Here is a 576,716-nt window from a genome sequence, read left to right as displayed (position 1 = left end):
CCTGTCCAAGTCACCCTGCAACCTCATAGCATCTTCCTCGCAGCTCACACTGCCACTCAGCTTTGTATCATCTGCAAATTTGCTAATGGTACTTTTAATCCCTTCATCCAAGTCATTAATGTATATTACCTGAACATGACCTGTTCAGGCTGTGACCAAATTAAGGTCCGTGAAACAAAAGGGTGATTTAAGTGACAGTAGTGGGTGGGCAGAGAAAGTGCCAGTGCAACCACCAAAGAGGACATGCCTCAGGAATGCTTTGATCTCTATATTTATGGACCAGGCAAGAATGCACCCCTATAATGGATGTTCCTGATTAATTGGCTATTGCAGACCTCAGATGTGACAATGAATTTTAAAACAGTGACATCAATACATGATGTCAGAGGAAGGGTCTCGACCCAAAACGTCACTCATTCCTTCACTCCAGAGATGTTGCCTGTCCCGCTGAGTTACTCCAGCATTTTGTGTCAATCTTCAGTTTAAAAGAGCAACTTCATTTCCTTCCTACACATCAATACATGTGTTGGATGCCTTTTGATATTGCTGTGCCTGGCAGGCAGACTCTGAGCATGTGTGCCTCAGAGGTATGGTGTTGCAGGACAGGTTTAGAACTACATGCTGCCTGCATACCAAGATTCAATAGTGCTGAGTGATGAGATTTTAGATTAAGTTCGTATTTGTAGCACACAATACATTCATTGCTCTACATGAAAGTATTTCTAATCAGCCTACTTAAGTATTGCAATGTGGGGTTTAAAATTAAATTTCAAATATACATTAACATTCAGAAGATAATAGACCTGAACAGAGTGATTCAAATTTTAATTCCACTTTTCTCTCCTCAGTTTACCAGTTGCTCGGCTTTATTCTGAACTGTTTAAATGAGATTATCTGACACATGACCTAGTGAGTGATTTTCCTAATTGCAAATGAAAGGCTAGTTTATTAAATATTACCTCTACGTATCATATTAGTTCAGCAACAAAACCAATTATATTTTACTTTGCCGTTGCAAAGACAAAGCAAAACATACCCCCGTGACCTGCGTGGGTTTTCTCCGAGATCTTCGGTTTCCTCCCACACTCCAAAGACGTACAGGTATGTAGGTTAATTGGCTGGGTAAATGTAAAAATTGTCCCTAGTGGGTGTAGGATAGTGTTAATGTACGGGGATCGCTGGGCGGCACGGACTTGGAGGGCCGAAAAGGCCTGTTTCCGGCTGTAGATATATGATATGATATGATATAAAGGGAACTAAGCAAATTCAAAATGTATTGACAAATTTGTGAAAGGCCATCCAAGATAATGTGGTCATATCTGTTTGCCTCGTTATCTAATATTACTGAAGTACATTCTCCGTGATATTTATAAACATATTAATAACATTTCTTTGCTTTTGTCACCCCCTCAGGCTTGTTCTTACCTTCCCTTCCATTGCTAATTTTACTTGCAATTCTCCATCTGATTTTCTATCAACTCCATAAATTAAGTTCATAATCTTAAATTTTATTTAAAAGTGTAAAATGTTAACAAGGTCTTTCTTAATGTCACCAATAAATTGTATCAATTTGATAGCTGACATCTGCTAATTTACCTTCTTGCATAAAGAACTTCCATAGATTAATGATGTTCGACCTAATGCTTCCAAACCCAAGTTATTTCCTCTCTCTGAGAATGGTGCAGTTCAGCATTGACAGCATCCAATAGAATGCTCTCAAGTATAGGTCCCAAAATAGTTAATAAGCTACTTAATCAGTAATTCTTGGTTTAGAGCCACTTTCATTGCTCACATTTCCAAATAGCGATGTTAATTTTATAGTTACAATTCACAACTACAGCTAGAAAACTGTTAATAAGAAAGCTGTTAAAGAACATTTTGTTTCTTCTAAAAAGGACACAAAGTGCTGAACTAACTCAGCAGGTCAAGCAGCATCTCTCCTCGTTGTTTCTGCTTCTCCAAATGGAAGGAAGGTACGTCTGTTATTTCTGAGTTAAAAGGTTAGTGTTAGAATGTGACCTATTTTTACCGGTGAGAATTAATATGAAGGATCTCCATTTAATATAGCTGTCATTTTTTACACTTTGTAATATATTATTTAAAGAACTGACCTTCAGAGTGTCCTCTAAAGTATGCCTTCTAAGTGACAATTTACATAACTTCCAAGTCTCTATTTTTTTATTCCCAACACTGGAAAACCTATCTCATTCTTCAACACTCTTGGTTTTGACAAAGAGGTGGTACAAATATTGTACCTTTGGAGTAATAATGCTTTTACAATGACATTACAATACAATATAAGAATTACTTACACAGAATTACTTTGTCACAGTTAAAAGAAAAAGAACAGTGTTGCATGACTTCGCAAAAAAATTGGAGTTGAGATAGAATTGTTGATCTTGTCCTTGATGATGGCCCATGGGGCCATAGAGTGTAGCAAAGAACATGGAACATAGAGGAGTATCGCACAGGAACACGCCCTATGATGTACAATGTCAATGCCAAACATGCTGTCAAGTTAATCTCCTCTGCTTGCATGTAATCCATGTTCCTCAACTCCTTGCACAACCACGTTCTTATTGAAAAATCTCTTTAAATAAACTTTTGTACCTGCTTCTACCACCATCCACAGCAATGCATTCCAGACTCCTAAAACTCTGCAAACAAACTTGCCCCACACATCTACTTTAAACTTTCCCTCTCTCACCTTAAAGTTATGTCACCTCGACTGCAGTTTAAGTTGGTCTTTGGCTTGTTGAAGGTTAATACCTGTCTATTGTAACTTTTTTTTAAACTGATTTTAAGTTTAATATGTTCCTCCCACTTATTTAACTCATATTAAATGTCAGTTAATTTATCCTGATTTTCTGATTAACACCTGTCATACTTTGTCTGTCTGACTTGAAGAGGCCACATTACCCTGATCAATCCTCTGTTCCTGAACACATTTGTTGATTTTATTTCATATTTATTTTATTTTCCTGTTCCTCTCTTGCAATCCTTACGACTTTGTGACTCCATTTTGTGTACTTATGTGTTTACATTTCTATCGTTGTTTTTTTACATTTTTGTCTCATCTTTATCCCTGATGGTCCCAATATTGAAGCCAGTAACTTTATGCTCATCGATAGGCACTCCCTAACCATTGTGTAGTTGATTAATTCTGCCTTTTGATTTGACCTCAGTTAAAAAGAGTGGGCTACCCTTTTGTTAGGGTGGCACAATGGCTCAGCGGGTAGAGCAGCTGCCTCACAGCGCCAGAGTACCCGGGATCAATCCTGAGCTTGGGCATTGCTGTGTGGAGTTTGCACATTATCCCTGTAACCGCGTGGGTTTCCTCCAGGTGCTCCAATTCCCCCCCACATCCCAAAGATGTGGAGGTTTGTAGGTTAATTGGACTCTGTAAAATTGCCCCCAATGTGCAGGTAATGGATAAGAAAGTGGATAACATAGAACTAGTAAGAACAGGTGATCGATAGTCAGCATTGATTCAGTGTGCTGAAGGGCCTGTTTCCATGCTGTTTCTCTGAACTAAAGAAAATATTACTTCAAGAGAACAATGTACAAATCTCAGTCTCAAATACAGTTTTTGGACTTGAGCATTTTATAAATGAAAATTAAAGTATCGGATTTTAATTTGCTTTGATTTGATTTCTGTTTTCACATCTTCAGTTACTACATCGCTGCTGCCATAAGTGTATGGAAACTACTCTAAAATCATGCATCTCAATTCTTTGAAACCTGATTCTACCCTGAGCTTCTCGTGCTTGGTTACCTTGATGATCTCTTCTAAAAAAATAAGTTGAGGTGTAAGCTGTAAAGCCCTTCAATCAGCCCGAGTAAGATCATGGGTGTTCTAATCATGGGCAGCATCAACTGCCCTGCTCTCTTGTAACCCAATGGCCACTTTTTCCATTCTGCCCATCTGCCTAGAATGCCAATCACCTGGGAATATTTAGCTCCCCGCCTTGGTCACCTTTCATCCACATCTCTGTAATGGCCATTAGATCAAATACTTTATTGCCATTAATTCATCTATCACATTAATATTTTGCACGTTCAGTAACATAATTTTTGATTTTGATTTTCTGCTATTTCAAGTCAAGTCAAGTTTATTTGTCACATACACATAAATGTGCAGTGAATGAAAGATTACCCACAGTCCAACAACAAGAGCAATAAAAATAAGCAATAACACACACAATCAAACAAAAAGAAACATCCAACACAGTGAGTCTCCTCCAGTCACCTCCTCACTGTGATGGAAGGCCAGAACATATTTTCTCTTCCCCTGCCGTCTTCTCCCTCAGTCAGGCTGTTGAAGTTGCCACGTTCCAGGCCGCGCCGGATGGTGAAAGGTCCGCAGCGGGCCGACCCCAAGCCCCGCAATCCGGGACGGGCAAAGACGCTGCCGCTGCACGTCGGGGCAGTCGGGGCTCCCGACATTGAAGCCCCCGCCGGGCAGAGAAAATCCCGCGGCCTATTTCAGGCGGCGCCGGACGGTGAAAGGTCTGCGGCGGGCCGACCCAAGCCCCGCGATCTGGGGCGGGCGAAGAAGCTGCCGCTGCCGGAGCTCCCACCCTGACCTTGTTTGCCGCTGCACTATTATCATTTAACTTTCCTATCCCCCTTGTCATATTCTACTTATCATGTCCCATTTATTGCACTGTCCAATTAGTTTGTCCTTTCCCTTGCACTTTCTAAATTTCTCCACTTTGAACATGAATTCTCCACTATAGTCTGCTTGACCCCGTGCATTCTGATAAGGTTCAGCCAGTAATCCAAAAGCATTTATCCTTAACGATTCTGCTTTCTTATTCAGACCATAACTCCTTGCACTCTTTCAGCAAAGTTCAATCAGTGCCATCAGTTCTTTCATCAGCATCTCAAAATGATCCTCCCTCTCCCACTCAAGGTTCTTCTAGTCCCAATCTGACTGGAGCACAAAGTGATGGCAGATAATCTAAGAGGAGAATAAAAAGGAACGTGATTCTACAGTACCACAAGATATTAAAAACAGTTAGAAAACTCGTTCTTGTAGTTGCAGAGAACAGTTTCTTCAAGCCTGGCTATACCACTGTCACGTTCCTCTCTGTTCTTCTCTTAAATTATCCGCCGATGCATAGTGCTTTTATTGTGAGATCGCCTTCATTATTCATCTTTGCTCACAGCCAAGCAGGCATCAAACACTGTATACCTGACTAGCATGGTCAGAAGTTCAATCTCCTGCATCATGATGATGTCTGAAGAAGGGTCTCGACCCAAAGCGTCACCTTTCCATGCCCTCCAGCAATGCTGCCTGACAAGCTGACTAGCACTTTGTGTCCTTTTGATCATTATATCAAAGATCCATGGTGTGCTGCCATAATTCTTTATATTATATTAACATCGCACCTCCTCACATTTACCCAATTTGCTCGTCACTTGTGATGCAGAATATTCATTTCCAGGTCATATCAACCTTGTCATCTGATCCTCGTGCTGGCGAAGACATTTCAGCTTTTAAACCCAATTGAATTAGTTTGGTTTATTCGTCATTCATGCTGTGCGTTTATCTATTGTTGGGCCTGAATTTTGTATAAAGAAGACAGGTGATGCTGCCAGAGTACAGAGTTATCATGGAGTAAATGAGAAGAGAACCTCCAGGATCAAGTCAAGTCAAATTTATTTGTCACATACACATACACGATGTGCAGTGAAATGAAAGTGGCAATGCCTGCGGATTGTGCACAAAAAAGAATTACAGTTACAGCATATAAATAAAGTTAATAAGTTACTATTAGTGTCGACAAAAATTTAGTCTCTGGGGTTATAAAAGTTGACAGTCCTGATGGCCTGTGGGAAAAAGCTCTGTCTCATCCTCTCCGTTTTCGCAGCGTGACAGCGGAGGCGTTTGCCTGATCGTAGCATCTGGAACAGTCCGTTACTGGGGTGGCAGGGGTCCCTCATGATCTTGCTTGCTCTGAATCTGCACCTCCTGATGTATAGGTCCTGCAGGGGGATGAGTGTAGTTCCCATGGTGCGTTCTGCCGAACGCACTACTCTCTGCAGGGCCATTCTGTCCTGGGCGGAGCTGTTCCCAAACCAGACTGTAATGTTGCCAGACAGGATGCTCTCTACAGCCCCAGAGTAGAAGCAATGAAGGACCCTCAGAGACACTCTGAATTTCCTCAATTGTCTAAGGTGGTAAAGGCGCTGCTTTGCCTTACCCACCAGTGCGGCAATGTGCGTTGCCCACGTCAGATCCTCTGTGATGCGGACTCCCAAGTATTTAAAACTGCTCACCCTATCCACAGTAGACCCATTTATCTCCAGTGGCGTGTACGCCCTTGGATGTTTAGCCCTTCTGAAGTCCACAATCAGCTCCTTTGTTTTAGTGACATTCAAGAGGAGGCTATTGTCCTGACACCAGAGTGCCAGATCAGCCACCTCCTCCAGAGTGCCAGATCAGGCCTTCTCATTGTTGTTGGAGATCCGGCCCACCACCACAGTGTCATCAGCAAACTTGATGATGGAGTTTGAGCTGAACCTGGCCCCACAGTCATGTGTGTACAGGGAGTACAGGAGGGGGCTAAGGACGCAGCCCTGGGGGGAGGGAGCTAGATGTGTGTTCCCCCATCCTGACCACTTGGGGCCTGGCAGTGAGAAAGTCCAGGACCCAGGCACACAGAGGGGTGCTAAGCCCCAGTTCCAGCAGCTTCTCAACCAGTCTGCTGGGGACTATTGTGTTGAATGCTGAACTAAAGTCAATGAACAGCATCCTCACATAGCCCCCCTGGCTGTCCAGATGAGAGAGAGCGGTGTGTAGAACCTGGGAGACCGCATCATCCGTGGACCTGTTCGGACGGTATGCGAACTGTAGTGGGTCCATGTTGCGAGGAAGGAGGGCGCAGATGTGCTTCTTGACTAGCCTCTCAAAGCATTTCATGACAACCGAGGTGAGGGCCACCGGTCGGTAGTCATTTAAACACGCTGGAGAGGCATTCTTTGGCACCGGTACAATGATGGATCTTTTAAAGCATGCAGGGACCACGGACTTTGCCAAGGAGAGGTTGAATATTGTGGTGAGCACTGGAGCAAGCTGAGTAGCACAAGACTTTAGTACTCGCCCAGATATACCATCTGGGCCTCCAGCTTTTCTCGTGTTCACACGCGTCAGAGCCCACCTCACCTCATGCTCGGACACCGAGAATGTGTGCACATCCCCGGGGGTGGATCCCCCTCCAGCCTCGCTAACCAGCGCCCCTTCGGTGTTGTTTTTAGATGGCGAGCTGGTGGTGTTACTCGTCTCAAACCGTGCATAAAAAGAGTTCAGGTCATCAGCTAAGGAGGAGCCGGCACTTCCGGTTGAGGGGGTGCTGGACCTGTAGCTAGTTATAGTCCGTAGCCCCTGCCAAAGGCGCCTGGTGTCCTGCTGCTCCATCTGTGACTCCATCTTGTCCCGGTACCTCCTTTTTGCATCCTTCACTGCCCTTCGCAGTCGGTAGGACTCTCCCTTGTAGTTGTCCATGTTGCCGGATGCCAGGCCGGAGTTGTAAGCAGCGGTGCGAGCATTCAAGGCCACGCGAATAGACCTGTCCACCCAGGGTTTTTGGTTAGGGAAGATACTGACCCTTACCGTGGGGATGATGGTATCGGCTATTGTGGCAATGAAGTCCGTAACCGCTTCCGCAAACTCATTTACGTCTCTGGAACTTGCTTGGAACATGTTCCAGTCGACTTCGCTCAGTGCATCTTGCAGCATGGCCTCTGAATGGTCAGCCCACCGCTTTACATCCCTCGTCACTGTCGCTTCCCGTACTATCCGTTGTTTGTACTCCGGCAGCAGGAAAATGGCAGCGTGGTCAGATTTTCCAAAAGGAGGGAGAGAAACGGCCTTGTAGCCTTTCCTGCACCTGCACCTGCACCTGCACCTGCACACCAAAAAGCAAAAACACAAAGTATGTCATCTAATCTGCCCTGCTCCTTCACACAGTGCACAAAATGAGTACCTCACTGATTGACTCAACAGTGAAATAATTTAAGGGCACAGCACTCACCTATTAGTTGCCCATTAAGCACTTTGGAGAAAATGTTGGTGCATTCAAGTGTAAGTGAATTTTTAATGGCATGATAAATCTTAGTTACTGACAAATAGCCTCTCTGGCACTGATAATTTTATTTTATTCTCATCCCATCACATTCTATCGGAATATAATTATGTGTAAGAAGGAACTGCTGATGCTGATTTAAACCGACGATAGACACACAAAGCTGGAGTAACTCAGCGGGACAGGCAGCATGTTATTATACCAATATAATTATGGCTGGCTGAACTAGATTCATATAGGTTCCAGCATAAACATCATTAGGGTCATTCTGGAATTTATGTGGTGTTAAAGCTAAAGGAAAATCAACATATACATTCCTGCTACTTTTAAGGTTCTGTGGACATGCACTCCAAAGGTCCCTCTGTTCCTCCTTTCTCTCTGTTCCTCCTACAACCATTAGGATGTTAAACATTACAACAATAAATATACATTATTATATAGTATATATACACACGAAATGCTGGAGTAACTCAACGAGTCAGGCACCATCTCGAGAGAAAAAGAATAGGTGATGTTTTGGGTTGGAACTTCTCTTCAGACAAAGTAGAGGTGGGGCAGGGTAGGGTGGGGGGGGGAAGGGTGCGGGGGAGGGGAATAAACTGGAGGCAAGAAAAGACCAGAGCAAATCAGGGCCAGCACTGAGGGGGTGCAGTGATAGGGCGTTGCAGAACTCCTGACAGAGAGAGGAGGATAACTTCTTCAAAGTAGGTTGTAGCTTGAGGAGATTTTGTAGTGGAGCAGGCAAAATGTATGGGAAGGAACTGCAGATGCTGGTTTACACCGAAGATAGACACAAGATGCTGGAGTAACTCAGCGGGCCAGGCAGCATCACTGGAGAAAAAAAAATAGGTGACGTTTCAGGTGACTGAATGTAGAGGTGGGGGTGTGGGGGAGAGGGTAAATAAACAGAAAGATTGCCTGATAAAATTCATGTAGATGAAATCATAAACCCTGCCCTCATCAACCCTGCATGTTCCTTTCTTAAAGGATTCTGTCAAATCAATCAGGCAAAACTGTCATTTAACAAATATCTGCTGGTGCCCCTGATTAATATGTGTCTTTCTAAATGAAGATTTACATTGATAGTTGGAATGGGCTCCAATGATTTAGTCACCATAAACATTCAACAAATTTGATTGTAATTACTTGATTTATGAATCCATTTCGAAGCAATGGTACATCTTTATTTGATGAATCCTTTTAAATTCTCACGTTAGCTGCCATTTCCAGGTCCAGTTTTCTTCACATTGACCCTTTATTTATTTTCCCATCACCTTATCAGGCTGATTCAAATCATACTCCTACACACACAGATATCCGTCCCAGTTCTGCTGAGATATTATCTATCTGGTCTATACAGGTCGCACGTGCAGCTACCTTGTGGCATTTGGATGTCATGTGTTGGTATGGATCTGAAAGCTGTGTCGATAGTTGAACGATTTGAGTCACAGCAGGTGTAAAGTTTTGTGGTTTTAACATTTCAGGTTGATGACCTTTCCTCAGAATTGACATTAGTGAGAAACCAAAGTTTTTTTTCGAGCTGCAGAGAAAGGAGAAAGCTGCAAAGAACAAAGAAAAGGAAAGGTCCATGACAAAATGGGGGGCAAGAGAGTTTGAGTTTCAATATGGGCTGAGAGAGAGTGGTGAAGGCTTGTTTATTGTTGATGATCTGTCTAAAAATATGTAAGTAGAAGCGGAGCAAAAACAGAAGAACAGAAATAGGGAGAGGAAATCAGTGCTGGAATTGTGTGATTTAAAATACTGCAAATGCTACAAACTTTAAAATAAGACAGAGAATGCTGGGAATACTCAGCAGGTTAGGCAAAGGATGTGAAGAGAAAAGATTAGAGTTAACATTATAGGTTGATGGTCTTTCACCAGAACTGATGCAGACTAGAAAGGCTGTTTAACTGAAATAATTAAATTCAGTGCAAGTGAAGGCTTTCAAATTCCAAGTCATCAAAAAGAGGGTTTCTTAACCCTACATTAATTTAATTCGAAGCATGCAAGGGGATAAAGTCAGAGAATTTGGAATGGGAGTGGAATGGGGAATTAAAATATTAGTTGACTGGAAGCTCAAAATCAGTCTCGCAGGCTGAAATAAAAGAGTTAACATGGTTTAGTATGTGGGTGATGGTGTCACCCAAATTTGATTGAGTTTTTTGACAAAGTAACAAAGAAGGCAAGGACACAGGCATCATCTACATGGTCTTTGATCAGGTTCCGCATGGTAGGCTGCTCTGCAAGATTAGATTGCATGGCATCTCGGGACAGCTAGCTTAATGGGAATACAATAAATGAGCTTCTGTGTCCTTTCTGCTGGATGAATTGTGATGTTCCTTCTCTGGCATGATGAATCCACCCTATTTTCTGGAAAAACATCCATTGGTTCCCACGAGGAGACAGCAGACTATCAACATCAGATAGAAACGGGAGGGTAACTAAAGATGTCCTCGACATTTCCTGGGATTTGGGCAGGGCTACAGGCTTCAAATGGCACGACAATGGGGAATGACCCCAGAAGAGGGCAAGCTACTAAGGTTGGTATATGGTCTCAACCTAAGAGAGGGCGAGCAGCCAGCAGCTCGAAATCGGGAGCACCAGGGACAGAATGGGTATGTGCCCATCAAGATGGGAAGGAAGAGGGTCAAGTCAAGTCAAGTCAATTTTATAAACAATAGACAATAGACAATAGGTGCAGGAGGAGGCCATTTGGCCCTTCGAGCCAGCACCGCCATTCAATGTGATCATGGCTGATCATTCTCAATCAGTACCCCGTTCCTGCCTTCTCCCCATACCCCCTGACTCCGCTATCCGTAAGAGCTCTATCTAGCTCTCTCAATTTTATTTGTATAGCACATTTAAAAACAACCCACGTTGACCAAAGTGCTGTACATCAGTTCAGGTACTAAGAAACGAACATACAATGGCACACAAACATAACAGCACATACATAAACAGTTCACAGCGCCCCCTCAGAGGGCCTCAAACGCTAGGGAGTAGAAATAGGTTTTGAGCCTGGACTTAAAGGAGTCGATGGAGGGGGCAGTTCTGATGGGGAGAGGGATGCTGTTCCACAGTCTAGGAGCTGCAACCGCAAAAGCGCGGTCAGAAGAGGGAATGGGTTAATCACAGATGGAGATGACCAAAGGAATAAGGATTTGATGCAGTTATGTAAAGTGCAAGTTGATATGTTTGTGCTCATGGTAAATGAACAGTTAGAGTGCAACTATCTGTACTTCGTGTGCAGTGTATAATAACATTTACACGGTAGAGACTAGTCCCCAGTTGTCTTGGATTTTCCATTTAACTCAGACCATGTGGTAGTTATTGTGCGGTGGCAATCCCACGTTAAAAGAATCGCACACCTTTCATCCCAAAGAAGAACATAAGAAGAACGAATAGCATAGCAGCGCAGGAATTAGTCGTAAAATTGTACAGCACAGAAACAGCCCTATTGGCCTACCTTGTCCATGCCACTCATTGTATCCATCTACATTAATCCCCTTTACCTGCATTAGGTGCGTCGCCTTCAATGCCTCTGGGGCACAAGACTTGAGATATGTAACGGAAGTGAATTGCAGTGAGGGCCATCAAGAGACTTCTACTCTGGAATTCACTGCTGAGCCACAGACTCATGTGTTCATGCTTCCCCACCAAAGAGACATGGAATACAAAAGTTGGGAAGTTATGTTAAAAGTTTACAAAACACTGCATAGAATGCATTTGGGAGTACCATTTGCAATTCTAGTCACCACAGTAGAGGAAGATGTGACATTGCGCTGGGCAGAGATTGATGAAGAAATTCACCAGAATGTTGTCTGGATTGAAGGACTTTGGTTATGGGAGGATATTGGGTAGATTGTGTTGGTTTTCCTTGGAACAAAGGAGGCTAAGGGGTGTGCTGATAGAGGTATATAATATTGTGTATAAATAGGGGATAGTTAGAATCACTTTTCTCTTGGTGTAGGGATCAAAAACCAGAAGGCAAGGGATTAAGGTGAGAAAAATAAGACCAAACACAGGCAAAAAGGATTAGTTTAAGTTCGGCAAAAAAGGATGGCATAAACATGGTAGAACATGGAGCAGTACAGAATAGAAATAGGCACTTTGGTCCAAAATGTCAGTGCGGAGCATGGTGCTAAGTTACACTAATCGCCTCTGCTAACATGTGATCCATATCCCTCCATTCCCTGCATATCCACGTGCCTATCTAACAACCTCTGAAATGCCACTGTTGAATATGATTAAGCCAAAGATCCCTTTTCTCTGATGTACAACTCCATGACTCCATGATTTAAAAAAAAAGACATAAAGTGCTGGAGTAACTCAACAGGTCAGACAGCATCCCTGGAAAACGTGGATAGGTGAAGTTTTGGGTCAGGACCCTTCTTCACATTGGTACTATCTATACTATGGTTTCTTGCTTATGTTAAAATCTGCTCAGAAACATTTACTTCTGCTTCCAATGTACTGACAAAAATGAGTGCTGGTAATAATGAGAATCTGGAATCAGAGAAAGAGACGTGTTGTTCCTGCACTGAGAATGGACAAAACATCCATATCCGATGACAAACCAATACACCCAGACCTCAGTAAAAATATTATGAAAAGGAAACTTCAAATAAATCTGAACCATTAAGAGCAGTTACCACATCTATAGAGATCATACGATCATAAGAGATAGCAGAATTAGGCCATTTGTCCCATTAAGTCTACTCTGCCATTCAATCAGGGCTGATCTATCTCTCCCTCCTAACCCTGCCTTCTCCCCAAAACCTCTGAAACCAGTATTAATCAATGAATTTATAAGATGAGGTTTAACAAATGATGAATGACAAATAGGAGGAGTCCACTTAATACATATGTAATACAATGTTTTGCCTGGTGATTTCAACAGACCTAGAGATTACCAATATCAATTATGTGCAGGCGGAGAAGATTAGTTTAATTTAGCAGCATGTTCAGCTCGACTTTGTGGGCCGTAGGCCCTGTCCTTACTGTTCTATGTTCTACGTTCAATGGAAATAAAGGTTGAGAGAAATGCTAATTGGCTCGGTAATTTACCATCATCGATATTACGTTCTTGCAAAATTACCCCGATGATTTTATGGTAGAAAAGTTTGCTTTCCAGAAGCCATTCCTGTCAAAGTGATTTAAATCAGTTCTAAAAAAAATCTATTTCAGTAGATTTTAGTAGCACCTGTGACACCAACATTTTTCATATATGAAGCAATGTTTCAGGCTAGTTTTACCTGTCAAAATATTTTTTTTATTGATTGGCTAACTTTCATGTCACAAAATAAACCTCTTATCTGTTTTAACAAATACACCATGGTCCATAACGGTTTATTGATCCATTTACACCACAATATGGAATTTAGCAGCCTGCATACACTGAATGTGGTGCAATATTTATGTAGTGTTAGTGTCTGAAAGATAATCTTATGGATTGACAGATGGGGCCTCATGGTCTTGCTGCATTATTTAAGTGATTATTGAATCCCAGGCTCCTTGCTGTTTACACCATGGGAGTTTTTATCTAGCTGTCACGATTCGGTAATTTCTCAGGCTATTTTTGAATTGATGGTGTGGTTTCACACCATTTGTTTTAAATCAAGCTCAACTCAACAAACAGTATAGACGTTTGTTTGAAGGCAGTGGTAGGTATTCAGCATCGGATTAATAGATGTTGCCGTTATGCTTCTTAAGCGATAACACCTTATTGATATTTCTGTGGCAGTGAAAACCTATCATAAATAATTTGGGTGTCGGTGAAATTATTATTTTTAAATTTGTGAGTTTGCCGATTGAAATCAAGGACGAACGGTTAAAGGGACCAGAATTGGAGAAGTATAAATATCATAAGGGGTTATATAGCTGGAGAAGATTGCAGAGATGGGGAGGTGGGGGCAGAGCTTGAGGTTTGTGGCACAGTGATTAAGCTTGCAGCAAAGATCTCAGATGACGGCAACATTTAGCTGAAGGAAATATGTGTTCATCTAGTATTGAATCTAAGGCAAACACTGACAGCGGAGGGGTTAAGAAGGATGAGTGTACGCCTGAGTGAATGTGTAGATGTAGTAACTTATGACATGTTCTCCGAAGGTTGCCAAGAGGAATGTAGTTATTGATGACATGTTCTCTCATTGTTGCCAAGAGCCTCACAGTGCCAGAGTCCCAGGTGCTATCTGTACGCAGTGCCATCTGGTACGGAGTTTGTAAGTTTTCTCTGTGACCGTGTGGGTTTTCTCTGGGTATTCCGGCTTCCCCCCATGCACCTAAGACATAGGTTAATTGGCTTTTGTAAAATTGTAAATTTTATTGTAAATTGTAAATTATCCCTAGTGTGTAGGATAGTGCTAGTAAGGGATGATCACTGGTCAGTGTAGACCCGATGGGCCATTGGGCCTGTTTCCACGCTGTATCTCTGAAGTAAAGTAATAGAATCATGGAGGCGAAAAACAGGGCGGCACGGTAGCGCAGCGGTAGAGTTGCTGCTTTACAGCGAATGCAGCGCCGGAGACTCAGGTTCGATCCTGACTACGGGTGCTGCACTGTACGGAGTTTGTACGTTCTCCCCGTGACCTGCGTGGGTTTTCTCCGAGATCTTCGGTTTCCTCCCACACTCCAAAGACGTACAGGTATGTAGGTTAATTGGCTGGGTAAATGTAAAAATTGTCCCTAGTGGGTGTAGGATAGTGTTAATGTACGGGGATCGCTGGGCGGCACGGACTTGGAGGGCCGAAAAGGCCTGTTTCCGGCTGTATATATATGATACGATATGATATAGGAAGGGACCAAGAATAGAACCCTGAGAGAAAATGGAGGTAATGGTGGGAAGAGAGGACTTTGTGTTTGATTCTCTGACTGTAACCCACAGGTAAGAATTGAAGCAGGTGGGTATAGTTCCACTCTGCTCAATAGAGAAGAAATATTGTGGGAGAATGTGTAGAAAGGAACTACAGATGCTGGTTTAAACCGGAGAAAGACACAAAAAGCTGGAGTAACTCAGCGGGACAGGCAGCATCTCAGGAGAGAAGGAGTGGGTGACGTTTCGGGTCGAGACTCTTCCTCAGGCTCAAATGTTGTGGTTAGCAAAGTTAAGGTTAATTCATGACGATCACTGAAGTTTTGATGAGTCTTCAGTAAGATTGACAATAGCACTTACGATACGTATATACGAATATAAAATCTTGGCTTCAATCAAATTTCCTCAAACTCAATTGCAACAAATCTGAAATCATCATCATTGGTCCAAAAACGCTCACCAAATCCACCCAAAACTTCATCCTCAACATTGATGGTCTCCCAGTATCCACCTCCCCTCACATCCGGAATCTTGGAATCATCTTTGATCAAACCCTCTCCTTCGACAAACACATCAAACACATCACAAAGAGAGCCTTCTTCCACCCCAAAAACATTGCCCGTCTCCGTCCATCCCTCTGCTCCACAGCTGCAGAAACCCTCATCCACGCCTTCATCACCTCCCGTCTGGACTACTGCAACAGCCTCCTCTATGGCGCACCCTCAAAAATCATCAGTAAACTTCAATACATTCAAAACTCTGCTGCCCGTCTACTCACCCACACCCCGATCCGTGACCATATCACCCCCGTCCTTTACAAACTCCACTGGCTCCCCATCCCCCAGAGAATCCAGTACAAAATCCTCCTCATAACCTACAAAGCCCTCCATAACCTGGCCCCATCCTACCTGACCGACCTCCTCCACAGGCACACTCCCACCTGCACCCTCCACTCTGCTGCTGCCAATCTCCTATCCCCCCACATCCGGACCAAACTCAGATCCTGGGGGGACAGGGCTTTCTCCATCGCTGCTCCCACCCTATGGAACTCACTACCCCAAACCGTTAGAGACTCCTCCACACTCACCACATTCAAAACATCGCTGAAGTCTCACCTGTTCAGTACTGCCTTCAACCACGGAAGGTCACCTCACCTTCTGTCTCCTTTCTCTATTCGTTTACTTATTTACTTATTTATCTATTTATTCATTTCCCTATGTTCTCTAAATCTCTGTAAAGCGTCTTTGAGTATATGAAAAGCGCTATATAAATGTAATGCATTATTATTATTATTATAACACTAACTACATTGATTGTGACTGCATTTGAGGGAAAGATCACATACCTTGACGTTATTTTACAAACTATGTACAGTTGACCTGCAAAGCACACTTTAAGGCCTGTGCTGATGAACCTTTCTGATGTGTTTGGCCCTTTCTATTTGCTGTTACAATTGGCGCACACTATTGCAATCTTTTCGCTCTGAAGAGTCCAAGAAAAATAATTGAGACAGAGAAAGATTTTTTAGTACCAGGATGTCAGGTTATGTCACGGGGCAAATCAATGGTGAAATGAAGTATTTGATCATTCAGTATGTTCAGGAATGGCTTTCTGACAGTGGAATCAAACCTTTATAACAAGACACTGAGATGAACTTACTTTTGAAGTGAATGTTTTACTTCATCTCCTCACCCCAATGTGTTTTGTATTATAACTGTCAGATCAAATGCCTATCTATAGTTCCAAGATGAAGCAACTTTTCAAAACTAGTGCTATAAATCATTGCAGTAATCAAGTTCAGGTGGAGGTAGATTTTGCTATTTATATACCTTTCAATTGAGTAACCTGTTTTTGTGCAGCTCTTTGAGTGTTTGCCTGAACTGTTGCCTTCCAGCTGCCAGTCTTAAAGCAGCTAATAGGTGCCACACCAAACGAGTTGACACTGTCCTTAACTCTGCAATGTGGGTCATCACAGGGATGCTTAAGTCCACACCTTTGCGGTGGCTCCCTGTCCTCTCTCACATCGCCCCTCCCAGCATAGGCAGACGGGAGAGGTTGTTGAAAGATTGGTGCACCATCGAGGCTAACCCTGACCTTCCCATCCATGCTGACTTGAACAATCTGCCCAACATGCGCCTGAAGTCCCACAAACCCTTCTGGGTCTTCAGCCAAATCCCTGGAAGACTTTGACCCCAAGACTGAGTGGCGCAGAGCCTGGAAAGATGCCAACACCAACAACGGAGAGGTCATCACAGACCCCACAGTGAAACCACCGGGATTTGACCTCCATCGCAAGCAATGGCTAACCCTGAACAGGATCCTCACCCTCCATGCTAGAACAGCCCATCACCTGCACAAGTGGGGGATAACAGACAGCCCTGCTTGCGACTGCGGATATCCAGACCAGACCATCCCACACATCGTGAATGACTGCTCACTGAGGCTTTTCCCTGGTGGCATCAAGGCCATCCACCCAGCAACTGATGCTGCCCTGGCCTGGATGTCTACCCTTGACCTACAACTTTAGGCTGTGCACGCCATACGCAAGAAGAAGAAGAAGTCTTAAAGTGAGAGTCAGTGATGTGGCACATCTGAGGTTTCTGGAGTTGCATTCCTAATGTATGCCAGTTCAGTTAAACTGAGTCAAATAAAGTCTAGCAGGCACCAACAACAAGCCCGAATGAAGTTGGGAGTCTAAGAATTTTATGTGGTGATTTATGCAGCTTGAAACTTATTTCAGTAATATTTTTATTTTGCTGTTACTCTTATCTCATTTGGTACCCCCAAAATATTCAGTGAACCCCTGTACATATACTTAGCCCGTATTACCAGGATTACTCCTTCAATTGCAAATTTTAAACTGATGTTACTACAGTGACGTAAAGCTGAGTAATTAAAGTTTCTGAAATATTTTAGTCAGAAATTTTCCTGCTGAGACCAATCCCTGATTAAGCTGGTGAATCGACCTGAGGATTTTCAGATCCCAGCACGGGCAGAATTTGGCTTTTTCTAATATTTATAAATGTTCCAGGTTTTTTTTAAAAATGGAAGTTCTCTTCTTTGGCATTTTCACTCCTTTGTTAGATCCTATGAAGGAAGAGAAATGAATCAGGGAGTCCCATCCTACTTCCAATAACAGGTTCCTTTTGGGAAAATAAATGGAAAAAGATTCCTGAATGTATCGAATATGACAGGGTTTACAGTTTTATTACAGATTGCAATTTGAAAATATTTTCCCTTAAATGCCTAAATTTTCTCCTTAGCATCAACGGATTACTTTCCAGCTGTTCAGATCCTTATTTTTATAGCATCTTATAGTTAGTAGTAGTCAGCTATCATGTGGGGAATAAAAAACTTTGGATTCTCACACCAGGATAATCAACATCAAATAGCTGCCATGCTTGGAAATAAACAGCATTTTCGAGTAGACCCATTAAGAAATGCTATTTACTTACTTGGCACACATTGTGACTGAGATGTACAATTATTTATTCACAGATCTTATAGAGAAATGTTCACAAGTGAAATAATTGGAAAATAGTGTAAAATCGTCTCTGGAAGAATATCCAAATAAACAGAACTGAGACCTGTCTGATTGCTTTATTAGGCAATCTTATTGTGCTCGAAGAATATATCGAAACATTTATCAGGAGTTACACCCCAGCGGTATGATTATTGACGTCTAAAACTTCACAAGTAACCCTTGCTTTTCCTCTCTCTCCATCCCCTCCCCCTTCCCAGTTCTCTGACCAGTCTTACTGTCTCCGACTACATTTTATCACTTTGTTGTTACCTTTTCCCAAATAACAATGATCTATTCCACATTTTCCTTGATCTCCACAGTCCTGTTTTCACACCTTACACTTCCTTATCTATACACTATGTACCTCCTACTCCCCTGACATGTCTGAAGAAGGGTCTTGACCCGAAGATGCTGCCTGTCCTGCTCAGTTACTCCAGCATTTTGTGTCCATCTTCGATTTAAACCAGCATCTACAGTTCCTTCCGACACATTTATCAGGAGCCTTCTAAGATTGAAATAAATCCGAGGAAGTGACATTTTATGTATTTCATTTAGTCAAAATTTTGGTCATTAGATTTTTAAAAATCCAAAAAGCAGGCTAAAAGTTTGACAGAACTATATAAATCGATCAGACCATCATAAAAATGGACTAGAGTATTAAATTCTTATGAAGTTGCTAACACAGACAACATAACCAGAGTAAGATATTCCTGGAGGTTTGTGTTGAGCTTGGTTGGAGCATTGTAGAAATGCCAAAGATAGAAATAAGTGGTGGCAAGGGAGTTTCGTTAAGCCGATGCAAGAAGATTAGGATTATGTTTGTGCACGTGGTGTTGGTAACTCATTAGGCACTCACCCAATTTCATTTGGACACCTCAATGCGGACGCACACATTTGGCGGTGAGCTTTACACACTGAGTCCATGAAGTAGAGCAGCTTGCAATAGGCTGGAAATTCTGCACAGGGCAACATTTTGTGTGCTTCTTGGCAACATTTCCATGAAAGAGTTTCATTGAAGGAAATTGGAGATTGAATGCACTGCAACTATGTTAAGCGATTGGTGGAAGGAAGGAATATTTAATGTGGTAAATAAGGTGTCAGTCGATTGGCTACTGGATAATGTTTATCTTCTTCAATATTCTTAGAGCTGCACTTATCCAGGCAAATTGAGAATATTCCTTCACCCTCATGGCTTACTGTGTATGCCATGGGCCTAAATTGATAATTCCCACTCTAATAAATATTTAGCTTGCAACAAGTCCAGTTGAGTGTCTGGTCATTGGTGATCCTCAAAATGCTGTTAGTGGGGAGTTTAATAATGGTTGGTTCAGTTTCAGTTTAGTTTATTGTCACTTGTACCGATCAACAGTGAAAAGCTTTTGTTGCGCGCTAACCAGTCAGCAGAAAGACAATGCATGATTACAATCAATCCATTTGCAGTGTATGGGTACATGATAAGGGAATAACGTTTAGTGCAAGGTAAAGCCAGCAAAGTCCGATCAAGTATAGTCAGAGGGTCATCAAAGAGGTAGATTGTAGTTCAGCATTGCTCTCTGGTTGTGGTAGGATGATTCAGTTGCCTGATAACAGCTGGAAAGAAACTTTGTTGAATGTCAGTGGGATTCATTCTCGGCTGGGACAAATAGTGTCCGTGGAAATATGGCCAGTGAAGTTCATTGCCTGTTTAACTTATCAAACTACAAAAGCTAGCATATAAGTTTTCCTGCTTTCTCCCAATCTGTATTCCTCCTTCTCTGCTACCACAGGACCTGATGCAGGATCTCAACCCGAACATCAAACCTCCATAAGTGTTGCTAAGCCTGCAGAATTCATCCAGCAGTTTGTTTGTTTTGCTCCTGATTCCTGCGTCTACAGTCTCTGTGCTTCAGTCTACTACTCTGTTAGTAATAGAATAAATGGGTTTAAATTCTTCAGTGGGTCTTGTCACTACAATTCAATTAGTTAAACTTCTAAAAGGACTTGCCGACATCTGCAACCCACTGAGACAATCATGATTACAATTATCGAGCCACCATGTTTTTATCTGTTAACCAGGCTACATCGTGTACTTCACAAATCCCTGGGCAGGTACAAAGCATAATTATGGCTATAAATCTAATCTCAGAACATACCCGGCAAAAGTACACAAGTGCTGGAGTAACTTAGCAGATCAGGCAGCATCTCTGAAGAACATGGACAGGCGATGTTTCAGGTTATGACCCTGCTTCAGAACTGGGTCTACATATCCATCAACCAATTTTGAATTCTGTATGCACACAAGAGCTTTCAAGCATGTAAAAATATTGACCCTGAATGGAAAAGCAATTTTAAAATGTTAGAAATTATGGAACCAGAAAATAGTAACAAAAAAAATTAAAATGGGATAATATGAAATAAATGGCAAGATCCTTAACAGCATTGATGTCCAGAAGGATCTTTAGGTCCAAGTCCCTAATTCTCTGAAATTAGAAATACAAATAGATAAATAGATAGAATGGTAAAGAAGACATATGATCTGCTTGCCTTCATTGATCGTGGCATTCTATATATTAAAACTCTCGTTTGTTTGTTTGTTTGTTCCTGAACTACAGCCAAAACGGTACACGATAGCGCGACAATTTTAGGCCCACCTTACTCTCCGGCGTCCCTTTGGTGCTAATGGAAGAAGTTTCATTGAAATCGGTGTTATATTTTTAAAGGTATTCACATTTTAAAGTTTAAATCTATGTCCCATGGTGGGAGGGAGGGGGTTGAGGGAAGGGGAGGGGAAGGGGAGGATGGAGAATAAGGGGGGTTGAGGGGGATGTAGTGGGGGTAGGGGAAGGGGAGGGGGAGGGGAGGGAGGAGGGAGAGGGAGGGAGGGGGAGAGGGTTGGAGTGGAGGGGGGAGGAGGGGAGGGGGGAGGAGGGGAGGGGGGAAGGGAGGGGAGGAGGTTTGGGCCCAACGAGCCCACTTGGTCGAGTTGAGTATTAAAGACGGAGAGTCATAATGCAGCTTTATAGGTCTTTACTTAGGCTGCATTTGGAATATTGCAAACTGGTTGGCCCATTACAGGAAGGATGTGTAGGATTGGGAAAAGGGTGCAGGGGAAGTTAACCAGAATGATGCATGAATTAGGGGTATTAGCTACACGGAGAGGTTGGATTGACTTGGATTATTTTCTCTGGAACGCTGGAGGTTGAGGGGAGACCTGATAGAAGTATATAAAATTATAAGAGACATGGATAGGATAGGCAGTCAGAACCTTTTTTTCTCAGGATGGAAATATCAAATACAGGAGGGCACAGCTTTAAGGTGAGAGGGGCAAAGTTTAGAGAAGATGTGCAGGGCAGGATTTTTACACAGATGTTCCAGGTGTGTGCCTGGAACACACTGCCAGGGGTGGTTGTGGAGGTAGATATGATAGTGGCATTTAGGAGACTTTTGGATAGACAAATGGATATGTAAGGAATTAAGGGATATAGATTATATGCAGACAGAGAAGTGTTGGATTTGACATTATGTTCAGCACAGACACTGAGTGACAATAGACAATAGACAATAGGTGCAGGAGTAGGCCATTCGGCCCTTCGAGCCAGCACCGCCATTCAATGTGATCATGGCTGATCATTCTCAATCAGTACCCCGTTCCTGCTTTCTTCCCATACCCCCTGACTCCGCTATCCTTAAGAGCTCTATCTAGCTCTCTCTTGAATGTATTCAGAGAATTGTCCTCCACTGCCCTCTGAGGCAGAGAATTCCACAGATTCACAACTCTCTGACTAAAAAAGTTTTTCCTCAAGTGCTGTCCTGTTGTATGTTCATTCTGTTTGTTCAAACAGTAAAATAAGCAATATTTGCAGTAAAAGATTTAATAACTTGTCGGTGTTTATCAACATGCTTAATATTTTACAGCGTAATGGAAAGAGACCCATGATTACTCAAACCCACTTTCTGTCACCATATTTCAACTCTTTCCACTGCAGGTCGTTCTTCATTCCCACATGGGTGGGGAGGTCCAACAGCATGTTGGTGCTGCAACATGAGTGTTTAATCCCCAGTGCCACACAGTACAAGCCCTGTTCCATTCCATTCCCCATTCCCACTCTGCATACACACAGCCTCTCCTCTCCCCAGCTCAACCACATCCATTTATTTCCCTTCATCACACCTTCTTCCTAGGCTATGCATTCATACACTTGGTTTAGTTTAGAGATACAGTGCGGAAACAGGCCCTTCGGCCCACCGAGTCCGCACCGACCAACGATTCCCGCGCATTAACACCACCCTACACCCACTAGGGACAATTTACACATACAGCAAGCCAATTAACCTACATACCTGTACGTCTTTGGAGTGTGGGAGGAAAACGAAGATCTCAGAGAAAACCCTCGCAGGTCACGGGGAGAACGTACAAACACCGTACGGACAGCACTCATGGTCAGGATCAAACACGAGTCTCTGGCACTTTAAGCGCTGTTAGGCAGCAACTCTACCGCTGCACCAGCGTGGTTTTGTGGTTTATTATCGTCTCGACATATGCTGCACACCCAAGGGACTTTGTATACGATTTCTATGTTGCACCTATAAAATGAAGAAACATTAACAATATATAGGAGATGGGCAACCTGAAAGACTTGAAAAGTATGCCGTGTACATTATTCCAAACTTGAAAACGTAGTTCTTTTATTTTCTTATTGAATTCAACAGCAGCAGAGCAGATGCAGTTTTAGCATTGTAATCTTAGCGGGGAGCAAAGCATTGCATCAAATCCCTGTGGAATTGCTGGTAGTTTTGTTTTTACCATTCTTTCAAGTTGAATATCGGTAGGATCCTACTGATCTTTTTTTTTTAAAGCGTTTTTTTTCGTCACATTTTCCAGGAAAAAAAAGGTGTTTTTGCGATAAATCTGTACTGCCTGTAATTTGGCAGAATTCTGTATAGAGAAAACATGACCACCTTTTCTTCCTTCGGCAGTCAGTGAAATATACTAACTATCGACAAAAGATTTTAAAAATCTTTCCACCTTCCTCGACAGCTCCATAAGTAACAATGGATCGAAATTCACTGTTCCAATCAATGTGCAATAATCTTGGATGATGTCTGTTCAGGTGGGTCCATGGATGTTGTATCTTCCTCCAGAGTCCCACTTGAGCAGAGGCACTGAGCAACTTTATCGAGTAGCAACCCTTGCTCAACAGTTGCTGAAGCCGTGGATGTGCTATTGAAGGCCTGACAAGAGGCTCCGTTAAGTTCACATTTAAAAAAATCTTATCATTTTTACAACCTGTGGGTAGAACTGGCCACACTTTTATTTCGAAGTGAAACGTATTCCTCTTGCAGCAATCACAATAGCTTTTCTTACTGACAAAAAAAAACCCCATATTGTTCAGCTGGAAAAGTTCTTGCAGATTGATACTACCCCATTTCAATCATGGATGGTAACAACATCACATCATATAACTATATAACCATATAACAATTATAGCACGGAAACAGGCCCGTACGGCCCTACCAGTCCACGCCGACCACTTTCTCTGACCTAGTCTCATCTACCTGCTCTCAGACCATAACCCTCTAATCCCCTCCCATCCATATACCTATCCAATTTACTCTTAAATAATAAAATCGAGCCTGCCTCCACCACTTCCACCGGAAGCTCATTCCATACAGCCACCACCCTCTGAGTAAAGAAGTTACCCCTCATGTTACCCCTAAACTTTTGTCCCTTAATTCTGAAGTTATGTCCCCTTGTTGGAATCTTCCCCACTCTCAAAGGGAAAAGACTACCCACGTCAACTCTGTCCATCCCTCTTAAAATTTTTAAAACCTCTATCAAGTCCCCCCTCAACCTTCTACGCTCCAAAGAATAAAGACCCAACCTGTTCAACCTCTCTCTGTAGCTTAAGTGCTGAAACCCAGGCAACATTCTAGTAAATCTCCTCTGTACCCTCTCCATTTTGTCGACATCATTCCTATAATTTGGCGACCAGAACTGCACACCATACTCCAGATTTGGCCTCATGTGGGGACAAGTGCAGTAATAGCACATAGGCCGTAGAACATGGAAAAGTACAACGCAGGAACAAGGCCTTCAGTCCACAATGACTGTGCCAAACACAATGCCATGATAATCCTATCTAATCCCATCTGCCTGCAAATGATCCATTTCTTTCTATTCCCTGCATATCCACGAGCATATTTAATAGTATCGTAAATGCCATTATCGTATCTGCCTCCATCACCACCTCTGGCAGTGCACTCGAGGCACCCACCACCCTCTGTGTAAAGAACTAGCCCACCACTCTTCTAACCCACCACTCTATCTCCAGGTCCCTCAGGTCGGCCGACTTGGGGCTACTCACTATCCCACGGCCTAGGCTTAAGCTCAGGGGTGACCGCGCTTTTGCGGTTGCAGCTCCTAGACTGTGGAACAGCATCCCTCTCCCCATCAGAACTGCCCCCTCCATCGACTCCTTTAAGGCCTGGCTCAAAACCTATTTCTACTCCCTAGCGTTTGAGGCCCTCTGAGGGGTCGCTGTGAACTGTTTATGTATGTGCTGTTATGTTTGTGTGCCATTGTATGTTCGTTTCTTCATACCTGAACTGATGTACAGGACTTTGGTCAACGTGGGTTGTTTTTAAATGTGCTATACAAATAAAATTGACTTGACTTGACAAAAACCTCCTTTACATTTCTTACCTTTAAGCTATGGCCTCTAGTATTTGACATTTCCATCCTCAGATTGTCTACCTATCGATGCTTCTCATAATTTTATACTTTTCTGTCAAGTCCCTCCTCAGCCTTTGGTGTTCCAGAGAAAAAAGTGCACGTTTGTCCATCCTGTCCTTGCAGCTACTAACCCATAACCCAGGTAGCATTCACACGAAGCATATTAGTTGAGAAAAACAAAAAATAGCTATCGCAATTCAACACTGATACGATGAGAGCTGATAGTCTAAAAGGGCACACTTACAGAGCAGCCTAGAAATACACGAGAATGATTTATTTGCCTTCTCTAAACTTTGATAATAAACAAAGAAAGGTAACAGTTACTAATTCATAACTGAGCATACAATCAATCACACCTGCCATTGATGCATGTGGATTAATGGCTATGTTTAAGGCAGAGAGACAAATTCTTGATTAAAACGGGTGTCAAGGGTTATGGGGAGAAGGCAGGAAAAGGGGATTAGGAGGCAGAGATCAGCCATGATTGAATGGCGGAGTGGACTCGATGGGCCAAATGGCCTAATTCTACTCCTATAACGTGAACTTGTATGCAGTCAAGGCAGTCTCCAGAACCATTGTTTAACTGGCGTGGAAGGCTGTCCGAGGAGTTCTTTCATTGAGTGGATGGAAGGTACTCTTGGCTTGAATCTCCAAGTATCTGCACAGTTCACTGTGCACGGAGACAATGCAACCTGGTATTCCTCAGGACCTGAGCACCGTTGATGTCATCACCTTCTTCATCAGGTGTTCCAACAATTTGTCGGCAGTTTTGCAGGTGCTAGAGAAAGCAATGCAGTAAAAACATCTTCAAATGGAAATTGATAGCTTTGAACCGGAAAGGGATAGTAGGAAGTGCTGCAGTGATTAGTTCTTCTTCTTTCATATGTCAACTACAACAATCAAAAGTGGTAATTGGTGCTTCAGTGTATCGTAGTTGACGCTTTGCTGCAAATTTTGCCAGTTCCGTAGAACTATCCAGGGTGGACGATAAGGACGTAAAGCAGCTCCCACCCCAGTGACTCATTCATTCGATGTGATGTGTTGCATTGTGAAATCTACTTGTCCCCACATACCCTAGTCACATTTGACATAAATGTCATCAGAGCCTTGTAGACCTGATGACACTGTTGGGGAAGGTGCAGAGGAGATTTACACGGTTGTTGCTAGGGGTGGAGAGTCTAAACTGGTTGGAAAGGTTGGATAAGGGAGGATCGTTCTTTGATGTTGAGAGCAAGGTTGTTTTCCTAGGACCATTTGGTCAGTCGATCATTCTCCCTCCTGGCCTGTGATATTGCGTTGAGACTAATATTGAACTGAATCCCCTCCAGTAGGAACTCCAATAAAATGCTGATTGGAATCATTTCTAGTACGTATTACAAACTGACCTGTTGTGTTAATAGATAATAGACAATAGACAAAAGGTGCAGGAATAGGCCATTCGGCCCTTTGAGCCAGCACCACCATTCAATGTGATCATGGCTGATCATTCCCAATCAGTACCCCGTTCCTGCCTTCTCCCCATACCCCCTGACTCCGCTATCCTTAAGAGCTCTATCTAGCTCTCTCTTGAATGCATTCAGAGAATTGGCCTCCACCTTCTGAGGCAGAGAATTCCACAGATTTACAACTCTCTGACTGAAAAAGTTTTTCCTCATCTCCGTTCTAAATGGCCTACCCCTTATTCTTAAACTGTGGCCCCTGGTTCTGGACTCCCCCAACATTGGGAACATGTTTCCTGCCTCTAACGTGTCCAACCCCTTAATAATCTTATATGTTTCAATAAGATCCCCTTTCATCCTTCTAAATTCCAGTGTATACAAGCCTAGTCGATCCAGTTTTTCAACATTCGACAGTCCCGCCATTCCGGGAATTAACCTAGTGAACCTACGCTGCACGCCCTCAACAGCAAGAATATCCTTCCCCAAATTTGGAGACCAAAACTGCACACAGTACTCCAGGTACGGTCTCACTAGGGCCCTGTACAACTGCAGAAGGACCTTTTTGCTCCTATACTTAACTCCTCTTGTTATGAAGGCTAACTTTCCATTGGCTTTCTTCACTGCCTGCTGTACCTGCATGCTTCCTTTCAGTGACTGATGCACTAGGACACCCAGATCTCGTTCTATGTCCCCTTTTCCTAACTTGACACCATTTAGATAATAATCTGCCTTCCTGTTCTTACCACAGGAGAGTGGTGTTGCCGGAATTTTGAACAAAAAACAAATTGCTGGAAGAACTCAGCAGGTCAGACAGCATCTGTGGAGGGAAATGGACAGATGCCGTTTTGGGTCAGGACCCTTCTTCAGACTATTTTTGGTCATCGCTCTTAAAAGAAAACTGTGTTTATTTCCACTTTAAGACTGTGACAGTTCTAATCAGGCCCACTGTAATAAACGTGCCAATAATAAAAACAACTATTGTTTTACATCGTGTTCAGGATTAGGTCGGTGTAATTAATCACAATCACAATATTATACTGGTGGTCAACTTGCAGAACCTAGAGGTGAAATTATTGTTAATGTAAACATTTTCATTGTGTAAATACAACCTCAAATGAAGTAACTCAGCGGGACAGGCAGCATCTCTGGAGAGAAGGAATAGGTGACGTTTCGGGTGAGAACCTTCTTCAGACTAGACACAATAACCAAGGGAAACATCCTCCCTGCATTAACCATTCAAGTCCTGGTGGAATATTTTGTGTTTCAATGTGAAGCACTGTACTTACCGCCTATATACTTTATCCCACTGTGGAGTGGTGGATACGAGACAATTGCCTTGCATCACACAAGCCAAGGCATAAAAAAACACAATTAATCAATATTATGTAGAAACAAAGAACTGTGGATGCTGGTTTATACCAAAGATAGACACAAAGTGCTGAAGTAACTCAGTGGGTCAGGCAACATCTCTGGAGAAAAAGGATGGGTGATGTTTAGGGTCGGGACCCTTCTTCAGACCAACCCGAAGCATCACCTATCCATTTTCTCCAGAGATTCTGCCTGACCTGCTGAGTTACTCCAATACTTTGTGTCTATCTTCAATATTATGTAGATCTAAGCCAATGTGCTGGATAATATGAATTTTCTTGAGTGAAACCTGAACTGATGATCAGTGAAGAATACGTATTAAAGCAATGTCAATGGAAAGCCCTTGGGAAAGGATATCAAACTGTCCTGACTTGGTGGGATTATTAATTCATTGTGTAGACCTCATACTTCTCACCCTGCCTCGTTTACAAGGGTGTTTGGTAACCATTACATGAAACAGGGTCCAACTCCCTTTGTATAGGACTGAGCAGAACAGCCAGAAGGCATCTCAATCTCTTTCAGCACTGCATGTGGTTTTGTGGATAGATGCCCTGAAGCCCTGATCTTGGCTATTGAACATCAGTCAGCAGGTGCACACTTCTGCAGTACTGAAAATCATTAGCCCCACAGTGGCGTGCAAAGCAAAGTATTTTGCAGGTGGATTTTGAACTAATATTGTATCATAACTCCATCAGTATGAACAGGCACAGGATCCCTGTGGATCACAGGTTGAACACAATCGTTTATATACAGATGGGTTTCCAAACCCACTTGTCTTCACCACGCATGTCTCATTATAGGTTGCTTCATTGCTGAACTCCCACAACGCAGCTTAATCAAAATTCAAGTGGAATTTCATTTATGTCATCACCTATCTCAAAACACAGTGTTAATTCAATCATGTACAATGATATGCAAAACAATGACCTCCTTATCTATATTTGTTCCCTCTGCATCAACACTTACTGTGTAACAGCTCTCTAGCCTCGAATTAATTAGTGCCCACCTAATATGAACATCGACTTCTCCAACTTTAGATAGTTCCTCTGTCCCTCTCTTCCCCTCCTCTTTCCCATATCTCCCTCTATCTTCCTGTCTCCACCTATATCCTTCCTTTGTCCCGCCCCCCCTGACATCAGTCTGAAGAAGGGTCTCGACCCATTCCTTCTCTCCCGAGATGCTGCCTGACCTGCTGAGTTACTCCAGCATTTTGTGAATAAATACCTTCGATTTGTACCAGCATCTGCAGTTATTTTCTTATATTATGCAACAAATGATCATTTAATATTTTGCATAAAAAGATTTTTTATGGTGATTTGAGGTTCAAATTACCCATTGATTTGCAAACGTTTTGTCGCAACTGATTGAGGGACAGCACAGTTGCACTGGTGTGGTAATTGAAGGACTGCTTCAGGCTCTTGACTATCTTGGGGCAAACCACAGGAACATTATTACTTTGTTCCATGCAGGGACAAACAATAGGTCCAACTAAACACATTCCAAAAGGAATGGGGCTGGAGACTCCGTTGGGTACTTGCAACATTGTTGACTTTACTTAGGGAACCCTGCCTGCTCCACACAATCACCCAATCCCATATTCCTGGCAAAAACTGAGGAGAAGAGATAATGAGTCAGAACATTGTTCCAAGGGAAAAATATCAAAGATGAGAGGGCAATAGACAATAGACAATAGACAATAGACAATAGGTGCAGGAGTAGGCCATTTGGCCCTTCGAGCCAGCACCGCCATTCAATGTGATCATGGCTGATCATTCTCAAGCAATACCTCGTTCCTGCCTTCTTCCCATACCCCCTGACTCCGCTATCCTTAAGAGCTCTATCTAGCTCTCTCTTGAATGCATTCAGAGAATTGGCCTCCACTGCCTTCTGAGGCAATGAATTCCACAGATTTATAACTCTCTGACTGATAAAGTTTGTCCTCATCTCCGTTCTAAATGGCCTACCCCTTATAAGAATAAGGGGGCCCTGGTTCTGGACTCCCCCAACATTGGGAACATGTTTCCTGCCTCTAACGTGTCCAACCCCTTAATAATCTTATATGTTTCAATAAGATCCCCTCTCATCCTTCTATATTCCAGTGTATACAAGCCTAGTCGATCCAGTCTTTCAACATACAACAGTCCCGCCATTCCGGGAATTAACATAGTGAACCTACGCTGCAGGCCCTCAATAGCAAGAATATCCTTCCTCAAATTTGGAGACCAAAACTGCAGACAGTACTCCAGGTGCGTCTCACTAGGGCCCTGTACAACTGCAGAAGGACCTCTTTGCTCCTATACTCAACTTTAAGATGAGTGGGGCAAAGTTCAAAGGAGATGTGAGGGGCCAGTTTATTTACGCAGTGTGGTGAGGGCCATGCGATGCATTGCCAAGGGTGGTGGTGGAGGCAGATTCGATGAAGAGACATTTAGATAGGGACATGGACATGCAATGAATGGAGGGATATGGATCATATGCTGACAGAGGAGATTAGTTTAACTTGGCATCATGTTCGGCACAGTCACTGTGGGCTGAAGAGCCTGTTCCTTGTTGTACTATTCTAACATATTCTTTGATCTAAATAGGCTGAGTCTCGGTTAAGATAAGCACCTTGTCTTCCGAGGAGGCACTTTGCAGCATTCTGTGCTGAATGCTGAACGTACACTAAGTACATCTCCCGGGCATGATCAGATATATCCAAGAATACTGTGGGAAGCTAGAGAAGAAATTGTAGGCACCATGGCTGAGATATATAAATCATCACAAGACATGGGTGAGGTGCTGGATGACTGGAGGGCAGCTAACGTTGTGTCTCTGTTTAAGAAGGATTGCAAGTAAAAGCCTGGGGAACTATCAACTAGTGAGCCCAGCATTCGTGGTTGGCAAGTTACTGAAGAGGATTCTGAGTGATAAAATATATATGCAGTTGGATAGACAGGGGCTGATTAGGGATAGTTGGTTTTGTAGGTGAGATATCATGTCTAACAAATCTGATTGTTTTTTTCAAGTAACCAAAAAGGTTAATGAGGGAAAAGCCATTGGCGTTACCTCGATGGACACTAGCAAGGCATTTAATAAGTTCCGCATGGTAAGCTGCTCTAGAAGGTTAGATCGCATGGGATCCAGGGGGAGCTAACCAACTGGTTAGAGCATAGGCTTCATGGAAAGATGCAGAGGGTGATGGTGGAAGGGTGTTTCTTGGACTGGAGGCCTGTGACTAGTAATGTGCCTCAGGGATTGATGCTGGGCCCATTGCTGTATGAGATTAATATCAAAGATTGGATGAGAATGTAGAAGGCATGATTAGCAAGTTTGCAGATGACACTAACTTGGATGGTATCGTATATATCATATCATCATATCATATATATACAGCCGGAAACAGGCCTTTTCGGCCCTCCAAGTCCGTGCCGCCCAGTGATCCCCGTACATTAACACTATCCTACACCCACTAGGGACAATTTTTACATTTACCCAGCCAATTAACCTACATACCTGTACGTCTTTGGAGTGTGGGAGGAAACCGAAGATCTCGGAGAAAACCCACGCAGGTCACGGGGAGAACGTACAAACTCCTTACAGTGCAGCACCCGTAGTCAGGATCGAACCTGAGTCTCCGGCGCTGCATTCGCTGTAAAGCAGCAACTCTACCGCTGCGCTACCGTGCCGCCATAGCGAAGATAGTTATCAAAATTCACAGCAGGATCTTGATCAGTTGGACGAGTGGGCTGTGGAATGGTTAATGGAGTTGAACGCAGATAAGGTTGACGTGTGGCATTTTGGGAAGTCAAACCAGGGCAGGACCTTTGCAGAGAATAATTTAGTTGAATTTTAGAGATACGGCATGGTAACAGTTCTTTCTGAGCATCCCAACCATCAATCACCCGTTCATACGAGTTCTTCATTATCCCACCTTTGCATCCATTCCCTATGTACCCAAGGCACTTAGAGACCAATTAACTTACAAACCTGCATGCCTTTGGGGTGTCAGAAGAAACTGGAGCACCCGGATGAAACTCATGTAGTCTCAGGAAAAAGGATAAAACTTCATACAGGCAACATCTGAGTGGCACGGCACGGTGGCGCAGCGGTAGAGTTGCTGCCTTACAGCGAATGCAGCGCCGGAGACTCAGGTTCGATCCTGATTACGGGCGCCGTCTGTACGGAGTTTGTACGTTCTCCCCGTGACCTGCGTGGGTTTTCTCCGAGATCTTCGGTTTCTTCCCACACTCCAAAGACGTACAGGTATGTAGGTCAATTGACTGGGTAAATGTAAAAATTGTTCCTAGTGGGTGTAGGATAGTGTTAATGTGCGGGGATCGCTGGGCGGCGCGGACTCAGTGGGCCGAAGGACCTGTTTCCACGCTGTATCTCTAAATCTAAAAATCTAAAAATCAGGATCAAATCCAAGTCTCTGATGTTGAGACATAAAGTCACCATTTTTTTTCTTTTACTCATTTGATTTTGTGCCGCAGTGTCTTACTGACAAGGTTTACATTTCAAGTGATGCAACAGATTCACCTTTTGATCGTTGGTCACGGTGGCGCAGCGGTAGAGTTGCTGCCTTACAGCGAATGCAGCGCTGGAGACCCGGGTTCGATCCTGACTACGGGTGCTGTCCGTACAGAGTTTGTACGTTCTCCCCGTGATCTGCATGGGTTTTCTCCGAGATCTTCGGTTTCCTCCCACACTCCAAAGACGTACAGGTTTGTAGGTTAATTGGCCTGGTAAATGTAAAAAAATTGTCCTAGTGGGTGTAGGATAGTGTTAAAAATTGTCCCTAGTGGGTATAGGATACTTCCAGTATAGTCCCTGGTGGTCTCTTCGGAAGTGATGACCTCAAGATACAAGATACAAGATCATTATTTATGTACCTTCGTGACAAACTCTGGACATATATTCCTTTCAAGTTGAAAAGCATTAAGACTTAATTCTCCTCTTTTTGATGAATTTCTGGTTAAACAAAAAAATCACTGCTACCAATTTCTCCTAACCCATCACAAATTTGTCACAGAGCTCTTCAAAGTTTGTGCCGGGTGGTGTGGATGTCAGAAAACTCTCCACCATCTTTTGATTGGGAGGGACAGTAAGCTCTAATATGACTCTTGAGCGGCTACAGGAGCACACAACTTTTAAGTAGACAGCAGACAGGGCAAAAGCCTCATGAACAACAACAGCTGAATGTCATCAGATTTTATTGCATGTGCACGAAAGAAGTCAGGGCTGGCAGGCATGCAGAGAAAGAAGTCCCATATAGAAATAATGGTGTCTGGCCACAGGGAACTGGTAGAGAGAACCAGCATGGTCCCACCATGCCAGGAATTGCCACATAGACCAGAGACCAGAGACCAGAGGCGGCACGGTGGCACAGCGGTAGAGTTGCTGCCTTACAGTGAATGCAGCGCCGAAGACTCAGGTTCGATCCTGACTACGGGCGCCGTCTGTACGGAGTTTGTACGTTCTCCCCGTGACCTGCGTGGTTTTTCTCCGAGATCTTCGGTTTCCTCCCACACTCCAAAGACGTACAGGTATGTAGGTTAATTGGCTGGGCAAATGTAAAAATTGTCGCTAGTGTGTGTAGAATACTGTTAGTGTGCGGAGATCGCTGGGCGGCCCGGATCCGGTGGGCCGAAGGGCCTGTTTCCGCACTGTATCTCTAAATCTAAAACAGACCTCATGCATCTCCTTATCTCTCATACTTTGTTTTGCAGCATCTGAGTATGGAGAAGGCCTGCTTCTACAAGGATCCCAATTGGCAAATGCTCAAGAAACAGAATAATTCTGTCTAGTACAATGTTCAACATCAAATTCACAGGAGCAACATAGCACTGCAGCTCTTATTAGCATAAGTTTCATATACGAAGAGGGAAGAAATTGTCTCTGACACCCAAACAACCTTAACATTATGTTCTCCTTTTCTAAAACAATCAAAGCACCCAAATAAGGTATTGAAGAGACCGGTAGCTGGAAGAGTGTACTGGGAAAGGGCTTTACAGTGCATTTGTTGGCACTTAAATAATTAACTTGAGAATCAGCCATTACACACTTTACTGCAGCATTTAGAATAATTTAGGTCTATTCTGGCTCCTTTTTACACAAATTTGCAATTTTCTGCTGAAATATAACCTCTGTACCAGTTTGTGAAGAGTGAAAACAGAAAGAACATAAGACATCTTTCAAGCCCTTTCACTGCTTGTACATTAAGGAATCACATTCACTGCTTGTACATTAAGGAATCACATTCCTGAACACATCACCTGTTGATAGGACAAGAAAGTGGTCAATGGAAGATTTTCAGAGAAAGCAGTCTAATAATATAATTGTCATCCTCAGAAGTTCAAATTATTGCCACCAAGGGCTTCTTGATCTTCCGTATCATAATACAAAGTACAGAAGACTATTTAGAGCAGGTAATGATTTAGGTACAATGGAGTAGGGTAGCTGACAAGAAAGAATGTAATCTAGAAAGTACTAAACTGAAATGTAGAAACTAATTTATCACATAGATTTCTGAGTTCATTTTATGAATTTGCAACTTTGCTGAAGGGGCTGATAAAATGGTAACAGATTTATATTACTGAAATAAATACCATTTGGGAATGCACGCCTGAAGAAGCAAATATGTATTTAAACATGCATAATTTAAGACATTTTTAATTCTGCCATCGAGCAGGAGCTGGGCAAGACTGCATTCTGTTCTTGATGGTTGTAACTGCAAGTTAATCTCCTAATCACCAAAGGAACCCATCCATTAAAATCTTTCTTTTAATTATGAACATCAGGGTCCAGTCATAAAATTGGTGTGTGGAGGTCTTTTCATTATTTCTTTTTGAAATGCATCGAATAAAATGGAACGACTTCTCAATTTTTCGACAAACTGTTGACTTTATTGTATAATTGAACAATAATGCAATTCAGTCCATGAAATAACTACATCAGAGACTCATTTTTGGAAGGATAAATAATTGAGGCAACACTCTCCCACCCTCTGACTGTGCTCTATGGTATAAAATAATTAACATTGACTGCATAACAAGTTTATCTGTCAATTTGCACATGCGCTGTGGTTCACCCAGATGCTGTTAACAGGTTTTATTGCAAAGAATACATCAAGTGCGCTGGAATAAACAGGTATGAAAATGCACAAAGGCAATTACATTTGAATTTATTTCAATCAATGACCATAGCCATTACATCTAGTCACCTGGATAGAACATAGGAACATAGAAACATAGAAAATAGGTGCAGGAGTAGGCCATTCGGCCCTTCGAGCCTGCACCGCCATTCAATATGATCATGGCTGATCATCCAACTCAGTATCCCATACCTGCCTTCTCTCCATACCCCCTGATCCCTTTAGCCACAAGGGCCACATCTAAATCTCTTAAATATAGCCAATGAACTGGCCTCAACTACCTTCTGTGGCAGAGAATTCCACAGATTCACCACTCTCTGTGTGAAAAAAAACGTTCTCATCTCGGTCCTAAAAGACTTCCCCCTTATCCTTAAACTGTGACCCCTTGTTCTGGACTTCCCCAACATCGGGAACAATCTTCCTGCATTTAGCCTGTCCAACCCCTTAAGAATTTTGTAAGTTTCTATAAGATCCCCCCTCAATCTTCTAAACTCCAGCGAGTACAAGCCGAGTACAACATTAGTGATACCTGGGTAAATGCTGTTGGAATTTGGGATGAGACATTATTATGTACATCTAAGATAGACACAAAATGCTGGAGTAACTCTGTGGGACAGGCAGCATCTCTGAAGAGAAGGAATGGGCTGAGACCCTTCTAAACCAGCATCTGCAGTTCCTTCCTACACATAACGTACCTCTAATTCTTTTTATTCCCTTTCAACTTTCTTCCTGATTTTGCAACAATTTTGCCTGTCTATTTGTTCATGTACTATGATCCCCCCCCCTCCCCCAGATGCTGTTAACGGGTTGATTTGTAAAGAATACATTAAGTGTGCAGGAATAAACAGGTATGAAAATGGATAAAGGCAATGACATTTGAATTTAGTTAAATCAATGATCTTAGCCATTACATCTAGTCACCTGGATAGAACATTAGCAATACCTGGGTAGATGCTGCTGGAACAATTCCAAAACAGGCCACTCTGAAGCTTGTTCAGAAAATTAGACATGCAAAAATTAGATTTTCAATAAGTCTCTGTGTATTGTCCAGAACTTGTAGCCAGAATCATAAGGTCATAAGTGATAGGAACACAATTAGGTCATCAAGTCTACTCCACCATTCAACCATGGCTGATCTATCTCTCCCTCCTTACCCCATTCTCTGCCTTCTCCCCATAACCTCTGACACCTGTACTAATCAAGAATCTACCTATCTCTGCCTTAAAAATATCCATTGACTTTGTTCTCCACAGCCTTCTGTGGCAAAGAATTCCACAGATTCACCACCCTCTGACTAAAGAAATTTCTCTTCATCTCCTTCCGAAAACAACGTCCTTTAATTCTGAGGCTATGTCGTCTAGTCCTAGACTCTCCCACTCGTGGAAACATCCTCTCCGCATCCACTCTATCCAAGTCTTTCACTATTCTGTATGTTTCAATGAGGTCCTCCCTCATTTTTCTAAACTCAAGAATCCACTTTTCCCGCTGTACTTGAGATGCATTCCAAGCCTACTTTTTTTTTTTTTTTTTTTTTTTTTTTTTAATCAAAAAATACTTTATTCAAGTAATAAATATCATTTACAAAACATCATTTTTAAACAAACCCATCCGACATTTCCGGAGGTTACATATTCAATACAGGCATTTACTTAGACATTTACATACATTTACATACATATCCCTTATTTGGAGGGGCGTCTCTCTCCACCACACCCTGCCCCCCATGTCCAGCAGCGGAAGGGCCCTAGACTGTGGTCCTCCCCCACAGGGCCTTGGCGTTGGCTGCACCGAGCTTCAGAGCGTCCCTCAGCACGTACTCCTGCAGTCTGCAGTGGGCCAGTCGGCAACATTCCTTGACGGACAGCTCGCTCCGCTGGGAGGTCAACAAGGATCGGGCAGACCAAAGAGCGTCTTTCACCGAGTTGATGACCTTCCAGCAGCACTCGATGTCAGTCTCGGAATGCGTCCCTGGGAACAGTCCGTAGAGCACAGAGTCCTCTGTGACGGAGCTGCTCGGAATGAATCGCGACAGGGACCCCTGCAGACCTCTCCAGACTCTCCTGGCAAATCCACACTCTTTGAAGAGGTGGGCCACCGTTTCCTCTCCGTAGCAGCCGTCCCGAGGGCAGCGTGCGCTGGTAGTGAGGTTCCGGCGGTGCAGGAAGGATCTGACTGGGAGGGCTCCCCTCACCGCCAGCCAAGCCAGGTCTTGGTGCTTGTTGGTGAGTACTGGCGATGAGGCATTTTGCCAGACAAGCTGGGCTGTCTGTTCTGGGAACCACGCCACAGGATCCATGGAGTCATTCCCCTGCAGTGCCTGCAGGACGTTCCGTGCTGACCACTGCCCGATGGACTTGTGGTCAAAGGTGTTGGTCCGGAAGAACCTGTCCACAAACGACAGATGGTTCGGCAATGTCCAGCTGACTGGCACATTGCGTGGCATCTGCGCCAGGCCCATCCTTCGCAACACCGGGGACAGGTAGAACCTCAGCAGGTAGTGGCATTTGGTGCCCACGTGCTTTGGCTCTATGCTCCGCCTGATGCAGCCACACACGAAAGTGGCCATCAGAATGAGGGCGACGTTGGGCACGTCTTTACCCCCGTTGTCTGCCGACTTGTGCATTGTGGCTCGTCGCACCCGGTCCATCGCCGACCCCCAGACGAAACGGAAGACGGCCCGGGTGATCCCCGTGGCATAGGAGGGAGGGACGGGCCACACTTGCGCCAAGTACAGCAGCCCCGAGAGCACCTCACACCTGATGACCAGGTTTTTCCCCGTGATGGAGAGGGAGCGCTGCTTCCACAGCTCCAGCTTCTTCCCCACCTTGGCTATCCACTCCAGCCAATTTTTGTTACATGCCTCAGCCTTCCCGAACCAGATCCCCAGCACCTTCAGGAAGTCAGGCTTGATGGTGAAGGGGATGGAAGATCGGTCGGGCCAGTTGCCAAAGAGCATGGCCTCGCTCTTCCTGCGGTTTACCCTGGCCCCCGTTGCCAACTCAAACTGGTCGCAGACGCTGATCAGTCTGCGGACCGACCCTGGATCCGAGCAGAAGACGGCGACATCGTCCATGTACAGGGAGGCCTTGACCTGAGTGCCCCCACTGCCTGGCAGTGTCACTCCTCTTATGCTCGCATCCTTCCTGATGGATTCGGCAAAGGGTTCAATGCAACAGACGAACAAGACAGGGGAAAGAGGGCAACCCTGCCTGACTCCAGACCTGACGGGGAAGCTGTCTGATTCCCACCCATTAATTTGGACTGCACTACAGATATCAGAGTAGAGCAGTTGTATCCACTTCCTGATTCCCTCCCCAAAGCCCATTTTGGAGAAGGTGATAAAGCTGACCAGCTTTGAAAGCAGAATCATGGCAAATGTGCAGCCAGTGAACTGGTGCAACTCACATTCAGTCCGGGACAACCTACAAAATGCACCTTGAGGATTACTGAAATGATCCAAAAAGAGATGGGGCCCAAGCTCAACTTCAACAAAGAGCCAAATGGAGAGGTCACCAATCTGCAGCTTTGTATACACCTTGCTGAGTAATCCAGTGGATAAGGGGTGGCCAGCAGATATCGTAAGTAAGGATAGACTCAAAAAGCTGGAGTAACTCAACAGGTCAGGCAGCATCTCTGGAGAAAAGGATTAGGTGACGTTTCGGGTCGATACCCTTCTTCAGACTGAGAGTCAGGAGAAAGGGAAATGAGAGATATAGATGGTGATTATAGAGAGATATAGAACAAATGAACGAAAGATATGCAAAATAGTAACGATGATCATGGAAGCAGTCCATTGTGAGATGTGGGCTCGGTGATAACGGGTTATACAGACAATGGCACTAAACAGGACGACAGTGAAACTAGTACAACAAATAGAGTGGGGGAGGGCTGGAGGGGGAGGGGATGCAAGGATTTTACTTGAAGTTAGAGAAATCAAAATTATACCATTGGGTTGTAAGCTGCCCAAGCAAAATATGAGGTGCTGTTCCCCCAATTTGTGTTTGGCCTCTTGTTGGCATCTCTCCCAGACATACACAGAAAAGAAGCAGCCGATCCCCTGCCTGGCTGTACCCCTGAGAGAGGAGGGGCGGTGGTATGAAGGGACTGGGTAGAGTATGTTCTACAAAAGTATCAAAACCAAAAGCTGATCAACTGGGAACATTGTTAGAATGCACTAATAAAGCCACATTTTGCCTGTATTGTTTTCCTTCCAACCGCTTAAGTTAATTTTTTTCAGGTACATTTTCATAAATATCTTTTTGTGTGGTCCGTTATGATTTTCCAACGTGTGACACTAAGCCACTCTGGCCTTGAAGCTTCAGCACTCGATTGAAATGAAATCAGGCAATAATATCTCTCTCATGGGCAGATAAATGAATTTTAATGTACGGATGTGAAATTAATTCACTGCACTACTGTTGTCTTGGCACTTATCGCTTATTAACAAAATTCGAGTCATAAATAACCACCTGCTTTATCTTTGTTGAGGAAAGGCAAAATTGTCTCGCTGAGTCTACGCAGGAGCAAGTGACATGATTTGTGGATGTTGTATAAAGATTGTGATCTGCAACTGCAAGGTTGAAAGAACAGCATTGCCGTGTTTCCTTACATAACACTGCATTGAAGTTTCAATGTGACATACTTTATTGATGTATTGCAAGTTGTCGTAGCTGCCAGCATTCAGCAAAACAAGCATGATCGTAGCACTGAGGTACGGCTTGTGTGGTAAAAAACATCCCTTTCTGACTTTCTGGAATTGTATTTATGGAAGCACCACCAGTTGGAAAGAGGCATCTGAGCCACCATGCTGGCCTAAGTTGTAAATCGCTGTACTTCAAAACAGTGCATTCTACGTGAAATACCTACTGCCTGTAAAGTGCAACGAAATGCTGTACGTTTTTAATTATCGTCTTCCAACACTTAAAAGAATATACAATGAAACCAGTAACAATCTTGCAGCTAAAGGGCAATGTTGCTTCTGAACAAATGGTTGCTCTGCAGATGAGAGGGGTGGAAGAATGCTTATCAAAAAATCAAAGGGATCTGGGCACCCTGGTGAAGAACAATGCATGTAAAAGGCAGATTCTTCATGCTTTATGCCATGGAGACCCTCAAGGACATATCTTGCCAGGGCAGTCTCTCATAATATGTGTTCAGACTGTGAATGAATGTTTCCACTTTGGGGAAATAACAACACTTGCCAGTTATTCCTGATCAGGTACGCTGAAGGAAAGGTATATAAGTTTCCCCTCCATAAGTGGAGCGGCATGGTAGCACAGCATTAGAGTTGCTGCCTCACAGTGCCACAGACCATGGTTCGATCCTGACTACGGGTGCTGTCTGTATGGAGTTTATACATTCTGTCCGTGACCTGTGTGGGTTTTCTCTGAGATCTCCGGTTTCCTCCCGCACTCCAAAAACGTACAGGTTTGTAGACTAATTGGCTTGGAGTCATTGTAAATTGTCCCTAGTGTGAGTGTAGGATAGCGTTAGTGTGCAGGGATCGCCAATCGGTGTGGACTCGGTGGGCCGAAGGGCCTGTTTCCACGCTGTATCTCTAAAAGTTAAACTAAACTAAAAGTAAGGATTTTGGTGGTTTCCCGAATGCCGCAGTGAACAGCAAACTGGGATGTGACGTAGATCAGTGGAATCCGCCTGGAATGATCCTGAGTCTTGGAAGATGGAGTATTCGTGACCTTGATCTCCATGAGGAGGGAAGTCTCAGCAGATGTTTGACTTTGTATTCAAGGTCACGCATCCCACTGAGAACAAAGTATGTGGTGTGACACACAATGCTGGAGTAACTCAGCGGGGCAGGCAGCATCTCTGGAGAGAAGGAGTGGGTGATGTTTCGGGTTGAAAACCTGAAACAGTCTAAAGAAGGGTCTCGACACGAAACATCACCCATTCCTTCTCTCCAGAGATGCTGCCTGTCCTGCTGAGTTACTCCAGCTTTTTGCGTCCATCTTCGGTTTAAACCAGCATCTGCAGTTCCTTCCTACAAAGAATGTAGTGTGTTGACATAGAATCAAAGAGTCACACAGCATGGCAACGGGCTGCTTAAATAATATACCTTCAGGGGAAATGGTTATTAAAATGGGTTAACATGGAAATAAATAAGGATGGGGTTTTTTCTCACCGGGTTGCAAAATTGCACTGAGGTATTAATTTTGCAAGTTACACTTTGATGTTATTTGGGAAAGAGTATTACACAGGAGAAAAAATGGCAGCATATGTGAAAACCCTATTGAAAAGTCAGTAATTGTACTTTCCAGTAGGAGCGAAGACACCCAGAAGTAAGAACAAAATTCTTCTTCTTAGGGTGAAGCCAATTGTCAAAGAGCGGCACGGTGGCGCAGCGGTAGAGTTGCTGCCTTACAGCGAATGCAGCGCCAGAGACTCAGGTTCGATCCTGACAATGGGTGCTGTACTGTGCTAACTCGAGGATATGTGTGTAGAGAAATGACAATTCTGACAATGGGAGTTTGTACGTTCTCCCCGTGACCTGCGTGGGTTTTCTCCGAGATCTTCGGTTTCCTCCCACACTCCAAAGACGTACAGGTATGTATGTTAATTGACTGGGTAAACGTAAAAATTGTCCCTAGTGTATGTAGGATAGTGCTAATGTGTGGGGATCGCTGGGCGACGTGGACTCGGTGGGCCGAAGGGCCTGTTTCCGCGCTGTATCTCTAAAACTAACAATCTAAAAATCTATCGCACAGCTCTGGAATTTTTTGAAGTAATATGAACAAGACACCAAACCTATCAAATACAGCGTGGAAACATGCCCATACACTAGCACTATCCGCCACACTAGGGACGATTTACAATTTACCGAAGCCAATTAACCCACAAACCTATACGTCTCTGGAGTGTGGAGTGAAACCGGAACACCAGGATTAAATCCACATGGCCATTGAGAGAACGTATAAACTCTGTACAGGCAGCACCCGTAGTCAAGATCGAACCCGTAGTCAAGATCAAACCCGAGTCTCTGGCGCTGTAAGGCAGCAACACTACCGCTGCGCCAACGTGCATCTGAGATTATTCCATTGTCCAATACTTTTTTTCATTTTCTGTAACATTAGTAGATCTAGAATGCAGCCTTATCGTGTGGCATCAGTTCACAAAAGAGTTCAAAAGATTCAGGATTCAGGATATCTTTATTTGTCTTCCAAAAAACAAGTCTTTTGGACGAGATTTCGTCACCCACAGTCCAACAATAAGAGCAATAAAATAAGCAAATTACACAACCCCAACCAACACAAAACACACAAAAAGGAAACATCCATCACAGTGAGTCTCCTCCAGTCACCTCCTCACTGTGATGGAAGGCCAGAATGTCTTTTCTCTTCCCTGCCGTCTTCTCCCGCGGTCAGGCTGTTGAGGTTGCCACGTTCCAGGCCGCGCCGGACGGTGAAAGGTCCGCAGCGGGCCGACCCAAGCCCCGCGATCTGGGGCGGGCGAAGTCGCTGCCGCGGCCGCTGCTGCTGCACGTCGGGGCGGCCGTGGCTCCCGACATTGAAGCCCCCGCTGCATTGGGCTGCCAGTTAAGAGAGGCTAGTATACATTTAGATATTATGTTTCATTTCTCTACACACATATCCTCGAGTTAGCAAAGTTTTCATTCTTGATGTGTAATTGTTGCATTGCAGGTGTGATATCCCTAATTTTCAGATGTTATACCTCAGAAATATTCTCCTCCACATGTTATATTGCATGCAGCCCTGACAATGCACCAGCCAAATGAATGAATGAATGAATGAATGAATGAATGAATGAATAAGTTTATTGGCCAAGTATGTGCATATACAAGGAATGTGCCTTGGTGCTCCGCTCGCAAATGACAACACAAACATACAGTTAACAATTAATAATAAAGCATAAGCACATCAAAACAATAAGGATACATCATTATGGTCTAAACATGTGTGTGAAAATAAACCAGAGCAAAAAATCCAGCACTCATAAGTGATTGAAACAAGGATTTGGGTGTTATTCCTCATGGTGTCTTGTGTATGGTCACCCTGAGGTTGCAAGGAATGCTTCTGCACAAGCTTCAAGTTGAATGATTGTAAACATTTGATTGGTGGCAAAGGGAGAAATATTGATGAAGCTGGAAACTAGATGAACAATGTGGTTTCTTAGAGAATTCAAATGGATCAATAATCTACTCTCATGACTCAAAATGTGTAATGCGATCAGTGAGGTTCATTCCTGGTGATTGACCAGGAGCATTGAGGAGAGGGAGAGAGAGAGGGAGAGAGAGAGGGAGAGAGGGAGAGAGGGAGAGAGGGAGAAAGGGAGAGAGGGAGAGAGAGAGAGAGAGAGAGAGAGAGAGAGAGAGAGAGAGAGAGAGAGAGAGAGAGAGAGAGAGAGAGAGAGAGAGAGAGAGAGAGAGAGAGAGAGAGAGAGAGAGAGAGAGAGAGAGAGAGAGAGAGAGAGAGAGAGAGAGAGAGAGAGAGAGAGAGAGAGAGAGAGAGAGAGAGAGAGAGAGAGAGAGAGAGAGAGAGAGAGAGAGAGAGAGAGAGAGAGAGAGAGAGAGAGAGAGAGAGAGAGAGAGAGAGAGAGAGAGAGATGATTACTTGCTTTCTATTCATTTCTGAGGAATAAAGTTTAACTGTGCACCAATGTCTCTTTTTTTTTAGTATGTAATATCTTAGCTAACACAAGGTCTTGACAGAATTGGGAATAATAGTAAGGAGGCTTAGATTGACTGAAATAGATGCTCTGCTGCACCGACTAAGTAGACACATCCAGTCTGAATACCTGCTTTTGTGACTCTGAACGAGCCACAAGGAGACTGAAGATGGAAATGTAAAAGGACTTTATTCAGCAGGCGTTCTGAGGATCCTGTCTCTGTTGGAGACACTCTGGGGAAACTCTGTAGTACAGCGAGGTTCTATGCATTTTAAACACAAAGATAACAATAATCAATACATTTTCAATTGCTATAATTATCTACCTAACTTTAACATTTTTGGCATTGACTGGATCTGAAGAAGAGTCTCAAAAAACTGAAACGTCACCTGTCCATACACTCTCCAGATACTGCATGACCAGCTGAGTTCCTCCAGCACTTTGTGATTTGCTCAAGATCCTTGCATCTGTTGTCTCCTGTGCCTCCACCCTCCCTCTTCGTTTGTCCTCGTCTCTGTTCACGTCTCTCTGCTCCCTTGCTGCTCCCTCTCCTTCCCACCCATTATTTTCCCCCTCTTTCTTTATATTTCCCTTTTTTCTACTCCCTCCCCATTCTCTGACCCTTCCCCCCTCATCCTGTACCTCACTTCCTCGTTCTTCAGTGATTCCCACATCTTTTCTCCTTCCTCCTTGAATCATACTCCTCACCTCTGCACTTTTCACTCTTTTAGCTCTTTCTGTCTTCCTCTTTCCTTCCCTTCTTCATCAACTCCTCTGCACTCTCTCTCCCACCTCAGTCTACCTTTTAGACCCAGACTGTTAACTAGTAATGTCTAAGAGGGAACTGCAAATGCTGGTTTGCACCGAAGCTAGACACAAAATGCTGGAGTAACTCTGCGGGACAGGCAGCATCTCTGAATAGAAGGAATGGGTGACGTTTCGGGTCGACTTTAACTAGTAATAGATTATTAAAACATTGCATATCCAATTATACCTCATGCATTACAAATTTTGTCAGACACTTTCCCATGAGAACAGGTTTTAAATATATAAAAGTATCAATGTCATCCAGTTAGCATAAACATTCATTTATTGTATTCTTCCGAGTAGTTGCAATGGTGTAAATGTCCCATGTCCAATGGCTAGCTTCAATCCTTCTAAAATATCAATGAATGGTGCATTCAGAACAGCTTTCAGTGGTTTCTGAATGTTATGCGAGATGTTGCTATGTAAACCATAACACACTGACAGAGTTGCCACCAAGACAGGTATTTGGTGATAATTATGCATGTTGGAAAATTCTCTTTTAAAACAAAAATCAAACTGCTGATTAATTGTTCTTTCTCTCTCTACATCATCGTCTATATCTCCCGTTTCTCTTATCCCTAACCAGTCTGAAGAAGGGTCTCGACCTGAAACGTCACCCATTCCTTTCTCCAGAGATGCTGTCTGTCCCACTAAGTTACTCCAGCTCTTTGTGTCTATCTTTGGTTTAAACCAGCATCTGCAGTTCCATTCTACACCTTACAGAAGACTCATTTGTTGTCACCTTTTTGATCATTGTTGAAGCTTCTACTTTGATCCTGACTTTGGGAACTTGATTCCATTAATCTCTGCTGTGAACCCAGCAAACAATTATCTGAGTATCTGCCAGTTAACTGATTCCAGTTAATCAGGTGATGATTTAGCTTTCCAGGTTGCTGCTCACTCCAAAGAATTAAAAATGTTTAATATCTATTCCACAATTTATAACTAGAGCAAATGAGAGCTGTTATAGTGGTATTAATTATATTTAACTTGAATTGATTTACAATTAATTACATTGCTTGCTGTAACATTAGCTCATTTACTTGCAGAAAATTGAGAGCTAAAATCATTTGTTGTCCGCTGCCAGTTAGAGTAAACCTGTCACCATGGGCGGCACGGTAGCGCAGCGATAGAGTTGCTGCTTTACAGCGAATGCAGCGCCGGAGACTCAGGTTCGATCCTGACTACGGGTGCTGCACTGTAAGGAGTTTGTACGTTCTCCCCGTGACCTGCGTGGGTTTTCTCCGAGATCTTCGGTTTCCTCCCACACTCCAAAGACGTACAGGTATGTAGGTTAATTGGCTGGGTAAATGTAAAAATTGTCCCTAGTGGGTGTAGGATAGTGTTAATGTACGGGGATCGCTGGGCGGCACGGACTTGGTGGGCCGAAAAGGCCTGTTTCCGGCTGTATATATATGATATGATATGATATGATATGACATTAGAGTCATAGAGTCAGGCAGCATGGACACAGGCCTTTCGGCCCAACCCATGCCGGCCATCTAAGCTAATCCCATTTACCTGCATTTGGCCCACATCCCTCTAAGCCTTGGATAGACACAAAAAGCTGGAGTAACTCGGCGGGACAGGCAGCATCTCTGGAGAGAAGGAATGGGTGATGTTTCGGGTCAAGATGTTTCTTCAGACTCCCTTTAAACCTTTCCTATCCATGTATCTGTCCAAATGTCTTTTAAATGTTTGTTATTGTACCTGCCCCAACTATTTCAACCTGGCAGATAAAACTAGAGGGCACATGTTTTCGAGAGGGGACTAATTTAAAGGGGACCCAAGGAGCAACCTTTTCACACAGAGGATGGTGGATATGTGGAATAAGCTGCCGGAGGGAAGAGATAAAGGTGAGTACCATTACAGTTTAAAAGACGTTTGAGTAGTTACATAGATAGAGCAGAATTAGTGATCTGGAGTAAACATAGGCAAATAGGACTAGTTCATGTTGTAAACTCGGTTAGCATGGATGTTTGGCCGAAAGGCCTGTTTCCATGTGGTATAACTCTATGAGTCTCTTCTATATAGCACAGGTTAGATAAATAGGATGCAACAGGCAATATAGAATATAGCTGTTGTTATGTGTCTGTAATTGTAGAATACTCTCAATAATCTATTAATTTCAGTAAACAGAACAATATATAAAGCATTTGAATATACTAAGGCTACAAATGTGTAATCTTATAGCCCATATTCAGGACAAATTAGATTGTGTGTTAAAGCAAATGAATAATCTGGAAAGGCAATCATGATGGGGTAGAAATTTATTCTTGGATGAATACACTAAACACGCAATGTAGCAATGTATGTGTGTTGTATCCCAGTTATGAAATTTGGTTCAACTGATGTGTCAGATGATGAATATCTCCCCAGGTATACCCCAGGCATTTAACCTGATATGCAAGAGACTGAATAAGTGCAAAAGAATATCAAGATGTTGAAAGATACGAGATTAAAGAAGATATTAGATATGAGGAAATATAATACAAACTGTGAAGTAAACATTGGACAAAGACCAAATAGTCCGACTCACTGAGAAGAATTATAACTTTTACAATATCATTTGACTTTTTGAATTAACGTGTTATGCTTTAAAGATGACCAAATGTATTTACAAATTATCATTGGACAATCAAATTGGTTTGAAATGGACATTTCATAAAAGGTCTAGAAAATATTTCTTAATGTTCGGAGTTAGGAGGGAGAGATAGATCAGCCATGATTGAATGGTGGAGTAAACGTGAAGGGCCGAATGGCCTAATTCTGTTCCTATCACTTATGAAGTTAAGATATGAGCTTGAGGAAGATAAGGAACTGCAAAAAAATAATGTTGCTCCACAATAAGAATAGATAATATCACCCCTATTGAATAACCCCAACTGATTAGACTGTTAGCAAACTGACTTGTAAGAGTTGTATTGAACCTAATAAAATTTAAATGATTATAATTTTGACTTTGTTCAGTTACTTAACTTGGAGGATTTGTCACATTCCACCAGTTTAACCCATACCATTGTTTTTTCTCTCTGTCTCTTACCTCTTAACCAGTTCCCTACCTGTCTGAATACCTGTTCACAAATGTTTGTGCTCTTGCATCTTATATTAGAGGCTCCTTAACTGCAACCTATAGAATGCACTTGTATGTACACAAAAGCAACTTTGGCAGTCACTTTTTCATGCATCGCAAAACTACTGCCTCAGAAAATTTAGTAGGTTTAGGATAAAAAGTAGTTTTGCAATAACTCATGTTTTCATAAAACAAAGGATAGACCCAAAGTGCTGGAGTAACTCAGCGGGTCAGGCAGCATCTCTGAAGAAAAGGAATACGTGACGTTTCAGGTCGGAACCATTTTTCAGTCTCACATATTCAGACTTATACGACTCAGACTTTATAACACAAATTGGACAAAATGCATTTGATGAATTAGGAATCTCTATTTGTATTATGGGGGCTCAGTTAGTTATAATGTGATTTCTTGTTGGAAACTAGAAAACCACTTAAATGTTAATTTAGAAATTGACAAGCAAAAAAAAATCCTGCCTTGGAATAAACAGTCCAGAGTATTTCCATGGGCAGACACTGGTTTATTGATTGTGAACTCATGAATCAGATAGTACCCACTGAGACTGTAACATTGTCAGTTCAGATTTACGATTTATGAAAGATACAAGAAATAAATGAGGAGTTTAAAGACTTATTAGTTCTCATATTTTTGAGCTGGCACATATACACAAAAGCTATAATGAGACAGTTGCATTACTAAGAAACCTCATTAGAGAAAATATTTTATAATTATAAATAATTGGGTCAATGGGGAAAAGGGGGTTCAGAGATAGAGAGTTTCAGATTCACCTTGACAAAGTTATTTCTCCCACATGTTTTTCAAAAATAAACATCTTTTTTAATAGGTACAAGTTTATTTTCGTTAGTACAGACTAAAAATACTACAGGCTCTATGTAGCATTGTTTCATAGAGTATGATTGCACAATTGTCAACAGTCAATTTCAATGACCACCAAGAGTAAAAATGACAATGGTGTATGATTACTGTGTGATGGTTCTATGGAAACACTATAGACTATTTTTACAAGGCAGCTATTTTTTTTTTTGTGGTAATTTCCAAAGTAACATTGAAGTGACCATTAGTAACAATGCTTCTCTATTTTCAAACTCCAAATATCTGGCAATGAAAGCCAATGTGCCAATGGCCTCTTAATTGGATCATCTATAAGGTTATGTATTGTGTTTCATACACAAAACATCTTAATCCTTCTTGATCTCCTCGTTTGCAGTCTTTGCCATAGCCAACAAAGATCTATTCTACATTTTCCTTGATCTCTATCCCCTTTGGCTCGTTCTCACACCTTACACTTGCTTATCTCTGTATTTCCCCTGACTCAATCTGAAGAAGGGTCTCAACTCAAAAAGTCACCCATTCCTTCTATCCAGAGATGCTGCCTGTCCCATTGAGTTACTCCAGCATTTTGTGTCTATCTTCTAAGAATTTTTGAAAATGTACAAAAAGCCAAGGGGATTTCTCAAAATTTTCATGTGCCTCATTATCCTCAATCTTCAGGGATATTAGAGACCAGAATTTTTTTAATTTCTAGAAAACAATACTAAAAAGGTTTTGTTCAAAAATATTAACCAAATGGTCAACGCATTTAATGGCAATTAGAGACCTGCCTTGCAACATCATTAAAAAAATCTCTCCTTACTAAGTAATAATAGGTTATTTAATGATATCCCCAAGACATATATTAGAACTGAAAGCTTTGATAATTCAGCAGTGCAGAGAACAGCAGGAAGAGTATCTTTGAATTTTTTTTAAATATATAATTAAAACAGAAGCATCGAACCCCTCATACTTACATTTGCTCTTTGAATGAGGTATCCTATTAGTCCCAGTCTCAAAGCCCAGAACAATTTTCTTTATAAGCATTTAACCTGGAGAAATATATTGCCAGGAATTTTCAGTCATGAAAGAGAAGAGGCTGTTAATATTTGCCATTATTATCAGTGTTCTCTCAAGTGCAGTTAAACACAGAAATCCTGAAGCATCTATTGAAGATTCCCTTGTAATGTATAAACAGTACATCTTCTAGTTTAGTTTAGTTTAGAGATAGAGTGTGGAAATAGGCCCTTCGTCCCACTGAGATCATGCAAACCAGCGGTCCCCATACACTAGCACGATCCTACACACTAGGGACAATTTACCAAATTTACCAAAGCTAATTAACCTTCAAATCTGCACATCTTTGGAGTGTGGGAGGAAACCGGAAAAACCCACGCTGTCACGGGGAGAATGTACAATACACGGGGACGATACAAGGCCTTCTACGCCCGCACCTCCAGACTCAGGAATACAGTACAGCACCCGTAGTCAGGATCAAACCCGAGCCTCTGGCGCTGTAAGGTAACAACTCTACGGCTGTTTCCTAATCTAAAGGAGGGCTGCAGCCAGATACGTTGTCTATCCATTTCCCTCCAAAGATTCTGCCTGACCCGCTGAGCATTTCATTTTTTGGCTTGATACTGTAGTCTTTGTAATCAACACAGGAAATACTGATCATATAATAATTAATTATCAGCTTTTCGTGAAAACAATCAAGCACAACAGAGTTTTTAGCAGGGTACCAAATCATAAGAACTGCTGAACAACTTCTCTCGTACCAAATTTTCAATTCAAATAGGAAATCTTAATCCCTCAGAATATTGGAGAGGTTTTAAGGAAATCTTAAGGAAAGGACCATCGGGCAGACGATACAAGGCCTTCTACGCCCGCACCTCCAGACTCAGGAACAGCTTCATCCCCAGGGCCATAGTTGCTATGAACCGGTCCTGCTGAGCCGGATGGTCACATCGCACAGTGAACCGGCACAGATCTACTTGCACTTTATTCTGTTTTAAAACTGTTACAATTTGTTTCATTGGGTTGTTTAAATTAATACTGACTAGCTAATTAATTTATTGCATCGTATGGGAGGCGCATTCCCAATCTCGTTGTACCCCTGTACAATGACAATAAAGATATATTGTATTGTATTGTATTAAATTATCTTTGTCCTCATTTTCTAATTGTTATTTCAAATTTTCATGAGTGCGCACCTGACTAGATTTTACCATGTATACAATGATTCACGTGTAATTTAGATTGCCTGATATTTGTTTCCTGAAGTCTTCAACTCAGTTGGTTGACGTGCCTGAAATAAAAGAGTAAAATGTGGAAAATACTCAGCAGGTCTTGCAGCATCTGTGGAAAGAGAAAGAAAGTCAACATGGCAGATTAAAGATCCATCATCGGACCCTGCAGGCTTTGTCAGATCCTTTGATTTTCATGAGACCCTTCAAACCTTGACCTGAAATATTGACCTGTTTTTCTCCCTACTGAGCATTTCCAAAACCTTTTGCTTTTGTTTCAGATTTCTAGAATCTGCAGGATTTGATGTTTATTGGTTGACTTGTCTTATTCCTATCATCCACTTCAAAGATTCAGCAGTTTCACCTGTAGGACCTCAAATAAAATAAATATCCAAAATGGTGAATCGATATTCTGGGGTCTATCGAGAAGCTGCCTGCAACATTATAGAAAACTAACTGGCTAGCATTTGCTAACAATCACAATGTGTTGAGTGAAATAAAAAATTTCAAGCAAGATAGTCCAGATAGCAACACTCACTATGCTAATTAATTGTAATATTCTCTGTGGATTTTTGGTAGTTATGTTAAATCTGTCGCCTTTAGTTACTACAGGAGTTAATATCTCTTCAATTACATTCACGGCACATTTAATTTTTTTTAACTTCTTGACTAATGTTCCGTGGCCTTTTCGGCTCAAAGGAAAGCATTTCAAAACCTCTGCTTGGCCTCATGTGACTGAAATTTCTCGTAACGTGAATGAATTTAGTCTGCATCCTTTTGAGACCCTGGATTTCTCTCCAAAGGAATTGGCTGCAGCACAGCACTCTTGTAAGGACATATACAACCTGTGTTATATTACTTTTTGTTCATGAAGTCTTTGTTGTGTTCTCTATGGATCTGTTTCAAAGCCATGAACACCTTTCCATCAGTCTTCTAATTTTCTTCTCCCATTTTGAGTACACAAATCTGCAGGACGTGCAGCGCCAGTGTCTTCGCCCGCCCCGAATCGCGGGGCTTGGGTCGGCCCGCTGCGGACCTTTCACCATCCAGCGCGGCCTGGAACGTGGCAACTTCAACAGCCTGACCGCGGGAGAAGACGGCAGGGGAAGAGAAAATACATTCTGGCCTTCCATCACAGTGAGGAGGTGACTGGAGGAGACTCACTTTGATGGATGTTTCTTTTTTTTGTTTTGTGTTGGTTTGTGATTGTGTGTGTTATTGCTTATTTTTATTGCTCTTATTGTTGGACTGTGGGTGACGGAATTTTGTCCAAAAGACTTGTTTTTTTTGGATGACAATAAAGGTTATTCTGATTATTGCTGCATCCCTTTTGCATCATTTATTTTTATATTGCTTCATTTCCTTCTTCTCACCGCATGAATCATTCCACACTTTCCTATATTGTATTTGATATGCCATTTCGCCAGTCAGCGTGTGTCCATTATTTTTATTATCTTCATTGTTTATTACTTTTCTGAGCTTTGCAACCCCTGCATATTGAGATAAGATCTATTGATAATGAAAGAATAGGACATAGATATTTGGAAAAGATCATTTATTATTGTGGACAAAAGACGTGAAACTTTGCTTAATCTGCATATCTGGCCAAAAGAACAGCGAAAAATTAGCTGGCAGAATTTCTTTTTGCTTCATTACTTGTTTCAATGATTAATCATTTTCAATAATTATCTTTGTTTTATTTTGGTCATGTGATCTTTGTAGGCTGACAGCATTTAATTGCCCTTGCTTAAGTGGCCTTGTCTTTAAAAGTGTGATGGTAAGAGTTCAAGGCTTACGTGTTCCTGTTAGAGTGAAGGACAAGGCAGGTAGGAGAAAGGAACTCTGGAAGATGAAAGAAATTGAGGCCCTGGGCACGTATCGGCAACTGGGGGTGGCACAGTGAGTGGAGTTGCTGCCTTACAGCACCAGAGACCCAAGTTCTATCCTGACTACCGGTGCTGTCAGTACAGAGTTCTTTGTGTGACCACATCGGTTTTCTCCGGATGATCAGTTTAGTTTAGATTAGTTAAGTTTAGTTTAGTTTAGAGAGTCAGTGTGGAAATAGGCCCTTCGGCCCACCGAGTCTGCACCGATCAGCGATCACTGCACATTAACAGTATCCCACACACACTAGGGACAATTTACACTTATATCAAGCCAATTAACTTAGAAACCTGTACGTCTTTGGAGTGTAGGGGGAAACCGAGGATCTCGGGGAAAACCCAAGCGGTCACAGGGAGAACGTACAAACTACATACAGACAACACCTGTAGTCGGGAACAAACATGGGTCTCCAGCGCTGCAAGCCATGTAAGGCAGCAATTCTACCGCTGTGCCATCAGGTGCTCCGGTTTCCTCCCACACTCCAACAGACATACAGGTATGTGGTTAATTGGCTTCAGTAAAATTATATATTGGCCTTAGTGAGTAGGATAGTGTTGGTGTATGGGGTGATCACTGGTCGGCGTGGACTTAGTGGGCCGAAGGGCCTGCTTCTGCGTTGTATCTCTAAAGCAGCGGTCTCCAAACTGTGGCCCGCGGGCCACATCCGGCCCGCCACGAGCTTCGAGCAAGCACGTTCCGTGCTGCGGGTTCTGTGGTAGCTTGGAAACTTTTCTTTTAGCGGCCTATATGAATGGTGATTTATTGTCACGTGTGCACTGCACAGTGGAATTATTTTAGCGCAGATCACACGTGCACAAGTCATCACCATATTTTGGCGCCATTTACAAAACGTCCAAAGTCGGGTCCGCGTGCTGGATGTACTCGAGCGGCTTCCGATCCAGGCGAGCCCCAGGCTGCTGCAGGGCCTTCTCCGTCGCTCTCGACGGGCTCGGCCAGTCGATTGACGTCCCTCTCCTCTCCCGACCAACCGCCTCCGTGTCCCGGGGGAAAACCCTCCTGCAGCCGACCTTGCGGGCGCTGGGGGCATTACCCCTCTCCTACTGGCCCACTCATCGTGTCCTTCGTCGCCAGCGACTCCCTCCTCTTCAGTTCTCCGGTCTTCAGGGCCGATCTGGGCGGCAGTTTCCGAACTTACACGTCAGGTAAGCTATCAAGTTGAGGCCTTGTATGTTGCTGCCGACTTAATAATAATTTTAAATTGTAATGATTTCTTAGCGGAGTGCCCACCCCATGAGTCACTGTCGACGGTGACGCACATATGGTCACTCTGCCATTATATCATATATTTATATACTGTCTGCATGCCCATTGGTGGTCACTGTATTTTTTCAGTTTTATAAATAATTGTTTACCTATGGTATATATATATTCCAATATATTCCCACGTCAGGATGATGTGTGACTTAGAAGGCAACTTCCAGCTGGTGATGTTCACAGGTTTTTACTGCCCATGTCTTTGCTGCCGGTGGAGGTCATGGGTTGAGAAGGTGCTTTCTGAAGAGTTTTGGTGATTGCTGCTGTGCATCCTGTAGATGGTACAAACTGCCACTCCTGTGTGTCGGCAGTGGAGTGATGGAACGGGTAGTGGATGGGACATGTTTCAGGTAGGCTGTTATTTCCCGTGTGCTGTCAGGTTTCTTGAGAGTTATTGAAGCCGCACTCATCTAAGCAAGTGGAGAATATTCCATCACACTCCTGGACGTTGAGACAGTGTGATGAAGTGGGTTATCAGGCGTGGGCAGTCATCAATGGTGAAGACTGAATAAAGCATTGGAGAATGACTATCATCAAATACATTTATTATTATTCACATCATGATGATGATATTTATTCTGTTTACATCAATATGCAAGTGATGAGTGGATTGAGTTCAGAAACAAAAGCGACCCATCTATAGTTCGGAAAGTCTGCAATAATCATATCATATCATATCATATATAAACAGCCGGAAACAGGCCTTTTTTCGGCCCACCAAGTCCGTGCCGCCCAGCGATCCCCGTACATTAACACTATCCTACACCCACTAGGGACAATTTTTTACATTTACCCAGCCAATTAACCTACATACCTGTACGTCTTTGGAGTGTGGGAGGAAACCGAAGATCTCGGAGAAAACCCACGCAGGTCACGGGGAGAACGTACAAACTCCTTACAGTGCAGCACCCGTAGTCAGGATCGAACCTGAGTCAATAAGAAGCAATGTCAAGCAAAGTAAATGGTTTCTCACATGGTGAGAAAGTGCATATGTGTACATTGGGTATGGCAGAGTACTGACTCTAATGTAAAGTTACTAGATCAAGTGAATCCATTGGGCCCAAACCTCTTCTGCATTGGTGCATCACCCTCTCCTCCCCCCCCCCCCCTCCCTCCCCTCTCCCCCATCAGAATTGGCCTCCACTGCCTTCTGAGGCAGAGAATTCCACAGATTCACAACTCTCTGACTGAAAAAGTTTTTCCTCATCTCAGTTCTAAATGGCCTACCCCTTATTCTTAAACTGTGGCCCCTTGTTCTGGACTCCCCCAACATTGGGAACATGTTTCCTGCCTCTAAGGTGTCCAACCCCTTAATAATCTTATACGTTTCGATAACGTATCCTGCCTGTCCCGCTCAGTTACTCCAGCTTTTTGTGTCCATCTTCTGTTTAAACCAGCACCTGCAGTTCCTTCCTACACATTTTGCCTGCATTTTTTAGTTTGTTTTTTTAAGTTCTGTTCTCCAGCAGGTTGCTGCAAGTGCAAGCTAATAATATTGCATTTAGTGGAATAAATAATTCAATACGGCTGAAGTGGAATATTTGGAATCTAGGTGAAGAGGTCAAGCAATTCTCTGTCTCCTTAATTGACCACATTGAAATTTGTGAGATAAATAATGGTAAATAAGGAGTGTAAATTAGTATGAATGTATTCAAAGTCAAAGCAGATACAGATAAGAGAACCAGACAAAAGCAAAAAGTTAATTAAGGAACAAAAGGTGATTTCCTTTTCTGTTTTACATTTAAACATTTCTAACACTTATTAAACATTTAAACAGTGAGACTCCACATTGTGACATTTTTTAAGAGACTAAGATGTTTTAGTGGAAGTAATCAACACCTAGTAGTCTGTTAGAATGGTGCTTAGACACGTAGGATTTATGCATCGGTTATAACAAAAGCCTTGAGATTTATTGTTACTTTGTCAGCAACTTTGAGCCTAATTTAGTTCATGCACTTCTGCACACTTCTCCTTTGCTCATTCTCATATTCACTTGTGAAAATAGCTTCATTAAGAAATTGTTTTATTTCTGCATACACCCAATCTCTGAGGAAACCCATGACCAGTTAAGTGAAATCAAAGGGAGTGTTTGTACAGTGAAAGACTGCTGCCTCCACATGTTACGAAAGCACAATCCGATCAGTCAACAGAAATTTGTGCAAAATTGTCTACTGTAGAAAATACCTCATCCAAAGTGCTGGCTGAAAATCTACTTATCACAACTGAAGCCATGACAGGAACAGACTTCCCCTGACTGCTCTTGCTCTTTTGAAATGAAGAAGCCGTTTACCTATTTTTCATGGTTCAATAACTTTAACGATGAAATAGGTAAGAGTAGAAGGTGGAGCAGTATCAATAAAAATCATTTACGAACTCATTGACCATGTTTAACACCGAGCAGAGAATTGGTGTGTATCCCACGATGTAACAGGAATATTGGTGAAACGATCTATGGCCCCAGTTGTTTTCTTGGTACAGTGTGCATTGTATCACAAAATGCTGGAGTAACTCAGCAGGTCAGGCAGCATCTAGGAGAGAAGGAATGGGTGACGTTTCGGGTCGAGACCCTTCTTCAGACTGGTGTCAGGGGGAGTGGGACAAAGAAAGTATATAGGTGGAGACAGGATGACAGTGGGAGAACTGGGAAGGGGGAGGGGAAGAGAGGGACAGAAGAACTATCTAAAGTTAGAGAGGTCAATGTTCATACCGCTGGGATGTAAGCTGCCCAAGCAAAATATGAGGTGCTGTTCCTCCAATTTCCGGTGGGCCTCACTATGACACTGGAGGAGTCCCATGACAGAAAGGTCAGACTGAGAGTGGGAGGGGGAGTTGAAGTGCTCAGCCACCGGGAGATCAGGTTGGTTAAGGCGGACTGAGCGAAGGTGTTGAGCGAAACGATTGCCGAGCCTGCGTTTGGTAAACTAATGATGTGTAAGTTGACACTAATGATGTGTAAGAGTCAACTATATAAAATTGAATGGGATGATATATCTCAATAAGCATGCATCCCAATAGGCAGAAGGGAAAAGTTGGTAACCCCTAAAAAATGTTATTTCTGCTATTATTTTATGCGTTTGCACTTAGAACATAGATTCACTAACATATTCCATACAGTACAACCAGGTATCAGACAGCAAACCCGATCAGTGTGTGTGAGGAAAGAACCAGTCTTCAGACACCTAAATCAGGTAAAAGTATACCACAGCTCCACTACCGAGTTTCCGGCATCCTTGGTTCCAGAACATTTCTGGATGACCTGCTTTGTTGGACCAACAGAGGTCACGGCTTCCGAGAGGGGTCGAACAGTATCGTACCAGAACCGGAAAGGCTGTCAAGGACCTGAGATACCAGCCCGCAAAGGTGGCCTCGGAGGTCGGCAATGGGAACGTATCTGCCGGCTCCGGATAGGCTGGAGTTCCGGAGCCCCAGCCACAGGTGGGGCAAAATCAGCCCGCCAACTGGAACAGAAGTCTCGATGTGGTCGAGATCAGCCGCCTCACCCGGCCTAGGCACCACATTTATGGGGAGACTTCTGTAATTTTGTCTGGATTAATGGAGGTGCCGGGCCACCAGTTGTCGGAACGTCAGCGGTGGACCTGCATCGCATATGTGCTCTGCAGCAGTACGTGACTCAACAATCATTAAAGGTTAATTCAGGTCGACTTAATGGCCTGTTCATTGCAATTGTGTTGATGTGTTTGAAATACTCCACGTTAATTCTCATTGGTAAATACATACATCCATTTCAAAATTAACATGCTTGATTTTAGCTCTCACTTGCACCATGACCCCAATGTAGTGCTTAAGAAAAGAAAGCAGAGCAAAAATTACTGCCGAGAGAGCTTCTCTTCCAAACTCTATGCTTCCACTTGCCGATAAACTTCATACTCATTTTTGTGCTGTGCTTTACACCTTAAGTTGACACCAGAGTTGACGAGTTCACAAGTTATTAGGCTATTTAGCCCATCAAGTCCATTCCGCCATTCAATCATGGTTGATCTCTGCCTCCTAATCCCATTTTCCTGCCTTCTCCCCATAATGCTTGACGCCTGTTCTAAGCAAGAATTTGTCTATCTCTGCCTTAAAAATATCCACTGACTTGGCCTTCACAGCCCTCTGTGGCAATGAGTTCCACAGATTAACTACTCTCTGACTAAAGAATTTGCTCCTCACCTCCTTTCTATAAGAGCGCCCTTTAATTCTGGGGCAATCACACCTGGCCCTAGACTCTCCAACCAATGGAAACATCCTTTCCACATCCACTCTATCTATGTTATTCTGTACGTTTCTGTACGCTACTGTACGATTCTGTAATGTTTTGTATGCTTGTGGTGGCCAGGTTATTCAGTATGTAAGAGGGGACCTCAGTCCTTGCCTTCCAGGCAGCTGAGTGCTGCAGGACTCCTCTGGGCAACAGGGCAACTGCTTGAGGATATTGATCGTGTGCTCTATAACACTTCCAAGAGGCAGCACGAGACTCGTTGTAATCCTGCTGTGACCACTCATATTGGTTCATGACTGGAATCAGGAGACACATCTTGTTAGGATCACCCTCGTTATTCAGCAACCAGTATTTAACCCGCCAGAGCTGGTAAAATGCTGGTGAGCACTGCTCTTGAATGAAGGAATCTTGTCTACTGCTGGAACTGCAGCAATGACTCACAAGCCACAGTTGAATATGAGCCGAGCAGAGAATAGAATCCACTTCGATTCATAAAAGATGACAAATGTGCAAAGGTGTAATTTACCAACCAAGAAAATCAGACATCACATGAGATGAGGTAGAGCAGCCCATTCACCCGCTGAAACAATACCTTGGATTCTCTTACAACGGTCACTGAAGAACATTAAATTGCTAACCCTCCGACAGACTACAACTGACAAAGGGGATCCTTGGCTGACTGAACCTCACCACTCCCTTGTCAAAGAGCAGTTTCCTCTTCCAATGACTGAAGAAGGGTCTCGATCCAAAACGTCACCCCTTCCTTCTCTCCAGAGATGCTACCTGTCCCGCTGAGTTACTCCAGCATCTTGTGTCTGTCTTTGGTTTAAACCAGCATCTGGAGTTCCTTCATACACCCCTCTTCCAATGTTCCAGGTTCCAGCTGCCTACAGGATTGTTCATTTTACCAGGATCATTCTGAATGAGGCGCTGAAATAGGATGAGATATCTGGCCCGGTATGGGACTTATACCAAGCCTTTTATTTTCACAGACCAGCAAGAGAGTTGGGGAGCAGCCATTTTCAGAGCAGAGAAAGCTTTTTGAAAATGTGGCAGGAATATTGAAAAAGCAGCTGTTTGCGTAACAGATTAGGCTTTTTTCAAAGGTCAGAGGCAGGACTGTTAAAAAGCAACGGTTCGATTGTCTCATTGAGTGGCTAAGCAGCCGATAAAAGGAAGGACAGCTGTTGTGGAGCGGCCTATTGGGAGTGATGGGAGAAAGGCTGAGTGTGAGTGTGAGTGTGAGTGTGAGTGTGAGTGTGAGTGTAGAGGCTTTGGGTCAAGAGGCTTCGGTGAGAAAGCTGAGCAGATGTTAAAGGCAGGTGAAGGTACGGGCTGTTTATGTGTGTATGCCTCCCTTGGCCTTGGTGTGGTAGTGATGGCTGTGGGGATAGTGAAGATGTGTCCCACTCTGGGAAGTCAAACCAGGGCAGGATCTTCACACCAAATGGCAGGGCTCTGGTGAGTGTGGCAGAGCAGAGGGAACTAAGAGTGCAGGTACATAGTTCCTTGAATCACAGGTAGATAGGGTGACCGAGAAAGCTTTCAGGCATATTGTTCTTCATCAATCAGGGTATTGAGTATGGAGGTTGGGATGTCATGTTACAATTGTACAAGATATAGGTGAGGCCACATTTTGGGGTATTGTGTTTAGTTTTGGTCACCCTGTTATGGGAAAGATGTTGTTAAGCTGGAAAGAGTGCAGAGATTTACGAGGATATTATCAGGTCTCGAGGGCTTTAGCTATAGGGAGTCTGAAGAAGGGTCTCGACCCAAAACGTCACCCATTCCTTCTATCCAGAGATGCTGCTGCCCCACTGAATTATTCCAGCATTTTGTGACTATCTTTGGTATAAACCAGCATAGAAACATCGAAAATAGGTGCAGGAGTAGGCCATTCAGCCCTTCGTGCCAGCACCGCCATTCAATATGATCATGGTTGATCCTCCAAAATCAGTATGACCCTATGGATACTGTAGAGAGGAATGGCTGGTCAGGGTGGAGCAGCAGCAGCAACACTCAGCTCTGCAGTGTTGAGCATGGTTCTGAGGCATAATGAGGAAGGCCAAAGTCAGGCAGAGCTGTAGTGATAGGAAGGAGACTCATTAGTTAGGGGGGGGGGCACAGGAGATTCTGTGGTAGTAAATAAGTCTCCAGTATGATGTGTGGCCTCCCTGATGGAAACATTAGGCAGGTAGTTACTGTCTTCATCAAGCTTTACAGATCACTGTGGTCCCTTTTCATCAGCAGTATTGTCTTAAGAACACTTAACATCAGAGGGGAATTGGGCCATTTAGCCTCTCCAGTTTGTTCTGCAACATACTGTGATCCCCATTGATCTTTAATCTCTGCTGATTATTCTCCAGCCTTGTTGTACGGCACAGTTAGTTATCACATTCTCTCATATTTTATATTTTTCTCACATTTATATAATGACATGAAAATGCCATTTGGCCCATTGAGTCTCTGCTGGTTCGCAGAGCAATCACATTAATCACATTCCTCTGATTATTTCCTATTTAACCTGCTCCTTTAACGCTGCATATTTTTTTGCTGTTTCCACTGTGGTAGTACATTGCATCTATATGCAGATGAAATTCCTCGTATGTTGCAAAACATACTTGGCTAACAAAGCATGATTATGATTATGATGATATATAAACATTTTGAAAGGGTAAATGTACCTATGCATCATCATGTAAAGATTATCAAAATAAAAACAGATGATACACTGCCCAGTCCATCATGGGTTCTGACCTCCCCATCATTGAAGGGATTTACCAGAGTCACTGCCTCAAAAAGGTAGCCAGCATCATCAGACACCCACACCACCCTGCCCACTTACTCATTTCACCCCTGCCATCAGGAAGAAGATACAGGAGCCTGAAAACTGTAACAGGTTCAGGAATAGCTTCGTTCTGCACTACAGGTTAAACACTACAACCTCAATAAGCTCTGAGCTACATAGACTATTATTGTTATCATTGCACAATTAATTTTTGTTTTTTCGTGTGTACATATGTGCGCGTGTGTGTGTATATATATATATATATATATATACACACACACCAAACTTTTTTTTCTTTCTTGTTTATTATGTTGTTTACAGTGTACTGTGTTTACATATTCTGTGGTGCTGCTGCAAGTAAGAATGTCACTGTTCTATCTGGGACACAATAGACAATAGACAATAGACAATAGGTGCAGGAGGAGGCCATTCGGGCCTTCGAGCCAGCACCGCCATTCAATGTGATCATGGCTGATCATTCTCAATCAGTACCCCGTTCCTGCCTTCTCCCCATACCCCCTGACTCCGCTATCCTTAAGAGCTCTATCTAGCTCTCTCTTGAATGCATTCAGATAATTGGACTCCACTGCCTTCTGAGGCAGAGAATTCCACAGATTTACAACTCTCTGACTGAAAAAGTGTTTCCTCATCTCCATTCTAAATGGCCTACCCCTTATTCTTAAACTGTGGCCCCTGGTTCTGGACTCCCCCAACATTGGGAACATGTTTCCTGCCTCTAACGTGTCCAACCCCTTAATAATCTTATATGCTTCGATAAGATCCCCTCTCACCCTTCTAAATTCCAGTGTATCCAAGCCTAGTGACTCCAGTCTTTCAACATACGACAGTCCCGCCATTCCGGGACACATGACAATAACACACTGTGGACTCTTGACTCTCGACACTCTTGACTCTTGACCCTTGAAGTGATAAGAAAAGTTGACTAGAAATTTGCTGACGTCGGTGTAGTTTAAATTGTTGAGCTGATGCCTGTTTGTGTCATCAGCATTAGCGGAAGCAGTAATCATGATAAAAGTGTCAGTTATTGAGCATAGAGGCATCCACAATCCACAATGCTGGCAAAGTCAATTATCTTGGTAAACTAATATCAAATAACTTCAACTATGTATAGAGGTGCAATTGAATATAGAAACACTGGTCAACTTGTTTATTTTTAGAAATTATTCCGAAATGCTGCAATCCCATACGACAACATTTTAGCTGATAATTTATAGGAATAATAAGCAACCTTGTTTTGAGAGTTGATGCAATCCTTTTACCAATTTGAGGTTTTAATTACACCCAGTCTACTTCAATAAAGGACATGGCTGTTCCATTGACATTTCCAATAGCAGATTCCCCATAACAAGCTCTTTACTGCAAACCCCATCATAGGAAGATATCATCAGGTGGACTGGGGAAGCCATTTAAGGATCTTCTCACCCTATCTACCTGTGATTCAAGGAACTATGTACCTGCACTCTTAGTTCCCTCTGCTCTGCCACACTCACCAGAGCCCTGCCATTTGGTGTGAAGATCCTGCCCTGGTTTGACTTCCCAGAGTGGGACACATCTTCACTATCCCCACAGCCATCACTACCACACCAAGGCCAAGGGAGGCATACACACATAAACAGCCCGTACCTTCACCTGCCTTTAACATCTGCTCAGCTTTCTCACTGAAGCCTCTTGACCCAAAGCCTCTACACTCACACTCACACTCACACTCACACTCACACTCACACTCAGCCTTTCTCCCATCACTCCCAATAGGCCGCTCCACCACAGCTGTCCTTCCTTTTATCGGCTGCTTAGCCACTCAATGAGACAATCGAACCGTTGCTTTTTAACAGTCCTGCCTCTGACCTTTGAAAAAAGCCTAATCTGTTACGCAAACAGCTGCTTTTTCAATATTCCTGCCACATTTTCAAAAAGCTTTCTCTGCTCTGAAAATGGCTGCTCCCCAACTCTCTTGCTGGTCTGTGAAAATAAAAGGAAAAATAAGGTCATAAGGAATAGTATCAGAATTAGGCCATTCGGCCCATCAGGTCTACTCCGCCATTCAATCATGGCTGATCTATCTCTCCCTCCTCACCCGTTGTCCCTTTTCTTTACAAATACCCAACAACTGAGGAGGCACGGTGGCGCAGCGGTAGAGTTGTTGCCTTACAGAGCTTGCAACACTGGAGACCCAGGATCGATCCTGACAATGGGTGCTGTCTGCTATTGAGGGCGTGCAGTGTAGGTTCACTAGGTTAATTCCCGGAATGGCGGGACTGTCGTATGTTGAAAGGTTGGAGCAATTAGGCTTGTATACACTGGAATTTAGAAAGATGAGGGGGGATCTTATTGAAATATAAGATAATTAGGGGATTGGACACATTAGAGGCAGGAAACATGTTCCCAATGTTGGGGGAGTCCAGAACAAGGGGCCACAGTTTAAGAATAAGGGGTAGGCCATTTAGAACGGAGATGAGGAAGAACTTTTTCAGTCAGAGAGTGGTGAAGGTGTGGAATTCTCTGCCTCAGAAGGCAGTGGAGGCCAGTTCGTTGGATGCTTTCAAGAGAGAGCTGGATAGAGCTCTTAAGGATAGCGGAGTGAGGGGGTATGGGGAGAAGGCAGGAACGGGGTACTGATTGAGAGTGATCAGCCATGATTGCATTGAATGGCGGTGCTGGCTCGAAGGGTTGAATGGCCTACTCCTGCACCTATTGTCTATTGTCTATTGTCTATTGTCTATTGTCTATTGTCTATTGTCTATTGTACGGAGTTTTGTAGGATCTTCCCATGACAGCGTGGGTTTTCTCCGAGATCTTCAGTTTCCTCCCACACTCCAAAGACATACAGGTAGGTAAATTGACTTGGTAAATGTACAAAATTGGCCCTAGTGTGTAGGGTAGTGGCGGGAGTGTCCTGGGGAGCCGTGCGGGCCCGTTCCACCCGCTGAACAACCGTGCCGCCGACCACCAGAATGACGACCGAAGACTGGAACGAGCCCCGGTAGGTCCGACTCGGCCCACAGGCCTCCCAGGGACTGCGGTGAAGCCGGCTAGTGCGTTCCAGGCACCCACCACTCTCTGTGTAAAAAATGTCAAGTCTTTATCAACAGATTACATATACAGCATACTTTAACATCCAATGGTGAACATCAGAGGTCAATCTGCAGGAGTAAACAGCTTCTGAATGTCTCACTCTGCAGTGAAATTCAGAATTCTGCCAATTGTTTGGTTCCAGAGTTGTGACAAGCTGACACTCAAGAGGTCAGAATAATTGGTGAACCATTGCCTCTAAAAAAACAGTAGTGACACGCAAACCTATTGTTTTTCCTGGTATTCCCATTCCCACTGTGCCCACTTTTCCTGTATCCTTGTTGCTACGCGTGAGTAATTCAGTCACGTCGCTGCATCCGAGAGACTGAAGTGGTCCAGCCCGAATATAGATCTTATAGGCTCCTCTACTCTCCAAGGCCACTGACAAACTCCTCCACTCAAAGCCTAAAGCTTATGATCAAAACTTGCTCCATCCAATACTGAGAGCATCCGTTTAGGGAAAAGCACAAGGAGGACAGTCTCTGAGGGTATGAACAACGCTGATGAACCTTTCCAGGCATTACTAAATTAGTACATTTATAAAGTTAACATTTATTATCTTGGTCTTATCGGAAAAAAATATCATGGTCTATGCTATAGGATGGATGGCCATTTACAATATTAAAGGGAAGGTGAAGTTACTAATGTCAAAGAGAGTGTAAGAAAATAACTGCAGATGCTGGTACAAATCGAAGGTATTTATTTCACAAAATGCTGGAGTAACTCAGCAGGCCAGGCAGCATCTCAGGAGAGAAGGAATGGGTGACGTTTCGGGTCGAGACCCTTCTTCAGACTGATGTCAGGGGGGTGGGACAAAGGAAGGATATAGGTGGAGACAGGAAGATAGAGGGGGAACTGGGAAGGAGGAGGGGAAGAGAGGGACAGAGGAACTATCTAAAGTTGGAGAAGTCAATGTTCATGCCGCTGGGCTACAAGCTGCCCAAGCGAAATATCAGGTGCTGTTCCTCCAATTTCCGGTGGGCCTCACTATGGCACTGGAGGAGGCCCATGATAGAAAGGTCCGACTGGGAGTGGGAGGGGGAGTTGAAGTGCTCAGCCACCGGGAGATCAGGTTGGTTAAGGCGGACTGAGCGAAGGTGTTGAGCGAAACGATCGCCGAGCCTACGTTTGGTTTCGCCGATGTAAAGATGTTGACATCTAGAGCAAAGAGAGGTTGATTTACTCCATCCTTTTGTGTCTGTGAAGTTACTAATGTCAAAGAGAGGTTGATTTACTCCATCCTTTCGTGTCTGTGAAGTTACTAATACCTGTCACAGTAATATGAGCACACAGAGCCCATGCCAGTAAAATTCTGTTGTCTCTTCCTATTATTGTATTTTGCCACGCTCTCTCCTCCGAATCCTCCTTTTCTTTCTACTCTTTATCCTTCTCTTCATGCTATTGCCATCGTTTCTCACTCTCAAACTTATGCTGCCCCCTCGAGGGACAGATTCCACACCATCTGCTACTGCAGCAGAGATCTTGAGATCCACACATCTGACTCCTGCAGAGCAGACAAGACAGTGGAAGTATTTTCTGAGGATACATTAATGGAAATTTGGAGAGAATAATAAAATGGGTTTAATGGAGATGGTTGCTGCAGACTCAAAAGAGGACTAAAGGTTAACGGACTGCTTCTGTATTCTTATTAACAGTTTCACAGTCAACAGCATTGCTGTGGCGCCGCAGTTACTTACAGTATAGGTCGGCCAGGGTAAGGATGGCAGTATTCCTTCTCCAGGGGACATGAGGGAATCAGGTGCAGCATTCTGATAATTTTGTGATCTTCATTAATAAGACTAGCTGTGCATTTTGAGAATTACAGGCTATTAGCTGAATTTATTTTCTCGTTTATGATATTCTTTACAGAATACTATGTTTACATATTCTGTTGTGGTGGAAGTGTAGGAAAATAACTGCAGATGCTGGTTCAAATCGAAGGTAGGCACAAAATGCGGGAGTAACTCAGCGGGTCAGGCAGCATCTCAGGAGAGAAGGAATGGGTGACGTTTCGGGTCTGAAGAAGGGTCTCGACCCGAAACGCCACCCATTCCTTCTCTCCTGAGATGCTGCCTGACCCGCTGAGCATTTTGTGTCTACCTTATTCTGTTGTGCTGCTGCAAGTAGGAATTTCATTGTTCTATCTGGGACAAGGCGGCACGGTAGCGCAGCGGTAGAGTTGCTGCTTTACAGCGAATGCAGCGCCGGAGACACAGGTTCGATCCTGACTACGGGTGCTGCACTGTAAGGAGTTTGTACGTTCTCCCCGTGACCTGCGTGGGTTTTCTCCGAGATCTTCGGTTTCCTCCCACACTCCAAAGACGTACAGGTATGTAGGTTAATTGGCTGGGTAAATGTAAAAATTGTCCCTAGTGGGTGTAGGATAGTGTTGATGTACGGGGATCGCTGGGCGGCACGGACTTGGAGGGCCGAAAAGGCCTGTTTCCGGCTGTAGATATATGATATGATGATATGATAGGATGATAAATCACTCTTGAATTTCAAACCACTGGTGGAGAATGGTTTTGAAAGATGACATTACAGGGGGTGGCTGGCATGAGTACATCCACGTTGTTTTCTTTTAAAATCTCTGAGAATATTTAACCTCAACCTGGTGATTTATCTGCTTTTAAAATTACTAAATTTCACCAGTGGGAGAGGAAATAGTTTAGAAGGATGAGGTTCCCCCTTCACTGTTCTCCAATGGAGCAACTCCTTCCTTTTTATCCTCCTTACTTTCACATACTTACCAACAACTTTTCCATGATTTTACTTGCCGATATTGTTTTCATGCAACTTTACTAATTTTCTTTTTAATCTCACTCCTGTAGCTTCAAGACTCTTTCAACTCTTTCTGCCATTTTCTTCTCTTTTTATCGAAATAAACTTCAAATTTTCCCTTATTCCTCCCTGCATGTTCCCTGTTATCCATTTGTGTTTAGATTTGAAAGCTCCTTGAAGGGTCAAATGGATTACTCCTGTCCCTCTTATGTTCTCAAAGTAAGAATATTTTAGTCTAGATCTCTTGACTTCCTGAACATCTTTGACTTCTCTCACACTGATGTACCTTCATGTATATGGTTCTGGTCCATTTTTATTAAATCATTCCTCCGTGGGGTAAAATTGGTTCTACCCCAATCTAGAACATCTTCCCTTGGTCTACCTTAGTTACAATTGCTGCCGCCAAAATGTTTTTCAATGCCAGCCTTGCCACTTCCACGGATTCATTCCCTGAATCCAATCAGTATCGCTCCCACATTTGTTAAATTTGTTGCTAATTAAAGAAGTCTTGAAACCCATTTCAAGAATATCATACTTTGCATTTGCATTTGCATTTGCATTTGCATTTGCAACCTCTTCTGTTACATTTACAGCTACCATTAAGCAAAAGAGGCATTTGAGCAATACACCCTGTGCACACATTCACGGTCATATTAAATATGTTGCTATAAATGTGGAAAGTCCTCCAAACTGGTCTTCAAATAAATACATATTTCATCAAAACTAAATTTAGCTCATTTATTCATTGCATTTATTTAATTATCTGGCTCTTAGACTGATCAATGGCTAACCCTCTCATGTACAATCCTTTAGAAGTGAAGTTCTGTGCAAGATGATAATTCAAAGCGGCTCTTTTATGTGTTGGACACCATCAATTTCACCTGTTGCTTTTAAGCTTTGATTCTTTGAATCGTGCAATTCAATCGTTGCATTTACCTCTGCTACTGGGCACAAAGAAGAAAGTGCTTCCACCCCTCACAAAGATCTGAACTTATTTTTATGCTTTCATTTGGTCTTAGCTTCTTTTAGCAGTGCCAGGGTTCGTGCATTGATATTGGGAATATATGTAGTTGTTCAAAATATTCTATTTGGTTTTAAACTGGCTCACAGTTTCTAATGGGAAAAGAGCTATATTTACTCTTCTAAAGTCAAATGTAATAAACATTAGTATTGTAATACAAGAATTACAGGTTTTAAAGGGTTGCAAGTTATACATCAAATGAGCCATTCTGAGAGCCGTAGCCTGAGCCATATCTGCAAAACGTACTTCTACTGCCTTGTCAGCTCCATAGTACTCAGACGTACGGATATCACTGTTCTGGAGAATTAAAATTACGATTTTCAAACGTCGCCTCATAATTCAATGAGAAGAGGAAATGCCGGAAACACTTAACAAGCCACATAGCGGAGAGAATGAGGGAATGGGTTGACATTTCAAGTTCATAAATTTTAAAAGGCCATAATTTAATGCTTTATCCATTACGTGGTAGGAATGTGGGGAATTATACTGTCTGCAAGGCAATGCCTCTTCTAGGTTCTGCGCCAGGAGGTAAAGGCAGTACTGACTAAGCCTCTGAACAACTAAAGCAACACTTTGTCACTTTGTATTCCAGCCCTCGTGAATTAAAATACAACATTCTGTGACACCATTGAGCTTCTTCATTATTATTTTTACCTGCTCGCTAGTTTTTAGTGATTAATATGGACAGACAAAACCTTCTTCTGATACATAGTTCCTACTCTTTAGCCAGAAAGAAATATTCCCCTTTTCCGTCTGTAAAAATTGTCCCTAGTGGGTGTAGGATAGTGTTAATGTACGGGGATCACTGGGCGGCACGGACTTGGAGGGCCGAAAAGGCCTGTTTCCGGCTGTATATATATGATATATGATATGAATCCTAAGTGGGCTCAAAGTGAGATGCCAGCTATTATACTGATGGTTAGTGTTTGCCAATAGGATATTCTTGATTTACACAATTAAATCAATAGACAATAGACAACAGACAATAGGTGCAGGAGTAGGCCATTCAGCCCTTCGAGCCAACACCGCCATTCAATGTGATCATGGCTGATCATTCACAATCAGTACCCGATTCCTGCCTTCTCCCCATACCCCCTGACTCCGCTATCTTTAAGAGCTCTATCTAGCTCTCTCTTGAAAGCATCCAGAAAATTGGCCTCCACTGCCTTTTGAGGCAGAGAATTCCACAGATTTACAACTCTCTGACTGAAAAGGTATTTCCTCACCTCCATTCTAAATGGCCTACCCCTTATTTTTAATCTGTGGCCCCTGATTCTGGACTCCCCCAACATTGGGAACATGTTTCCTGCCTCTAATGTGTCCAATCCCTTAATAATCTTATATGTTTCAATAAGATCCCCTCTCATCCTTACAAATCAACACTAAAGTTTGTAGGTAGCCGATTTATTCTTATGAATGCTCAAACAGTATCTCAGTAAAGCTGAGTTTGTTTTCATTAAAATGATGGTTATTTTCTTATCTTTGGTTTAGTTTAGAGATACAGCACTGAATCAGGCCCTTCGGCCCACTGAGTCGGCACTGATCAGCAATCACCCCGTACACTAGTACCATCCTACATAATAGGGACAATTTATATATATTTTTACCAAAGCCAATTAAACTACAAACCTGTACATCTTTGGAGTATGGGAGGAAACCAGAGCACCCGGAGATAACCTACACGGTCACAGGGAGAACATACGGAGAGCACCCTTGGTCAGGATCGAACTAGTTCTCGTGCTGTAAGGCAGCAACTCTACAGCTGCGCCTCTGTGTCATCCACAAAGGGAAATGGCCATTTCCACTTTGCACCACATGTATATTAGGAAAGAAAACTCCTGCATTTGTACCTTTGAAAGTGAAGTCGCTAAAATTTTAATATTTGGGAAGATCAACACGTGAAAAGAGAATCCACAAGGCAAAACTTTTTTGCCCTCTCCAAAAATACATTGTAAACTTCAATATGGCATGAGACTCCAATAGTTGCAAGTGCCATAGGCAGCCATTAGAAGTTGTGTAGTTCAGTGTGCGATATAAATTGCAGGTGATTATGGCAGCTAATGTACCTGCAATAATGAGATGCCTGCTGCTGCAGCAGTAGATAAAGACTGAAATCTTTACTCCAAATCGATGAAGCGACTAACCATGAAATTGGAACAGTTTGTCACGGCTGAGGAAAGAAATACTGCAGCGAGACACATCATAAAATTCACCAACAAGTAATAAAAGAAAGTTAAGCTCCTGGAAGAAAAAATCTGTTCAAATTGATTTTAAAAATCACATAAATAAAATGTTGCCCAAATTTGGAGAACTTTGCTGGGCTTGGAATGTTTCTGCCAACATACTATTACAAAGATGCACCAAGGTTAGAATTGAGCATAGTACACCAATTGAGGACCTTCATTAATTATATCACTGAAAGGTGTCAACATCTCACTTAAAATTATTGATGATATCAATTACTGTACCTATTCCAGCCCTGGAATAAACAGTAATGTCAGATCTATCAGTCAATTTTTAATGCACTTACAAAATTGTAGTAAAGATACAGGAAATTCATAGCATCAATGTATCTCCTTTGTGATAGCCTTTAGCATTATCCCCGCATCAAATAACAGCCTCACTGCCCTATAAATCCAGTGTAGCATTGTTCTCCTTTTCAGAAGATTGTACGTTACATTTTGTTCTCTTTAATCCTTTGGATAACTCATCATTGATGTTAATGTGGTGAAACTTCAGAAGTCAAAATACAGCGATCATTTTTAACCCGTTAAAACCGATACTAGCGGATACTTTATCACACGTGATTGATGTTATTGATTGACTGAATGGCCATTAACATGTCAAGAATTAATTCAAGTGTCCTAATTTAATGACTGCACCATACGTTAATTTATCGGTCTTGGGCTTGTGAAACAGGAAACCTTGAAGTGATTAAAGCACTTGACTGGGCTTTTTGCATTAATCAGCTCCGGTCTTTGGTCTTTCAACAAAAGAAAAATTAAGCCTTGGCAGTCTTATTGGCCAACTGGAAATATTTTAAAAGCACTGATCTATAACAGACCTCCAGTTTGATGTGGCTAATTTAAATTAGAAAAAGCTGTTAGGATCCATCAAATAATCAAAGGCAAACTATTGTGGATGTCAGAAATAGTCAAGCCTGAGTAAGAGACAGGACAGGCAGCATCTGTGGAGACAGAATCAGAGCTAAATTGTTTATTTTAGAGATGTCCTGAGCCAGCGAAGGCTGGGATAAAGAAAACGGGCTTCTATAAAATTAAAAAACTGTAGTCATTAAGTTGCAAAAGAGACAGTGATCCAAAATCGTGTGTGTGTGTGTGTGTGTGTGTGTGTGTGTGTGTGTGTGTGTGTGTGTGCGCGTGCACGTGCGCGTGCGCGTGTGCGTGTGCGTGGGTGTGTGCGTGTGCGTGTGCGTGTGCGTGTGTGTGTGTGTGTGTCCGTGAGATTTGAGGTGGGTGGAAGGCAGGGGGAGAGGTCTAATGCGACATTAAGGGGAAAAAAAGTAGTTCATAATTGGTGTAAATTTTACAATGACTTTCTTTCGATGAACAGGAATCAGTCAATGCTTTTGATTCCAGTTGCTACCTTAAAGAATGTGCATGTATGTGGATATTAGAGGACAAAAACAGAAGGCTCAGGAGCGATATCCCATGTGATATGGCTGTCAATATTGAGGTGCGTACAGCAAGACCACCACACAGCAAGGCGAAGGAAGAATAGAATATAGTTGCTGGATCAAATTAGCTTGTTCCCAAAGCAAAGGAGCTTTTACAACATGGCAATAATGCATGTGGTATATTCCAATTCATAATAAATCTGCAAGCAGCTTTTACATTGAGATACACAGACACTTTCTACATTATGCTGCATCTGGCAATGCTATCCTTATGTTTAACAACTGCCCGCATAATGACAAACATATGCATTATTGATATTCATGCTATTTATTTTATAACCTCACCAAGTCAATTGTTTACAATAAACAAGTCAAAGATTTTGAGATGGAAACAAAGAAATAGTTGGAAAATTCTCTCCTGGGAGTTGAATGAACATAGGATGAGATTGTCAGTCGGCAATTTTCAACATCCACACTTGTGGATGAACTGACTTTGGAAGATTGCCCATTTGGATGAGGTACCAACACACCAGCGGTGTACATAAAACCACATATAATGCAGTGGTAGTGATCTCCAGAGACTATGTCAACAGCATAATAAAGAATTCCTTTCCCTTTCCAATCGGTGCACTATTGTCCAACGGAATGTAGAGCAATTGAAAATTTGTGCTGAGAAATGGCAACTCGCATTTAATCCAGAGAGATGTGATACATTTGAGAAGGTCAAATGCTCAATGAAACAACAGAGTAAATGGATGGACTCAAAAGGAGCATTGGTGTGCAGAGGGATCTTGTGGTGCAAGTCCACAGCTCCCTGAAAATGGCATTGCAGGTCGACATGGTGGCGCAGCGGTAGAGTTGCTGCCTTACAGCGAATGCAGCGCCGGAGACTCAGGTTCGATCCTGACTTCGGGCGCCGTCTGTACGGAGTTTGTACGTTCTGCGTGGGTTTTCTCCGAGATCTTCGGTTTCCTCCCACACTCCAAAGACGTATAGGTACGTAGGTTAATTGACTGGGTAAATGGTTTTTTTAAATTGTCCCTAGTGTGTGTAGGATAGTGTTAATGTGCGGGGATAGTGTTAATGTGCGGGGATCGCTGGGCGGCGCGGACTCGGTGGGCCGAAGGGCCTGTTTCCGCGCTGTATCTCTAAATATTTTTTTTTAATCTAAAAAAGACACCAGCGTATGCTTGCTTCTTTAGCTTCTTTCTGCTTGCTTTCAGTGATCAGGCATTGAGTATGAGAGTCAGGAAATCATGTTGTAGCCTTATTAAATGTTCTATCACTATCTCGATTCTTGCAACTCTCTCAAGCAAAATCTATCTTGGTTTCTGCTGGACTGCATCAGCTTGGCAACAGCTAGTCATTACTCTATGCTATAACTGGACCATCTAGAGGGCTCCAGCTCTTGCCTCACAAACTTTCAAAAGCCTTTGATGAATGGCAGCTAATAAATTCCCACGTCACTGATTGATTTGCACTATTAAATATGTGGCAACAGGATCTCACCCTAAACTACAACCTCACATTTTGAGCTTTGCAAATTTGTTGCCCCTGCATTTTATTTGCCTATTAACTCAGGAAGGGGAAGTGGAGAATCATAGAATCATAGAAGCACATCAACAGGCTCTTTCAACACACTCTTCCATGCCCAGCCTGATGCCTATCCATGCTCGTCCCGTTTGGCTGCATTAGGATTTTCTTCTACTTCTCTCCTGAGTACCTGTCCAAATGCCCTTTAAATGCTGTAATTGTATCTGCCACCATCTACCTCCTTTGGAAGATCGTTCGAGATATGCACCACCCTCTGTGTGAATAACGCACTCCTCAGATCACCATGAATGAAAGCTTGAAAAACCTTGTGATTATCGCAAATGAAAAGATAAGCAATTGTTTTGGAAAGCAAACAAATAACAATGTGGAATAAGAAAATAACTGCAGATGCTGGTACAAATCGATTTATTCACAAAATGCTGGAGTAACTCAGCAGGTCAGGCAGCATCTCGGGAGAGAAGGAATGGGTGACGTTTCGGGTCGAGACCCTTCTTCAGACTGATGTCGGGGGTGGGACAAAGGAAGGATATAGGTGGAGACAGGAAGATAGAGGGAGATCTGGGAAGGAGGAGGGGAAGGGAGGGACAGAGGAGCTATCTGAAGTTGGAGAAGTCGACGTTCATACCACCGGGCCGCAAACTGCCCAGGCGAAATATGAGGTGCTGCTCCTCCAATTTCCGGCGGGCCTCACTATGGCACTGGAGGAGGCCCATGACAGAGAGGTCAGACTGGGAATGGGAGGGGGAGTTGAAGTGCTGGGCCACCGGGAGATCAGTGGCGTTAATGCGGACCGAGCGCAGGTGTTCAGCGAAGCGATCGCCGAGCCTGCGCTTGGTTTCGCCGATATAGATGAGTTGACATCTAGAGCAGCGGATGCAATAGATGAGGTTGGAGGAGGTGCAGGTGAACCTCTGTCTCACCTGGAAAGAATGTTTGGGTCCTTTGATGGAGTTGAGGGGGGAGGTAAAGGGACAGGTGTTGCATCTCGTGCGGTTGCAAGGGAAAGTGCCCGGGGTTAGGGTGGTTTGGGTAGGAAGGGACGAGTGGACCAGGGAGTTGCGGAGGGAACGGTCTCTGCGGAATGCAGAGAGGGGAGGGGATGGGAAGATATGGCCAGTGGTGGGGTCCTGTTGTAGGTGACGGAAATGTTGGTGGATGATATGTTGGATCCGCTGGCTGGTGGGGTGGAAGGTGAGAACGAGGGGGATCCTGTCCTTGTTGCGAGTGGGGGGATGGGGAGCAAGAGCGGAGCTGCGGGATGTAGAAGAGACCCTAGTGAGAGCCTCATCTATAATGGAGGAGGGGAAGCCCCGTTTTCTGAAAAACGAGGACATCTCGGAAGCCCTAGTCTGAAACACCTCATCCCGGGCACAGATGCGGCGTAGACGGAGGAATTGGGAGTAGGGGATAGACTTTTTGCAGGGGACCGGGTGGGAAGAAGTGTAGTCCAGATAGCTGTGCGAGTCGGTGGGCTTGTAATAAATGTCCGTCACTAATTTTTCTCCTGTGATGGAGATGGTGAGGTCCAGAAACGGGAGGGAGATGTCAGAGATAGTCCAGGTATATTTAAGGGCAGGATGGAAATTGGAGGTGAAGTGTATAAAGTCAGTGAGTTCTGCATGGGTGCAAGAGGTAGCACCAATGCAGTCGTCGATGTAGCGGAGGTAGAGTTCGGGGATGGGGCCAGTGTACGTCTGGAACAGGGATTGTTCGACGTACCCGACAAAGAGGCAGGCGTAGCTAGGGCCCATGCGAGTGCCCATAGCTACGCCTCTGGTTTGGAGGAAGTGGGAGGAGTCAAAGGAGAAGTTGTTGAGGGTAAGAACCAGCTCTGCTAGGCGGAGGAGAGTGTTGGTCGATGGGGATTGGCTGGTTCTACGGTCGAGGAAGAAACGGAGGGCTTCGAGACCATCCTTGTGGGGGATGGAAGTGTAGAGTGACTGGACATCCATGGTGAAAATGAGGGAGTGGGGGCCTGGGAACCGGAAGTTATCCAGGAGATGGAGAGCGTGTGAGGTGTCTTGGACGTAGGTGGGGAGGGATTTGACCAGGGGGGATAGGATGGAGTCGAGGTAGGTAGAGATAAGTTCGGTGGGGCATGAGCAGGCAGAGACAATGGGTCTGCCGGGACAATTGTGTTTGTGGATTTTGGGTAGGAGGTAGAATCGGGCCGTGCGGGGCTGGGGAACTATGAGATTGGAGGCACTGAGGGGTAGTTCGCCGGAGTTGGTGAGGTCGGTGATGGTGCTGCTGATGAAGGTCTGGTGTTCATCGGTGGGGTCATGGTCCAGGGATAGGTAGGAAGAGGTGTCTGATAGTTGTCGTCTGGCCTCGGTGCGGTAGAGGTCAGCACGCCAGACTACCACAGCCCCTCCCTTGTCAGCGGGTTTAATTATTAAGTCCGGGTTGTTGCGGAGTGAGTTGAGGGCTGCACGTTCAGGAGGGGAGAGGTTAGAGTTAGTCAGGGGGGTGGAAAATTTGAGGCGGCCGATGTCACGCCGGCAGTTTGAAATAAAAAGTTCTAGTGGGGGTAGTAGGCCATACTGGGGGGTAAAAGTGGAGGGGGTCCTTTGGAGACGGGAGAAGGGGTCATCAGTGCGGGGTCGGGACTCCTTACCATGGAAAAAGGCTCGGAGGCGGAGCTCTTCTTCCGCCGCCTCCGCCTCCGAGCCTTTTTCCATGGTAAGGAGTCCCGACCCCGCACTGATGACCCCTTCTCCCGTCTCCAACGGACCCCCTCCACTTTTACCCCCCAGTATGGCCTACTACCCCCACTAGAACTTTTTATTTCAAACTGCCGGCGTGACATCGGCCGCCTCAAATTTTCCACCCCCCTGACTAACTCTAACCTCTCCCCTCCTGAACGTGCAGCCCTCAACTCACTCCGCAACAACCCGGACTTAATAATTAAACCCGCTGACAAGGGAGGGGCTGTGGTAGTCTGGCGTGCTGACCTCTACCGCACCGAGGCCAGACGACAACTATCAGACACCTCTTCCTACCTATCCCTGGACCATGACCCCACCGATGAACACCAGACCTTCATCAGCAGCACCATCACCGACCTCACCAACTCCGGCGAACTACCCCTCAGTGCCTCCAATCTCATAGTTCCCCAGCCCCGCACGGCCCGATTCTACCTCCTACCCAAAATCCACAAACACAATTGTCCCGGCAGACCCATTGTCTCTGCCTGCTCATGCCCCACCGAACTTATCTCTACCTACCTCGACTCCATCCTATCCCCCCTGGTCAAATCCCTCCCCACCTACATCCAAGACACCTCACACGCTCTCCATCTCCTGGATAACTTCCGGTTCCCAGGCCCCCACTCCCTCATTTTCACCATGGATGTCCAGTCACTCTACACTTCCATCCCCCACAAGGATGGTCTCGAAGCCCTCCGTTTCTTCCTCGACCGTAGAACCAGCCAATCCCCATCGACCAACACTCTCCTCCGCCTAGCAGAGCTGGTTCTTACCCTCAACAACTTCTCCTTTGACTCCTCCCACTTCCTCCAAACCAGAGGCGTAGCTATGGGCACTCGCATGGGCCCTAGCTACGCCTGCCTCTTTGTCGGGTACGTCGAACAATCCCTGTTCCAGACGTACACTGGCCCCATCCCCGAACTCTACCTCCGCTACATCGACGACTGCATTGGTGCTACCTCTTGCACCCATGCAGAACTCACTGACTTTATACACTTCACCTCCAATTTCCATCCTGCCCTTAAATATACCTGGACTATCTCTGACATCTCCCTCCCGTTTCTGGACCTCACCATCTCCATCACAGGAGAAAAATTAGTGACGGACATTTATTACAAGCCCACCGACTCGCACAGCTATCTGGACTACACTTCTTCCCACCCGGTCCCCTGCAAAAAGTCTATCCCCTACTCCCAATTCCTCCGTCTACGCCGCATCTGTGCCCGGGATGAGGTGTTTCAGACTAGGGCTTCCGAGATGTCCTCGTTTTTCAGAAAACGGGGCTTCCCCTCCTCCATTATAGATGAGGCTCTCACTAGGGTCTCTTCTACATCCCGCAGCTCCGCTCTTGCTCCCCATCCCCCCACTCGCAACAAGGACAGGATCCCCCTCGTTCTCACCTTCCACCCCACCAGCCAGCGGATCCAACATATCATCCACCAACATTTCCGTCACCTACAACAGGACCCCACCACTGGCCATATCTTCCCATCCCCTCCCCTCTCTGCATTCCGCAGAGACCGTTCCCTCCGCAACTCCCTGGTCCACTCGTCCCTTCCTACCCAAACCACCCTAACCCCGGGCACTTTCCCTTGCAACCGCACGAGATGCAACACCTGTCCCTTTACCTCCCCCCTCAACTCCATCAAAGGACCCAAACATTCTTTCCAGGTGAGACAGAGGTTCACCTGCACCTCCTCCAACCTCATCTATTGCATCCGCTGCTCTAGATGTCAACTCATCTATATCGGCGAAACCAAGCGCAGGCTCGGCGATCGCTTCGCTGAACACCTGCGCTCGGTCCGCATTAACGCCACTGATCTCCCGGTGGCCCAGCACTTCAACTCCCCCTCCCATTCCCAGTCTGACCTCTCTGTCATGGGCCTCCTCCAGTGCCATAGTGAGGCCCGCCGGAAATTGGAGGAGCAGCACCTCATATTTCGCCTGGGCAGTTTGCGGCCCGGTGGTATGAACGTCGACTTCTCCAACTTCAGATAGCTCCTCTGTCCCTCCCTTCCCCTCCTCCTTCCCAGATCTCCCTCTATCTTCCTGTCTCCACCTATATCCTTCCTTTGTCCCACCCCCGACATCAGTCTGAAGAAGGGTCTCGACCCGAAACGTCACCCATTCCTTCTCTCCCGAGATGCTGCCTGACCTGCTGAGTTACTCCAGCATTTTGTGAATAACAATGTGGAATCACTTTCCTTCAAGTTGCAGGAAAACCAAGTGAGAATTTAATTTTTTTCCATATTTTTCTAATATTTCTATAGTCTGTTTTTTCCCCTCACCTTATTTCACTGGCATTTCTTTCCTTTTTTTTTCTTACCTAGTTTGATTGTTAATCACTTTACTCGCTAATTAGTTTTGGAATTATTTGCTATTTGTTTAATCAGGCAAAATCTTGGAATAGGGACAATGCTGAGGGTTCAGTCAACACGATTCACCCTTAACTACTCAAGGACATTTAGAGATGGGTTAGTAATGCAAGAGATCTATGTGCATTGAAAGAATTAAACTTATTGCAATGTCCTTAATATAAGGAGGTTTTTTGTTGCACAGTCTTCCTTTTGGGATCCAAGCTCTGGTGTTTCCCCCCCCCCCACCCCCCTCCCCCCCCCCCCCCCCCCCCAGCAGAATCAGCAGAACACACATGCAATCTCACTATCGGCCTCTCCCTCGATAGGCCATTCACATCCCACAATGTCCAAGCAATCTCACCCTGCCATTTCAGCTAGCAACTCCCCAACCCCAGGAGAAAACAATCCAGCTCCACTTTTCCCCTCTGCAGAGATGTAAAGGCACTAACCTCACGTGTAAATGCGGCACAGTATGTGTCATGAAAGGGTCGGCACAGTGGCACAGCGGTAGAGCTGGTGCCTTACGGACCCGGGTTCGATCCTGACTACGGGTACTGTCTGTACAGAGTTTATATGTTCTCCTTGTGACCGCGTGGGTTTTCTCCAGGTGCTCCGGCTTCCTCCCATATCCCAAAGACGTGGAGATTTGTAGGTTAACGTGTTCCTGTAAAAAATTGAAAATTGTCCCTAATGTGTAGGATAGTATTAGTGTATGGTGTGATAACTGGTTGGCGTGGACTCATTGGGCGATGGGCCTGTTTCCACGCTGTATCTCTAAACAAAACTAAACTAAACTAAACATGTGTTATCTGAAATTTTTCATTCACAATGGTTCACATTCAAAAGGTCATTTACTATCTCCTGTCCGCTTCCACTTACATCCCTCCCTCTGGCATCACATTTCCCTCCTCCTGTTCTTTCTTTATCTGACACCCTTTGTCGCCTTTTTACCTTTAGCTTTTGTCATTTACTCCACCCATCTGCTAATCAAAACCCCTCTCACCTGTATCCATGTATGGCTTGTCAGGTTTTGTCCTGCCCCCACATCTCTTTTACAGCTTTCGCCCCCCCCCTACTAGTATCAGTCTGAAGAAGTGGCCCAACCTGAAACATCTCCTGTCCATTTGCTCTATAGACATTGCCTGACCTGTTGAGCTCCTCCAGCGCTTTGTATTTTTTGTGTAAAATTGTTCTTCGAATTCACAAATTTAATGCTTGCTGTGTTCAATTATGCTGAATAGATGTTTGACACATCCCTTATTCTCACCTGCTGAAGCTGAGAACTTAAAGTTTAAATTACGATAACATTACTAGAGTAATAGGTGTGTTGTTATTCTGCACGTCTTCATTTCTCTCGAAACTAAAAAGTCGGCAATATTTTAGTACGGGCCACAATATTAAAGCAGTCTAACTGGGAATATGTTTGCTGGTTCTGATAGAGCTGCAAGATGCAGACACTGTTTCCATTGTGGTTGCATGTTGCCCACCTCAATCAAGAAAAGATTGATGGTAAATGTTCTGGAAGCCAACGGAGACACTAATGACCACATCACTGACAAAGATGTCTAGACCCACAAAGAACTAATATCTACTGGAGAACTCAAACTCAACCCAGAGACACAAACACATTCAGAATCTCCAAAGATACATTGGGTGATATATTCTGGAGCCCATTTAAGGAGATCACTGTCACGTGATCCTCGTACATCACAATATCTGCGACTCATCCTCCCGGAAGTAAATCAACTCCAAGCATGCCCGTTGAATTCCTCCAGCAGCTTGTTTCTGAAATGAGCAGTTGGCATTTCAGGTTGAGACCCTTCATCAGGACTGAAATCCTTGAGGGGAGAGAGTCTGTATAAGGAGGTGAGGTGGGAGGGGCAAGAGCAGGGGTAAGTGGCAGATGGATTCTGGTGAGGAAGGGAGGGATGGAGATGGTGACATTTTAGCGAGGAAGTGATTCGAGGAAGTAACAAGGGGCTGCAGATCATGGAATCTGATGGGAAAGGTGGTTGCAGTATGGGAGATGGGGCTAGCAGATGGGAAAATTGGGGGAAAAGGAGCCGTCCACATTTCGCTGAGCACGTTTGCTCAGTCCGCCTGGACCTACCTGATCTCCCGGTTGCCAAACACTTTAATTCCCCTTCCCATTCCCACACAGACCTTTCTGTCCTAGGCCTCCTCCGTTATCAGTGAGGCCAAGCGCAAATTCGAGGAACAGCACCTCATATTTCACTTGGGCAGCTTACAACCCAGTGGTATGAACTGATTTCTTTAACTTCAAGTAATCTCTGCATTCCCTCTCTCTTTATATTATATATGTATGTATATATATATATATATATAATATATATATATATAATATATATATATATTATATCTATATATATATATATATATATATATATATATATATAATATGGACGGCCCCTTTTCCCCCAATTTTCCCATCTGCTAGCCCCATCTCCCATACTGCAACCACCTATATATATATATATATGTTTGTGGGTGATGGGCAGAGGGTGTGCATGTGGAAGATCGGTGAGAGTGGGCAGCATTTTTGTGGGAAAGAAAGGTATGTGTACCTTTAATAATTAATTCATTAAATGTCTGTGTTCCTTGTGAAGAGGTTATGTAGAGAGATATACAACAAATGAATGAAAGATATGCAGAAAGGTAACGAGGATAAAGGAAACAGGCCATTGTTAGCTGTTTGCGAGGTGAGAACGAGAAGATGGTGTGACGTGAGTGGGGGAGGGATGGAGAGAGAGGGAATGCAGAGATTACTTAAAGTTAAAGAAATCAGTTCATACCACTGGGCTGTAAGCTGCCCAAGTGAAATATGAGGTGCTGTTCCTCGAATTTGCGCTTGGCCTCACTGATAACGGAGGAGGCCTAGGACAGAAAGGTCTGTGTGGGAATGGGAAGGGGAATTAAAGTGTTTGGCAACCAGGAGATCAGGTAGGTCCAGGCGGACTGAGCAAAGGTGCTCAGCGAAACAATCAACGGTCTTCGTTTGGTCTCGCCGATGTATAAGAGTCCACATCTTGAAAAACGGAGGAGGTTGGAGGAGGTGCACGTGAACCTCTGCCTAACCTGAAAGGACTGTCATTGTTAATTGGTGTAATTAAAGTACTGTGGATATATTTCATTAAATTACTTTAATTCCGCTGAAATTTCTTTTCGATTTATTTCACATATGCTACTGCAGCCTCTCAAGGTTTAAGTAGAAGCGTGTGTTTCCGACGGTAGTCATCCAATGGATGAACCCCAGAGCTTCCTTCCGATTGAATCTGTTATCCCTGACAAGCACTGTCAGTTCTCAGCAGGAACACTAACTGTCGCAGCTCATGGAAACAGCACATCCTATCACTGGAGTAGAAAAGGCAATGCTTTCTACTGCGCCACAGGGGCCAGTGCATTTAATGTCAGGAGAACAAAGGAGACTAACAAAGTGTAATACTGTACTGTAAAAAGCCCACTGGAAAAGGCCTGTTTTAAAACCAATATGTACTAATCACTCACTCCCTCAAATAACAGTCCGAAAGGTCGCAGTGATTACTGAGCAGTCTCTGCCTTTATCCGGTAAAAGCAAATGTGAAAGTAGGTTCGGACCGTCTGGCAAAACTGCCGAGCATTCGAGAATTGCACAACACAGAATGAGGTGCAACGCCTCATTGTTTCTCTGCCAGCTCCCGACAGAGCTGTCCTCTTCTGCTCTTTTACGAGAGCCATGTCGTTCTTTCCTCTTTAAGTATTTATCTCTCTTGAAAATTACCAGCAAATCTCTTCCACCAGCCCTGCAGGCGGCATCTTTTACCTCTCTGTATGATTTCTTTCCTCACCTCCCCTTCAGTTTTTATCAACTTCAATTAGTTTCTGGTAACCAATTTTGCTGCGCTTCGAAATAATTTCTCCTTGTTTTTTCCTTTAAAACGGTAGATGATTTTAAAATCAGTCATTTCACGAAACACTTGGCTTTAAGAAAAGACCCTGCTTTTCCATCAAGTCCACTAAACTGAAAAAACCGATCCATGCATATCATTCTGATACGTTTCTTCTGCATCTTCTTAAGGTCTACCATATCCTTCCTAAAGGGTAAGAACAAGAAAACTCAGTGCTCCGATGTTAAGTCCACAGGCTCTCGCGGTTGGACCTCCGAGGTCGAAGGCAAGAGGCCACCAGCTCCACGATATTAGGCTGCAGTGCAGACTATAAGTGAAATCGTGGAATGCCCCATTGAACATTGCTGTGGGTGCACCTTCCAACAGAAGAACCACAGCAGTTCAAGAAGATGAATCAGCACAACCTTCTCAGGAGAAGTTGAGGGTGGGCAATAAATCCAGCCTATGTCAGCATCACCAAATTCCATGTGGATGTTGCAGACTAGTAAAATGAGAATGATATATGGCAGATAAAAATTTAACAGAGCAAAATCCAAAATCATGCATTTTTATAGGAAAGAATATAATTGAACTTTTATAGGAAAGAATATAATTGAACTGAAAAACTGAAAAACTTTAAAGAGGATGCAGGAGCAGAGAGAAGGTTAACATATATAAATATTCAATATCAACAGGGAAAATTGAGAAGGCTGTTAAAAGAAGCAAAGGACTTTTTCCATGTCGTTTTCCATGTCGTAATGGAAAAAGTCCTTTGCTGTTCACAAAATGAACAGAGACCTACCAAGGAGCTGCAACATCTTTACAGCGGCTAACATATCTATCTATACCATGTTTTGAAGCCAATATTGACAGACTGTGGTACAGAAGGACTTTCCTTGGCCAATGCTAACGTTGAGGCAAAATAGTGTTTGCTTTATTTTCAAGGTTATATGATGCTCAGTGCTAACATTCAGCACTGTTCACCTTCACTCTCAACTGTCACCTTGTTTTCATGATTACTCAGAAATACTTAATAAATATTTATTTTCTCTCATTACTCAGCTGTCTCAGATTTTAGCCCATGACATGAATTAACAGCAGTAGAGGTGATGTCCGTTACCTTTTTAAAATGTTCTTGGCAATAAAATCTGCCATTTCACAGAGCAATTATGCAGTATAACATAGCTTGATACATTGTGACCTCAAATTCTGTTTCTGACTCTGTCATTAAAAGAAAAAGGCTGTCATACATTTTCTGCTCATGTATAACTCATACTACTGTTTCTGCACTACAATATGGACTACCATGCTAAAATGTAAGCTTCTAGGCAAATATATACATGAAAATTGCAGTTTCCTACAAGATATGATTCAGGTATTATCATTGATTATTCCTTGAAAAATGATTTGTAAAATGAGTACGAGATGTATATCACACTGTTATTCACGAAAGTAAAAGTCAATGCTGATGAAATGCATCCTCCTGAATAATGCATAGAGTGAACCATATAGTTTATTTTATCTCCCAACTATTGCAAAACAGCCTTGAACTCGAGAGATAAATGGTTTCCCGGCTCTTCGGAGTAAGGACATTCACATACTTCTGTTGCAACTGAATTTCTGCAGGGTAATATCGCCACTGCAAAGAGAGATGCAGAAAGATAGTCAGATGGATGTAACACAATTATGAAGTGTGATTATTGTGAAATCAGAATGTTCAGTCAAAGGGTGGAATTCTGTTTTAATAATAATAATAATAATAATGCATTACATTTATATAGCGCTTTTCATATACTCAAAGACGCTTTACAGAGATTTAGAGAACATAGGGAAATGAATAAATAGATAAATAAGTAAATAAGTAAACGAACAGAGAAAGGAGACAGAAGGTGAGGTGACCTTCAGTGGTTGAAGGCAGTACTGAACAGGTGAGACTTCAGCGATGTTTTGAATGTGGTGAGTGTGGAGGAGTCTCTAACGGTTTGGGGTAGTGAGTTCCATAGGGTGGGAGCAGCGATGGAGAAAGCCCTGTCCCCCCAGGATCTGAGTTTGGTCCGGATGTGGGGGGATAGGAGTTTTGTTACTGAAAGCTTCCTGGTCTAATCAAAAAGTCGATGGAAACGTGAACATTTTTTTCCAATGCTATTCATTCTTTCACAGAAAATGTTCAATGCAGATAAAAAATCTTGAAGAAAGAAGAAGGCCTCAAGGTCTCAACCTTTGTATTTCCTTTTCTTCAAAAAGTGAAAGACTGTACTGGCACGTTGAAGGTCGTGATGCGTTACTATTGACATTTGCCTTTGCTGAGAGTTGCCCAAAGGAAATGTCGGCAGTTCCAATGTTCAATTTTGCATCATAAAACACGTTCTCTGCCAATCACACCCGCTGTACCACACCACCCTCTGATAACAGAAGTTCTTAGGCTTGTATACACTGGAATTTAGAAGGATGAGAGGAGATCTTATCGAAACGTATAAGATTATTAAGGGGTTGGACACGTTAGAGGCAGGAAACATGTTCCCAATGTTGGGGGAGTCCAGAACAAGGGGCCACAGTTTAAGAATAAGGGGTAGGCCATTTAGAACTGAGATGAGGAAAAACTTTTTCAGTCAGAGAGTTGTGAATCTGTGGAATTCTCTGCCTCAGAAGGCAGTGGAGGCCAATTTTCTGAATGCATTCAAGAGAGAGCTAGATAGAGCTCTTAAGGATAGCGGAGTCAGGGGGTATGGGGAGAAGGCAGGAACGGGGTACTGATTGAGAATGCTCAGCCATGATCAAATTGAATGGCGGTGCTGGCTCGAAGGGCCGAAAGGCCTCCTCCTGCACCTATTGTCTATTGTCTATTGTCTATGATGCGAAAAATAAACTGCTGGAAGAACTCAGTGGATCAAGCAGCATATGTGGAGGGAAAAGGGATGTGTTGACATTTAGGATCAAGTTTTTGTGTCAGGACTGTGAGAGGAGAGGAAAGATGGCCAACATCTAGAAGTGTGCAGGAGCAAAGGGACAGGATCCAGTAGGTGACAGGAGGAGCTCAATGAGGAGGGGAATGATGGGCAGGTGGGGGAAGTAGGACAGATAGAAAAAGATGAACAAAGGGAGAAAGAAGCTGGGTGGTGAAAGTGGAATAGGAACACAGAAGTGTGGGTTATCTGAGACTGATAATTCAATGTTCAGATCACTGGATTGTATGTTATCTAATTAGAATTTTTGGGGACAAAAGGAACTGCAAATGCTGGAATCTTGAGTAAAACTCAAGGTGCTGGAGGAACCCACAAATATCCATTTCAGGATATGTAAATCTGTCTCCAAACACAACTCATAATTCACACGCCCTTCCTGAAATAATAATTTGGCTACTTTCCCTCCACCCACTTTATCATCTTTTTCTTTACTTCATTCATTTGCACCCTCTCACTTTTCTTTCTCTCCTGTCTCTCCGCCTGGCATTCCCCAGCCCAGCCGGCCTGGCCCTCCCCTCCCAATCTCATTCTCATAGTCACATGTTACAAGTGCCTGAGTCTGGTGGATAATTACCAAAAAGAATCAGGCCAATTATTCGCATTCTTCAATGAATGATTCAAGGCAATCTGTAGTGTTAATCATTCTTTTGGGTTTTTCATGTCTAAGGTAGAATTAAAGAAAGGTGTTCCTTTGTTAGTTAATGAAGGCATAGGGTCGGCTTCCATTAATGCTGAGACACAGGAGGTAGCTCTCCCCTTTAAGTTAACATTTCATTTCCTGCCAGTCTACTCTGGCAAAATTGCAGTTAGAACTGATGGCAGCATTCAACCCATTCCTTTACTTTAAACAAGAATCGTAATGAATTTCAATGCTTTTCCTTCACACCCCTAATTTCAAACTGTTGCCAACTAGATTGGATTGGCAGTTTGATGACTTATTCTTTCACTTCCTTGACAGTGAGGTCAGAATCCTGATTCCTCACAGTAAATTGACAAGATAATATCAATTTATTTGTTGTTAAATTTAAGATCGCTTTGTGCCTCTGTAGCTGTCTGACACTGGGCTGAATTAGTTTGATTTTTTTTCTCAATTAATGCGCTTAAAGCCCTCGGAAAGATATCTCACAGAAGCAAGGTTCACAATTGGAAAACAATGCTTCAGCAAATTGTACCATTCAACATTTGGTTCCAAAGTTAGTGTTCCCTGGAAAGCCCAAACTAATTAACACCAACTATACATTTTTGCCTTCTGTGTTCATTTCATTGTCTAATTAATTGCTGAAATATATCAGCTATTTTTGTCTTCTCACATCAATGTATGTTAATTTTGTCGAATACATTCATAAGCATCAAACAGTACCTCTGTGGCTGCAATGCATTGATAACATAACACAAAATGTCAATGGATGCAGATTGCAGTAAATAATGAAATTCTACTTGTGATGTTACTTTTCACTGCCAATTTTTAGGAAAGTTATATTTGAACTGTTTTTTGATTTCCACAAAACCAGTCATTTACATCCTGAATACTTAGCCGAAGTAAAGCCAAATTTGTTAAAAACAAACGTTCAGTGCCATGAATGTGAATTTCATGCTACCTCTCGGTACCATCTTCAAAAGAATTACAGAGTATTCAGGTCAAATATAAAGAAAACTGTTATATTCAGGGGTGCAGTATATGACATTTTCTGTCATGTATGGGTTCAGTTGACTTCAATTATTTTTTAATGCTACAGGTGACCTGGGTTTCTCAGTTAGAATGAAATATATTATTGCGCAGGACAAAGGACGTCTGTCAGTTGAATAAGAAATTTTAATGAAGGCACAAAGCCAAAGAATGACGCTAGTTGACAGGAGCTAAATTATGCAATCAGCAATTCTGTCATTCAGCAGTTTGAACCATTATTTTTGTTTACACACACAGGAGCATGATTTATGTTCGGGATAAATTGGCAGCCAGCTCTTTAATGATCCGAGTGCAAGCTTTAACCTTTGACCAACACAGTACCTTCATGAAATGTCAGCTTTTTAAACAGTATCACATCTCCATCTAAGCCAAACAGGGAATTTCAAAACCCAAAGGATCCCATCAAAAGTTATTCCCCAGGTGAAGAAAATAATAGTTTATCTGTGTGCTGCTTTTGATAAGCCGTGAATTTGGAATTGGGGTGAAGATAACATTTTGAGACAAATAACCTTGGGTTATCTCCTGAAAAATTGTGCAATTCGCAAGTGTTAATTGGCTTCTTTTTCCCCAAAGTATTTGGTTATTACACTTCTGCTCAAAGTTTACAATTTTTCCACAGACAATTTAGCATACAAGAGGCATAACGTATTGCTGGCTCCACTGGGAAGAATACGTTAGCAAATGAGACCAAAAAATCCTGTTTACTCCAAACCGCTGAAGCATTTAGTTACCACATAATTAGGAATAAGAATTCATTTTGTACTTTCAGACTTGATTTACTTCACTGCGAAGAAATTTCTACCAGTGGATTCAAAAGCATTTGGAGACTTGCTGAGGATCTAGAACCTCAACAACATCCACCGTCCTTTAGGGCAGCACGGTGGTGCAGCGGTAGAGTTGCTGCCTTACAGCGCCAGAGACCCGGGTTCGATCCTGACTACGGCTGCTGTCTGTACGGAGATTGTCTGTTCTCCAAGTGACCGCGTGGGTTTTCTCCAGATCTCCGTTTTCCTTCACACTCCAAAGACATACAGGTTTTGTAGGTTAATTGGCTCGGTCTAAATGTAAATTGTCCCTAGTGTGTGTATGGGATAATGTCAATGTATGGGGATCACTGGTCGGCGCGGACTCGGTGGCCCAAAGAACCTGTTTCGACATTGTATCTCTAAACTAAACTAAACTAAAAAAATGTGCCACACATTCGTCCTTAACCAAGGCTAAGCCCACAAGTTCATCAGTCACAAGATGGATTGTTTCAGTAGGTAATTGAGGGAAGCATTTGGATTCAACACATAGGAATCCTGTTTCCAGTTGGGTGGTTAAGGGTCAGTGATTGTAAAATTGTGATTAGAAAAGGAAATGTCTGGTATATTGCAGGGAATAATTCCGATTAGTTGATATTATCAATATTGTTAGAGATTGAAAATCAGTAAGATTGCCTGGGAAAATTGAGAATGTTGTGCAGACTGACATTCTGAGGGGATTTCAAGGCCAGCAAATTGCCTTGGGAATGAGAGGACAGCAACTTGTTGGAGGAAATTAAGGAGAACCACCAGGTGGCACCACCAATGGCTGCCTCGCCAACAGTCTGTCTGTCCCTTCTTCGTTGTTTTCTAGTATGTGCTAAATGTATGTTTTTTGTGTTCTTAACTTTGTTTTATGTGGGGGGGGGGTTTGGGGGAAACTTTTTCTAATCTCTTACCTCGACGGATATGCGTTTTTTTGCCGTATCGTATTTCCGTCCGCACTGCGGCCTAACATCGAGGAGATGGCGGCCTTTGCTGGAGACCGATTTAGAGAGCTCCACCAAGTGTGCTGCAGGACTTTAACATCACGGAGCTCGCGATCCCTTTGCCAGGGATCGGCCTCTGAGCTCTACCGCGGGGGCCTGCGGACTTTAACATCGTGGAGCTCGCGGTCTCTGGTTAGAGACCGGCATCAGGAACTCCAAGCCGCAAGAGCTACGACCGTCCCGACGCGGGAGCTTGGATCGTCCTGACGCGGGGGCTTCGACTGCTGGCTGCGGGAGCTTCAATCGCCCCGACGGATAGTTTGACTGCCCCGACCGTGGGAAAAAACTGAGGGAAGCAGATTAGACTTTATTGCCTTCTTCACAGTGAGGAATGTGGGGAATCCGCAATGGTGGATGTTTATGTTAACCTTTATGTAGTTGTGTGTCTTGGTGCTTTTTTTAGTATGGCTGTATGGTAAATCGCATATCACTGTACCTTAATTGGTACACGTGACAATAAAAGACCATTGAAATCTTTGAAACCTTAGAAGTAGGGTCAGAGTGATTAGGAAAGGCAACAGGGTGGAGATCGTGGAGGTTGGGGAATGTGATGACAAAAGTACAATACAATACAATATATCTTTATTGTCATTGTACAGGGGTACAACGAGATTGGGAATGCGCCTTCCATACGATGCAATAAATTAGTTAGGTAGTCAGTATTAATTTAAATTTAAACAACCCAATGAAACAAATTGTAACAGTTTTAAAACAGAATAGAGTGCAAGTAGATCTGTGCCGGTTCACTGTGCGTTGTGACCATCCGGCTCAGCAGGACCGGTTCATAGCAGCTATGGCCCTGGGGATGAAGCTGTTCCTTAGTCTGGAGGTGTGGGCGTAGAAGGCCTTGTATCGTCTGCCCGATGGTAGAAGTTCGAACAGACTGTTGCAGGGGTGTGAAGAGTTCTTGTGGATGCTGGTGGCCTTTCTGAGGCATCGTGTGTTGTAGATGCCCTCCAAGGCTGGTAGCTGTGTTCCGATGGTCCTCTAAGCTCTATGGACTACCCGCTGAAGAGCTTTCCTCTCTGCCTCCGTGCAGCTGAGATACCACACAGGGATGCCATGTGTTAGTTAGGATGCTCTCTATGGGGAGGGCTGCAGAGGCGAATGGAATATACATTCTTAAGATTGGAAGACGCATAAGGGAAGGATCAGTTCTTCATAAGACAGGGCAGACCTGAGTTTGTAAGCGCTCCCAGTACAATGACGTCCAATGGAGACACAAGAAAATGCAAGTGTTGAATCTTGTGCAAAACACAAAATGCTGAAGAAACTAAACTAAACTAAACTAACCAATTCACCCCCCCACCACTGCCCTTCTGTCCCCAGAGTCAGAACTAAACATGGAGAAGCAGCGTTTAGTTTTTATGTACCACATATATGGAACAGACTCCCCGAAAACTGCAGGTCCGCTGCAACTCTCAGTTCTTTTAAATCGAGGCTGAAGACTTTTCTGTTTGACGCTGCCTTTTATTAAATCAAATAATTATTCATTTCTTACACTGCACTGTAACTTTTATTATTGTATTTTATACGTCTTATTTTATTTTAGCTTGTTTTTATTTTCTATTCTCTTTAACTACTGTTTTTTTAATTGCTTTTAACTGCTCTTTAAAGCACTTTGAAATGCCTTGTTGCTGAAATGTGCTCTATAAATAAACTTGCCTTGCCTTCAGTTGACATACATAGAAACATAAAAACATAGAAACATAGAAACATAGAAAATAGGTGCAGGAGTAGGCCATTCGGCCCTTCGAGCCTGCACCGCCATTCAATATGATCATGGCTGATCATCCAGCTCAGTAACCTGTACCTGCCTTCTCTCCATACCCTCTGATCCCTTTAGCCACAAGGGCCACATCTAACTCCCTCTTAAATATAGCCAATGAACTGGCCTCAACTACCTTCTGTGGCAGAGAATTCCACAGACTCACCACTCTCTGTGTGAAGAAATGTTTTCTCATCTCGGTCCTAAAAGACGTCCCCCTTATCCTTAAGCTGTGATCCCTGGTTCTGGACTTCCCCAACATCGGGAACAATCTTCCCGCAATACTCACCATGTTCCACAGCAGCCACCCTACTCTGCCTTTAACTGAGGGGAAACTCACAGGAAAAGTAAGAGCTTCACACTGATATATGTTTCCTTTACAAAAATTATTTTTAAGGAACCACTTCTCCGTTGCATGCGAGTGAAATAATGTTCCCATACATTCCCTGTAATTCTGCAAATAAATGAGTGTGACCTCTGAAGGATGGGAACAAAGCAGCAGGATCAGATGGTGTACCTAGTCGATGCAGAATAAAGGGAATAGCATGCGATAGTCTCTCATGATTTCTTGACCAAAAGAATGTGCACAGCACCTAATTGTATTGACTGTTGTGCAGAGTGAAATGTGATCTGGAGCCTCCATCATTAATTGCCCATTGTGCTTTTCAGACTGTTTAATTGGTCGAATAACTTCAACTGAATCCCACGACTCGAGTAAGTTCAAGTTCAAGTTCAAGTTTTACAAACCCACCAACTCGCACAGCTATCTGGACTACACTTCTTCCCACCCGGTCCCCTGCAAAAAATCTATCCCCTACTCCCAATTCCTCCGTCTACGCCGCATCTGCGCCCGGGATGAGGTGTTTCACACTAGGGCTTCCGAGATGTCCTCGTTCTTCAGAAAACGGGGCTTCCCCTCCTCCATTATAGATGAGGCTCTCACTAGGGTCTCTTATACATCCCGCAGCTCCACTCTTGCTCCCCCTCCCCCCACTCGCAACAAGGACAGAATCCCCCTCGTTCTCACCTTCCACCCCACCAGCCAGCGGATCCAACATATCATCCACCAACATTTCCGTCACCTACAACGGGACCCCACCACTGGCTATATCTTCCCATCCCCTCCCCTCTCTGCGTTTCGCAGAGACCGTTCCCTCCGTAACTCCCTGATCCACTCGTCCCTTCCTACCCAAACCACGCCAACCCCGGGCACTTTCCCCAGCAACCGCACGAGATGCAACACCTGTCCCTTTACCTCCCCCCTCAACTCCATCCAAGGACCCAAACAGTCTTTCCAGGTGAGACAAAGGTTCACCTGCACCTCCTCCAACCTCATCTATTGCATCCGCTGCTCTAGATGTCAACTTATTTATATCGGCGAAACCAAGCGCAGGCTCGGCGATCGCTTCGCTGAACACCTGCGCTCGGTCCGCATTAACAAAACTGATCTCCCGGTGGCCGAGCACTTTAACTCCCCCTCCCATTCCCAGTCTGACCTTTCTGTCATGGGCCTCCTCCAGTGCCATAGTGAGGCCCGCCGAAAATTGGAGGAGCAGCACCTCATATTTCGCCTGGGCAGTTTGCAGCCCAGTGGTATGAACGTCGACTTCTCCAACTTCAGATAGTTCCTCTGTCCCTCCCTTCCCCTGCTCCTTCCCAGATCTCTCTATCTTCCTGTCTCCACCTATATCCTTCCTTTGTCCCGCCCCCCTGACATCAGTCTGAAGAAGGGTCTCGACCCGAAACGTCACCCATTCCTTCTCTCCCGAGATGCTGCCTGACCTGCTGAGTTGCTCCAGCATTTTGTGAATAAATCGATTTGTACCAGCATCTGCAGTTATTTTCTTATCTTACCTGCTTGCATTTGGCCCATATCCCTCTAAACTCTAATCAGTCTGACATTTCAGGCAGCATCTCTGGAGAGAAGGTACAGGTACAGATAGTTTAATAATCATTTTCTACAGCTTCCTTGAACTTTATCTCTTTTGATCACTTACACTTCCTTATCTCTGTAATTCCCTGTCCCTTGATGCTCAGTGTGAAGAAGAGTCTCGACCCGAAACGTCACCCATTCCTTCTCTCCAGAGATGCTGCCTGTCCTGTTGAGTTATTCCAGCATTTTGTGTCTATCTTCAATTTAAACCAACATCTGCGTTTCTTTCCTACACATTCCCTCTAAACCTTTCCTGTCCATGTACCTGTCCAAATGTCTTTTAAATGGTGTTATAGTATATGCTTCAACTACCTCTTCTGGCAAATCCTTCCATATACACATCGCTCAATATATTAAAAAAATTGTCGTTCAGATTCCTATTAAATATTTCCCCTCTAACCTTAAACCTACGTCCTCTGGTTCTCGATCCCCTGACTCTGGGTTAAAGACTCTGCGGCACGGTAGCGCAGCGGTAGAGTTGCTGCTTTACAGCGAATGCAGCGTCGGAGACTCAGGTTCGATCCTGACTACGGGTGCTGCACTGTAAGGAGTTTGTACGTTCTCCCCGTGACCTGCGTGGGTTTTCTCCGAGATCTTCGGTTTCCTCCCACACTCCAAAGACGTACAGGTATGTAGGTTAATTGGCTGGGTAAATGTAAAAATTGTCCCTAGTGGGTGTAGGATAGTGTTAATGTACGGGGATCGCTGGGCGGCACGGACTTGGAGGGCCGAAAAGGCCTGTTTCCGGCTGTATATATATGATATGATATGATACTCCAATTTTACTTTTCAAATGTCTCAGCATGTCTAAAAATATTGAAAGTCTCGGAGCTCGACCCCGAAGAATGAAGAGTGTAGGAGGAGGGAGCAGCTGGCAATGACAGACATGAGGTGTGGGCCAGTAGGAGAGGGCATTGCCTCCAGCGCCTTCAAGGTCGGCTGCAGGAGGCGGGCACCCTCGGACACAGAGGTGGTTGAGCGAGGAGGTTCATGGGCGATGGAGGAAGCCCTGCTGCACCCTGGGGATTATCTGGATCGGGAGCTGCTCCAGTGCACCCAGTGCGCGTGGACCGGACTTCGGCCTTTTTGTAAATGGCGCCAAAATATGTCGTCTCCTGCCTATGTGAGCTACGCAAAAATAATTTCACTGTGCAGTGCATACGTGACAATGAAGAACCATTGAACCATTGAGCCTCTACAGCTGGCATTGCTGTGTGAGGCTTTGCCAGCTGTCTAAAGGGCCTGTCCCACTTAGGCCATTTTAAGGCGACTGCCGGTGACTAGGCTGTCGCCGACAGTTCGCCGGGGTGTCGCGGGCACGATCGTGAGGAGTCTTCCAAAGATCGTAGTGGATCGTAGTGGATCTCGGTGCGTCGCCGAGAAATCAAACGGTTTGAAATTTCTCGCCGACAGCTGGCTTGTCGCCAGGCATCGTTGCTTATTGCGGGCGCTGTCGCATGCTGTCCCCAGGTTTGCTAGGTTCTCTTAAGATGCATTTAGAAGCACATAATATTAAAATAAGTAAAGTCATTTCAAAATGCCATAAAATGCTTGTGTTTAACCAATTTATTTACCGTCAGGACATTTGACAGGTAGATTGGAGGTGACAGTTTGAGGGTCAGGTAAGCGTGGGAATTTTCGTGATGTTTTTGGCCTCAGCCGTTACATTTAAAGTGGGCTCCCAACCCAGATATTCAACCCAGAAACCAGATATGCATCTCCCTTACATTTTCAAAGAATGCCCACACACTTTTCACAAAAATCCACTGAACCACTTTAAAAAAAAATTTTTTTAATACAGCTATTAGTAAACTGGAAGTAAATCCAGTTTATGCCTCGTTACAGTGATGCTTGGTTTTTAAGTAACCCATACAAGGTGTTATAGTTCAAAACTCTCAAGTACTTACCGACTTGTCAGTGATTTCAACGAAAACTAGGACACCGGAGAAGCATTGACAGCGTGGGAATTTTCGCGATGTTTCAGAAGACGCTGTAATCTCGACCTGACTCGGCATTGTCGTGGTCATTGTCGTCGGGTAAACGAAAAGTTTGGCAATCTGCTACGACTTTGACAGTCGCTGGCAGTTGCCAAAAAGTATGCCTAAGTGGGACAGGCCCTTTAGTCTTTCATCACTATTTTGGAGGCTAAGTTCAGCTTCCCAACTTATGTGTGGGAAACATTTGCCTGTGAGGGGATAGTGAGACATTGTCCCTGGGCCTTATAATGCCTAGTCAAGTGTGTACATCTCGACTGGGTGAACAGACCTGGGGAGGTACCATCTGAAGAAGGGTCTCGACCCAAAACGTCGCCTATTCCTTTTCTCCAGAGATGCTGCCTGACCCACTGAGTTAGTCCAGCATTTTGTGTCTATCTTCTGGGGAGGTACCTCAATGTCCAGAAACAAAGCTAAAAGACCAGGTCAGCAACATCTGACCCAACGATAAATAGAATCAAAAAGCATTCAGAAAAATACATAAAAGCTAAGCGCTTTATATTACGTAAATGGTAGCTGTTCCTACTTCCTACCGAGGGCAAACATTTTCCACTCCCTAAGTCAGGAGGCTCTGCACATTGATCAAACCTGACCTTTGAAGTTTCACATTTATCCGGGAATGTTTTAAGTTCAAAACTTTTGTTTATTTCTAATAAGAATAAAATCAGGGAGGGAGATCTAGGCAGGAATGTTAATTTAAAAATTTTACAGTCTATCACATTCCTAACAGTATTCCTAACAAATCTTAAAGAGGTATACAAAATCATGTGAGGAAAAGATTGGGTAGACGCTCAGAGTGTCTTGCCCAGAGTAGGAAAATCAAGAACCAGAGGGCATAGGTTTAAGGTGAGGGGAGGGGAAAAGATTTCCCTGCGGAGTAACTTTTTCACACAAATGGTAGTGAGTGTATGGAACAAGCTGCTGGAGGAGGTAGTTGAGCCAGGTACTTTTGCAACGCTTAACAATTAGACAGGTACATGGATAGGACAAGGCAGTCAGTGGAAAAGGCAGTTTAAAAAGAGCGCCGAGAGGACACTAGTAGTCAGTTTGAAAAGTCCGGGAGCAGAGCAAGGACGCCCGTTGGCTGAGAAGAAAAGTAAGTGTTAATTACAGTGAGAAGTCAGGTAAATTGGACAATCAGGCAATTTAATTGGTGAAACACAGTAGCCTCGACATAGGGTGCAAGTTGAATCAGGAGATAAAATTGGCGTGTCAAAAATGTAATGCTACGGTGGTTATGGGAGATTTCAACATGCAGGTAGACTGGGAAAATCAGGTTGGAAATGGACCCCAGGAAAGAAAGTTTGTAGAGTGCCTTCGAGATGGATTCTTAGAACAGCTTGTACTGGAGCCTACCAGGGAGAAGGCAATTCTGGATTTAGTGTTGTGTAATGATCCTGATCTGATAAGGGGACTAGAGGTAAAAGAGCCATTAGGAGGCAGTGATCACAACATGATAAGTTTTACTCTGCAAATGGAAAGGCAGAAGGGAAAATCGGAAGTGTCAGTATTACAGTATAGCAAAGGGGATTACAGAGGCATGAGGCAGGAGCTGGCCAAAATTGACTGAAAGGAGGCCCTAGCAGGGAAGACGGTAGAACAGCAATGGCAGGTATTCCTGGGAATAATGCAGAGGTTGCAGGATCAATTTATTCCAAAGAGGTGGAAAGACTCTAAGGGGAGTAAGAGACACCTGTGGCTGACAAGGGAAGTCAGGGACAGCATAAAAATTAAGGAGAGGAAGTATAACATAGCAAAGAAGAGTGGGAAGACAGAGGATTGGGACTCTTTTAAAGAGCAACAAAAGTTAACTAAAAAGGCAATACGGGGAGAAAAGATGAGGTACGAGGGTAAACTAGCCAATAATATAAAGGAGGATAGCAAAAGTTTTTTTAGGTACGTGAAGAGGAAAAAAATAGTCAAGGCAAATGTGGGTCCCTTGAAGACAGAAGCAGGGGAATTTATTATGGGGAACAAAGAAATGGCAGACGAGTTAAACCGTTACTTTGGATCTGTCTTCACTGAGGAAGATACACACAATCTCCCAAATGTTCTAGGGGCCGGAGAACCTAGGGTGATGGAGGAACTGAAGGAAATCCACATTAGGCAGGAAATGGTTTTGGGTAGACTGATGGGACTGAAGGCTGATAAATCCCCAGGGCCTGATGGTCTGCATCCCAGGGTACTTAAGGAGGTGGCTCTAGAAATAGTGGAAGCATTGGAGATCATTTTTCAATGTTCTATAGATTCAGGATCAGTTCCTGTGGATTGGAGGATAGCAAATGTTATCCCACTTTTTAAGAAAGGAGGGAGAGAGAAAACGGGTAATTATAGACCAGTTAGTCTGACATCAGTGGTGGGGAAGATGCTGGAGTCAATTATAAAAGACGAAATTGCTGAGCATTTGGATAGCAGTAACAGGATCATTCCGAGTCAGCATGGATTTACGAAGGGGAAATCATGCTTGACAAATCTACTGGAATTTTTTGAGGATGTAACTAGGAAAATTGACAGGGGAGAGTCAGTGGATGTGGTGTACCTCGACTTTCAGAAAGCCTTCGACAAGGTCCCACATAGGAGATTAGTGGGCAAAATTAGGGCACATGGTATTGGGGGTAGGGTACTGACATGGATAGAAAATTGGTTGACAGACAGAAAGCAAAGAGTGGGGATAAATGGGTCACTTTCGGAATGGCAGGCAGTGACCAGTGGGGTACCGCAAGGTTCGGTGCTGGGACCCCAGCTATTTACGATATACATTAATGACTTAGACGAAGGGATTAAAAGTACCATTAGCAAATTTGCAGATGATACTAAGCTGGGGGGTAGTGTGATTTGTGAGGAAGATGCAATAAGGCTGCAGGGTGACTTGGACAGGTTGTGTGAGTGGGCGGATACATGGCAGATGCAGTTTAATGTAGATAAGTGTGAGGTTATTCACTTTGGAAGTAAGAATAGAAAGGCAGATTATTATCTGAATGGTGTCAAGTTAGGAGGAGGGGGAGTTCAATGAGATCTGGGTGTCCTAGTGCATCAGTCAATGAAAGGAAGCATGCAGGTACAGCAGGCAGTGAAGAAAGCCAATGGAATGTTGGCCTTCATAACAAGAGGAGTTGAGTATAGGAGCAAAGAGGTCCTTCTACAGTTGTACCGGGCCCTGGTGAGACCGCACTTGGAGTACTGTGTGCAGTTTTGGTCTCCAAATTTGAGGAAGGATATTCTTGCTATGGAGGGCGTGCAGCGTAGGTTCACTCGGTTAATTCCCGGAATGGCGGGACTGTCGTATGTTGAAAGGCTGGAGAGATTGGGCTTGACTACACTGGAATTTAGAAGGATGAGGGGGGATCTTATTGAAACATATAAGATAATTAGGGGATTGGACACATTAGAGGCAGGAAACATGTTCCCAATGTTGGGGGAGTCCAGAACAAGGGGCCACAGTTTAAGAATAAGGGGTAGGCCATTTAGAACGGAGATGAGGAAGAACTTTTTCAGTCAGAGAGTGGTGAAGGTGTGGAATTCTCTGCCTCAGAAGGCAGTGGAGGCCAGTTCGTTGGATGCTTTCAAGAGAGAGCTGGATAGAGCTCTTAAGGATAGCGGAGTGAGGGGGTATGGGGAGAAGGCAGGAACGGGGTACTGATTGAGAGTGATCAGCCATGATCGCATTGAATGGCGGTGCTGGCTCGAAGGGCTGAATGGCCTACTCCTGCACCTATTGTCTATTGTCTTGTCTATTGACAGGTTTAGAGTGATAGGACAGGTTTAGAGTGATCATATTGAATGGCGGTGCAGGCTCGAAGGGCCAAATGGCCTACTCCTGCACCTATTTTCTATGTTTCTATGTTTCTATGATATGGGCCCAAAGCTGGCAGGTAGAACTAGTATACAGTAGATGGGATGCAAGATGGGCCGAAGGGCCTGTTTCCACGCTGTAAAATTCTATGACTAACACTACACTGCAAGATTAGCCAGTGACAGACTTGTGTCCACTGATATTATACCCTTCTATTAGACAGTGACAAAAACTGTGCTTACCAATACTGTACCACAGCATTACACAGTAGAAGCTAACACCCAACAACAATACCCAGTTGTGCCATACACAGTGACATACCCGAGCCCTCCAGCACTGCATCCCTGTGTTACATAGCGGCAGACTTTTGCCCATCATCAGAACACCCCAGTGTTACACAGCGGCAGACCTGTGCCCACCAACATTGCACCTGTGTTACACGGGAACAAACCAGCGCCCACCAGCGCTGTAACTCAATATGCCAAATCAACAGTACACCCCAACATCACACATTGACAAGCAAGTGTTCACCAGCAATTCAACTCAATGCTACACAATTGCAGGTGGTAGTGTGGTAAACATTTTGCCAGTGCATTAATATTTGTCCTAAAATAAAGAAACAGTATGCCAGGTATGGTCTCAAGACTGCTCTTTACAATTGAAATATAACCTCCATTTTTGTGTTCAGTTTCCTTAACAATAATAACCTTCTGCTTTTGTTCCTAATTACTTGTGTATCTGCACACTAGCCTACTGTAAATCATGCCCAAGGAAATCCTAACCTCTCTGTATCTCATTGTTCTGCAATCCCTCACCATTTAGATAATATGCTTCTTTTCCATTTTTGCTCCCAAAATGGAAAACTTAGCATTTTCCCGTATTACGCTCCTTGTTAAATCTTTTCTCATTCTCTTAACTTACCTAAATCCCTTTGCAGGTTTCTTATGTCCTTTTCAGAACTTACTTTCCAACCTCTCTTTGTGTCATTAGCAAACTTAGCCACCTTGGGGCGGCACGGTAGCGCAGCGGTAGAGTTGCTGCTTTACAGCGAATGCAGCGCCGGAGACTCAGGTTCGATCCTGACTACGGGTGCTGCACTGTAAGGAGTTTGTACGTTCTCTCCGTGACCTGCGTGGGTTTTCTCCGAGATCTTCGGTTTCCTCCCACACTCCAAAGACGTACAGGTATGTAGATTAATTGGCTGGGTAAATGTTAAAAAATAAATAAATAAAAAATAAATAAATAAATTGTCCCTAGTGGGTGTAGGATAGTGTTAATGTGCGGGGATCGCTGGGCGGCACGGACTTGGAGGGCCGAAAAAAGGCCTGTTTCCGGCTGTATATATATGATATGATATGATATGATACCTTCAGTCCCTTCATCAAGTCATAAATTGACACTAATTGTGATGTGTTGAGACCCTAACATGGATCCCCACCGCACATTATTCGTTATATCACAATGTACTACATCACACACCATGAGCTTTCCAATTTCTGCACTAATTATTGATGCAATTTGCATGATGGTGAGCTTGATGAAGACAGGCTTGGAGGAGAGCAGAACCAACTCCATCTGCTGATCCGTGGTCTCTGCAGCACCCCTCCATTCTCCCACTGCATCCACAGTGTTCACTTCCTGAGAGATCGAGGGACTCTGTGCCTCGGCCACTGAGCCTCACCACGTGGATTATTAGTGCTGTGTTTTGTTAATGACTAAAAAGTATTCCATCTGTCAAAGTCAGAGCCACACACAAATCCTTGGAGGGCTTCGGACTGCCAGAAATCACGTGTATTTATCTCTGCACCAACTTGCACAATCGGTTAGTTAATAATCCGAAGATGGCGTCTTTGTCCTGAAATGCAAACTGATTCCCTTTCCACAATTCTGCACGGGCTGCTGAATGATTCCAGAATTTTCTCTGGCATTTACAGTGCTTTGATTTTCAGTTGGAATTTAGCTCATGACTTCTTGACTATTCTTTAAACCCCTGTCCCACTTAGGCGATTTTTTAGGCGACTACAGGCAACTAGGCTGTCACCATATGGTCGCCGGGGTGTCGCCTGTATGGTCATGAGTCGTCTCCAAAGAGTCGTAGCGTTTTTCTGGTCGCCGCTGGATTTTGAAATGTTTACAAATTTTCGGCGACTGTTGGTTTGACGCCAATGATCGTAGCTTGACGTTTCCTGACGTAGGCGCTGTCGTAGGTTGTCGCCAGGTTGTCGCCAGGTGACGTAGGTTGTCACCGGTGCTGACTTCGTTGAATTCCATTGGCGACTACCTACGTCAACCGGCGACAGGTACCGGCGTCAAAACCGGAAGCCAAAATGACGTGAATTGTCTTCAGTTGTCGCCGACACGATCGTGGCTTGTCGTAGCTTGTCGCAGGTAGACGTAGGTTGACTTCGGTTGTCATAGGTTGCCACCTGTGTGGCCGTAGGTTGTTGTAGGTGCGGTCGTAGGTGGACGTCCTAAGTCGCGATGATTGGGTCGCCAGTTGTCGGTAGCTTGACGTCGACTAGGTGGTAGGTTGTTGTAGCTTGTCGTAGACATTGTCGTAGGGGGGGTCCAGTCGCCGGTTTTTCGGCGAACTGCTACGACTATTGCAGTCGTCGACAGTCACCTAAAAAAATGCCTAAGTGGGACAGTCCCCTTACTGTTGTCCATTTCAAGATGGGCGTGCTGTCTGGATTCCTCTATGACTAACAAATCAGCAATTTATTATCAACTTATCATCCCACGCACATTCCGAGATCCACTTCATTAAACCATTTCAAGCTTGTTCGAGACATCCCTGATCCTGGAATCAGATAGGCAAATTAACCCATAGAACTCCCTGTACTGCTTACAAAGCCCTTCATTATTTCCTTAATTATTGAACTAGTCAAAAAGCTTATGGATAATAAGTTGCTGCTTTGTTTGGCATTATCAGCTTGCAAAGTCTTCATTGATAATACCTTCATGCCTATATTAGGATAACGTCAATGAGACATCGATCTCCCCTCGGTCTGCTTGATAAAAATTAAGTACATGTCATCAAATAAGCTAATTCGTGGGATTTTCAGGATTGATTCCTTTAATTCGGAACTATGCACTATGTTCTGTAATACCTCTACATGACATATTGCAATTAGTTTCTCATCTTACAAGCTTTAGAAAATTAGCATTGTAAATGGGAGACATGCAGTTCAGATGATTAATTGAGTGCTGCCCTCATTTTGCTCAAAGCAATACCCCAGGATTCTTCGTACCATCAAAGCAGTGAAAATAGTGCACCTTGGTGAAAATAGCAACTTCCCGATAAAATTCATCTAATTGCATTTAAAGCAAACTAGAGCTGAACTACTAAGAGCATGCGAAGGTATCACAAAATGCTGGAGTAACTCAGCAGGTCAGGCAGCATCTCAGGAGAGAAGGAATGGGTGACGTTTCGGGTCGAGACCCTTCTTCAGTCTGAAGAAGGGTCTCGACCCGAAACATCACCCATTCCTTCTCTCCTGAGATGCCGCCTGACCTGTTGAGTTACTCCAGCATTTTGTGGAAGAACAATCTCGACCCGAAACGTCACCCATTCCTTCTCTCCTGAGATGCTGCCTGACCTGTTGAGTTACTCCAGCATTTTGTGGAAGAAGGGTCTCGACCCGAAACATCACCCATTCCTTCTCTCCTGAGATGCTGCCTGACCTGCTGAGTTACTCCAGCATTTTGTGATACCTTCGATTTGTACCAGCATCTGCAGTTATTCTCCTACACTAAGAGCATGCAAACTAGTAGGTGTTAATACATATGAAAACCGTAACCAGTGGACTATTTTCATGTTAATGACCATTGTACAGCTGGGGGGTAATTTGTGACACATTCCAATTATCTCATCGTCAAGCAATATGGATTGGTTAGCTGCTTGGGAAATGCAACATTTAGTGATTTGAAATCTTTTAAAGTGATAAATAATGAGATGATGAAATCACTAGTAAAAGGGTGAATTGTCAATATATGCAGAGTGAATAAAATGACTGAACTGGAGCAGGAATAGCAGAAGAAAGTGTCTGTAAAAATTGAATCGCAGGTTCCACAAGCGCATAGATAGTGACAAGAACATGAGTTTGGCATAAGGCAACATTTTTGGAACTGAAGTCCTAGTTATGCTCAATCGATTTTATTATGCAGTCCATGCTGTTCACATGGCTAACACCAGACTTGTGAAACTGAGCTCTGTCATGGAAAGAGATTATCAGGCACAGAGAGAAAAGGATTTTAAGGATGTTTGTCGTTTCAGCTTCATTTTCTCTTGATACACGAGGCCATCTGGTCCATGCCAATTCACATAGCAATCCCATCATTCTAATTCCATGTTAGGCAACCCCTGCCCCATCTGTGGAAGAGTCTCCAAGTTCCACATTTACCTTATCAATCACCTTGGAACCCACAAATGTGCAGCACAGTGGTGGAGTGGTAGAGTTGCTGCCTTACAGCGCTAAAGACACAGGTTCAATACTGACTGTGGGTGCTGTCTGTGCAGAGTTTGCACGTTCTCCCTGTCTGTGACCATGTGAGTTTTCTCCGGGTGCTCCCTTTTCTTCCCACATTCCAAAGATGTGCAGATGGGTAGGTTAATTGGCTTCTATGAAATTGCTCCTAATGTGTAGGATAGAACTAGTGCACGGGTGATCATTGGACAGCATGGACTCGGTGGGCCAAAGGGCCTGTTTCCACGCTGTATCTCTAAACCTATACCTAAATCCTAAAAGGAAACGTCATCCTTGGTCCCATGGGATTAGCTAACAATGGGAAGATATATTATACTAACTTGATTCATTGTGCATGTATGCTTCTATGCTTCAGGTATGCTCATTGAAGAAGATTATCAAACTGTTCAGATAGGGTATTCTAGAAATATACAAGGTTGATAAAAGGTTACCAGGTTTTATAGCTGTATAGTCTTACACATTTGTGAAGATGCTAGGGCAGCTTGAGATTGGGAAGGAGGTGGTACTGAGCTCATCAACAGGCTCTTTCTCATGAGCATGAGGCTTCTTTCCCATTACAGGAATGATGTGGAGTCCTTGGAGTGAGTGCAGAGAGGTTTACCAGAATGATAGACATAAAAAGCTGGAGTAACTCAGCGGGACAGACAGGCAGCATCTCTGGAGAGAAGGAATGGGTGATGTTTCGGGTGGAGACCCTCCTTCTTCCCCGTTTACTAGAATGATGCCTGGGGTTAGAGGATTTCAGCTATGAGGAGACGTTGGATAGATGTTTTCTCTAGAATGTGGGAAGTTGAGGGGAGATTTGATAGAAGTATATAGAATTATGAGAGGCATAGATAGAGCAGACACTCAGAACCTTTTTCCCCAGGGTGGAGATGTCCAACACTAAAGGCCATAGCTCTAAGGTGAGAGGGGGAAAGTTTAATGGAGATGTGCGGGGCAGGTTTTTTTACACAGCAAAAAGTGGGGGCCCGGATCGCATTGCATGAGGTAGCGGTGGAGGCAGATACGGTAGTTACATGCAAGAAGCTTTTAGATAGGCACATGGGAAGTGCAGGGAATAGAGAGATATGGATCATGTACAGGTAGTTGAAATCAGTTTAACTTGGCATTGTGCTTGGCACAAACGTTGTGGCTGACGGGCCCATTCCTATGCTGTATGTTCTAAAAATCTTACAATCAAAGATTAAGTCTGAAATATTACACACTTCATCTGATAACACAAAAGTGAGGCAATGCGGGTGCTGCAAACCCAAAACAAAAATAGAAAATGCTGCATTGTGGGGATGGGGAAACATTTGTGGAGAGAGAAAAACTGAGTTAACATTACTCATTCATGAGCATACCATTCATTAAACTTTCATCATCTGATTATCAGTTAAATGCTGCACCTGTACTTGATTAGTCAGGGGACATATAGGAGAAGGCAGGAGAATGGTGTTACGAGGGAGAGATAGATCAGCCATGTTTGAATGGCGGAGTAGACTTGAAGAGCCGAATGACCTAATTCTATTCATATCACTTGTGATCTTATGATCCCATTTAACATACAAATCTGTGTTATTGGAGCTGTGAAATGATTAGAACATAGAAACATAGAAACATAGAAAATAGGTGCAGGAGGAGGCCATTTGGCCCTTCAAGCCAGGATCATCATTCATTGTGATCATGGCTGATCATCCACAATCAGTAACCCGTGCCTGCCTTCTCCCCATATCCCTTGATTCCGTTAGCCCCTAGAGCTCTACCACAAATTAACCCACATCCCTACAACATAGAATACTGCATCTAGCTTTAATCTAAATATTTGAAGAAAAAACATTTGTAAAGTGTGTACCTGATTTGAAAAATTCAAGAGGATGTCGACCAGGATAATCTTAATCCAAGCTGTTGAGACGGATAAAGCTAAAAAACACTACAACATAAAGGAAATGAAGGAAATCAACTGTAAAGATGAAATTGATGGTAATAAGTTCTTTCCACTCTGTGAATCTTAAAAGAGGCTGGAGAGGAGAACTAAAAAAAGCAATTATGAAAAATATTGATGTAAGTTCTTCCTTCAGGGGATAACAACAAATTCTTTGAATTATACCTCACCTTTAATATTGAAAAACATCTAAAGGCACTTCACAGTAAGTGAGGCAGACACTAAGCTAGGGATAGAGATTTGGAGAGATAGCCAAGGGCATGATGATGCAATGTCTCTCAGGGATGGATTTAGAAGAGAGAGAGTTGAATCAGGAAGGAGTTTAGAGAAGGAATGTGAATTCAGCCCCTTGGTGACTGAAGCTCCATCAATGACGGTCACAAAAAAACAGTTCAAAAAGGCAGTACCTGGATAAACAGGTGCTGTTATAGGTAACAGGTCAACTGAGATAATGGTGAAATAAAATGTAGAGGTAAGTTTTAAAATACTGTGCAGTTTAAGAGCTGCGTCTTACTGTTCTTTGAAATCCTTCGTCAGAATGTGGAGAGAAGCAAAGGTTATGATAACAGTCTACTTTGAGCAAACCTTGAAATGCAACCCCAGATTCAGTCGGAATTTCAAGAGGTTGCATATTTTTTTTCTCTGAAAGAGGCTTGGATTCCAATTTGCAGCCATTCCCCTGGCTCAATTGAATGATGAAAAGTTGCACTCTTTTCAACGTATGACATCTGTATTCATATTTGTCAAGGTTCAAAGCCACCAATAAGTCACCTCTGGGGAACAGTAGTGTGGCCACTGGATGGTGCAGTCACACGAAGTGCATCTCCAGCTAGTAAAAATCAAGTTATGAGTCGATCACCACAATGAGCAGAAACGAACACAGAACAATTTTGGAATAGCGTAGGAAGGATGCTGGTATAAACTGAAGATAGACACAAAATGCTGGAGTAACTCAGCGGGACAGGTATCATCTCTGGAGAGAAGGGATAGGTGACGTTTTGGGTCAAGACCCTTCTTCAGATTCAATTGCTGGACTTGCCATTGAGCATAGTGCCAGAGCACTGTAAGAATGGGTCAGAGTGCACTCTGCATCAAGCCCTCAGTAAAGGGCCTGTCCCACTTAGGCGTTTTTTTTGGCGACTGCCGGCGACTGTCAAAGTCGTAGCAGATCGCCGAAATTTTCTTTTACCCGACGACATTGACTACGACAATGCCGAGTCAGGTCGAGATTATACCGTCTTCGGAAACATCGCGAAATTCCCACGCTGTCAATTAGGCGTCCTAGTTTTTGCTGAAATCACTGACAAGTCGGTAAGTACTTGAGAGTTTTGAGCTATAACATTTTGCCCGAGTTCCTTAAAAACCAAGCTTCACTGTAACAAGGCATAAACTGGATTTACTTACAGTTTACTTAGAGCTATATTAAAAGTGTGAAAAGTGTGTGGGCATTCTTTGAAAATGTACGGGAGATGCATATCTGGTTTCTGGGTTGCATATCTGGGTTGGGAGCCCACTTTAAATGTAATGGCTGATGGTCATAAACATCGCGAAAATTCCCGCGCTTACCTGACTGTCGCCTCCAATCTACCTGTCAAATGTCCTGACGGTAAATAACTTGGTTAAACACAAGCATTTTATGGTATTTTGAAATGACTTTACTTATTTTAATATTATGTGCTTCTAAATGCATCTAAGAGAACCGATCAAACCTGGGGACAGCATGCGACAGCGCCCGCAATAAGCAACGATACCTGGCGACAAGCCAGCTGTCGCCGAGAAATTTCACTCCGGATGATTTCTCAGCGACGCACTGAGATCCACTACGATCTTTGGAAGACTCCTCACGATTGTGCCCGCAACACCCCGGCGAACTGTCGGCGACAGCCTAGTGGGACAGGCCCTTAACACACCAGGGGTAGTTGGTGAACAACAGTAGGCGCTTCAGACTGAAGAAGGGTCTCAACCCGAAATGTCACCCATTACTTCTCTCCCGAAATGCTGCTGTTGAGTTACTCCACAATTTTGTGTCAATAGACAATAGACAATAGACAATAGGTGCAGGAGGAGGCCATTCGGCCCTTTGAGCCAGCACCGCCATTCAATGTGATCATGGCTGATCATTCTCAATCAGTACCCCGTTCCTGCCTTCTCCCCATACCCCCTGACCCCTGTCTATCTGCACTTTTGGAAAAAGCAGGGGGAAAATCTTCAATGTGTATCTGAAGTGGATGCAAATTTTGTGTCATGGTGTCTGATGATGTTGGAGCTGAGGTAGGGAAAGGGGAGAGTGGCAACACATGGAAATATGGGAGGTCATCGTGGTAAGAAAGAAGATGACAAAACTGGGAAAGGGCAGAGGGTCAGGGAGAACTAGAGGGGAAACCTGTGATAGGGTAAAGACCAGGAGAAATCGAATGACACGAGAGGAGGTGGGACTGACAGAAAAAAGGATGTTGAAGGTGAATAAGACAAAATTTCTGTCCTAGTTCACCAAACAAAAAAACAATTCAACTCCCTCCCTGAGTCAATTACATAAATCTGGGTCTCTTTAAGTGAGAAGTAATTTACACTGACAGCAAGGGGATTGATTTTCAGCAGTGCACATAAAATTCAGCACTCGTCCGCCTGTGATGAGGGGCAAGAGTACTACAATAACATTTATCTGCTTCTTGACTGTTATTTTGCCTGGTCAACAGTAATGATAAGTTACTGTTGTCTGACCTTTACAGCTCGAAAGGAGAAAGTTTTCAATTCTATATGTTTTTTTCTAAGTCTGCCCTCATGTTCAAGGATGACCTGCTTCTGCTGTTGTGTTGTGTGCTCTGAAGTAGCGGGTAAGACCAGTGTAGCATTTGCAGTCTCAGCCACAGGTAGGACGAGAGGTGATTGATGGGGCAGGGTAGTGTGTAATATTGGAGTTGGTATGCTCGTTCCATTCGTTACACTTGATTTCTGCATGCCGCTAGCAAAGAGGCTTTAAGTTTCACTTCCCATTAAAACACTGCTTCTTCACCTTGAACGATCATGGGTCAGGGATTTCCACAGGTCAGTGGAGATTTTGCAATATATCAAAGCTTTAAGAATATCCTTCAACCATTGTCTATATCTTCCCGGAAATGCTTTGCGCACATGGAGCTTGGAATAGATGTTCTTATTTGGGAAGCTGATGTTGGACGTGCAAATGACTTGGAGCTGATTGGTGTCGGTGGAGCAATGATACTGGGAATGTTGGCCTGATGGTGGATGCTTACAGTGTTTGCTTACAGTGTGAGTGGTTCGGGAGGATTTTGCAGTTTAGTTTAGTTTAGTTTAGTTTAGTTTAATTTAGTTTAGTTTAGTTTAGTTTAGTTTAGTTTAGTTTAGTTTAGTTTAGTTTAGTTTAGTTTAGTTTAGTTTAGTTTAGTTTAGTTTGGTTTAGTTTAGTTTAGTTTAGTTTTGTTTAGTTTAGTTTAGTTTAGTTTAGTTTAGTTTAGTTTAGTTTAGTTTAGTTTAGTTTAGTTTAGTTTAGTTTAGTTTAGTTTAGTTTAGTTTAGTTTAGTTTAGTTTAGTTTAGTTTAGAGATACAGCACAGAAACAGGCCCTTTGGCCCACCAAGTCTGCACCAACCTATGATCCTCACACACTTACACTATCCTGCACACACTAGGGACGATTTACAATTTTACCAGTTATTAAGAATCATCAAAAGGCTGATGGAATGTTAGTTTAAACAAAGGGGGGGTGGAACAATACTATGCCTTAATTAGATCACATCTCACAGATTGTGGATGGACCTTTTAAAGATGGGAATGCTGCAGATTCTCCAGAATATTACCGCAGCCCTGATGGTCGAATTATGAACAGAATTAATTGAGGTTGAAAGGTTTTGATAAGTAGAAAAAGAGGGTCCATCACAAGGAGACATAATCTTAAAATTGGAGTTGGGACATTCAGGGGAAAAACTAGCAGACACTTCTTCACACAACTGTGCAATGGTCTTCCATGAAACCAGGAGGCTGTGGCAAAATGTGTAACTTTAAAGTTGAATTCAGTTATCTTTTGTCAGCCAAATGTATTTGTGGAGCTGAGGTAGGTAAATTGAACTATGAATCAGGCCAACTGTTATCTCACTGATGAAGAGTCTGAATGGCCTCCTCCTGTTTCTCCAGAGGATGTAGAATTGAAAGCTCAACATGATATTCAATGGCCAAACACCATGTGCTGGAGGAACAGCAATAGGAAGCATCTCGGGGTGCAGGGGGGGGGGGGGGGGAAGAATGGGTGGACATTTCAAATTGAGACCCTTCTTTAGAAGAAGGCACCGACCCATTCCATCCCTCCCCAGATGTCCCTGACGCTGAGTTCCTCTAACACTTTGTATTTTGCTCATGTTCCCGGCATCTGCAGTTTCCTGTTTCTGCATTATATTCAATGAGTTGCTGGTGTTATGAGAAATCTTGTTGAGCCTGAGATTCGTGGGTGTGGACGGGAAGTTAAATTTGTTAATTTGTTTGGAAGGTTCTTGCATGCCCGAAAGTTGATGAGAGGCAGAGGGGAATGCAAATATAATATATATATATATATATCATCCAGAGTAGTGAGGGATGGCTTGCCCTTGCACATCCATGTGCAGACCAAGCCGAAAGGAAACTGGAAATAATGACATGTGTAGAGAGCTTATCAGAAGACTTCTATACCTCCTGTCCAATCGTGCTAGTGAGAAGAAGGCATGGCAAGGATGGGGGATTCTGTGATAATAAATGCTGATTTATTGTGGCAGCATCTTGTGTAGATGCTATTGATGGAGGGGAAGGCTCTGCTTGTGACGGATCAGGCTGAATCCACTAATTTTTACAGCCTCTTATAGACAATAGACAATAGGTGCAGGAGTAGGCCATTCGGCCCTTCGAGCCAGCACCACCATTCAATGTGATCATGGCTGATCATTCTCAATCAGTACCCCGTTCCTGCCTTCTCCCCATACCCCCTGACTCCGCTATCCTTAAGATCTCTATCTAGCTCTCTCTTGAATGCATTCAGAGAATTGGCCTCCTGTGTTTGGAATTGCCAAACCATGCCATGATGCAACCAGTCAAGACACCTGTCCCTTTACCTGTCCCTTTACCTATAATACATCTATAGAAGTTGATGGAGTATTCGGAGACATATCAAATCTCTTTAAACTTCTAAGAAAGTAGAGACGCTGGCACGCCTTCTTCATGATTACCTTCATGTGCTGGGCCCAGAACAGGACAGTCTCCATGTTATATTAGAGCTATCGACCAAATCAGACTGTAGTGCTGGCGATAGTTCCAAGGGTAACTATTGTTCATTATGCATTTGACTTCTGCACTGTGTCTCGTCCTGAAAAAAAAATGCAGATACTTCAAAACTGGAACAAAAAAGCAAATGCTGAAAGCATTCAGCAGATCTGGCCACTCCTGCAGAAAGTGAAAGAGTTAACATTTCTGGTCCAAGAAGTTTCATCAGAGCTGGGGAAAAAAACAAAAATAGTTTACAGGAACAGAGAAGGTGGAGAAAGGAATAGACAAAACAAACAGATTATCTCTGACAGGATGATACTAAATTAGTAATAATAGTTAAGGATCAACAGCAAGGTTATTGGTGAGAGCTGAACAGCAGGCCAGGCCACGCGAACCAAAATGATGACAGGGACAAACATGGCCACTTGAGACTCAGACTGAAAGAAATACTTGCAGAATTATGTATTGAGTCTGGTAACCTGCAACATACCCAGGCGTGTTGTTCCTCAAGATAGCGTTGGACTTCATTATAGGAGGCCACAGACAGAAAGATCAGAACGGAAGGGGACAATTCCAGATGCTCAATATCACTCCTGTTGATGAAATGCAGGTGGTGCACACACTAATCACTCATATTCTTTAAGTTTCTCTGGTGTAAGGGAGACCACATTGTAATCATTTAATGTGGTGCTCTCGATTGGAAAAAGTGCAAGTGATTCACTCTTTCACCTGGAAAGACTGCTTTGGCTTCTGGATGGTGAGAAGGGAAGAGGTGAAAGGATAGATATTGTACTTCCTGCAGTTGCTTGGAAAAATGTCATAAGATGGAGAACGGTCGGTGGGAATAGAAGAATGGACCAGGATCTTGGAAGGACTGATCCCTTTGAAATGCTCCTCATAATGCAAGCCCACGTCAAGGTAATATCCTGGTGAATTTCTTCTACATACATTCTAACAATATCTTTCCGAAAGCTGGTGACTAAAATGATACTACTGTACCATTTGTGCTCTCACTTGTACAGTTGTATCATGATGTCTCAACCTTTGTACTCCACACCCGTCAATGAAGGCAACTGTACCAAACACCTTATTCATTGTCTCTATCCCTTGAACACAGCAAAGGAGGCCATTCCACCCACTGACCATACTAGCTCTCCGCAGAACCATTCACCGTCGCATTCCAAAACTGTATCCGAAAAATCCTTATTTCCGTCAAATGCTTATCCAATTTCTTTTAAAATCATTGATTGGGTGATAGGTTTTTATTAATTTGACCCACTCCCTTATATGATAGGGTGAGATTTTTGTAAACCAAAAAGTAGATCTTGCGGAAGTAGAGGGAATGGCTGATATACTCCGGGAATATTTTGCATCAGAATTCACTAAAAATAGAAGAGGATGGAGCCAATGTAGTAACAGAGCGAGAGACATTATGGGGGACCCCTACCACCCCAGCAACGGACTGTTCCAGCTGCTATGGTCAGGCAAACGCCTCCGCTGTCACGCTGTGAAAACAGAGAGGATGAGAAGGAGTTTCTTCCCACAGGCCATCAGGACTGTTAATTCTCATATCACCAGGGACTAATTTAATCTACTGTATTAATTTTTTTTTGTGTTAAATTTTTTTTTTGTAGTTTAGCACGATCCGCAGGCGTTGCCACTTTCATTTCACTGCACATCTTGTATATGTATGTGACAAATAAGCTTGACTTGACTTGACAGTAACAATGGCTGGATACGCTAAAAATAGCAAAGCTTTCCTCAAGAAAGTCACCTGATTAAGATAGAAATATAATTGATGGAAGTAGAGGTGCAGATTGTAGAGACTGGCCATCATTTTCAAATCCTCCTGAGATATGAGGGAATTGCAAATGTAAAATTCCCCTGTTTACAAAAGAGCGAGGGATAAATAAAAGGTATCACAAAATGCTGGAGCAACTCAACGGGTCAGGCTGCATCACAGGATAGAAGGAATGGGTGACGTTTCGGGTCGAGACCCTTCTTCAGACTGATGTCAGGATAAATAAAGGTAAATTGGCCTTGATTAACATGGTGTTCCTTGATGAACTCAGAGAGATGCTTGCTGATTTAATATAGTTTATTCTGCATATATCAATTTTGAAATGGCGTTTTGACAAAGCCCCACACAAGCCATGCCAGTAAGGTGGGAATTAACAGTGAATCAATGGAACAGCAGTACATGGATGTGTAATGTCTAAGCAGAGTATAGTGAGTTTAGTTTAGTTTAGAGATACAGCGCGGAAACAGGCCCTTCGGCCCACCGAGTCCGCGCCGACCAGCGAACCCCACATATTAACACTATCCTACACACATTAAGGATAATTTACACATACACCAAGCCAATTAACCTACATACCTGTACGTCTTTGGAGTGTGGGAGGAAACCGAAGATCTCACAGGAAACCCACGCGGTCACGGGGAGAACGTACAAACTCCGTACAGACAGCATCCGTCGTCGGGATCGAACCCGGGTCTCCGGCGCTGCAAGCGCTGGAAGGCAGCAACTCTACCGCTGCGCCATTGTGAGGGATGGAGGGAGGTGTGCTTAGGACAACTGCTGCTTTCGATACATAATTATGTCCTGAAATAATGTATGCAAGCAATAACTTCAAAACTATCCTCATTAATAATTAGGCTAAACTGGCAGACATGTGGCACGTTAACTCTAATCGAGAAAAAGGGGAACCAGATTGATCCCTGGGATGGCAGGACTTTCATATGAAGAAAGACTGGATAGACTAGGCTTATACTTGCTGGAATTTAGAAGACTGAGGGGGGATCTTATTGAAACATATAAAATTCTTAAGGGGTTGGACAGGCTAGATGCGGGAAGATTGTTCCCGATGTTGGGGAAGTCCAGAACCAGGGGTCACCGCTTAAGGATAAGGGGGAAGTCTTTTAGGACCGAGATGAGAAAACATTTCTTCTCGCAGAGAGTGGTGAGTCTGTGGAATTCTCTGCCACAGAAGGTAGTTGAGGCCAGTTCATTGGTTATATTTAAGAGGGAGTTAGATGTGGCCCTTGTGGCTAAAGAGATCAGGGGGTATGGAGAGAAGGCAGGTACAGGTTACTGAGCTGGATGATCAGCCATGATCATATTGAATGGCGGTGCAGGCTCGAAGGGCCGAATGGCCTACTCCTGCACCTATTTTCTATGTTTCTATGTTTCTATGGCTATTTGGTCGAAAGAATAAAGAAGTTCCACGTGTACAGGGAGACGTGCGGAAGAGAGGGGAGGGGCGAGGTAGTAGGTACACAAGTTTTTGAAACATGCACATTTTGAGCAAGCTTTGATATGGCAAGTTGGACCCATGCCTTTTTAAATAGTCCAGAAGAAAGGAAGCTGTGTTAATGCTGGCTAACCCATAGCAAGAGCACTGTGTTCAGTTTTGGGTTCACCACCTTGGGAAGAATGTTAGGTTTTCTAGGCAGAGCAGATTTGTTAGAATTGGACCAGGGATGAGAAATTTCAGTTATTTTGTCGAACTGTTGAAACAGAGGTTGTCCTCCTTAAAGCAGAGAAAAAGTATAAAGGAAGCTTTGACAGGGGTGACCAAAATGATTAATGGGTTTGATATCGTGTAGAGAAATGATTTTCAGTAGCAGAAATACCATTACTCAGAGGCACGAGTTTAAAGCGAGTGACAAAAGAACCGGTGTCAGCACAGAGAAATGTTTTGTGACCTGGAATTTACTTCCTGAAAGGGTGGTAGAAACAGAATTTATATTAAAGACTTCAAGAAAATTAGATAAACGAAAGATTAAGGGAGTGGGTCAAATTATTAATCACTATCAAAGAGCCAACACAAGCATAACAGTTTAAATTTCATATTTCAATACTACATGAAAGAAGCCATTCAGCCCACTGTGCATGTTTTCAGCACTCCTATCAATTCCGCTCCCTCTCCTGTTTCCATTTGGCCCATTACCTTTCATATGCCTGTTAATTCCCCTTGACTTTCTTATCACCCACTTATAGAATGGCTGATTTACAATGGCCATTTGATTTACCATCATGCTGGGCATTTAATCATTAATCTGTGAGGTAGCGCACGCAGTTTTGCAGTCTAAGTGCGAAAGTGGAGCTGATGCCCCACAGTGCTGGAGACCCAAATTTGATTCTGACCTCTGGAGCTGTCTGTGTGGAGTTTCTTCCAGGTGCTTCAGTTTCCTCCCACATCCCAAAGACGTGCGGGTTTCTAGTTTAATTGGCTTCTGTAAATTGCCCCTAGAATGTAAGGTGTAGATGTGGAAGTGGGATAACGTGAAACTAGTTTGACCAGGTGACCGAGGGTCGGCCTGCTCTCGGCGGGCCGAAAGGCCTGTTTCCACGCTGTATCTCTAAACTAAACTAAACAAAACTAAAACTTAACATTGTTGACTAAACAGATTGTACCTTGGTTGTGTCAGTGTCTGTGGGTGATACCTGTGGTCTGTTTCAATTTCATTATTGTTTAGTGGTAGTTTAGTAGAACTGACTGTCTAAATTATTTCAGAAGGCAATTTTGAATCAATCATATATTAGCCGTGACAGGTAAGAGTAGCGAATCTTTCCTTAAAACGCATATGAACAACGTTTCAGCAGTTTCATTATTACCATCTATCTATCTTCTATCTATCTATTTATTACTAAAACTTTCATATTGTATATGCATATAAATATATGCATATATATATAAGAAAATAACTGCAGATGCTGGTACAAATCGATTTATTCACAAAATGCTGGAGTAACTCAGCAGGTCAGGCAGCATCTCGGGAGAGAAGGAATGGGTGACGTTTCGGGTCGAGACCCTTCTTCAGACTGAAGATATATATAGATTTAGTATGTTCCCGAAATAAAGCCAAAATGCCACACGATAGCGGGACAATTTTAGCACCACCTTACTCACCATTGTCCTGCGGTTCAAATAGTTGTTATATTTTAAAAGTTTCTCACTTTTTAAACTTTAAAAATCACCTTTTTAAACTTTAAAAATCACCTTTTTAAACTTTAAAAATCACCTTTTTAAACTTTAAAAATCACCTTTTTAAACTTTAAAAATCACCTTTTTAAACTTTAAAAATCACCTTTTTAAACTTTAAAAATCACCTTTTTAAACTTTTAAAATCCATTTTCCACCTTCCCTGCCCGTCAGCCGTGTTTGATGTCACAATGGGACCCGCCCGAGTGACGGGAGTGGCAGCCAATGAGGGGGGGACGGCTGAGCCGTCGAGCTGAGACTTTAACAAATGCGCCCGCCCTGTCCCCTGCCTGCCTGCCAGGAGGACCGGCGTGCCCCGCGTCTGACCCTCCTCCCATGGTGCAGTGCGGCGGCAGGGTCGAACAAGATGGCCGTGGCCGCCGAGCTGCCGCAGCAGGGGAGGTTTCCACTCAACGGGCCCACGGCTCGCTCTGGCCGACGTGGCCCACCCTTTTCCACCTGCCCTGCCCGTCAGCCACGCTCGACGGCACAATGGGACCCGCCTGAGTGACGGGAGTGGCGGCCAATGAGAGGGGTGTGACGAGAGCTCTCCTGCTGCTGGCCGCCATGATTGTCACCCAGGGCCGTGGTGAGTGGCTCCCTCTCCCCTTTCCACTCCACCCTCGTCCGCCCCTGGCACCGGGGCAGTTTTAAAGGGGGTTGAGGGGGGATGGAGTGGGTGAGTGTCGTCGGTTGGGGGAGGGTTGCCGGGTCCTCAGGAGAGGTTTGGACAGAGGATTGCCAGGCCCGCAGGAGAGATTCGGGCCCAGTGGGTCCACGCCCGTCAATGTGCGTACCATTAATTTCGAATCAATGATTGCAAAATTGTTCAATGTGAACATGCTAAAGTATTTTTAGATGCTTCTGGCCAGCAAAGACTCACCATCCGACTTACCGAATTGAGCAACACAAAGGGTCACACATGTAAAAAGACCAGAGAATATTAAAGTGGCTGAAACCATTGCCTCATCCATTGCTGCCTTTGCAAGTGACAGGCACAGCTTCCATTGTCCATCTATAAACCAAGAAGATTTGACTTATCTATGTCACAGTCTAAGTTCTAGGCCTTTTAGGATGTGACCATTGACGTTGTGGCAGGAGTGCAAGGGAGATAGAAAATATAGAAAGTAGGTGCAGGAGGAGGCCATTTGGCCCTTCGGCCCTTCGAGCCAACACCGCAATGTTTTTTCCCTTCTGATTTTCTTCAGCGACAAAGCTTTTGGTGTTTTGGAACTTTTAATAGAAAAGGGAATGATTCTGGTATTATTCAATGAAAGGAAGGTATTCTGTAGTTTGATGAGTTTATATATTAACAAAGGAAGGGGCAGCACAGTGACGCAGCAGTAAAGTTGCTGCCATACAGCGCCAGAGACCCAGGTTCCATCCTGACTCCTCTCTGTACAGAGTTTGTATGTTCTCCCTGTGACTGCATGGTTTTCTCCGGGTGCTCCAATTTCATATTCCGAAGATGTGCATGTTTGTAAGTTAATTGTCTTCTGCAAATAGTAGGTAGGATAGAAACATAGAAACATAGAAACATAGAAAATAGGTGCAGGAGAAGGCCATTCGGCCCTTCGAGCCTGCACCGCCATTCAATATGATCATGGCTGATCATCCAGCTCAGTGGCCTGTACCTGCATTTTCTCCATACCCCCTGATCCCTTTAGCAAAAAGGGCCACATCTAACTCCCTCTTAAATATAGCCAATGAACCGGCCTCAACTACCTTCTGTGGCAGAGAATTCCACAGACTCACCACTCTCTGTGTGAAGAAATGTTTTCTCATCTCGGTCCTAAAAGACTTCCCCCTTATCCTTAAGCTGTGACCCCTGGTTCTGGACTCCCCCAACATCGGGAACAATCTTCCCGCATCTAGCCTCTCCAACCCCTTAAGAATTTTATATGTTTCTATAAGATCCCCCCTCAGTCTTCTAAATTCCAGCGAGTACAAGCCCAGTCTATCCAGTCTTTCCTCATATGCAAGTCCCGCCATCCCAGGGATTAATCTGGTGAACCTTCTCTGTACTCCCTCTAAGGCAAGAACGTCTTTCCTCAGGTTAGGAGACCAAAACTGCACACAATACTCCAGGTGCGGTCTCACCAAGGCCCTGTACAACTGCAGCAGAACCTCCCTGCTCCTAAACTCAAATCCTCTTGCTATGAATGCCAACATACCATTCGCTTTCTTCACTGCCTGCTGCACCTGCATGCTTGCTTTCAATGACTGGTGCACCATGACACCCAGGCCACGTTGCATCTCCCCTTCTCCCAATCGGTCACCATTCAGGTAATACTCTGCTTTCCTGTTCTTGCCGCCAAAGTGGATAACCTCACATTTATCCACATTATATTGCATCTGCCATGCATTTGCCCACTCGCCTAATCTATCCAAGTCACTCTTCAGCCTCCTAGCATCTTCCTCGCAGCTAACACTGCCACCCAGCTTCGTGTCATCCGCAAACTTAGAGATGTTGCATTCAATTCACTCGTCCAAATCATTAATATACACTGTAAATAACTGGGGTCCCAGCACTGAGCCTTGCGGTACCCCACTAGTCACTGCCTGCCATTCCGAAAAGGACCCGTTTATTCCTACTCTTTGCTTCCTGTCCGCCAACCAATTTTCTATCCACCTCAAAACTGAACCCTCAATACCGTGTGCTTTAAGTTTGTACACCAATCTCCTATGTGGGACCTTGTCGAAGGCCTTCTGAAAGTCCAGATATAACACATCGACTGGTTCTCCCTTATCCACTCTACTAGTTACATCCTCGAAAAATTCTATAAGATTCGTCAGACATGATTTGCCTTTGGTAAATCCATGCTGACTTTGTCCGATGATTTCACCACTTTCCAAATGTGATGTTATCACATCTTTAATAACTGACTCTAGCATTTTCCCCACTACCGATGTTAGGCTAACTGGTCTATAATTCCCCGTTTTCTCTCTCCCTCCCTTTTTAAAAAGTGGGGTTACATTAGCTACCCTCCAGTCCTCAGGAACTACTCCAGAATCTAAAGAGTTTTGAAAAATTATCACTAATGCATCCACTATTTCTGAGGCTAATTCCTTAAGCACTCTGGGATGCAGCCTATCTGGCCCTGGGGATTTATCTGCCTTTAATCCATTTAATTTACCTAACACCACTTCCCGACTAACCTGGATTTCCCTCAGTTCCTCCATCTCATTAGACCACCGGTCCCCCGCTATTTCCGGCAGACGGTTTATGTCTTCCTTAGTGAAGACAGAACCAAAGTATTTGTTCAATTGGTCCGCCATCTCCTTGTTCCCTATGATCAATTCACCTGTTTCCGACTGCAAGGGACCTACATTTGCCTTAACTAATCTTTTTCTCTTGACATATCTATAAAAGCTTTTGCAGTCTGTTTTTATGTTCCTTGCCAGTTTTCCCCTCATAATCTATTTTCCCTTTCCTAATTAAGCCCTTTGTCCTCCTCTGCTGGACTCTAAATTTCTCCCAGTCCTCTGGTATGCTACTTTTTCTGGCTAATCTGTATGCTTCATCTTTTGTTTTAATACTATCCTTGATTTCCCTTGTTAGCCACGGATGCACTACCTTTCCTGGTTTGTTCTTTTGCCAAACTGGGATGAACACTTGTTGTAGTTCATCCATGCGACCTTTAAATGCCTTCCATTGCATGTCCACCGTCAACCCTTTCAGCATCAATCGCCAGTCTATCTTGGACAATTCACGCCTCATACCCTCAAAGTTACCTTTCTTTAAGTTCAGAACACTTGTTTCTGAATCGACTTTGTCACTCTCCATCCTAATGAAGAACTCTACCATATTATGATCACTCTTGCCCAAGGGGCCTCGCACAACAAGACTGCTAACCAACCCTTCCTCATTACTCAATACCCAGTCTAGAATGGCCTGTTCTCTCGTTGGTTCCTCGACATGTTGGTTTAGAAAACCATCTCTCAAACATTCCAAGAAATCCTCTTCCTCAGCACCCTTGCCAGTTTGGTTCACCCAATCTATATGTAGATTGAAGTCACCCATTATAACTGCTGCACCTTTAGTGCATGCATTTCTAATTTCCTGCTTGATGCCATCCCCAACCTCACTACTGCTGTTAGGTGGCCTGTACACAACTCCCACTAGCGTTTTCTGCCCCTTAGTGTTTCGTAGCTCTACCCATATCGATTCCACTTCCTCCAAGCTAATGTCCTTCCTTTCCACTGCTTTAATCTCCTCTCTAACCAGTAACGCTACCCCACCTCCTTTTCCTTTCTGTCTATCCCACCTGAATATAGAATATCCCTGGATGTTGAGCTCCCAGCCTTGGTCACCCTGGAGCCATGTCTCCGTAATCCCAACTATATCATAATCATTAATAACTATCTCCACATTTAATTCATCCACCTTATTACGTATACTCCTTGCATTGAGACACAAAGCCTTCAGGCTTGTTTTTACAACTCTCTTACCCACAATACAATTATGTTGAAAAGTGGCCCTTTTTGATTTTTGCCCTGGATTTGTCTGCCTACCACTTTTACTTTTCACCTTGCTACCTGTTGCTTCTACCCTCATTTTACACCCCTCTGTCTCTCTGCTCCTGCTCCCATCCCCCTGCCACATTAGTTTAAATCCTCCCCGACAGCACTAGCAAACACTCCCCCTAGGACATTGGTTCCATTCCAGCTCAGGTGCAGACCGTCCTGTTTGTACTGGTCCCACCTCTCCCAGAACTGGTTCCAATGTCCTAAAAATTTGAATCCCTCCCCCTTGCACCATTTTTCAAGCCACGTATTCATCTGAAATATCCTCCTATTCCTACTCTGACTAACACGTGGCACTGGTAGTAATCCAGAGATTATTACCTTTGAGGTCCTACTTTTTAGTTTATCTCCTAGCTCTCTAAATTCACCTTGTAGGACCTCATCCCGTTTTTTACCTAAATCGTTGGTGCAAACGTGCACCACGACAACTGGCTGCTCACCCTCCCCCTTCAGAATGTCCTGCAGCCGCTCAGAGATATCCCTGACCCTTGCACCAGGGAGGCAACATACCATCCTGGAGTCTCGTTTGCGGCCGCAGAAACGCCTATCTATTCCCCTTACAATTGAATCCCCTATCACTATAGCCCTTCCACACTTTTTCCTCCCCTCTTTTGCCGCAGAGCCACCCACGGTGCCATGAACTTGGCTGCTGCTGCCTTCCCCTGATGAGCCATCTCCCCCAACAGTATCCAAAATGGCATATCTGTTTAGGAGGGAGATGACCGCAGTGGACTCCTGCACTACCTGCCTACTGCTACGCTGGTTAGTGGCCACCCGTTTCCTTTCTGTCCGCTTATCTTTTACCTGTGGTGTGGCCAACTCACTATACGTGCTATCCACGACCTTCTCAGCATCGTGGATGCTCCAGAATGAGTCCAACCGCAGCTCCAACCGTTCAATGCGGTTTGCCAGGAGCTGCAGCTGGACACACTTCCTGCACATGTAGTCATCAGGGACACCAACAATATCCCTGATCTCCCACATGTTGCAGGATGAGCACTCCACGGGGCCGATCTCATCTGACATGTCTTGCCCCCAAATTAAATCAAATCCCTCTTAATCCTTTAAACTGTACCTTTACTAAAAAGCATTGAACCCTTAACTTACTGAACCCTTAACTCACTGAACCCTTAAATCACTGAACCCTTAACTCACTGAACCCTGAACTCACAGAACCCTTAACTAAAAGTACGAACAAAAAGCAGAATTATAACCCTGGGGTTACGCCCAATCAGCTGCTTCCTCTAGTCCGCTTCCACCAATCAGCGGCTTCCTCCAGACCACTTCTTTTGAAGTGTGTGGGAACGTTTTTATCCTGCTCCAACCGCCTCCAACCGCTTCTGGGCCTCTGTGTGAACAAGCCCCGCGCTGGGTTTCTAAACCTACCCCCCGGATGCTGCTCCAACCGCCTCCAACCGCTTCTGGGCCTCTGTGTGAACAAAGCCCCGCGCTGGGTTTTTAAACGTACCGCCTGGACGCTGCTCCAACTGCCTCCAACCGCTTCTGGGCCTCTGTGTGAACAAAGCCCCGCGCTGGGTTTTTAAACCTACCGCCCGGACGCTGCTCCAACCGCCTCCAACCGCTTCTGGGCCTCTGTGTGAACAAAGCCCCGCGCTGGGTTTTTAAACCTACCGCCCGGACGCTGCTCCAACCGCCTCCAACCGCTTCTGGGCCTCTGTGTGAACAAAGCCCCACGCTGGGTTTTTAAACCTACCGCCCGGACGCTGCTCCAACCGCCTCCAACCGCTTCTGGGCCTCTGTGTGATAGAAACTATTGTGCGGGTGTTCATTGGTCGGAATGGTCTCGGTGGGCCAAAGGGTCTGTTTCCATGCTGTATCTCTAAACTACCAATCTCTGAGATCCACCGGGTGGCGCCAGCAATGGCTGCCTCGCCAACTGTCTGTCTGTCCCCTTCCTTCCTTGTTGTTTTAATAGTATGTGTTAAATGTATGTTTTTAGTGTTCTTGAGCTTGTTTTATGTGCCGGGTGGAGGGGGGGGGAGTTGGGGGAAACTTTTTCTAATCTCTTACCACGACGGAGATGTGATTTTTTTTCCATATCGTATCCGTCCGCACTGCGGCCTAACATCAAGGAGTTGGCGGCCTTTGCTGGAGACCGACTTCAGGAGCTTGACCGCGGGAGCCTGCGGACTTACCATCGCGAGGCTCACGATCCCTGTCGGGGGTTGACTTTGGGGCTCTAACCGTGGGGGCCAGCAGACTTTAACATCGTGGAGCTCGCAGTCTCTGGTTAGAGACCGACTTCGGGAACTCCAAGCCGCAGGAGCTTCGGCCGCCCCTACGTGGGAGCTACGATCGCCCCGACGCGGGAGCTTCGATCGCCCGGACGCGGGGACTTCGACCGCTGACTGAGGGAGCTTCGATTGCCCCATGGATGGTTCAAGTCCGATTGCCAGTTAAAAGTCTAATGCCTGATTTATTCCCAGTATCATCTGGTAACAACTCATTGCAGTTCATTCTTCTGCATTCTCAAACATTACATTAGAAGTGAGAAAGATCAAGTCACTCTCTACACATATAGTTTCATTACTGTTTCATAGTTAATCACATTGATAGAATTTTGCGTTTTAAGTAAAACCGGGATGACACGGCGGCACAACGATAGACAATAGACAATAGACAATAGACAATAGACAATAGACAATAGACAATAGACAATAGACAATAGGTGCAGGAGGAGGCCATTCAGCCCTTCGAGCCAGCACCACCATTCAATGTGATCATGGCTAATCATTCTCAATCAGTACCCCGTTCCTGCCTTCTCCCCATACCCCCTGACTCCGCTATCCTTAAGAGCTCTATCTAGCTCTCTCTTGAATGCATTCAGAGAATTGGCCTCCACTGCCTTCTGAGGCAGATAATTCCACTGCCTTACTGCACTAAATACCACGGTTCGATTCTGACTATGGGGCTGGCTGTTTGTGTGGAGTTTGTATAACCCGCATTGGTTATCCCCGGATGCTCTGGTTTCCTCCCATTCTCCAAAGATGTACAGGTTTGTAGGTTAATCGGTTTCAGCAAAAATTCGTAAATTAACCTTAGTGCTAGTGCACGGGGTGATCTCAGGTCACCCCGTACATTAGCTGATGAAAGGGAAATGCTTTAAATGCTTATCACGAGTTTTGCCAAAATCTCTGAACTTGGACTACTGTTTAAAAACTGAAAGCCTGCTCCTGAGAGAGCAGTGCAGGGGTGTTGACCGGCCACATTTACAGACCACACCATGTGCTGCTTGCGACGCTCTATGAAATGGTGGTTACCAAGGGATGTTCCTGTAGAGAGAAATCATGAAATGATTTGGTGCAGAAACCAATGCAAATGATATAGATATGTTTAGTTTAGTTTAGTTTATTATTGACACGTGTACCAAGGTCCAGTGAAAAGCTTTGGTTTGAGAGCTACCAGGTCAAGGAAAGACTATGCATGAGTACAATCAAGCCGTCCACAATGCACAGATAAAGGATAAATGGTACAACATTTTGTGCAAAGATATTACATTGAAGTCCAATTACAGATAGTTCATAGATCTCCAATGAGATAGATGGGAGGTCAGGATGATACATTAGCTGATGAGAGGACCGTTCAGTTGCCTGATAACATCTGTGAAGAAACTGTTCCTGAATTTGAAGGTATGCGTTTTCAAATGTTCAGTATTGTTAATGCATTGGGTGGATGTGACATTAAATCATTGTTTCTTAAATCATGTTTATTTCACCCATCACAGACACCAATAAAATTCTATTTTTAAAAGTGGATATGAAAATTTCCAGCTTTTCACTTTAATCAGCCACTTAACATCTACACCCAACTACCTTTCTGAGTTGCATTTCAGAATGTACTGATATTTACATTCTGAAAGGTACTCAGAATTCAAGTACATTTCAGAACAGACTAGGTTTCCTCTCATAATAACTGGGAACTGTTTGCATTCTTTGATTCCGTTTTCATTACCTCTGCTTGGCACTCAGAGACCAGTAATGGCTTCAAAGTGGGTCCGGTGACCATATCCCTTCATTAATAAAGGCAATTTGCAATTTCATTTTGAAAGATGCCTGCAATTGTGTGCCAAAAGTGTACATTTGTTTCAGGCAATAGCCCCCCAGTTTAATGTTGGATTTGGAATCCTATGAATAAGTGATTTACATTTAACGTCACAGTCGGTGAGAGTTGTTCGGTGTCTGGTGTATTGAAACCAGTGGCTCATTAAATCTGATTATCAAACTTCTTAGTATTCTTAGTCCTCATTATTGAAGCACTGCTGCACTTTCACAACTTCAGACACCTCGTCACACCCCAGCCCCAGTGCTGCTATTGAGATAAATCTTCCGACGGGATCCCCACGGGATATGTCAGCAAAATAAGTCCTCTTGTGGGGAAATTCTGGAGTAGAGGTTGCAACACAGTCTTCTGCTCAGCAGAGTGGAGTAGCCATGGGACTAATGCGCTTGTCAGAATCGTTAAGAAATCCAGAAAGGAATTGCAAATTTCTGCAGATTTCCCAGCTCTGTCCCTTTCAATCCTCTCACTATCACGTACCAAAAACCACTGTGGTATCGGAGTATCCCTCTGGGGTGGCTGCCAGTCCCTGTGCAAAGGCTGCCCGTGAGGGAGTAAAGGACAGAAGTTATAAAAAATTACAAAATAAAGATAAAAGGCATACGGTAAACAAGGAATAGGAGATGTAAAACAGCTACAGCAGAATCATTACCATCACCTACCAACTAAAAATATGTGAGCAGGTGTCATGTTCTAATGTTATTGAAAATAGGACTTGACCCAAGATATTGCAGACTATCTATGAAGTGTGAAAAGGAATGACCCAAGTTTTGGATACATTAAAGACTGGGTGTGAAAGCCAAAAAATAATTTTTGTTCCTCCAAAATCTAAGACATAAACAGAAAATGCTGAAAATAATCAGCAGATTAGGAAATATCTATTAATGTTTCCATTTGAAGACTCTCTGTTAGTACTGGGATGGTGATAAAGGGAAGGAACAGAAAAGGTGTGTGAGAGAAACATAGAAACATACAAAAATAGAAAAATAGGTGTAGGCCATTCGGTCCTTTGAGCCAGTACCGCCATTCAATATGATCATGGCTGATCTAAAATCAGTACACCGTTCCTGCCTTTTCCCCATATCCCTTGATTCCTTTAGCCCTAAGAGCTAAATCTAACTCTCTCTTGAAAACATCCAGTGAATTAGCCTCCACTGCCTTCTGTGGCAGAGAATTCCACAGATTCACAACTCTCTGGGTGAAGAAGTTTTTCTTCATCTCAGTCCTAAATGGCCGACCTCTTATTCTTAAACTGTGACCCCTGGTCTGGACTCCCCCAACATCGGGAACATTTTTCCTGCATCTAGCCTGTCCAATCCTTTAAGAATTTTATGTGTTTCTATAAGATCCCCTCTCATTCTTCTAAATCCCAGTGAATACAAGCACAGTGGACCCATTCTTTCATAATGCGTCAGTCCCGCCATCCCGGGAATTAACCTGGTAAACCTACGCTGCACTTCCTCAATAGCAATGATGTCCTTCCTCAAATTAAGAGACCAAAATTGCACACAATACTCCAAGTGCGGTCTCACCAGGGCAATGTGGATTCCCTTCAGTTCCTCCCTCCCACTAGATCCTCGGTTCCTTAGTATTTCTGGGAGATTGTTTGTATCTTCCTTAGTGAAGACAGAACCAAAGTACTCGTTTAACTGTTCTGCCATTTCCTTGTTTCCCATTATAAATTCACCTATCTCTGATTGTAAGGGACCTACATTTGTCGTCATTAATCTTTTCCTTTTTACATATCTAAAGAAGCTCTTAGAGTCAGTTTTTATATTCCCCGCAAGCTTTCTTTCATGCTCTTTTTTCTTAATTGACCCCTTTGTCCTCCTCTGTTGAATTCTAGATTTCTCCCAATCCTCTGGTTTGCTGCTTCCTCTGGCCAATTTATATGCCTCTTCCTTGGATTTAACACTATCCTTGATTTCCCTCGTTAGCCATGGTTGAGCCGCCTTCCCCGTTTTATTTTTTCGCCAGACAGGGATGAACAATTTTTGGAGTTCATCCATGCGGTCATTAAATCTTTGCCATTGCATCTCCACCGTCAACCCTTAAGTATAATTTGCCAGTCTATCCAAGCCAATTCCCATCACTTCAAAGTCTGCTTTCTGCTTGACACTAGTCTCTGAATTAACTGTGTCACTCTCCATCCTAATGCAGAATTCCACCATATTATGGTCACTCTTGCCCAAGGGATGATTGCACAACAAGATCACTAACTAATCCTTCCCCATTGCACAATACCCAATCTAGGATGGCCTTCCCTCTAGTCGGTTCTTCTACATATTGATTTAAAAGTCCATCCCGTATACATTCCAGGAAATCCTCCTCCAGCAGTTAGAGGATGAGAACACGGACAGAAAGGAAGGAAAAAAAGGGGAAAAAACAAACATACTGTGCCAATGTCACAGATAGATGACATTCATGAGTCTGGAGAAGGGCCTCGACCTGAAACGTCACCCAATCCTTCTCTCCAGAGATGTTGCCTGTCCCGCTGAGCTACTCCAGCATTTTGTGTCTATCTTTGGATAACATATCACATGAGTGGACAATGGCATCCGTGAACAAAAGTATATCTAAATGCAAATCTGGGAGGAGCAATCCAGTGTCTCGCAGCCCCCCACCCCCCGTTGATCATCACTGAGCTCCTACAAGTATTAATGTCATTTATTCACAAAATGCTGGAATAACTCAGCAGGTCAGGCAGCATCTCAGGAGAGAAGGAATGGGTGACGTTTCAGGTCGAGACCCTTCTTCAGTCTGGAGAAGGGCCTCGACCTGAAACGTCACCCATTCCTTCTCTCCTGAGATGCTGCCTGACCTGCTGAGTTACTCCAGCATTTTGTGAATAAATACCTTCGATTTGTACCAGCATCTGCAGTTATTTTCTTACACTACCTAGTATTAATGTGTCAAATATATTGTGAAATCCAAAGGGCGATTATTTTATTAGAAGATGAATGCATCTTCAATATGTCTCCATTTTTTCTTTAACTTTATTTTCAATGCAAGTGGCACAGTGGCGCAGCAGAAAAGTTGCTGCCTTACAGCGCCAGAGACCCGGGTTCAATCCTGACTACGGGTTCTGTCTGTACGGTGTTTGTACGTTCTCCCCATGACCTGCGTGGGTTTTTCCTGGGAGCGGTTTCCTTCCACACTCCAAAGACGTGCAGGTTTGTAATTTGTCCCTAGTGTGTGTAGGATAGTGTTAGTGTATGGGGATCGCTGGTTGGTGCAGACTCGATGGGCTGAAGGGCCTGTTTCCATGCTGTATCTCTAAACTAAACCAAATTAAACTAAATACATGAATTCAAAAAGCTCAAAAACATGGTGCAATTTGAAACGATTTTTATCCATCGTCACTGTTCCCCAACCTGTCATGTAGGTTCCCTTGATTTGGTATTTCTGAATTACAACCTCTGTTATAATGTAGGATAAACATTTTGTCCCCTTTTGGATAAAACATCAAACCTTAATTTGAGGATATTTATTTGGGTAAATGGACCAGATTTACCACTATTACAAAATGTCATTGCTCTGCTCTGCATTGTGTGGCCTTCCAGGTGTGAGCGTGGGCTTAAAACGTGCTTTTCTGCTTTCTAAAATCAAATTGGTAAACATTGAAGGGTTCTGGCTTTTGCTGAAGGACCAACATTTCTGCTTGTACGTTACATGGCAGTTGTGTAGGAAAAAAGTCTCGACCCGAAACATCACCCATTCCTTCTCTCCCGAGATGCTGCCTGACCCGCTGAGTTACTCCAGCATTTTGTGCCTTGCATGGCAGATGGTCCTTTGTGATACTTTGCAGCCCCGAACCAGTGCCAGAGCAGTCAAATCGGACAACAACTTGGACACGTGACCGCAAAATCAAACTTTGATTTTAAAACTTTGGGCCTGCTCCTTTAACCTTGCAATGCCGCAGGAGATTTTATTCACCAATTATAGAGAAAAATTTCACCTCAGTCATAGCAAAAGATCAGTCTACATCTTTGATGTTAAAGATTCTTCCAATACAAAATATTCCCAAGAATACTTTTCAAGTGTCATGCAACTTTAATTGAATTGACGTATTTCTCCATCTCCATACTGGTATTGCAGGCGGTAAATTAGCTCACCAGGGCTTGAAGCCAGTCAGAGTGAAGAGAAAAGAATGACTCAGACCTTAGGCATCCATCAAGGCAAAAGTAGTTAGTGCTCGTGTTTGGCCATGAACAGCCAAGAGATTTTGCTGTAAACTTCACTGAAGCCAGCAGTGTTCTTCTGATGACATTGTCTAAAATTATGCACATCTTTCATGGAAATGGACAGCATTGTTTCAGGCATGCAGCCATCGGCGATGGATGGAACATTAATTGAAGGTTACGGTCACATTGAATCCGTTGGTCTGATACTTATCGTAGTTTAAGCTATAGAATAAAGCTGCATTACCCTGCCAACTGTATCTGCTTTTTTAAATCAATTTCTTGAACACAACGAATTGTGGGACATTTTTCCTAACATCGGAAGCACTGAGCTCAACAATAATGGGGAGGGGTGCAGTTTTTGAGAAGCAGAGGTGGAAAAGGTTAGATGAGTGCAACAGTAGGCATGACTATGGAAGACACAAGGGACGTCAGATGCTGGTTTACAAAAAAAAGACACAAAATGCTGGAGTTACTCAGCAGTTCAGGAAGCATCTATGGAGGATGTTAACAGGAGATGTTTTGGGTCAGGTCTCTTCTTCAGAATGATTGTACCTTGTGGATATTTTACAGTGGAGCAGTAAAAGTCATAAAGTGCTACTGGAGATGGTTGGTTGTGTGAGGTTAGTTGATTCCAATGACTAATAAAGCAAAAATGCCTATGTATAATACCTTTAACAGAATGAGACATTTCAAGGCACTTTGAAGGGGTTTTATCAAACAAAACAAAGGGAACCACTGGGTTGAATCCTGCTGGACTTGGCCAATGCCTCATGTTCGCCTCCTTTGGCTCCGAACATTCTCCTGGCTTTGCAGCTGCGACCTTTTACATGATCTTCTATTTGAAACCACTGGGTGGCGCCAGTAAGGGCTGCCTTGCCAACAGTCTGTCTGTCCCTTCCTTCTTCGGTTTTTTTAGTATGTGTTAAATGTATGTTTTTAGTGTTCTTTAGCTTGTTTTATGTGGGGGTAGGGGTGGAGGGTTGAGGGAAACTTTTTCTAATCTCTTGCCTCGACGTAGATGCGATTTTGTTTTCATATCGTATTTCCGTCCACATTGCGGCCGGACATCGAGTAGTTGGTGGCCTTTGGGTGCCTGCGGGACTTTAACATCGCGGAGCTAACGGTCTCTGGTTTGAGACCGACTTCGGGAACTTCAAGCCGCAGGAGCTTCAACCACCCCGATCACGGGAGCTTCGATTGCCCCGACACGGGAGCTTCGATCGCCCCGATGCGGGAGCTTCGATCGGGGGTTACATTAAATATGACTGTCTGGTAATTCGCATATCACTGTACCTTCATTGGTACTTGTGACAGTCAAAGACCTTTGAAACCTTTGAAACCTTTGACCCACGGTGGGAGCTGCACACAGGAAAGCACGGACACTCCCCACAGATATTCCAGAGGCCCTTCTCACAACCATTTGTAATAGAACATAGAAACAATACAGACAGCGACAGGCCTTTCGGCCCACAATGTCTGTGCAGAACATGATGATTAAATTGTGTAGGAAGGAACTGCAGATGCTTGTTTGCACCAAAGATAGACACAAAATGCTGGAGTAACTCAGCGGGGACAGGCAGCATTTCTGGATAGAAGGAATGTGTGACGATTCGGGTCGAGACTCTTCTTCAGACTGAGCGTCAGGGGAGAGGGGGTTACAGAGATAAGGAAGTGTAAGTGATCAAAAGAGATAAAGCTCAAGGAAAATCTGGAAAATGATGGTTAAACTTATGTCTACCTGCACGTAATCCATATCCCTCCAGGCCCTGCATATCCATGTACCAATCCAAAAGCCTCTTCAATGCCTCTAACTTATGTCCCTCCACCACCACTCCTGGCAGCACGTTCCAGCACCCACCACTCCCTGTGCAAAACAGATTTGCCCTGCATATCTTTGTTAAATTTTGCCCTCTCAGAGGATGATCAAACATTTAAAAACAGTTGAAAAGGCGTTTTACTAACTTAACAAAAATAATAACTAATAAATGAACAAATGCAAATTTACCAAAACATTCAAATGAATCAAATTAGCGTAAAATAATTCAAACCATTTACCTTCTGGCTAATTTTTAATGAGAGTCAAAGACTGCACATGCTCAAAATCTGCTGTAAAAACAAATTTCTGGAAACACTCAGCAACTATCTTACTCTTGCAGCATTAACTGTTTCTCTGTCTGCAAATGCTGGCTGAGCAGTTGAATATTTCCAGCAAATTTCTAAGGTATTTATTTTTCATTGTAGGTTGGTGACCTCAGTCAAATGAGCACATTGTAGATATCCCAGAAATGACTGGCATGGTCCAGGGAAACCAGAACAAAATATTTGCAGTCACTCAGCAAGGACATTGTAGAACATCTCTGGACTCAATGGTGATTCCAAGGCCAAGCCAGAGATGAGATGAACCCTTATCTACTGTTGCTAGACACAGTCACAAAAATACAGAGCACTCTTCGGCGCATTTCCATATTAATGTTATAACCCCAGAAAAATCCCTAAAAGGTGACATGGTTAATAAATTAATGGATAACACCAAAATTAGTCATAGAGTGGATATTGAAAAAGGCAAGCAGGTTGAAATATGGCATTTAAAGGAAACTTAGACAGGTAGGTACATGGTTAGGACAGGTACATGGATAGGAAAGGTTCGGAGGTGTATGAGCCAAACATCACTGGATGCGGGAGCTTCGATCGCCCCGACGGATGGTTCGACTGCCCCAACCGTGGGAGAATAAAGTGGGCAGAAGATTAGACTTTATTGCCTTCCATCACAGTGAGGAATGTGGGAAATCCACAGTGGTGGATGGTTATGTTAACTTTTATGTAGTTGTGTGTCTTGTTGCTTTTGTTTAGTATGGCTGTATGGTAAATCGAATATCTCTGTACCTTAATTGGTACACGTGACAATAAAAGACCTTTGAAACCTTTGAAACCTTTGGTACTCTTCTCACCCCTATTTGACTTCCCCATCGGCAGTAACAACATGCAGTTCTCATTGACCATCGACACAGGTGCACCTCAAGGCTCCATGTTTAATTCCCTGCTCTGCCCTCTCTATATCTATGACTGTGTAGCCAGGCACAGCTCCAATGCCATCTCTAAATTTGCTGGCGATACCACCCTTACTGGATGAAAAACAGGTACCGATGAGTCAGAGTACAGGAAGCAGAATGATAATATGATGGAATGGTTCCAGAGTGACAATCTTGTTCTTAACATTGACAAGACTAAGGACCTGAGGGTCCACCAATCTGCCCTCATCGGCAGGGAGGAAGAGGAGAGTGGAAAGCTTCAAGTTACTGGGCATACACATCTGTGAAGATCTGTGAAGGCCAGTTCATATGATAATTATGACTTAACTCTTGACTCCCTTGATGCTTGATATGAGCCAGGTGTAGGCAAATGGGATTATCTCAGGTCAGATGAGCCAGGTGTAGGTCAAATGGGATTATCTCAGATCTTGGTAAGGTCAGCATGACAAATTGGGCCAAATGGCCTGTTTTCGTGCTCTAAGACTCCATGACTGTATTTATATTGCCCCTTACCCACAATAACTTTCAACAGCTCCCATCATTCAGTTCATTACTGAGTTCATTCTTTAATCATCACTGCCAGTCACCCTGATCATTTAAACATTTATGAAAATTGTTACATAATTTTAAGGTCAATGCCTCCGCATTTCAATAGACAATAGACAATAGACAATAGGTGCAGGAGGAGGCCATTCAGCCCTTCGAGCCAGCACCGCCATTCAATGTGATCATGGCTGATCATTCTCAATTCACTGGCTTTGTTGTCTTCAGCCTTTACTGCTGGATTCAATGGTGCAGATTTTGAACAAGGTCAGCTGACATTGTGATCAGTTTGTAATCGTGTACAAGCCAGACCATATGTGGCTGGCAGATTTTCCTTCCTAAAGGAAATTAGAAAAAAATGGGTTTTTTTAAAGTCTGGGAGTTTTATTAAAAATAGCTCCTCGTTTAATTTCATATGTAATGCCTTTACTAAATTTGAACTCCTCAACTATCAAAGTGGGAACCTTATTTGTGCTATTAGTCCAATAACTTCCCAGTGCTGTTTCTCTATATATTAATTTAGCTGGAGTAATTCTGGGCATACCTTTCCTGGTAAACTATGAATTGACTGCAATGTTTCCTCCACCATTTAAGTGACTACCCTTCAAAAATGCTTTATTGACTGCAACACAGTAGGTATGTTCTGCAAGGTACTTGAAACAAACTCTATAAGTACAAGCATTTCTTTCATTCATGATAACATTCATTTCCAAAGTAAAATGATATATTGCAATTATGTAAGCCAGTCCTTCAGGCCTTGGGGTGGCCGTGAATTTCTCCAAACCTCCTTCAACCCATGGGTTTCTTGCCATTCCCCAAATCCCTGTAACAGTATTTTGCTGTAATTTTTGGTTCATAATGTAATTAAATGAACTTGGACCCTTGTAGAGACTAATAAAGACCTAATATGCATCACATTTACATTGTTTTCCATGGATAGTACAGGTTTAGGGGATCTGGACCAAATGCAGGCAGGTGGGACTAGTGTGGCGGGGACATGTTGGCCGGTGTGGGCAAGTTGGGCCGAAGGGCCTGCTTCCACGCTGTATCATTTTATGACTATGACTCTACACTGGAATTTAGAAGGATGAGGGGGGATCTTATTGAAACATATAAGATAATTAGGGGATTGGACACATTAGAGGCAGGAAACATGTTCCCAATGTTGGGGGAGTCCAGAACAAGGGGCCACAGTTTAAGAATAAGGGGTAGGCCATTTAGAACGGAGATGAGGAAGAACTTTTTCAGTCAGAGAGTGGTGAAGGTGTGGAATTCTCTGCCTCAGAAGGCAGTGGAGGCCAGTTCGTTGGATGCTTTCAAGAGAGAGCTGGATAGAGTTCTTAAGGATAGCGGAGTGAGGGGGTATGGGGAGAAGGCAGGAACGGGGTACTGATTGAGAGTGATCAGCCATGATCGCATTGAATGGCGGTGCTGGCTCGAAGGGCTGAATGGCCTACTCCTGCACCTATTGTCTATTGTCTATTGTCTATTGTCTATTGTCTATGACATCGAAATCTGACATGGAAATGCGCAAGAGTTTGTTAAGATTACGTTTTATGCCAATAACGACAATTTTCATTCAACAACCTAATTCAGTATTCATAGGCTGAATTCTTACATTAGATGGTCCTGGAATAGACATCTGCTCCTTTCAAGTGAGTCCTTGTTATTAAAACTATATTGTCATCTTTGGAGAAAGAAAGCGATGTCTTATGTCATATTAACGACTGCAGTTGAACGTGCGCTGTTATGAATATCCCTCTGACGATAAGTCTCATGTTTTTTGGCGGAGGAGTGCCAAACATGTTGCATTTGCATATTAAGTGCCCCATCTGAAACTATCCCTATGTTGATATATGCAGAGAAGAGCCAGGCTCCTGTATTTGAGTATTTTCAAAGACATCTGCCTCCACAGAGTATATTTGCGAAGGATGCACTGTGCAGTTAGGATTTGTTTGAGATATTCTGTGTGACATCAGGGCCAATCACGCAGGTAGATATTTTCCACTCATTCAGTGATTTGCAGTTGCTCACATAGTGATGAATATTTGTGACCGTTCAAACCTACCTCTGGCCCAGCGTTCGTGGTGGAAGAGGTAGATATTGTCCCAACACTTGAGAAATATTTAGGTGAGCACCTGAAATGCTTTGGCATAGAAGGCTGTGGGCTGGGTGCTGAGAAATGGGATTGGTACATACAGCCATTTGATGGCCAGCATGGACAAAGTGGGCTGAAGGGACCGTTTTTTGTGCTGTCTGACTCAATGAATCTAAAAGTGAAATCATATTTCCAGACAAATTACCTGACCAGTCTTTTCCTTCACCATTAAGTCATTTTACCTGAAGGAGCTGTGGACCAAGAACTTTTTTTTAAAAACACACGTTAATTCAAAGGACGTAAGGTCTTAATAAGACCATCATAAAGGCTAAAAGGGACTTTCACTTTAAACTGGAAGGTGAGATGAACCTTCTGCAGCCGTGACAGGCCAAACATGCCATCACTTCCTACAAGGCGAAACCAGGAGGCAGCTCAAACGACAATGAGGCATCATTAGATGTCCTCGATGCATTTTATGCATGCTTCAATAGGGATAACACCAATGTGCTTTCTCGGAGCCAGGTAGCCCCCAATGGTATTGTAATTGTAGTCACCGAGCCCGACGTCAGAAGATTCTTCAGGAGGGTGAACTCTCAGGAAGCATCTGGACCTGATGGTGTACCTGTAGGTTCTCAAAACCTGTGCACCAACTGGTTAGAGATTTTGCGGACATTTTCATTGCTGAAGGTCATGAGTAACACCAGTGCTCAAGAAGAGTAAAGTGGCATGCCTCAATAATTACTGACTGGTGGCACTAATGTCAGTGGTGATGGAGTGCTGTGAGTGGTTGGATATTGAGCATATCAACTCTTACCTTAGCAAGTACCTGAATCCACTACAATGTTCCTACCTCCACAATAGATCACCAGAGGGGGGTGCATCTCGCCGGCTCTTCACTCTGCACATGACGACATTGACAATAAAAATATGTACATCAGGCTGTTGTTCAGTTTCCACCACCATCATTCCCTTCAAACTTGCTCCCAAGCTCAGGGAACTGGGCGTCCACCCATCCCTTTGCAACTGGATCCTCAACTTTTTCATCAACAAACCACAAAGGTACGAATAAGAAACAACACTTCTTCCCCGTGTTCTTAGTTGCTTACTCTAACCACTCCATAACCATAACTGTGTAGCCGGACACAGTTCCAACTGTATCTTTAAATTCACCAACAACACCACCGTTGTTGGACAAATTATGGGTAATGATGAGGAGTATAGGAGGGAGATGGGAGATCTGATTGAACGGTCCTAGAACAACAACCTTGCTCTCAACATTAGTAAGACCAAAGAGCTGACTGGTGACTTCGGAAGAGGAAGATAAAGGATCCATGAACTTTTCTTCGACAAGTAAGTGGCGAAGAGAGTCCCAACTTCAAGTTCCTGGGTGTGCTTATCTCTGAAGACCTGTTCTCGATCCAGGACATTGATGCAACCATAAAGATATCCCATCAATAGTCAATAGTCAATAGTCAAGTTTATTTGTCACATACACATATTATGTGCAGTGAAATGAAAGATTACCCACAGGCCAACAATAAGAGCAATTAAAATAAGTAATAACACACACAATCATAAACCAACACCAAACAAAAAGAAACATCCATCACAGTGAGTCTCCTCCAGTCACCTCCTCACTGTGATGGAAGGCCAGAATGTCTTTTCTCTTCCCCTGCCTTCTTCTCCCGCAGTCAGGCTGTTGAAGTTGCCACGTTCCAGGCCGTGCCGGACGGTGAAAGGACCGCAGCGGGCCGACTCAAGCCCCGTGATCCGGGGCGGGCGAAGACGCGCGCCACTGCCGCTGCTGCTAAAAGTCGGGGCGTTCGTAGATCCCAACATTGAAGCCCCCGCCGAGCAGAGAAAATCCCGCGGCCTATTTCAGGCCGGGCCGGACGGTAGAAGATTGAAGAGGTTCGATATGTCAACAAATACTCTCTTGAACTTCTACGGGTGCACAGAAGAGAGAATACGGACTGCTTGTAATTTGGCCTGGCTTGGCAACTCAAACATGCAGGAATGAAGGAGATTACAAAAAGTGGTGGACTCTGCCTGGTCCATCATGGATACGGACCTCCTCACCATTGAAAGGGTCTACAAGAGGCAGTGCTTCAATCACTGGAGTTTAGAAGGGTGAGAGGGGATCTTATAGAGACGTATAATATCATAAAAGGACTAGACAAGCTGGATGCAGGAAAAATGTTCCCAAGGTATTTATTCACAAAATGCTGGAGTAACTCAGCAGGTCAGGCAGCATCTCAGGAGAGAAGGAATGGGCGACGTTTCGGGTCGAGGCCCTTCTTCAGACTGTTCCCAACAATGTTCCCAATGTTGGGGGAGTCCAGAACCAGGGGACACAGTCTAAGAATAAAGGCGAGGCCATTGAAAACTGAGGTGAGAAGAAACATTTTCACCCAGAGAGTTGTGAATTTGTGGAATTCTCTGCCACAGAAGGCAATGGAGGCCAATTCACTGGATGAATTTAAAAGAGATTTATTCACAAAATGCTGGAGTAACTCAGCAGGTCAGGCAGCATCTCGGGAGAGAAGGAATGGGTGACGTTTCGGACCCGAAATGTCACCCATTCCTTCTCTCCCGAGATGCTGCCTGACCTGCTGAGTTACTCCAGCATTTTGTGAATAAATCGATATATTGTACCAGCATCTGCAGTTATTTTCTTATAGAATTTAAAAGAGAGTTAGGTAGAGCTCTAGGGGCTAGCAGAATCAAGGGATATGGGGAGAAGACAGGCACAGGTTACTGATTGTAGATGATCAGCCATGATCACAATGAATGGCGGTGCTGGCTCGAAGGGCCAAACGGCCTCCTCCTGCACCTATGTTTCTATGTTTCTATGTAAAAAGGCTGACTGCATCATCATGGACCAATGCCACACCGACCCTGCTCTCATTTCACTCCTGCCATCAAGAAGAAGATATAGGATTCTGAAAACCATGACCTCCATGTTCAAGAACAGCTTCTTCCCAACAACCATCAGGCTATTGAACATTCCCCAAAACACCAACTGAACATTAAGCTAATATTGTTTTAGTTTTGATTTGCACAAATATATATTTTTATTATGTCATCTATTAAATACTGCATTTGCAGACCTGTTATGCTGCTGCATGTTATAGTTCAATTGTACATTTGAAAATCAAACACTTTTGACACTCTCCCTCTTGAGGGATCACTGAAAAAAACTAACCACCAATGATGAAATATGGATTAAGTTATCAAGCCTCCATCTACTTTGGAATTTTGATGGCTCTCCAGGAATGCTTCTGATTTAATGAGGAAAATCATGAGCTCCAGAAAGAGGTCTTGATCTTAATCTCCCATAAGTTAAACCTCTGGGATTTTCTGCATTAACTCGAATGTGAGCAGTTTCTCCCGTGTGAGGACCTGATTTTGTATCATTGTGAGCCGAGTGAAGTACATTGCAAGGTGAGGCAGAGGATGGGGACAAGGAAATGATATTTCCCATCAGTCGCAATAGGAACCTAATCATCAGTTGTGAGACGCTCAATGCCATAAGTGGCTCAACGCTGTCCTCTATTATGCACCAGCCCTGCGGTGATGCTGATCTATGGAGACTATGAGATCTCAACTAAAGGGTTTTTTTTCCCAGAGATGTATGCTGAGTGATGCCTTAAAGTGACATTGTTGACTTATATTCCTTTATCAACTCAAGCGCAACTGATCAGAAAGAGCAAATAACTGTCCTCAGCTTAGTGTTGCAGAATTACACACTCCAACGTCCAGTAACGAATGCTTGCTGAGGGGTGCATGTAGCATCGCTATCACTAAAACTCCATCGGGAAAGCTACAGTTTAATTCAACACCTGGAGAATGGAACTAGTCTCAAATCCCCTCAGGCTCTTATATGATAGAATATTTAATATGGAGATAGACAAAAATGCAGATGCGGGAATAGGAACTGATGCAGGGTCTCAACCCAAAACGTCGACAATTCCTTTCCTCCATGAGACAGTGCAGAACCTGCTGAGTGTTTTTCAACTGTTTGTTTCTTAATATGACGCTCGTGTAAAAGATATCTAAATGTAAAATATAGTCCGATGTCCTGGATTATCATAGATAGCACAATGCTGATGAACTTGGTTAAGTAGGCCAGGTACAGTTGGCAGATTTCCTGCCCTGATCAACATTAGTGAATGAAATGGAATCTCCTGGATTTTTATAAAGATTCCATTTGGTTCATTAATGTCCTTCAGGGCGGGAAACTGCCATCTTTACCCAGACGAATTAACCAGATTAATCCATAGTGCGCTATGCAAACTGCAATATTTTGCTTAAACTAGTTTTACAATTTAGTAATAAAGTATATTTTAAGAAAACCTTTGCAGCAATGGGAAATTGATAATACAGTGAGGATTTTTTTTTATTTGGGCAGGAAATAGACATGACATCATCAAAGGACCCACAGGGCCAGCTGTTGGGACATTTGGGAAACCTAAACCACTTTTCTGCTTGCATGTCACTGGTATTTATCAGTGAGCCAAGGACTTGTATTAGTTACCAGCATGCAGTAGTGCAGTGATTAAAATGCTGTGCTAGATCAATAGACAATAGACAATAGACAATAGGTGCAGGAGGAGGCCATTCGGCCCTTCGAGCCAGCACCGCCATTCAATGTGATCATGGCTGATCATTCTCAATCAGTACCCCGTTCCTGCCTTCTCCCCATACCCCCTGACTCCGCTATCCTTAAGAGCTCTATCCAGCTCTCTCTTGAATGCATTCAGAGAATTGGCCTCCACTGCCTTCTGAGGCAGAGAATTCCACAGATTCACAACTCTCTGACTGAAAAAGTTTTTCCTCATCTCAGTTCTAAATGGCCTACCCCTTATTCTTAAACTGTGGCCACTTGTTCTGGACTCCCCCAACATTGGGAACATGTTTCCTGCCTCTAACGTGTCCAACCCCTTAATAATCTTATACGTTTCGATAAGACCTCCTCTCATCCTTCTAAATTCCAGTGTATACAAGCCTAGTCGCTCCAGTCTTTCAACATATGATAGTCCCGCCATTCCGGGAATTAACCTAGTAAACTTACGCTGCATGCTCTCAATAGCAAGAATTCCTGGGATCAATGAGTTGGATGATGTGAGTTCATATTCTACTGTAGTAACTGAGGAAATTAAATTCAAGAAGAATTTCTTCCAAAAAAAAAAGTAGTATCAGTACTGCTAAACACCAAATTATTGGATTTTTTATAAAGAATCCATCTGATTCACTAATGTAATGTCCTTCAGGGAAGGAAACCTGAGATCTTTAACCAGTGTACAAAAGTAGCTCCAGATCCAACGTTGGGTCTCGACCCAAAAAGTCACCTATTCCTTTTCTCCAGAGATTGCTGTCTGACCCACTGAGTTACTGCAGCTTTTTGTGTCTATCTTCGATGCGATTGACTCATCATTATCTCAGTGCAGGCATCATTTAGGGATGGATGAGAAATGCAGTGATATCCACATGCAGTAAATAAAATATAAAAAATGCACAATATCCACAAAACCTACCTCTTTTGGTAGATCTTTTAAAGAATGTTGTTCAGATATCTATCAAGGACTGTTGTTCAGACATCTACTGAAACTACCATGGGTATGCGTGTTTCTCCCATTTTGTTGAACCTTCGTTGTTGGTTGAATAAGTAGGGGAGAGATATATAAGAAAATAACTGCAGATGCTGGTACAAATCGAAGGTATTTATTTCACAAAATGCTGGAGTAACTCAGCAGGTCAGGCAGCATCTCGGGAGAAGGAATGGGCGACGTTTCGGGTCGAGACCCTTCTTCAAACTGAAGTAGGGGAGAGAAATCGATAATCTGCTTGAGATGTGCCAGAACAACAATCTCACTCTCAATATCAACAAGACCAAGGAGGTAATTATAAACTTCAGGAAGAGAAGTTGGGGATCCAAGAACCTGGCTTCATCGAAAGTACAGCAGTGGAGAGATTAAAAAGTTTCAAGTTCCTGGACATACGCCTCTTTGATATCCTGTTCTGGGTCCTGCGCACCCATGCGATCACAATGAAAGTTCACCAACACCTCTACTTCCTCGGGAGTTTGAAGAGATTTGGCGTTTGGCATCAAACATCTAGAAGTGTACTGTGGAGAGAAGACTGATGCATGAGGGTCTGGTTTGGTAACTCAAAACACTCAACAACAAAAAAAGGAGACTGGAGAAATTAGTGGAAATTGCCTAGTTTATCAAGGATGCCGACCTCCCCACCATTGAAGGGATCTACAGGAAGCACTATCACAAGAAGGCTTTTAATATCATCAAAGACCCATACCAACCACCCTGGCCACGCTCTCTTCTTACTACTATTGGGAAGAAAGTACAGGAACCTGAGAATTATTAGCTCCAGGTTCAAGAACTGCTTCATCCCATCAGCCATCAGGTTCTTGAATCACCCTGCACAACCCCAACCACACCTTACATCAGCACTGAACCACCACGGACTTTGATCCACCATAGTTGCTTTACGTACTTGCGTTTTTCACTCTGGTTGACTTCGAATAACAGATAGTTTATTGTTCATTCATTTGTTGGTGCCGTTGAGTACAATGTGCCTGTAAAGCAAGTGAGAATCATTGTTCCAGTATACAATATATAATAAACAATATCATATCCAGTGCAAATGACAAATGAACAATCTAGATCTTGATTTTTTTGAAACCTTGCCATAATTGTTCGGCCACAGGCACGGTGCCATCATTTGCAAGCATTAAATCATTACTTAATGAGACCTGGGTGCACTTCAAGGCCTGCGTGAAAATGGACTCAGGTGGGCATATGGACCTTCAGCTGCCTGTGACAATGTTCACAATGAGAAGCAAATTCAGGTAGTTTTGACACATATGTTTCTTTAATTATTTCAAAATGCGACTGGGACAGGATGAGATACATAGAAACATAGAAACATAGAAAATAGGTGCAGGAGTAGGCCGTTCGGCCCTTCGAGCCTGCACCGCCATTCAATATGATCATGGCTGATCATCCAACTCAGTATCCCGTACCTGCCTTCTCTCCATACCCCCTGATGTGTTAGCCACAAGGGCCACATCTAACTCCCTCGTAAATATAGCCAATGAACTGGCCTCAACTACCTTCTGTGGCAGAGAATTCCACAGATTCACCACTCTCTGTGTGAAAAAAAACGTTCTCATCTCGGTCCTAAAAGACTTCCCCCTTATCCTTAAACTGTGACCCCTTGTTCTGGACTTCCCCAACATCGGGAACAATCCTCCTGCATCTAGCCTGTCCAACCCCTTAAGAATTTTGTAAGTCTCTATAAGATCCCCCCTCAATCTTCTAAATTCCAGCGAGTACAAACCGAGTCTATCCAGTCTTTCTTCATATGAAAGTCCTGCCATCCCAGGAATCAATCTGGTGAACCTTCTCTGTACTCCCTCTATGGCAAGAATGTCTTTCCTCAGATTAGGAGACCAAAACTGTACGCAATACAAGCCATCAAATGCTCTATTTCAAATATATGACGCTGAAGCTATGATCAGAGTCACTTAAATCAATCAGCACATCTTGAAGTGAAATTGGTTTTGGATAGGAACACAGAGCGAGTGATTGAGCAATGACTGCTTGCTTACACCCCAGCAATTTTCTTGTCATTTAAGTCAATCAAGTGACGTGTTGGATGGGTTTCCAATTTGCAGTTGTGTATTTTTCACAGTAGCCCACAACAATTTCATTTCTTCTTGTCATCACATAAACAGCCCCTACACTTCACCATGCCGCTGCCAATCATATGCACATGGCCCTTTTTGACCGCATAAGAAGTTCAACTATTGTTGCCACCTTCATGGTTGTGGGTGAGAAAAAATAAACTTTATCGCACACAATTAGCTTGTTCAGTAACACACATTTTGCCAAATTTACTGTGAAGCAACACAGCCAGCAGAAATTCTGCATTCTGAAATAAAATCCAATTATACAAGGATTGGCTGGCTAAATGTATGCTACCTTCTGTGCCACATACTCTTTGAAATCTTCCAGTCAGTAAATATTGAGGCTCTGCTATCTAATTACTCTTTTCTTTAGTGCAACGGTCTTACCACTAGGAAATATTTTGAGCGATCTTAAGTTTAGTTTAGAGATACAGCATGGAAACAGGCCCTTCAGCCACCTAGTCTATGCCAACCATCGATCACCCCTTCACATAAGTTCTATGTTATCCCACTTTTCCATCCACTGCCTACACAGTCGGAACAATTTCTGGTGGCCAATTGACCTACAAATCCATTTATCTTTGGGATGTCGAGGAAACTGGAGCACCCGAAGGATACCCACATAGTCACGGGGTGAATGTGTAAACTCCACACAAACACAAACAACACCCGAGGTCAGGATCGAACTATCCATGCCACTGTGCTGATCTACTTTGAACTGAACTCAAAACATTAACTGAGGTGAAATCTGTGCTCAGTTTAGAGAGCATGGCTAATTTAATACTGCCAATTCTCCATTTATAATAAAGTTAATCTGCAATGGACAAAGGATTTTTGATTTGATATCCTTTCTGTTCATAGCTGCCATACTGTAAGTGGTCATTAAGAGTTGGTCATTAAGAGTTGCACAACGGGGTAGAAAACTATGTGAAATGGAGGCAACAGTGGACTGCTGCTTGCCAAGCTGTTATCAGTAACTGGGTTACAAAATGCAGGACAATGATAAGGAAAATGAGCAATATTGAATTAGCTTTGTTTCTTACATTGAGTCCAAATTAAACTGCACCCACATGTCAGATGTCGCTGTCATTTACATCTGACGTCCTCGGGAACCTTAAATCTGAGTTAACAATAATTTTAGAGAAACAGGATGAAAACAGGCCCTTCTGCCCCACAAAGTCCATGCCGTCCATCGACCACCCGTTCATACCAGTTCTATGTTATCCCACTTTCCCACATACTCTGTACACATCCCAAATTTGTACAAAACCTCACATCTTTGGGATGTGAGAGGAAACTGGGGCACCCAGAAGAAACACACGCATTTACAGGGAGAATGTGCAAACTCCACATAGACAGCACCCGATTGAACCTGGATCTCTGGCGCTGTGAGGCAGTGGTTCTACTAGCTGTGTCAATTGCCACTCTTTACAGAGAACTTAGGACAGTACACCACAGGAACAGTCCCTTCGGTCCATAATGTCCGTGCCGAATATGATGCCAGATTAAACTAATCTCCTCTGCAGTAATCTCCTATAGCACATGATCCACATTCGTCAATTCCTATGCTGGATTAATTGTTTGTCAGTCAATTTCCCACAATGTACAGGTAATAATATTAAATGCTTCAGAGTAAAATGTGCTTAAGCATCAACATTTAAAAAGAAAACATTCCAAGTCTTTCAAGTTTGAGAATATTTGTGTACCTTGTCCAACAGTATCTGCTGTAAAAAAATCACTTGGAATTCTACATATCGGCAGCAATGGCATTCCTGAGGTTTTGGTAAAAGAGAGATGAAGACTGCTCTTCAGATCTTTACTTCCTGAAAATTTAGTGTCGTCTATTCCAAATCCAGAGTCTAAGATTCACCTGAGCAAGATAAATTCCAGGAAAGCGATCCAGCAAAATAATTATTTTAATTTGGCTTGCGATCTTTTGTCAAATGTTGAGAGTCACTGTTGAGCTATTCTACGCTATAAATTCCAGGGTGCAGATAATACTTATACACAGCAAGAGATTTTTCAACTGCTTAAAAATGGACAAAATATTTGCAGTTCTTTGTGGGTTTATGTTCACTAGCATGATATTTTCTTTCATGAAATGTGTGCATGGAATAATTTATGCATAACCATATGAGGAAATTTTACCTTAATATTCCTTGAAACGTTTTTCTATTTACCCAAAACAGTTACCATGTCTTCTTGGAACGTCATGCTGTTATGCTTCATCTCTTGGTATAATATTGTCTCTGACATTCTTTGGGTTTTCCAGTTAAGTGGCAATTTTGCACTGTTTGGTATCTCAGATCATTAGAAGAACTTAATTTCTTTTTTGTATACATGTCACGCGGCAGAATTGTTTTTATCATGTTTTTCAAAATGGAATATATTGGAATGAGTTATGTAGAGTTGGTCACATGGAATTCTCATTGGAAGAAACGAGGTCATCCCAATCTCTAGTTATAATTTAAAGCATGGCAGAACCTTGGCACAAGAAAATTAGTAAATCATCCAGAAACACAAATTCCTCAAGATTTTTGCCAATCTTTTGTCTGCGACAGCAAGAGATTGTGACAATCCTGTGAAATTCATCTCCTCCTGTGTTTTAAGCCAAAGTAAATTTGCATGTTTGAAATGCCACTAGTCATAACTACCAGGCCAGCAGTAGGACGCTTTATTGTTAATGAGCCAATTTCTGACTGATTCGCACATCAGCCAGATGTCCTGAAAAATACCCAGATCCATTATGGTCGGGATAATTCTTTCGATGTGAGAACATTATAAGATGTCTTCTGAGATGATATTGCTGGCACACAGTCTGCTGAACAGAGCAAGCCAACTGGCAAATCCATGCGTGAGAAAGGAGTCAAACGTCATTTCCCTCAGTGTCCTGTGAATCAAGGCAGAGACTTGATAAAAAGACATACTGGCAGTCTGACAGATTTTAAACAAATCTGAGACTGGGATTTCTGGCACACAAGGTCAGTTTTTGCAATTAGAGGCTGTGCGGAAAGAATTGGGCTTAGATATCTTCTTGATGTGCTAGTATATAGAGCACATTTCACAACTCTCCTGATTATTTCTTTTGATTAAAGGTATCACAAAATGCTGGAGTAACTCAGCAGGTCAGGCAGCATCTAGGAGAGAGGGAATGGGTGACGTTTCGGGTCGAGACCTTTCTTCAGACAACATTTCTTTTGATTAATTACAATCAGATATCACTCAAAATTTATTGGTTGCATTTCATACAGATTTGTAATTAATTTTATTTTCAACATAATTACTCATCCCAGTTTCTGATTATTGACCATTTGAGCTGGTAAGTTGTTCTTTAGCTTTTTGAAATCTTAATATGCAATTCTCACTGATAGATGATCTGATTGTTTAAGCATGAGGAGCTCTCGGTATTGATGCCGTTAACTAATTAATTGCAATAATTTTGGAAGATTTTATCTCATTTGTCCCTTGATATCACTTACCCAGGTCAAAGGAAAATGCCTTTCTAGTCCGAATGATGTTTTGATTATTCGTCTTTACTGCTATTACATTAAAATCTGAAGTTAACGGCAGCAACATACAATAAAACACACCGGATCACTCATTGAAATTACAAAAACATGAATGCCCTTTTTTTAATTATGATTTTATTATGCTATCCACATGCAACAATGTAAATGACATTTTAAACAATATTGAAGGTAGACACAAAATGCTGGAGTAACTCAGCAGGTCAGGCAGCATCTCAGGAGAGAAGGAATGAGTGACGTTTCGGGTCGAGACCCTTCTTCAGATTAATGTCAGGGGAGGGGGTGGGACAAAGATCGGATGTAGTAGGAGACAGGAAGACAGTGGGAGAACTGGGAAGGGGGAGGGGAAAGAGAGGGACAGAGGAACTATCTGAAGTTGGAGAAGTCAATGTTCATACCGGTGGGGTTACACATTTTTTAATGAGGTCACAGCTTGTTCTTTTTAGATCTTCATTTGCCCTCGTGGAAAAAAAAGCAAAAGAATCTCTTACAAATACAATAGAGGATCAATGTGAGAAAACTATTATGAATTGTTCCATTGCAATACAAGTTGGAAATGTACAACACAAGGTAGAGCAAGATGCGAAATGTTACTTTGTACTGAGTGAATGTAATATCAGGATCCTTGTCAATTTTCTGGAAGTGAACCTTGGCCTTCATATACACTGACTTTCCTGTGTTTCAGTTGGAAGTGGAATGGCATAAATATCTCCTTTTGTTTGCTGAACAGCTTTGCCTGAGATTTTTTTCACTAATCACTCACCAACGTTTTGAGAGCTTTGATGTAGTGGACCAGGACTGGCGCAGAAAACCTGTTCATTAGTTCATAAGACATAGGAGCAGAATTAGGCCATCAAGGATGAAATGGTGGCACGGTAATAGAGCTGCTGCCTCACAGCGACAGAGACCGAGGTTCGATCCTGACTACAGGTGCTGTCTGAATGGAGTTTGTACGTTCTCCCTGATACTGCCTGGGGTTTCTCCGGATGCTCTGGTTTCCTCCCACACTCCAAAGACGTACTGGCTTGTATGTTAATTGGCTTCGGTAAATTGTAAATTGTTCCTTGTATATAGGACAGTGGTAGTGTACAGGATTATCACTGTTCGGTGCGGACTCAGGGGCCAAAGGGCTTGTTTCCGCACTGCATCTCTAAAGTCTAAAGTCTAAAAAGTTCATTCACAGCTGATTTATCTTTCCTCTCAATCCCATTCTCCTGCCGTTTGCCTATAGCCCCTGACTCACTTACTAATCAAGAATCTGTCAATCTCTGCCTTAAAATACCCAATGAATTGCCCTCCACAGCTGTCTGTGGGAATTGGATGGACCAGCTTCAGATCAGATATCCTGATTTGATTCCATGAATACGATGCCAAGAACACTAAAGAGGAAAGCTATCTCTGTTGTATATTGAGCGGTTAATTGCACCACAGGTACAGGAGCAGAACTTGGTTCCATTTAACAAAATTTCCTACATTTAGTCAAATCTGAAATTAGGCCCCGGAATAAGCGGCTGAAAAGCGAAATAAAAACTGCAGCAATCGGAAATAAAAACAGAAGAGTATAGAAATGCTCAGGCACATTTTATGAGAGAAAGAGAAAGAAAACCTCATTTTAGGTTGACGACATTAAAATTATTGACATTGACAGTCATTTTTTTTTCCCAGGATGGAAAAATCAATAGTTTTAAGGTGAGAGGGGCAAAGTTTAAAGGAAATGTATAAAGGAAACTTTTATACACAAAGGGTGGTGAGTGTTTGGAATGTGCTGCCGGGGGTGGTGGTTGAAGCAGATACATTCATTGCATTTAAACGATTTTGGAATAGGCATATGGATATGCAGGGAATGGAAGGGTATGGTTTATGTGCAAGTAGATAAATGATGGTTTTGGTTCTATGTTCGGCACAGGCAATGTGGGCCAAAGGGCCTGTTCTTATGCTGTACAGTTCTAAGTTCCATGTTCCAACTGAGAAAAAGGTAGAAATCAAAAGTAGGCAGAAGGCAGTGGAGGCCAATTCTCTGAATGCATTCAAGAGAGAGCTAGATAGAGCTCATAAGGATAGCGGAGTCATGGGGTATGGGGAGAAGGCAGGAACGGGGTACTGATTGAGAATGATCAGCCATGATCACATTGAATGGTGGTGCTGGCTCGAAGGCCCAAATTGTCTATTGTCTATAAAGGGAGAGGGTGGAGAGGGAAATAGGCTGTGATGGGATGGAGACAGAGGGGCCAAATGATGCGTGGATATGGCGCTGGCCAAGAGAAGATGGTGAGGGTGGTGAAGCTGTGCTTGTCACAAATGTCCTGTCTGCGGAAAATATAAATAGGAGGTGGATGGAAACAGGAATATGAGACAAAAAGAGAGAAAAAGCATCACAGGGTACCGATGAATGCTGCTGCTAGAAGTCTAAAATATAAAGAGTGAATATCGGAAATGACACGTTGGCCTGGCTCGCCTCAACGGAGCTGCAGGTCTAAAAGACATACGACAGAAGAAGAAGCAGTCAGCCCACGCACTCGAAATTCTGGAGCAGTTCCTGCGAACCGAGGCATCTTTGCTCTCCTCATCCGGTCATCTTTGTGTTGCGGGGACACCTCTTGCAGCCGGCCTTCAAGGCACTGCAGGCATTACCACCGTTCACCCTCCTATCGGCCCTTGCGCCGCATGTTCCACATCTCCAGCTCCCTCCCGTTTATGCCGTCCGACGAGCCGTCAGGTGGGTTCCCGGTCTGACGAGCCTTAGGCCGGGTTACTGGTCCTGCCGACCGACGGGTCTTCGGGGAGCTTTCGGGTGGGTTCCTGGTTCCGTCGGCTGTTGAGCCGAGGTCCAAGGTCGGTTGTCGGGCAAGGTCCCGCTGACGGATGAGTTTTCGAGCGGGCCCTGACGAGCCTTCAGGCAGGTTCCCGTTCACAACAACCGACCAGTGAAGGGGATGAAGCCAAAAGGATATTAAGTGATGGCTGAAGAAGGACTCTGACCCGAAATGTCACCTGTCCATTTGCTCCACAAATGTTGCCAGACCAGCTGACTTCTCCAGCACTTTGTGTTTAGTTCAAAGTTTAAGGATCTGCAGTTTCTTGAGTGTCTAAAAATTGAACATGTTCCATATATAGAGTACAAAGCGCACTAGCAATTGGCTGGCTGTGCGCAAGTAATACCCTGAAATACTCGTAGGTGAGGGAAAAGCTGGATGTACGGCAAAATTGCTTGCAGCATTAAAAGTAGTAACGGAAGGAAGAAAAAAATCTCAAAGGAATTGGAGAAAGGAATGACAAAATTGCAAAATATATACACAAACTTTGCGGAAAATGTTAATCATACAAAAGCTAACCAAACCCTTGGCATTCTACACTTTCAGGTTTGGTAGAGGAAGTAAACATGGACGGGTTAGTTAGTTGGTACATTTGAGGGTGACAGCAAAATTGCTGGGATCATCGACTGTGGTGAAGGCTGTCAAGGTATCAGCGGGATATAGACCAGCTACCGAAATGGGCAAAGTATTGGCAAATGGAGTTTAATCTGAGCTAGTGTGAGGTGTTGCACTTTGGGTGGTCAAATGTAAGGAGAAAATATACAATTAATGGCATGTCCCTTAACAGCATTGACATACAGAGAGATTTTGGGGTCCAAGTCCATAACTCCCTGTAAATAGCAACTCAAGTAGATAGTATGGTAAAGAAGGCACACAGTGTGCTTGCTTTCAAAGGGCAGTGGTTTGAGCATAAGAATCAGGAAGTCATGATGTAGTCATGCGGCACGGTGGCGCAGCGGTAGAGTTGCTGCCTTACAGCGAATGCAGCGCCGGAGACTCAGGTTCGATCCTGACTACGGATGCTGTACTGTATGGAGTTTGTACGTTCTCCCCGTGACCTGTATGGGTTTTCTCCGAGATCTTCGGTTTCCTCCCACACTCCAAAGACGTACAGGTTTGTAGGTTAATTGGCTTGGTAAATGTAAAAAATTTCCCTAGTGGGTGTAGGATAGTGTTAGTGTGCGGGGATCGCTGGGCGGCGCGGACCCGGTGGGCCGAAGGGCCTGTTTCTGCGCTGTATCTCTAAATCTAAATCTAAAATTATAGCATTTTGGTTGAGTCGCATTAGGAATATTGCATGCAGTTCTGATCACCCCATTATCGGAACAATGTGGAGGCTTTGAAAAGGGGGCAAAGGAGGTTTGGCAGAATGATTTATGGATGAGGGGGTATTAGCTACAGGGAGAGGTTGGGTGGACGGATTGTTTTCTCTGGAATGTCGGAAGTTGTGGGGAGACGATAGAAGTATATAAAATGATGAGAGGGATAGATAGGGTAGACAGTCAGAACCTTTTCCGAGGGTGGAAAGATCAAATACTAGAGGACATAGATTTAAGGTGGGGGGGAGGGGGGACAGCTGCAGAAATGGGCAGAGAAATGGCAGGTGGAGTTTAACCTGAGCAAATGTGAAGTGTTGAACTTTGGAAGGATAAATGTAAGGAGAGAGAACACAGTTAGTAAGACAAAATGTGTAGGAAGGAACTGCAGATGCTGGTTTAAACCGAAGATAGACACAAAAAATCGGAGTAACATCATGACTTCCTGCCTCTTATATTCCATGCCCCTAGCAATGATGGCAAGCATATTATTTGCCTTCTTTACAATTCAATCTACGACTGCTGCCTCCTTTAGTGAGTTATGAACTGAGACTCCAAGGTCCCTCAGCACATCAATGCTGTTAAAAGTCTTATTAACTGTGGATAGACACAAAATGCTGGAGTAACTCAGCGGGACAGGCGGCATCTCTGGAGAGAAGGAATGGGTGACGTTTCGGGTCGAGTCCCTTCTTCAGACAAATCAGGGGGAAGGGATAGGAGAGATATAGACAATGATGTCGAGAGATATAGAACAATGAATGAAAAATATGCAAAAAAATAATGATGATAAAGGGAACAGACCATTGCTAACTGTTTGTTGGGTGAAAACGAGAAGCTGGTGTGACTTGGGTGGGGGAGGGATGGAGAGAGCGGGAATGCTGGGGTTACTTGGTTAGAGAAATCAATATTCATACCACTGTGCTGTAAGCTGTCCATGCGAAATCTGAGATGCTGTTCGTCCAATTTTCGTTTAGCCTCACTCTGACAATGGAGGAGCCCTTGGACAGAAAGGTCAGTGTGGGAAGGGAAGGAGAATTAAAGTGTTTAGCAACCGAGAGATCACGTAGGTCCAGGCAGACTGAGCAAAAATGTTCAGCGAAATGATTGCCCAGTCTACGTTTGGTCACGCCGATGTATAAGAGTCCACATCTTGAACAACGGATACACAGCAGATGAGGTTATTAGTTTTTCATGATCACAAGAATTAATTTTTGCTTTTACTGTCTGCTCAATAAAAAGTCAGCAAGTCTATTAATGAACACAATGAAGTTAGCTTCCAAACGTGATCATCAGGCAAGTTTGTAATTAATTGGCAATCCATTCACATGAGTGGTGAAGTGATAAAGGCCTACACCATCATAGCATGCAATGAGATGAAATCAATAGCGCCATGATTGAAACAAAAATCATGCAGGGTGCAAAATGGACTGCCCGTTCAAGGTGAAAATTACCTCCATATTACTAAACTAGAAAAATGTATTGACATTATGAAATATGTAATTTAAATGACTCTGTTAAACTTGTATTAATCCTACCTCAAAATATACTTTGAATTAAAAATAAATCTTGAAATGTTTAACAAATCACTGTTATTGATTATATGGAATGTAAACTTGTTTGGGCAGTGAGATTAAAACTTTCGGTGACTTTGAAGTACAGTAGGAGACCAATTTATACCACATAGTGATTTACTTCTTTAGCCCTCCTGGAAAAGAAGAAACTTGCTGTCCAAAGCAAAAAATGGGAAAATAACTGAAGGAACTTAGCTACAAGGTGGCACAGCGGTAGAGTTGCTGCCTTACAGCGCTTGAGACCAGGGTTTGATCCTAACTACGGGCGCTGTCTGTACGGAGTATGTACATTCTCCCCGTGACCTCGTGGGTTTTCTCCAAGATCTTCAGTTTCCTCACACACTCCAAAGACTTACAGGTTTGTAGGTTAATTGGCTTGGTATAGTGCAAAAATTGCCTCTAGGGTGTGTAGGGTAGTGTTAATGTGCAAGGATCACTGGTCGGTGTGGACTCGGTGGGCCGAAGGGCCTGTTTCCGCGCAGTATCTCTAAGCTAAATTAAACTAAACTAAACTAAACTCAGTGGGCCAAGCAGCATACATTTATATTTCGGGTCGAGGCCTTTCAAAGTTTCCAAACTTGCTGTCTACATGGGAAAGTCATTTACTATTCACAGAGGAGGTGCAATGTTTTGAAAATTATAGAGACACATGGTCTTCTTCTCCTTTCGTGTCCATCATTCAAATGTTACCTCAAAGCGTCCACGTCGTGGGGCTGGAAACTGGAAGTGTCCTGAGACACTTGGTTGAAGAGCTATTCTCAATTCCTCAAATTGTCGCCAACAAATTCTGGCACCATCTTTTGATGTGACTTAACGGCTTCTAAATGGGAAGCTCGTTTTTGCTGGGTTTTATCTCTTGAACAATGAAAATTTTATTGTGACCATTTTGCTGATGAATTATTAGTGCTGTATGTGATCCACTTAAAGTAGTATGTAGAACATGTGCTGCTGACTCACCATAAAACCCCATAAGGTTTATGGAATAAGGGAGCTTATGTATGGTAATTGCAGGTAATAGTAGTTACTTTATTGAACCTGACATTTACTATTAAAGACTAATTTATTTATTATTTTTCCCAGGGCAAAATACAGCGCCTTTTTTGTGATTGTCCTAATTATCTAGATTTATTGTTTCTGGGAGATGAAGGTGCATCTTAGAAGATATAAAATAGTAATATATATATTGTTTATTAAGGTAATTTTCACTTAAACAGGCAGTCCATTTTACACTCTGTATGATTTTTGTTTCAATCATCGCAATTGGTATACTTTTTGCTTAATTTTACAGAGCAATGGCTTCCATTTATATTAACATTAAAATGTCAAACTTATACTTAGAACAACTTCTCTCATGAATTGTTAACAAATTTTAAATGGATGGATCACCAACTGTTAAAATGGTGAATGAGGAAATGTTAGACATTACTGCTAAACATTCACAATGCATTTTCCAAAGACATAAACATATTGCAACCTAACAACGAACATTCTGCAACTATCAAATTAAGTGTGTTGCATAAATGCTTGGACTTCCTTTAATTTGGTTATTGAAAGAGATGATAATGTGCAAAGTTGCCACGATGTCTTGATAACACACATATCTGACAAAACATATTTCAAGGATCTGAATCTGGAGTCGCATCTGGGTTCTGGCTTGGTTGGGGAATTAAAACCTGGAAAATCAGAGCATCTGGAAGCTCAGTCCAATCCTTTGACTTTCTCGTTTAACTAAATTGTCTCAGATTACTTAAATACATTCCTCTCGGGAGATGCACTGAATCTCTTGCCCAGAGTAGGGGGATCGAGGACCAGAGGACATAGGTTCATAGTGAAGGGGAAAAGATTTAATAGGAATCTGAGGGGTAACTTTTTCACACAAAGGGTGGTGGGTGTATGGAACAAGCTGCCAGAGGAGGTAGTTGAGGCTGGGACTATCCCAATATTTAAAAAACAGTTAGACACGTACATGGATAGGACACGTTTGGAGGGATATGGACCAAATGCAGGCAGGTGGGACTAGTGTTCCTGGGATATGTTGGCCGGTGTGGGCAAGTTTGGCTGAAGGGCCTGTTTCCGCACTGTATCACTCTACGAATCTATGACTCTGAGAGGTAGAAAGCTTGGTAAAGGTTGTCAAATTTGGGGTAATTTTCAATAGGAATAATAGTATAAGTTTAGTTTCCTAGGTTTCTGACAAGTGTTCAATGAAAACAAGCTGAGAACACAATGTCAGATGAAGAGGCCGAATCATACTGATGGAATTACTGAAATACCTTTTCAATACACACAGCTGCCTTCCTGCTTGCTTTGCAGCAATAGTTTTCTATAAAACTTTTACTGAAATACTCACCTGATGGATGTTATTTTTTTAAAGTAATATTGAGAGAGCGAGCTCTTGTATGACGATAATAAGAATGATACAGTGCCCTCCATAATGCTTGGGACAAAGACCCATCATTCATTTATTTGCCTCTGTACTCCACAATTTGAGTTTTGGAATAGAAAAAAAATCACATTTGGTTAAAGTGCACATTGTCAGATTTTAATGAAGGCCATTTTTATACATTTTGGTTTGACCATGTAGAAATTACAACAGTGTTTATACATAGTCCCCCCATTTCAGGGCACCATAATGTTTGGGACACAGCAATGTCATGTAATTGAAAGTAGTCATATTTAGTATTTTGTTGCATGTCCTTTGCATGCAATGACTTCTTGAAGTCTGCGATTCATGGACATCACCAGTTGCTGGGTGTCTTCTCCGGTGATGCTCTGCCAGGCCTGTATTGCAGCCATCTTTAGCTTATGCTTGTTTTGGGGGCTAGTCCCTTTCAGTTTTCTCTTCAGCATATAAAAGGCATGCTCAATTGGGTTCAGATTGGGCGATTGACTTGGCCACTCAAGAATTGACCATTTTTTAGCTTTGAAAAACTCCGTTGTTGCTTTAGCAGTATGTTTGGGATCATTGTCTTGCTGTAGAATGAACTGTCGGCCAATGAGTTTTGAAGCATTTGTTTGAACTTGAGCAGATAGGATGTGTCTATACACTTCAGAATTCATTATGCTACTACCATCAGCAGTTGTATCATCAATGAAGATAAGTGAGCCTGTAACTTCAGCAGCCGCACATGCCCAGGCCACAACACCCCCACCACCGTGTTTCACAGATGAGATAGTGTTCTTTGGATCTAGGCCAGTTCCTTCTCTCCTCCATACTTTGTTCTTGCCATCACTCTGATATCTTAATCTTCGTTTCATCTGTCCACAAGACCTTTTTCCAGAACTGTGGTTGCTCTTTTAAGTACTTCTTGGCAAACTGTAACCAGGCCACCCTATTTTTATGGCTAACCAGTGGTTTGCATCTTGCAGTGTAGCCTCTGTATTTCTGTTCATGAAGTCTTCTGAATCCACACCTGACTCCTGAAGCGTGTTTCTGATCGGTCGGACAGGTGTTTGGGGATTTTTCTTTATTATAGAGAGAATTCCTCTGTCATCAGCTGTGGAAGTCTTCTTTGGCCTGCCAATCCCTTTGCGATTAGTAGGCTCACCAGTGCTCTCTTTCTTCTTAATGATATTCCAAACAGTTGATTTTGGTAAGCCTAAGGTTTGGCAGATATCTCTGACAGTTTTATTCTTGTTTCTCAGACTCATAATGGCTTCCTTGACTTTCATTGACACAACTTTGGACTGCATGTTGATAAACAGCAATAAAAATCAAGTCAAGTCAAGTCAATTTTATTTGTAGAGCACATTGAAACACAACCCATGGTTGACCAAAGTGCTGTACATCAGTGCAGGTACTAAAAAAGAACACACAATAGCACACAAACCTAACAACACATACATAAACAGTTTACAGTGCCCCCTCAGAGGGCCTCAAACGCTAGGGAATTTTGGTCTAGGTTTTGAGCCTGGACTTAAAGGAGTCGATGGAGGGGGCAGTTCTGATGGGGAGAGGGATGCTGTTCCACAGTCTGGGAGCTGCAACTACAAAAGCGCGGTCACCCCTGAGCTTAAGCCTAAACCGTGGGATAGTCAGTAGCCCCAAGTCAGCCGATCTGAGGGACCTGGAGTTTGAGTGGTGGGTTAGAAGATTTTTGATATGGGGGGGGACAAGCCCGTTTAGGGCTTTGTATGCAAATAGGAAGAGCTTGAAATCGATTCTGTACCGTACTGGGAGCCAGTGGAGAGAGTCCAGAATCTGAGTGACGTGGTCTCTTTTACGGGTACCCGTCAGGAGCCTTGCTGCGGTGTTTTGGACCAATTGCAGGTGGGACAGGGATGATTGGCTGAGTTTCCAATGGAAAGACTGGAGGAAAGACTGGGCGCCGAGAGCTCTCTTTTACCTGCATTAAGGAGGCAATTAAACACACCTGCGCAATTATAAACGCCTGTGAAGCCATGTGGCCCAAACATTATGGTGCCCTGAAATGGGGGGGACTATGTATAAACACAGCTGTAATTTCTACATGGTGAAACCAAAATGTATAAAAATACCCTTTAATAAAATCTGACAATGTGCACTTTAACCACATGTGATTTTTTCTATTACAAATCTCAAATCTCAAATTGTGGAGCACTGATGCTCCCAAACATTATGGAGGGCACTGTCGGTGGATACAACAACTTGCATACATGTTGGGAAGGTGGCCAGGGTGGTGAAGAAGCATTTGGCCTTCATCGATCAAAACATTGAGAACAGGAGCTGGAATATCAAGTTCCAAATTTACAAGCCAGTGGTGAGGCCAATTGTGGAATATTTTGCACAATTCTATTCACCCTGGTGTTGGAGGTGTGTCATTAAACTGAAAAGGGTGCCAAAAAGTTTCACAAGAATATAACCGGGACCAGGGGCTCACGTTGTCGACCTCCCCGTGGTGAGCCCTGTCAACTGACCTCAGTCAGGCGAACGACAACAAACAGAGACAGCAGAAGCAGAAGCAGCTTCATAACTTCTGCTGCCTCATACGCAAGAAGACGACCGGGACCAGAGTGCTTGAGTTATAAAGGAGAGACAGGATAGAACGTAAAACGAAGAACACAAAACAGTACAGCGGAAAAACTGTGCCTTCGGCCCACAATGTAAAAGATCATGAGAGGAATAGATAGAGTCAATACACAGAGTCTTTTACCCAGAGTAGCGGAATCAAGAACCAGAGGACATATGTTTAAGGTGAGGAGGAAAGCTTTAATAGGCACTTTTTTTTGCACAGACAGTGGCGGGTGTATGGAACGAGCTACAGGAGGAAGTAGTTGAGGCAAGTCCTTTCAGAATGTTTAAGAAACGTTTGGGTAGATACATAGATAGGATAGGTTTAGAGAGATATAGGCCAAATGCAAACAGGTGGGACTAGTGAAGATGGGGCATGTTGGGTGAAGGGCCTGTTTCCACACTGTATGACTCTATGACTCTAAGGCTTTATAAGTGGACAGGGTGGTGAAGAAGGCATTTAGCAAGCTTGCCTTCACCAAACAGGGCACTGAGTGCAGGAGTTGGAACATCATATTGCAAATATACAAGCCATTGGTGAGACCACACAAGGAGTATTATGTGCAGTTCTGATTGCCTACTGGAAGAAGGGTGTAATTAAGCTAGAAAGCGTACAAAAAGAATTCACAAGGATATAAATACCTGGACTGGCGGACATGAGCTATAAGGAGAGATTGGATAGGCTTGGACTTTTTTTCCATGGAACCTATGACGTTAAGAGGTGACCTTATAGAGCTTTATAGAATCTTAAGGGGCGTAGATAAGGTGTACAGCACCAATATGTTTCCCCAGCGTAGGGGAGTCTAAAACTAGACAGCAGAGATTTAAGGGAGGGGAAAGATTTAAAAGGAGCCTGAGGGGGCAACTTTCTGAAGCGATATACATGCAGGTAAAATTACAATGTTTAAAATATATTCAGACAGGTAAAATTAAAACTAAAAATAACTGGAAAAACTAATTTAGAAAGGTATGTGGGTAGTAAAGCTTCACAGGCATATGAGCCAAACACAGGCAAATGGGATTACTCAGGTAGTCATCTGGGTCAGCATAGATGAGTTGGGCCAAAGGGCATGTTTCCTTGCTATATAATTAGTTGACTCTCTCTATGAATCTTGGTGTTGCTACAAGAAATCTGTGCATGAGAGATAATGTGATGGAGTTGGCTTGAGGAAGTAAAGAGTGAGGTTGGGGTTGTTACACACAGGAGGTGGCAGATGAAGGTACTACTCAATAAACATTTACTGTGAGATCAATGAAATGTTTCCTCTGCTGACTTTAGAAATGTGGCACAACATTCTTATTGGTGACCATTTGGGACACAATTTGGGACATGTTTTCTGATATATTTTCTGGATTTCTTTGTCCCAATGCTGGGTAAGTTGTCTTATCCCTTACTAATCCCAAGAGCACCTCAAGCAATGTTAAAGTAGGGTTCAGACTCTAATTATACTGATGCTCCACTCGTTATTTTACTCTGTTCCATCAAGGTTCTCCAATTTGGCAATCTCCGATTTGCCTTATATGGCAGGTGATTCTCATCACACTTGCTACCATAAATTATTGAGGATAATCAGGCAATAAAATAAAATCCCCATTTCTTGTTCCTATCAGACTTCTAACTAAATATTGAGGCCAACGATTCATTGTTGCCTGTTGCTGGCATTTTATAACATGCTTGCCCTTCTTTAATTCTTAAATTCTGTTATTTTGTTTGAAAAGTACAATTCCTAATGTTCACACATCTCAAGAGTGTTCCATTCTTTCATTATACACTGGGATCAATTGCCACCCAAAAGGCTGGAGAATTATCATTTTAAAGCTCTCCTTTCACTTTTACAAGTTATCATTCATTGTTTGGCTTTAACTATTGAATTCTCAAAGCTCTGGTGCAAAGTATTCTTTTTTTCACCTTTTACGGATTGTCCTGTTATGATCTGGTAAATTGTAATAAGATAATTTAATTACATTTATATATTTTTTAAATTCTGTAAAATTTGTAGTACAAATGGCAACTTGAAGATTTATGCAAAGCCTATTGAGCACTACTGCTCATTCTGTTCCTGTAAGAATATTCACTTTCTTGAGTCTCCCTTGTGCGTAACTGGACCTTGCCGGATTGAACATTCAATAGGCAGCTAAAGTAGCATTGAATCTTATGCCTGTCAAGGTACCTCCACTAGCTCACATTACTGAGAATCCCTTCTGCTTCTTGAGGCCACAATAAAAAGTACCGGAAAAAGGGGAACGGATCAGTTTCCCACAACTATTCTAACTCCACTATTAATTTTTTTTAAACCCTGAGTAGATGGAATTCAAATCTGATAATACGCATCTAATAATGCAGGTTTTACATGCATGAAGTTTAACTTGGTGAGAAAACCGTTCAGTATTATAATTAGCTAATCACTTGAGTATTTGCACACACATTTCTGTGTCATGTACTAGGTGGCTGATTCCAAATGCTTCAGATCAGATATTCTTCATTAGTAAGCATTACTGCTACCAACACTTCTGATATTTTAATACTATTATAAGAACCACAATTTAACATCAATCTGAATAAACTCCACATTTCACGGGAATGAAGCTGGATTGAGCAAGAAAACAAATGTGGGGATCTCTTGCCTGGATTAATCAGCACTGATTGACCGCAATGAAGGCAGCATATAAAGCCATATAATATGTTAATTTCCAGCCACTGCACATTGCCTGAACCATCTGCAAGTGATGAGGGCGCTGAATTTTGTGGACTGCATAATGCTGCTTAAAGTCAGCCATTACCACTTAAATGTGATTGCACTGTACCTGGATGGTCTCTGCGAGGTGAAGGGGCAAAGCAGACTGACAGCATGCACAAAATTCCTCAGATGTTATACATGAGGTTTAGTTTAATTTTATTTTAGTTTAGAGAGACAGTGAGGAAACAGGCCCTTTGGCCCACCGAGTCCGCACCGCCAGCAATCCTACCCCTATCTTACACACAAGGGACAATTACATAGAAAACATAGAAAATAGGTGCAGGAGGAGGCCATTTGGCCCTTCGAGCCAGCATAGCCATTCATTATGATCATGGCTGATCATCCACAATCAGTAACCTATGCCTGCCTTCTCCCCGTATCCCTTGATTCCGCTAGCCCTTAGAGCTCTATCTAACTCTCTTTTAAATTCATCCAGTGAATTGGCCTCCGCTGCGGCAGAGAATTACACAAATTCACAACTCTCAATAGACAATAGACAATAGGTGCAGGAGGAGGCCATTCGGCCCTTTGAGCCAGCACCGTCATTCAATGTGATCATGGCTGATCATTCTCAATCAGTACCTCTCTGGGTGAAAAGGTTTTTTCTCGCCTCTGTTTTAAAAGGCCTCCCCTTTATTCTTGGACTGTGGCCCCTGGTTCTGGACTCGCCCAACACTGGGAACATTTTTCCTGCATCTAGCTTGTCCAGTCCTTTTATAATTTCACACGTTTCTATAAGATCCCCTCTTATCCTTCTAAATTCCAGTGAATTTACATTTATACCAAGTCAATTAACCTACAAACCTGTACGTCTTTGGAGTGTGGGAGGAAAACAAAGATCTCGGAGAAAACTCACGCAGTCACGGGGAGAACGTACAAACTCCATACAGACAGCCCCCGTGGTCGGGATCGAACCCAGGTCTCTGGCGCTGCAAGCGCTGTAATGCAGCAACTCTACCATTGCGCCACATTGGATGAGGTGCATTCTATTTATTCCTAGGGAATAAGCCCCATTCCCCATTCATAGGGATGTCAGAGGCAAATGCATGGAGTAGAATTTCTCGAATGTAATACAAAGTAGGAAGAAGCTCAATGTTCAGAATAGCATTGTGAATGTTTACCTGTTTCTCAATGCCTTTCTTATAACAGCGGCACCACTTGTATACTTTTAACAAATGCTTTAATTATAATCCGACTATTTCCCATCAAAAAACATTCAGGAAATACTATTCTTTCAATAAACGCTCACACACATTATGATTAATAGTTCACACTCACAGCTCATGTCTTCTCCAACAATTTTTCTTAGCTTGCCAGCCACATTATCTATACTTTTTGGCAAATTTTCACTAAAGCACTTCTCTTTCTCTCACAGGAGATGAAGGAGTCTGTCACTGGTGGGATGGCAGTCTGACTGTACTATCTCCTCATCAATCAGGAGCCATTCCATTATAAAACGTAGCAAAAGAATGATGAGCTAAGTGTAACTGAAGAAGTCATTAAGTACGTTTTCAATATATTCAATCCTCCTCTCTTCATTTCAGTCTCACGTATTGTCAGGATTTAATTCAGGTTGTCAGAGCTGTGAGACAACAACTATTCAACTGTGCGGCAGAGGATTCCACAGGCCATTTACAGACAGATGACACTAGGGCGTTTACAGAGGTGAGACTGGACTTATGTAGGCCAGCGGAGAGCATGGGTGATTTGCCAGTGATCATAAACTCCAAGCCAATGTATTTCAATGGTTTTCGGATCATTTCCAACCGTTACTTGTACCCTCAATGAAGCATACATTGCAGCAATTTCTCTGGCCTACACGCACGCACACATATATTATGGGTGTCTGGTAGATGAGACTACCAGAAGATGCATTTTGCCGAACCATCCTCAGTACTCCTAAAGGAACAGAATTGAAGCAACCAAGAAATTGGAATTCACATGATTGTTCATGCTATTGCATTATCATGCTCACAACAAAAATCGCAAAATTGATCAGGAAGATTTATTTTGATAAGATCTTGCATAGTGGCTGCAAGAAATCCGAGGTTTGTTAACAAACTATATCCAAACCTAGTTGATGATAGAAGATAGAGGATAGTGGTAGATGGGTGTTTTTCTGACTGGAAGTCTGTAACATGTGTTGTGCCATTGGAATAAGAGCTGAGACGTTTTTTCTTTGCAATTCGTGTGACTTGGATGAGAATGTAGCATGTCTGAACAGTAAGTTTGCAGATGACGTGACAAATGGTGGAATCTTGGATGGCAAAGCAGGACATAGATCAGCTGGCAAGTTGGATGGAATGGTAACAGATGAAATTTAATCCGGGCAAGTGTGAGGAAATGAGCTTTGGGAGGTCCAACTTGGATAGACATACAACTTCTCACACTTTGATGCACCTCATTCAGAAATATGCAATGGCAGCAGCAGGAGCAACATCCCAATAAGTGAGATGCAGGTCAGGAGGGAGGCATGTGCTTCAGGGAGGGCAGGAGACTACCAGAGCCACAGTTGGAAAACCCTGGCAGTAAGTGAATCAAATTGTGTCCTCCAGGACTGAATAGCCCTGTGGTTTGGAGCTTTGCTGGGAGATATTTAATGATCTTACACAAGCTATCAAACTGAATTGCACATTACAAATGCATTTACTCAGATATACCTTCCCAGACACACATTCACTCTTACAAACATACTTGTTCATTCAATCTGTTAATCAGATGAACCGTAACTCCATCCGAGCCAACTCTGATACTAGCCATTTTCAAAATACTTCCTCAAAAGACAGAGGAAATTCAATAGGTCTTTGATGACTCTCACAAGCTTCTACAGATGCACCATAGAGAGCATACTGTTGGGATGCATCACAGCTTGCTTTGGAATCAGCTCTACCCAAGATCACAAGAAATTGCAGAGTTGCAGATGTAGCCCAATCCAGCACACTCCCCACTATTGACTCCATCTGCACTTTGCGTTGCCTCGGAAAAGCAGCCAGCATAATCAAGGATATGTCCCACCCTGGCCATTCCTTCTTCCATTTCCTCCAGGTGCTCTAGTTTCTTCCCACACTCCAAATACATACAGGTTTATAGGCTAATTGTCTTGGTGAAATTGTAAATTGTCCCTAGTGTGTGTAGAATAGTGTTAGGGTGCAGAGATCATTGGTTGGTGTGGACTCAATGGGCGGGCGCTCTGTATCTCTACACTAAACTAAACTAACTCCTCTACCTCCACAATGTTTTGAGGAAATTTGACATGTTGCTGAATACGCTATCAAACGTCTACAGGTGTACAGTGGAGAGCACACAGAATGCCCAGGAATGACGAAGCTGCAGAGTACTGTAAGGTAAACATTGTTCAGTCCACCACGAGTATACACCTCCCACCATCGAAGGGTTCTACAGGAAGCGCTGCCTCAAGAAGGCAGCTAATATCATGAAAAACCCACACCACCCTGGCCACCCTCTCATTTCCCTGCTACCATCAGGAAGAAGGTACAGGAAACCTGAGAACTATTGCTTCCAGGTCCAAGAACAGCATCTTCCCATCAACCGCTTAGCTCCTGGACTACTGTGTACATCCTTAGCTACAATGTTGCCTCAGCACTGAACTACTATGAATTCTATTTTCATTTGCACCACATACTTCGGCTGGCACTATCATGGTCTGGTTGCCAGAATATAACCATTATTCATTCTATTATTGTTGATTGTGTATTTATTTGTTGTGTTGTTGCTTTTGATATGCTTGTAACTAAGAATTTCATCGTTCTGCTCCCGGTGCCCATGACAATTAAACTCACGACACTTGAGTAATACGTCAGTTGTGCTCACAAATATTGTCTCATTGTGGCGGCTACAACCTTTTGATTTTATCTGCAGTAAACGCCCTCATTTCCTTCTGTGCTGCTGCATCACAATCAGGGTGATACTTTAGACTTCTGTTTTATCTTGAAGATAGACACAGAATGCTGGGGTAACTCAGCGGGGCAGGCAGCATCTCTGGAGGGAAGGAATGGGTGACGTTTCGGATCGAGACTGAGTCGAAACGTCACCCACTCCTTCCCTCCAGAGACGCTGCCTGTCCCGCTGAGTTACTCCAGCATTTTGTGTCTATCTCTGATTTAAACCAGCATCTGCAGTTCTTTCCTACACATTTTGTCTGTTTTATCTTTACATGACAAAGGGAGATTCCCTGTTTACTAGATTGTGAGGAATGGGTGGAGAGAATGATGATGATAATGGTTATGCTGTAGACAATAGACAATAGGTGCAGGAGGAGGCCATTCGGCCCTTCGAGCCAGCACCGCCATTCAATGTGATCATGGCTGATCATTCTCAATCAGTACCCCGTTCCTGCCTTCTCCACATACCTCCTGACTCCGCTATCCTTAAGAGCTTTATCTAGCTCTCTCTTGAATGCATTCAGAGAATTGGCCTCCACTGCCTTCTGAGGCAGAGAATTCCACAGATTCACAACTCTCTGACTGAAAAAGGTCTTCCTCATCTCAGTTCTAAATGACCTACCCCTTATTCTTAAACTGTGGCCCCTTGTTCTGGACTCCCCCAACATTGGGAACATGTTTCCTGCCTCTAACGTGTCCAACCCCTTAATAATCTTATAAGTTTCAATAAGATCTCCTCTCATCCTTCTAAATAATAATCTTATACGTTTCGATAAGATCTCCTCTCATCCTTCTGTAGTTATATCATTGCACCTCACACCCCACAGAAATCAGCACACCTTGGACAGGGAAGTGAGGTTAGAGGGACATGTTTCTCTGGATGATACACTGGACATCAATAGCCTGCGGGGTGGTACAAAGCAAGTGAAATCTGCTGGTGACATATTGCATTTCCTTCAGAGCTTCCATCTGTTCTCCTGTGGCAAAGATCAGATGTTAACCAGCAATATGCCAATAATCAAAAAAATGGCACTACACTGAAAGATTTCCAGGACCCGATGGCTTTCATTGCAATGTTCAAAGCGTGTTTGTGAGAATATCACAGATGCCAGAGCTATAATAAAACTTAGAACAGTACAGCACAGGAACAAGCCCTTTGGCCCACAATTTCCATGCCAAACATAATGATGCCAAGATAAACTAATCTCATTTGTTTGCACATGATTCATATCCCTCCATTCCTTGCATATCCATGTGTCTATCCATAAGGCTCTTAAATGCCATTATCCTATCTGCCTCCACCACCACCACTGGCAGCAGGTTTAAGACACCCACCACCCTCTGTGTAAAAAACTTGTCCTGCACATCTCCTTTAAACCTTGCCCGTCTCACCTTTCAGCTATGCCCTCTAGCCTTTGACATTTTCAGATTGACTAAAAGGTTCTGACTGTCTACACTATCTATGTCTCATAAATTGTCAAGTCTCCCTGCAACCTCCAGTACTCCAGAGACGTGTTGCTTTTTTTAGTATGACTGTACGATAATTCAAGTTTCACTGTACCTTAATTGGTACATGTGACAATAAACTGACCTTTGAACCTTTGAACCCTTGGAAATAATGCAAGTCTACCCAATCTCTCCTTGCAGCTAATGCCTCTTAATCCGGACAGCGTTCTTGTAAATCTGCACCCTCTCAAAAGCCTTACTGCAATAGGGTATCCAGAACTGCACACAATACTCCAACTGCAGCAAATCAAAGTCTTATAGAGTTGCATCATGACTTCCTCACTGTTGTACTCAACACGCTGACCAATGAAGGCAAGCATTGCCGGACGGTCACATCGCACAGTGAACCGGCACAGATCTACTTGCACTTTATTGTGTTTTAAAACTGTTACAATTTGTTTCATTGGGTTCTTTAAATCAATACTGACTAGCTAATTAATTTATTGCATCGTATGGGAGGCGCATTCTCAATCTCGTTGTACCCCTGTACAATGACAACAAAGATATATTGTATTGTATTGTATTGTATTGCATACTATACCCTTTCAGACATTTTGCAATTTATAATGGAATATAATGCACATCAATTTACAATTTAAGCCAGGGAACTTTACACCAGTGCTAACCTACTTTATCAGGAAATGTATCATTTGTGCTTGAGAATCATGCAGAAATGGTTTCTGTTTGTGGGCCATGGTACTTCCTAAATGTTGAGAAGCTAAATGCATCTGTGATCCAAAGGAAATTATGGATTCACTTACACAGATCAAATATTGTTCTCAATGGGTCTAGAAAATAATTAAGAAGACAAATATAAAGAGGGCCTTTCTTCTGGAGTACTAACATGCCAGGGGAAACAGGTTATGTTGCAACTTCACAAACTCTGGTTAGACCACGTATGAAACATTGTGAGTAGGTCTGGCCTTGTATACATGGAGCCACAGAGAGACATAGAGTCATACAGTGTGGAAACAACACTCCAAATGCGACCTAACCAAAGCTTGACAAAGCTGCAACACGGCTTCCTGATTCTGATATCTCTCTGCTTCACAGAGGAGTGCAGTTATCCGACAGTCCTGGATGCTGCTTCATCAGCTGAGTGCTTCCATTCCTTGAAACACAGAATTTAAAAGAGCGATTTGATTGTAGTTTTCAAGATATCATGTGGGGAACCGATCATGCGGATGCATGGAAAATATTTCTGTGGGCTGAGAACGCACAGATTGAGGGAACTAACCTGAATATTAGACCCAGGCCTTTTAGGCAGAGCGAAGCCCGCAGACGCCAACAGGATTTACAAAACTCATCAGGAAGGCTGGCTCCGTCCTGGGTGCAGAGTTGGATTCATGGGAGGTGGTCTTGGAGGGGAGGATGCTCCTCAAACTGCAGAGCATCCTGGACAATACAGCTCACCCCCTCCATGACACACTGGTCAACCTGAGTACCTTCAGCAACAGACTGGTTCCACCAAATTGCAGGACAGGAGATCCTTTTTCCCTGTTGCTATCAAACTGTACAATTCCTCCCCCTTCTGTCATGGGGTAGACTGAGACTTTCCACCCTTTCCACTCGTCTCTTTAATTTCATGTTTCATGTATTTTGTGTTTTTATGACTGTTGACAGATCAATATCCCTCCTGGAATAAATGAAGTTGTAACGTATCGTATTTATACGGAGCAGTATAAATCTGGGAAGATGCTTAGTAAATTGTTCATTTTAAAAGTAAAGTAGATGGCAATCAGCTCGCAAGAATCTGTGGAAAGGTAGTAACTGGACTTGGGTCACATTTTCCATGATCTCACTACAAGATGGAAAGGCATGAATATAAATATCTCATTGCAATTATTTGAATTCTTCTACGTGTTTCTAACTAAAAAAACTCAATGATCTTATAATGCATCTATCATCTATATATGACCAGTGGGTGAAGTTGTACCACTAATTACCATTGTTAAGTTACAGCCTTATTTTAAAATGGATTGATTATTTTTTTTTATCATCAATTTTTATCATCAATCTACACACAATGCCCCATAATAAAAAGGTGAAAACAGGTCTTTAAAATTTTTTGCAAAGTAATTAAAAAGAAATAACTGAAATATCACATTTACATAAGTATTCAGACCCTTTAATCAGTACTTTGTTGAGGCTCATTTGGCAGCGATTACAGCCTCAAATCTTAAAGCTACAAGCTCGGCACACCTGTATTTGGGTAATTTCTCCCATTCCTCTGCAGATCCTCTCAAGCTCCAGATATAGTTGCCCTTCTGGAAGGTTCTCCCATCTTCACAGAGGAACTCTGGAGCTCTGTGAAACCTGGGTCGCTGGTACTGTAAGGCAGCAACTCTCTCTGCGCCACATGCCACCCTTTTATTAAATTCTTCTTAATTGTGTCAGAAGATTTGCCGTTTGGTCTTGTTGGAAATGCATCGTTGGGAGAATACCTAAAGCTTTTTGGAACCCATTGACTGTCACCAGCAGTCAGATCTGCCGAGAGCAGATTAGAATTCACCTTAACAGAGAGTGGAGGAGACTCCCCTACCGGATGCCTGATACACCAGACGACTGCCTATGGTATTACCTGGACATGTTTTATGCTAGAGCTCATTCAGAATCATCTCAATGGCAACATGTCATGTTGAAAATATCGCCTGGAAAGTTACAATTTCAATGGAATTTTTCACAAATACATAGCAAATTCATACACAGATTTGAGATGAAAATAAGGGAGAAACCTCTTAATCCAGGTCATCTCCTTTCATCAGATTTTGTGGTTCTAATTACAGGTCCACAAAATTTCCAGCAACTGATGGTCCAGCACCTTCTTTAATCCAGACAAAATTATGAGAGTGCACTTGAAATTGCCCCCGAAAGTACCCCCAGAAAATCTGGCATCTAGGCTGGGTGAGGCGGCCAATCTCGACCTCATCGGGACTTCCATGGCCCATCGGTGGGGCAAATTTTCCCCCTGCACATAAGGGTCTGGAACTCTTGCCCAGCCTAACCCAGCAGATCCACTCCCATAGCCGACTCCAAGGCCGACTTTGCGGGCCGGTATCTTGGCTCCCCGACCAGTCCAGTACCATTCAACTCCCCTTGTAGGCTGTGACCTCTGTAGGTCCGGCAAAATGGATAATCCAGCAAGGCTCTGGTACCAAGGATGCTGGACAAAGTGTATATTCTGTACACTTCGATGAGGAAGTGACCAGAAGAGAAGGAACACATATCAAGGATATATCTTTCAATCTTTAGAGTGCAGAATTGCCTTGTACTCAATTAATTACTGTTGATGTTGAGTCGAAACGAAATGATACGTTACGATACGATACGATAGAACTTTATTCATCTCCGGAGGGAAATTGGTCTGCCAATTCTGCCAATTAGTCACTCATAGTCCTGCATTTTCTTGCAACATAGATCAGATAGCTTCTATGTAACAAGCTTCAACAACTGCAACGTGATTAGTGATCTTTTGAAACAGCAAGGATGGGCAGATAAAGAAAGAGACAGTATTTGAAAATAATCTGTTTTGCAAAGTGTTAGCCCACCATTTGGCACAACATCCTCCTCTTTCGCTGATTTCACTGTGACTTGCCAATGTGACAATAAAGTACTCATTCATTCATTCATTCATTCATTCATTCATTCATTCATTCATTCATGCATTATCAGCTTTCTGTTCGCGTACCACCAGCAAAATGCATTTCCAAACCCGTGGCCTCTGACACCTGGAATGACCTGACAGCAGGAACATGTGAACCCATTTCTGTCAAGTTCTCTCTAAGTCACACATCATCCTGACTTTGGAATCTACCATCCTGAATTCAAAATCCTGTCCACTATCTGATAACGCCAATGCCACATGGACCAGAGGACTTCCTGACTCAAGAACCTCTTCTCAGGTATTTCCAAGGTCAATAAATACTGACATCACAGTGATGCAACCAACCTCATGAATTAATTGAAATAATTATGTGATAAATATGTTTTTTTCTTTAATATTGTTAATAACCTAATATTAGATACATCATTAAAACTTCAGAATTAAGGGACAAAAGTTTAGGGGTAACATGAGGGGTAACTTCTTTACTCAGAGGGTGGTGGCTGTATGGAATGAGCTTCCGGTGGAAGTGGTGGAGGCAGGCTCGATTTTATTATTTAAGAGTAAATTGGATAGGTATATGGATGGGAGGGGATTGGAGGGTTATGGTCTGAGAGCAGGTAGATGAGACTAGGTCAGAGAAAGTGGTCGGCGTGGACTGGTAGGGCCGAACGGGCCTGTTTCCATGCTGTAATTGTTATATGGTTATTATATGGTTATTTTATAGACAGGCATTACAATATTTGTCTATTTGGACGTGAGATTAACATGAAAGGGAAACAATAATGCTACATATAGTTTTCAACTATCACATAAGCAAAGCCTTCTGTTATAAAGTTGAAAACATTGATTTCCAACTTGGTATCTAAATATATTAATATTTTTTTATTCTGTAATCCTATTTGCATTTAAGACATTCTCATTTGCATGGTACATTTAATGAGTGGGAGCAAACTGGCAAGGGAAGTTAATATTTATAGTTTCATTATGCTGAAAAATTAGACTTTAAAAAGTGTAAAAATCAGCATTAATCATGCCTTTCGGAACGTAAATGTATTGGAACTGAGCTTCCCACGAAGCTCCAAGTGATAATTACACTGGCATTTAGTACGAGCTTCATTAGAGCCAATTTTGAAGAACTGAAATGAAGTGCACTGGGACCTAAGAAAAGAGAGAAATTACGATATTTAATCAGTAGAAAGCACCGTCCATAAAGCTTCATTAAGTCGCGCTTTCAGTGAGAAATCATTCAAGATTAAGTGGGTAAATGGTGCCTGATTTTTCACTCTGGGGTGTCGTTTTTCAGCCCAGATCCTTCTGATGCTTATTTCACATGAGACTAATTCGGTAGCAATTTTAAGTGCTTTATTTAGGCGGGGCCTTCAGTCTTCTTGTAATGTATGAGCAACATATTTCCCTCAAAATGATTAATAATAATCAATTCTTATTATTTAGCACACTTCTGTTGAATAGAGACTTAGTAACCTCTCAGAATTCAGGTTTTGTAGATCTCAGCTCTATTACACTTTATAAAATGTCAGTAAGAAGAAACCGAACATGTTTTATTTATGTCGGATAATGTTCATGATACTGATTGTTAACATTTTGATGTTTCTTTTGATGCCTCTTCAATTCTTGATGCTTGTTAATGTAAATTTAATTGTACACATCCGCTGAACAGGATATTTATAAAAGCTGCATCTTTCTTCAGAGGATCTTTCCGTTAAAGACAACTGAAAGATCAGGAGGATTGTATCTAACAAAGTAGGCGTGCATGGTTGAACAATTAGCTACTTAGTTACTGAAGATGGGAGATTGCATCATTGATAACTGCATGATAATTTGATCTGGCACCATGCTGCAGGTAGTATCGTAGGCATTCTGTCCTGTGAATAGGACTGGTAGCTCTTAATCGTACTACAGCCCCCAAGAGCCCAAAGGACCATTTGCCTCAATGCACTGAGCCTGGAGTAGAATTTGTTCTTTTCTGTGCCTGCTGGCATCACTTGTGCACTTGGCAGAGAGCAAAGAGGTTTCAGCAACAAGCCATAGATCACCAATGCTTGGATGCCGCAGGAGATTGGCTGGCAACTAGAATAGATGTTTCTGAAGTGATTTTGTGACACGTTTGAATATTGAAGGAAAGCAGGTGAGCAGACGACCAAACACAAAAGAAAGTGCAAGAAGAATAACCAGTTTTATTAAGGTTAATATGCTAGAATTATGGCCCGATGCTGGAAAAAACCCCTATGTGACCTGATGAAAGCAGAACGTTCTGTCCCTCTTCTCTCCTGAGAATCATGGATGTTGTCACTTTGGTCAGTCGCTGAGGCCAATGACTGCACGTGTCGACTTCACACTGCTCTATCGGAAAGAGCTTCTCAGCGCTATGTTTCTTGATATTTTTGCATTTCCCCCTCACAGGGTAAATCTTTTTAAACATCTTCAAAGTAACTGGGCGGCTGTTTGAAATGAAACAATTAATTGAATGGGAATGGAAAATGTGGTGAATTTGATAGCTCCAGGCATATTGCTTCGCTCTCAGTTGCAGTTGTTTTGTGGAAGGTGAAAGAGCAGACCTACAGCTATCTGGTGTTGTTTATGATATGTGCTGTATCGATGATGGAATTAGAATGGTAAATGTGGAGCTGTTACACCAGTGTAGACTACCCAGTTACAGCATTGATCTTGTCACCTCGGCATTAGCCAACACAACATGCCATGGCCTGCATCCTATCCTCACTCCCCCATTCCCAAGTGTAGATGATGGGAGGTTTGAGAATAGTATTGACATTCAATATCAAGCAAGCTAGAGGTACACATTGGTGATCATTCGTATCTTTTTGAGGTGATGGCCATTGTCTCGTGGCCTAATTGGGCTTCATTACTTAAGGAGTTATGAATGGAATTAACATTCAGCTTCAAAAAAGTCAGGTTAATGAGAAGCTGGTGTATCTTGAAGTGCTTGGAAGATAACTTTTCTGGAGGGCAGATTGATATTAATACTGCAAGATTACCATACTGATGCTGCTGGCCTGAGTTGCGCATTGGGCAGCAACCCAGAGGCTCAGAGCAGAGATTAGTGTTTTAAGTACAGAAGCATTGCTCTGCTAATAATGACTCTGGTTTGAAAGGTTTATCTTTTATTTGAATGTTACATGCACTGCACTATGTAATACGTAATATGTCCTGCTCTTCATCTCTTCCAGATTTCTTCCACCCCCCCCCCCCCACCCACCCCACCCCCCACACCCACCCCACCCCCCACACCTTCACTACAATCAGACTGAGGAAGGTTCCCAACCCAATATGTCACCTATCCATGTTCACCTGAAATGCTACTTGACTCATTGAACTACTCCAATGTCTTCATCTGTAAACTAGAATCTGTAGTTCCTTGTTTCTACACTCTATTCATCGTTTAGGATCTTCAGCTCCTTGATAACAATGAAAAGGATATTGAGGAACTATGGAGCATACAGTAAATGAAAAATACTGCTTACGAAACAAAATGATACAAGGCTTTAACCTTGTAACAAATAAATTACTTGTTAAGCTCTTACACATCTTTTCACCTCTGCAGTTCGAAATCAATATCCTTCCTACCTATGAAGGTAATCTGTATGATCCCTAAATTTTTTAAATGGCCATTAAAATAAATTGCCTAAAAATTGTTTTACACAGTCCCATAATATTTTAATTTGATTTTAAAAAGTTGAATGTAATTGAAAATTGTAGGAGTAGTGCAAAGTTCACAATTTCCATTCCAGGTCTTCTGTGTAACTGACAGATTAATGCACAGGTGACCTGTGGGATGCTCAGAATATCCGATATAATTTTTATCTCTGTGTAGTTCTCGTCCCTGCTCCTTTGCAATCCAATTTAGAATGGTTTTATGCAGCTCCCTGACATGCACTGGAATTGTGACTCAACAGGACTCCCTTCAAGGTATTGGCTCCACTTTGGTCTACTGTCATCCTTATAGTGACATTTGTAACAACCACCAAGCTCAAAACTAGACCAACATTCACCAACCCTGACCTGCTGACCCGACCTTCTCCCACCTACCAATTTGTCCATTTGATCTGATATTTTACTGCATCCACCAATGCCAGGCACAAAGTCGCTGCTGATCGAATCAACTCTTTGCAGCCCCTAACCACCAATCTCAAATTCTGACCAGCAATCGCTGAGCAGGGGGAGTCCTCCAGAAAGTGAAAAGGGGTGGCGACGGGAAGGTGTGACTGGTGGTGGGATCATGTTGGGAGGAGCCAGCGCTGCCCTCGCAGCTGCGGCTTGCCTGCAGTCCGTTTGTCTTTTGTGTTTTTTGTTGTTTTTGTCTGAATTGTAGTTTAAATATGGTGTAGTGTTTGTATGTTATGTGGGGTGGGTGGGGTGGGAACTGTAAAATTCTCTCTCCTGAACAGAGACCCGACCTTTGTTTTCTGTGTCGTGTCTCCGTTCCCGCTGCGGCCTACCATCGGCCATCCAGCTGGGACCACCTGGGCTCTGGTTCGCAGAGCCCACGGCCTGGTCTCACCACCTGCGGCGCTGGCTGCCTTCGGATGCTGCGGGAGCGGCTGCGACTCGTCTCCAGAGGCTTCGGCGCGGGCCGCATGGACGTCGGAAGCCAACAGCCCCCTGGGTGGGGGCCGACTTCAGGAGCTCCGGCAGCGGCAGCGTCTTCGCCCGCCCCGGATCGCGGGGCTTGGGTCGGCCCGCCGCGGAATTTTCTCAGCCGGCGGGGGCTTCAATGTCAGGAGCCCCGACCGCCCCGACGTGGCAACTCCAACAGCCTGACCGCGGGAGAAGACGGATGGGAAGAGAAAAGACATTCTGGCCTTCCATCACAGTGAGGAGGTGACTGGAGGAGACTCACTGTGATGGATGTTTCTTTTGTTTCTTTTGTTTGGTGTTAGTTTATGATTGTATGTGTTATTGTATTTTTATTGATTATTCTTATTGGTCTTATTGTTGAACTGCGGGTATTTTTTAATTTCACTACACATTTATGTGTATGTGACAAATAAATGACTATTGACTATTGACTATGTTGGAGGTGACAGAAATGTCTGAGAATTATGTGTTTGTTATGAAAGCTGATGGGGTTCAAGGTAAGGACCAGGGGAACTCTATCCTTGTTCTATCTGGGGGAGGGGGATCAAGGGCAGAACTATAGGACACAGGTGAGATGTGGGTGAGAGATGCATTTACCTCAGCTGGGGGGAAACGGTTTACTAAAGAAAGAGGTCAGCTCGGATGTCCTAGAGTGGAAAACCTCATCTAGGGAACGGTTGCAGCGGAGACCAAAGATACTAGAGGAGCAAGATAGACCACTCGACCCTAAAAACCATAGTATGTCATGGTGCCATTTTAGTAGGCAGAAACTTGCAGAAACATTTAAAAAGAAAAATAACAAAAATCTGTGAATTGATAGATGAGATTTATTCTGCATTTTTATGGTATCATCACACATACTATTCCCTAAAACATTGATTACACTTGCGAGAGGCATAGCGAACGGTGGATTTTGCTTACTAAAATGGCTGACGTTACGCTCCTTGGCATACTACACTACAGTATAGGCGATTTTGACGGAGTGGTTCATCTTGCTCCTCTAGTATCTTTGGCGGAGACAGAGATATTGAGAGCAGGGGATGGTGTCTTTGCAAGAGGCAGGGTGAGAGGAAGTGTAGGTATGGGAACTGGTGGGTATGTGGCAGATGGCAGTCAACAGTCTGTCCCCTATGATGGAGGCAGAGAGACCAAGAAAGGGGAGCGAGGAGACGGAGATAATCCAGGTGAATTTAAAGGCAGGATGGAAGTTAGTGCTCAAGTTAATGAGATCAACGAGTTCTACATGGGTGCAGGAGGCATCCCTGAACCAGTCTGAAGAAGGGTCTCGACCCAAAACGTCACCCATTCCTTCTCTCCTGAGATGCTGCCTGACCTGCTGAGTTACTCCAGCATTTTGTGAATAAATACCCCTGAAGCAGTGATCAATGTAGTGCAGAAAGAGTCGGGGGTTGGTGCCAGTGTATGTGTGAAACAAGCACTGTTCAACAAAGCCAGTAAAAAGCCAGGCATAGCTGTCTTTGGCTTGAAGAAAGTGAGAGGAGTCAAAAGAGAAGTTATTGAGGGTGAGGACAAGTTCCAGCAGGCAGAGGAGAGTGTTGGTAGAGGGCAGCTGAATGTTAGAAGAGGGCCTTGAGACTGTCCTGGTGGGGAACGGGGGCGTAAAGGGACCGGACATCCATGGTAAAGATGAGACAATAATGGGAGTCTAGGAATTGAAAGTTATTGAATAGTTGAAAGCCTAATGAAGTGAGTGGATGTAGGTCGGAAGGGACTCGACATGGGGGGAGAGCGGGGGAGAATAAGATGGAATCAAAGAATTTGGAGATAACCTCCATGGGGCAGGAGCAGGCAGAAACTATGGGTCTGTCAGGGCAGTCCTGTTTGTGAAGTTTCAGAAGGAGATAGAAGTGGGCAATACAGGGCTGGGGAACTATAAGTGTAGAGGCTGCAAAGGGGAGATCGCCGAGACGATACAGCCTTGGAACTGCTGATGGAGTAGCAATATGTTTTCAGGCCAAATGTTTCTCAGGAGATGATCGCTGAGGTCTGCCATCTGTCACAGACAGGGCTGCAACCACAGCCTCATTGCTGAATTACACTGCCTGTAGCAAAAGGATCAGTGGCTCTTAATTTCATTGCCTGCGGGTCAACGCTAACAGCATCAGTAAACATTCACCATGTTTTCCTCACATAGCCTCATTCCGAAGCTAATAGAGGCTCTCCACAAACTGAAGGGGATTTATGTCCTTGTGTTCAGAGAGGGAACAGCAGGCAGAACAGATGCATGGCTTTATCAAAACAAGCAGCATCCCAGGACATGAGTAATCATGGAAGCTAAACCAGAAATTTGAATCACTAAGCGTTTCAGTCCTTTAACGTCCAACAGTTAGATTTCTCTTCAATTTAATCAAGGACACTAAACCAGCCCTAAAGAAAGCAAAATAACTAATGGTATGTTTAAAGCATCGTGCATTTGAATTATAATGTTTTTTTACAGCAATATCAAGTAAAAATATGAATAATCTGTGCCAATTGTTTAGTATGCAAAATTTGACACAACACTCTCAGTAGCGATCACACCACTGCTCATCAGATGTTTTTCACAATGAAAGAACAAATATTAACATTTACCACTTAGCACTCATTCAGAGCTTTGCCTGGCGGCAATGGGTCTTGTTCATCTGCACGGTGCTAAAGGCAACTCTGGCAGCTGGTTGGTGAATCAAGGAATGGGTGATGTTTCGGGTCGAGACCCATCTTCAGACTGTTAAACAATTGTTGATCAACAAGCATGGGGATTGACAAGACTGCGAACATTTGGTGCTTACGTAACCACGAGAATGCTGTCATCTCCATATTGCTATTCTGTCGTATCTTTCCAAAAAATGGGGGAAGGGGGAATTAGACAAGTAATTCTCCTAAAAATCTGCAATGAGGACAACTGTAACAATGAGTGTATGCAGCAGCCAGAAGAGTGGGGAGAGCACGTACCGAAAAGTATGGACAGAACACTGCTGTAAGCGAAGACACAAATGCTAGAGTAAATTAGCAGGCCAGGCAGCATCCCCTGGAGAACATGGATAGATGATGTTTCAGGTCGGGACCCTTCTGCAGACTGATTGCAAGAATGGGGGGAACGAAAGTTAGAAGGGTTGAAGCATGGCAGGTGAACACATTGCATTGCAAGGGCAAAGCATGGCAGGTCATAGGTGAACACATTGCATGTACAGGATTGCTGCAAAAAAATGGTTATTTGCTACTGAAGCTTTGTTTGACATCAGACTGCACCGAGACGGGATCTGTAACAGACCCATGAGTTAGGATCACAGTTTGCAGGTCAATATAGTGAAGTAAGGTGGAGAAAGAATTGTGCAGGCAGCCAATTGGAAGAGGATGTGCAACAATCCTGTGTAGGAAGGAACTGCAGGTGCTGGTTTACACCGAAGATGGACACAAATTGCTGCAGTAACTCAGCGGGTCAGGCAGCATCTCTGGAGAAAAGGAATAGGTGATGTTTTGGGTTGAACAATCCTTCTTGATTAATGGAGTCAAAGTATTTAGTGAGAGTGAGAAAGGCCATGTAAGTGGTGCAGTTGGTGTGGCTCCAGATTGTCATCCCAGAGGGAGACAAACTGATTCTCCTGGATGACCTCAAACCTGACTCATGAAAGATGCCACCTAGCGTACAGGATGTAACTGGCTAATCCCAGTGGCTCCTCCTGTAAAAATGCTGAGAACACGGTTTGTTGCAATCGGCGCTCTGATTCACTTGAGAGGTAAACATGATTTCTCCTAGTCCCAAAGATGATCAAAGTTCTGGCAGCTGTTAGATTACATCATGAGATAGACACTAAAAGCTGGAGTAACTCAGCGGGACGGGCAGCATCTCTGGGGAGAAGGAATGGGTCGAGACCCTTCTTCAGGCCAGTTAGGGAAAAGGGAAATGAGAGATATAGGCGATGATGTAGAGAGATAAAGAACAATGAATGAAAGATGTGCAAAAAGGTAACAATGATAAAGACCCAAAACATCAGATAAAGGAAACAGGCCATTGTTAGCTGTTTAATATAAGAAAATAACTGCAGATGCTGGTACAAATCGATTTATTCACAAAATGCTGGAGTAACTCAGCAGGTCAGGCAGCATCTCGGGAGAGAAGGAATGGGTGACGTTTCGGGTCGAAACCTGTTGGGTGAAAACGAGAAGCTGGTGCAACTTGGGCGGGGGAGGGATAGAGAGAGAGAGAGAATGCCAGGGTTACTTGAAATTAGAGAAATTGATATTCATACTACTGGGCTGTAAGCTGTCCAAGCAAAATATGAGATGCTGTTCCTCCAATTTGCATTTAGCCTCACTCTGACAACGGAGGAGACCGAGGACAGAAAGGTCTGTGTGGGAATGGGAAGGAGAATTAAAGTGTTCAGCAACCAGGAGATCAGGTAGGTTCAGATTACATAATTACCTGAGCAAGAGAATACAAGGATGGCTAAATCATGGTGCTGAAACAGGTTCTTATGACCGTTGGACTGACCACTTCCTGATCCCCTCCGTTATCTCCATCAGATTCGTCCAAGAGCAACTGCAACCCTATAACCCTATAAAGATAGCTCTTAACTATTAAGAGAAGAGCTCGCAGACAATGCAAAGGTTATGGAACTTGTTTCACAACCTCAAAAAGCTAAAGTATCTTTCCAAATAGTCAAACTTCAAAACTATCTGCTAATACATTGTTATCTAGATATCTTATTGTTTCATTAACATCGTTCAAGGAATAGGTTCTGGTTTCCAACAAATACTTCAGACTTAATACTCTTCAGGGCGGCACGGTAGCGCAGCGGTAGAGTTGCTGCTTTACAGCGAATGCAGCGCCGGAGACTCAGGTTCGATCCTGACTACGGGTGCTGCACTGCAAGGAGTTTGTACGTTCTCCCCGTGACCTGCGTGGGTTTTCTCCGAGATCTTCGGTTTCCTCCCACACTCCAAAGACGTACAGGTATGTAGGTTAATTGGCTGGGTAAATGTAAAAATTGTCCCTAGTGGGTGTAGGATAGTGTTAATATACGGGGATCGCTGGGCGGCACGGACTTGGAGGGCCGAAAGGGCCTGTTTCCGGCTGTATGTATATGATATGATATGATATGATAGGGACTTAGGAATAAACAATAACGCTAGTCCAGGAACTAGTTTGTATAAAATGCCATGGAAGAAATGTCTGTTCGAAGCAATTAACGTATTTATTTTATTACTTGGAAATAATGGGATTATATTGCTTACTGAAGCACAATGAATGCACGTTAAAAAATGTCACTGACTTCTAAACACAATTAGATTCTGAATTTTATTCTCCATAATTTGCACCAGCAAATGGTCTAAGGAGCCTGAAGCAAAGACCTGGTTAATATTTAAGGTCACAATAACCATGAATGGGTATTGTGATACAGGACAGTGGCAGTTACAAGGAACAATACCACACCTGAAATAATTAATAGCATAAACCCCCACGCTCTTCCGAAAGGTCATGCATAGATTATGAATGTTTTCATCTTTACTTCTGTCAGATTCACTTAATTTGCCTTATTCATTCACTGTGAACTCAAGTCTCATACAAATCACCAGTGCTGGATCTCTCCAAACCAAACAATCCTCAAAACTGGGATGATGAAACGTAGTGATTCCAAACTCTGCTTCGGTCAGAATTGGCATCGAGAAATATCCTGATGGTATTGGAGATACCGTATAAGTATCTTATAAGGTTATCGAAACGTATAAGATTATTAAGGGGTTGGACACGTTAGAGGCAGGAAACATGTTCCCAATGTTGGGGGAGTCCAGAACCAGGGGCCACAGTTTAAGAATAAGGGGAAGGCCATTTAGAACGGAGATGAGGAAACACTTTTTCAGTCAGAGAGTTGTGAATCTGTGGAATTCTCTGCCTCAGAAGGCAGTGGAGGCCAATTCTCTGAATACATTCAAGAGAGAGCTAGATAGAGCTCTTAAGGATAGCGGAGTCAGGGGGTATGGGGAGAAAGCAGGAACGGGGTACTGATTGAGAATGATCAGCCATGATCACATTGAATGGCGGTGCTGGCCTACTCCTGCACCTATTGTCTATTGACTCCAAACAGTAATCCATATCCATGGATTTCAATATCGTCTATCATCATTCATTTAGTTAAAGGGAAGATCAGCGGCAGAAATTATTTATATTTCCTTACATTATGGAAGAAGGCCATTCAATACATTATGCTTATGTGGGCGTCTCAGGACAATGCCACCAATCCCACTTCCCCATTTATTTTGCTGTAAGCCAGTCTCCCTCACATGCCCATCAACTCCATCCTGATTCTCCTATAACCCACAGACAGTAGGGAAAACTTACAGTACAACAGTTAACCTACAAACCAACACAACTGTGGGAGGTCAGAACTGAACCCAGGTTCTGAGAGCAGTGAGACATCAGCACTGCCAGCTTTGCCTCAGTCATGCAAGTGTCTGAGAGGTCAACCATACATAAAGTGGAAACAAAAACAGCTTCAGCATTTTGTCTTCATGGGCTTCTGGACAGAAATTCAGTGAATGAATAAATATCCTGCTGATACATACATTATTTGGGTGTAAAGTTGGATAACTCCTGAAAATGGACATGATTTTGAATTGCACAATTAACCCCTAGCACAGAAAAGTTTACTCAATCTCTGAAGCTGATATATCCTCCTCCTTGACCTCCTTCCCAGCCAATATCACAACTGTTGTCCAATCAACCTCTTCACAAGCATCTATTTTCACTTCTTACCAACAGTCGTAGTAGACAGTAGATTTTTAAATCCACGTTATTTAACATCTTTTGGGTAACACCATAATCCTAAAGCCTCTGAATTACCTAATTTTACAACGGTGAGCCCACAATCCGAACACCCACTGTCCATGGCGATGGTTTGTCTGTATGTCATTATGCTGTGTGCTCCAACAGCCATGACAGATCTGTGCCACGTTTCCCAATTTGCCGTTCGTTGTTATATCAGAGAGGTTACACAAGCACTGATGGCACAAAGAATCGATTTGACCTGCTATGAATTTAGTGATGAATGAGTTGTGCCTTGAGCACTGTGATTTGTGAGCATTGCTGGGTCCCCACTTTACAGACACCCATTGACTGCATTGTAAGCATGGTGTTTCATTTTACGATCGCTCTTTAGGAGCTTTTTATGACCGTAAAACGATTTCCACTTCCTTAGAACTCCAGTGGTTGTGGGTCATGAGAAGAGTTTCCTTATGCTGACTGCCATATTTCTGGGACTCAAAGAAGACTCTTTCATCCTTAAAGAAATTCCACTGCCGCCCTCTGCTTCCCTGGCTCCTCACGCCAACCACGACAGCTGAGAACACTACAACACAAGAAAATAGGTGCAGGAGTTGGCCATTTGGCCCCTCAGGCCTGCCCAGCAGTTAAATATAAATATGGCTGATCAATTCTGCCCTCAGCTTTACTTCTGTTCACATTCCCCACAGCCCTCAATTCCTCAATCTTAATATTTATTTATATACTAGACGGGCGTGGACCCGTTGGGCCCAAACCTCTCCTGTGGGCCCGGCAACCCTCCGTGCAAACCTCTCCTGCGAGCCCGGCAACCCCCGTTGTATCCAAACCTCTCCTGCAGGCCCAGCAACCCCCGTTGGCCCCAAACCTCTCTTGCAGGCCCGGCAACCCTCCCCAACTGACGCCCGTGGACCCGTTGTTGGCCAGGGAGTCTCCCCGGGGTCAGGGGTGGGCGAGGGGGGAAAGGAAAGGGGAGAGGGAGCAACTCACCCCGGCCACGGGCGGCCATCGCAGCAGCCAGCAGCAGGAGAGCTCACCCTCCCCCATCATTGGCCGCCACTCCCGTAACTCGGGTCCCGCCCCCCTCGGAGCGGCAAACCTCCCCCAACTGCGCACGTGTGGATCTGGCGGCCATCTTACATAAGTATTAGATCAACAGGCTCCAACTGCGCAGGTGCGGACCCGTCTGTTCTGCGCATGGGCGGATCCGGCGGCCATCTTACATAAGTGTTAGATCAACGGGCCCCAACTGCGCAGGCGTGGTCCCGTCGGGTTCCCATTGTGACATCGAACACGGAGGTATTACTGCGCAGGCATGGCTGTCGGGCAGGGCAAGTGGGAGCGATTTACTAAAGTTTAAAAAGTGATTTATTAAAGTTTAAAAAGTGAATAACTTAAAAAATATAATGACCATTTAAACCGCAGCCCAAAGGTGAGTAAGGTGGGCCTAAAATTGTTGCGCTATCGTGTACCGTTTTGGCTGTATTTCGGGTACGTACAAACAATCAAACTGACAAACACGCCAGATCAGAGTTTCTGTAATATATATAGATATGTATATATATTTTATTTTTTATTTTTTTATTTATTAAATATTTATCCATATCCATCAATACATCCCATGATCTGGTCTCCACCACCCTCAGAAGCAGAAAATTCCAGCCTCAGAGTAAAGTAGCTACACATCTCCATTTTAAATGTCACCTCCTTCCCCCATACCCCTTTATGTTTTTGTGAGATCCCCTTTTTCACGAGTCTCCTGCTCATGGAAGCAGTTGAACATCTATCCTGCCAAAGATAGACACAAAGTGCTACAGTAACTCAGCGGGTCAGGCAGCATCTCTGCAGGAAAAGGATGGGTGATGTTTCTGGTCAGGTCCACTCTTTAGACTGAAAGTAAGCTGGTAGGGGAGGTGAAGAGCAGGAGACGAAAAGATCAGGACCAATCAATCTTCACACCTCCAAGGAATACAAACAGAATCTGTCTAACTCAGTTGCCTGCAGTACACAACAAGCACAAGGGAGAATGTGTAAAATAATTCCACACCAAGAGCACCCGAGGGTCAGGGTGTTTACATATGCAATCATTATCTGCCCACTGAAGCACACCAAGCACATGCAAAGATTTCATTGTGGACATGCAGCATGCTGCTCAGTCTTGCAAACCAAAATCACCAGGCAGTGCCAGAAGATGTGCAGCAAAGAGGTTGGGTATCTGAGGGGCATGAATCAGGACTTGGAAAGCCAGCAGGAGCGAGTAAAAAACAGAAGGAGAATGGCCACTCGAGAGATGTTCCAGCTCAGCATTCCCAGCATCTCCAAGGCAGGAAGAATTATCTGCATGGTCTTTACAGAGCTCCCTGAAGGAAAGATGATTCTTTGAAGCAGCCTGACAAATCTTGGCGTTAGTTGCAAGCCACGTGGCCTCTCCATGGTCTAATTGTTACAACTAACCGAATGCATCAGTAGTCAGACTGTGAAGCCTAGACTGGATTACCTCACATTGTGCTTTACAGGTACACTGATACTGATTATACCATGGATGAATCCCTGCACTAGTTATTTAATGGCTTGCCAATTATTTCCTAATTAGCAAGTCACTTAAAAAACACCGACCTCCGTTAAAAAAAAACATTTTTCTCTGATGATTTCCACTCTGCAGGTGTAAGTAGCATTGTGCAGATCACCATGAGATATCTTGTGAGGACATAACATCTCTTCTCACATTACAGAGGACAGGAAAATTGCAATCTAGTTAGGTGAACATACAAAGGTGTAGTGTGCAGCAAGGAACAGCAGATGCTGGGTACACCAAAGATAGACACAAAATACACAAGTAACTTAGTGGGTCAGGCAGCATCTCTGGAGAAAAGAAATAGGTGATGTTTCAGGTCAAACTGAGACTCCGACTCTCAGTCTGAAGAAGGGTCTAGTCTGAAGAATTACTAGGTTAATTCCCGGAATGGCGGGACTATCATATGTTGAAAGACTGGAGCGACTAGGCTTGTATACACTGGAATTTAGAAGGATGAGAGGAGATCTTATCGAAACGTATAAGATTATTAAGGGGTTGGACACGTTAGAGGCAGGAAACATGTTCCCAATGTTGGGGGAGTCCAGAACAAGGGGCCACAGTTTAAGAATAAGGGGCAGGCCATTTAGAACTGAGATGAGGAAAAACTTTTTCAGTCAGAGAGTTGTAAATCTGTGGAATTCTCTGCCTCAGAAGGCAGTGGAGGCCAATTCTCTGAATGCATTCAAGAGAGAGCTGGATAGAGCTCTTAAGGATAGCGGAGTCAGGGGGTATGGGGAGAAGGCAGGAACGGGGGGGTACTGATTGAGAATGATCAGCCATGATCACATTGAATGGCGGTGCTGGCTCGAAGGGCCGAATGGCCTCCTCCTGCACCTATTGTCTATTGTCTATGAAGGCCCCTAGTTACTAAATTTGCTGAAGGTACAGAGATAGGAAAGTATGAAGTGGACATAATGAGGCCACAAAAAATTAAACCAGAACATAACTCTTACTCTTAAGTAGAGATGCTCCCCGGCTTACGAAGCTTCGACTTCCGATATGTCGACTTTACGATGGTACAAAATTCAAACACATTCATTAGAAACCGTACTTCGAATTTTGAATTTTGATCTTTTCCCGGGCTTTTCCTGGACTTGCAGACCTCCGCCGCCGCCAGCGCCCCGTTATCTCCTCAGCCCGGCCACAGGATCAACATATACCTGCCGCGGGGGCTGCAGCATGCGCCAGTTAGCGAGGAGGCTTCTGGGAGAAATTAATGCATGTTCGACCTACGATATTTTTGGTTTACAATGGGTTTGTCGAACGTAACCCCATCGTAGGTTGAGGAGCACTTGTAATCCGCTTTGATCTTTGCCAATGACTGGCAAAGTCACCCCATTGAACAGTACTGCCCAGGTTATTTTGCCTTTTGACATTGTTTTACTCTGCCGATAAAGGAAAGAATCCACAGTCTACAGAGCATATCGAGGAAAGGGTGTAATGGACAATCAGTAGCACCGAAGGCATCAGTATCACTGAACTTTACAGTAGCAAATACAAAACCATAAAAGGGCACAAAATCATAACAGGACACAAAATCATAACAGGACTCGGCAGGTCAGGTGGCATCTCTGGAGAACATGGATAGGTGACGTTTTGGGTTGAGACCCTCCTTCAGTTTGAAGAAGGGTCTCAACCCAAAACATCACCTATCCATGTTCTTTGGAGGTGTTGCCTGATCCGCTGAGTTGCTCCAGCACTTTGTGTCCTTTTGTGTAAAACGGCATCTGCAGTTCCTTGTTTCACCAAAATCATAACAGCTTGTTTCTAATCCTGCAAAGTAACTGGTGGCCAACTGTTTCTTCATTTAATTGAACCAAGTTCAGTCCAACTGAATGGGATAAATGGGTATTTTGTAGGCAGGCTGTACAATTCTTTGTGAGTGTGTTTGGGGCAAACCACACTCAATCCATGTCCTTCATTTGGCATCACTTTAGGATACTTAATGGAAATGGAAATTGGTATCTTGCGAAAGGAATTTTATTCTTCACCTTTATCTATGTCTGACCAGACAACACTATGAGCAAAATTACATTCTGAAATAGAAAGCTTTCTGGTTATTGCAATGAATGAAACCATGCACAATATATAAAATAAAACAAAAATATTTTACTCATTGAGCTGAACAAATTGTTGAAGTCAAAATGATTCTCCATGAGTCTACTTGAATAAATTGTTGCCGCAAATCATTATATTAATTTTCCATCTGCTCAAGAAGAGACATCTGCACAAGCAGAGTGGTTGAATTCAAAACAATTGCAAAATAAATGTGCCACTTCTTTGAAAAATGGATCAGGATGGGGGAAGTAAATGCAAATTTAAAAGATACCAAGGAACTAGTTGAAGGAGAGATACATAACAAGTGGATGGATCAATACTGAAAGTCAAAATTACACTTAAATTACTAACTTTACCAATACCAAGTCTTATAGCCGGTCCTCCCGACACCGGTGAACATCCAGGGAATGGACATCGAGAGGGTGGATTCCTATAAGTACCTGGGTGTCTACCTCATCAATAAACTGGACTGGACTGAAAACACCGATGCGCTATACAGAAAGGGTCAGAGCAGACTTTATCTGCTAAGGAGACTCAGGTCCTTTGGAGTGCAGGGGGCACTCCTAAGGACCTTCTACAACATCGGCCATTTTCTATGGAGTGGTCTGCTGGAGCAGCAGCATCTCAGCGGCGGAAGGGAAGAGACTCGACAAGCTGGTCAGGAAGGCCAGCTCTGTCCTGGGTTGCCCCCTCGACTCATTGCAGGTGGTGGGAGAGAGGAGGATGATGGCAAAGATAACATCGCTGCTGGACAACGACTCCCACCCCATGCAGGGCACTGTCACTGCACTGAGTAGCTCCTTCAGTGACATATTACTTCACCCCAAGTGCGTGAAGGAGAGATATAGGAGGTCCTTCCTTCCCGCTGCTGTGAGACTGCACAACCAGCACTGCTCCCAGCAGACGGGTCAACAATAACAGCTAAGAACACACAGGAAACTGATGACAATATATTTATCTTTTATTTATTTACAATTAATGATCTCTTGCTCTCTTGCTATCCACTTTGCTGCTGTAACACTGTAAATCTCCCCGGTGTGGGACGAATAAAGGAATATATTATTATTATTATTATTATTATTATTATTATTATACCAAAGGAAGGTTTTCTTTCTTCCTTCTTTTACATTAAAGTCACGACTGTACTTCCTGGAGAGTGCAATTAATCCATGGTGCAATCTGAAGAGCTGAAAAATTCTATTCAACGTTCAAGTCAACATTTATCTGATCATTATTTTAATGCGGTTTATGCAATCATGCTGTGTGTGTATGTTGGCTGTTAATATTACACTAGTGACTGCAATTCAAAAGTACCTCGTTGACTGGAAGAATTTACATATCTACACAAGTCAACATATGTTGCAATAGAAATGTAGCTTTTTCTAAAATTCTTTTCTCTAGTGCACCCTGTATTGTCAATTTTATGTCTTAATTACTTTCTTTCTCAGTCAATTATTTTTTCCATTAATTTTCAGCTCATTGGCATGGCAGATAACTTTCTTCACTTTTTTAGGATTTTTAGGATACCGGGTTAACATATAAGGAGTGTTTGAAATCTCTGGGCCTGTACTCGCTGGAGATTAGAAGGATGAGGGAGGGCCTCGTTGAAACCTACCGGATAATGAAAGGCCTGGATAGAGTGGGCATGGTAAGGAATGGGAAAGTCTATAACCAGAGGGCACAGCCTCAGAATAAAAAGAACTTCAAAATGGAGTTCAAGGGGAATTTCCTGAGCCAGAGGGTGGTGAATATGTGGAATTCATTGCCAAGGACAACTGTGGGGGCCAAGACATTGGTATTTTTAAGACAGAGATTGAGAGATTCTTGATTAGGAAGGTTGTCAAAGGTTACAGTGAGAAGGTAGGAGAATGAGGTTGAGAGAAAAAAATGCCCTAATTCTACTCCCATGATTTATGGCATAAGGTCATAAGGGATAGGAGTAGAATTAGTTCATTCGGCCCATCATGTCTACTCTGCCATTCAATCATGGCTGATCTATCTCTCCCTCCTAACCCCATTCTCATGTCTTCTCCCCATAACCTCTGACACCTGTGATAATCAAGAATCTACCTATCTCTGCCTTAAAAATATCCACTAACGGCCTCCACAGCCTTCTGTGGGAAAGAATTCCACAGATTCACCACCCTCTGACTAAAGAAATTTCTCCTCATCTCCTTCCAAAAGAATCATCCTTTAATTCTGAGGCTATGACCTCTCGTCCTAGACTCTAGCACTAGTGGAAACATCCTCCCACATCCAAGCCTTTCACTATTCTGTATGTTTCAATGAGGTCCCCCTCATTCTTCTAAACTCCAGCGAGTACAGGCCCAGTGCTGACAAACGCTCATCATATGCTAACCCACTCATTCCTGGGATCATTCTTGTAAACCTCCGCTGGTCCTTCTCCAGAGCCAGCACATCCTTCCTCAGATATGGTGCCCAAAATTGCTCACAATATTCCAAATGTGGCCTTACCAGAGCCTCAACATTACATCCCTGTTTTTGTATACAAGCCCTCTTCAAATAAATGCTCGCATTGAGTTTGTTTTCTTTATTACTGATTCAACTTGCGAATGAGCTTTTTGGGAATCCTGCACCAGCATTCCTAAATCCCTTTGCACCTCCAATTTCTGGATTCTCATCCCATTTAGAAAATAGTCTTTGCTTTTATTCCTACTACCAAATGCATGACTCCACACTTTGATACACTATATTCCATCTGCCACTTCTCTGCCCTCTCTCCCAACCTGGTCTGCTTCTGCAGACTTCCTGCTTTCTCCACACTGCCTGCCCCTCCACCTATTTTCATATCACCTGCAAACTCTGCCACAAAGCCTTCAATCCCCTCGTCCAAATGGCCTTCTGGTCTTCTGTATATAAGGACAAAGCAAATCTTATCCTTGGCCAAAACAATAGAGAAATTAAAAGCTCAATTCAAATATTCCTATAGTGCACAAAAAGTGCCCAGCCGTTTCCTCCTTTCATTTGCAGTCAAACATAAAGAAAACAAGTGAGCTGTATAAAGGACTGATCTGACATTATTTATTTTACATTGCCACTGAGAATAAAATATTCCTATTTCTTTCCTTAACTATTTTTTCCTTTCTTATACTTTTATTATGTTTTAGTGTAAGAAAATAACTGCAGATGCTGGTACAAATCAAAGGTATTTATTTCACAAAATGCTGGAGTAACTCAGCAGGTCAGGCAGCATCTCAGGAGAGAAGGAATGGATGACGTTTCAGGTCGAGATCCTTCTTCAGACCTTTGGCCAGTTGTTATCCTTTTGCGTTATCATTAATTTCAACTTGATGGGGGAGGGAGAGGTGAAGGCCAAAACAAATCATGGCATCCAAAAGATAACCTCAGGAAGGGTGGAGTCCATAATGGCCCATTGTTGGCTGGGGAAGATGTGTCTACTCCTCCACTTCCCTCTCACCTTACCTTACCCACCCCAGTTGTCCTACCAGTTCCACTGTCCGCATTCTTGTATCCCTCTCGTTAGCACCTCTTCCGCAGCCAACAATAGACCATGATGGACTCCACCCTTCCTGAGGTCATCTGTTGCTGGCCCTGATTTGTTCTGGCCTCCCCCCACCACCCTATCACTATCTTTCAGTCTGAAGAAGGGTTCCAGTTCGAAACGTCACCTATTCCTTTGCTCCAGAGATGCTGCCTGACCCGTCGAGTCAACATTTTGTGTCTATCTTCAGTATAAACCAGCATCTGCCTTCCCTTTCCACACACCATTAATTTCAATATTAGGTTCTGAAATTTGTTTCAATGTTAGATAAAAACAAATCCTTAGGAGGGAAGGAGATGTCAAAATGATAGAAGTGCAGGAAGATCTTGGTGGCAGCTAAGAAATCAGGTTAACATTGTACGGCATACACAAAACAAAAAGAAACAGTTGAATAATAATCAAGATAGCACTACACTGCACAACTGACACCAGGACCACACCGTTGAATTTATGAATTGCATGCATTTTTCTCTAATTATTACAATGCCAATGAAGACAGACAAAAAGCATTGCCTATTATGTTGGTATTTAACCAAACGCTTCAGATTACATTCTAGCATTATTTCTTTCAATTGTTGAAAGCAAACACAACTTTTTCATACACCATTTTATCCAGAGGAAGTTCCTCAGAATTGAGGGTGCCTTACTTCCACTTCAGTACTCTGAGCCCTCCAAGGTTCCCAAGTCCTTCACTTGGTCATGGGACAGAGGTTTCCAGGAGTCAGTGAGGATGTTACTTTTTTTTTTGGAGAAACTTTAAGAACATTCTTGAATCATTTCTGCTTGTCATCAAGTAAATTTGGCAGAGCTGGGAAGAGAATGCCTGAGGTGCAGCACTGCGGAAAAGAAAGGTTGAAGAAAGTGTCAGCGCAATGTTTTGCACAGGTCTCCTCTAAGAGGATGTCTCTTAAGGTATCCCAAAATGCTGGGGTAACTCAGCAGGTCAGGCAGCATCTAGGAAAGAGGGAATGGGTGATGTTTCGGGTCGAGACCCTTCTTCAGACTGATGTCAGGGGGGCGGGACAAAGAAAGGATGTAGGTGGAGACAGGAAGACAGTGGGAGATCTGTGAAGGAGCAGGTGAAGAGAGGGACAGAGGAACTATCTAAAGTTGGAGAAATCAATGTTCATACTGCTGGACTGTAAGCTGCCCAAGGAAAATATGAGGTGCTGTTCCTCCAATTTCCGGTGGGCCTCACTATGGCACTGGAAGAGGTCCATGATAGTGTCTCTTATGGATGCAGCATTTAGGATGTAGTTTGAAAGTCACAAAGAAGCAAGGGTATGATGGAGAAAAATCTTGGTGGGCATCCATATTTAAAAGGAGAGCTTCACAACCTCACCCAGTTGCAAATAGACTGTGTTTTATCTCAATTTCCAGTTGATCACTGTTGCATCCGATAAACACTTGTGGATCTGCTCCCAATTAGGAATAACCCTGCACATATGTGTCCAGCCAATTTCACAATTTAAAAACGCTGAACAATAAGCAAGAGTACTTGTTCAGAATTCACTTGACACAACTGCATGAAAATAGAAACACCAGTGCCCTCAGGGTATAAGGTACAAATTGCCAATTTAACACCCATGGAACTCTCCTCTCAGCAGCTGCCAACAACTGATACAGAATAATTGCACATTGAGTGTGGTTTCTTTGCAAGATCAGCCCTGCAGGCACAACTATGTAACTAGTGTTTATATTCCTCAGCCAGCCCACGGGCAGGAAAAAGAACGGCCAGGTATCTCCCCTCAAATTGCATAATAGAAGTAATTAGCAAGATAGGAACGCTATTTCAGTTCAAAACAAATCCGTAGTAGAATAATGAAGAATTGGTACACGGTGTTTGATAGTTCATTCGGTGCTGTGTGAACCAGCACTGCAAACATTTCAACCCACTTAGACAAATGATTTTGTTAAACTATATTTTTATGTACAGTATTTGATGAAGGATTTGTCTTTCTGTTATTTGCATTCCGTTTTTATGTCTCTTGTTGCATAAAAGGAAATTAGCTGCCAGCGCAATAAGTATTTCTTAATCTTTGTACGCCTTTATTGATGACATTAATAATGTAATGCTGTGGAGATTATATTAGTTGGTCAAAATTAATCATAATGCAATGCTGAATGCTTTTGGTTTATAACAGCACAGTATTTGGGGAAAGGAATTGATTGCTTAACACCCATCAATTGCCCTTTGGCAAAATAATGATTCATGTATTAAATTTTTCATGAATTGCATTCAGAAACATTTCAGCTAATGGAATATGAGAGTCTAACCATCTAACTAGTAGTTCCACTCTGTAATATTCTGGTCCTTGATGTACAGCAAATTAAATGTCATGTTTGCCAGGATATATTTTCTCAATTTATTGATAAATTAAATCTCATTTATCGCAATGACACAATGCCTTATTTTACTGTTTCCGAACAAAAATTCCCGGAATGGCGGGTCTATCATATGTTGAAAGACTGGAGCGACCAGGCTTGTATACACTGGAATTTAGAAGGATGAGAGGGGATCTTATCGAAACGTATAAGATTATTAAGGGGTTGGACACGTTAGAGGCAGGAAACATGTTCCCAATGTTGGGGGAGTCCAGAACAAGGGACCACAGTTTAAGAATAAGGGGTAGGCCATTTAGAACTGAGATGAGGAAAAACATTTGCAGTCAGAGAGTTGTGAATCTGTGGAATTCTTTGCCTCAGAAGGCAGTGGAGGCCAATTCTCTGAATGAATTCAAGAGAGAGCTGGATAGAGCTCTTAAGGATAGCGGAGTCAGGGGGTATGGGGAGAAGGCAGGAACGGGGTACTGAATGAGAATGATCAGTCATGATCACATTGAATGGCGGTGCTGGCTCGAAGGGCCGAATGGCCTCCTCCTGCACCTATTGTCTATTGTCTATTGTCTAAAAAGGAGTGAGGTTGGTTAACAGTTCTAATGAGAGAAGGCATGCTTATGACTGCACCCCCTGTAGGAATTGCCAGCCTAAGTGACGTGTAGAAGAGGGCCAACTCAAAAGCAGGAGCAACAGTGTCTGCAGGAGATAGACACAAAAAGCTGGAGTAACTCAGCGGGACAGGCAGCATCTCTGGAGAGAAGGAACAGTGACGTTTCGGGTCGAGACCCTTCTTCAGACTGGTTAGGGATAAGGGAAATGAGAGATATCGATGGTGGTGGAGAGATAAAGAACAATGAATGAATGAAATGCAACAAAGTGACAATGATAAAGGAAACATGCCATTGTTAGCTGTTTGTAGGGTGAAAATGAGAAGCTAGTGCGACTTAGGTGGGGAGAGATAGAGAGAATCAGAATCAGAATCAGAATCATAATAACCTTTATTGTCATCCAAAAAAAAAAGTATTTTGGATGAAATTCTGTTACCCACAGCTCAACAATAAGAGCAATAAAAATAAGCAATAATACACACAATCACAAACCAACACAAAACAAAACGAAACATCCATCACAGTGAGTCTCCTCCAGTCACCTCCTCACTGTGATGGAAGGCCAGAATGTATTTTCTCTTCCCCTGCCGTCTTCTACCGCGGTCAGGCTGTTGAAGTTGCCACATTCCAGGCCGCGCCGGACGGTGAAAGGTCCGCAGCGGGCCGACCGCGATTCGGGGCGGGCGAAGACGCTGCCGCTGCACGTCGGGGTGGTCGTGGCTCCTGAGAGAGGTAATGCCGGGGCTACCTGAAATGAGAGAAATCAATATTCACAGGGTCTTACCAATCTGAAGAAGGGTCTCTACCCGAAACATCACCCATTCCTTCTCTCCAGAGATGCTGCCTGTCCCACTGAATTACTCCAGCTTTTTGTGCCTATCTTCTGTTTAAACCAGCATCTGCAGTTCCTTCCTACACACTTTGCAGGGTGTACTTTGCCATCCAAAATAATCTAGTCTGGATTCCTCCCTCGGTCGGATAACCAAAAGCCTCATGACATCTGGCTCATTCGAACTTAGCACAAGCGTGCCACTGCTCATATAGAAAACCAGCCTGGCCTCCATCAGGAGACAAACAGATAGCCCAGGCAACAATGGTCAAAAAGGATGCAGATTTCTGGAATGGCCTAATTGGCATGGAGTCACCATAGTTAATGCAAATGTAGCCGTCCTTCTGACAATACACGGAGAACAAGGGCGGCACAGTGGCACGGTGGCATGGAAGATACGGTGGCGCAGCGGTAGAGTTGCTGCCTTACAGCGAATGCAGCGTTGGAGACTCAGGTTCGATCCTGACAACGGGCGCCGTCTGTACGGAGTTTGTACGTTCTCCCCGTGACCTGCGTGGGTTTTCTCCGAGATCTTCGGTTTCCTCCCACACTCCAAAGACGTGCAGGTTTGTAGGTTAATTGACTGGGTAAATGTAAAAATTGTCCCTGGTGTGTGTAGGATAGTGTTAATGTGCGGGGATCGCTGGGCGGCGCGGACACGGTGGGCCGAAGGGCCTGTTTCCGCGCTGTATCTCTAAATCTAAATCTAAACCTAAAACAACTTTGTTCTGTCCACCAGGGAGATGAGCGCCAGATTTCATGGTAACAGCCCCATTCCAGGTTCTGATGCCTGGAATAGGGTTGATCTCTGATACCAATGTCATCTGTGGATGTAAGCAGTGTGTGAGTGGAAAGTGTACAGGAGGCCCAGCGACTCACTGATACACATGTTCTTCTTCAGTACTATCAAGGTCATCAATGGCACAAAATAGCAAAATCTACCCGCCTGAAATGCAAGCAAACAAGACTATTCTCTTGAAACTGCATGTATGAGCAGAGAAAGGTACTAGGAAGATGATATTTCTCCATCTGGAATGCACCCTATTGTTTACATGTAATTCCATTTCAACTATTCTTCCATTTGAAACGTAATTAAATTAACAAATTCGGAGCGGCATAGTGACACAGCAATAAAGTTACTGCCATACAGCACCAGAGACTCGGGTTCGATCCTGGCCACTGGTGCTGTCTGTACAGAGCTTGTACGTTCTGCCTGTGACCGCATGGGTTTTCTCCCAGTGCCTTGGTTTCCTCCCACACTCCAAAGACGTGCAGGTTTGTAGGTTAATTGGCTTTGGTAAAATAGTAAATTGTCCCAAGTGTGCAAGATAGTGTTAGTGTAAGGGGTGGTCGCTGGTCGGTGCAAACTCGGTTGGTTTGTTTCCGTGCTGTATGTCTAACAAATGTCTAACAAATGTGGCACCATTATGTCTGTTGAAATATTGCTTGAACATTGAAATTTAATCAGAAACTATATAATGTTAAACATTGTATCGAAAAGCTGATATAGATGCAAGACAAGAGTGGGGGAAAGAGTGGGGGAAAGAGTGGGGGAATGAGCTGAATCCGAATTTTGCTCAGGCGGGGAGACGTGCATGAATTGAAAAACTTACTCTTAGTTCAATGGGGAAGGTAAAATTACAATATTTATGGCAAGTAGGCAGGGTTCTTTAGAAATATGATCTCTCACCCCCTGTCGTACCTCATTGAATTATAAGTAGGTTGACCCGTATAACAGGCATAAGTTTACATAAGGTAATGGGGGTATGGGGAGAAGGCAGGAACGGGGTACTGATTGAGAGTGATCAGCCATGATCGCATTGAATGGCGGTGCTGGCTCGAAGGGCTGAATGGCCTACTCCTGCACCTATTGTCTATTGTCTATTGTCTAAGGTTCAGCTCATGGTGTGGGGGCGGGGGGTGGAGGGGGTAGAGAAAAATGTAAGTGTATGCTAGTGTCAGATGTTATATCAGAGTGGGGTAGCATGGTTCATAAGTTCATAAGTTATAGGAGCAGAATTAGGCCATTCGCCCTTTCAAGACTACTCTGTCATTCAAGCATGGCTAATCTATCTTTCCCTCTCAACATTCTCCTGCCTTCTCCTCATAACCCCTGACCCTCTTACTAATTAAGAATCTGTCAATCTGCACCTTATAAATACCCGATGACTCGGCCTCCACGGCCTTCTGTGGAAATGAATTCCACAGATTCGCCAGCCTCTGACTAAAGAAATTCTTCCTCATCTTTCTGAAGGTATGTCCCTTTATTCTGAGGCTATGGCCTCTGGTCCTAGACTCTCCCACTTGTGTAAACATCCTCTCCACGTCCACTGTCTCCAGGCCTTTCACTATTCGGTAAGTTTCAATGAGGTCCCCCCCTCATCCTTCTAAACTCCAGCGAGTACAGGCCTAGTGCCATCGAATGCTCATCATGCTACAGCGAATGCAGCGCCGGAGACTCAGGTTCGATCCTGACTACGGGTGCTGCACTGTAAGGAGTTTGTACGTTCTCCCCGTGACCTGCGTGGGTTTTCTCCGAGATCTTCGGTTTCCTCCCACACTCCAAAGATGTACAGGTATGTAGGTTAATTGGCTGGGTAAATGTAAAAAATTGTCCATAGTGCGTGTAGGATAGTGTTAATGTACGGGGATCGCTGGGCGGCACGGACTTGGTGGGCCGAAAAGGCCTGTTTCCGGCTGTATATATATGATATGATATATGATATGTTCACCCAATCATTCCTGGGATCATTCTCTGGACCCTCACCAATGCCAGCACATCCTTCCTCAGATATGGGGCCCAAAACAGCTCACAGCACTCCAAATGAGATCTGACCAGTGTCTTATGAAGCCAGCGGTGCAGTAGTTAGTGCTGCTGCTTCAAAGCTTCAGTGTCCCAGGTTTGAGGCTGACGTCAGGTGCAGTCCAGGGCGAAGCTTGAAAGCAGCCAGCCTCAGGTGAGTGCAGGTGTTTTCTCTGGACTCTCCAATTTCTCCACACATCACAAATGTGATATGCTGGTAAGTTCATTGGCAACATTATTGGCTACAACACATCGCCCTTTAGGATTGCCAAGTGAGGTGGAGTTGAGAAACAAAAAGGGGATGATAACCATTTTGGCTTGTACATTAGGCCCTCAAATAGTCAATGGAATTTAGAGGAACAAATATATGCTGGGAGATTATGGACAGCTGCAAAATAGAGTAAATGCACAGTCTGTTCCTCCGGGTTGGAGAAGCAAGAACTAGAAGCCATAAGAAAAAGAATTAATAGGAACCTGAGGGGCAACGTTTTCACACAGAGGGTGGTGGATGCTGTATATAGACTTGCTGCCAGAGGAAGGAGTTGAGGCAGATACAGTAACAACATTTAAAAGACATTTGGATTGATACATGGATAGGAATGGTTTAGAGAAATATGGGCCAAAGATAGTCAAATGAGACTAGCTTAGATGGGGCATCGTGTTATTGGGTGTCGGGTCAAAGGGCCTGTTTCCATGCTGAGTGACTTTATAACGCTGATTTTCTTTTAAACCCATGAGGGAGGGAAGTCTTTAAGAAGCATTGTAAAGTGGCAACATTGCTGCTTAAAATAGCTTCCTTTGATCTTCTTTCATGTCCATCATCCATGTTTCAAATGTTACATCACTGTCATCATCCGTCATGAAAAGGGCGCAAGCTTCCGGCGACAATCAGTGAGGGCCATCACTTGTAGAGTAGACGATGGTGGTAGCAGAATTAGCTCAGGACACTTCCAGTTTCCAGCCCCGCGACGTGGACGCTTCTGCTCTGGGGCCGCCTCCTTTGATTACAGAAGAAGATGAGGAGAAATCATGTGGAATTCACAGGTTGAAGCTTACATCATCCAGTTGTAAGTCGTAGAAATCTGCGCCCGTTTGTAATGATATGCCAACATTTGAATTCCTCTAGTGCTCCAAAGATTCTTCACAAGGAATCACGTTTGAACGATGTCATATTCTCAGAATGTAGAGCTTTCATTTTTCACGCCAAGGACCGTCAATTCCGTTTGCTTCTCGGTCACCTCAACTATAATTAAGTGGATGCCTAGTGCATGAAGTGGGCTGGAGACACACAGTCTGTTTGCCAGCATCTCTGACCAGTAAGCATAAATCTTTATTATTATCACTTACAAATCATAGAGCTGCTGAGCCAGCTTTCAATGGATGAAGAATTAATATCATCACAGGGCACTCCTGACCATGGATAAACTAAACTGTGGAGACAGGTGAGCAATGATGGCTGACACAAATATCTTACTGCCATTGCTATTTATATGATGAATTATACATAGAAATTACACAGAGTGCCAAATGGATATGTTGAGACAAGGATGAGTTCAACTTGATCACGCCAATCTGCAATTCATAATGAAGCCCAGAAATAACATGTGAATATCACAGGTGCTCCTAACAGTTTCATGTCAGAACCAGCAAATTACTTATTGCCAAAATACATTGGGCCACAAGATATTTGGGATACTATGACTTTGGTGAATATAACCTTGGCGATTAGTGTTCGAAATTTCAAATGCAATTATTAACCTTGTCTTCATTTGGTGACTGCCACCATCTTAAAAAGAAATCGCTGTATATTACTTACCTGGAAAGATGGAACTTAGAAAGCACAAAATAATCTAACACCTTTAATCAATACAATGATTTTGGCAAAGCAACTTGCTCGGTTTTACTGAACAAATAAAAGACCGGAGATACAAGAGACTACAGATACTGGAATCTGGAGCAAAAAAAAGAGCAAACAAATTGCATGGAGAGTCACTGTTATGTGCTGTGGTGTTCGGTATCAGTCTGGTTGGACTTTGTTTCACAGTATTTCCAACTCTCAGTGGTGGCAATTCTTTTTCACCTTTTTATTTGTAATGTACCCATCTTCTTTTAGCTGCTTTCAATTGCTGACCTAGACTTATTGCACTTGTTCTGTGAAAATAAATTGTATTTATTTATGATTTGTACAGCTGATGTGATTACTTGCATTGCAACAAGACACACGAGCCTGTCATGGTGCAGCTTTATAAATCCCATCTTCCGGACTGTATTACTTCCAAGGTGTGACATCTTTCTGGCAAACAATTAAATCCACATCATATCTCTTCACTTTCCCAATCTGTCATCTTCAAAAGCTAAACAAGACACAATGTTCTGGAGTAATCAGCGAGTCAGACAGCATCGCTGGAGAACACGGATAGGTGACATTTCACGTCCTTTTTTTGTTCTATTTTGTGTCCCTTTGTGTATTAAATTGCATCTGCAGTTCTTGGTTTCTACCTTCAAGAGCATCTCCTGGCAGCCTTCAACAAAGACACAAGGAACTGCAGATGCTAGTTTACAAAAAAGACCTAAAGTGCTGGAGTATCCCAGTAGGTCAGGCAGCGTCACTGGAGAATATGGATAGGCGACATTTTGGGTTTGGACTCTTCTCAGCCTTCAGTGTAATCTTGTGCAGCAGCTCGTGGTTTATTGCTTTCAAGTGCAACCGAGTGCTTGAGATTGTTGGGTTGCTCTGAGAGGCTTATTGCATACGGTTCTTGAATCAAGTTGAAACATCAGTGATTGCCCATGCAATTATATCTTCACGTAGATACCTGACTACAGCTAGAAACACGCTTGCCTTACAGCTCCATAGGCAAGGCAAGGAAAGGCAAGTTTATTTATAAAGCACATTTCAGCAACAAGGCAATTCAAAGTGCTTTACATAAAACATTAAAGAGCGGTTAAAAGCAATTAAAAAACAGTCATTAAAGAGAATAGAAAATGAAAACAAGCTAAGAATAAGAATGACAGGTATAAAGTACAAGAATAAAAGTTACAGTGCAGTGTAAGAAATGAATAATTATTTGATTTAATAAAAGGCAGCGTCAAACAGAAAAGGCTTCAGCCTCGATTGAAAAAACTGAGAGTTGCAGCGGACCTGCAGTTTTCTGGGAGTTTGTTCCATATATGCGGTGCATAAAAACTAAACGCTGCTTCTCCATGTTTAGTTCTGACTCTGGGGACAGAAAGCAGACCTGTCCCAGGTGGCCTGAGAGGTCTGGATGGTTCACAATGTAGCAGAAGATCAAAAAAATATATAGACCCAGGTTTGAGTCTAATCTTCAATGCTGTATGTGTATAGTTTGCTTGTTCTTCCTGTGGTTTGCTAGGTTTCTTCTGGATTTAGTTTTCCTCTCAAATGCCCCCAAAAATGCAATTGGAAGGTTAATTGCCACTGCAAATTGCCCATGCTATGTATATGAGAGCTATAATAAAGCCGTAGAGTAACAGAGTACATAAACATGACCTTTGGCCCATCGCGTCCATGCTGACCATTGTACTTACCTATATTGATCCCATTCACCCACATTTGGCCCATTGCCTTTTTGTCTGAGTAATTCAATTGCATTGCTGGATTCTTCTTAGATTCTGCGAGGATCTGGCTCCATCAGCACCTCGGACAGCACGTCCCAGTTTCTAAGCAATAATCAATAGTCGTTTATTTGTCACATACACATAAATGTGTAGTGAAATGAAACATTACCCGCAGTTAAACAATAAGACCAATAAGAATAATCAATAAAAATGCAATAACACATACAATCACAACTAACATCTTTGTGCCCTTTCTAAGATCTCCTCTAAACCTATCTCTCACCTTATCACACCCTCTTAATTTTGACACCCTCAACATGGGAAAAAGATTTTTACTATCTGCACTATCCATCCCCTCATAGTTTTGTATGCCTCTATCAGGTCAAACCTCAGCATCCTCAGCTCTAGGGAAAGTATCTGATGGAATAAAAGGAGTTAGGGTAAATTTAAATTTTTAGATTTAGAGATACAGCACGGAAACAGGCCCTTCGGCCCACCGGGTCCGCGCCGTCCAGCGATCCCCGCACACTAACACTATCCTACACACACTAGGGACAATTTTTACATTTGCCCAGCCAATTAACCTACATACCTGTAAGTCTTTGGAGTGTGGGAGGAAACCGAAGATCTCGGAGAAAACCCAGGCAGGTCACGGGGAGAACGTACAAACTCCATACAGATGGCGCCCGTAGTCAGGATCGAACCTGAGTCTCCGGCGCTGCATTCGCTGTAAGGCAGCAACTCTACCGCTGCGCCACCATGCTGCCTAAATTTGACAATTAATTGAATTGAATTGAATTGGATTGAATACTTTATTGTCACATGTGACAAGTCACAGTGAAATTCTTTGCTTGCATACCCAATAGACAATAGACAATAGACAATAGACAATAGACAATAGACAATAGACAATAGGTGCAGGAGTAGGCCATTCAGCCCTTCGAGCCAGCACCGCCATTCAATGCGATCATGGCTGATCACTCAATCAGTACCCCGTTCCTGCCTTCTCCCCATACCCCCTCACTCCGCTATCCTCAAGAGCTCTATCCAGCTCTCTCTTGAAAGCATCCAACGAACTGGCCTCCACTGCCTTCTGAGGCAGAGAATTCCACACCTTCACCACCCTCTGACTGAAAAAGTTCTTCCTCATCTCCGTTCTAAATGGCCTACCCCTTATTCTCAAACTGTGGCCCCTTGTTCTGGACTCCCCTAACATTGGGAACATGTTATCTGCCTCTAATGTGTCCAATCCCCTAATTATCTTATATGTTTCAATAAGATCCCCCCTCATCCTTCTAAATTCCAGTGTATACAAGCCCAATCGCTCCAGCCTTTCAACATACGACAGTCCCGCCATTCCGGGAATTAACCTAGTGAACCTACGCTGCACGCCCTCCATAGCAAGAATATCCTTCCTCAAATTTGGAGACCAAAACTGCACACAGTACTCCAGGTGCGGTCTCACCAGGGCCCGGTACAACTGTAGAAGGACCTCTTTGCTCCTATACTCAACTCCTCTTGTTACGAAGGCCAACATTCCATTGGCTTTCTTCACTGCCTGCTGTACCTGCATGCTTCCTTTCATTGACTGATGCACTAGGTCACCCAGATCTCGTTGAACTCCCCCTCCTCCTAACTTGACACCATTCAGATAATAATCTGCCTTTCTATTCTTACTTCCAAAGTGAATAACCTCACACTTATCTACATTAAACTGCATCTGCCATGTATCCGCCCACTCACACAACCTGTCCAAGTCACCCTGCAGCCTTATTGCATCTTCCTCACAATTCACACTACCCCCCAACTTAGTATCATCTGCAAATTTGCTAATGGTACTTTTAATCCCTTCGTCTAAGTCATTAATGTATATCGTAAATAGCTGGGGTCCCAGCACCGAACCTTGCGGTACCCCACTGGTCACTGCCTGCCATTCCGAAAGGGACCCATTTATCCCCACTCTTTGCTTTCTGTCTGTCAACCAATTTTCTATCCATGTCAGTACCCTACCCCCAATACCATGTGCCCTAATTTTGCCCACTAATCTCCTATGTGGGACCTTGTCGAAGGCTTTCTGAAAGTCGAGGTACACCACATCCACTGACTCTCCCTTGTCAATTTTCCTAGTTACATCCTCAAAAAATTCCAGTAGATTTGTCAAGCATGATTTCCCCTTCGTAAATCCATGCTGACTCGGAATGATCCCGTTACTGCTATCCAAATGCTCAGCAATTTCGTCTTTTATAATTGACTCCAGCATCTTCCCCACCACTGATGTCAGACTAACTGGTCTATAATTCCCCGTTTTCTCTCTCCCTCCTTTCTTAAAAAGTGGGATAACATTTGCTATCCTCCAATCCACAGGAACTGATCCTGAATCTATAGAACATTGAAAAATGATCTCCAATGCTTCCACTATTTCTAGAGCCACCTCCTTAAGTACTCTGGGATGCAGACCATCAGGCCCTGGGGATTTATCAGCCTTCAGTCCATTCAGTCTACCCAAAACCATTTCCTGCCTAATGTGGATTTCCTTCAGTTCCTCCATCACCCTAGGTTCTCCGGCCCCTAGAACATTTGGGAGATTGTGTGTATCTTCCTCAGTGAAGACAGATCCAAAGTAACGGTTTAACTCGTCTGCCATTTCTTTGTTCCCCATAATAAATTCCCCTGCTTCTGTCTTCAAGGGACCCACATTTGCCTTGACTATTTTTTTCCTCTTCACGTACCTAAAAAAACTTTTGCTATCCTCCTTTATATTATTGGCTAGTTTACCCTCGTACCTCATCTTTTCTCCCCGTATTGCCTTTTTAGTTAACTTTTGTTGCTCTTTAAAAGAGTCCCAATCCTCTGTCTTCCCACTCTTCTTTGCTATGTTATACTTCCTCTCCTTAATTTTTATGCTGTCCCTGACTTCCCTCGTCAGCCACAGGTGTCTCTTACTCCCCTTAGAGTCTTTCCACCTCTTTGGAATAAATTGATCCTGCAACATCTGCATTATTCCCAGGAATACCTGCCATTGCTGTTCTACCGTCTTCCCTGCTAGGGCCTCCTTCCAATCAATTTTGGCCAGCTCCCGCCTCATGCCTCTGTAATCCCCTTTGCTATACTGTAATACCGACACTTCCGATTTTCCCTTCTGCCTTCCCAAGGTATGCAAATAGTCACCACGTAAAGGGCGCTGACAAAGTTACAAAGTATCCCGCGCCAGGTTCTCCTCTGTTCTACCCTCCCCTCCCTCACGGCTGTATCCCCACTGCCGGGTCCTCCTTTGTTCTTGGATAGTCAGCAAGGGCTTGGTGAGCTAACGGTCATGTTTCCATGCTGTTCCTTTCTCTGAGTCTATGATTCAATGTATTCGATGTGTGTTCCTTCCACAGAATTGACATGTTTTGGCAGCAAGTACATTGTTTTCGACTGGTGCTCCGAACTTGACCTTGCCTGTATTGCAGCACACTCCCTCAGACTTTCGATGTCCCTCTCTATTGGGCATTCTTTGTGGAAACAATTTTCCAATCCATACTCTGCACACTTTTTTCTCATGCTCAGGGCATATTCTTTCAGCCACCCTTGTACAGTCCACAGTGTTGCACATTATGAGATAGAAGCTGATCATTCAACAACACATCTATGCCAGTCCTCAGGGCAATCCATTGTTGTTCGTTTTATTTCTCTCAAACCCATTGTTTCACATATACCCATTGGCACTTCACTGATTCTCCTGCCACTGAACAACACTAAGTGCCATTTAGAGCGACTAATTAACCCAATAACTGCACACCTTTGGGATGCTGGAGAAACTAGAGCACCAGGGATAAACTCACAGAGTCATGAAAAGAACTTGCAAGCTCCAGACCAACAGCACTGAAGATCAGATTTGAATACAAGTGCTGGAGCACAGAAACGATTTAGTTATAGAATCTAACTGTAGTTGTTTTAGTTATAGAATCATACAGTGTGACACAGAAACAGGCCCTACTGTCCTCTGAGTCTGCACCAACCATCAATCGCCCAATTGTTTGTACTTGCCCCTGTTTGCCCCTTTCTCACACTTCACTGCATGTAACACCTCTGTGTCATCCAACACATGTTGCTAACTCTGCTCTGGATAGCTCTGCAACTTTGCATGGCTGCAAATGCCAATGCCAAATGCCATGCTACAGCTCCATCTCACATGATAGCCATCGGCAGGTCAAGATAAGGGAAAGTATACAGTAAATGACAGGTCCCTTTAATGACCATTAATGTACCGAGGGATCTTGAGCGTAAATCCATAACTCCCTGAAACGGGCAACACAAGCAGATAAGGTGGTAAAGAAGGCATACGCCGTGCTTGTCTTCATCGGTCAGGTCATTGAGTATAAAAGTCATGTAGTTATGTTACTGCTGTGTAATCTTTGAATGGGCTTCATTTGGAGTATTGTGTGCATTTCTGCTTCCTGCATTACAGGATGTGCGGGCTTTGCAGAGGGTGCAGATGCTCATAAGATCTTATGTGATTGGAGCAGAATTAGGTCATTCGGCCCATCAAGTCCACTCCGCCATTCAGTCATGGCTGATCTATCTCTCCCTCCTAACCCCATTCTCCTGCCTTCTCCCCATAACCGTACTAATTCAAGAATCTATTCACCAAGATGTTGCTTGGATTGGAGAGTATTATCTATAAGGAAGTCATAGAATCATAGAGTTATACAGCACTGTAACAGTCCTCTTGAACCAACTAATCCATGCTGACCAAATGCCCATCTAAGATAGGCCATTTGGTTGGACAAACCTGAATTGTTTTCTCTGGAGTCTGGAGGATGAAAGGATACAAGTATAAAAATTTATGAGGCATTGATGGATCATGTAGTCAAAATCATTCTCCCAGGATAGAAATGTCAAATATGAGGCAGCATAGGTTTAAGATGAGATGGGGTAAGTTTTAAGGAGATGTGTGAAGCAAGTTTTTATTTTACACTAACAGGTAGGTGCCTGGTACACTTTGTTGGGGGGACAAGGGATATAAACAGATATAATAATGACATTTAATAGGCTTTTCAAAAGCCACATGAACTTGCAAGGATTAGAGGGATATGAATCACATGGAAGCAGATAGAGTCATAGAGTGATACAAGTCTCTTCGGCCCAACTTGCCCACACTGGCCAACATGTCCCAGTAACATTAGTCCCATCTTTTGGTCCACATCCCTCCAAACCTGTCCTATCCATGTACCTGCCTAACTGTTTCTTAAATGTTAGGATAGTCCCAGCCTCAACTATCTCCTCTGGCAGCTTGTTCCAAGAGAGAGCTAGATAGAGCTCTTAAGGATAGCTGAGTCAGGGGGTATGGGGAGAAGGCAGGAACGGGGTACTGATTGAGAATGATCAGCCATGATCACATTGAACAGCGGTGCTGGCTCGAAGGGCCGAATGGCCTACTCCTGCACCTATTGTCTATTGTCTATTGTCTATCCACCACCCTTTGTGTGAAAAAGTCACCCCTCAGATTCCTATTCAATCTTTTCCTCTTCATATTAAACCTATGTCCTCTGGTCCTTAATTCACCTACTCTGGGCAAGAGACTCTGTGCATCTACCCGATCTATCCCTCGCATGATTTTATACACCTCTATAAGATCACCCCTCATCCTCCTGCGCTCCAAGGAATAGAGCCCCAGCCTTCTCAACCTCTGTCTATAGCGCAGACCCTATAGTCCTGGCAACATCCTCGTAAATCTTCTCTGTACCCTTTCCAGCTTGACAACATCTTTCCAATAACACGATGCCCAGAACCGAACACAATGGAACTAGTTTAATTTAGTATTATATCATGAGCTGAAGGGACTGTTCCTGTGCAGCACTGTTCCACGTTCTATGTTCTTGCCTTCGGCTGAACTCCCAGTTTGCACAAATAATCTGATCTTTGAGGTGTCAGTCTTCCCAGTTAGTGAAACTATAATAATCTACTGCAATTATCTGTGAACAATCTCCGGTCAAGCAAACAAAACGCCAAAGTATTCTCCCTTCTCCAGGGTGGGAGTAATGAATCGGTAACCGTCAAGTGTTTTGTTTCTAGATGGGTTTAAATGCGCTGGTGATGCGCCAAATGCATTTTTTCAGGTCTCATTTAATGGTTTTTAAAATATGACACAATAACATCTGTGCTTTCACTGCTCCAGTTGTCCTCAGTTGACAGCTCAATAGAGTGTTAGCTCTTCACTTCGTTAACTCTATCTCTAAACTACTCACTTGCTTGTAAATCTACTGGCACATCATACTTTATATGTTCTTTCATTGACAATCTCTGTTGGATCACAACGTTCACTGTTGCTCAACACAGGATGGCATAATGGCGCAGCTGGTAGAACTGCTGCCTCACCGCACCAGAGACCCAAGCTCAATCCTGGGTCTGAATCCAAGTTCAATTCGGGTGCTGTCTGTGCGGAGTTTGCACATTCTCCTTGTCACTGCAAAGGGTTTCCTTCAGGTGCTCTGGTTTCCTCCCACATCACAAGAATGTGTGGGTTTCTAAGTTAATTGGCCTCTGTAAAAAATTGCCTCTAACTTGCAGGGAAATTGATGAGAAATTGGAATAACAGAACTAGGGTGAATGGGCGATTGATGGTTGGCGTGGACTCGATGGACCGATGGGCCTGTTTCCATGCTGTATCTCTAAACTAAACTAGTCATATTCAAAAGGCAGCCCGACAAAAAGGGCTTAAAATATTGCAGAATTGGGATTAATTCGTGCTGAATATGTGTTGTTCTTTTCTGCTTTCACTAACCTTCAGTAGAGTTAGCTTTCAGTGTGTCGATCCCAATTACCCCCTTCTATTGAACTTTGATCACCAATCAAAATACTGGATGTTATCAAGTGTAGGGAGCATACTGCCTAAGAGAAAAGGGTAAATATATAGGCAAAATTTACATGTTGCTTAAAAGGCTTATCAAAGTATTAGGATCCTTTATCAAGGCAGAAAGAGAAGACAACAGGTATGATGTTGTAAAGTACGGTTAGCAGCTTTTCAGTAGGTTTTGGCCGAGCAAAAATCATGAGTTGCTGACTTTCTTTCATGCCATCAGACATAAAGTTGCAATTTCATGGAGAGTAGAGAATATTGAGCAAATCAATATTCTATTCATTGGCCAACACATAGAAAATTCCAAACCACAGCTGAAATAAGGGAGCAGATATGAGGGTTGAAGACAGGGTCAGTAGAGAGAGCGTTCTAATAGTCAGGCGGAGAATGGATAGAGGAGCTGGCTCCCAGGAGAAGAGCCATCTTGCAACGGGTGGGAAGGCTAGTGGGGAATGGGGGAGCTGGGGTAGTGGGCAGTTCTCTAATAGTTCGGCTACTTGGAGCAACATCCAATCAAATTGAGCCCCAGGTTGCTGGAGGGCCTCCAGCGGCCCACTCCACCGACACCTCTATCCGCACATGTCAACCAGCAAGTGAGCCGTGTCTCGCATCATGTGTGGTCCAGAGCACCTCCCACAGCCAACCTCGGAAGATCCAGGGTCAATTCCATGCAATCTAACCTTCTGGACAAACCTTCTAAGCGTGGCCTTGCCAATGCCTTGCTAAGTTTATATAGATGACATCCACTGCCCTTCCCTCATCAATGCCAGCGGCGACCTCTTTAAATCCCTCGACCATATTTGATAGCATGATTTCCCACGCCTAAGGCCATGCTGACTATACTTAATCAGTCGAAGGTATTTATTCACAAAATGCTGGAGTAACTCAGCAGGTCAGGCAGCATCTCAGGAGAGAAGGAATGGGTGACGTTTTGGGCCAAGAGAAGGGTCTCGACCCGAAATGTCACCCATTCCTTCTCTCCTGAGATACTGCCTGACCTACTGAGTTACTCCAGCATTTTGTGAAATAAATACCTTCAATTTGTACCAGCATCTGCAGTTATTTTCTTACAATACTTAATCAGTCTGTGCCTATCCAAATGCCGGTGGATCCTGTCCCTAAGAATAGCCTCCAACAACTTTCCCACCACTGACATCAGGCTCACCGACCTGTAACTCTTTGGCCTTTGGCTTGTCTTTGATGTCCTTCTCAAATAACAGTGCAACATTACCCACCCTCAAGTTGCCTGGAATTTCACCTGTGGATAAAAATAATGCAAATCTCCCTGCAAGTGTCTCTGCAATTTCCTTCCTAGCTTCCCACAATGTCAGAGGATGTACTTGGTCAGGCTCCGTGGAACCATTCACCTTAATGCACTTTGAAACTGTCAATGTCTCCTCGGGCCATTTGTCCATAATCTAAGGCATCGCTGCTCCTACGCCTGAATTCCTTGGCTTCCGTGACCTTCTCCTCAAGAAAAACAAATGGAAAGTATTATTTTATTATCTCACCCATCTCTTGTGATTCCACGCAAAGGCGGCCCTGCCGATCTCTAAGGAGTCCCTAGCCACCCTTTTACTCTTAATATATCTGTCAAATTTTCCTGTACCTTGTCTGCCAGCTCCATTTCATGTCGTTTGTTTGTCCTCCTGATTGCTTTCTTAAATGTACCCTTTATATACTCGCAGAGGGATTCACTTGATCCTGCCTACTTAAATATGACATATGCTTTCTTTTTCCTGACCAGACCGTCAACATCTCTCACCAACCAGGGTTTCCCAAAGTTGCCAGCCTTGCCCTTCACCCTAACAGGAACATTCTGCCCCTGAAATCTTGCTCTCATTTTTGAAAGCCTCCTATGTCCCAGCCATCCTCTTAGCTGCTAACAGACTTTTCCAATTGACCTCTGCAGGTTCTAGCCTAAAGCCTCCAAAATCCCAATTCAGGGCCTTAATTTGTGGAACAGACCTATCCTTTCCCCATTAGTAGTTTAAAACTACTTGAATTGTGGTCATTAATCCCAAAGGGCTTCATCACAAATATTTCTGTGCTTTGCTCTACCTCATTCTCTAAGAGGAGTGCTGCACCCTCTCTAGTATTGATTTAGGAAGGTTCTACAGCTCCGGGACAAGTTAAAGAGTCGGGGAAAGTTGAGGGCAACATAAAGCAAAACAACCTACAAAATCAGCGTAGTTTTTACTAATTAACCATACATACACCAAATTAACAGTTTTGAAAACAGTATTTTCTTTCCTATACGGAGAAAAACTGGAAAATGGATGAAACAAAGGTTTGTTTACACGTGGTAGATCAGCTGGCGACAATGCTATGCCCCCGCGACCTATGACCTGCGCACGCTCAGTCGGAATATCGAACTCGCTTATAGTATCTACACCCTGTAAAATTGAGCTGCCAGACCTGCCCTTCTCTCAGGCATGTGTAGGGAGGAACTGCAGATGCTGGTTTATACCGAAGATAGACAATACAGCTAGACAATACAGCCCATGACCCACTGGTCAACCTGAGGAGAACCTTCAGCAACAGACTGATTCCACCAAGATGCAGCACAGAACGCCACAGGAAATCCTTCTTCCCTGTGGCTATCAAACTGTACAACTCCTCCCCCTTCTGTCGTGGGGTAGACTGAGACTGCCCCCCCCCCCCCCCCCCCCAATCTTTGCACATCCCTAATCCTTTCCACTTGTCACTTTAATTTTATTGTTTCATGGATTTTGTGTTTTGTAACTGTTGGCAGATCAATTTCCCTCCTGGAATAAATAAAGTTCTATTGTATCGTATCTTAGATACAAAGTCTGTATCCTGCCTCAACCTCTCTTCCAGCATTCTCCCCCCTACCACAATCAGTCGGAAGAAGGGTCCCGACCCAAGGCGTTGCCTATTCATGTCATCCAGAGATACTGCCTGACCCATTGAGTTACTCCAGTACTTAGTTACTTTTAAAGGTAGACACAAAGTGCCGGAGTAGTTCAGTGGGTCAGATAGTATATCTGGAAAAAAGAGATGGGTGACATTTCGGGTCTGAACACTTCTTCAATCTGAAGAAACGTTCTGACCTGAACGTTTTCTCCAAAGATGCTGCCTGACCCACTGAGTTACTCCAGCGCATTGTGTCTATCTTCTATCCGGCAGGTTTAAGTTATCCCATCTCCAGAGTCAGATGCTCAGCTTTCCTGGATCTTGCATCTCATAAATAATTTGTGCCTTTACCCAAACCTCCCAAATCCTGGCCTCCACCAGTCCCCAACTGAAACATGTGGGGTCGACTCCGTATTTCAAGTCATTAGATGTACCAGCCTGTAATAGGATACCGCCCAGTTAGGAGCTGCCCCCCTGGTGAGTCCCACAACTCTCCCTCTAAAATGAATTTCCAATTGAGAATGGGGCATGATGACTGGTTCCAGACTTTTTCTTTAAACTATTCAGCCAAGCCCTAATCGAGTTTCAGCAGCAGAACAGCAGAAGTTCTCAGAAGAAGGGACTCTGCAGCCTTTTAAGATCAATTTCCTCACTGGATATGTTCTTACTGCAGAACCTGTTGATACACATTCCCTGTGCCTGTGCAAGGGCAGCTCATGGCTGGCCCGGTCTCTGTGCTACAGTGCAGTCTCATGCTGACAATTTAAATTTGTCCCCCGATATTTATTGGTAATTCCAATCCTATTATATTATAATCCTCCTCATTTGAATGCTGCCTGGATCAGAGGACATTGGCTACGGGGGAAGGTTGGACAAGCTTGGATTGTTTCCCCTGAGGTCAAAGGAGACCTGATAGAAGTACATACATTGATGAGAGGCATAGATAAGGTTTCCTCTGGGCCAGAGGAAACGCACCGCGCGCAAGGACTGGGCTACTTCCACTTCCACTGCAGCACCCATCCACTTGTGTCCTACGTGTGGGCATGCCTTCCGGGCCCGGATTGGCCTCACCAGTCATTTCCGGACCCACAGTCACCAATCCTCCAACTGAAAGTGAAGTCATGGTCATCTTCGAACCCGAAGGACGAACAACAACAGATAAGGTAGACACTCAGAACCTTCTTCCTAGGTTGGAAATGTCAAAGATTAGAGGATTTAGCTTTAAAATGAGAGGATCAAAGTTTCAAGGAGATGTGCCGGGCAAGTCTTTTATGCAGAGGTTGATGGGCTATTGGATGTAGACATAAATCTCCAGAGATGCTGCCTGTCCCGCTGAGATACTCCAGCATTTTGTGTCTATCCTTGGATCCAGACATATGCAGGCAGATGAGATTAGTTTATCTGGGTCTCATGTCTGGTACAGACACTGTGGGCCAAAGGGCCTGTTCCAGAGCTTCACTTGCTAAATTCTCTGCACTATGAAGAAAGGCATTGCATGTACATTTTCTTTTCCCTCTTTTAACTGATGGGTTGACTTGCTCAATTTTGCCCATCATACAATTCACTGGAATAAATGTAAGGTGTTTATTGCAAGCATTGACTTAATAAAATGTTCATGGCGTGTAGTTTACCATCCTGTTGTTCCATCCAATAATAAAAGTCAATTAAAAAAAAATAGGCAATGAGGACATTGGGAATGAAGGAATTGTCAATTTTTCCAAATAGCATTCCCCTTCGCTCAAAATTGCAGTTCACTTTCCCCGTGGAAATGAGGACAATGTTTTTAACTGATCTCATCCTTTTCATTTTGACTGTGTTTAATTTGTGCCTGACATGGTGAAAAATTTAACACTCCTGCCAGAAAATAAAAGAACTAATCAATTGTAAATCGGAAGGGTGTTAAGAGATGAGATGTGGAAATGAGGATTATGTATGATGGGTGCTGTCATCTTCATTGGGGTTAGCTCTGCTCCAGGTAATTTCTACTAACACCAGCAAATAATTCCGTTTGTTGGAGTAGAACTTGTGAATGTTCCTCTCCTATTTTTCTTTGTTCATGAGAGAGTTGGAAAGGGAAAGGGAGAGGGAGGGGGGGGGGAGATGGATAGAGGGGAGAGATAGAGAGAGACAGGAAGAGAGAAAATGGGTGAAAGAGAGAGTGAGAGAGAGAGAGAGAGAGATAGAGTTAGGGAGAGGGAGAGAAGAGAGAAAAAGATCGAGGGAAAGAGAGAGACCTTGAAGGAGAGAAAGGATAAAAAGAGAGAAGAGAGGGGGAGTGAGAGAAGAGGAGGGAGAAAGGGCACAGAGGGAGAGAAGGAGGAGAGGGCAAAGAGAGATATTTCACTGAGTACCATACAACGTTCTGGTGGCAGTCATGATTGAATAGCTGGCAAATTGTATACAAACTGAGAGATGTGATTATGAGGATTGCAAATAACCTGTGTATTAATATTAGATATGAGTTCCAACCTGTTGCAACTGCTGGTGGATAAGTAATGGAGATGATGTGGTGCACTCAAACATACCTGGGGCTTAATTACAGGAAAGAAAACTGCAGATGCTGGTTTAAATCGAAGTTAGACACAAAATGCTGGAGTAACTCAGCGGGACAGGCAGCATCTCTGGAGAGAAGGAATGGGTGACGTTTCGGGTCGAGACCCTTCTTCAGACTGATGTCAGGGGAAGGGGCGGGACAAAGATAGGATGTAGTAGGAGACAGGAAGACTATGGCGGCCCACCCCACACCGGGTCCTCCATTGTTCCTTTCCTCGGCAACATCCATCCTCATCTGTCGGTTGGCGCCATCATCAATCACCGCACCGACCTCCCCACTATCGCTGCCGGGTCCTCTCCGGACGCCTCCGTAGCACCGACACAGGCCCCAGCTGCCAGCTCTGTCGACTCGCGGCGCGCAAGCTCCAACCTCAGCCGCGGGCTCCGACGCACGGGGCTCCGGCCTCGCCGACTCCGCAGCTCACCGTGAGGAGTCTGCTGCAGCTCCTAGGTTATATTGGGGTATTAGCTGACAAGTGCGGCAAATGGACATCCTGGTCAAAATAGAGTCGTCATTCATCAAGAGAGTACAAAGTTGCTCCTCTGCCTGGATTCCATGCATTTAACATTGGTGCACTGGAAACCCTATGATTACACTGCGAGTAGTTTTGATTTTTCGCATTTCATTTCTCTACAGTTGTCGTGTATCATTAAATTCCACAACGTTGGAGTAGGCCATTTCATCCATCCCCCAACTACAACCAGTTCAAAGAGCTGCCCATACATTTCCACATCCCTACTCTGTCTTCAGTGTCACTGGACTGCAATTCCTATCCAAAATTATATTCACTTTATTTTTTGTTACCATCAAATCTACATCAACAACTCTATCAGACAACGAGTTCCAGATTTCAACTAATTGGCGTTTTTTCCTCTTCCATCTGGTTCTTTTGCTGATTATTTAAACTTGAGCCTTCTGATTAATAAAATATGCAGTGATGCTAAATATCCTTCCCTCTTCCCTTCCACCTACGTCCCTTCCTCTGGTTTCACAATCTACGCTTCTTATCTCACAGCTTCTTGTCTTTTCATCTCTGGCCTGTGTTCACCCATCTGCCAGTCAACACCCCTCACCTGCATCCACCTGTCACTTGCCTGACTTTGCCCTGTTTTCATCTCCCTTCCAGCTTTTACCCTTCTACTACAATCAATCTGAAAAAAAGGTGGCAGGGTATATAGTGTGGAATCAGCATGTTCTTCTTATTGTATGAATAAAATATGATCTCACATTCTCACTGTAATCTTTATTGATAGGGCGGCACGGTAGCGCAGCGGTAGAGTTGCTGCTTTACAGCGAATGCAGCGCCGGAGGGTGCTGCACTGTAAGGAGTTTGTACGTTCTCCCCGTGACCTGCGTGGGTTTTCTCCGAGATCTTCGGTTTCCTCCCACACTCCAAAGACGTACAGGTATGTAGGTTAATTGGCTGGGTAAATGTAAAAATTGTCCCTAGTGGGTGTAGGATAGTGTTAATGTACGGGGATCACTGGGCGGCACGGACTTGGAGGGCCGAAAAGGCCTGTTTCCGGCTGTATATATATGATATGATATGATATGATACTGTGTTTTATACCTTCACATATTTTCAGAAAGATGATCTCCTTAGTACCATTCGAGCCTCTTGCTGAAATAAGCCTTATCAGGCACTGGCAATCAAACAATAAACAAGGAAAGTAATTGCTCCTGACATGTTAAATCTGTTATAGACAAAAATCTGGAGTAACTCAGCAGGTCAGATAGCATCTCTGGAGAAAAGGAATAGGTGACATTCGGGTCGAGACCCTGAGAGTCAGGCAAACGGGAAATGAGAAATAGAGACGGTGATATAGGGAGATATAGAACAAATGAATGAAAGATATGCAAAAAAGTGACGATGATAAAGGAAACAGGCAGGTAACAATGGCCTGTCTCCTTTATCATCATTACCTTTTTGCATACCTTTCATTCATTTGTTCTATATCTCTCCATACCATCTATATCCCTTCAAGTCAAGTCAAGTCAATTTTATTTGTATAGCACATTTAAAAACAACCCATGTTGACCAAAGTGCTGTACATCAGTTCAGGTACTAAGAACGAACATACAATGGCACACAAACATAACAGCACATACATAAACAGTTCACAGCGCCCCCTCAGAGGGCCTCAAACGCTAGGGAGTAGAAATAGGTTTTGAGCCTGGCCTTAAAGGAGTCGATGGAGGGGGCAGTTCTTATGGGGAGAGGGATGCTGTTCCACAGTCTAGGAGCTGCTACCTCAAAAGTGCGTTTCCCTTTTCCCTGACCCTCAGTCTGAAGAAGGGTCTCAACCCGAAACATCATCCATTCCTTTTCTCCAGAGATGCTGTCTGACCCATTGAGTTACTCAAGCTTTTTGTGTCTATCTTCAGTTTAAACCAGCATCTGCAGTTCCTTCCTACACATGTTAAACCTGTTCATTGGTGCTTGGCAGTCATGGGATTATTTTGCTATCTCATTCAAAACAATTATCTTTATTTATGTACATCCATATACAGGTAACAAGAATTAAATTAAGTCACCTGAAATGAATAACTGCACACATATGGCTTAAAAGAATAAGGGAGGTATTTTTGTACTTACAATATGTACGCAAACAAAGAATCTCACTGTGCCTAGTCACATGTGACAATAAAGTATTCCTATTCCTATTCCTACTTTGTATGCAATGTCTATGGCTGTATGATAATTCGCATATCACTGTACCTTAATTGGTACAAGTGACGTTTGAAACCTTTGATCTCATATTCCGAGTTCACAAATTTCAGCTTTATCTGCAGCACATTTTGACTGCAAGGGAGGTTGAGCAGCATTTCTTATTTTCTCATTTATCTTTTGTTAATACAGACGTTCACAAAGGCTTGGAGCCCCCTTCTGGTTCACTAAAACTTTTAAAGTACACAACCTTTAAAAACTAAAGACAATAAGGCGGACACCATTCCACCCGAGTCTTCATCCTCCTTATTTTGCCCGATGATCTCCTGCATCACTGGGTGGATGGCCAGTGAGGTGGAGGGTGGGCTTGGGATGGGTTGGGGCCGGGAGAAACTCTGAGGTGAGATGATAGAGGAGTGCAGCAAATTCATTCTCATGAAGCCATGGTTATACCAAGAGGTAGAGGGGGGGGAGAACTATACTGCATCTCCCAACTCATTCTGCAATTCCTTCTGAGGCCCAGGGTGATACGTCCCTTTTGCAGGGAGCCCACAATTGATGTGCCTATCATCTTTCATAGCACAGAATAACGTAGAAACAAGTGCAGCTATTCAACTCCTCAACAGCTATACAGTTCCTCAACAATTCATGCAGAGACCATGGATGATCTATGCCTCAACTTCATTTGTTTGTCACTGAGCTTTCTTCATTTTGTTTAGTTTAGTTTAGAGATACAGCACGGAAACAGGCCCTTCGGCCCACCAAGTCTGCGCCAACCTGCGACCCCCATACACTAACACTATCCTACACACGAGGAACGATTGACAATTTTTACTGAAGCCAACGGACCTACAAACCTGTACGTATTTGGAGTGTTGGAGGAAACCAGAGCTCCCGGAGAAAACCCACGCAGGTCATGAGGAGAACATACAAACTCCGTACAGACGGCACCTGTAGTCAGGATCGAACCTGGGTCTATGGCTCTTTAAAGCAGCAAGTCTACCACGGAACCACTCTGTACCGCCCTGTTCCAATTTCTGTCCAATCCCCTGAAAAATGTTTCTCAACTTCAGTCTTATCGCAAAGAGAATTCCAGATGACCACAATCTCTGGAAGGGTGAGAGTTGAGAAGAGAGAGAGGGTGCTGTGGGATTCATTCAGTAACTGAGGGGATCCCCTCCATAACATACAACTATTTAGTGTAAAACAGAACCTGTCTAATGTGGTTTCCCTGTGTCTGACTCCAAGGCCTAGGACCTATAAATAACGACAAAACAATACAAAGGCTATATATATATATATATATATATATATATATATATATATATGTGTGTGTATACACTGTATACATAATTTGAATTTCAGGCCAAATGAGTGTGCCCAATCCAAGAATCACTGGTTCAGCAAATTACCCAAACTCTGAAATCCAGGGAAGTTCAGCTCATTTCAAGTACTATATGCTTCGAGTGCCTGACTAGACCCCAAGCAGGAAGTCTTGAGCACCAGAGACCTGGGTTCGATCCTGACTACGAGTGCCGTCTGTACGGAGTTTGTACGTTCTCCCTGTGACCGCATGGGTTTTATCCGGCTGCTCCAGTTTCATCCCACACTCCAAAGACATACAGCTTTGTAAGTTAATTGGCTTTGGTAAAATTGTAAATTGTCCCTAGTGTGTAGGATAGTGTTAGAGTACGGGGTGATCACTGGTTGGTGCGGACGCAGTGGGCCAGTGGGCCTGTTTCTGCGCTATATCTCCAAAGTCTAAAGGACAGAGAGGCAGAAAATGTATTTTTTTAAATAATCTAGAGAACTGAAACTGATAAGTACAATGTCTCTCAGTGCTAGCAACTAGTAATGGAGTCTGTTGCTGAGGTCTGGGATGATATAGTTCCAACTGGAAATAGTATGCAGAGTTACGTAGCAGTGGATATCATCTTGATATCCTGAGCTGTACAGTAGAAAACTGATGCTCCAAAGGCATAGACAGGCATTACAAATGTCCATGTTAGTCCGGAAGAATTTAGTTGTGGGATTTTAGAGTAGGGAGCAAACAGACTAGGATTTGTTGCATCTTTAAACAAAAAGGCAACCGAAGTGGGAGTGAAATTGACACAATTACTACTTCTGATTCTACCTGGAGACATCTGCATCAAGAAATTTGGCAGATATATCTGGATTCCGACACACAGCAGAGTCAAAGAGACAGCCAACATCCATTGTTCACATTCATTCACAATGATTGAACTATATCACAGAAGGTTATTAATATCTAACAAAAAAAAACAGCCTTTCAGAGAAGAGACAGTGAAAGCGAGAAATGCAAAAGAGTGAATAGTTATGTCAAAAAATCTTTTGTAAACAATATGTTTTGACAAATTCGGAAAAAAATGTCCAGATTATTTACGACATGATAGATACCATACGATACGATAGAACTTTATTTATCCCAGGAGGGAAATTGATCTTTCAACAGCCATAAAAACACAAAATACATAAAAAAATGAATTTAAAGTGACGAGTGGAAAGGATTGGGGATGTACAAAGATTGGGCGAGGGGAAGTCAGTCCACCCCACGACAGAAGGGGTCGGAGTTGTACAGGCCACATTTGCTGTATTGCATGCAGTACTGGTTGCCCCATTACAGGGCAGATGTGGAAGCTCTTGCAAGAGTGCAAAGGAGGTTTACCAGAATGATGCCTGGATTAGGGAGTATTAGTTAGGAGGAGGAGGAGGAGGTTGGATGGACTTAGATTGTTTTCTCTGGAACACTGGAGGTTGAGGGGAGACCTGATAGAAGTATATAAAATTATGAGAAGCATAGAGAGGGTAGACAGTCAACCTTTATCCCAGGATGGAAATGTCAAATACGAGAAGGCATCGCTTTAAGGTGAGAGGGGCAAAGTTAATTTATATGTACGGGGCATGTGTTTTTACACAGAGGGTGGTAAGTGCCTGGAATGCACTGCTGGGGTGGTGTTGGAAGCAGATACGATAGTGGAATTGAATAGATTTTCAGATAGGCACATGGATATGCAGGGAATGGAAGGATATAGATAATATGCAGGCAGATAAGAGTCAGTCTTGGCATTATGTTCCGTACAGACATTACATACTGAAGGGCCTGTTCCATTACTGTACAATTGATATTTTATGTTCTATTTCTATCCAGTTAGTAAGTTACAGATTTGTTTGATACCCAATTATTGTATAATTAGCAAAATAAAAATGCTTTTATGAAGGGAATAGTTCAAGTTAATCGGCAGTTGCGTAAATATTAACGTTTTTTTCTTGATAGTTACACTAGGCCTATTGAGGACAGACCTAGCCACACTAGACCCATCTTGTTATTTATGTAATGACTTGTAAACTCGGTGAACTTATCATTAGCAGGGAACCAGACCAAAACAAAACTTGTCTTTGTACAAACAAATAATTCAGCATTTCCTTTGAAGCTTCCAGCATATTTGAAACGTTCAGTACTGACAGTGAGTTTTCAAAAGTGTCTTGGGATAGGAAATAAAGTTAATTTTGCCTTACCATGAATTATGTATTGATGCTGAAGGCAAGCACTGAATTTGTTGGTTCAGTAAACAGCTCACCACAGAAGGACACTTAGCTTTGTGTAATACAATCTGCCTTTTGCATTGATGCCAACAACACATGAAGTAACTTCTAAAATATCTTTTATCTTCAGCATCAAGTCAATGAGAAAAAAAGTCATCCACAAAGGCATCGTAAGGTAAGAGTTACACCAGTTGTGACAGTCCATTAATAGATATTATGAAAGCAATGGAATTTAATAGCACATTTAATGTGTTCATCAAGAGAAGAAAATTATAATGGCGAACTCCTACTCTGAAATCAATCATCTTTAAAACAAATTAATAAAGCACTTAAACTAAATTTTCAGAATTCCTAATCTTTTCTTATATTTTCTATATTGGAAGTAAGGGGACAAGGAAAGAGCGTTCACGTCACGGCCCTGTTTCCACCAATCTTTCCACCACTACGCACAAGAAACGCAAGAAGCTGAGAAGAGTTTTCAGCTCTGGCTGAACAATTTCTAATCTTGTGATGTGGACTCGATAAGAAGAGGTTGGAAGTAAAAGATGAATAACTTTTATTTTGAAAAATGAAGTATGAATACTTTTTATGTTTCCAAATACACAGGACAAGATGTTAGAAATCCAAAGTGCCAAATGTCAACTTGCTCCCCGGTGGTGATGGGAGGCTTATGCACTCACCTGTGCTCCTCCGATGTTGAGAAAGGCTAGGCAGACACGTCATTGGGGTTATCAAGTGGGCACCTACTTTCATCGACGTTTCGCTGATTGGATCCACAACGTCTCCAGTAGGCTCAGCAGTGCATTCTGGCATCCCAGAACCACCCCCCCCCCCTCTGCATCTGCCTAGCCGGCTTATTTGGGAGACCAGATGGGGTCTTTCCTCTTCAGCCAGAACAACTGGCTACTCCGCTCTGCCACCTGTGATGTTTCCTTGATAGCCTGGCGTAGGGCTTGTCCGCTGATCCCCAGGTCCTTCATCAGTCTTACGGTAGATGTTGCCACAAATCCTCGACATCCAACTTCTACCGGGCAGATATTTGCTCTCCAGCCCCGCTGTTCTGCCTCCGCTGCAAGGTCTGTGTAGCGCAGTTTCTTTCTTTCAAAGGCTTCCTGCACAGCATCCTCCCAAGGGACTGTGAGCTCCATAAAATACACCATGCGCTGAGAGTTGGACCAGAGGACAAGATCAGGCCTCAAGTTGGTGATGGCTAGCTCTGGTGGAACTGTAAGCCGTTGGTCCACATCCACCAGCATCTGCCAGTCCCGGGCTGCCTCCAGCTGTCCAAACCTTGTCCTTGGTGGAATTTTCCGTTGCTTTTGTTCCCCCTCCAGAACAAAGGCAATTGGCATAACTGGGTTGGTTGTTCTGGGCGGCAGGGAATGGAAGAAACCATGGGGAAAAAAATCCATTGGAAGTTCAACCCTTGGAAATTTAGCTCCACAGTTGTAACAAATGGGGGTTATATTTTTTGCACATCGACATTCCTCCAAAGTAACTCAGCCGGTAGTGCAGCAGATCCGGACATTCTGCACTCAGTGTTGCATTGAATATTTTACTACTTTGGTAAAGTAATATGCGTAGACCAGGGGAAAATTCCTGACTGAAATAATTTTGTGCAAACATGCAGATGCACCAAAGCTGGACGTCACAAGCAGAAAGAACAGAAACATCAGGAAATGTTGATTAGTTGACAATGTGTGGACGAAAGAAAAAATGCAATTGTTGCATTTTAGTTTAGAGGAGAGGATCAGATCATGCAGGGCATCATCAAAAAGAAAAACCTTGGTCACACTGATCTCCGACACATGATCAACTTCTGGTCAAAGATGCTCGCCACACCAGCAAACACCAGGTGACAAACGCAGAAAAAAAAAGACGCTGGTTTATAGAAAAAGGCACAGTGCTGGAGTAACCCAGTGGGTCAGGCAGCGCCTCTGGAGAACATGGAAGGTGATGTTTCAGGTCGGGACCCTTCTTCAAGCGTTCTGTAGCAGGGTCTCAAACTGAAATGTCACCTATCCATGTTCTCCAGAAAAGCTGCCTAATCCGCTCTGTTATTTCAGCACTGTGCCTTTTTCTATAAACCAGCATCTGCAGTTTCTTGTTTCTCAATTCCTTGATCATCATTGAGACTTGCTACTCTTTTTCACAACCATGATAAACTTTTCGTTGCATCTATCTTTAAAGTAATACAGTCGGACTATTTTTCATCTGGAGTACTTTGTCCTTGAGGGAATGTACGTTCATTATGAATTATTAATTATTTCTTTAAACGTTGAGCATTTCATTTAATCCAGTTTTCCAATCTGTTTTAGTCATCTCACCCCTCATATATCTATATTATTAAGCCATTAGATTCATTATTAACTAAACCAAATTCAAACTCATTCAAAATTCTACCATATCATGACCACTCTTCCCAAGAGGCTCTTTAATTCAAGGGTAGTAATTAAACCCATCCCTCTGCATCATACTAAATCTGAAATTCATTAATAATATCCTCTAACACAAGGACACACGAAGGAACATTGTGTAACCAGCATTTTGTGGGAGTGGGGATGCAGTTGAGGGTGTAATAGGGTATGGGGAAACCTAAAAGAAGGTTTGGTTTGGTGGGCTTGAGTGACCGAGGTTCAGAGTTAAGAAGCTGTTAGCCTCAATAATAAAGGCAAATATCTCCATGTGATGCTGGAGGAGGGAAGAATTGAAAAATAAAGGATTCAAAACACGGTTTGCAGTTCACAATAAAAATCAAGGATGATCTTTGCATTGCAGAATTCCACACGAGAACATGACTCAATTATGTTTTATGTAGTTCAATCAGTATTTGAAATAATAGCAGAAACAGTTTCACACTGTATTTATTCAACTCAAGGTTTCTTCCATTTTAAGGGGTTAGATGTGATGGATGCACTGGGTGAGAAGCTAAAGTGAAGAGAAACATAGTTTTTCTTAGACCAGTGATTCATCTATGGTGATAAGCTCAATGGTTTGGCTTTGAGATTGTGGATGGGGGGTGGGGGAGGATATGATGAACAGCCAATTTGTCGACCCTGATGGGGTGGGAGTTGGGGAATCTGAATAGGAAGGAATGTTAAAGAATTGGCAGAAGTCACAGTGGGAAGGAGAGTTGAGACAAAAGGTGGCAATTCAATTTGAAAGCAAGGGGAACAATTTTACAATCAAGGCTTCATCCATGAACAAGAGTCAAGAGTGTTTTATTGTCATATGTCTTGAAACAGAACAGTGAAATTCTTACTTGCAGCAACACAACAGATATGTAAACATAGTACTCGGTAAAACCCATAATAAACAACAAAAATAAGTTCAGTATATAGACCTTTTAAAAATTGACAAATAAATAACTAATTGCACTAGAGTGCAAAGTTTTTTTTAAATGCCCCCATGTCTATATAGTTCAGCACCTGTTTGGAGGTTGTAGTGTTCGATGGTTGTAGGGAAGAAGCTTCTCCTGAACCTGGATGTGACCGTTTTCAAGCTCCTGTACCTTCCTCCCAATGCAGGATTGAAATGAGTGTGTGGCCAGGGTGGTGTGGGTCTCTGATGATGCTGGCTGCCTTATTTTGGCAGAAGCTCTTGTAGATCTCTTCATTGGTGGGAAGGTCAATACCTGTGATGGACTGGGCAGTGTTCATCACTTTTTGCAGTCTTCTTCATTCCTGGGCGTTCATGTTGCCAAACCAGGCCACGATGCAACCAGTCAATAAGCTCTCTACTGTACACCTGTAGAAGTTCAAGAGAATATTCGTTGACACATCGAATCACCTCAATCTTCGAAAGAGGTAGAGGTCTTGATGGGCTTCCATCGATGTTTTGGATCCAGGACAGATCTTCAGAGATATGCACGCCCAAGAATTTGAACCTTTGACTCTCTCCGCCACCATTCCATTGATGAGACAGGTCTGTGGATCCTTGTCCTTCCTCTTCCAAAGCCTACAATCAGTTCCTTGGTGACATTGAGAGCAAGGTTGTTGTTCGGCACCATTTGATCAGTCGATCGATCTACCTCCTATATTCTGACTCATCGTCATCTGCATTCATGCAACAACGGTGGTGTCATCGGCGAAGCTGGAGATGGCTAAGCGGTCGTGTATAGAGTGGGTAGAGCAGGCGGCTGAACACACAGCCTTGACGTGCTCCCGTGCTGATGGTCACATCTAGATAGTACACAATTAAGGATGAGGGTGTCAGCTGCAGATAACCTGAGTTTGGGATTGAGTGTGTAGGTGGAAACACGCATTCCCAGGGGTAGTATGAAAGATGGTCTGCAACTCAAGAAAGACATCAAAATTGTAAATAGTTTCAGACAATTCCAGGATCAGTTTTGTCGCATTTTGCACTCAAAGTATTTTCAGCTTAATGTCAAGTCTTCCATTTTGTATTATTTACAACCTGAGACTTGTCAGTTTAAAATAGGTGTGAATGCTACTGTTTGGTTGTATCAGTGGGGGAAGCCAGAGTTCGGACGGATATAGAATATGTAGCTCACTGGTGTTTTTGAACAAAAAAACAGCCTGGAGATTTGGATGGGAGATTTCATGTCATTATTAATTCTGAAGCATCACGCAACATGGCTTGATATCTCCTTTGAAGTTTTCAACTGGGAGGGAGAAGAGGGATTCTTCAGATCAATCAACAGCCTAAGGGGAATGAGCTCATAGGACAATCAAACTTCTACAGAAGTTTACGCCATGGGGCTGCAAGAAACCAGATTGTAAGAGTTTACAACCTTAAAACATGTACTGTACTTTGAGTGTCTGAATAATAATGTTGCATTTGGATAACAAACCCAAGCCTGGACTATGAGCTTTCATTGGATTAAGTTTAAAGAAATGTATTTTTATTACCGAGGATGAAAGTCTGGGTTAGGGTATAGAATGTATTTTGGCAATCAAAAACACTGGGCTTAATTTTTTCATTTCTTAGTCGGACAACATTTATACACATGTAAGATGCTCGACAATTTGATAATTTCGGTATAATGAAAGAGTAAAAAGTGTCAAAGTGGATTTGAACTTTTTTTTTAAATTTTTAATTTTGAATTTGATTTTGAACAAAGATTTGGATGTCGACAGCACACATATAAAATTTACTTTCTGTTCATAAGTGTCACTTAAGGAGAGCATGAAGATAAGTGACAGAAGTGTGGGCAGGCAGGATTAATTAAATCTTAAGAACATTGCACAGGAAGCCAATTATGATACAACATGTGTAGGAAGGAACTGCAGATGCTGGTTTAACCGAAGATTGATACAAAATCAAGGTGTTTCACAAGGGTTTCAAGTCGAGACCCTTCTTCAGACTGAGAGTCGGGAGAAAGGGAAACGAGAGATATAGATGTAGGCAGATATAGAACAAATGAATGAAAGATATGCAAAAAAGTAACGATGATAAAAGAAACAGGCCATTGTTAGCTGCTTGCTCGGTGAGAACAGGTAGGTCCAGGTAGGTCCAGGCGGACTGAGCCAAGGTGTTCAGCGAAACAATCGTCCATTGTCTACATTTGGTCTTGTCAATGTATAAGAGTCCACATCTTGAACACCGGATACAGTGGATGAGGCTGGAGGAGGTGCAAGTGAACCTCTGCCTAACCTGAAAGGACTGTCGGGGTCCCAGGACAGAGTCGAGGGAGAAGGTATAGGGGCAGGTGTTGCATCTCCTGCAGTTGCAGGGGAAAGTACCTGGGGAGGGGGTGGTTTGGATGGGAAGGGATGAGTTAACCAGGGAGTTGCTGAGGGAGTGGTCTCTTTGGAAGGCGGAAAGGGGTGGAGATGGGAAGATGTGATGAGTGGTGGGATCCCATTGGAGGTGGCGGAAATGTCGGAGGATTATGTGTTGTATGCAACGGCTGATGGGGTGAAAGGTGAGGACTAGGGGTCCCTGTTGTGACTGGGGGGAGGGAGAGCAAGAGCAGAGCTGCAGGGTACCGAGGAGACATGACCGATGATGGACAAGATCTGTTGGTATTTTCCATCGATATTCCATCAAAATTGCAATTTCTCAACCCAGATCAAATGTATGATTCGTCATGCTTAATAATTTAGCCCAAATCCTTTCATCATTTAAACTGCGCCATGCTCTATCCCACAGGGTACAGTTAAATAACTCATCAAAGTTGAAATATCTGAATGCGTGAAGAAGTTTCTGATTTTATTTTCTGGTTAAATGATTCTTCTTCTCAAACTTGTAACCTTCTGCTATTTCATATGGCTGTGGGTTAAAATAACCCTTCAAATTCAATGCTGCCTCGTTGCAGCTTTGCACCGAGACAAATTGCTGGAATAACTCAGTGGGTCAGGCAGCATCTCTGGAAACATGGGTAGGTGATGTTTTGGGTCAAGACCCTGCTATGGGTCAAGACTGATTATGGAGAGTGGTGTGGGGGGAAGAAAGCTCGAAGAGAGGAGGGGCAGGACAAAGCTTGGAAAGTGAAGGGTGAATACAGGTGAGGGGCGGGAGGGTGATAGGCAGATGGTTGGACAAAGGGCAGAGATGAAAAGACAAAAAGGTATGAGATAAAGGTATAGAAGAGTAGTGAATGTTGATGCCAAAGGAAGGAATGTAGGTGGAAGGGGAGTGAGAGGGGAGAGGAGAAATGGGTTTGAGTCCAGGTGGGCTACTGGGAAGAGAAGAGCTATATTCTACACTCTGTTTATTTTCTCATTTTCACTACCTGACATATTCATGTCTGGTATGATTTGCCTGGCTTTCCTGAATAAATCCATGCTTTTCCAAATGCGAATAAATGCTGTACCTAAAATTCTTCTCCAATAATTTCCCTCTCACTAATGTAAGGCTCACTGTCGGTGTCTGAAGAAGGGTCTCGACCCAAAACGTCACCCATTCCTTATCTCCAGAGATGCTGCCTGTCCCGCTGAGTTACATAGAAACATAGAAACATAGAAAATAGGTGCAGGAGTAGGCCATTCGGCCCTTCGAGCCTGCACCGCCATTCAATATGATCATGGCTGATCATCCAGCTCAGTAGCCTGTACCTGCCTTCTCTCCATACCCCCTGATCCCTTTAGCAAAAAGGGCCACATCTAACTCCCTCTTAAATATAGCCAATGAACTGGCCTCAACTACCTTCTGTGGCAGAGAATTCCACAGACTCACCACTCTCTGTGTGAAGAAATGTTTTCTCATCTCGGTCCTAAAAGACTTCCCCCTTATCCTTAAGCTGTGACCCCTGGTTCTGGGCTCCCCCAACATCGGGAACAATCTTCCCGCATCTAGCCTCTCCAACCCCTTAAGAATTTTATATGTTTCTATAAGATCCCCCCTCAGTCTTCTAAATTCCAGCGAGTACAAGCCCAGTCTATCCAGTCTTTCCTCATATGCAAGTCCCGCCATCCCAGGGATTAATCTGGTGAACCTTCTCTGTACTCCCTCTAAGGCAAGAACGTCTTTCCTCAGGTTAGGAGACCAAAACTGCACACGATACTCCAGGTGCGGTCTCACCAAGGCCCTGTACAACTGCAGCAGAACCTCCCTGCTCCTAAACTCAAATCTTCTTGCTATGAATGCCAACATACCATTCGCTTTCTTCACTGCCTGCTGCACCTGCATGCTTGCTTTCAATGACTGGTGCACCATGACACCCAGGTCACGTTGCATCTGCCCTTCTCCCAATCGGTCACCATTCAGGTAATACTCTGCTTTCCTGTTCTTGCCGCCAAAGTGGATAACCTCACATTTATCCACATTATATTGCATCTGCCATGCATTTGCCCACTCGCCTAATCTATCCAAGTCACTCTGCAGCCTCCTAGCATCCTCCTCGCAGCTAACACTGCCACCCAGCTTCGTGTCATCCGCAAACTTAGAGATGTTGCATTCAATTCCCTCGTCCAAATCATTAATATACACTGTAAATAACTGGGGTCCCAGCACTGAGCCCAGCTTTTTGTGCCTACAGTCACTGTCATATATTTTTCTGCTTTGTCCTTGTGGTCCTTCTTAAAGAAAGGAACAACAGTGGCTATTTTCCAATCTTCCAGGACCCCACCTATGGCTAAGGAAGATACAAAGGTCTTTGGCAAGGCCCCATTAACCATCCTCATCCCACTTGCCCAGCTGATCAAAATCCTGCTGTAATTTATGATAATCATCTTCACTGTCTACAATATCACCTATTTAACGACATCTGCAAATGTAATCATGCCTTTCACATTCTCATCTAATCGTTGATACAAACTGCACACAGCAAAGGGCCCAGCACAGGTTCCTGAGGCACACCATTAGTCACAGGCCGCCAGTCTGAAAAACCACCTTAAACCACCACCCTCTGCTTCCTTCCGTGAAGCAAATTCTGTATACAGGCAGCTAGCTCTCCCTGGATTTCTTGCAATCTACCCTTCCAGAGCAGCCTATCGTGTGGTAACATATTGCCTTCACCTCCCACTAAGCCTTTGGTAGTCCTCCACCATTCATTACTGGATGTGACAACACTGTAAAATGTTATCGAAACATATAAGATTATTAAGGGGTTGGACACGTTAGAGGCAGGAAACATGTTCCCAATGTTGGGGGAGTTCAGAACCAGGGGCCACAGTCTAAGAATAAGGGGTTGGCCATTTAGAACGGAGATGAGGAAAAACCTTTTCAGTCAGAGAGTTGTAAATCTGTGGAATTCTCTGCCTCAGAAGGCAGTGGAGGCCAATTCTCTGGATGCATTCAAGAGAGAGCTAAATAGAGCTCTTAAGGATAGCGGAGTCAGGGGGTATGTGGAGAAGGCAGGAACGGGGTACTGATTGAGAATGATCAGCCATGATCACATTGAATGGTGGTGCTGGCTCGAAGGGCCGAATGGCCTACTCTTGCACCTATTGTCTATTGTCTATTGTCTATTGACCTTTAGCTCAACTCAGGGTCAAACAAGTTTGCGTGTCCAGTCCAGCCTTGGAGAGATACCAAGGAGAGATTTATTTTCCCAGCAGCTACAAAGCAAAGTTTGTTGTAGAAATCGAAGATAAAGGCTTCACCTTCCCAGCAATTGTTTAGTTTAGTTTTGATTGGTTTAGTTTAGAGATACAGCTTGGAACCAGGCCCTTCGACCAAGCCCGCAACAACCAGTGATCCCTGCACACTAACTCTATCCTACCCAGACACTCGGGACTAATTTACAAATTTATTGAAGCCAAGTAACCTACAAACCTGTACGGCTTTAGAGTACGGGAGGAAACCAGAACATCCGGAGAAAACCCACGCAAGTCATGGGAAAAACATACAAACTCCGTACAGACAGCACCCTTAGTCAGGATCAAACCTGGGTCTCTGGTGCTGTACGGCAGCAACTCTACCGCTGAGCCTTCATGCCACCCTATAAACAATTGGATAAGATTTCTGCTTACCTAGAAATGGATGTCAGGCAAATAGGCTGATGAATTAGAGACAGTACTGGCTAATTCTTACCACCAACTTGATCTACAGAATTGCAAAGAGCTCTTCGACAAGACATAAAGCACATCAAAATAATTCATTGCCACCTCAGTTAAGGAAATTAATTTCAGCAGGTGAGGTAGCAAAGTACCTCTTTTAATAGAGCATAAAGCCATTTACAAAATTTCAAGACATAAATTAGCCAAACCGGCCACGGAGCTTTGCATTTACTGCCTTTTAGAAGAATGCCAGCTTTTCTGTAAAAAACAGCACACTCTCAGAATCAATGAAGCTACACTGAATTGAGAAAGTCAGTTCCCACTGCATGATTTATGATATAACCTGCCTCTGTAATACGCCTGATATGGCTGATTCAGCTACATCTCTATATATAACTGAATATTTCTGTAGTGTAGTTTGTCAAAAGCAAAATACGGTAACTTTATTATTTAGAAATCTGAAAGTATTCATGATCGCTTTTGCAAATGTTGCTTAACTGTTGTGTGGAAGTAGACAGTTTTTCAGTTGGAGCATCAACACTAAGTATCCGTCAGACATCTTCAAAGGTTGTACGCTTATTCAGAGCCTTTAATATCTTTGCTCAGTGCTTCCAGTGAATTACATTATCGTTATGACCCCTGGTGCACAAGTCTCTTGGCTGTGCCAACCTTCATCGGCCCCCATACTTCCCAGTGACCTTGTGGCCTCATTGCCATGGCTGTTCATTGCCGCATGAAGTGAAGTGCAGTGCACATGGTAACTGGGCTTTGAGCAAGACAAACTGACCACCCCAACGGTCTTCCGGCAACTCTTGGCAAAAATAATGAAAACAAACAGAACACAGCAATTTCACTTAAAATCTAATTAACTGAGGCAAATCGAAGTGTTAATGTTAATAAATATAAAGTAGAAAAACACTTTTCTTCAGATCACTTTTTCATGCTTTTAAAGGCGAGCTTTTAGTGTTTATGGAACACTTTAAATCCAGTCTACCAATGGGCCTTGACCCACCACAATTCGCCTACCTCCACAACAGGTCCACGGATGATGTCATCTTCCTGGCCCTACACTCATCCCTGGAACACCTGGAGAAGAGAGACACCTACGTCAGACTCCTGATCGTAGGCCACAGTTCTGCTTTTAACACGATTATCCCATCCAAGCTCATCACCAAACTCACAGGACTTGGAGTCAGCATTCATCTCAGCAACTGGATCCTCGACTTCCTGACCAACAGACCTCAATTAGTGAGGATAGGGGACAAATCATCCTCTACAAAAATTCTCACACTGGTGCTCCACAAGGATACATTCTCAGCCCCCTTCTTTACTCCTTGTACCCCCACGACTGTGCAGCCATGTACAAATCTAATTCAATTCACAAATTAGCAGACGACACCACCATTGTGGGCCAGATATCAAATAATGATGAGACGGAGCACAAGAAGAAGATTGAGAACCTCGTGACCTGGCGTCAAGACAACAACCTTGTTGTCAACCATTGAGAACAACCATTCTCTCAATGTCAGCAAGACAAAGGAGATAGTGATCGACTTCAAGAAGTGAAGTGGTGCACATACCTTCGTTTGCATTGATGGTGCCAAAGTAGAGATGGTTGAAAACTTCAAATTCCTAGGAGTAAATATCATCAACAACTTCTCCTGGACCACCCATATTGAAGCAACAACCAAGAAGGCACACCATGCCTCTAATCCCTTAGAAGGCTTAGGAAGTTGAGCAACAACTTTCACCAACTTCTACAGATGTGCCTTAGAAACCATTTTAACAGGATGCATCACAGCATGGTTTGGGAACAGCTCCATCCAAGACCGCAAGAAATTGCAGAGAATTGTGGATGCAGCCCAGACCATCACACAAACCAACCCTTCCATTGATTCCATTTGCATCTCACTCTGCCTCGGCAAGGCCAATAGCATCATCAAGGACAAGTCGCACCCTGGCCACTCCATCTTCTCCCCTCTCCTATTAGGCAAAAGACATAGAAGTGTGATAACGCACACCTCCGGATTCAGGGACAGTTTCTTCCCAGCTGTTATCAGGCAACTGAACTGAACAACTCGAGAGCAGTCCTGAGCTACTATCTACCTGATTGGTGACCCTTGCACTATCTTTGATTGGACTTTACTGGAATTAATCTTGCACTAAACATTATTCACGTTATTCCCTTTATCAAATATCTGTACACTGTGGATGGCTCGATTGTAATCATGTATTGTCTTTCTGCTGACTGGTTGGCAGGGTCTGAAGAAGGGTCTCGATCCGAAATGTCACCCATTCCTTCTCTCCAGAGATGCTGCCTGACCCGCTGAGTTACTCCAGCATTTTGTGTCTACCATGGGACTTTCTGAGTTCTGTAGTAGTGTAAAACACACAGAGAAACACAGTCGACAAATAGCTATGTTAATTATACTACATTGAAACCACCAGGATGAGATCGGGCGAGGCTCCAGACATGCTACCTTATACAACTTAAAACATATACAACTACAGCACAGGAACAGGCTCTTCGGCTCACAATGTCAGTGCCGAACATGATCCCAAGATAAACGAATCTCATCTGTCTGCATGTGATCCATATCGTCCATTCCCTGTATATCCATGTGCCTCCCCTTTGACGCCACTATCGTATCTGCCTCCACAACCACTCCTTATATCAGGTTCCAGGCACTCACCACTCTGTGTAAAAATCCTAAATAACCTGGCCCATCTCACCTCAAACCTATGCCCTCTAGCCGTTGACTTTTCCAAACTGGAATAAAGGTTCTGACTGTCTACCCTATCTATACCTGTCATCATTTTACATACCACTTGCCACCTAACACATGATCGCGGTTACATTTGACAATCAATACCTTGAATGTTTGTGTATCCATGGAGCCATCTCTGACAGCAGTAAAATAATGCTGTTTTGGGTACCTGGATTCCCAAGCAAGGGGCTTGAATATTCAGATTTGGTCTGGTCGGTTAAGATGTGCTCCCTTTGTAAATATGACATTCTCAGGCCACTTGCCTACACCCAAAAATATCAAAGTAAACCACAACCACTGAAACCTTATTTAATCACCTGCCCTTATGTCTGACATTAAAGAGTATAGAAACTAAATGCACATTAAATATAGAGAGATTCTGCCAACAGTGGGATACAGAGAACAAGTATGATTGGCTTATCAATGGTCAGACTGGTCTCAGTGGGCAGAAGACCCTATTTCCGCGTTGTATCTGTAAACTAAACTAAACTAAAGATCTCCTCTTCAATGATTCCTTGTTACACTGAATAAAGGCTCATTGCAACTGCAGGTCTGGCTCATTCAAAGTCATAGCAGACATAGGAAACTCTGATGTCAGGGTGACACGCATGAAAAACTCTCAGGGATATTGTCCTGCGCGTTTTTTTAAATGGGTGAGTGCAGTGGAGCAGCTGGTAGAGCTGTTCCCTCACATTACCAGAGTGCCAGGTTCAATCCTGACCTCTGGTGTTGACTGTGTGGAGTTTGCACATTCACACTGTGACTGTGTGGGTTTCCTCCGGGTGCTCCGGCTTCCTCCCAAATCCCAAAGATGTGCAGGTTTGCAAGTTAATTGACTTCTTCTGTAAAAAGAAAAGGCCCCAAGTGTGTTGTGAGTGGTTGAGAAAGTGGGATAAGAGAGAACTAGTGTGATTGGCTTATCAATGGTCAGTGTGGTCTCTGTGGGCAGAAGGACCTAATTCCACGCTGCATCTCTAAACTAAAACTAAATGCTGCTGCAATGGGTATACTAAAATTCTAGTATTCCCATACCTACTTGCTCTTGAGAAATGGTAGTGAGTTATCTTCTGGAACCATTGCAGTGCAAAGCTTGGAAGTGCAGGTCCACCACCAATTTTTCGGCATTTTGGTTCCAATAGACAATAGACAATAGAAAATAGGTGCAGGGGAAGGCCATTCGGCCCTTCGAGCCAACACCGCCATTCAATGTGATCATGGCTGATCATTCTCAATCAGTACCCCGTTCCTGCCTTCTCCCCATACCCCCTGACTCTGCTATCCTTAAGAGCTCTATCTAGCTCTCTCTTGAATGTATTCAGAGAATTGGCCTCCACTGCCCTCTGAGGTAGAGAATTCCACAGATTCACAACTATCTGACTAAAAAAGTTTTTCCTCATCTCTGTTCTAAATGGCCTACCCCTTATACTTAAACTGTGGCCCCTGGTTCTGGACTCACCCAACATTGGGAACATGTTTCCTGCCTGTAACGTGTCCAACCCCTTAATAATTTTATACGTTTCGATAAGATCCCCTCTCATCCTTCTAAATTCCAGTGTATACAAACCTAGTCGCTCCAGTCTTTCAACATATGACAGTCCCGCCATTCTGGGAATTAACCTAGTAAACCTACGCTGCATGCCCTCAATAGCAAGAATATCCTTCCTCAAATTTGGAGACTAAAACTGCACACAGTTCTCCAGGTGCGGTCTCACTAGGGCCCTGTACAACTGCAGAAGGACCTCTTTGCTCCTATACTCAACTCCTCTTGTTAGGAAGGCCAACATTCCATTGGCTTTCTTCACTGCCTGCTGTACCTGCATGCTTCCTTTCAGTGACTGATGCACTAAGACACCCAGATCACGTTGTACGTCCCCTTTTCCTAACTTGACACCATTCAGATAATAATCTGCCTTCCTATTCTTACCACCAAAGTGGATAACCTCACAGTTATCTACATTAAACTGCATCTGCCATGCATCCGCCCACTCACACAACCTGTCCAAGTCACCCTGCAACCTCATAGTATCTTCCTCACAGTTCACACTGCCACCTAGCTTTGTATCATCGGCAAATTTGCTAATGGTACTTTTAATCCCTTCATCCAAGTCATTGATGTGTATTGTAAATAGCTGCGGTCCCAACACCGAGCCTTGCGGTACCCCACTAGTCACTGCCTGCCATTCTGAAAGGGACCCATTTATCCCCACTCTTTGCTTTCTGTCTGTCAACCAACTTTCTATCCATGTCAGTACCCTACCTCCAATACTATGTGCTCTAATTTTGCCCACCAATCTCCTATGTGGGACCTTGTCGAAGGCTTTCTGAAAGTCGAGGTACACCACATCCACCGGCTCTCCCCTGTCAATTTTCCTAGTTACATCCTCACAAAATTCCAGTAGATTAGTCAAGCACGATTTCCCCTTCGTAAATCCATGCTGACTCTGAACGATCCTGTTACTGCGATACAAATGCTCCGCAATTTCGTCTTTTATGATTGACTCCAGCATCTTCCCCACCACTGATGTCAGACTAACTGGTCTATAATTTCCCGTTTTCTCTCTCCCTCCTTTCTTGAAAAGTGGGATAACATTAGCTACCCTCCAATCCACAGGAACTGACCCGGAATCTATAGAACATTGGAAAATAATCACTAATGCGTCCACAATTTCTAGAGCCACCTCCTTAAGCAATTGCAGAGAATTGTGGATGCAGCCCAAACCATTACCAAACCAACCAGCAGAGCCTTTGTGGATTATCCATTTTGCCAGACCAACAGAGGTCACAACCTCCAGGAGGAGTTGAACGGTACTGGAACAGTCCACCTGGGCCAGCGAGAGGTCGAGATTCCAGCCCACAAAGTCGGCCTTGAAAGTCGACTATGGGAACGGATCTGCCGGCTCGATCCGGGCTGGAGTTCCAGAGCCCCCAGTCGCAGGGGGCCAATTCGACCTATCGATCGGCTGCGGAAATCTCGATGAGGTCGGGATTGGCCGCCTCACCCAACCTTGGCGCCACATTTTCGGAGGGACTGCAAAGGGGGGGGGGGATTTCAAATGCACTGTCATAATCTTGTCTGGATTAAAAGAGGTGCCAGGCCACCAATTGCTGGAAAATCGGCAGTGGACCTATACTCCTGTAAAGAGTTCCAGGATCTTTGGCCACAGTGAAGGAATGGGAATATTTTAACAATCAGGATGCGACAAGAGATGAATTTGCACATAGTGATATTCCATCCATTTGCTCCCTCAATGGTGGTGTTTGGATGTGTTGCTGAAGAATAGTTCAACAGTTCAATAGTGCGTTATTTGTCATATCTGTAACTGCACAGTGAAATTCTATTTGCATATATTACATATGTGGGTACTGCCATTTTTGGCACCTTTATTTAAAGTCTAAAGTCCGGTCGGCCCGCGTGCTCGATGTACCGAAGCAGTTCCCACAAAACCAAGACTTGGTGAGTCGGAGCACTGCATTTTGTGGATGTTACACACTCCAGCAATAGAGAAAAAAAATGCCTATGTTGGATGGAATGCCATTCAAGTGCCCTGCTTTGAGACTGTGTTGTTGAAGCTAAATCGAGATTATTTAATCAATTTCCTGACCTTTTTCTTTGAAAATATCCAGTTTTGAAAAGCAGGATTCATCCAAGAACTCGGACCAATCTTTACCACTGAGTGACCAACTGCAACGTGAACCTTTACTTGGATAGGACAGTGCAAGTTAAGTCACTTGAAACGTTCCCTTGTCTTGCCTCCATTTCATGAGCCAATGTCCTGCACAACAATGTAATCCAAGTACAACTCACTTGCACCTCATTAATAACATCCAAGGAAATTAATTGTACAAATTAGCATCTATTCATCTGGACTAATTAAAGCCACGACTCTGCCATGTAGGTCAAATGTAGGGATTCAAGATGGTAAGTGATTACTATCAAAAGGCTGCCTGTCCACAAAAGAAAATCTAGCCCAATTTCTGTGGTGAAGAAGGGTCTCGACCCAAAACGTCGCCCATTCCTTCTCTCCTGAGATGCTGCCTGACCTGTTGAGTTACTCCAGCATTTTGTGAATAAATACCTTCGATTTGTACCAGCATCTGCAGTTATTTTCTTACAATAATAACGCCCTGATCATTGTGTAGCAATAAACTTTCAGAAAACATTTCTATGTTGAGCAATTTTTATTCCACAACACATCCACCTTTCTGGAATTCTATCAGCATGTGTCAGGACAGTCTAGACCTGAATTGCAGGTTGCATCGAAAATTTCAGATTCAACTGTTATGTTTTCGACTGAATCTTTATTAAGGAAGAAATGTGAGCCACAAATCATGAAATGCAATCTGCGTGTATTTCAGAATGGTGGATTTTTCCCAGCGAAAATACCTGGAGGCCAAATTCCAGTGAACAATTAACAAAAAGGGTAAAAATTATAGGGAAATTAAGCAGGTTACTTCATAAATTTCAGCTGAGAGGTTATTTTCCGTAAAACATTCAATCCAAACAAATCAATAACAGAATATCATGGTGGCACGGTGGCACGGTGGCGCGGTAGCACGGTGGCACGGTGGCGCGGCGGTAGAGCCACTGCCTCACAGCGCCAGAGACCTGGGATCGATCCTGACCACGGGTGCTGTCTGTACGGAGTTTGTATGTTCTGTACGTTTTCTCCGAGATCTTCAGTTTCCTCCCACATGCCAAAGACGTACAGGTTTGTAGGTCAATTGGCATGGTATAAATGTAAATTGTCCCTAGTGTGTTAGTGTGCGGGAATCGCTGGTCGGTGCAGAAACGGTGGGCCGAAGGGCCTGTTTCCGTGCTGTATCTCTAAATTAAACTAAAATTAAACAAACATATGTCTATATCTGTAGACTAAACTAAACTAAATAATTTGCCTTGGTTAGATATTGTGCACATCAAAAGAAATTGATTCTATCCTTATCTTCTTATCTCACACGTTGTCTTTCGATCTCTGGCTTTTACAATACAATATATCTTTATTGTCATTGTACAGGGGTACAATGAGATTGGGAATGCGCCTCCCATACGATGCAATAATTTAATTAATTTAAACAACAACAACCCAACAGAACAGATTGTAACAGTTTTAAGACAGAATAAAGTGCAAGTAGATCTGTGCCGGATCACTGTGCGTTTTGACCATCCGGCTCAGCAGGACCAGTTCATAGCAGCTATGGCCCTGGGGATGAAGCTGTTCCTGAGTCTGGAGGTGCGGGCGTAGAAGGCCTTGTATCGTCTGACCGATGAAAGGAGTTCGAACAGACTGTTGCAGAGGTGTGAAGAGTCTTCATGGATGCTGGTGGCTTTTCTGAGGCATCGTGTGTTGTAGATGCCCTCCAAGACTGGTAGCTGTGTTCCGATGGTCCTCTGAGCTCTATGGACTACCCGCTGAAGAACTTTCCTTTCTGCCTCTGTGCAGCTGAGGTACCACACAGGGATGCCATGTGTTAGGATGCTCTCTATGGTACAGCGGTAGAATGTCGTCAGCAGCTTTTGGGTAGAACAGACTTCTTCAGTGTTCTTAGGTAGAACAGTCGTTGCTGTGCCTTCTTGACCAGCGCAGCAGTGTTATTGGACCATGTTAGGTCCAACCATCTGCCAATCCAAAACCCCCTCACCTGTTTCCACCTACCACTTGCCAGACTTTGTCCTGCCTCAACCTCTCTTCCAGCTTTCTCCCCCCTACCACAATCACTGAAGAAGGATCTCGACCCAATACGCTGCCTATTCATGGTATCCGGAGATGCTGCCTGACCCATTGAGTTACTCCAGCACTTTGTGCTTTTTAAAGGTGGACACTAAGTGCTGGAGTAACTCAGCAGGTCACGCAGCATCTCTGGAGAAAAAGGATGGGTGACATTTCGGGTCGGGACCCTTGCCTTTTGATTTGTAAACCAGTCTCTGCAGTTCCTTGTATCTAAATTTTACACGACAGTATTGGTTAAAAAATATTGTCCTTTTTCCTTTGGAAAATCATCACCTTGTGAATTTTTTTTTTAACTTCTGTTTATCTTGAAAGGTTCAGTTGAAAGGTATTTTATTGTCACGTATACCAATTAAGGTACAGTGAAACACGATTTACCATACAGTCATACTAAAAAAAAAGCCACAAGACACACAACTACATAAAAATTAACATAACCATCCACCACAGCGGATTCCCCACATTCCTCACTGTGATGGAAGGCAATAAAGTCAAATCTTCTTTCCTCTTTATTTTCCCCCGGTCGGGGCAGTCGAACCATCCGCAGTCGGGGCGATCTAAACTCCCACAGTCGACGAACAAAGCCCCCACGTCACGGCGGTTGAAGCTCTCGCGATCGGGGCGGTCGAAACTCCAGCGGCCTGGAGCTCCTGAAGTTGGTCCCTAATCAAGGGACCACAAGCTCCACAATGTTAAAGTCTGCAGGTTGGAGCTCCCAAAGTCGATCCCGACAGGGACCACCAGCTCCACGATGTTAAGTCCTGCAGCTCCCGCGGTTGGAGCTCCCAAAGTCCATCCCCAGCAAGAAGCCGCCAGATCCTCAATGTTACGCCGTAGTGCGGACGGAGAAACGATAAAGAAAAGAAATCGCATCTCCGTCGATGTAAGAGATTTTTTTTTTAAATTACCCCCCCCCAACCCCCACATAAAACAAAGCTAAAGAACACTAAAACATACATTTAACACATACTAAAAAACAACAAAAGGACAAGACAGACTGTTGGCGAGGCAGCCATTGCAGCGCCACCCGGTGGTATCTTTAAATAATCTCTAATATATCTAGTACAGTCATAGATACTCAGCACAGAAACAGGTCCTTCACCCCTTCAGGTCACACTGACTCGAACACCCATTTGCACTAATCCCATTTTTGAAATTTGCCCCACATTCCCATAAATTCTCCAGATTCCACCACTTTCCTAGCCATCAGCAAATAGAGCATAGAACATAATAATATATTCCTTTATTCGTCCCACACCGGGGAAATTTACAACATAGAACAAGAGAGTACAGAATCAGGCTCTTTGGCCTACAATACCCGTTCAGTACAGGATGCCAGGTTAAACTAATCTCCATTGCCTGCATATAGAAACATAGAAAATAGGTACAGGAGGAGGCCATTCGGCCCTTCGAGCCAGCACTGCCATTCATTGTGATCATGGCTGATTGTCCCCAATCAATCATCCGTGCCTGCCTTCTCCCCATATCCCTTGATTCCACTAGCCCCTAGAGCTCTATCTATCTCTTAAATCCATCCAGTGAATTGGCCTTCACTGCCCTCTGTGACAGAGAATTCCACAAATTCACAACTCTCTGGGTGAAAACGTTTTTTCTCACCTGTTTTAAATGGCCTCCCCTTTATTCTAAGACTGTGGCCCCTGGTTCTGGACTCGCCCAATATTGGGAACGTTTTTCCTGCATCTAGCTTGTCCAGTCCTTTTATAATTTGATATGTTTCTATAAGATCCCCTCTCATCCTTCTAAACTCCAGTGAATACAAGCCTAGTCTTTTCAATCTTTCCTCATATGACAGTCCCGCCATCCCAGGGATCAATCTCGTGAACCTACATTGCACTGCCTCAATTACAAGAATGTCCTTCCTCAAATTAGGAGACCAAAACTGTACACAATACTCCAGATATGGTCTTACCAGGGCCCTATACAACTGCAGAAGAACCTCTTTACTCCTATACTGAAATCCTCTTGTTATGAAGGCCAACATTCCATTACTGCTTTCTTCACTGCCTGCTGTACCTGCACGCCAACTTTCAGTGACTGGTGTACAAGGACACCCAAGTCTCGCTGCACCTCCCCCTTACCTAACCTAACTCCATTGAGATAATAGTATGATTCATATCCCTCCATTCCCTGTACCATCTGCCTATCTAAGGGGCTTTGAAATGGCCCAATTGTATCTACCTCCACCACCATACCTGGCTGTGTTTCAGCCACCTACCATTCTTTGTGTAAAATATTTACCCTGCACATATCCTTTAAACGTTGCCCCTATTAGCTAAAAGACATGCCCCCTAGTCTTTAACATTTCCACCCTGGGAATAAGGTACTGACTGACTCCCCTCTCTATACCTCTCATAATTTTACACACTACTGTCAGGAATCCCCTTAGCCTCTGGCACTCCAGAGAAAAAAGTCCAAGTTTGTCCAACCTCTCATTATAGCTAATTACCTCTAATCCAGGCAGCATTCACAGAGTCATAGAGTCGTAGAGTGATACAGTGTGGAAACAGGCCCTTCGGCCCAACGTGCCCACACCGGCCAACATGTCCCAGCTGCACTAGTCCCACCTGCCTGCGTTTGGTCCATATCCCTCCAAACTTGTCCTATCCATGTGCCTGTCTAACTGTTTCTTAAACGTTGGGATAGTCCCAGCCTCAACTACCTCCTCTGGCAGCTGGTTCCATACACCCACCACCCTTCGTGTGAAAAAGTTCCCCCTCAGATTCCTCTTAAAACTTTTCCCCTTCACCATGAACGTGTCCTCTGGTCTCTCGATTCCCCTACTCTGGGCAAGAGATTCTGTGCATCTACCCGATTTATTCCTCTCATGATTTTGTACACCTCTATAAGATCACTTCTCATCCTCCTGTGCTCCAAGGAATAGAGATCCAGCCTACTCAACCTCTCCCTATAGCTCACACCCTCTAGTCAAGGTAACATCCTCGTAAATCTTCTCTGAACGCTTTCAAGCTTGACAATATCTTTCCAATAACACAGTAGTCTAAATACGGCCTCACCAACGTCTTATACAACTGCAACATGACCTCCCAACTTCTATGCTCAATACTCTGACTGATTAAGGCCAATGTGCCAAAAGTGTTAATGTACCAAAAGGCTAATGTGCCATTGTACCTCTTCTAGTTAAATTTACAATAGCTAATGAACCTTCAAATAGCCCCATATTAATTAAGGACCTCAACCTAGCTCGATCCACACACAGCCCCAAATGACCATGGTTTATGTTACTTAACATTTATTTCTTATTGGACCAAGTGGACCCATTGGGCCCAAACCTCTCCTGCATTGGTGCAGCACCCACTCCTCCTCCCCTCCCCTCTCCCCCTCCCCTCTCCCCCCTCCCCTCTCCCCCTCCCCTCTCCCCCCTCCCCTCTCCCCCCTCTCCCCGCTCCCTCCCCCTCCCCCCTCCCCCTCCCCCCCTCCCCCTCCCCCCTTCCTCTCCCCACTTCCTCTTCCCCCCACTCCATCCCCCTCAACCCCGCTTATCCTCCCTCCTCTCCCCTCCCTCCCTTAGGGATAGATTTAAACTTTAAAATGTGAATAACTTAAAAAATATAACACCGATTTCAATGAAACATCTTCCATTAGCACCAAAGGGACATCGGTGAGTAAGGTGGGCCTAAAATTGTTGCGCTGTCGTGTACCGTTTTGGCTGTAGTTCAGGAACAAACAAACGAGAGTTTTAATATACAGATATGACACATGAAGGAATTTAACTCCCACCAATAACTTTGCCACTTCAAAAATCTCAAATCACTTAATACATCATCTACATGATGATAATGCAGGTTAGAAGCAGGTGATCAACCAGCTCCCAGTAAATTAATTAGTCTTTGAGATCTATTTTAATGAGATTTTGACATTTCCTTCCAATGTTAATGCAGGCAACTAGGGTCACTGGGCATCTGGTACATGGCGGGAGGTAAAGACAACAGCGTGGAAGGGATGGCCCAGGATCAGCAAGGTTTTACCTAACAGGAAAATATGTTTTCTGCAGGACAACAGAGTTGCACCCTGGCCACTCCCTCTTCTCCCCTCTCCAATCAGGCAAAAGGCATAGAAGTGTGAAAACGCATGGAACAGTTTCTTCCCAACTGTTATCAAGCATCTTAATCATCCTACCACAACCAGAAAACAGTGCTGAACTACTATCTACCTCTTTGGTGACCCTCAAACTACTTTGATCGGACTTTGCTGGTTTTACCTTGCACTAAACGTTATTCCCTTATCATGTATCTATGCACTGTAAATGGCTCGATTGTAATCATGTATTGTCTTTCTGCTGACTGGTTGGCACGCAACAAAAGCTTTTCACTGTACCGCAGTACACATAACAATAAACTAAACTGAACTGAACTGAACTGAACTGAACTGAAATGAAATGAACTGAAATGAACTGAAATGAACTGAAATGAACTAAACTGAATATTTAGGTTTCCAGAAACTCATCTCAAGTTAGCAGTGCCAAGTACACTACATGCGACCTACAATGTTTTATATTTTGCCTCTGAAATTTAGTTGCTCTGAAGCTGATGTAGTTAATTTCAGAGGCAGAATACAATATCCTCCCACTATTATTAAGTGGGAATTAATATCTACGCTAAGATGTTTCAAACTGAGAATCCATTCCAAAATCCCCATAATTCTTTCCAACACTACAGGATTCTAGGTTTAAGTATTATTCCATCTGACCTTTGAAGTAAATTGTGTATTTAGTGTCAGCGAAATTGTTATATCCTTTTATTAAAGCAACAATACATTTTCTGATACCATCCAAATGATAGTATTAAAGTAATTAAATATTGTTAGATGTGATAACCTGGTCAAAATCCATTACCCTAGGAAAGCCTCTCGTTGCTTCATAAAAGTTTTTTAATGAATTGACGTACATTTAAATGACATTCTTGACTTTATATAATAAGGGAAAGGTTTCTCTAATATGTGGATATTTGGATGGATTCAGGGTTATGTGGTATAAATCCCAAAGATTTGTTCGGCTAAGAATAACAAATAACTTTGTTGTGTTAGCTACTGTGTAGAAAATTGGAAAGTTGATATCATGTGGTTTCTCCTTAAGAGTGACTCTGAGAAAAAATGTTTGCGTTAAGAACATTGGCGGTCAGTCACCACCTAAGGAGAGAGAAAAAAAATACCTAGCATTTCAGTTCACTGATGTTTCACTGTTTCTATTTCTGATTTTCCTCCAGGTTTCTAACCTCCTGTATATTTTGCTATTGTAATGATGTTAGGAAATTACCTTGAAAATACATGGCTGATTGATGCATTCAGTTGTTTTGCTGGAGGTGGCAACGCAAAAGGTGAAAGATATGATCAAATTCACAGGCACAGTGGACACTTAATTTGTGCAAGCCTGACATTCTTTATATTCTCCAAACCCCTCACCATCACAACGCATTTATTCGATTTAAATGTCTCAAACTGTCATGTCACTGCAAGTTTACAAAAGAGCCACAACAATGATTGATACAAATAGATTGCCTGTGCTGGTGCACTCAGGCGTGATATTGTCAGTTTATATTCTAAACAATGCAAGAAATGGCCCAAATTGTGCTGACTTGGAAGGCAGCCATTACAGCCTTTCACGGCTCAGAGCATCCTGAGCTCTGCATGTGTGGGAGAAGACTAAAAATCAAGATGAGGATGGATGCATAATAAGACACTTGGGCTGTCTATTCAATTGCAGGTGTAGGAAGGAAATGCAGATGCTGGTTTAAATCGAAGATAGGCACAAAGTGCTGGAGCAACTCAGCGGGACAGGCAGCATCTCTGGAGCGAGGGGATGGGTGACCTTTTAAGGGTCGAGACCCTTCTTCAGACCTTCTTCAGATTCAATTGCTGGACTTGCCATTGGGCATAGTGCCAGAGCACTGAAAGAAAGGGTCGGGGTGCACTCTGCATCAAGCCCTCAGTAGCACACCAGGGGGTAGCTGATGCACAACAGTAGCACCTTCAGCTGACATGGGCCAGCTCCTCTGTGGAACAAAAAAAAAATTCTAATTGCATGACTTATCTTACTTTAATGCTTTTAATTATTTATTAGCTTTTTTAGGTTTTTTAAAATTTAAATATATATTTTTTTAATGTTTCAATGATTTTACTGTTGTTTTTTAAAAGTTATTTATATCTATTTGAATGGTTTTAAATGTCTCTGGGTGTATTGGTTGGTGAGTTGACAAAGACCATTAGGTCATTCTGAGCAGATACACTGGTGAGGCCTACACAATGTTTATACACCTCGGGGAGAGGCAGATCGTTCAGCCCTCCTGAGTCCAGGGAAGAAATGAGCGCAGCAGCCAGGTGTGCAGGCAGTGAATTTGCCAGCAGTATAGAACCCGCACAATCTGTCTACTGGTGAGACTCAGGCAGCCATTTATATCCTATACCATCACATGGTCAATTATGGGCTGTATAAAGAAAGGCAGAAAATCTGTAGAACTTGAATGTACTGACTGGGGAGGCAAATACTCTCACAACTTTTCAGAAGTATCTAGACAAGGACTTGAATTGCCAAGTCATAGAAGGCTATGGATCAAGTACAGGTAAATGGAGCAATATAGATAAAAGTAATATAAAGCAATCTTGCGTAGGAAGGAACTGCAGATGCTGGTTTAAACTGAAGATGGACGCAAAATGCTGGAGTAACTCAGCGGGAAAGGCAGCATCTCTGGAGAGAAGGAATGGGTGACGTTTCAGGTTGAGATCTGAAGAAGGGTCTCGACACAAAAACATCTTTTTTCACACAGAGTGGTGAATCTGTGGAATTCTCTGCCACAGAAGGTAGTTGAGGCCAGTTCATTGGCTATATTTAAGAGGGAGTTAGATGTGGCCCTTGTGGCTAAAGGGATCAGGGGGTATGGAGAGAAGGCAGGTACGGGATACTGAGTTGGATGATCAGCCACGATCATATTGAATGGCGGTGCAGGCTCGAAGGGCCGAATGGCCTACTCCTGCACCTATTTTCTATGTTTCTATATTTCTATCACCCATTCCTTCTCTCCAGAGATGCTGCCTGTCCCGCTGAGCTACTCCAGCATTTTGTGTCTACAAAGCAATCTTGCATTAGGGTGGCACAGTGGCACATTGGTAGAGTTATTGCCTGAAAGGGTCAGAGACCCGGGTTTGATCCTGACTATGGGTGCTGTCTGTACAGAATTTGTATGCTCTCCTTGTGACTGTGTAGGTTTTCTGTGGGTGCTCCGGTTTCTTCACACTCCCAAAGATTTGTAGGTTAATTGGCTTTGGTAAAATTTGTAAATTGTCCCTAGTGTGTAGGATAGTGCTAGTCTATGGGGTGATTGCTGGTCGGCTTGGACTCGGTGGGCCAATGGGCCACTTTCCACAGTGTATCTCTAAAGTCTAAAGTATAAAGTCTAAAGACAAGTCTAAATCTTAAAGATAAGTTCAAAGTCGGCATGGACATAGTGAGCCAAAGGGCCTCCTTTTCTGCGTGACATTACGACTCGAATTTATGGAGGCACAATGAACGGCAGATGCTGGAATCTTGAGCAAAACGCAAAGAGCTGGTGGAATTCAATGGGTCATGTTAGATTTTCAGCTTAGTTTCGTTTATTGTCATGTGTACCGAGGTACAGTGAAAAGCTTTTGTTGCGCGCTAACCAGTCAGCAGAAAGACAATACATGATTACAATCTATCCATTTACAGTGGATAGATGCTTGATAAGGGAATGACGTTTAGTGCAAGGTAAAGCCAGCAAAGTCCAATCAAGGATAGTCCAAATGTCATCAAAGAGGTCGATAGTAGTTCAGCACTGCTCTCTGGTTGTGGTAGGATGGTTCCGGCAGTATCTGTAGAGGGAATGGACAGGCAACGTTTCAGGTCGGGACTGATGAAAGGTCACGATCCAAGCATTCCCTCTCCAGATGCCTGGCCCGTTGAGTTCTTCTGCATTTTGTGTTCTAATTTATGTACTTGTTACTCATCAAAGTGAGAGATTTTAACTGATGAATGAAGCACTTCCTATGTCAGATATCATGCGAGAACTACACATCACCACATTTCGGGAAGTATGGTTAAAGAGAGTAAAATAGCACTTTTTTAGTTCTGATTTCTTGTCAAATCCCTCTATCGCTGTTCCAGAAAGCTATAAAAAAGTTCACAGTGTTGCACTGCATGGATTTAAAACATTGCTGACAGGCTCCCTGACATAAAAATCTGTTACAGAAACTGCCTGCACAACAGAAAAGCTACAGTTTAATTCTGTACAGCTGCCAATACAAAGCCATGCAGCAGAGACTTCATCAGTTAGCTCTCAAAGGCACATGAATCAAATACAATGAGTAACTCTTCCAGCTACTGGACCGATTGTTAACATTCACATAACATTCTACCATTGCGACCTTGTCAAAGGCTTTGCTAAAGTCCACATATCCAATGTCCACTGCTCTGCCTTTATCGATCCTCTGGTGACCTCTTCAAAAATTCCATCAGAGTTTGTGAGGCATGATTTTCCACGCGCAAAGCCACGTTGACTATCTCAAGCCAGTCCACACCCATGCAAAATGCTGGTAGATCTTGTCTCTCAGAGTCCCCTCCAACAACTTTCCCACCACTGACGTCAGGCTCACTGACTTGTACTTCCCTGGATTATTCTTGCTGTCTTTCTCAAATAACGGTGCAACATTAGCCACCCTCCAGTCTTTGGAGTTTCACCTGTGATTAAAGATGATGCAAATACCTCTGCAAAGGCCAATGCAAATTCTTCCCCAAGGCACTTATTCAAGAGTCAAGAGAGTGTTGTATTGTCATATGTCCCAGACAGAGCAATGAAATTCTTACTTGGAGCAGCACAACAGAATATGTAAACATTGTACTCTGTATCATAGTAACAATATAATAAGCATAAAAATAGTTCAGTGCATGATACACATGCATACACATAAAAACATGCAAGGGAAGTTGAAATCTCCCAGTAATACTATCCAATTTACAGCTATCTCCAACCTCCCCACACATCTGCCCCTCTAATTCATGCTAACTATCGGAGGTCTATAATACAGTCCCATCAAAGTGATCATTCCCTTCCTGTTTCTCTGTTCTACCCATACAGGCTCACTGGATGACCCCCCCACCCCCACCCCCCTTCCCTCCCCTCCCTCCCCACAACTCCACTCCCCCCCCCCACCCACCTTCCCTCCCCCCCCCCCCCCACCAAGCAAAGAATATCCTCTCTGAGCACTGTAGTTATGTCCTCCCTGGTTTTTTAAAAACCCAACACAACCCCCGTCTTCCTCCCTTCCCTGTGTCTCTATCATATTTGTAGCATCTGTATCCTGGAGCTTTGAGCTGTCCGTTCTGCCCTTCTTCGTTCAGTTTAGAGACACAGCGTGGAAACAGGCCCTATGGCCCACCGAGTCCACACCGACCTGCGATCCCCGCACATTAACACTACCTGCACACACCAGGGACAATTTTACATTTATACATTCATACCAAGCCAATTAACCTACAAACCTGTATGTCTTTGGAGTATGGGAGTAAACTGAAGATCTCGGAGAAAATCCACACAGGTCACAGGGAGAACGTATAAACTCTGCACAGACAGCACCAGCAGTTAATTATTTGTGGAGTGGGGAAATAATGATATGTAAAATGACACATAGCCACAGGATTTAGATCAGTGCTGGTCCATAAAATACTTACTATTGTTCATTATTTTATTGCAGGATTTTAAATCCATGCTTCCCAAAGAGCAATTATCTTAGTAAGTAGATTGTCTGCCCTTTCAGTTACAAATTACCACGTTCACCACTCAAAGATAGACACAAAGTGCTGGAGAAACTCAAAGGGTCAGGCAGCATCTCTAGAGAAAAAAGAACAGGTGATTTTTCTGACTGAAGAATGGTTCTGACCCAACACTTATCCTTTCTCTCCAGAGATTCTGCCTGACACACTGAGTTACTCCAGCACATTGTGTATATTTGTGTTATAAACCATCATCTACAATTCTTTGTTTCTACATTCACCACTCCATATGTAACATTCATTAGAAATAAAAAAAACAATTTCTGAGGACGGCGATAGTTATGGAGGTCTCCAGCACAGAATCAGGCCCTTTGGCCCAACTTGTCTATGCTAACCAAGTTCCCTTACCAACCTAGTCTTTGCCAGTGCCTTGGCCTATATCCCTCCAAAGATTTCTGTCCACATACCTGTTCATGTGTCATTATTTGCAAGCAATTCAGTGATGGAGATCACATCCCGAGTTTAAAATACCTATCCCTCTCTGTTTATGTTTTACTCATCCATCAAAAGCTAGCCTTGGTAACAGTTACCAATATCCTATGGGTTTAAAAAAAATTGTGCCTGGTTCAGCAAGGAGCAGGTTGTAAACATGTACTGGCATTTGCTGCAGAGCGCAAAACCTCTAGAGACAATACTGGTCAGACATGCCAAGGAAGATTTCCAGTGAACATTGTTTAAATGTGGACTGGAATTATCTGCAGGTCAATTCCATCATGCAACACCTTATGTCATGCAACAACAAATCTATGGCAATGGGGCTGCTGATGTTTCTTCTCACTGGATGTTTCATCTGAGGCATTTAATTATGAGAAAATTGAAGAAAAAATCTAATCAATATAAAGCAGTCCTTCTCAGTAAATCCAAGTACACACTGTGCTGGAGTTTAATTCTTTTCTAGATGTTGATTACATTTTGTTTCAAAACTGTCAAATTAATCACTTTCGGGCGGCACGGTGGCGCAGCGGTAGAGTTGCTACCTTACAGCGAATGCAGCGCTGGAGACCTGGGTTCGATCCTGACTACTGTGCCGTCTGTACGGAGTTTGTACGTTCTCCCCGTGACCTGCATGGGTTTTCTCCGAGAGCTTCGGTTTCCTCCCACACTCCAAAGACGTACAGGTTTGTAGGTTAATTGACTTGGTGCATGTGTAAATTGTCCCTAGTGTGTAGAGGATAGTATTAATGTGCGGGGATCGCTGGTCGGCATGGACCCGATGGGCCGAAAGGGCCTGTTTCAGCGCTGCATCTCTAAACTAAACCAAACTAAAGAATAAACAGAATCTAAATAATGCACTGAAAGGAGAAAGAGGATTAACAGCTGACCTTAGGCAATGCAAGCTCCCATTCCATTATTATTATTTAGAAACAACAAAATTGTTGATCCACATGGTTTACTACAATATGGGGATTATCTGTCCCTCCCACTGGAGCATTCATCACTGTTGTGAATAAATGGCTTATCATATATAGCCTATATATAGCCTATTTTCACTGTTACATTAATGGGCTACTTACTTAACTTTCATCATTAACTTTAACTTTCTGTGTCAGCCAAATTGTTGCTCTCACCCCCCCTCCCCTTCCCAGTTCTCCCACTGTTTTCCTGTCTCCACCTATATCCTTTCTTTGTCCCGCCCCACCCCTGACATCAGTCTGAAGAAGGGTCTCGAAACGTCACCCATTCCTTCTCTCCGGAGATGCTGCCTGACCCGCTGAGTTACTCCAGCATTTTGTGATACCTTCTATGTTTCTATGTAATGTTCAGAGCATGTATTAGCAATAATCGCTGGACTATACTTTGTCCAGTTTAGAAAGAAGCATTGCACTACTTTCTAATAACTATCTAATGGAATGTGGAAATAGTTCAGTGTCAGATTGATGAATTGAACAGCAGCCTTAATTAAACATCAGTGAACTGCTAATTGAAATTGCACTTCTAAAGTGCTTTATCTCAGCTTAATATATGCTACTTCTTTCCAAATTTATTTAGAGTCATAGAGCATAGAAACTGGTACTTCGGCTCAACTCGTCCACACTAACCAGATTGTAATGTCCTCTGACATCTTGTAAGAAGATTTTATTACTGATCCTTCACCAGGAAACTTCTAGAAGGTCACCTGACCTCAGTCACAAGGCACAAGCCCATTGGCCCTAGAAGGTCACCTGACCTCAGTCACAAGGCACAAGCCCAAGAGCATCACCATTTATTTATAGAGTGATGGAACAGAAATGTAGAGAAAATATGCTAAACATATTGTATGGAGTTTGTGTGTTCTTCTCCGGGTGCTCTGGTTTCCTTCCACATCCTAAAGACATGCAGGCATGTGGGTTAATTGGCCTCTGTAGGTACGAATATCACTGTACCTTAATTGGTACTCTTAACAATAAAAGAGCTTTGAAACTTAAAATTGTTCCTAGTGTGTAGCAGAGTGCTAGTGTGTGGGGTGAACTCTGGTCAGCATGGACTCGGTGGGCCAACAGGTGTATTTCCACGCTCCATCTCTTAAGCCTAAGTCTTAAGTCTTAGGATAATACTGAGAATATTGTACACAGTTCTGATCAGCATGTTATAAAAATACGAATAAAATAGAGAGACACCAGTGGGGGTGCTGGGAAGATTTACAAACATGTTATCAGAGATGCAGAGGCATACGCATCAGGAAACAAAAACACTGCTTCTTTTCGCTCCAGAATCTTTAACAAGTATTTAAAATTATGAAAAATATTTTGATAGAGTACAGAGAGAGAGTATATTTCCACCTAGGGGAAAAGCATGACTGAAGACGATCAAAATAAGAGAGTCACCACAAAAAACAAGAATTACATTACATTGGAGAGAGGAGCTACCTGGATCCCGGTGGCTGAGCACTTCAACTCCCCCTCCCATTCCCAGTCTGACCTTTCTGTCATGGGCCTCCTCCAGTGCCATAGTGAGGCCCACCGGAAATTGGAGGAACAGCACCTCATATTTCGCCTGGGCAGCTTGCAGCCCAGTGGTCTGAACATTGACTTCTCCAACTTTAGATAGTTCCTCTGTCCCTCTCTTCCCCTCCCCCTTCCCAGATCTCCCACTGTCTTCCTGTCTCCACCTATATCCTTCCTTTGTCCCGCCCCCCTGACATCAGTCTGAGGAAGGGTCTCGACCCGAAACATCACCCATTCCTTCTCTCCTGAGATGCTGCCTGACCTGCTGAGTTACTCCAGCATTTTGTGAATAAATATCTTGGATTGCACTTACACAGAGCCAGTATAGGCTTCATGATCTGCAGATCATTCTTTCCAGAGAGTCATCATTCCGTGATTCTCTTTAGAAATTACAACATGTGATTTTATTGACAAAACTGTTGGACCATATTTCGTCTGAAAAGATTGGATTGTCAAAGAAATGATTAATAATAAGGTAGCTAAAAAGATTTTAAAAATAGGACAGCACAGTGGTGCAGCTGGTGTAACTGCTCCCTCGTAGTGCCAGAGACCTAATCTTGGTCCTGACCAGTCTGGGTACTGTCTGTGAGGAGTTTGCCAGTTCTCCATGAGACCTGCTGAGTTACTCCAGCACTTTGTGAATAAATCGATTTGTACCAGCATCTGCAGTTATTTTCTTATTCTCCATGAGACCACTTGGGTTTCCTCTGGGTGCTTTGATTTCCTCTCATATCCCATGGACTTGTAGGATTGTAGATTGATTAACCTCTGTAAATTACCCCGAGTGCGTTGGGAATGAATGTGGAAATTAGATGATAAAGAACGAGTGTAAAGAGATGATCAATGGTCGTCGTGGACTCGGTTGGCCAAAGGGTCTGTTTCCATGCTGTATCTTTTAATCAATCAAAAGCTGCTTTCTCTTTTTATTGTACAGGTTGAACACCTATTTCCCAGCAACTGATGGTCCGCCCACTCCTATTCTCCAGACATAATTACAACAACTCAGTTGGAATTCCCTGGGTGGCCACAGGTGGCAGTGCGAGGGGTGAGCACTCTTTCCTTTCATGTCCCTCCACCGTGAAAGAATGAACTATGCTCTCAATCTTCTGTCATAACCTTTTCGCAAAGACCATACAGTAACCCCTTGTTTTAACTACCCCCTTATAACAGATGTTCGGCAGGTCATTCCATTCGCATTCAGTTTACATTTTATGTTTGTTTTATTTAAGTTTCTGGCACCCCATGGTGCTTTAGAGACACCAGGGAAGGTGTCATTAGTGGGCCAGGGGTGTATTGGCGTTTCATTATCATGTGACCTCTGTTGGTCCAGAAAACGTATAATCTTGAAAGGCTCTGGAACCAAAGGTGCCGGAAAATCAGTGTTCAACCTGCAGAGTTTTTAAAGTTCTTTGAAGCGATGAGTAAAGTCTTGCTACAGAGCACAAGTTAATAAATTAATCACAGTAGTTAACCACCTAACAAGATGCAGGAAGATATTTTGCACCATTTTGACCTATTCTCCACGATCTTTATGAATTCTGGTCATTGTTAACCTCCCCAGTATTTAGATACAGAGTAGCCTTGATATCGTGTAAACAATCCTATTAACACAGGCATCCTAGCTCACCAGTTAATGAATCAATCTTATCAATAATATACCATACATTATTTCTGAATCACAGTGGCTGCTGACGTCAAGCTATTTCTTTGTGTTCAAACCCTAGTCCCTTTACAGTAAATCCTTCATGTGTCCAGGCTTTCCTTGGGTGAATGTTATACCTGATCATTAGGTAAATGTTAAATTCACTCATATGATCAGTGCTCACCACATTCATAATTTTATCAGGATAATATTAGGATTGGAAATGAAATTATTTTTTAAATTCCAATCGGAATAGTTGCATTTCCAAGAAAAATCTAAACTTTAGATAATTCACTGCATTCTCTCCCATGAAGAAAATAGCTTCTCAGAGTGGAAGGTTCGCCAAATCTTTGAGCCTCAAGGGTAATTCTTTCAGGTCCATTAATAATGGTTAAATTAATGGACCGATAATCCAGAGGTCAAAACTAATGATCAAATCCCCTAATAGCTAGACATTACTCAAATCCCCTAATAGCTAGGGAATAGAAATTCAGTTAATCAAATATTCTGCAATCAAAAGGGAACATCAATAATGATGACTACAAAGCCACTTGATTATCATAAAGATCGATACAATTCAACAACATCCTAATTGCCAAAGGGACAGAAATACACCATCCTAGCCGGATCTGGGCTTTATTTGAGTCAGATCCAATTCAAAATGCTCAACAGCTCAGCAGCTCACTCACTTGTAGGGAATTTGGCTTGGGTAATGAAACACGGATCTTGCCTACTTCCTACAAATCAGTGTCTCTTTTTTTGAAAAAAAATGCAATTACCATTGAGATGAAGGAAAAGTTTCTTCCCGAGAGTCATGAATTGTTGGAAATAGTAGTAGATGCTGAGGCATTTGATATATTCCACACTGTAAAAATAGACATTTGGATTTTAGAGAAATTAAAGAGTATTTGAATTGGCAGGAAATTGTTGCTAAGCAGAGCAGGCATGAGAGACTCAGCAGCCGACTCCTGTTACTATTTCTTGTGTTCTCAATATGCAAAAACACAGGTGTTGGCCACTTCCTACATTTGCTCACATTGCTGTGGCGGGAGGTTGCAGAGTGAAGACCTCTTCAACATCTCCACTAATTTTTATTTGTCATGCTTTGGGTATTGTATATAAAAGGATATCTGAGCCTTACTTTTTGTCATTATGTCAGTTTAGTTTATTTTAGTTTATTGTCACATGTACCAAGGAACAGTGAAAAGCTTTTGTTGCGTGCTAACCTGTCAGCAGAAAGACAATACATGATTACAATCGAGCCATTACAGTGTATACATACTTGATAAGGGAATGTAGAAACAAAATGCTGGAGTAACTCGGTGGGTCAGGCAGCATCTCAGGAGAGAAGAAATGGGTGACGTTTCGGGTCGAGACCCTTCTTCAGACTGATGTCAGGGGAGGGGACGGAGACAGGTAGACTAGTGGGAGAACTGGGAAGGGGGAGGGGACAGAGAAGGGAAGCAGAGACTACCTAAAGTAGGTGAATTCGATTTAAACCAGCATCTGTAGGGTTTGTTTCCTACACATGATAAGGGAATAATGTTTAGTACAAGTTTAAGCCAGCAAAGTCCAATCAAAGATAGTCCGAAGGTCAGCAATGAGGTACGTAGTTGTTCAGCACTGCTCTCTGATTGTGGTAGGATGATTCAGTGGCTATTTGATCCATTAACCGGTAACTAACACTGCACAGAGCCTAACCACATTTCCTCATTGCCTGTCCCAGTTACGCGATTTTTAAGGAGACTGCCGGCGACTGTCAAAGTCGTAGCAGATCGCCGAAAAACTTAATTTTTTTTTACCCTATGACAATGTTTACGGCAATGACAACGACAATGCCCACGACAAGCTACAACAAGATTACACCTATGCGACGGCAAGCTGCCGACAACCGGCGACCCAGTCTTCGCGACCTAGGACGTCCACTATGACAGGGACTACGACAAGCTACGACAACCTACGTCAACCTGCACTCACTACAACTCCGAACTAGGCAGCGTACCATGGCAGAATGACATGATCTGAAGACCAGCAGCAAACAGCCCACTCCACAAGCAGAGGTCCACCACTCCAGGAAGAGAGCCCCCAAAAGACCACAACCCAAGCCCCTTTTCAGTGCCCCCCACACCCTCCCAATGAATTTATTTTTCGATACAGTGCATTGGTTGTGTTGGTTTTGTTTCAATGATCGAAATAAATGAAAAGAGTTTGCCTTTCAATGCAGTGAATTGCTTGTCTTTGTGTTTGCTTCATTGATCTAAATATATGAAAAGAGTTCACTTTTAAATGCAGTGCAATGCCAGGTATTTCATTGGTCAAAATAAATGAAACTAGAATATTTGAAATAGATGCCATGAGAAAGTACTTAGAAATGCAATAATTTCAGACTCCAATTTTTTTTTTAAATGTCCAAAATCTACTTTATTCAAACAAACTATATTCCTATGAAAGGTAGATAACTACATGCAAAAATCTTTTAAAAAAGTAAACTTCAAACAATTACAAAATATACCTAAAAAGTGGTCTGGCCGGACCTTGCTGTCGGTATGGTCAGGTGTCCACCCCCCTTTGACAGCATCGCGGTCTCCGCCCCCATTCCACAGCTGGCTGTTGCAGCTGAACTTCTGTGGACGGGTTTAGACAGTTCCTGTCGCAACTTGTCTTCTCCTGATCCAGGTGCCTGTCACCGGTTGACGTTGGTAGTCGCCAATGAAATTCATCCGTCCTTAGTACCAGCGACAACCTACCATACTTGGCGACAACCTGTGACAGCGCCCACGACAAGCTACGATCATTGGCGTCAAGCCAGCTGTCGCCAAAAGAATTTCGAGCAGAATAGATCTTCCGCGATGACCCGAGATCTGCTACGGCTCATTGGAGACTCCTCACGATCATGTCCGCGACACCCCGGCGAATGTACGGCAACAGCCTAGTCACCGGCAGTTGCCTTAAAAATCGCCTAACTGGGACAGGCCCTGTCATTATAATTATTCAGACCAAATAATCTTTTTAACTATTTTTAGTTTGGGTTGCAATGATAAGGGTGGTGACTAGGCAGGAGGAATGGAGAGGTGTTCAGGAGAAAATTGAGAGATAAGGTGCACAGCCCAAGCACAGAATTCCAAGGAGCATCAAGAATACATCAAATATAATTCCATCCCTCATGAAAGTTTTTTTTTCATGTGTCTAACAGATTGTGTCCATTTCATCTGAAGGCTCAAGACTGGTACCGCCTGGAGGAGCCATTGATATGCCACCCTAGCTATTGGGAGGGATGTTCACCTGTGTCATAACAAATTAGAAATTTCACCACAGTATGCAGAAAAGAGAAGTTTCGCTAAGTTCTTAACCAACATTCCTCCCACAGCAACACCAACAAAACAAATGGGCCATCACTCTTCTTCCTTACTTATATACACCAATCAGCCAAAACGTTCTGACCTGATGAGCCAAAACATTATGACCACCTGCCTAACATGCTGTTGGTCCTCCGTGTGCAGCCCCATACGCAGCAGGGTCACATTCTTCTCGTGATCACCATTAAAATTTTCTGTGACTTGTGCCATAGTCGACCTTCTATCGGTTCGGACCAGACGGGATAGATTTTGTGGCCCTCGCGCATCGATGAGCCTTGGGCGCCCAACACCCTGTCGCCAGTTTGTGGTTTGTCCGTCCTCGGACCACTGTCGGTAGGTACTCACTACTGCTGACTGGGAGCACCCCACAAGCCTTGCCGTTTCAGAGATTCTCTGACCCAGTCGTCTGGCCATAACAATTTGGACCTTGTCAAAGCCGCTCAGGTCTTTACTCCTGCCCATTTCTCCTGCATCCAACACATCAACTTCAAGAACTGACTGTTCACTTGCTGCCTAATATATCCCACCCCTTGACAGGTGCCATTGTAACAAGATAATCAATGTTATTCACTTCGCCTGTCAGTGGTCATAATGTTTTGGCTGATCAGTGTAGCTTTTACTATGTGACAATTGACTGCTAAATTTGCTTACATAACAGTCAGTTCATTTCACATTGTACCATGAGAATAAGTGAAAGCCTAAACCTCTGGGGTAAGTGTGATTCCCATTAATAAATGCCACTGAGCCAGAACATTATCCATTATCTCTGAGGAACAGGAAGTGGTTGGCTATTCTCTATTTGACTGGGTACCTCTCATTAGCAACTTCCAACTGTTGCCTAAACAAACATGGCTGTTAGAAACAGTGGATTGACTGTTTAGTCTTAAGGAAGGTCCCGACACAAAACATCACCTATCCATGTTCTCCAGGGATGCTGCCTGACACATTGAGTTTCTGCAGCCTTTTACGTCTATCTAGCCCAGACCATCACGCAAACAACCTCCCTTCCATTGACTCCATCTCCACTTCATGCTGCCTTGGCAAGGCCACTACCTCTTCTCCCCTCAACTATCAGGCAAAATGTACAGTCTTCCCAGCTGTTATCAGGCAACTGAACCATCGTATCGCCAATTGGAGAGCAGTCCTAACCTTCCAAGTACCTCATTGGAGAATTTTGAACTATCTCTAATTGGATTTTATTGGGCATTATCTTGCACTAAACATTATTTCCTTTCTCCTGTGTCTACACTGTGGAGGGCATGATTGTAATCATGTATAATCTTTTTGCTGGCTGGACGGCACGCACCAAAAAAGCTTTTCACTGTACCTAGTATACGTGACAATAACAAACTCATCTAAACTAAACTAAATCAATGGCTAGAGTGGGACTTCGAGTAAGTAAACCGATGTCCCAGGTCAGCAGTTTAATTAAGTCATTGAGTTGACCAATTAAAGATATCAGAGGCCCTCTGGATATTACATGCTTCAAAATCTGCTTTCAATCTCAACATGTATAATCAGCCGAAAGTAAGATTGTCGGCAATCAGCTCTACCAATGGCACATTTTTTTTAATATCAAAAAATGTATTCAATTATTTAAAAACACAATGCAATAAAACAAAACTGAACCCACCACCAGAATACAATACAAACAAATATACCAAATGAAACTATACAACTATATTACAATCCTTATCCAGGATGCATCCAATCCCCCGCGGTGCCCAACGGTCCCGGAAATCTCCCGGGGTACCCGTGGACAGCGCATAGTCCCTCTCCAACACCACCCAGGCGTGGACGTAACCCCAGAAAACCTATGGCACAGTGGTAGGTTCGATCCTGACCTTGGATGCTGTCTGTGTGGAGTCTGCCCGTTCTCCGGGTGCTCTTGTTTCGCCCCCACATCCCAAAGACATGCAGGTTTTAGGTTAATGGCCTCTTTAAATTTCTCCCTAATGTGCAGGGTTTGAATGAGAAAGTGAGATAACATTGAACTATTGTGAACTGGATACTGGTCGCTGTGGACTCCATGGGCCAAAGGGCCTGCTTCCATGTGCATCCCTAAACTAAAAAGGCCCAAATATAAAACATAATTTCAGAGATACATTGAAGCTACTCAATTCCATATTTGCACAGTGATATGCATACATTAATCATATTCCCATGTTGAGTCCTGTCGGAATTTCATGAGCTCTCCTCTCTTCCTCCTAAACTCTGGAATACAGGCTATTCAACCCAATGTCTTTGCACACGACAGTCCTGACATCTTGAGCGTCAGATGGTGGATCTTTGTTGCGCTCTTTCTGTGGAAAGTATACATCTAGTGAGCAAAGGTTCACACAACACTCCAGGTGTGGCCTCACCGTGGCTCTGTATAATCGTAATAAGACATCATTGCTTCAGTATTCGGATGAGAAAAGGTTGGAGGATGAGCAAGCAGCTGAAATTTGTTGAATACTTCAGCTCCAGCACTGGAGACAAGCTCTGACATTTCATGGCAGAGATGAGGGGATTAAAGACTGCACTATTTTCAACTGGGTCCAGTAAAACTCGTATGTTCAAACAATCAGCCAGAGGTGTTATTTGTTCTGAACATGGTCCGTTTGGAGATTGTTAGCCAGCTATAAGTGTTTTCGACCTAATTACCAATGCATAACATTTGGTTACCCCAAAAGAGATCTGTGAAATTAGCGCTGAGTTGCTTTGCATACGTCAGATAGTTTGATTCTCACAGATGTCGTACATTTTCCTCGCTCATTATTTCCCAGTGATTTCTCACTAACCAGTTGTATTGATTGATGTGACTATTCACATGGGATCCAGCAAATTCTATCAGTTTCACAGACTATCATTTGGACTTGTGTGTTAAATATTAATGAAAGCTGAAAACTAAGAACAATTCTGCTATACTAAAGGAAGACTTGGTTTTATTCTTCCCTCACCTTTTAAACATATAAGCCTAAATCACATCATGTAATTCACAAAATATTTGTGCTTTAATCATTCTGATAGCCATAACTTCCCATTTCCAGTATTCAGGTTATAAATGGCCATTGTGTATCCGCCAATGCTTATATATATTTTGTATATAATATGTAGACCAGAACTCTGTTCAGTGTTTTTATTTTTTGTCAGCCACTTGTTTATAGAAGATCCACATAACCTCTCTGCCTATCCATTGTGTCTCCAGAGATGATCAATTTTAAATTTCCCTTCCAAAGGCTTGATTAACATGATTGTTCTCAGAGTAAATAACAATGCTTATTTTTCAGATCAATGGGATTGACAATTCCACTGAATATGAATTAATGATGTTGACATAATTTGAGGTTTTACATCAGAAAGGAATGAAGCTCCTGCAGAAAAATGAGGAGCCAAATCTTTATTAAATTGTGCCACTATTTTTCACGCTTTGTACATTCTGTGACCACAGATCTCTCTTTTCCCCATTTGCATTTAGATTTATATAACAATAATGCTCAGTGTTTTCATATTTTCTAAAGGCGTAGAAGGAGGACATCTGGGCCATCAAATCCATGCTAGATCTCAGAGCAATGCTATCCTTCCCATTCCCCACTTATTCCCCTGCAATCTATACTCTCACGCATAATCATTAACTCCACACAGCTCCACACAACTCCATTAGGGCAGCACGGTGGCGCAGCAGTGGAATTGCTGCCTTACAGTGCCAGGGACCTAGGTTCGATCCTGACTACGGATGCTGTCTATATGGAGTTTGTACGTTCTTCCCGTGACCTGCATGGGTTTTCTCCGTGATCTTTGGTTTCCTCCCACAATCTTACAGGTTTGTAGGTTAATTGGCTTGGTATAAAGTGTGTAGGATAGTGTTTATGTACTGGGATCGCTGGTCTGCATGAACTCGATGGGCTGAAGGGCCTGTTTCCACCCTGTATCTCCAAACTAAAGCTTCTCCTACCACCCACTTGTACTGGGCATGTCTCTGGAATGTGGGAGTACAGGCAAATGTGTAAAGTCCATTGGAGGCAACACAGACATTGCAACATTCTGTGAGTAGCAATACTCCCCAATAACTGGAAGAGCATTGTTTGTACTGTAGCATATCCCTTTAGGACCTACCTGCAAATAACACATCTGCCAGGTTAACTGGTGGCAATTGTGAGAACCTGCACCACTTCATTTGAGAAAGCATCTAGTTTTAGTGCATTACAGGAAAAACTGACAAGATTGTTCGATGAACCATGCATGTGAAGTTCTTGTTTTTAATGCAAATGGCACAAACAGTGGTAGAGTGACCAAAATGATATTTTAATACCAAAAAGCTGAAGAATGTATAGGCACAGTCAGTTCCCAACAATTTGGTTCATTTTCCAAACTAGTGACTGACATTTACTATAAACCCACTGACTCGCACAGCTATCTGGACTACACTTCTTCCCACCCGGTCCCCTGCAAAAAGTCTATACCCTACTCCCAATTCCTCCGTCTACGCCGCATCTGCGCCCGGGATGAGGTGTTTCACACTAGGGCATCAGAGATGTCCTCATTCTTCAGGAAACGGGGCTTCCCCTCTTCCATTATAGATGAGGCTCTCACTAGGGCCTCTTCTACATCCCACAGCTCCGCTCTTGCTCCCCCTCCCCCCATTCGTAACAAGGACTGAATCCCCCTCGTTCTCACCTTCCATCCCATCAGCCAGCGTATCCAACAAATCATCCTCCAACATTTCCGTCACCTCCAACGGGATCCCACTACTGGCCACATCTTCCCATCTCCTCCCCTTTCTGCGTTCCGCAGAGACCGTTCCCTCCGTAACTCCCTGGTCCACTCGTCCCTTCCTACCCAAACCACCCCAACCCAGGGCACTTTCCCCTGCAACCACAGGAGATGCATCACCTGTCCCTTTACCTCCCCCCTCAACTCCATCCAAGGACCCAAACAGTCTTTCCAGGTGTGACAGAAGTTCATCTGCACCTCCTCCAACCTCATCTATTGTATCCGCTGCTCTAGATGTCAACTTCTTTACATCGGCGAAACCAAATGCAGGCTCGGCGATCGTTTCGCTCAACACCTTCGCTCAGTCCACCTTAACCAACCTGATCTCCCAGTGGCTGAGTACTTCAACTCCCCCTCCCACTCCCAGTCTGACCTTTCTGTCATGGGCCTCCTCCAGTGCCATAGTAAGGCCCACCGGAAATTGGAGGAACAGCACCTCATATTTTGCTTGGGCAGCTTGCAGCCCAGCGGTATGAACATTGACTTCTCCAACTTTAGATAGTTCCTCTGTCCCTCTCTTCCCTTCCTCTTCCCAGCTCTCCCTCTATCTTCCTGTCTCCACCTATATCCTTCCTTTGTCCCACCCCTCTGACATCAGTCTGAAGAAGGGTCTTGACCTGAAACGTCACCCATTCCTTCTCTCCTGAGATGCAGCCTGACCTGCTGAGTTACTCCAGCATTTTATGATCTAATATCTAGAGCATTATATCTTGAATGTGTGACTACAGTTAGATAAAGCTAACAGCGTGTTAAGGTTTGATGAGTGGAAACTTAGAGCAAAAGATGAAGGATGTAATGATATATTTACACAATAAATTGATTAGCTGACAGATTATTGCGATCCAGTTTTAGGTATTGCATTATAAAAAAGACATTAAGATCATAGAGCATGTATTCATTGAAACAAATGACACCAGGGATGAGTAAATATAATTATGGGAAGAAACGTGAGAGAGCAAAATAATTTCCACTTGAATGAAAAAGGCAATGAAGGGCCTTTAATAAAAGGTATTCAAATTATGTTCTTCTAATTTTCCAGCTGGACAAGAAAGAGTTTTCTCAGCACAGATATATTTGCCTTCAGTCCAAAATGGCACTAAGCGAACAAAAAAATAACATCATAAATTAGTAACAGTCTAATAATACCATTGAATTTGCTTTGACACAACTTAGAAGGCACGGGTGACATTTTTCAAATTATTTCTGGAAATATTTTACGTTGACAGTTATTTGACAATTAGATGAGGATGGTCACATTCACGCCCTCTGCAGATGCCATTTCCCTGTAATTTGCAGTATTTAATGTGCTCCATGTCAAAACAATTATAAATAATAGATCAAATACTGCTGAGCATCCGACTTCGCTCCTTCAATGCACTGTTGGCATGATAAGGTTTTCTGAGATTATTTTACAAACTGCGCTGGCTCGGAATGCAGACAAGTCCTTTTGTCATTGGGATCCTGATTAGAATTCACTGCACGGTGTGGGGTTAAAGGTCACTGATATCTGCTTGCTAAAAGTTTCCAATCCTAATTTAGTTTGGCCATCTCTGAGCAATGTCTCGTGGCAATGGACTGATTGGAACAATCCTGCCTAATATCTTAACACAAATTGACCCATGGAGATGGTCCAGTGTGGATGCCATGGCAAATAGAAATATCATGCAGATTTGCTGAACTGATGGAGTTCTGTTACATATCAAAGTGGAACATAGGTGGATCCCTTGAACATTAGCTCAAGAAACAAAATTTAACAGGAGTTTCCTTGAAAAATTGAATATTCACCCACTATCTAAAAGTCAGCCCCTGGACTTGTCCCTGTGTGTACAGTATATTTAAATGCCCCTTGACTGGATGCCCAGGCCTCTGCCTAAAGATAGTGTCACATAAAATGACAGCTTGTAGCTTTAGATAATTAAATAGTGTTTTGGGATTTTAGTTTGACAATACAGCCAACCTTTGCGCTTTCCCACACATCTGCATTTATCAGTGGAGGTTGCAGGGAGAGGTGGGTTGGCACTAGCTTTGTTGTCCCAACTATCCCACTGCCCCACCACAACACTCCCCACCATCATCACCACCTCCAACCCTAATGTGAAACTGGACACCTTCGTCGTTTGATGCACCTATCCAAGATCACAAATACATTTCCCACCTATGTCCCTTTAATCTTCTGTAAGCCTTAAGACCTTGAGAGGAAGAAAAGAAAGTTTGTATTTAATCACTGAGCCATACTGCACAGAAGAAGGCCTTTCAGCCCACTATGTACACTGGTACTCCTCTGTACCCATTTACCAGCACTTGGCCCATAGCCATCCACGCCTTGGCAATTCGTGTTCATCCAGATACTTTTTAGACATCCCGGGAGTCTTGATCTCCACCACCATCAATAAAAATCCTTAGATTCCCCATTTATTCTTCACCTAACCTATGCTTTCTGGTTTTTGACGTCTCTTTAACAGTATAACAGAGCTTTATTTGTCGTTCGGTACCGAAGTACCGAACGAAACTACATAGCAGTCACAGAAAAAAAAAAGAACACAAGACACATAACCCCAACACAAACGTCCATCACAGTGACTCCAAACACCCCCTCACTGTGATGGAGGCAACAAAACTTCCCCTCTCTTCCCCACGCCCACGGACAGACAGCTCGTCCCCGACCGACCCGCACAGTCCCCGCACCGGGCGCTGAAACGTCCCGCAGCCGAACCGGGCGATGAAAGGCCCGCGACCAAGCCTTGCGCAGCTAAGTCCCGTGGTCGAGCCGCACCGGGCACTGTTAAGTCCGCAGTCCAGCGATGAAAAGCCCCGCAGTCGAGCTGCACCGGGCGGTGTTCAGCTCCGCAGCCGAGCTGCACCGGGCACTGTTAAGTCCGCAGTCGAGCCGCACCAGCGATGAAAAGCCCCGCAGCCGAGCTGCACCGGGATGTTAAGCCCCGTAGCCGAGCTGCACCGGGCACTGTTGAGTCCAGCGGCCAAGCCGCAGCGGGATGTAAAGTCCAGCGGCCGAGCCGCACCGGGGTGTAAAGTCCAGCGGCCGAGCCGCAGCGGGTGATGTTAGGCCCCGCAGCCGAGCCGCAGCCCGCGCCGTGAGGAAGAGAAAAGCCCCCCCCCCTCCCACACCCACACCCACACCCACCCCCACCCCCACCCCCACCACCCCCTCCCACACATACACAACCAAAAAAATATACAAAAACCATCCCAACACCGACACTCAACAAAAAAAAGACGGACAGACTGCTAGTCAGCCGCTGCCGTTAGGCGCCGCCACGTGGGAAAAACCTTTCACTATCCAGTCTGTCTATGACCCTCGTAATTTTATTTTCTTCTATTAGGTCCGTCGTCCCCCCCGTCCCCCCCCGTCCCCCCAGTTTGCTCTGACAAACACAAAGCCTGCCCAAGCAGTCTATCTTCATCACTGAAATCTTCTTTCCTGGGCAACATCTTGGCAAAATTTCCGCTGCATCCTCTATGATTCATTCAAATCTTTGTCAGTGTGCCAACCAGAGCTGAACACAATATTGCAACTGTGGCTCAATAGCTCTAGAAATGTACCCAGTACTTTTTTAAATCTCAGGACCTTGCAGAGATTAATGTCAAGGTGAGATGTATCTGTGCCCTCTCTCGTTCCCACACGACATAAAGCTCTGGAGCTACAGGTTGAGCTGCTGCAGGTTAAAATGTCAAAGTTCTCCTGTCAGTACACATGACAATTAAACACTCCTGCCTCTTTGTATTCTGTCTCTGTAAATGTATAAATCGCACTCTGACTTTCTCACCTTCAAAATCTTTGATGACTTGCATATTCTACTTTCACACAAGCCCTGTCTGAAGACTCCCAAGTCTGCTTCATCCCCATCTCCCTTGGCCCCCTTTGTCACATATACATTGCGATAATAGACAATAGACAATAGGTGCAGGGGGAGGCCATTCGGCCCTTCGAGCCAGCACCGCCATTCACTGTGATCATGGCTGATCATCCACAATCAGTACCCGGTTCCTGCCCTCTCCCCATATCCCTTGATTTGCAATCTTTAAGAGCTCTATCTAACTTTGTTCTTTGTTCAACATCCAGAAGTAGATGAGCAGTAATTCTGTCCATCTAAATATTGGTTTGGTCCCAACTTATACTTTGTGCCACGATTTCTGCTTCTCATACGCAAAATTCATCCATCACCCTGACAGTTTTCTGCAACTAAACTATATTCTAACCTTGGTGTTACACTTGACTCTGAGATAAGCTTCAGACCGTAGACGAGGATAGTGTCTGGTACCGCTACTAACCATGCCTTTGCCATCTCTTAGCCTGGCTATTCAAATGCCCAAGATAGACACAAAGTGCTGGGGTGACTCGGCAGGTCAGGCAGCACCTTTGGAGAACATGGAAAGGTGACCTTTCAGGTTGGGACCCTTCTTCAGACTGATTGTAAGGGGAGGGGAGGGACTGGAAGCAACAAAAGACAAGTCAGTGTTCTAGGAAGGAACTGCAGATGCTGGTTTAAACCGAAGATAGACACAAAATGCTGGATGAATTTCAGCAGGACAGGCAGCTTCTCTGGATAGAAGGAACTTGTGACGTTCTGGATAAAGACCCTTCTTCAGACTGAATCAGGGGAGAGGGGGATACCGAGATAAGGAAATGTAAGGTGTAAAAGTGAGACAAAGGGGATGGAGATTAAGGAAAATGTTGAATAGATCATTGTTAGCTAGGAGAAGGTAACAACGAAGCAAACAGAGATAAAATGTAAATGAGGACAATCAGACTCGTTGGATAACTGGGAAGGGGGGAGGGTGGAGAGAGAGGGAAGGCAAAGGTGCTTGAAGTTGGAGAAGTCAATATTCATACTGCTGGGGTGTAAGTTGCCCAAGCAAAATATGAGGTGTGTTAGTCCAATTTGCGCTGGGGCCTCACTCTGACAATGGAGGAGGACCAGGACAGAAATGTCAGTGTGGGAATGGGAGGGGGAGTTAAAGTGTTTTGCAACCGGGAGATCAGGCAGGTTTAGGCGGATTGAGCAGAGGTGTTCAGTGAAATGGTCACCGAGCCTGCGTTTAGTCTCACCGATATATAGGAGTCCACACCTGGAACAGCGGATACAGTAGATGAGGTTGGAGGAGGTACAAGTGAACCTCTGCCTCATCAGAGTCGAAGGAGGTGGTATAGGGACAGGCGTTGCATCTCCTGCGGTTGCAGGAGAAAGTACCATGGGGGAGAGTGGTTTGCGTGAGAAGGGATGAGTTGGCCAGGGATTTGCAGAGGGAACGGTCTCTGCGGTAAGCGGAAAGGGTGGAGATGGGAAGATGTGGCTAATGGTGGGATCCCATTGGAGGTGGCGAAAATGTCGGCGGATTATATGCTGTATGCAATGGCTGATGGGGTGAAAGATGAGGACTAGGGGGACTCTGTCCCTGTTGCGACTGGAGGGAGGGGGAGCAAGAGCAGAGCTACGGGGTACTGAGGAGACACGAGTGAGTGCCTCATCTATGATGGAAGAGAGGAATCCCCGTTCCCTAAAGAATGAGGACACGTCGGATGTCCTGGTATGGACCACATTATCTTGGGCACAAAGACAGCGGAGGTAGACGGAGGAATTGGGAGTTGGGGGATCGAGTGTCTACAGGAAGCAGAGTGGGAAAAAGTGTAGTCTTGATCAGTGCTTCTTAAACTATTTCAGTGTCATTCACCTTGAGTCTTTATCAAAACATTTCATTCACCCTCGACTAAATCTTCTTATGTTTTTTGGTAATTTTCGGCTTATTCTCCCTTGTGTATAATTTTATATAGAATTTATTTTGTCACATGAGCAAAAAACAACTGTCTTGGAACTTAGAATTAGGTTCTTAGTAATTTCATTAAAATGGGATGGGTTAGAGTGTAGATAGGTTTGTGTTATATGTCAATATTCTTCTGTGCAAGAAATGACCCGAATGGTTGCCAGATTTTATTAAATTGGTTGACTCTATCCTTTAGAACATATCTTATTCTTTCTAAATGTAATGTATTGGCCAGGTCTTGGAGCCACATTCTGGAATTGGGAACTGTTGTTTTTTTCCATGACATGAGCAATAGTTTCTTTGCCGTGATGAGACAGTAGGAGACGAATTGTCGTTGAGCGGCTGTGAGTTGTATTGATGTTTCAGATACCCCAAAGATGATTAATAAGGGCTCTGGGTTTAATGGGATGTTAAGAATGTCTGAACAGATGTAAGGGATGGAGGTCAAGAGAGTTAGAAGGTTTAGAAACAAGAGGGTCTTCACAAAATAATTATTGCACTGAACTGCTCCCTATGTATCGTAGTCGCCTTCTGCACTTTACTTATGTATTTATTTATTTTTATTTTTATTATTTTCTTTTATTTTCTTTTTTTTTCCAATGTTTATTTTTCTGATGTTGTTTTTATAAAACATGCCCGTCCATATTGTTTGTATAATACTCAAATGTTCTGTTTTGATATGTACATTTGGAAAAAATGAGCTTGGATATGGCAACATAATCTGTACCCATTTTTTGATGGCTCAATAAAGATATATTAAAAAAAAGAATTAGATTCTTAGAAACAATGTTTTCTTATTGTGCGTGTTTACTACAAACAAATGACAAGCAGTATACTTCTACACTTATCATCAATGACCAGGATGTTCCTGTACTCCTGTGACAAGCTTCTCAAACTGAAGTTCAATTTCCTTCTCCAAAGCAACCCGCATTACTGAATTAACATACTGAAGTGAATTGCATTTTTTGGATATCAAATCTATCAAGGTCGAAAAAGGTTCAGACAGGAAAGTTGTTGCCATCATTACTAGTGGTTGAAGGGCCTTCAAGGCAATTGATTTGTATTCAGGGAAAGCAAGTAATCCAATCAAATAGTCTCCATAGTAGGAGTACATCTCAAAAGATGATTTTTGAGTGAAGTCATAATGAAGCTCCATCAACACTTCTGACATTTCCCCAAAATCTGCTCGCTTGTTGTGGCTGGTGATAAAAGGATTAACTATCCGCATCTGATTTTCCAAGTCCTGCAGATGCTTCTGAGGAAAATATGTTTCAAAATTTTTAGACAGCAACTGCAGATGGTCAGAAATGATGTCTTTCAGTGTTTTCTCCAGATCAGGTTGCTTTTGTTCCCAGTCACACTCTTTGAGGAAGCTTTCCAAACGTGGGAAATTGGAGAAATTGCCTTGACGAATGTTAATATTCCACATGGTGATCTTCATTTTCATGGCTTCTATTTTCCCAAGGACGTTGAAGATGTCACCTCCTTTACCTTGAAATGACAAGTTGAGCCGACTCAAATGTTCAAAAATAGAAGTCAAGTAACACAATTTGGCCAGCAAAAAATCTTTGTTGAAATGCATTGCTTCCACGTCACCTTGCTCAGTAAAAAATACAGACAGTTCATTCTTCAGGGACAGTACTCTTTCAAGGACTCTTCCACGTGACAACCATTGAACCTCAGAATGCAGGAGGAGAATCATGTGATCTGCAGACGTATCCTTGCATAGCTCTGAAAACAGCCGGCATTTTTTTTGCTTGTGGGCGAATAGCATTGACAATTTTCACCACATCTTGCAAAAATGATTCCAGCTCATTTTTCTGGTCATTGAATCAAGTGTTCAGTTTCTTGGCAGCCAGTGCTTCCTGATGTAGACAACAATGTAGAAAGGTACAATTATGGAATTTTTCTTTGATGCGAGCGGCGGTTCCTTTATGTTTCCCCATCATGGCTGCAGCACCATCTGTAGTCACAGCAACACATTTTCTCCAAGATAAATGTTCATTTTCCACGAATTCGTCAAGCTTGGAGAAAATAAATTCACCTGTAGTTTGCTCTCCGACAGGCAAGCAAAAGAGATAATGCTTGACAATTTTTCCAAAGCTTTGATCTGGGAAACGACACTACACAATGAGTTGTGCATCGTTTTTAATGTCCGTAGTTTCATCAAACTGCAGAGTGAAAAATGATGCTTCCAACAGTTTCGCCATCAGCTGATGCTTCAGATCTTCAGCAGTCATAGTAGATCGAAGTTTCATTGTGTCAATGGACAAAGGAATTTGCACTACCTTATCCACTGCTTGCTTTCCGCCATGTAGTAGATTGGCAATGATTTTCAAACACGGTTTGACAACTTTCTCAGCCTCTGTGGATGGCTTTTTTTCTTTCATGAGCACATGTGCTATTTGAAGAGAGGCAAGAAGAAGAGTTTTTTTAGTCACAGTGTCATTCTTTACCATCGACTGGAAGAAATGCTGCTGCTTCCACAAATACTCACGAGTGTTTTTGAAAAACTTTATGGACTTGTTTTGATGATTGCTATGCTTTGTTCTTCAATGCGTTTGTCATTTTGAAAGAGCCAGGCACTGGTTGCTATATTTTACACTGCAAAACATGCACTGAGTTGAGGGAGTAGGGCTTATTAGTTCATCTTGGGGAAGGAAAACGCCATACTTGATATGTTCTTCGTTCCACTTTCTTTTCTTGAGTTTTGAGGAGAGTGTACTTTGGTCCACTTTCTTCTCTTGAGATTAAGTTTTTCCTTGCCCTTATCATTAACAAAGTGGCAACTTCAACAGCCTGACCGCGGGAGAAGACGGCAGGGGAAGAGAAAAGACATTCTGGCCTTCCATCACAGTGAGGAGGTGACTGGGGGAGACTCACTGTGATGGATGTTTCTTTTTTTGTTTTGTGTTGGTTTGTGGTTGTGTGTGTAATTGCTTATTTTATTGCTCATTGTTGGACTGTGGGTGACGAAATCTCGTCCAAAAGACTTGGGTTTTTTGGATGACAAATAAAGGTAATTCTGATTCTGATTCTGATTCTGAAACGTAACTGCATTTTTAAGTTTGTTATCTTGTTTCCTTGTCCCCCTTCACAAGTGACATGTCTCCTGAACATACCTCCTCTTGAGTCCTGTTCGTTTCACTTTCTTTCAGAAATGAACTACTTCCTCCTGCACACTCTTCCTCTAGAGCTGGTTTCTTTTGGTACTTCAACAAAGACATAGTGTCTTATTTTCTTCTCTATGTTCTAGTAATCCCTGTAAAGCGTCTTTGAGTGTTTGAAAAGCGCTATATAAATGTAATGCATTATTATTATTATTATTATTAATCTGCAAATCAAACTCACAAAATACTGAAGCCACTAGAATTAAAAATGCAGAATATCACTCCAAGAAAATGGCACAATCTAACTTTGGATTGCCTAAAACCAGGGCTCAAATCACCTTAACATAGCTAGAATTAATGTTGCTTGATGCAAATAAGCGCTGGTAGATTGAAGTGCAGTAAATATATATAGAATTCTAGTTCTAGCAGAAAAGTAGCTAAGTTGGCAACACAAAGTAAAGTTACAGTTCAACAGTTGCCTGCGGCGATCCTCCAATGTTGTCATTTATAAATTTATGATCCCACTAGCTCGTCTGGTCTTCCCTAAAAGGTTATATTACGGTAAATTTGGGAAATATCCTGCTACTTTGAAATTAGAAAACCATCGGTAGAGAGAGAAAACATCTCAAATTTCCAGCTCCACTGCCATTAAAACCAATAAGAGCTTACTAACCACTTTAATGGCAATGCCTTTTTTAAGTACAGAAAATATATATGCAAATATCTAAATAAATTAAGTCATTCACCCTTCATTCACCCCTCTAGTTTCATTCACCCCCAAAATAATTTCATTCACCCTTGAGTGAATCATTCACCAGTTTAAGAAGCACTGGTCCAGATAGCTGTGGGAGTCAGTGGGTTTATAATGAATATAAAAATCGATAATCAGGGCCGGCAACTATTATTCACATGCACCCAGGCCTGATTTTCTTGTTCAACACTCCACAAACCTCATCTCAAAGAAAACATTGTTGTCCACATCAATATACATGAGTGTCAATTCAATAATTCACCCTATGCTTCCAAGCCTTGTTTAGCTCCTAAGAAAATAATGGCTCATTTAAAAATAAAACTCATCTGTTTCTGAAACTTTAATTGACATTTTAAAATTCTCTTGCACAACACAACTTTTCCTTGCATTGTACAACATTTTCTATAAGCAATTTGAGTGAATTTTGTCAGGAGACTGTCCTTTACGAATATAACTCATATCTCTGTGGCTTGCAGCCTCGAACATGTATATGCAATATTCTGTTAATATCACTTGCCAAATCTCTTCCAATCAACAAGGCCTGCAAACAGTGTGACCTCAGACACAAAAACTGGTATGAACAGGACTGGGGCCTGCTCCACAGCACAAAAAAACAGGTCTGACAGCCCAACTATCGTTGTTGCTGCATCTAAGCTCAAGTCAAGTCAAGTCAAGTTTATTTGTCACATACACAAACAAGATGTGCAGTGAAATGCCACAGTCCAGCAATAAAGCAATAAAAATAAACAATTTCACACACAATCACAACCAACACAAAAAAAAAGAAACATCCATCACAGTGATTCTCCTCCAGTCACCTCCTCCTCTCTTCGACGAGAGTTTAGCAACATGCTCTCTCGCTGCTCCCCCTCTGTGATTTCTCCTGCCCTCCTACTCTACGACATTTAGATAGTTCCTCTGTCCCTCTCTTCCCCTCCCTCTTCCCAGATCTCCCTCTATCTTCCAGTCTCCACCTATATCCTTCCTTTGTCCCGCCCCCCCTGACATCAGTCTGAAGAAGGGTCTCGGCCCGAAACGTCACCCATTCCTTCTCTCCTGAGATGCTGCTGAGTTACTCCAGCATTTTGTGAATAAACACCTTCGATTTGTACCAGCATCTGCAGTTATTTTCTTATACTCCTCCAGTCACCTCCTCACTTTGATGGAAGGCCAGACTGTCTTTTCTCTTCCCCTGCTATCTTCTCCCGCGGTCAGGCTGTTGAAGTTGCCACGTTCCAGGCCGTGCCGGACGGTGAAAGGTCCGCAGTGGGCCGACCCAAGCCCCGCGATCCAAGTCTCCCAACATTGAAGCCCCCGCCGGGCGCCTGTGTTTGTCCTTAACTACTTTAAAGCTAATATAATTATGGTCGCTGATCCGCCAGTGCTCCTCTCCTGATACTTCAGTACCTTCCCTACCTCATCCCCAATGAAGAGGTCTATTGTTGTGCCCATTCTACGTGGCCGCCCTTTCTTTGATTAATGAAGCTTTCTTCGACACATTCAACAAATCAGATCACATCCAAGCCCTTTACACCATGGGATACTCAGTTAGAATTTACAAAGTTGAAAAATTCCCACTAATACTGCCTATTATATTTACAGCTATCTGCAATGTCCCTGCATATTCGCCCCCACTAATTCACACAGACTATTGGCTATCAGCCAACTTCTTCCAATGGATTTCGGCTTTGTTTAGTTTAGCTTAGAGATACAGCGTGGAAACAGGCCCTTCGGCCCACTGAGTCCGCACCGACCAGCAATTCCTTCACATTAACACAACCCTACACACACAAAGAAAAATTTACACTTATACCAAGCCAATAAACCTACAAACCTGTACGTCTTTGAAATGTGGGAGGAAACCGATGACCTCGGAGAAAGCCCACGCGGTCACGGGGAGAGCGTACAAACTCCGTACAGACAGCACCCGTAGTCGGGATCGAACCTGGCACCCGGATCTCTGGCACAGGAATGCAGCAACTCTACCACTGCGCCACTGTGCCGCCCTTTGAATTCCTTATTTTTGAAATGTCCATCTGTTTACCATTGTGTAGGAAAATAACTGCAGATGCTGGTACAAATCGAAGGTATCACAAAATGCTGGAGTAACTCAGCATGTCAGGCAGCATCTCAGGAGAGAGGGAATGGGTGACGTTTCGGGTCGAGACCCTTCTTCAGACTTCTGTTTACCATTAGTCATTTTAATTGTTGTGGCTATCCACTGCAGGATTTAGTCATTAATAGTAAGACCTTGACTTTCACGGAGAACGGTCTACCTCATTCCACAAATCAATTTTTTTGTGAAGAAATCAAAAATCGTAAAAAAACACCAGTTTTTTTTCTAAGTAGTTGGTATTATAACTTTTGTGCTGAGTGAAAGCACACTGCACATCTGGTGGAAGTAACTTTTATGCCATTTCTGTCTCTCGGCAGAATCCAGCATTGATACAACCGAAGATAGACACAAAATGCTGGAGTAACTCAGCAGGACAGGCAGCATCTCTGGAGAGAAGAAATGGGAGATGCTTTTGGTGAGGAAGGCTCTCGACCCAAAACATCACCCATTCCTTCTCTCCAGAGACGCTGCCTGTCCCACAGAGTTACTCCAGCAGTTTGTGTCTATCTTCGGTTTAAACCACCATCTGCAGTTTCTTCCTACACGTTGATACAACAGATATGATGTAATCTCTGAAAGATATTGCAGCTGTTTTAATCACTGAGTCTTTCCAATGGTCTCCGTAACATTTAGAGTATGATTAACATTCACATTATTGTTAGCAAAGTATCAACACAGAGGCACCTGTCAGCCAAACAGCAGTGCAGACTAGTGGTTGCTTCAGTGCTGTGTTGCCGATGTCATATTTCTACCAGCAATAAGACAGATATTCTCCTTTGCAACAATCTGCCCGCCAGCAGCACTTAATAATTGGGCTCTTGGCAGAGCGAGATTTTGCTGCTGCATTTAAAATAAGATTTGCACATTTGTCAACTTCTAAATGAGTTGTCATATTGCCGTATTTACAATTTTTAAAGGTTAATTTCAAATTAACACCTAAATGAGCATACATAAATGATCTCCTGAAGAAAGTTCACCCATGCACTTACTCAGCAGTAACTTTCTTAAAAGGTGAAAATGTCAGTGCCATTTTAAAAGCAATGTGCAATGTTCCATTCTTGTCAAAGTGTATAGAAAGGAACCACAGATAGACACAAAAAGCTGGAGTAACTCAGCGGGACAGGCAGCATCTCTGGAAAGAAAGAATGGGTGACGTTTCGAATCGATATCCTTCTTCTCGACCCGAAACTTCCCCCATTCCTTCTCTCCAGAGATGCTGCCCGTCCTGCTGGGTTACTCCAGCTTTTTGTGTCTATCAGTTTAAACCAACATCTGCAGTTCCTTCCTACACAAGGAACTGCAGATGCTGGTTTATACCGAAGAAGGGTCCTGACTTGAAACGTCACTCATCCTTTTTCTCCAGAGATGCTGCCTTACCCGCTGAGTTACTCCAGCACTTTGCATCTAGCTTCTACTCTAGTCAGGTCAGTGTAAGGACCACATACATGGTAAAGGGGTATTTTGCAATGATACCTTAGAGCAGCACTTTTCACAATGCTTATGTTTGGATTTTTAAAGAAAGCTAGAGGATGGGCTGCTGGATTTTATATTAAGAATATGACAAATTGTTACTAAAAGCCTGCTTTCCCTATGGAACTATAATTTGGGAATTATTATGAAAGCGAAGGTAACAGAAATACAACATTTGTGTAAAAACTGAAAAACCATCTCCAAGAAGTGTAGAAAATTGGCAGGAAAAGTGCATCGTGAGCAAAGAATGCAATAATCTTGGTTTAAAGTAATTGCCGTCTCAGTTGAAAACAACCTTTGGATGTCTGGAAACAGATAATGGAAAAAGTTGTGCATGATACAGATGTTTATTGAAAACTAGGAATGATGACTGAATTTACAAGGAAGGATATGCCAAAGTAAAAGGAAAATAGCAAAACCTTTGGTGATGGAATAATGTTGTAAAAATGTAAGCATAGACTTGTGGAGTGGAGACATGACACCAGGTTAACAGGAGGGAAAACATGCACCCGAGACTAACCTGTTTTCTCTCTTTCTCAGTTATGGACTGACTGTTAACTGTTTCTCTTTCTGTCTGATCTGCTGAGTTTTTCTAGCATTTTCTAGTTTCATGTAGTTTTAGTTTAATTTAGTCTAGTTTTGTGTTTGGTTTATTACTGTCACGTGTACTGAAGTTTTAGTTTGCGTGCTACCCAGTCAAAGAAGATATTATAAATGGTTACAATCAAGCAGTCCAGGGTGTACAGATAAGGGCACGTCATTTAGTGCAAGATAAAGTCTGATAACGTCCGATTAAAGATAGTTCAAAGGTCTTCAATGAGGTAGATTGGAGGACAGGGCAACACTACCTGATGAGAGGATTGTTCAGTTGACTGATTACAGCCGGGGGAAAACTTCCCTGAATCTGGAGATATGCATTTTCACACTTCTGTATCACTTGCCAGATGGGAGGGAGGGAGGGAGGGGGGGGGGAGAAGAGGGAGTGACTTGGGTGAGATGGGTCTTTGATTATGCTGGTGGGCTTGCCGAGGCAGTATGAACTGTAGATGGGGTCAATGGAAGGAAGGTTGGTTTGAGTGATGGTCTGGGCTACGTCCACAATTTGCTGCAGTTTCTTCATCAAAGTGGAGTAATCATTCTGGGCTATGAAACCCGAAGACGCTCCAGATATTCATCGTGAATGTTGGGGAATCCGTGCTTTGTTCACAGAGCCTTTCATCAGGAGAATAACTGTGTGTTGGTGAGGCCATCTACTGGGGGAACCTGGGGATTCTGCCATCCAATTCCGAATCTTAGTCCATCCTTCCACACATCAGTCAGAAAAGTTAAAGTAATCCAACTTTAGTCCATCAATCTTATTAGTTCCCCTCAGATTCTATCATTCACCTATACATAATCGCCTACACATAGTAAATTAAGTGACCAACCTGCACGTCTTTGAGATGTGGGGGGTAACCGGAGTACATGGGTAGGACAGGTTTAGAGGGGTATGGGCCAAGCGCAGGCAGGTGGGACGAGTTTAGATGGCTCATGTTGGCACGTTGGACCGAGGGGCCTGTTTCCATGCTGTAAGACTCTATGACTGGAGGAACCCACATACAATCAAGGGAGAACATGAAAATTCTAAAGATAGACACAAAATGCTGGAGTAACTCAGCGGGTCAGGCAGCATCTCTCAAGAGAAGGAATAGGTGATGTTGCAGGTGAGACTCCCCTCCCTGACTCTTATTCTGATGAAGGTTCTCGACCGAAATGTCACCTATTCCTTCTCTCCAGAGATGCTGCCAGACCCACTTCGGTTGTCTAACCTGTGTAAACCAGCATCTGCAGTTCCTTCTTGCACATGCAAATTCTACACAGACAGCACCTCAGGTCAGGATTGAACCCAGGTCTCCGGTGCTGTGAGGCAGTGTCTTTATCAGTTGCGCCACTATGAAGTCCCTTAATAACAAATAATGATGGAAAACCACAGGAGCTCCCCAAATACTCAAATGGGATACCCCAGGGAAGGTTATTTTGTCCCACAGAATACTCCAGCAAAATTGTTGAAACAATAATATTCTTAAAAAGCAAAAAAAGAACAAACTGCTGGAAGAATTCAATGGGTCGAGCAGCATCTGGGAAAAGGAATTGTCAATGTTTTGAGATGAGATCCTACTGCAGGACTAAAGGTGGAGAGGGACGATTTTAGTTTAGAGACACAGCAAGGAAACAGAGTCTTTTCGGCACAACGAGCCCGCGCCGACCAGCGATCCCCGCACATTTAACGCTATCCTACACACACTGGCGACAATTTTACATTTTATACCAAGCCAATTAACCTACAAATCAGTACGTCTTTGGAGTGTGGGAGGAAACCAAAGATCTCGGAGAAAACTCATACAGGTCACGGAGAGAGCGTACAGATTCTGTATACACACCACCCGTAGTTGGGATTGAACCCGAGTCTCTGGCGCTGTGTGACAGTAGCTCTACCACTGCGCCACCGTGCCTCCCCGATGTTGGCTGGAAAAAGTGACGAGGGCGAGGGATGTATCAGGTGGCAGGTGGACCATGGAGGGGTGAGGGGTGATGGCAGAACGAGCCTGGTGCAGGAGGGGGGGGAGATGGAGTTGGTGGACAAGACGCAGGGGTGGAATAGGTGCAAGCAGACAAGGAGGAAAACGGCCCATGGAGCCAGATGGAGACATGAGAGGCAGAACATGGAGACAGAGGCAGGAGAATGACAAGCAGGGACACAACAGCAAGAAGAGTTCCTCTATACGTTACCTTTCATCTAACCAATGTCCAGAGAAGAAGCAGGAGCTGCTTACAGGATTGCTCCCAGTGAGATTTAAGAGGGACCCCAGGTGCATTTTTTCCCCTCAGAAGGTAGTCTGTCTGTGAAATGAGCTGTCAGAGAAAACTATAGAGGTAGATACAATTACGACGTTCGAAACGTCTATGAACTGATACATGAATTAGGAAGGGTTTAGAAATCTATGGAACCAACATTGGCAAATGGGACTAGCCCAGAATGCCAACTCGGTCGGCATGCACTAGCTGGGCTGAAGGGCTGTATAGGCTTTCTGATTCTAGGAGCTGAAAAATGATTCCGTGTTCTTACATTCTCTAAGGTGCAAACTGACAAAATCTATTACTTTCTCTTTCAGTAACAAATTACTTTACTTGTGGAGACCGAAGGATTCAAACGTCCTAAATAAAATCACAAAGTGCCAATAAAAGCCTGGGAAATCTGCTCAGCCAAATCTCACTTGTGCCCATGCACTACACCAATTATTCTGAATCAGTCGTGGCATTAGATGCAGTAATTGTCAAGGCTCCATCAGACAGAGTCTGTGCCCCTGAGCAGTAAGACCTGGATAAGATGTGCAGGAAGGAACAGCAGGTGTTGGTTTAAACCAAATATAGACAGAAAATGCTGGAGTAACTCAACGGGACAGACACCTATTCCTTCATCATCATCACTTATTTTGCATATCTTTCATTCATTTGTTCTATATCTCTCTACATCACCGTCTATATCATTCATTTCCCTATCCCCTTACTTTCAGTCTGACGAAGGGTCTCGACCCAAAAAAGTCACTCATTCCTTTTCTCCAGAGATGTTGCCTGTCCCACTGAGTTACTCCCGCATTTTGTAGCTATCTTAGACCTGGGTAATAATCTGTCTGGGTCTGACAACTGCAAATAAAACCTATGGCACACTGGCGGCAGGCGATGACTGTCTGAACGTTCATTCTCTCCACCACCAGTGATACTGATTGCAGTACAAAGCAAAGTCTGACAGTCTCAGCAGAAACTACGCATCCCCTACGACCCCATTCATTCTTTAAACGGAAGATCAATGGATTGATGTCCTCTGGCCTGACAACCTCTGGTGCACCTTATCATTAGCGCAGGCGACAAGACAATGGTCATTGTTGCAGCTGTCCGATCGGCCTCCCTGAAAGCAATTGGCCTGGGTGGAGCCACCAGGCTCTTCCTCGAGTCCTGTGCAGAACAGCTGGAATGGTATTAAGAGACAACTTTGGTCAGGACTGAATGAAAGTCAACAAGCATAGCATTGACGGGCAAATATGATGGTGCAAGTTTGAATATTGGCAGCAGAATTTGAATTAACTCCATTTTCTGGAGGAAGTAAATGCAATGTAATTTACTATTCTTACACTCTTGTACTTTAGATTTAGATTTAGATTTTTTTAGATTTAGATTTAGAGATACAGCGCAGAAACAGGCCCTTCGGCCCACCGGGTCCGCGCCGCCCAGCGATCCCCGCACATTAACACTATCCTACACACACTAGGGACAATTTTTACACTTGCCCAGCCAATTAACCTACATACCTGTACGTCTTTGGAGTGTGGGAGTAAACCGAAGATCTCAGAGAAAACCCACGCAGGTCACGGGGAGAACGTACAAACTCCGTACAGACGGGGCCCGTAGTCAGGATCGAACCTGAGTCTCCGGCGCTGCATTCGCTGTAAGGCAGCAACTCTACCGCTGCGCCACCGTGCCGCCACTTAAATATAATTGTTCAACAAAAACTTACTGGACACAGGCACAATTATATTTAAGTACAAGAGTGTAAGAACGGTAGATTACTTTGAAGCCGTACACAAGAGTCGTGATGTTTCCAGCACCGGCTCTCAGGGAGAGGGGGCCGATGGGGGGGGGGGGGAGTGGGGGGTGGTATTAGGGGCCATCGGGCCCTGGCCTTACCCCAGCAGCAGGCCTGGCGCACCTGCCATAGAACCAGGAAAACCCCCTGAAGAGGGAGGGTGCTGAGCCCTGCTCTGGCTCATCCCCGAGGACTGGAGAACCGGAGAGGAAGGTGGAAGGAGTCGACGACAGCGGACACAAGAACAAGAGGACCCGTAAGAAGAACTGGAGTCTTAACTTCCACGCCATCAAGGTCAGCTGGGCGGAGTTCCCTCAGAGCGCCGAGGAAAGGGACAACAGTTCACTGAACGATCCAGATCGAGACAGACGGCTGCAACGGGCCTTTGTGGCCAGTTGCATCTTGAACTTGGAAAATACTGTAGCACTAAAACCTGGCGACTCTTGCATATGGTCTCAGGTGGGCTATTTCTATACACGTTGTACTTAATTTAGGATTTTACTTCCATGTGGTAATAATTTACTGAACAGTGTGCAAACCAGAATTCCACTGCACCTCTGTACATGTGATAATAAAGAAAGATTGAATCATCTTGAAGGACCTTCAGGTTTCAAAGTTGTTGAAAATGTTAGAGGCTTGACTTCGCCATAAAAGACCATTGTCCTGGCTGGGGCACTGGGTCGAATTTGCTGGGGTTGGTCTGGCCAGGTGATGTTGTCACCGCTGTTCCATCATTGCAGCCCTGAAGCTATGGAAATGAACATTCGCTTGGCCTCTTCTTGGAGAGGCACCTGATACAATCGAGGCCCCAGGCTGGTTTAGGGCCTCCAGCGGCCCACTCCACCAGCACATTGGTCCAGACACTCCAGCCTGTGAGCGCATCATCCCTCACTTAACATGGCCATCATTAGGGGAATGGTCAAGCCTAATGTTAATCAATTGCCAGTGGGAGTTTCTGCTGTGAATTGATTTGTGTGTGGTATACTGTACATGTGTGCTGGGCAGCGCATATTAGATGGTATTTCTTATGACATAGGATTCAAGATTCAAGATTCAAGATAGCTTTATTGTCATCCAAATTGGACGAAATTCAGTCACCCACAGTCCAACAACAAAAGCATCAAAATAGGCATTAAAATTACACAACCCCCAAAACACACAAAAGAAACATCCATCAAGAAAACATCCATCACAGTGAGTCTCCTCCAGTCCTCTCTCTCCTCACTGTGATGGAAGGCCACAATGTCTTTCCCTTCTCCTGCTGTCCTCTCCCGCGGTCAGGTTGTTGTGGTTGCAGGCCGCGCCGGACAGTCCGCAGCGGCCCGAGCCTAAGGCGAGTCGCAGCCGCTCCCGCAGCCTCCGAAGACGGCCGGCTCCGCTGATGATAAGTCCGATCCGGGGCGGGCGAACACGCTGCTGCTGCTGCTGTTGCTGCACGTCAGGGCGGTCGTGGCTCCCGACATTGAAGCCCCCGCCCAGCAGAGAAATATCCCGCGGTCTATCTTAGGCCACGCCGGACGGTGAAATGTCCGCGACCCAAGCCCCGCGATCCGGGGCGGGCGAACACGCTGCCGCTGCCGGAGCTCCTGATGTCGGCATCCACGCGGCCCGAGCCTAAGGCGAGTCGCAGCCGCTCCCGCAGCCTCCGAAGACGGCCGGCTCCGCTGATGGTAAGTCCGATCCGCGGGCTCTGCGAACCAGAGCCCTGGAGGCCGCCAGCTCCAGGAGTTGGGCCGATGGTAGGCCGCAACAGGAACGGAGACAACACCCAGAAAACAAAGGTCGGGTCTCCGTTCGGAAGGGACACCTATTTACAATTTTACAGTTCCCCCCCTCCCCCCCCCCCACCCACACATAGTACACAAACACAAAAACACGACATCACAACTACAATTAAGACACAAAAACAACAAAAACACAAAGACAAATGGACCGCAGGTAAGCCGCAGCTGCTATGGCAGCGCCTCCATTTTGAAGCTATTCAACCCATCTAGTCCATGCTGACTCTCCAAGCAGTCTCATCAATCCGATATCCCATTCCCAATTTATGTTCCCTTTATCTAACCTCACATGCCCATCAATTTCACCTTGATATTCTTAGGCTCATACCAGGGGCAATTTTTGCAGTGGCCAATTAATCTATCAGGCACTACGTCTTTGGAACTTGGGAGGAAACTGGAACAACCAGGGGAAACCCATGCAGTTACAGGGAGAACATGCAAACTCCAGGCAGAGAGCACCTGATGTTAGAATCAAACCCAGGATGCTACTGCACTGTCCATCGAGAATGACAATAATAAATTATTCTCCCAGCTACTGCTTTACAAACCATACACCACTTGTCCGTCTATATAGAAAATCCTGTGGTCCCCATATTGGCCTCAATGGTCACTTCAGAACCCACAAAACTAAAGTGGAAGTTAATCATTGAGTCATGAAGTCATACAGCATGGCCTGACACACCCATACCGACCAATAGACAATAGACAATGGGTGCAGGAGTAGACCATTCGGCCCTTCGAGCCAGCACCATCATTCAATGTGATCATGGCTGATCATTCTCAATCAGTACCCCGTTCCTGCCTTCTCCCCGTACCCCCTGACTCCACTATCCTTAAGAGCTCTATCTAGCTCTCTCTTGAATGCATTCAGAGAATTGGCCTCCACTGTTTTCTGAGGCAGAGAATTCCACAGATTTACAACTCTCTGACTGAAAAAGTTTTTCCTCATCTCCGTTCTAAATGGCCTACCCCTTATTCTTAAACTGTGGCCCCTGGTTCTGGACTCCCCCAACATTGGGAACGTGTTTCCTGCCTCTAACGTGTCCAACCCCTTAATAATCTTATATGTTTCGATAAGATCCCCTCTCATCCTTCTAAATTCCAGTGTATACAAGCCTAGATACCCCATCCACACCAGTTCCACCTGCCATGGGCGTTTGGCCTTCCAAACCTTTCCTATTCTTGTATGTCAAAATTAATCTAAATTATCTTCCAAATGTATTTTTAATCATCCTCCAAAGGAAGTGACTAATCAAGGGGATAAAGAGAAAAACATCCCAGAACCAAGTTCAACTATTCAAGAATAAGAGGCAATTTATGCAGATTATTTAAAATGTGGGGAGAAAGAACGTTCCAAGGAAATGACGTCAACTGCCAGAGGAATTACTCAATGAGCAGGGTGGAAAGCACAAAGTCATTTACCCATCCCGTATTCTCCACATTTAGCCTTTTGTAGCATTGTACTATTAAAACAACCAGTAGACTTTGATTCTGCAGCAAGGTAGGTCATGAGCAGTGACGGATTCTAACAGTCAATGGTATTTGACAGCAGTTCAGATAGACTGGAACAAAAATATTCAAAACATGTTGAAATCACAAATCTACATAAGAATAAACTACTATAAATAGTAGTGTAAGACAAGGTAAAATAAAGTAATGAAAACAAACCAAAGGTATTTATTCACAAAATGCTGGAGTAACTCAGCAGGTCGGGCAGCATCTCGGGAGAGAAGGAATGGGTGACGTTTCGGGTCGAGACCCTTCTTCAGACTGATGTCAGGGGGGCGGGACAAAGGAAGGATATAGGTGGAGACAGTAAGATAGAGGGAGATCTGGGAAAGAGGAGGGGAAGGGAGGGACAGAGGAACTATCTAAAGTTGGAGAAGTCGATGTTCATACCGCTGGGCTGCAAACTGCCCAGGCGAAATATGAGGTGCTGTTCCTCCAATTTCCGGTGGACCTCACTATGGCACTGGAGGAGGCCCATGACAGAAAGGTCAGACTGGGAATGGGAGGGGGAGTTGAAGTGCTCGGCCACCGGGAGATCAGTTTGGTCAATGCGGACCGAGTGCAAAACAAACCAATCACCATTTTTGATCAAGGTTCAAGAACTTTGAAATAAAATCTCTAATCTGTAAACTGTGGACGGTTCAATTGTAATCATGTATTGTCTTTTCTCCTCCTCCCTCCAGAGAATTCTACCACATCCTCTCTCGCTGCTCGCCCTCTGTGATTCCTCCTGCTCTCCGACAAGCCTGTCCCGCTGAGTTACTCCAGCATTTTGTGTCTATCTTGCCTTTTCGCTGACTGGATAGCACGCATCAAAAGCTTTTCACTGTACCTTGGTACATGTGACAATGAACTCAAACTCAAACATCGTCAGTCTACCTACATTTGTGTTAGGTGCTTAAAGTTTCACGGCCAGATGCAAACTGCTTCCAGCCCCTCAGCTCTGGGTGTTTGTGTTTTAGACCACTCTCTGTGGCCGGTGGGTCATGTGTGGATCAGCACAGATGCCGGCTATGACTTCTATGTTTCCATGTGCAGGTGGAAAAGTCAACAAGGGTTTGACCCATGCACAGCAGTTCGCAGGCAGCTCTCTCCAGGTCTTCCGCCATTAATCAGTCCATTCCAGCTCACTGTTCAACCATTACTCCTGAAGAGTTCATATTTCATATACAGGTTTCTGGATTATTAGTTTTTCCATACCAACCGCGGCCACTTGATAATGAAACAACAACAGACCTCTGGCCCACTAATGACAACCGTCCCATGTCTCTAAAGCGCCATGGAGTGCCAGAAACTTAAATGAAACAAATATAAAATGTAAACTGAATGCAAATGGAATAACCTGCAGACACATCCACCTTCTCCACGATGGTTTAGAACCCCGGCTTCCGACCCCACTCCCGGCTCGCAAGGTGCACGAGCGAGCACACCTTCACCCACTGCCACAGCCTCCTCCTTCTCCCCCATAAAATGTTCTGGTCAGTGTTCACCCTGTATATTACAATGGTAATTTCAACATGACATTCTCTTGTAAAGTACTTTGGGATGTTCTGAGGTTGTGAAAAGAACTGTTTAGTTTAGCTTAGAGATAGAGCGTGGAAACAAGGCCTTCAACCCAATGAGTCCACGCCGACCTGCGACCCTCGCACAATCCTACACACACTAGGGACACTTTACATTTATACCAAACTAATTAGCCTACGGAGCTTCCCAGAGAAAACACATGCAGGTCACGGGAGGAAAGTAGAAACTCCATAGAGACAAGAACTTGTAGTCAGGATGGAACCCAGGTTTCTGTTGCAGTAAGGCAGCAACTTTACCACTGCACCACCCTGCTGCACTGGCTTTGCAAAAGTTAGTCTTTTGTTTCCTCATATTAGATTCCATTCCCTGCTAACTTATTTTAAAATATTTTATCCTCACTTTGTGACCTTTCGAAATCAATTACATTTTACATTCATTGTAGATGCCCTTTTCCATTCAAAAGTAGACCCTCAGGTTGATAAATTTTAATAATGCTATACGTGTCCTGTTCCTTTCTGTCTGTGCTCTTTCACAAAAATGTCCAGAATATTAAAGGATTTTTGTTTTGTTCATTGTTAGGGATCTATTTACAATAAAAATATGCAAATTAATGAGGATTAAGAAAAGAAAGAGTCGTCTTGTAAACTTGTTTTTTGACAAATGCTTGCCAGTGGTGAGTACACTTAGGTTGACAATGAACATTGTCTTTGATTAAATGTATTTTATCACAAACATAATTTCAACTTGCTACCCTGATATGGTCCACCAAAATAAAGTCAGTCGAAATTAAATGAATGGGACCAAACAAGAATTATGTTTGTTCTATCTGAATAAGGGCTAACAACATACCTGAACTTAAATTAATCAAATTAATAGAAATATTAAGCAATTTAAAGAAAGATGCAATTACAATTAGGAACATCTTTTGTCTGACATCCAGCCATTGAAATGGAATGTTAATGTTTAGTTAAGTTTAGTTTAGATATACAGCGCAAAAACATACCCTTCAGCCCACCAGGTCCACGCCAACCAGCGAACCCCACAATAACACTATCCTACAACACATGAGGGACAATTTACATTTACACCAAGTCAATTAACCTACAAACCTGTATATTTTTGGAGTGTGGGAGGAAAGCGAAGATCACGGAGAAAACCCACACAGATCACGGTAGGACGTACAAACTCCCATAGTCAGGATCGAACCCGAGTCTCCGGCGCTGTAAGGCAGTAGTTCTACCGCTACGCCACCGTGCTGCCCTGATGTGCAGTTCATCATGTGCAGGAATGAATAAAGAATGAGAATGATCAGCCATGATCACAGTGAATGGCGGTGCTGGCTCGAAGGGCCGAATGGCCTCCTCCTGCACCTATTGTCTATTGTCTATTGAATTTATCTCCACGAGTGAATGAATTGTGATCAACAACAAAAAAAGCAAAGCATAATTGCTCTAGATCTGAAAAGAGTTTAGTGGGTTCAGTAGGTCCATGAGCATCTGAAATCATGTTTTAGGTGAAATCTTTTCATCTGAACACTTGAACAGTTACGCAATAGGTATTTAATTGAATTATTAAGGCACCTGCTAAATTTACTGACCGATTTGTGGCATCTACAATGTGTATTATTAATATTCAATATTTATATTTAATGGGAAAAGTCCTCCCCAGGTTACGAAAGGTTCCGTTCTTGACAATCGTCCTCAACCCAAATAGTTTGCAAATCAAAAATGCAGCCACATGACAATCGATGTAAATAAATAGATAATTCAACTACGGACAACGGTAGTGAAACCAGGCATTTCACTCAAACATTCAGGTTTCTCAGCAAGATGCAATGGTATTGCCCCACACAGTAGTAGATGCCTGTGCCCTAAATAGCCAGCTAAACCACCCCAGCGGTCTCACAAACAATCATTCATATGTATGGGCTATACATAAATCGAGCGTTCATAACCTGGGGCGGACTTATACAATATCTGTGGATTATCAAGTGACAGTTATCCATTAAATCATCAATTTGTAGCTGAATAGTATTGTTCTCGAATTTGTACCTTGACTCCATCCAAGATACTGAAGATCTCAGAGAAAATCCACGTGGTCACAGTGAGTGACATCTCACACGCCCTTCATCTCTTTAATTTCCAATTTCCAGACCCCACTCCCTCATCTTTCCTATGGACGTTCAGTCACTCTGCACTTCCATCCCCCACCAGAAAGGTTTTAAAGCCCTCGTTTCTCCCTCGACCGCAGAACCATCCAATTTCCCTCTACTAACGCTCTTCTCTGCCTAGCGGAGCTGGTCGTCACCCTCAACAACTTCTCCTTCGACTCCTCCCACTTCCTCCAAATCAAAGGCGTAGCTATGAGCACTCGTATGGATCCCAGCTATGCCTGTCACTTTGGTGGGTACGTCAAACAATCCCTGTTCCAGGTGTACACCGGCCCTATCCCAGAAATCTATCTCCGCTACATTGGCAACATTACCGGGGCTTCATAGAAACATAGAAACATAGAAAATAGGTGCAGGAGTAGGCCATTCGGCCCTTCGAGCCTGCACCACCATTCAATATGATCATGGCTGATCATCCAGCTCAGTAACCTGTACCTGCCTTCTCTCCATACCCCCTGATCCCTTTAGCAAAAAGGGCCACATCTAACTCCTTCTTAAATATAGCCAATGAACTGGCCTCAACTACCTTCTGTGGCAGAGAATTCCACAGACTCACCACTCTCTGTGTGAAGAAATGTTTTCTCATCTCGGTCCTAAAATACTTCCCACTTATCCTTAAGCTGTGACCCCTGGTTCTGGACTCCCCCAACATCGGAAACAATCTTCCCGCATCTAGCCTCTCCAACCCCTTAAGAATTTTATGTTTCTATAAGATCCTCCTGCACCCTTGCAGAACTCAAGGACTTCATTAATTTCAATACTAATTTCCATCCTGCACTCAAATTCACTTGAACCATCTCCGACATCTCCCTCCCGTTTCTTGATCTCACCGTCTCCATCACGGGAGATAGACTGTCGGCTGACATCTATTATAAACCCACTGACTCCCATAGCTATTGAGACTACACTTTTTTTCCAGCAACGACTCTATCCCCCTACTCCCAATTCCCCCGTCTACGCCGCATCTGCGCCCAAGATGAGGTGTTCCATACCAGGACATCCGAGAGGTCCTCATTCTTTGGGGAAAGAGTGCTCCCTTCTTCCATCATTGATGAGGTCCTCAGGCCCATGCCGCCCATTTGCTCCAATAACTATTACAAAGGACAGGATTTACAGCTCCCAATCGTGGTAGATGCCAATATTTTGTAGCCCAATGATAATGTTAAAAGGAGTTTGGAAGTTGAAATGACTACAAACAAAGTTCTGACTGCATCATCCATGCAATTGTAATGTACCTCACGGACAATAGAGCCAAGAGAGCCTGTACTTCACAATGAATAATAACTGAAGGGATGGCATGGTGGCGCAGCGGTTGAGTTGCTACCTGACAGCGCTTGCAGCGGCAGAGACCCGGGTTCAATCTTGACTACGGGTGCCGTCTGTACGGAGTTTGTACATTCTCCCCGCGACCGCGTGGATTTTCTCCAAGATCTTCGGTTTCCTCCCACACTGCACAGACGTACAGGTTTGTAGGTTAATTGGCTTGGGTTTGTATAATTGGTATAAGTGTAAAATGTCCCTAGTGTGTATAGAATTATGTTAATGTGCATGGGAATACTGGTCGATGCGGACTCGGTGGGCCGAAGGGCCTGTTTCAGTGCCCTATCTCTAAACTAAACTAAACTTGTCACTACTAAACAAATAGTTTAAAAAAAAGAAATAGCACACGGCTTTTTATGAGAATGGGTGCTTTTGTGAGGCTGACAACACTGGACAGGGATCTTATTCTAACATCTAGCACACATGATAACCTGACAAAAGGTAGACACAAAATGCTGGAGTAACTCAGTGGGTCAGGCAGCATCTCAGGAGAAAAGGAATGGGTGTCGTTTCGGGTCAAGACCCTTTTTCTGAAGAAGGGTCTCGAACCGAAACATCTCCCATTCCTTCTCTCCTGAGATGCTTCCTGACCCGTTGAGTTACTCCAGCATTTTGTGTCTACCTTCGATTTGAACCAGCATCTGCAGTTATTTTCCTACACATGATTACCTGACCAAAGTGCACTTGAGTCTGATGCCAAGTATAAAAAAGAAAAATATTGCCTTCTCCGCTATCATTCTCAAATCAGATGAGGCCATAATTCACAAACCATATTATGTGAAATAACATCTGAAGCAGAAAGCTAGGACAGTGGGTATGAAGTACATTAGTTATAAAAATGATGTATGTATCTATTCTCAGCAATGGTAGGATGCACAAATTATTCAAGGTACTACTTGCATTTTCACACAAAGTACATTGCTTCAGGAAAAGAACAGCATTAACTCATGCTAAATATTGTGAGGCTGAGAAAGACTGATGGAGAGAGGCCGGAGAACCATGGCCATGGATATTGGGCCAAGAAAAGGACAAAAGTGTGGAAAAATGAGACAGAAATGAAATAGTTCTTCCAGGTCAAAGATGAACAGAAAGAAAAACACAGAGTGCTGAAGAGACCCAGTGTGTCAGGCAGTATCTCTGGAGGGAATGGATAGGCAATGTTTCTGTTCAGGACCCTTATTCAAACTGGAGTCTGAAGAAGGGTCTCAATCCCAAACATCACCTATCTATTCCTTCCACAGATGCTGTCTGACCTACTTAATTTTTACAACACTTTGTGCTTTGCTCAATATTCCCTCATCTGCATTTCCTTGTGTCTCTATCATCCATATAATATGGAGAGATTTCAAAGGGTTCAAAGGTCTTTTATTGTCACGTGTACCAATTAAGATACAGTGATATTCGATTTACCATACAGCCAGACTAAAAAAAAGCACCAAGACACACAACTACATAAAAGTTAACATAAACATCCATCCCAGCGGATTCCCCACATTTCTCACTCTGACGGAAGGCAATAAAGTCTAATCTTTCCTCTTCCATAGACATGCTTCATTGGAGAGCATCACATACCCTTTATAAACGGCTTGCGGTTCCACCAGTTGTACATCTGTTAATAAGCACAGAGCTTATAGAGGAATCAATGAGGATGAATATAACGCCTGCCAATGCCAGGAGGGACATGGTCAAAGGAGATTCAGTAAGCTACTGCACAAGAAAGAAAATGTAACAATTAGGAATTTGAAGTCCATTAGTAAAAGAGAAGTTGTGGATGCAAGTGGAAAGGCAGTAAGCATGACAAGAATGGTAGAAGGAGATATGTTACTAGACATTAGGAAGCCCACATTTGGTGTACTGCTCACCATTCAGGTTGCCCTGCTGTAGGAAGGATGTCATTAAAGTGGAAAGGGTGCAAAAAAGATATACAGAGATCCTAACGGGTCCAGAGGGTTTGATTTATAAGGAGAAGATAATGTGGACGTAAATAAAACTGCACCAGTTGAGGTGAATAGTCATAGTCTTTTCCCAGGGTAGGGGAGTCCAAAATTAGAGGGATTTGGTCACAGAGTGAGAGAGGAAAGGAACTGGGGTGGAAACGTTTACACACAGAAGATGGTGCGTACATGGAACGAGCTGCCAGAGGAAGTTGTAGAGGCAGGTATAATTACGACTCTTAGATAGGTACATGGATATGATAGGTTTGGAGGGATATGGGCCTGGTGCAGGAAAGTTGAGCAACTTGGTCCTCATAGACAAGTTGGGCTGAAGGGCCTGTTTCCGTGCTGTTTAACTCTTAGAAGAGTAAGCTGGAAGATAATTTTGCCTGCCCTTTCTGTTTGTATTTTTGTTTTGACAATGGAACCACGATCAAGGGGATACGGGGAGATGCTTTTTGACTTCAGCTAGGCGCACGTAATATCAGTATTACTTTTATCCATGGCAATGATAAGGTTTCTGCTCGCGATCAGAAGACTGCATTTTAGTGTTCAAGGAGAAATGGGAAATGCAAAAATATGTTTTTATAGAGTGAAAGGAGGATCAGCATGTCTCCAACGTCAGTTTACATTTCCAAAGATTCTGTAAACAGGCAGCACAAGTGTTCTCAAACAAGCTCTGGAACTGTGCAGCAAAAGGATGAAAAAGAACAGGAACAAGTAGGTTTTGAAGAAGGCCTTACAGGTGGAGAGAAAGGGAGAGAAATTAAGAAGTTAAGGAAGGGACTTCTGGAGCTTAGTGTCTTGGCAGCAGAAAGTACGGTTGTTATCTATATACTAAAACTCTCATTTGTTATCTTGTTTGTGACTGAACTTCAGCCAAACCGGTACATGATAGCGTGACAATTTTATGCCCACCTTACTCATCATTGTCACTTTAGTGATAATGCAAGAAGTTTTATTGAAATCGGTGTTATATTTTTAAAGTTATTCACAATTTAAAGTTTAAAAGGAGGGGAGGGGGAGGAGGGAGGAAGGGGGGAGTGGGGGAGAAGGGAGAGGGGAGGGAGGGGGTTGAGGAGAGAGGGGAGGGGGGGAGGACAGGGTGCTGCACCAATGCAGGAGAGGTTTGGCCCCAACGGGTCCACTAGTTTGTAATTAAAATCAGGGAGGTCAATAAGATAAAATTGGATCAATGCAGTGATCCTGGAGCATTAGAAGTGGATAGACACAAAATGCTGGAGGAATGCAGCGGGACAGGCTGCATCTCTGGAGAGAAGGAAAGGGTGACGTTTCGGGTACCGATGGGTGATGGGTGACGTTTTGCGTGAAGAAGGGTCTCGACCCGAAACATCACCCATTCCTTCTCTCCAGAGATGCTGCCTGTCCCGCTGAGTTACTCCAGCATTTTGTGTCTATCTTCGGTTTAAACCACCATCTGCAGTTTCTTCCTACACGTTGATACAACAGATATGAAGTGATCTCTGAAAAATATTGCAGCTGTTTTAATCACTGAGTCTTTCCAATGGTCTCCGTAGCATTTAGAGTATGATTAACATTCACATTATTGTTAGCAAAGTATCAACACAGAGGCACCTGTCAGCCAAACAGCAGTGCAGACTAGTGGTTGCTTCAGAGCTGTGTTGCCGGTCATATTTCTACCAGCAATAAGACAGATATTCTCCTTTGCAACAATCTGTCCGCCAGCAGCACTTAATAATCGGGCTCTTGGCAGAGCGAGATTTTGCTGCTGCATTTAAAATAAGATTTGTAGATTTGTCAACTTCTAAATGAGTTGTCATATTGCCGTATTTACAATTTTTAAAGGTTACTTTCAAATTAACACCTAAATGACGATCCAAGCATACATAAATGATCTCCTGAAGAAAGTTCACCCATGCACTTACTCAGCAGTAACTTTCTTAAAAGGTGACAATGTCAGTGTAATTTTAAAAGCAATGTGCAATGTTCCATTCTTGACAAAGTGTATAGAAAGGAACCACAGATAGACACAAAAAGCTGGTAATTATTCACAAAATGCTGGAGAAACTCAGCAGGTCTGAAGAAGGGTCTCGACCCGAAACGTCACCCATTCCTTCTCTCCTGAGATGCTGCCTAACCTGCTGAGTTTCTCCAGCATTTTGTGAATAATTACCAGCTTCAGACTGAAGAAGGGTCTCGACCCGAAACGTCACCCGTTCCTTCTCTCCCGAGATGCTGACTGACCTGCTGAGTTACTCCAGCATTTTGTGAATAAATACCTTCGATTTGTACCAGCATCTGCAGTTATTTTCTTATATTATGACACAAAAAGCTGGAGTAACTCAGCGGGACAGGCAGCATCTCTGGGGAGAAGGAATGGGTGACGTTTCAGGTCGAGGTCCTTCTTCCCATTAGAAGTGGACATGGGTCGCAGAAATGGGACAGGGCAAAGCTTATGGAGAATTTGAAAATAAGAATGAAAGCTTAAAAATTAGGCATTTGTAAGGTCTGGACGGAACGAAAGCCAGCAAGCATTGCGAGATCGGCAGATCTAGCTTGGTGCAAGATTGGATATTGGCAGCAGAATTTGAATGAACTCAGATTTTTGGAAGGTACAGATTGTATGGCTAAGGAAGAAGTTAGAGGAATAATCAAGTCCAATCGTTAATCAATGTCCTGTGGAGCTTCCACTGTGAATTGATTAATGCATAGTATATATGGGCACCTTCAAAAACTGAATATCACACTACGGTGCTGTCTGTATGGAAATTGTTAATTCTCCTTGTGACTGCGTGGGTTTTCTCCGGGTGCTTCAGTTTTTTCCGACACGCCAAAGACGTGCAGGATTGTAGGTTAATTGGCTTTGGTAAATTGTTCCAAGTGTGTAGGATAGTGCTAGTGTATGGAGGTCGCTGGTGGGCGTGGGCTTTGATTCTTGATTTGCTTTAGAACATAGAATTTAGAAAAGAACAGCACAGGATATCAGTTCGTTTATCATATTTCTCAATAGGACTAGGCCCTCCCACACACGAAAGGCTTGGATAGAGTGGAAGTGGAGAGAATGTTTCTACTAGTGGGAGAGTCTAGGACTAGAGGTCATCGCCTCAAAATTAAAGGACGTTCCTTTAGGAATGAGATGAGGAGGGATTTATTTAGTCAGAGGCCAGTGAATCTGTGGAATTCGTTGCCACAGAAGGTTGTGGAGGCCGTCAATGGATATTTTTAAGGCAGAGATGGATAGATTTTTGATTAGTATGGGTTTCAGGGGTTGTGGGAAGAAGGCAGGAGAATGGTGTTAAGAGGGAGAGATACTGTAGATCAGCCATGATTGAATGGCGGGCTACACGATGGGCCGAATGGCCTAATTCTGCTTCTATCACATGACCTTATCTTCATTCCTCCCACATTCATTGCCTGTCATCTTCATTGCTCTGCATAGAAAATCATCCATTTCAATTGCACCAGATCATACTCCTGCTTTTCATCATAAAGCCAATCCTCAAACTCAACACCGATGCATTGCCTTCAGGTTCCCTGGAGTTGCTTCTTGTAAATACAAATATCAAAAAAAGGTATTTTGGACAGTAGAGACGGGGGATGCTGGGATCAAGAACAAAAGCAAAAACAGAACACTAGAAAAAGGTGTAAATTGGCATTTCACACAAACAGCACCCAAGGTCAGGAATGAACCCCACTTTCACTTCCCACAGATGCGGCCTGAATATTAACAGCATTTTCAATTAAAAAATATATATATTCTGCTGCCTAATCTGATAAAGCAAAGCCTTTGTTAAAATGTTAAAATGATTCAAGAGATTTTTAGTTTTTTTTTTAGATTTAGAGATAAAGCGCGGAAACAGGCCCTTCGGCCCACCGGGTCCGCGCCGCCCAGCGATTCCCGCACATTAACACTATCCTACACACACTAGAGACAATTTTTACATTTGCCCAGCCAATTAACCTACATACCTGCACGTCTTTGGAATGTTGCTGCTCGCATTCCTTTGCAGATTTTAATAAGTGTGGAATATTTTAGTGTTTAGTTTAGAATCATAGATGCAGAGATTTAGCTCTTCATGTTAAGTCAGGCAGATCAAAACTACTTAGACTATTCCAACCGCCCAGGTCCCTGTTGGAAGCCAATACTAATGCTTGAATGGTAATTTTAAATGTGAAGAGGATTTCTGGCTCCAGATCCCTATTACTATTTAGATGATAACTGTTTCCTTTAAATCTGGTCTAATCCTCTTACCAAATGCTTTAAATCTACATTCCCATGTTACTGAACTTTCTGCCAAAGGGAATAAGTGTTTCCTCTTCACCTCTCTGGGACTCTAATTATTTTGAACACATTGATTCACATTAATTTAATCTTCCATCAGTATACTCAGCATCAACAGGAACCAATCCAGCCAAACTATTCTCAACTCATATCTAAAATTCTCCATAAACACAAACTCCATACCCATAATTTTTCTCCGGAGATGCTCCCTGACCCGTTGAGTTACTCCAGCACTTTGTGTCTTAACTTTGGGATAAACCAGCTTTCTACACACTAAAATTCTCCAGTTTGGGCAATATCGTCATCTATTGTCTAATTACATATTCATGTAATTTAGATGAGCAGACCAGTGATGCAGCTATTAGAGCTGCTGTTTTACAGCTCCGATGACCCAGGTTCAATCCTGACCGCCAGTGTTGTCTGTGTGGAGTTTGCATGATCTCCTTGCTACTATGGAGACACAAAGAATTACAGATGCTGAAATCTTGAGCAAAACACCAAGAGCTGAAGACACATGAAAGACTGTCTACGAGTGTCCTGAAATCTATCAGAACTCAGAGCAGGAGTAAGCCACATGGCCTTCAAGCCTGTTCTACATTCAATACTATTATGACTTATCTGATCTTCACCTAATGTCCTGCCTATTTCTTCTAATCCTTGACTCACTCATGAATCAGAAATCTCTCATGAGCCTTGAAGTCCGGTAGACTAGCTGGCAACAATGCATCCCTCGGTGATGAGCTCAGTACATTTTGTGCTTGCTTTGAGCAGATTCAGTGGATTGAGGTCACCCTCCTTGACAGCTTTGTGTGCACCTGTATCCACGGTCACCATTGCAGACATCACATCAGCCTTACTGAGAATGAACCCCTGGAAAGCGATTGGCCTGACTGGCCTGAGTCCTTAGTCATTTCTCATTTAAAATTTTTTTTAATTTAAAATTGTTGAAAACATTACCGATGCAGTGGTGCTGGTTTCCGACGGGCCCGGTTACGGACGCCCCACACATCTCTGTCCTCCATACAGCTGGCAGGCTCCTCTTTTGTCTCAACATACGCGCCATCAACGTCTTCAGCATGGTCTTGTTTGGTCGTCCCGGGCTCCGTCTTCCATGGGTGGGTTCCCACAACACAACCTTGTTTGCTGGTATTTCTGGATGACGGTGGCAATGACCAGCGAGCCTCATCCTTCTCGACTTGATCTTCTCGGTCGGAGGTGGAATCTCCCCATAGAGCTGGGCATTGGTGGTGCGGTCCCTCCAACTGACATTTTGAACTTTTCTGAGCATTCGGGTGCAGATACCATCGAGAGACTTGGACAGTGCTCGAGTGAGAGTCCATGCCTCACACCTGTACAATAATATTGGCTCTACAGTTGCATGGAAGAATCTCAGTTTGAGACCCTTAGACATGCGAGATGTCCAGATTTTCCCCATGTTATTGAGGGCTTTCCATGCGAGCACTTTCTGGACCTTGATGTCATTCTCCAAGCTCTGCATCCTCGCTCCCAGGTACTTGAAGTCCTCCACTCTCTTGAGAGATGCACCAACACTGGTCTTAAAAGTGTTCGAAATCTCAGGATTTTCTCAGAAACGGTAAAAACATCTTTAACTTCTCCTGTATCCATTCTTCACGCACAAGGTTCAATCCACAGAGGCTAATTAACCTACAAACCTGCACGTCTTTGGGATGTGAGAGGAAACCCATGCAATCACAGGGAGAACGAGTAAACTCCACACAGACAGCATCCGAGATTAGAGTCGCTCCTGGGTCGGTGTGAGGCACCATCTGTACTAAACGCGTAACTGTGCATTATGGCAGCCATCGAGCCTCAGGATGAGATTAGGGGAAACAATATTATCAAGGTTCTGGGTACGGATACAGAGTAGAGAAGTACAACGGTAACCAAAGATAGGAAGGAAATGTCCTTGCTGGTGGTGGGATCCTGGTTCTTGTCCCATATCTTGGCTAAAGATATGTATCCCATATATACCTTAAGGTATCCTGCTACCTTTAGGGCTCTGGGGGGTGCACTCCAAGGTCTCAGTTCCTCTACACTTCTTAACACCCTTTAACTTATTGGACAAATCTAGCTGGTAGGTCCATGATGAATGGTTGTCATTCATCCTGTAATTATAGCCAACTTTGTGTCTTTGACCCATGTGCATGGAACCAAATCAATGCTGACAGTAGTTGGTTAAATTAAATTCAGGGGCGGTACAGTGGTGCAGCCGTAGAGTTGCTGCCTTACAGCGCCGGAGACCCGGGTTTGATCCTGACTACGGGTGCTGTCAGTTCGTAGTTTGTACATTCTCCCCGTGACCGCGTGGGTTTTCTCCGAGATCTTTGGTTTCCTCCCACACTCCAAGATGTTCAGTTTTGTAAGTTAATTGACTTGGTATAAGTGTAAACTGTCCCCAGTGTGTGTAGGATAGTGTTAATGTGCGGGGATCGCTGTTGGTCGGTGCAGACTCGGTGGGCCGAAGGGCCTGTTTCTGCTCTGTATCTCTAAACTAAACTAAAAAACGAAATATCCTTCCAATTTATATTTATGTTATCCCTCAGATTGTTTGCGATAATTGGTACCTATTATCGGCAATCGGTAAATTACCTGGTAATCGCTCATTCCAGACTTCCATTCCGACAGCAAAATACCTGGAGCTGGAGAGAATTGTGAAATGATGGTAAACCTTTTGGGGACTGGTGATTCATCAACTTTTAAATGTTTTTAATTTCTTTGATTTATAAATATGCGAGACCTCCTCATATTTCCTCCCTTTCAAATGTGTGGGCAACTGCAGCGAATGCAATATCAGGGAGATGAATTGATACCCAGTTTTACAAACCAAGTTGTAGGATGGCACAGTGGTGCAGCGGTAGAGTTGCTGCCTTAGTCGCAGAGACCCGGGTTCGATCCTGACTGCTTGTCTGCATGGGTTTTATACGCCCTCCCCGTGGGTTTTTTCCGGAATCTCCGGTTTCCTCCCACATGCCCAAGACGTACAGGTTTGTCGGTTAATTGGCTTGGTATAATTGTAAATTGTCCCTAGTGTGTGTAGGATAGTGTTAGTGTGCAAGGATCGCTAGTCGACACAGACTCGATGGGAAACGGGCCTATTTCCGCACTGTATCTCTAAACTAAACTATCAGGAAGCTAAGCCCCAGAATATCACTGTATGGAATCAAACATCTTTAGCTGCTTCATCAGTAAACCTGCTTCAATGTTAAGGACAGAAGTGGAGAGATTCACAGATGATTGCACACTATTTAATTCCATTCACTACTCTTTAACAAACAAAGCAGTTCATGCCTGCACACAGCATGAGCGAGACAATGTTTAGACATAAGCAGATAAATAGTGCGAATATTTCCAAATCAGAATTGTGTGCAACTGGGAGGTGAATATGCAGCTAAAGCTGTGCACCACAAAAATGAGGGACGTTCACTGTCTTCAATGAGAGAGTCTAATACCTACCCTTGTCATTCAGTAGCTCTCATCATTGAACGCCTCCCACCATCAACATGGGAGCAGTACGGTGGCGCAGCGGTAGAGTTGCTGCCTTACAGAGACCCAGATTGGATCCTGACTGTGGGTGCTGTCAGTACGGAGTTTGTACGTTCTCCCCATGACCGCATGGGTTTCCTCTGGTTACTCCGGTTTCCTCCCACAAAGACGCAGGTTAATTGGCTTCAGTAAAAGTTATAACTTGTCCCTAGTGTGGTGGATAGTGTTAGTGTGTAGGGATCGCTGGTCGGCGCGGACTCGGTGGGCCGAAGCGCCTGTTTCCGTGCTGTATCTCTAAACTAAAAAACTAAACATCCTGAGGGTCGCGATTGACCAGAAACTTAACTGGATTTGTCATTGAATTGCTATGGTAACAAGAGAGGATACTACTGAGAGTGATCCACCCTCTGATACCTCAAAAGTTCTGTAAGACATCTATTAGTCTCTCGCTTGCCAGAATAAGTGCAGCAGCAAACACATTCAAGTGACACCATCCTCGACAAAATAACCCATGTGCCACCCTGAACACTCATTCCCACCACCACTGGCCCACAGTGACTGCAGTCTGTAACATCTAACAATACACTGCAATTATTTGTCCATTCAAACAGATTTTCCTAAACCAATAAACCTCTACCAGGAAGCATAAGGGCTGATTGTGCAGAAAGATTCACACATTCTCTTACAAATCACACATTCTCTTACAATTATTTTGGAAACATGTCGCTGGTCATTACCCAAATCAAAAGAACTGCAGATGTTGAACTGTGAAATGAAACAGAAAATGCTGAAATTACTCAGCAGATCGGCCCATGCCTTTAGTAATAGAAAGAGAGCTAACATTTCAGGGCAGTCAATTTTCACTCCTTGCCATGTTTACGCTTTTATGCAGGCACATGAACGGGTAGGAACAAAGTAGCCATATACACAATGTGGCGAGCTGGAGTCATGTTTTGGATCAGTCATTCACATTTACTTTGAGGGAGTTATATTGCCCTCTTCTGGAAATCGATGGACATTGCTCCCGGAGCTGTTCATATCAAGGAAACTACAGAGGGGTGATTGAGATTGCAAACCTATTTAAACATAGGAAACTATTTATTTTAACAGTAATATACTTTGAAATAAGTCTTGATCTATACCAAATATTTGATTGAATGGATATTTATTCACAAAAATTGGCAAGAGACATGGGTGGTGAGGAAGGTTGCCAAAGCACACAGCAGAATATAAATCAGTTGGAAATATTGGCAGGGAAATAACGGATGAAGATTAATCTGAGCAACTGTAAGATGTTGTACTTTGGGAAGTCAAACGTATAGGGAAAGTTGACAGTTAATGGCAAGACCCTTAACAGCATCAATGTGCAAATGGATATTGGGGTTCAAATCCATAGCTCCCTGAAAGTAGCAAAACAAGTAGATTGTGAGGTAAGAAGGTGTCCTGCATACTTACTTTCATCAGTTGAGGAGTCAAGTAAAATAGTGGGCGGCATATTGCAGTTGTATAAAACGAGTTAAATCACATTTGGAGTAATTAAGCCTCTTAAATGCCACTATCGTACCTGCCTCCGCCATCTCCCCTGGCAGCAGATTCCATACCCACGCCACACATCCTCTATGTTAGAGAGGATTCCCTTGAACTTCTATGGGAGGAGAGTAGAGAGCATGTTGACTGGTTGCGTCACGGCCTGGCTCTGACCTCCCCACCATCGAAGGGATTTACCGGAGTCGCTGCCTCAAAAAGGCAGCCAACATCATCAGAGACCCACACCATCCTGGCCACACACTTATTTCACCACTGCCATCAGGAAGAAGGTTCAGGAGCCTGAAAACTGTAACGTCCATGTTCAGGAACAGATTCTTCCCTACAGCCATTTGGCTATTAAACAATACAACCTCCAAATAAGCTCTGAACTACAATAGACTATTATTGTTATTATTGCATTATTATTGTTTGTTTTTTTGTGTGTACTTATGTGTGCGTGTGTGTGTATATATGATCTATATATGTATGTATTTGTGAGTATGTGTATAAATATATACACACATTGAGAGAAGTGAAGTATGTGTGTAATAACACTGCTGGTCCAATAACACTGCTGCGCTGGTCAAGAAGGCACAGCAACGACTGTTCTACCTAAGAACACTGAAAAAGTCTGGTCTACCCCAACAGCTGCTGACGACCTTCTACCGCTGCACCATAGAGAGCATCCTAACACATGGCATCCCTGTGTGGTACCTCAGCAGCACGGAGGCAGAAAGGAAAGCTCTTCAGCGGGTAGTCCATAGAGCTCAGAGGACCATCGGAACACAGCTACCAGCCTTGGAGGGCATCTACAACACACGATGCCTCAGAAAAGCCACAAGCATCCACAAGGACTCTTCACACCTCTGCAACAGTCTGTTCGAACTCCTTCCATCGGGCAGACGATACAAGGCCTTCTACGCCCGCACCTCCAGACTCAGGAACAGCTTCATCCCCAGGGCCATAGCTGCTATGAACCGGTCCTGCTGAGCCGGATGGTCAAAACGCACAGTGATCCGGCACAGATCTACTTGCACTTTATTCTGTCTTAAAACTGTTACAATCTGTTTCGTTGGGTTGTTGTTGTTTAAATTAATTAAATTATTGCATCGTATGGGAGGCGCATTCCCAATCTCGTTGTACCCCTGTACAATGACAATAAAGATATATTGTATTGTATTGTATATATACACACACATTGAACTTGTTTTTCTCTCGTTTATTATATTGTTTACAGTGTACTGTGCTTACAGTTGTGCTGCTGCCAGTGAGAATTTCATTGTCCTATGACATATGGCAATAAAACACGCTTGACTCCTGACGTAGAGGATCTGAGGTCATGATTTAATCCAGTGGCTACAGCTATCAGGTAGTGGCTCCACCAGTTGTGGCAGTGTGTCGTCCCTCTCATTTATGGTTCTATGTCCATCCGCACAATACTTTACAACATTATTGCAAAAGAAATTGCTTCACAAAACATAAAAATGTGGCGGCACAGCTTATCGAATGCATGTTGAAATCATGAGAACAGCTGAATCTATCAGCAGAGAAGCAATCCCTCTGGGCAACAGAGAACCTGGGGCTATGTGGTGGAATCCTCGGGTAAAACTGATCTTCCAACTCAATCCATAAAGCTGAGTGGATATTAATTAAAAGATTGATATCATGATCTAAAAACGACACAATCTAAAATCTCCTTCAAAATCTTCAAATTAGAGCGGTGGGTATATGGAACAAGCAGCCAGAGGAGCTAATTGAGGCAGGTACTTGAAAGGCATTTAAAAGACTCTTGGAGAGGATAGGTTTAGAGGGATATGTGCCAAGTGTGGGTGGCATGGTGGCACAGCGGTAGAGTTGCTGCCTTACAGCGCATGCAGCGCCGGAGACCCGAGTTTGATCCCGACTACGGGTGCTGTCTGTATGGAGTTTGTACGTTCTCCTCGTGACCTGCGTGGATTTTCTCCGAGATCTTTGGTTTCCTCCCACACTCCAAAGATGTGCAGGTATGTAGGTAAATTGGCTTGGTGTATGTAAAAGTTGTCCCTCGTGTGTGTAGGATAGTGTTAATATGCGGGGATCGCTGGTTGGCGTGGACCCAGTGGGCTGAAGGGCCTGTTTCCGCTCTGTATCTTTAAACTATACTAAACAAAGCCGTTGCTTTGAGTGGGAATAAGCCCCAGCGGGCAACCAGCGAGCATTGAGCAGGAAGAGCCAGTGACCGGCGGCGACGCTCCTCCCACGTGGGACTCGGACCAATCTGGCGTCGAGCGGGATATCGGAGCCAATCATTCGATCCCATGTGGATGTTAGAGCCAATCAATCGACGCTCCAACATCCCGTGTGGGGGGGAGCGGCAGGAGCCAATCAGGATCCTGCCCCCAGTGGCCATCTTGGTACAGTTCAAGAATAAGGGGGAGGCCATGTAGGACTGAGATAAGGAAAGATATTTCACCCAGAGAGTTGTGAATCTGTGGAATTCTCTGCCACAATAGGCAGTGGAGGCAAATTCACTGGATGTATTCAAGAGAGAGTTAGATTTAGGTCTCAGGGCTAATGGAATCAAGGGATATGGGGAGAAAGCAGGAACAAGGTACTGATTTTGGATGAACAGCCATGATCATATTGAATGGCGGTGCAGGCTCGAAGAGCCGAATGGCCTTCTCCTGCACCTATTTTCTATGTTTCTATATCTTTTCACAAAACATAAAAAAGGACCCTCACTAATCAGAAAATTGTAATGTTCCACAATATATGGGCTGCCTCTTGCATGCCACGTTACCAGATAATTTGCACATTAATAAATGTTATTGTTCTGGAAGGTAATCTGCGTGACACAGTGTAAACCACTGACCCTGATAATAAAGAACTGCAAAGCTCTGCCACAAATAGCAAACCATTGACCTGAAGTTGTCCACCAGAGGTCCTCAACAGTTTAAAAAAGGAAGATAGACACAAAAAGCTGGAGTAACTCAGCGGGTCAGGCGGTATCTCTGGAGAAAAGGAAGAGGTGACGTTTCAGGTCGAGACCCTTCGAAACGTCCCCTTTTCCTTTTCTCCAAAGGTGCTGCCTGTCCCGCTGAGTCACTCCAGCGTTTTGTGTCTATCTTCGGTTTAAACCAGCATCTGCAGTTCCTTCCTACACAGCTTAAAAAAGGAACTGGCTTTTGGTTTCTGAATTAATGTATATTTTAAAAACATTTTCTGATTTTTAAATAAATGCTAATCTAACGTGCAGCATTAGACTATACCTCAAGTATCTCAAGATTGAAAGGTGTGCTTAAAGGGTGTCAATGCCAAGATATGTAGGGTGCAGCATTGAACCCTGTACTTGACCTTTTCCTGCATCATTCAAACCTGCATGTTGATCAGGAGCGACAGTGGAGTGCCCTCCTCAAATGTCACTATCTGCAGAAACCTGTCTTCAGCTTAGTTTTGCTTCACAACAACATGCAAGCTGTGATTCCAACCAATGCCCACAGCAGACCTAACCTCATTGCAGACCAGACCAAGCAAGACTGTTTCATCATCTTCACAATATTTCACTTCCCCGTGCTGCACCCCATTCCGACGAAAAACTCGCGGGAAATTAATGAGATCCTCCATTCCAGAACCAAAGCCACCTTATCCTTTTAAACTCAGACTCGCTACCACAGCCACGTGTGTTTTCTCCACGCTTGCCTGCGCCTCTATCTTCTACCTCGGGGATTCCAAACCTCACTATTCGGACCCAACGCAGATTACAGGTACTGACAGTCAATTTAGATTTAGATTTAGAGATACAGCGCGGAAACAGGCCCTTCGGCCCACCGAGTCCGCGCCGCCCAACGATCCCCGCACATTAACACTATCCCACACACACTAGGGACAATTTTTACATTTACCCAGTCAATTACCCTACAAACCTGTACGTCTTTGGAGTGTGGGAGGAAACCGAAGTTCTCGGAGCAAATCCACACAGGTCACGGGGAGAACATACAAACTCCATACAGACGGCGCCCGTAGTCAGGATCGAACCTGAGTCTCCGGCGCTGCATTCGCTGTAAGGCAGCAACTGTACCGCTGCGCCACCGTGCCGCATCAATCTGCTGCTTTTTGCAACAGTTCTCCTTCCGTGCCCTGCGTTCCACACTGGCTGCGATGTGCCGTCACCAGCAGGCCCTCGCTCTGACCCTCCCACACCTCTTGGCCTCACTCACCCACACCTGCAATGGACCCCAACTTTACCTCATTCTACACCAGACCCATGTCCTCAACAAATACTTCCTCGCTTACCTGGACTCCACAAAGGATTATAAGCTTGGCCGCCTCCAGACCGGTACCTCCACTGACATAACTGTGTATAAAATACTGAATGCATAGACTGACTCTGAGAATGTATTAAGAGCTTTCAACTGTTTCCTTTTGTATGTTTTTATAATATATAAAGTTTATTTTTGACGCTGTATGACTCTATGACTCTGGAAAGTGTGGATTACTTCCCACATCTCAGGAGCCACACCTCACCAAAGGGAAAAAATAAATCCATTAAATTCATATGAATCTGAAAATTTGTCCGACCCGAAACATCATCTGCCCATCTCCCTCCACAGATGCTGCATGACCTGCAACGTTCCTCCAGTAGTTTGCTTTTTGCATGAAACTCACCATCTCTTTCAATACAGAGGCACAACCTTTAGCCTTCTGAGGAGAAAACCTCAAACCTGACTCAAAATTCATGGTCTACCAGGCATCTGTGAGCCTCGGTCTTTTCTGCTTCTGAGATGGTGACCTATCTCAGTACTGTTAGCATCTATCTTTAGAAAGATACTAGCAACAGAAGGGCTCAAAGGGCCAAATGGCCTCCTCCTGCACTTATTTTCTATGTTTCTCTGTTTCAATGGTTCAGTTGCCGAATAACAGCCGGGAAGAAACTGTCCCTGAATCTGGAGGTGTGCTTTTTTTACACTTCTATACCTTTTGCCAGAGGGGAGAGGGGAGAAGAGGGAGTGGCCAGGTTGCGACTCGTCCCTGATCATGGTGCTGGCCTTGCCGTATAAATGGAGCCAATCGAAAGGAGGTTGGTTTGTGCGATGGTCTGGGCTTCATCCACAATTCACTGCAATATCTTGCGGTCTTGGATGGAGCTGTTCCCAAACGATAAAATGCTTTCATAGGGAGAAAGATTTCTAAAGATTAATTTTGATAGTATGCAGGCAGCTCTAGACATTGGAAAGATAAATGCTAACAACAATTACCCCACAAAATCTTCTAAATCAACGTAACTGATGAAAGAAGGGTCTCGATCTGAAATATCACCCATTCCTTCTCACCAGAGTTGCTGCCTGGCCCGCTGAAATACTCCAACTTTTTGTATCTATTAATGGATAACAAACTACTCTTCCCAGCAAACAGCGAGGCCCTCAATACAGGTGCCACTCTGTGTTTGGACAGGTCGTGCCGATTGATTGCCTCGCACCAGACTCCTGAAACATCCTGTGCCCTCCTTTGTCATGCATAGCAATCCCTGCGGGGTGAGTAGTTAATTGCAACTACATAAAGACACTGGGCAACTGTGCAGAAACTGTGCAGTAAGAGAAAGTCCACATGCACGACCCAGAAACTGACCTAATAGTGCAGCGATCTATCATGGCCCGAGGAGGTCAAACCACCAGGTGGATGTACAGGCTGTGAGACCAGCCAGTAGGAGAGGCAGAATCAGAGTCTGGCGTCTGACCTCCTGCGGGTTCTCGATTATCCAGGGATAGCCTTCATAATAGAGTCTCCATATGTCAGAGACTTATGGAACTACTGAAGGAGTTGCTTGTTTACACATGGGATTGTGTAACTACAGCATAGAAACAGGCTCTTCAATCCACAATGTCTCGCCCAACAAGATACCGCTCTAAACTTCTTTCTTCCTTTTCAAATCTTTTTATTAAATTTCAAAAAATGGTAAGCATAACAGTGATATTGATACGTAGGGATCAGGATTACATTAACAACAAATGTAATCTAACTATAAATCCAGTTTCAAAATACATATAGGGCATAGACCTCCCAGTCTCTATGTAATTATAGATAAAAGGTTAAAAGAAAACTTATATATATAAAAAAAAAGATTAAATGAAAAGAAGAAAAAAAAGCTCTAAACTAACCCCATCTGCCTACACATGGTCTGCATCATTCCATCCCTTGCCTGTTCATGGCCTGTCTAAAAGCCTCTTAAATGTTACATTCATATCTGCTTTAACCACCTCCCCTGGCTTACGTTTAGGCTAATTATTGCACTATGCAGTAAGAAGCTTTTGATTGTGTACTATCGTATCAGATCAGATAGTACTGTACATGAATATAATCAGGGCAAACACAGTACGAAAGGTAGAGTGAAGAGAAAGGTACCAGAGTACGGAATATCGTTACTCAGTATCCTAGCGTTCCAGGCACCTACCGCTTTCTACGTCAAAGAATTTTAAATATTCACGGTCTCACTTTAAACCGATGCCCTTTAGTATTTTACATTCCCACCGTGGGAAAAAGTACTCAGATCATGTGCCCAATCTATGCCTAGATTTACGTTGTTTCAAATCTAGGCAGATTAGATACACATTCCGAGCACTTTTTCCCAAGGTGGAAATGTTAAATACTAAAAGTCATTGATTTAAAGTGAGAGGGGGGACAGTACTGACAGATTTTAAAAGGTTTTTTTCTGCAGCTATAATGCATGCTAATTGTGAATGTTTGATGCCATTGGACAATTTTTCACAATTGAAATATTAAAATGAGATTTAGTTTAGTTTAGTTTCAAGATACAGCGCGGAAACAGGCCCATCAGCCCACCAAGTCCGCACCGACCAGTGATCCCCACACATTAACACTATCCTACACACACTAGGGACAATTTGCACTTATAGCAAGCCGATTAACCTACAAACCTGTACGTCTTTGGAGTGTGTGAGGAAACTGAAGATCTCGGAGAAAAACCACGCAGTCATGGGGAGAACGTAGAAACTTTGTACAGACAGCACCCACAGTCAGGATTGAACCCGGGTCTCCAGCGTTGCAAGCGCTGTGAGGCAGCAACTCTACCTCTGTGCCACCGTGCCACCCTGAGGTGAATTGTAACAATTGAAATGGCATGTCATTAAAAATTATGAATGATTCAAAAGTGCATCAAACAGCTCACCCAGATATCGAACAGGAAAGAGTTGGAGAAGAGAAGTGATGGTTTATCAGGAAGTAATGTTAGTGTGATGTTGGATCAAAAGGAAAGCTGTCGGCTGATTGTTCTTGGTGATGGGAATCACCTTAAAATTAGGATTCCTCAGTCACCAAATTACTGCAGATGAAAAATGTGAATGGACCATCCTCCAGCTGGCAGCAGATGGGCCATTGAGACAGGGATTACTGATCATTGGCAGATTAACTCCCAGTAATGTTCTGAGTACATGTAGGGTTCAACTGGTAGCAAGAAGGGCAAGAGAAAAGGAAGGGTATCCTGGCATTAGCCTTTCCATTAAGATTACGGTAATGTCTTAGCCTGAATCATGGTACTTCATTGTTAAGAAGGTGTTTCATGCCATTCACAGGTGAACAGAAGAAAAGGTTCAATGACATTCTCAAAACCTTTGTGACAATTGCAACCACACTGACACCTCGGAATCTCTGGCCCTGGGAGAGGAGAAAGAGCATTCAGGGTCTCAAGCTCATGCATTGGGAGCACACGCGAGCCCAGCATGAATGGTAGAGGAAACACATCAAAGTCACCACGGTGGCGCATTGGTAGAGTTTCCACCTTACAGCGCCAAAGACCTGGGTTCCATGGGTGCTGACTGAGTTTGTACGTTCTCCCTGTGACCGTGTGGGTTTTCTCCGTGTGCTCCAGTTTCCTCACATTCCGAAGACGTGCAGGTTTGCAGTTTAATTGTATTCTGTAAATTGTCCCCAGTGTGGATGGAACCAATGGATGGAGCTAGTGTTTGGTGATCGCTGGTCGGCGCAGACTCAATGGGCCGAAGGGCCTGTTTTCACGCTGTATCTCCAAACTTAAACCGTCCAAACTATGCACCTGTCCAAGCACTCCTTGCCCCCACCTATGCAAAATCTGCAGGTCCTACATTGGGCTTAACATCCGTCTCATCTCACAGGACAGGAATGGAAGCAAATTATCCTTGAATGGCTCTCCCATAAATTAGCGTGTCGTCCCAACCCTCCGACCTACCTCATTGCAGAAATAGGACTTTTTCTCACGAAGTGTTACACTGCAATGCTGAAATCTATATTCTGCATTCTGGTATTTTTCTCTTTGCTCTGCCTGTTGCATATGTGTATGGTGTGATTATATTCATATATAGTATTGTCTGATTTAAATGGATAGCATTGAAAACAGAAGCTTTTCACTGCATCTTGGTCCATGCAACAATAATAAACCAAACGCAATACCAATTTTAAAGGATCACCAAAAAAGAGGGGTTGTGCTGGAATGACACCTTATCTTCTGTCAAAAGCTCATGCATCTATGTAAATAAAACTTGAAAGTGTCAAGGAAACCATAAAACCTACCATGTGCAGTGATTATGACTTAGGTTAGCAAAACCAAGCAGTTATAGAGCCGGAGTCATAGAGCGATACAGTGTGAAAACAGGCCCTTTGGCCCAACATGTCCCAACTACACCCGTCCCACCTGCCTGCGCTTGGTTCATATCCCTCCAAACTTGTCCTATCCATGTACCGTACCTGTCTAACTGTTTCTTAAATATTGGGATAGTCCCAGCCTCAACTACCTCCTCTGTCAGCGTGTTCCATACACCCATCACCCTTTGTGTGAAAAAGTTACCTCTCAGATTCTTATTAAATCTTTTCCCTTTCACCTTGAACCTATGTCCTCTGGTCCTCAATTCCCCTAGTCTGGGCAACAAATTCTGTGCATCTACCTGATCTATTCCTCTCATGATTTCATACACCTCTATAGGATCATCCCTCATCCTCCTGCGCTCTAAGGAATAGAGACCCAGCTGACTCATTAAAGTTATGAGGAATTATTGCATAGTTGGTTGGAATTTGCTCTCCATTGTCTATAATCACCTTTTGAAAGAAAAGCAATTAATGACCACCATCACAGTTGCTCAAAATGAATCTATAGATGGTACGACTGATTATATTTTACAGAACTTTATAATCGTAACCAATTTTATTCAACATTATTAAATAAACATACAAAATATGATAAAAGGTTTCTCACTTCAAATAAATTCTCATAATGCACTACATTGTGGTTGGTATGTCTGGGAGCTAACAGGAAAACATCATCGTGTGAAATGTGTAGGAAGGAACTGTAGATGCTATTTATACCAAAGATAGACACAGAATGCTGGAGTCAGGCAGTGGGTCAGGCAGCATCTCCGGAGAAAACGAATAGGTGACATTTCGGATCAGAACCCTTCTTCAGACAAAGAAGGGTACTGACCCGAAACATCACCTATTCTTTGAGATGCTGCTTGACCTGCTGGTGTTACTCCAGCATTTTGTATCTATCATTGTGTGAAAACCTGCCTTACTTCAAGAGTCAAGAGTATTTTATTGTTATATGTCCCGAAAAAAAGAACAATGAAATTCTTACTTACTTGGAATTCTTATTCTCCGTATACCTCCAAACATTTTGCCTTATGCAGTTCTTCAAAGGGTAACTTCCTCAGGATACAAAGATCCATACATCCGACCCTCAATGTCTGCACAAGGTAATTTCTGAAAATGCTGGGATAGCCTATGGCAGATGCGGAAACTATATTCCAGCCTTCACTGCTGTCCAAATTGCCCAGCAACACAATTTTTCACATCATATCTGACATTTTGACATTTATATAATCACTAAAGACTATCAAGAATTATTTAAAAAATAACCTTTAAAGAATAAAAGACATTTTAATTATTAACTAGGTTAAATACATTTAAGTGTATAAATTAATTCAAAGAAAAAATTAACTTATCTCGCACCTTTAGAGCTATTGCATTCCATTAAATTAAATGGTAATAAACCCATACCCAGGTCTAACATCATCTTCAATCAGCATGCAAATTCCCAAACTAATTCTGAAGGAATTGCAAGTAGCAGCTACTCTACTGACTCTGTGAGTTCTGACATCAGAAATTGCCAGCAAGAATTTGCAGCTAATTCTCCATTTAATGAAATATCTTCGATTCGTTTAAACAATTATTTATTACAACGTTTACATCCATTTGACGAGTATCTACCCAACCGATCGCTGGGATGGCAGGACTGGTGTGTGACCAGAGAATGTATCAATTAGTCCTGTAATCCCTGGAGTTCAGGTGAATGGAAGAGGTTCTCTTGAAGTGTGTAAGGTTCTAACAGGCCCAGTCAGACTGGATGCAGGGATGAGTCCAGAATCAAGGGTCACCATCTCAAGACTTAGGGTATGCCTTTTGGAACCAAGGTTAGGAGAAATTCTCTATTACAAAAGGAAGTGGAGATCTCGTCATTAAATGTATTTCTTAATTTTCATGGGACCAAGGTGGCGCAGCAGTAGAGTTGCAGCCTTACAGCGAATGCAGCGCCAGAGACCCGGGTTCGATCCTGACGAAGGGTGCTGTCTGTACGGAGTTTGTATGTTCTCTCCGTAACCTGCTTTGGTTTTCTTTGAGATCTTCGGTTTCCTCCCACACTCCAAAGACATACAGGTATGTAGGTTAACTGGCTTGGTAAATGAAAAAAAAATTGGCCCTCGTGGGTATAGGATAGTATTAATGTGTGGGGATCGCTGGTCGGCGCAGACCCGGTGGGCCGAAAGGGCCTGTTTCTGCGCTGTATCTCTAAACAAAGGTTTTGGGGAGACACAGTGAAGTGTAGATACCGGAATCTCAGAAGAGGGATCCCGAACCGAAACGTCGCCTATCAATGTCCTCCGAAGATTCTGCCTGACACACCGATTCACTCTGGCACTTTGTTTTCTACGATATGGGGAGAATGCAGGAATAGGGAGCTGAAGTGAATGGTTATGTAAGTTTCCAAAGGGTGAATAGCCTATACATACATACATACATGCAACAGTACAGCACAAAAACAGGCCCTTTGGTGCACAATGTCTATGCCAAGCATGATGCCGACCAATTCTTATCTATCTGCACATAATCTATATCCTTCTATTCACTGCATATCCATGTGCCTAGCCAAAAGTTTCTTAAATGCCACTATCATATTTGCCACCCCTGGCAGTGCATTCCAGGCACTCACCACCTTCTATGTAAAAAAACTTGCCGCGCACATCGTCTTTAAACTTTGCCCCTCTCACCATAAAGCTATGCCCTCTAGTATGTGATTTTTCCATCCTGGGATAAAGGTTCTGACTCTCTATCCTATCTATGCCTCTCATAATTTTGTATACTTCAATCACATTTTTCTGCAAACCTTTGGCATTTCAGGGAAATCAATCCAATTCTGTCCAACTGCTTCCTTTGGCAAATACCCCCTATCTCAGGCATCATTCTGGTAAACCTCCTCTGTACCCTTTCCAACGCCTCTACGTCCTTCCTATAATGTGGCAACCAGAACTGCATGCAAATACTCCAAATGCAACCTAACCAAAGTCCTATAAAGCTGCATCATGACTTACTGACTCTTATACTCGAAGCACGATCTATGAAAGCAAACATTCTTTATCATTCTATCTACTTGTGTTGCCACCTTCAGAGAACTGTGGACTTGGACCCTAAAATCCCTCTGTACATCAATACTGAGCTGATGGCTCAACTACTGTTAAGCCATTAATTGTATATTTCTCCCTTACACTAGACCTCCCAAAATAGAATTAGTAGTGAAGTACAACTGCTCCTATTTTCTATGTTTCTATTCCCTCTACGTTCTGTGCTATTAAGTGCTAACTGAGAAACATATTGTCTGAAAATGTAAGCAAATACAAGGCTGACTGACAACAAAAAAGCTTTTCACAGCACCTCAGTAAACGTGACAATAAACTAAATTAAACTAAACCTAATCCTACATCAATCCCTTTCTTTGTATTCTCCCCAAATTCTAAGCAGGGCCCCCTGGATTGTGCCATTCATTTTTACATTATAGGCACTTTAAAGCAATCAATTAACCCACTGACCCACGCTTCATTGGAATGGGAGCGGAAACTGGACAAAATGAGATTGAATTAAGAAATGGGTGGTTGCACAGCAAAAGGAATTTATTTCAGAAGCAGAGTTACAGCCTGGCACATTTCACAGAAGTGTGTAGGAAGGAACTGTAGATGCTGGTTTACACCAAAGATAAACACAAAATGCTGGAGTAACTGAGCAGGACAGGCAGCATCACTGGAGAGAAGGAATGGGTGCCGATTCAAAGGGTGACAGTCTGAAGAAGGGTCTTGACCCGAAACATCACCCATTTCTATCCAGAGATGCTGCCTGTCCCGCTGTTACTCAAGCATTTTGTGCCTATCTTCACATTTCACTGAAGGGCGAGTTACAGCCTGGATTATTCTCCGCACTGCGATCTCTTCTGCTTTGTCTCATACTCCTACTAATGCTCAGAGGTGTTTGCGTTCAGTTTTTCTGAGTTGATAATGTATATTATCTCAAGTCATTGTGTATTCACGAACTAACAATTAATATTATAATACTCGTTTACCCCAAATCAGGCTCCCCTTAATTGCTTAAAAGGTTGATAAATGAAATGTAGCAACATATCTCAAAATGGTACTTGCATAATGCCTGGGAATGCATTGGAAACACTATTGTGTTTCAGACAAGTTTCCCCCCACTTGTTAATCACATTGGTTCTTCTGGAGATGCACATTGAAGATGAAAGAGGAGAAACATCCTGAACTGCTGAAAATCTGAAATAAAAGAAAATGTTGGACTTATTTAGACAGTATCTGTAATAAGGGAAAAGCCTGAGTGAATGACTTTTTTCCTAGATCTGACAAAACCTTAAACATTAACTTTGATCTTCTCTCTACTTAAGTTCAGAGTCTTTTGTTTTTAACACAGATTCCCAGTGTCAGCAGTTTTACTTTACTTCCAGAATATATATGGGTCAGGTTGTTTTTGTTAAAATTCTTCTCCTGTTCTTAGGTCGAATTGAACCAGGTGGTTCTCTGGAAATAAATGCGCTAATCACTACTGTTTATTTACAAGAAATAAAAGATAAAGAAAAAAAACTGCTGGAAGTACGTGGAAGACTGCGTGCCGCCGACGACAATCCGAGCGATCCCCAACCAGAAACCATGGATGAACCGCAAGTTACTTTTACTGTTAAGATCCGCTGCATACAAGTCAAACAAACCCCAGTGCTACAAGAAGGACCTCTATGATCTCTGCAAAGCCATCAAGGATGCCAAGAGATAATACTGGGACAAACTCGAGTCCAAGGCAAACTCAGACACACGGAAAATGTGGCACGGTTTGAGTAAGATAACTGGCTGCAAAGCAAGGTCAGGCAACATCATTGGTGATAGTGCGACCTTATCCGATGTACTGAATGCTTTCTATGCTCGCTTCGAGCAGAAGACCAACAGGAAGGTGATACCTGGCCCTTTAGACTAAAGTGTGCCTCTTCCCAGGGTCATTGTTGCAGAGGTTAGATCGGCCTTCCTGAGGGTGAACCCACGGAAAGCAACTGGCCCAGACGGAGTTCCTGCTCGTGTCCTTAGTAGCTGCGTGGACCAGCTAGCGGGAATATTCGTGGACATCTTTAATCTCTACCTACTCCATTCTGAGGTACCCACAGCATCAAGAAGACCACCATCATCCCAGTGCCGAAGAAAACCAGGACATCATACCGAAATGACTACCGTCCAGTGGCCTTGACATCCACCATCGTGAAATGTTTTGAGAGGCTAGTTATGGAATGCATTAAATCCAGTCTACCCAGCGGTCTTGACCCACTGTAGTTCACCTACTGCCAAAACAGGTCCACGGACGATGCCATTGCTCTGGCCCTCCACTCATTCCTGGAACACCTGAATAAGAGAGACACCTACGTTAGACTCCTATTCCTAGACCACAGCTCTGTCTTTAACACCCTTATACTGCGTATGGCTCAATTGTAATCATCTATTATCTTTCCGCTGGCTGGTTAGCATGCTACAAAAGGTTTTCACTGTACCTCGGTACACGTGAAAATAAACAAAACTAATTTATGCATAGTATGCCTTCATGTGTTTGTTTGAATCAATGTGCTTGTGGTGCTGCTGCAAGCAAATGTTTCATTGTACCTGTACCTCACCTTGCTTGTGCATATGACCATAAACTCAACTTGACTCATTTCAATCCCAATACTGTACTTAAGAGTAACCAAAATATTAGGAAGCAGTCAAGAGCATTTGGGGTAGGATCAGCTAAAAATAACTGCAAACTAATCTGAATTTTTATGGTGGAAGAAATTGATATATAATTGAAACATTTTACAATCTCCGGACCGAAAGGTACGGGTTGGGAATAAGGATACCTGTTTCAGCTAGTTAAAGGTTGCATTAAGCTATGGTAATTTCAGGTGATGCCATTATGAGGTATCTCTCCAATAAATCAAAGATACATGCCAATCTGCTCCTTTCTCTACTCATTTGTTTATTTCTCAACACAGCTGATTATTTCTACTTTTGCTTTCCTATTATTTTTACTTTGTCAATCACAGCCTTCTAGTGTCATACTAATGTCACAATTACCAGCACTTTATTGTTCTTCTCTGCACCACGATTCTTTATCTGGCCAAATACATTCCAAACAAACCATTTTTAGATCTGAATGCGGCATTTTTCTATTTGATGGTGTAAACTGACCCTTTGTTAGATTACTTTTTGTATGAAACAAATCACACCAGGCAGCAGCTGCTTGAGGGGAAATAAATTGACATTGATTGTACATTGTTATTCCAGCAGTGTTGCATCTGTGAGAAGATGTAATCAATTATTGCTTGGATGCTGTACAGCTTCGCGCTGCACAGCAAGTAGGCCACTTTCTTTTGATAACGATTATGGCTTGTCAAAATAACTACAGTTAAATTATTTTTTTGATTTTAATACAAGCAATAATTTCATTTAAAAAAATTACTTATTGCATCATCATCTCTCTAAAACTCAAATCCAGAAAGTACATTATTTGTAAAGATGTAAATAAAAGTCATTTGATACACTGTGCATATTTCAGAATCTAATAATTCCTCACGATCGGGATCGTTGTTTTGTAATATTCATTGGTGCACTTTTTGACTCTGTTTCGAGTGGATCTTACCAGGGCACATTATGGTCTGCCTGTGGGAACAGCAGTAACCTGGTCACTAATCTGATAGTGATATCTTTTGACTGTAGTCCCCCAATGGGCAATATGTGTGATCCTCCAGTTTAAAGCTGGCATCCACATCTTGCCAAGCTATCAGTTCATATTGAATGTCCAAAATTCATCTTAAACAAAATGAACCTTAATTACCTGATTGGAAAATTCAAACCCACAAAATTGATAGACAAAACTTGAAGAAATTAAGGGGAGAAGTTAGCTGTCTGCACACTGGGAAAAAAAGTTAGCAACAGCGATAAAGAACACCATGTATCTTGAAACAGATACAAGTCAACAGAAATCAACAATATTCCTGAAATAGCAGGTTAACAATGCAAGGATAAAAAGCTAATGAATGGCTCAATTAGAATGGCTCTGCTATCAAGACTCAATATAACTATATTATCCTCTTTAAAAATGCAAGGCATGAAATATGGGCTGGTTCAGTGAGTTAAATATCAAGAGAACTATTATGTCTTTAGATCAGGAGGCGTGGTTCAGGGGAAGGGAATAAAGGAACCCACCTATGCACTTCCTGGACTCAACATGATTAAATTGTAACTGATACACTGCTGAAAATAAGCACACTTAAGTAGGAAATCTAAAGTAGAGCAGAGCAGAGCAGAAGCAATCTTGCAGCACTAGAGTAAGGCACCCGAAGAATCAGAGAGGATTTGCAAGTCAAATGAATTTAATCATCCCATTAAACAATGAAATACTAATACTTACGAATGGTCCAAAGAAACTCATTTGCCTATCAAAGGGAGGGGGCCTAAGAGGGTTATTAATAAGGAAGATGCAGACTGGGGACTGAGATGGAGTCCGTCGGTAGGAATTTGCAGAGGAAACTGGCCTCCAATGATATGGCTGTCATTCTGTATTTGGCATGCTTTATTTTTAACACTGCACCCTTTTGTGTCCTTTTCACTTCTAACCTTTGTCACTTTCTCCACTTATCTGCCAATCAACCACCACCCCCCCCCCCTCCCCTCATCTGTACCCAGGCATTGCCCCTCCCCCCCAAACATCTCCTTTCCAGCATTCTCCCCCCTACTACAATCAGTCTGATGTCTTGACCTGAAATGGCACATTTCCATTCCCTCTATAGATGCTTCCTGATCTGCTGAGTTCCTCCAGCACTTTGGTTTATGATTCCATCATCTGCAGTTTCTTGCATCTTCTCTCTCACCATATTAAACTCTAGTTTAAAAAAAAGCTCAATTTAAGAAATAATCCTACCTACAATTTTTCTCCTGATTCACTTCTAGTTGTACTTTTTGAAGACTCGTCATACCTCGGTATTAACTACGATATCCCATTTGGTAATATAGTTAGGAATACTCAGAAATAAACAACAACACTTCTCAGTTATATTTATTCCCCAGCTTTGTATAAACTGGATGTAGAGGCATAAACATAGTACATTTCTACCATTTTCAACAAAAATATAACCATTATGTACAATTATTGTATTAAAAATACAAAAGAGATACAGACTCCACCAATTGTCTTTCTAAAAGACATACAGGTACAAGTAGTATCAAAAGTATGAGGAAATCACCAGTTAATCATACATTTTGCACTTAACATCACAGATTTGTTGAAATGAGATTAGCATTTCTATGTTCTACAATTACAGTTAAGTTTATATTATTTGTGCAACTCTTCAATATATCTATTATTTATCTTTGTCTGCCTATATGCACACAATTTCCATTGACTGTAGAATGACATTGACAAATTATGCATAATACAGTTAAATTACCAATGCATAACTGACCGACATGAAGTATTTTCAAATAAGGCGGGCCTAAGTATGATTTTATGACAGTTAAATAAAGCACTGATGTTTTAAATACAGTGAAAACACTGCAGTCTTCAATTGAACCTAAGTTTATTTACTGATCAATATGATCAGCTGAGCTCAATGGACATAAAAATACAAGAAACAGATCTAAGAAAAGCAGTTTCCATACATTTGAGTACTACTCAGACTGGCAGCCTTCACTACTGGGAGTCTGAAGAACGGCAACAAAAGTGCTGTTGCCAATTCAGTAATTTGAAGTTTTAAATAGCAGCAGAAGGTGGTTTGCTTTGAAGTCTCAGTCTTCATTATAGACATGCAGTGATATTCCAAGAAGCATAAAATAAGTTAATTTCCTTGTACATACTGCAAATTTCAAAGGCTGGAAAAAAGAAATTAGGCTTTTCTATAAGAAGCCTTGTGTCCCTATCATCAAATAGGAGGGCACCATAATTTTGTCAAAGGGAAGAACTAGCCAGCATGATTCTAGGATACAGAGCGCCATCCACTACATTGTCATCCAGTTCAATTATTTAAAATACTAATTCAAAATCTGACAATCAAAAAATATAAGTTATGTGTAAAATAATACTGTGATCGTGGAGATCTTGTGTTGGTTGTTCTGTAAGCAGTATTTAATCAAAAAAGTTGACATAAATTAAAAACCTGTCTTGATCTCTGTGCCCAAAAGTTAAGTGAATACAACATGTCCTATAATTAGCTGAAATACAAAATCATGCATGATTCGCTTGTTGTTTAAAATCGTCACTTTTTTTTTTTTGTTTAGATGACTAACGTGCCCCAGAATGGCAAAAAAGCCAGTAAAAGAATTTGAAACGTTCTAGGCTGATTAAAGAATGCATCAAGAGCAGGTCCATAGTGAACATAGTAAAACTCAATTCTGAGCAGTTTGTGGTGGTGGGTGATAACAGGACTAGTCTGTTGAATAAGCTCTGTGCATTAAAAGCAACACAGTTCCAAAGTGCCAGGACAGTTTCTTCACAGTATTCCACATGCGGGGATAAAAAGCCCCATGCTGCTTTAAGGCAGGGAAAGAGGCAAGTGGCATCAGGAATTTCATTCAAGAGAGTTCCAAGGTTCCTACATCTGGATGATCTGTTGTGCTGTCCAAAATGTAGCTTTCATGAAGTGACATAAACTTAAGAAAAAGCAGGAAGCAAAAACTGGTCAAACTGCAGAAACTTGTTCATCTTCTGTGAAAATAAATAAAAAATGAAATTGAAATTTTCATAATAATCTATACATGTCAACAAATAGTAAAAATTTAAAAGGTTGCTTGGTGCTAATGTTCGCATCATTACACTATGTTAGGTTAATTGCAAGACTAAAAGAGTACTTATCAGCACACTGCCCCTATGATTTTTTTTACGGTTTCAGTCTATGCGTTCTGATAAAAGGACAATACGAAAAAGTGTTCAGCCTTGAAAATCTGACATTGTCGGGTAGTATTTGGCTATTAATGTGAGAAGTAATTTCAGCAAGATTAAATAAAAAGTCTAGCAATTAATTTAACAATCCTAATTAGCACATGATGGTACAATCCATCAGGGAAAAGATCAACTTGAAGTGAACATATCTTTCAGAAAATAAGCACACCACATCACACTGTATTAACCGAGACCAGATTTTGGGAAGTGCTGCAAAGGGATATTTTTCTAAAGGGGTAAGATCAGCAATTCTCTCTCTTCAGAGGTTTTCCTTGAAAGGAACTGTTCTCAAGAGACCACAAATTTGATCATGACTAACCAATGGGGAAACTGAATCACAATTAAACCAAGCAGAGTAAAAGTTGTGCTTTCCAATACATAAGACTGGTTTACCAAAAGGAAAGAACTACCAATGCTCTGGCTAAATACAATAAATTGCAATACCGCTAAAAAAAAGTTTTTCAAGTCCTTAATAGCACCAAGTAGCAATTTTAGTATTGGAGATGGATACTGATAAAATAATTCTGAAGACAAAGGTAGTAGACAAGGCAGCCTTACAGTTCTACAGCTAGAATGTTCAAAAGAAGCATGTTAAAATGTTAACCAGAATTAACAAATAGACAGAATCAAGTGCCATAATGTTTTTGAACTTCATCCACTCCATCTTTATAAGTTTGTCACAAGCTCCCCTTATGTTTTAGAAAAACATCCACTTAAATTGCAGGAATAGAGTGGGATAAGCTCAGAAAATTTTAAGGAATTTGGCTTCCTTCATTCTGCGAACCAACTTTATCAGTTGTTGCATCGTGATCCTCCAGAATTGTGCAATTTAAGTACGTAATTGGCTCCTTGGCAAAAACCTGAGACACATAATGCAGAGATACAATACTGTGTTAAAGATTGGTATTGAATATTTAAGTGATGGGCACTCAAGACTGACGATAGATAACAAAAATGAAATATACTCAGCAGGCCAGGCAGCATCTGTGGAGAGTTAATGTTTCCGTCAAAGACATTTCATCAGAGTGTCAGTTCTCTGAAAATGCCAATATAATTTGAAACCCAGGAACAGTATTGAAAAAAATCTCATTTATAACAGTATGTTATAAATAATGCAGGTACAGATTTTTAGTCTTCTATAATCACTACTAAAATAACTGGGTTTATCTTAAAAACAAAATTAAAACTTGGCATTGTGCACCTAAATCTTTTGCCAATGAGCCATTTAATATGCCTTAAGGATTCTACCACATTCCGCACTCTTAACAAAGTGGTGCAAAGAACAAAGAGAGTAGCTTTCAGCAAAAAAAATTCTGAACTTTTAATATTTTATTGTCTGAATTTAAATGGATGTTTTCTTTGTGAATGGATGTTTTGAGGCCTGTGTATTTTCAATTTCTGCTAAGGTTACAGTTGGTGTCTGGAACAAAATGCAAGGAAATTTCAGGCAATGCACCATTTGCAGGGAAAGAAAGGCGCTTTATAATAGAACTGTAAACAAGGTAATGTTTTAATTTCACACCGGCACTAACCCCAAAGAGGGAAAATACTGTTAAAAATAGCTCATCTATAGCGGAGTAGATATTTTGGCAATGTTATCTATGGATTGGACACATTAGAGGCAGGAAACATGTTCCCAATGTTGGGGGAGTCCAGAACAAGGGGCCACAGTTTAAGAATAAGGGGTAGGCCATTTAGAACGGAGATGAGGAAGAACTTTTTCAGTCAGAGAGTGGTGAAGGTGTGGAATTCTCTGCCTCAGAAGGCAGTGGAGGCCAGTTCGTTGGATGCTTTCAAGAGAGAGCTGGATAGAGCTCTTAAGGATAGCGGAGTGAGGGGGTATGGGGAGAAGGCAGGAACGGGGTACTGATTGAGAGTGATCAGCCATGATCGCATTGAATGGCGGTGCTGGCTCGAAGGGCTGAATGGCCTACTCCTGCACCTATTGTCTATTGTCTATCTACGTGGACTTTTCCGGTTCTGGCGCACTGCATGCGGCAGCCAGCCAACAGTCGCTCCTCGCCTTTTCCCTTTTTTAATTTATTTAATTCCTATTTATTTTGTCTATTTTTAGGTTAGTTAGTTAGTTACTTTTCGTACCATGTTGTGGTGGAAGACATACGTGCTGTGCAATAACTGGTCACTTAAATTTCATTATTATTCATTATTTCATTATTATTATAATGCACATGACACTTTCAATGCCTTGTATCTTTTGGCTGGTGGCAGAGGAAGTCAAGTCAAGTCAAGTCAAGTCAATTTTATTTGTATAGCACATTTAAAAACAACCCACGTTGACCAAAGTGCTGTACATTTGATTAAAGTAGTAGAGGCAGATACAATTACAATGTTTTAAATACATTTGGACAGGTACATGGAGGGGAAAGATTGAGAGGGATATGGTCAAAATGCAGGCAAATGGGATTAAAGTAGAGAGGTACTATGGGTACTAGATCGGTACTACGTCCAAGACGGCATGGATGAATTGGGCCATAGTATCTGTTCCTATGCTGTATAACTATGAATCTCTATGAAGCTATGATATCTATTAATGAGGAAACGAGCTGTAGGTTTTTTCCAGCTTCAGGATTTCATTTGTAGCAGGACAGCACGTTGGTGCAGCGGTAGAGCTGCTGCCTTACAGCACCAGAGTCCCAGGTACGATCATGACTACGCGTGTTGTCTGTACGGAGTTTGTACGTTCTCCCTGTGACTGCATGCGTTTTCCCCGGGTGCTCCCACACTCCAAAGACGCGCAGGATTGCAGGTTAATTGGCTTTGGTAAAAATAGAAAATGTTCCCTTGTGTGTAGAATGGTGTTTGTGTATGGAGATTGTTGGTCGATGCGGACCTGGTGGGCCGAGGGGCTTGGCTCTGCTCTGTATCTGTAAGGTCTAAAACAGACTTTAGAAGCTGAAATCTTGGTTTTCAAGCTTTGGATGAAGAAAGGAGCAGCTGTGCAAGGCAACTTCAGTAGAGATGAAAATGGACGTGCACCAGCTGAGCAACTGATCCAGCATATCATTCACGCAGAAATTTAGAAGATTAAGTTAATTTCAAATTTCCCTCAAACTAAATACAGCTGCAGAGGTTTTGACTTGTTGCATTTATAAAAGAGAGAACTAGTTTCCTTTCCACGTTGCATGTTGAAATTCATCATCACCTTCAATATGCTAAAATAGCTTTAGTCGGCAGAAGAAAAGATCGTTTGAAAATCTAGACCCCACGCCTGACATGAAACTCATGGTGTACCGGACAGTAGTGATCCCTGCCCTCCTTCGTGCTTCCGATACAATAGGCAGCTCCAACAGCATTTGAAATATACCATTAACATTGTTTCAGCAAAATCTGCCAAATTTACTGGAAAGATAAACAAACCCACGTCAGTGCTGTCTCCCAGCATTGACGTCTTAATTACACTCAGACAAAATCATGTGCCTGTCATCAGACTCCTTAAACAAATGTTCTATACCCGAGTCTACCATGGGAAGAGATTGCCAGTCAGACATAGGAAAAGTTTCTATGATGTGCTCAGAGCCCCGTTCCTACAAACTCTAACTCATGACCCATAATGTGGAGAAAAAATGTTAAGGATCATCATGAGAACATTGTCCAGTTACTGGAAGCACACAGATGACTTGCTCAATGGTCAGAAGCAGCATGCCAACTCACAAACTACCCACCTACACAAGGCATATTTTGCCCATCTGTGAAAGAGTCTGCAGGTCACACACTGGCCTTATCAACAATCATGGGACCCACAAAACCAGAGTGGAAGCAAGGCATCACAATCTTGCAGGATTACTGGACAACTTTTTAAACAAAATGAGGAATCCTTTCTCTACGACCCTTTGAGACAGTGAGCTCAGATCTCTGATCATTTTCTGGATGAAAACAATATATTCTCATCTATTCAGTAACATTTCTATCAATTATGTCAAATCCATGCCTCCTGGCATTGGAGTCTCTGCTGACAGTCCAGCCTAATCATTTAGCATTAATCCCTAGTAAATTAGAAAAGCCTGAACGGTATCTCTCATCTGGCTCCTCTGCACCAAACCAAAGAAACTAAGGAGGCGAGGGGAGGGGGAGGCGAGGGGAGGGGGAGGGGAGGGGAGGGTGAGGCGAGGGGAGGGGGAGGCGAAGGGAGGGGGAGACGAGGGGAGGGGGAGGCGAGGGGAGGGAAAGGAGAGTGTAGCGAGTTAGAGGAAAGAGGGGATGGGTGGAGAGGGAGGTGGAGAGTGTTATAGCTAAAGAAAGAGTGCAAGAGGCTTAACGAGGAAGAATCAGAGAACAGGGCATTACCTGGAGCTTATGATAAATCCGTTCAATAGTCTGATAACAGCAGAGGAAGACGTTGTCCCTGAATTAAATGGTACACGCTTTCAGTTTTTTCATTTTCTGCCCGACGGGAGAGGGGAGAAGTGTGTGTGCCTGGGGTTAAACGGTACTTGATTCAGTTGGCTGCTTTGAAGCATAGGTGGTCGATGGGAAGGAAGTGGGGTTGGTTTGTGTGGTGACTGAGCAACATCGACAACTCTGCAATTTCTTGCGGTTTTCCTTTTGTAACCTTAGACAATCTTCTTCACTATCTTGGTGCCACCTGTAAATGTACTAATCTTGTCACCTACATTCTCATCCAGTTCATTCATATGTAGGAAACACAATTGAGGACCAGTTCCGATCCCTGGAGCACATCACTGGTCACACGCCACATCTTTTTATTTGCACTTTCTACTTTCCCCTGCAATTGCAGGAGATGTAACACCTTTCCATGAACCTCTTCCCTCACCTCAATCCAGACCACAGCAACTCTTTCAGATGTGACAGACCTTCAAATGATTCTCTTGAAACCTCACCTATTACACTGTACTCCCAATGTGACCTCCTTTACATCGGCGAAACCAAGCATTGTCTAGGCAACCATTTCGCCAAAGAGGTACACTCAGCCCTCCAAGGCTGGCTGGATCTCCCGGTTGTTAATCATATTAACTCCCCTTCCCATATTGACCTTTCTGTCCTGGGCTCACTCCATTGCCAGAGTGAGGCCACACGCAAACTGGAGGAACAGCACCTCATCTTCCACTTGGGTAGCACAATAACCCCCATCCTCTTTCTTTTCTGTGTCCATACACCCAGTGCACACCCATTTCTATCCCATCCCTCCTGATCCCCACTCACCGCTCCCACTTATATCCTACCCTCTGGTTTTAACTTTCACTCCTCTTCACTCCTTATCTGACATTCTTTTGAATTCTTCTCATCTCTAGCCATTGTCGCATCCACCCATCTGCCAGTCAAACCCCTGTAACCCGCATCCACCTATCACCTGCCTGGCCTTGTCCCACCCGCACCTCTCTATTCCAGCTTTCTCCACCCTGACACAAGGTCTGACGAAGGGTCCTGACCCAAAATGTCACCTATCTATTCTCTCCTAAGATGAAGCAGTTTGCTTCATAAATTTCAGTTGAGAGGATATTTTCCATAAAACATTCAGTTCAAACAAACCAATATTAAATTATGAGTGGCCCTAGTTATATATTTGGCACATCAAAAGAAATAAATTCTATCCTTGCACCCTTATTTCACATTTTCTGTCTTTTCATCTTAGGTCTTTGTCCAACCATCAGCAATCATAATATTCCACTTCCATTCAACTCTATATACTATATATATACTATATAAATGTTCCAAATTCACGCTGGTTGATTATTATAATTATATGTGCACGAGGCCTGTGCTCACTGCACTGTTAATTGACATCAAATTATTTTAGAGAGGGTAGCACGGGGAAAAAAATGGACTCTACTCCAAAGTATGTGCTTGCATTTTTTAAAGTGCTTTACGATTGCAGCTGTTGGTAGATATTCTGAAATGGGAGCATTCAATAATGGTACAATTATCAAACTACACTGTGGACTTTGTGATTTTCTGATGCTGTGCAGCAGACTGATGCAGAAGATGGAAAGAAGGCAAAATGGAACAATGAAATTCATACTTGCTGCAGCTTTAACAGGCCCAACAGAAGCTCAGTATGCTCGCTGCCATACATCTATAGAAGTTTGATAGAGCTTTCTGAGATAAGTGTTTCAGTAAATACAGCGCTCAGTAGTGAAACTGAAGGTGTCCAAACTTTCAGGTTATTTTCCTGTTTTTTAAATGTAATATTCCCAGTGTTTCATATCCTGTATTTTAAGTAGTATAGATCATGGTGTATAGTCAAAATAATGAGAAGCAAAAATAAATAAATCTGTTTTTACAAAGGAAAATATCAGATATGACCCTGTGTTTTCTTGCCTTTTTTTGAGACATTTTTGAAGCAGGATTTCATCAAATCCTTTGGCTAATTTATACCAGAAAGATTACATTAATTTTGCAATTAAATAACTATATAAGCCAAATTCTTATTATGCTTATAATTTTTATAATCTATCACCCAATAAGTTGGTTTTCTAATGCCCCATGTCTTTGCAACAGAACGTGAGTAGCAGTGTCAATTTGATCACGTGTTAAATGTGTGAATTAAAAACAGAGTAACCGTTTTTATATTTATCGTTTCTTTTTTTTATTGTTTATATTCTGTGTTTAAGCTTTCTATTGAAATATTTAATAATGAATAGAACTTAAAATCATGAAATAAAAATCTAGTTTGCTCACCCATTTTAGCGATGTCTCATTCTGTTGTTCCCCTCCCCCTCCCATTGAGTAACGTCGTGAACGCTATTTATAGCGATATAACGTTTTTTTGCACTGGTCTATAACGCGATTATAATGACCCTGGCGTGAACTACAGGTCTCGTGGTGCTGACATTTTGTAAGGGAGCTTCGAAATCAGCAAGTGTCCCATATGTCTTATAAATCATTTTGTTTCCTCGTTTTTTCCCCTAATTTTTATAATAATGAAATAATTTTGAAAGTATTAAATTTTGGTCAAATTTTGGTCTTCATCACAAATTAGCTCAAAAGGATCATATGTAGGCCCATTTTTTATCCTGTGGTATTTCATTACGATTTAATAACTTTCAAATTTTGCCACCCATTTCACATGTTAGCACCCTTATTTACGGACACACCGATATACCAAATTTCCTCTATTTTCTAAAGTAGAGGCATTGATGAGATTTCTTGGCGATTGCAACATGCTAGGACCCAGGACAGCCCTTCAGAGATAGACATGTCAAGAAACCTGAAGCTGTTGACTCTTTCCGCAGCCACCCCATTGATGAAGACAGGTTCATGGAACCTGGCATTCCTTTCCTGAGGTCAACAAGCAGCCATTGGTCTTGCTAATGTTGAAAGCGAGATTTTTGTTCTGGCACTATTCTATCACATTATCAATCTCCCTTCTCTGACTCATCCTTACCAGTTATTCATTCAACAATGTGTATCTTGCCCAATATTGTGGCTATTAATATAAATAATTATAACTGGCCCTGAGTTCACAAGAAACTTATGATGCTTCTTACAGCAAATTACAATGAGGGCTATAGTATGTGCAAGCTCCAAGATGCCAATGCAATATATAACCATATAACCATATAACAATTACAGCATGGAAACAGGCCTGTCCGGCCCTACCAGTCCACGCCGACCATTCTCCCTGACCTAGTCTCATCTACCTGCACTCAGACCATAACCCTCTAATCCCCTCCTATCCATATACCTATCCAATTTACTCTTAAATAATAAAATCGAGCCAGCCTCCACCACTTCCACCGGAAGCCCATTCCATACAGCCACCACCCTCTGAGTAAAGAAGTTACCCCTCATGTTACCCCTAAACTTTTGTCCCTCAATTCTGGAGCTATGTCCCCTTGTTGGAATCTTCCCCACTCTCAAAGGGAAAAGCCTACCCACGTCAACTCTGTCCGTCCCTCTCAAAATTTTAAAAACCTCTATCAAGTCCCCCCTCAACCTTCTACGCTCCAAAGAATAAAGACCCAACCTGTTCAACCTCTCTCTGTAGCCTAAGTGCTGAAACCCAGGCAACATTCTAGTAAATCTCCTCTGACCCTCTCCATTTTGTCGACATCCTTCCTATAATTTGGCAACCAGAACTGCACACCATACTCCAGATTCGGCCTCACCAATGCCCTGTACAATTTTAACATTACATCCCAACTTCTATACTCGATGCTCTGATTTATAAAGGCAAGCATACCAAACGCCTTCTTCACCACCCTATCCACATGAGATTCCACCTTCAGGGAACAATGCAGAGTTATTCCCAGATCCCTCTGTTCCACTGCATTCCTCAATTCCCTACCATTTACCCTGTACGTCCTATTTTGATTTGTCCTACCAAAATGCAGCACCTCACACTTATCAGCATTAAACTCCATCTGCCATCTTTCAGCCCACCCTTCCAAAAGGCCCAAGTCTCTCTGTAGACTTTGAAACTCTACTTCATTATTAACTACACCACCTATCTTAGTATCATCTGCATATTTACTAATCCAATTTGCCACACCATCATCCAGATCATTAATGTAAATGACAAACAACAGTGGACCCAACACAGATCCTTGGGGTACTCCACTAGACACTGGCCTCCAACCTGACACACAATTGTCAACCATTACCCTCTGGTATCTCCCATTCAGCCATTGTTGAATCCATCTTGCAACCTCACTATTAATACCCAACGATTTAACCTTCTTAATCAACCTTCCATGTGGAACCTTGTCAAATGCCTTACTGAAGTCCATATAGACAACATCCACAGCCTTGCCCTTATCAATTTCCCTGGTAACCTCTTCAAAAAATTCAAGAAGATTAGTCAAACATGACCTTCCAGGCACAAATCCATGTTGACTGTTTCTAATCAGGCCTTGTTTATCCAAATAATTATATATATTGTCCCTAAGTATCTTTTCCATTAATTTTCCCACCACAGACGTCAAACTAACAGGTCTATAATTGCTAGGTTTACTTTTAGAACCTTTTTTAAACAAAGGCACAACATGCGCAATGCGCCAATCTTCCGGCACCATCCCCATTTCTAATGACGTTTGAAATATTTCCGTCATAGCCCCTGCTATTTCTGCACTAACTTCCCTCAATGTCCTAGGGAATATCCTATCAGGACCTGGAGACTTATCCACTTTTATATTTTTCAAAAGTGTCCGTACCTCCTCTTCTTTAATCCTCATAATTTCCATCACTACTCTACTTGTTTCGCTTACCTCACATAATTCAATATCCTTCTCCTCGGTAAATACCGAAGAAAAGAAATTGTTTAATATCTCCCCCATTTCTTCCGGCTCAGCACATAGCTGTCCACTCTGACTCTCTAATGGACCAATTTTATCCCTCACTATCCTTTTGCTATTGACATATCTGTAGAACCCCTTGGGGTTTACTTTTACATTACTTGCCAAAGCAGCCTCATATCTTTTTTTCGCTTTTCTAATTTCCTTCTTAAGATTCCTTTTACATTCTTTATATTCCTCAAGAACCTCATTTACTCCCTGCCGCTTATATTTATTGTATATCTCCCTCTTTTTCCGAACCAAGTGTCCAATTTCCCGGGAAAACCACGGCTCTTTCAAATTATTATTCTTTCCTTTCCACCGAACAGGGACATAAAGACTCTGTACTCTCAAAATTTCACCTTTAAATATCCTCCATTTCTCTATTATATCCTTTTCATAAAACAAAAATTTCCATTTCACTCCTTTTAAATCCTTTCTCATCTCCTCAAAATTAGCCTTTCTCCAATCCAAAATCTCAACCCTTGGTCCAGATTTGACCTTCTCCATAATGATATTGAAACTAATGGCATTGTGATCACTAGACCCAAAGTGCTCCTCAACACATACCTCCGTCACCTGACCCATCTCATTTCCTAACAGGAGGTCCAACACTGCCCCTTCTCTGGTAGGCACCTCTACGTATTGCTGCAAAAAACTATCCTGCACACATTTTACAAACTCCAAACCATCCAGCCCTTTAACAGAATGTGATTCCCAGTCTATATACGGAAAATTGAAATATTTGCTACTCAATGATGTTTGAGACACTGAGATGGAGACACTGAGATGGAGACAGAAAATATAACACATCAAGAGTAGTAATGTTACTTTGATGCTTTGTACCAGGGGGCAGTCATACCCCATAGGATAGATCTGTTGAATTAGTGAGTGGTCAGGGACACAGGAACATGACAGCTCAATGTTCCGGGGTACAGGAGTTTCAGGAGAGACAGGGGTGAGGGACGAAGAGGGGTGGGGTGCATTGTTGGTTAAGGAGGATGTCACGGCTGTATTCAGAGGTGACATAACGGATGGTTCGTCTAGTGAGGCTATATGGGTGGAGCTGAGGAACAAGAAAGGGATGATCACCTTGTTCGGGGTGTACTACAGACACCCGAATAGTCAACGGGAATTAGAAGAACAAATGTGCTGGGAGATTGCAGACAGCTGCGGGTCAAATAGGGTTGTTGTAGTTGGGGATTTTAACTTTCCCAATATAGACTGGGAAAATCATAGCGTGAAGGGTTTAGATGGGGTGCAATTCCACAAAAGTGTTCAGGAGAGTTTACTTAAGCAGTATGTGGAGGCCCCCACACACGAGATGGCAACGCTGGATCTAGTATTGGGAAGGGCAAGTTAATGAAGTGTGTGTGGAGGAGCCTTTTGGGACGAGTGACTAAAGTTCGATTAGGTTTAAGATAGTAAAAGATAGGGACGGAGAGGGTCCAGGTGTTAAAACGCTCAACTGAGGTACGGCCAACTTTGAGGGTATGATAGAAGGTCTCGCCCAAGTTGACTGGAGCAGGTTATTTGAGGAGTAAGGAACATCGGCCAAGTGGGATATTTTTAAAAGTGTACTGAAGAAAGCTCAGGATGTGTACGTCCGAGAGTGAAGGGCAAAGCGGGCAAAAGTAAGAAAGCTTGGCTGACAAGGGAAATTGAGACGTTAGTCAAAAACAATAAGGATGCATGGGACAGGTAGAGGCAACTGGGATCAAGTGCATCCCTGGAGGAGGTTTGGGAACTAAGGAGTAAACTAACAAAGGAAATCAAAATGACCAAAAGGGGTCAGGAGATGGCTTTTGCGGGTAGCATTAAGGACAATCCCAAAATATTTTATAAATACATAAGGGGGAAAAGGGTAACTAGAGAGAGAAAGAGAGAGCGTGGGACCTCTCAGGAATCAGTGATCACCTCTGTGTGGAGCCACGGGAGATGGGCAAGGTCCTAAAGGAGTATTTCTCCTCTGTATTTACCAAGGAGAAAGACAGTAGGACGGAGGAAATTGGAGCAGTCACTGGAAGTGTCTTGAGAGCAGTCAGGGTTACTGTCGAAGAAGTACTGAAGGTACTATCATGTTTGACGGTAGACAAATCTTCAGGGCCTGATCAGATATATCCGAGGACATTGCGGGAAACTAGAGGGGAAATTGCGGGAGCCCTGGTTGAAATTCATGAGTCTCCTTAAATACAGGAGGTGCTGTAAGACTGGAGAGTGGCAAATGTTATGCCTCTTTTCAAGAAGGCCTGCAGGGAAAATGCTGGGAACTATAGACCGGTGAGCTTAACATCTGTATTGGTAAGTTACTGGAGAGTATTCTGAGGAATTGGATATACAGGCATTTGGATGGGCAAAGGGCTGATTAGGGATAGTCAGCATGGTTTTGTACGTGGGAGGTCGTGTCTTACAAATCTGATTCATTTTTGAAGATGTGACCAAAAAGGTTGATGAGGGCAGAGCTGTAGATGTTGTGTACATGCACTTCAGTAAGGCATATACGGCAAGGTTCCACATGGTAGGCTGCTCTGGAATGTTGGATTGCATGGGATCCAGGGAGAGATAGCTGAATGGATAGCAAATTGGCTCCATGGAAGGAAGCAGAGGGTGATGGTGAAAGATTGCTTCTCGGACTGGAGGCCTGTGAATAATGGTGTGCCTCAGGGTTTGGTGCTGGGTCCGTTACTGTTTGTCATCTACATCAATGATTTGGATGAGAACATACAGGGCAAGATTAGCAAGTTTGCTGATGAAACAAAAGTTCGTGGTTTTGCAAATAGTGAAGATGGTTGTGAAAGATTGCAGCAGGATCTGGATTGATTGGCCAAGTGGGCGGAGGAATGGTTGATGGAATTTAATACAGAGAAGTGTGAGGTGTTGCATTTTGGGATGTCGAACAAGGGCAGGACCTACACAGTAAATGGTCGGCCTCTGGGTAGTGCTGTAGATCAGAGGGATCTAGTACAGGTGCATGGTTTCTTGAAGGTCGAGTCGCAGGTGGATAAGGTGGTCAAAAAGGCTTTTGGCACTTTGGCCTTCATCAGAGTATTGAGTATAGAAATTGGGAGGTCATGTTGCAGTTGTATAAGACTTTGGTGAGACCGCATTTAGAATACTGTGTTCAGTTCTGGGCACCATGTTTTAGGAAAGATATTGTCAAGCTTGAAAGGGTTCAGAAAAGATTTATGAGGATGTTGCCAGGACTAGAGGGTGTGAGCTATAGGGAGAGGTTGAGTAGGCCGAGTCTCTATTCCATGGAGCACAGGGGGATGAGGGGATATCTTACAGAGGTATACAAAATCATGAGAGGAATAGATTGGGTAGATGCACAGATTATTTTGCCCACAGTAGGGGAATTGAGGAACAGAGGACATAGGTTCACGGTGAAGGGAAAAAGATTTAATAGGAATCCGAGGGGTAACATTTTCACACAAAGGGTGATGGGTGAATGGAACAAGCTGCCAGAGGAGGTAGTTGAGGCTGGGACTATCCCATCGTTTAAGAAACAGTTAGACAGGTACATTAAAAGGACAGGTTTGGAGGGATATGGACGAAGCACAGGCAAGTGGGACTAGTGTAGCTGGGACATTGTTGGCGAGTTGAGTTGTGGGTGAGTTGAGCCAAAGGGCCTGTTTCCACACTGTATCACTCTATGACTCTATGACTAAGAAACAAGGACAAAGTACAAAAACAGTCAGCACGATGAACTAGGCACAAACTTAAGCAAAGCCTCAAATGTAATCATTTCAGATTGTTACCCGAGTCAACTGGCACTGGACAAGAGTAAATTAATGTATGGTTGGTTCAAAGATGGATGTTATCGAACTGTTTTAGTTCATGGGGATATGGCATCAGTACTGGGATAGGTAGACGTGTATCTTTAGGATAAAGTGTTGTTGCTATAGAAAGTATGTTTGGGGAGTTAATAATTGAATACAAGGTGGTAGCAAATAAAATGGTATTTTGCATTATTCTTTATTAAAGGAAATACATGCAACATCCCAAAGTGAGCAGAGGTAGATAAGTATAGGAGGAAAAGGTTACCAGAACGTTACAATCAGATTAGATATAATCTTACTGAATAGCTGAGTAGACACAAGGGGCAAAGTGGCCTACTCTTGGTCCTAATTTATGCCTGCCAGGGAAGGGTGACTTCAGCACTTGTGCTTCAGCATATTAAATCCACCAAAAGCCAATTTGGACTGAAATTAGGAAACACTGCACCTCAAGCATGTCATTCAAATTCATGAAGAGTGTCATTGATGGTTGAAATTAATTCAAAAGGGGGACAAACAAAATATTCATACTTTGAAGATCATGGTTAGCATGAGGAAGGGTCTTGACCCGAATTGGCACCCATTCCTGCTCTTCAGAGATGCTGCCTGTCCCACTGAGTTACTCCAGTTTTTTGTGTCTATCTTAGCCATATTTAGTGCCTTATATTTACAACAAAAAAATTACCCAAATTATTGGCTCGGCCCTCTGAAATTATTTCTTGTTTCCTGAGTGATCTCTTTACCTTTTTGCTCTTTGCTTTCTGCTTTCCACTTCATGTCCTTTTTTAAATTTGTCAATTCTCTTTTTGTTTTCTGTTCCTGGTAGCATGTGAGCAGAAGAAAAAAAACAGCGAGAGAAAGACATTACATACAAGGAGATTAAGACCAACAAAGAGCGAGCCTGACATCACACATCACATAAAAAAGCAAAGGATAAAGAGAGAGATGATGGAGGAGCAAATATGACCACATAAATGAGGCTAATTGCAACAGTACATTGAAGACTGATTGCTAAATATTATAAATAAACTTGAGAAAAAGTGTAAGTCCAAAATGGGAGTGTGTTGAAATGCAGAACAAATATAACATAAAAATACTCGAAACAATGACAGGGAAAAGATGAATAATGTGGTTTTGTGCAATAAAGGTGGAAATGCAAACATGGAATATGTCAGGATGCAAAAACAATACAAATATATAAGGGAATACAGAGATGTAAGCATAACAGATCAACAGTAATATAGCAGGACATAAAAGCTCAATTAAACAGCTCAGAAAACAGAAGCTGCAAATTGCAAAATAGTTAAAGGTTGAGTGATATTTACAGTTCTACTGAAAGTAGCATTCATTATTTTATACCTTTCACCTCTGATATCAGAATGTATTTACAGTCCTGTGATCATTGTTTAAAAGTGAGGGCTAACACATTGACACCAATGAGGTAAAATGTTTTTTCTGAGCATTTTGAGCCTGTGGAACCATCTTCATTGACGGACAGTGGCAGCAGAATCTTTTAGTTTTAAGCAGAGGTACATAGGCATTTGATCAGCAGTGTTGAAAAATGACCATAGTCAGGCTCAAATAGAGTTGAAATTCCAATGAGGTTGGCAGTGATCTTACTGAATGTCAGAGCAGTCTAAAATGGAGTGGTTTACTCCTAATTCAAATTTTTATCAATAGCATCCTAATGTCATTGCATGGCATAAACTTTTTAATATCCCGTTTTGATGTTTCTTAAAGCTTATCACCCCCTAATTTACCTTTAAATTGAAGCATTTGTCTTTGCCTAAGTGGAACTATGTTCCATAGTTTAGGAGAAAACTGCATTGAAAACATATTTGTGTTTCTATTTCACTGAAATATAGAAAAATGGCAATTTTATTTAATCGGCAATGTATAATGTTCCACGCAAGACACAAACTATGCAAGTCGAAGGTGTGACTCTCATACAGGTTTTGAGACGTGCCTGACTGAAGTTATAGTCTTGCTCTGCATTTTGTCCTTGAACATCTTTTATCCCGTATCAAACCTTTGATTATCTAATAGTCTTTTTTGTGAAAAAAATAAATCACTATTAACAATACTTAAAAAAATTAGTACTTTAACTCAGTCTTGAGAGAGAAACATTTGTGTTGAGAGTGCTTTAGTGGTCCAGGAAAAGCCCAACAAATGTGGTCATTCTAAGCAAAATGAACAGCTAGTAGTTACACTATATTTGACACAAGCAGCCAGTGGAGCTTAACATTACTCTACTCCACCCTCATTTTGGCAAATCATAGAATCTTTCAAGCAATTGCATACAGTACAAATATTTCTAGAAAAATCTCCCACATTATACTTTAACACTGGCTATGAAAAGCCTCATGCCATACATTTATTTTTCTGAGATGACGTGGCCCTATAAATATTATTGTGCACTGTAATATTATTACATCTTCCACAACGGTCATAAAATTATTTCTGTGTCCTCTCTGCACAGAGGCACCCATCTCGGCAAACGTGTCTTATAGGTGCAATGCACATGTGGGCTTCCTTTCTAAGATAAATCACACAAGAATGGCAAGCAGCGGCAGTTCTCAAGCCAAATGTGAAGCTTACTTCAAATACATCAAATTAAGTCCAGTTCTGGAAACTGGCTACAGATAGTTAAAAACATAGCCATAGGTAGAGATCTCCCTTGGGGAGTTACTTCCCAAATTGTAGCTTACAGAGTTTGACTCCAACTCTCCTTATTCTCAACAGCCCACACCTGATTGTGAAAGTGATCCAGCAACTGATAATGAACCCTACTCATTGCCACATCAAACTGACTTTTGAGATTCCTTAGCCACCAACCATTTTTAGCTGCTGATGTCCTTCCCTTCCATTGGACCACTGGCCTCCCTCTACCAATACATCCTATCTTACACGAGTTTCAATTAAAACACAAAATGGTGGAGGAACTCAGCACATCTGGGGAGGGAATGGACAGGTGATGCTTTGGGACAGGACCCTTCTTTATTCATGTTACATTGCTTGTTCCACAACGGCAGTTTGTTGATTGTTTTTTATTAGCTTGGAAATTATTTCACTACATACATTTAAAAGATTTAGTTATGTGATCAAATCTCATCAATTTAATGCATTCAGTGGGTAAATAAAACAAAGACTAGAAGTGTGAAGAAAGAATATTATTTATAATAAAGATTTCAAGTACTTCTACCTCACTTTCATGAATCTGAATCATTTATCTCTTATCCCAAGTGCTCTTGATTAATTGATTAAAACTTACTTATATAGTATTTCCAAATAATTTGTCCCAGAACCTTATCACTATTTCAAGTCTTACCACTCTTAACGTTAAAATTTATGTCTTCTGGTGTTTGAACTTTTAAATGTAAGGATCAATTTGGCCAGGCCAACTTAGTTAACGCCCCATAGTTAGATATCCTTAAGAAAATCTGTATTAATAACATGTCCTATGTGGTTTAGCAACCAACAGCTTGCCTACCATCAAAGCTATGTTTATGGCAGGCTAAATTCCTTGTCACATTATCTGACTATTTATTTGCATAAATTTTGGGCCAAATCAAACCAGTTGTAGTTACACAGTGCCCTCCATAATTTTTGGGCCAGACCCATCATTTATTTATTTGCCTCCGTACTCCACAATTTGAAATTTGTAATAGAAAAAATCACATGTGGTTAAAGTGCACATTGTCAGATTTTAATAAAGGCCATGTTTATACATTTTGGTTTCACCATGTAGAAATTACAGCATTTATACATAGTCCTTTAATAAAATCTGACAATGTGCACTTTAACCACATGTGATTTTTTTCTATTACAAATCTCAATTTGTGGAGTACAGAGGCAAATAAATAAATGATGGGTCTTTGTTCCAAACATTATGGAGGACACTGCAGTTTTGTTTTCACTATAAATCAGTGAAAGATTTGAGGGCCATTTATCTCATGCTCTTTCCTCTTGTCCTAGGTCTATGGCTCTCTTTTCCTAATGACATCACACTGACAACCGGGAACAGTGGCCATGTAACCACTCACATCTGGGAATAATGGCATTTGGAAACATTTAGAGGTCAAGATACAATTCTAACTTCTGGCATATTGCTCCCTAAAGACTTCAGAAACTGTGCCAAACCTTATAAATCAAGTACAAATCTTTAAACGACTGATGATCCTTTTGAATGTACAGTTCAATGCACATGACTAACGAGTGCACCAGGAAGGGGCAGAGTACATACACAGGAGTGTACATCAGAAAATAGAGGCAAAAGGGAAAATTTATTAGATAAAATTATAGGCAAAATGGGAAAAAAATGCGGAAGATAATTGATACTTGATTAGGTCAGAATAAAGATTTTACTGGAATTAGTGAAAGTGAAAATTAAATAACAATTAAATGTGGTTTACCAGTCATGTATATGAATCTATGAAGTGTGGTGAATACAGTTGGTGAATTATTAACATATGTTTTAATCTCCAGACACTGCCTGATATGCCCAGCATTTCACTTTTTGTTTTGGTTCAGAAATAGCTCTACACTTCATACCTTTAACATGTTCTTCTGTTTGCTTTCTCACTCTCAATTTACCAGTTCTAACGAAGTCTTCATCCTGAAATATTGACTCTGAATTGACTCAGATTCTCTAATGCTATCTAATCTGCTGATTGCTCCCAGGAGTTTCTATTTTTATTTCAGATTTTTAATATCCAGTTTTTTTGATTTTCAGTTACTGGTCTGATTTCCAGATACATAGGCAATATATCAACTATACATCAGTATATATCTATCAGTACTCTGGCACAATACTTTCTCTCTAAATTATTAAACATATATATTGATGCCTATGCTTTCTCTTCCCTAGGTTCCTTTAGAAATAATCAGACATAACCCATCTGAACCAGAGGAAAGAATCCATGAACCAGTCTTCATCAAACAAAAGTGCGGTGGAGAGAGTCAACAGGTTCAAGTTCCTGGGTGCGCACATCACTGAAGATTTGTCCTTGGTCCAGCACATTGATCAATCACAAAATACGCTCATCAATATCTCCACTTTTCTTTGAAGATTGTGGAGATTCAGTACATCTCCAACTACTTCATCGAATTTCTATAGGTGTATGGTAGAGAGCCTATTGACTGGCTACATCACGGCTTGATTCAGCACTTCGAATGCCCATAAACGATGGAGACGACAGAGAATAAGGAGACATCACCTCTCCACCATCGAAGGGAACTATAGGATGCGCTGCCTCAAAAATGCAGACAATAGCATCAAAAGACCCACACCCCACTGGTCATGCTCTCATTTTACTGCTACCATCAGGAAGTTTGTACAGAAGAATGAAATCCAAGACCACCAGGTTCAAGAACAGCTTCTTCTCAGCAACCATCAGGCTTTTGTACACTACACCACATCAACAATGATCTTCAAAGGACAATGTCTTTGATTGCTCTAGGGATCGCCGTTTTGCACTACTATTATTATCTAGTAGGATGGATATTATTGATTATTATATATGTATCTGCTCCTAATTGAGTTTACGGGCCTGTTAAGCTGCAGCAAGTAAGAATTTCATTGTTCTGTTGCTGGAACATATGACAATTAAACACTCGACTTTTGTGTTTTATCCTTTGAGTGTAATTTACTTAACTTGCACCTCCCTTTTTCCCTAATATAAATGCACATATCCCATTACTCTTTTAGTTATACTATTATTGCATTTTAATATTCTTTTGATTAAAACACAAAAGTCGAGTGTTTATCCATTTGGTTATTCCATTATTGTACTTTAATATTGTTTAGAACTATTTGGATTTGCACTACCATCTTGCACCATTCTGCATTTAATGTTATATTTATCATTGGTCTATCAACTTCATGGGAACAAGGAATTTCATTGATTCCCCGGTGTATATAGCAATAAATTAATCGAATCTAATTAATCATCTGCTTATCCGTTACCATTGGTTACATGGGAAATATGAACAAAAAGATAAGGGGAGGAATTCAGCATCATGTGAACAAGGACGTTGCAAGGTCCATGCAACTGTGACTTACACTCTACTCACTCAACTCCATTTTAAATCTCTCAGCATAATCTTCCTTCCCTATCATCCTCATGCGAATGCAGCGCCGGAGACTCAGGTTCGATCCTGACTACGGGTGCTGCACTGTAAGGAGTTTGTACGTTCTCCCCGTGACCTGCGTGGGTTTTCTCCGAGATCTTCGGTTTCCTCCCACACTCCAAAGACGTACAGGTATGTAGGTTAATTGGCTGGGTAAATGTAAAAATTGTCCCTAGTGGGTGTAGGATAGTGTTAATGTACGGGGATCGCTGGGCGGCACGGACTTGGTGGGCCGAAAAGGCCTGTTTCCGGCTGTATATATATGATATGATATGATATGATTTGCTAATGGTAGACACAAAATGCTGGAGTAACTCAGCGGGTCAGGCAGCATCTCTGGAGAGAAGGAATGGTTGATGTTTCGGGTCGAGACCCTTCTTCAGACTGATGTCAGGGGAGTGGGCGAGACAAAGATAGAATGTAGTGGGAGAACTGGGAAGGGGAGGGGATGGAGAGAGAGGGAAAGCAAGGGCTATTTGAAGTTAGTGAAGTCAATTGTCCATACCGCTGGGGTGTAAGCTACCCAAGCAAAATATGAGGTGCTGATCCTCCACTTTGCACTGGGCCTCACTCTGACAATGGAGGAGGACCAGGATAGAAAGGTCAGAATGGGAATGGGAGGGAGAGTTAAAGTGCTGAGCAACCAGGAGATCAAGGCAGACTGAGCGGAGGTGTTCAGCGAAACGATCGCTAAGCCTGTGCTTGGTCGCGCCAATATACATACAAACACTTCAGATATTTTTCTGTATTTATAATTGTAGTTTAGCATATTTTCTGCTCTTCTGAACTTTATAGAATATAGCCACTTGCACCAGTATTTAATTATACAAAAATACAATCAGTACATCAGAATAATAATTAGTTACTTACCATCCTCATCTTCTGATGGTAAAACTTGAGCCTGCAGATGAACTAGTCTGGGGTCTGACTCATTTGGCTTGTGCCACTGAGGCTTGCTAAGAGGCCTAACCTGTGAGTGACTGACCATATGTGATGCTGCATTTTGCACAGACGAATGGCCAATGGTATCACAAGATCTTGCCACAAATTGTGACCTTTGTAGTGCTACATTATAATCCGGAGGCTTCATTGCTGGATGTCGATGACCTTCTTGGAACTCGGCAATTGGAATGCCAACATACCCCGGAGGTGTTGGCGGTGGCTCTCGATATCTGCCCTCTTTTCGTGCTGTAGTATAAGAATACAGGAGTATAAGAGATGATTAATATGTACAAAAAACACTCCCCCACTTATCTAAGGGTTACATTCCGTAAACCCTTGTCAGATTTTATGCAAGTTGGAATCACAAACCTAGGTAGAAGCAAAGAACTGCAGGTGCCGGTTAATACACAAAACAACTCAAAGTGCTGGAGTAACTCAGCAAGTCAGGCAACATCTCTGGAGAACATGAATACGTGACGTTTTGGGTCGGGACCCTTCTTCAGACTGATCCAGTCTGCTGTTTTGTGGCATTTCACGTTAAAAATCTAGGCGCTGGATGCCGCTAGTCTGCACCAGCGAGTCCTTCTTCACCAACTGTCATATCATCCGGTTGACGCAGATGTTGTTATGGCTCACATTGTAGCTCCTGGATGTTAGGATGGTAGGATGTTTAGGATGTCAGTCGTTAGGATGCTTCACCGTTTCTTCACCATTAGGATGCGCTCGGTCACCATGGGGCTCCCTCCACTCTCACCAACTGCCGCTTCATCCTGTCCCTCCATGTCCTGCCTTCTCCTATTGCTTTGTCCACTCCCCACTCCACAGCTGCCTCGTCCTCCTCCCCCGCAGTTACCGATACATCCCAAGGTGGAAGATGTCCGCAATTGCGGGCGTAGGGGGGAGGGGGAGGAGGAGGATTGGCATTGGGGGGGGGAGCAGACCAAGCGACAGCCGACAGGAATAAGCAGCAGCTGGTGAGAGGGGAAGGACCCCACAGTGACTGAGTTTGTCCTGTTAGTGGCAGTGGCCTGAAGAAAGTGCTGTCGACCAGAGGCTACAACAAGAGCCACAGCAACAGCCACATTCAACTGAACGGTGAAGGTGGTCTCGCTGGTATGCCTTGTGGAAGATGTTGGCATGTCTGCTGGGTGTTGCTCTCCTCCGCCTTTCCAGTGTCACACCGACAGTGGACAAAACTGGAAGAGCAGCAAGCACGGGCGATGCTTTTATATCTATGATGATGCGGATGGGAGACCCCCGCCATCCTGCCTTTGTACAGGAAATAGGACCATCTACTGTGAATTGTTTACGTAAGTACAAATTTACTTAACACACAAGTTGGGGAGTGCCTGTAATTAGGTTCAGAACAACCATACTTTGCCGACGATAACAAGATTTAAATTTAAAGAGCGTTTTTAAACTGGTAGAATTTACAAGCACGCAAATTACGTCACTTGAGAAAGGTTTGTTGATGTAAATAGCAGGAAAAAAAACAGATGGCAGATTGTAAATCCCGTCACAAGGATAAATTAAATATAAACAAGGCAAAAATGTTTCCAAAGATCTAGTGAAAAAACAAGTCCCTCAGACTCTGTTCCGTCTTTATGAACCAATGTTTCCAATCTCAGAAAAGCAAATTCATGAGGAAAGTATCAAGTGATGTTCCTTTGATAAATCTAATTCAACTGCAGCATTCAAAAATAAAGCAACGGCAGTTAAAGGACTCTGCAGACACAAGGAACTGTACATGCTGGTTTACAAAAAAAAGTGCTGGAGTAACTCAGCGGGTCAGCCAGCATCTATGGAGAACATGGATAGGTTACATGGGTAAGATGAGTCCTGACCTGAAACATCACCCACCCATATTCTCCAGAGATGTTGCCAGACCTGTTGAGTTGCCCCAGCATTTTGTGTCTATTTTAAAGGACAGTGCATATTTATTATTTAAATAAATAACTTAAATAAAATATATGTTGTGTAAATGGATAGAAAAAGTAATCTGTAAAAGTTATTTTACAACTGAAAGCTGAGCACTGTGATGTTATACTGTGCAGGGACATCAGATATCATTGCATTCCATGACTGAACATACTTTCCCAAAGAAAAAGGCATCTACTAACCTCATCTTGTTGACTAATATATGGCATTGGAAACAACTGCTATTTACACATAAATAAGTCATTTCCAAGTTCTATCTGCTTTATGATACTAATTTTCTTGGCACACTAATCAACATTGTTCACACGGGTATTTTTAGCCCAGTAATTTGCTTTGGAGCTGACATTTATACTTGGATAATTTGCTTTAGTAACCATTTACAAAATGATTAAATCGCTCATATGCAGTGGCAAAAAAGACTACCACAGGCAATGTTCTTTGTTCAATCCTTTGCAAGAATGAATACTTGGAATCTTTTTTGTACTCTTAAAATAACAGTTTTATCACTGAGCACGTAATGAGAAAGTTATCCAAGGAATCTATGCTACATTAACTTTAATTTAGTTAATGTTGCTTAATGTTAACTTTAGTTAATGTAGGGAGATATTCAATTGGTACTACAAGATTGCAAAACGAAAGGGGAAATATACTTTAAAATGTGTACTATCGTTAATATACGAATTAGTCTCCAGAGATTTTCAATGCCTGACTTATGGTCATGTGGTATAAAGTGCCTCCATAATGTTTGGGACAAAGACCCATCATTTATTTATTTGCCTCTGTACTCCACAATTTGAGATTTGTAATAGAAAAACATCACATGGGGTTAAAGTGCACATTGTCGGATTTTATTAAAGGCCATTTTTATACATTTTGGTTTCACCATGTAGAAATTACAGTAGTAATGAACAGAAATACAGAGGCTACACTGCAAGATGCAAACCGCTGGTTAGCTGCAAAAATAGGATGGCCCGGTTACAGTATGCCAAGAAGTACTTAAAAGAGCAACCTTGCTCTTAGACCCCCTCGGTCTTGGCTGACCATGGGTGATGCATCCTAGTTGGCTGCTTGCTCCACACCTCGGCTAGAGCAGCGTCGCTTGTGGCTGAAGAGACCAATGTGGGAGTGACAGTCTCTGTCGCAAAGGTCACATTTGTGTGTGGACTCTGGTCTGTTGAAGTTGCTGCGCTCCTTTCTGCGTGCCCGCTTGTCTGCCGCTGCGTTCATCAGTTTCTCTTCCCCCAGTTTGAGATGTTGGTTCAGGGTACCTCTCCACCTCGTACGGCAGCTGCAAGGCTCTCCCAGGACTCCACATCGATGTCGAGTGCCTTCAAATCTCTCTTGCAGACATCCTTGTAACGTAGCTGGGGGCGGCCGATGGTTCTCCTCCCAGATGTTAGCTCTCCATAGAGGATGTCTTTTGGAATACGGCCATCCTCCATGCGGTGGACATGGCCCAGCCACCGCAGCCTGCGCTGCCTGAGTAGAGTGTACATACTCGGAAGGCCAGCGCGAGACAGAATCTCGGTGTTGGACACTCTGTCTTGCCAGGATATACCCAGGATACGGCGGATGCTTCTAAGGTGGAAGGTTGAGTCTTCTCTCCAGTCTGGCATATGTAGTCCATGCCTTACTGCCGTACAGCAGCGTGCTGTTGACACAGGCTTTGTAGACTGCTATCTTTGTCTTCACTGTCAGCTTTGGATTGATCCACACTCGAGTTGTGAGGCGAGCGAGAGTTGTAGCTGCCTTCCCGATACTCTTGTCAATCTCTGTGTCCAAGGCTGTGGTTGTCGGTGATGGTGGAGCCGAGGTACGTGAACTGATGGACGGTATCGAGTTCGTAGTCGTCGATGGTGATGACAGGCGGTGCCTCGGTATCCTGCCCATCTTCTTTAGGTTGATAGTCAGCCCAAAGTCCTTGCAAGCCCAATAGAAGTGGTCCATCAGTGACTGTAGTTCCTGCTGGGTGTGGGGCACAACTGCTGCGTCATCGGCGAACAACATGTCTCTGATGAGAGCTTCATGTACTTTTGTCTTGGCTCGGAGGCGGGTGAGGTTGAAGAGCTTGCCGTCTGATCTAGTACGCAGGTAGATCCCCTCTGTTGCAGTGCCGAAGGCATGTTTCGGGAGCAGAGCGAAGAAAATCACAAAGAGTGTGGGAGCGAGGACGCAGCCTTGTTTGACGCCACTGTGGATGTCGAAGGGCTCCGAGAAACTGCCATTGAACTGCACTGTCCCCTTCGTGTTGATGTGGAAGGATTCTATCATGCTCTGCAGTTTTGGTGGGCAGCGGATCTTTGGGAGAGCCTTGAATAGGCCATCTCTGCTGACGAAGTCGAACGCCTTGGTGAGGTCAATGAAAGCAACATACAGGGGCATCCGCTGTTCTCTGCACTTCTCCTGGAGCTGGTGAAGGGAGAAGACCATGTCTACTGTTGACCTTCCAGCTCGGAAACCACACTGTGACTCTGGGTAGATACGTTGAGCAACCACAGTTCTGGAAAAAGATCTTGTGGACAGATGAGACGAAGATTAACTTATATCAGGGTGATGGCAAGAGCAAAGTATGGAGGAGAGAAGGAACTGTCCAAGATCCTCATCGTGAAACACGGTGGTGGGGGTGTTATGGCCTGGGCATGTATGGCTGCTGAAGGTACTGGCTCATTTATCTTCATTGATGGTAGTAACATAATGAATTCCGAAGTGTATAGACACATCCCATCTGCTCAAGTTCAAACAAATGTCTCAAAACTCATTGGCCGGCGGTTCATTCTACAGCAATACAATGATCCCAAACATACTGAAAAAGCAACAAAGGAGTTTTTCAAAGCTAAAAAATAGTCAATTCTTGAGTGGCCAAGTCAATCACCCGATCTGAACCCAAATAAGCATGCCTTTTATATGCTGAAGAGAAAACTGAAGGGGACTAGCCCCCAAAGCAAGCATAAACTAAAAATGGCTGCAATACAGGCCTGGCAGAGCATCACCAGAGAAGACACCCAGCAACTGGTGATGTCCATGAATCGCAGACTTCAAGCAGTCATTGCATGCAAAGGATATGCAACAAAATACTAAACATGACTACTTTCATTTACATGACATTGATGTGTCCCAAACATTATGGTGCCCTGAAATGGAGGGATTATGTATAAACACTGCTGTAATTTCTACATGGTGAAACCAAAATGTATAGAAATGGCCTTTATTAAAATCTGACAATGTGCACTTTAACCATATGTGATTTTTTTCTATTACTAATCTCAAATTGTGGAGTACAGAGGCGAATAAATAAATGATGGGTCTTTGTCCCAAACATTACGGAGGGCACTGTATATAAACAAGTATTTCAGGGACGGATATAAAGGAGGAAAGATATACCGACTGTTGCAGGCCAACGGGCACCTTATGCCAGGTCGGAATGGGGCATTTTCACCTGCTCTCCTCAGCAGCCCCCCGTCCCATCACCCAAGCCACAACTATCGGGAGCTAGATTAAGCTGAGTAGAGATGGGAACACAGTGCAAACTCACTTGCTGAGTCAACGATGCCGGCTGGTGGCTGTTCTTCCCGAACCTGCTCTCCCTTCCGTTACAGCTGTTTCTGGGATCCATTCTCACAGACTCTTTTCTTTGGTTCTGACTTACAACCAGTTTTAGTTCTGAAACAATTCTCAGAAACGTAACCGCACCGCATCAGTTTGACAGCCGAACTGTCTATAAATGCACGATTGGACCTCGCGTCTGTTCTGCTATTTAATACGACCATGATTAATCTGACAGCAACTCAACTTCATATTCTTTCTATTCTTCAGTCTCTTATTGCAGATCTACCTCTTTATTAGTATTCAAAGAAACTGCCTCCACCACCTTTTGGGAAGAGACTTACAATGATTCATGATCCCCAAAACAATAATAGACAATAGACAATAGGTACAGGAGTAGGCCATTTAGCCCTTCGAGCCAGCACCGCCATTCAATGCGATCATGGCTGATCACTCTCAATCAGTACCCCGTTCCTGCCTTCTCCCCATACCCCCTCACTCCGCTATCCTTAAGAGCTCTATCCAGCTCTCTCTTGAAAGCATCCAACGAACTGGCCTCCACTGCCTTCTGAGGCAGAGAATTCCACACCTTCACCACCCTCTGACTGAAAAAGTTCTTCCTCATCTCCGTTCTAAATGGCCTACCCCTTATTCTTAAACTGTGGCCCCTTGTTCTGGACTCCCCCAACATTGGGAACATGTTATCTGCCTCTAATGTGTCCAATCCCCTAATTATCTTATATGTTTCAATAAGATCCCCCCTCATCCTTCTAAATTCCAGTGTATACAAGCCCAATCGCTCCAGCCTTTCAACATACGACAGTCCCGCCATTCCGGGAATTAACCTAGTGAACCTACGCTGCACGCCCTCAATAGCAAGAATATCCTTCCTCAAATTTGGAGACCAAAACTGCACACAGTACTCCAGGTGCGGTCTCACCAGGGCCCGGTACAACTGTAGAAGGACCTCTTTGCTCCTATACTCAACTCCTCTTGTTACGAAGGCCAACATTCCATTGGCTTTCTTCACTGCCTGCTGTACCTGCATGCTTCCTTTCATTGACTGATTCACTAGGACACCCAGATCTCGTTGAACTCCCCCTCCTCCTAACTTGACACCATTCAGATAATAATCTGCCTTTCTATTCTTACTTCCAAAGTGAATAACCTCACACTTATCTACATTAAACTGCATCTGCCATGTATCCGCCCACTCACACAACCTGTCCAAGTCACCCTGCAGTCTTATTGCATCTTCCTCACAATTCACACTATCCCCCAACTTAGTATCATCTGCAAATTTGCTAATGGTACTTTTAATCCCTTCGTCTAAGTCATTAATGTATATCGTAAATAGCTGGGGTCCCAGCACCGAACCTTGCGGTACCCCACTGGTCACTGCCTGCCATTCCGAAAGGGACCCATTTATCCCCACTCTTTGCTTTCTGTCTGTCAACCAATTTTCTATCCATGTCAGTACCCTACCCCCAATACCATGTGCCCTAATTTTGCCCACTAATCTCCTATGTGGGACCTTGTCGAAGGCTTTCTGAAAGTCGAGGTACACCACATCCACTGACTCTCCCTTGTCAATTTTCCTAGTTACATCCTCAAAAAATTCCAGTAGATTTGTCAAGCATGATTTCCCCTTCGTAAATCCATGCTGACTCGGAATGATCCCGTTACTGCTATCCAACGATGACCCATTATATTTTAACAGTGATCCATAAGAGCATAATCTCCCAGGCGAATAAATAACCTTGCACATCCACCGTACCAACAACCTGAAGGAGCCCACAATATTTTAAAGAACAAATTAACTTTTGCAGTGAAATCTATAAAGAAAAAATTTTGTTGATGACTTTTTTAAAACAATTTAATGGATGTCCTGCATCTTGGTCTACTGCATAATCTTCTGAAAACACCAAGGACATGGAGATGAAAGAGTGCAAAATTTCTGGCTCATGCACTCGTATTGTAGGCCAGATCAATAACTGCGGCAGAACTGGGAATAAACAGGTGAAGAGTGCAGCATAGAGGCGAGAAAAGTAGCGACATTAAAAGGAAAATTATATAGTAGCTTTCACAAAAATTCAAAAATATATTGACCAAATCACAAGTGGTGAAAGGCAGAAGTCTGAGATCGTTGGAGGTGAGTTTTGGTGTTCTTGATTGTCCACTCTTCCATTAGATTCATCACTACTTTCCATCCAGCCTCAGCTTTAAGCCAGACAGGCTAACATGTGAACAGTAATTCTTTCAAAATGAATGGAGATGACATGCCAATCAGAAAAGGTTACCGTGGTTATTTTCAGTTTTTAATAATTTGTGAGTATGTTAACATGTTTTAATTAAGTTTATTTCAATTTTAATTTTTGAAGTAATTTAAAAAATAAATTTAAGTCTATTTGTATAGATGTAAAAATGTCTTTGTCTGATACTATTGAGTGTACTGAAAGGAGTGGTCAGCTTGTTCCATCTCTCACATCCAGAAACAATGTGGGTGGGCAGAATGCAAGCTAAGAGTCAGAGCACTGGATAGATTCTGGGTGATCTGCCCATGGGAAAATAACTGATTATTTTCAGGTTTTCGAGTAAATTAGATGTGGAGCATAATCTTAGTTGAGACAAATAACCTGTAACTGTGGTAAAGATCCATTGAACACTTACCAATGAGACCTTTTGCTGCAGATGAAGATGTTGCTATATGAGAAGATCTCACAGTTTGATTAGAATCATCTCCAGATAACGTCGTAGTGCTTCCTTCAGAGTCAACCGAGACATCCTTTCCACCCCTCCGTTTTATCGTTCCTGTGTCACCTTCAGAATCCTCTGCCCAATAACCTGGCGATGATGCCCAGCTACTCCTGGACTGAGCATGATCAACAGTGTCTTTGGGCTGTCCCTGCCTGTTCAATTTTGTGCCACGTTCAGAAAATATGGTTTGGTCCACCTGGCTGCCTGTAGCCCACATGGTCGTTAGAACTGTTCCGTCGGCAGGGCTCTCATAATGGAGATTTCCCAAACTACTAAGCGTTTCCCAACTCTTTTGGTGTTGAATTGTTTGGATGTTATCGTGTGATCCACTCGAACAAGAAGTCCAACTTCCTCTACCACTATCCGCTGCATCAAGGGACGTCCGGTCTCCTTGGTCCTGAGTTAACTCTTCCATGCTTGGTGAAGACAGTACTGCTGCTCCTGCATATAGACTCCCTCTGCCATCTGTGCCAGGTGGTGTGTATGAACTAAATAAAACAAAACATTTGTTTTAAATGTTGGACACAAAATAACGATGTCCAATATCTCATACAACTAAATTAACTGAACCTTTTTTTATCAGGATTAAAGATCTTCCCATGCCAAAATTAAAATCAACTTCTTTAATATCTCTTTTCCAGTTTGACAAAGGATCACACTTCTGAAATGTTTCTCAACTTCTCTTTCCACACATGATGCCAAGTATTTTTCAGTTTTTATGCCACTTAATAAACACCATTGTCTCTTTGTCTAATTAATAAGATTAGAACACCATTGTCTCTCTGGATTCTCTGACAAGTCCAGTGCCACAGAGGAACAAGGCATTACTGATCCCTCCTCCCTCCCAGGATCACAGCATTTCCTCTTGCCAGCAGACAACATGCTGATCCGTGCTCCACAAGGTAGTGCCATACTGTACCTTCTGTTGGCAATAGGTTTATCAGCATCAGATCAGGTTGTAAGATTAAGATATGGTCTAAATCAGCTTGAGAGAATGGTCAGTGTGAAGGATGGAATTGATGGCATATTGAGTATGTAGTAGGATCCGATGATAATAACGTTTATCTAACTAATGGTGACTAGGACTTAATATGAGATAAACATTCTGAAAGCACAGATGTAGTGAAAAGTCAAAGGAAGTGGTAGAGAACTTGGCTTCAATGTCATTGAGATACAATTGAAAGTAGCCCTTCCGCCTATGGATAATTACGTAAATAGGGACTAAACATTTAAAAATAGACTATCAAGCTTACTGTGTACGTGTAGAAAGGGAATTCATTTATAGTGATGCTCTGTTATAGAGTCAAAACCTAACAGTGAAACCAAATACGATCAGAGGAGAAACACAGTCGGACATAGTGTTAATGCTGAAGAAAATACAAGTATCTCACATGGAATAAAGCACGAGTCTTCCGCCGAGAATATTTGTGAGTGGTTTGACCTACCTGACTCTTGTTAAAGTTCAAATGGCTAATTGGAGGAATTCAAATTGGATTGAAGTTAATAGAATTTCAGGTCAATTTTTTATCTGACTTGAATGAAGTAACTATGCCACTGACCACTGAGCAAATGGATAGGTAAAATCAATTTGTCAGTTGAATACTTTGGGAGATTAACTCAGAAATTAATGTCAATCAGTAGTCAGCATGGGAAGCATGGGAAGATAAAATACATGGTTCATTATCAGAAATCACTGTAACCTTCGACCTAAATCAGCATTAACCAAATTACAAACCTCTTGAAACTGCAGCATTTCAAACAGCAGCTAAGTGCTTAACAATCAACAAAGAAATTGCTCTAACCTGATATAGTATTGATCTGGATCAGCCACTGATCGTTTCTCCAGTCTTTTTTCTACACCCAAGCCCAAATTTGAATCTATAACACTGACAGAATGTCGCTGTCGCCGGTCATCATGGAGGTTGACAGAGACCGAGTCAAATGAGGAATTGCTAACAATACTGGAGCGGGAGGAGATTTCACTCTGACCAGAGTCTGAAAAATTATCAGCAGTGGCACTGGGTGCCAAAATAAAACCTGAAAAACACAAAAATATGAGAACTATTAATCCAACGTATTTTAGGTCATCTCTGTTAATTAAAAGCTGAAGGGGGAATGCAGGGGAGAGGAAAGAGGAATAATCAGATTTACATAAAATACTGCTTCATATCGCTTGCTTTAAGTGACTTAATCAGTGAATATCTACTGGCATATAAAGGACAATCGATTGAGTACATCAGAGGAAGCCATAAGGACAAAGGATTCACAGAACAAAAACATTTAAAAAAAATACCAACCAGGTTCAAGCAGAAATATTTGGTTACAAAAAGATAATTCTTATAACATTTCAACATAACTTATATTCTTTAGCAGGATTTAATAAAATGATTATTATTAAAATATTCTGGACCATAAATATCTGCAAAAGAGAAATAACTTGAGGCGCATGTGTGCCAAAGTACAATTTGAATCTATGAATATTAATTAAATATCAGAATTAATAAACAATTTGAGCACCGGGAGAGTAACAAACATTGGACATGTTGAAAATATTTGAAACTTAAAAATGGCATAATAAAATAATCATCAAACAATTGCAGCATGCTAACAATTTATTTTTGAAAAAAAGACTTCTTAATCATCTGTTAGGTTGAAAACGCTAAAACAAACAGCGACTGCACATTTGAAGCAGTTACAAGCTGTTTCTCTTCCTGATGATGGCAGCTCAGATGTTCTAAAAAACTGAGTGCGCAATATCAATGTAGAATAAAGAGCTGTCAGAAATAAATGCATAAAATTCAAGAATAAGTAGAATGCAGTCAAATTTTGGACTTATTATGCCAATATTTTCTTATCCAATTTGATTGCACTCAGGTCATGATAATTAAACTTTAAAAAAAATTATTATCTATCATTCTCCAGCAATTTTTGTTTTCTGACTTTTCATCGTTTCTCTTTGTTGCTCCATTATCCATTCACTTTGTTGCTCCATTATCTATGACAGGGTTATAAACTGTGATTTTCAAAACAGCCTATTTATACTACCATTTAGTAACACTCATCCCAGTTAATCAGACCTGTTTTATCATGCCAGATGGCTCTCATATTCAGTTGAATATCTGAAGGTTGATGACTCTCTGCCCTCCCCCTGCCTTCAGACAATGTAATATTTTGCTCTACATAACGACACCCATCCAAGGAGTTCATGATGCATTACACAGTTGGAAACTGATAAACAGCCCAGTACTCCACCAAAAATTGCATCTATCCAAATTGTTCTCTAGCTGAACAATGTTCAAATATCATTCCTTACTAAATGCAAAAGAGGGCTATTCAGTCCTTTGGATGCTAGCATCCAATAGAGCAACCCCATCAGTTCATCCTCCCTCACCGTTTCCATGCAATCTCATAACTCATCTTCTCTCACATGTGCAGGAGCCACCCCCTCTCCCAATCCTTTCACTATATACCTATACCAACGGTGATTTACAGTAGCTAATTAACCTTTCACCATCATTTAGAGATGTTGGAGGAAACCGGTGAACCTGGTGGAAATTCGTGCAGTCAGAAGAAGAATGTACAAACTCCATACAGACAGTCCATTGTCCATTGTCCATTGTTTAGACATTTCCATTTTCCAGACAATAAAATTTTGGGGACACGGGGAACTGCAGATTCTGGTTTACAAAAGAAAAATACACAAAGTGCTGGAATAACTCAGCTGGTCAAGCAGCCTCTCTGGAGAACACGATTAGGTGATGTTTCGGGTCAGAAATTATGTTGCCAGAGAAGGGAATATAGGTGGAAGAGGATGAAGAAGATGGGGTTGTATTGAAGGTTAGTTATCTAAAATTGGAAAATTCAATGTTCATACCATTAGGTTATAAGCTACTAAGTGCAATATGAGGTGCTGTTCCTCCAGTTGACATATGGCCTAATGGAGGAAATCCATTGCTTCATATTGATAATTATTTTAACACATCTTAAAACAAACAAGAGAAAAATATGGTGGAATATTTTTTTTTGCTTTTACGGGCAATGGTATAAAATAACCATTATCAGGAGGAAACTGCTACTTCTGCCTTAAAGTGCCCATGCTTCTCAAACATTGAAGAAAATCATATAATTATGTCGCATAACACCTGAGTGAACAAATAAGAACACGGATAACTGGACCTATATACACACTTTACAATGGAACTAGGTTATCATTTTAGTCAGCTGTAGTTTAGAACTGCGTAAATTCAACAGGAATTAGTAGGTTAACATATGATGATCATTTGACGGCACTGGGCCTGTACTCCCTAGAAGAATGAGGGAGGGACCTCATTGAAACGTACCGAGTAGTGAAAGGCTTGGATAGAGTGGATGTGGAGAGGATGTTTCCACTAGTGGAAGAGTCTAGGACTAAAGGTCATAGCCTCAGAATTAAAAAATGTTCTTTTAGGAAGGAGATGAGGACAAATTTATTTTGTCAGAGGTTGGTGAATCTGTGGAATTCTTTGCCACAGAAGGATGTGGAGGCCAAGTCAGTGGATATATTTAAGGCAGAGATAGATTCTTGATTAGTACAGGTATCAGAGGTTATGGGGAGAAGGCAAAAGACTGGGGTTAGGAGGGAGAGATAGATCAGTCATAATTGAAGAGCAGAGCAGACTTGATGGGCCGAATAGCCTAATTCTGCTTCTATCACTTATGATGATCTTATGAACACTGACCAGACATATCCAGAAATTGAAGCTGAACTTTATGTCAATGAACTGAATTCACAAACCCATTCTGAATTTAGATAGGATGAAATATATGTAATGAATCTTTGACAATATTTTTAATAGTTCAAATTAGAATTATGAAAAAAATTAGTGCATATAGTTTTTGCATTTGTTTGCAAGTCATATTCATCATTACAACAAGAAACTTTATTTCAGTATGAAATAAAGTAAATCTAGGCTGAAATATACTACACACATCCGCAACGTTCTCATAACACATGAGAAGCTACCGGAGTGTAGCGATGCAACAGATTTGGCAATATTGTATAAATCAGATTAAAGAAATGCTTAAACAGGTTGGAAATTTCATATCACATTAGCGTTTCAACTTTAAATTATCAAATCATCAAACTGCCTCTTCATTGTTTTCATACCTGGAGGTGCAATTTTTTCTAAAACTCACCTTTCCTTGGTGATGTCTGAGGAGATGTAGGAGGAGATGACAGCTGGGATGATGTGTTTGATATGGTATCTTCTGCCTGCTTTTTATTCCGATCCAAAATTCCTTCTTCAGACAAAGACAGAATTTTCTTCAAAGCTTGAGGAGAATGAGTACCTTAAGAAAATAAATTAACGCAGCCATGTAATTAAATCTTGTTCAGCTCATGCAAGTAAAAATATTGCTAAACAAAAAGGTAATGATGGAAATGAAATATGTAAACTCATCAGCTTTTGCAACAATAATATGTGTCCAGCAGTTAGGTCACTCTTAAATAGCATTAATCTTGACAGTGCATTGATGCTGTTGCAGCTACAATTTAATTGTAATCTCTGTGCAAACCTTTGGGTATATTTTGGAGTATCAATATTGCCTTAGTCATCCTGGTAATATTTACTTTAATTTACTGCACATCTTGCGGCAGTTTTCTCCATGCTGATGTCAGGGTCACATGTCTTAAAGACATGATAACTATATTTGACATAGCCAGAAGCATTGGTACTGCATAATAGAGTACGGTAATAGAGAAGAAATTGGAAGAAGCATACTCTCATTTTTGGGTACAGGCAATATTCTGTCAATGAGGCAGACTGTTAGCAATATGTCTTCTGTGCCTCAGATAAACTCAAAATGTTGGAGAAACTCAGCGGGACAGACAGCATCTCTGGATAGAAGGAATGGGTGACGTTTCGGGTCGAGACCCTTTTTCAGACTTCTTCAGATTTGTTGAGTCTGAAAAAGGGTCTCGACCCAAAATGTCACCCATTCCTTCTTTCCAGACTTGCTGCCTGTCCCACTGAGTTACTCCAGCATTTTGTGTCTATCTTCGGGGTAAACTAGCATTTGCAGTTCCTTCCTATACATGCCTACTGTGCCTGCTAGGCTTCCAAAGTTGAGGTAACAGGAAGTAACAGCAAAACCATGTTTTTGCAGTGAAGCTATCACTATTAGAAATCCTTAGGGGAGCCCGCATCATCAATAACCCACACCACCGTGGCCATGCTCTCATTTCACTCCTGCTATCGGGAAGATGGAATACAAGTCTGAAAACAGTAATATCCAGGTCAGAAACAGCTTCTTCCCAACAACCATCAGTCTATTCAACACTATGAACTCTGAATAGCCTGGGTTGCACGAGCAAGAATTTAATTGCTCTGTTTCAGAACAATGACTCTTGACTCTCTTGAATGCGCACCTCAAACTGGTGTGCATTTTGACCATCAGCATCAATTCACCAAAATGTGCAATGCTTACAGATTTATGTAAGTTATGCAATTTCTATCCCAAACATTAATTTTCAGCCATACGGATTTTCATGCAAATATTTTTATGCACTCTTTTGTGGAAGGAAAATAGATCAAAATCAGAGTATTGAAGTAATTTGTTAAAAATATTACCAAATGGAGGTAGGTCTTTAACTTGTACTTTCTTGCGTGATGGATATAATGATACAGCTGGGACCTGGAGGACCTGATTCACTTTCTGCGGCTTCTGATGCTGTGCCCCTGATCTTGGAGCAACTGGAGACGTGTCTGAAAGTTTTCCTGCTTTTCTTTCTCCTGTATTCTTGGGTACTAGGTAACAAAGAAGAGATTTTTTAAAAATGTTTACAAAACCAAAATACAGAGATGCTGAAAATCTAAAATAAAACTACAAAAGTGTGGAAATAAAGATACTATCTGCGAAGAACAAAAAAATGGCAAATGATACATTTTCTGGTCTGATCCAGATAAAGGTTATCAGCCTGAAATATTTACCCTGCCTCTTGCTAGATATTCACTGACATCACAGAAAGCATTTTCATGCCTTTCATTGTAAGGCAGTATGAAACATATTGCAAATATTAAAATTCATTTGTTATTATTTGGTTCAACTTTTATTTGTGGATCCTGCATGTTGTGGAGAAGGCAAAAACGGTAAATGGTTGAAAAAAACTTCTTTCTCCATAGGCGGAATGTAAAAGACTTAGTTCTTGGTTCTAGATGTAGAAACAAAGCCGTTTCTAGTTAATACACAAAATGACACAATGTGCTGGAGTAACTCAGCAGGCCAGACAGCATCGCTGAAGAAAGCGGATAGGTGACGTTTCGGGTCGACACCTTTCGATGACACCGCAATGATGCACCAATATCTGTGGAACGGATTTCCCCTTTTCTATTGCCAGTTGTTCCTAAACAAAGAAATCTTTGACATTGAGCAAAAGCAATGTCATCGAATAAGCTGATAGCCCATCACAATAATCTAGTTATACCAAACCAAGTTTAAAAACAGAATAATTTTTTGCTAACTTTTAAACATTTTACAGAAATTGGAATACAGATTTAAAGTGAGAAATTGAAACATCCATTTTATACTGGGCAAAAATAATACTGGATCCAAATTGTTCAGGAAAAACTGTAAGTATTATTTTCAAGCTTAGGATGTGATCATTGTAAGGGAGTGGACAGAGTGAGTTTTCAAGAATCAGAAGTGTTTTCCCTGGCACTGCTTTCCCTCCCCACATCATCCCTACCTCTAAGTCCCGTCCCGTCCATCCCCCCGTCCCCCCACCCCACCCCCCCTCTTTTGGAGAAGCAAGGAATCTGGCAGGTGGGCTCTGGTCCACACGGTTTCAAAGGCCCTGCGTCTCCACCTGCTCTAGGAGCTGATGAGCGAGACAAAGCAGTGAAAAATCAGTCACAGTTGTGCGATGGGTATTAGTCAATAAGTAATTGGATCATGAACTGGACAGAGGTGCGGACCAAGGATACCAGCAGATGACAGCAATTCTGGTGCCACGGCAATTATAGCTAAATAATTTAGTAACTAGCGAGCACTCAATCAAACCAAAGACCTTAACCAAATTGTCTGATCTGCACTCATAACCTGGAGATGTCTGGTCATGACTGAATTACCAAACCCTCTGCCCTCCTGCTCCTGTTTCCCTGCCCTCCTAACTGCCAGCCGCTCCAACCTGTCTGCACCCCCTGTCCGCCCTCCTGCTGCTCTGTCCTCCCCACCACCCTCTGTCCTCCAGCCAACCCTCTGTCCTAAAACTTATTATAACACAGAAAGAGGCATCAGCTCCATGCCAGCTCAAAGGAAAGCAATTATGTTACTCCTCTTATCCCTTCCCTTATTTCTCTTGACCCTCAACTCATCCTCTCACACTTTAATTTGATTATTTTTGTTATTGAGGTACACTCTGAAGTAATTTATAGTAGACAATGAACCTTCAGAATGGTATTTGCCTGCATAATCAAGGCCCACGTTTCCTCGAATGCACAACCTAACAAATTCTGAAATTGGAGTTGCTCCATTGGTTAATACAATAAAACCTAATTAAAATGTTCCAAAGAAGAGAAAGTAATCCATAACTTACATGTATTCGTACTTGGCTCACACTGAAGAGACAAGGCCTGTAGACTTTCTTCATCCATGTCCAGGTTAAGATTTGCGAGGTACTGTTTTACCTTCCGAGCCATCTGTGCATCTTCATAGAGTTTCTTTGCATTGAGAAAAGAGCTGCGACGTACCCGTTTCTTGTGTCCCCCTGCCTGTACCACATCTAATACAGTACTATTTGTACTGCCTTGGCTAAGCGACCTGCCAAAGGGGAGAGAGAGAGAGAGAGAGAGAGCGATGCCGCTGGCTTCAGCATGGAAGGTCAAAGATTGGAACATGCAAAAGTCAGATTGAGGTCAGTCTTGTTCAAGCAAAGTAACACATGCCTCATTCCAGTAGGTCAGACAGACAAAAATGAAAGAGGGAATTAAGAGTGAATGGAAAATAAAAACCAGCAACTATTCTGCAGACCCCTATCCTATATTAACTTGACAATCAGAATTTAAACTACTATAAGCGTCTCTGCCCACTAGTCTAAAGGAAGCTACCACTCCAGCAGAACAGTTGGAGTAGGAATCAAAGCTCATGCAGGACTGTTGTTAAAAGTAGCAGTTAAAATAAATCCTGACATTAAAAATTAACCATTTCAGTTTAACAGTTTTAAAATTTAAGAGTTTTAAACTACAGCATAATTTAAGCAGCCACTCCAGAGCAATAGTATGTTTGTCTCCATATAAGGAGGGGGGAAAAACTCCAAGGCCCACAGTCCAATAGTGGTTGACCTTAAATTTAATGAAACTAAATAAACTACCATCGATCAGAATGGTCATAAATCTGGGTAAATAGTTAAATTAAAAGATCCTCTCTAAATTATATCCTGTTGTTTTGTGTAAAAATAATTAAAAATGGAATACACTTTTAGTTTAAATCCATTAAAATGTATCTGCCAACCAGTCAAGAGAGCTAAAACTTAATATTAAATTGGAAGTCAAACCTCTTGTTAAACAAAACGACTCTAATGCCGTAAGAAAGGGAAAAAAATATTCATAATTATAATACCTTTGTATCCACAAAATTATGACTGCCAATACAAGTTAATGTTTATAAGACTTTTATAATCCACTTTCGAACCAGTACTATATAAACAACGTACATGCTTTAACAATTTTGAAGTTGCTGCTCATAACATATTTTCTAAATAGCCTTAGTAGCCTCAGTAATGTTAGAAGACTCGTGAGTAAGTAAAGATCATCCAATAAAGCCAGAGCACAAAAGGGTTAAAATGAAAATGTCAAAGCATAATGGAAGCAGCAGAAAGAAAAAAATGCAAATTGGCAAAAATGTCCTTGTGCCTGCAGTACCACCACTTACCCCAGACTTCTCCACTTCTTCTTCCTGTAAGTGAGAGCCATGAATATTGAAGCGTGGGTATAGGAAGAAAGACAGAGAAAGATCACAAGCTCTGACAGAAAAGACCAGATCTCAGACATGCAGTAACAAAAGCCAAGGGACATAACACAGTCCTGTCACTTCAGTCAACATAACACATATAAGTGACTATGATCAAGTGTACTGAGTGAGATTCAAGCATTTCCCAGTCCAGTCACAGTAAACATTTATTCTTCACAGTGGAAGGCAAGTTAACCAAAAATACAATTTGTTAATCGTGAAATTATTCACATGCTACCCGAGGTTCTGTTTTTGGCATTGCTCTCTTCAAAGACATTATACAACCTGCCCAGTATTGATCACAATACATTATCTTTAGAAAACGATCCAATAAGTAGAATGGAGCGAAACATCTCAAACCTGATTTTCATGAAACCCCACAAGTGTATACCAGACATATTTCCCTGCATTTTATTCAAGTGAAGACTAAAATTACATTGATATAATACTTTTCAATCCAAAATAATATACTTTCAATAATATGGATAGCAACTTCAGCTACAGTATATCTGATACGCAACTTATTTTTAAATTTGTCAACCCATCACAGATTCATAGGCTGAATGACCTCCTTCTACACTGCATGGATATATAAATTCAAATAAATCTGATATCGTGATTGGCAGCACATTACAAAAATGCTGGGTAGAAACGAGTCTGCATCACCAGCAATCAAAATATATATTTCAATCTTTGTTTATTTTGATTTATTTGATGGCGAGTGAAAAATCTATTCCGAATTTCAACATAAATGCTTGAAAGAGTTATATTTCCAAAGTAAATGGACACAAAATGGAAATTAATTCATAGTGGCTTTCAGAAAACACACAATGTGCCTGGGGTTTGTTTCAAATAACTTCAACTGAACTGAACATAGAATCATACAATCAAGCAGAATGGAATCACCCCCTTCAGTTCACTAGGTCCATGTTGACCAAGTATCCATCTATAATAATCTCATTTTCCAGCACTTAGTTAGCGTTTCAAGATTATCAAAATACTTCTTAAATGTGAGAATACTTGTTCCACCACCCATCATGCCATGGAGAAACTTCTGAGGGTTTGGAAAGGGCACAGAGATTTACCAGAACGATGGCCAGATAAGGAGGTATTAACTGCGGGGATAGGTTAGATAGACTTGGATTGTTTTCTCTGGAACGCCAGAAGTTGCGGGAGACCTGATAGAAGTATATACAATGATGAGAGGCATAGATAGGGTAGACAGTTCAAACTTATTTCCCAGGATGTAAAAATCAAAGACTAGAGGGCATAGCTTTAAGGTGAGTGGGACAAAGCTTAAAGGAGATGTATGAGGAGATGTACAAGATTTTTTTACATGGAAGGTGGTGAATGCCTGGAACACGATGCCCGGGGTAGTGGTGGAGGCAGATATGATAGTGTCACTTAGAGAATTTTGGATAGGCAATGGAGGAATGGAGGGTTATAAATTATGTGCAGGTAGATAAGAGATGGTCTTCGCATCACGTTCAGAATAGGCATTGTGGGCCGAAGGGCATGTACCTGTGCTGTGCCGTTCTATGTTCTAAGTGCAATGTGCTGCCAAGCGCCATATTGTGTCTTTAGTAAAAGCACCAGGAAATGCATTTCTATGCTGTATTATTTTGGTTTATTCATGATAAAATGGTTTAAAAAATATCCTTTCCTAACGGAATGCCATATCAAGAGCAACAAAGGCAAAGTGAACTGCTGACAAAAAAAATTGGCTAACAGTATCATAATTTGTACAGGACCTGGAATATTGGTTAAGCATGAAAATGGGAAATATCAAATTCATTAGCAAAATAAATCATGAGAAATAATTCAGTAATTATTATGTCAATTACCAGACTTCTATTAAAAAATGTTGAAAAAAATATTTTGCACTTGAAATAATTGAAAATGCTTAAAATAAAAGTTCTGCAGATCAATGGATTTGTACAGAGATTGCAGGCAATGTGTTTTCTGTCTTTGAAGAGAGAGGTACGACTGTGGTGTGTGAAGCATATAACATTCAAGAGATCCTCAATTTAAATCTAGGATTACCCCTTAAATTCACTTTGATCACCTACTGATGCAAAGATAGGTAGGAAAATGAGCTCTGATGAGCATACAACGTGTCTGGAAAGAGACATAGATATGAGAGAGAAAAAATCAGTGTGCAAGGTGGGAGGAGTTGGCTGCGCCTAACGGCTGCGGCTCTCTGGCAGTCTGTTGTCTTTTTTTCTTTTTTTTTGTTTGTGTCGGTGTTGGGATGGTTTTTGTTTCTGTTTTTGGCTGTGTATGTGTGGTGGGGGTGTGTGGTGGGGGTGTGGGGTGGGGTGGGGGGGTGGGGCGGGGGGAAACCTTTATTTTATTAGGTCTCTTCCCCGGGGCGCGGCTCGGCTGCGGGCCTTAACATTGCCGGCGCAGCTCGGCTGCGGGACGTTTCAGTGCCCGGTGCGGCTCGGCTGCGGGCCTTAACATTGCCGGCGCAGCTCGGCTGCGGGACGTTTCAGTGCCCGGTGCGGCTCGGCTGCGGGCCTTAACATTGCCGGCGCAGCTCGGCCGCGGGACGTTTCAGTGCCCGGTGCGGCTCGGCCGCTGGACTTAACATCGCCCGGTGCGGCCGCGGGACGTTTCAGTGCCCGGTGCGGCTCGGCCGCTGGACTTAACATCGCCCGGTGTGGCCGCGGGACGTTTCAGTGCCCGGTGCGGCTTGGCCGCTGGACTTAACATCGCCCGGTGTGGCCGCGGGACGTTTCAGTGCCCGGTGTGGCCGCGGGACGTTTCAGTGCCCGGTGCGGCTCGGCCGCGGGACGTTTCAATGCCCGGTGCGGCTTGGCCGCTGGACTTAACATCGCCCGGTGTGGCCGCGGGACGTTTCAGTGCCCGGTGCGGCTTGGCCGCTGGACTTAACATCGCCCGGTGTGGCCGCGGGACGTTTCAGTGCCCGGTGCGGCTTGGCCGCTGGACTTAACATCGTCAGCGCTGTTCGGCCGCGGGACGTTTCAGTGCCCGGTGCGGCTCGGCCGTTGGACTTAACATCGCCCGGTGCGGCCGCGGGACGTTTCGGTGCCCGGGGCGGCTCGGCCGGGGGGCCTTCCATCCCCTTGCGGGGGCTGTGCGTGTCGTTTGCCTCGGTAGGGGTCGAGCTGCCTGTCCGTGGGTGCGGGGGGAAGAGAGGGGAAGTTTTTGTTGCCTCCATCACAGTGAGGGGGTGTTTGGAGTCACTGTGATGGATGTTTGTGTTGGGGTCGGGTGTCCTGTGTTCTTTTCTTTTTGCTGTATTTTGTGTGACTGCTGAAATTTCGCTCGGTGTTGTGCCGAGTGACAATAAAGTGTTGTTATGTTATGTTATGTTATGTTATGTTATGTTATAATATGCAGAAAAGTGCCAAAATTCACGTTGGTAGGAAAAAGAGACAAATAGAATGTTCAATTATTAAATACCCTTCAGGTCTGTATGTACTTATGAAGGAAACATTAACTTGCAGGTAAAGGCAATGTAATTAAGACGACAATTGGAATGCTGGTTTTAATTGCATGAAAGAATGGACAATAAAAGTAGGACGGATCACCACAACTATATACCTAGGCTTTGTTTTTTAAGAACAGATAACTTTCTTCAATAGAAGTAACTAAATAAAGGATATCTTTGCCTTAGAAGCAGTTCAGGAAAGGTTCACTAAAATGATTTTTGGAATGAAGTAATCATTCTTTGATGACTTCCACGAATGTTGATTTATGAAGAAAGGTCAACTGGTCCTCATTGGGTTTTTGAAGCATTAGATGTGCTCTTATTGAGCAGTTTATCAGGATTAAGGCTGTCAGGGTATCTTTGCTGGGGACAGATTTTGGTCCTAAGGGGCAAAGTCTTATAATAATGGTTTGACTGCTTAAGACACAGTTGAAGAAAATTTATTTGCTCTGAAGGTTGTGAATTTTCAGAATTCTCTAGTCCAGCAGATATTCAAATGTGTAGGGAACATAAAATGTTGAGGTCAAAGGCCAGATCACCCATAATCTTACTGATAGAGCGTGCTCAAGGGGATATATGGCTCATAATTGTTTCTTTTCTCTATGTTTTTATTAACACTTCATATCTTCCCATTGATTAAACTGCCCTTTTATACTTTTATAGACCAGAGATATTCTGAAACTACAAAACATAAATAGTATTAAATTTGAATACCATTAAAATGACAGATTTCTAGTATTTGGAGTATTTTGATTTTCAACTACACTGAATGATCAGTTTCAAACAAATGTTTATTTGAATTTTCTTGAAAACTGTACACACCAAATTCCTTGTTGAAACTTGTATACAATCTATCACATTTTTTTAGAGATACAGATCCAACTTAATTTGCAATTCAAGTTCATGGATACCACAGAAGGCATTTTGGACACACTGGCCAAGGACTACAAACTTGTCTTGCTTTAGAATTTCTAAATAATGTTGTGCATGCCAAATATTGGACACAGTTTTATCAGTTTTATGAAGAAAAGGGGAGCTAAGGTACATTTTTTTAACTCTGTGTGAAAAGCAAATATGAGAATTCTGAACTGCAGTTCTGTTTCCTAACAAAATATTTTTAGAGCATTAGACTGCAGAAAGGAGATATTTTAAACAAACCTATATTGAAATGCTAAATACTCAAGATGCAATTATGACAAAATAGTTATGATTCATTTTTTAACTGTAACAATATGAGAATTCTTTAGTGCTGCATATAGTATGTTGATATCAGCCAAATTACTTTAATGTAAAGCAGGTTTACAGCATAATTTCTGTTGTAACTACCGAATTAAAACAGGTTTGATTTTACGAACAAAAAGCATTTTGCTCACAGCCAGTCTTTCTTAAATGGTTTAGAATGCAATCACTATGGATTTGAGTATCTTGTAAACCAAGGCACTAACCTTGTTCTGAACATAACAGCAGGATCCATATTAACCGAAGCCATACGGCCAACATGACGAATTTCTTTTGCAATCATGCGTAGCTTTTCAAAATTGATCAAACCTTCTACTTTTGAGTCATTTCCTAAGGGAGAAAAATGAACAGAATAACTCCTGAGAAAGAAGCAATCCCTATTTTATCCATTAAAATTATCTTTTTAACATCCCAACGAAGATTTCATTAAGGTTGAAAAAATAAATCAGCAAATATTGAATGGTTGGCACCAAGCTCGAGTTTTAAATGTCTGAAGATTGTGAAAGAAAGACCAAGGAAGTCAAGCATTTTTAAATTTGTGCAGCGATATGAATAAAAATTTGCTTTTAAAGATAATTACCTTCATGTAGGAACGTCAGATCTTTTTTGATTACAGGGAAGAGGGGAATAATAGGAGGCTGCAGGTTCTGGTTATTGAGAACATTGCGGTATTTAGCCATATTTCTGGAAGGGTCCAAGAGATCCTGAAGATCTTGAAATAACTTCTCATATTTGTTTGGAAGCTTTTCCCATGTATTACGCAGTCGCGCCACTGGTGCAAGGTATAGACCACTAGATATTGAGATGACAAAAAATAATTACAATTGGCATTACTGTCAAAAATATTGCAACATTTTGATCAATGGTTTTAAAATACAACATCCAAGTTGCCATAGCAACCTGCGGCAGTTCTAAAAATGTATTGTTTTTGCATTTAAGCACAGTGCAGCATTTGAAAGATGTCACAATCTGTAAAAGTAAACACATAGAAAGAAGTATTAAACTTCCAAAGTATGAGCTGATGTTATGCATTGCATTTAATTCTAGAATGCATCGTCTATAAAGCACGGATAATTTTCCACTTTCTACTCCTCTCCTCCATGCCTCATGTTTACATTTTTCCTAAACCTGCTCCACTTTAATCTCCACCCTTCCCCTTACTGTTCCCTTACTACTGCTCATTACAGGGTCAAATGCATTATTGCAAATAACTTTTTTTACTGCTGGGCATTACATTCAACAAAAACATTGTACGGTTTACCAAACTGAAAATAAATATTCTTACATGACAGTAAAATACTAAAATGGAGTTACGGGCCTGTCCCAGTTAGGCGATTTTTAAGGCGACTGCCGGTGACTAGGCTGTTGCCGCACGTTCGCGGGGGGTGTCGCGGGCATGATCGTGAGGAGTCTCCAATGAGTCGTAGCAGATCTCGGGTCGTCACGGAAAATCGATTCTGTTCGAAATTTTTCGGTGACAATTGGCTTGACGCTAATGATCGTAGCTTGTCGTGGGCGCTGTCACAGGTTGTCGCCAAGTGTGGTAGGATGTCGCTGGTACTAAGGACGGATGAATTTCATTGGCGACTACCAACGTCAACCGGCGACAGGTACCTGGATCAGGAGAAGACAAGTTGCGACAGGAACTGTCAAAACCCGTCCACAGAAGTTCAGCTGCAACAGCCAGCTGTGGAATGGGGGCGGAGACCGCGATGCTGTCAAAGGGGGGTGGACACCTGACCATACCGACAGCAAGGTCCGGCCAGACCACTTTTTAGGTATATTTTGGAATTGTTAGAAGTTTTAAAAAAAAGATTTTTGCATGTAGTTATCTACCTTTCATAGGAATATAGTTTGTTTGCATTTCTAAGTACTTTCTCATGGCATCTATTTCAAATATTCTAGTTTCATTTATTTTGACCAATGGAATAAACACAAAGACAAGCAATTCACTGCATTGAAAGGCAAACTCTTTTCATTTATTTCGATCATTGAAACAAAACCAACACAACCAATGCACTGTATCGAAAAATAAATTCCTTTGGGAGGGTGTGAGGGGCACTAAAAAGGGGCTTGGGTTGAGGTCTTTTGGGGGCTCCCTTCCTGGAGTGGTGGACCTCTGCTTGTGGAGTGGGCTGTTTGCTGCTGGTCTTCAGATAATGTCATTCTGCCATGGTACGCTGCCTAGTTCGGAGTTGTAGTAAGTGCAGGTTGACGTAAGTTGTCGTAGCTTGTCGTAGTCCCTGTCATAGTGGACATCCTAGGTCGCGAAGACTGGGTCGCCGGTTGTCGGCAGCTTGCTGTCGCATAGGTGGTAGGTTGTCGTAGCTTGTCGTGGGCATTGTTGTGGTCATTGCCGTAGACATTGTCGTATGGTAAAAAAAATGTACGTTTTTCGGCGATCTGCTACGACTTTGACAGTCGCCGGCAGTCGCCTTAAAAATCGCGAAACTGGGACAGGCCCTTCAAAAGAAAAAATGACGCAGATATGATATGAAGGATGCTGGTACCCCTGCTCAACAACCATCGCCTTAATCACTACAAAGAGATTGTTATAGTTTGTAGATCCAGCCAGTAGAGATTTAACAGGCCATGTACACAGTTATCCATCTTGTATAGTGTCATTTGGTAGAAACATAAAAACGTAGAAAATAGGTGCAGCAGGAGGCCATTTGGCCATTCATTGTGATCATGGCTGATCATCCACAATCGGTAACCCGTGCCTGCCTTCTCCCAACATCCCTTGATTCCGCTAGCCCCTAGAGCTCTATCTAACTTTCTCTTGAACGCATCCAGTGAATTAGCCTCTACTGCCTTTTGTGGCAGAGAATTCCACAAATTCACAACTCTCTAGGTGAAAAGGTTTTTTCTCATCTCAGTTTAGACTGTGGCCCCTGGTTCTGGAAGACTGTGGCCCCTGGTTCTGGTAGACACTGCACGGTATATCACAGGTATTGACCTACCTTCCTCCCATCAAAACGATCTGTAGGAGACGCTGCCTCAAAAAGGCAGCAAATATCAGCAAAGACCTGACTTTGCTCCCACCATCGGTAAGGTGATACAGGAGGCCTAAAACCATGACCACTAGGTTTAAGAATAGCCCAGCAACCATTAGGCTCTTGAACACTATACAACACTAACCTCAACAATGAACTTCCATGGACTACATCCTGATCTGCACTACAAACTTAATTTTTTGGCATTGGAGCTACAATTATTAGTTTATTGATTTTTTTAAAATTATTGTGTTTAGTTGTGTATATTGCATTTATGGGCCTATTAAGCTATTGCAAGAAAGAATTTAATCGTTCCATTGTTGGTACATATGACAATTGAACTCTCTTGACATGGCATGAAAAAAAAATCCCTTTTGATGTGATTGAATAGAATATACAAGAGTTTTGTTTCAATTTGAGTTGTAAACCTTCCATCTCCAATTTTACAAATTTTCATTTTGTATATTGGGCTTTACATTTCTTACTAAGAACCTTACTTAGAATGATAGGCATTCATGGTCCTCTTTAGCCTATTCGACTTCTTTGCTTTCATTTTCTTTTTAAAACGTAACTAAAGGTAAAGTTAAAATCCTCTTTTTTGAAATATATTCTCCGGTTGCCTCCTTGCCATTTTTAGAATAAACAATAGACAATAGGTGCAGGAGTAGGCCATTCAATGTGATCATGGCTGATCATTCTCAATCAGTACCCCGTTCCTGACTTCTCCCCATTCCCCCTGACTCCGCAATCCTTAAGAGCTCTATCTAGCTCTCTCTTGAATGCATTCAGAGAATTGGCCTCCACTGCCTTCTGAGGCAGAGAATTCCACAGATTCACAACTCTCTGACTAAAAAAGTTTTTCCTCATCTCTGTTCTAAATGGCCTACCCCTTATTCTTAAACTGTGGCCCCTAGTTCTGGACTCCCCCCACATTGGGAACGTGTTTCCTGCCTCTAACGTGTCCAACCCCTTAATAATCTTATATGTTTCGATAAGATCCCCTCTCATCCTTCTAAATTCCAGTGTATACAAGCCTAGTCGCTCCAGTCTTTCAACATATGACAGTCCCGCCATTCCAGGAATTAACCTAGTAAACCTACGCTGCACGCCCTCAATAGCAAGAATATCCTTCCTCAAATTTGGAGACCAAAACTGCACACAGTACTCCAGGTGCGGTCTCACTAGGGCCCTGTACAACTGCAGAAGGACCTCTTTGCTCCTATACTCAACTCCTCTTGTTATGAAGGCCAGCATTCCATTGGCTTTCTTCACTGCCTGCTATACCTGCATGCTTCCTTTCAGTGACTGATGCACTAAGACACCCAGATCTCGTTGTACGTCCCCTTTTCCTAACTTGACACCATTCAGATAATACTATGCCTTCCAATTCTTACTACCAAAGTGGATAACCTCACACTTATCCACATTAAACTGCATCTGCCATGCATCCGCCCACTCACACAACCTGTCCAAGTCACCCTGCAACCTCATAGCATCTTCCTCACAGTTCACAATACCACCCAGCTTTGTATCATCTGCAAATTTGCTAATGGTGCTTTTAATCCCTTCATCCAAGTCATTAATGTATATTGTAAATAGCTGCGGTCCCAGCACCGAGCCTTGCGGTACCCCACTAGTTACTGCCTGCCATTCTGAAAGGGACCCATTTATCCCCACTCTTTGCTTTCTGTCTGTCAACCAATTTTTTATCCATGTCAGTACCCTACCTCCAATACCATGTGCTCTAATTTTGCCCACTAATCTCCTATGTGGAACCTTGTCGAAGGCTTTCTGAAAGTCGAGGTACACCACATCCACCGGCTCTCCCCTGTCAATTTTCCTAGTTACATCCTCAAAGAATTCCAGAAGATTAGTCAAGCATGATTTCCCCTTCGTAAATCCATGCTGACTCGGAACTATCCAAATGCTTCGCAATTTAGTCTTTTATAATTGACTCCAGCATATACCCCACCACTGATGTAAGACTAACTGGTCTATAATTTCCCGTTTTCTCTCTCCCTCCTTTCTTAAAAAGTGGGACAACATTAGCTACCCTCCAATCCACAGGAACTGATCCTGAATCTATAGAACATTGGAATATTTTGCAGCCCCGTAGCTTAAAAACCACCTGCGTACAACAAATAAAAACCAATGGCCAAAACAAACCTTCATGCCTTCTCCACCCTTTAATAAGATATTGATTGGCTGACCTTTTACCTCTGTGCCACTTTCCTGCACTTATCCATATTTCTAAAAATCTAACCACCTCTGCCTTGAATATACTCAGTGTCTTCCAGAGTCCACCTTAATGGAGAATTCCAAAGATTCACCGTCTCTGGATAAGGAAGTTTCTTCTCATCTCTGTTTGAAATTATAATTGATGGTTCAAGAAACCTGAGCCAGGGAATACATCATTTCTCCATCTATTCTATAAATTCTCATAACAATTTTGTGCATTTCAATTAGATCACCTCTAATTTTTCTAAATTCAAGATAGTATATGCCTTGTCTACTGACTCTTTCATACAAACAAACTGTCATCCCAGAAATCAAAGATAGACACAAATAGCTGGAGTATCTCAGCGGGGGAGACAGCATCCCTGGAGAAAAGGAATAGGTGACATTTCGGGTTGAGACCCTTCTCGTGCCTGAAGAAGGGTCTCGACCCGAAACATCACCTATTCCTTTTCACTGGAGATGCTGTCTCACCCGCTGAGTTACTCTAGCCTTTTGTGTCTATCTTTGGTTTAAACCAGCATCTGCAGTTCCTTCCTACACATTCCAAGAATCAATCTGTTGAATATTTGCTACACACTCTTTATTGCAATTGAATCTTTCCTTATGTAGATAAGCACATAATATACCATGTGTGGCCTCACCATGGCACCTTCTATTAGAGCAAAGTTTTTCTACTCTTGTATCTGCTTGCTTTCTACATTGTTCACCTTCCTAAACTTATTCTATCTAATGTTGGGCTCCAGTGATCCATGCACAAGGACACTCACATCCCTCTGAACAACTTTCAATCTTAAGAGTTGAAAACATTTCTGCTTATTTCTTTCTACCGAAGTGGGTGATCTGAGGCTTTTCCACATTGTATTCCAGGTGTACATCCCTTACAATTTACTTCACTTGTCCCACTTTTCATTTATGCATACCATTCCTTTAAACAATCTTTCTCGCCTCATGTTTCTATAACAATTTACAGTTGTACCTTTCGAATTTTAGGATATGTGACCTCAATGACACTCACTAAACCCCCTTACCTATTCTTAAAATTATTCTCCTTCACAATGCTTTTAGTTACCAACACCTCCTTGGAATCAGAACCCTATCTTATTTCATTCACAAGATGTGAACATTCCTACCAAGGCTGGTAGTTATTGCCTTTAGATGCCTGAAAAGGTGAAATTGATGAATAATGGTAGTCATCCAATGACGAAACTATATGAGGATGGTAAATTCCCACCTTATTACATTTTGACTTGTCAAATTCCCCTTATTAATCCTTGATTCTGAACTTGCAAGTGCATCTGAACCGGCCCCCAGAATTTCCACTGTCAAATATATATTTATATTTAAACCATTTTTAACTTTTCTGGCACATGGAAATAGTCAACATAATGCTGAATACGTGATTCACAGCTGTAGTAAGAAAACATTTTCACTCGACTTTCAGATACAAATTTGGGGTTGTTTAAATTCTGATCAAAATTTTTGACACCCCTTTCATTTGCAACAAATTGTGACTTGAAATATTAAATGCGACCCATTATTAGCTTAAACTTTTCTAAAATTAATAAATTACATTTAAAGAAAAGAATATTTTTTAGAAATAAACTGTCTATCAGATTATTACCTGATTATTGCAAACATGGAATTAAAGTTCTTGCATTCTCTACAGTGCAGCGCCATTTTAATGAAGTGTTTAATTATCTTCATTCTCTTCAATTGGTTTGACTCTCGAAGAATCTCTGTTGCAACCCAAAATGTTTCTTGATTGATAATGTTCTCAAATTTCATAAGATTGACACATTCACTTTTTAATTTAAGTTTGAATAAGTCATCAATATATTCCGTGGGTTCAATGTTACGAAATAATTCAAAGTTCCTCATGGAGAGCTGGGTGGCAACTTCAACAGTACTTAGCTGAAGCAGTACGATCTGACTTTCCCGGAACAATTCCTGAGCATCCTCATCTGAGCACAGTGTCTCTGTCTCCATGTTGTTCTTTAGATAATACCTTGGAAAGACAAAAATAATCAATCTTAAAAGTAAAATAAAATACCAATAACCTGCTCAGAATTACTGAATAGATGGGTAAATTAGAACAAAGTGAGTATGATTCAGGAGCAGCAGTCACAGCAAATTCAATTTATTTCATACTAGCAAGCAAATAATGGTCACTTTTTAAAATTTTATTTTGGTAATGCTTTCAGACCAGTAGTTATGGTGATGCTCTAATGTTCTGACAAAATGTTAAAACTTCACATATTGTTCACTAGGCAAACAGCAGACTAGATTTACAGTTACACATTTTCAGAGGGTCAGTGTCCTCCATAATGTTTGGGACAAAGACCCACCATTTATTTATTTGCCTCTGTACTCCACAATTTGAGATATGTAATAGAAAAAAATCACATGTGGTGAAAGTGCACGTTGTCAGATTTTATTAACGGCCATTTTTATACATTTTGGTTTCACCATGTAGAAATTACAGCTGTGTTTATACATAGTCCCCCCCATTTCAAGGCACCATAATGTTTGGGACACATGGCTTCACAGATGTTTGTAATTGCTCAGGTGTGTTTAAATGCCCCCTTAATGCAAGTATGGCCCCATAGCAGAAGTGTCCACGTCGGGGAGCAGGAAAATGGAAGTGTCCTGAGCTAATTCTGCAACCACCATCATCTATTGTACAAGTGATGGCTCTCATTGATTGTCGCCGGAAGCTTGCGCCCTTTTCAGGACAGACGATGACAGTGATGTAACATTTGAAACATGGATGATGGATATGAAAGAAGAATGCAGGTATACGAGAGCTCTCAGCACCTAGTCTTTCCTCCAGTCTTTCTATCACCTTTGGAAACTTTTATTGCTGTTTATCAACATGAGGACCAAAGTTGTGCCAATGAAAGTAAAGAGCCATTATGAGATGGAGAAACAAGAATAAACCTGTTAAAGACATCAGCCAAACTTAGGCTTACCAAAATCAACTGTTTGGAACATGATTAAGAAGAGAGCACTGGTGAGCTTGCTAATCGCAAAGGACTGGCAGGCCAAGGAAGACCTCCACAGCTGATAACAGAAGAATTCTCTCTATAATAAAGAAAAAAACCCAAACATCTGTCCGACTGATCAGAAACACATTTCAGGTGTGGATTTGTTAATGTCCACTGTCCACAGAAGACTTCATGAACAGAAATACAGAGGCTACACTGCAAGATGCAAACCACTGGTTAGCCGCAAAACTAGGATGGCCAGCTTACAGTTTGCCAAGAAGTACTTAAAAGAGCAACCATAGTTCTGGAAAAGGGTCTTGCGGACAGATGAGAGGAAGATTAACTTATATCAGAGTAATGGCAAGAGCAAAGCATGGAGGAGAGAAGGAACTGCCCAAGATCCAAAGCATACTACCTCATCTGTGAAACACGGTGGTGGGGGTGTTATGGCCTGGGCATGTATGGCTGCCGAAGGTACTGGCTCACTTATCTTCACTGATGATACAACTGCTGATGGTAGTAGCATAATGAATTCTGAAGTGTGTAGACACATCCTATCTGCTCAAGTTCAAACAAATGCTTCAAAACTCATTGGCCGGCGGTTAATTCCACAGCAAGCCAGTGATCCCAAACATACTGCTAAAGCAACAAAGGAGTCTTTCAAAGCTAAAATATGGTTAATTCTTGAGTGGCTAAATCAATCACCCGATCTGAACACAATTGAGCATGCCTTTTATATGCTGAAGAGAAAACTGAAGGGGACTAGCCCCCAAAACAAGCATAAGCAATACAGGCCTGATAGAACATCACCAGAGAAGACACCCAGCAACTGATGTCCATGAATCGCAGACTTCAAGCAGTCATTGCATGCGAAGGGTGTGTAACAAAATACTAAATATAACTAGGAAAAAAAAATGCAGATGCTGGTTTAAATCGAAGGTAGACACAAAATGCTGGAGTAACTCAATGGGTCAGGTAGCAGCTCAGGAGAGAAGGAATGGGTGGCGTTTCGGGTCGAGACCCTTCTTCAGACTGATAAGCATAACTACTTTCATTTACATGACATTGCTGTGTCCCAAACATTATGGTGCCCTGAAATGGGGGGACTATGTATAAACACTGCTGTAATTTCTATATGTTGAAACTTTAACCGCATGCAATTTTTTCTATTACAAATCTCAAATTGTGGAATACAGAGGCAAATAAATAATGATGGGTCTTTGTCCCAAACATTATGGAGGGCACTGTAACAGCTTGTCTGATATTTGCACTTCTCTCTTTGATAATTTCTTATAGGAAGATTGAATTACATGGAGGGCAGGCCTTGAGAAATTGAACTATTGTGTTTCTGTGGATGTTTCAGTGGCTTGCCTGCGATCGGAAAGTTCAGAACATTGGACAGGGAACAATGTAAAGCTAATAGAATGGAAAAACGAGAACTATACGACAAAAATTTGAAAATAATTTAAAAGCATTTCACAATATAAAGACGAATTTAAACCAGAAATGGAGACACTTTTACACCTATACATAGAGCAGTTTTTGTAACACTTCAACTTTAAATTCAAACTCAGCAATCTTCCTTAAAACCTAAAAAAAAAATCCAATTTATTTGTTAAAAAATTCTTGCAGAAGCATAGATTATGACAAGATAATCATCTTTACCTGCCACTAAGTTGGATTCGATCAGCAAGTTTTGATAGTTGATCTGGAAGACGCCTTTGTTTGATGACACTTTCAGGCGTGACAGAGACTTCACAAAGTGAGTATGATTCAGGAGCAGCAGTCACAGCAAATTCACGAAGTGCCTGAATTACCACTTCCTTTGCAGTGGTGTCCCTACTGATCATTATGTAGCGACTTTGTTGATCTGCCTTGAAAACCCTTAAAACTTGGTCTGGAAGTTCTGCTCATTAAAGGAAAAGGAACTTGCATAAATGAAAACTATCTGAGAAAGGTTATTCGAACATATGAAATCAATAGACAGGAAAAGATCCCCCAGTTCATGAGATCTAACATGGGCAATGTGTACTTGCAATAATTAAACATCTAACATTAATATTAATATTGTTTTGCTATAATTGAAACAAGTTGTCTTTGTAAACTTGTTCTTTACATATACCTATTTTCTCAAGATCTAACTTCAAATGCATTTAAATGATCTCAGTTTAATAATGGAGAAAATCAGGTAGGAACTCCCCTCGTCCTGATATTGCAGTAAACATGTTTCATTGCCTTATTTATTTGGATAATGCCAATGGAAGAGTTTGAAGTACCGATACCCAACCAATTAAATCTAACAGAAAAAAAACCAGGATGTGTGTCCAAAACTTAGGTGCAAGCAAGAGTTTTTGCAGGATGATAAATATTATGTCTAAACAATTTCTCGAGTACTGAAAATGTATGTGTGCAATCTCAGTACCTCGCAGTTTTAAATATATTTTTTTAATCTACTTCATTCATTCTCTATATATAAAATCACAATTATTTAAATTATCTAATTTACATTTCTTGGTTCAGGCTATGCCTCTGAACAAGGAATGTCTTGAAAAGAAATTCAAGTTATTGCTGAAAAACTCCAAGTAAACTTTGTGGCAGCTGTCAGCATAATCAATTACTTTGTTGTAAATGGATTTATTTTCTCTTGAGACCAACAACAGAGCAGGTGAAACTTTATCTCACTTGTAGGCAGAAAAGAAAGTTCCTTTAAAACTCAGATGTCAAAATAATACTCATGATTAATTAGGCATAACTGGTGCTATTTTGCAAACTGCTTTGGCATTTTTTTAAATTGGATTTGCAGTACATATTGCCTATAATTACAATTATGCTTTCCTGTTTTTCATTCACTGATCAAGATAAATTAAAAGAAAAGCTGTGTGCTTGCTACTTTAAAAAAACGTTAAAATGCTGGAAGTATTTCAGGCATCAAAAAGAAATACATTCTATGTCACACCCTTCATCAGAGTTGTCTTTGATTGTTTGTCAATCTGTAAAATTTTGGGAGTTTTTGCATCAGAAGCACTTTCATATTGACCGACTTTAATAATAATGATCCATTGGTGCAATTCTTTCATCGTCAAATTTCACAATATTCTAATATTGGGTTTTCCCAAATATGCATGTGTTTTATTGAACTATTGCAATATTCCAAAACATAAGATTGGAAAATATTGCAGTTTTAGATACCAAGAAGGATGTCAAAAATATAAAGCAACCCAAGAAATATTTTTGGACATTATGGCAACAGGTTGATTTTGCATTATTTGAAATAATATTCAACAACCAGGCACGTCAAATAATGGTGCAGACAATTGCACCAATCAGCAACAATATGTTGGAATTACAGGAACATTAGTAACCACATCAATTTTGTTGATTTGTGGAATTACTGCCATCCAAAATGCAATCATGACCCATGCATTGCTGCTGGATGATGCTTCCTTTTAAAAGCAATACCATTCCTCTTAGAGTCATTGATTGGTACTATACTTTAAATACATTCTGAAACATCAGGTGCAACCACAGGACAAGTAAACCTCTAACAATAAAACATATAGCAAAACAGACGACAGAACTGATAGAGATATTATCCAGGATCAACCATACCACAAAATCAATATCTCACATCTTGTTAAAGGGCATTTTGGTAACTAACGCCAACAGAGACTAAATACATAATTTCAAACATTGCTGATGACCTAAAAACAAAACACTACACTATTTAAATAGGAATAATATCAATGCATTTTATTCTAAATTACTCACTATGAGAACTTGCAGCTTTTGAAATAAGAAATAAAATAATATTTGTACATGTTTTATAATTCAATTAAAACCTATAGCATTCCATATGTAAATTTGGAAGCTCGATTAAAACTAATTCTGTTCACTGCATAATTGTCCCAACATGCAACTCAAACCATGGATCATTTAATTCATCCATCAAAAGAGTGAGTCCTGCAAATTTAAGTCAGATGTTTCTCATGCATTAAAAAAGAATTCCACTGAATGCACTCTCATTGTTTCCCACTGGGCTTTTGCACTCATGGAAAAATCATCTTCCATTTTATGTGCTAGGGTGGATTATTAAAATGTGTAAAAGAATTCAATTGCTAATTACCCATCTCAAGATAGCCAGATAGTCATTTTAAAATATCACAAAGTAACGTTAACAAGTACACTATGAGCCGAGACAAAATTAATTTTAAAATTATTTTCTGATGCTTTGCAAAAAGATCACTTTTTAGGGGGTCAGCAGCATCTGTGGAAGGAATGTCCATTCATTCCTGACCTGCTGAGTACCTGCAGCATTTTTGTTTTTCAAGATTCTAGCAGCTGCACTTTTTGTGTCTGTTTTGATCACTTTACTTTTGTACAGATGCCAGTAACTACAATTTCACTATCTGATTAACCACCGGGTGGCGCCAGGAACGGCTGCCTCGCCAAACAGTCTGTCGTTTCCTTATTTGTGTTTAAATAGTATGCGTTAAATGTATGTTTTTAGTGCTCTTTAGCTTGTTTTATGTGGGGGGGGGATTGGGGGAATCTTTTTCTAATCTCTTACCTCGACGGAGATGCGATTGTTTTCCGTATCATATCTCCGTCCGCACTGCGGTCTAACATCAAGGATATTACCAATTCAAATACAGCGTGTCAGATTTGACAGATGTGTGTGACTGACTAGCAGCGTTCATTGAAAGGGAATAAAGATAGTTGCAATCTCATAACTATACTCAAATGAAGTGAGCTGACAACATCAAACCTGTAAGAAACTCCAAATCTCAGTAGTAAATATTTATCTTTATTGCCCTCAAAAATAAAATTCATTTTATGTACTGGCTGATGGAACAAAGCCATGGAATAATTCTATTTTAAAAAGTATGCTTTTGCTTAATGGGCAATGACAACTGACATTACAATTTAATCCAAGTCACACCATATAATTTACTGGTTAAAATTGAATTGTACACCTAACAGCAAATTTAGTTTCAAGCCAATAATTTATAATTACCAAGTTAAATTACTTATGTTTGTAAACAACACAAAACAGAATTGAGTTCCTGCCTAGAAAGTATATTGCATATAAAAAATATATGCAACAAGTATCCAAATAAGGTGGCCAAAAGGAAGCACATTTTGGAATTAAATTTACACTCACCTGGTGTAGTGTTGAAATCAAGAATGCGATGATGAGATTGCAACAGATCAGGATTACTAGAAGATAAGGTTCCGCTTACAGGCAGAGCAGGAGCAATATGTCTGCATTGTTTCAACCCAACTATGCTGTCGTCCTGGGATTGACCAATACCAATATCACTGTAAGAAGCAGGAGAACAATAAAACTGGATCATTATCACCAATTTTAAACCACATCAACGCTGCACAAAACATAACATATATTATTCAAAGCACAGAAAGTAATCAACCTAACAAATCAATGCCACATAGCTTCACATGGACTCACCTCCATTACATTCACCCACTCCGCTATTCTTCAAGCACTTACTTGCCTTGCCCTCAAATGTAATACTCTTTGCTCATCTTTAAATCACCAAGGAGTCAAGGTGTTTCAGGAAATAATGGGAAAGTAGTGCTGAAGCCGAGTTTGAGTTAGCCATGATCTTTATCAATGACAGAGCAGGCTTGAGCAGTTTCTATAGCAGTTCCGGTTTTTCACATTCTCATGTAACTTTTATAAATGTTTATAGGATAAAGACAATGCTGTCAAATGTAGCACTTCATTCCGACCTAATTTTCATTGAATGAAAAACAAAGGTATTACCTCAGTGATGTTAGGTATAGATGTAAGAATCATCTGTGTTCAGCCCAACTTGTCCATGCTGACCAAGGTGGCATACTGATCCAGTCCCATTTCCCTGTATTGGCCTACAGCCCTCTAAATCCATCCTATCCATATATCTGTCCATCTCTTTTAAAATGTTGTTCAGAGATACTTTTTAATTGGGCTATATAGTTAACAACTGACACAACTTGACCACCTTAATTACGTCATCCCACTTGTTCACAATGACAATAAAATCCTTGAACTTAAGATCAAACACTGTGAAAACAATATAGGAAGCCTAATAGTTCACTAATAATGAGAAAATCTGCAAATTTTGCAGTGATATCAGTGTCAACAAAGACTAATCCCTCCTTGAGCCACGGAAAGGAAGGTAGACAGCAGCTATTAGAATGATCACTTCAAATAACTTTTTCAAGTGAGTTTCTGTCGATGGTCAACTATGTGTGGAGCCGTAGGAGATGGGCAATGAGTATTTCTCATCTGTTTTACCATGGAGAAAAAGCCAAAGGCTAGGGAACTTGGGACAGTTAATGAAAATGTCTTGAGGGCAGTTCATATTACAGTTGATGAGGTGCTGGATGTCCTCGGACGTTTGAAGATAGATAAATCTCCAGGGCCTGAACAGATATATCCAATGACACTGCAGGAAGCTTGAGAACCCTTGCTGAGATTTATGAATCATCGTTCGACACAGGTGGGATGCCAGATTACTGGTGGCTGGCCAATGTTGTGCCTCTATTTAAGGAGGGTTGCAAGGAAAAAGCCGAGGAACTAAAGAATAGTGATCCTAACATCTTTGGTCGATAAGTTACTGGAGATGTTTCTGAGGGATGATTAGGCCACTTGGGATCCAGAGAGAACTAGCAGAATTGGTAGGAAGCAGAAAGTGGTGGTGGATTGATGTTTTTCCAGACTAGAGGCATGAGACTCGTGAAGTGCCTCAGGGATCAGTGTCTCAGGGATCAGTAACTACATTACTGTTTGTGATTTTCTAGGAGTTTGGGCAGGCGAGGACTTTCTTCCTGGGAGAGCAGGAGGCTGAGGGGTGATCTTATAGTGGTGTATAAAATCACGAGCAGGATAGATAGGATGAATGCACAAATTCTTTTACCCAAAATAAAGGAATCAAGAACCAGAGGACGTAGGTTTGCGGTGAGAGGGGACAGATTTAATAGGAACCTGAGGGGTAACTTTTCCACAGAGAGGGTGGTGGATATATGGAACAAGCTATCAGAGGAGGCAGTTACTATAACTACATTGAAAGGTTTAGGGGGATATGAGGCAAACCCAGGCAGGTGGGAGTAATACAGGTGAGCCATTTTGGACAGCATGGGCAAGTTGGGCCACAGATCCTATTTCTGACTCTATGACTGTGACATGATGTTAAAACAGCAAGATCTTTAGAGCATGTGGTATCCCTAATGACATTTTGAAACTTGGTAGAGATGAACTTGTCAATGTCAGCAAGACAAAGGAGATAGTGATGACTTCATGAAGCGAAGCAGTACACACACGAAGTAGAGATGTTTGAAAAATTCAAATTCCTCAGAGTATTTATCACCAACAACTTCTCCTGGACCACCCATATTGATGCAACAACCAAGAAAGGACACCAACGGCCTCTACTTCAGAAGGCTTAGGAGTTTCGGCATGTCCCTAACAACTCTCATCATCTTCTACAGATGCACCGTATACAGCATTTTATCGGGTTGTATCACAGCTTGGTTGAGGAACAGCTCCATCCAAGAACGCAAGAAATTGCGACGAATTGTGGACACAGCCCAGACCATCACACAAACCAACCTCCTTTCCATTGACTCCATTTGTGCCCCACGCTGTTCTGCAAGGCCAGAAGCATAATCAAGGACGAGTCGCACCCTGCCACTCCCTCTTCTCTCCTCTCCCATCGGGAAAAGGTATAGAAGCATGAAAACGGACACCTCCAGATTCAGGGACAGTTTCTTCCCAGCTGTTATCAGGCAACTGAATTGTTCTTCCACAACTAGAGTCCTGAACTACTATCTACCTCGTTGGTGACCCTCGGACTATCTTTCATCAGACTTTACTGGCTTTATCTTGCACTAAACGTTATTCCCTTATGATTCTGTGCACCGTGAATGGCTTGATTGTATTCATGTATTGTCTTTTCCCTGACTCGTTAGCACGCAACAAAAACTTCAATCACATTAAGGCCTCAAAATCTGCATAAAGCTCATTGTCTATTAGCTAATAACGGTGCTTTCTGCCCTCATGTGGATTTCTGAATAATGGACACAACTCCACTTAGGTTGCTTCTCCCCGAAAAGAATATTGAATTCTCCAATTTTAAATTAACCTACGAACACCCTTGTTTGCCCCCACCAGCCCAACCACCCCCACCTATAATCCATCCTCTGACTTCAGATTTTGTGCATCCTCTATCCTTATCTCCTTACCTCACACCTTTTGGTTTTTCATCTCTGACCATTTTCCAACTATCTACCAATCAGAACCTGTCCTCATCTATCAACCAGGCTTTGTTCTCCCACCCCTTTTACCATCTGTCAGAAGAAGGGTCCTGACCCAAGACTACACAAAAAAAATCATTATAAATTTCATTATAAAAAGTACTAAATTACATTTTTTTTTACACCCATAACCTGAAGTAGTGAGTGGAATTAATGCTCATACTTATGACCAGAACTGCTTAAAATTTTGAATTAAATTCACTTTTAAAATGTTTAGATCCAGCACAAGTTTAGATCCAACATAATCCTTGAGCTAATCGGGTATGATAGTGTAATTAAAAGATCTCTCTTTTCATGCACAGGAGGAAAAACAGGTCACCTAGCAATTAGTAAGTTATTATTCTATGAATGTATTCACATAAAATTCCCTCTAGGTGCAATAGATCTAGCTCCTTTCTCTTAAGTACCATTTACTCATCCTTAATTCCAGAGTGAACAAAGAATTAATAAAAAACAGTGATTAAGTTTCTATCTAACACAAATCTCAATATGTGCAATGGAGAACATAATTCATATGAATTAACAAAACTAAACAACCATACACATTATATTTATACAATGTATATGAACACAATTTGACTCTAATTGATCCTTTATAGTCTTAATTGAGCACTATTTTTCTTTATATGAAAGATTTCCTGAAGAACTGTTCTCAGATGCTTGTCACATTTTTAAGAGTTGTATAAAGGTTGCAATGTTTCTCAAAAGATTTTAAAAATCTAACTGACGTGTATGACAGACCTACTCAATATCTTCAAAGCATCTGACCTGGTAAGATAGGTTCATGCCATTTCATGTAAATTGAAAAAAAATCAGCAATATGTATGCAAAAGAACTGAAGAAAACAATAGGCCATGAATGACATTTTCCATTCCATACTCTGGTTATCTTTCCATTATCAATGCATTATTTCATTTCCTGCAGTGACCTCCATTTGCCAATTCCTTCATTTGATTGAGATCATAAATTCAGCATTTAATAGTAGGTGAGGTTATTTTTAATAATTTCATGCTTTTCTGCTATCACTACAAGAATTATTTTGTTGCCGCATTGGTGTTTTTTTTACATTCTCATCTAATTTATGGTTACAATGAAGAATATTTGTTTCTGCAAGAGAGGTGCAGATCATAACATTGCCTGTATTAAATATTACACTGCAGTATTTGTAGTCAGCATCAAAATAGCAGCATTGACATGAAGAAAGCTGCCTTAAAAGATGGTTGATTGCTCTAATGTGCAATTGTCCTTTGTCAATATTGACAGTTTTCAGGCATCAGTTCTAAGAGAAAGTTGGCATCTAGAAATAGTGACATCATCAAGCTTCTGAAGCATCATTCACAATGAAGAATTCTCAGACAGTAAGAAATAAAAGCTACACTCATCCAAATTGTGTAGTAAATAAGGAACATGCACACAATTAAGGCACAAGCAGAAATATATATTTTTTACAAAAAAACAAATGAAAAAGTGAAATTAGATGTAATGCAAACGTATTCTGCTGCTAAAGATGTCCACTTCTGATCGATTAGATCCCTTCTTAACCTCCCATTTTGTATGACTGTAGTGCATCATAATAGAACAGAACCCATTCTCAGTATGAGGGGGAAACTCTATGCCCACAAAAAATATGCAATGTCTACTCCAATTAATAATTTAACATGTTAGTAATGTGGCAGAACTTTAAAGTAAATATATATTAAAAATGGGAAAGAGAAGAAAATCAGCATACTTGGCATATGGACTCTTTCAACACCATTCAACATATTGTTGGAAAATCAACGTTAAAATATTCACTGAATGAACTCAGCATTAATGACCTGTTCATTTGCCAAATACATTATTTATTCAGGAATTATTCATTCTTGCAAAATGTTACCTCAATCAATTGCAAATCACACAGTATTTACAAAAATATTCATCAATCGTCCATTTTCAATAAATGTCTCAGCAAAAAGCACCCACTTACTTGTAAGGTTTTTGTGGAAGGATGCTGATTCGTGTTTTGTCCAGAATTTTCTTCAATTTGTTCCGTCCTGCCACTGTATTTGCCTTGGATTTCTTGTTTGCTTTATCTAATGCAATCACCTGTTCAACATCGACAGCTAGGTCTGGGATGGAGTAGCGACTGCCTTTTTTGTCACCTATTTTTGGTAAGTGTGGAGCACCATTTCTCTTTTCTTCTGCAAGTCTGGATAGAAGTTCTTTAAATACTGTGCAAGAAGCATAAAAATGAATCAGTCAAAGGTTTCTGAAAAATGATTACTGAACATTTTTTTGATTTTAGAACAAAAGAAGCTTTGACCAAAATATAAACTTAATGGGAGAGAAGTTCCATACAATTACCTAATTGAATACACAAGGTGACTGTCTATATAAACTATACAGACCACTATGCACATATCATGTACACCTCTGCATGAAAAAACATAGAAACAGAGAAAATAGGCGCAGGAGTAGGCCATTCGGCCCTTCCAGCCAATATGATCATGGCTGATCATCCAAAATCAGTATTTTATCCCCATATCCCTTGATTCCATTAGCCCTAAGAGCTATATTTAACTCTCTCTTAAAGTTCAATTTATCTGGCTTGATACACTGAATATGAATGGCCTTCCTTACCATATTTAATAACATCATATGCATTATCTTTCTACAATGAGGAAAATACCTCAGTTAACAAAGGTGTCAATGGCTGGGCATCCCTGCAGCAACACAAGGACAACAACCAAGCTCAAGCTGCTGAATACCAAGGGATAATTATGCCACACAACTACCAAGCATCAAAAGATAGCCAACCCACCACCTCATAACATTCAATGTCAAACCCACTATTGAATCTCCCATCTTCAATATCATGGGGTCACCACAGACCCAAACGTTGACTGCACACATCTCTGGCTATGAAAGCAAATCTAAGACATATTATCAGATGAGTGACTCCACTTCTCACTCACTGAAACCCTTCAAACAGCAGCAGGCAAAGAATCTGGATGGTCATAGAATATTCTCCATTTGCCTGGCCAAGTGCAGATTCAAGAAGTCTAAAGAAACATGGCTCTCTTTGGGACAAAGTTGTCTGTCACCCCATATTGATCACACATTCCCTCCACCACTGCCCCATTGGCTGCCAAGTCTACCGTCTACACGATACATAGCAGCAACTTGCCTCCAACCTACTTTCGTACTATGTAGATGAATAAAGCCAGCGGGCACATCCAAAAAATGGATACCCAGAAGTTTTCCTATGAAGCATACACTTTCATTCTGTGGATATTTTACCATTTCTTCATTGTTTCAGGCTCTAAGATTTCTACAGCATGGGAACAGGCCTTTCAGCCCACCTTATTCACATTGACCAAGATTGGGCCAGTCCCATTTGCCTTCATTTGCCCACATCCCACTAAACCCTTCCTATCCATATGGCTGTCAAAATGTCTTTTAATTGTATCCAATACTATAACTTCCTTCACCAGGTTATTCCAGATAAAAATCACCATCAGAATGAAAATGTTGCCTCTGATGCCCCTCTTAAATCTCTCCCCTCACACTATGCCCTCTTGCTCTAACCCGGGAAATGGGCTGTGAGCATTCACTTTATCTGTGCCCCTATCTATTGCCATCCAAATAAGTTAGTATATAACAAACAGCAGCAAATCAAGCTCTGACCCGTGAAACTCTACTAGTCACAGGCCTCCAATCAAAAAAACAGCCCTCCACAACTACCCTTTGACTCCTTCCTACAAGCCAAGTTTGAATCCAATTGGCTAGCTCACCTTGGACTCTATACGATATAGCCTTTTGGATAGGCCTACAACGCGGGACCTTGTCAAAAGACTTAAAGTCCATCTGCCAATCCTCTGCCCATTGGTCCAGTTGATCAAGATCCCTTTGTAATCTTAGTTAAACATCTTTACTGCTCACTATACTACTAATTGTAGTATAAACTGCAAATTTACAAACCTTGTTACCTAGATTGGCATCCAAATTGTTAATGTAAATAATAAGTGGACCCAGCACCAATATCATTGCCGCTCATCACTTGTTGCAGACCTCCAGTCTTAAAAACATCATTAATTTTCTTGATCATCTCTTCAAAAAGCTTTCCAATCTAATGGCGTCTTCCCAGAATGAGGGACTTCAAAAGGTTACGGTGAATGTGTCAACTATTTCACCAGCCACCTCTTTTACAATGATGGGCTGAAGCCCATCACGACACAAACCCATAACATATTTTTAAAGCTTAATTAATTCAATTATTCCTTTATCTTTCATGGCTTTTAAAAAAGACAATAATATAGACACCACAATTTATATGTATGGAATTCCAACTGTATTTTTAAAAAACGTACCAAACAAGTTTGTTTTCACAGTGATAGACAAATGAGTGTTGTTCCTTAGAATTTCCAAGGCTTTAGGTAGCTGAATATTCTCAAAGTTTTGTCCATTAACTTCCATTACCTGAAAAACAAAATCCATTTTGATTTACATCAATGTGTAATTACAATCTCAAAAAAAATCACACAAGTTAATGTGTAGGAAGGAACTGCAGATGCTGCTTTAAACCAAAGATAGACACAAAATGCTGGAGTAACTCGGCAGGACAGGCAGCATCTCTGGTGAGAAGCAATGGGTGCCGTTTCGGGATGAGACCCTCCTTCATCATACAAGTTAACATTGGAGTTATAACCTTGAATGATTTTGAGATTATGTAACTTTAGCTCTCAAAATGGTTAAAACAGCTGAAACTAACGAATTTTATCATAGACAAGTCATTATGCAAGCTAATTATGCAATGTAATGAACAGTTCACAGGTGCAGCTTATTGTAACTGTTACACCAAGGGAACGAAAAATCTTACAGCTGATTACTGAAAATGTTAGTAAAAGGTGATAAGCATGCCAGATGGTTAGCTCAGTGGCATACTTTCCTCATAATACTTCAATCGTTTCTGAAAACATGGTGCTTAAATTACTTGCAGTGCTTTTCAGTTTTATTGGTTTATCACACAAAAAATATTCAGCTTGTGAGATCACTTAATGATTGCAACTGTTCCATTTGCAAGTTTTTTAAAAAACCACATGCAGTCACAAACCGTACATAAAACCACCATGAAATTTTCAGTTTCTATTCCAAGTGCAGTGGTCTAAACCAGGACTGATTATTTAAGAATTGGTATTAATTCTGCCAGTTCTGAGATTGTGCTACAAATACACAAGATTCATAAGTTCACATTTATTTGAAGTTATTCACACCGATTGAAGTGCATATCTTGGTGGGGTGCAATCCAAGGAATCCTGAATATCAAAGGAAATTCAAAAGATGCATAAGAAAATAAAAGGAAACGTTTCACAAGGAGAGAGAACTAAAAACGGGGACATCAGATAAAACTATAAAAATCAGGCAGTCAAAAATGTATTTTAGTCCAATGATGCATATTCCAGCAATGGTGGTTCATTAACTGAATATCTAATTGTGATTTTGAAAGAGAGCGACAGCTCATAAAATTTGAGAAACTGTTGAATAGGCAAAAATAAACTGTGAAGTTCTGCTGTGGACATGATACACATGCATACTTAAGTATTAAACACTTAATACTTAAGTAGGCATATGTTTTTTATGATAAATTGTTAAAATAAAAAGCATACCTGATCACCACGTTTCAATCCAGCTTCAGTAGCTTTGCTTCCAGGTTCTACACTGTCAATGAAGATCCCAAAACCTTTCTCAGTGCCGCCCAACAGGATAAATGGCAAGGGGGATTCACGTGATGACTTCATTAAAGTTATGAGTCGGCGCTTAGCCTTAGCTGCACAAGCAATGTTCAACAGCCTGAGGTGACCGCCCATTTTCTGCACAGCACAAAAATATATTATTAACAATATGAAATTCAACTTTTGCTGATAAGAACACAAGACAAGAGGGGTTGCAGACCATTTAATCTCTCAAGCTTGCCTCAGCATTCAATATTGTGGCTGATCCAGTAGCTCAAGACCACTTTATTCCCCAATCCTTAAATCTCTTTATCCAATAAATATACAACAGCTGAACATGTACAATATTCTAGGGTGATAAAAAGTTGTAAGAAAGATACTTCTCCTTATTTGAGTCTTATTTGAGATTTTCACAATAAAAATGAAAATAAAGAAACTAATTTAAAAAAATGTAATCCAAAGAAAACAAACCCTCAACATTTGCTCTGTCAATCCTTCTCAGATGCTTATATTTTATTATAAGATGACTGCCCCTTCTTTCAAATTCCAGTTACTGACAATGGTTTGTATTGTTTGGTACTGGCTTATTATCATCACATATAGTGAAAACCTCAAAAATAACTGGAAACGTCCAAGTAGAATAACTCACCTCCCGTTCCAAATTGTTTTCAAATTCCTCAAGAAATGTGGTCATTGCAGAATTTCCTTCAAAATCATTGAAGTGATTGTTTACCCACAATAATACTACCCGTGTAACCTAAAAAGTATTCAGAAAGGTTTAATTTGCATTATTAAAGATTTAACGTGCACAACACATGCTGATAGTTCCCATTTAGAAAATTTAAAAATTGCATGAGGATTCATTGCCTCAATTTAGCTTGATCCTTAATTTTTGATGACTCAAATCTTTTATTTTACATTTTAGATTAAAGCTGCAATTTAATGTATATCAGCAGATGGTTGGCAGAATAATGAGATTTAAAACAGTCATTTATACAGTATAATGATTACTGTATTAACTTTAAATTACAAGAAGTACAACTACTGGGGGTCATGAACATTCGTACCCCACTTCAGATTATTTGTGAAATATGTTTAAATATCCGTTTTTTGTTTAAACAATTTTCAAGATAACAATGGGAAGATCTGTAGTATAAGAGCAGATGAAATAAACCTATCGTAACAGCACTACAATATTTACAGTAATGTAAGAAACATATAAGCTTCTTAGTTTGGATTTGTGTAGATCCTGAAAATGGGTGCCAAGTTAATTAACTTGGCACTCATTTTCAGGATCTACATAAATGGTAACATAAAAAAGCCAATAGTGCCCAGGATGAGACTAATCTAAACATATAGACTAATCTAAACATATAGCAAGATTCTTGCTAATCTAAACATACAGCAAGAATTTGCAATGAAATAAATATAGGAACTAATAAGAAAATTGGGCGGCACTGTGGCGCAGCTGGTAGAGCTCTGCCTCACATCGCTGGCAACCCGGGTTCGATCCCGACTTTGGTTGTCGTCTGTTTAGGGTTTGCACATTCTCCCTATGAGCACATAGGTTTCTTTTAAGTTCTCCAGTTTCTTTCCATATCCCAAAAAGAAGTGCAGGATGGTAAGTTAACTGGCCTTTGTAAATTGCCCCTAGTGCGAGGGGATAAGATAGAACTAGTGGGAACTGTGATCAATAGTCGGCGTGGACTTGGTGGGCCGGACGTCCTATTTCCATTAATCACTAATTTCAATCATTTTAGATTTCTTCCCTGCCAAATAACTTTCCAGGGTGTACTATCAATACAATTCAAATGTACACAGGTCAATAGTGAATTTCACAAAAGGCAGTTATTGGATTCTTAACACATTAACAGTTGGTGAAGAGAAATATTTGTACATGATTAAATGTTAACTGTCGAGTATTTAATTATTACCATCTCAGATGTCAAGCTCTCCATTCTTTTCTTTTGACTAACCTTGTCCCTGAGACTTGGGTCATTAAACCATTCCAGCAATTTCTTCCCAATTTCCATTGGGCTTGATAAGAACGTTCTGTAGGTTAAAAGAAAATCTTCTATATATGTTGGGTCCACCACTGAGTGTTCTTCCACCAGGTGCATTGTTAACCGTTCAGGTGTTCCCTAGTATAATAGAGCAGAACAAATTGGGAGAATACATTTTCATATAAAGAAAACAGCAATTCTTTTTGATGAAATCTGTGTTTAAAATTCCTACTTACCTTAATGACTATATGCCCTTTCCTGGTTCCAGTGCGATCCAACTCCCGATGTTCTTTCACCATAACAATTTCTCCCTCCTCCTCTACTTTCTGCATATTCTTTTCCACCTGATTGAGTATTCTACAATAGTCTTGCTGAGCAATGCATACAAACTGCAAAGGAATATAGAAAATGATTTAGTGTTAAGTGTTTAACAATCAGATCTGATTTGATTCATGATTTACTCCAAGAGACATTTCATAGCTGCTTCCTATTATTGCCTCCTACACCTCAAAATTGAACAAAATATTATCCTCAGAATTTACTTTAATATTCTTACTATAACACAGGAAAAGAGCTTTTCTCAAAGTGATATTTTTTTTAAAAGCAAATGTTCTTCTGGAACAATATAAGAAAGTTCCCGATTTTATTAATATGCATAATACATTAGCTTCTATAATATTTTAGCATTATAAACCCTTTCTTAACGCAATACATTAAAATACATAGGCTCTATATTTCTTGAAAATATTATTGAGGCAAGCAAAGATGTTTTTGTCTTCTTGTAAAAACCAAGCACTATCATGATGGATGTGATCTAAAAGACTTAATTTTCATAAATTAAACATAAGCCAGGACTGGCTGAATAAAGAGGAAAAAACGTTTAGATTTAATGTTAGAATATTAAACGATCCTACATGTATATAATTATTAAAATTAATCAGATAAAATGATTTTCAATGATGTTTAAAATAATGTTTGACTGCTAATGCTACAAGGTAACAATTTAGTAAAACTGCTATCTCACAGCTCTGGTGAGATGGGTTTGTTCCTGATTAGTACTGGTGTCAGAGGTTATGGGGAGAAGGCAGGAGAATGGCGTGAGGGGGAGAGATAGATCAGCCATGATTGAAAGGCGGCGTAGACTTGATGGGCCGAATGGCCTAATTCTACTCCTATTCCTTATGACCTGGCACTGTCCATGTGGAGTTTGCACATTCTCCCTGTTACCATGTGGGTTGCTTCCTACATTCCAAAGGTTTTTAGGTCAATTGGTTAACTGGTCACTGTAAATTGTCCGGAAGTTTGTGAAATAGTAGTGCAACACGAAGAGTTGAAGAGAAAATGGCATGATATTTGAATAAATGGATGTTTAATGATCAGCAGAGACTTCATGTGCTGAAAGACCAGTCTCTGTGCTGCATGACTCTGATTCTGAGTTATTAATACAAAATTCAATGTATCACATAAAAGCAAATAATAAAACAGAAACAAATGTGACAAACATTGCCTCCCTCAACCTGCTATTTATATATGCTGTGGCTTAATACATTGACACCAGAGTGCTTGACACAACCCATTTCCTACTCTGACTGTTGAAACAAGGAACTGCCGCTGCTGGTTTACAAAAAAAAAGACTGAAAGGGCTGGAGTAACTCAGCAGGTTAGGCAGCATCTCTGGAGAACATGGATAGGTGACGTTTCGGTCAGGACCTTTCTTCAGAATCTTTGTCTCTTTTTTATTTCCTAGTCTTTTCTAGTCTTTAACGTACAGTTAGCAAATCTGTGTAACAAACTGTGAAATAATATCTTCCATGTAATTCTAAGCATATTTATGTTAAATATCGTTCATTCTACATTTCTCTTGTATATCGGACACATAACATAAAAGTCCTGTGGAATTTTTGAATGAAAGTTTCACGCATATTCAGGCCAAATATAAACATAATTACCTGGCAGTCATCAGCCTTCGTTTTCATTACTCCCTTCATGTATTCTTTCTCCAGAGTAGGAGAGACACCAAAGCTGTTGCCCATGCACAGGATTTCCAGCCTTCCATCAGGGTACGTAACCTCAACTGAACCATTTAAAATGACTGACCATGAATCAAGCTAGAAAAAGAATAGAATATCAAATATCCTTCCATACTGTGATTTTCTGCAAGCAAAAATCCTACTTTTGGGAATTCAAAATAAATACTCAGAGGGATGTTTCTCGTACTGCAATGGACAGGAATCTGCTGAGTATGGGAATTCTGTGAAACAGGGTGGAACTGCTACTTTATAATTAATAAAGAAAAAAAAGTGATAATAATAATTAGTTAATCAACAGAGGGCAGACCTTGGTAAATATTGACTTGGACAGATAGCTGGATTTTATTTTTTCTTCTTCTAATAAGTGAGTCTGCAATTCCATAAAATGGTCATCCTGTGCTACATGGAAAAAACAGTGTGCAAATTGTAAGTAGTTTGGGAGGAGGTTTTCATTTTTAGTAATTTTTTGGTTTTCTTCAGTGTCATGCCTCACTCAAAACAGAAATGGCAGGATTGTGCAAATAAATACATGGCTGGAGAAATAGTACCAGAAGGATGACTTACGATTCTTGGGATCGATTCTGGTGATCTGTTCATTACAGATGGATTGCAATAAGGCTGGACAAGCGCCAAAATATATGAGGGTAGGTTTGCTGGTGTTGATCATGTAACAGGTGTACACAACATTAATGAAGCCTCATTTGGGATATTATGTGTAGCTCTAGTTATCACAATGCAAAAAGGATGTGATAGTAATAGAGAGTGTAGAAGATATTTACCAGGATGTTGCCTGGTATGGTACTGTTATGCCGGGGACTTGATGTCAAAGACAGTCAATTCTGCATCCAGAAACTACCTGGCTAGAAGTGCAGCAGGTTAGTGAGCACGTCATTGGCATTATAGTTTAGATGTTTGTCTATTCACACAGCTTTTGCTGTATCGAGTGCTTGCAACTGTTTTCTGAAATTACACCGAATTAACTGAAAAATGGCTTTGTGATTATAGGAACCTCAACAGGGAACTGGGTTCGGATCATCCACTCAACATTCTAGCCCAAAGTGGCTGCCCAGGCTTCAGTCTTGGGTTTGGCACTTAAAAGCCGGACTCTGCCATCACCAAAAAGGCTATTTTCCCCCTAAATTACTTAATTGCCAATTATTAAAAGCCCATGGACAGAGGACAGATGGTTATAGGAATGTTTGGCTCTGTCTATTTCATGTTGTTTATTGTGCATGCAGTACTATATTGCAGCTTCACCAGGTTGGCATCTTATTTGAAAGTATGTGAGGTGCTCAATCTGGCATGCCCTTCTGTACATCTCATTGGACCATATTTGTTTCACCTGGTTTGACAGAATTGTTCGCCACAAGGTTACAGATTTTGGTGATATATAATTCTACTGATACAAATACCAACAGCTTCTCGTGAATGTCCAAATTTGAACTGCAAATCCTGTCAGAACATAGACTTGGCAGCTGAAAGTAAATGCCTGAACTAGAATAATTAAAATTAATGAGATGTATGAGGATCTCAGAGGATTTTAGGTTGGTTGAAGTAACAGAGATAGGAATGAGTAGACCACAGAATGACTTGAGGACAAGCATAAGAATTCTTAAATCAGGCCATTGTCAGGCTTGAGCTCATGTCAGTGAATGGTGGATGAACGAGGCAATGCAAGTTTATAGTTATGGATACATTCAAGTTGAACTACCCATCTCAGAGATCGTTTTATTTCTTTTTATTTCTTCATATTTAGTGCTTACTGGCCTGGTCAGTATTAATTGCCCATTCATAATTACCCTGAATAAGGAGGTGGTGGTGGTGAATTATCGCAATTCTTAGAGTAAAGGTAAACTCATAATGCCACTCATCAGGGGGTTTAACACTTAGCAGTAAAGCAAAAACGGCAAGATATTCACAAGTCAGGATGCCGTGCAACTGGAAGGAGAATCTGCAGATGGTAGAATACCCAAGGGCACATTGCCATAATCCTTCCTGGTGGTAGAGATTGATGTTTGAGAGATGCTGTTGGTAAAGCCCAGGCAATTTATTGCAGACCCTGCAGAAAAATTTGCAGATGGTACAGACTGCAGCTGCAATGTGCCAGCTGTGGAGGGAATCAATGTTTACAATGATGGATGAGTTTTAAATCAAGTGAACTGCTTTGACATGGATGCTGTTAGCTTCTTGCTCATCAGGCAAGTGCAGAATATTTCATCCCTTTCCTGACTTGCAAATTACAGGTTCAATTGGTGAAAAGTTGTCATATCAGGCAGAATTGCATCCCATCAGAATACTTTCTATAGCGCATCTGCAGGAGTTTGAGAGAATTCTAGTAAACATGCCAAAACTTCTCAGATGCTTAAACTAAATACATTGATGCACTTTCTTGATCACCACATGAGTGTGAAGGGACTGGTTGAGTTGCTGATGATATGCCTCATAACTTGAAATTGTTGACCATCTTTATCGTAGCTCCTTTGATGAGGACAGGGAGTGTTCGCTTCAATAATCAACTCTTTTATCTTGCTGACATTAAGAGCGTGTTTGTTGTCCTAATACCATGATGCAAGTTCACAGTCTCTTTCATATACTTCATCGAAGATTTATTGCATTCATTGCTGGGATGAAAAAGGGCTGCCTTATGAGAAACACTGAGTTTGGACCCATACTAACCTATTTAGAACAGTAACGAGGCACAATTTTGTCTCACATAGGTTTGTAAATTCTTAGGATTTCTCTATCCCAAGAAATTGAACGTGCTGAAAGTCAAAATAAATTTGGTCTGGAGGTGAATTATGAAAGATAAATCATTCTCACCAAATTCACACAAATTATTTGAGGATGTAAGAGGGAGAGGTCATAGAGAATAATCTCTGTAGATGTAGTGTATTTAGATTTCCAAAAGGCATCTGAAAAGGTCCCGGATAAATTAAAACCCCATGGTATTGGAGGAAGCATGTTAGAATGGATTGAAAACTGCCTGTCTCATGGAAAATAAAGTTGAAAAGGAATTGGTGCTTTTCAGACTGGAAGGGGGTAACTAGTGAAGAACCACATGGATCAGTTCTTGGTCTGCAATTGTTCACTATTTACATTAATAATTTAGAGGAAGGAACTGTATGTAAGGTTTACAAAATTGTCAATGTACAAAAAAAGATCAAAAGATATTGCGATGCTGCAATGTGATATAGATACATTGATGGTGTGGGCCAAATATTGGTAAACAGAGTTTAAAGTGCGGAAATGTGAGGTCATGCACTTTGGTATGAAAAATGGAAAGTGGTGTTGAAGCCAAAAAATGGTTGTCTCCTGTCTTATAGTGTGGTAGTATAAGAAGATAACTGCAGATGCTGGTACAAATCGAAGGTATTTATTCACAAAATGCTGGAGTAAATCAGCCGGTCAGGCAGCATCTCGGGAGAGAAGGAATGGGTGACGTTTCGGGTCGTGACCCTTCTTCAGACTTATAGTGTGGTAGAGCAGGAGTAAGGGGGTAATTTATTACATTCTTTTTACGTTTAAATCTATTTCATTTGTATCTGATAATTTGACTTTCAGTTCTAAATACAATGCATTTATAAAATGCTACTCAGTAGTTTTTTCAATGTTACTCACATCCATTGGCTTCTGTTTATCTATAAACCAGTTAGTGACCTTGTACTCTCAGTGTTGCAAGTTTCTAACATTCTACTTTTGGCTTCCTCCTTTTAACTCTCCACTCATGGATTCTATATTTTCTATTGTCATTCACTCGGTCTCATTCTTTGTTGACAATCTGCTCTGCTGCTTTTTCCAGCACCAGTTTAATGAATTTGTCCTTTTCTTACAGGCCTCATCTTTCCTTTTATTGCCTACTCTAATCTTTTTCTAATAGCACCATTGTGGCCTCATCATTTACGAACTCTCAAAATACACGTTGCCGTTAATTTTACTTACACTCCATTCCTGACGCTGTTCTTTTCCAATTCCCTGAGTTTAGATTCATTCTCAACTCCCTGCACTGGCCTCAACCTTTTTTAATATTGTGTGCCTTATTGTTAATTGACTCCTGGCACTGCATTTTTCTGGCATTCCGTTCATCATTCACTAGTGCTGCAATTTTGGTCTCCTTCCCTTATTGCTCATTGTCCTCTTCCAATATCTCTCCTTACCTTTGTCCTTTTGTAACTGCACCCTCAACCTTGTTCTTTTCAAACTCTTTTTTTTCACACCCTTGAATGTCCCAGTTTTCTAACATACTTCAAAAGTATAAGTTGAACTTCATTTTTGTAACATCTTGCTTCCATCCCTTTTGAATATTAAAAACTTCACACTTTCTAACATTTTTCAAAAGCTCTATTTGTAGTGGAGTTCTTTAATAAAGGAACACACTTAGCCTCATCCTTTTCCCATGCTCCACTCTTGGCTATGAATTTTTCTATCTCTCAGCAATGGACCTCAGTTTTCTTTTTACAAACTTGATTCCTCGCCTCATTCGAACTCTATTCTGCCCTTCACTGGCACTATTAAAAACCTCTTCTATTTCTGACACTCCACTCTTAGCTTCATCCTTCTCTGCTGCAAAATATACACTGAGAAACTATTGAGCTGTACAGCACAGAAACAGGTCCTTAGACACAACTCACCCATGCCAACCAAAAACCCCTCTTTTCCCCTGAACCTTTCCTATCCATGTACTTGTTCGGGTATCTTTTAAATGTGGTGACTGCCACTACCACTTCCTCTTGCAGCTTGTTCTATTAACGCAGCACCATCTATGTGAAAGTTGACCCTCAGGCCCCTTTTAAACCTATTCCCTCTCATCTTAAACCTATACCCTCCAGTTCTAGACTCCTCCATTCTGGGAAAGGTTTGTGGCTATTCATTTTATTTATGCCCTTTGTGATTTTATATACTTCCATAAAGTCACCTCATAAATAGACCTAGCCTATCGCACCCTCTCTTTCAGTACCATCTTCATAAAACTTTTTTGCAGTTTCTAGTTTAAATAATTTAAATAAATAGTTTAAATAAGTTCTACAGCAGAGTAACCAGAACTGTACACAGTACTCCAAATCTCCAACCTGTCCACCTATTTTGCCACTTTTATGCAACTATGTAGCCTATGGCGTTTTTGATCCACATCACCCCCTAGAGCCTGCCATTTATTGTACAAGCACTGACCTGGTTTTGTCCTATTAAAATGCAACCCCTTGCTTTTGTCTGAATTGAACTCCAACTGGCATTCTGTGGCCATTGGTCCAGCCAATAAAGATCCCATTGTAATTGTAGATAGCCTTCTTCACTATACTGCCAATATTCATTTCAATAACCACTTCCATTTGAAAAGTAAAATGGAACCATATCCAAAAAACTCAACTGATCATTTACAATAGTCATTTCCCAAAATGCTAGTTTTCAAAAGACGTTTTTAACTTCAAAAGGGATGGAAGCAAGATGTTACAAAAATGAAGATCAACTTATATATTTGATTAAACAGGCGACATATTTAACTAAAATAGAAAGGGTTTAAAATTTATCTTATGAGAAGAAATATACATATGAATCAAAGCATTACATTACAATGTTTCTATTTCTTAAATTAGAAATACAAATTCAGCAAATTGATATGAAAATACACACCTCTTCACCATCATTGAGCACAATGGTGCCTGCCCGCTCTACCACTGCAAACACCATCACAGCACAAAGCTCTCTTCTGACAGACATTGTCATGTTGGCAAAAGCTGGGAGCTGATGCATGAATTCCAATAATTGTTCTGCATGAAAAAAACAAAAGCACCAATTTATACATCTGGAAACAAGAGAACTCAGCAACTATTTGGACTAACGAACTCTTACAATCCCTTGAAATTCAGCTTGTACATTGTCCTCACATGGAAATCCTTACAGGACCCAATTGGCTTCATGTAGAGCACAATGAATATTTTGATTGCAAATTATATGTTTGAATCAGTAAAATCATTATATTTCTTCTGCAATATTTTTGACGGTCAGACAATGGTACTGTGTGTTTTTAGCTGTGTTAGTTGATTCAGCCTGAGAAGGGCTCCAACTGGAGTACAATAAGACAAAAGAACATCACTCCTAAGGACATTACCCACCAACTTCAATAGACGCTATTAACTCAGGAATCTTAATAGGATATATTTCACTGATCTGCCAACCCGCACCACTCCTATTTCCCTAAGTAATTGCTCCCATGGATCTTGTTGCACCCATACCTACCGAGTCCGGCTTCATGGCGAGGAAGCCCGTCTTTAAAATACCCCTCAAAGTTTTGGCAAAGCCCCAATTGTTAGTGATGAGGAATTACTAGCCCCAACTGTTAATGATGAGCTATAAACTATTTAACAATATTTCCAGTTAACGTACAACTACAGGTAGTTCTGTTATGACATGTGTTTCCGTAACACAAATTGGATATAACGCAAGTGTTGAATTAGGGACACTATTTGCATTACATGGGCCAAATTAGTTATAATGTAATTTTGAATGGGAATTTAGGTCATAAGGTATAGGAGTAGAATTAGGCCATTCGGCCCATCAAGTCTACTCCACGTTCAATCATGGCTGATCTATCTCTCCCTCCTAACCCCATTCTCCTGCCTTCTCCCCATAACCTGACACCTGTACTAATCAAGAATCTATCTATCTCTGCCTTAAAAATATCCACTGACGGCCTCCACAGCCTTCTGTGGCAAAGAATTCCACAGATTCACCACCAAATTTAGAACCATTTCAAAGTTACAAAGAAAAAAAGTATTGAATTTAAACAGTATTAGGGCTGTTTCCATTTAACCTCCACACAGCAATCAGATACCATTGTCTCTTAAAAACACAGCTGCTACTTTAAGCACAGATGGCCATAGACATAGCGATCGCTACCATTGATACTCTAGTTAACAATGCAACATTCAGCCTTTAAAGTAACAAAAATTAAACTTACTGCTGCTGAAAACTATATTGATACCGAAAAGACCTAAGACTGAAGATTCTGACACTTTCATGCCTCATCCTCCTTTCCCCCATTGACACAATTATTTTATAACTGTTTTCTATACGGTTTCTTCAAAACACAACTGTCGCATTATAGCAGAACTATCTGTATAAAATATTAATTGATATCTAAAATCTTACCAATAATGAAAAACATGAAACCAAAAGTAAACTAATTACAAAGTAGCGCATCTCCCTTCCTTTTTGCCTTATAATCCCCATTAAAATTAATCAGATCTTGTACCAAAAACAAAGAGACCATTCCCCAGTGCCACACTGGGAAATTTCTGTGAGATTGGACTCTGCCACTGAATGCCAAGTAGAATGCAGCAATTTGACAGATTCTTTGGGGCTTTAAAAATCTGGTGTAAGCTTGTGATTTGTGTATTTCACTGGCACTAACATAGAAACATAGAAAATAGGTGCAGGAGTAGGCCATTCGGCCCTTCGAGCCAGCACCGCCATTCAATGTGATCACAGCCTATCATCCAGAATCATAGAAACATAGAAAATAGGTGCAGGAGTAGGCCATTCGGCCCTTCGAGCCTGCACCGCCATTCAATATGATCATGGCTGATCATCCAGCTCAGTAGCCTGTACCTGCCTTCTCTCCATACCCCCTGATCCCTTTAGCAAAAAGGGCCACATCTAACTCCCTCTTAAATATAGCCAATGAACTGGCCTCAACTACCTTCTGTGGCAGAGAATTCCACAGACGCACCACTCTCTGTGTGAAGAAATGTTTTCTCATCTCGGTCCTAAAAGACTTCCCCCTTATCCTTAAGCTGTGACCCCTGGTTCTGGACTCCCCCAACATCGGGAACAATCTTCCCGCATCTAGCCTCTCCAACCCCTTAAGAATTTTATATGTTTCTATAAGATCCCCCCTCAGTCTGCTAAATTCCAGCGAGTACAAACCCAGTCTATCCAGTCTTTCCTCATATGCAAGTCCCGCCATCCCAGGGATTAATCTGGTGAACCTTCTCTGTACTCCCTCTAAGGCAAGAACGTCTTTCCTCAGGTTAGGAGACCAAAACTGCACACGATACTCCAGGTGCGGTCTCACCAAGGCCCTGTACAACTGCAGCAGAACCTCCCTGCTCCTAAACTCAAATCCTCTTGCTATGAATGCCAACATACCATTCGCTTTCTTCACTGCCTGCTGCACCTGCATGCTTGCTTTCAATGACTGGTGCACCATGACACCCAGGTCACGTTGCATCTCCCCTTCTCCCAATCGGTCACCATTCAGGTAATACTCTGCTTTCCTATTCTTGCCGCCAAAGTGGATAACCTCACATTTATCCACATTATATTGCATCTGCCATGCATTTGCCCACTCGCCTAATCTATCCAAGTCACTCTGCAACCTCCTAGCATCCTCCTCGCAGCTAACACTGCCACCCAGCTTCGTGTCATCCGCAAACTTAGAGATGTTGCATTCAATTCCCTCGTCCAAATCATTAATATACACTGTAAATAACTGGGGTCCCAGCACTGAGCCTTGCGGTACCCCACTAGTCACTGCCTGCCATTCCGAAAAGGACCCGTTTATTCCTACTCTTTGCTTCCTGTCCGCCAACCAATTTTCTATCCACCTCAAAACTGAATCCTCAATACCGTGTGCTTTAAGTTTGTACACCAATCTCCTATGTGGGACCTTGTCGAAGGCCTTCTGAAAGTCCAGATATAACACATCGACTGGTTCTCCCTTATCCACTCTACTAGTTACATCCTCGAAAAATTCTATAAGATTCGTCAGACATGATTTGCCTTTGGTAAATCCATGCTGACTTTGTCCGATGATTTCACCACTTTCCAAATGTGATGCTATCACATCTTTAATAACTGACTCTAGCATTTTCCCCACTACCGATGTTAGGCTAACTGGTCTATAATTCCCCGTTTTCTCTCTCCCTCCCTTTTTAAAAAGTGGGGTTACATTAGCTACCCTCCAGTCCTCAGGAACTACTCCAGAATCTAAAGAGTTTTGAAAAATTATCACTAATGCATCCACTATTTCTGAGGCTAATTCCTTAAGCACTCTGGGATGCAGCCTATCTGGCCCTGGGGATTTATCTGCCTTTAATCCATTTAATTTACCTAACACCACTTCCCGACTAACCTGGATTTCCCTCAGTTCCTCCATCTCATTAGACCACCGGTCCCCCGCTATTTCCGGCAGACGGTTTATGTCTTCCTTAGTGAAGACAGAACCAAAGTATTTGTTCAATTGGTCTGCCATCTCCTTGTTCCCTATGATCAATTCACCTGTTTCCGACTGCAAGGGACCTACATTTGCCTTAACTAATCTTTTTCTCTTGACATATCTATAAAAGCTTTTGCAGTCTGTTTTTATGTTCCTTGCCAGTTTTCCCTCATAATCTATTTTCCCTTTCCTAATTAAGCCCTTTGTCCTCCTCTGCTGGACTCTGAATTTCTCCCAGTCCTCTGGTATGCTACTTTTTCTGGCTAATCTGTATGCTTCATCTTTTGTTTTAATACTATCCTTGATTTCCCTTGTTAGCCACGGATGCACTACCTTTCCTGGTTTGTTCTTTCGCCAAACTGGGATGAACACTTGTTGTAGTTCATCCATGCGACCTTTAAATGCCTTCCATTGCATGTCCACCGTCAACCCTTTCAGCATCAATCGCCAGTCTATCTTGGACAATTCACGCCTCATAACCTCAAAGTTACCTTTCTTTAAGTTCAGAACACTTGTTTCTGTATCGACTTTGTCACTCCATCCTAATGAAGAACTCTACCATATTATGATCACTCTTGCCCAAGGGGCCTCGCACAACAAGACTGCTAACTAACCCTTCCTCATTACTCAATACCCAGTCTAGAATGGCCTGTTCTCTCGTTGGTTCCTCGACATGTTGGTTTAGAAAACCATCTCTCAAACATTCCAAGAAATCCTCTTCCTCAGCACCCCTGCCAGTTTGGTTCACCCAATCTATATGTAGATTGAAGTCACCCATTATAACTGCTGCACCCACCTTTAGTGCATGCATTTCTAATTTCCTGCTTGATGCCATCCCCAACCTCACTACTGCTGTTAGGTGGCCTGTACACAACTCCCACTAGCGTTTTCTGCCCCTTAGTGTTTCGTAGCTCTACCCATATCGATTCCACTTCCTCCAAGCTAATGTCCTTCCTTTCCAATGCTTTAATATCCTCTCTAACCAGTAACGCTACCCCACCTCCTTTTCCTTTCTGTCTATCCCGCCTGAATATAGAATATCCCTGGATGTTGAGCTCCCAGCCTTGGTCACCCTGGAGCCATGTCTCCGTAATCCCAACTATATCATAATCATTAATAACTATCTCCACATTTAATTCATCCACCTTATTACGTATACTCCTTGCATTGAGACACAAAGCCTTCAGGCTTGTTTTTACAACTCTCTTACCCATTATACAACTATGTTGAAAAGTGGCCCTTTTTGATTTTTGCCCTGGATTTGTCTGCCTATCACTTTTACTTTTCACCTTGCTACCTGTTGCTTCTACCCTCATTTTACACCCCTCTGTCTCTCTGTTCCTGCTCCCATCCCCCTGCCACATTAGTTTAAATCCTCCCCGACAGCACTAGCAAACACTCCCCCTAGGACATTGGTTCCATTCCAGCTCAGGTGCAGACCGTCCTGTTTGTACTGGTCCCACCTCTCCCAGAACTGGTTCCAATGTCCTAAAAATTGGAATCCCTCCACCTTGCACCATTTTTCAAGCCACGTATTCATCTGAAATATCCTCCTATTCCTACTCTGACTAGCACGTGGCACTGGTAGTAATCCAGAGATTATTGCCTTTGAGGTCCTACTTTTTAGTTTATCTCCTAGCTCTCTAAATTCACCTTGTAGGACCTCATCCCGTTTTTTACCTAAATCGTTGGTGCCAACGTGCACCACGACAACTGGCTGCTCACCCTCCCCCTTCAGAATGTCCTGCAGCCGTTCAGAGATATCCCTGACCCTTGCACCAGGGAGGTAACATACCATCCTGGAGTCTCGTTTGCGGCCGCAGAAACGCCTATCTATTCCCCTTACAATTGAATCCCCTATCACTATAGCCCTTCCACTCTTTTTCCTCCCCTCTTTTGCCGCAGAGCCACCCACGGTGCCATGAACTTGGCTGCTGCTGCCTTCCCCTGATGAGCCATCTCCCCCAACAGTATCCAAAATGGCATATCTGTTTAGGAGGGAGAATGCCCGCAGGGGACTCCTGCACTACCTGCCTACTGCTACGCTGGTTAGTGGCCACCCGTTTCCATTCTGTCCGCTTATCTTTTACCTGTGGTGTGGCCAACTCACTATACGTGCTATCCACGACCTTCTCAGCATCGTGGATGCTCCAGAATGAGTCCAACCGCAGCTCCAACCGTTCAATGCGGTTTGCCAGGAGCTGCAGCTGGACACACTTCCTGCACATGTAGTCATCAGGGACACCAACAATATCCCTGATCTCCCACATGTTGCAGGATGAGCACTCCACGGGGCCGATCTCATCTGACATGTCTTACCCCCAAATTAAATCAAATCCCTCTTAATCCTTTAAACTGTACCTTTACTAAAAAGCACTGAACCCTTAACTTACTGAACCCTTAACTAAAAGTACGAACAAAAAGCAGAATTACAACCCCGGGGTTACGCCCAATCAGCTGCTTCCTCTAGTCCGCTTCCACCAATCAGCGGCTTCCTCCAGAACACTTCTTTTAAAGTGTGTGGGAACGTTTTTACACCAACGCTCCAACCGCCTCCAACCGCTCCTGGGCCTCTGTGTGAACAAGCCCGGCGCTGGGTTTTTAAACCTACCGCCCGGATGCTGCTCCAACCGCCTCCAACCGCTCCTGGGCCTCCTTCAGTGCCCCGTTCCTGTTTTATCCCAATATCCCTTGATTCCGTTAGCCCGAACATCTAACTCTCTTGAATACATCTAATGAATCGACTTCCACTGCCTTCTGTGGCAGAGAATTCCACAGATTTACAACTCTCTGGGTGAAAAAGTTTTTTCTCATCTCAGTCCTAAATGGCAAACCCCTTATTCTTAAACTGTGACCCCTGGTTCTGGATTCCCCCAACATCGGGAACATTTTTCCTGCATCTAGCCTGTCCAATCCCTTATGAATTTTATATGTTTCTATAAGATCCCCTCTCATTTTTCTAAACTCCAGTGAATATAAGCCCAGTCTGTCCATTCTTTCATCATGACAGTCCCGCCATCCTGGGGATTAATCTGGTGAACCTACACTTCCTCAATAGCAAGAATGTCCTTCCTCAAATTAGGAGACCAAAACTGTGCACAATACTCCAGGTGTGGTCTCACCAGGGCCCTGTACAACTGCAGTAAGACCTCCTTGCTTCTATACTCAAATCCTCTCGCTATGAAGGCCAACATACCCTTTGCTTTCTTTACTGCCTGCTGTTCCTGCATGCTTACTTTCAGTGACTGATGTACAAGCACACCCAGGTCTCGGTGCACCTCCCTTTTTCCTAATCTGACACCATTCAGATAATAATCTGCCTTCTTGCCACCAAAGTGGATAACCTCACATTTGCGTACATTATACAGCACCTGCCATGCATCTGCCCACCCACCCAACCTATCCAAGTCACCCTGCAGCCTCATAGCATCCTCCTCGTAGCACACACTACCATCCAGCTTTGTGTCATCCACAAAATTGGAGATGGTTACATTTAATTCTTTTGTCTAAATCATAGGCCCAACATACTACGGAAGTATTCTTTGGGTAACCAGCCAGAAATGGGAGGCAGTGAAATGGGAGTCTCGCACCGTTATCAGGTGATTGAGGCATGTGTTGCCAGAGCAATGCAGGTGCTGCAGGTGCTGGGGTGCTGCATCTGCATCCAGCATCCCAGGATCTCGCTTTGTGGAAGCCGCTGCAAACCCGTGCCCAAGGCAATGCTCTTCAAGAGTCTTTCCCTGCTCTGTCTCTCCCCGTCATCATCTTTCCATTACCCAGTACTGCGCTGCCAGTCATCCGCCACCTCAAACAGACCCCTCGATCTACTATAACCGAAATCTGTTATATATAAGTCAGTAATTGCGAAGGTCTACTGTACATTGTTCAAGAACTATAGCATATTATCTGTTTTATTATTACATCTCTTCTTGGAGACCCTTTAAAAATCAAAGTGACATCTAAGTTCTACTTAAGTTTATGGAGACAATCATAAAGAAAGATTAAAAGTTGACTATCAAAGATAAGAGTTAACCTTGTTAGACTTATGAAAAGCACAGCATTAAGATATGAAATTTAGCAATTAGACTAGGTAATCATAATCAGTAATCTCCACTGTAGAAGTGACAAAGGTCTTGCAATACATTGAACAGTACAGCACAAGAACAGGCCCTTCAGCCCACAATGTCTGTGCCGCAGATGATGTCAAGACCAACTCTTCTCTGCCTGGATATAATCCATATCCCTCTATTCCCTGCATAGCTACAAATTTATATTATTGTTAATTTCAACACCAACTCACCAATGTCATCATCTGTCCTATCGATGGGATCTTTCTCCAGGCAATCTCGCACAATGTCCCTGCTCATCAATGGGTCTGATGCTCTCTCAATATCTTCCTCATCGTCATCATCCTCAGAATCTACTGCAGTCTCTGGCAGACCACTTAGATCCATTTCCCCGGCCTCACTCTCTGTAGCCTTCAAAGTTAAAAAAAGTTAAGACACTAATTACAAATGCCACAAAGGAAATGCACTCCAGCAGTTTGTTAAAGATAGCAGCATTATTTTTGAAATTGCATATTTTGTTATTTTTGTACATGTACTGCCATTTTAAAAACCTAATATATTTCAGCAGCTATAATCTGGTTCTGGGGGGGGGGGGGGGAATCAGTGCTTGATATTTTGCTTGGGTTCACTTTTTAACAATTTTTGTTCAAATTTAAAATTATTTTCCTTTGTTCTAAATTCAGTCACTAAACCATGAATTGGCCTGTATTATTAATTTTCCACTGTTATTTAAAATTCTGAGAAAGAATTGGCATTAGGTGAACTAGCCCAAACTATTTAACCTTTTCACCTAGTTTCTGCATTTGCTTTACTTTATACAGTTATTGCCATACACTACGGAAATTCAAAATTTGTCACAAAAGTTTCAAATATGCCCAATTTATTGTCTAAAATATATACTAATTCATCCTTTCTATGGGATGGATGAAAGTAAGTTGATATAATTTGGTCTTTTATCTGAGCGTTTTATTTTGGTCAATGGGTAAATCTATTAACATCTCAATCAAATTGCCTCTCAATTAAATGCATAATCAGATAGACAGTGTGTTTGACACTTTCATGAAATAATTTTGGTATTTTACATTTGGGTAAGAGTAAATGATGCAAGCCAAAGACTTTACCAAATAAGATCTAGAAGACAACAAACTGAAAAAGCATACAAAGCACCAGACAAGATGGGGCCTAATATTCTAATCCTGCAAATATTAGCAAGAAGAAACAATTCTATCATTATTGACACATGACAGAAAGTAACAAACGTCTTAACTTCAGACTTAAGTCCAGGAACAAATAAAATGCTTTAAACACTAAGGCCAGATTAATGCTGGACAGGATTTACTGCTATTTTCAGGCACTGTTTCAGCAGTGCACCAGATATTCTGCTGGACTCAATTAAGCACTGCACCACAAGTACCATTTACTTTCTGTTGATTTGTTTAGAGTTATAATTTGCACTGGGCTTGTTTGCGAACTAACTCCTTCCCTTTTGGTAGTAGCATTGGATAGGACGTATTGGGAATCAGAAATGTTTCCGCCCTACTATTCTACAACATATAACTACTGCATCATTTTTGTTACAAGAATAGTCAATATTGGTTTATGTAACTGGAGGTATCAACAAAAGGTTTTCACCAGAAGATTTTGGGTGAATAGGACACACCTTTGAATATATTTATGCATAAATTCATAATACTTTCTAATGATCTCCAAGATAAAGTCTGGCAGATTTCATCATCCTTGTAAACACATGTAAGACATAAGGATATTTAATGAAAGTGTGCATGATAGAAACAGAAAAATAGGTTGAGGAGTAGGCCATTCGGCCCTACGAGCCAGCACCGCCATTCAACATGATCATGGCTGATCATCCAAAATCAGTACCCCGTTCCTGCCTTTTCCCCATATCCCTTAATTCCGTTAGCCCTAAGAGCTAAATCTAACTATCTCTTGAAAACATCCAGTGGTAGGGAATTCCACAAACTAGAAAGCAATACTATTCCAATACCAGATGTCAAAGGTCTCTGTTGCTCAAGCAAAAATTACAATTGCAACACTATTCAAAGGAAAATGTTTGTTGAAAGAATATATAGACTCAAAACAGAAGCTCTACTACTTGCTCATGAGTACAGATACTCATGCATACTGATGAGTAGTCAATAAAATTATAGGATTTCTGATGATCTAGGTGATTTCAGCCAGAACAGCATTAGTCAGCTGTACTCAGGATCTTCAGTCTGGCTAAATAAAAAATATTAGTAAAACAAATCCCATTATGAAAGAACTGGATTTTTTTTTAAATTGTAGGTGCTTGAAATATGTAATAAAATAAATAATGTTGGAAATACTCAGCAGTGCACACAGCATGTGTGGAAAAAATTAGCTGAATTCATGTTTCATGTAAATAATAACCCAACAACTCTTACCACGTTCACAGATGTGCTGTAGAAAGCATTTTACCGAGATGCATCACAGCATTCAAAGTTCAAAAACACTTTATTTGTCCCCGTGGGACAATTTACAAAGGCACGGTTTGGGAACAGTTCCATCCACGACTGCAAGAAACTGCAGAGAATTGTGGACACCGACCGCTCAAACCATCACACATACCAACCTCCCTTCCATTTACACTTCACGCTTCCTCGGCAAGGCCACCAGCATAATTAAGGACTCGTTTCACCCTGATAACTTCCTTTCTCCCCTCAGGCAAGAGGTACAGAAGCATGAAAATGCATACCTCCAGATTCAGGGACAGTTTCTTCCCAGCTGTTATCAGGTAACTGAACCATTCTATCTACAACTAGAGACCGATCCTGAGCTACTATCTATCTCATTGGAGACCCTTGAACTATCTTTAATCGGACTTTACTGCATTTTATCCTGCACTAAACGTTGTTCCCTTCATCATGTATCTGTTATCATTGATAGCTCAATTGTAATCATGCAGTCTTTCCGCTGACTGGTTAGCATGCAACAAAAGCTTTTAACTGTACCTCGGTACACTTGACAATAAATTAAACTAAACTAAACCTTCCATCACAACAGTTCGACAACTAACTGGAAAGGCTGGTCATTTGAAATTGTTGAATCAATGTTAAGTTCATTGTAAGGAATTGTACTGTAATGCACCAATTCAGAAGCTGAAATGCTGCTCCTTGGATCCAGTTGGATCGTTCTGTCGATGATCCACACACCACTAGGGAATATATGCAATTATCCTGTACTCTATGCATATCTTATGATGTTAAATGTTATCAACTTACGTTCAGTCTATTTTGTACTATACAGTTGCTCCTCAACTTACGACGGGGTTATGTTCCGATAAACCCATTGTAAACTGAAAATTTCGTAAGTCGAAATGCATTTTAAACACCTGATCACGTGACCGGAAGCGAGCTGCGGCTCGCTGCCGTTGCCCAGCGTTTGCACTATCGTGAAGTCGAAATATCGTAATTCTAAGCATCGTAAGTCGGGGAGCATCTGTATTGATAATCATACAATAAGTAAGCCCTGGGAAATGTTCATTCTGGTACAATAATTGATACAGATCAAATTGGTGTATTGTCATATACACAGAGGACAATGAAATTCCTTGTTCTTAGCCACAGGAAAAAAGGATAGATGCTGGAACATGCCAGAAAGCCACATGCAAAAACATAGTCTACATAGCAGCATTCGTAGTTGGAATTTGATGTGAAGACAATACATGTTCCTATAATTCTTGTAATAATTCTCGTGATTCATTGTAACTGTCCGTAACTGGTTCGATAAAAATTTGAATGCAACGAATAACATTTTTGAATGGTACATAAAAATCAGTTGGGCATCCCAATATTCACAATGCATGCAATTTAAACTTTGTGGCTTGAGAGGTAATATTTGTTTTGGCTTACATATTGCTTCCAGAATTAGAGCATGATCACTAATGATGGTAATTGATGTTCTACAATTAAGTATTTGAACAAAACTAACAATTTTGAATCATTGTTCAAAATCGTTTCCAAGAATACAACTTCCTGAACTATTCAAGTCTGCATAGCTTGGAAACCAATCTCTGAATACCTCCTCTTAACTCTGATGAAGTTAACAATTCAAATATATAAAATGACATTCATAAGTCTGTTCAAAAAGATTATCTAGCTTCAATCTCATTGTCATGTCAAGATCAGACGCTTCCTGCCCCGGCCTATACTTGCCTCATGTTTCTGAATCTTTTGAAGTGTTTTTGAAGTGTTTTAATTGTTCCTATTGAAATGAATAACTTCACATTTTTTAACATTGTATTCAATCTGTCATTTGTTGTTTATTCTGTTAATTTGCCTTTATTGCCTCACAGCTCACTTCCCCATCTAAGTCATTGGCAAAGATTATAAATGACAGAAGCTCAAGACCCAAACTTTGCAGAAACCTATCAATTCCTGCCCTGCAAAACAAAAATTGACACTGTTTTACACTGTAAACCAATCCTCAATCTGCACGAGCATCCTTATATCATAACTCATGATTATGAGCAATAGTTTCAAAGGCAGAACCTTATCAAACGTGTTTTGAAAATCCCCAAATACTCTATCCACTAGCTCATTGTTGCCCTGCCAGATACTACCTCAAAAATAGCATAAATATTTTAAAACCTTGGACATGAACCATTAAGTCCATGACATCATTTGGCTTGGTCGCATTCAATTGTCAGCTCTATTCAAAAGTAATTTTCTCACGACAACCTTTATTTCTTTATTTTTGTGTTATCCACCATAAACCCTGACACAAAACATCTGATAATTAGCATTGCAATTTCTTTACTCCCCATTACAATTTTCGCTGTGCATCTATATCTGTGTGTAAGGAACCCACATTTACTTCAGCTAGTTTCTTCCTTTATTTGCTAATCCATAACAGCTTTTGAGAAAGTGTTTTCACATCTTTTGTCACCGTGGCACAGCTGGTAGAAACACTGCCTCACAGTGCCAGAGAATAAATTTGATTTGGACCTGGAGTGATCTCAGTGCAGAGTTTGCACGTTCCTCCTCTAACCGTGTGGGTTTCCTCCGGGTGCTCCAGATTCCTCTCACATCCCAAAGACATGTGGATTTGTAAGTTAATTGATCTTTATAAATTGCCCCTATTGTATACAGAATGGATGCAAAAGTGGGATAACATTGAACAAGTGTGAACAGGTGATCAATATGGTGGTTGATGTGGACTCAGTGGGCCAAAGGGCCTGTTTCCAGGCTGTCAATCCAAGATTTCAATCAGGATTTTACTGGTGCTAATGTTTGAGTTTAGTTTCCTTTTTAGCTATATTACAAACCATTTCCTTTAACCAAATACCTTGTTAATTTGCCCTTTAGGTAAGAACTTTTCTTATGCATTTGTTTAAACAAATATGTGCTTCAACAAGTTTGTCAGGATTTATTAACTGCCATATCTTTTAATCAATTTTCCCATCCACTTAGCCAACTAGCCTCTTATATCAGCATTCAACCTTATGATGGTTCCATCACCAAGCATAAACTCGTCTCTCCACTCCCATCATAAATATCCTGTACACTACAACCAATGAAAGCAGAATGGGACTAGCTTCAAGAATAGGACCACAACTCCAGAGCAGTGATCTGCTAATCCACAAGGTGCTCTTGACCCTCCAAAGGTCTCTCCGTTACCTACCAGATTCATCAGCACCCTCACTAAATAACCAAAAAGCTGGCAGTGTTATTTTATTTCACAATTCAAAAGTGAGCAGTTCAATTTATTGACACATATGGCTGCCAAAGAATGCACAGAAGCAATTCATCAACATTATTTCAATATTCATATCAAGTAAACCTTTAAACTAAATAATTAAAATTAAAAATTCAGTAGTTCCCTCCTGTGATTTCTAAGAATATGAGCAGCATGCTATAAGGAAATAATTACATTTGTCTCTCGATGCCACATCATCCTGAGTCCAATAGCTACTGCCAGCTCTTCATGGTACCAAGGTCAAGATCCTGGAATTCAAAAATGATCTTCCTGCTATCGTAAATAGGGATGTTTGTACATTGTTCTATTGTATTCACAGCTTTTCAGCAAATGTAGCAGTGCAAGTCAACATGTAGTAAAACCTAAACAACATTAAAGCACAAACTGATACATAGGACGAGCCACATAAATACTATTGCCATCAGACCCGGTCATAGGCTGGGTATTCTGCAGACATGATTCACCTCCTGTCACCATTAAGCCTCCCACCATTTACAAGTCAGGAGCTGACAGAATACTCTCTATTTGCCTGGATGAGCTCACCAAAGACACTTACCAGCATGTATGAGAGGCAGGTCAACTAATAGCCATGCCCTGCACCTCCTAAATATTCACACAAGTACACTGTAGCTGCAGCGAGTGCCACCCACAAAATAACATCAGTTACACTACAAGGCTGGTCCCACAATATATCTCAAACCTGCAACAATAACCACCAGAAAGAACAAAGAACAGTAATGCAAAAGGAAACCACTTGAGGATTCCCTTCCCATCCTGACTTGGAAATACATTACAATTTTTTCCATTATCACTCATTTTAAATACTGCAAGTCCATTCAGAGGACCTAATGAGAAGGATGACAGAGGTTCAGGAACGAGGCCCAGCACCATCTGCAAGGGAAATAAGGCACAGTCATTGGCACCCACATTCTTTAAAAGTCTCTTATGTATCAGAATAAGTGTGGTCTGAGCCTGATACTTTTCAGCACATGACTTCAGCAGAGAATATGGAAGTTGTGAGGACATGTTGGAGTTATACAAGACATTGGCGAGGCCACATTTAGAGTCCACTCAGTCTGCGTAAACCTACCTAATCTCTCGGTTGCTAAACACTTGAACTCCCCCTCCCATTCCTATACTGACCTTTCTGTCCTGGGCCTCCCCCACTGTCAGAATGAGTCCTGGTGCAAATTGGAGGAACAGCACCTCATATTTTGCTTGGGCAGCTTACACCCCAGCTTTATGAATATTGACCTCTAATTTCAAGTAACCCTTGATTTTCCCTCTTTCTCCACCCCTCCCCCTTCCTAGTTCTACGACCAATCTGACCCTCCTCCTAATTAAATTTTATCTCTGTATGCCTTGGTGTTACCTTCTCTGAGCTACAATGATCTATTCTATAATTTCCTTGATTTTCGTCCCTTTTGATGTCTTGTTCATACACTTCCTTATCTCTGTGTCTCCCTCTCCCCTGACTCTCAGTCTGACGAAGGGTTTCGACCCAAAATGTCACACATTCCTTCTATCCAGAGATGCTACCTGTCCCGCTGAGTTACTCCTTTTGAGTCTATCTTCAGTTTAAAAAATCACCTGCAGTTCTTTCCTCCGCTTTTAGAGTATTGTATTCAGTTCTGGGCAGCATGTTATAGGAAAGATGTTGTCAAGCTGGAAAGAGTACAGAGACGATTTACAAGGATGTTGCCAGGAATCATGGGTCTGAGCTATAGGGAGAGGTTGAGTAGACTGGGGTTCCATTAAGCTATCAAAAGGGCAACAAAGATTTATGAAGATTTGAAGGCCGGAGGTATAGGAAGGGATTGGGCAGGTTTAGCTTTATTCCATGGAGCGCAGGGGGATAAGGGATGATCTTATAGTGGTGTACTAAATCATGAGAGTAATAGATCTGGCAGATGCATACTCTTGCCCATAGTAGTGGAATTGAGGAACAGAGGACATAGGTTTGAGGTGAAGGTGAAAATATTTAATAGGAATCTGAGTGGTAACTTTTTCACACAAAGGGTGGTGGATGTATAGAACAAGCTGCCAGGTAATGTAGTTGAGGCAGGGGCTATCGCAACATTTAAGAAATAGTTAGATAGGTACATGGATAGGACAGGTTTGGAGGGATATGGGCCAAACGAAGGGAGCTGAGACGAGTGACTTGGATGAAGGGATTAAAAGTACCATTAGCAAATTTGCCGATGATACAAGCTAGGTGGCAGTGTGAACTGTGAGGAAGATGCTATGAGGTTGCAGGGTGACTTGGACAGGTTGTGTGAGTGGGCGGATGCATGGCAGATGCAGTTTAATGTAGATAAGTGTGAGGTTATCCACTTTGGTGGTAAGAATAGGAAGGCAGATTATTATCTGAATGGTGTCAGGTTAGGAAAAGGGAACGTACAACGTGATCTGGGTGTCTTAGTGCATCAGTCACTGAAAGGAAGCATGCAGGTACAGCAGGCGGTGAAGAAAGCCAATGGAATGTTGGCCTTCATAACAAGAGGAGTTGAGTATAGGAGCAAAAAGGTCCTTCTGCAGTTGTACAGGGCCCTAGTGAGACCGCACCTGGAGTACTGTGTGCAGTTTTGGTCTCCAAATTTGAGGAAGGATATTCTTGCTATTGAGGGCGTGCAGCGTAGGTTTACTAGGTTAATTCCCGGAATGGCGGGACTGTCATATGTTGAAAGACTGGAGCGACTAGGTTTGTATACACTGGAATTTAGAAGGATGAGAGGGGATCTTATCGAAACGTATAAAATTATTAAGGGGTTGGACACGTTACAGGAAACATGTTCCCAATGTTGGGGGAGTCCAGAACCAGGGGCCACAGTTTAAGAATAAGGGGTAGGCCATTTAGAACAGAGATGAGGAAAAACTTTTTTAGTCAGAGAGTTGTGAATCTGTGGAATTCTCTGCCTCAGAGGGCAGTGGAGGCCAATTCTCTGAATACATTCAAGAGAGAGCTAGATAGAGCTCTTAAGGATAGCGGAGTCAGTGGGTATGGGGAGAAGGCAGGAACGGGGTACTGATTGAGAATGATCAGCCATGATCACATTGAATGGCGGTGCTGGCTCGAAGGGCCGAATGACTTTCTCCTGCACCTATTTTCTATTGTCTATTGTCTATAGCTGGAACATGTTAGCCGGTGTGGCAAGTTGGGTTGATGGGCCTGTTTCCATGCTGTATCACTCTATGACACTTCAGTGTAATGCTGAGGGAGTACAGCACGGTAAGAGATTACAACCATGAAATAAAATATTCAATCATTCTGTTTACAGGGAAGCTTAAAAGAAATCGCGTGCTCTGATTTAAAGCAACAGAAGTTGTTAATCCATTTATATATGATCTTTACGTGAGGGGGATGTGTGTGGTGGGTGAGGTGGAGGATGGAGGCTGGAGGATGGAGCAGATTGACATTCCAATCACTTCTGAAAGACATGTATAAATGCAGAGGACAAAAATATGGACACATTTCTGCTGCTGACATTCTGATCACACTTTAATGCTGCATTTCTTCTGGAATCCAACTGCACTGCACCAACTTCCTGCAGTTTTCCAGCATTTACATTTGAAAGCAGCAACTGAGAGCTGTGGTAATTACTTTGACCTTGTTATTCATGAAAGTGCTATGTACAGGATCTCTTCAACCAGAAACTATCAATAGGTTTGCATGCTGCTTGCTGTTCACCGAGGTCTGGACCAAACCATCTCACAGACCAGGCTGTATGTTGTGCATAACTGAGTAATATTAATGACTAAAGTAGATTTCTTCTGATCACCTGATCATTCTTCAAGTGATTTTAAATATTGTATGCACCACCGGCCACACAATAAGTTACATAAATGAGATTCACAATAATCCATTAGTTATAAAGTACATTGAGTAGTCGTGACAAAATGAAAAGGAAATAAAATGTTCCATTATTGCTTAATTTATCCGATTAATTCAGCAAATGAACATCCAAAGTTAACTATCAGAAAATGGTTCTGACTGTCTATCTGTGCTAAACCTCTCATAATCTTATAAACTTCCATCAGGTCGGCCCTCAGCCTCCGACGTTCCAGACTAAACAATTCAAGTTGCTTCAACCTCTCTTTATAGATAATACATGCTAATCCAGGCAACATTTTGGTAAATCTTTTCCGCATCTACTCCAAAGCTTCCATATCCTTACTGTCATGCAGTAACCAGACTGCAAGCAATCCAAATGCAGTTCAACCAAGGGGTGGGAGCTACTTTACGTCCTCGTCGTCCACCCTGGGTAGTTCTACGGAACTGGCAAAATTTGCAGCAAAGCGTCAACTACGGTACTCTGAAGCACCAATTGCCACTTTTGACTGTTGTAGTTGACATACGAAGGAAAGAAAGAGTTCAACCAAAATCCTATAAAACTGCAACATGACTTCCTGGCTCTTATACTCAAAGCGCTGACCAATGAAGCCATAACTTCTTTGCCACTTGATCTACTTGAGTTGCCTCAATCAGGAAGCTACGGACTTGGACACCAAGATCCCTCTGTATTGCTGTATAGGGTCTTGCCAGCAACTGTATAGTTTCTCCTAACATTTGACCTTACAAAATGGAACACCTCAAACTTGCTTAGATTAAAACCCATCTGCCATTACTCTGACAATCTTGTGGAACTCCAATGGTCACAGACCTCCAACCAAAATAACACCCTACACCCACAACACTTTGCCTTCCATGAATAAGCCAGTTCTCAATCCAAAAGACCAAGTCACCATGAATCATACGCATCTTAATCTTCTGGATTAGCCTTACTAAAATCCATGTAGACAACATCCACTGTAATATGCTCATTGATCACCTTCATCACTTCCTCATAAAACGCAATCTCCTGAAGCTACAAAATGCCATTTCCGTTTATACATTTGTTTAGTATGATCTTGAACGATCTGCCTTTCACTTTCAATTAGAGAGTACAATTAGACCCACCCATTGGTCTTTTTGAAATCTAAAATTGCATGAAAGAAAAAATGACAGGTTTGCAAGAGCAAATGGATCTCATATTTTAAATGCAAGCCCTCACTGAGTGATTTGATAGGACTATTGCTCATACTCTTGACTTGTTTTGTTAAATGTTGCCTTAATTAAACTCAATTAAACTTACTTGACTGGCACTGCAGCCACTACCTAAAATGTTTACTCATCCTCAGTAGTAAAGGGAGTACCTTTACCACATAGACTCCAGTAATTTCAAAAAAGAACTCACTGTTGCTTTCTTAAGGACAATTAGGAAAGGAAGCAAAAGATGGCTTTGGCATGGACAAAATTTGCTCTTGAACTACAATGAACCATTCTCTTGAATAAATGTGTACAAATAATTCGGAATAATTGAAAATAAAATTGGTAATAATCTTGTAATTATGATACTAATATACTCTACAGAACCTTCCATAATTCATTGTTCAAGGTTGCTCTGAATGTTCACTCAAATGGAAATCTTCAGCTTTATATCATTAAATGCACAATTTAGTAAATTAAATTTATTTTAAATCATTATTTTTAGCAAAGGAATTTAGAAATACAGGATTATGAACACATACATTTAAATAAAAATCAATCACAAAATTAAAAGAACACAAAATTACAAACAATCTCATTAGTAGCTGACAATAAATCAAATAAACTCACTGTGGAAAACTGCTGACATAAGCCTAACATCTATACCTTCCTAAAAGGTTGATTTGAGGATCTGTCATCTGAATTCATTCAAAACAGAGATTGACAGATTTATAGATATTGCAGCAATCAAAGAATATGGGGAGAGTGCAAGAAAATGGTGCTGAGGAAAAATGGTGCCAGGATCTTAACAAATGCCTGAATGGCTTGAAACACACATGATCAACTCCAGCTCCTCTTTTTTTACATTTCCACAATCTCAGGACCTCCCAGTAGTACCATGAAACAAAATTGGCCAATTTACCTAAAGCAAACTTTACTGAACATCACAAAATAACAGTTCACTTTAAAAAATATATTGTTTGAGGCCAAGACAATTTTGGCCAGGAAACCATCAATCTAAGTATCACGGAAACTTGTAACATCTTGGAACACTGATAACACATTTAGAAAACAGAACATCAAACAATGCAACATCCCGCTCAATAGCACAGGAGTATTATTCTTGGTTGTATTACTCATGTCAAGTGCAACCAACTGAGAAAACTCACTCTACATTTCTATTAAAAAACACCACTTACCTGGTAAAGATCAGATAAACTGCTGCTGCCAGAGTCACTGGTGATGCTACATCCTGAATGACTGGAGGATACCTGAGTCACTTGTGGATGGAGGCTATCCGTGAGATGTAATTTGGTGAAGTCTGCAGGAAGCTACACAATGGGGAAAAGGATAAAGAAAAGCGAGTTTGAAACAGTCGTGTTATGGTACATTTTGTAAAAAAAAAATATTGTTATGCTAATTGTAACATAATCTTATGCAACAATTTCTTGCCACAGTGTTCTCTAGTCACAGTAAATGTGAAATATTTTATATGCAGAATGTTTAAAAACAATTTCACCCAAAAATCACAAGTATGATATTCTAAAATATTCCAAAACTGACATTCCATTTCAAATAAAAGTGCAACTTTTTAAGGTTTTGCCTTTCTTTTATGCTGTATAGTATTATGTATATTATGTATAAGTACTTGTTCCAGGTAGAAGTGGCCTTACATTCCATCATTTCTGTGCTCGGTAAAAACTGACTTTTCCTTCTAAAGTTCTCTCATCACTTTACACATCTCAATTAAATCTCCCCTCAATGTCATTGTAAATCTCTTCTGCATTTCTCACATCTTTCTTCAGTATTTGTACATAGTACTCTATATACATTTACAAATATAGGTTGAAACTCTCTAGTCCACCATTCTAGTACAGATATTGGTTAATTTTAGATTCTTAGTAAGAACTAGTTAATTAGTGTAGATGTGTATGCCAGAATCAAAACATGCTGGACGATAGGAATGGATAGATCACAGACACTGAAGAAGGATCTTGACCCAAAATATCACTATCCATATTCTCCAGTCCGATGCTGCCTGATCTTCTGAGTTACTCCAGCACTTTGTATCCTTTTAAGTCTGTCATTCTGCCCAAGTTTGGCATTCCATTCTGAATTATCCACGTCACAGAAAACACATCTCTAGCACTGCTGCCTCTTTCCAATCACATACCATTAACTGCCAAGGACTGATTTATGGCCCTTCATCTACATCAGTTATATTGTACCTCATGGCCACATCATTCAAACACAGTCACTTAAAATACCAAACTCTCTTCATCATTACTCTCTCCATGGAGGTTCATCAAGCATGAATGCGATTATGAATTCAATATCATGGTCATGCAGGACATATCTGGGCCTAGGCAGAATGTTACACACCGTAACTGAAGTTTCGAATTATTGCAGATCCTGTTGTGCAGCAGAATGGCAAGAATAATATGGATGAGGGACAAAGATGAAACATGCATTTAAACAGCAACTACTCTCCCACTTAATCAAAACACAACACTTTTCAGCATGTCCTCTCTGCAGAGGTGCAGGTGGAATAACCTTGGCAGTGCCCACACAGCTCTAAATGTTGAAGAAAACAAAGCAAAGTGGATTCAGACAGTGCAGCGCACCAGCAGTGGTTCGCACTTCGAAGACATTTTAAACACGCCTGCCACAGTAGACACATGCCTCTTCTAATTGCACCCCGACACAACATTGCTTGGGATGATAAGTGTCAAGAGCTATGTTTGAAAGGAATATCCATCATTTCGTAATGGCCAGCCATTTAAGCAGCTTCTTAGACAGAAAGTGATACAAGATTATCACAGAAAGCATTTGTCAGCTCGCAATATATCTGATACAGATTTCAATGCGTCTCTATTTGTTGGTCTTCACTCCCTATGCATTGGTGGGCATTCCATGCAGTTAGTATGGCGATGGTCATATTGATACTCGTGTCCATTTGCCAGCATTTGATAACTAATTCTGTCACAAACCTTATTTGTTCCATCAGCACAATTCTATCCTGAAACTGTGATTAATTGTAGCTTAAATAAATGAGCTACTTCCATCTTGTAATTGTGAAATTTAATACTTGCTTTAAATCCATCTGCAGTTGAAAAAATAATTCATGAAATGTTCACTTTGTTTTACTCTTCCAAACACCACAGATTATTCAAAAAAGTGCTGCTCATTTGCCGTTCCACGATTCATGATCCTTCTGGTCCTCCAACTCCAATTTAAATGTTTTTATCTCACATTAACGCCCATGATGAATGACCTTACCTCTTGTCATCACTATCATATTTAATCCTCCACCCAATTATCTCCAAGGGCAATCTATTTGGTCTGTTGCCACTGTTTTAGCAATGTTTCCTTCCTTTGATGCACCAATGACAACTTTGGCCAAGAAATCTTGCTTTCTCTCCCTGTACCCAAATCTCTCTACTCTTCTACCTTCAACTTGGACCATTTGCTTACTATATTCACCATATTTCCTTGCAAAACTGAAGGGAACTGTTTTGGCCCATCATGTCTACACAAGCTCAAAGAGCAATCTTTTTTCACTAAATTTCTCTGTAATCGTTACTCCCAATATTCCCATCAATTTCCCCCATAGTCTTCAACATACCATGAACAAATTACTGAATTTCCTAATTTGCCTACCAACCCACACAGCTTTGAAATGTGGGAGGAAGCCAACACAGAAAAAACATGCAAACTCCAGTCAGATTTGAACCCAGGTCAAATGAATTGTGAAGCAGCAACACTATGAGCTAGTTACTATCCTTAATATCACCTTTGACTTGACATCTATATATTTCTAATTCTAGCACCTTGGGCATATTTGACATAAATACTTTATATTTGGCATTAGCCATGACTTGGATGTTAACAAACTCACCTATGAATCAAAGTTTATGGATTCAAGCACGGCTTTAAAGAATTAAGAACATAAACTCCAGCAGACACTCTAACATAGTATTGAAGAAATACTGCACTATGTTTGATGTGGTCTTTTGAATGGGATGCTAAACTAGCACTCTCTCTTCCTTCTTGGGTAGAATCTAAACGTGTCATGCCACTGAAGTGACAGAGTAGAGGAAGTATAAGAAAATAACTGCAGATGCTGGTACAAATCGAAGGTGTTTATTCACAAAATGCTGGAGTAACTCAGCAGGTCAGGCAGCATCTCAGGAGAGAAGGAATGGGTGTCGTTTCGGGTCGAGACCCTTCTTCAGACTGATGTCAGGGGGGCGGGACAAAGGAAGGATATAGGTGGAGACAGGAAGATAGAGGGAGATCTGGGAAGGGGGAGGGGAAGAGAGGGACAGAGGAACTATCTAAAGTTGGAGAAGTCAATGTTCATACCACTGGGCTACAAGCTGCCCAGGCGAAATATGAGGTGCTGTTACACATGACAGAGTAGAAGATGTCATGTAAGGGTTAAACAGACTGTGTCAACTAAAATGGATTTGTCAGCTAAATTAGCAGCACCACATTTCAAACCCTGCTTAGGAAAACAAGTAGATGTTCTGGGATAATTCTGGAATAACTCAAAGGAACCAGTAAATCATGAAGCCACCTTTGCTTTCCTAGAGACATCCGAGACCAACTGAGCGTCTGATAGGACACATAACTCACACCATTATGGTACCAAGGAGGATAGCTAGTTTGACACATTGTCACCTGTTGTTCTTAGTGATAAAAATTATTATACAAGAGCAGATCTTCACCTTTGGGGGCGAGGAAAAGAGCTTCACCAGAGGGGGAGAGATTTAAGAGAGCTTCACCCAGAGGGAGAGAGAGAGAGAGAGAGAGAGAGCTTGGACTGTGGTGTGTGCTGGTGAATGCCAGGCAGGAGAATCAAATGCACAGTGAGGCGTGAGACCTGTTATTTTTTATTGTTACTTTATTGATCTTTTTTCTGTCTATTACTTAACTTTTGCTTGAATAGTTATTTGTGCTCTTCAGCATGTGCTTTCCCTCTATTCATTGACCAAATCTTTGAAACCTGCATATATATTTTTTACAGGGGAGTCCTGTGTTCAAACCAGTGTTTATAACACAACCAATCCAACCAAACTTGGAAAATGGTATCATAATCACAATTTGTAAGATTTACCTGGGAAAAAAGTGGTTGCTGCAGTTCTTAATTTACAACAATTACTACATTTTAAAAGATAGCTAATTGTCCATAAAGCATTTTGAAACACTACTGTGTGCTACACAATTACGAGCTTCTTTAAAATGGCAACCTGAGTAAAATATTTTTATTCAACATGTTTGAATTTCTAGAAGGGGAAATAGTTCAAAATAATATAATTACAGTTTATTACTTTCTGGGTGACATGTAAATTATACAATATTTCAGAGTGTAACTCTTCATAAATGCTGATAACCAAAACATTGCATATCATTAAATATTTGGATATTTTTCATGAAAATTGTGTTTCGACAGCGTGATACCATCAATGGCAATGTTTTGTATTTCACATTTCTGTGTACTAAATTATCATTCTGCAACAAAGAACAGCAGCAGATGCCAATCCCACCTTTACTTGATTTCTTTTTGCATGCTTATCAAAGAGCTTACTAAACAACGAGGCAACAATTCTTTTTCCTTTGTAGCCAAAAGGCATTGGGACCAACTAATCTGCTCTTAAAGCTGCTACAGCTGAAAAAAATTAGCCAAGCATAAACAAAGGATTAAACCTTGCTGAACAAACATCTACAAATTAAATCCATATTATTTTTACAGGATTCCCTTAATGAGTTCAAAATGGTGCAAATTTAAACAAAATTACTTCTGGATGAAGGTCATTTCAGCATACTTCCTTGGATGCAATAACAAACTGATTTTTAACCAATAAAGTAACCTATTTTTTTATTACAACCCCAAGTTTTGATATATTTTTAAGCTAAGAACTTTTATCTAAACCTTTAGCTAAGAATATATTTTTTAAACTTCACCTTCAAAAAGAAATTGTGCTGACCACAACCAAAGAGCCCAGAAGCTCTGGGCCAGAAGTTCTCTCCTGCTTTAAATTTGGCTCAGAGTGTGATTTTCAGAAATGCTTAAAACTTCAGAGTCAAGTATTTTTCTAAAAGAGACTTAATGAGGTGGAATCAATCAAGATCATTCACAGATTCAACTTTTCTAAAACAAAATAAAGATCGATGTACATCAATGCTGTTAAGGGCCTTGAATAATAATAATAATAATAATATTCATTTATTGTCATTGCAACGAGTACAACGAAATTAAAAAAATAGCCAATCCTGACGGTGCGTACAAACATATATGCAATAAATGCAAAAACAAATAAATACATAAATACAATTAAATACAATTATATTAAGTACAAGATTTTTTAACGGTGTTGCCTAGTGCAAAGGTAGTGTTCAGTTCTCGTATGGCCCTGGGGTAAAAACTGTTCTTAAGTCTGTTTGTTCGGGATTTGATCGACCTGAAACGTCGACCAGAGGGCAGATGAACAAACAGACGGTGGCCGGGGTGGGATGGATCTTTTATTATTTTGCCTGCTCTACTGAGGCAGCGTAGGCTGAACAGGTGCTCCAGGGAGGGCAGTGAGCAGCCGATGATCTTCTGGGCTGTCGTGATGACCCTCTGAAGGGCCTTCCTGTCCTTTTCTGAGCAGCTGGCATACCATGTGGTTATACAGTATGCCAGCACACTCTCAATGGAGCAGCGATAGAAGGACAACATGAGCTTCTCCTGCAGGTTGGTTTTCCTGAGGATCCTCAGGAAGTGGAGTCTCTGCTGTGCCTTCTTTACTGTGGTGATGGTGTTGGTAGACCAGGTAAGATCCTCTGCGATGTGCGTACCCAGGAACCTGAAAGCTGGTACCCTTTCCACACAGACCCCATTGATGTAGAGTGGGTCGTAATCTCCAATGGTTTTTCTAAAGTCAATTATAAGTTCCTTTGTTTTGGAGGAGTTCAGGACCAGATTGTTCACTGAACACCATGCTGCCAGCCTTTGGATTTCATCCCTATAGGCTGTCTCATCTCCTTCTGAGATGAGTCCAACCACAGTCGTGTCATCCGCGAACTTGATGATGGTGTTGGTGGGATGGGTGGGGGCGCAGTCGTGAGTGTAGAGGGAGTAAAGGATGGGGCTCAACACACAGCCCTGTGGTGAGCCGGTGCTCAGTGTAATGGTGGAGGAGAGGTGAGGGCCTATTTTGACGGTCTGGGGGCTCTTATATTCATTCTCCCAAAGTGCAACCTCACACTTACTCGAATTAAATTCCACCTATTTCTTCCCCATATCTGTAACTGAACTACATCCGACTGCATCCTTTGAGTCTTCCTCCATTTCCGCAAGTACACAAATATTGATGTTGTCTTCAAGGTTACTAACCAATCTATCTACATTTATATCCAAAAGGGGGGAGGGATGTGTGTGTGAGCATGCACGTATGTATGGATAATTTGACTTGGCCATAAAGGTAGATGGATTGTTTAGTAAACTTGTAGACACCATCAATATTGAAAGACTTGCGCACAGTGAGAAAGTTCACATACTATGGGAATTCTAACCCTGCAGAATACCACTAGTCAGACGGCCAGCCAGAATAACATCCTTCCACCACTACCCTCTGTCTTCTATGGCTAAGCCAATTCTGAATCCAAACTATCAAGTCATATAGATCCCATGCATCTTAATTTTCTGGATCAGCCAATCATGGGGATCTTATCAAATGCCCATAGAGACAACTTCCACAGCCCTACGGTCATTAATCACCTTTGTCACCTCTAAAAATAAATCTCAATCATGTCAGTACGACATGACTTGTCACGGACAGCTATGCTGACTGGCACTAATTAATCCATTCTTGTAAAATGTGAGTGAATCCTATCCCAAAGAATCCTCTCCAGTAACTTCCCTAACACTGATGTGAGGCTCACCTGCCTGTAATTTTTGGGATTATCTCTACTTTCCTTCATAAACAAAGGAACAACGTTAATGATTCTCCGGTCCTCCGGGACCTCCCCTGTGGTTAGCAAGGATATCAAGGATACAAATATCTTTGTCAAGCCCCCTACAATCTCCTATCTTGCTTCTCACAATAACCTGGCATAGATCGCTTCAGACTTCGGGGGTTTATCCATGTTTATGTTTTCCAAGTGACCGAACACTACCTCCTTCTCGATCTCAAACTGCCCTAACAAATTAGTATACCCCACATCGATCTCCCTATCCTCCGTGTCCTTCTCCTTGGTGAAGACAGATGCAAAGTACTCGCAGGATACTCAAAGTACCTTGCCGCCATCCTCTGACCCCAGGCATAAATTCCCTTCTTTATCCTAAGAGTGGTTCTACCTTTTCACTAGTTACCCTATTTTTAATGTATGTTTAAAAAGCTTGGGCTTTACTCCCGCAAGGACCAGACTTATCTTTATTCATAACCATCTTAAAACCTTTGAAGTTGTGATCATTGGTCTTTCAATGGAAGAGCATTTCGGGAACAATCACCCGTCCAAGCTCGTTTCCCAATGGGCCCTCCACGAGTTGATTGTCCACATAATTTTTCAATAAATCTAATTCTCGTTTCCCCTCCAATTGGGCTAATTAAAGTAAACGATTAAAACAATGATCATTTATTTACAGTATAAGAAAATAACTGCAGATGCTGGTACAAATCGATTTATTCACAAAATGCTGGAGTAACTCAGCAGGTCAGGCAGCATCTCGGGAGAGAAGGAATGGGTGACGTTTCGGGTCGAGACCCTTCTTCAGACGGGTCTGAATTCATTTATTTACACTACATATGCAAAAAGCTAATGCTAAAAGATATTATCAAGGTAATTAATGTAGTAAAAGGTTGAAATAAATGAGAAAATTAATACAAAGCGAGCTCTGGCTTATTTGGCACAATTAGCGGGACTGCTACACAAACGCAATAAAGTTTCAGATTGATGCCTTGCAGTTTAAAGCTGGAAAAAAAAGCCTTCTGCCATGGATCAGGTACAGGATGCTACATTTCTTCAGTACAGCGAAATAATGCTTCTAAAGGCCACAGCTGCAAATAGGCACACCATGTTTGTCAACTGTCCGGGAAGTGAACTAAATGTAATACATGAGCTAAAGCAATGGACAACTCCCAGAGCTGAAACCCAAATTAGAAACAAAACATCCTGTACATGCCCCTATACGGTTTGGCAACTTAGAGTGTGGAGGCAACTGATGCAATGATTAATTAGACCCTTAAAAAGTCTCTTGAAGCATAGACTCCTCACATCAAGACAAGAGGAAGACAACATGTTTATTCTTCATGACATAACTATCAAAGATAATTCAAAGTCTTTCAGTGACTGCACAGCTCTCTGTGAAGTGCTGGGACTGCATTTTATAAAACCTTTCGTTTTATAATCGGTGTATTGGTCAGCCATCCATAAATACCCTTGTGAAAGTGCAGCACTCTGATCAAATGTCGGTGAGAAAGGACCAGGACCTAGACCCCCAACAATGGGGAAGAACAGCAACATATTTCCAAGTCAGTATAGTGCAGAACTCAATAAAAATATATGTAGATGGTACTGTTTACCTGCAACTAAAAGCATTATCCTTTTTACAGGTAGTTGAGTACACACATTGCAGCCACTTTTGCATATGGCAGTAGCTACAGTGTCAATCAAGAAGGCGATATTGCATAGATTACATAGCACATTGAAACGTAGAAAATAAGTGCAGGAGTAGGCCATTCGGCCCTTCGAGCCAACACCGCCATTCAATATGATCATAATCATAATAGTACTTTATTAGCCAAGTATGTTTTGCAACACAAGGAATTTGATTTGCCATACAGTCATACCAATAAAGAGCAACAAGACATCCAAAAAAACTTTTAACATGAACATCCACCACAGCGACGCCCCGATATTCCTCACTGTGAAGACAAAAAAAGTTCAATCTTCTTCCCTTCTTTGTTCTCCCGCAGTCAGGGCACTCAAACCTTCCATTGTTGGAGCGATCTTGGCTCCCGCAGCCGGCGGTCAAGCCTTCCTCATCAGGACGATCAAACTCCCGCATCGGGGGGATCTCAGCTCCCCCGTTCCGGGTGATCGGACCCCGGGTCAGGGCTGATCGAACCTCCTGCGACTTTGGAGCTTCCCGACATCAGTCTTTACCAGAGACTGCGAGCTCCTCATACAAAATCAGTACCCTGTTCCTGCTTTTTCCCCCATATCCTTTGATTCCTTTAGGCCCAAGAGTTAAATCTAACTCTCTCTTGAAAACATCCAGTGAATTGGCCTCCACTGCCTTCTGTGGCAGTGAATTCCACAGATTCACAAAACTCTGGGTGAAGATGTTTTTCCTTATCTCAGTTCTAAATGGCCTACACCTTATTCTTAAACTGTGACCCCTGGTTCTGGACTCCCACAACATCAGGAACATTTTTCTTGCATCTAGCCTGTCCAATCCTTTAAGAATTTTATATGTTTCTATAAGACCCCCTCTCATCCTTCTAAATTCCAATTAATACAAGCCCAGTCGATCCATTCTTTCATGATATTGAATTGAATTGAATAAATTTTATTCGCCAAGTATGTATACATACAAGGAATTTGCCTTGGTGCTTTGCTCGCAAGGAACAACATGACATACAGTAAACAATTAAGAATTATAATTTACACATGTGAAGAATGAAATAAAATACCAGAGCAAAAGGAGACTACAGACTTTTGGTTGTTGAGTGGAGCTACTGCTCATGGAAAAAAAGCTGTTTTTATGTCTGACTGTGGCAGATTTGACAGTCACCTTCATATGACATCGCCTAGGCTTGCATCCGACCACACATCGACGCTGCTCTAGCCGAGGTTTGGAGCAAGCAGCCAACAACCAGGATGCATCACCCATGATCAGCCATGACCGAGGGGGGCCTCAGATTAGATACTCATCATATATAATACAATCAGCCTGGATAACAGGAAAATATCTTTCACTGTTTCCTGGAACATATGACTATAATAAACCAATACCAATAATTGAAAGAGATTATTACCAGCTTACAGGCAGGTGCCTTAGCCTAGGGCCTTGGCAGCACAGCAATGAAGTTAACAAGGAATGGAGAATACAAAATACATGTCCTTGCTCATTTTATTGCGAGATTGGAAAACTTGAATATAGAATTTGAATTCCAATTCAGAATATCTCAGAGAAAAAATTATGCAAGCAGGTGTTTTTTTTACATTTGTCAGCATTTTGTTTTCCTTCAAAGAGAACAGAGCATTAGCTTCTGGTTCATCAATGTACACACTGCAGCATATTGTAATTGCTTTTCCAGCATTTTCTGATGCAAATTTCCCCCTTGAGAATCAAGCCACACTCCAGAGTTGCATCTGCTGCGAACAAATGATTAATGTACAGTTCCAATGTGATTTTTTTTAAAGTTGGATGAAGGAAAAAGGCTTTCTATGCAAAGGCGAGCTGGGACATGTGTGTAAACCGCATTTTTTTTTTTTTTATTAATTTGTGAAATGTGGGCGTCACTGGCTAAGCTAACATTCATTGCTTATCCCGAACTGCTCAGGAAAAATTGATGAGCTATCTTTGTTAATCACAAAGCCCTCTGAGAAAAATACTCGCACTTCACAGCTGAATAAGTAATTATGGGATTTAGACATAATATTGATAAAGGAACAATCAATTCATTTCCCAGTTACAATGGTTTTCAAATTGAACAGAAACACCTACAGGTACATGCCCATGCACTTGCCGTCTTATCCTTCTTGATTGGGGAAGGTGGAGTAGTGAAAGTCAAGGTACTTGCTTCATACTGGATGGTGTAATGTATCTTGAGTGTTGCTGGAGTTACACTCATTGGACAAATGCAGCCTATTCAATCATTCCTGGCTTGTTCCATTTGGATAGTAATCGTTTGATAGTAATCAGGTCAGTTTTTTACTCCACTGAGTTTCAGCATTTTTGCCACAGAAGGACTGGTAACATATCTGAATGATTTTGCTTTAGCATAGTTTGACAAAGTTGTTTATTGCTGTACTTGAATGCGGTTTGCTGCAAGTATTTAAGTGACAATTTCCGGTACTGATTTCACTGTACAAAAAAGGAATTGGAATATTATCCAATGTACTTCAGTCAGTGGTCTGCCAAAATTAATCTTGAACACACTGAAGGTCAGAAGAATTTCATTGAGTTTTGGATTTAGGCCTTTAACAAATTATTGGGATTTTTCGGCTTCTCTGAGAAGTTGTATGCTACTGGTGGGTGGAGTGCGTTGGAACTCAGTGATCAATACAGCAAGGCAGGCTATATAAACCAGCTGGTCTTGTCTGTTATTTTTGGATGTTCATTTTCTTTCCAGGAAATCGACAAGCATTCCAAAATCCGGTTGACTGTAATGTAAAGATCTTTCATTGTAGAAATTCCGCATTTGAGGGCAGACTAAGTTCTTCTCAGGTCAGCTACAATAAAGTTTACTATGGCAATACAGATTATAATAGCATGAAAAATAAAATTATTTCTATTTGTTGCCAAGCAGATCCTATTTTCTTGGAAAACATAAAATGGAATGTGAAAATTAGCCACTTCTGTTAGAAAAACAGAAAATGTGATATTTTCGAACAGCGAGTAACTACTGCACAAATATAGCATGAAATGTTGACTCATAAAACAGTGCATAAACAATGGATGCCCAGCAAGCAATTAGGAAGTTAAATGATATGTTGGGTTTCTTTGGCAGATGGCTGCCATGCAACGAACAGGAAATATAGCTACACGTGTACCTTCCATCAACCCAATACTTTGCAGCTTTGGACTCTGTAACAAAGGTCAGATCTGCATTTGAGGCAATGCAGCAGAGATTCACCAGATTTCATTGTGGACTGAAGTTGTCCTACAAAATGAGATTGAGAAATACTAGCCTACATTCACTGGACTTTCGTAGAATGGGAGGCATATCCATTGATTCACACAAAGTTTTAAAGTGGACTGCAGGAGAGATGCTAAAGGACTATCCCTTTAAGCTGCAAATCTGTAAGTATATGAAACAAGTCAGGTGCCACAAGGTCAAATATTGCACAGAAATTAAATCTAAAGGCATATAATTGCACAAAGAAATGTGCATCAGAACACTGGATAAAATATTGGGCAGCATACATAAAAACATAAATAATCACCACAAGATTAATAAGGAAGTAGACATTTGAGGGCAAGTTAAACCTAGCTACAAGTCAGGTGGATTTCAAAGAAGCAGCCAGTGGGATTAATGCATCGGTGTTTATTTCTCGATTATTCCTGAATTTAAAAAAAATCAAAATGGATATCAGCTAAGGAAGGAAGCGAAGTGAATTTACATTTCACTCTTATCTGACACCCATTTGTCTCCTTTTCAACTCTAGCCTTTGTCATTTCACCCATCTGCCAATCACCCCCCCCACACCTGTATCCACCTGTCACTTGCCAGGCTTTGTCCTGCCCAGACTGTTCTTTTCCAGCTTTCTCGCTTTTCCACATACCCTGCCCCACAAGCCTGCCTCAGTTTTCGATGTCACAATTGGAGAAGGTCCCGGGGGGGTTTTAAGGGTGATTGAGAGGGGATTGAGTGGGTGAGGGGGGAGGGGAGGGGGGAGAAGAGAGGAACCGTGGGGCGGGAATGGCAATAAGGAGAGGTTTGGACCATATGCACATTTGGGAGTTCGGAGGGGGGGCGGGTCCCGCCCGAGTGATGGGAGTAGCGACAAAAAAGGGGGGTGAGGTGAGCTCTCCTGCTGCTGGCTGCCAGGGCGTGTGGCTCCCTCTCCCCTTTCCTCTCCCTCCTCGCCCATCTCCGGCCATGGAGAAGTTTTAAGGGGATGAAGTGGGTGAGTGGGGGGATAAAGGGGTTGAGGAGGAATGGAGTGGGTGAGTGGAGGCGGGGGGTTGAGGGGGGATGCAGTGGGTGAGTGGGGAGGGGGAGGAGGGGGGATAAGGAGAAGTTTGAGCCCAACGGGTCCACAATTTCACAATTTACAAATGGATGTGGTAACACTAAACAACATTGATTTTATCAATTGTCATTTGCATACTGTACTCAAGGATGGACAGGCGAGACTAACTGAAGCTAAAAGAGACTGTGCATGTGGAAATCTAGAGCTAAAACCAGAATGCTGTATGAACTCAGTAAGTCAAGCTGTATATGTTGAGGCAAAAGGTGTTTGTTGACATTTCAGGCTGAGACCCTCATCAAGATATATGAAGGGTGTCAATCCAAAATGGTGAGATATACCTTTTGCCTCCATCAATGCTGCTTGGCCCACAGAGGTTTACCAGCGTTCTGCTTTTTTGTACATTAACAGAATGCTGAGTACTATTAAAAGGTCAAAGATGTGATTACAACACGTTCAAATGTAGGTCTAGATATAAAAAAATCAAAATAATTAATAAATGTAGAGTGACCATAAGACATGACTATTAATGAACTACACATTTTAAAATATTTCAGCAGAATCTCAGGAATAGTTGTTAAGATAATTTCTAGAAATTGTAACAATCTAATTTTATTGCACATTTTATTGTCCACATATTTCATTTGGGTTCAGTGCTTTCACATCAATAAAGAAAATATCAAGGAGGCACAAAATGCTGAAGTAATATCAATGAATGCACCACTTGCTTTGATTGCACAATAATTTTAAATAACATCATAACAAAGAGTTATTTGCACTAGGAGTTAAATGGCAATCTAAAATGATAAACTTTGTGAATGTTTTAAGTAAGTATCTTGGTGATAATGAATCAATACTATATTTTCTTACATACCACAATACTGAAAATAAACAAAGGTACATTCCAACAAACCAACTAACTTAATTCAGAATTCCTAAATCCCACTGTAATACAATGCTCGTTCAGTGTCGAGGATGCTATCTGAGGAAAAAGAATATTAATGGAATCAGCCCCTAAGAGGAGTCATTGTAACGCTATATATAGAAGGAAATTCATTACTGACAGCTGCTGTGCTGGGAAACTGGAATGAGTCTCTGCTATCTGCTAGAACTCTTACAACAACGAATCACCCATGGCTCAGTGCGGAAAGGCTCTGTGTGAGAGCCAATGTTGGGTGGACAAGGTCGTGTGATGTAGCTCCTCAGAACTGACATGTAGAGCTCAGTGCTGCAATAAGGCTGGCACTGTAAGTGCAGCAATTGCTGAGGATTGGCAGCAGCTGCTTCATATGTTGGCAGGGCAGCTGGTACCAAAAAGCTCTCTCATCACATTCTATGGATGAGATTGAGGCCGCAGTCTTCTCCTACCTCTATTTGGCTGCACCATTCTTTCCAAGCCAAAGATTTCCCCCAACCAATTCAATGTACAATGCACAATCATTTAGATTGTTACAAGAGAGAATCAGCCTTGAGTGAACTGTTTCATAATCACATCCCTGAAGTTTCTCATGTTAATGTTTTTTTTCTTTCTCTATTTCTGATTTTATTTCTTGACCCAAATCAAATTATTTTTTTTCAGCTTAAACATCACAATTAGATGACAGAGATAACAGGGTGAGTATAAAATGGCCAATGGTCTCGATATTCTGCCTCCAGTAGTGAAGAGATGGCATTTCTGCCTCGAGCTGCAGAAGCCTTCCGGAGGCGCCGTGAGCGGCAGAAGCCTTCTGGAGGCGCCACGGCTACTGCTGAGAAGCTGAGGCCAGGGCCTCGCGGGCAACGGTGCAACATTGTGGCCCGGAGCCTCGTGGGCCAGAGCCTCACGAGTCAGAGCCCGGGCCTCACTAGCCAGCAGTGGAATGTCACGGGCCGGCAGGGGAACCTTGCGGTTCGTAGGTAAAGCTTCGCGGGTCGACGGAGCCCGTGGCCATCAGTGCTGGCTCAACGGAGTCATAAGGCTGGGGCCTAGGTCAGCGCCACGGAAGCATCCGGAGAGGACCCGGTAGCGCTAGTGGAGAGGTTGGTGCAGCAGTCGATGAAGGCGCAGACCGATGAACGAGGACGGACGATGTGGAAGTGAGGATGCCGCTGCCGTGGGAAGGAAGAAAGGAGGACCTGACTTGGGGGACTGCCGTGAAGGCAGGGGAAGAGTAACGGGGACCTGGCGTGGGGGGACTGCTATGGGAGAGGGGGGGTTGTGTAGAACAATGGACAATGGGCGGGTGTAAGGGGAGCGCCATGTGGGAAGGGGAAGAGCAATGGACAATGGAGGACCTGGCGTGGGGGGACACCGTGAGGGAGGGGGTGAAAAACAAAGGGGCAACTGGGGGGAGGGGGTGGGGGAATGTGTAACTTTGTATGTGCCCTTTACAGGCAACAATTTGCATACCATGGCAAGGTATGCAAGCAAAGAATCTCACCATGGCTTGTCACATGTGACAATAAAGTATCCTATTCTATTCGTCGCTGAACTTCAAACAGAGCTGCCCGGAAGATCTGGTACCAGTTACAGGGGTTCTCTGAAATTAGTAAAACTTTACTCAAGCAAATTCAACAACCACACAGATTAATAAATTCTCAGAAGGAAAAGCAGCTTTGATTTTTAACTAATATTTTAAATATTTTTTATGGTATAAAGTGTGGTATCCTTGAAATTAAGGCAGAAGTTGAAATATTGTAAAATTATTTTACAATAATTGTAAAATAACTGGCAGAACTGCCCCATGCATGAACTTTTTTTGCACTTTACCGTGTTCCCCTTTTTCTTTTTCCTCCCCCCCCCTTTTGTCGTTTTCATTTTTGCTGTGATTTATTTATATATTTGATTTGATAACATCGATATGGAAGCGACGTTCAAAATCTCGTTGTACTTGTACAATGACAATAAAGGATCTTGTATTGTACTGTATTGTATTGTAAAACTATAAAATTTTGAAATATTTATTCAAAGGAATAAAAAGTGCAAAAGTTTTTTTTAAGTATAACTAATCTGGTAGACAGTAATTAAAATGTCTGCACCTCATTCAACATATTCAAGGGTTCCTTCAGCTGGAACAGCATGTCTAAAAAGTTGAAATTCTCACCAATAAAGCAGAGTCAGATATGAGGTATATCAGACTCTTTCATCAATGAGGTACGATCCTGCTGCAAGGTTCAATGGCCATTCAGGAATGGCAGATAATCAGAAGCACTGGAAGTGACATTCAGGACCTGCACGTTTGATGTCAAAAACTGCTACTCCTTTACACCAGAGAAAGGCATATGTTTGCTTAAAAGAATTCAGCTGATTCTCAAACTGGTTTTCTCTCTTTACCAGTTTTGAGTCTTCAGCTTGAAGCAGGAAAGGGCCTGTCCCAGTTAGGCGATTTTAAGGCGACTGCCGTCGATTAGGTTGTCGCTGTACGTTCGCTGGGGTGTCCCGGGCATGATTGTGAGGAGTCTTCAATGAATCGTAGCGGATCTCGGCGTGTCGCGGAAATTTTTTCCAGATATAAATTTCTCGGCGACAGACAAGCCAGGTATCGTAGCTTATTGCGGGCGCTGTCGCATGCTGTCCCCTGGTTTGCTAGGTTGTCGCAGATGCATTTAGAAGCACGTAATATTAAATTAAGAAAAGGCATTTGAAGATACCAGAAGATAGTTTTGTTTAACCAATTTATTTACCGTCAGGACATTTGACAGGTAAATTGGAGGCGACAGTTTGACGGTCAGGTAAGCATGGGAATTTTGCGATGTTTCCGAAGACGGTGTAATCTTTTAGCCAGGCGCTAGTTTCACAAAACAGGTAACTTGTATCGACCTGACTTGGCATTGTCGTGGTCATTGTCGTAGGGTAAACAAAAAAATTTGGCCATCTGCTACAACTTTGACAGTCGCTGGCAGTCGTCTTAAAAATCGCGTAACTGGGACAGGCCCTTAAGTGTTTCAGCTTGATGCTGCCTAACTTGCTGAGTGTTTTCAGCATTTTATGTTTTTATTTCACCCCTGATTTTATTTCAGCATTTTATTTCACCTGTTATTCATCTGTCACCTGGATAACTTTCATAATCAAGACATTTCCCAAAATCACAGATTTAATTTTTTTGATCCACGTTAACACAATCTAGGTCACTGAAGGTTATCAAACTTCCCATACTTGTGTAAAGGCTGGAGGACTTTGAATTATGTAACTAAATCTATTCAAAGTATTTTGAAGAAGATATTAATTTTGTTGCTCTCCTACAGTCCTAATAATTATATATAGTTTGGGGTTATCGAGTCTTGTCAATTAGTGTCAAAGAGTCTTACAGTACTAAACAGGCCCTTCAGCCCAGCTGGTCCATGCCGATCAGAGTGCCCCATCTAAATGACACTAGTCCCACCTGCCCATGATTGACCCATATATCCCTTGATCCCTTTCCTATTCATGTACCTCTCCAAATATCTTTTAAATGTTGCTATAGTTTCGGCCCGAGCAACCTCTTCTGGCAACTCGTTCCATATACACACCACCCTCTGCCACTTTTCCTTTCTGCCCTTCTTAAATAGAGGCACAACATTTGCCACTTTCCAGTCATCTGGCATCTCACACACATTTAATGATGACTAATATATCTCAACCAGGGCACCTGCAATTTCCTCTTTAGCTTCCCACAACGTCCTTGGATATATCTGAAGATGTTCGAGAGATTTGTCTACCTTCATATGCACTAGGACCTTCAGCATCTCCTTGACCGGAATACTGACTGCCCTCCAGACACTTCTATTGACCAAATCCCTGGTCCTCCTGTCTTTTTTCACTGTAAAAAACATAGGAAAAATGTGTAGGAAGGAACTGCAAATGCTGTTTTACACCAGATAGACACAAAATGCTGGAGTAACTCAGCGGGACAGGCAGCATCTCCGGATAGAAGGAATGGGTGACTTTTTGGGTCGAGGCCCTTTTTTAGACCAGGGGATATACTCATTGAGGACTTTGTCCATCTCCTGAGGCTCCACACAGAAATGACAGCTTTGATTCCTGAGGGGCCCTAGTCTGTCTCTGGTTACACTTTTTTGCTTAATGCACTTACAAAATCTCTGGATTAACCTTATCATTATCTGCCAGAGCTTTCCCCGCCTCCTTTTTGCCCTCCTGATTTCCTTCTTTGGCATGCTCATTTTCTGAAACTCCACCACGGAAACACTTGACCTCAACTGTTTACACTTGTCCCATGCCCCCTTCTTATGCCTGACCCGAGTCTCAACTTCCCTCGTCATCCAGGCTTCCTTAAGCCCACCTGCCTTGCCCTTCACTCTAACAGGAACATGCATTTCCTGAATTCTTGTCAGCGCGCTTTTGAAAGCATCGCACTTTCTGGACATTCCTTTTCCTGCAAACAACCTGCACCAATCAACTTGAACGAGTTCCTGTCTAATACCATCAAATACCATTGTTTGAAGAAGGGTCTTGATCGAAGACGTCACCCATTGCTTCTCACCAGAGATGCTGCTTGTCCCGCTGAGTTTCTCCAGCATTTTGTGTTTAATACCATCAAAGTTGGCCTTGCCCTAATTTAGAATTTTAACTCGTCTTTATCCATAACTATCTTAAAACTAATAGAACACTGTTCACTCATACCAAAAGGCTCATCCAGGAACATATCAGTCACTTACCCCTCCCTATTTCCTCAAACCAGACCAAAGCATTGCCCTCTCCCATGTAGGCACTCTACATATTGCCTGAGGAAACTTTCCTGAACACATTTAACAAATTCTGCCCCGTCTAAACATTTTGCACATCGACAGTCCCTGTTTCATTATTCTAAAACCTAAGAGTCAATTATTAATGCCAACAGTGAAGATCTTGTTATTAAACCCCAAGGAACACCGTCAGCAACCAGTTTTCACACAAACCTGATTCCATCAAGAACATTTTGCTGATGAATATTTGGCTACCTTCTACTCCAGTGCAGTGGCTTTTTCACAAGATTCCCATTAATACACATAGCTCACCCTGTTCCTTAAGTACACCAAGTCCTCATTATTCACAAGGGATATGGGACTGATTTTCCCACAAATATAAAAAAAACAAAATGCTATTGAAATCATCAGCAATGAAACTAAGTCTGCAATGACATACAGTAGTTCATCCCTCCATGGACATAACTTCATTTGTTTCTGCCACAAAGGCTCCAGCCACAAACCTACCCACATTCCTGACACCTGTGTTATCCCTATCCCCCCTGCCCCTAGCTGCACACTGACTATATTAATAACAGTATTTCACTACATGCCAGCAACAAATATCAAATGCAAGCTTTGCATGACAAACAGGGAAGGGCTTGGGATGAACACAATACGCAGGTAGTTCTGCTACAACGCAGCAGTTGCTTTCCCCCAAAAATCTCACAATATAGAAAAACACATTATAGAAACAAATGTGTCATTGGGAAATACACTGTTAGGGCTGGAGAGTTTCAGATTCACTACAAAGTTGCTTTTGCAGGATTTTGAAAATTAAAGATTGTTTTAATATGTATGAGGTTATTTGTGGTACTGCAAGCTTAAAAGACTAAAGCCATATGTTTACACCATTTTTTAATGGCTCATTGCACAACTGTCAATAGAAGTGATCGCTTGTCAATTTCAATAACTACATGGGATGAAAGTAGCAGCTGTGTTCTTAAGAGACAATGGTGTCTGTCGACTGTTGGGTAGTTAAATGGAAGGTTTGTTTTCCCTTGACTATTTTTATTTCACAATACAGCTTTTTTTCCCGGTTGACATTTTCCGAAGTAACTTTAAAGTAATTCTCAAGCTCCCGATCAAAATCGCATTTTAACCAAAGCAGCCCGCATCAGACAAATAAACCATTAATTACGTTATATCCAATTTGTGTTACGGGAACATACGTTAAAGCAGAATTACCTGTACTCACCAACAGTTCCAGTAAAACACAGCTAATGTCATGAGTATACAGATCAGTGAATAATGTGTCAGTGGATTGGGGTAATACAACAATTAAGCACTGTTGAAGGGCTATGGGGAGGGGGTGTAATTAGGGTAGCGAGTAACTGAACTTTCTTTGAAAGTAATTGTGCAATTTCCTTTTTTCTTGTTAAAACAATGGTTCTGTGAAAGAAGTGCCCAATTCTAACATTGTAAAAATACTGAACTAATTTGAGTAAATAGAATTTCTATACTCTTCAAATTTGAGGGAATGGATTTTTAAACAAACAAGAATAAAATAAGATTTTGATGCAATTGCAAAAAATGTTTTTTCCACTCTTGGTCAAAATGAAGTGTAAGAATCATTTATCCCACCTGGATACATCAGACTTAAGATTCTTACTGCTGTAAATGTTAAGCCTATGCTTCAAAATACTCTTACATTACAGAGACAGAGCTGCATAACAGGGAAACAGGACCTTCGGCCCAACTCGTTCATGCTGACCAAGTTGCTTAACTGAGCTAGTCTCACTTGCCTGCGCTTGGCCCACATCCCTCCAAACTTTTCCTATCCTTGCACCCGTCCTAATCTTTTTAATTATTTACTACCATTTCCTCTGGTAGCTCATTTCATATACTCACCATGTTTTCTGTGAAAAGGTACCCTTCAGATTCCCATTAAATATTTGCCCTCTCACCTTAAACCTATGCCCTCTAGTTTTACATCCTCTATCCTGGGGAAATTGCTATTCACTTTATCTGTACCTCCCATAATTTTATGCCTCCATAAGGTCATTCTTCAGCCTCCTATATTCCAGGGAAAAAAGATCCAGCCGATTAATCTCCCCTTATAATTCAAACCTTGCCTTTCACTCTAATAGGGACATGCAGTTTCAGAATTCTCCTTCTCCTGTTTAAAAGCTTCCCATTGACCAGAAGTCTTTTTACCAGGAAAGAGCCGCCCCCCATCAACTTTTCAAAGGTATTATCTACTACCATCAACATTGGCTTTGCCAAAATTTGGGATTTGAACTTTTGGATCAGTGCTATTTTTTCCCATGATTATTTTAATACTAATAAAATTATGGTCATAGCCCTAAAGTGCTCCCCTACTAACACCTCAGTCACCTGACCTACCTTATTTCCCAAGGAGGTCGAGTTTTGTCCCTTCTCTAGTTGGCCATCTTCATATTGATTGAGAAAGATTTCCTGAACACAGTTAACAAATTTCAGCCCATCCAAGCCCTTAGTACAATGGCAGTCACGGCTGATATTCAGAAAGTTAAAATCGCCCCCACTATTACAACCCTATTATTCTTGCATCTATCACTGATCTGATTACATATTTCCTCCGCCAAAAATGTGAATAATACAAATTGGTGTTCAATTGTGGGTATGGGCATGGTGGGCTAAAGCACCTGTTTCTGAAGCCTCCAGGAAGTCTTCAATAACTTATATTCATAAAACACCTTCACTTCCTGATCATGTCAAGGGAGCTTAAATCAGACAAAATAACAGACATGAGGCAAAAAGAAGAGTTATAGTGAATGATGGGGAACCGGGGCGGGGAATATCAGAGCTGACTGCATAGTCACCGACGGTTGAACAAAGAAAGTTATCAACAGAGGCAGCCAAACTGGTAGACCACAGAACTTTTCTAGTCTTCGGCGAGGAGGCTGAGGTGAGGAGGTTACACTTGTTTTTGAGCCTGATTCGTTTTTAAGACACTAAAGTGATGGCAGATAAGTTGGTGCAGTGTGTTTCCTGCAGGATGTGGGAAGGTAGGGACACTGCTGGGGCTTCTGGGAGCTACACCTGCAAGAACTGTGTTCAGGTGCAGATCCTGAATGGACGTGTCTATTGTCTATTGGAGATTTATTCTTTTCACTCAGAGCGTGGTAGGACTCAGCAATGTGATGCCCTGAAGGCTGGTGGGACAGAAGCTCTCACATTTAAGTATCAACAAGAAAACCTGAATCATCGGGTTATAGAAGGACACTAGGCAAAGTCTAATATTAAAGTAATATACAAATAAATGAGGGTTGAAGCAAGAAATGTCATTATTATCTAAGAAGGGTGGAAAGACCATGGGATTGAAGACTGAACTCAAACGTCAAAGAGTATGCAGAGTATAAATATCCAGATCCAACTTGATACAATGGTCAAAGAGCGGATGGAACTGGTGTGTGTGTTTTTTTAAACTTTGCGACACATAAGCTACAAATATGTAAAGTAACTAACTTACATTAAATAACCTAAATCACTATAAAATCAAACTAGATATTAATAAACATATTAAATGTACAAAACAAGATTTGCCAGGGAATGTAGACCAGATGCTATTATAGATGCAAAATAATGATCAAGATCAGAAATCAAATCTACAATAAACATACTGAACCTTGTGAAGCTGTGAGCCAAGTTACAGAAATTGCAACTTGTCAGATAAAATGGGAAGATACCTGGACTATTTGATTGAGACCACCTGAATCCGGGAAATAACCACAAATTAAATAGAAATGGGGATCATAGATGTGGTGATCCAGAAGTCTTTGCCTTTGACCTTATCCAACAGTTATAAGGTCTAGATTAAATATGAGTAAAGACTAATGGACAATCTCACCAGGGCACGATGGTACAGAATAACATTCAGGAGGAGGAGCACGAAAAGTAATGTGGTTCTGGTGGTGAACGTTAGTCAGCAAAGTAGCTCTGAAGCATGAATATGCTTAGGAGTTGGACTTGGACTGGAAGGTGTTCTTCCATTATTGTTTTCCAAATGTGAACCAGTAACACAGATTTTATGAGAAGGAATGGGTGACATTTCGGGTCGAGACCCTTCTTCAGTCTGAAGAAGGGTCTCGACCCAAAACGTCACCCATTCCTTCTCTCCAGAGATGCTGCCTATCTACTCCAGCATTTTGCATCTAACTTTGGTTTAAACCAGCATCTGCAGTTCCTTCCTACACACAGATTTTATGTATTGAATCTGGTGATGTTTATTCCATTTTAACTCCCGCAGACGAACAACCTCTGCATCAGCCAAAACAGCATGGAAGATTTATTGCAGTGTCATGACCTACAATTCTGACCTTGATAAAATCTTTCTTTATTTTGTATCACTTTGTAGTTACCGGCAGACTGTTAGTCACATCTGCAAGTATACATGGGTAAAGCTTCTACAAATACTCCTCAGCAGAAAGTGTAAATGGCAACGTTGCGGAACACATTAAAAATATAACATAATAAACAAATAATTTCATTTAAAAAAGTGAATATACTTTTTTTGGATTTAGTTTATCCCCGATTTTAATCACTTCATCACTGACAGCTGAGCATTTTACAATAAAAAACCCAGGCTCTGGAATATTCAATCTAATGTCACTACTTTCTTTCCTCATCTAGAAGTTGAAGCTAACCCATGGAGTTGAAACATAAGTGTCTTGCACAGCAGTCACCCAGCCCACAAAGGGCATTCAGAGTTTCTTTTAGAGTCATAGAGTGTGGAAACAGGCTTTTCGGCCCAACTTCCCCAACATGTCCCAGCTACACTAGTCCCACCTGCCTGCGCTTGGTCTATATCCCTCCAAACCTGCCCTAACCATGTACCTGTCTAACTGTCTCTTAAACATTGAGATAGTGCCAGCCTCAACTCCTCATCTGGCAGCTTGTTCCGTACACCCACCACCCTTTGTGTGAAAAAGTTACCCCTCAGATTCCTATTAAATCTTTTCCTCTTCACCTTGAACCTATGTACTCTGGTCCAATTCCCCTACTCTGGGTAAGAGACTCTGTGCATCTACACGATCTCCATGGAAGGAAGATGATTTTGTAGAGTTCTGCGCTCCAAGGAATAGAGACCCAGCCTACTCAACCTCTCCTTATAGCTCACAGCCTCTAGTCCTGGCAACATCTTTGTAAATCTTCTCTGAACTCTTTCAAGCTTGACAATATCTTTCCTATAACATGGTGCCCAGAACTGAACACAATATTCCAAATGCGGTCTCACCAATGTCTTATACAACTGCAACATGACCTCCCAACTTCTATACTCCATACTCTGACTGATGAAGGCCAATGTGCCAAAAGCCCTTTTGACCACCTTATCTACCAGCGACTCGACCTTCAAGGAACCGTGCACCTGCACTCCTAAAACACTCCCCAGAAGCCTACCATTCACTGTTTAGGTCCTGCCCTTGTTAGATGTTCCAAAATGGAACACCTCACACTTCTCTGTATTAAATTCCATCAACCATTCCTCAGCCCACCTGGCCGATCGATCCAGATCCTGTTGCAATCTTTCACAACCATCTTCACTATTTGCAAAACCACCGGCTTTTCTATCATCAGCAAACTTGCTAATCTTGTCCTGTATGTTCTCATCCAAATCATTGATGTAGATGACAAACAGTAACGGCCCAGCACCAAACCCTGAGGCACACACTAGTCACAGGCCTCCAGTCCGAGAACCAACCTTCCGCCATTACCCTCTGCTTCCTTCCATGGAGCCAATTTGCTATCCATTCAGCTATCTCTCCTTGGATCCCATATGATCTAACCTTCCAAAGCAGCCTACCATGCGGAACCTTGTCAAATGCCTTACAGAAATCCATGTATACAACATCTACAGCTCTGTCTTCATCGACCTTTTTGGTCACATCTTCAAAAAACTCAATCCGATTTGTGAGACACAATCTCCCACGTACAAAACTATGCTGACCATCCCTAATCAGCCCTTGCCCGTCCAAATGCCTGTATAACCTATCCCTCAGAATACTCTCCAGTAACTTTCCAACTACAGATGTTAAGCTCACCGCCCTATAGTTCCCAGCAATTTCCCTGCAGCCCTTCTTGAAAAGAGGCACAACATTTGCCACCCTCCAGTCTTCCAGCACCTCTCCTGTGTTTAAGGACGACTCATAAATTTCATCCAGGGCTCCCGCAATTTCCTCTCTGGTTTCCCACAATGTCCTCGGATATATCTGATCAGGCCCTGGAGATTTGTTTACCTTCATACACGATAGTACCTTCAGTACTTCTTCGACGATAACACTGACTGCTCTCAAGACACTTCCATTGACTGCCCCAAGTTCCTCCTTCTCTATCTTATTCCTATTCTAATCTTTCTGTCTTTGCCCTCCTATATTGTTCTCACAAAGCTCAGTGCAAGCTTTAGGTTCAACATCTCATCTTCAAACCTGACACTTTACAATCAATGTTACAGAGTCAGACAACACGGAAACAGGCCCTTCATCCCGACTCATCCATGTTGATCATGTTATTCATTTAAGTTAGTCCCATTTGCACACATTTGACCCATATCCTTCTAATCCTTTCCATTCCAAATGTCTTTTAAATGTTGAAACAAAAACCCAGTCTGATGGTGGGTCTCGACCATACACATAATTATCCATATTCTCCAGCGATGCCTGACCTGCTGAGCTAATGGTTCAAAGGTACTTTATTGTCACACGTACCGAGGTACAATGAAAGTCCTTTTTTGCATACAGTTCAGTAAAAGTATTACTAAGCATAAGCATAATCTTAGTTAAGTACAAGTGTATAGGAATAGCACACTTGAGACAGTATACAAGAGTCGCCATATTTTGGCACCATTTTTCAAGATTCAAGTCTGAAAGATGATATAAATGTAGAGTTGATTTGGCCAAGGAGGCCCATTGTCCTGGCCCACAGTCGGCCTGGCCAAGCCAAGTTGTTGGTGTCCGCCCCCCGCTGCTCTACCACTCCTTGCCTCTGCAGGGCCTCCAGCAGCCCACTCCATCGACTCCTCGTTCCGGACACATCGACCTGCGAAACATCATCGTTCGCCTCACCTGGCCACCGTTCAATCTTTGTGCCCCAAGGTCACCTCCTACAGTCGACCTCATAGGTAAGATCCCAATCCATTTACTGACACCTTTGTTTCCCTGCCTTTCGCCGCCGCCGTCTTGAGTCATAACACTCGAGGTTGACCAGCTCCGGAGACCCGGCACCGACCACCGCTCTCTTTTCACCATCTTCTCCAGCCCTTCGATATGGGCACGTTTTGGTGTCTTGCCTCTTGGTGGGGGGTGGGGTTTCCCGGCTCCATCTGTAAGGGGTTAAACGTTCAAACCTTTGGCCATATGGGTTTTATTGCAGGGGTGTAAAAAAGGTGTAAAAGCTCCAGTTCGTTTATGTAGCCAGGACATCCTGTTGTTCCATGGAGGCACGGTTTATGGCTTTAAGGCTTTGATGGTTGACCATCCTTTGATATGGGCAACTGGCTTTAAGGCTTTGATGGTTGACCATACTTTGATATGGGTAACTGGCTTTAAGGCTTTGATGCTTAACCATCCTTTGATGGTTATGGGGAACATTTGGTCATATCGACTGTTCTTTGGTCCTGGGAATACCGAGGACATGTAGGTCACACAGGACACGGAGGACATGGGGGGTCCTAAAGGGGACATCAAGATTTATAGGACATTGTAAAACTTGCCATATATGGTAGCAACAGGAAATGTATTTTGGGTATAAATATGTGTAATTGTTAGCATTCGGGGAGAGAGACTACACTAGCTTCCTGAGTGTTTCTAAACGCTCCGGTTTCTAGACTCTCTCCCACCTGGGTGAGTAGAATAAAGAGTTTAAACGAATTCGGTTGTCTGCCTGTTTTTTCTAATAGGCCACAGACTACAACATTTGGCGTAGTCGGCAGGATCTCTTTGGCACCGTCAACCACGAACGACTAAGCGGCATCGGTGGCTGAAACACGTCCGCAGGGGACAGAGTGCACTTCTCGACCGTTGTTCGAGACCCCGGACGTTGACGTTTTTCAGACATTGAAGTCCCTCGTTTGGGGTTGATTTCGTGTCCAACTGAGATTCACGGACGAACCGATAAGGATAAGGATAAGGATAAGGATAAGGATACGAATTAAGAAGGTAAGGGGGCGGTCACTCTTGTTGTCATTGTCTTGGTCTGGGTGCAATTAATATTTATTAGTAATATTTATTGGTAGTATTTATTGATAACATATTTTCGGGTAATTAGCAATCAGACATATGGGACAATCTTTGGATAAGAGTGATGCAACACATGTGTTATTTATTGCCAGAAAATGGTAAAGATTATAGAATGTTATCTGCTTCATTAATGAAACGATTGGGAAACGAGTCCTGGCCAGTGGGAGGTACATGGAATGTAGAAACTATCAAAGCAGCGGAACAATTGATTTGGGAGCGGGAAGCGGCGAAGAAATGGAAAAAGAGGATTAAGGAATGGAAGGAGGAGGCGCAGAAGCGCCATCAGGAGTCGAGGGAGCGAAGTTGGAGGGAAAATGCAAGTAGTAGAGGGATATCGGTATGTGATAAGTCGGGTGTACCAAAAACATTGGATATTCTGCAGGCGGAATGTAAGGTGTATGATCTAAAACTCGGCCGTAATACCCGAGCTCGAGGAGAATTTAAAACCGGTATCAAAGGGATATATCCCGCACAACAACCAAAGTCAGAGTCCGTAACCACTGGAAGGCATAGCGGCTATATTAGGTAATCAGGAATCCGAGGGTGACGAGGAACCCTGGACACGTCCGATCCCCACAGCCCCACAGGTAACGCTACCAGCTGCAGTGTTGCCAGTCCCTGTCCTACCCTCCCCGCCAGAATACTCGGGACAACCTCCCGATTATGAGGCAGCATCAGGGGACGTGGGTAGGTCCCAGACAACCATTGGTGAAAGGGTTAAGTTGCGCCACGAACAAGAATCTGCACGAGCGGCGGTAGAGACTGAGGGTACTGCCTTCCCTATTCGCATGGTTCCCAACCCACAGGCTGGACAGGGTAACCAACCAGACGTGATTCCTGTTCGATCCCCGTGGAAGCCATCCGATCTTGTCATTATTACCCAACAGGCGCCGAATAAACAAGTAGATGCCCAGGGATTTGTTAGTCATTTCTGCATTATGATGCAAGTTTACAAAGCGAGTCCCGAAGATCAGTTTGATGCTCTGTCCCTCCTCCTCACCCCTGCTGAGTCTCTAAAGTGGAAAGCGGCGATGGCACATAGGGCTGCTGTGCCTCAGGACACTTATTTACAAATACGAGGATTCCAAAATCAAGAGCCACAGCAGGTTGAGCACATGTTGGAGGCTTTAAAGATGTCCCTAAGGCCACGGGTTGATATGTCTCGAGTGTTGGAAACTAAACCCAAACCTGGCGAGGAGGGATCTGATTTTTTCCAACGGTTTTGTAGTGTATATGCTAATTACAGTGGGGACACCAATTACCACACTGGGCAGCCCTCCGCTCAATTCAATGCTATCTTTATGCAATGTCTGCCTCCAGCGATTCAAGCCTTGGTTAATACTGATCTGGACTGGGCTACGAGGAGTGTGGAGGAATTCCGTCGATTGGTACTAGCCCATTGGAAACGAAGTAAGCCAACAATGCCTACGGGGACTAATACCGGTGTCCAGGTAAAACATGAATACTTGTTGAACCCAGTTATGGGTGATGATGAGAACTGGACAGACAATGAGATGGGAAATAGTAGGATATTCTATCAACAACGAAGGGGTAATCACCGTGGTCAGAGATCTGATTTTGGACGCTCCCAACAGCAACGATGGCAAGGAAGTAGGAACGGCCACTGCAATGCTGGTCCCGACCGATCGGATCCAGATCTAGGTACGTGTTATAACTGCGGAAGTAGAGATCATTGGAGACGTGAATGCCCTACTGGGCAGGAACAGTATGGACAAAGTGGGGGCTATGCCCTACCACGCACCCCCTACACCATCAGGGAGCCTGGGAAACGACAAGACCAAAATTATTATAGCCGTTGAGGGTGCAGTGGGGGCTCTCGAAATTTCCCCGTTGTCTCCACAGCAGAAGGGGAGCCTATGATGGACATTAATGTTGCTGGACACCCGGTCCGGTTTTTGATTGATACTGGAGCAACCCTGTCTACCCTGGACAGAGCAGTGGTGGAGAGACACCACCTCCCCTTATCTTCCCGTTACACCTATCTTTCCGGCTTAGAAGGACGGTCGCAGCAATACCGCCAAACTGAGGTACTTTCAGTAATGGCTTTGGGGATCCAGTGCCAAGTGGCTTTCTCAGTAACAGACGGTATCGGGTGCTGCCTGGCAGGACGTGATCTTTTATGTGCCTTGTGTATTCTCATTATTTGTCACCCTCAAGGTCTGATTGTCGAGCGTACTTATCAGACGAACCTTGTACGCACACCCTGCCCACCTCAGTGGTGGTCCATCGATGTGCCACCATCGGCCCTGTGTGAGGACATCCCGGACCCCCATGTTACCCTTGCCTACGATGCCACCGGCATAGATGCATCTGTTGCTGATTTCTACAAGCGATTCTCAGGAGAAGAATGTCGGGTACTAGTTTACGGACATGTTGAAGGACACGCTGGAACGGCTCTTCTAGTAGAAATCCCCTGTCTCCTGTGGAAACAACCGCCAGGAATATTACCCCACATCACCCTCCGCGTTAATGATGGACACACAGCAAAGGAGCTTGGTGGACAGGCATTTAAAGCGCAGGTACAAACGGATCAGGCGCTCTACGATATCTACCAGGAGGTCCCGGACATAGGAGGGACGGTGATGTACTGGAGCCGCACCTGCCTTCTCACTGGACGGGTAGCCCATCACCAGGCCCAGGACTGTGAAGTGCCAAAAGGTGATTTTTGGGCGCTCAGTGATATTGAAGTGGGAAAGACTATCTGCGATCCTGTGCAGATCCAGATCCTACCAGATGTACGGCTACCCCAACTACCACAATATCCACTTAAAAGGACAGCGGTGGATGGAATACGGACCCTGGTGACAGCTTTGCTTCAGCAAGGTATCTTAGTGCCCTGCAGCTCACCATGTAATACCCCTATTTTTCCCGTCCCTAAACCGGGACGGAATATGTGGAGATTAGTTCAAGACCTACGGGCCATTAATGAAATTGTGGTCCCTATGACACCGATAGTATCTAACCCCGCTACTATACTGAGCCTAATTCCGGCCTCCGCTGCCATCTTCACCATCGTGGATCTCCAGCACGCTTTCTTTGCCGTACCATTACATTCGGAATCCCAGTACTTATTTGCTTTTACCTATGAGGGACAACAATACACCTGGACTCGATTGCCACAAGGATTTGTCCACTCACCTACCATTTTCTCTCAGGTCTTAGCAAAACAGTTAGCCACGTTACAGTTAACCCAGGGTTCTACCGTAGTACAGTATGTCGATGATTTACTTTTGGCTAGTCCATCCCTGACTGCAAATCAGAAGGACACAAACACTTTGTTGCAGGCATTACACTCCTGGGGGTATGCGATTCCCAAACGGAAGGTGTCTGAGGGCTGTGAGACCGTTAAGTTCCTAGGGATTATGCTTACTGCCCAGGAGCGTGCCCTCACCATAGATCGTACGGCGCCTATTCGTAACTACGTGACGCCGACTACCCCTAAGCAGATGCGGGCTTTCCTCGGACTTATTAATTTCTGTCGACAATGGATCCCGGATGTTGCTGCCTACATTAAACTCCTGTCTCCACTTTCTTCTGTCAAGGCACCCCAACATTTTGCGCTCACTGAGGAGCAGCTGCAAGCCTTTACATCACTCCGTGAAGCCGTGACCAGTGCCCCAGCACTCGGGAGACCTCTCTACGACCGACCATTTCATCTGTATGTTACTATTACTGACGGGTGCGCCTCTGGGGTTCTCACCCAGCACCACGGGACGAGCCATCGCCCCGTGGCCTATTTCTCCTCACCTTTGGACTCGGTGGCTCTCACCTTCCCGCCGTGTTTGCAATTACTCCCCGCCATTCATGTCTTGCTGGGAGCATCGGCCAATTTGACATTACACCATCCGGTTGTGGTATATACCACCCATGCTATTTTACAGCTGCTCAACCAACCGCCACGCAGTCACCTCTCCAGTGCTCGCCAGCAGAAGTATGAACTTGCTCTTTTAGGTAATCCAGCTCTGACTTTTCGCACCTGCACCACCATTAATCCTTCAGCCTTCCTCCCTCCGGAGGAGGCACCTCCTCATGATTGTATTGCTCTGACAGAATTGGCCTTACAGATGACAACCACCATATCGGACATGGCACTGTTGAATGCCCGGAATATTTATGTGGATGGCTCCTCTTTGGTAACAGATTGTGGACAACGACGTGCTGCTTATGCAGTTGTGGAAGATGGGGCAACCCTTGAATGCGCCTCTTTCAGTTCATCTCACTCTGCCCAGCAAGCCGAATTATTTGCCCTCACGCGGGCCTGCCATCTTTGCGCTGGCCAACGTGCTAATATTTATACCGACTCACGATATGCCTTTGGAGTTGCACATGATTTTGGTGCCTTGTGGCAGCACAGGGGCTTTTTGACTGCTGCAGGCACTCCTATTAAAAATGCCCTGTTTGTTCAAAATCTACTGGCGGCTTTAACACTCCCAAACACCTTGGCTGTCATTAAATGAAATTCGCATACATCTGCCAAGGATCCCGTTTCTGTCGGGAATGCATTGGCTGACACATTGGCACGCACAGAGGCCCTGACCCCTACCCTTTTAGTCCCTTCAGGCGAACAACAACAGTTTTCTGTAACTACCGCTATGCCCAGTGTTTCGGAACTCTGCCAGCTTCAGGGGGACGCCCCCGAGGCTGAGAGACACCAGTGGAGCCAGGATGGGTGTTCCCCTCGCGAATCTGACTCGCTTTGGGTTACTGCCTCTGGCAAAGTTTGTGTCCCTAACGCGCTTTTACCTGTTTTGTTGCATTATGTGCACTCTCTTACCCATGCTGGTAAGAGGGGAATGTTGGATGTAATAAATGCTACATGGTATCACCCCAAAATGAGTAGGGGGGTGACGAAAATTACTGCTGAATGTGTGATCTGTGCAAAGAACAACCCCGGTCGTACGGTTCTGACGGAGCCACGAACCACGCCACTATCCCAGCGACCGTTTGAATGTTTACAAATTGATTTTATTGAATTGCCACGTGTACATAGTTATAAGTATTGTTTAGTTATTGTTGATGTGTTTAGCCGGTGGATTGAAGCGGTGCCAACGACTAATAATACAGCTACCACCACGGCAGCAGTTTTATTAAGGGAGATAGTACCACAGTTTGGATTACCATGTACATTAAGCTCGGACAATGGACCCCATTTCACAGCTAAAGTTAATGAGGAAATGTGCAAACAGTTGAATATCCGGCAGCAGTTCCACTGTGTACACCATCCACAGGCTGCAGGTATAGTGGAACGAGCAAATGGCACACTAAAAAATAAATTGGCCAAACTCCAAGAGGAGACTAAATTAAATTGGGTCCAGGTCCTGCCGATGGCATTATTCTCTATGCGTATAACCCCCCACTCTACTACAGGTTTAACCCCAGCTGAGGTATTATACGGGAAACCACTCCGAACCCCTTGGGGGGCAGAGGAAAAAGGGTGCATCAACCTCCATGAACTGCACGCCCTGGATGAGCGTTTAATTCAATATATGAAATTATTACCTTAATCTTTATCAGCCTTGCATTCTCAGGTTCGAGACGCTCAGAAACCAGGGGACGATTCGCCACCGCATGATTTACAGCCTGGAGACTATGTTTGGACCCGTAACTGGAATCGTGAGAAACTAGGAAAAAGGTGGAACGGACCAGTCCAGGTGTTACTAACTACCCCGACGGCTGTGAAGGTGGAAGGAAATCCTCGCTGGATACATTGCTCAGACTGCAAGAAATATTTGTCCCAGGGGGGAAACCACGGAACAACATGAGGCTGACATGGGGATTGTGTATTATATTAACCCTTGGTAGTCAGGTAGAAGGTCGAACCTCGGGTCTCGGACGAACTAATCATTTTCTTTCTTTATGTCGGACATATGCTTCAAAGGTGGAACGGTCTGCCTGTTGGGTATGTGCCCAGGTTCCAACACATGGTAGAAGCATGATGCCTCTTTACCCGGTCCCCTTTACTCCAAGTGAAGTCAGGTCTGCCCGGGTCTTTTTGAATCACTCACAGAGCCCTGGCCCCAATAATTGGTGTACGGATTATGAAAACCAATCGGATGACTGTGGATGTCAGTGTTTTAATGGGTGGTCCTTGAGACCCTATCTTAATCAAACACAGGAAAATTGGCCCCGGATACAGATTAATTCTCCTCATGACTCTCCAGAAACGCCAATAAATACAACCTGTTTCTGTAGAATGGGATCTAGACCAAATGAGGTTAGCCTGTCTGTGGGATTCAGCACATGCACCCATATCAGTACTGCAGTTCCCCCAAGACCTCTTAATGGGACTTACTTAATATGTGGGAACTGGGCATATGTCTGGTTACCAGGACTGTCGCCACAGTATGATCAGGGATCTTATGAGACCTGGACAGGGTGCTGTTATCTAGCTTTTGTAATCCCACATTTACGAATTATAAATCATCCCCTACAGCATCCAGAGTGGCGCTCCAAACGAGCTGTATCGGAGTTTGAGAGGTTTTGGTGGATAGTATTCCCAAGATGGGGAACCGCTCGGGCGGGAACTGAAATTAGAAACTTATATAACCAGTGCCCTGGAACAATTAGCAAATTGTACTGCTGATGGACTGTACGAGACTCAGGAACAAATAGGCCAGTTAACAACTGAAATGGTGGCTCAAGAAAATAACTGCAGATGCTGGTACAAATCGATTTATTCACAAAATGCTGGAGTAACTCAGCAGGTCAGGCAGCATCTCGGGAGAGAAGGAATGGGTGACGTTTCGGGTCGAGACCCTTCTTCAGACTGATGTCGGGGGTGGGACAAAGGAAGGATATAGGTGGAGACAGGAAGATAGAGGGAGATCTGGGAAGGAGGAGGGGAAGGGAGGGACAGAGGAGCTATCTGAAGTTGGAGAAGTCGACGTTCATACCACCGGGCCGCAAACTGCCCAGGCGAAATATGAGGTGCTGCTCCTCCAACTTCCGGCGGGCCTCACCATGGCACTGGAGGAGGCCCATGACAGAGAGGTCAGACTGGGAATGGGAGGGGGAGTTAAAGTGCTGGGCCACCGGGAGATCAGTTGCGTTAATGCGGACCGAGCGCAGGTGTTCAGCGAAGCGATCGCCGAGCCTGCGCTTGGTTTCGCCGATATAGATAAGTTGACATCTAGAGCAGCGGATGCAATAGATGAGGTTGGAGGAGGTGCAGGTGAACCTCTGTCTCACCTGGAAAGAATGTTTGGGTCCTTTGATGGAGTTGAGGGGGGAGGTAAAGGGACAGGTGTTGCATCTCGTGCGGTTGCAAGGGAAAGTGCCCGGGGTTAGGGTGGTTTGGGTAGGAAGGGACGAGTGGACCAGGGAGTTGCGGAGGGAACGGTCTCTGCGGAACGCAGAGAGGGGAGGGGATGGGAAGATATGGCCAGTGGTAGGGTCCTGTTGTAGGTGACGGAAATGTTGGTGGATAATATGTTGGATCCGCTGGCTGGTGGGGTGGAAGGTGAGAACGAGGGGGATCCTGTCCTTGTTGCGAGTGTGGGGATGGGGAGCAAGAGCGGAGCTGCGGGATGTAGAAGAGACCCTAGTGAGAGCCTCATCTATAATGGAGGAGGGGAAGCCCCGTTTTCTGAAAAACGAGGACATCTCGGAAGCCCTAGTGTGAAACACCTCACCCCGGGCGCAGATGCGGCGTAGACGGAGGAATTGGGAGTAGGGGATAGACTTTTTGCAGGGGACCGGGTGGGAAGAAGTGTAGTCCAGATAGCTGTGCGAGTCGGTGGGCTTGTAATAAATGTCCGTCACTAGTTTTTCTCCTGTGATGGAGATGGTGAGGTCCAGAAACGGGAGGGAGATGTCAGAGATAGTCCAGGTATATTTAAGAGCAGGATGGAAATTGGAGGTGAAGTGTATAAAGTCAGTGAGTTCTGCATGGGTGTAAGAGGTAGCACCAATGCAGTCGTCGATGTAGCGGAGGTAGAGTTCGGGGATGGGGCCAGTGTACGTCTGGAACAGGGATTGTTCGACGTACCCAACAAAGAGGCAGGCGTAGCTAGGGCCCATGCGAGTGCCCATAGCCACGCCTCTGGTTTGGAGGAAGTGGGAGGAGTCAAAGGAGAAGTTGTTGAGGGTAAGAACCAGCTCTGCTAGGCGGAGGAGAGTGTTGGTCGATGGGGATTGGCTGGTTCTACGGTCGAGGAAGAAACGGAGGGCTTCGAGACCATCCTGATGGTGGCTCTGCGTCTTGTCGCTCTCCAGAATCGTATGGCCCTAGATTTCCTGCTAGCCGAGAAAGGGGGTACCTGTGCTATGATAGGGCAAGAATGTTGTACATTTGTACCAGATGTATCCTCTAATATCACCAATATCGCGGGGCATGTGAGGGAGGTTATAGAAGGGGCTAGGAAGATAGGGGCAGATTTAGCCAAGGATCGAATTAATGCTTCCAGATGGGATTGGTTTGGTTTAGGATATTTGTGGGGACCGATTTTCCATTATGGCAGTATCTTTCTGTTAATTATAGTGATTCTGTTAATTTGTTATTGTTTCGGTCCATGTATACGCCAACTACTTGTTAATCGGTCAATTTAAAAAGAATTTTTAAACACAAACACAAACGGTGATTATAGTATAATCAAAGAGGGGAATGTAAGGGGTTAAACGTACAAACCTTTGGCCATATGGGTTTTATTGCAGGGGTGTAAAAAAGGTGTAAAAGCTCCAGTTCGTTTATGTAGCCAGGACATCCTGTTGTTCCATGGAGGCACGGTTTATGGCTTTAAGGCTTTGATGGTTGACCATCCTTTGATATGGGCAACTGGCTTTAAGGCTTTGATGGTTGACCATCCTTTGATATGGGTAACTGGCTTTAAGGCTTTGATGCTTAACCATCCTTTAATAATAATAATAATAATAATAATAATAATAATAATAATATTCATTTATTGTCATTGCAACGAGTACAACGAAATTAAAAAATAGCCAATCCTGACGGTGCGTACAAACATATATGCAATAAATGCAAAAACAAATAAATACATAAATACAATTAAATACAATTATATTAAGTACAAGATTTTTTAACGGTGTTGCCTAGTGCAAAGGTAGTGTTCAGTTCTCGTATGGCCCTGGGGTACAAACTGTTCTTAAGTCTGTTTGTTCGGGATTTGATCGACCTGAAACGTCGACCAGAGGGCAGATGAACAAACAGACGGTGGCCGGGGTGGGATGGATCTTTTATTATTTTGCCTGCTCTACTGAGGCAGCGTAGGCTGAACAGGTGCTCCAGGGAAGGCAGTGAGCAGCCGATGATCTTCTGGGCCGTCGTGATGACCCTCTGAAGGGCCTTCCTGTCCTTTTCTGATGGTTAAGGGGAACATTTGGTCATATCGACTGTTCTTTGGTCCTGGGAATACCGAGGACATGTAGGTCACACAGGACACGGAGGACATGGGGGGTCCTAAAGGGGACATCAAGATTTATAGGACATTGTAAAACTTGCCATATATGGTAGCAACAGGAAATGTATTTTGGGTATAAATATGTGTAATTGTTAGCATTCGGGGAGAGAGACTACACTAGCTTCCTGAGTGTTTCTAAACGCTCCGGTTTCTAGACTCTCTCCCACCTGGGTGAGTAGAATAAAGAGTTTAAACGAATTCGGTTGTCTGCCTGTTTTTTCTAATAGGCCACAGACGACAACACATCCGCTGGGGGAAGGTGCAGCAACCACAGTTCTCCAGCACTTTGTGTCCTTTTGTCTTTTAAATTGTATTGTTCCTGTCTCAATTACTTCCTCTGACAACTCGTTCCATATACCCACGATACTCTATATGAAAGAGTTACCCCTCAGGTTCCCATTAAATCTTTCCTCTCTCACCTTAAACTTTAGCCCTCTAGTTTGTGATTCCTCAAATTTGGGAAAAAGACTGCATTTCACCCTATCCAAGCCCACATAAATTTATACACCTCCATAATCACCCTTAGCCTATACTCTAAAGACTAAAGTCTTAACCTGGCAACCTCACCATATAACTCAGCCCCTTGAGTCTTGGCAACACCCTCTTTAATCTATTCCGCACTCTTTCCAGCTTACTGGTATCTTTCCTATTGCAGACTTCAACAATGTCAGAAAATTAAACGTTAACATCACCCATATCCAGGGAGTTTTTTAAATATATTCCTTTATTTGTCCCACACCAGGGCGGGGAATTTTACTCTCCCTAGCTAGTATTTCACATTCATTTGTTATCCCCTATTTCCACCTCATTTAGACATTCTTTTAACACTCTTTCAGCCAACATTACCACATTCTATGTTATTCAGTTTCTCCTGGTTGTCACCGTTTTCCTTTCTCTGTTGCACCCCTGCCGCATTCTCAGCAGTCTAAAATCTTTCCAAATTTTAACTTCTCCAAGTTCTGCTAAACATTATTAAGTTGAAAGATTCATTCCATTCCCCTTTCAACAGATGCCACCTTTCATGTTGAACATTTTCAGCAGTTCTTTTATTTAAGTCCAAAATACAAATTCAAGTATGTATGTAATTACAAGTAGCACTAGACCAGCTGTAACTAGCAAGTTGTGTCACACAACAAAGATATCCAGGAATTGGAGGCAATACATAAAAAAGGCAACCAAACGTAACAAAAAGGCATCCCTGCTACAAAGAGAAAAAAACTGAAATCCTATCAAATATTTGGGATGGCTAAAAAATTCTAGGACAAATGGATTTGAATTTGAACGGTGATGAATAATGTAAGATCTAATATTTTTAAACATGATACAGTGAAAATCTGGAATACTATGTCAAGCTAAGCAAGAATCTGGAAATAAATGAGCTAAAACTGACTGGTTGTGCACGTTTTAGGAATCAACTAAAGATAACACAAAGCTTTTCCACTGATGTACAAAACAGAATTTTGAGACAGTCTACGTGATTAGCTTCAGCATTTTAACTTTTGAACCAACCCAAAAATCTTGTGTTGAAAAAAAATTACAAGGTAATTCTTACAACTGAAAATAATGAATGAAATCACTGGATAAGAAAACCAATGTGCACATTTTTTTTTAATCACCTCAGTAATCCAATTGTGAACAGCGTTATTGCTGGCTAACCAGAATATCGGGATTGATAAAATCCACCAAATCTACATGGTCCTATAAAAATATTCCCAATCAATTCCTAATTCCAAAAATACTTTGTTACACCAACAGTAACTTCTTTATAAAATTAAAAAACCCTATTTTAGCTTGAAACATAATCGAACTTAGTCAACCATCATTTCTTCTCCTGATCTAAGTTACCTCTGGAATTGCAGAAATACACTGAAACTAGTCTTTACAAAACCAAACCATCAAGACAAATGACATGTATCACATTTCACACACAAACTGCAGAAATCCAAAACATGACAGCAAACTAAAATTATAATGACAAAATGGATCCATACCTAAAATAAAAATAAGTGTATGTAATTTTGCTTAAGTTGCTACCTGTTTATTGGTTAGTTATTGTCAAGTTATTTATTACAAATTGGGGCATCCACAGGAGGCAACTTCAGCTTACAAATCACTTTTTCTTTTTTTTAAAAGATTCTAAGATGGATGCTTTGGAGCCAGTCATTCACATTCTCTCAAATGGAAGCTGGATAGGTCATATGCATGCACAAACTACACGTATTGACAGCTTTTGAAGGAGAAAGACTACTAATTTGTGTGTTAGAACCTTTCCAAGGGAAAATAACTGCCTTCATTTCCACACTGCAATGACAGTCCCCTTGCACTTTCAATAATCAAGATACATCCACAACACAATTTAGACAGTCAGTTAACAAATATTGTGTCTTAACACTCCGAAAATGGATCTCTAACTGTAGGAACATTCAACATGCAGATTATTTCAACTGAACTTAATCCATTCGAACACCAACAAATAAATTAACTGAAGAACAGTACAAGAAAGTAACCTATAATAACCATGCTTCATTAAATGACAATTAGTTGAAGTAATACTCCTGCCATTTGGCTATTCCATCATTCTGAACACTGGTCCAAAAGATCCAACACCAAACGAATCAATAAAAGAACAATTTCAAATACATAAATGAATGTGTTAATACCATATAATGTTTCATTACAGCAGTAAGCAGCTGTAAAATACTCACTGTGTTTTTATCTTGTTGCCCCATGTTTGGATGATTAGTTGCAATTGTTAATGGTTTCATAATGTAGAAAGGTGTGCTGAATTGAATTTAAACATCATGGACAGATTCCTATCAGCTCATCAATTCACCCTGTAAAAACTGCGGCTGAGTGTCACTTCCAACAGGATTTGATTTGGTACTAAAAGCAATGATCAATCAATGATCAATCAAGCAAATACCTTTTCCCCTCATAATGAAAAAGCTAATAAAACTAGGAACATCTCAAGTATGAAAGAAAAGAAGAATGTAAAAGTAGACATCTAGCTTCTTCCTTCACAAGAGCAAGATCCGTGGGTTTTCAGAAAACTAAAATGGCTGACCACACAGACTGCCTCAAAGAGCTTAATGCAGCAGTAGATTAGCTGAGGACGAGAAACCAGCCTACAGCACTCAGCAAGGCATTGTTAATACTCCCGTTTCATTCGTAACTAAAGAATTAGGGCTGTGCATATGAATAGGAACCACCTCCCTATCTGCTAACGATGCTGATAGAGTGGTCGCTGCTGGTCCCTGCTCAGCTAAACTAACCAACTTTCAACAATTAATCTCCACACACGACAGTGACTGATATTTAACTGGTCTATTTCTCATACATAAGGCAAATACACTACGCCAGCAGTTACCAATGTCATAGTAATATGTTACAAACAAAATAAATAGCTGATTTTGATGTCAATATGAAATATTTTGTAATTGTATTATCATGCTTACTTTAGAGGGCCATGGCTGCAAGCAGTTGGCATAGCAACGGACAAGAAAAGCCATTTCCTGGATAGTAAAAAAGGTTCCTTGCAAAACAATTAGATGGACAGAAGAAATTTTTCACACAAAGCATTCTATAGTTCCCTTCGGAAATGCACACCATGCCTTTTGAAATGAGCCAATGCTGCAGTCTTGCATATAATCTCTACAGTCAAAAAACGAAGCACAGCGTTCACAGTGCATCCCAAACTGAATTTTGCGTCAGAATAATCAGACAGCGTTATTTCAGAGACTCGTCTCTCCCCACCCCTGCCCTTCAGCTACATAACAGTTACGTATGCAAAGGTGGAACTAACAGATGGGTAAGCCACGATAAAGTAATAATCAAGAGCCTGTTTTCTGTCAGTTAACCTTGCAGGTCCCTTGGGGACCACATGCATTGATTGCATGATCTGCTTCAAAATTAAATCTACCACCAGAAACACTGAATATATAAAACAGCTTTATAACTTTACAGATAAACTAATAGAAAGACATCACCTGGAAATTATCTTGAATAATATTCAACAAACCCAACAACTGCTTCGAACTATTTTCTATGCACAAATTCACAGTGCACAAAGACATGAAAAGCACACTAAATCACAGACCAAATGTCCATGCAGTGGTTGCTTCAGTGTCCGATGCTGTGTTCTGGTCGCACAAGCAGATAATGTCTGCTTGCTACACAAACTGAACTCGCATGCATAATCTGCTTCGTAAAACTACTTAAATTAAATTTGGTAGCGGCGTTTACTGAAGCAGTCCATGGCATGATATTTAATTGCTGTGGGATTTTAAAAAAGAAATTTAGTGCTATTGATACAAAATTGTAGAAGTTTTCTAAAGTAGCTAACAAATATGAAAATATTTATTGTGCCCAGGATGACAGGAGAAATAGGGAGCCAATTTCTGGTCTCTTACTGAATTGCATGCTGACTTTCCAGTTGCCGCAAACATCAGCATTCCTGTTTCTCCACTGCATAACCAATTATAATGGACACTTTTCAATTTGTATCACTCGTCTCTAATTTAGTTGAGCAATCTAGAATTGCATCATGCTTTATCCAAGTCCATCATAAATCTTAAATTACAACTGCCTCACTTGAACGATATTTTCCTAACATTAAGAAAATTGCTTAGTAACAGACTCCTTTACTTCTTACCTTTGTAATTTCATCAAACCTTTTCTTTGCTGAGAATCTGATAATCAACTTAGCACACAACCCATAAAAATTCTGGGAGGAACATAACAATTTACTGACGAGAAAGAAAACTTGCTAATTTACAGTTAGAGAACGCATTTCCTGATAATAAGCTGCAGCAAATCTCATGTTTTTGAGCAGGTGATCAAATACCAGCTTTAGTCTCAAGACCATTTGTTAACAAGGACAACAATTCCATTTCCTGCCATTTGTTTTCAACTGCTGATGGACAATATCCTTTCTGAACAAAGAAGTGCCAGCTCAGACTAACATGTTTAGGTTGTGCTCCTTTTAGTATGCTCTATCATAATTAAGCAGCAATTCCTGCAATCAACATGCGTGCTTTCTGAACAAAGCAATAGATATGTTAGGTATTCATTAAAGTGCACCTAAATTGTACCACACTTCAGCAAATGTTAACATAGTTATGCATAAAGATTGGACTGGTTCTCATCTAAATTGGGGATAGGTTAATTCCAGAAATATTAGACAGAAATTGGAAAAAAGAATTAGTGGGGTAAATTCACATTTAATACGTGAAAGTCTTTTAAAGGCCATTTGATTAGAGCTCAGGACTAACATGTTCATGTAAGGGTAAAAGAAGGGAAAGACAAGGTTTGAGAACTTAGGACTATGGAGTATTGTGGAGCTGTATGGGATCCTTTCAACAACAAGAAGATCACCCTAGAGAAAGTACAACGCCGAGCAGCTCACTTTGTATGTAATGACTACAAGCGCAAATCAAGCGTGAATAATATGCTGACTTCTCTCGGATGGGATACCTTAGAGCTCCGCAGAATCAGGCTAAGACTTATTGCAATTTACAAAGAGATTCACAAAATCACACCATCAAATCTTCCGTCATCCCAGAGCACCAACTGCCATGAAACAAGACAAAATACCGGTCCCGACATCATCAACTCGCTGAATTTCAATAAACTTTGCTACCAATATTCCCTTTACCCTAGGATGATAAGGGAATGGAATATGTTACCACCCAACACACGTGCCGCTCCCGATGTTCAGTCATTTAAAAAGGGGATTGAGCAACTAGATCTCCACAACTTGGTCAAAAAGGCCCACTTCAAAATGTAAATCACTACTCTACTCACACCGACCTGCGCGAGATAACCACTTATGAGGTGTTTGCACAGTAATCAACCAGAACCAGGACAACAGAAGATATTAAAAGGTGTGTAGGGAAAAAAACTGCAGATGCTGGTTTAAATCGAAGGTAGACTACCAGGAGATATTAAAAGCTTAGTCAAAAAGAAGTAGGAAGCATATGTAAGATTTAGGAAGCTGAGGAATATAAAGGAAACAGGAAAGAACTTGAACAAGAAATCAGAACTAAAAGTGGTCATGAAATATCCTTGGCAAGTAGAAAGAATCATCATCCCAGGGCATTTTAGCTAGGGAAAAGGATAGGTCCATTCGAGGGAATTAATCATAAGATCATGTGATAGGAGAAGAATTAGGCCATTCATCCCATCAAGTCCACTCCACCATTCAATCATGGTTGATCTATCTCTAACTCTAATCAAGTTAATGCACAAATTAATGCACAGAGGGAAAGGAAGTGAGTGAAATCTTTGCGACATATCTCGGTATTCACCAAGGAAAGCAATGATGGTAAGAGCCGGCCTACCTTCCAGGACATGTCAATATTAAGGAGGAGATAGTCACAAAATGCTGAGTAACTTAGTGGGACAGGCAGCATCTCTAGAGAAAAGGAATGGGTGACATTTCGGGTTGCAACCATTCTTCAGACTTAGGTTTGATTGTCCTAAGGAACATTAAGGTGGATAATTTCCCAAGGCTGGATGGGTTCTATTCCAGGATGCTGAGGAAAGCAAGGGAGGAAATTATTGTGTGCAGTTCTGGTCACTGTATTACACAAAGGATGTGGAGCCTTTTCAACGAGGGTGCCCATGATTGGAGTATCTTAGCTATAAGAAGAAGTTGCCGAAACTTAAGATTGTTTACTCTGCAGCATCAGAGGTTGAGGGGAGTCTTGACAGAAGTTTATAAAGTCATGAGGCATAGATAGGATAGATAGTCAGAACCTTTTTCCCAAATATGGAACCACAAATACTAGAGGGCATAGGTTTTCAAGTGAGAGAGGAAAAGTTAAAAGGAGATATATGATGCAATGGGCCTCCTCCAGTGCCATAGTGAGGCCCACTGGAAATTGGAGGAACAGCACCTCATATTTCACCTGGGCAGTTTGCAGCCCAGTGGTATGAACATCGACTTCTCCAACTTTAGATAGTTCCTTTGCCCCTCCCGTCCCCTCCTCCTTCCCAGATCTCCCTCTATCTTCCTGTCTCCACCTATATCCTTCCTTTGTCCCGCCTCCCTGACATCAGTCTGAAGAAGGGTCTCGACGCGAAACGTCACCCATTCCTTCTCTCCCGAGATGCTGCCTGACCTACTGAGTTACTCCAGCATTTTGTGAATAAATATATGATGCAAGTGTTCTTTTGCACATCAGGAGTGGTAGGTGACATAAGGAACTGCAGATACTGCTTTACAGAAAATACACGATGCGCTGGAGTAACTCAGCTCATCAGGCATAATCTCTAAAAAAACATGAATAGGTGACATTTTGAGTCAGGACTCTTCTTCAGACCAATTGGGGTGATGGGAGAGAAATGTGGAAGTGAACTGGGAGCAGGACAAAACCTGGTGAGTGACAGGTGAAAAAAGCTGAAGGGGATTTTTGATAGGCCTGAGATGAAAAAACAAAAAGTGTGAGAAAAGCTTGAAAAGGTGAGAATTGTGAAGCCAGAACAAGGAATATAGGTGAAAGGAGACAGGGGAGGAGGAAGGGGAGAAATGGGTGTGAATCTAGGTGGGGGGTACATGGTTGAGAGAGGGAAATAACGAAAAAAGGGGTTGTTTGTACATTAAGTACTGAAATTGGAAAATTCAATATTCATACCATTAGGTTATAATCTACCCAAGCGAAATATGAGGTGCTGTCCCTCCAGTTGGCATGTGGCCTCACTCTGGCATTTCCTAACTATGTACCTGCCCAAATGTTCTTTAAATGTTGTTATTGCACCTGCTTTAACTATTTCCTTTGAAAGTTCATTCTATATACCCACAATCCTCTGTGAAAAATGTTGCCCTTCAGGTTCCTCTTAAGTTCTTCCCCTTTCACCTCAAACATATGCCCTCTAGTTCTTTATTCCCATAATCCTATCCATTCCCCTCCTGATTTTATATGCCTCTATAAGATCACTTTTCAGCCTCCTACTCTAAAAGAAATACGTTTTCGCCATCCCAACCTCTCCCTGCAGCCCTCGAGTCTTGCAATCATCTTCGTAATTCCTATAGAAGGGAGACTAAAACTGATTTAAGTGCGGCCTCACCATTGTCTTGAACAACTGTAACATAATGTCCCAACTTCTACGCAATTCCCTTCTTCACCACTCTATCTACCTGTGATGCCATTTTCAGAGAATTATGTGCTTATACTCTTAGATCCCTCCTGCTCAACAACACTCCTTGGGCATTCACTGTGAAGGTCCTATCCTGGTATGACTTCCCAAAATTCAACACATTTATCTGCATTAAACTCCATTTGCTATTCTTCGGCCCACTTGCCCAACTAATCAAGATTTCAGTGGAATTCTTGATAACCATTTTCACTGTCTATCATACTACCTATTTCAATGTCATATACAACACTCTTAATCATGCCTTTCACATTCTCATCCAAGTTATTGATATAGATGACAAATAGCAATGTATCCCTGATTTACACCTCTGGTCGCAGACCTCTAGTCCAAAAAATAACCTTACACCACCACCTCCTACTTTCTACCATGAAGTAAATTCTACATCCAGTTTGCTAGCTCTCCTTGGATTCCATGCAATCAAACCTACCAGAGCAGCCTACCATGCAGAACCTTATCAAAGGCCTTAATGAAGTCCATATTGACCACATTTACGGCCCCACCCTCTTCAACCTTCTTGGATACTTCTTCAAAAACCTCAATCAAATTCGTGAGACATCATCTCCCATGGACTAAACCATGCTGACTATTCCTTGTTATTCCAAATCTTATATCTTATCCCTCAAAATCATTTCCAGTAACATTCCTACCACATATATTAGGCTTACTGGTCTATAGTTCCCAGGTTTTCTTTGCAGTCCTTTTTAAATAGAGGCATAACATTAGCCATCCTCCAGTCTCCATCACCTCATCAGTATCTAACAATGATTTACATATCTCAGCCAGAACTTTAGCAAATTCTTCTCTAGCTTCTCATAATATCCTTGGATATATCTGATCAGTCCCAGTAGAATTATCTACCATCATATGTCTTAGAACGTCCAGTATCTTTGACTGTAAAACATGCTGGGCTGAAGTCATCTCCATCAAATATCTCAAGTTCCCACGTCTTTCTCCACAGTAAACACGGGAGAAATAGTGAGGACTATGTCAATCTCTTGCAGCTTCACAAATAGATGACCACTTTGGTTTCTGTGGGGCCTTATTTTCTCTCTCTTTTTCCCCTTTTCCTTTAATGCTTATAAAATTGTTTGCATTATCCTTAATCTTCTTTGCCACAACACTCCTGTGCACCCTTTTGCCTTCCTGATTTCCTTCTTAAATGTGTTCCTCAATCCCTATACCCCCCAAAGATACACGTGATCCTTGCTGTCTCTAGCTGACATATACCTCCTACTTTTTCCTAACCAAATCCTCAATTTCTTTCGTCACCCAGGCTATCCCGACATCATCTCCCAAATCTGTGATCACCACCATGGAGGAGAACAAGGGCAACAGGCACAAGGAAATGTCGATGCCTGTAGGTTTCTCTTGATGTCCTACAGCATCCCCAACTTAGAAATATATCTCCAATCCTTCAATTTCAAAACCTATCTAGCAGTTTTATGCTTGTATTTTCATTTGAAATTCAACTGCATCAGTTCATCTTGGCTTCAGCTCTAATTTCCAATCCATTCACAAAACTATTGGGTTTCCCCGAGTCCAAAAATCTACTCGGGCTTTAATCTGTTTTGTAATTCAGCCTCGACAGCTCCCACATGTTTGAATAAGATAAATTCATATTCTTCTGAACTTCAACAAATATTGCCCAACCTGCTCAATCTTTTTTGATCGGACAATCCTTCCACCTCAGGAAACAGGAACCCAGTGAACTTTCTTTAATGGTTTTCTTAGAGGAGTGGCAGAGTGCTGCAGTTGGTAGATCTATTACCTCACAGTTCCAGTGACCCAACTTCAATCAATGCTCTCTGTATAAACTTCATACATTCTTCCTGTGACTTCGTTGATTTAATTTGAGTCTTCCAGTTTCCTCCTAAATCCCATAGATATCTGGGTTGCCCACCGTAACTTGGCTCCAATGAGTAAGCAAGCACCAGAATCGGAGGTGATTGGAATGTCGACGAAAAATGGAATTAGCCCAGGATTAGTGAAAATGAGTGATGTGAACACAGTGGACATAAAGGCCTGTTTCAGTAGTGTATGAGTCTAAGGAAACCAGAAATTTACATTGTACTACAAGTATGGTCTCAGCAAAGCCACAAACAGTTGTAGATTCCCAACATTTTAATATTTTGGAGGATTATGTGTTGTATGCGACGGCTGATGGAGTGGAAGGTAAGGACTAGGGGGACGCTGTTTCTGTTGCGACTAGAGGGAAGGGGAGCCAGGGCGGAGCTACGTGGTACCAAGGAGACACGAGTGAGGGCATCATCTATGATGGGAGAGGGGAACCTTTTTGCCTTGCCAGTTACTTGCTGTACATGCAAGCTAACTTTGATTTTCATGAACATAGATACCCAGAGTTCCTTGTACAATTGCATCCTGTGAACTTTCTCCTTTTAAATGTTTTTTTTTTCATTCTTTCTATTAAAGAGATAACCTTACAAATCTCTACAATACTATTGCTATTTTTTTTACCACTCACTTAACTATATCCTTTTGCAAATTCTGTATCCAGTCAAAAGTTGATTTCCCATCAATCAGCAAATATGGCTACAACACAAACAGTCCCTTGATCAAAATAATTTATACAGGTTGCAAGTAGTTGAGGTGGCAGTCTAATCTATGTAAAATCTTTCTGACCTATTGATCCCAACTCTCTATTCCACCAGTTAGCCAATCTTTTATCAATGTTAATATATTGGCATGATAAATTCTTTTCTTGGGAGGTAATGCTTCATGTGGCACCTTGTGAATCTGGGAATCCAAATACACAGAATCTCTTGGTTTCCCTTTATTTGCCTTGCTCATATTATCATCAAATAACTATATTGAAGGTCCCTTTCATAAAAGTTAACTTTGCTTGATTGTATTATGGATTTCTAAAATGTCACAACTTATGTAGGAATGGATTCTAGTATTTTCCCCAATGACAGATTTCAAACTGACTGGCCTGTTCACTTTCTCGTTTCCGTTGCCTTCCTTTCTTCAATACAGGTGAAACATTTTTAATTTTCCAATCCAGTAAGATATTTCTGGAATTTTGGAAGATCGCAACCACCATCCACAATGCATGTGGATCTCCACAACCACAACACCTCAGGATGCAAGCCAGGATATTTGTCAGTCTTTAGTCTTACTCGTTTGTCTATTGCCTTTTCCAAATGAATGTTAAGATTAAGCTGATTTAACCTACCTGCAGATTTAACATAAAGCATGTTATGCGACTCGCAATATTTCTGATCTATTTGGAAAATGTTAAATATTTGAAGCACTGCAAAGCTCCATATTGATTTTATTACATTGTAATAACATTATTAGAGGGTGGTTCCAATTATCATTACAAATTCTGCACCTCAACTGGAATAAGAAAACAAGGATTCCCAAAGGATAGCTAAGTCACTGCCGTAGAGATTATACCATATCAAAAGTTCAAAATTGCTTAATCAGGGAATTTGCAGCAGAAAATAAAACTAGGAATGCATACCGTTTAAAAAACAGGCTAATCATTCTCAAAATACTACAACAGAAACAAATCCTAATTGGTAACTAAATGGAACCACAAAGAACATAACTTAAGAATACTTCATAAAATGATAGATATGAGAACAATTAAATGATTCACCAACTTTTCTTGGCAGCAGCTGAGTTACAGAAAACAGCAAGGTCTCAACATCTATTGCCAGTTTGGATAAAGTTAACAGATTGCAAACCAGGCGGTAATGGAGGATTACAAATGAGTCCAACAATGCCAGCTAACAGAGTGCAGATAATTGCTATCTCAACCATTGAACCATAAAATGATGCATAACAGGAGGCCATTTGACCAAATATGTTGGTGTTGGCTCCCTGAAAGAGCTAATAATTAAATCTGTTTTTATTTAGGAATTGTGGAACTATCATAATAAATGTATGCACATGTGAATGTCGAGGACAGGATTAGGCTCCATCCAATAACTCTTGTGTTTAGAAAATATTTTTAAATGTGCAATCAAAGCACAACATTAACATTCATATGGATAAGGCAGAGGCAAAAATCACTGCCTGTGGTGAGCACTCAACCCATTCACCCGATGAAAAGGAAAGTAGAAATTGGCCAAATAAGCCAAAGCTAGAAAATAACAAAGAAACATGAAAAATAGAAAAGACATAGGCTAGCACAGTGGCACAATGGTAGAGCTGCTGCCTTGCAGCACCAGAGACCCGAGTTTTGATCCCGACTAGGGGTGCTGTCTGTACAGAGTTTGCACGTTTGCCCTATGACTGCATGGGATTTCTCCAGGTGCTCCAGTTTCCACCCACATTCCAAAGTTGTGCAGGTTTGGAGGTTAATTGGCTTCTATAAATTGTCCTTAGTGCTTTTTGTTAGAATTAGAGTACGGGTGATCGTTGGTCAGCATGGTGGGCCGAAGGGCCTGTTTCCTCTTTGTATGTCTAAACTAAACTAAATTAAACTAAAACTAAACTCAAATTGGATTTGTCCCTATACCATTGTAAAATGCCCGAGATCTGAAATCATTGAATCTTAGAGTTATACCAGACAAAATAAATTCAGTCCACACAGTATGAACCAACTTTTCATAGAACAATCTAATTAGAGGCATTCTCTTATTCTTTCCCTGTATCCCTGCATATGTTTCTCTTCCTTATTTTACCTATTATAATTTGAAGTCTATAACTGCTTCTTTCCCATGACTCAAATCAAGCAAGACATCTCAAATCTACATCAAATAGATTTGTGTTATCTTCCATCCTACTTAAATATAATATTTATCCTACATATTTTGTATGTTATAGGTTTCTAAATCATTTGTTTATTGGACAAATGAAAGAAAAGCACAGCAGAGTTTTACATCAGCAATCCTCTCTGATTTATGGATCCCAGTTTGGGTAGCAAAACAACTTAAACAACAGGTACCATTGCAATTATTTTCCTTAATGATCTCTGAAATTACAAAACATCAAATATGTTTCTTTTGAAATGCATTTAAGCCATTATCACATCACTAAATTAACATATTTTGGAGATCATAATATCCAACATTTCATATAATAAAGATTTTTTTGATAGAGTTTAAATGTGTGTTTTCTGTGTATTAATCTGTCACTGAAATTGAATAAATTACAAAAAACTATCTAAAACTGATCAAGAATTTATACACATTCTAGCTTTTTAGCCACAAATTTTGTTTTATTTCCTCTGGTTAACAGACAGAAATAGACAAAATAGGTCATATTGAGATTGGGAGGCTGTGAGGAGTTGGGTGCCAGTGCTGTTCACAAACTAAATTAAGAGTCTGTAATGAGGGACTAAGTGTAAGATATCCAAGTTTGTTGTTGATGGAAATATGGATTATTACAAGTATGCAGAGAAACTTCAGTATTCAGATAGGCTACGTGAGTGGGTGGATAGTCATCAGATGTAATTTAACGTGGAATACAAGGTCATACATTTATTCGTAAAAATAGTAAAACAGAATATTTAAGTGGTGAGGGAATGAAAGGTCTTGGGATCAGAGGGACCTGGATGCTTGGACACAAATCTCAAAAAAACAGCAAACAATTTTTTTTTAAAGCCCCTCCCTCCCTTTCTTTACCACCTACTGCCCTACTCCCCTCCCTCGACACCCTCTTCCCTTCCTCATCCCTAAAAACCCTCCCTTCCCTCATTTGTTTCCCCTCCCCTTCCTTGACCACCACCTTCTCCCTTCTCTTCCCTATTCCCACATAACTACCAGCACGTCTTCACATCCCATCTAACCTTAACCCAAACCCAGAGCCCCCACCATGGTGAGCAGCTCAGATTTTGGATCGCTGGCTGCGGCCCCATTCACAGTGCGGCGACTTCCCACCAGCCTCTACCCACGCACTCATCTGGGTCTCAGGTACATGGTGGTGGTCTCTGTGGCGGCAGCCCAGGCACTTCCCGGTGTCCACAACAACCCTGAGACTCCCCACCTTCCCCAGCGCCAGCCCCTTCCCGCCCACGTCACCGCATGGCCGGATATGGACATAGCTTCCACTCACCCCGGAAGCTGGGGAGTGGGGAGGTGACAGCTGCAGATCGGACTTGCATTTGCCTTCTGTGCAAAATTCATATTTCCTGTGAGTTTAAGCAGTCATGTAGCTCACTTTCTGTGTATAATCCAACAGCTCTGGCTTTTCCCCAAATCATCCCGTGGGCCGGATTGGACCCCTTCGCCGGCCGGATGCGGCCCGCGGGCCGGTATTTTTACACCCCTGCTGTAAGGTTTCTCAATAAAGTGTACTAGATCTAACCATTTCTGGCTTCTTCACTTTCATCACAATATTGCAGATGAATGCAAAACATTCTATTCCATTTGCAACTCCTCAGAAAATAAAACAGTGCACAGGCAAAATAAAAAACAACATCTAGACAACATTCAGCCATGGGCTGAAGTGCCAGGCAATATCGACCATCTGGGCACAAAGTATAATCACTGACATTCAAACGACATTACTACTGACAACTACCCTGTCATCAACCTTCTGAGGTCACACATTCAATTTCACCAGCCATTAAAATACAGTGGCTACACAAGGTTAGAAGCTATGTATCCTGCAGCAAACAATGTATCTTTCAAATTCATAAAGCCTATCCAAGGCGCAGGCAGGCCAAGAGGCTGACAAAATACTCTCCACTTGCCATACTCAGCTCCAGCAACATTCAAGCAGCTCTGCATGCTTACCATCCAGACCAAAGTTAGACACAAAATGCTGGTCAGGCAGCATCTCTGAAGAAAATGGATAGCTGACGTTTCGGATCGGAACCCTTCTTCAGACGGAAAGATTGTTTATCTCCACAAAGGAAATTGGGAGGTTGTCATTGTTAATGTTATTCATCTATCATATCATATCATATATATACAGCCGGAAACAGGCCTTTTCGGCCCTCCAAGTCCGTGCCGCCCAGCGATCCCCGCACATTAACACTATCCTACACCCACTAGGGACAATTTTTACATTTACCCAGCCAATTAACCTACATACCTGTACGTCTTTGGAGTGTGGGAGGAAACCGAAGATCTCGGAGAAAACCCACGCAGGTCACGGGGAGAACGTACAAACTCCTTACAGTACAGCACCCGTAGTCAGGATCGAACCTGAGTCTCCGGCGCTGCATTCGCTGTAAAGCAGCAACTCTACCGCTGCGCTACCGTACCGTGCGCTATCTACCTACTAAAACTCTCGTCTGTTTGTTTGTTTGTTCCTGAACTACAGCCAAAACGGTACACGATAGCGAGACAATTTTAGGCCCACCTTACTTACCTTTGGTGCTAATGTAAGAAGTTTAATTGAAATCGGTGTTATATTTTCAAAGTTATTCACATTTTTAAGTTTAAATCTATCTCCTAGGGAGGGAGGGGGGAGAGAGGGAGGGAGGAGGAGGATAAGGGGGGTTGAGGGGGATGGAGTGGGGGGGGAAGGGGAGGGGAGGGGGGGTGGGGAGGGAGTGGGGGGAGGGGGAGGAGGGGGAGGGGGTGAGGAGGGGGGAGGGGGAGGAGGGAGGAGGGAGGAGGGGGGAGGGGGGAGGAGGGAGGAGGGGGGAGGAGGGAGGGGAGAGGGCGAGGAGAGGGTGCTGTACCAATGCAGGTGAGGTTTGGGCCGAACGGGTCCACGGTCTAGTATTTCATAAAATGAACATTTTTAAAATCCTACTGTCACATAATTATCAGCATTTTGCTCGAAATGCTAAAAATAAATTTGCCTAAAAATGCTTTGCTCAGCAAGTTCCGTTAGAACAGAATGTGATATAATCAAAAATGTGATCTTTAAAAATGTACCTGTTTAAACATTAGCTTAAATGATGAAGGGTTTAAATTGCCACTGTTAATTTATCTGTTCCCTTAAACCCTCAATGACCTTCTCAGTGCAGTCAGCACTTTTAATTTTACAGAAAAAACAAAATGCCCTTCAAATGGTCGGAATGAGGAGCAACACACAAAGCAAAGAATCTTTGCTTGAATGTTTGTCACTGAACAAAAATGGATTGTAAAAAAATATACTCTCAGCAGAAGTTGTCAGGAGATATTTTAAAACCATGTCATCACAGCCGAACCTAAATCTCATCATGATTACACCGATTCAAATAATAAAACGTAATCCTCTTTACAGTGCATCAGAGATTGCAGCATCAAGATATTATTATGTACAAATGAATCAATTTATTTGTAATTCCTTTCATATAGTATTTCATTCACACCCTGAACTTTACAACCTAGAGTTTGACACTGTTCCGTACACCAACCTTCTCCAAAGTCCCAAGTGGAAATGCAGACATATAATTTCATTCCTTATTTATTGTATTCTAATCAAATACTTGCCTCTGCAATGATTTCTCCTGTGGGTCCTCAATCTTTATCTTCACGGCTTTATTATTGGCCCCAACTTCCGTAACCTCACAACTGCCCCATCCCACTCTCTAATTTCCTATACATACATTGTCCCCTCAATAATAAAAAGAAAATAGTATCAATTTGCACTGTGACAGTACCTGCCTCCCTTGGACGCTGCTCTGATCCCTATCACTGGCTGCCTGACCAGGAGAGGTCAATCTCCAGCAACATTGGTAACAAGCCGGGTCCAATCAGCTGATATTGGTTTAGCTTGTCAGCTTACTCCCGAAAAACACAGGCATTCGAGCTAGAGAGAAGGGAGGTGAGAGATGAAGGAGGAGAGAAAGAGGAAGAAAGAGAGGAAGGGAAAGAAAGTGGGGCAACCCCTGCTAGCTGTGTTCTGCTGTCACAGGTTTGAGGAAGACTGAGCCACTGGGACAAACCTGAGACCACCAGCGCCATCGTGTGGTCAAGACTGTGCTGCTGGGAACAAGTCCAAAACAGCCAGCTCCTCTACTGAGGACAAGAATGAGTGGTTGGGACAAGCCTGAGATCCCAGTGCCTCTTCCTGCCCACGGACAACGAGGGACCAGGGTACCCAAAGAGCACCAGCACCGCCTCTTCAAGCCCACGGTTGAGCCGCCAGGATAAACGAGACACCCCCAGCGCCTCCTCTTGAGGCAAGGGTGAAATACAGGGAGAAGCCTGTCTCCCTCTTCGAAGACCAGGACTGCGTTGCTGGGACAAGCCAGAGATGGCCCGTGCCTCCACACATGCGCCCTGACAGCCAGGGATAAATGCCCCTACATGGTCCTGGACTTTCTTATCATTGTAAATAAAATATATACGCGAGTTCACCTTACTGGGAGTGTCGATGTGGTCACTGCTGAAACCGGCGTCATTTCCGACGCAAAAGCAAATAAACAGACTCCACCCAGTTAGTTCCTCTTGATCATCACTTCTCATGACCCTGTCTATAATCTCGATCTATGAGCAGATACTTCCTGCAGTTAAAACAAGTTTCGATTTTTAGTTTAGTTTATTATTGTCACGTTTACCGAGGTTCAGTGAAAAACTATCCAGTCAGCGAAAAGACTATACATGATTATAATAAGCCGTCCACAGTGTACAGATACTGGATCAAGGGAATAATGTTTAGTGCAAGATGAAGTCCAGTAAAGTCATCCGATTAAAGATAATTTGAAGATCTCCAATGAGATGCATGGTAGCAGGACCGCACTCGAGTTGGAAACTGTAGCTATTGTCACTTGTCCCGAACACAAACTTTGTTCCCCAATCACCGACTCCATGCATTCCTCTAAAAATGCACAAAATTGAACCAGATTTTTCCTACATTCATATTATATTTAACACTGAATTGAGCTTTCGACCACATATTCAGACTAATACCAACATCACATGCATTCACCTTTATAATAATGGCTTACACAGTCTCTTCCTCAGCTCATTTAGTCCAGGAAACACTCCTCTATGAATTTGTGAACTCTAAACTTGGTCATTTCAATGCATGCCAGGCCAGGCACTTCATTCACTATATGGGAAAGTGGTCTCCGTGTCAAGGCACAGGTTGGAGAATGGGACCAACTTGACTGTTCTAAAAAAAGACAAACTTGGTAAGCTGAATGACTGCCTCCTTTTATGATTCAATGATTCTCATTTCTACAATGCAGATAAACCTCTGAAAATGGCTCATAGAGTTCCAGCAATCCTGGTTTAATCCTGACCTCCAATGTTGTCTGTTTGCCCAATCTTCCTGTGACTGCATGGGTTACCTCCCACATCCAAAAGACATGCAGGTTCGTAGATTAAATAGCCACTTGGGAATAGTTGAGTTGTGGATTCTGGGGGGAGTTAATGGGAATGTCGAATTTTTTTTAAAAATTGGATTAATGTAAATGGGTACATAATGGACAATATGGACTCACGCCTGATAAATGTACGACTCCATGACTATTTTGCAAAAGTGCCTGAAAATGAATACCCCATTTCTGGTGAGCATGGATAGTGAAAAACTGTTAATTGATAACCTACTGCAAATTAAGTTTTAAGCAGTTAATATAGCTCGTTAAGATTATCTAATAAATAAGATATATTTAGTTTAGCCTATATCCAGCACTCAAGTGGAATACATTTCATGAAGTGGAAAATAAAAAATATATATTATTATTCAAGCATTCAGTATTCTAGTTAAGTCAGCTTACCAAAAGCATGAAAGACTTCAACACCTAACCATTTGAAATCATGCAAATAATATTATTCATACAACCATGTGTTCCGGTGTTATTTTCCATCCCATTTAACTACAATAGATATCTATATGTTGCAAGTTTCTGAATTATTTGTTAGGCAAGTAAAAACAAGACAGCAGATTTTCACATCAGCAAACCTCTGATTTATGAATCCCAGTTTTGGGCATCTCAATAACATAAATATAAATACCATTGCAATTATTTCCTCAATGATCCATGAAATAACAAAACATAAAACATGTTTCTTTTTAAATGCTTTTAAGCCATTACCACATTACTAAATTAATATATATTATGGAAATCACAATATTCAATAGAGTGCTAGTTATCGTCATCAGTCACCAATAACTCAGTGCCCACAATACCTCTGCATTTTCTCAAACTGCTAAAATTACAATAGCAAAACTAATAAAACTCCTACATTGCCATATTAATCACAATAAATTTACAGCAAGTCACCCCAACTAAGCAGTACTTGGAGTTCAGAAAATTATGTCTGGTTCATTAACCATTCAATTTCTTAACAAGGTGAATAAGATGATTTACAGGTTACATCTTTAGAATCAAAAGCATATTTAAATCATTGCTCACTTTGTCTCGGACATGCTAGTGAGCAACAAAGGGGCCCCACAGGGGTCGGTCCTCTCTCCCTTCCTGTTCATCTACATCTTGGACTTCAGATACAACTCGGACTTCTGCCACCTGCAGATGTTTTCGGATGACTCTGCAATTGTGGGCTGCATCAGTGAGGGGAGAGAAGCTGAATAAAGAGGTGTAGTCAACAACTTTGTTGAGTGGTGTGGGCTGAATCACCGGCAGCTCAACACCGACAAGACTAAGGAGTTAGTGGTGAACTTTAAGAGGACAGGAACACCCCTGTCCCCTGTCTCCATCAAGGGTGTGGATGTGCAGTTTGTCAGTGAGTACAAGTGCCTTGGAGTTTACCTGGACAGTAAAACTGGACTGGTCCAGGAACGCTGAGGCACTGTATGAGATGGGACAGAGCCATCTGTACTTTCTAAGGAGGCAGTAAGATGCTGCAGATGTTCTATCAATTGATGGTGGCCAGTGCCATCTTCTCCGCTGTCGTGTGCTGGAGTGGCAAGGTGAAGGCCGTGGACGCCAACAGAAATAACAAGCTCATCAGAAAAGGCTGGCTCCATCCTGGGGGTGTAGTTGGATTCACTGGAAGTGGTCTTGGAGGAGAGGATGCTCCTCAAACTGCAGACCATCTTGGACAATACTGTTCACCCCCTCCATGACACACTGGTCTACCTGAGGAGCACCTTCAGCAACAGACTGGTTCCAGCAAGATGCAACGCAGAACGCCACAGGAGATCCTTTTTCCCTGTGGCTATCAACTGTACAACTCCTCCCCCTTCTGTCTTGGGGTAGTAGAATGACTCCCCTCCCCCCCCCCCCCTCCCCCTCCTCAACCTTTGCACATCCCAAATCATGGACTTTCCCCATCACTTTAATTTCACGTTTCATGTATCTTGGTGTGTTTTATGTCTGTTGGCGGAAACCAATTTCCCTCCTGGATAAATAAAGTTATATCGTATCGTACTTTGTAGTATGTAAATGGTGGTCATTTATTTTTTGTTTATTAATCTATCCTACTGTATAACCCAATTTTACTGCTAAATTTACAGATGAGAGGTTTCCATCTAACTTTTCTTCCCAACTAAATAAAACTTTAGCAGAGAGAATGTATATTTGAAATAGTCAATTAAAATTATGCAATCTTTCAAATATAGATATTGAAATTACACCATATAGTTTTACCCAATTTTCTGAATATATCTTACTAACTGGAAAGTCTGAAGAAAAACTTAACTCTTTAGATGTTCACAAAGCCATCAAAGAAGCAACAAAGTAATCATGTGCAAACTCCAACACATTCAGGTCTATATTGAATACTTTTGTAATGTTGGCGAGCTTTACGTGCCGACTCCTGCATACTTGTACTGTATGCAAAACAAAGAATTTCACTGTACCAAGTGCATGTGACAATGAAGTATCAATCAATCAATCAACGTTCATGATAAGATGTTCAAGCACTTCCTACTGCAATGATCAATACTCCCGGGAACAAAAGATGCAAAATTCTTAAAACCATATCCAAATATCAAACTGCAAGGATCAACAACGGTAAATCCAGAAGATCAAGAAAATTAGATAAAAGAGATAGGTTACTTTATGATTATCTATGTAAAATATGCAGTCTCGTTGTCACACATTACTCCTCTTTCCCTTGGATAAAAAGCAATCTTTGCTTTCAGAAACAACTACAATCAGAAAGGCCAAAACACCATTGACACAATTATCCTTAAAAGGCATTTTTTGTAACATGAGTTTTCTTCGGAATGTAACTTATTGCATTATAGCAGAACTACCTAGATGCATTACCAATGGGCAATAAAAAAGAACTAGTGAATAAAACTAATCAAACACACTTACTGTGTGATATCCTCTTGGTAAAGGTGGTTTTCCCACAGGATAAGGATCCACCGTATCAATGATTGTTTGCCGCTCCCCTTTCTGGTTAATTTTCTTAAATCGCCTACGTGATTGTCTGTGAGAAGCTTGCCGTTGAAAATATTCCTCATTTTCATCCATGTAGTCCACCTTCAAAGAAAACATACTTTAATAAAAGGAAAGGATTACATTAGGCAGTTTTGAAGAGCATTCAACACCCGTTTTATGGAACTGCTGGTGAAATTACTTAATCTACTAGGGTGATTAACTAGATGGGGCAACAACAACTTCAGCAATATTTTGATTAGGTGAATCCCGAACAGCTCAGTGCAATTTCTACAAAGCTTCCCTAAAGAAAATTAGGTGTAAAACTTGTAATAATATTCAATCTTCAGATTCCATACATTTTTTGAATTTTTATTCTGTATTTTTGTTTTCCTCCTCTCTTCCAGACTGCTGGACAATGCACTTTTAATTCCAAAAGCACAGTGCAAAAACAATATTCCTTTGACAGTGAACTATATTTCATTTTGACAATGCATACGAAGCACTTTTCCAGCCCTAAAATTGAGTTTTTGTAGTCAACACTGTATTCATAACAACAAAGATTAAATGACCAGGTGCAGACATTGCTTTGCACTACAAACATCTTTTCAATTTGAAGAACTTCCTCTGCAGATTCGAACATAAAATACAACTTGAAACAATCCCAACTCATATTGAACTGTTTATAGCTTTTCTTTGTGGAATGAGAGGGAAATTCAATTGCATTTTTTAAAAAAGGGACTTTTCCCATCTTTATGCATGGTTTATTAGCCATTAGTTTATGAAATTAAGTAATTATTAAGGCAAGAAGATTAATTAAAAGAATAATAGTTAGCCAAATATTATTGTTTTTAAAAATAAATTACATTTTTTGATTATACAGTGTCCTTCATAATGTTTGGGACAAAGACCCATCATTTATTTATTTGCCTCTGTACTCCACAATTTGAGATTTGTAATAGAAAAAAATCACATGTGGTTAAAGTGCTCATTGTCAGATTTTAGTAAAGGCCATTTTTATACATTTTGTTTTTTATACAGTTGGCCTTTGTAAATTTTCCCGAGTGTGCAGGAAGTGGATGCAATAGTGAGAGTGTGGACTCAGTGATCCGAAGCAGTGGTCCATGCTGTAGCTCTAAGCCAAACTAAACAGAGGCATCATGCCCGACACCAGATTCCCAAAACAAACATTCTACTCCAAGCACCATCATGGGAAATGTTTATAAGGAAGAAAGAAAAAATGCTTCAAGTATTAGGCAAGTTCTTTGGGGGAAAGCACCTTGCATCTCCACAAGAGGAGCATCACAGGCCTTGTGCAAACAGGAGTACACAATATTCTAAAAATCCTACTCTTTTTTGTAAGACCTGATGCAGATTCCACAGAGGACTCCTCAGTCACTTCAGAACACGCAGAACCAGAGAGAAAGCAAGTCAATCTCAGCTGCAAGGGACTACCCATAAAAACATCTGAAACCATAAGTATTGTTTAATGTACTCTTAAGGCAATATAAAAGATAGACTGTAGAACTTGTGGTTGATCTTTCTTTCAAATAAAAACTTCAAAAAATAGTTTAACTATAAAAAGCTACTTTTAAAATTCATTACAATCCCATAGGTTTGTTTCAAACTTTACTGTGGACATAATTGTTTTTGGATACCAGAGATAATCTACAGCTGGCATCTGACACAAACTAACATCAAGGAAGGTCATTACAGAAATCACAAAACCTTTGAGAGAAGTTTTCTTCGAGGTCTGCAATGAGACCATTACACAAGAACATAACAAAATCAGACCAGGAGGTGGCCACCAGGCCCCTCAAGCCTATCACTTCACTCAATATGACCCCAGCTGTTCTATGCAACCCTCAATTCTCTTCTGAGACACTTCCTCATAACCCTCAATTCTTCTTTCAACCCATTGAGTTACTCTATCATTTTATTTCTTTTTTTGTAAACCAGCCTCTGCATTTCCTTGTTTCAACATGTCACATTTCTCTACATTAAACTCCATTTGTCACAATTTCACCCAAATTACTCAATCTGTCTATACCAACGGGCCTGTTTCCGTGCTGTAGTTGTTATATGGTTATATATGGTTATATGGTTATATATGGTAGAATCATAATATTCTCATCAAATATGCTCTTCCAAATATTTTCAGACCTTGCATTCCTTTTCCTCCTGCAGATCATTTATGAAAAGAGTCAACAATTGTAGGCTGAGCCTATCCCTGGAGTACTCTCTGCGGGTTACATCCCTCCAATCTGAAAAGGTCTCATTTACTCCAACTTGTTTGCTCTGTGAGGGTCAGTTTTCAATCCATGTTAACACACTTCTCCAATCTCTTGGCTTCTTAATTTATGTACCTGACTCTTATGTGGTACCTTATCAATTAGCTTATGCAAAATTTAAAAACACTACAACTAATACTCCCATCTATCAATTCTCCCTGATATAACATCAAATAATTTAAGCATATTTGTGAAACATTGTCAAAATCATGTTGATCATGTTTGATTATACACAAAAGATTGATACAAAATGTTGAAGTAACTCAATGGATCAGGGAGCATCTCTGGAGAAAATGGCTAGGTGACATTCTGGGTCGGGATCTTTCTTCAGACTATATTGATAATATTCAGCTTTCCTAAATGATTAGGTATTTCCATTTTGATTACTGACTGTGGCATCTTTTGAACAATATTATACCAATATTATAGTTCCTGGCGTCTTCCTCCCTTTTTTGAACAAGAGAATTACATTATCAGTTTTCCAATGTTCTGGTACCCCCCAGAAATGTTGGAAAATTTCAAGCGTTGGATCCAGATACCTTTGCAGTCACCTCCTTTATAATCCCAGTGATTTGTCTGCCCGTGAGTTTCTCGAATACTCCCTTGTGATTGGGGTTTTTACAAGCTTCTTCTTTTCAAATATTTGAAATCAGCCTGTCTATTATCTCAGAGGGATTTGCAGTGTTCCCCACAGTGAAGACTGATGTAAAAAATTGATTTAAAATATCTGCCATTTCTTTGTGTCAACAGTGTTGCCAGGGCCTACAGAGGCCCGAGTAAGTACTTTGTTTTTCTCCCTTTCGAAGAGAGCATAAAAAACATAAAGAGTGAAACATTGCTCTTGCTTGAGCTACAACTTGGTTTTGTCTTGGTGAAGTAATGGCATGCAACAGCTGCCAAAAGTCCAACTCATTCTCCAGTTTAGATCAAAAGTGTCTTTTAGCTTTTCTAATAACCCTCGAGGTGGTACCTGGGCTTCCTACATGATCTGTATTGCCAGACTCGAATGTCCGAGATCTGGTCCTCAGCAGATTACACATACACCTGTCCACCATTTTCTTCTGAAGTCAATAACAACCAAGGAGTATTCATTCAGATCCATTGCTGAGTCTTTGAACATCACCAAGTCTACCTACACTTAGCAGTCACGTAGTCGTTCCCCTGCCACCCGTGACCAATTTTGGGCAAGCCCATCATTGTAGCTGTAATCTCCAGTCACTGCCTGGACGCAGGAAGAAAGTGCATCTTTGATGGGATCAGCAATGGTCAAAAGTATTAGTTTCTCTGGTGCTGCAGGATACTTGCTAATGGTAGTAAGGAAGCGACTTCTTCAAATTACCCTTGTTGAAGTCCCTGGCTATGATGAGAAAGCCGTTGGAATAAGTAATCTGGTGCTTGTTAACCATGGCAGCTCCTCCACTGCTAGCCGAATACGTGTCTGGGGTGGGATATAGACCACAGTCATGATAATGACAATGAATACCCTTGAGAGGTAGAAGGGGCGACACTTCCATAACTTCCTACAGGGGGTAACGGTGAAAACAGGGGGGAAAAGTGAAAGTAGGACCAGTGCAGTCTGTCAATACATGAGGCATCTGGTGCTCGTTCTCAACAATGGCCCACATTCAACCATGCTAGAATGGTGCATTCCCAAGCCCCATATCTCATGATTAAATGGTTTCATCACCCCTTGAAAAAAGCCTTGCGCACATTGAGCCATACACAATTCAGGGCGTGCAGCGTAGGTTCACTAGGTTAATTCCCGGAATGGCGGGACTGTCGTATGTTGAAAGACCAGAGCGACTAGGCTTATATACTGGAATTTAGAAGGATGAGAGGGGATCTTATTGAAACATAAGATTATTAAGGGGTTGGACACAGGGCAAGAGGAGGCAGGAAACATGTTCCCAATGTTGGGGGAGTCCAGAACCAGGGGCCACAGTTTAAGAATAAGGGGTAGGCCATTTAGAACAGAGATGAGTAAAAATCTTTTCAGTCAGAGTTGTAAATCTGTGGAATTCTCTGCCTCGGAAGGTAGTGGAGGCCAGTTCTCTGAATGCTTCCAAGAGAGAACTAGATAGAGCTCTTAAGGATAGCGGAGTCAGGGGGTATGGGGAGAAGGCAGGAACGGGGTACTGATTGAGAATGATCAGCCATGATCACATTGAATGGTGGTGCTGGCTCGAAGGGCCGAATGGCCTACTCCTGCACCTATTGTCTATTGTAAAGGGACAAATGGAAGGCAGGGATTCCTGGCAGATTCCCAGAGCAATGGGGAGGACAAGGGTTCACTCCAGCTACCCAGCACTGCAATGTTATGTGATGTCTAGTTAAAATACAGGGGGTATGCATTTGTGAAGGTTTGGAGTAGAGTACCAAGACTGCTATAACGAATCAGCACTCTGCATGATAATGCAAAGTGGATTTTGGTATACAATACTCACTTCATCACACGTTCTTTGTTGGCCGAAACTATTAAAAGATGAAGCTTACCACAATCATTTCTGAAGGCTCAAGTACTATACATTCACAGCCACGCCTCAAACTCCCTGCAGATCGCTTGCCAAAACTGTAAAGAAAGAAAAGATGATTAAGATTTAAGCAGCAATTGTTTAAAACATTATATGAGGAAACGTCATCGGTTATATTTACAAATTACTTCTACAGAGCTACAAAAGCTGGAGATCTGAAATAGAAAATAGTGGAGAATCTCAATCAATTAGGCATCATCAGTGCGGAGAGAAACAAAGTTAAGTGACTTTTCTTTGGAACTGGGAACAAGTTGGAGATGAAACATGTTTTAAAATTTAGAGACAAGAAGACAACCAGGAGACAACCGTGATGTGGTTCTAGACCAGTAAACTTTATGTTCAATATCTCATGCTCTGCCTTTTCAGACTTCGGCTATGTGATGACACCAGGAATGAAAGAAACTTACTTTTCTTAAAAGGAAGATCATGTATACTTCTTACCAGTACAACTTAACAAACAAAAAATATTGGCCACTTCCTCACAGATATGCTGTACCAGCTCATGGTCTTTATTTCATCTACCAAACACATTTTCCGCTCCACCTCAAGAGTCTGTAGAGTCTATTTCCTCCATGACAGAGCAGTTCACTTCTCCAAGAATACGCACTTCCCTTTTCGTGGGAACGTCCCCATGCAATTGCAGCAGCAGCAGCATCTCTTCCCTTCTCATCATCAAGAACCTCAAACATTCCGTTTAAATGTAACCACCACTATACCTCTTCCAGTTTCATATCTTACACCTGCTGCTCATGATGCAGTTTCCCCTCTGCTGAGGGAGCAAATGACTGGCTGGGACGCCTCCAATCATTCAAAGGGTGACCCTAAGCTTACAGCCAATTGTTACTTCAACATTTAAACTTATGTGTTCTGAACCTTATCATCCAACTAGGTACTCCAGACACAACACTGGGGTTAACAATTTCAGATCATCAGTATTTCCAATTGTTTCTGATTTTTGTGTTAGACTTCTAGCAGTAAAACATTTTCATTTAGTAATTCATGCAACTTGCAGGGAAATGTTGACAATTCTAGTTCAAGCCATTGGCATTTAAATTCAGGAAGTTTGAGACTCTCTTCTGAACAATTAAGTCCCAAAGTTGCTGGCCAAGTTCCCAGCTGTGCTGCAGCACGGGAATCTATATGGCATCTCTGTAGAGCGCATACTTTCTAAATTCCTCGCTATCTGAACTATTGCTCCATTCAATTGAATGAAGAGAAACAGTAGCATGGGAGAAATATAGGGAGACAGTCTGAAGAAGGGTCCCCAGCTGAAATATCACCCATCCTTTTTCTCCAGAGATGCTGCCTGATCCGCTACTTCAGTGCTCTGTATCTGTCTTTGATGTTGAGAGATATTGTGGAGGAGGTGTTGTCACCTATCCTCACTGATTGAGGTCCGTTATCTCCACCCTGTCCCTACAGTGTGAAGAAGGGTCTCGACCCGAAACGTCACCCATTCCTTCTCTCCTGAGATGCTGCCTGACCTGCTGAGTTACTCCAGCATTTTGTGAATACCATCGATTTGTACCAGCATCTGCAGTTATTTTCTTACTCCACCCTGTCCCTACACTGCAACTTAAAATATTCTTGTCTTCGATCATTAACCTTAAACATTAACTTTGTTTCTCTCCATAGGTGCTGCATGATTTACAAAAAATCATTATTTAATCAGACTTTTAACTACTATGTTAAATAACAAAATACTAATACTTTGCACGATGCAATGGAAAACATTTCCCTTTTTAATTTACAATGATTTACTGATGCAATTCAAAATTCTCATTCAGCTAAATCCCTCAAAGTATTTGCCCCTCCTCATTTGTGTAACCTCCTCCAGTCCTACAACAATCAGAGCTGCACAGCGCTACAACAGTTAGTGACCTACCTAGATTTGATCCATAGCTTGTTTGCACATTGTCTCTGTTAACGGGTGTGTTTCACAAGAATGCACCAGATTCCTCCCACATTCCAAAGACATGCTAGTTGGCAGGTTAATTAGCCACTTATGATTGCAATCAGTGTAGGTCTGTGACATGGGAAATGGTGTAGGGGTCAACTAAAATGACCTGTTACGATACTGTATGGTTCAATGACTTTCTGATCTCTGTTGCATCTATTCTGGTCTCTTGCACATCCCAATTTGCTTAATTACCACAATGGTTGGCATGTTCGATTATAAAAGATTATTGATTATAAATATGGCAAAGCTTACACACCAAGAATGCTTTTTGTTTTGGCAAGATTCTGCAGGGGTGGAGATGCGAACAACCCAGGGAAAGACTAAGAAATTGTCTCCGGGTTCCACAAGTGCTTTTGATCCAGCATCGGTTTTAGGGCAATGCAATGGGTTAAATGCAATAGATCCAGATTTGGGTAGAGCTACGAAATCAGAATCCCTCAGTGTCAAGGTATGCGCTGCACCAAATCAAACTGACATGTAGATTTAAGAGCACAAGATCAAATCAAGATTAGGGAGCAGCTGACCAACAGAAAAAAAAAGGTCATTTTCAGATTGGCAATGCGAGTTGGGTGCCACAAGGATCAATTCTGGCCTTTCAACAAGTTATAATCTATACTGATGACTGGGATGAAGGGGAAAACTGTACTGGGAAAAATGTACTGATGATACAAAGTTGGTTGTATTAGAAAGTTATAAAGACACAAATAATCAGTAACGGTTTCATTGTATGCCAGAAGGCCCGTTCTTCTGCTGTACAGTTCCTGTACTGAACTGAATGAGCATGAACTTGATAGACAAAATAATTTTCTTTTTGGAGATACAAAATCTAATTATGATCTTTGCAAAGCTATCACGGATGCCAAGTGGGAATTCTGAACCAAGCACATTCTCCCTATGACCGCATGTGTTTCCTCCAGATGCTCCGGTTCTTGCCACATCGCAAAGACATGCAGATTCGTAGGTTAAATGGCCTAAATTGCCTCACCCGTGGAGGGAGTGGATGCAAAAGTGTGATAATGCAGAACTAATGTGAATATGGATGATTGATGGTTGGCCTCGACTTAGTGGGCTGATGGGCCTGTTTCCACACTGTACCTTTCAATCAATCAATCAAACGTGTCCCTCCCAATAATTCTATGCATTCTATGCTTGCTTTGAACAGGTCAGGGGAAGGGGGTCAACTGCCCTCTGCCCCTGTACCAGGTATAAGATCACCCTTCCTCAGAGTGAATCTGCAAAAAGCAACTGACCCGCACGGAGTCCATGGTCACGTCCTCGGGAACTGCGCAACCAGCTGGCAGAGGTATTCACAGACGTCTTTAACTTCTAACCACTCCATTCTAAGGTGCCCAACTGCTTTAAGATGACTCCTATCATCTTAAGAAAAGCAAAGTAACATACCTTAATGACCACCTTTCAAAGGCTCTCACAGCCACCATCATGAAGTGCTTCAAGAGACTGCTAATGGTGCACATTAACTCCCAGACAGCTTTGATCCACTGCACTTTGCTTACCTTCACAACAGGTCTATAGCAGATGCCATCTCCCTGGCCCTACTCTCGTCTCTGAAATATCTAGATAACAAAGACATCTAAATTAGACTCCTATTTATTGATGGTAGCGTATTTAACATCATAATCTCATCCAAACTTTATAGGGAAATGTGAGGGGTTGCCAGGTTCTGCTCCAACTCCATCTACAAGTTTGCAGGTGATACCTCTGCAGCGGGCTGGATCTCAAATAATGACGAGACTGAGCACAGGAAAGAGAAAGCTTCGTAACATGGTATCATGAATTTAACCTCTCCCTCAATGTCAGCAAGATGAAAGTAATAACATGCAATACCACGCTTGGAAGTATGGTAGAATACATGCTCAAAGGGCTTCAAGTTGCTAATAGTAAATATTACCAACAATCTGGACCAATCATTGGAAGTTGTGGCCAAAAAGAACACCAACATCTCTACTTGCTCAGGAGACTAGGAACATTTTGCATGTTTCCAACGAACCTTACCAACTTCTAAAGATGCAATGTAGAAGGCATACTCTCAGGTTGCATCAACTTGGTTTCAGAACAGCTCTGCCCAAAACCAAATAAATTGCAGTTATGGATGGAGCCCAGATCATCACACAGATCAAACTCCCCACCATTGACTCTATCCACACTTTACTCTGCCCCAGAAAGTGTACAGTGTAGAAGGCATACTCTCAGGTTGCATCAACTTGGTTTCGGAATAGCTCTGCCCAAAACCAAAGACATTGCAGAGTTCTGGTTGTAGCCCAGAGTGGCCAACATAATCAAGGAGTCGGCAGTTATTCCCTCTTCTCCCTGATTCAGTCGGGCAGAAGACAGAAAAGCTTGAAAGCATGTACTACCAGACTCTGGGACAGTTTTTTTCCACTCCCTTATCACATTTCAGAATGGCTCTCCCATAATTAAGGCGTTGTCACAATGTTCTAACATACCTCATGACGGGACATTAGACTTTATCTCCAGAATTGTAAGCTACAATGCTGAAAGCTATATTCTGCACTGTGGTTTTTTTTTCTTCTCTTTGTTCTACCTGTTGTACCTGTGTAAGGCTTGATTGTATTCATGTATAGTATTATCTGATATAATTGAATAGCAAACAAAAGATTTTCACTGTATTTCAGTGCACGTGGCAATGACCAAACCAATATCAATACAAAAAAATGCTGCAACACTATAGTCTGCACTCTATTATTTTTCTCTTTGTACTGCCTGTTGTATTTGAGCACAATCAAGTCAAACGCATGTATAGTATGATTTCACTGGATGGAACACAAATAAAGTAATTTACTGTATTTCTGTACACAGGACTATAATAAACCAATACCAATCACCTTATCAGAGATTTTGCCTTTATTCTATCCACCCCACTGTCCCTCCCCACCACTTCACCCTTTCAGCAAACAAAAACTATCACATTCTCCCTTTCCCAATTCTGATTGGGGGCCCAGGGCCTAAAAAGTCAACTATTTCTCTTTCCAGATATTGCCTGACCTGCTGAGTGTTTCCAGCATTTTCTTCACATCAGTTCCACACATCCCACAATTGCAACATAGATAGCAAACAAATAACATCTTTCTCTGAGTCATGTGGTAGGGGGTGGGGGGGATAATAGACAATAGGTGCAGGAGGAGGCCATTCGGCCCTTCGAGCCAGCACCGCCATTCAATGTGATCATGGCTGATCATTCTCAATCAGTACCCCGTTCCTGCCTTCTCCCCATACCCCCTGACTCCGCTATCCTTAAGAGCTCTATCTAGCTCTCTCTTGAATGCATTCAGAGAATTGGCCTCCACTGCCTTCTGAGGCAGAGAATTCCACAGATTCACAACTCTCTGACTGAAAAAGTTTTTCCTCATCTCAGTTCTAAATGGCCTACCCCTTATTCTTAAATTGTGGCCCCTTGTTCTGGACTCCCCCAACATTGGGAACATGTTTCCTGCCTCTAACGTGTCCAACCCCTTAATAATCTTATACGTTTCGATAAGATCCCCTCTCATCCTTCTAAATTCCAGTGTATACAAGATCTATGAGGATGCTGCACTACAGCTGCTCTGATTACTCCAGAAACCCTCTTCCAGATCACAATTGCAGGAAAGAGACACAGTACCTGGTGGCATGGTGTCAGGACAATAACTACCCCTAAATGTCAGCAAGAAGAAAGACTTGGGTTGTTAGGGAAGCAATGGGATGCTGTCCTCACCAACAGAGCTGCTGTTGTCAAGTTTCAAGTTCCTTGGTATACTTAACCTTGTCCTTTCACATTGATGTGCTGATCAAGAAAGCATATCAGCCTATTTACTTTCTGAGGCACCTGAGAAGATTCAGTTCTCTACAAGAACTTTATACAGATGCACGATACGATGTACATCTCAGCCGGTCTGCCTTTGACTGCCTGAATCTGCAGAGAATAGAACAGTGCCCTGTCCATCAGTCTCATCACTTTCTTCCATCCAGTCTATCTTTATGGTGCGTTGCAACAGGACGGCTGGGTGTATCATCAAGGCAGTCTGCCACCCCGCCCATTCCCTTCTCTTCTATCTTTTGGGAGAGGATATAGGAGCTTGAAAATTCAGAAATCAAGAACACCTCGGAAGCAAGAAGAGCTTCTTCCCCACTGCTATCCATCTCCTCATTTAATCAGAGTGAGTTAGAGTGTCAAAGTCAGATGTCAGAGTGAGGCCACATGCAAATTGGAGGAACAGCACCTCATATTTTGCTTGGGCAGCTTACACCGCAGCGGTTTGATGTTGATTTCTCTAATTTCAAGTAATTCCTGCATTCCTTCACCCCCTCCCCCACCCTTGTTATCCTACTAGTTCCACTGTATCCCTGTTGTTAGCTCATCTTCTCGAGCCAACAATGGGACATCCTTCCTGACATTATCAGTTGCTAGCCCTGTTTTGTCTTGGCCTTCTCCATCTTTCAGTCTGAAGAACTCATTGGTGGAGCGGGAGCACGTGGCCACTGGCTGGGTGAGGTCACGTGGGGCGCGGGGCGGTGACGTCATCTTATCCCTTATTTGGGAGTGAGGAAGTTGGAAACCCTAATGTACAACTCTCTGGAGATACTCTCAGGATGGTTAACTGAAACTAGATTCATCAAGTGGTCATGAAGATGAAACATTTAAATTAATCTGAAAGGATTGAAAAAAGAAAGCTGCAAGGAAGGTTTTCAAAATCATAAATGGTTTTCATAGAATGAATGATGAGAAATATCCAGTAGCAGAACAGGTCAGCAAACAGCTGACACAGAATGAAGAACCAAAGCTAACTCGAGGAAACGCAATTTACACAGCAGATTGTTGTGATCGCGAATGAATATCCTGAAAGTATAAAAATGTATTCAATGCTAACATTCAAAAGAGGACTGGATAAATACGAGAATGGAAGTAATTTACAGTGCTATGGGACAAAAAGGCAGATGGAATTAAATGTTAGCTAAGTGAGACAACTAGTTTTTAAGTATAGTTTTGATAGATGAGAGGGAATTTCAGAGATTATATTCTTGACATCTGAACGCACAGTCCCCAATGGTAGCTTAATTAAATCCAAGAGTAGGTATGAGGTATGAAGCCAAAATTAGAGGAGTGCTGAATTCTTAGTTATAAGATTCTAATGACTAGAATGAATTGCAGGCATTGGAAATTGCAAGGCCTTGAGGGATTTGAAAATGTGCAAGAGGATTTAAAAACTGGGGTTTCACTTAATTAAGAGCCAACATTCATTCAGTCCTTAGTAATCACCATTCCTTGCATAACAAAAGATTAAGGATCGGGAGGAGGGCATCAAGCCCTTCGAAACCAGCTCTGCCCATTAATAAATTCACTGCTAATTTGACTTGTAACCTCAACTCTGCATTCCCAGCCACCACACCTTTGTTTATCAAGTATCAATTTACCCCGCCTTTAGAGTGCATGCACTGCCTTTTGATGAAGTGTACCAATGACTTCAGAGAGAGAAAAAGATCAACTCATCTCTGCTTTAAGTAGGCCATCCAATATTTTAGTTATCCTCTAGTTCTAAATTTATTGATTTGTTGTTTTTGTTTATTATGTTATCTATAAATATTGTGTTTGTAGGCCTGTTATGCTGCTACAAGGAAGAAGTTAATTGTTCCGTTGTGAATACTTCTTAGTCTTCTTAGGCCCCCTCGGTCATGGCTGACCATGGGTGTTGCATCCTAGTTGGCTGCTTGCTCCACACCTCGGCTAGATCAGCGTCACTTGTGGCTGAAGAGACCAATGCGGGAGTAACAGTCTCTGTCGCAAAGGTCACATTTGTGTGTGGTCTCTGGTTTGTTGAAGTTGCTGCGTTCCTTTCTGCGTAGTCTCTTCCACTACAATAGGAAACATCCTCCCTGCAAATATTAACAACTGTAAATCCCCCACCGCTCCCCTCCCCCAAGGTGTCCCCCAAGGCTCAGTCCTTGGCCCCCTCCTCTTCATCCTCTACCTGTTCCCCCTTGGTCAATTAATCCGCCGTCATGGTCTCAACTTCCACTGCTTCGCCGATGATATCCAGCTCCTCATCTCCACCAAGTCAATCTCCTCCACCACACACTCTACACTGACAAACTGCATTACTGAAATAAAATCTTGGCTTCATTCAAACTTCCTCAAACTCAATTGCAACAAATCTGAAATCATTATCATTGGTCCAAAAATGCTCACCAAATCCACCCAAAACTTCATCCTCAACATTGATGGTCTCCCAGTATCCACCTCACCTCACATCCGGAATCTTGGAATCATCCTTGATCAAACCCTCTCCTTCGACAAACACATCAAACACATCACAAAGACAGCCTTCTTCCACCTCAAAAACATTGCCCGTCTCCGTCCATCCCTCTCCTCCACAGCTGCAGAAACCCTCATCCACGCCTTCATCACCTCCCGTCTGGACTACTGCAACAGCCTCCTCTATGGCGCACCCTCAAAAATCATCAATAAACTTCAATACATTCAAAACTCCGCTGCCCGTCTACTCACACACACCTCGATCCGTGACCATATCACCCCCGTCCTTCATAAACTCCACTGGCTCCCCATCCCCCAGAGAATCCAGTACAAAATCCTCCTCATAACCTACAAAGCCCTCCATAACCTGGCCCCATCCTACCTGACCGACCTCCTCCACAGGCACACTCCCACCTGCACCCTCCGCTCTGCCGCTGCCAATCTCCTATCCCCACACATCCGGACTAAACTCAGATCCTGGGGGGACAGGGCTTTCTCCATCGCTGCTCCCACCCTATGGAACTCACTACCCCAAACCGTTAGAGACTCCCCCACACTCACCACATTCAAAACATCGCTGAAGTCTCACCTGTTCAGTACTGCCTTCAACCACTGAAGGTCACCTCACCTTCTGTCTCCTTTCTCTGTTCATTTATTTATTTACTTATTTATCTATTTATTCATTTCCCCTATGTTCTCAAAATCTCTGTAAAGCGTCTTTGAGTATATGAAAAGCGCTATATAAATAAAATGTATTATTATTATTATTATCCTGACAAGATACTGAAATCTTCCACAATTAAGTCAGCTCTTCATTATCCAAAATTCTAACTAATACAACTCTAGTCTAACTATCTTTTCCTGTTCAGATAACCTACTCATTCCAGAAATGAGCCTTGTTAACCCACTCTGAATAGGTTCAACACCATCACTCAAATTTAAACGAGAGCCAATTGTACAGCACTGCCAACACTGCCTTACCAATGACCTATATAAAAAGCAAATTTTCCTACTTCTATGCATAATTCCACTGGAAATAAGCAATAGCGTTATTAACTTTCTTAATAACATGCAGAACCTTTTAGTAAATCAGACATTAGGCCACATATCCTTATGCACATCAAATTTCTGGAATCTCTCATCATCGTGTTAATTTACATTGTTTAATTTCTTGCCAAAATTAATAACTTTACAATTTTCCACGTTATGCCAGATCTTTACCCATTCACGTAACATTTCCAAAGATCTTTTAACAAGATTTAATCTTCCAATTTACTTTCCAATCTTTCTTTAATTCATCAGCAAATTTACCGCCGTACCTGCAGTGCTCTCTGCCAAGCCATTTATATAAATTGTAAAAGCAATGAGGGCCCAGCATAAAATCTAACAAACCTTAAAGAGACCCATTTATGCCTGCACTATTTCTTGTAAACCACTAAAGACACTGCCTTTAATAAGAGCGTTCAAACTTCTATCTTACAGCACACTGGCTGCTACACGCACAGCATTGCTTTAGCCTGCAAGAGTTAAAAAGGTTAACATTTAACTTAAAAATAAGTACCAGGGACCAGGTAAAATTATTGCTAAAGTGTTAAATCACAGTATTGCAAATACTATCTATTGTGAGGCAGAATGGACAAAATCTTCAGTGCACATTGAATCCAGGAGGGGTACAATGAGCAGCATCAAACATTGTACATATCTACCTTTGACTTCACAAATGTTTTTACTTCTACCTACCAAGGGAATTATGATGGATTTTTCCCAAATTTAGCTGTCCCTACAAATTTGTCACCATTTTCAATGTTTCATGACGTGCAAGCTGTCATCCTTACCAATTGATTCACCATAAATCCAATAAGCAATAAAGTATCACTGTTGATGCCGTTACTGAATCCTCCAAATCATCCACCCTAGTTCTCCGACTAGTTTTGCTGTCCCCTTAATTAATTTTACTGATTGTATGCCTTGTCACCTTCCCCTCAGTCAACAATGAACCATTCAACATTTATTTGATCATCGTCTGCTTTGATCTGTCATTTTCACACCTTACTCTTACTCTTCCATATCTCGTCTCCCTCTCCCCTCTCTGAGTCTGAAGAAGAGTCTCAACCCGAAAAGTCACCCATTCCGTCTCTCCAGAAATGCTGCCTGTCCTGCTGAGTTATTCCAGCATTTTGTGTGTCTTTGGTGTAAACCAGCATCTGCAGTTTCTTCCAAATCATCCAGCACAATAGGCAATCCAATGTCAGCATACTCTTCCAAGGCAATGAGGTTTTGATCATGTTCAACTAGACTTGATGGATAGCTTACATTGTCACATGCTTAACATTAGGCTCCCAAAATAAGCATTCTACTTTGAGCTCCATCACAGCTCAAAGTGGCGGCGCCTAACGGCTGCGGCTCGCTAGCAGTCTCTTCGTCTTTTTTCCTTTTTTTTTTTTTTTTGTTGTGTGTTGGATGTTTTTTTTGTTATTTTTTGGTTGTGTATGTGTGGGGGGTGGTGGTGTGGGTGGGGGGGTGTGGGAAACCTTTCTCTTTTAGATCTCTTCCTCACGGCGCGGGGTGCGGCTCGGCCGCGGGGCCTTCCATCGCCCGGTGCGGCTCGGCCGCTGGACTTAACATCGCCCGGCGCGGCTCGGCCGCTGGACTTAACAGTGCCCGGTGCGGCTTGGCCGCGGGGCCTTCCATCGCCCGGTGCGGCTCGGTTGCGGGGCCTAACATCGCTGGTGCGGCTCGGCCGCTGGACTTAACAATGCCCGGGCCGCGGGGCCTAACATCGCCCGGCGCGGCTCGGCCGCGGGACTTTTCATCGCTGGTGCGGCTCGGCCGCTGGACTTAACATCGCCCGGTGCGGCTTGACCGCAGGGCCTTCCATCGCCCGGTGCGGCTCGGCCGCGGGACTTAGCTGCGCACGGCTCGGCCGCGGGGCCTTCCATCACCTGGCTCGGCCGCGAGACGTCTCAGCGCCCGGTGCGACTCGGCCGCGGGGACTTCCATCCCCTTGCGGGGACTGTGCGGGTCGGTCGGGGATGAGCTGTCTGTCCGTGGGCGTGGGGAAGAGAGTGGAAGTTTTGTTGCCTCCTTCACAGTGAGGGGGTGTTTGGAGTCACTGTGATGGACGTTTGTGTTGGGGTCATGTGTCTTGTGTTCTTTTTTGTGTGTGGCTGCTATGTAGTTTCGTTCGGTACCTTGGTACCGAATGACAAATAAAGCTCTGTTGAACTGTTGAACTGTTGAACAGCAAGCAATTTTCCATGAGGAGAGAAAAAAAAAACTTCAAGGGCGATCTGAAAACATCCTTGTAAAAATGTAACCTCTAAAGACCATTCAAACTGGCAGAGAAGTATCAAGCAAAGCATCAACAAATTTAAATATATCCCATGGGCTCATGTGTAGTCCAAGTACAAACAGCAGATGGAGCATGAAATAATGTAAATCAATGGTAATCACCTGCACTATAAAGCTTACTGGGCCACTTCTGGCAGCATCTGCAAATCCCACAAAAGGTTCATTAAGTCACCTCTAAATGAAGAGATTCAGAGTGAGAGCAGCTTTCTGGACCTCATGAGACAACCCAAGGTGGCCCAAAACTACGAGAATGTGTAAAATTATGTTGCCAACTTGTCCACCAACGTCAGCTGGAGCTCCTAAATCCTCCTCCCATCTCCATACCTGACTTTCTGTCCTCAGCCTTCTCCACTGCCAGGGTGAGGCAATGAGAAGGCTGGAAGAACAGCACATCATAATCAGCATGGAGAGTCTGCAGCCCAACTTGACCACTGAGGTCTCCAATTTTAGGTCAACCCTTTAATATGCAGACCTTTCTCCCATTGACCTCATCCCCTAGTTCATTTCCCCTCCTGCTGCTGCTCATCTCCCACCCCTCCTTACTTCCAAATCCCCCATTTTACTTTCACCCCCCCCCCCCCCCTCCCTTGTTTTCTTCCAACTTTCCCTCACTTTGGTTTTAAAATTCACTCCTCCACTTTGGACCCTATTATCTCCATTGCCCTTGTTACCATCTCCACCCATCTGCCAATCACTTCTCTTCATCTGAATGTACCTGTCTTTAAAGTTTTCCCCCCACCGCTTCCCCTCACCTCTCTTTACCAGCTTTCTCCGGAGATATCACCCGGTCCCTTCCCGCCGCAGACGTTGCACAGCCTGCTGACTTCCTCCATTATTTAAATCAACTGCATTCTTTACCATTTAAGTAAATAGATTTGTTTCCATTTGCTTATTATGGTAATTACAAGCAAAGACAATAATTGGGAAAGTCACACCAGCAACCCCACATCCCTTAAATTTCATGGGAAATTCACAGTACTGCCGATAAATTCAACTCACTCATCATGTAGCAGTTAAAACTTTCCCAAAGTGCACAAAATATATATTTTTAAACAGGTAGAGTTGTATTTCTTGTTTTATCTGAATACACGTGGGAAAAATAGCATACTTGCCTCACATGGTTAAATTATTATGACAAATGAAAGCTCTCAAGGACACAATTTCCTTTTGAATTTGATCCTTTTTTTGTAGGTTAAACTAGTCACCAGGGATATCAAGAACCTAACATACAGTACCAGTTACTGCGATTACAGAAGTACTTTGTTTCAAAATTACACACCTACAGTCAAAATGCTACTGCTGTGGCCTATAAGTTTAAAAATTCTGTAACTTCGTGTATGAATCATCTGCTCTGCTGCTCAGATTTGTTCCTAATTAGATGTTCCAATAAAAATGTGGTCAATAAATTACTTGAACAGTCTGACAGAATAATTTACTGAAGATTTTTGATATTACTAAAATAAAATACATGATTGGATACATATATAAATTTTTGCAATAATGCATTTATTTAGTTCAAGTCCTTAAATTAACTTTAAAATATTCACATATCATCTTTAGTACAGAATTATCTTAATATAATATTTGAATTGATGAAGGATTTATACCGATCAAATTATTACATAGTCATTTTCCAAAGCAGTGAAAATTTACCATCTTGAGTTTTCATCCGTGATTTGAATCAAATCCAACGAATAATCTGAAGAACTATAGCCTAACAAAGGTAGACACAAAATGCTGGAGTAACTCAGCGGCCCAGGCAGCACCCTTGGAGAGAAGGAACGGGTGACATTTCGGGTCGACACCCCTCTTCAGACTGCTCAGAGTTGCTCCAGCATTTTGTGTTCTCCAGGGGTGCTGCTTGGCCCGCTGAGTTTCTCCAGCATTTTGTGTCTACCTTCAATTTAAACCAGCATCTGCAGTTCTTTCCTACACATATAGCCTAACAAAACTGGGTATTCCAAAGAAACTACTAAAATATTTCAACTGCTATTTTATTTCATTCAAATGGGGTGACAAGATCTTGGATTAAATCTAACTGGGAATACACTTTTAACTTTCACATTCTTAACAAAATCTACATTTTATTCTTTTGAACATCTGTCAATGGTTAATCACATGCAACCTAAAATTCTTAACATGTGACAAAGCGTTCAAGATTCTTTGGGTTATAGTTGAATGTTTCAGCCATGAATGTAATACTTCACTTTCCCATTTTCACTCGAAACTATAACATATAACACAAAATACATATATTCTGATATCATGTAAATGGAATGATCATTGCTGCTAGCCTTTTATAGAATTGCCTGCAGATAAATTCTTCTGTATAAATTATTTGTTTACAATGCTTACACTCAACCCATTTTAAACACTCCAACAAAGGTGCTTAATCGTGTAGATTAGAGAATGGAGAATAGTTAAATGCAGATTAGATCATCAATCAAAAGAGGTATCATTTTTATTTATCTTACAAACTCCACAATTATGTCATAAGGACAAATCATGCTGGCTGTGACTGGTGGTTCAACACAGAACTGCCAGCAGTCGGTTACCATTCTACTTTAAATCCTGAATTTACAAATATCCCAGAATTCTAGGCTTTATTTACAGAATTCACTGTTCACTTTGCTGCCAAATTCTTCCTGGAGTCCAAGATCAGTGCCAAGCTTTGCTGAGCCATCACTGGACCTACACTTAAATCACAGTCCATTGAAATTCAAAGCAGTTTGTAGGACACTAAATTAGAAAACAAAGAGTAGATGCCTGACTTTTCTGTTAATTATTTTACTCTAGAAATAATTAGAAAAAATATATAATATTTATGTTTTATTTTATATTTCAAAGTGAATAAAATTTGATTATTCAAAGGCGTTTGTGGGACACTAAATTACAACGCAAAGAGTAGGTGTCTTACCTTTCCATTAATTATTTTACTTGAGAAATAATTAGAAAACAAATGTTTTATTTTATATTTCAAAGTGAATTAATTTGATTATTCAAAGGAGTTTAGGACACTAAATTAGAAAGCAAAGAATAGATGGCTTACTTTTCCATTTTACTCTAGAAATAATGAGAAAAAAATGATTTCAATGTTTTACTTTATATTTCAACAAAGTTAATATATTTGATTATTTAATTCAACATTCTATAGCTGCTAAATATCTTCAGTATTGGCAGAAGAGAACAGTCTGCCCAGCATTGCCTTTTTCCAGGCCATGCTCTCCAAGGCATGACATGCAATACCCCATCGTTCAAGCCACACTGCTGTATAAAAGATTGTGGGGGGTCAACGAGAAAGAACATTTGCATCAGCCGAGTAGGTGTAGGCACGCAGTGTCTGTGGCTGGCAATTACAGGCAATGAGCCCAGTCAGCACTATCCAGTACCCAGTCTTTTACGTTCAGAAGTATTCAACTGTTAAGGTGTCAAAAGTACTTGACTATTGAAATACAATCAACTAAAAATATTTAATTGGCAACATTAAAAAGACACACACTTTTTAAAAAATGGGGCTCATCTTTTTCTTCCTCGGGCACCAATCAATGAATGGACAGGGAGCAAATTTCCCTGTATAAATCTTAGGAATTCCCAGCTAGATTGTGGTCTCCGATGGCCTATAAAGGAGGTCCAGTGGTGTAGCACAGCTGCAAAAAGACCAGGAGTTCGACCTGTAAATTCAGGGCTCGAGTATTCATGTAGGAATCCTGGAACTCACTGGCACTTATACTAAGAAATGTCAGCAGTTCCATTCAGAATTGGCAGCAAAACTCAGCAAAATCCCAGCCAATCTATTTTAAAACCATGCGTTAATAAAATAAAAATAATTTTTACACATCAAAAAAGTGAGTTATTTTTACAACAGTATTCTTCCACTGTTCGGTCATAAATAGTTTAACCTTCTCTTCAGAGCACGTCCGATTCAGTGAACTTTAAAATTGAGTCTTCAAAATAAACACTGTCTTTTCAATTTATCCCCGGATTTTGATTGCATAGTACACACCTACACAATGCATTGATGTTGAACACATTACCAGTTAGGCTGACTATTCATTTATTTGGAGTTCTTTACCCTTAACTTGGGCCTCTACATTCCAATTTCACAATAGTCCATCCCCCACTGCTATGCTATTCCTCTTTGAGACCATAAATATTAACTCAATGTAGTCTGACTTCACAGATCCAAATTAAAAGAATTTTATAATTAGTCACAAGTTGTACATTGTAGCTTATTTTGTCACAGCACAATGCAGCAGCACATAGGCTGAAACATTTGTTTTTAAACTAGGGTACTCGTCCAACCATTATCACATTTTCTGTAATTATATTAAAATAATGAATGAGAATAAAATGTTAACACCATCTCATGGGATTGTAAACTTTATTCCCTGACCAAACCAATATTTATCCACAATCGAAAGAATCTTGTGTTCCCATTTTTTTTTAATGTCCTAAGCTTACTCAGCAAAGTGCATGGATTGACACCAGAATGGGAATAGGCTGAAAGCTTAGATTCCACAAGAGAATTGAAGATAACTGGAGCTGACAGTCGGGCATTTTGCACTTATGTTTAATGCTGTAAATGGTCTGTAGATTCTGCAAACAATACAACCTTTTGTCTGACTCCATCATTCTGAACAAAAGACTTCTTTAGAGCCAGTTAATTTGACTGTCTGTGTGAAAATATAATCAATTTAATCAAGTTTTTGCTCCGAAAAGTGAAACAAAACAGAGCTCTTATAACTGTGAATTACAAAAGAGAGACTTGCCTTTTGTCAGAAATAAAACATTCCAAGCTTCTTCCTTGCAATGATTACAATGATTTTAATAGTAATGCAGCTAACATTCAGCTATGTCTAACAACATCATACATTTGTAATTAAGTGGATTCCTCAACAATAACAATTTATTTTCATTAAAATGCACATTCATGGAAAAATATAGCTCAGAACTGCATATGCTACCATTCAATACGACAAAAAGGTAAGTAGATCATTACTAACATTAACATAGACACCATCCTAGAACTGTTCACAAGTAAAATAAACAATATCTAAATTTCTCATGCACTAACTAAATCAAAATAAAACATAAATTGGAATTTGAAACCTTTCAACATTTAGCCTCATTCCGTGAAAGTTGAATTCCTGTCAAAAGTCTTTCAAATAATATTTATAACAGGCATCTCCAAAAAAGACAAAATCTAACTTACTCAGCTAAATCACACCAGCACTCGCTGTTTTGCAGAATGGTATGCGGCCATTGTAAAAACAGTGTGTGATCTGAGCTGCACCAACAGACACACTGATTCATTTGCGTTAAGAACAAAATCATACAGAACTTCAGTAAAAAACAAACTAATTCCTTTACATGTACCTTTCAATTAATGCCCAGATTTTAAAAGGCTTTTATCTTAGCAGCATTTTCTCACCCAGGAAGAGCCTGAATTCCCCCTTCCTCTCTCTTGCTGTACATGGAGAGACAAGTGAAGCCAAAATTCCATCGGACGACTCATTTCCTGCCTTGGTGCCCTGACTACCTCTACTGGCTGCAGATATGTGCAGCGAATGTCACTCGTGCACTTCTTCCGCATTCCATTTTCATGACCTCAGCTGTTGTCTGACAACTGTTCTTCAGATATTATCATACAATCAGCAGATTACTGAAGTGTTAGTCATTTTAACACAGATCTATGTTCCAAGGTCAAACAAGTGTCACCTTCGTTGTACAATACAGAAATCTGAACTTTTAAAATGTTAATTTCAAACCAGAACCTCCTCCTCAGACAGCCTCGTTATATAAATGACATAGGTTTGTCATTCCAACCAATGCCCAGAGGCAACAAACATTTTTGGTAGTTTCACCAAATTTTCATAAATAATGTACTATAGAATGGTCTAAGGAGATGAGCTGCCTGCTTCATTGTTTACCCTTTCCCTTTGTTTGAGCTGTGACTCTGTATGAGCCGGCAATGTGGATTTTGCATTCCTGTCCAATCACAACTATTCCCCTCCCCACACACCGTCTGGCATTCCTGTGCTTGTGACTTTTCAGCAACCTTACCTCTTGCAAGGATGCTGTCCCTTACTCTCAATTTCTCCGTCGCCACCGCTTCTGCTCCCAAGATGTAGCTTTCCACTGTCGAACATCAGAGATGTTCTCTTTCTTCAGTAAATGTAGTTCCCCATCCCCTCTATCGTTGTGGATAGAGCCTTGACCTGTGTTTCTTGTTTCTTACCGTTTTGCTCTTGCTCCACTTCCCCTCAAACGGAACAAGGAGATAGTTCCCCTGATCCTCAACTCTCACCCAACAAGCTTCAGCATCCAACAATCATTTTCCGGCATGTTCATAGGTTAGAGGAGCAGAATTAGGCCATTACATTTGGACATGTCTACTCTGCCAATCAATCCTGGCTGATCTATCTTTCCCTCTGAACCCCATTCTCCGGCCTTCTCTCCATAACCCCAGACACCCAAACTATCCAAGAATCTATCTGTCTCTGCCTTAAAAAATATCCATTGACTTGGCCTCCACATCCTTCTGTGGCATTTCCGTCACCTTCAATTGATCCCACCACCAGTCGTCACATGTATGTCCTCATGCCTTTCCGCCTTCCGTAGAGACTACTCTCTCCATGACTCCTTGCTTCACACGTCGCTTCCCAAACAACCCGCCCCTTCCCAGCTACTATTCCTTGTAACCGCTGGACATGTAGCACCTGCCCTTAAATCTCCTCTCTTAATTCCATTCAGGGACCTCAACAGTCTTTCCAAGTGAAATAGAGATTTACCTGCATCTTTTTAATATCCTCTATTGCATTCCGTGCTCCCAAAGTTGCCTTTTCTGCATTAGCGAGCCACGGTAACTGTTTCACCAAACACTTACACTCCATCCACCAGTGCTTGCTCCCGATTACTAATAATTTTAACTTTCCTTCCCATACCGACCTTTCTGCCCTTGGCCTTCCCTATTGCTACACACAGACTGGAAGAACAGCACCTCATATTCCATTCGAGTACTTTACAACACAACAGTATGGACACTGAATCATCCAATTTCAACTCATATCCCATCATCTCTCTTCTCTTAACACTACCCAGTCTCCATACCCCAGTGTACACACATTTCTCCCACCATCTCCCAACACCCCCATCATCCTGTTCCTTTCCCCTCCTCCCACCCCTCCCATCTCCGAGTCCCCCATTTCCCCTCTCCACATCCACCCATATCCTCCCACTGGCTTTACCTTTCATTCCCCCCCTCTTCTCTGCTTATCTGACACCCTTTTCTCTTTTTCATCTCTGTCACCTTCTCTACCCATCTGCCAATCAACCTCCCTCCCACCCACCTATATCTATTTATCACAGCAGGTTTTGCCCGACCTCCACCTCTCTTCTCCAGCTTTTTATCCCACTTACTGCATCAACCTGAAGAAGAGTCCTTAACTGAAATGTTGCCTGTCCATTCCCTCCACAGATGCTGCCAGACCTGTTGTGTTTCTCCAGCACGCTGTTTTTTGTTCATATGTATACTTAGGAATGTTTGAATCTAGTACCAATTCATATGAACCTTTACACAGTGACCTACACATGCAATTGGCATGCTAGCTAATGGCCAGCATATGGAAGACATGCAAACATGTTGAGCTATAATAATTGATCAAATAGTTGGCAGTTGGAGTCTTGAAAACAGCATAATTTAATACATTCTCGGCATTCCTTCAAAGTATCAATGGTCCAATGGTGCTTTATTGTCACATGTGCAAACGCACAGCAAAATTCTTTTTTTGCATATGGTCCAGTAAAGTATTGCCATACCCAAGCACAACCCCGATTAGCAACGTGTATAGAAAAAGTCCACTGAGACAGCATGCAAGAGGTTCCATTCCAAAGTCCAGTCTGTGCTCTCGGTCTTATGGAGTAGAACCCGATCCAGGCGAACCCCAGGCTGTTGCGGGCCTCCGGTCGTCTCCTTCGACTGATCATCCAGCGAACCGGTAGTCCATCTCCTTGCCCGTCCACCTTTGTGCCCCAGGAGCACCTCCTGCAGCCAAACCTGAGAGCACTGAAGGCAAAACCCCAGTTCACACTCCTACCGGCCTTGCTCCTCGTGTCCACCGTCGCTGGCTCTCTCCTCTCCGTCTCCAGCTGTCCAGCTGTAAATCAGCTGGAAATATTCTCACCAGAGCCGCATTTAGAGCTTGTATGCTACTCCAATACTGACGGAATGTCACAGTGGCAGAGGTGCGGTACTTCAAATGAAACACGTGCCTCATCTGTATATTTAGATAAACCTGGAGGAATTTTCCCCGATTTCATAGCCAATATTTATCACTCCAAGAACACCAAAAACAGATAATGTGGCTAACATCACACTGTCGTTCAAGAGAGTATGGTAGCCACAAATTAATAGCCACGTATCCTACTTCACAACAGTAGCTCAACTTCACAAAATCAACAAGGGTACCTTACAAATCAGCTACACAACATTGTTGTTGTGAATACATTCAAGAGAGAGCTAGATAGAGCTCTTAAGAATAGCGGAGTCAGGGGGTATGGGGAGAAAGCAGGAACGGGGTACTGATTGAGAATGATCAGCCATGATTACATTAAATGGCGGTGCTGGCTCGAAGGGCCGAATGGCCTACTCCTGCACCTATTGTCTATTGTCTATTGTTTCTTTTAGCATCCTGGGGCATTTCATTAATTTTCAAATATACCAAAAAACCCTTGATCGTTTCTCTGTTATGATGCTTATCCTTCCTAATATTGTACTTATTTCTCCCTTAACTACAATATTAACATCATCCCCTTCTGTAATGGCAGCTGAAAAGTATTTATTAAACATCCCAAAGATAAGACACAAAAAGCTGGAGTAACTCAGCAGTTCTAACAGCATCTCTGGAGAAAAGAAATAGGTGACATTTCAGGTCAAGACCCTTCTTCAGACCTTCTTCTAACATCCCGCCCGCATTCGTAAACGTTACCTCTGCAGTTTCTAATAAGCTCCACTCTTGTTATCCTTTTCTCTTTTTATATTTACATAAGATTTTTCTTCGATTATACATGCAGAGATTTTTGATGCACTTTCTTTGGTTTCCAATTTTCCCTGCAAATTTCACCTCAAGATATTCTGTATACATTATAAGACTTAATGCCAGATTAAGTGTTGAGTATCTGGCATTAGTTAACTTGTTTTGGCATTCTCCTACCCTGCAGAGACCTTGAGGTTGAGCTCAATCAGATTTCTCAACATTTTGCCGTTCCAACCTTTTTCCTTGTAAGAGCATTAGCCCTGAAATTTCATTGAAGATAATCAATGTTATCCTCAATGCCTACCATTGCGCCAGGACTGATTTACTACAAAGTAGCTGGCTCCAGTCCTCTTCGCTAAATCACTTCTTGTATTAGTAACTCAGCCGGTGAAGCAGCATTGGTGGAGGGAACGGATAGGTAACATTTTAGGGTGGGACCCTTTCTCCAGACTGATTGTAGTACATGGGAGTACCCATAGCCATCCATCCGTCATCCTCTATTGAGTTATACAGAAACATAGTAAAGATGTATATGTATTTGTTTGCGCATGACATCAGCTTAATCGAAAATAAAGCAAGAATTGAAGCCAAGCTTCTTCACCCCTTCTCTACCTCCTTAAAATCTGCCTGTCAAGGGCCAGGGAATCCCATGTGTCACAAGATATCCCATCATTTCCAAGGAGAATTTGTGAAAGTCCTTGGAACAATTTATCAGACCCCTGGAAATCTTTTCTCATGACAGAACACTGAAGAGAATGCTACATACACCGATCAGCCAAAACATTATGACCTGATGAGCCAAAACATTATGACCACCCGTCTAATATGCTGTTGGTCCTCCGTGTGCAGCCCCACACGCAGCAGGGTGCAATGCACTGTGTATTGTGACACATTCCTCCCGTGACCACCATTAAAATTTTCTGTGACTTATGCCACAGAAGACCTTCTGTCAGTTCGGACCAGACGGGATAGCCTTCGTTGCCCTCGCGCATCGATGAGCCTTGGGTGCCCAACACCCTGTCGCCGGTTTGTGGTTTGTCCCTTCTCGGACCACTGTCGGTAGGTACTCACCACTGCTGACCGGGAGCACCCCACAAGCCTTGCCATTTCAGAGATGCTCTGACCCAGTCGTCTGGCCATAACAATTTGGCCCTTGTCAAAGTCGCTCAGGTCTTCACTCCTGCCCATTTTTCCTGCATCCAACACATCAACTTCAAGAACTGACTGTTCACTTGCTGCCTAATATATCCTACCCCTTGACAGGTGCCATTGTAACAAGATAATCAATGTTATTCACTTCGCCTGTCAGTGGTCATAATGTTTTGGCTGATCAGTGTATATCTACCGTAGTTTAAAAAACAGGCCAGAGGCAAGCTGTTCTGTGGCAAGTGATTTGCCACCTGACTCTCTAACGTCATTTAACCAGAGAAGATGGATGTCCGAAGCAATATATCCACACCAGGATGCATTCCTGATTATAGTTTCATTGCAGACAAATTTAATTAATTCCTGGAAGAAAAGTTGCCAAAAGTAAAAATTGTTTTATGAAGCAAATAGTAGTTTCTGCACAACACATGAGCATAATTGTCCCAATAATATGAAGAATTAATCGGTGTTTTCTGCCAATGCATTATAGAAATGAACTGTTTCTTACATAAAAGATTCCAGAGCTATTATTTGGAGCCAGTCACATTGTAAAACTTGTTTCCTTACTGAAATATAGAACAAAATGCTGAAGGAACAGAAATTGAGGCTCCAGTCAGGAAGAGAGAGGCATGGGTCAGATATTGGCAGCTAACATCAAACATATCCCTGGAGATGTTTAGGGGATTGAGAAGCATATTTAAGATGAAAATTAGGAGGTCAAAAAGGGTGTGATAGCTCTGATAGGTAAGATTGCACCTCAGAAACTAAATTGGTCATTCATGTGTGGAGCCACAAGAGATGGGCAAAGTCCTCAATAAATATCTCATCTCTATTTTTACTGCAGAGAAAGGTCTGGACAAGAAATCTTGAGAAAGTTAATCATAATAACTTGAGGACCGTTCATCTTAAAGTCAAGGAAGTTGTGGATATCCTAAAACGTATTCAGGTAGATAAATTTATCGGGCCTGATCAGGTATATTATCCAAGACACTGTGGGAAGCAAGAAGAAATTGCAGGAGTCCTAATTTAGATGCACAAATCATCATTAGACATGGGTGAGGTGCCAGAGGACTGGAGGATGGCCAATGTTGCGGCTCTATTTCAGGGCTGCAAAGAAAAGCCTGGTATCTTGTAGACCAGTAAGCCTAACATTTGTGGTTGGAAAGTTACTAGAGATAATTCTGAAGGATAGGATAGAAATGCATTTGGAATAGTCAGCGTGGTTTTATGTGTGGGAGATCATGTCTCATGGATTTGCTTGAGTTTTTTGAAGAAGTAGCCAATGAGGGCAGGGTAGCAGTTATAGTCTATATGGATTTCAGCAAAGCCTTTGATAAGTAAAAGAAAATAACTGCAGATGCTGGTACAAATCGATTTATTCACAAAATGCTGGAGTAACTCAGCAGGTCAAGCTGCATCTCGGGAGAGAAGGAATGGGTGACGTTTCGGGTCGAGACCCTTCTTCAGACTGTTGAAGGGTCTCGACCCGAAACGTCACCCATTCCTTCTCTCCCGAGATGCTGCCTGACCTGCTGAGTTACTCCAGCATTTTGTGAATAAGCCTTTGATAAGGTTCTGCATGGCGGGCTGTTCAGGCAGGTTAGATCATATGGGATCCAGGCAGAGTTATCTAACTAGATTCAGAAGTGGCGGTGGAGGCCATCGACTATATCGCCTTGCCAGGTTGACCCCTGCAAGTTGACCCAGTGCCACCGCATGATTACAGACTTTTAAGACCAAGTTAAGAATCTACATTTTTAAGAACTTTCAACTTAAAGGATGCACGGTGGTGCCAGAAACATAGCAACTCTTAACTACTGCTTCAGTGAAATCTACTATACATACTCTTGTACTTAAATACAAGGTGTATGTTGGTCGGAGTGGGCAAGTAGAGCAGAGGGATCTAGGGGTAGAGGTACATAGTTCCTTGAAAGTGCCTTACAGGTAGATAGGGTGATCAAGAAGGCTTTCAGCACATTGGTCTTCACCAGTCAGAGCATTGAGTATAGAAGTTGGAAGGTCTTGGTACAGTTGTGCAGAACATTGGTGAGGCCATATTTAGAGTATTGTTTTCTGGAAAGGTGCTGTTTAGCTAGAAAGGGTGCAGACAAGATTTACAAGGATTTTACCACCAGGACTCGAGGGCCTGAGCTATAGGGAGAGGTTAAGCAGGCTAGAACTTGATTCTTTGCAGCGCAGAAGGATGATGGGTGATCATGCAGAGGTGCATAAGATCATGAGAGGAATGGGGCTCACATTGTCGACCTCCCTGTGGTGAGCCCTGTCAACTGACCTCAGTCAGGCGAACGACAACAAACAGAGACAGCAGAAGCAGAAGCAGCTTCATAACTTCTGCTGCCTCAAACCCAAGAAGACGAGAGGAATAAATAGGGTAAATGCTCAGTCTTTTATCAAGAGTAGGGGAATTAAGAATCAAAGGACATAGGTTTAAGGTCACGGGGAAAGATTTAATAGGAACCTGAGGGGCACCATTTTTTTTTACAGCAAAGGTGATAGGTATATGGAACGAGCTGCCAGAGGAGGTAATTGAAGCAGGTACTATTACAATACTGAAAAACCATTTGGACAGGTACATGGATTGTATAGATATGGAAGGATATGGATCAAATGCAAGCAGGTGGGACTGGTGTAGATGGGGCATTTTGGTTGTCGTGAGCATGTTGGGCCAAAGGGCCTGCTTCCACGCTGTGCAACTCTATGATTGTGCTTGTGTATCGTAAGATTTTGTTTTACTGAATTGTATGCAAAAAACGGATTTCACTGTACCTAGGTACATGTGACAATAAAGTACCATTGAACCGTTGAGAATTAGCTTTATGGTTGGAAAAAGAGGATGGTGTTAAAAGACGGAAGCACAGAATAAAGTACCATTGAACCGTTGAGAATTAGCTTTATGGTTGGAAAAAGAGGATGGTGTTAATACACAAAGGAAGTCAAAGGGCAGGAGTAACTCAGCAGGTTAGTCAGCATCTTTGGAAAACATGGATAGGTGACATAGAAACATAGAAAATAGGTGCAGGAGTAGGCCATTCGGCCCTTCGGGCCTGCACCGCCATTCAATATGATCATGGCTGATCATCCAGCTCAGTAGCCTGTACCTGCCTTCTCTCCATACCCCCTGATCCCTTTAGCAAAAAGGGCCACATCTAACTCCCTCTTAAATATAGCCAATGAACTGGCCTCAACTACCTTCTGTGGCAGAGAATTCCAGACTCACCACTCTCTGTGTGAAGAAATGTTTTCTCATCTCGGTCCTAAAAGACTTCCCCCTTATCCTTAAGCTGTGACCCCTGGTTCTGGACTCCCCCAACATCGGGAACAATCTTCCCGCATCTAGCCTCTCCAACCCCTTAAGAATTTTATATGTTTCTATAAGATCCCCCCTCAGTCTTCTAAATTCCAGCGAGTCCAGTCTTTCCTCATATGAAAGTCCCGCCATCCCAGGGATCAATCTGGTGAACCTTCTCTGTACTCCCTCTAAGGCAAGAACGTCTTTCCTCAGGTTAGGAGACCAAAACTGCACACAATACTCCAGGTGCGGTCTCACCAAGGCCCTGTACAACTGCAGCAGAACCTCCCTGCTCTTAAACTCAAATCCTCTTGCTATGAATGCCAACATACCATTCATTTAAACTTGAGGCCTGTGACCAGTGGCATACCTTAGGGATCGATGCTGGGCCCCTAGCTGAATGTCATCTCTATCAACAACTTAGATGAGAATGTACAACGCATGATTAGTAACTTTGCAAATGTTGCCAAAATAAGTGGTATCGTAGACAGTGATCAAGAAGTACAGCAGGATCTTGATTGTCAGGGCTGAGGAACAGCAAATGGAGTTTAATTCAACAGTGAAGTGTTACATTCTGGGAGGTTACCTTCTGTGAGGCAGGACCTTCTCAGTATATGGTAGGGCTCTACCATTGTAGACTGTTTAAGAACTTTGGAGTGTTGTATTACAGCGGGATTTAAGTGTATACAGTTCCCTGAAAGTGGCATCGCAGGTAGTGGGGAAGCATTTGGCACATGGCCTTAACCAGTCAGGGAACCAAAATATAAAAGTTGGGACGTTGTTACAATTCAGACCTCCCAACGTTTGATTTTACAAATTCAGAATTTTGATTTTTTGGGTTGTGACCCTTCTTTACACTGAATGAGTGAAAGCTGGAAAAGAGAGGAGAGGGTGGCGAGAGCCTGGCGATAGGTGGATACAGGTGAGGAGGGTCATTGACAGATGGGGGACAAAGGCTTGGCCTCAGGCACTGCCAGAACGAGGCCATGCGCAAACTGGAAGAACAGCACCTAATACTCTGCAACAGTGGGAACAATGAATTCTCCAATTTCAAGTAATACCTCCCTTGCCCCTCAGCCCCACTGCCCCCCCCCCCCCCCCCCCCCCCTTCGAATCCTCTCTGTACCCTTTCCAGCTTAGAAACATAGAAAATAGGTGCAGGAGTAGGCCATTCAATACGATCATGGCTGATCATCCAAAATCAATAACCCGTTCCGGCTTTTCCCCCATATCCTTTGATACCCTTAGCCCTAAGCTAAATCTAACTCTCTCTTGAAAAATAACATTTTTCCTATAACACGGTGCCCAGAACTGAACAGAATACTCTAAATGCGGCCTCACCAATGTCTCATACAACTGCAACATGACCTCCCAACTTCTATACTCAATACTCTGGCTGATGAAGGCTAATGTGCCAATAGCCTTTTCGGCCACCCGATCTACCTGCGACTCCACCTTCAAGGAACTATGCACCTGCACTCCTAGATCCCTCTGCTCTACAACACTACCCAGAGCCCTGCCAAACACTGTGTTGGTTCTGCCCATGTTATACTTCACAAAATTCAACACCTCACATTTCTCTGTCAGTCTCTAGTTTTCCACAATGTCCTCGGATATATCTGATCAGGCCCTGGAGATTTGACTACCTTCATCACAAATAGTACCTTCAGCATCTCTTTGCCGTAACAACGACTGCTCTCAAGACAGTTCCATTGACTGCCCCAAGTTCCTCCGTCCTCCTGTCTTTCTCCTCGGTAAATACAGAGAAATACACATTGAGGACCTTGCCCATCTCCCGTGGCTCCACACAGAGTTGACTGCTTTGATTCCTGTTTTTAATACCATGCCTTGCCTTGCCTTCAATACATTGCCTTGCCTTGGCCTCAATGCCTTTCCTTGCCTTTTCTTTATTCGCTTTTCACTATCCAGGGACCTGAACAATCATTGCAGATGAAGCAGTAATAGTATACCAAACAACAAAACAGAGCATAATAAGTATGAAGAAACTGAAAAGCAAAAGACGTCAGCTGAAATGGAATTGAGACTCATATAACCTGTATTAGTCCTTCGTACCACTGTGTTTGGAATTATATCACAAAGCCTCAAACGGAGGCCTCACCAATGCAGCTTGCTCCAACCTATTCCAAAAACCTCAAAAAGGTCCTTGTAAGTTAACATCTAGGCCAAGAGTTTAATTTTAAAGTTCAAATCAATGAGACTCTGTCGGGAGCTTTGTGTGCCATTTTTGTGTGCGTAAGTACAAAGATGTTCTTGCCATGGGGGACTGCAATGAAAATTCACTGGGATAGCAAGGATAGATTTGGTCAGTTAGGACAATGTTTACTGGGGTATTTAAGAATTAGAGGGAATTGTAAAGAAACCTTAAATACTTTACAGGGGTCAGTTAAATGTTGAAATTGTACCCCCCTCCATTGTGTTCTCTGGCAGCTCGTTCCATTCACCATCTGTTAAGAAGCTGCATCACAGCTCCCTGGCACATCATTCCCCTCTCACCTTAAACCTATGCCCTCTTGTATTTGACTCCCCTATCCTGGGAAAACAACTGCAACCATTTGCCTCATCTAAACCCTCAAGTAATATATCTTTGTAAAGTCACCCTCCAGCCTCCTACACTCCTGGGGAAAAAAATCCTAAACTATCCAAACTCTCCTTATAACTCAAGCCCTCCAGTCCCAATAACATCCTCGTGAATCGTTTCTGTACCTTTTCCAGCTTAATGACATCCTGCCTACAGCTGAGCGATCTGAACTGAGCATAAGACTACCAGTGCAATTTCACCAACAACTTGTACAGCTGTGATGTAATGCCCTGGTTCCTGTACTCAGTGCTGTGACTAATGAAGGCAAGCACGTCAAGTGCCTCTTAAGGGCCTGTCCCACTTAGGCGATTTTAAGGCGACTGCCGGCGACTAGGCTGTCGCCGACAGTTCGCCAGGGTGTCGCGGGCATGATCGTGAGGAGTCTTCAAAGAATCGTAGTGGATCTCGGCGCATCGCTGAGAAATTAACCGGATTGAAATTTTTCTGCGACAGCTGGCTTGTCGCCAGGTATCGTTGCTTATTGTAGGCGCTGTTGCATGCTGTCCCCAGGTTTGCTAGGTTGTCACAGATGCATTTAGAAGCACATAATATTAAATTAAGTCAAGTCATTTGAAGATACCATAAAATACTTGTGTTTAACCAATTTATTTACCATCAGGGCATTTGACAGGTAGATTGGAGGCGACAGTTTGACGGTCAGGTAAGCATGGGAATTTTGCAATGTTTATGGCCATCAGGGATTACTTTTAAAGTAGGCTCCCAACACAGATATGCAACCCAGAAACCAGATATGCATCTCCCGAAAATCTACATTTTCATAGAATGCCCACACTCGCTCAAAAATCCATTTAACCACATTTAAAATTAAATTTCTTAATACTGCTATTAGTAACCTGGAAGTCAATCCAGTTTATGCCTTGTTATCGTGAAGCTTGGTTTTCAAGTTACCCGGGCAAGATGTTATATTTGAAAACTCTCAAGTAATTATCGACTTGTCAATGATTTCAGCGAAGATTAGGACGCTGGAGAAGCATTGATAAACGTGGGAATTTTGCGATGTTTCCGAAGTCGGTGTAATCTCTTAGCCAGGTGCTAGTTTCACAAAAAAGTAACCTGACTCGGTATTGTCGTGGTCATTGTCGTAGGGTAAAAGAAAATTTTGGCAATCTGCTACGACTTTGACAGTCACCGGCAGTCGCCTAAAAAATCGCCTAAGTGGGACAGGCCCTTTACACTACCCTAACTCCATATGTCTCCATTTTCAGGGAACAATATACACGTACCACTAGGTCTCTGTCCTACAACATTGTCCACAGTCCTACCTTTATGGCAATACTTCCATATCTTTAATGGGCAATATTTCCAGCTTTAAGCATTAAATCTATACGTTTCATTTGCCTCTCCAGAAGTGATGAATATTTTCATTAGGTACAAATCAGTTACTTAAAGATTCAAGTTTGTAAAGATGTCATTCAGTGTCTTCAACTTTCCTCCAATTCAATCTCCTCAAATTTGCATGGAAAATGCAGTGACCATAACATTATATAAATATCTATGAAGCTAATCACTAATCAATTTGATGTTACAATGTAGTTACTTTATCAAAGGATGCCTGACCATTGCAATTTCTACTTTATAATATTTTGCACTAAATTCCTTTGTAAACAAAAAAAAAATTCCACTGCTTCTTTCTGGACCTACATGGCTACAGGAAAAAAATCAACAAATATTCATCCACAGTCTCAAAGAATTGTTCTATTGGTCATCCACATTATACAATAAATTTAACAGAAGAGATACACGTCATTTGTTTTAATGAATGATCCTTTATCGGAAAGCATACTGTTAACCCTTTGTAAAGTCATTGTGAATTTTGATCACACACCACTGGCAAAAGAAAGGTTTTTTTACAAATACAAGGTTTACTTTGAAACATGATTGTATGCACTAATTACTTCAAGCTCTGCAACAAATCTATGTCATGAGATGAACACCATTTTAGATCTAAGCCTCTGGGAATCAGTTAGATTTGGGAAACGGGGAGCTGGGGTCATTTAGTATACAGTTCTTCATGGTTAGAAAGTGGGTTGCTGAGTCAGGAAAATTGGATGAATTTTGCGCTGCATTAATTTTCAACTGTTGAGTATTTTCAGTTTACATGTAAAAACTATTCTTCACCCATTCCTTCTCACCAGAGATGCTGCCTGTCCCGCTGAATTACTCCAGCATTTTATGTCTACCTTCTTGCTTCTGTCTCTCTTCCAACAGTATTCTAACCCAACTTTAATCCATTGGGCTTGGCTGAGATGCAATTACAGCTGTGAATCAGCATTTGTTCTTTTTCTGCAGGTAGTTAACCATCTCTCATCTAAGTACCCATTCAAAGGATTCCAAAAATTTCCTGTTTTATTTTTCAGTAAAGGAACATTGATTGAAAGGAGAAGAGTCATCCAGGGGAATTGTTTCACAATAATGTTTAATAAAGATGCAACACTTTACCTTTTAGGGATGTAGCATTATTTGCTCAAATGTAAGATATGAAATTTGTTAATTAACTGGCAGAATGGCAAACCTAGTTCTCATTAGCTAATTAATTTATAAATTAAATGATACACCATCCTCAGAGTTCTGGAAATCAAGACCTTTCATAGAGTAAGACGCAAAAAGCTGGAGTAACTCAGTGGGTCAGGCAGCACCTCTGGAGAAAAGGAATAGGTGATGTTTTGGGTCGAGACCCTTCTTCAGCATCACTAATTCTTCAGGTCTGAAGAAGGGTATCGACCCAAAATGTCACCCATTCCTTCTCTCCAGAGATGCTGCCTGACCCGCTGAGTCACTCCAACTTTTTGTGTCTATCTTCAATTTGTACCAGCATCTGCAGTTATTTTCCTACCAAATATATGTTGGATTGTTCAATGGCCACTGTAGATTACTCCTACTGTAGGTACTTACAGTGTCATAATGAGCAAGTACACAACAAAACCCAGATGTTAGGATTAATTGTCACATCATATATAACAATTATAACATTGAATTTTCACACAACTAATGCTCTATATAAAACATACATGCATGTATTGAAAACATACCTGCTTCTGGGAAGAAACATAGACTCTTTGATAAATACGGAACCAGACAAGAGTATGTACCAACAGGTTCCAATATCATCAGGGCTAGGATAGAGAGAAAAAAAAAAACTAACACGTAAACAGACAATGGGAATATGCTCTAACAAAATTAACTGCACTGACATGTAAACTTATTGGTTCTGTAGGTTTATTAACACTAATTTACACAAAAGTCTACTGAAACAAGGTTTTGTATATTAGTATCACACAGCCTGCCTAATTATTTTAAATACATAATTTGTTGTTTTAATCAATTAGCATAATGTATTATTAATATATTTTAAAATGAAATAAACAAGTTAGAGTTTCAACAAGTACATAATAAAATCCAATAAAAACATAATAAAAACATAAAATGTTGAAAACATTCAGTAGGTTAGGCAGTATGTGTGGAATTTTCACAGATGCAGCTTTTAACTTGCCAAGTATTTCCAGCATTTTCATTTCTTAACTTCAGATTTACAGTATCTGCAATTTTTTGCTTTCAAATTTGCAATTGATGGACCACATTCTCAGCTTGCCAATAAATATAGCAAGAATCATATTTACCAATTTTAAATACTTTGCATCCTGTCATACGCTACCATTCCACATCACTCCCCACCAATTGTACCTTTAACAAGACATTCACTCTAGCTTTGCTGTAAACCTAACAAGAACTCCTGCCACTAGGTGTTGCTGTGCTGTAACCTTGAAACAAATCCCTGTTCAATGTTCAATGTCGAGATGTTTCCTGTGAGGACTGGTATTGTGCGGACAGAGGTAAGCAGTGCTGCCACCCAGCTATAGATGTGGGGCTCAGTGATGCACCCTGACCATCACGTTCCGGACATCACTAGGAACCAGCAGCACCTCCTTTCTGTGTTGACAGACTGGCCAGATCCTGCAGTCTCTCTCAGTACATCCTGTTCAATGCGTTAGAAGGTTAATATACCTGTAGATACTGTGTGTAGTAACTATGTCTCGTTACTGTGTCCACTTCTCTTTGTTTGGCTACAATCAATGAATACAAGTTCAATGCCCAGCAACCACTCTTATGTTTGTTAGCACAGGGAAAACTCAAGCCGAGGGAAAAGCATTGTAACCAAACAAATAGGGAAAAAAATAGCAACTTCTCTCACCTTCAACAGGTCTCACTTTGGCAGCTGTGTAGTCCCTGGCCACTATTTGCTGCACTGAGCTGCTGCACAGCTTGTCCTGACCCACCCACACCCTCACTCACAAGCAACCTTCTCCATACCAAGCAGTGGGCTCTTCATTACTACAAGATCACCAGCAGAGGGCAAAAAAATTGCACCAGAGATTCGGTACAGCAGCATGCAGCAGATGGGGAAAGGCTAGGGTTCACATCAGGTCTGCAGCACAGTTGGTAAGGCAAACTTTTGTACTAGGTTCACAATACTATGTCATTAACACATTTCAGTAATATAGTTTTATAATGGCCCTTTTCAGTATTGATTCCATTTGTGATCTCATTCCTAGGAACACATCCAGCATATGATTTCTTCATGAAATTGCTGCAATATATTGACCTACCTATAATGGCACTATAGAGCTTCACAATCTAAGCTACTGAACATACATCAGCTGAAGAAGGGTCTCGACCCGAAACGTCACCCATTCCTTCTCTTCTGAGATGCTGCCTGACCTGCTGAGTTACTCCAGCATTTTGCGAAATAAATACCTTCGATTTGTACCAGCATCTGCAGTTATTTTCTTACACTACATCAGAGAAATAGCAGTACTCGACAAATTCTACCTCACAGACTTGAAATGGACTATTTTTTGTAATTACCATGCAATGAAGATAACAGTTAAGAATTGCATAAGAACAAAATCTTTGCATTAAAAATCAAGATCATCTTGCAACTGCAACCCTACTCCAACAACCTTCCTCTGTAACACTAATTTCCCGTACAAGTCCGCAACCGATTTTCTGGCAACTGGTGGTCCGACACTTCCTGTAATCCAGACAAAATTATGAGCAGGCACATGAACCCCCCCCCCCCCCCCCCCCGAAAATGTGGCGCCTAGGCCGGGTGAGGTGGCCGATCTCGACTTCATCAGGACTTCTGGGGCCAATCAGCGGGTCAAATTTGCCCCCTGCAGCCAGGGTTCTGGAAATCCGGCCCGACCGGAGCCGGCTGATCCATTCCCACCGCCCGACTTCCAAGGCAGACTTTGTGGGACGGTACCTCGGCCGCTGGAAAATCGACGGAGGACCTGCATTAACATTCCTGAATATGTCTAGATTTTTTTTAAAGAGAATTTTAGTAATGTGTATATTATAAAATCTTTGCAAAGATGAACTACAGATACTTAGGAATAAGTTGTGGTTAAACATGCTACATCTGTTTTCAGATTTAGATTATTTGGCACACACTACACTTTGGATGGGAAGATAGGGGATTTTGTTTATGGCACAATATACCTGCTTAGACTATCAGGCAAATATCATAAATAAAAATCATATTTTAGTGCGATTAGATCAGATGTACTAAACTCAGAAGAATTCTGAAGCTGTGCAAATATTAGAAAATAAATTTGCCATATAATATAGTAGTGCTGATCAGTGTAAATGAAAAATCTGGAATAGCTTACATTGTAATTATGAAAAATATCATGCTGCACACAATAAGACCATTTGGCCCATCATGCCAGTTCTTATTCTTTCGAAGAGCAATTCTATATGTACCACTTTTCTTCTCTTCCCCTTTTCCAGTAATTTTATTTCAAATTTTGGATATTATCCAATTTTATTAGACTTTTTTCAAACTGACATTAATTGGATGATCTAGATCATAACCAAGTGCAGTAGAGATAGGACAGCACAAGACAGGCCCTTCAGCCCACAATGTCCATGCCAAACTTTTTATTTATCTTACATCTGTTGTTTGGTGACTAGATTTCCTGCTAATTACATATTTTTCTTGTTCTAATTTAGGTGAATCCAAAACTCTATATCCTATTAATAGCATCAAGAAAACTCTACATCCTATTAATAGCATCAAGAAAATCCTCATAACTGAACTCTTCTACTTAAACTTCCCGTAACCTCTTTTGCCACACGGACAATTCGGACGTTTCCTGCATTTACAACCTACTGAACATCTTTATATTTTTTAAATGCTCAAGACACTTCAAAGAAACTAAACAAAAATGACACTTAACTATCTCCGTGTGAGGTAAAATGACAAATGAAAGAACTCGATATTAAGGACTGTCTTAGAAAAGGAAAGAAAGGTGGAGAAATTCAGAGAAAATTCCAGAATCTAAGATTTCAGCAGCTGAAGGCATGGATACAAACCAAGAAGTGACTAAAATCAGTAGAGGTAAGATTAGAGAACAAATTATTCCAGAACACGATGAGAAGATTACAAATGGGGAAAGGATTTATTTTATTTTAAATAAGAGCTGTAAAATTAAGGCAATTTGGAGCCAGTACCATGTAGTGTGCAAGGTATGCAAAGTGCATGAAGGAGTCAGGATATAGACAGGATATAGTTTTGGATTCACCTAAATTTGAATGTGAAAGACGGGAGGCTAGCCAGGATGAGCTGAAATAATCAAATTTAGAAATAACAACACCATGGATGATGACAAGGAGGGGGGGGGGGGAAAGTGGCATAGCTGTGTGGCACTGTATTTGTGAAGAGTCTGGTTTAGGCTCAATTGCCAGAGCGAAATTAGTGACAAAAGAACAGAATTAGTGGTGGTGCCAAAGTCAATGGTTTAGTTTTATCAATATTTACTATGGGTCCAGTAGTGACACCAAACAAAGTGACAATTTTAGAAAACAACATATCTCCTTATCTTCCATCACAGTGAGGAGAGGGAGGACTGGAGGAGACTCACTGTGATGGATGTTTCTTTGATGGATGTTTCCTTTTTGTGTATTTTTGGGGTTGGGTGGTTTGAGTGCCTGTTTGATGCTTTTATTGTTGGACTGTGTTTTTGGGGGTTTTGGGGTGTGTGATTTGAATGTCTATTTAATGCTTCTATTGTTGGACTGTGTTTTGGGGGGTTTTTGGGGTTGGGTAATTTGGGTGCCTGTTTAGTGCTTTTATTGTTGGACTGTGGGTGATTGAATTAACATTTTGTTCAAGATGGCCGCGCCGTTGTGTTTGGCTGCCTGCCACTGTATGTTTCTTTTTTTTTTCCTAGTCAGATGTGCAGCACTTTGGTCAACGTGGGTTGTTTTTAAATGTGCTATACAAATAAATTGACTTGACTTGACTTGACTTATCCCAGTATATTTCACGTAAATCTCCTCTCCACTGTTGCTAAGACCACAACATTATTTCAACTGTTATGACAGAACTGGAGCTTGTTCAGGCAGTTACTATCAGCCCTACCACTTTTTTTTAAATTTGAAGTTTTATCATTTGTCATAGCACAATAAGAAAAATTCTACCTGTCGTTGAGATATTCTACCCTATTTTTTATTCATGTACTAATTGCTGCTGATAATTATTTTATGACATGACAGAACTTTTTTTTAAATTTAAGCCTGGCACTCTATATTCTTCAACCCTGAGCATTAATTTATACGGTGTGTTCTACTGTCTCCAAAATTCATTTCTACTTATGTGTTAGGAACTGAGCCCATATGTTACCACTCATCTCACAAAACCAAGTTAGGGTGATTTTTGAAGTAGTAATCTATTAAAACAACGTAACAAACAATGTCTGCATTATATTTGAAATCAAAACCAAGGAGGTCATTATCATCACTGCAGGATTTTAAAATTTGGCAATAATGAAACCCTTAACTTTACTGAATGTACATCTTGCGGTAGAAGAAATCAGGCTATTTGAAAGATTTACAAAAGTATTTCATTGTGTCGTTGCCAAGGGCAAATAGAATAAATGTATGCAAGTGACAATCAGAATATTTCTGGAGAGGGAGCAGATTGAGAAATATATGAAAAGTAGGCAGAAGGGTTTGAAGTCCCAAAACAGATTAATTTTAGACAATAGACAATAGACAATAGGTGCAGGAGTAGGCCATTCAGCCCTTCGAGCCAGCACCGCCATTCAATGCGATCATGGCTGATCACTCTCAATCAGTACCCCGTTCCTGCCTTCTCCCCATACCCCCTCACTCCGCTATCATTGCTCTTCCAATTTCCTTGATCAAAAAACAATTTCAATCGATAGAACTGAGCTTCATCAAACACATTGAAGATCTGTGCTCTATTTAAAGAATATTGCTGCACCATGAGGATTTTTCTCCATAATTCATACAACCAATCTAATATTAATATTTGAAAAAACAAATGCATTTTCACTTACTAGTATAGGACCTCATTTGCCTCATGTCGTTCATATCTGACAGTTTCACACATTAATCTGGAATGGAAAAATAAACACATTGGTCCCTTTTCTTTGCCAAATACTGATGGTCATTTTTAAAAAAATGTATTGCTCATGCAATAATTACCAAACATAAAAATGTAAAAGTTGAACGCCCAAATGAACAAAGATACAAATACTTAGATCAATCACATCTACAAAAGACTAAACACAATTTTGTATTTGTGATTTATGCCCTTTCTGGAAAAATGAACTGAAAGAATAAACAAGATTATTTGTTTAATTTATTTAAGACAGTTAATGCTCGATCTATATTAATGAACTAACAAGACTTAGAGAGAACCATGCCAGAAAGTGAGCCTTGAGATCAAATGAGCTTGATAGTTAGATTGTGTAACAGACAGAAATTGAACAATAAAATAATACAAAATATAATGTACGTGAGTCAATAGAAATTAAAACATATGCAAAAAATATTGAAATACTCAAGCAGAAAATATCAAAACATTGAAAACAAGGAAACATAATAAATAACAGCAGACAACTTCATAAAATGAAGCTGAGAAATAAACATCCCAGAAACAAAGCATAATAGAACATTTGCCCAGCTGGGTAAAACCTCATTTTGAGCTGCATCCCATCAAAAGATCCATAAAAAGTCAAAATTTACCTTCCCATCTTTAGATGCCAATAGAATGATGCCACATTCTCAAAATATTCGGACCAAATTTCTGTTCAGAGTCCCTTATACTTTTATACGAGCAATCTCCCCTCTACACCAAACTCCTGATACAGGATCTCCACCCGGAACCAGTAATCCTTTGCCTCCACATATGTTGACCGACCCACAGATGTTCCTCCAGCAGCATTTATTTTTGCTCTAGATTACAGCCTCTGCTGTTTCTTGTGTCTCCCTATTGTAAAGTTTTAGTCTGAACAACAATTACTGGTCATTCATTAGTCAATTTACAAGACCTGTAAAAAGTTACATTTCCACTAAAGAGAATGCTAAATTAAAGAAAACACCAAGAAAAGCCCTGTATGATCTTCTAAATGAACCCAGTCATGGGAATTATCAACTTCACCACCAATTTCCACCCTATACTGAAATTCACTTGGACCATCTCCAACATCTTCCTACCATTTCTAGATCTCACCGTTTCCATCACAGGAGACAGATGATTAACCGACATCTACAACAAACTCACTGACTCCCATAGCTATCTAGACTACACTTCTTCCCACCATGCTTCCTGTAAAGACTCTATCCCCTACTCCCAATTCCTCCGTCTATACCGCATCTGCGCCCAGGATGAGGTTTTCCCATACCAGGTCATCGGAGATGTCCTCATTCTTTAGGAAACGGGGGTTTCCTTCTTCCATTATAGATGAGGTTCTCACTAGGGTTTCCTCGATATCCCGCAGCTCTGCTCTTGCTCCCCCTCCCCTCATTTGTAACAAGCACTGAGTCCCCCATGTCCTCACCTTCCACCCCATCAGCCGTCGCATACAGCATATAATCCTCCAACATTTGTGCCACCTCCAACGGGATCCCACTACAGGCCACATCTTTCCAATCTCCATCCCTGTCTGCTTTCCGCAGAGACCGTTCCCTCCGCAACTCCCTGTTTAACACGTCCCTTCCCACCCAAACCACCCTCTCCCCAGGTACTTTCCCCTGCAACCGCAGGAGATGCAACACCTGTCCCTTCACCCCCCCCCCCCCCCCCCCCTCGACTCCATCCAAGGATCCCAACAGTCTTTTCAGGTGAGGCAGAGGTTCACTTGCACCTCCTCCAACCTCATCTACTGTATCCGCTGTTCCAGGTGTCAACTCTTGTACAGGCTCAGCGATCATGTTGTTGATCATGTTGTCTGCTCAGTCCGCCTTAACCTACCTGATCTCCCGGTTGCTCAGCACTTTAACTCCCCCTCCTATTCCCAATCTGCCTTTCAGTCCTGAGCCTCCTCCATTGTCAGAGTGAGGCCCAGCACAAATTGGAGAAATAGCACCTCATATTTCGCTTGGGTAGCTTACACCCCAGCAGTATGAACATTGATTTCTCTAACTTCAAATAATCCTTTCTTTTCCTCTCTTTCCATCCCCTCCCCCTCCCCAGTTCTCCCACCAGTCTTACTGTCTCCTACGGCATTCTATCTTTGTCCCGCTCACTCCCCTGACAACAGTCTGAAGAAGAGTCTCGACCCGAAACGTCGCCCATTCCTTCTCTCCAGGAATACTGCCTGTCCTGCTGAGTTACTCCAGCATTTTGTCTCTACCATGGGAATACTTACACGCAATACAAATTTAATAACATAGAACAAACCTACTATGATACCATGTTAAAATATTCATGACAAATTTCTCTCCAACTAAATGAAAATGGCTCTTGCCATAAAGGCAACAGGAAGATTTGGAAAGAATTTAACATAGGAAAACATGAGGTCATGTACTTTGGTAAGAGAAATCAAAACATTATCTAAATGTAAAAATATTGCACATGTAGGCAAAGTTAAGAGGATCTCAGTGTTCCATGTTCACAAATCGCGAAAGATTAGTAGGCAGATAAGGATAAAAGCATGCAGAAATATTATTAAGGTGTTAGTGCGGTCACATATGGAGTTACGTGCATAGCATTGATTCCCCATTTAATAATGTTAAAAAAAAGCATTGGAGGTATTCATAAAGCGATTCACTTGGTTAACTTCTGAGATGAAGGGGTTGTCCATCACAAGCATATTTTTTGGAATTCAGAAGAATGGGTGGTTCCCATTGAATCCTAAGGTCAAGATATTTCCACTGGTGGGGTCAACTTGAACAAAGCGACATAGTTACTAGATAGGGGACATAACATATTCTTACACAGAGTGGCATGTCTCCAGAATAGTCTACTCCAGAGGAATGCAGCGGCTAGGTCATTGGATGTATTTAAAGAACAAGTAGATGATTTGTTTTTCAAATTGGGGAATTGGGGGTTAAGTGAAACTGGACAGAAGAGAAAATTGATGCCAGAGCACCATCATCCAAGATCATATTGAACGGTGGTGTAGATGAATGGGCCAAATGACTTACTCCTGCTCCTATGTTCTTAAGTAACTATAATGCTGGCCAACAAAATCTACTAACAACAGCATGTTGATTATCTTTCAATATGTCTCAAACCCAAAACCTATTTCCGACCACTATAAAACCTTTTCCATTTTGGAACTTCCACTAGATTATACTTAGACTCGTATTTAGATCATGCTAATATAAACTGGCCACATAATGTTCCTAGTTACTCTGGACAAATATGTGAAATGGATTATTGTGAATGAAGCCATTACTGCATCGAGACCGGTGAATTAAGACAGAGACAGAGACAGAGACAGAGACAGAGACAGAGACAGAGACACACACACACACACACACACACACACACACACACACACACACACAGAGAAAGATATTTGTATCAGAAGTGCACCAAATAGCTTACAAAATCCATATATCAAGAAAGTAATATCAACACCGGGTGGCGCCACCAGCACTGATTGCCTCACCAACAGTCTTCTGATCTTTCTTCTGTTTTTGTTATTTTAAGTATGTGATAAAAGTATGCTTTAGTGCTCCTTGGTTTTTTTTTATGTGTGGGGGGGGGGGAGGGGGGAGTTTGGGAAACTTTTTTTCAATCTCTTACCTCGACGGAGATGCGATTTTTTCCTGTATTGTATCTCCATCTCCACTGCAGCCTAACATCGAGGAGTTGGCGGCCTTTCCTGGAGACCGGCCCGGCGCTTCACGCCGTGAGCATGGGACATCGCGGAGCTGCAATCCTTTGCCGGGGGTCAACTGTGAAGAGCTCCAACCGCGGGGCCGGTGGACTTTAATATCGTGAAGCCCGCGGTCTCTGGTAAGAAGAGGCCGACTCGGGAACTCCATGCCACAGAGAGTTCAATCGTCCCGACGAGGGAGTTTCGATCATCCCGACGTGAGGGCTTTGGACCGTCGGTTATGACGACTGCATCCACCAAAAGAACAGAGCTTCCACAACAGATGCCATGATTTTATAATTGCCTAGCTACAACTATTTTAACAAATTTCAGCTTCCAAATCTGGCTAAACTCTAAAAGTCAATGTCAATTCTCAACTTGTTGAGAATGTTTTTCTAAAATTCATATGCATTCTTTGTGGTATTAAAAAAATACGACAGTATAAGATATAATTTCACTCTTGAATATTTTGAATATCATCGAAAGAAAGCAATGTATTAAAATGTTTAAAAGGAAAATCAGCTTCTTTATTCAGAATCAGAATTACCTTTATTGTCATCCAAAAAAACAGGTCTTTTGGACGAGATTTTGTCACCCACAGTCCAACAATAAGGGCAATAAAATAAGCAATTACACACACAATCACAAACCAGCACAAAACAAAAAAAGAAACATCCATTACAGTGAGTCTCCTCCAGTCACCTCCTCACTGTGATGGAAGGCCAGAATGTCTTTTCTCTTCCCCTGCCGTCTTCTCCCGCGGTCAGGCTGTTGAAGGAACTGCAGTAAAATGGGTAAAACCTCTTGCAGTGGATAAAAGGTATACATCATCTTGAAATGGCGCTCTTACCTCAATTGATGTTCTCTCAAGTTTGACAGTGCTTCCATTCCATGAAGATAGGAATAAACTATCTCCAAATCCTGCAAGAACAATAGTACAAATTAATTATTTAATATTATCTTGCCAAAATATCATGAGCTACTTATGAAAAAGATTGCTTTGTCATTATTCATTCATTAAAAATAGATACGAATAGATTACATAGATTGGAAAATTACATAATAAATGGAAATCTATCTTTTTTTTTAAAAATTCAATTGAATGTCCATATTTCCTACAATCAAGGGACAATTAAACTCCATAAAAAAGATTGGAAAATGTTTTCCTTTAAATTACATTTGCTTTGACCATTCAAAACAATATATTTTCCAGTACTGCAAGAACCTTTTTGAATTATATAAAAAATACCATGAATCGTCCCAAGGTTAGTATATGGAAATGGTGGGAAGTTTGAAGCAAAGATACCAGTCAAATCTTGTTGCATCCAGCCTTCACCATCAGAGGTGTTATCCATGTTCTCCCCAGACCTGCACTTAATACAAATACATAAGTGGATTTTTGTAGGGCCATTGGATTCTCAAGGCCTCGACTGAACATTGGCTTCAGGCATCATAATCTGTAGCCCTTCACTCAGAATACACAGACAGGCTTTGAAAGGTGGTAAAGTTGGCGTCGGAGTTTTAGCATCTGCCGAGGAATACAGGTATTTAACTGTTTCTAATGTTCTGAAATATTTAAACATTATTCAAAAAGAAATATTTGATTCAAAATGAAACTAAAACTGCAAAACTACAAGAGTTTATTAAAATGCAGATTATGTAATCATTAAAATGGAACACAGGGAAAATGTTTTTTTAAGTCATTTAAATGAATGGATCACCAACTGCTTTTAATTGCTTTAATGTCTTTATATGGTCGGAAATGTGGATGTTCAATGTGAACTTTTAAAAAATGAATGGGATCACGAAAGGGCAAATGTTTTCGTGGCTTTATATGTTTGGAAATGTGGATATTCAATGTGAACGTTCAAAAAAAGAGTGATGGGGAATCCCAGCAATCCTGGACTTTACTGTAGCGCTCGACAACCAGAGACCCAGCACAGTGACTGATGTGGCACCACCGTTAAACAATAAGCCCTGGAATCACTGCAAGTTCCCAAAAGCCTAGAACTTGTTTTACTGTGATTGGCTGAATGTCCTGTGGAACACACAAACCACAGCCAGCACATCACATCAAAGACATGACCATGAGGTATTTAAAAATAACTAAATAAAGTTGATAAAAATAACCATGTCAACAAACATTGCATCTTTCACAACTGCAACTCTATCTGGTCTCCCACAAATTTTTGAGCTATTCTAAACAATTGGAAGAAATATATCACAACAAAAGATACTTTAAAAATAAACACGTTTTCATTTACACAATATATTCAAATATTTTTGTGGATGTGGGTTTATTGTATCCTATTTAAGAAAACTGACATTAAAACTGTCTTGGGGAAGAATGCTATTCAAATAAAGAGGATGCAAGCAACTTGAATCAAGGAATGGCTTACTTTAATGTATCAACTCAAGGCATTTAACATCTGCGCATTTTCACATTTCTTCAGGTCAAAGACTAAACGAAGAAATAGTCTGAAAAACAGCAGTTCAGCAGTTCCAGCACATCAGAAATCTAGGCAGCTGTTTGAGACAAGGGAAGAATTCTTGTAGGAACAGAGCCTTTTTATCCAGGATAGGAATTTTTACCTGAAACTAAAGCTGAGATGCTTTACATCACAACCACCTGGCCTACAGAATAACATAATTGCAAGCATCCAATTCTGAACCCAACATAGCAAGTCTTAGTATTAAATGGTCGATACAAAGTCAAGCCTTCATATTCATGTAGTCATTAGTAAGACCAGAAATCTATAATTGCTCTTATACAAAAAAGCTAATCAAAAATGTATAGCAACACTTCAAATGTCAGGTATTGTTAAATGTTCAAATGTGCTGCATCACAAAATCCGACTGACAACAAAATATTCACTACAGCAGATCACACTTTGAACTATTTCAATAAATGCCTATTTAATAATGTTTTGATAGGATAAAACTAAAATGGGTTAGTCAGTCATCAAGATCACCATAGATATCACCTAAGTCATTAGTCTCACAGTTCAACTCTTTCAAATAACATTTGTATAGTGCCTTTATTGTATTACACCTCATGGATCTTCACAGACACGCAATCAGAAAAAAAAATCACACTGAGCCAAGGAAAGAGACATTAGGACAAGTGATCAAATATATGATTTAAAGCATCTTTAAAAAGAGAAATAAAGAGCTCAGGAATTAAATGAAGATCAAACCAGAGAAGTGCGCAATAAAGAAGGTAGAATTTAAGAAATACTGATTTCTCAGAGGATACGAGATTGATCAACAAGTTGTAAAATTAAGTCATCAGTGGATCAGAGGTCAAAGTAGGACAGCTGAAGGAGGATCTCAGCTTGAAATGTCACCCATTCCTTCTCTCCAGAGATGCTGCTTGTCTCGCTGAGTTACTCCAGCTTTTTGTGTCTACCTAGGGTTCGTGGCAACTCCAACAGCCTGACCGCGGGACAAGACGGCAGGGAAGAGAAAAATACATTCTGGCCTTCCATCACAGTGAGGAGGGACTGGAGGAGACTCACTGTGATGGATGTTTCTTTTTGTTTGGTGTTAGTTGTGATTGTATGTGTTATTGCATTTTTATTGATTAATCTTATTGGTCTTATTGTTCAACTGCGGGTAATGTTTCATTTCACTACACATTTATGTGTATGTGACAAATAAACGACTATTGACTATTGATACATAAATGGCAACGGTCAAATTAGGCCATGAATAGCAAAGTATTAGAAGACTCAAATTGATGAAGAATGAAAAGTGGAAGGTCAAATGGGAAAGTATTTGAATACAAAACAGTAATGGAAGCAAAAGCATGAATGATAGTTTGATAGAGTGGGAATGGGTCAATTAATAAGAGGCTGAAGACAATATGGGGCTGGAGACTTGTGTGGGTGTAAAATAGCAAAAAGGACTAATGCATATGATTTGGCTACAAACAGAACACATGCAGATGGCGTGGGTGGAGTTTGTTCTGGAGGTACTGGAATAAATCACTAAGGTCCAACAAAAGCTTTTGTCACCCTCGTATTTAATTAGTGCAAACTGTAGCTTGCTCACGTCTGAAAATGTGGCAAGGAGTCGGAAAAATGCAGGCAACAGAGTATACAAGAGAGATGGCGATGATTTAGAACTGTAACCTTCACACATAGCAGTACCTTTTCCACTGTGGTTGCCAAGATCCAACTCAGGAATGAAAAGAAGCTGAAACTAAATTCCTGTGGAATTCTGCAAATAATATTGGACAGTAGACAAATAAGCCATTGAGGTGACTTTTTGACTTGATATTAATAAGAATGGAACCAAGAGAAGGTGATTTAACTTTAAAAAAACAGAAGAGGCATTGTAGAAGACTAATATGGTTAACCAGCCAAAAGGTTTCAGAGCATGTGATGGCGATGAGGAAAAGAGAAACTGTATTTGCTAGTTTACAAAAAAAGACAGAGAGTGCTGGATTAACTCAGCAGGTCGTGCTGCATCTCTGGAGAACATGGATAGGCGACGTTTTGGGTCGGAACCCTTCTTTAGACTGATTGTGATGGAGAAGTGAAAAGACTGTATGGACTGAACAAAGCCTGAAGAAGGGTCTCGACCTGAAACGTCACCCATTCCTTCTCTCCTGGGATGCTGCCTGACCTGCTGAGTTTCTCCAGCATTTTGTGAATAAAAGCCTGTCAAGTGATAGATCGATACATGTGAAGGGGGTTTCGGATCAGCAGATGGTTGGACAAAGACTCACATGAAAAGACTGAAGGTGTGAGATAAGGACAAAAGAATGGAAATCGTGTAGCCAGAGGTAGGAATGTAGATGGAAGGGTAGGGGGAGGGGTGAAATAGGTGCAAGTCAAGGTGGAGTACAGGGAAGAAATGGGGAGGAGTGTTTTGATAAGTTACTTAAATTTAGAGAATTAAATGTTCATACCGTTGGGTTATAAGACACCCAAGCGAAATACAAGGTGCTGCTCCTCCAGTTTGTGCATGGCCTCACTCTAGCAATGGAGGAAGCCCAGAGCAGAAAGGTCAGTATGTAATGGGGAAGGAGAGGTTAAAGTGGTTTGCAACCGGATGATCCAGTATGCCTTGCTGGACTGACCCCCTTGCCTGTGTCCGCCCATCATTTGCCAGGCTTTGTCCTGCCCTTCCTCATTTCCAACATTTCTCCTCCCCACCCCCCTTCCCCCCCTCCCCCCACCACCACCACCACAATCAGTCTGAAGTAGTGTCCCAACCCCAATAGTCTACCTTCATTTAAACCACCTATTTTTGGTTTAAACCAGCATCTGCAGTTCCTTCCTACACATTTCGTCTGTCACCTATCAATGTTCTTCAGAGATGCTGCCTGACCCGCTGAGTTACTCCAGCAATTTGTGGGGTTTTTAAGTCGATGAGGACCATCTCAACAATCACAAAATATGCTGATTGTCATTTTGATCGAAATGATTTCAAAGTTGCTACTTTAGTGCAAGCCCGATTTTCGATATTCAAACATGATGTTGCAAGAAAGAGGCTACATATCGGGGAGTCAATGATACGCATTTTAGAGTGGAGAGGGATTGAAAATTAGCACAGGGCCTTACAACAATGGGGAAGTCAACAGTGGATTACTTAAGAGGCTGGAGCACTGGGAGATTTGAATGGGAAGTAAAGAGAACCTGATGAACCACTTTAATCAAAACATTGGCACTTACACCGCCACCTCAGCAAGGCATCACGGATCCTTGCCAACATGACTAACAACTGCTCAATCCATTATCTCTATCAATCTAGCCCAGCAACGTAAACGGTGCCACAGGCAAATCATTTTCAAATTTCTGAAAGATCCAAAATGAGGCTAAGTTCCAGTATATGACTTCCAGGATCACCCCAACCATCAGGACATGCAGCATCTCCACTGTGGTTGGTTTGCCGTGAAGCACACCATAACTAGCACCTGTGTACAGACACTTAGTTCCTCCATCAGAAATCGTGGCGAATGGTTTGATGCGAATGACCAAGATCAAGGAACTAATTCATTGTTAACCCAAGACATTCTTGGGCTAGAAACATTATGGTATCTCAAGTAGAGTTAAATCCTCCTCTACACACAAATGAAGGACAAGATTCAATTATTTTTAAAACTTGCAACCTAATAATTGAATGTGGGTAGACACAAAATGCTGGAGTAACTCTGGTGAGAAGGAATGGGTGACGTTTGGGGTCGAGACCCTTCTTCTCTCCAGAGATGCTGCCTGCCCCGCTGAGTTACTCCAGCATTTTGTGTCTATCTTCAATTTAAACCAGCATCTGCAGTGCTTTCCTACACAATTAAATATGGGTAGCAAGAATGGAGGAAACTCAGCAATTAGCTGATAATGAAGACATAAACAGCACAAAGGAACAAACAACAATCCACTGTCCTGCAAATCCAGAGCAGGAAAGAATTTAAATGCAGAGTGGCAGTAAATGTCCAGTACAATAAGCATTTTGAACATCTCCCGAAATTTTGTCATCAATGTGAGTATTCTTTAACTCTATTCTGCCAATCATAATCCAATCCATTACAATCACAGCACTGCTCCAACCAACAAGAGGTGAAAAGGCCATTCAACAACTGAACAATAATAAGGCCTCTGAAACAGGCAAAATATCTGCTTAAATGTTAAAACCTGGCAGAAAAGTACTTCAAGCTAGGATGTGTGACCTTATCTCCCACAACTGGGAGGAGGAGCATGCCAGGGGATCCTTGAACATTGCCCAGTCTACTGACTCCAAGCAGTCCTGTAGTTGTTCCTCTGCCTCCCCAGACCAGCTCTGTGCAGTCCTCACCTCTGGGGGGTGCACTCTTCAGTCGCTCTCTGTACGCAGGAAGAAGCAGCACCGCTGAATGGTCGGATTTCCCGAAGTGAGGCCGAGGGATAAAGCACTGGGCACCCTTGATGGTCGTAAAGCAGTGGTCAAGGGTGTTTAATCCTCTGGAGCTGCAGGCGACATGGTGGTGGTAGTCTGAGAGTGATTTTTTTCAGGTTGGCTTTGTTAAAGTCCCCGGCTATGGTGGTAAAGGCTTTGGGGTACGCTGACTGGTGCTTGATGACCGCGGCGTGCAGTTCCTCCAATGCTAGACAGACGTCTGCCTGGGGTGGGGTGTAGACTGCGGTCAGGATGATGGAGGCGAATTCCCTCGGGAGGTAGAAGGGTTGGCACTTCACCGGCAGATGTTCCAGATGTGGAGAGCAGGAGTTAGACAGAACTGCACGTCTAAGCATCACGAAGCGTTAACCATGAGGCAGACACCCCCGTCTCTCCCTTTCCCAGATGCCTGCGTATGGTCCATACGATGGATGGAGAAAATTTCAGGCTGGATGGCTGAATCTGAGGAGCTGGGGGTGAGCCAAGTCTTTGTGAAAGAACACAGAGCATTCCCTCAGCTCCCTTTGGTAAAGCAGCATTGACCTTAAGTCCTCCACTTTATTTTCCAGTGATTGTACACTGGCTAGTAGGATGGTAGGGTGAGGGGGTCATAATCCCCTGCGCTTCAGTCTGACTTGAAGTCCTGCCCGCCGGCCACGTTTTCGGACACCATGGAGGCCTCTCCGGTGTTTCCAGGTACAGTACTTTCTGTTCCTGTGATCCTCCGGCAGGTCAGGGATTCCCCTGCAATCAGGAATTCCCTTACAGTCGGCAGTTCTGTAGATCGCAATAGCGCTAATGCATTTAAATGCATTAGCAGCTTGTCAGATGCATTGCTGGTTTCTGCTGTTTCTTTTATACAGGTAAGCTGAGAACTATTATATTTGATGATTTGCTGTGCTGCTGGAAACATGTCGCCACAAACAGGCGCCATCTTGCTGTACATCAAGGGATATGGGGAGAAAGCAGGAACTGGATACTGATTTTAGATGATCAGACGATCATATTGCATGGTGCTGACTCGAATGGCCATACGGCCTACTCCTGCAACTATTTTCTATGTTTCTATTCTGTTTCTAAGCCAACATCTCCAGTATAGAGGTTCTGATGATGTTCCGTTAGCCACAATTTCAAAGCATCAAATAATTAAATTAAGGACTCTAACATCCTTCAAATGTAGAAATTTCAAAAACAACAGGGAAAATGCTTCAGGAAATTCTCAAAAACTTCTTCTGGCACTTAACTGCTTAAATCTGGCCTGTCAAGCACCACCTCACCTACTAATGGCAAAATCTGCAGATCTTGCACGAGATACTCAAAGCCGCCTCAGAAGCACAGAATTACAGTGGAAATAATCAACAACCTCAGCAGGCTATTACAGAACATTATTCGAAGTTAGTATTGCCATAGATTTGGAAGGGAAGAAATCAGTACCAAGGAGGAAGACTTCCACTCCAAATATTATCTCTCACAAGGGACAGAAAAAGAGTTGAATGCTGAGCAGCTGGAAAGTAATAGGATTATGAGAATAAACAACGAATCCCACTGATAAAATGAAATTAAGGTACACATAAGAGAGGAGGGAAGAACCAAAGAAAAATGCCCATATCCTTGGGATATGCTAAGATTGGTGAATTGGGGAAGAAAATATTACAGTGGAGGCAATTCTAGTGGAGGCTAATCTTATTTTTAGTGATGGGGAAAGTCCACTTTGTTGGGTGAAAGGCTAGCAGAAGAAGAAATGGTTAGTAAATGCAGATGTCTGGGATTAGTTTTGAATATTTAGCAGAAGCAATTACAACCTGTGAGAATTATTTTTAGTAAGCAGGCATTGTTGACTAATTGTCCATCTCCTATTCCCCTCAAGAATATGCTGTTGAACCACATTCTTGAACTGATGCAGTCCTTCGGGTGGAGACACTCCCAAAATGATGCTGCGTAGATAACTCCAGGATTTGATCCAGCAACACTAAAGCAATGAACGAAAAGCATTGTATTTCCGAGTCACGATAGTGCTTGATTCAAAGGAAACCTGCAGGTGGTGGTATTCCCAAGAACCTTGCATGGATCAGTGAAGCCTAGCAATACAATAATACTCCTAAAATTAGACACACATGGGACTTTGGTGGTGCTGGTGCATTTTCCAGAATACTCGATGTTTTTCATTTAATTTCCCAATCCATTTTTAATTAGTTTTTTATGATGTCACACAGTATTGTGTTAAATTCTCCAATGAACTTGGTAGGCATGAGAACTGTAGAATGATAAGACTCGGCAAGGGAGAAAAGCACAGTCCCAGTGAGAGTTGAAAGGATCATGGGGGAAGATTACCAGATGAGCCAGATGCCAAACCATGGGACTTTCCAAATTGTCTGAAAGTGGATAAACTGAATTTTACTGTAAATAGCTGAACCAGTTGCATACTCTGATATTTCAGAAATCACATACTTATTTATTTAACATTTCTAATTTTTTTGGCTGAAAATATTACCTCAAATCAGGCATTCACTTGTACTGACATTGATTTAGCTCAGTCCAACTGTGCACAAATCTTTAAAAGCAAGAGGATACTTTACCTAAACAATTAAAAATGTACTCAAATTAGAGTACACATGCCAAGAATCTATGCTCAATCAATAAAACATTAATTCATCCATCCCTTCTGGAGTTTCACAAATAATTCAGGGCATGACGCTTTGAAACAGGCACAGAAGCCTTGAAAGAAATGGGCCAGAGGGTGCTAAAAAGAGATTTGATAGAAGTATTAATTATAAAGAAGACCTGAATTAAGTATGTAAAAATAAATGTGTATCAACTGAAAAATCAATGGCCAAGAACCAGAGATATAAATTATTTGCAAAAGCAGAGGCCAAGTTGTGCTGAAGGAGAGAGAAAAAGTCCCCTGTCGCCAATAACACTGAAGGAGAAAGCAAGTTACATTAAGTTGTAAAATTCAATATTGTATCTGGTAGGCTTCAACATTTCTGGGTGGTAGATGAAGTGTTGTTCCTCAAGCTTGATAACCCTTCCCCACCTTTAAAGGGGTTATAGCAGCAGAAAATATATTTTCCTCAACTCTTATTTCAGCATTTCATGGAGAGTCTACCTTTGATTTAAACCAGCATCTGCAGTTCTTTCCTACACATTTCATAGAGAGTGCTCCCGATGCAATTCTCTGGCCTGCTCTTCAATCCTAACCAACCTCTGCCTTTTTTTTATGGCACTCTTCTATGCAACTATAGGAGATGCATCACCTATGCTCTAACCTTCCTACGGTCCAGAGATCCAATGGTCCTTCTAATCTGTTGCAACATTTCATTGTTCAAAACATGATTTTCCCAAACTAGACACAGATGGGTTACTGCTTGTGGAACACCTGTGTTTCATGCAAAGAGGCAACCCTGAGTTTCCAGTTGCCTGTTACTTTAACTCTGCACACCACTCTGACCTCATGGGGGTTGCTGTGCGATTACAATAAGGCTCAACATAGGCTTGAGGAACAATGCCTCACCTTCTGTCCGGGCATGCCGCTGCCTTATTCCCGTTGTCAAATTCTACACAAATTCAAACAACTCATTTTCTTTCTATTGAACAGACCAGGATATCCATCTGTGATAATTGGCTCCATTTTCCACTCTCCACACTAGCACAACCAGTCAGGCTGAGCACATCCTCTCAGCCGGAAATTTGCAACTTTTACATTATTTTGTCTGCATTCCATCTCCCTAAGTGCCTACATCAATCTATTCTTCAGATGACCTTATTACCAAATTAATCCCGCAGGTACCCTCCCCTGCAAACGCAGGAGATGCAATACCCGTCCCTATACCTCCTCCCTTGACTCTGTACAGGACCCCAACAGTCCTTTCAGGTTAGGCGGACGTTCACTTGCACCTAATCCAACCTCATCTACTGTATCCGTTGTTCCAGGTGTGGACTCTTATACATTAGTGAGACCAAACATAGACAGGGCAATCGTTTCGCTGAACACTTTCGCTCAGTCTGTCTGGGCCTATGTGATCTCCCAAATGCCAAACACTTTAATTCCCCTTCCCATTCCCACCCTGACCTTTCTGGCCTGGGCCTCCTCCATTGTCAGATTGAGGCCAAATGCAAATTGGAGGAACAGCACCTCATATTTCGCTTGAGCAGCTTACAACCCAGTGGTATGAAAATAGATTCCTCCAACTTCAGGTAACCCTTGAATCCCCTCTCTCTCTGTCCCTCCCCCACCATAGTCTTTGTACTAGTTTCACTGTCACCCTAGTGAGTTTCATTGGCTGTATAACTAATTTCCAACTAGCCCACAGTTAACAGTGTTACTGTGTTACCTTTATCATTGTTACTTTTTTGCACATCTTACATTCATTTCTTCTACATCTCTCTGTATCACAGTCTATATCTCTCGTTTTCCTTTCCCCCGATTCTCAGTCTGAAGAAGGGTCTCGACCCAAAACCTCTTCTATTTCTTTCCTCCAGAGATACTGTCTGGCCCACTGAGTTACTCCCACTTTGTGTCTGCAGGTTTCCATCATCACCCTCTGCTTCCTTCCATGAAGCCAATTTTCTATCCAATCAGCTATCTCTTCTTGGATCCCATGTGAATTAACCTTACAGAGCAGCCAACCATGCGGAACCTTTTCGGAAGCCTTGCTGAAATCCAAAGTCTACAGCTCTGTCCTCATCAATCTTTTTGGTCACATCTTCAAAATCAGATTTGTGGTATATGACCTCCAACATACAAAACCAAGCAGTCCTTATCCATCTAAATGCAAGTATATCTTATCCCTCAGAATACTCTCTAGTAACTTTCCGACCACAGATGTTAGGCTCACTGGGCTATTCCCTGCAGACTTTCTTGATTAGAGGCACAACATTTGCTACGCACCACTCTTCCGGCATCTTGCCTGTATTTAATGATGACTCGTAAATCTCAGCCAGGGCACTTGCAATTTTCTCTCCATCTTCCCAGTGTCCTCAGATATATCTGATCAGGCACGGGAGATTTGTCTACCTTCATACACTTCAGGGTCTTCAGTGCTTCTTCAACCATTATACTGACTGCTCTCAAGACGCTTCCATTGACTGTCCCAAGTTCCCCAGACTTCACGTCTTTCTCTACGGTAAAAACAGAGGAGAAATACTCGTTGAGGACCTTGCCTATCTCCTGTGGCTCCACGCAGAGCTAAATGCTTTGAATCCTGAGGGGTCTCACTCTCTCTCTGGTTACCCTTTTTTGCTTTGTGTACTTACTAAATCTCTTGGGATTATCCTTAATGCTATCTGCCAAAGCTATCTCCTGTCTCCCTTTTGTCCTCCTGATTTCATAGAAACATAGAAAAATAGGTGCAGGAGTAGGCTATTTGAAGCTTCGTGCTAGAACTGCCATTCAATATGATCATGGCTGAACATCTAAAATCAGTACCCGGTTCCTGCTTCCTGACGCTTACCTGCCTTACCCTGCTAACAGTAACGTACATGTCCTGGACTCTTGTCAGCACACTTTTGAAAACATCCCACTTTCCTGATGTTCATTTTCCTTCAAATAATCTACTCCAATCAACTTGAACGAGTTCCTGTCTCATACCCTCAAAGTTAGCCTTGCCCCAAATTAGAATTTTAACTTGTGGGCCCACTCCGTCTCTATCCATAACTATCTTAAACCTAATTAAACAATGGTTGTTTACAAAAGGCTCAACCACCAACACTTCATCCACTTGCTCCTCACAATTTCCCAAGACTAGATCAAGCATTGCCCTTTGCCATGTGGGGCTCTCTACATATTGACAGAGGAAACTCTCCTGAATACATTTGACAAATTTCACCCCGTCTAAACCTTTTGCACTATGACATTCCCAGTCAATATTAGGAAAGTTAAAATCCCCTATTATGCCAACCTTATTAGACCCACTGCTGCCTGCCATCTCCTGGCATATTTGCTCTTCTTATTCCCATTGACTATTTGGGGGCCTGTAGTACATACCAACAAGGTGATCATCTCTTTCTTCTTCCTCAGCTCCACCCATACGGAATCATTAGATGAACTGTCCATAATGTCACCTCTGATCACTGCCTTGACATCCTCCTTTACCAATAATGTAATACCCCTTCCTCTTTTACCCTCACCTCTGTCTCTCCTGAAGCAACTGTATGCTGGAACATTGAGCTGTCAGTCCTGCCCTTCTCTTAACCAGGTTTTCGTAATGGCAGTCGCACGAGCCTCTGACTTCCCGTCAGGCCTCCTGCTTTAAAACAAGTGCAATTTAAACCAACATTCCTTCCTCGCTCCCTGACTTTCTCCTGCCTATTCTGTCCACTAAACATTCTCTCATCATCACCCTCCATAACAACTTCTAACCTCTCACCTGCCTCGATCCTGTCAAGGATCCCACCCCTTACCAATCTACTTTAAACCCACCTGTGTAGCACTAGTGAACCTGCCTGCTTTTTAGCCTTTTACCTAACTCCCCAAATTCATGTTGTAGAAACTTAATATACTGACATTCTCTCTCCTTCCCTGAAGGCGACGATGATGGATGATCGACCATAAAGGATAATTTTTCTTATTTTTCAATAAATCTTGCTAACCTACTGAACGTTTCCAGCATTTTCTGATTTTAATTCATTTTTCGTCTGCACCACATTTAATACTTCCATATTCAAGAAAAACCTCCTACCTCCATAGCGAAATAAATTAGATAGTGTTACAGAGCATAACGAATGCAAGTTTAATACATAGTACAATAATGAAACCAAGGAAAACATTTTCTGTTCAGCATAGATAATGTGGGCTGAAGGGACCGTTTCTATGCTGCGTTGTACTCAAGAAACAATTAGGTTTCCAAGCAGTAAGGTAGAAAGAATCGTATTTCAGCTTAAAAGACATTTTCTAAAAAAATAGAGGATAAGTTAGTCCAGAAAAATAGAGGATATGTTAGTCTATCCCTGGAGCCATAAGCAAGCTTTCTCGGTAATCTTTGATGAGGGTTTCAGTTACCCAACTTTAATTTTTAAAAAGTTGTCTTAAGTGTAAGCTAAAAATACCCAGAATTGCTTCATGTCAAATAATCATAACTCCTATGCAATGGAATGCATTGAAGAAAATAATAAACAGCATTAAGATGCAGACCTCCCAACATTTGATTTTACAAATTCAGAATTTTGATGTCCAAAATTCAGAATTTTACATCAAAATTCATAACATGGCACGTAATGCAACTTTTCAGCAAAAAAAAGTATGCACGCCAAATGCGCGTACGCGTTACGCTACATTCACGTGTGAAAAACGACTATTATTTCCAACAGTCTGGAGTTCTTGGACTACATGTACAATGTCAGGCCTACCATGAGTATATTCTACTGTTATAGAAAGGTTATTGAACAGAAATACTTTTTACAACAAAGAAAACATTGTTTTGTTTTGTTTTTTCTATTTTGCTTTTTCCTTACACATCCCAATTCTCTTGGTATTGAATAAAAGAACAATGGTCATAAAATGTATGACTAAGTTATGAAGAAAGAGTTTCATTTAAAAAACTGCACATACCTAATTTAATTGAAGACATACTTGCTCCAGTGGTCTTCAACAGCAAATCACAACGGTCCATGACCCCCCCAACCTTACTCCCCCCCACCCCCACTACAACCACCACCCCAACCCCTCCCCCACCCCCCTACACCCTCCACCCGTCCCCTCCAACCCCAAATCCATTCCCCCACCCCTCCTCCCTTCCCACCCCCATTCTCCCCCTCCCTTCCACCACCTCCCGACCCCCACTCCCTCCTCCAACTCCACTGCCCCCTTCCCTGCACCCCAACCCCCCCCATCCCCTCTCAACATCAACGGGCCTCACGCTCCGCAGCGAGGCTAGGCCAGCGGCGAGAGGCAAGGCGAGGCCGGGCCAGCGGCGAGAGGTGAGGCGAGGGGCAAGGTGAGGCCGGGCCTGCGACAAGGCGAGGCCGGGCGAGCGGCGAGGCGAGGCTAGCAGCGAAGCCGGGCCAGCGCATGGCGAGACCAGCGGAGAGGCCAGGCTAGCGGCGAGGCGAGTACAGCGGCGAGGCCGGGCCAGAGGCGATGGCGAGGCCAGAGGCGATGGCGAGGCCAGAGGCGATGGCGAGGCCAGAGGCGATGGCGAGGCCAGAGGCGATGGCGAGGCCAGAGGCGATGGCGAGGCCAGAGGCGATGGCGAGGCCAGAGGCGATGGCGAGGCCAGAGGCGATGGCGAGTGGCAAGGCATGTGTTTTACGGAAAAATGTGAGGTGAAATCAGAATGGCGGAAATGAAATAAGAAAGCAGAAACTTTCCGCCAAATTCGGAAGGATTGGGAGGTCTGAAGATGTGATGACATAAAATACAACATTACAGAGCAGTCTCACATACCTTTCTGTGTAATAATAAGACCAAGTTGTTATGCCTGAACTTCATTCACAATGTTTCTCAAACAAAACTTGTCAATCGTGTATTTATATTTTAAAGGATAAATATCCATGAATTATTTCCAGGAAATAAAACCAGGAAATATCTACACAAATCTATAAACCTGGTTAATCCATAACAGGGAAATTAATATGAAATTACTGCACTCAAATGTTGGTTGTGGTTCAATTGGTAGCACTCATTCCTAAATCAGAAGCTCATGTGTCAATATCCCATTCCTGATAACCTGGCTAGTACTGAGGAAGTGCTGCACTGTTAAAGATATAGTAGGCATTAAAGATTCCGTGGAGCTATATCATCAAAGAAAACTTAGTGATAATAATTTGAGAAATAAATAGTAGTCCATGTGCTGATTTTAACTGCCATTTTTCAAGAGTAACTAACTGGACCTCAAAACTACTTAATTGGCTACAAATCATTGAAGCAGCGCAGCAGTACAGCTAATAGTATTTCTGCCTCATAGCTCCGTGAGCCAGGTTTAGTCCAAGCCATCTGAAGTTGTCTGTGTGGAGTTTATATGTCCTTCCTGCAATTGCATGGTTTTTCTTCGGGTACTCAAGCTTCCTCACATAACCCCAAGGTGTGGAGATTTGAAGATTAATTGGTCACTGCAAATTTGCCTGAGTTTGCAGATAAGTGACAGAATCAGTGAGGGTGATGGAAATATGGGGAGAATAAATTAGGCTCCGTGGTGGACCTGTCGTGTACAAGCATCTTGATGATGGCACGGATCCGGTGGCCTAAAAGGGTCCATTTCCATTTTGTACGAATTTGGGAAGCATACGCCTTTAAGATCTAGGTGCCTAATCCACCATTAAGTAAGATCATTGCTAATCACTTATCTCAACTTGAAATCCATCGCTTCCTTTATTATCCAAAATCTCAAAATCTCTTTCTTAAACTATACACAATGATAGAACTTTCAGGCCACTCTTGGATAGAGAATTCCAGATTCTCTACTACCTTCTAGGTGAAATTTCTTCTCCTCTCAGTCCCGAGACTTGCCCTTAATATTGATACTATGACTCCTAGGTCTTGACACCTATGCCTGCACCTGCCCTGTTATTAAGGATTATTCAGAAGTTATGGAATGAGGCGGACAGTAAGCATTAATACTAATGAGAACCAGTCTTCAAAAAAACTGTTCAAATGTAAATTACAAGCAGTCATCAGTTTTGACATTAAACCCATAAAGAGATATTGAGGGTTGGATAAAATATATTAAGGACAAGCTGGTAACCAGGGAAAGAATAGGCCTCATTAGGGACCAACGGGGTGCACGGAGCAGGAGGAAGTATGTGAGATTTTAAAGGAGTATTTCTCATCTCCATACATTGAGAATATTGCAGCTGAATAACACAACGAAGGGGGGACAATAGTATTTATCCATTTATCATATAAAAAGGCAATAAATGGTTTAAAAGTGGCTAAATCCCTGGAACCTGATGAGTTGCATTCCAGGCTACTATGGGAGACCTGGGAAGAAATATTTCATTTATAACATAGCAATGATATTTAAAATTAGAGGACAAACATTTAGGATGCAAAAGGGGCAAAAGATTTAAGGAGGATTTGAAGAAGATATTTTCTTCTCTGGAATTAATTGCTGAAGTAGGTGGTCGAGGCAGACTCTCGCAATATTTAAAGAGTTCTTTAATTGCCAAGGCATACAAGGTTAAGGATTAATCAAATATCAGCAAATTGGATGAGTGTTGATGACTACTGATGTTCAGCATGGAAATGGTGGGATGAAAATAAAAATTACTTTCAAAAGCTTTCCTCCATCCTTTTCAACCTAAACCTGTACCATTGCCTTTGGTGTTCCCCAACGCTCTATCAATAATACCCACAATTTTTCTGTCCTTATATGGTCATTATTATCAATGGACATCAATTTTTTTTTAATTCAGTGGATAGATATTGCTTGTAAAAACTGCTTTTTTTAGAACAGAGCAGCTAAAATGGGTTCTTTTCTTAAAAATGACATGAGCAAACGATGATGCTTTACAACAATCCAATATTTGCATGCTCGCCATTGCTGATACAAGTTTTATTGCAGAATATTCATCCAGATGAATTTAAATTTTACAGCTGTCATGATGAGTTTTGAATTATTGATCCAATTCTCCAAGTTTCTAACCTAGCAAAAACCCCATATTGGAGTACCCCATTTGAACATGCATGTTGATGGACTTCAATTCCAACTGTTCTGGCTGATATATGCTTTGTGAATGGCCATATGGTTGACAATGAGAGAAAAGCTTTAAACTGCAGAGAGATACAAATGGTTTTGTCAATTGTGCATAAAAATGGCACATCAAAATTAATACACAGAAAAGTGTGAGTAAATGTGCTTGGGGAGATACAACAAGGCAGAGTAATATAAAATAAATTGGAGAATAACAAGTTGTGTGGAGGACCAAGGGGGACCTTGGAATGAACAGCACAACTAATTAAAAAGATACAAAGACATGAGATGTTATTCTTTGTTCGCCAAGGGAAAAAATATAAAAGCAAGTAGGTTACAACACAAATTAGACTGTTAGTGCATGTTCTAGTCAGCACATTACAGGAAAGATGTGATGCACTGGAGAGGGTAATGCGAGATTTACAGTACCAGGATGTTGCAAGAGAGCTTGGACTGGAACATTGCTTTCAGGTTGCTCTTGGAACAAATTGATATCAGGCTATTACTTTGTAAAATATCTTATTGATAACTTGGTTGCAACACATCTGGCTATTGCAGAATTAATTTCACAAGCATATTGTAACTTTCCAACATTTATCCTTAATTAGGTATGACAGAGAATAACCTATTATAGCAGTAGCTAACACATAACCCACTAGGGAGAAGGAGATTAATAATAAATGGACCAGGACTTTTTCACTGCTTGGTCAATTGGTTTTTAGAACTCACAAATTCATTTTCACCACTTTCCTGTGCTGCATTTACATAAAGTCATAGGTTTGTACAACTGCCAGCTTGACTCACTGCCCTTCCCTCATCCCTCTCCAAGCCATGACCATCAATTCCATCTCTGCCCTTTCCCCTTCAGAACTGGCTCCTCGTGCTGAATCTCTGATATTCCTGCATGCCATAATTAAAACATCAGGGACAATAAAATATGACAACTAGCCAAACAATATCCTGTCTGAATTAGATACATAGACAATAGGTGCAGGGGTAGGTCATTCGGCCCTTCGAGGCAGCACCGCCATTCAACGTGATCATGGCTGATCATCAACAATCAGTACCCCCTATCCTGCTTTCTCCCCATGTCCCTTGATACCGCTAGATGAGAGCTCTATCTAACTCTCTTTTGAATGCATCCAGTGAATCGGCCTCCACTGCCTTCTGAGGCAGAGAATTCCACTAATTCACAACTCTCTGTGTGGAAAAGTTTTTCCTCATCTCAGTTCTAAATGACCTACCCTTTATTCTTAAATTGTGGCTCCTGGTTCTGGACTTCCCCAACATTGGGAACATTTTTCCTGCATCTAGCCTGTCCAATCCCTTAATAATATTTTAAGAATTTTAATAATAATAATAATTTTATATGGTTCCATAAGATCCCCTTTCATCCTTCTAAATTCCAGTGAATCCAAGCCCAGTTGCTCCATTCTTTCATCATATGACAGTCCCGCCATCCTGGGAATTAACCTCGTGAACCTACTCCCTCAATAGCAAGAATGTCCTTCCTCAAATTAGGAGACCAAAACCGAGAATTGAGAATCGGAAGGTACAGATGGCACATCTGGAAGATCGCATAGAAGCAACATTTGTGAAATTGAGACAAAAAGTTTTCAATACATTTAGGAGTAAATTCTAAATGAGAAAGTTTCATGTTTTAATAAGGCAATGGAAGAATGAAATTAGCTCAATTTCTGTGTAGAAATGGTTGTAATTAAACACCCCCCAAAAAAATTTAATCACTCTTTACAGAGTAATCTTTATTTATTGAGTCCTCATTTTGAACAAACATTGAAGATTCCCAAACTGAGTACCATTTTGGCAAGTATGAAGTCACCAACACCTACTTTACCCATTTCCTCAACACATTAATTAATCAAATGACCTGCTCCACATTTCAGTTGAACATCAGCTGATCAGGCTACCACCACATTCTTTTTACATATATGTGCTGATCTCTATCTTGCCATTAAAAAAATTGTCCTGATTTTTCATAGGTCACCAAAAAACCACACAAAATTGTCCCAAACTTGCAAGCTGGAAGAGAGTTCCATTCACAGATTTTCAAAGCTAGTAAAGAACATAGGAACACAACCCTTCTGTAAATTCTTTGAGATCAATGGTTAAATGTAATAATATATTGTTGCAGCTTTAATTAGTGACTTATTATGAATTAGTGACTTATTACCTGTAATTTTAATGACGTACCTTTTATCACCAGAAGGTCATTACATAATTAATCGGTATTGATCTGCCAGCTCCATTATAATCGCATGAACATTCCTTGAGTTCTAACTTTTTTGTTTCAATATTCTCCATGTTATCAGCATTATTATTCAAACGAGGAATATGCCAGAGCACAATTGATTTTGTCCCATTCAGTTTGCATATTCATTGGAAATATTTCGCAGCTGAAGGATACCACTAAATATTATTCAATGAGACCACAAGCATTGAAATAAAGAGCAATAGGTTCTCATTCAGTCATGGAGGAACAAATACTTCCATTGGATTTTTTGTTAACAGCACAATTAAACTGATTTTCTTCCAATTAATTTAATAAAGATTATGAAAATGGTGATAAAATTAGACAATAAAGTACTTCTAAACTAAACTTCTCAATTAAATGTTGCGTTATACCCACAAACTGAAAAAACAGGTCTGCAGCAAGCTCATGACTCTCAATTCTAAGTGATTATCCCATTTATTTTCCTTTTCATGAGATATCTAATCAATGAAAAATGAAGGAATACATTCTATGACAAAGAATAACTTGCAAATTCTATTTTTAAAAGCTTGAAAAACTAGAAAAAAAGTTATGGGTTTGGATATACAAATCTCATTTATTTACCGAAAGAATCTGGGCATCACCACAAGACAGAGGAGCAAAATGAGGCCATTGAGTCCACTCCGCCATTCAAGCATGGGTAATCTATTTTTCCCTCTCAACCCCATTCTCCTGCCTTCTCCTGTAACCTACGATAATCAAGAACCCTTACTAAACAAGAACCTATTAATCTCCGCTTTAAAAAATATCCAATCACTTGGCCTCCCCCGTCGTCTGAGGCACAGTATTCCACAGATGCACCATCAATAGACAATAGGTGCAGTAGGCCATTCGGCCCTTCTAGCCAGCACCACCATTCAATGTGATCATGGCTGATCATTCTCAATCAGTACCCCGTTCCTGCCTTCTCCCCATACCCCCTGACTCCGCTATCCTTAAGAGCTCTATCTAGCCCTCTCTTGAATGCAATCAGAGAATTGGCCTCCACTGCCTTCTGAGGCAGAGAATTCCACAAATTTACAACTCTGGGTGAAAAAGTGACTACAGAAATTCCCCCTCATTTTCCATTCTAAAGGATGCTTCTTTTTATTCTGAGACTGTGCCCTCTAGTGCTAGTCTCTCCCACTACTGGAAACATTCTCTTTACACCCACTCTATCTAGGCCTTTCATTGTTTGTCAGGTTTCGATGAGACCCCACCACCCCTTATCCTTCTAAACTCCAGCGAGTACAGGCCCAGAACCATCAAACGCTCTTTATTCGTTAACCCAACCATCCCCAGGATCATTCTTGTAAACCTCATCTGGACCCTCTCCAACACCAGCCCATCCTTCCTCAGATATGGGGCGCAAAACTGTTCACAATATTCCAAATATCACTATTCAGATGCTCCTCGACTTACGATGCTTCAACTTACGATATTTCGACTTTACGATGGTGCAAAAACTGTACACATTCAGTAGAAACCATACTTCGAATTTTGAATTTTGATCTTTTCCCGGGCTAGCGATATTCGGTACGATACTCTCTCGTGATGCTGAGTAACAGCAGCGAGCCGCAGCTCCCAGTCAGCCTACCGGCTATGATGTTGGTAGGTTAGGTGGCTATGATGTTTGTTTTTCGATTTACGATCGGTTTATCGGAACTTAACCCCATCGTAAGTCGAGGGGCATCTGTACATCCCTATTTCCACTTGAGAAAGTGATGGTGACCTTCTTGAACCTCTTTATAGACAATAGACAATAGGTGCAGGAGTAGGCCATTCAGCCCTTCGAGCCAGCACCGCCATTCAATGCAATCATGGCTGATCACTCTCAATCAGTACCCCGTTCCTGCCTTCTCCCCATACCCCCTCACTCCGCTATCCTTAAGAGCTCTATCCAGCTCTCTCTTGAAAGCATCCAACGAACTGGCCTCCACTGCCTTCTGAGGCAGAGAATCCAACACCTTCACCACTCTCTGACTGAAAAAGTTCTTCCTCATCTCCGTTCTAAATGGCCTACCCCTTATTCTTAAACTGTGGGCCCTTGTTCTGGACTCCCCCAACATTAGGAACATGTTTCCTGCCTCTAATGTGTCCAATCCCCTAATTATCTTATATGTTTCAATAAGATCCCCCCTCATCCTTCTAAATTCCAGTGTATACAAGCCTAATTGCTCCAGCCTTTCAACATACGACAGTCCCGCCATTCCGGGAATTAACCTAGTGAACCTACGCTGCACGCCCTCAATAGCAAGAATATCCTTCCTCAAATTTGGAGACCAAAACTGCACACAGTACTCCAGGTGCGGTCTCACCAGGGCCCGGTACAACTGTAGAAGGACCTCTTTGCTCCTATACTCAACTCCTCTTGTTATGAAGGCCAACATTCCATTGGCTTTCTTCACTGCCTGCTGTACCGTTTAATCTGAGCGGAGGTATTCCAAAGGGTTGTAAATTCAAAATTCTGTCTCCATGCTCAGGAATTGGGAAGATATTTTAGAATATAGAATATATTCCTTTATTCGTTCCACACTGGGGAAATTTAGTGTTACAGCAGCAAAGTGGATAGCAAGAGAGCAAGAGATAATTCATTGTAAATAAAAGATACATAAATTGTCATCAGTTTTCTGTGTGTTCTTAGCTGTTATTGTTGACTCGTCTGCTGGGAGCAGTGCTGGTTGTGCAGTCTCACAGCAGCGGGAAGGAAGGACCTCCTATATCTCTCCTTCACGCACTTGGGTGAAGGAGTCTGTCACTGAAGGAGCATCTCAGTGCAGTGACCGTGTCCTGCATGGGGTGGGAGTCGTTGTCCAGCAGCGATGTTAGCTTTGCCATCATCCTCCTCTCTCCCACCACCTGCACTGAGTCGAGGGGGCACCCACGACAGAGCTGGCCTTCCTGACCAGCTTGTTGAGTCTCTTCCCTTCCGCCGCTGAGATGCTGCTGCTCCAGCAGACCACTCCATAGAAAATGGCCAATGCCACCACCGTGTTGTAGAAGGTCCTTAGGAGTGCCTCCTGCACTCCAAAGTACCTGAGTCTCCTTAGCAGATAAAGTCTGCTCTGGCCCTTTCTGTATAGCGCATCGGTGTTTTCATTCCAGTCCAGTTTATTGTTGAGGTAGACATCCAGGTACTTATAAGAATCCACCCTCTCAATGTCCATTCCCTAGATATTCACCGGTGTCGGGGGGACCTACTCTAAGAATTAGGGTAACTTTGTCTGGTTACCTCCTAAAACTCACCTACCAGCCATGGAATGAAACCCTTCTGCAAGCAGGGAGCTGACTGTATGTTAAAGGGGACATACATTTGAGCATTAAATAACTCCATGGCTTTCATTTTTCAATGGTCATTTGACATCCATTTGCAGAAATGTTTTCCAAAATACTTATATTGCTGCACTGCAGTTACCAGAAATAAGTACTTTTTATGTGCAAATGTATTCATTTAAACAATGCAATAAAAAGTGATGAAAGTGCCAGTGAGATTGCAAACTTTTTTGAGTTTCCTGTTGTATTTAAGACTGCAGCCATATTACAATTTAATACTTTAAAAAATAACAAATTCAATTCAGTTACTTGGCAATTTAGTTCACAGAAAAAAGTGGACCATTTATAAAAACAACTGGGAAACTCAAAGGTTTTACACTAAAACTAGCAAAGAAAGCTAAACACATGCTTTCTCAAATATTGTTATATAGGCAGATCAAAAAGGAGTTAATTTGAACAAATAAAATACTGGGAACCAAGGATGGCTTGCGTCAAGGTTGATGGGGAAAGTGGAAAATGCAGTCAGGCTTATCTGATTTCACAATCTTACTTGCAGACTACAGTACCTACTGTTTTTTTAAAATATTTGTTTGCAATCATTATTTCATAAATATACTGAAGATTTCCCAAATTTATATCTGAAAAACTGCAAATGTACTCCAAGATTTGGACACAAAATTACAGTGATAGCTTGTGTTTTCTCTGCGATTGTATGGGTTTTCCCTGACCATTCTTATTTCTTCCCACATCCAAAAGATACGTGGGTTGCAGAAGAATGGGGGTGGTAGGGAGAGTAAAAATGATGGAACAATGGTTTCCAGGTAAATAAAGTTGGGGAACGGGAATGAATAATAATGCTCAGAGAGTCATTATTATCCCTGAGACTGAATGGCCCCACACTATGTCATGAATAATGCAAAAAAAGGATTCAGCACCAAGGTGATAAGAGTGGATTCATATTTGATACCAATTACAGAAATATTTTCCCTTCTATAAAGCTTTGTAATGAACTACAAAGTACTCTCAAGATATATTCATGCAAATTTATATTGCAGGTTGCTTATTTGCCTAAAAACATACATGGTAGACTGAGAATGGAGATTGTATGGGATATGCAATAAATAAGCAAATCTGGTTAGCATGGATAAGGTGGGCTGAAGGAGCTGTTTTTGTGCTGGGCAGCTCAATAACTCTAAGTGCTTTTATCTATGCAATAATGGGAGTAAATTCGGCATTGCCAGAAACAAAGCTTAAAATTAGAAATGAATAACAGAGAAAAAAAAGACATTCCCATAATATGTGGAACAATACATTTCTGAGCTAGACACAAAGTGCTAGAGTAATTTAGCAGTCAGGTGGGGTCTTTAGAGAACCTGGATTGATGACATTTTGGGTCAGGACCGTTCTTCAGACCCTCCATCACCCATCCATGTTGTCCAGCGATGCTGCCTGACTCAGAGTTACTCCAGCACTTTGTGTATTCTTTTGTAAACTTGCATCTGCAGTTCCTTGTTTCTACATTTCTGAGCCAGTATGATTTGTCAGTAAACTAACAATCAGTATTTTTCTATTCTCTCTGCTGCCCTCATCTCTCTTGATAATAGAGACCAAGAGATTTGTAAATAGACTTCAAGCAACAAGCAAGTAAATGACATAGTTTGTGTATATTCTGCACACTGCAACACAGTGTGCCAGTGTGAAGAAATTTGAATGTTGAGGATTCCTATCTATCAGCTGCTTTGCAAGCTGATGCGAGGAATTGTTGGAGTTGCACTTTTCTTCATGATGGTTTCCATCACAGTCCCCATCTGCTAGCTACATCCTTCAAGATTCATTCAACATGGTCAGCAATGGTGCGAGTGAAATACTCTTGATGATGGCTTTGAAATTTCCCAGACAACATTTTGCGTCCTTGCAATTAATTTATTTTCTCCAACTGTGGTTCAATATGGAACCATCAACTCCCAAATACACTAGAGGTAACTTACACTAACAAACTACCAACCAGCATGTGGGGGGAAATCAGAGCACTCATGAGAAATCCACATGGCACAGGGAAAATGTGCAAACTTCACAAAGACAACACAGGAGGTCAGAGTATTGACTCATCAACTGAAGGACCACAACAGTATTGCCCAATGGTTGTAAGTGTCCTGATGCAAGGAGATTTCAAGTTAAGACTGAAGACTCACTGAGCAATTCCCTTCAACATGCATAACATTGTGCAGGAAATAGGCCAAAAACATCATAGTTTGTGACTTATTGGCTGTGTAGTATGATTTTATGGAAATATGCTTAGTGCTTTTCTTGTCAGTAAAATAGTTCTCATCATTTATCCAGTGGTCCATTCATTTTCAGTCTCATTCTTTTTTTAACGCAATGATTCATATGTAACTGAGTGGTTTGCAAGCCAATGCAGAAGATTACTAATCTAATAATTTAATTACTGTCACTGCTTCCTTGCTCGCTGAGTTAACCTAAAATAATTATAATGAGATAATTTTAAATCAATCTCGGTTAAATTAGCATCGGTAAATACACTGATTGCTGTAAATTGTGTGGTGAGGGAATAAAATGAACTAATTATTTTTAATCTGTGCTTCAATAGTCATTAAATAATATTTCAAATTAACTCTTATGAATTAATTCAATTTTCAGTAAATGGATATTTCATATTCCTTTAGTATATATCTGAATAAATAAAATTTGATAACTTATTTTACAACTATTCTGAATTGAGTAAATTCATTAAATTAAAACAAATAAAGTGAATGGGATGAATTGTTGTTTAAATAATTTCTAAAATGCAGACTAAATTCAACAAAATTGTTAAATTATCCCTTCTGTTCTACATCAAATCATAAAACAACACGATAAGCCAGATCTTCCTGGCTGTGGCCAGCACTTCTATAGAGAAGCATCAGCATTCAACCATTCCTACTTACTTAAGAATGTGCCCAGCCATTTTAAGTATGGTTCGTACTCAGTGACAGCAGTCACTGAGTACCTTTAGAGTCCACATGAAAATCAGAAGAGGAGGTGAGGTTGCATTTCTCATTAAGGAGAACATCATGGCAGTAATCTACGACAAAATTACCAAGGGATCCTCCAGTGAGGCATTATGGGTGGAGTTGAGAAATTTAAAAAAGGGGTTGATCACCATGTTGGGATTGCATAGGCCCCTAGTCAACAAGAATAAGAGGAACAAATTTGCTGAGAGATTGCAAAGAGTTGCAAGAATAATAGTGGCTATAGTAGGAGATTTTAATTTTCCTAATAAAGAATGTGGCTGCCTTAAGGCTTAGATGTGTGGCATTTGTTCAGCATATTCAGGTAAATTTCCTCACAATGTAAATGGAAGACCCCACTAAAGTGACAGCGAAGCTTGACTTACTCTTCGCAAAAAAAGGCAGGCAAGTGCCTGATGTGTCAGTGGGAAAGCACTTTGGGAGCAGTGACCATAGTTCTATTAGTTTTTTAATAGTTATGGAAAAGATCAGGATTGTTCCACAAATATATTGGGGTAAGTTGAATTTTTGGCAGTATCAGACAAAAGCTGGAAGGAGTAAGTTGCTTGTGGGCAAATGGATGTCAGGTAAATCAGAAGCTTTTAAAAGTGAAATAGTGGGAGTTCAAGGTCTGAATGTTCCTGTTCCAGTGAAGAACAAGGCCAGCAGGAGTCGGGAACCCTGGATGACAAATGATATTGAGACTCTGGTCAGAAAAAGAAATGAGGCTTGGGTCAGCCACAAAAATCTGAAATTAAGTGAATCCTTGAAGTGCAGAGGATTGCAGGTGTAATCATAAGGAGGAAATCAGGAGGTCAAAAGGGGGAAATATAAGGTCATAAGGAATAGGAGTAGAATTAGGCCATCAACTCTTTTCTGCCATAGTCAGGCAGCATCTCGGGGGAGAAGGAATGGGTGACGTTTCGGGTCGAGACCCTTCTTCAGACTGATGTCAGGGGGCGGGACAAAGGAAGGATATAGGTGGACACAGGAAAATAGAGGGAGATCTGGGAAGGAGGAGGGGAAGGGAGGGACAGAGGAACTATCTAAAGTTGGAGAAGTCGATGTTCATATCACTGGGCTGCAAACTGCCCAGGCGAAATATCAGGTGCTGTTCCTCCAATTTCCGGTGGGCCTCACTATGGCACTGGAGGAGGCCCATGACAGAAAGGTCAGACTGGGAATGGGAGGGGGAGTTGAAGTGCTCGGCCACCGGGAGATCAGTTTGGTTAATGCGGACCGAGCGCAGGTGTTCAGCGAAGCGATCGCCGAGCCTGCGCTTGGTTTCGCCGATGTAAATAAGTTGACATCTAGAGCAGCGGATGCAATAGATGAGGTTGGAAGAGGTGCAGGTGAACCTTTGTCTCACCTGGAAAGACTGTTTGGGTCCTTGGATGGAGTTGAGGGGGGAGGTAAAGGGACAGGTGTTGCATCTCGTGCGGTTGCAGGGGAAAGTGCCCGGGGTTAACTCTAACCTCTCCCCTCCTGAACGTGCAGCCCTCCAATCACTCCGCAACAACCCGGACTTGGTCATCAAACCCGCTGACAAGGGAGGTGCTGTGGTAGTCTGGCGTGCTGACCTCTACCGGACCGAGGCCAGACGACAACTCTCAGACACCTCTTCCTACCTATCCCTGGACCATGACCCCACCGATAAACACCAGACCTTTATCAGCAGCACCATCACGGACCTCATTATCTCCGGCGATCTACCCCCCCAGTGCCTCCAATCTCATAGTTCCCCAGCCCCACACGGCCCGATTCTACCTCCTACCCAAAATCTACAAACATAACTGTCCCGGCAGATCCATTGTCTCTGCCTGCTCATGCCCCACCGAACTTATCTCTACCTACCTCGACTCCATCCTATCCCCCCTGGTTAAATCCCTCCCCACCTACGTCCAAGACACCTCACACGCTCTCCATCTTCTTGATAACTTTCGGTTCCCAGGCCCCCACTCCCTCATCTTCACCATGGATGTCCAGTCACTCTACACTTCCATCCCCCACAAGGATGGTCTCGAAGCCCTCCGTTTCTTCCTCGACCGTAGAACCAGCCAATCCCCATCGACCAACACTCTCCTCCGCCTAGCAGAGCTGGTTCTTACCCTCAACAACTTCTCCTTTGACTCCTCCCACTTCCTCCAAACTAGAGGCGTACCTATGGGCACTCGCATGGGCCCTAGCTATGCCTGCCTCTTTGTCGGGTACGTCGAACAATCCCTGTTCCAGACGTACACTGGCCCCATCCCCGAACTCTACCTCCGCTACGTCGACGACTGCATTGGTGCTACCTCTTGCACCCATGCAGAACTCACTGACTTCATACACTTCACCTCCAATTTCCATCCTGCCCTTAAATATACCTGGACTATCTCCGACATCTCCCTCCTGTTTCTGGACCTCACCATCTCCATCACAGGAGACAGACTAGTGACAAACATTTACTATAAACCCACTGACTCGCACAGCTATCTGGACTACACGTCTTCCCACCCAATCCCCTGCAAAAAGTCTATCCCCTACTCCCAATTCCTCCGTCTACGCCGCATCTGCGCCCTAGATGAGGTGTTTCACACTAGGGCTTCCGAGATGTCCTCGTTCTTCAGAAAACGGGGCTTCCCCTCCTCCATTATAGATGAGGCTCTCACTAGGGTCTCTTCTACATCCCGCAGCTCCGCTCTTGCTCCTCCTCCCCCCACTCGCAACAAGGACAGAATCCCCCTCGTTCTCACCTTCCACCCCACCAGCCAGCGGATCCAACATATCATCCACCAACATTTCCGTCACCTACAACGGGACCCCACAACTGGCCATATCTTCCCATCCCCTCCCGTCTCTGCGTTCCGCAGAGACCGTTCCCTCCGTAACTCCCTGGTCCACTCGTCCCTTCCTACCCAAACCACCCCAACCCCGGGCACTTTCCCCTGCAACCGCACGAGATGCAACACCTGTCCCTTTACCTCCCCCCTCAACTCCATCCAAGGACCCAAACAGTCTTTCCAGGTGAGACAAAGGTTCACCTGCACCTCCTCCAACCTCATCTATTGCATCCGCTGCTCTAGATGTCAACTTATTTACATCGGCGAAACCAAGCGCAGGCTCGGCGATCGCTTCGCTGACGCCTGCGCTCGGTCCGCATTAACCAAACTGATCTCCCGGTGGCCGAGCACTTCAACTCCCCCTCCCATTCCCAGTCTGACCTTTCTGTCATGGGCCTCCTCCAGTGCCATAGTGAGGCCCACCGGAAATTGGAGGAACAGCACCTGATATTTCGCCTGGGCAGTTTGCAGCCCAGTGATATGAACATCGACTTCTCCAACTTTAGATAGCTCCTCTGTCCCTCCCTTCCCCTCCTCCTTCCCAGATCACCCTCTATCTTCCTGTCTCCACCTATATCCTTCCTTTGTCCCACCCCCCTGACATCAGTCTGAAGAAGGGTCTCGACCCGAAACGTCACCCATTCCTTCTCTCCCGAGATGCTGCCTGACCTGCCGAGTTACTCCAGCATTTTGTGAATAAATCGATTTGTACCAGCATCTGCAGTTATTTTCTTATGTCTTTTCTGCCATTCAATTATGGCTGATCCATCTCTCCCTCCTAACCCCATTCTCCTCCCTATAATCTCTGATGCCTGTACTAATCACGAATCTATCTATTTCTGCCTTAAAAACATCCACAGCCTCCACAGTCTTTTGTGGCAAATAATCCCTGGTGAAGTCGTCCCTTCCCACCCAAACCACCCCCTCCCCAGATACTTTCCCCTACAACTGCAGGAGATGCAACAAATATCCCTTTACCTCTCCCCTCGACTCCATCCAAGGACCCAAACAGTCTTTCCAAGTGAGACAGAGATTCACTTGACCTCCTCAAACCTCATCTACTGTATCCGCTGTTCCAGGTGTCAACTTCTCTACATCGGCAAGACCAAGCGCAGGCTCGGCAATCGTTTTGCTGAACACCTCCACTCAGTCCGTCTTAACCTACTTGATCACCTGGTGGCTTCGCACTTCAACTCCTCCTCCCATTGCCAATCTCTGACCTTTCTGTTCTGGGCCTCCTCCATTGTCAGAGTGAGGCCCAGCACAAATTGGAGGAACAGCACCTCATATTTTGCTTGGGTAGTTTACACCCCAGCGGTATGAACATTGACTTCTCTAACTTCAGATAGTCCTTGCTTTTCCTCTCCATCCCCTCCCACTTCCCAGTTCTCCCACCAGTCTTACTGTCTCTGACTACATTCTATCTTTGTCCCGGCCCCTCCCCTGACATCAGTCTGAAGAAGGGTCTCAACCCGAAACGTCACCCATTCCTTCTCTCCTGAGATGCTGCCTGACCCGCTGAGGTTCTCCAGCATTTTGTGTCTACCTTCAAATAATTCCACGGATTCACCACCCTCTGACTAAAGAAATGTCTCCTCATCTCCTTTCTAAAAGAACGTCCTTTAATCTGAGGCTATGACCTCAGTCCTGGACTCTCCCACTAGTGGAAACATCCTCTCCACATCCACTCTATCCAAGCCTTTCACTATTCTGTTTCAATGAGGTTCCCCCTCATTCTTCTAAACTCCAGCGAGCACAGGCCCAGTGCTGCCACTCATCATAAGTTGACCTACTCATTCCTGGGATCATTCTTAGGTATGATAGGCAGAAAAAAAAGTAAAATCCAAGAATTTTATGTATATTAAGGGGAAAACGGTAACTATGGAGAAAATAGGCATCCTCAAGGACCAATGCGGGCACTTATGTTTGGAGCCACAGACGACAAGTTCAGTTCAGCTAAGTTTATTGTCACATGCACCAAGGTACAGTGAAAAGCTTTAGTTACGTGCTAACCAGCTAGCAGAAAGACAATACATGATTACTATCGGTGCAAATGGGCAAAGTTCTCAGTGAATATCTCTCCTGTTTTTTGATCCGGGAGAAAGACTGGATGTCCTAAGGCCTGTATGGGTAGATAATTAACCTGGACCTGATCAGTCTTATACGAGAATACTGTGGGAAGCAAAAGAAGAAAGTGCAGGAGCCCTGGCTGAGATACAAGGATCATCGTTAGCTATGAGTGAGGTCCCAGAACACTGAAGGAGGCTAATATTGTATCTTTACGAGACGACCCGTGGACCCGTTGGGTTCCCGTTGTTACTAAAGGTTCTTTAGTAACTTGTCAGTTTCTTTGTTGAACTAAATTAAGGCGGATGTTGCAATCAAAAGCGCTTGAACAGTTGGTTGGACAGAAAGCAACGGGCTTCGGCAGTTGGAGAGGGTTGCTGGGCCCGCAGGATTGTCAGTTGGGGGAGGGTTGCCCCAGGAGAGGTCTGCAGGAGAGATTTGGACCCAACGGGTCAACCTCAGTCTAGTAATTCACTAAAAAGTAATGGATGTTGTCGGCCATCTTTTTAAATTCACAGAAAACGGACATTACTGTCAAGCCGAGCATATATTGGCCAGTCCTAACAATAACGCACTGCAACCCTTTCACTAAAAATATACGTTCATAATGGGCATGAAGTTCCAGGGAATATATGGAGCCAACGAGAACAAAGCAACAACAATTTATATTTCATGGTAGCATGGTGCGCATAAGTTGAAGGGAAACTTGCAAATGGTAGTACTCCTAAATGCCTCTAATCTTTGGTCACAGAAGTCTCAGATTTCAGGTGACACTATCAAAGTCAAGGGGCATCAAAGGGAAAGCATGCTTGTGGTTGGAGACATAATACAAAGGAAAACAGTTGTGTTGTCAGAGATCTTGGGTGTATTGTACATATTGTTGCCACGGTGTACCCGTGGTGGGGGAACATGTCTTCAGGATGGGGGTTGGAATGCCACTCAGTCTGCTTCATCAAAGATGGTGTAATAGGTTACAGCAGGTATTGTACCATTTTTTTGCACTTTTGACTTACACCTTGCCGATGGTAGAAATTATTGACATCACTGCTGTAGCTCCTCCCTAGAATTGTAAGGCCTCAGGCTCTATATAGGCCCAACCATTTTTAGCTGCTTCAACAGTGACCTTACTGCAATCACAAGCTCAGAAGTGGGAAGGCTTGCTTATTGCATAATATTGAATTCCATTCATAATTCTTAGCTAATTAAACAGCCCATACCTACAGCAAGATTGGACAACATTCATATAAGGTTAATGAATGCCAAGTAACATTCATTCCACAAATGTGTCAGGCAATCGGCATCCCAGTAAGAATCTAATCATTTGCTCCTGACATTCAATGGCATTGTTGCTGTCAACATAAGTATTCTGGAGGTCATCATTGCCAATGAACCAAAAACTAAAACTGAACTCAACTGGCATCCGTGAGTGGTCTTTATCTTTCCTTATCACCGTCTACATCTCTCGTTTCCCTTATCCCTAACCAGTCTGAAGAAGGGTCTCGGCTCGAAACATCACCCATTCCTTCTCTCCAGAGATGCTACCTGTTCCGCTGAGTTACTCCAGCTTTTTGTGTCTATCTTCAGAGAGTGGATATCTTTTCGCTTATATCTCACTTCCCAATAACCCAAAATCTTCATACAATCTCCAAGGCACAAGTTAGAAGTGTGGTAAAATACTCTCCACTTGCCCAAATAAGTGCAGCATCAACAACTCTCAAGTATCTCAACACCATTCAGGATGAAGCAACCCACTTGATTAGCATTGCTTTAACCAACCATTCACTTCCTCTACCATTGCAGCTGCAGGTTTTACCGTTTGCAGAATGCATTGGAGTTACAGGCTACTCTGACAATACCTCGTAAAACCATGGCTTCCACCGCCAAAATAGATGAAGGCGGCAGGCGAATTGAAAACCGTCACATTCAGGTTCCTTTACAAGTCACACACCATTCTGACTAGAAATACATTGCAGATCCTTCAGCATTACCAAATCTAAATCCTGGAATCCCTATGCATCAGCATTGTGGGAGTGCTTTTGGAAGGCAGCTTACTACCAATTTCAGGATAGGCATTCTATGATGGCCATGCTCTGCTGCCGAAATTAAATAAAGAAAATAACCTAGGCAAAAAATTACACTGCATTTTGTAGTTAGTACATACCGTTGCCATGGTGTACCCATGGTGGGTGAACACGTGTGTTCAGGCCGGGGGTTGGAGTGCCACTCCAACAGGCTGCTTCATCAAGGATGGCATAAAACATTATTGAAACAGCAGGTATTGTACCAAATACAGTGCACTTTATTGCACTTTTGACTTCAAACTTGCCGGTGGTAGGCGTGACCTTGCATTGTTCTTTTTTGTGGCTGAACCAGTTGAGCTTTAGTGACACACTAAATGTTGTCGGTGGAGGCTTGGCAACTGTAATGCCATTGAATGACAAGAGCAGGTGGTTTAATTGTCCCTAATTAGAGTTGATCTTTCCCCAATACCTATGTGGAGTAAACAAAATATGCCAGTTGCCGATATGTTTATTTGCCATACCTGACAGCCCTGACACCTTTTGACTTGTCACAACTGAGAGGCTTTCAAAGAGCAGTTGAAAATGAACCAAATTGCTGTGGGACAGGAATTATATACATGAACATTTTGTATCCTAAAAGACATTACTGAAAAACTGTTTTGAAAGACAATATTTTCATTTTCATTTTCTCCGTAAAAAACGTTTGCATATTTTTCTTCAAATTAATTTCTCAGAACCTCATAATTGGATTTGTACTTCTTTGCACTGCTTTATTTGTCACTGCGTTCACAATAGAAATCAGTTCCATAGTAAGCTTTGCATTCTGCAATAAAGACCACATACATTCAAATATCAAAACAGCCAAACTTTCTATTGGCCACAGTAATATATAATCTGGCATTCAATGGCATTACTGTTGTCAACATAAGTATTCTAGAGATCATATATATATATATCATATATATACACAGCCGGAAACAGGCCTTTTCGGCCCTCCAAGTCCGTGCCGCCCAGCGATCCCCGTACATTAACACTATCCTACACCCACTAGGGACAATTTTTTACATTTACCCAGCCAATTAACCTACATACCTGTACGTCTTTGGAGTGTGGGAGGAAACCGAAGATCTCGGAGAAAACCCACGCAGGTCACGGGGAGAACGGACAAACTCCTTACAGTACAGCACCCGTAGTCAGGATCGAACCTGAGTCTCCGGCGCTGCATTCGCTGTAAAGCAGCAACTCTACTGCTGCGCTACCGTGCCACTAAACTGAACTCAATTGGTATCAGAGTGAGTATCCTAAAGCTTGTATCTCATTTCCCAATACCCCAAAATCTTCCTACAATCTGCAAGGCACAAGGCAATATAATCTTTACCCAGAGTAGGAGAATCAGGAACCAGAGGACATGGGTTTAAGGTGAGAGGAGAACTATTTAATGGAAACCTGAGGGGCAATTTTTTCCACACAGAAGGTGGTGGCTATATGGAACAAGCTGCCAGAGGGGGTAGTTGAGACAGACACTATAACAGCATTTAAAAAACATTTGGACAGGTACATGAATAAGAATGATTAAGAGGGATATGGGCCAAATATGGGCAGGTGGGACTGCAGATGGGGCATCTTGGTCAGCATGAGAAAATTGGGCCAAAGGGCCCATTTCCATGGTGTATAACTGTAATAAATGGTTATCCAGTTTCAGATGCTGTAAACACTACAGTGCAACTTAAAATCAAAAATTCCCAATTGGCATTGAGTATCTTCAATACTTCCAACTGGAAATATGTTGTTCCAAAATGATGGAATAAAAGCTCTGCCTCACTTGTTGTTAGGTTGATATTGGCTTGCCCATAATTCAAGGTTAAAGAGTAACATTGAGGGAACAGAAAAATGTATATTAATGCATTGGGGATGGCTCTTTGAAATACTGGCCAAGGCACACAGCTGGAACCAAAATCAGACTTTGATCTTCGATGGTGGTGTTTGATATCAAAAGTATTTTTTCTAAAAGAACTGCAAACGGTGGTTTACACTAAAAGATAAACACAAAATGCTGGAGTAACTTAGCAAGTCGGGCAGCACTCTAACCGATGAGATTTGGCAGCAGTAAACTGTTGCTTGCATAGTCTGAATTTGGAGAAAATGGCAAGTGATATTTTGGGTCGGCACCTTTCTTCAGACTACTCTTATAATGTGTGTGTGCTTTAATGTTCATCTTTGAAGTGGTAAAATGACTCGACATGCTTTTACAGGGGCATGATGAATCATAATTTGATATGTACTCACATATGATGCTCATGGGTCCTGAGACAAAAGCTCTCTGTTATATTAATGACTTCAGGCAAGAGGGGTAGATTGGTTGAGAGGTTGCAAAGTTTAAGGAGAGAATTCCAGGGCAATAAAGTCAGGAAACTGAAATCACAGAACACAATGGCAAACAGCAATGACAATCAGTAATGTAAAATAAACCCGAATTTAAAGGTTTGCCGAGATTTGAGAGTTATAAAGTCACTGAGTCACACAGCACAGACACATTAACAGAACTTGTCCTTGCCAACCACGCTTTATAACTGAGCTAGTCCTGTATTTTGATAACTCTTTCAAGATTTGCTATCCACATACATGTCTAAATGTCACCATTGTTCCCTTCTCTGCACCATCTTCTGGCAACTCATTCCAAATATGTGCCACCCTCTGCGTGAAGAAACTGAACTTCAGATGTGTTTTAAATCTCTCCCCTCTCACTTTATATCACGGCCCTCTAGTTCTGGACTCTTTTACACAGGGAAAAAGACTAACTATTCACCTTATTCATATCTCCCATGATTTTCTTTAAGGTCACTCCTAAGCATCCTGCACTCTAGGGAAAAATGTCCCACCCTATCCAGCCTCTCTTTATAACTCATGCCCTTGTGTCCTGGCAATATCCTGGTAAATTTTCTCTGCATCCTTCGTTTAGCTAAGTGACCAGAACTGCACATAGTACTTCAAATGTGGCTTCCCCAATGTCTTGTACAATTGTAGCATGACATTCTAACTCCTGTCCGCAAAAAGCCAAACTCCTTACTGATGAAGCCAAATGTACCAAACGCCCACTTCACCACCCTGTCCATCTGTGTCACCACTTTCAGGGAAATATGTACTGGTATTCTCGGCGTCTCTGCTCTGCACCACTCTCCAGTATTCTGCCATTTGCTGTGCAAGTCCTGCCATGGTTTGATTTAGCAAAATGCAATACCTCATGTTTATCCAAATTAAATTCCACTACAATACTACAATTCTTTAACACACTGATCCAGTTGATCCAGATCCTTTTGTAAACTTAGATAGCCTTCCTCGCTGTCCATTTTACCACCAAATTGATGCCATTCACAAATTGTCTAACCACATTAACTACATTGTCAACTAATTATTAATATAGATAATAAATAACTGTGGACCCAGTACAGATCGCAACAGCACATCACAGGCATCCAAACGGTAAGACAACTTACTACAACCTACGACACTCCCCTACCCTTTCTTGATCTCACAGTATCCATCACAAGAAATAGACTATTGACTGTCGTCTATTACAAACCCACTGACTCCCACAACTATCTCGACTACACTTCTTCCCATCCTGCTTCCTGCAAAGACTCTCTCCCCTACTCCAAATTCCTCCATCTACGTCGCATCTGCTCCCAAGATGAGGTGTTCCATACGAGAACATCCAAGATGTCCTCATTCTTTAGGGAACGGGGGTTCCCCTCTCCCATCATAGATGAGGCCCTCAGGTCCACCCTTGCTCCCCCTCCCCCTGGTCGCAACAGAGAAAGAGTCCCCCCCAAATCCTTACCTTCCACCCCATCAGCCGATCTATACAACATATAATCCTCTGAAATTTCCGCCACTCCAACGGGATCCCATCACAATCCACATTTTCCCACCTCCACCCCTTTCGTCCTACCACAGAACCGTTCCCTCCAAAACTCACTGGTTGACTGCGCAGGAAAGAAAACTGCAGATGCTGGTTTAATCGAATGTAGACACAAAATGCTTGAGCAACTCAGCGGGTCAGGCAGCATCTCTGGAGAGAAGGAATGGGTGACATTTCGGGTCGAGACCCTTCTTCAGACTGATATCAGGGGAGGGGGTGGGATAAAGATAGGATGTAGTAGGAGACAGGAAGGCTAGTGCGAGAACTGGGAAGGGGGAGGGAAAAGTGAGCGACAGAGAAACTATCTGAAGTTAGAGAGGTCAATGTTCATACCGCTGGGGTGTAAACTGCCCAAGCGAAATATGAGATGCTGTTCCTCCAATTTGCGCTGGGCCTCAATATGACAATGGAGGAGGCCCAGGAGAGAAAGGTCAGATTGGAAATGGGAGGGGGAGTTGAAGTGCTGAGCTACCAGGAGAGGGGGAGCAAGAGCGGAGCTGCGGGATATAGAGGAGACCCTAGTGAGAACCTCATCTATAATGGAAGAGGGGAACCCCCGTTTCCTAAAGAATGAGGACATCTCTGATGCCCTAGTATAAAACACCTCATCCTGGGCGCAGATGCGGCATAGACGGAGGAATTGGAAGTAGGGGATAGTGTTTTTTACAGGAAACAGGGTGGGAAGGTGAAGTCAAGATAGCCTGGTTGACATCCCTTCCCACCCAAACCACCCACTCACTCACTCCCCAGGTACCTTCCCCTGCAACTGCAGAAGATGTCGCTATACCTCCTCCACTGAAGAAACGAGAGTTTCCTGGATAAGGCCTACAGTGAGGTTGTCACACCAAGGACACAGGAAGAGCACTCCACATTTACTCCTCTTTCTCACAGTCACCCACCTTCACTCTTCCTGTGTCCTTGGTGTGACAACCTCACTGTAGGTCTTGTCCAGGAAACTCTCGTTTTCCAGGATGGCCCTCAGGTCATTCAACTGCTGCTCCAGTTCCCCAACACATTTTTTCAGGAGGTGCACCTGGACACAATTTCTGCAGGTGTAGTTTCCAGAAGCACCAGAAGTGTCCCTGACCTCCCACATCCTGCAGGAAACACACTGTACCAACTTGCCTGCCATTTCTTCAGTGGACCAAAAATCACAAATTTCAAATCAAGTGTAGCCTCCTTGCCTCAGCCTCCTCGCCGAAGACTCTTGAGCCAAAGACTCACACTTTACTCACCAAGGCACTTCACCTAAACAAGGCCGCTCCGCTGCAGCTGCACTTCTTTATCTGTTACCTAATCAACTACTTTAGGGCTAATTTGTAAATTACTCGAACCTTGGCCTTTGACATTCTTTTAAAATCTTCTTTCCCTCTGACTCACTTACTTTCAGCCAATGCTTGCTCTCACTGCTTCTGGCTGCTGCTTCTCTCCAACCTTCATAGTAAACACTTTTCATTCCTTCAACCTACTATTCATATGGACCGGATAACTAGGGTTGCCTTTTACCTCTATTGAATATAATGTTAAAAACTGAAGACTGTCCCATGTAACTACTGCTTTTGGATCACATTCACACAGAGATTCAACCAGATACCAGATGGCCTGAAAAATAGTCAGGCCAACTTTTGTATAACTTTTATATAACCACTGTTTTGCATTGAACATGCTGGTAGTACTTCATTCATTTTATTACCCCGTTATGTTGGTCTTGCAAATATCATTACAATTTTTAAACAAGAGCTTTGCACATTGTGAAATTACAATTGCATTAAAGGATGCAATTAGGAAAACCGCAGGATGCATCAGTTTGATTTTTATCCTACTTATATTGTCTGCTATTCTGCATCTGGTAGCTACCCTTGGGAAGAAATCCATTGTAAACAAGCTTTCATGCTTAACTGGGATATCCTGTATAAACATACATTTCCTACAGCTGTGTTTCATATGCAATTTGTAACAAAAGAGTTCAGGGTGTCAATTAAAGCTTGGTCAATGAATGCACATAGCACAGTCCAAAACAACTCAACCTTTTTTCCAATATCTAACTTCTACAGAAATAAAATAACATTGGCATTTTACATCCGAACAGTAAAATCATTAACAGGCATTGTGCAAACAAGGACACAACACTAACAATCTCATGACATATTACAGCACTGCTGATAAAATCCACAATGCTTCAACAATATAAAACATTGTTATACCCATAAAGCAGCAGCGTGTACCCAGCAACAGTGAATGGTGACATCTCCTTCAATGAAAATCATTGATGGTGCTCAGTGGTGCATGATATCTTGTACTCTGCCTGTGAATAAATTAAACTGGGATACAATTACGCTGAGTGGACCTTCCACTTCAAAGACAGTAGAAATCAAAATTGAAAATCAAAGTGAAATTCTTTTGATGCGGAAATCAACAAAGCTTTAGCAGGTTTCAAACACAAATTCTTCAGTTTTAATGTCTGAGAAAATGGCTATGATGCTGAAGAAACATTTATTTTAGTGCCTATTCAGTGTGCATTTTTCTTTTTTTATTACACTTCTCTATCACTTGTAGAATCGTGAAAGATTGTCATTAAACAATATCCATTTTTTTCTGAAGCCATTGCAGCAATTTTCCACATCTTTTTACTTTTATACATCTCCCCATTCCAAATGAGTTCCTCCCCTTACAATCCACATATTCAGTGTTGAATATTCTTCCTTTCCCTTGCATCACTGAGATCCACTACAACTCAAAATCCAACTCATGCTTTGCCAAAACCCTAAAACCATCTTTCTATCATGGAGTAATTGAATGCCACTATACCTAACGAGATTTTAAACCAAGAGTATCAAGCAAGACTTTTATTATGAAGATAGACACAAAAAGCTGGAGTAACTCAGCGGGACAGGCAGCATCTCGGTAGAGAAGGAATGGGTGGTTTCAGGTCAAGACCCTTCTCCTACACAAGACTTTTTTATTATAATCTATAGGGAGCACCACCCCCTACCATCATCTTCCTCTCCCCCAGAGTCACCGACATACTCCAGCGAGGATGTATCATCAACAGGTGAGAGGGTAGTGAAAATGCACATCTTGTCAGTGGAGGCACATAGAAACATAGAAAATAGGTACAGTTGTAAGCCATTCAGCCCTTTAATGATCATGGCTGATCATCCAAAATCAGTACCCCTTTCCTGCTTTCTCCCCATATCCCTCGATTCAATTCGCCTTAAGAGCTATATCTAACTCTCTCTTAAATACATCCAGAATTGGCCTCCACTGCCTTCTGTGGCAGAGAATTCCACGGATTCACAACTCTCTAGGCGAAAATGTTTTTCCTCACCTCAGTCCTAAAGAACCTACCCCTTATTCTTATACTGTGACCTGGAATCTCATTGTAGGAATCAACAGAAAATACTAAAGAACCCAATGGGAATTTTAGGGTCTCCAAAGCAGCAATATTCAAGAGTTTGGTGATCAAGTGATCTTTATACTTGGATGAATAATTCTCTGCTACAAGTCTCAACAAAAATTTTTTTTTAATGCTCTCTGCAATGTTAAAAAATTCCATCTTTCTGGTAAAACATTTAAAGATCTGCTCTTCTTAAACTAAGTATTGCGAGTTGAGTGATTGTTAGATTGCTTCAAGGGTGTTGAATTCAAATAGACCATATAATATATAGAATTCTTATAAGATTTCCTAGTTGCATATGGATATGCTCACTTGGATATAATGCAGTTTCATGATGATTATTTTCTAATTTCTTTTTGCTTAACTAAAGGTTGTTCATTCCAAGAATCTTCAGGTTTTGACTGCTCTGAGCACAATTGATTGCTGAAACAAAGTTGATATACAACATTCATGTCACTTCACTCATTTTCACTGCCATACTGCTGAAGAGTTTTGATGATTAGTTTAGATGGTTAGTGGAGAGACATGGAAGACAGAATGAAAATAGTTGGCACCTGTAGCTTGAAGATATTACATCCTTTCAGAGCATTTCTTTCATAATTAGCTTGACATGGTATAATTATCGATTGCATAATTCATGAGTAATGATAAAGCTGTCAGTATACTTGTGCACAAAGGGATAAATCTGCATGCATGAGTCTCAAGACAGACATGGAATTTTGGAGGAGGATAACATGGGTATGAACAGAATTACATGGAGCAAGATCTGACCAAAATCAGTCAGGTGGGATGGCATTTGTTTCAGTATTGTAGCAGGAGAGGTGAAATTGACATAACAAGGTCATGGTCAGTAAAAATGTAGCGAATAACATTTTTGATGATGGTGATGTGTGGGAGGGAGCGTGATTGCCAGTTACACAATAACTGGAAATTAGGTTTATTTTCAATGGAGAAAATTGTATGAAGTTAGGAAGCACATGAAACTCTTGTTCTTCCTAGCATTAAAGACCTTAAAAGAGCCTCCAGCTGTACTCAACACATGGATACTGGTTTTATTTATGATGGCGGAATCAGTAGAACAATTTTGTTTATTTTAAGTTTTTTATCATATCGGCAGTCACAATTAATGCTCTTAACTTCCCTTTAATTAATTAATTGACAGCCCTAATATGTATAAAGCTTACTAAATACCAATAAAGCATGACATAAAGCACTTCAATTCGATTATAAAAATTAAAATTATGAATCCAGGTAAGCATAATTATAGTTGTTAACACTAACCTATGATTCTTCAATAGTTCTCGGAAAACGGCCAGGAAAATAGCCAACATCAAATCCGAACGTACATAGTGTAAGTATTGCTTTTTCTATCCAATATTATATTACCCTTTTAAAATAGTTTGCCTGGGACAGTAATTTGTTATTTTTTTAAAACGACATCCCAAAAACAGGTAGAAGAGCAGGTAGCGTAGAGAAAGCAGGGACTCTGCAGAAGGATTTGGACAGATTGGGAGAGCGGGCAGAGAAATGGCAGATGGAATATAGTGTAGCAAAGTGTGGAGTCATGCAGTTTGGTAGTCGGAATAAAGGCGTAGACTATTTTCTAAATGGTGAGAGAATCCCGAAATCAGAGGTCCAAAAGGTCTTGGGAGTGCAGGTGCAGGATTCCCAATATGTTAATCTGCAAGTCGAATTGGAGGTAAAGAAAGCAAACTCAATGTTAGCATTTATTTCAAGAGGGCTTGTATACAAAATACCAGCTGTAATGCCGAGGCACTATAAGGCCCTGGTAAGGCCGCATTTGGAATATTGTGAGCAATATTGGGCACCATATCTGAGGAAGGTTGTGCTGGGTCTGGAGAGGGTCCAGAGGAGGTTTGAAAAGAATGATCCCAGAAATGAGGTTAACCTATGATGAGGGTTTGTCGGCACTGGGCCTGCACTCACTGGAGTTTAAAAGGATGAGGGGGGACCTCATTGAAACATACAGAACAGAGAAAGGCTTGGATAGTGTGCATGTGGAGAGGATGTTTCCACTAGTAAGAGAGTCTGGAACCAGAGGTCATAGCCTCAGAATTAAAGGAAGGAGATGAGGAGAAATTTCTTTAGTCAGAGGGTGGTGAATCTGTGGAATTCTTTGTCACAGAAGACTGTGGAGGCCAAGTCAGTGGTTATTTTTAAAGCAGAGATAGATAGATTCTTGATTAGTACAGGTGTCAGAGGTTTTGGGAGAAGGCAGAAGAATGGGGTTAGAATGGAGAGATAGATCAGCCATGTTTGAATGGCAGAGTAAACTTGATGGGCCGAATAGCCTAATTCTACTCCTATCGCTTGACCTGATGTTCCATTGAGCAACCGGCTTATGCATCAACATTTTTTGACAAACTGCATGATGAAATTAACAGATATAGTATTTGCCCATTCTCCCCCAAGTAAAAGCTAAACACAATGTATTCTGTATTTGCAAAATGTCAATTAAACATACTGAGCCACAGATTTTTTACCTATGCTTCATAGAGTTATAGTCATAGAGTGATACAGCGTGAAAACAGGCCCTTCGGCCCAACTTGCCCACACCAGCCAACATGTCCCAGCTACGCTAGTCACATCTGCCTGCGTTTGGTCCATATCCCTCCAAACCTACAATGATTCTAACAAAATGGTCACAAGAAATCCAATCTCAGTGTAGATTGAGGTCAAGCAAGGCTGCAATATGCTGGAATGCTGCACCTCACCTCCAATACCTTTCCAGCTAGGATAGAATGACTTAACATCAGTATTTGCTCCTAGGTCAACATTCCCTGCCTTGAATAACCACAGATGCTCCCAAACCTGCATAACGGTGAAGTCCCGCAGACCCTTGTGCAAGTTGGATGTTAAACAATTCGGAAATGGAATACTTTATTTCCAGACAGACACACTATTCTAAGCTCTGCCATGAGAAAGATTACCTGGTGGGCATAAAGCGATTCAAAAATGTTTTGCAAATCCTCCTTCAAAAATTGCAACATCACCATTAGCAGAACAGCATTTAAAATGGCATCAAGAACATTAGGTTGAAGCATCAGGAGCATATAGAAACTAAGTGCAAACAAAGGACAAAGATACCTACTGCCTCACAAATTACTCTCTTGTCTAGCACAACTAAGGTAGATTTCAATGCAACTTGAGTTCAAACGACTGTACACAAAAAAATGCCAATTAACTGAAATTGAAATCAAGTTGCAATTAAAACGAATGTCATCAAAAATTAAAGGTTTTACATTTATGAGGAAAAAGAAAAAATATAAATTGCTTCAAATCTATTCTCTTAAAATATTTTCTTTAAAAGTTCCCATGAAATTTAATACCACCATCATTCAAGTGCTGCATTCCAATGTATGACATAATTTGTTATAATTTTCCTCCTTGTTCTTTTGCCAATTACAGCCTCTTGTTATTGACCCATATTGAACAAGGACAACAAGCTTTAGACGTTTTGTGACAATGTCTCAAAGGTAAAGTTATTTTGTATTTTGGTCATGTAAATTTACGATAACATGATTGTATTGCATGTATTTAACCCAGATTTAAATTGGCAGTGACAGTCATCCAGCCAGCATTAATTAACATGCAGAACATATCAATGACATCCCCAAATGCAATCCTTTCTCATGACACTCATTGCCAATCTGTAAGCATAAATCCTTATAATAGAAGCAATTTAAAATTCTTAGATTAATTTACATAAAACCTCATTATTGCTCCAACCATTACGTTGAAAAATCAAACAGTTCAATAGATTTCGCAGTCTGTTTGATTTAAACAAGATAACAAATTCATGCAATATTCATTGGGATTTTATAGATTAAGTGCCTCGGAACATCTGGCAATTTTGAGTTTAGTCAGTCAAGTTGCAATTTTAAAACAATTTAAATATTGCCTGCACAAATTCTTTGCCATTAATTTGATTTTCCTATCTGACCCAATTTCCTTTTCTTCTCACTGCAGTTAGCTTCAGCCAGTTCAGAATAATTAATTTTGATTTACAATTTTTAAGATCTTTAATTGTTTGCTAAATTGGCATCATGATTCCCACCTGTACCCTTACCCTCTCTTGCACCATTCTTTCTTTTCTAGCATTTTAATAGAATATTTTGTAAAAATATTTTCCCACTATCCCTCCTGTTTCCAAATACACAGGACAAGATGTTAGAAATCCAAAGTGCCAAATGTCAATTTGCTCCCGGTGGTGATGGGAGGCTTATGCACTCACCTATGCTCATCCGATGTTGAGAAAGGCTAGTCAGACACGTCATTAGGGTTATCAAGTGGGCACCTACTTTCATCGAATATATTAATGCTTTACATTGCTCTTAATCCTGTTCTAAACTACGCTATGTCTCTGTTAATGATTTTAAGTTTCAACTTCACCTTTATATAATTATTAACCCATATTCTTACATTTCATTTTATTCACCACACACATTGTCCTTGAGTTTGACAATCTTGTCAAAAAAAACCCACAGTAAATGATGACAATTATCCTTATCTTTATTTTTATTTATAATGATTGTCTCTTGCTATCCACTTTGCTGCTGTAACACTGCAAATTTCCCCAGTGTGGGACAAATAAAGGAATATATTATATTATTATTATTATTATTATTATTGCCCTTTTTTATTTCCACAAAATCCTAATCCATTCTTTACTTATTTTTAGAGATACAGCGCAGAAACAGGCTCTTCGGCCCACCGGGTCCCCGCCGCCCAGCGATCCCCGCACATTAACACTATTCTACACACACTAGGGACAATTTTTTTACATTTGCCCAGCCAATTAACCTACATACCTGTACGTCTTTGGAGTGTTGGAGGAAACCGATGATCTCGGAGAAAACCCACGCAGGTCACGGGGAGAACGTACAAACTCCATACAGACGGCGCCCGTAGTCAGGATCGAACCTGAGTCTCCGGCGCTGCATTCGCTGTAAGGCAGCAACTCTACTGCTGCGCCACCGTGCCACAACATTCCTTATATTCCTCTATTTATTTTTCTCTACTAGTAATTTTTTTATCCTCGCCACAATTAGATAAACATCTCAACTTCACTTATGTAATCATGTACAGACTAATGTTGCCCTTGAATCTTTCTTTGAATCTAAACACATCCTTTTATCTCCTTGAGCATGCAATTCAATTCCAAACTTCAGTCTTAAGAAGGGTCCCGACACAGTGCTTTTCCTGTTCATGCTCCCAAGAGATGCTGCTTGATCCACAGGAGGCCGAGGGGTGATCAGAGGTGCATAAAATCATGGAATAGGTAGGGAGAATGCACAGTCCTTTTCCCAGGATAGATAAAATCAAGAACAAGATTTAAGGTGAGAGGAGAAAGATTTAATAGGACGGCACAGTGACACAGCGGTAGAGTTGCTGCCTTACAGCACTGGAAACCCGGGTTCGATCCTGACTAGGGGCGCCGTCTGTATGAAGTTTGTACATTCTCCCCGTGACTGTATGGGTTCTCCGAGATCTTCGGTTTCCTCCCACATTCCAAAGACGTACAGACTTGTAGATTAATTGGCTTGGTATAAGTGTAAATTGTCCCTGGTGTGTGAAGGATAGTGTTAGTGTGCTGGGGTCACTGGTCGATGTGGACTCAGTGGGCTGAAGGGCCTGTTTCCGCGCTGTATCTCTGAACTAAACTAAACATCAGGGCAATCTTTTCCATATAGAGCATATTGGGTATATGGAACAAACTACCAGTAGAAGTAGTTGAGGCTGGCACAACAACTACATTTAAAAGACATTTGGACACGTACATGAACAGGAATGCTTTGGAGGGATATAGGTTAGCTTAGATGGGCCACCTTGGTTGGCATGGATGAGTTTGAACGAAGGGCTTATTTTTGTGCTATATGACTCCATGACCCATTAACTCTACAAAATCCCTTGTCAGAGACTGTTAAATCCTGCCATAACTACCAGACTAGGCATTTCAATCTTTAACTTTCAGTTTGTAGACTTTTGTTTTATAAATTAGACCAAATGCCAGGTTGACACAGTTGGTCCCACCAGGGTCTTCTCTTTCAAAGCTGATATTATTTTTTTGAATATGTCTTGCCAACATCTTTGGACACATTCTCTGCTTCCTTTTAGTTTGCTCTATTGGCCTCTGAATTTGAGAGCCCTGGGATAAAGCGATTAGTGAAGCAAAGGTAATCTAGCTTGCTTTTCTTTCTTTTGTACAAGCAACAGCTGTTCAGAAATCGCAAAATAGTAATGTTTTCCTGTTTTTGTTGTTCCAAAGACATTCTTGACAACAGCCTAGTTTTTATTCCTAAAACTTTACAAAATGGTATCAAAATCAAACCAATTGGTTTATTATCAGGAACATGCTCACTCCAAATCTTTCAAATGCAGAAATTCTTTATGACAGCAACATTAAGATGAGATTTGCCTTCAACCTCAGGATGGATTTTTTTAAATACATGCAACAGGAGCTTAGTCTTAACACAGACGTGGCGCATGCAACCAGCACCACGCACTCACCAAGAATGTGGTTGGTCATAAATGTTTCTGTAATAGAATAGAATAGGTTGAAGCTAAAAATAAACTTTGCGGGAACTCAGGCAATCAAGCAGCATCTGTTAAAGGAAATGGACAGAAGACTTTTTGGGTCAAGAGTCTTCTTCAAACTGATGGAGTAGAGGGGAGAGAGCTGGTAGAAAGAGATAAGGGGGAAGAGATGAGGCAAAAGCTAACGAGTGATAAGCAGATCCAGGGGAGGCGGAGTCAAGTGACAGAAAAGTCAGGTGGGTGAGAAAGGCAGAGATAGTGACCAGTGCTGGAAGTAGAGAAGACAAAATGGTACAAATGATGGAATCTGTTAAGGAAGGAAGGTGGGGTATGAAATGTAGAACCAGAGGGAGAGATGGTGGGTAGATGGGAGCATGGGGAAGGGTGTGAAAAAAAATGTGGGGCCCAGGGTAGGGACGAGTGTTAAATGAGGAGATGGAGGTGGAGGAGGGGAATGGAAATGGGTGAAAGAGGTTGGGAGAATGGAAAGGTGCGCGTGGGTGCACGGGGGAGAAAGCTGGATGGATGTGAAGGGGAGAGGTATTACATGGAATTGGAGAATTCAGCATTCATGCCATGGGGTTATAAGCTACCCAATATGTGATATTGTTCTTCCAATTTGTCCATGGCCTCATTCTGGTGCTGGAGGAGGCCAAAGCCAGATAGGTTGGTATGGGAATGGGAAGGGGAATTAAATTGGCTTGCAAACAGGAACTCCAGCTGGCACTGGCAGAGAGAGCGCAAGTGTATGGCGAAGCCCATCTCTGCTTGGTCTTACTGATTCACTGTTAGAGAAGCCACCACATCAAACGCAGCGAATGTAATAGACAAGGTTGGATGAAGTGAAAATAAACCTCTGTCTCACTTGGAAGGGCTGTCGAGGGTCCCTAAATGAAGCCAAGGCAAGAGGTGTTGCATAGAATGTAGAACAGTACAGCACAGGAACAGGCCCTTTGGTCATCAATGTCTGCCGAACAAGATGTCAAGACCAGCTTTTATCTACCTGCAGGTAATACATATTCTTTCATTCCCTAAACATCTATGTGCCAACCTAAAAGTCTCAAATGTCACTATTGTATCTGCCTCTATCACTACCCCTGGTATTCCAGGCATTTACCACCTTCTGTAAAAAAAAACTTGTCCCACACATCTCCTTTAGACTTGTCCCTCTCACCTTAAAGCTATAATAAGGTCATTAGTGATCGGAGCACAATTAGGCCATTCGCCCATCAAGTCTACTCCGCCATTCAATCACGGCTGATTTATCTCTCCCTCCTAACTCCATTCTCATGCTTCTCCCCATAACTCCTGACACCCGTACTAATCAAGAATGTATCTACAGGTATCTCTGCCTTATAATTATCCACTGACATGGCCTCCACAGCCTTCTGTGGCAAAGAATTCCACAGATTCACTAGTCTCTAGTTCATTAGAACTTTCACACCTAATTGAGAAGCAAGTGACTGCAGATGCTGTAATCTTGAGCAAAAATCTAATTGCTAGAGGAACTTAGCAGGTCATAATAGTATAAGAAAATAACTGCATATGCTGGTACAAATGGAAGGTATTTATTCACAAAATGCTGGAGTAACTCAGCAGGTCAGGCAGCATCTCGGGAGAGAAGGAATGGGTGACGTTTCGGGTCGAGACCCTTCTTCAATACCTTCGATTTGTACCAGCATCTGCAGTTATTTTCTTATACTATTATGACCTGCTAAGTTCTTCAGTCTGAAGAAGGGTCTCGACCCGAAACGTCACCCATTCCTTCTCTCCCGAGATGCTGCCTGACCTGCTGAGTTACTCCAGCATTTTGTGAATAAATAACTTAGCAGGTCAGACAGCATCTGTAGAAGGAAATAAACAAAAGCATTCCGACCCAAAATATTGCCTGTCTATTTCCTTCTACAGATGTTGTCCGACGCTCAAGTTCCTCCAACAGGTTATTTTTTTGTTCCTATTTAGTTAATGTAGGCTTCTGGTAATTCCAGCTGCTTTACATAGCTTGTGGCTTTTCATACAGTAAAATTTTATACGATTTATTTTTGGCCCACTTTTTACAATTTTAGATTAGTGCAAGCAGACACGTCCTAAATAGGGATATTTCATACTCTGAGCTGCAAGTGAATGCCGGCTCCTTCTCCACCAGAGGGAGAAACATGAACCTCTGAGGTCATACTGAGGGATTACCACCTTTCACTCAGAGAGTCAGAGTTATACATCACGGAAACATTCCCTGAAGACCATTGTATTTGTGCATTCCATCAAGTATCCATCTACATTAATCCCATTTTTTCCTTTCCATCGCCATCAATTGGGCAGCACTGTGATACAGCGGTAGAGTTGCTGCCTTACAGCGCCAAAGACCCGGGCTCAATCCTGATATAGGTGCCGTCTGGCTGGAATTTGCACATTCTCTCTGTGATCGCGTAGGTTTTCTCCAGGTGCTCCAGTTTCCTCCCACATTCCAAAGACGTGCAGGTTTGGAGGTTGTGTTGGAAGGAATGCAGATGCTGGTTTAAACCGAAGATAGACACAAAAAGCTGGAGTAACTCAGCCGGTCAGGCAGCATTTCTGGAGAAAAGGAACAGGTGATGTTCCTGTCGACACTGGCTTCTGTAAACAGTCCCTAGTGTATGTAGGATAGAACTAGCATATGGGTGATCATTGGTCAGTGTGGACCCATTGGGCCAAAGTGTCTTTTTCCACCTTGTATCTCCAAACTAAAAAAAAACAAACTCTAAACTAAATACCTTCCCCCTACCCCAATCCCACCCCCAATTTCTCTTGGCACGCACTATACTTAAGACAATTTATGGTCAACAATTAAGCTACCAGTCAAGTACATCTTTAGCATGTAGGAGGAAATAGGATCACCCAAAGTAAATCCACAGAATCACAGGGGGAAAATGCAAACTTCACAAGGAGTGCAAACTAGATCAGGAAGGCAAGGTGCCAGCACTAACCTCTGCGCCACTGTTATTTTGGTATTTTTTCTATTAGGGTTAAGCAAATCAAGATGAAATGAGGATTACGACAATTGATATCTGCCAGAGATTCTTATCAAAATGCAACACTAAATTGGAGAAAATTACCGCCTTTTAGCTTCTGCAATTGCACCTTTTTGAGTTTGAGTTTGAATTTAGTTTATTGTTATGTATACCGAGGTACAGTGAAAAGCTTTTGTTGTGTGTTATCCAGACAGCAGAAAGACAATACATGATTTCAATTGAGCCATCTACAGTGTACAGATACTTGATAGAGGGAATAACATGAATAATGTTTAATACAAGATAAAGCCAGTAATGTCAGATCAAAGATAGTCCAAAGGTGTCCAATGAGGTACGTAGTAGTTCAGGACTGCCCTCCCGTTGTTGGTAGGATGCTTCAGTTGCCTGATAACAGCTTGGAAGAAACTGTCCCTGAATTTGGAGGTGTGCTTTTTTACACTTCTATACCTTTCACCCAATGGGAGAGGGGTAAACAGGGAGTGGCCAGGTGCAACTCGTTCTTGAATCTGCTGGGTGGCCTTGCCGAAGCAGCATGAGGTGTAAATGGAGTCAATGGAAGGTGTTTGGTTTGTGCGATGGTCAGGGCTGCGTCCATAATTCTCTGCAATTTCTTGCAGACTTGGATGAAGCTGTTCTCAAATCATGCTGTGATATAAATACTTTTGGCCAACAGGCTTCTCGAACATCCACTTTCCTGCAAACATTTCCATCACCTGGAGGATTTCATTTCTCCATCCAGATGTAGCCGTCTGCCTAAACCACAGGAGTTTCCCCAAGGAGAGAGAAATTTATTAGCAGGTTTAGTTTTCAAGTTGAATCCCGAGAGCTCAGCTTTTCTGCATCATCCTTAGCCAACTTGGTCCTTTATCCTAGTCACCAAATTCCAGTGCTTAAGGTGCCCTGATTCTAAGATGACATTTACCCTAAACTATAAATTCAAGATGTAAAAGTAAAACCACTCATCACAACCATCTGACCAACCCTGGATTTCTGACATCAGCTTTTCAAATTTCTCTTTAGCAATGTGCAACTCAGTAACTCTAATTATGCTCCATTACAAGTTTTAAGTGATCACAGGATCTTTGGTGTTTTTGATTGCAAAATTCCGAGCTTTCTCTGGGTATTAAATCCATGCCCAAAAGTGCTGAAAATCTGTTCTGCTCAAAATCGCAAGTAAGATGTGAAAAATAGATCGAGTCTAGGATTGTAACAGATCATAACATGATCACTAGATCAGCAATGGCAGTTTACATTATTCTTAAACTGGCAGGTTCATCAATGGTCAAGCACTTACAAAAAATATGTTCTGGTTAGTTTGCTCACACCCACTCCTTCCCATCCATCATTTGACACTAGCAAAGTACATCCTTAAAGATAAGCACATTACATAATTGCTATTAGCACCTACACATTATTCTTTATCCAAAAAAGAGTTAAAGGTTTATGAAATACATTTTAATTCATATATCCAACACCAGAATTCCTATTCAAATTATAAACAATTTCAGCAATACTGTGAATGATGCATTATCATGGAGCCTTTAATTCTGCCCAACCATATTTACTTTGCCAAATGTTTCTCATTCTGCATTAACGTCGAACATTAACCAATCCAACTTCATGCCTGCATAAGGGTCTCGACCCAAAACGTCACCCATTCCTTCTCTCCAAAGAGGCTGCCTGTCCTGCTGAGTTACTCCAGCTTTTTGTGTCCAACTTCCTAACAACCTCTCCATAATCTGTAGCTTCAAGCCCAAGGAAAAGAATGCAATACTAGTCCATGGAAAGGAACAATCAGCATAGGAATTATACAATTTCTATTATATTTAATTCTAGGATTTAATGTTTTAGCTCAATCAGAGAAGAATTGCCCCTCTTTGGATACAAGATTAAAAAATAACTTTAAAGTTTCTTGAAATTCCCATTTCCTCTTTGAGTCTCTCCGGCAATCATACTTCCTGTTTACAATTGCTAACCTCATCCTGTACTTTGGATTCAACCCATTTGTAACTTCCTGCACCCAAAAGTAAAGCTATTTCAACTTATTTTTGGTTGATTTAAGAGGATGTTACTAAAATAGAACATAAAAGATGTACAACAAAGAGGATTAAAAAAAGATATCCAGCAAATCATTGCACAATTAAGTTTGTGTTTTTTTGTAAATAAAAACTCCATTTAAAATTAATTGTGCAAAAGCATCTCACATGGGAGGCTCGGTATGCTGATGCAGATGACTGTTCTGACAGTCAGATTTCTGTAATGAAACTGAATTCATTGCATATGTGTGCAGTGCAATGGAATGTAAACGTACATTTTTTAAATTCAATTCATACTGTACTTACACCCATGTCTAACCTGAAATGTTGAATGTGTGTCACACCCAAAGACCTAATGGCACCACGAGCTGAACTGCACAATTTCCAAAGATTTTGCAAATAGCAACAATCAAATAGTGCCAAGCGTACATTATAATTACATGTACCCAAAATACATGGGATTTTGCACAGGAACTTTTCTGTGATCTAAAATTGATCTTGGAATAGCAGTCTCCGTAGGAGATCTGTAACTCATACAATGCCATTCTCCATTTCTCTAATCAGATTACTGAGGCATGCAGAACATATTTGTGGATGAGTAAATTATTTCATACAACATCAAGCAAAATGAAAAGAGGGTAAAGTGTGATTATGGCAGAAGAAAGAAAATAGATGTAAATACTTAGGATGCCTGGCAGACACAGCCTTATATTTATGTGTCCCTTTACAATCTCAGGTCATGTCAAAATGAACAACCATTAAAGTTTTTATTTATAAAGTCTTGCCAATGAAGACAAATTGTTAATTTGTGCAACAGCATGCATTCCAAACAACAAGATCACCATGACCATGTGATCGGATCTTCATTTTAAGTGATTTTGAGGAAGGGAATCTGGGTAGGAAGAGGCAAGTGTGAGAGTAACAGAGAACAAATGGGATGAAGTCTCCAGTCCTGCCCAAAAAGCAAAGAAGCAAGAGGGGGAGGAGGAGCAGGCCAAATACAATAGATACAAAAACAGGCAGATACCAGTAAGGAAAGCAACAGGCAGACACAGATGAGTAATGATAGATGATAAAAAAAAAGTTTAACAAAGAGAGAGGGGAAAAAGGGATGTGTCCAAATAGTAAGGGGCAGATGGAAACTTGCACATGTACCAAATCGGCAGCCTTGAATACAGAGGACTGTTCTTAAAAACAAAATCATGCCATGTACAAATTTAATTTACTTTCTAAACAATTAAATGAATTATAACTCAGGATGGTCAATGATGCAGTTAATTCTCAGACTTTCTTAGACAGCTTCACTGTAGGAAAAAAATACAGATCATAACATGTATGAAGAATTGTTGAGAAATTAAATCTTTATGTTGACTTTCAAGTACATTCATTTTACTCCTTTAACAACCAGCCAGTGCTCAGCTTTTCATGAACTTTCAAACATGCTTGGAAGTCCAAGATAAGTAGGAGTTCAGATGCAAGCACATCAGAACTCTTATTATGCTGATCATCACTGTGGGACCAGAAGCTGATATTTTTACCAATGCTGAAATTTTGTAAAAATATAATAGAGAAATTATAAATAATGATGAATAATAATGAGAGAAAATTATGAATAGAGAAATAGATTATGGAAATAGAAAAATCTTGACAAGAACAAAACAAAATACCACAATAGTGAAGCTTTTTCTTGACCATCAGACTTTTCTTTCAAATTAACATGGATTCTAACCATTTATCTACAACTTCCCACAATTTGTTGTTTATGAGATTGTGCTATGCACAAATTGATTTTACAAAGAACAAATATGACCACAAGGCAACAATGGCCCCAAAACAGTTCTAAGATTATCCAAGATCATCCTGAAAATCGTAACGACCAGAACAATCCTTCTTCAGATCTGATAAAATTCTAGAAGACCAAACTTTCTTTCTTGGCACACCTAACCTAAGATACCAGCCAGCTAAGGCCATGCCAGGATTCCATTCATGCTGCACATAAGAAACTGATGTCTGAAGAACATCATCAGACCATCAGTCTGAAGAAGGGTCTCGACCCGAAACGTTACCCATTCCTTCTCCCCTGAGATGCTGCCTGACCTGCTGAGTTACTCCAGCATTTTGTGAATAGACAGAACTATGTGAGCTCAGAAAAAAAATGGATCAGATTAAAGTTTTGCATACTCAGTCCATCCGGTCTTGAGTAATGGTAGAAATTTAACAGCTACAGATGATAGAAGCAAGGATATTTCAGCATCAACAATGTAGGAACTCAACTCAAGTACCAAATCCAAGGCTAATTGTGTCCAACAAGCTTCAACCATAAATGCACGATGTACAATCTAACTCTTGCTGGGATTGATTGCAAGAGACAAATATTACAAGTGTTCATCATCATCAAAGTTATTCTTCAGCTAATCTAACACATTCACCATCACCTTAAAACGCATACACCAATAACAATGCAAATCCTGACAAACACAGTTACTTTAGCACATACTGGACTTGGTGCATTTCTAGCCACACTGGCACTGGGCAACTCACATGAGGGAAAACTGCTCAGTCATAACATGTCCTCAAAAAGGAAGACAAATACGTGTCCAGTTTTCTTCTCTTTGGTATACTATCAAAGAAACAAGTGTGTTATTGTCATGTGCCCCAGACAGAACAATGAAATTCTTATTTGTAGCAGCACAACAGAATATGTAAACATAGAAGACACAAAATGCTGGAGTGGTTCAGTGGGCTAAGCAGCAGCTCTGGAGAGAAGGAATTGGTGATGTTTCTGGTCGAGACCCTTCTTCAGACTGATGTCAGGAGAGTAGACAGTAACTCTCTTCGGAGAGAGGAGGGGAACTTCTTCATAGTAGACATACCTTGAGAAGATTTTGCAGCGGAGCAGACAAAATGTGTAGGAAAGAACTATAGTACTCTGTAAACAATGATATATATATACAAGACCAAGTTGACCCGTTGGGCCCAAACCTCTTCTGCATTGGTGCAGCACCCTCTCCTCCCCTTCTCCCCTTCCCCCTCCTCTCCCCTCTCCCTCCCCTCCCACCCTTCCCCTCTCCCCCCACTCCATCCCCCTCAACCCCCCTTATCCTCCCTCCTCCCTCCCTAGGAGATACATTTAAACTTTAAAATGTGAATAACCTTAAAAATATAACACCGATTTCAATGAAACTTCTTCCATTAGCACCAAAGGGAAGACAGTGAGTAAGGTGGGCCTAAAATTGTCGCGCTATCGTGTACCGTTTTGGCTGTAGTTCAGGAACAAACAAACAAACGAGAATTTTAGTATATAGATAATATATATAATATATACTATATATTTATATTTTGCACACATATCACCCTGCTGCGGTCTCAGCAGATTGGCATCACATTTTTAGGTACGCCCACTGCTTCACCCAACAACAAAAACTGGCTGAGAAACTTGCACGTTTTGATTGCAACACCTACCAAAATAAGCAGCACCACATCAACTAACTCAGACTGTTTTCACAGCTTCTCCTAAACGCATGGCCTTTACCACATAGAAGACCAAAGGCAACAGTCACATAGGAACAGCACAAGCTGCAAGTTCTCATTCAAGTCACACAACATTCCATACTGACACTGCATAATTTACAGTTCAAAATACTGGAAACCCTGACCTGATGATACTTATTTATGAGGTAATAACTTAATTCTCGTTTCTGGTTTGAAAGACACATGAAATTGCACAGTATCACGTATAATGATGATTGCATTAGGGATATTGACACAAAACCCATAGGTAATGGGACAAGGGCTTCAAGAAAGTGAAAGGATTAAATATTTTCATTTCCCACAACCATACAAGTCCAAGTTCAACCAGGCAGTCTGATCTGGAATCATTATCCATAGTTGTGAAAACCTCAGAAAATACTTTATTTTACAAATCAGGAAGCATCCATACTAAACTTTAAGAAAAGTGGCAGCTGATCCACCAAGTCTGCCTATACAAATGTAAAGCCTTATGCAACAGCTGCTCATTAAATTACATTCAATTCCCTTTTTGTGCACTTCAAAGCATGCTACACGAGCACTAGATTCCAAAAGTTTCCCATCTTTTTTTATATAATACAAGGACAAGTAGTCCAGGCTGAATATCTGCAAAGAAATACTGCTACTGTTGTGGGGCTGCAGGCATCAACTGCTGTGTGGCAACTCGGTTTTTAGCCACATTTCCAACTTGCAAACTATTTGGATTATAAACGATTTTCAGGAACAAAATCTTGTCCCATCTTGCGGAGGACATGTATCTAATATTGTAGAGAGCAGCTCTCTATACTCTGTTCAACACTGATTGATAAATCCGTGCAATCTTGAGTACAAGAAGAAAATGGACAATAATAGGCAGAGAGAAGTATGTGCCAATCCAATTCGAATGACATAGTTCTCAATTCATCCAGGGATATCAGTGGGGGTATTATTTCCATGCAATGCATTATTAAATGTTGCCACTTTACTGTGTATAACAGAAAGAGCAAATTATCCTGAGGCTATGCTGCATGAGACACTGTTTTGGTCTTTTTACCAAATATACAAGGTGGTCAGTTAATCTTATCATGACAGATTTTACTTTGCATCTGTTCCCGATTGTGTAAATCACTAATCCTGGCCAACAGCCACCATCAGGCATGACACCCGATTGTCATGTGTTCTACCCTCTTTTTCTTGCATACAGAACATGTTCTGTGCTTCAAATTCACAATCACTTTATTAAACCTCCTTTTCTTTCATCAAGATTGATAAAATTCACACCCAAGCTTCAATAACTCTGAATATATACATGTCCTCAAACGTACCCACACATCTTGAATTTACATATTCTTTTAATTAGGATCTACTGACCAAAACATCATCCTTAAATTACGTCTGTGATTCCTCAAGACCTCTTCAAAATATCATAAAGCAAAATCATTTAATTGTAAAATAAGGTTGTTTATGTTATCACTATGGCAGAACAGTTTGATACCTCCACCATAAAGGAAAATAACCAATTGCAAGGAAATTCCATATGGTGCACCCTTCCGACAAAAAAAAGAATGAGACCTAATTTATAGCTGCCATGTATTAATTTTGTAATCTAAAAATTAATTAAGTCTTACACAAATAATTATTTAACGACCTCTGGGGCTGTCTGTTTGGGGACCAAGATCAAATTTCTATAATGAGATTCTACCCAAGTACATATGTGAAACATAATTACTTTAACTCGTATTCATATAACTGACAAATGGCTGATAATATTAATGCTTATATATTGAAGAGTAGAGCTGCATTGACAAAAACAGACATTGCTCCTGTACTAAATCACATTAAAGCAATGACAATGCAATTAAGTTCATGATGTTGATTTATGTTGCTCAAGAGATTTGCTTTTTATATGTACACAATGCAGTGAAATATATAACTTAGAAACATAATTTAAAGAAGCAACAGAATATTATAAAAACCAAACAAGTGGTTATTTTACCAAGTCGGTTTACACTCTTACTTTGCTTCCTAACGAATAGCACATACAATTCCTTATTGGTAGATCAAATTAAAAATTAAAAGCATCAATTTTTTAATGGCCGTTCAATCTGATTGTACTTTGATTTTACATATATTATACAGTTATCCTTAATAATATCATGCCAATGAGATAAATCAATTTCATTTGTTTCTTCAAAATTCTAATGAATTTGTGGTTTCATTCTTGGTGCACGACTAGCATTGTTTGCCTTTAAATCCCTCTTCAAAAATCAATTGTGTTTTGGAACATTTCTATAATCAAAATTATCTTTAAAAATCCCAAGGGGAAAATAATGGACAAGATATTTGAACGCTGATAATTCAAAACATAATACACCTTTAATCGAATGATAAACAGGTTACATTTGCTATATATTGTTGAATATACCAAAATGATAGAAATTTTAACTTTAGTTCAGAACATTAACTAAATGCTGATGCATTGACATAATCTCCTTTTAGATTATGTTTCTTCAAACATATACATAACATAACATACTTCAACTAACAAGGCAACAACAAAAATAATTCTTATTAATATGATGATAACAGTCTTCCATAAAAGATAATTTGAACACAATAAGAAAGCTGGAAGTTCATTTACCAGCGGACTAAAGCACAATCTTCACAAATATCCTTGGAGAGCATTAATAAGCAGTAAGGGCAACAAGAGTATAATGACCATTCCACGTGTGTATGTACATTTGATTCGAAATTATTTCAAATCAAAAATATAATGGACTGATATGCCAAGATTACTTTTGTGCTTTCAACAGGCTTTGATGTTCTTTTAAAATTGTCCCAAGTGATACTAAATGTTTAAGAATGTGTAACACATTCAATAGCCCCAATGATGAAACTAGTGGAGTGGAAACTTACTGGATGTCAAGGCAATTCACAGGATCCCTTAGGCTGTCAGCATTGAAACACACCTATAATGCACAGGCCGCCAGTAGAAGTCTGTGCTATGGGCATTCTACAAGAAACAGTATGCACCTGTGCAGGCAGCCAACTGTTTTACGGCAATGGAATAGTTACTGATTACTGGAATAAACGCCCCATCAACATTCCCCTCTCAGGTCTTCCTGTTGCACTGTCCTTCCAAGTCCCTTAATAATTCCTTCCACCAAGCTCCTCCGTCCAACACCTGAGAGTACAGGGTGATGTCATCCCAGGGTATGACAGCATTGGGGCAATAATTGGGAAAATTCATGGTCTAACAATAGAACAATCTAACAATCTGACTGGAAGGAGACCCTAGCAGGGAAGACGGTGGAACAGCAATGGCAGGCATTCCTGGGAATAATGCAGAAGTTGCAGGATTAATTCATCCCAAAGAGGAGGAAAGATTCTAAGGGGAATAAGAGGTACTCGTGGCTGACAAGGGAAGTGAAGGACAGCATAAAAATAAAAGAGAAGAAGTATAACATAGCAAAGAAGAGCAGGAAGACAGAGGATTGGCACTCTTTTAAAGAGCAACAAAAGATAACTAAAAAGGCAATACGGGGAGAAAAGATGAGGTACGAAGGTAAGCTAGCCAATAATATATAGGATAGTAAAAGCTTCTTTAGGTATGTGAAGAGGAAAAAAATAGTCAAGGCAAATGTGGGTCCCTTGAAGACAGAAGCAGGGGAATTTATTATGGGGAACAAGGAAATGGCAGACGAGTTGAACCGGTACTTTGGATCTGTCTTCACTAAGGAAGATACAAACAATCTCCCAGATGTACTAGTGGCCAGAGATCCTAGGGTGACAGAGGAACTGAAGGAAATTCACATTAGGCAGGAAATGGTGTTGGGTAGACCGACGGGACTGAAGGCTGATAAATCCCCAGGGCCTGATGGTCTGCATCCCAGGGTACTTAAGAAGGTGGCTCTAGAAATCATGGACGCATTGGTGATCATTTTCCAATGTTCTATAGATTCAGGATCAGTTCCTGTGGATTGGAGGGTAGCTAATGTTATCCCACTTTTTAAGAGAGGAGGGAGAGAGAAAACAGGAAATTATAGACCAGTTAGTCTGACATCAGTGGTGGGGAAGATGCTGGAGTCAATTATAAAAGACGAAATTGCGGAGCATTTGGATAGCAGTAACAGGATCGTTCCAAGTCAGCATGGATTTACGAAGGGGAAATCACACTTGACTAATCTTGTGGAATTTTGTGAGGATGTAACTAGGAAAATGGACAGGGGAGAGCCGGTGGATGTAGTGTACCTTGACTTTCAGAAAGCCTTCGACAAGGTCCCACATAGGAGATTAGTGGGCAAAATTAGAGCACATGGTATTGGGGGTAGATACTGACATGGATAGAAAATTGGATGGCAGGCAGAAAGCAAAGAGTGGGGATAAATGGGTCCCTTTCAGAATGGCAGGCAGTGACTAGTGGGTACCGCAAAGCTCGGTGCTGGGACCGCAGCTATTTACAATATACATTAATGACTTGGATGAAGGGATTAAAAGTAATATTAGCAAATTTGCAGATGACACAAAGCTGGGTGGCAGTGTGAACTGTGAGGAAGATGCTATGAGGTTGCAGGGTGACTTGGACAGGTTGTGTGAGTGGGCGGATGCATGGCAGGTGCAGTTTAATGTGGATAAGTGTAAGGTTATCCACTTTGGTGGTAAGAATAAGAAGGCAGATTATTATCTGAATGATGTCAAGTTCGGAAAAGGGGACGTACAACGAGATCTGGGTGTCCTAGTGCATCAGTCACTGAAAGGAAGCATGCAGGTACTGCAGGCAGTGAAGAAAGCCAATGGAATGTTGGCCTTCATAACAAGAGGAGTTGAGTATAGGAGCAAAGAGGTCCTTCTGCAGTTGTACAGGGCCCTAGTGAGACCCCACCTGGAGTACTGTGTGCAGTTTTGGTCTCCAAATTTGAGGAAGGATATTCTTGCTATTGAGGGCGTGCAGCGTAGGTTCACTAGGTTAATTCCCGGAATGGCGGGACTGTCGTATATTGAAAGACTGGAGGGACTAGGCTTGTATACACTGGAATTTAGAAGGATGAGAGGGGATCTTATTGAAACATATAAGATTATTAAGGGGTTGGACACGTTAGAGGCAGGAAACATGTTCCCAATGTTGGGGGAGTCCACAACCAGGGGCCACAGTTTAAGAATAAGGGGAAGGCCATTTAGAATGGAAATGAGGAAAAACTTTTTCAGTCAGAGAGTTGTAAATCTGTGGAATTCTCTGCCTCAGAAGGCAGTGGAGGCCAATTCTCTGAATGTTTTCAAGAGAGAGCTAGATAGAGCTCTTAAGGACAGCAGAGTCAGGGGGTATGGGGAGAAGGCAGGAACGGGGTACTGATTGAGAATGATCAGCCATGATCACATTGAATGGTGGTTCTGGCTCGAAGGGCCGAATGGCCTACTCCTGCACCTATTGTCTATTGTCTATATGGTAATCTGAGGTCCAACAATAGAAGGTGGGTCGTCAGCAATCTACCAATGGGAGGAGAAACAGGTCCATGTTCCAAAAGCAGTACGATGCCTCATACATAGTCCACAAAAAGGGGCAAGTAATTAGGTTGAGTGGGAAGAGTTCAGATGCATTTTGTCAAGGGCAATATGGCCACTTAAAAGATGTTACATTTTTCACTAGTCAAAAGGTAAATTTCAAATCAATCTCTCCATTATCACACACAACGTAGGTTAAAAAAATGTGGTGATTGCAGTAATTATGTCTTTAATGGAAGCTATATTTCTGCTCAATTCTAGTTCTATGGCAATATTTGTTGATTCAATGATAGCAGTTCATTTGATTAAGAATTTTTGCAATGTATAACTTGTTAAAATAGCATCCCAGAGACATCTTTGAAACTGCTGCAAATTTTTCATTAGATCCTCTTGATCAATAAACCACTATTGATAAATGAGGAACAATGGGATACAGGTTAGGCAGGCTTATGACCTATTTAATTATAAAGTGAATTATGAAACTGCCACCAGCAAATTACGACTATAATTTTATCTGTCATTTCTCTGGTGAAAAAGATAAATATTGCAAATGTCATAACAAGTGTACAAAATAATTTAAGGCTTCAATAGAGGCATGAAGTATTTAACACTAGTTTACGGTCACAAATTAAATTTATTACCTTTCAATACAATTGATATGTCAGCCTTATAACACCCAAGTGGTACGTGTTAAATTGCAAAATGCATGAGGGAGCCAAAACTCACAAATACCTTCAACCTTTGGTTTGATTCATTTCAAATTAGTGATGCAATATTTCAGATAGAGAAAATGCAGCAACAAAAAATAAACTTTCAGAACATTTTCTGCATTTTATTAGATTTGAGTTTCATTCAGTATTAAGCAAAATTCTAATTTGTCATTCCACCAACTGTATTGTTTCCAAATTCAAATGTATTGATTTCACCAGAAAGTAAACACATTTAGTTTTTAACATTATCCTGTCAAGTGATTTGTGGTCTGAATTGTTTATTCACAAAATGCTGGTAATTCAGCAGGTCAGGCAGCATCTCAGGAGAGAAGGAATGGGTAACGTTTCAGGTCGAGACCCTTCTTCAGACTGATGTCAGGGTCTGAAGAATGGTTCCGACTCAAAACATCACCTATCCATGTTTAGTTACTCCAGCATTTTGTGTCTACCTATCCATGTTTTCCAGATATGCTGCCTGCCGTGCTGCGTGACTCCAGGACTTTGTGTCTTTTTTTAATGAAAAGCTCAAACACAACTGGTTGAAACAAAGTAAAGAAAAAACAAATCTAACATGTCTCAACATCAAAAAGAAAGCCCATCAACACCTCTACTTCCTTAGAAGATTGAGGAGATCATTGTGCCAACAAATACTCTCTTGAACTTCTACAGGTGTCGGAAGAGAGGACATTGACTACAGCAGTTGCATCAGGGCCTGGTTCGGCAATTCAAACACTCAGGTACAAAGGAGATTACAAAGTGATGAACATCATGGTAGCCAGCATTATTATCCAGGACCCACATTATTCTGGCACTGCTCTAATTTCACTCCTGCCATTGAGAAGGTCTGAAACTAATGTCCAGGTTCAGGAAGTTTCTTCCCAACAACCATCAAGCTAATAGACAGTACGAACTCCAACTAAACTCCAAACTGCCTGGGATGCACTAGCCGCTTTGGGCTTTGTGTTGTTTTTGCACTTCTTTTTAATTTATAAAACAGTTTTTGTTTATATTCTCTATTTGAACGCTGTGTTTACAAACTTTCGTTATTGTTGTTGCAAGTAAGAATTTCATTGTTCTGTTCCAGTTCATATAACAATAAAACACTCTTGACTCTCTAAAAACTAATGTTATATATAGGAAGACATCCCAAAAAAGTGTGGTTAGTCAGTTCATTAGCCATTGTAAATTGCCCTTAAGTGTGCAGATAAGTTTTGAAATCAAAGAGAAATAGATTATAATACAGGGAGTATAAAAGACGGAAATAATGTAAATCACCATGGAATCGATGAAGGGCCTGTATCCGCACTATATCTCCATGACACAGTGACAGCTTGGTCAGATAATAAACCGACGTCCTCTTTCCACCACCAAAGAATGTGAGAAAAGCATTATCATTTTCACAGAACATATCTAAGAAAGTCGAGTCAAAATGTCACTAGTCTCCGACACAAACGAAATTCATAGCATCAATAAAGACCAGCAATGTTTTATTTTGAAACCACTTAAGCTCCACCTCACAATAGGGTGCCTAAAGACAAGGCTTAAGTACACCATCATAATATACACCATTGAAAATGTTGCAATGACAAATAAGAAGGCACTGATGCGCATTCTCTACCATTCCGACCAACAACACAACCTCAACTTCCTGAATCTGCATTCATCACCGTAGAACTGATTTATTGGCGTACGAAATTGGATAGTTCAGGAAAACATTAAACGGGCACAAAAAAAATATGCAGACATTTTAGCACAGGTGGAACAGCACTTCAAAGTCCTTGCTGGCTAATGTTGAGCCAAGACAAGGATCAAAAGTGGCGTCTTTGGGAAACTATATCCCTCGATCCCAATCTCGGTTTATAAAACCGCGGACGGATAGAAACGCAATTACAAAATCAAAAATGCATCGGCTTTATGGCTGCGAAGTGATTGATATTTTAAATATGCAACCATTGGAAGAGTCACACCTGTTTACAGGGAGGGCACCAGCAGAGCCGAGCGGCCCGTCACTCTCTGGAAGTGAAATTCCTTTATCTGAGTGAGCACCCACACTTTCTTCCCGTTTGTATTTTATCTTCATCCCTTCTGATATATTTTCTTTTCTCCCCCCTTTTTTTTTTTTTTTTACCTGTTGCGTCCTTTCTGCTGGGTTCTTCATCACCGCCTGCCTGAAGCTGTTATCCACATAAGACGCCATGGTGTCGGTCGGGAGTTTCTTTGGGTGATCTGGGCCTCGCCTCGGCTGCCCGCTTCCCTGCGCCCCCGGGCCGTCGTCGGCTGGGCGACGAGTCGTCGGTGGGGGTGGGGGTGGTGATGTCGGCGTCGCTGGCAGGCACGCCCCCGGGCCGTCCGCTGGTCGGCGAGTCGGTGTCGCTGGTAGGCCTGTGCGCCGGCTCCGGGCCCCAACGGTCAATCCTGCTGGCTCAGCGCGAGCGCAGGAGGGCGCTCAACGGCCAACCGCCAACGGCCGCCTCGCTCCTTCTATCAATGGGATTGGAACCTCGGTCCCCAATGTTCGAACCCGAGCCCTCAACCGCCGCTGCTCCTTCTCCTGCTCAGCACAAAGGAGCGCTGGAGCTCCGCACCGCCAGCCTAGCCGTTCCGGCTCCCTGCCATCCTTCATAATCCATCCGAATTCCTTTCTTCTCACACACACACACAGACAACAACAAAAAAAGACACGAAAATAATTCCCTTTCACTGTCTTTGCCGCGATTCTGGAATTATACTGCCAATCGCCACAGGAAGAATAGACTTCAAGAACATAAATGTCTTCAGATACAAAGAGGGGAGAAAAATCCCATCTTCTTTCTAGTGCTGTCAAATTCTTTCGTCTTTTTTTTTTTCTCTCTCCCTTTCAGTCGGCGAAGATCAACCTGAACCGGGCGCTTTGTTTCATCGCGATCTTCAGGAGCCGGAGAGGAGGGGAAAATAAAAACTCCTGGCAAAACTAAACTCCCTAAGAACTCGCCCAGAAGCTCTCTACTGCCTCCTCGTTCAGATCATCCAGGGAAAGAAAAACGAGTTTCATTTATGTCTACCTCCTTGACAGCCAGAGGGCAAAAAAATGCAACACATGCCATAGAGATGAGAGGATACATCACGGGATGCCACAGAATGATAGAAAAAAAGGAAGACTGATTACTCTTTCTGAAACGTTAAACCGTCTTTTAAATTTGTACTAAAAATACACATTATGTATTTCTATTGGATAAAGTACTTATTAATTCACAGAGAAAAATAATTGAGCCCAGTTGAGTCCAAGTCAGCTCCAGGCAGTATGCTCTTAACTGTGCTGTACTCCCTCGTTTTCCTGTACCCCTAAACATATTCTTTCTCATGTGCCAACTAAGTCTCCTTTATTCCTTTAATATTTATCTACATTAAGATATTTTTTAAGGAAGGAGACAATTACCAACAATGAGTTAACTGCCAAAGGATCTCACTGATGGTTTCCGTAAGAAAGGTCATCACCAGAGGCCTCTACAATTACTTTATCCAGCAGCTAAAGAAATTCTCCAAGATTCACAGTATGATTCTTGCCGAGTCACGGAGGACATCGCCTTCATGGTTTGACAACTCCCAGAGAAATGCAAATAACAGCTCTTGCCACCAAATGTGACTAAAGTCTAACTTCACTAAAGCTTCTCACTCACTCAATCAATCGGGAGGGTCCTAAGATTTGGTTGCCCAAAGAAATTGGCCTCTCCCTCTTGCATTTGCCTTGCAACAGTATGCAAGCCATGACACTATTGGTCCATAACAGAAACAATCTCAAATAACCCTGGTGTCAAACAAGATTCTTTTGTCATCCCATCATTTTTTCAATCTTTTTTATTTAATATGGCACCTCACCTCCAACAAACAACCTTCAGGAGTGGAGCTAAACTACAGAACTAATATTCAACCTGGGGTATTCATACTGCAGAACCAAGATCACCCGAACGTCAGTAGCCAAGCAGCATTATGGGTATGACTCTTGTATTTGTGCACACTCAGTCACTGCATTCCAAGATAGTGTTGACTCATTCATGGGAGCATGTTTACACTCAACATCTGCAAAATCAAGATCTACCAATCCGACCTAAAATTGAGGTTCACAGTAGACCCTGGAAAACATGGCCTACTCCTCGTGTCACGGGTGGCATCTTTTACCAAATGCAGCCATCAGAGATGAAGTTCACCACACCTTCAATGTGCTAGCACAGTCTTTGGTCAAGGAGAGACCAGGACCTTAGGCCAAGGATAATACTGAAGGTCTACCAGGCGACAGTGATTGCTTCAATTGAGGCCTGGATTGCCATCACCAGGCACTGGAAAATTGCAAACAGCGCTCTCTCCTCAAAATCTTCCAGATGAACTGGAAGCCTAAATTAACCAAAGTTAGAATCTTCCCCATAACCAACATCTGCACTAATGAAGCCCTAGTTCTCTGTTTGCTACATTGGGTTTGCCATGTTCCCTTAACCAGAATTCTGAAACAGACACCCTATTCCAAGCATTGTCGTGGGAGTAAATTGTCAGTTGTACAGAGAAAAAGATTCAAGGATATGCTCAAATCTTTTCTAAAGAAGTGCTACATCCCAAAAGAAAATTAAAACGACTGCAGATGTTGGAATTCCGAAATTATGTCAGAAAATGCTGGAAATAGTAAGAGGTCAGGCAGCAGATGTGGAAAAAGGAACAGAGTTAACATCTCAAGTCTGAGACCCTTCAACAGAACTTCACAAACACTCAACTGGCCAGCATATCAACCACAATTGGACCATGAGTGCAGCAGGGAGCTGCAAACATTGAGACACAGAAGGGACGAACAGCAGCAACCTGAAAAGATCCCAAGCTTGAAAGTTGAACATAATTATGGTCCTGAAAGCAGATCATGCACACAATGTGAAGCTGTATTTGAAATCACGGGATTCCATATCACTGAGGGCAAATAATGCTGTTTGAGGGGTGGCCCTTTAAAGAGCAGGACTTCAGGTAACACTTAATTTCTAGTTCTCGAGATACAGCATGGAAACAGGCCCTTCGGCACACTGAGACTGTGCTGAGCAATGATCACCTGTACACTAATTCAATGTGATCAAATAGATTTACGGTCTGAAATAGATATGCAGTCTGAAAGAGCTGTTGGCTATTCAGGATGGAGTTAAGAAGAAATTTATCCACCCAAAGGGGGATGATTGTTTGGAATTCTCGACCCAAAGAATGCTCTTGGATTAGAGAGTATTCGCTGAAAAGGTGAGGTTAGACTTGGATTGTTTTCTCCAACTTCAGAGGCTGAGGGGAGACCTTATATGATGAGAGGTATAGATAGACAGTCGCAATTTTTTCCCACTGATTCTTGACACCCAAGGATAGACACAAAATGCTGGAGTAACTCAGCAGGTCAGACAGCATCTCTGGAGAAAAGGAATAGGTGACGTTTTGGGTCGAGACCCTTCTTCAGTCTAAATCCATAATGTTACCTATTCCTTTTCTCCAGAGATGCTGTCTGACTCGCTGAGTTACTCCAGCTTTTTGGTTTAAACCAGCACCTGCAGTTCCTTCCTTCACACCTGATCACCCAACCTTTTTTTCTAGCTCACCAATCTATTCTTGAAATCCTTTCATTTCATTTCAATCTCTGTGTGCCTGTTTATGATACGCATGTTCATGGAACCCCTGAATCCACAATCCAACTTCACAGAGTGGACAATATTCTTCAAGGATAACCCAAATCCATCCCTCCTTATAAGTAATTTCCTAGCTATATACTTTATCACCTGCTTGTCTGAAGACATCTCAGATTTGCCTGTTGTCACCACTCAGTCTTGCTTCTGTTGGCTTACTAAATCTATAGGACTAGTGCTTTCCCCCATGCAAAATCTTTGCACAAATCAATTACCACCAGTTGTGACAAAGTCTAAACTTGGGATTTAATATAACAAAAGATCAAAATTCTTTACTCTGTGGTGATATACATTTACTTTAGGTTAAGATATTACTGTGACAATGCAAAAGCTAACATGGTATTTTCCCCTTTCTCTTTACCTCTCTATGCTAATGGCTATGTCTGGCAAACTTACAACGGATTCAGAGGTCAATCCACCAACAAATAAATGAGGCATGAGGTGTGATGACTGACCACACAACCATTTCCTAACTGTAGCAAAACTGAGCAGATTTGTTAATCTTAGTTACAGATACTTTGTTTTAGTGTAGAAAGAAACTACAGATGCTGGTTTACACCGAATATGGGCACAAAATGCTGGAATAACTCAGCAGGACATGCAGCATCTCTGGAGAGAGGAATGGGTGATGTTTCGGGTCAAGACCCTTCTTCGGACTGAGAAGGGTCAGTCTGAAAAAGGGTCTCAACCCAAAATGTCACCCATTCCTTCTCTCCAGAGATGCTGCCTGTCCTGCTGAGTTACTCCAACATTTTGTGTCCAACTAAGTTGTCGGCATTGCCAGACATCCATTTTCACAAAAGGTATGAAGAATGGAATGGCATTTTGTTGAGTTGCTCTGTATGGCTGTCAAGAAACTAATTAAAGTCATGCTTTGGAATTGTAACTTCAGACCTTGACAACTCCAGAAGTTTCTCTTTTAACTTTGTCAGCATCGACATATTGGTGTCTACAGATGAGAACAGATCACAAAACCATTGCTTTCCTTTCTATAGATCACACTCTGTAAATAAATGTGCAACAATTTTTTTGGAAAGGTTGTTTCAGAAAGGATGACATTATTTTGCTTTGGAGAGTGATATTGAGATTAATGTTTGTGCTCTCTTTGAAAGCCATTGAGATAAAAACAATTGTGCCCAACTATTTTTCTAGACTCTAGACTGCTTTATAAAAGCTGTGATCTGTCTGCCATTTTAAAGTGGCAGATAGATCACAACTTTGAAAAATAAGTCTGGATACACATTCCCGCACAGAGCGATTTAACTGATAGAAGTAGTCAAATATATCTGACAGATAATGCAAGCTTGGCAAGCTTTGTAAATCCCAAAAGGATTCGATCTATCAGAGGAAATTTCTTTTGAAACAGAAAGATTGATTCTCTGGATGTTTTCAAGAGAGGGTTTGATAGAGCTCTTAATGATAGCGGAATCAGGGGGTATGGGGAGAGGGCAGGAACGGGGTGCTGATTGTGGATGATCAGCCATGATCACATTGAATGGCGGTGCTGGCTTGAAGGGCCGAATGGGCTACTCCTGCACCTATTGTCTATTGTCCAAAGACTTCAAGAAAAGGCTTTGTTTGCATCACATTTCGTGCACTCACTTTAGTTATTTACCACAGGGCAACTACTGCAGTTCAGCATGGAAAAGTAGGTGATGGTGGTCAGCACCCATTCCCTCTCACCTTTTGGTTGCTGCAACTTCTCTCACGAGCCACTACACCTGCACACCTGAATATCTGCCTGTTATTGCATCTGTTCTGTCAGTACCATACTCATGTGGAATTTAACATTTCACAGCACCAAATGTGTTA

General features: G+C 42.2%; 1 protein-coding gene across 6 annotated transcripts; it reads right to left on the bottom strand.

Annotated features, from left to right (window-relative positions):
* Positions 1-309,198: 309,198 nt before the first annotated feature.
* rapgef2b (Rap guanine nucleotide exchange factor 2b) lies at positions 309,199-571,548 on the bottom strand. 6 transcript variants are annotated; one of them, XM_078406666.1, is made up of 30 exons: positions 571,361-571,548; positions 508,485-508,555; positions 503,861-503,917; positions 498,527-498,610; positions 467,770-467,845; positions 462,923-463,090; positions 405,620-405,751; positions 393,892-394,069; positions 386,006-386,142; positions 380,300-380,458; positions 378,587-378,739; positions 378,324-378,488; positions 376,997-377,104; positions 376,282-376,485; positions 374,986-375,094; positions 372,603-372,846; positions 367,482-367,639; positions 363,986-364,226; positions 360,958-361,341; positions 354,683-354,894; positions 354,309-354,432; positions 349,329-349,352; positions 347,995-348,218; positions 346,031-346,207; positions 344,598-344,750; positions 341,225-341,459; positions 339,336-339,910; positions 331,113-331,430; positions 324,857-324,932; positions 309,199-310,852 (listed from the first exon to the last, which is right to left on the bottom strand). In XM_078406666.1, the coding sequence occupies exons 1-30, from the start codon at positions 571,427-571,429 to the stop codon at positions 310,846-310,848; spliced, it is 5,022 nt and encodes a 1,673-aa protein (XP_078262792.1). In that variant the 5' UTR covers positions 571,430-571,548; the 3' UTR covers positions 309,199-310,845. The 6 variants fall into 6 exon arrangements, with proteins under 6 accessions (XP_078262792.1, XP_078262810.1, XP_078262801.1 ...); XM_078406684.1 differs by lacking the exon at positions 324,857-324,932; XM_078406675.1 differs by lacking the exon at positions 349,329-349,352.
* Positions 571,549-576,716: the final 5,168 nt, after the last annotated feature.

This window comes from Rhinoraja longicauda, chromosome 1, assembly GCF_053455715.1.
Source record: "Rhinoraja longicauda isolate Sanriku21f chromosome 1, sRhiLon1.1, whole genome shotgun sequence".
Taxonomy (NCBI): domain Eukaryota; kingdom Metazoa; phylum Chordata; class Chondrichthyes; order Rajiformes; family Arhynchobatidae; genus Rhinoraja; species Rhinoraja longicauda.
The sequence above is the reverse complement of the archived record's forward strand: the minus strand, read 5'-3'. Positions and strand labels throughout refer to the sequence as shown.

Bases quoted from the DNA above. Each gene is read 5' to 3' on its own strand.
- rapgef2b (XM_078406666.1), bottom strand. From the start codon at position 571,429: ATGGCGTCTTATGTGGATAACAGCTTCAGGCAGGCGGTGATGAAGAAC. The intron at 508,556-571,360 runs GTAAAAAAAAAA...TTGTTCTTGCAG, and splicing joins CAGCAGAAAGGACGCAACAG to GATTTGGAGATAGTTTATTC. The intron at 331,431-339,335 runs GTAAGTGTTCAA...CTTATACTACAG, and splicing joins TGCAGCAAAAGGTCTCATTG to CACGAAAAGAGGGCAGATAT.